The 489,581-nt window shown below is 39.3% G+C and overlaps 3 protein-coding genes across 7 annotated transcripts; 2 read left to right on the top strand and 1 right to left on the bottom strand.

Annotated features, from left to right (window-relative positions):
- Positions 1–55,485: 55,485 nt before the first annotated feature.
- On the bottom strand, positions 55,486–425,365 carry LOC110830296 (ankyrin repeat domain family member sosondowah). 4 transcript variants are annotated; one of them, XM_087346623.1, is made up of 9 exons: positions 424,321–425,365; positions 327,027–327,070; positions 237,698–237,750; positions 125,308–125,369; positions 124,669–125,181; positions 118,978–119,100; positions 100,171–100,206; positions 96,602–96,703; positions 55,486–56,030 (listed from the first exon to the last, which is right to left on the bottom strand). In XM_087346623.1, exons 4-9 carry the CDS (start codon positions 125,332–125,334, stop codon positions 55,899–55,901), a joined length of 933 nt encoding a protein of 310 aa, XP_087202749.1. In that variant the 5' UTR covers positions 125,335–125,369; positions 237,698–237,750; positions 327,027–327,070; positions 424,321–425,365; the 3' UTR covers positions 55,486–55,898. The 4 variants fall into 4 exon arrangements, with proteins under 4 accessions (XP_087202749.1, XP_021920714.1, XP_021920715.2 ...); XM_022065022.2 differs by lacking the exons at positions 237,698–237,750; positions 327,027–327,070; positions 424,321–425,365 and adding an exon at positions 126,117–126,251 and having other exon boundaries at positions 55,503–56,030; XM_022065023.2 differs by lacking the exons at positions 55,486–56,030; positions 237,698–237,750; positions 327,027–327,070; positions 424,321–425,365 and adding exons at positions 56,678–56,791; positions 126,117–126,251.
- On the top strand, positions 139,873–265,451 carry LOC110830290 (homeobox protein caupolican). 2 transcript variants are annotated; one of them, XM_022065012.2, is made up of 7 exons: positions 139,873–140,429; positions 190,856–191,218; positions 217,295–217,413; positions 237,001–237,344; positions 247,619–248,486; positions 248,925–249,023; positions 259,913–265,451. In XM_022065012.2, the coding sequence occupies exons 1-6, from the start codon at positions 140,316–140,318 to the stop codon at positions 248,962–248,964; spliced, it is 1,848 nt and encodes a 615-aa protein (XP_021920704.1). In that variant the 5' UTR covers positions 139,873–140,315; the 3' UTR covers positions 248,965–249,023; positions 259,913–265,451. The 2 variants fall into 2 exon arrangements, with proteins under 2 accessions (XP_021920704.1, XP_021920705.1); XM_022065013.2 differs by lacking the exon at positions 139,873–140,429 and adding an exon at positions 176,744–177,193.
- mirr (iroquois-class homeodomain protein mirror) lies at positions 348,170–426,254 on the top strand. The gene is made up of 5 exons (XM_087346614.1): positions 348,170–349,755; positions 380,172–380,591; positions 394,683–394,795; positions 422,766–423,076; positions 425,359–426,254. The coding sequence occupies exons 1-5, from the start codon at positions 349,717–349,719 to the stop codon at positions 426,252–426,254; spliced, it is 1,779 nt and encodes a 592-aa protein (XP_087202740.1). The 5' UTR covers positions 348,170–349,716.
- Positions 426,255–489,581: the final 63,327 nt, after the last annotated feature.

Here is a 489,581-nt window from a genome sequence, read left to right as displayed (position 1 = left end):
CTCTAGAGCACATAAGATTAACGGTGATACACTTCAGTTGCAGAGACCTCCCGGCAACTACTTTGCAATTTAATATATGCAAGTCTGTCTGTCCGTGGACATGTCTGTCTGCGCCCGATATATCCTTGGATGCTGAAGACAAAAAGAGTTGTTTTTCTCCGACGTGTCAGAGAAGCAAACACAGGAACTAACGATCTCTTAGATTGGGCCCACTAAATCACGACAGATAGATATCAAACGGGAAGGGTTTTTTATTTCGAGGTTTTGTAGAAGCAGCACAACAAATGTATAAAGCATTATCATATTTCTGTTGGTTTCGATGTTATCTTAAATAAAGTTTAAGAACGGAATAACTCACTTCGTCTTATTACCGTATTTGTCCACATAAGCATAAAAGCGCAATGTTTACCTCTACCCAAAATATTTTATTAACATTTAAACTACACGGCCACAAGCTAAAACCATAAATGACTTTGTTTATTCAAATTAAACTGTATAATATTTCAAAATTCAGCCCCTACATAAAAAACGTAGTCATTATAAAGATCAATGATTAATACTATTTAGCAAAATAATTGCTGTTTATTCTGATAAACATACTAAAACCCGTAAATAAACTCCTAGAGGGAATAATGGGTTACTGAATCTTAAATCAGGTTGTTCGTATATACCACTTAGCTTCAAATGATTAATACATATTGTATTCTGAAAGTATTCAATAATATTTAAAATATGTTTTCTTCCACGTTTCAAGAGTTGAGTGAACAGCAGAAATGCTATCTGGTTTTATTACGACAATTTATGTTTCCAACAGTCTTATTTTATCACACAATTCATTACGACAGACACTTCAGTGTGCAGACATACAACAAATACAATTTAAGACGGATTGTCAATAGGAGAAGTACTACAGAGTAAGGACTAAGGATCTATTTAACTTGATGCTGTGTGTTAATCAGCAAAACACAAACAGAAGCATGTAAAATTGCAAAATTATAAAATTGGATTAATGGCTCTCATAATTTATAGAATGAAAATATTACCTATTTTTGAGGGCGACATTAAGAACCCCAACATGTAACTCCACCAGCCTTATAAAAACACGTTCTCTTAAAATTATAAAACTGAAAATGTATTTTATAGGTTTCCTCTTTGTCATTATCATTAATAAGTGCACAACCCACAGCTTTCGGCATTTTAATATCAGATGCCAAAGGCGGACAGCGACAGTCAGCTTTTTGTGGCAGCGATGTTCAATTTGCATACGAGCTTTTGCTGCCATCTTGGGGCTGGGGGTGGATGAAGCTAACGAGATCTTCCAACTGAGAAGGCCATGACGTTGCTGGCGACATCTGCATGACATGCATCTCATTAAAATAGTGAGGAGAAGCAACGAGAAGGGTAGGATAGGGTTAAAACATGCAGGTCCGGGTACGAACCCCCTAACATACATCGTCTCATTTATCCAATAAGAAATATTTAGCCTTTATGTTCAAAAGATGTCGTTACGGCCTCTGGTATGGAAATCGGTGGATTTAGTGTTTCGGAACGCTAGTATAACAGTGAAAGAGGTAGGGGGCATGGTTCCACCTAAGGGGCGATCACATTTGAACATGGGGAGACAAGGAATACATACCGAATTTTGGTGGCGAAGGGTATTAAAATATTTCACTGAAAGACTGACTTATTTCACATAGTACATAAGCAGACAAGATGGGAGGTGGATGGAAGTAGATCAGATCAGAACAGTTTTGATGTTATAGCTTCGAGTTTGATTCACATCGCAGAAGATGGCTCCTGGGACATTATCGTCGTCTTCCTTAATTCACCTAAATGGATGCTATCATTCCATGCTATGAAATCAGTACAAAATTTAAAACGCCCTAGAATGAAACGTAAATTAACAGCGACATCATATAATCCAACAGTTCAGCAAGTATATGTGCCACCTACTTTGACAATAAGTAACTCTGCATCTAGTATTCAGGGGTTTCGTATGATTCACAGTGAAAAAATGGGTTATTTCCTTAAAAATAACTGATCAATCCGGTTTATAATGGAGAACTGCTTGTTCTCCTTGCGGTATGCATTGAATTCTTAATTATTTTTACACGAGCTTCAGCTTAAATATGTCACCTTCACCAAATTAAATGTAGTTTCCCTCACTACTCCCCCCTACTCTTCTGTCTCATTCATTCGGTTTGAAAGGGTTAGTACTTATTTCGAAAAAAATAATAAATACACGCAAAAGTCTAACGAGCAGCAAAAGCGTCCCGGCTACATTTGCCAAATAATCGTGATGAGAAGACGTCTCGGGAATAAAAAGACATTTCATGCCCAATGCATGTCCGTCATGTCGCCTTTATTATTTAATAAACACGCGCCATCAGTCAGCTGCAGCACTATGAGAATGGGGTGAAGCATTTGTCATTTTGTATCATTAAAGAACTGGACTTGGCATTTAAATTCGTTTTACGTTTTCAAGTCACGATTAAAGTTCGGGTACATTTAAATCTTTCCTGAGGAAGTCCTCTACTGAAACAGGACCTCCCCCCATCTAAAAACGGCTTAGCTGCTCCTACATACTAACGAACACATCTTTGTTGAAAAATTAACATAAAGTTACGACATCACGTAATAAGATATTTGGTTTACAGGCCTATTTAGACCACCTAGTATGAAGCGTCGGGCACGTACATCGAAATGACGAGAAAAATACGTACAAAATTGCATGAGGAAATCTGTCGGAAAATCGCCACGAACCATGGATAAAAGGGAAACAGATTACGATGATGGATGATAGGATGTCAATCTTTGAGGCACAGAATCGTATGATTCGCCTATTCAGTAAGTTTGAATTCATATTTCACGTGAAAATTGGTTAACTTACATGACGACAGATTGTATGTAGTCAATATAATGTGGTATCTTCAGCGAACTCCAATACGCAACACATTTAGTCAAATAATAAAGAATGCATTTATTTCCATAGTTTAAGTAGATATTATAGCGGCACATTGCAGCTTCATGTGTAGGAGCGTAATGTTATATAAGTCCACATATCGTAGTTTACCAAGGGCTGCACGAGACATACATTTGTATTAATTATTCTGTTTCCCTGTGCACTGGGCGTGTAAATATTCGTCACATTTCTCACTGGATTTTAATAATATCAATTAAGGGAACGAGAACATACGTTCCATATCAACGACAACACAGAACACCTTTCAAGCCACGTCAACTCAAACATATACCACTGTGTATTTCACTGCAGTTGAGCAAGTTCACGCACACTTAACATAGGTAAACACCATTTAAGTTTGCACAAGTAGTGTTACTTTCCAATTCACAGAGTTTTTAATATCCAATTAAGCCTAGATTCTACTAATGGGCTACGTCATCGATAACATAAAATCACAGAGATAGCAACACATGAAGCCGCGCCTTACAAATCTTTGCGGCGAGTGACTTTACGATGGTACTCCTTGAGAAAAGATTTTCTGAAAATGCACTTATTCTGTAAAAATTGATGATTTTACTGTATTCATTGAATTTTTTTAAATAAAAGTCCTAATATTTACAGCTGACAAGTACGGAATATAGGACAGCGAATAAATTGGCGACAATTCAATTACTGGTCTTTCCTCGCACAGTCGATTATCGATATTGCCGCAATATGCCGATATCCTCAAAACTCTCGGCCCAGAGACAGGCTGTCCTGTGGTTTTCGTAGTTTTGTCGGTCGCTTCAGGCAAATTCAAGGGGAATAACAACCGATTTCTTGCATTTTCCAAATAATCCTCTCATTCGATGCTAGAGTGTCTCAACTGACAGTATCATAAAACTAACAAGAAATAATAGCGTTCAATTGTATTCTATAATGTATTCTTTCCAGACACGCTGATGGTGGTGTGTCCTGCAGCACGCGCCGAGAAACGCGTGCACGTACGCCACGTAGCATTACCTAACACGGCACGTAGACTCTCCTTCTGGCTGAATACAGAAAGGCGCAACCACCAGTCTGACGCCGCTGGCGTATGAAGCACCAAGCAACGACAAGAAAGCTTACGCAAGTTATTACATAAAGATGAACACTCTTGTGTGAAGTGATATTTGTCCGTCCGCATGATTTATGTATTATACTAAGGTACTCAAAGTATTGCGTTCAAATTAGGTGGAATTACTGGGGTTTTGCAATGAAGGGTTACTGGGTAAATTTAATTTTGTTTCGTATTGGTAAGATATAACTCCTACGTTATGTGAAATCTGAAATAGTACATAAGTAGCTTCGTTCTATCCTCCGTCACATTCACATATAATCTATTCGTGTATATTACAACTGCACTGTTGCACAGTTACTATGACTCGCAGATTCATTTCGACCAATAACTTGGTCGTCTTCCGGTTCATTTTGTACAGTTTTGTTCACGCAAACTACTGCTCTGTTATACATGTTATACGGGATTAAAATAAGTAACACTTTGTACGTACGTTGTAACTTAGTACTTACAACTTCCTAAAAGTTAATCCTTGTAGAAAAACATTCTTCACAAAATACAATATACATCTCATTAAGATCTACATGTTTTATTTTAAACAGTCCATTTATCAATGTTGTGTATTTTTAATAAGTCCAAGCAAAAGCTTCATTATTATGCAGTATGATAGGTGTAATGTAATTAGCTTTAATACAATAGATTGGTATGTGCAATTAATAAACGTCAAGGCCAGTAAGACGCAAAGCACGCGTTTAGAAAATTTGTCCATGCACATATTCCAAACTAAAATACAACATTTCAACATTTCAAATCTAAAAGTTCGTGACGATGGTGAGTTATCTGAATAAAAATTTCGACATTTGTTAATTTATAATTTCTTCGCCTCTCTTTAGATCTACAAATGCAGACTTTATACGTAATTTTGCATCGTTAGTTCTTCAAAGAAATCTCGTTATTTATTGGAGCTTTGTTTCCAAAATTTCAAGAGACACAACGGTTATTCATTAAAAGATACACCTTCAAACAAAAGTGTCAAAACTATAGAAAAAACTTCCTTGGCTGTATTTAACAACCCCTTTGACTTCTATGAGAAGTAATCAGCATTATAAATCTGACAATCTGGTGCCTTAAGTGGAGCCGTAACGTCACTCGAGGCAATTTTAAGGTGCGAATTGTCATAACGACGAGAATTTCTCAACAGTGCCTACAAAACTAATTTGAAAAAGTCTTAAGGGACTGATTATCAAGACTAACAAATTCTCATACCCTTCCTGATCGCAAACATTTTCATTCCCGAATACCACCATGTGATGACACACGTCGGACATCTTTTGCAGGCAACGAAAGCCCTTTTGCAAGAATAAAGCTTACTATATTTTTTGTAAGAATATACATGGGCAAATATATTACGACAATGTTCGTGTCGATATATGGATCATTTATTAAAAATGTGAAAACTTTCAATGCTACTTTTATTTTGAAACATGTTCTTAAATTTTACACATGCCCACAGCAACATAATTTGTATCTCTGAAGAAGTCACGAACAGAATGCTGTAACTGCTGACAAACGGTGGGATAAGCGTCTTTCAAGAATCTAAAACACCAAATAAATCCGAAACAAATAGGCCAATTATTCCAGACGAGATATCCTGCATGTAACATGCAAAGGTTTAATACGGTTCTGGAGTCATATTAAATTGCAAGAATATGGCTGTCATTTCACCGACCTCCCGAACCGCCTTCGGAATATTCCTTGACATGAATTTACTTCAAACAGGAGTGACACTTGTTACCAGGGTCCGATCACATTGGACGTGTTGACACTGAACTTGTCATAGCATACGTAGTACTGAGCTAATCTATAGTTTCGCAGGTCACAGGCGAAACTACTTGCGTGCTCAAATAATTGGATAGTGTACTGTTAGTAGATTATACTGTATTTACCACCAAACCAGAGTTTCCTTAAGTTTATCTGGACAAAGTCATGAAGACAGAAGGTAACACTTTTCGATTCGGCTGAGAAAATTCATGAAGCAAAGATTATTTTCTTGAAGAGCGTAAACATGCTGATGTTTACTATGCTAAAGTGTTGTGTTTTCTTTGCGGTACGGCCTGAATTTTTAAATATTACTTACACGAGCTTCGGCTTCAAATGGGTAATGACACAATTTCCCCCCCCCCCCCCCCAAAACTTTAGATATGTTTTCGTGCCATGCCAGAAACTGCATAGCGGCCATTATCACGTTGTGACTACAATCAATTCTCTCACAATGAATTACGAATTTCGAAAAATAACTGCCCGGGCATGATCCACCATTTAATATTCTGATATGCAGACAGACAATGAAATGACCTATGACCCGACATCGAACTTGCGATCTCGTACTGTCAATGTTAGGGTCCAACCAAAAGTACAGACAGCCTGACGACAGCTTCGGTCTTGATTCTGAGGAACAAACATGACATCATGTGTGGGCAGTACCTTAATAATTGGCGACGTCTCACTACCTTCGAAGCATCCAAGTGTCATTGCAGCTTAGAAATGTTAAGCTATTAACCATAACTCTGGTACTGAAGGAATCAGAATGCACACACGCAAAACGTTCCCTACTACGTGTTCTACCCACTTGCATCCTTATCGAACTATAATACACAAACAACTACTCTTAATAAACCTAATTTGAATTTTTTGTCCTTTCAGCGTTCAGTTCATGAAATAGTCGTCTTTTATAAAAAGGTTTTGTATTTTACAACAGTTCTTGTGGTATTCCTCAGTCCTTACTGGTGCAAGCTTGGATAATATCGTAAATACTCCACGGTTTTTAATTCATTCCTTTTAAAAATACACAATCATCACACCATTGGACCATTGAGAAGCGTCGTTAAAACCTCAAAACCACTTTAGAGACATACTTCCTTTGTTATCTGTTATTATCCTGCCAAGCCACACTTACCGTTCCACCACAATAAAAGAATGCAGCTACAGAAGAACGCAAAGCAACCTGCAGGTGTCCTGGTAACGACAAAACGAGTTAACCTAAATACGGTTTCCATGTCGGAACAATTAAGTGCCTTGTTGCCTCTCTTCATCTTCCACGCGGACGACTAACAAGAATATACTGTAACAGTTCATTACAACCTTCTTATAAAGTTTTATCGTGTACCAGACTAACTGCTCCCTCAGAAGTGACAGTGTAACTCTGTAATCACAGTATTTGGATCGGCAAACACAATCCTAATTCTGCAATCGAAGTTACAACCGTTTGAATAATTCTGCAGCCACAGGATACGCTTACATGAAGCTATTAGGATCATACAATTTTGTGGTGGCGGTCAAGGCCTATTTCATGGCACTAAACCAGAACTCACCTGGAAGAACTGATAAAAACCACAACAAAACGTGAATCATAATAGCTCGTAACCAGATAGTAATTCGAACAAAATATCTCCGAATATAATTGCAGAACTCTATCCCTAAACCACTTGGTCTGTCTATCAATATCGATAATTAAACGCAAAAGATGACCTCTACATCTACATTAATTAAATTCCTCCATTGTACATTTCCTAACGGGGCGTTAAATGACACACAAGCCTAATTCTGTTACAGACGGACTACGAGATCTTACACCAGAAACTGGAATAACGAAAAATTAGAAACAAAGAATATCGGACAGTAGCAGAGATGTACGACACAAATAATGCGTATAGAATTTGGATGAGAAAACCACTTCAGAAGCAGAAATTTAGAAAAGCGAGAATATATATAACATTAAGATGGATCTTACATATGTTGTGAAAGTGGGAGGTGAAAGAAACTGCCTCAAGATCGCGTTCAGTGGCGGGCTTTGGCATTATATACGAGGTGCGATCGGAAAGTTTCAAGACTATGTCAATAGAGGGCGAACCGGGTGTAGTACGAGCTTCTGCCGCTAGGGGGTGCGGCCTACATTCATAGTGAATCAGTGTGCCAGCCGGCATCATCGAATTATAATTTGTTTCTTAGTTACGGGCGTTTTGGTAGTGCATTACACTGACTCTCCTGCGATTTCGGAATGGCGGATTTTCATGAACAAATTTTGCCAAAGACTCGCCAAAACGGCTACGGAAATTTGTGCCAAGGCTCCTGTCTGAGGACCAGAAGCAGAATCGACTTCTCGTTTGTCAGGAGCTCAAAGATCTTGCCGGATCGCCGGATTTAGCTCCGTGTGACTTCTTCCTCTTCCCAAAGATGAAAATTCAGCTAAAGGGAAGGAGATTTGAGACGATAGAAGAGATTCAGGCAGAATCGCAGATGGTGCTTGACAGGCTGACAAAGAAAGATTTCCAGGGATGCTTCCAGGCTTGGCAGCGGCGCTGGGATCGTTGTGTTCACTCCCAGGGGAACTACTTCGAGGGTGATGGATGAATTTAATACCTAAGATAAGTGTACGGGTTTTTATAGGCGCAGTCTTGAAACTTTCCGATCGCACCTCGTATATGAAAAGGACGCTTCAGAGAAATATGCGTAATTAAACTGGACTAGGCGTCTTCACCTGACCATCAAACAGTAGCAGAAACAAGAACAGATAATTATTTCACTCTAAATTATTAGTTCTTCGTTTACATTTAGACTTGCGGCAACAAGTCATAAAAGATATAGTAACATCCGTTCATCATGTCCATGAAAAGTGGAATTTATACGTTGCGTGTTTAAGGAAGTGAGTACCTTGCTTAAGCACCCCTTTCAAGTGCATGATTCAAACCTTTTCCGCTGCGCCCCGCTGAGGTGAACACGCATTACAAACTACAAGACTTTGCTGTTACACACCTTTCAACCAGTTCTCGACGTAACAACATATTCCCTTAAAAATGATACTCTCCCTGTAAACTGGGACACAGTCCATTAATGCACAGGATGTTTGTCACTGACAGACCCACTTGCAAGTAAAGGATTTTGCAACAGGTAATGGCTACTGTTGATGCACTCAATTATTTGAACAAAATCGACAGAAACTCAAGTCGACTAATTAATTTATAGCATCGAATATAAATCTTCGAGTTAGATCACTTCCTTGAACCACTGAGTTTCACTTCAATAAACAGAAACTCAAACTATTTTGTTTGATGTGGAAGAGAGTGGGAAAATCATGTGTGTGGGGGGGGGGGGGGATCTACGTGGCCAAAATTGCCGTCAGGCTGTAAACCCAGCTCTTTTAGACGATACGATCTCAGAAGGACAAGCAGATAGGACGACGTCGCATACTAATTTGACTCCACCGAACAGGGAGATCCTGTTAAAAAAGTCAGCGGTTCCAAGACATCTGTTCATAGTTTATGTATACAGTAAGCAGCATTTAAACATAAAATTATATTAATTTTTGTAGAAAATGTAAAAAAAAAGACTGGCTTCTGTAAATTGACCATTTATCTACGCCACAGATTCCAGTAACTGGTGGCCCTTTCAATAATTTGATGCATTATTATCCAAGCTCCAAGCTACTTCAATTACTGCAAGCCAACACAGGATGGGCCACAAAAACGAGACGCTAACTTTTTAGCCTGATATCAGGAAGGAAAAACAAGTTCTGGGAAGAACTTGTGAGGCCTGCTTTTAAATGCCTCAGTCTACATGGTCAGTCCCCAGAGAGCCCAAGAAAAAATAAAAAAGTGTTATTATAATGAATATTAAGAATGCAGGGCGTGAGAGTATGAGCTGAAGTGAACGAATTCAGACTTCGGACGGATGGAGGATATTTGTGTTAACAGCGTTGAACGTCCGGAATGTTAGTTTACTGTAATTCTATATGCATTCAATATGGAATATTTTGTTGCAACGGAACTATAACACTAGGTCACAAAATAACGTCAATAACGTTGAATATAATTAATTACTCATAGACAAACACGAATTTTAGATAACGTAAAGTATGATCTTCATTCCAGTTTAAATAAAACCCATTTTGTAAGATTTGAGGTTTTCACAGCGGTGAGTATGAAGATTCCTGTCTTCTTGGTTGTTGCGCTGTGTAGTCTGGTCGATGTTTACCAACGTTTCAGAGGTCATACTGCCTCCGTCTTCAGGGCGATGAGTATGAAGGTTTCTGTCTTCTGGGTTGTTGCGCTGTGTAGTCTGGTCGATGTTTACCAACGTTTCGGAGGTCATACTGCCTCCGTCATCAGGGCGATGAAGATTTCTGTCTTCTGGGTTGTTGCACTGTGTAGTCTGGTCGATGTTAACCAACGTTTCAGAGGCCATACTGCCTCCGTCATCAGCGATGAGTATGAAGATTTCTGTCTTCTGGGTTGTTGCGCCGTGTAGTTTGGTAATCTTCATACTCACCGCTTTATGTATAAGAAATTGTTACGACGGATGAGATATCGGCATGCAACAAGTACCCTGAACACACTCTGAAACGCAGAGCCTTCTCAGAAGCTGCAAGATATCGGAAAAATTGAAAATTCTGTTTTGCAATGTTCTATAACATCTCCTTCTTTCGCGTGAGAAGTTCAGTGGTGTAAAATTGGTCGGAAAACGAGTTCGAAATTCTCTTTATCACTACAGTCACTCCCCGTTAAAGATACCAGGTGCTCTTTCTACAGAAGCAACTACCAAAACATGGGTGTGATCATCAATGAAAGTCTACTTCTCAAGTTATGAATACTTTTGAAACTTATCTTCAATGGTATTGGACCTTCAATCTTTTCTTTTTATCTGTGTCGTGCTAATTGTTTACATACTCTAAATCACTGATTAAAAATGAGCAACACGAAAGATGGCGGCCGAGTTTCTACTACCATGTGCCCTCGTAAACCAGTCACCTTCAAATGTTAGTGTATAAAGTAGTCAGTTACTTCAAGCGTGAAGCAGACTCCATTTGTGTACTCTCTCTCTCTCTGTCTGCGTCATCCACCTTCGTTCGTGTCGTTCACTTTGTTTGAGGGATACTGAAAGTGGTTTTCTGAAGTATCAAGAGGTGGCAGGAGTGGTTTCTTTTGACTATAATACCATACAACAATGACAGAGGATTACAAACAAGGACAAGATTAAATCCGTTAAAAGCATGCAAAGTGTTAATCGCCAGAAATGGCACAGGAGATAAAGATTCTAAGCCGTCAGAACTTAACCACAAAATAAACTCAGCATATTCACGATGGGAGTGATTCGTACATAATTTAACGACACTGTACAAACAGCAGAAATTATAGCCTATCGAAAACGGGACATTTTGAAATGTGACTGTAGCCTGTGTACATACCGCTACTATCCCAGTATTCACCTGGAATGACTAAATATAAACACGAAAGAAATCACGATATCAAGTTATCCAGCCGTTACTAAAACCAGGAATCTCACGAATAAAAATACAGAGCGTTACCGTCATGCTAACCTACTAATTCTCTCTGCACATACTAAAGTTGGCCAATATATTACCGACGCATGGTAGCCACCTAATTGTTCATATAGTAAATGCATTAGTGCAGACACAAGCCGTGTCTCTAATACTTTACACAAAAAGTCTCTTTATAGGACTTTCAAAACAGACTTTTTAGCGAAAATTACTCCACAGATTCAAGACGCATACGTAATATTCCCATGTATGCATTATACACGTTTGGCTCCCAATTTAAGCAATCGGATAGATTGGCTTGGGATTATAACCACAACAAGCGTGGTAACATTATGTAAAACGGTCCTTAAAGTTACAAGGTGTGTGTGGAACGATACAGCAATTACTGACCGGCGTTTTTATATAACAAACTCTTTTGAATAGGTCTACATAGTTACTCCACGTAGAACCACTCAATTTCAGGAGCACTTTTGTCTACGCTCCTCCTAATTTTCGACATTTTACATTCACAATTTAAACTATGTCGTTGGTCAATAATAAAACAATGTGTACATTTAACTAACTATAGTGTGAGTGGGTTTCAGTGATGAAAGATACTTCATGACAGTCCATCTTTACCACAGGACAAGTCACCGTCTGAGACACAACAAAACTCTTCCGGCCTGGATGTATTTGGTACTTGACGGCTTGGGGGGGGGGGGGGGGGGGGGGGCGGCAAAGTGTTCAGCTATTTCTAAACACTTTGACTTTTAAACAAAAAGGATGCACGTTCCTCAGAGTCCCTCTGCACAAAGCACAACTCTGCGATTACATCACCTAACCTAACCTAACCTAAAATAACCCAACCTTCTACCATATGACGTTACAACCTGAAGACCAACATCGATAATTTTATCATCCTGGCAACCTTAATCTCATATTTATCCTACAAGGTCTGAATTGTTCTCAACAGGCATCTTATTTGACTTCTGGGCGTGACAATAATCTGACAGATCTTGCAAAAACCTAGTATTTCCAAAATAATTACAGAAACTTTTTAAAATTCGTCATGACAACCTGTATCCTACACCCCTCCCGAATAACAGAACATGTCACTGGTCACCATAATAATCAGGCGCAAAAATTCTTCTAATTGTAAGACGACAAACATCTAAAATACAAAAGACACGAGAAAGTTCAAGAATTTTTCTGACAAAACACACTGCGCAAAACAAGATCGAGACGAACCTCAACATTTTTGTGTAAAAACAAACAAACAAAAGTTTGACTGGACATTCGCTTTTCTTTAAGCAACTGCTAGTTCTGGCTTTCCAAATTATTGCAAAATTTTAAACACATTCATACCAAATTATGGTTATATCTGAGAAATAACGATCGGAATATGTAGCCTAAGTGCAGTGCATTATGGGTAACTTCCTCTAATTCCGTAAATTCCTACTTCTATTATATTTGATCCCTCTGGCAGAACTGGATATCAGATAACGTACAGTACGCGTATACCACAGCATTTAGACACAATTACTTCAAAACGGGGGGCTTTCATTTCACCACTTACACGAGATTACTATCAGCGACAAGAATCTCTATGGAACTATATGGAAATTCCTTGACGTAGCGTGACTTATGTACGCAAATAGACACGTTCTATCAGTAATTTGTGCTACAAGCAGCAATTGTGCGTTAAGAGTGGCACATGTGCATTTGCAATAAGCCAGAAAAATATCTGGCTCAAAGTTGTTTTGCATCTGTCCCAGCATGCCGTTAATACTCTGAATATCGGCCATTATTCATACAGCAGAAAAGCAGCTCAGTGGCGAACTGTAAATTGGGGGGGCCAAGTACTCTCTGAATGTAAGTATCTTTGATTAAAAGGTAGTGTTTATCATCTTTTAAACATGACATTATACAAAAATATAAAGATGAAATTACGTATTATTGTTGATTTGTCTGAGCCTATGTTCGTATGTCGGTTATGCATGGACGTATGCACAAATTATGTCTACATTAATATTCATACTCATTTCTCATTTCTAAACAATTTTCAACAGCTCCGAAATGTTTAAATTTTCGTATGTCCGCTGGAAATTGACAACAGGAATTTAAATAAAATATAGTGGTTGGTAATAGAGTCAAAAAGTTGGTTTCTGTACTAAGCGTTATGAACTCAAGAACGACCCATCTCTTGAATAAGTTATTTGTAACCACTGACTGATTGGTTTCCTATTACACAGAATGTTTCTACAGCAGCAGATGCTAATTCGGATGATCAAACCACTTTTTCGTAACTTAACACAAAGTTTCGTCTGTCAGTGTTCAAAAACTCCTCTGACAGTAGGGACCAGGCGAGGATCTGGTCCTAAATCCAAGATATCCTAATGCCTGTTGAATAAAGGGAACGACAAATTTAACAAAAATAACAGAACGAGTCAAAAAATGTCATTACTTTGATATCTGATAACGATAAAGTGAATAAATTAGCACAATTGAAGAGAATGAACAACACAAAAAATAGCCTTGAAAAATAATAATAATAAATATCAAAATGAAACTCAGAAATTTGGACAATGGCAAAAGAACTGACGCTAATGAAATAAATTCACTGTAATCAATACCAGGAGTTACGAATACGGAAATAAATAGTGGGAACATGTTAAAGAATAGAACAAAATCTTTTCCCATAGAGAATTAGAGTCCACGAGAAAAATGGAATGCTGGAAGATCTATAAAAGATGGATGCCCAAAGGCAGTTTTAATAGGGATGGAAAGGGATACTGGTCCTAATCCTAGAAGACACTGGCGATGGAAAACTCTACAGCAGAGAAAGACGAATTTCTCATTGCAGCAACACAGTGCGACATTAAACAACAGACACGGGGAGTTCCATCCACAAATTGGCGGAGCCAGACGCTGGCCTTTCAAACATTTGCAGACAGACATCGTCTGTCAATTTTGAGACAGCTATTTGTAGGCAACAATTTCGAGGGTTTTAAAGACATTCCTCATTTGTGTAAAAATACGGGGTACAGATATGGTTACATAGAGAAATAACAGGTTTTCAGGTGTTTAAATGAATTTTCTATTAGTATTGTACTGAATAACTGTGGGCAGAGCTTACTAGCAGTAAACAGCTGTCACAAAGAACACGTCATTATCACAATGGGGAAACATGGCATTTTGTTGTAAGCGGTCGGCTTCGGATACCAACGCGGGCTTACCTGTAGAAATGCTTGTTACAGAACACTGCTTGTCTGTCACTGGAGATTTAACGGTGAAAGACATTTTAATAGAAAGCGAAGTTGTGGTCTGCAGTAGGCCGTTCAAACAAAACTATTAAATGGAGCCGAGGGGAAAGGGATGGGCGGAAAAGTAGCATGCATCACGGCAGTGAGAACAGTACAAACCATTTTAATCGGGAACCAGTTATAAGACATTGTGAAAAACGGTTGTTTATTACCAAAATAAAGTTTAGATACACAAGGCGCGATGAAGTGAACTGGATAAAACTGATTCAGCGAACAGTCGCCCTAATGATACACGCACCTCTGAAACGTCGGTCGACTTCTACGAGACTACAAGGTGTTATTTTCCAGAAGGCTGTCATCTTTAGCTGATACACAGGTTGGAATTCGAAATGACATAATCTTAGCACCAGAGCTCCAGCAAATCAACAAACAGGCTATTTGTAGGCTGTCAAACCTTAGGAAATTATTGGGTTTGGGGGAGGGGGGGGGGGTAGTTAGCGAGTCAAACTTCCTACCGCAGGCAAGAACGAACACGCATCGAGCGAATAGACCAGGAGCCTCGCGCAGTTGGACCGCTACTTCCGGTCGACGTAAACCGGTTCCGAAAGGAAAATAATATACGAATTAGATGTTACGTAACACCTGGAAGACCGGTCAAAACGAATGATACTTATCGGTTTCGTACTCAAGCTTAAATTGTTTGCGTGAGCCATAATGTTGCAAACGTTTCTGTTGGTAGACGTGAAGGACGCCGAGTTCTATGCCATCGTCTTGCTTTGTTGTACTATTGCGATAGGACAATCGCCCTTCCAAGGGATCCTGCAAATGTATAAACAAATTCATAATTTTGTAACTCGGTTCTAACTGAAACAACCAGGGGGCCTAATCCGTAAAACTGAAGAAGTTAGAGCAAAACGGTGCACCACAGCCGGTGAACACCGCGCCAGTTGAATTTACGAGTAATAATCTTTATTCTTCATATACGCTGATGTGCCAGTGTTCTTTCAATAACACATGCTCACTGTCCTTTGTGTTCATTTAGGCTATTTAAGACAGAAAATTTATTGTTGCACAGCTAAATGCACTACAGATAAGCCTGTTATAAGAGTTCCATATCAAAACATGCTTCAAATAAAATTTGTGGACCTTAATGAGGTCAAAACATATGAGGTGCCGCTGCCAAGCCTGGAAGCATCCCTGGAAATCTTTCTTTGTCAGTCTGTCAAGCACCATCTGCGATTCTGCCTGAATCTCTTCTATCGTCTCAAATCTCCTTCCCTTTAGCTGAATTTTCATCTTTGGGAAAAGGAAGAAGTCACACGGAGCTTAGAAAGGAAGTTGGGGTCGGTTCTTGCAAGATCTTTGAGCTCCTGACAAACGAGAAGTCGATTCTGCTTCTGGTCCTCAGACAGGATGCGTCGCATGTGGAGTTCTTCCTTTAGAATCAGCTGACAGGTCCCATAGCCTATCCCAACAATGTCGCACAAGTCGTTGATGGTACGACGTCGATCTTCGTGAATGGCCTGCCGAATCTTCGTAACATTTTCGGGCGTTGTGCTCGAAGATGGTCGTCCAGAACGCTCGTCATCATCGACAGAGGTTCGGCCATTTTTAAAACGTGAATGCCACACAAAGGTTTGTGCACGACCCATTGCGGACTCCCCAAATTCTTGCTTTAGCATTTCATAGGTTTCCGTAGCCGTTTTGGCGAGTCTTTGGCAAAATTTGATGCACACGCCATTCCGAAATCGCAGGAGGGTCGGTGTAATGCACTACCAAAACGCCCGTAACTAAGAAACAAATGCTAATTCGATGATGGCGGCTGGCACACTGATTCACTATGAATGTAGGCCGCACCCCCTAGCGGCAGAAGCTCGTACTACATCCGGTTCGCCCTCTATTGACACAGTCTTGAAACTTTCCGATCGCACCTCGTAGTTATGTTATATAAGGAACAAACGTTCTGAACCTTACGGAAACTTTTACAGTTGGTAATTAAAATTTTATGTAAGTGTTAAATGAACAGAAATGGATAATGCTTAGTCTTACATTTGTGACATACTTTGTTGTTGAGTTTCCCAATACTCGAACAGAAATCCGTTCGGTAGTTTCCGAGATGAAACACGCGAAGAAAGACAGACGGGCGCTACTACCTCATTATGCGTTCATTTAAGCACTTCGTGCAAAGAACACAATTGCGAGCACATAATTTATTAATGTCGTGTGGCGTGGGTCTACTGCACTGAACCAACGCTCGGACACGGCCAATGAGAGATTAGCTAAAACAAAGGCCTGTTTAATGTTATCTGTACAGGCCTCCTTCGTAGTTGTGCATATCAAGTGGTTGGGGTAATCCCCCACGTGTCCACGTCAATGATCAATATGCAGGCCTGGATTAACAAGGCTTCCCCCATACCTAGCCCCTCGGAGGATAAGTTTACACTTATGTAAAGAATTTCATGCAAGAATTAGACAGAATTAGTCGATTTGTGTGTTGACTGAGAGAGGAAATTTGTCGACGATTCATAAAATATTTTCTTAACATATTTTTCAACTCTTAATCTATTCATATTTGTAATACATTACGGCTAATTATTTATCATAGATAATCAAACAACAGAAACAAAACATGGTTGTATTCTGGAATGACGCCACGGTGGTCTAGCGGTTAGAACGCTGGCCTTGTAATCCTGGGGTCTCGGGTTCGATTCCCGGCGGTGCCCGAATTTATAACTTGTGTTGGGCAAGGCCGTGGTCTAGGCAACACGGAGTTTTCCTCCGGGGGCTTCCCAGGTTTCTCCGTGGCATCCCAACAATTACTCCATTCACACACAGAAGAAGGCAATGGCAAACCACTTCTGGATCATCTGCCAAGAACGTATATGAACAGGTCCCAGTCCGAGAAAAGGATGGAAGGATTCTGTTCATATGGACCTGTCGTCAGACAGAACACTAAATAATAATAAATAAATTCTGGAATGTTGCAATGTGCAGTCTGGTAGAAGTTCACCGACGTTTTAGGAGCGCTTATTGCATCCATCATCGCCCTAAAGATAGAGTCTGTAAAGACGCTTTCTCTTTTTACGGAACACTCAGAAATACAGGGTTATTCACAATTCCCTGACAAATTACAAAATATCGCCAGGCTTGAATTGTGCAAAGAATAGTAACACGCGACATGCTGATACAAAGAGAAACTCTCCAAATTTGTTTGTACACGCCGTGGGCGCTTAGTTTCGTCGGTGGCCGCCAGGGTGCAGGTTTAATAGTATATCATCATATCGTATGAGGTTTAGTAGAGTATAAATGTTGACGCTAGCAACAGAGAGAGCATTTTGCGTGCATGACTATGCTCGAGCAGAGTCGATCGTGACGTTTGCGAACCAAGTTCGGAAAGGACCCGCCGGTGTGGAACAGCATAAAGCAGTGGTAAGAACAATTCCAGCGTGAGGGGTGCCTGTGTATCGCAAAGCGCCCACGTCTTATCTTGAGATGATGCAGAAGCTTCATGATCACAGCGATGACTTCATTTATCAGTAAGATGGGGCTCCGCGGCTACCTCAATCAGCATTTGCCACACCGTTGGATCGAACTCATGGCTGCCAATGATCATGCGCTGCTTAGTTGGCCACCCCGATCACCTGACCTGACGCCACGTGATTTCTTCTTATGGGGGTACAATAAGGACCAGGTCTTTGTACCGTCTGTGCCACGTGATCTGCCTGAGCTGTGAAGACAAATCATCGAAGCCATCTCACAAATCGATCGTGACATGCTGCAGCGGGTGTGGGCGGCAATGGATTATCGGCTTGACGTCTGCGGCGTCACAAAGGGCGGACACATAGAGCATTTATGAGGTATGTAAAATAAACTTGGAGAGATTCTCTTTCTATCGGCATGTCCTATGTTACCAACCATTGCACCATTCAAGTCCAGCGATTTTTTGTAATGTGTCAGGGAATTATGAATAACCCTGTACAAAATGTAAAAAGAATCCCAATTGATACTGTTGAAAACAAATACTTAAACTTGGCTACTTTTCGAAAGAATTTATTAACTGTTTTTATTTTACGATTCTGAATGGTATTATGTGAATTTTCAGCAATGCAAGGTTTCAAAATAACGAGAGTTTTGCATCGTGGAACGATTGCTGTTTCGTCTGTTTCAGAGACGTGGATTTGATTCGGGGTCTAGTATCCTGACACGAGAGCACAAACAAAAGAATAGGGCGTAACTTGAGTACGTTCCAACTTTGTAACAAAAGGCCTATCGGAAAGGCGTGCCATTAAGAGCAATGGCGCAACTAAAAGAATCAAGAGTAGGGGCATGGAGGCCTGAGCTTTAATCTTCCAATAGAATCTCCCACAGTGCCAGCAATAATGTTCCTAATGACACACCCACAACACTTCGCGGCCCGCCCACTTTTACTCGCCGCGGACCAATGCATGAGCTCCATCGTGTCATGTCATGTCATGTCATGAAGAGCATCATCATTGTTTTTGGAATCATTAACATCCCAACATCTATCTCTTCAACACCACACAGCAGTCTCGTTAATAAACTGATAGTCGCTCAACTGAAAAAAATATTTTTATGACAGTCTAAGATTCGTTGCGTTTGTTTCTTGTTCTGAACTCAGTCCAAGGCCTCACGTCTTATTTACTTAGATTAATTTTAATATTATCCTCCCGTATACGCTAAGGTCTCTCAAGTGGTCCCCTATCTTTGATATTTTCGGACAAAAATCTTATAAGACATATCACCCTCCCAATTAAATTCTACATGTGCCGCCCATCGCAATGTTTTTGATTTAATCATCGTATATTCTGACTTAAAAACTGTCAACATATAAGCAGCAATAGGGTGCCCGAATTTATAACTTGTGTTGGGCAAGGCCGTGGTCTAGGCAACACGGAGTTTTCCTCCGGGGGCTTCCCCGGTTTCTCCGTGGCCTCCCAACAATTACTCCATTCACACACAGAAGAAGGCAATGGCAAACCACTTCTGGATCATCTGCCAAGAACGTATATGAACAGGTCCCAGTCCGAGAAAAGGATGGAAGGATCCTGTTCATATGGACCTGTCGTCAGTCAGAACACTAAATAAAAAAAAAATAAGCACAGTTATTGGTGGTTGGTTAACATAATCAGCGTCCAGAGCTTCGCAACTCGGCTTGTCCATTACTAATAGAAGGTAAGTAATACTTCGATCTTTAACACTTGTCACGTTCCTAATTTATACAAAGACGACAGTTTTTCATTTTATCAAAAACCCAAAGTTTCAGCCGACTGGTTAGCACACCAATTCATAGCCGCCCCCCCCCGGGGGGGGGGGGTTACTCGGTTCAAATCTCAGCCCAGAGATCTACTTTACTGACAGAGGTTTTTAGTGGTTTTCCTCAGCCCCTCAATGGAAATGTTGGAAAAGAACCTTAAAATAGGCCATGACCGTTTTCTTCCAATTCAAAAGTTCATTAATAACCTCTCATCCGGCGATTTAAGCCGCTAAACATTACCAGTAAATAATTTCATCATCAGCTACTGATGATCAGACGGAATTCCGAACTGCAGCTACGAAGTTGGCCTGGACACAACGGTGACGAAGGAAAGAAATCCCTGTATCCGCCAGGAATCAAACCCGGCTCGGCCAGTCCCTTGGCTGCTTATAGCAACATCGGACGAAGAACAAAAGCCTGTCGCGACGCGCGCTTGCCATACAAATTCAATACGAAACAGAAACCGCTGTGTAGATCCTAATCCACGTAGCTAATAATTACATCAGAATAATGAATAATGGTTTTTAAGGTGTTGGATACAGCCCGCAGCAGGAAACAAGCCAGACAATTTGCAGCAAGGCCATGAGGCTTGCAGTACAATGAAACAGTGCCATTGAGTGGCACGTCACGCAAAGCATGCAAAATATTCAGTACATGGTGCCTCGTTCCCACCAGTTTCATATTAGCCCAACACCAGTTTAATTATCGCGTGCATTTTTATGTCATCTTGTTAACAATTTCAAAAACATTCTCAGCAGAAGGTCTTTCTCTTATTTTCGTTTTAATAATATTGTTGCAAATGATTAGTTTAATTTCCCCGTGTGGTTGCATATATATATTCTAAAGTAGATTAAAACGTAATGTTAAGTGGGATACATTCTTATCGCCGACGAAATTTATAAAAATTAAACTCGGTGTTGCGGGGTCTGTACCATGGTACACGTCTACCTGAGTAACTATCAATTTTACATTGAAAACCCTGAGGTGATATTGTTGCGTCATATTGTGATGATTATAATTGTTTATTTTAATCGTCTAATCACAATAAAATATTTTATTAAATATTAAAATATTATTACTATAATTAACATTTAATATTTAAAATATTTAAAATATATATTAAAATGATGATCTTATTATTACTATAATTAACATTTAATATTTAAAATATTTAAAATATATATTAAAATAATGCTCTTTATTATTACTATAATTAACATTTAATATTTAAAATATTTAAAATATATTAAAATATATATTAAAATGATGCTCTTTATTATTACTATAATTAACATTTAATATTTAAAATATATTAAAATATATATTAAAATGAGCATCATTTTAATATATATATATATTAAATGTTAATTATAGTAATAATATTTTAATATTTAATAAAATATTTTATTGTCATTAGACGGTTAAAATAAACAATTGAAAACCCTGCAAAGTGGATTTTAACACATCCGTATCCCTGGATATGCTCTAAATAGTTAAATGACAAACAAACAGACCACGTGGAGAGCGTGAAGGCGTTTTGTGTTACGCATTCACGTAAAGAACGCCAATTACCGTAGGAAAACTGTGAATGGCGAAGACACCCAGCGTGGGTCCAGCACAATCAACAATGACAGCGAACTGTGGCCACACAAGTGAGCCCCATCTCTGTGGATGAGGGCACCACGAGGCAGAAATGACTCAACGAAACGTGAAAACAAACATATCTATCATCAGAAGGACAAGCGGTAATGAAAATGCCAGCTAAGCAATAATACAAAGCGTGAGGCACAACTGCCATTTACTGTAGGGATCCAGAGTCCACAGTCAGGGGTGGCAACCGCAACTAACCGAATCAACTGCAAGCTGCAAGGTCACTGGTGCTTATTCAACTGGTCAAAGCAGATCCTGCTTTTACTGAAGCCGAAGATTCAGAAAAGCTCTCCCTCCGTACAGCCTCTTAGGCCTACCTGAAGCCGCGTTTCAGTCACTCAGATTATTATCTACAAAAATACAAATTTTATAACTGATGTTCTTAACACCCGTAAATACGTATAGTCACTTGATATTTAAGACATTAAGACATTCTGGCAGTCAAGACACGGGAAATGTCTGTCGACACGAGGAGTCAAATAACGAGACACATAAATGAATAATGAAACGACATTTAGAACAGACAAAAAAGAGTCAGAGACCGGGAAAAAAGAGACGAGGATTGTTGTACAGGCTAGTTTAAATTAGTGGTCAATTTGTCAGCCCTTCGCTCAGACGCGTTCAGAAGAAGACCTGTCATTGGACCAGGAGAAAAGATATCCATAAGAATAAGCCAAAACTAAGAGATTAAGAATACGACGGCGAGCAGAAGTCGTTCTGCATACTCTTTGTCAGAACAAAGGTTTGAATCCCGGACTGCTCAAACCTGTGTTAGCAATTTGTAGTGTTCTATAAGCTGGAGAAAGAGGGTAAGAAGAATGCTAAGAACGAGAATATTATTATTTCCTTCCCTGAAAGCAACTTCCACCCTCATCCTTCAGAATCAACATTCATATTCCCCATTAACGTTATATTAATACATACTATGTAACTAATAAAGTGTCGTTAAATAAATTGAAGCAGATATTAAATCCAGGAGGGTAATTTGTAAACCCTAGTCAGTGACGGTGATTCTAACGAAAATGATTTACGGTAACTATAATCAAATTAACAATCTAGTGTTTGAGTGAAACGTTTGATTTAACGATTTAGGTTAATTCTTGCATTAATTGTTGAACTACAATGGCCAGGAATATCAAAAACTGAATAAGGCTGATGTCAGTATTTCAGTATTATACAGAACAAACATTTGTACTCACCAAGAGTTGAAATGTAGTTTAATAACTAAGCCTACGTAATAAAACGCAGAGAATGTACTTACATACTGAAGAAGCGATGATAATGACGGCATGGCGAAGAACATGAAACAGAAAGAAGCGAGAATGTAATCATAATAGTTTTATTTATTTTATTTATTTAGTGTTCTGTCTGACGACAGGTCCATATGAACAGGATCCTTCCATCCTTTTCTCGGACTGGGACCTGTTCATATACGTTCTTGGCAGATGATCCAGAAGTGGTTTGCCATTGCCTTCTTCTGTGTGTGAATGGAGTAATTGTTGGGATGCCACGGAGGAAAACTCCGTGTTGCCTAGACCACGGCCTTGCCCAACACAAGTTATAAATTCGGGCACCGCCGGGAATCGAACCCGAGAACCCAGGATTACAAGGCCAGCGTTCTAACCGCTAGACCACCGTGGCTCGACAATCATAACAGTACACGATATTAAATCATCTGAAAATGGTGATGATAATAATATATAATGATTTTGCCCCGTAGTCAGGTAAATAAGAACTTCAATTTCCCTGTGATTATTTCTTGAACAGCTTTACTTGCAACCATTAGAACTTCAGAGTTCTTATAGGATTTGAGTCTTTCGCGGCGAGTACAATCAATAAAATCTTCTCAAAATTTTATTGATTCAGGGTTCTTCTTTATGATATTTAGTGTCACTGTACTTATTCAAATAAAAATCTTTGTTGTTTATTCCTTCTGATTTTTGTTTTATTTTTATAGGGACCTAATTTTCGTCACAGCTTAAGGCATCGCCTCTTAATACGACCCTGATGCATAAACATATTCCAGAGAGTATCATCAGAATCAGTGGCCGTGCTCAGCGGCACGCCAGGGAGTAACACGCAAACCCGTCTTAAAAAAATGATTGCTGGAAGACGACGTATTCACGATAAGATTTCAGCTGTCAGGGAGTATTGATACAGGGGTCCTTTGCCCAGAGGATCGCTGACGAGCGATTAAGTACCCTGAGGTAAAAGAAACACCCGATCAAAATCACGCCAAGAGATGTAATATAGTCTGACAGCATCAAGAACTTACTGCAGGTCTCATCGGATGTTAGTTTTAAAAGAGCCACCCGCAACAGTTAGTGTCTTCGCATTGAGCTGTAATTAATGTAATTAAAGTCAAACTTTGACAAAGGGGCCAGAATTCTAAGAAATTCTTAAAACGGTAGTATTTAAAGAACTGCAGACCTGCAGACCTGCAGACCCAGTTTACTCGTTCGGTTCAAATGTTTGCATTTCATTTTTGAATGGTCTCAATAAAACGTGAGTGAAGTATTACGTAAACCTATGTAATAGAATAAAATCATATATACAGATTTTCACCAACTCAGGACATCAATATTTTTGAAGGCACGTGGGCCTGCAATTTTGATAACATTTGTTAACAAATGTGCACATACAAATTCATTCAAGTACTCTGAGTTCCCTAGTTCAAATATCACAAATCACATCACCTCGCCTCAAGTAACCGTTACCCTTTCCTGGATGTCATCTTAGAGAATCTTAGATTACGTAACTTACCTAAATTAAATCTCAATTAACTCAATTACACCAGCTTACCTAAAGTCACCAGAGTTATCTCCAGTTAAATCAAGTTATTCCGAATTAGCTCAAACTTAAATTTGCTCCATTACATCAATCTACTTCATATTACCCCAAGGTACCTCGGCCTACCTAAGTTACTTGTTATTTCAATGTTCTTTAAGTAAACAAAACAAATGTGAACATATCAGATACATGAATGGTACGTCAGAACACGAATACAGGTATCAATAAGAGCAGAAGTATTAGGCCCAGACACTTGAATCATCACGCACACACGCACCTGCGGCCCACTGTAATATTACCAGAATTCCATGTTCCTCCATTTAGTCCGGTCTGACAACACCTGCCACGCATGTGATACACTTCGCACGCACAACCGACGTCCCTCCAAAACCAGTTATCTCCCCTTTCCAGAAACAATTACAATTACCATTACCATTATACAGTTGGCCTCAAACTTAGTTCTGAAACTAATAAGAAGATGGCTGTCTTCTGGGTTGCAGCGCCGTGTAGTCTGGTGGAAGATTACCAACGTTTCAGAGGTCCCTGCTGACTCCATCATCGAGGCGATCATTGTGTTGATGATGGAGGCAGCATGTGCCAGCAAACTTCTAAGACTGCACGGAGCAAAAATCCGTAACAGCCATCTTCGTGGGATTAGTTTAAATACACGGGACATAATTCTGGACACTTCTTGGGCTTAAAATATTTCAACTTGGACAGAACACAAGAAGGGCTCGGTACACGGGGTCTACGTGTGATTATAATTACTCCACTCGTCATTTCAGCTGTCCGTCTTTTGTGGCATGCCTTCAAGACATGACACGCGCGAACAAAAAGTCGTAACTCATCCCATGTTTTCTTTTTATTACGTTCAATCTGATAAGATAAAAATTACAATACGCCTGGGGGCATATCTTGTACAACTTTTTCGCACACAGTACGTCTGAATTAATGCAGCGTGCCGATCAGTTACATCATCAAAGTTTTCATTTATATGTTTCCTACAGAAACCTAATACTTTTTTAGAACTCTTAATACTGAGCCGAGTATGTAATGATTCTATTACGGACTTCTATATTACAAGGTGCGATCGGAAAGTTTCAAGACTGCGCCTATAAAAACCCGTACACTTATCTCAGGTATTAAATTCATCCATCACCCTCGAAGTAGTTCCCCTGGGAGTGAACACAACGATCCCAGCGCCGCTGCCAAGCCTGGAAGCATCCCTGGAAATCTTTCTTTGTCAGCCTGTCAAGCACCATCTGCGATTCTGCCTGAATCTCTTCTATCGTCTCATTTCATAGGTTTCCGTAGCCGTTTTGGCGAGTCTTTGGCAAAATTTGATGCACACGCCATTCCGAAATCACAGGAGGGTCGGTGTAATGCAGTACCAAAACGCCCGTAACTAAGAAACAAATGCTAATTCTATGATGCCGGCTGGCACACTGATTCACTATGAATGTAGGCCGCACCCCCTAAAGACAGAAGCTCGTACTACATCCGGTTCGCCCTCTATTGACACAGTCTGGAAACTTTCCGATCACACCTCGTATATACACATTAATTCGAACATATTCGTCAAAATTCGGTATGAATTACGTGTCACCGGAGTCCAGCTCCATTTTTGCAGTTTTTATGTCACTGTTATCAAAATATGGCGGCATTACGGATTGGTGAGGTGGGAATAACATACGCCTCCGAAACTATTTGAATTTCGGCTAATTTAGGTATTTGGGGTGCTACATTTAAAGTTGTCCGGATAATGTAATTTTAGTTCTCAATCGGTTAAACGCAATTATACAAAATATAAATCTCATCAGGATTTATAACTTCTAATACAACGTTTTTCTCGAAATACAAGTAACAGTCACTAATTCTTAATTATTTTACGTATATGTGGTGTGATTAGCTCTGGAGTAGTAAGTATATCTGTATCTGTAATAAACATCCAAAAAGCCTGTGAGGTATACAAATCCGTTCTTTTTTGGTTTTAGATAGCTGGTGTAACTCTGTTATAAATGAGATGGTACGTAGTAAATAAATACATAAATATGTGAATTTAATTTCTAATTATCGAATTTAGTTACCTGTTTCATTACACAGGATATCTTATAAGTCGCTTTACCAAGATTGTGCCCAGTACGTTAACAAAAGTCTTATTTAAACACTTAACACGAAGAATGAAAACAAGTAATACAAAACAAATATAATTTTCAACAGTAACCATGGCTTACGAGACGTGTTCGAGGTTCTTTAGAGCCGTGTTCACTGCATGTCTGCAGACTGTCTCGGTAAAGGAATTTATACGCCAGCGTATATTTATTTAAGAAAATATTGCTCCTTTGTATTTATTTGAAACTTCGCTATGCACGTAATAAAACTGTCAGTACGAATGATGAAGTGTGCAACATAAGTCAGGTAAGACAAGCCCAAATATCACTTACATCACTTTTACAGCAAGAAGCGACTGTAATGTTATTTTTATCAGTAATTAATAACTGATACGTCGTATGATACTAATAAACATTTATCCACCTTGCCTTCCCTCCCCAGGTTTCGTCACACGAAATACAACCACGAAGACAGTACAAAGAACAAAACACTGAAAACAGAATTTACTTCCGCAGAATATGACGCGTGCTTCGAGCAAGGCAGAAGGCTACCCAGGAGATTAATTAGTCATTAGAAGACGCCGAATTCACTGTCACGGCCATTTAATATCACTACCTAATGACTGATGAGAAGCCACGGTGGTCTAGCGGTTAGAACGCTGGCCTTGTAATCCTGGGGTCTCGGGTTCGATTCCCGGCGGTGCCCGAATTTATAACTTGTGTTGGGCAAGGCCGTGGTCTAGGCAACAACCGAGCTTTCCTCCGGGGGCTTCCCCGGTTTCTCCGTGGCATCCCAACAAGTACTCCATTCACACACAGACGAAGGCAATGGCAAACCACTTCTGGATCATCTGCCAAGAACGTATATGAACAGGTCCCAGTCCGAGAAAAGGATCGAAGGATCCTGTTCATATGGACCTGTCGTCAGACAGAACACTAAATAATAATAATGACTGATAAAGTTTTCCTTTGAAGGTTCTCAGTAAGCGGTATGCATATCTGCGCTAGAGGGTGAGTCTTTTGAGAAAGTGTCAATGGTTCATCTAATACAACTAATGAAACTAACCACCCATCTCTATCCAGGGCTGAGGTTAAAAATGAGTGCATCTACACCTCCACTCCCCCATACGATTGCATGTCGTGGTGTTTGGTTGAGAACTAGCGACAATTTTACCTTCTACCTGCCTCTTAAGTTCTGCTGAAAGTTACTCTGTTGTTAATTTAAGCAACAGCAAACGAAAACCCGAACATGAGTTGCGGCCAGTAATTAACTGGAATGTACAGCAGGAGCGAATACGTCACGTGTCAAAGGACATTCGTGTGGTTCTGCGCATGAGTCGGACAAAGTCAGGGGAGGGGGGAAGCTGTAACTGAATAATTAATGGATGGAAGGAAGAACTGATGGATGGCTGCGTCGTCGGCATGATGGATGCATGATTGGATGTGTTTATATACTGCAGTGCCTATTCACGCACGTATGACGTATGTATGTGCGGATGGATGGATGGATGGATGGATGCATGCATGGGTGGATGGATTGACAAATAGATAGGACAGATACATAAATGAATGGCTGTACAGTTTGATAGAAGGCTTGGTGCATGGCTGTATGTATCTGAGTTTGTTAAATAAAAGCGTGAGGAAGAAGATGATATTAATAATATAATTAACCCGAGAGACAGGGTCTGATTCTGGCTTTTAGATACGTCTCTCGTAAGGTGGCCTGGAATTTAGACAATTGCTGGTGGTGGTGGTGATGATAATGGCAGCAATAACAACAGGTGAGTAGTATGAAAACTATCAGAGAATATGATAAAAATACGTCGTATAAGAACTTCAGCACACAAACACAACGCTTGTGGGTCATAACGATCTACTACTATTAGCGCAAATCTGTGTGGTGTACTTACGCCCTGTTGTTCCAACAAAAGAGCAGAGCAGTTGCGTGTTCAGCCACGGCACCAAATATGACAGAGAGCAGGCGGCAACACGCAGCACATGAAAATAAACAAGAAAAAGACAAAACGTTAAACATTTAAATGCAAGCGTTTCTTAAAAGAATTGTAGTAGGAACCAACCCGTCATCGTAGGAGCACAGTGACAATAATTCGCACTTCCTTCACAATTTCTACAGAGTGTACATAAGCACGTGCAAAGTACAAGGCGTCAGAAATGTGAAGAGTAGTTGAGAAATTCCGAATGCCACTAATCACAATCAGTCACTTTGTTAATGACACTAAACAGCACAAAGTATATCACTGTGAGTGCGCTGTAGTATTTTAATATCCTACTTTCTGAATGCCGTTCTGATATCAGATACGACACGTATGAAGGGTGCTTTGGGAAACATTCCCGGCTGGCGGCCAACGAGAACTTCATGTCATGTACCATTTGCGTTCACTCCACAGATATCATTAATCAAGTATAGCAGCTTCAGTAATGTCTTACTGTAACAGAACTACACAAATCGACTTCATACCTGATTATAATAAACCAAACCCACAATTTGTCGACAATTAAACATTCATGGGGTTTGAACAACAGAAATCATACCCTGCCATGGAAATAGAGCCAGCCAACTGGATAACGACTGTTTTACGTACATATTTTTTGACATACGAAAAATAAGCCTTTTTCCAAAAAAACAAAACAAAAAAACAATTCTATTTACAAAATGAAAACAGTAGCAACATAACCTGTTGAAATTAATATAATTTAATAAAAGACTGTTACATTCTTCTACTTGATTTTAATTTCTTATGTTGACGGTAAAAGAAAAACATTCTTATTACCAAATTCTGTGAATTAAATATAAAGTGTACGTGTTCTATTGTTTTATTTAGAGTAGGTTCAACGCGTAATTTGTATATCAAGAGCCACTGCGATAAACGCGCCAACCGACTAAACTTATAGTTCTGTATGAGCCAGCCACAAGTCAACAAATTGCTTTGTCAGCAGACACTGCACGACTTGACAACTGAAATACAAAATTGATTATTAACAACGTCAGGAATTGAATCGTAAGCTACCAATCATGGAACCACGACAGCTCAATCGAACGGAAGTCACCTGTTTTAAACGACAATCATATCCAATGTAAGAATATGTTCATAGGTCAACAGCCTCTAACGGTTAGGAAAATGGGAAATGGTGGCTCAGCTGCTGTAAAAATTAAACGCGTGGAACCCGAAAGTCCATTACTGTGTCCACATCCTCACGCCCTGTACATATAAAACTGAAATTGTATTATCTACCTAATAAAGCCGACGTCTCAAAAGACAGGATTTGAGGTTTTCACAGCGGTGAGTCCGAAGATGGCTGTCTTCTCGGCTGTAGCGATGAGGACTCATCGCCCCTGATGACGGAGGCAGTATGACCTCTGAAACGTTGGTTAACATCGACCAGACTACACAGCGCAACAACCCAGAAGACAGAAATCTTCATCGCCCTGATGACGGAGGCAGTATGACCTCTGAAACGTTGGTAAACATCGACCAGACTACACAGCGCAACAACCCAGAAGACAGAAATCTTCATCTTAAAAGTTATTTGTTTCCTTCGGGTTTCCAGACTAATATTTTGTATTAATTTTGGGTAACCCTCATAATATTTGCAGAAGAGCTGAAGGAAGAGACAAGGAATACAGTCTAAGATAATTCCATCTACTCAACTTCACCATAGATGTTACCATATAGCAACAAGTAATTTAATGCAATAATGCAACACAGAACAAAGACTCACAAACGACAGAATTTTGCATACTCTATATCAGTGGTATTCAACCTTTTTTGTTCGCGTACCTCCAGATATAATTTCTCTTCAACTTTGTACCCCCAAAGATATTGGTGTATAATTCAAGTTATATATAATATATATAATCTACATCTAAAATAAATTAAATAAATTACATTACTGATTATTCAGTGTTTATCATTTTTTTTAAAAAATTTCACGTACCCCCGGGAGTACGCGTACCTCAGGTTGAATACCACTGCTCTATATGACGGCATCCACCGATTTCATCCTCCCTGGCTTTGCTTATGTTTATTGTTGAAACATTCACATAATACAAATACATTAAAAAGGTTAGATTTAACATTCCCCAGAATAAATCCTTCATCAATGCTTCTTTTGCTTACGCACAGATAACGAGAAAATAAAGGAGGCCTTACTAAGGATAGTTAAAATAATTAATGATCTACTTGTTAGACAAGGAAGGCCAAGTGAGAGCTGCAAGCTGAATTACAGGCAGCAACATCTGCACCGAAACCAGTGTTTTGACTTGAAGACAGGATACAGTCCGTCCTTAACTACTTCATAGGAGTGGCTTCTGTCTTGTAACTAATTGCAGATAAAATATCGGTAGTTGTGGATGCACAAATGAGCCGTCCGGCCCAAAACCTGTTACCAGTCCCTCACATATTATGGCGTTCAGCCTCCGCTACGGTTAATATTCATCGGACAACTGCATCATATATCACGGATTGGTCGCGTTAAAATTGCTAATTTTATCCAGGAAATTCAACAAAACCCGTGTTATACTATACTGTACATATTAGTAAGATACAACTTTCAATACATAAAAAATAACTCAAAATCGGCCATAAAGAAACCGACGCAGACGTCTGGAATGTCAGAACAAAAAGGAACAGGTGGAGAGTAAGGTTAAGAAAGAAAGAAGTTGAAGAAAACGGCCTGAAGAGGGCTTCATAACTGTATCCTTCTTCGCCTTCAACTACAGCAACATGGCGGCGGTGCCAATGGAAGCAACAATTCTATGACGAAAATTAGTCATTATGTTTAAACTTTGGAAGCACAAACATCCTGTCTCAAGGGAAAAACGATGAGTCTGTTACAAAAGGCATGTAATTAATGCTATTTAAAGAAATGGCTATTTATTCTGAGAAAGCTAGTAGTCGTTCATATGGCCAAACAATTACTCGTCCTTTACGGAACACGAGGCATCGTTATAATGTGCACAGAAGTGCGCCTTTGGCCCATATCCAGACCCTAAAATCCTGTTTCCTCACGACCCATTAAATACTCCGATCATCATCATCATCATCATATACGACTCAGTGTCCCAAATAATCTGGTTTAGAAGTGTATATGAAATTTCGTTTACACAGCCATCCACAAAATTTAGCTATTAAAAATTAACACACTTTTAAAATTGTCTTTGAAACTAGCACAAGACAACTTACTTCCTACATAAAACATTTCAGTGACTTACCGAAGTAGGATCCTTCAGTGGTAATCAAAAGTCGCCATGGCAGGTCGTAAGTCGATTAACGGTGATCAGTGCGATGTGTATCATCAACCAGGGACGACGATCATGGAAAACAAAACAAAACAATATGCAAATTAGGGAACAACTTCTCTTAAAGAAGGCTCAAGGACAACTGACAACAGACCCCCATTATACCCGAGGCCCCAGGCCCCTTATTCAAGCCCTAATTTCGGTGTTAACAGTACCTGCCCTCTTCCCCCTACCCAAATACTGTGTTCAAAATCACTCCGTATCTGTAATTTGTCCGATTTGTGAATAATAAATAGCATGCAATATGAAAACCACAAGATATATACAGGCGTAATCACGGCCAAACAAACACCCTAGAAAGCAGCCGGTGACGACACATATTGCAATTCACATACTTCAGTCTGTTAAGTGAGGTTAACAACAACTACAAATTAGCAAGACTGGAAAGATGTACTCTTTGGGGTACACTAACATTCCAAAGCTACTCACACCATTAATTACTACGGCTCAAAGAGCTGTGTACTCAGACAATTCTTACTCGAAAGGAACATCAGAACAACAAAGCAAGCCAACAACTACCTATAAGCCCATTCTTGTATCAGTGTTCAAACAGTTGCCTTGGTTCTCATTGTTGCAACAATGTATCCCAGCAGTGAAGATGGATTTCTTCTGGTTTGTTGTATTTTGCCGACGTTTCAGAGGTGCTTGCTATATTCATAATCAGCCTCGCTAATATATATTTTGTCTTCCCGTCTGATTTCTAAGAACCTGAAAACTAAAGTATACAAAACAATAATCTTGCCTGTTGTTTTGTATGGGTGCGAAACATGGCCTCCCACTCAGAGGGAGAAGCACAGGTGTTTGAGAATCGGGTGTTGAGGAGGATATTTGGGCCTAAGAGAGAAGACGATGGGGCATGGAGAAAACTGCATATTGACGAGCTTAAAAATCTGTACTCCTCCCCCAGTATTGTCAGGGTGATTAAGTCGAGAAGAATGAGATGGGCTGGGCATGTAGCGCGCATGGATGGGACAAGAGGTGTGCACCGGGTACTGGTTGGGAAACCTGAAGGGAAGAGACCGCTGGGGAGACCTAGATGTAGATGGGAGGATAATCTTAGGCGGTATCTGTCAGAGATAGGAGTTGAAGGCGACTGGATTTTGTGGCCCAGGACAGGGTCCGGTGGAGGGCTTTGGTTAGTTCGGTGATGAACCTTCGGGTTCGGTAAGCCATCTAGTTAGTTAGATAGTTAGCCTCGCTGATATCCCTAATGATGCAGGCAGCAAACACCTCTAAAACGTCAGTGAACATGTGGTAGATTACACGGCACAAGAACCCAGAGGACAACCATTTTCATCTAGCCGCCTAGAGAATTTGAAATCACGCGTCTCCAAAATTAAGGTACACCACTTTATATAAACGTAAACAAATCTTTATAAATGATCAATTATAAAACAGACACAGTATTATGTGTATATGTACATGGCAGCACAGAACTGCAATATCGGCAATTCTATATCCATTAGCCTTTATAAGAAAGTCCTTAAAACACGATGGTATCTCCTTAAAAATCCCAATAACACGGCACCGTCGGCCTGAACTAACAACATTCCGAACGCAAAAGCGGGCGCTTACAAAGCAAAACGGTGTATCAACTTCCGAGGGGCAATCTTGATCAATGACACGAATTTATACAAAATCAAGACATATTTGGTTTTCCTACGGCGTCCCATCTTTCTTTCACAAGTACTAAGAGTTATCTCTAGAAATACAAGGCGTATCTTATCTGCACGACGGACAACTATAAAGTTTCTTACGCCAGAAGGTACATATTTACATACCACATCCATATCGACGCAACGCAGATAAAGGATCCGGAACTGTTGACGACAGGGTATACAAAAATGTTCATTCCACTGTCTCCTCTCCCTGTCGAATATGTACAGGTACATTCAAAGACAAATTATGTAATGTGGCATTACAAGAGGAAGGAATGGACCGTTGATCTAACCTACTTTGTAAAGGACTGTCAAGATTGCGCTGAGAGTAAGGCGAGTTAAGGCACGCTTATTGCATCACACCTGCAAACCATGCGCCTTAATTAGACACAGCTGACAGACGAAACCAATGTTTTATCTACTTTTCTTATTTTATAATAAACATAGAATTATAACTAACTAACTAACTAACTAGATGGCTTACCGAACCCGAAGGTTCATCACCGAATTAACCAAAGCCCTCCACCGGACCCTGTCCTGGGCCAACAAAATCCAGTTTCCTTCAACTCCTATCTCCCATAGATCCCGCCTGAGATTATCCTCCCATCTACGTCTAGGTCTCCCCAGCGGTCTCTTCCCTTCAGGTTTCCCAACCAGTACCCGGTGCACACCTCTTGTCCCATCCATGCGCGCTACATGTCCCGCCCATCTCACTCTTCTCGACTTAATCACCCTCACAATACTGGGGGAGCAGTACAGATTTTTAAGCTCGTCATTGTGCAGTTTTCTCCACGCCCCATCGTCTTCCCTCTTAGGCCCAAATATCCTCCTCAACACCCGATTCTCAAACACCTGCAATCTGTGTTCCTCCCTCTGAGTGAGAGACCATGTTTCGCACCCATACAAAACAACAGGCAAGATTATTGTTTTGTATACTTTAATTTTCAGGTTCTTAGAAATCAGACGGGAAGACAAAATATTTTGGACTGAGAAGTAGCAAGCATTTCCGGAATTTAGTCTCCTCCTAACTTCCTCACAAGTATCATTTTGATTTGTTATTGTTGTTCCCAAATATTTGAACTTTGTAACCCTTTCAAAGGATTTATTAGCTACCCTAAGATAATTTTGCCCGCCTGTCTTCTGATGACGAGATACTAACATGTACTTAGTTTTTTCTGAATTTACTTCCAGCCCCACTTGTCTACCAGCCTCTAGTAAAACTTCTGCGTTCCTCTTTATTGTATTTATATCGTCCCCCAATAAATTAACATCATCAGCATATGCCAATAGCTAAACATAGAATTATAGTTATATTATGTCTGTATGTCTATCAGTCGTTAACAGTTTAAACCTGATGCAAACATCACGCCACCAGAGGCCAATCCACCTCTGCACGCATACGTTTGTAATTTAATATTATAAATAATAATAACGTGGAGCACATAAGAACTTGCGAACTAGGCGACACTAGCACCACCTAAAGTACGACAGTGAGCTGATGTGAAACTTCTAACGAAGTTCTCAGTACATTCAAAGACGATTTGGTGGACATTAGTCACTATATTTTGGTTCGGTTTGAGAGCGACATCTAGTGAAGAGTCAGAGCTAGGAATGTGAAATTTTTCTTGGACACAGATCATAAATACACATAGAATGTTTTCTAATACTTTATATATGTTAATGCTAATGTCGTCTGCAGGGACTTGGACATATTCGAGACGAAAATTGTCACACTTCTTCACATTCTATAATAGTATAATTTACTTAATTGATTTAAATTATTTTTACAAATATCCTAATATATTTAGTTGCAATTTTCTTGTGTATTAACGTCCTCCGCATTAATGTATTATATATTCTGATAGTTTTACCTTTTATGTTTTTATTGTGTTCGTGTGTTCATCTCTGTGCTGTATCTGTAATTGGCCATCTGGCTGTTGATACATCACACTAATAATAAAGAATTAAATTGAATTGAATTACAAATCTGGCAACGGTGGTAAAGCTTTCGGGTAGACTGTAAAAAACTACAAATTATACACTGTAATGGACCACTGAACTGTATAAACGTTATACAGTCCCTGCTAGCATCTGAAAGAACCGAACTTCCTGACACACATGCTGTTGGAACCATTCCGAGTCCCTGTCTAAGATGAAGCACAATATTTAATGGTCGCCTCAGAACAGCATACCATCCACAATTCTTTCAAATCATTTATTTATTCCAGGAATACCTCCTGCCTGTAGATGTTATCAGGAGAAAGACGAGGCCTTACCAACAGATTCACAGATGAACGAATAAAACGAAAACATTTTTCAGTTCTACGTAAACATGTCTGCATCTTGTAGGCCACAAATCTTCAACTACGGCGAGAAAATGCAGCCGCAAATGTAATTTGTGGGAAAGAATATTCGAGCATCCGTACAAATTAAACCTGGAAATTAATCGTTATTATACCTTTCAGGACCTAAACGCACAATTACTGGGGGCAGGGCATTGAAGAAGCGAAATGATAAAAACGACAAAATGCAGGTGAAAGAGGAAATATGATAAATACAGACGATAAAATATAAGACAAGAAAGACGATTGAGAGGTGGAAAGAAGGAAGAACAAAATAAAAATATACCAAAACGAAGAGGGGGAACATTCGAGTAATAAAGTAAATGTTTTAATTTTCAACAACACATTAAACAAGAATTTAATATGCAAAATAATTCCAGAAAGACATCTCCATGGTATTTTGAGCAGTTAGTAGCCCTAGGTTAGAAAATTTTAAATCCCTTGAAATGACTTGAATACAAGCAAAATGTTGGGTACAAATCAAATAATACCTTCTAATATAAAATATTATGTTTATCTGAGGGCAGATACTAATAACTGTATCATGTAGTCTCCAACCCAAGCACTGTTAAAAAGTCAAATCACAAAAAATTACGTCTTCTTAATAACGTGACTCTGAGGGTTAAGAAAACTATTAATCTGAGAAACGCCATTTATGTATAAGTAAAATAAAAAAACTGCTCAACACAATTATTATGCGCGTGTACAATATTTAGGTGCTTCTACTGCAGTACCGTATAATTATCTGAAACAAGTTTACAAGCTTGTTAAAGGCAGAATTATGTCAAATTTGATCACCGTTAGCATACATTGATATTTAATGCAGTTACAAGAGGCTGAATAGCTTAAATGTGGTGGCGATGTAAGGAATTCTCATGTTTTTTACACACTCCGGTTAGGGCCTGCTATGTTCAGAAAGGCAATATACTCAGTGCATGAAAGTCGAATTGCATTGACGTTGAACACAGAAAGCACGTCTGAAACATCGTAAAACTTCCAGATTACATGGCACAAACTCGCAGAAGACAGTCTCATATTCGCCGCCGTGAAAACCTCAAAATCTAAAATTATAAGATGGTCGGTCTGTTAAATCTACAGGCTGTGTGGTTGCTCCCTGGTTGAGATAACGACAGACCTGACCAAAATATATTCCTCCTATCTTCCCACCCCTCCTTTTCCTACCTGAAGTCGGAAGCAGAATCCAGTTTCCGAAACGTCGTACATTTATAATTTAGACGATGAACAAAGTCCAATTGAACAGTTTTCCATATTATTAAGCTCCGTCGCCAAAAACCTTCTGACTTCAATTAACAATCTATTAGTTTCAGCAAATCCGGATTCCCAGTCTGTATATAAAACAACTTTCTTCTGCATCCTATACAATAACAATTTTGAGAACGACCAAAACAATTAACTTTATTAATAAGTAAAAAAAAATCCTGGGATAAAATAGCAGGTGAAGAGGGAGGAGGGGGATAAGAAGGAGAGAACAGCAATCTCGTGGTTAATCTCCCACAGCCTCTCCATGACCTTCTGGTCAATGTTTTTTTGCTAGCATCAGTAGTCCCTACAGGAACAGTCGTTATTAAATCTCAACCGTGTATACGGTTACAGGACGAGAAATAAGAACCTTCTCCACGCACCTCTCAACAAGTGTGCGGGGTGGAGTTCGTATTTTTTTAGTAATAAATAAATACAGCAACGTCTTTGCTGAGTGCGGCGGACAAGTTACTGCATCAACTTCCATCTGGAAGGGCATTGATTCGTGATAATCTTTGTCGCGATATTTCCTTGCGATCTAAAATTCTCATACCCCATTCTATTACACAAATATTTACTGTGCATTTTAAAGACGTTTCATAAAAATATTTCCATTGATACTACTGTGTCAGATGATTCCAAGAACACTGAATAATCAGCAGCCCACTGTATTTTAAGAAACTGGCTTTGAATCTTGGGCTGGTGGTCGGTAATTATTAGTGACGTTTAAAATGTCTCAGTCCTTCCTGATTAGGATACTGCCTTAATAATGGGTTACAACCGGTTCCTTCCAAATCCTGTCAAACTCAAAATCCGCATTCATTAACCAATTTGGTAATAAGCCTATGCAGTCAGAAAGCGTACTAAATAAATTCAAGAAATACATGAGACAAACGCCGGAGGCCGAGTTGCTCATGTGAGTAACCTGCATAAGGAAGCGAAGATAAGAATTTGGCAGAATCAAACCACGTTCCCGACAGCCAGAACGCCTGCCCTCGCCCATCAAATCAACCATCTTACCGTCCGAGACATAGTGGTATGTAAAAAAGCACATCCATTTGTCACAAGAGAAGAAACAATAATAGTAACCAGAGAAAATCGTTCGTTGCCAGGAGCAGGATAAGACCGTTTCTCGAGAAATCTATCGTAACTAAAAATGAGTTTTCCAAGAACACACAGCTCTGGTCAAAGGAAGGTGATATCAGTTTGTCCACTGTCACTACTGTCAAGTTTTGTTGTGACTAGGGTCTCAATGTCCCATCCACGTGACAGCGACGAGTTAACCATCAACGGTGCTTACTGAATGGCCATACCGAATGATCATAATATACAAAGCTTCATGTTGGACACCAAACGCTGGTCCTCCTTCAAGAAGCCGAAAGCCTCTCACATGGTTCACAGAACTCCCCGCCTTGCATGCAATGTTTTCAGAAGCCTGACAATGGCTCCTTTCCTCAGCCAGTACACCCATTCCAAACAGTCACATAATTTAGTGTCCATTTTAATATTATCTTCACGTCTAAACATGATCTCTAAAGCAATGCCTTTTAATGTGTTTTACAAGTAAAATTGCTACGTGTCTTTAATCTCCCAACCGCGTGCTACATGTCCTGACCGCTTCACAATCCTTGATTTTATAACTCCATCAATATTTGGTGCAGAAAGACCTGTCCCAGTGCCACTCTGCACGCCACAAAACCCGCATGGACTGACCTCGGCGAACATCCACAAAACGATGGGCCTATACCATATTCCTAAATCAATTTAAATTATAACGGTAACAGATTGTTAGGCAGTAACAGTGGTCATAAAAGTTGAAATGCTCGTAATATATTAACATAATGAGACTATGAATCACATATCAGTAAACAAGGCAGGCGAATAAAATATAAAATACAGCCAACTTTTATATCTTTTCGCTGAGATAATGTAATGGAGACACTTTAAGACACGCTGTTACATGTTCGCACTTCCTCAAACTAATGAAACTTGACAATAAAAACTGCATATGTGCCACTAACTTCATTTGTGCATGAATGTAATAGGTTGTGCTGTGTATGTACTACAAATAAAAGCTTAAGTACAGCAATTATCACTTGAAATGCATCTACTGCAAGGGTGGCCAGAACGGAGGACGGTCAGTACGACACGCTCTGCGCAGCAATGCAATACAAAATTACTTTTCCGTCGTACGCATATTATAAGGAGTGAACGCCGCGGCGCGGAATGCCTGCCTTGTCATTCCGTTGCTCAAACCGAGCCCAGACAAAATAACTGGCATGGACTTTTGAACACCGCATAAACAGAGGCGGATGGTACACGGAATATAGAGGCAGTTATTCAAATGAAACCAGCTCACGGAGCTGATAACGAACATGGACGGTCATACGTGATCACATGGCCATGTTTACGACAAACCAACAGTCGGCCACGAGTTGTACGAGAGAATGGGGGCGTTAAAAAAGACCGGGACAGTATGAGACGGTTAAATTTCATTCGTACTACCACGGAGATTAAGCGTCCCGTCATGAGAACGCCCGTCCTCACGTTACCGGCATTGGCCAGGATACACTGCAATTTCTGAAACCCGAGGAATAACCCGCATGTCGATAGAAGGCCAGCATTCTATCCTGTCCTGCGTTTTAGACCAGTGTCGTAATTTTATACGGACAGATGGGCATATCGACTTCTGGCATAATCGAGACACGGGAGCAAATGGTGGGAAAACCCTGACCAACTCTTAGCTTCTCTGGAAGGACCTGACTCCATTAAGCAGCAACTGTTAAAATGAACACTTTCGTTTAGAACACTGTTGCTCTGAGCGGAACAGCACATTTATAAAACTTCACTGCCGGCATTATGCATATTATACGAGCGAATTTGTATGACAGCCCTAACACATGCAACCAACTCATCAGCGTTGTGCTAACATATATAAAAACACGAAGCGTGTCTTGAGATGTTGGACTACACCATGTGCAATGTTCCGATCGACCTCCGTGCGATGTTCTAACAGGCAAAGTGTCCCCGATCTTATCTCGGGCTGCACAATACACCACATGCACAAATATATCAACTTTTTAGTATTTACACGGATGGCTACAAGCAGCTCGAACTCAGAGGAGAAACTGTTAATCCGATGTAATGGCTTACATGGCGTCACGATAAAATAACCTAACCCAGAGGTTCCCAAACTTTTATACCTTGCGCCCCCCTTAAAACATTTAATAAATTTCACGCCCCCTTCCAGAACAAGTGCAAGCAAACAGATTTGACATAAAATTTAGCTATGAGTATAATTTTTTTTTATAATTTAGTATATATTATTCAATGAATTTTATTTAAAAAAATGTAATAAAATATACGCTTCATACCTGGATTAGTGGGATGGATGTGGTTGCTTCTGTGAACATAACTTATTATACCGAGGTTGGAGTTTTGAAATGACCGCTCTAAGGTCGTTTTCCAGGTTCATCGTAGAAAGATACTTTGTTTTGAAGGCTGCCACTGCTGAACTGCCTCAATCAAGTAAAGGATGTTAAAAATGTTTCTCCATATTTCGTTAAAAAAGTTTTTCATACAAACAACAGCCCCCCCCCCCAGAAAACCATTCGCGCCCCACACTTTGGGAACCTCTGACCTAACCCAAAACAGACACAGTATTGAACGGAATACGAACTTATCGGAAAACTTTAATTTCGATTCCTTGTTGCATGACGTGCTCACAGCTGAAACTGTCTAAAACGAAACCATGATTTTCGGAAACTTAATATTTTGTTCTGCCATAAAATTATTAGAAGATAAATTTTAATTTATAGATATAGGTTCAGCAATCCTCTTATTAAAGTATTAGGACCTAGTACGGATGAAGTAATCGGAAAGTTTAGGATACTGCATAATGTGAGAAGAGCCTACTTGGAAGACCGCGAAGAAGACGGCAGAATGTGGATATCAGGGAAATGTGTTATGAAGATGGGATATGGATGAAACTAGCACAAGGCAATGGCAGACTTTAGGTACCAGCGCCTTTCGATTCTACTCTCAGGCAGATTAGGAAGAACAGCATTAACTTAACGCCAGAAAACAGCGTTATTCCAAGCTTGTAACCTAATCAGGAGAAATGTAACCTATTCCATGAAAGAGTAATAGCTTCCGAAAAACTAAAGCTCGCTTAAGTTATCTAATTTTTAAATTACTCTTGAGAACCACTTTGCTGGGAGAAAAAAGCGCTTTAAAAACACAAGAAACTTTATTAGCCTCTTTCTCCCCAGCTGTTCGTCTGCAAGACGGTCTGTCGGTCCATCATGTCAAAGCCAAGAGGTCCTCAACAAGATCACGCACCGTCGCGCATAAGACATGTTGAGGTGAGGAGGAAGGGTACCAACTCTGTCGCCATGCTGTAGAAAAAGGCAGTTACTGCCAACACTACGAGGAATTCCATTACCCCTAATTCGAGATTTAATGGCGGATTTAATTGTTCTCAGGGCTCATGAATCACATCGCGACGGACGTTTAATTACTGTCGGTCTAGTAAGTTACGGATTTTGGTGGGCGGCCAAAAGTCGAAATACCACTATAGAAAAGAAGAAACACTTTGGAGTTTGAGGCGCAGACAGAAAGGAAGGAAGGAAGAATGAGAAACAGAGAAGGAGATGGAAATAAAAGCCCACTTATCTTCAAACGCTTCAATCGACATAATGGGGTAGGCAAGAACTCTATATTCATAATTTTGTAATTAACTGATGTGTATATTTACTCCTATTACACATTCGAAATATATCTAATTTGTCAGATATAATCTCAAAGTTTCGCACTGTCGCCGCGTTTGTGATTCTTGACTTACAAACAATATCCGAAACGAAAGTAAATGCCTAGCTCCAGTAGTTAATTAGTTATTTCCATGAAATCTAAATCAAAATAGATATCGTGCAGCCGCCATGTTCATGCTCCACGTAAATTAAAACTAAAGAAGGATGCATATTAACGTAGCCGTAGTGTTGCTTATAAAATATAGGCTTCAGTCATCTACGGCTATTTGCGATAAGCCTTAGGAACGACAGCCCACAAACGCGGACACAGGCAATTTCTATTCATGACGAAACCCACGGCAAATTTCGGTACACGAAACAAACCATGGCAAATTTCTGTACATGAAAGAATCCAAGGTAATTTTATTTCCATGAAAGAAACCACGACAAATGAAGGCTTATTTTCGTTCGTGAATGCCAACGACGCAAGCTTTTTAGCGAATGAGCCCACTGTAATTTCTCATAATTGCGAACACGTTTTCTATTAAAATAACTGGACTTTCCTTCTGATAGATGTGTTCATGGCAATCTCCTTTCCTTCACTAAAGCGGCCAGGGAAATAATTTATCTGAGAACCACTTAGTACTTTAAAACTAAAACAATATTTAGACGGATATCAGTCAAGACACACTTATAGCTTTGAAATATATCTAACAGTTGGGTACACCCAATATTGATGTCGACATGGAACAAGTGTTAGCTTAACAATACACGAACGCCCCCCTTTCACAAGAGAACATTTTGAAACACTGTATGAATTACAAGATAAGGAGGAGGTGAGCAGTACACACTGTGCAGTGTTTCGACCACCCACGGGTTTGTCAGTGTACCCTAAGTAAAACGTACACGCCATAAATGCGTTCACACGTGTACTTCCTCGTTTACAAACTGAACATTACCACAAGATAAAGCGAGGGTCAGGTATTACACAATAGTCATCAAACAACTGAGAGAACTGACGAAACACAAATCTCTATAAGCTATACCCCGTTATCTATTACCGTTCACTTTAACAAATCAAGGACAGTGAGGAAATGAAGAGGACATAAAGACACTGAACATCACTGTAAAATAAAACGGCTTTCCTGACTACCCAGCTACAGTCAACAACAAACCTTCTACACATACTTGACAAATGAGGTTTCTTTTTTAAAGTTAACAGAGGAACGCTTTTAACAAACGTCCGTCATTGAATTCTATATTGCACACTTTAAAATAGATCACATTCTACAGCTTTACGACCAATTTTAATATAATCCTCATATGCATTACTATGTCTAAGAAGTAATTTCGTCACTTGAGATTTTCTAGACGAGAGTATGAGTGTACTTCATAAATCCTCATAAAATCTGTATGTTCAACCTATCGCATTTCAACACCAATCAACTGACTGAATATTGTAAGACTTGAGGTTCTCACAGCGGTGAGTATGAAGATTTCCGTCTTCTGGGTTGTTGCGCTGTGTAGTCTGGTAGATGTTTACCAGCGTTTCAGAGGTCATACTGCCTCCATCATCAGGGCGATGAGTATGAAGATTTCCGTCTTCTGGGTTGTTGCGCTGTGTAGTCTGGTCGATGTTAACCAACGTTTCTGAGGTCATACTGCCTCCGTCTTCAGGGCGATGAGTATGAAGATTTCCGTCTTCTGGGTTGTTGCGCTGTGTAGTCTGGTCGATGTTAACAGACGTTTCAGAGGTCATACTGCCTCCGTCATCAGAGTATGAAGATTTCTGTCTTCTGGGTTGTTGCGCTGTGTAGTCTGGTAGATGTTTACCAGCGTTTCAGAGGTCATACTGCCTCCATCATCAGGGCGATGAGTATGAAGATTTCCGTCTTCTGGGTTGTTGCGCTGTGTAGTCTGGTCGATGTTAACCAACGTTTCTGAGGTCATACTGCCTCCGTCTTCAGGGCGATGAGTATGAAGATTTCCGTCTTCTGGGTTGTTGCGCTGTGTAGTCTGGTCGATGTTAACAGACGTTTCAGAGGTCATACTGCCTCCGTCATCAGGGCGATGAATATGGCTGAATATTTCTTGAACAGTTGATAGCTTCTTGGCTGGCCAGAATTTATTCCTTTTACGGATCCCTAGTAACATGGCGTTATGAAACATTTAAGATGTTTTCACTACATACTGATAAAGGCTTATGTCACTAAGCGACTCCATCAATGGGCACGCGGTCTTGAGGACGTCACTGAGTGACGGATCGGCAGAGATTTGGAAGGAATCTTTCATGATATTTTATATAATGTGTAGTAGTCCTGTGTTTATAACATGACCTATTAAAAAGTATATTATAGGCTTATTCTATTACATTCATAAATTGATCGGCAGAAAAAGTAGCGTCAGCAACATTCAGTGTCAAAGATCGAAACAATATGGCGATAACGCGAAGCATTCAACTGCATAGACGACAACTGGTGAAATATAACAGTCAGAGGAACTGATACAGCAGGAGACTTCAGTAAACTATAAACATACGTAGAAATTTTGCATGAATTCATAATTTGTTTTAAGAATATCTACAACACGTCGGTCTCAAGTGTGAAAGCAACACGAGCCAGTCTCTAAGGGGCGAATCTCGTATCTGCCTGTTTTTAATCAACGCTTACATTGCGCCTAATTGTAAAGCCTTCGGCAATGGATAACAGTGACAGTACTATATTGGGGCAGAACCAGTAGGCGACATTATAAACAGTGCAACCAACATTCCTGTTCCCGTGACACATACACACACACAATCTTCCAGGTTTGGGTATAAGTGCATTTTCGTGTTACTGAATACCTGTGTAGCACCACAAAAAAGAAGAATTCTCAGGCGTAGCTTTTAAATTTTTAAACTGTTTACCATCAATAAGAAAAGCAACACTATCGGAAAAGACGGTTCTAAGTACCCATATCAGATTCTGCAATTCCTTTAATAGCATACGTTGATCTTTGATTTGAAGGACTACCAACATGGAAAGAGGTCACTTTACGGAGTGAACTATCCACACACGTATTTATATTATTATTATTATTAAGTGTTCTGTCTTACGACAGGTCCATTGCTCTGCCCAAAAAGAGCTCTCCAGTTGTCCCTATTCTCGGCTTCTCGCTTTAATTCCTGGAACGTCATCTTCTTTCCTTGTTTAAGGTCGTCAGTTAGCTGTATCAATCTTCTTCCTAGTCCTCTCTTTCCTTCAACCTGGCCTTCGGTGATATCACTCATTAATCCATTCCTTCTCATAATATGTCCCAGCCAGTTAGCTTTCCTGCAGAATGTTTCTTTGCTCGTTGACTCTCCTCAATACTTCTTCGTTGGTCACTCGATCCGTCCACCTGATCTTGTCTATTCTTCTCCAACACCACATTTCGAAACTCTCCAGGTATTGTATTTATATAGGACCACAAAATTCCTAAGTTACTGAATTCCGAAGGTATAACTATACGTTTATAAAGCTGGCCACTAGATCTTATTCCAAGCCATATTTAATTTGATGTAGTTCTTCTAACAGCAGGCCTCATTCCATGAACGTTTCCGTTCAAAATTTTGCGGTAGATCTACTATTGCGTAATTTCCTAGAGCTATGAGAAATATCACAGAAAAAGTTTCAGGACAGCAGGCCTCCAGGATCGAGATGTAAACCTACAACCTCCACATTAGGAAGTTCTGATAACGTACACCATGACGTATGGTGTAAACAAATAAAATGATTAACAAAAATCTAAAATTAATTTCAAAAACCTTTGCACTATACTTGAAATGGACCTACAAAAATAAACATGTTTTATTGCGAAATTAAGTCCACTGTTGCTCTCATCGCGTTTAAGACAGGGCGCGATGAAGCAGGGAACCAGCTGGGTTGCCATACCAACAGATCAGGGACTATCAATGAAGTAAAATATGACTGCAAGAGCAGACAAACAATGCAGACGCATTCATCACATCCTTCCCGATGCTCGAACTAACCGGATCTTAACGAATCTTGTTGCCAGTAGTAGCCGTGCCCATTATCCCTAGCACCTTCATCATTCTCAAAAGAAAGTAATTACAGCCGGCCCCACAGCACAGTACATCATATTACTGTTAACCAAACACAAGAACTAACTTACTGTAAGTATACAAGCTTCTGGTTTTGGAACAATCCATCTTAGACAGCTATACTACAGACGGCAATTACAAATCAAACATACACTAAAACAAACATTCAAATAAATTAATTATCCTACAAGCGTAATATTAATGAGTTTCCTTCGCATATAGCTGAAAATGTTGCGGTGTCACAACGTGAAACTGGGGACCAAGAGTTCAAACACTTTAGAGACACGCTATTGCAAAAAGTGAACAATAACCGACCGATAAAATCGAAATCGTATGTACAGCCAAAAACTGCAAAAATTGCGCTGGATATTACACTGGATAACAGAATATAAAGTTGCGGCAAAACGTAATGAACATATACAGCCTATCCGTTATGCATTAAGAAAACGGTGCACTTCCTACTTAAGCCTGCCCTCTAAAATATATTAGAATATAGAGCATTAGAGCATCCAATATCGAACATGAAGACAGTCAACGATTAAAGATGGTTGCATGTGTGTGTACATTACAGTGTTGTTTACGTACGGAAAGAGAGATCGCTTGCTACAATTAATTTCCATTAACACGGAAATTAAAATGTTTCGAAAGCCTATTTGTGGTAAGGACTGTCTTCGTAATAGAAGAAATCTAATTCATCCACAAACTCTAATGCACGTCAATACCAGAATAGGAGAAACGTTAAGTTGGAGCCACGTAAGGATAAAACATGTCGAAATGTTGAACTGCATAGAATAAAAACATTAATATTCATAAGTTTGGTACTTGTGACAATAAGTTTCATATTTAGTCGACCAATTCATAACAGGAAGCTTACCTAAAAAATTAAGTAACAAGACTTATTCGATACTTCATGCGTGACATCTTGTACGCACTCAATAATAATAATAATAATAAAGCTAGAGATATTCACGGAATTCAGAATGGACGTCCTGCGATAGGTTAAGTAATGCATATTCGTACACATTTACCATCTGCTCTTGATGATAACGAGACGGTCGTGTGAAGCCGAGAGGAGGAAATCAAGCAAAGAAGTGTGTGGCGACACAGCAAAAGTACAATCAACAGAACAATATAAAGCAAACAGGGTAGTTACACAAGGCACAGCATCGTCATACTTGAATGTCTGACTGCAGGTATTACTTCCGCGAGGTTTCGAAAAGTACGAGGTGCGATCGGAAAGTTTAAGACTGTGTCAATAGCGGGCGAACCGGATGTAGTACGAGCTTCTGACTTTAGGGGGTGCGGCCTACATTCATAGTGAATCAGTGTGCCAGCCGGCATCATCGAATTAGCATTTGTTTCTTAGTTACGGGCGTTTTGGTAGTGCATTACACCGACCCTCCTGCGATTTCGGAATGGCGTGTGCATCAAATTTTGCCAAAGACTCGCCAAAACGGCTACGGAAACCTATGAAATGCTAAAGCAAGCATTTGGGGAGTCCGCAATGGGTCGTGCACAAACTTTTGTGTGGCATTCACGTTTTAAAAATGGCCGAACCTCTGTCGATGATGACGAGCGTTCTGGATGACCATCTTCGAGCACAACGCCCGAAAATGTTACGAAGATTCGGCAGGCCATTCACGAAGATCGACGTCGTACCATCAACGACTTGTGCGACATTGTTGGGATAGGCTATGGGACCTGTCAGCTGATTCTAAAGGAAGAACTCCACATGCGACGCATCGCAGCCACGTTTGTGCCAAGGCTCCTGTCTGAGGACCAGAAGCAGAATCGACTTCTCGTTTGTCAGGAGCTGAAAGATCTTGCAAGAACCGACCCCAACTTCCTTTCTAAGCTCCGTGTGACTTCTTCCTCTTCCCAAAGATGAAAATTCAGCTAAAGGGAAGGAGATTTGAGACGATAGAAGAGATTCAGGCAGAATCGCAGATGGTGCTTGACAGGCTGACAAAGAAAGATTTCCAGGGATGCTTCCAGGCTTGGCAGCGGCGCTGGGATCGTTGTGTTCACTCCCAGGGGAACTACTTCGAGGGTGATGGATGAATTTAATACCTGAGATAAGTGTACGGGTTTTTATAGGCGCAGTATAGAAACTTTCCGATCGCACCTCGTACACATAATTCTGTCGTTACATAAGGTGATAGTTTAAAATTAAATTAGCAGTAGCAGCAATATCTGATACCTTTTATGCACAAACAGATGTATGTATAAGAACAGTACTATCCTTTCTTCCAAGCACATAATTATATACACTAAACGTCAACTAGTAATGTTATATAGAAGTATTCAATCTCCGCGAAAAAATAAGTGTTATTTAAGTCCGCGGTCCACAGACTGTAAACCGCAGTCTAGAGTGAACATAGCTTATGTTATCTGTGTAATATAGACCTTTAGCATTTCTAACAACTGACTGAAAAAGTATGACTGCATTTCACACAGCCTGCACCAAGATAAATCATGGCTAATACTGATAGATTCTATCTATTTATAGGGAACCTAGGCATTCTTTACACATAGTCGGCGAACACTTAACAAAGACTACACCGAGAACTTGTTGCTACCTCAAAAGATTCTTATGCAAGACAGTTCTACACAGACAATGAAAATATTTGCAGGACAGCCCAAGGAGATAAGCCCTAGTAATAATTTACAACTGGCAAAAATATCGTATCTTGTTGTTGACTATGAATAATTATTATTCAATGTAGACTGAGTCTGTAAAACGGGTAACTTCACAGCTCTTACAGACGCAACTGAATTCCATGTAATACGACTTTGCATCTACACTGAAGCCTGATTACATCTAACGTCGTGCTTCGTATTCCGGTGCTCTCTGGTCCAAATCTCGGACAAGAGACCGGTTATCCTGGCTGCTTTCCTGATTTTCATCGGTATCTCCAGGCAAATGTTGGGACAGACTGTGTTAAGTTAGGCCACGACATTTTACTTTCTTATAATTTATAACTTGTGTTGGGCAAGGCCGTGGTCTAGGCAACACGGAGTTTTCCTCCGGGGGCTTCCCCGGTTTCTCCGTGGCATCCCAACAATTACTCCATTCACACACAGAAGAAGGCAATGGCAAAGCACTTCTGGATCATCTGCCAAGAACGTATATGAACAGGTCCCAGTCCGAGAAAAGGATGGAAGGATCCTGTTCATATGGACCTGTCGTCAGACAGAACACTGAATAATAATACCTTTTTAATTAATTGAAAAATCATAATTTCTAATTCATCAATCGTGAATCATTCTACCTTAAAGCAAGAACCGATAAATTTTCCATAAAAGCCTGTGGAGAGTAAACGACAATTTTTAAGTGCCTTTCGTAAAATTCTGTTGTTGACGCCAGATTGTGGAGACTACTTTTCAGATACATTATCACTGTTCAGATAAGTTGTTAATGGAATGGTTACTGAACACGTCTTCGCAGCCCCACATTGCAAAGTCACATTGTTACGGCATGTGGTGTAGAGTACTTTCCACAGTGAACCACGTTCTGCGCAACGTAACATCAAACTACAATGTCACCATTTGTGCTTGAAGTAGTCTATTAGCCTGTTTGGGAAGAAAACCCTTAACCACACAAGCGTGACTGAGACGGTAAAATTAATTCGTTCAAACAATAAGGACATCTAAGCGGTGCCCGAATTTATAACTTGTGTTGGGCAAGATCGTGGTCCAGGCAACACGGAGTTTTCCTCCGGGGGCTTCCCCGGTTTCTCCGTGGCATCCCAACAATTACTGCATTCACACACAGAAGAAGGCAATGGCAAACCACTTCTGGATCATCTGCCAAGAACGTATATGAACAGGTCCCAGTCCGAGAAAAGGATGGAAGGATCCTGTTCATATGGACCTGTCGTCAGACAGAACACTACAAATAAAAAATAAAGTGGATGCAAAGATAATGACTGGGGTTTCCTTATTCTTAAACAGTCGTTTTGTATTTTAAGCACTCGTCATTTATTTCAGAAGGCGACAACGTAACAAAAATCATCTGACAAAATATAATAAAAACACGGCAAAACAATTACGTAAACAATAAGCTCTCCACACCTCGATCGCGATCAGAACGCTTTAAAATTATTAATTTATACTTCTCTAGAGCAGCAACTGTTATCACTGGTTTCGTGATGATTTATCACGTCTACTGTGATCATGGTTTTCTTTAAGCCAATTAGTAAAAGATGTTGTATTACATATTATAAAGTAAACACCCATGCATCAGCCGGGTATGGGCAGGTATAGAAATTAGAAATACAACTGGTGATACATATCTTTGGCTGGTATATTCTTCAGCCAGACCCTGGACACAAGAGCGGGGCAAATTGCCCCCCCCCCCCCCCCCCCGATACTACAGTCCTTGGAAATCAAACGCTCAACACACGTAAGCATTGTTCACATAACTCTGCAAACAGCTTTGGCAAAGAACATTCCTGTCTCCGTCTGGAACAGAACGTGCTCTTGTAACCTGCAGCCAGTTCGCTTTGCATTAATATTGTTTCGATGGACTCACACTTTGGGCCTCTAACGGACTATTTCTGGCCCCCAGACGATATACTGTGGGTGAACATGTAGCAGCGGTGGTTTGATCCTAACATGGGGACGACAAAACTATGAGAAAACCTTGTTCCTCTGTCACCTTCCCACTACAAAACCCACACAGACTATCCTGGGCGAATCCGGCGATTAACCGCCTGAGCTACGATGTGACCAGTTCGTTATGTAAAAACCCGCAATGTATCTACCTAAATACCATATACAGCTTTGAACAAATCAATCAATCAATCAATGCAGAGGACATGCACAATCTATTTCCTGAAGATCCATTTTATATTTTCCTGCCATAGCTACAATGGCTGTTTCTCAAATGGCCTTATTCTTCCTTTCTCTTTTCCAGACTAAAAGGTCATTTGCATTTCTCATTTCCCTACAAGCCCGTTAATCACATTCTTCTTGATGTAATCACCCGACAAATGTTTGTGAGATGAAGCTGCTCATTATGGTCCATAACAGTTGCCTTGAAATAATTTTCAAATGCATTTTTAACCAAACACATCGATTTAAGTGGTCGAAATTACCCAATTAGGATGTCGAACAGAGATGAAGAAGGGATTTTCTCGAATCCAATTACGAGTTCTGTTTCCAACGAAACACAAACAGTACTGCAAGCTCTTGGTGTGTTACAGTTAAAATGACTAAGAAGGAGTCGACGAGATTTCACGGAAATCCGTGAGGGATATTAACAACTGTCGACGTTTCGGAGTAACTTCCTTCACATGGTTCTGTAACGACAGACCGAAATCTGGACGTTCAAACAACCTTCTGCCTTCCACTTTGTATTGGTACAGCACCTTAGGAATTATTTGTCAGGCATTCTTTACAGTACTGAAATCTTATATTCTCAGTTTCTCACTAACAGCTTCGTTACTTTCTACGCCCGACTACCGCTAAATGGGAGCATTTCTGTCGTGTCTATTCTTACCATTTCTTTTACTTACTTAAGGTGCAACATGCGGATTCATATAAAACCACAAGTATGAAAATTACTCTACAGAACTTATATAAGTTTTTTTTAACATTTAGACCTATCCGGGGAAATCAAATACCCGAGGCGGACCAAAAGTAGCAACTACTGTCTTGTAGTGAGATATTGAATTATCAAAGACTAAAGGAATAAAACCTTGAAAAAAATTACCCGGTCCTCCAGGTTGGGGGTGGATGCAATAGGCCAACTCCCCATTCATCGGGAAAAAAAAATGCTAAAAAATCCAAGAGATTATAACCTTGGGTACCGGAAAAATGTATAAACAATGTTAAACCAGAAATATATATAGTAGTGAGCTGAAAACTGCTGCAATATATTTAGTGTTTATATTACACCATTTACCATAACTTTCCGGCCTATTAGAAATTAAACAATGACGTTCGTATTTCAAGTACACTAAGTCCCAGTTCTTACAAAATATTTACGTTCCTGGAGACAGTTCGTAAAGTGAGTCGCTATTTCCCATAAACGCGATGTTATAATTGTGGGTTAAGTTCTCGAATGACCGAAAACGATAATTTCATTGCCTGAAATATATTAGATTACCACATATGGTACAGAAACAGAAGTACGTCCTGTAAACGATGGGAAAACAAACAGTTTTCTTGCCTTCATCTTCTTTTCTCGTGGGTTAAGTGATTCTAAGGCGTCGATTTTGTTCGGAAGATTTCGAATGAACAAAATCGAGTTCGGATGATGAGCCAAGCAGAGGGTAAAAGCTCGTATGAGCGAAATTTCTTAATGTGAATCTTCGCAAGGCGAGGACTGGCTGTACCACGAGCAGCTTATTACTTAACGTAGACTAAAAGATATACCTTGGTGAAGGCTCGTAACTATGCAAACGTACAAAGCGATTTCCGAACAAAGAATTGAACCTGGTACCTTCCTAATACCAAGAGTAATGAGCCACGACATTAGGTTATTATTCAGAATTGTCAGAAATTAACCGGTTTACTAACTCCAAGGAGCAGACTCAGAAGCTGAACATAAGTCTAGCAGCGGGTTACTATCCATTTGCCACTTACACACTATTACCGTCACATAAGGACCCGTGAAATCTTAGACCATGTTTTACGCCATGAATCAAATGTTTTTACCATGCACTCTTAAATGACAAACGTTCCATTTGATATACGTGTAATTACGAGCTGAATATACGATTTCCACACACGATATTTGGTGTAGAGCCACAATGTGCAGGTTTTATTTTATGGAAATCTGTTAAAACGTTTCGGAGATGAAGTATTCTGACAGAAACAATTATTGAATAGGGATGCAATTTATGCGCAATGAGCCTAAATAAAGTGAGCGTCACATTTAGCTCAGCCATGATCTCCACACACTCTACACGGGCTGAGAGCTTCAAAGAAATGCTGGACCGCATAAAAGCGTGTTGTGCTGTGCTGTAAGGTATACAAATCAGATAAAGCAACGACTATCTTATTAACAGTTTTAAATTGAGTTTGAAATTAGGTTCTGAAAGTTGTCTGTCGTAAGTGTACAGTCAGTTCCTAATAAAACTTGGATGGTAGAAGTTCAGTCCAATTACTTGAGCAAGATAACAAGACATATAAAATACTTATATATTTATAACACAACTAAAATATCAATTTTGCTTTAGCCCCAATACAACTAAGCTATTATTCTTCAAGAGAAAAACTAGGGTCGAGGGGGAACAGATGCTACAAGCATTCATCATAGCCTTGGCATTTAAGGCACGTCTGATCACAGACAACCCGGTTTCATATCCTGTGAAAGGCAACTTTAAGAGGAAGCAACAGAAATCAGATTCATTAACACGTACTATTTGAAAAATGTCATTGTGATGGATGCAGCATTCACGGGAGAAAGGAAAAACAAATGCAAAATTTTATTGGAATAACTTCAAGAGAATAGGTCATTTTAGAGACAGGAGTAGACGGGAAGATAGTATTAAGGCAAATATTAAGGAAATACTGTGCCCGGGTGTGGATTGTATTCAACTTGAAGTGAATTCAAGTAATTTACGACAGGGTACAGCCATTTTTAACCGCAAAAGATTTATCGCGAGGCTCAATGATCATATTTCACTTTGACTGATCGACTTTGGGAATATTTAACAACTATGTTATTTGTTCTTGTTTTATTTCTACAAAATTAACTATTTATCCTTTTCAACTATACATGTTATACAGCGTTTAAGGGTAGGAAGGTTTGTGAATGTTGAACTGAGAGAATGTATTGGGTTGAACGGAAAGTTTTCGCGTTTTTCAAATGAAAAGTCACAATAATTTTTTTTTTTGCAAAATATATTTACAATATTTAATCAATTATATAATTTCCACTGCTTGTTATTACCGTCTCCCAAAGTGTCACAAGCTTTTCAATTCCGGCGTTGTAAAAACTTATCGGTTTTGATTCAAACTATGCTACAAGATTTCACCGTTGACCTCTTCGAATCTTTCAAATGTCTTGTTATTTAAATGGTATTGCAGTAATCTGAATAAATGATAATCGGATGGTGCCAAGTCTGGTAAATAAGGCGGCAGGTCCAAAATTTCTCAATTCTGTTCTTTTACTTTTTTCTGCGTCACTGAACTGACATGGGGACAGGCGTAGTCCTGGTGGACATTTTTCTTAAAGGCATTCGTTTACTCAGCCCAATTGCTGACAGCAAACTTCTGAATTTATGGTTTCGTTGGGTTAGAAAACGCAAAAAACTTCCCGTTCAACACAAAAGAAGGAATTGAAGGTGGTCTATCTTTAGGGACTGTACTAGTATTTGCTTGAAAGTAGATGTGCTGAGGAAAATCACGAAAATACCTCAGTCAGGGTAACCGGTCTTCGGCCTCCCAAATATGCAGAAGTAAGAATCAAAGACGAGTGCCTTGTGTCGGGCCGTGTTGTTTGGTATGTTTACCTAAGTTCCATAATCGCCACCATAGAAACCAGATACCTCACTAGAAGAGTCGTCTGATAAGATCATTTCCAAACAGCTCCATGGAAGTCGAAGAACAAAAACAGCTGTCCATCAGTCACCAATAAGCAGCCAACAGAAAGTATCTCGGCGGGGAAACAAACCGAGTTCCTACAGAACTCACTTTAGCTGCTGCGCCCCTAATTCCGGACTAACCTTGACTTCATCCCCGGCTCTTACCCTGTGCCCTGTCGGCAAGCGACGTGTCACGGACAAACAATTTATGACTCTGTAACTGTGCTCATTAGCATTGCCAAGGCCACGGTATTTAATTACCTATCAATGGACTGCGCTACAACCGGCTCCTCACATTACCCAACATGCATTTTAATGACTGCGGCCGCGGGGGGGGGGGGGGGGGGGCTGAAACTGTTGCCCATATGGGAACACTTGAGCTCTTCATATCGGGTAGATGGGTTGGTTTATTTCACGTTAATTCTTACTCAACTAGCAGTATGTTCTCTCTAAACACATTATGTATATCATCATAGCCCGTTTATAAAATACAAGCAAACAAATCAATGATTACGCAGTGAATGTTTAGTATTATGGGGTCTGGAATAACAGATTTGTATCGGCAATGAATTAGCTTCAAGATTAATGAGAAATTCAAAACAGTGAAGTAACGTATTTGGAAAAGATACCGTTCTGTATTTTCCATTGCTTTTGTTTGAAACCGATGCCGTAAGCGAGCATCATTCATGTATATTCATTAGAAGAGTATTTTTTCGTTTGAATTACGTCACTAGGCATATCCTGGAATTAGCTGCGTGGAACTGCATCAGATAGGGACCACAGTGGGAGCTCGGGTCGAGTATGATGGAGAGAAGCAGACAGAGTTATGAATACAAACGGACAGAGATAAATGCCTCGAGTACAAGGAGCTGGTTCCAGCTTCCGAATTACGAGGCACGTCAGTGACTCCGTTTGTTAAAACATTCAAAATAAAAAAGAATAAAGTCAGCTAAAACGCCAGAACACTTCCAACAGGGCGCACCAAATTCTAGACAGAAAAAAATAACACTTAACGCCTGGCAACGTAAAGGGATTGGTGTGGAAGTATAACAGCTTCATTGTATTTTGTGTGAATCGTAATATCATTAATTTAATTTACATTTTGTTTATAGGATGCACCAAAAAGACTGGCGATCGCTGATATATCCCATCTACTTCCAAGTCTCCGAAGGTTCGTGTTACCGGGGTAAAATCTTGTACGCATTTCTCAGTTGTCCCAAACAAGCTACAAATCCCCAAACCCCACCATTCGATTAGTGTAACAATTTGCTGAAGAACAGAAATTTCCTCCCTGTTAAGACCAAATAATCTCCTTAGCACCCTGGTCTCAAAAACCCTCAGTCTATTATTGTCTTCCCTTACGGCGAGAGACCAAGCTTCACGTCCATTTACAAAACAAGAGGTAGATCTAACTTTACAGCACTGAATATTCTAATCTTTTAGATTTACAGATAAAGAGAAGATAGATTTTGAACTGTAGCAAGCATTCTCAAAATTAATCTGATGTTAGTTTTGTCATGAATATGATTCTGTTCCCGGGACACATCCTCTTCTCATCCTCTCTTCATCAAAAGCCCGGAACCTCTGCAGGAACATCTCCATATAAAGAGAGAACAAAGCGTGTCTTTGCTTGAATTCTCCGTCGGGTTTATCTGGAGGGAATCATCGAACATACTCCGAAACATCTAAACAAACATACAAAAAAAGATATTTCCTTTTTATCCATTGGATGAATCTCCCCATACCCATGACCCAAAGCAGCATCTACTTATGCAAACAAAGCAACAAGCTAATCTACCCAGCAAGGCGGAGGAGGATATATTCAACGGGACAGCCCGAGGTAACATGGTTGCGGCATTGTCCCGATGAAGCAGCAAAACAAACAAACAAAAAAAAAACAAAAAAAAACATGTTCATTATTTTAAGCTAATTGGTGGCGTCGTTGCGGGAGATCTGCCGGAGGAGAGTGAAGACAAGCTGGGAGACAAAGCACGCTGCATCGCGCGCTAAACCGCCTGCTTTCTTTATCTGGTTAATTACATCGTGTAGAAATGAATATAAAATTAAATTAGCAGCGATTTTTGGGAACAGCTTCAGCTTGCTTCGAAGTTAGAGCGGTTAAAGCTACCTACTATGATGGACAACGTTCGATTACAGGCCTTCTACTTATCCTTGCAACACAATGAAGGCTCAACACATTCTTGGCAAACAGTAGCTTGACGCTCCAGCTACTCTACCCTGGGGAAAAGAGCCCTCAGTAGCCGCTAGATAATAGATAGAGTTGGGAGGATCCCCCAACCGGTCTAGACATGTCCCTGATGGACTCGCCTGTAGTTGAAGTGGGTTGTCAATTACACGCTCCGGCCGCATTACCCCGGCACCTCTGGAGTGTGGCGCTATTGGGCCTCACAGTCGGTCTAGACTTGCGGCTGAGTCCAGGACGAATCTGCGAATTCCGAATTCCGATAGAAATAAAAGGCAACGGGATAAGTGGGTGGGAATGGTAACAGATGAAGAAACGTATACAGTCCACACGACAAACATTATTCCCAAGTGGAAGTATTTGGAGGTCGCTGTCTCAGTTCCCATGTCGGTGATATCTTTGGTTTGTAGTATATAAAGTAAGTTTTCCTTCAAAGCACCACTGAAACGTCGGTCAATTTCTACGAGACTATACGGCGCTACATCCCAGAAGACATCTTCATAATAGCCGCGGTGAGAACCTGGCATGTTATTCAATTAGTTACTCTGTCAATTAATCAGACAGCCTACTGGATACTTTATTGGTGAGTTACTTAGGAAATACGTTAAAACAAAGCGGTGGCAAATGAAGATTCCCGTGGTATCGAAACAAAGAGAAGACAATCCCACAAGGATTGCCTCCCAATATGTTATGTTATGTTAGTCAGTGCCGACGAGCATGTTAAATATCGCCGATTCGTTTGTAATGCGCTCTATTTAATTCCACAGAGCCGGATAGCGTTTTTGTGGGACTGACTGACGTGTGTATGGTTTATGCCATACCAGTCTGACAGTTGAACATAAATTTCCGTATCAATCAGTGTGAGAATGTCTCAATCTTACAACATAGCTACCTCTCCTTCCGTCTGCAAAAGTTTTTTCTAAGGACCACTGGAATCATGACGTACATATCAATTGACCTGTTACAGTAAAGTATGTCTGAATGAAGGATAAACGTTACGTGAATTAGGTCTGATATTCTGCTTAGAAATGAAAGGCGACTAATTAAAACTGCCCCATACCCCACAACCTACTTTGGACAGAGTGGTGTAGCTTAGGAGTTCTCGATGGGCTGGACATACAGTTCGTACACAAAGATAAAATATATGTCGGATTTATATATATATATATACTATCGACTTCTCCAAGATTCATTTATCCTTGCGGTTTATTCTGATATTCTTTGTTGGAATTTTCCCATCCTGAAAACAAAATGCAAATCTCGTTTTTCGTCTGTTCTACTTGTCCGGCCCATATCAATATTTTAACAATTACTTCAACAGATCAATCACGTTCACAGATTCGGAACTTCTACTTTCACATCACTCAAATATTATCTAACTAATGAGTGGTGCACGTATGATAGGCCTATTTATTCATTAAAAAGTTTCCCTTCATCTGGTCAATACATTCCCCTTGATGGTAACCGAAGGTTCGTTACCATCTTCACAAAATTGCACACAACTAGAAATTATCCTGACATGAAAATGTAGTATTAAAACAATCCCTAGAAATAGGACGAGAAGGCATGCACAGGAATGAAATGGCTCAGAATACAGTCAAACAGGGCTTTTCTGAACAAAGTAATGAACCTTTGCGTTCCATGAAAGCGGGTCATATTCTCACAGCCAAGGACATTGGACCCTTAAGCTGTATCTATACCTTCGACTGATGGGCGCACGTGTGTATGTTTTGCATAAGGTTTTGGAGCTTGACTTTCGTATAAACTCAACATTTCTTTAATGCACGCTCGGCTCAATCTCCATATATTTAATTACTTCATCAATACAAAATTTATCATTAAGCAATTAAAGTGGTTCTTGAGCTACAAAAACTGTCCACATACTTAATACAGTGCAGCAGCACAATCGAGACATTTCTTGAGAACAAAAACCAACCTCATGCGTCTATATTCACAGACACAAATCAAGAACTTTCCTTACAGGCCCAACTCAGAAGCTTCTATTTAAAATTCCAGGCGATTGCCACGTTCTTCGCAGTCACCGTGGTTACATTCGTAGACCGATTCTCTTCAAAGAAGAACAAGAGAATAAACGAACAGCGGGAGCTTTGACGAACAGCGGCCACAAGCCCCACATATATTTGTATTTAAAATAAGTATCACAAGAAATGTTAATTGAGACATTATAATGAAAATTAAAAACAAATTTCACTGGCGAAGTTCAGATCTGGTTCACTTTTTCATTCGAGGGTCAGACAAACGGACAGATGGGGAGGGGAGACATGATAAATTATCCATCTTGTCTTTCTTACGTAGCATAAATTTCAGACTCATGGTTCGCGGTTTAAAACTAATCATTCTGAGCTTATTCGACGTTTCCTTCGATTCCAGGAATGACATGTATCTTGATTTGAGTGACCAGCTTCAAGTTCTGACCTTAACTCTGAAGGAAAGAGCTCCCGGTGGTCACTGGACAGGAAGCTGTGTGGATCTGGGCACAGTGACAGAGAAATCTCTCTGCACCTGCCAGAAATTGAGATCCGGTCGCCCACTGAGCAGCCGGCCAATCAGAAATCCCATCTCGCTTATTTAAAAATTACAAAATGACTTGTATAAAAATTCCATCGAAATTCAACGCAAAAATGCATACTTTTCTTACTTTTATCTCCTTTAGAATCACTTCTAATAGCCATCTAACTGTGGCAGTACTTCTATAATAGAACATTCAGTCATCTAGAAGCATGATGGAGTACCAGGTCTTTTATCATACATATGCATATTCATAAATAGGATTCTATCGTACGCAGCATATACACACGTATTTTAATTGATTATTTCTTGCTTATCACCAATAAAAACATTAAATTACGAAATAATCAAACGAAGACATATTCTTTCCAGCTTGTCGATGGTAACTGCACATGCTGTTTTAAGGTACCACCCGGCCCCCACGTTGAGAGAACTGAGACACGATAAATGTCTATCGGACAGCCGGTAATCCGGCTAATTGCAACCCGGTACCTCTGGCATGCAATCCAAGTGCTAAGGCTAAAGATTTGAGGTTCTGACGGCGGGAAGTACGAAGATGGCGGTCTTCGGGGATTTATAGCTGTGTTGGTAAACTTTTAGCAGACTACAAGGCGCTGCAACTCATAACAAAGCCATCTTCAAGGTTACTGTTACCAATTCGCATCAGAAGTTGTCACTGCCAATTATTTGGAAATCTGAAATTTTTTGGAAGTAAATATTTAAATTCTACTATTAAGAAGACATGTTTATGTTACATTACGAATAGCTATTTTTAACCCTTTAAAGCCTAATGGTAACTATAAATACCATAAGCTTCAACAATTAATTTCTCTGCATGTTGTATTGATGAGTTTCGTATAATTCTCCGAACAAACAGCGACTATTCCCTTAGACAGCGTTAACCAGTCGATCTTCGTAAGAGTGAACTGTGGATCGCAACCTGTTCATTTACAACTGAACAACCTGCATCAGATGGGAATAAACCGACGCTGACGACACACAAAGAGAAACTGTGCGCGAAGGTTCCAGGAACACCGTAAAATTCGACAGCGTGGAAAGAGGTCATTTTTCAATGTTTTATGGCTCACTTTCTTGGAAAATAAATGAGTTGCTCGCAGAGTGAAGCTACTTAACTTTCCATCACTAAAAGAGGAACAATGACGTAACGTGCTTAGGCTATATAAAATAAAGTAAACAACGAATTTAAGACAAGTCATCAACGTGATGAAGGAGGCCGACAACACCTCTGACACCTGCAAGACTACGCGGCGCAACATCCCAGAAGACAGACATCTTAATTCATTAAGATTTCGAAGTAAAAATGTTTCGGGTCTCTGGTACATTGACCTATAACGACCTACCGAAGAAACTGGCTTTGAGAAAATCGATCGGGCCCAAGAAGCCTACAGATACTTCACGGAGTCAATACCAATATAAGAAATATCTTCACCTGGGAAAAATAACTTATATCTATCCAACAGTGTTTTAACCACAGTCTACAATTTTTCCTGATAGATTCTCCATGCAGCGACTTTTTTGAAACAGCAACGCTATTCCATGCATGATTTGTCAAGTGCAAAGGGATAAGGAATTCGTGAGATATTCCCTTCTTCCTTTATATGCTTAATGTGTGGTTGCGTTTTACCGATTGGCTCTTTTAGAAGTTCGATAAACAAAGACACTCGGCTTGAGTGAAGGGCAGATTGCACTCCGACGTCTATAAACAGCGCCGTAACTCTGTAAAATGTAAACTGGAGCAGTAAATGTATTGTAGGATATCCAGTTTTCTGGCTGAGGAATGATCATGTATCTTTTGCAGGCGGAAGGAAACCGTCAGGCGGGTCAATCTGTTTTGTCGTCACTTTGCGTCATGGCCAACAGGCGCACGGACATGACCGTCATATTATTCATTACTTTTACGTAAAGAACGCGTAACAGACTGGCGCGGCTACAAGCGTAGCCCTAAAAATATGATTTATGAACAATCAATAAATAATCTTAAACTTGAAATCAGTGGCTCATCAAGACAGTACAAAATTAAAGATAACTTATGGGAGGGGGGGGGGGGTTATTGTCGTAATAGTAAACCCAAATGAAGTATTGACTTCAAGGAAATTGAGACAAGTCGAGAATTTATAGCTTCGCCTCCTGAATATTTGGCATGCATTTTAAAAAAATTTACTTGGATATTATCCATCGTCTAATAAATATAAAACGTAAAAACGACGTTTCGGAGATGGGACTCTATCTCCGTCTTCAGGTTCCTACACAGTTGGGCCCACTAGATAGAGCTAATCCCTATCTCCGGACGCGTCTTCAGGTTCCTACACAGTTGGGCCCACTAGATAGAGCTAATCCCTATCTCCGGACCTAAGATCCCCATCTCCGAAACGTCGTTTTTACGTTTTATATTTACTAGACGATGGATAATATCCAAGTAAATTTTTATTCAATTGACTCTTCACCATCGTCAAGAAGTTTTAGATTTGATATGCATTTAAAAACTTAGAATTAAGTGTAAAATTCGAAAAATGAGTCCGGTCGCAAAAAAGACATCGAAGAGGGCCGCGAATTTGACATGCCTGGCGCAGAGGAGCAAAACTGTCGCATGATGTTCCAGTTCTTTTTAATTGAAGGATCGCCCCACAAATCTCGTGAGAGAGAAGAACAGAAAAGGGTTAAAAAGAAGACAAGAAGTGGGGGGTGTTAATGGGAACCAACAATCCCCCCCCCCCCTTCAAAACCTTTTGTGGGATAAACATAGCATCGTTTCTGTCCATCTATCTTGTTTCTCTCTCCGATTTCTCCATGAAAAATTTATTGAGAGGCAAACTGAAAGTAGAATCCTTGAGCAAGAATGTGACTTGACATTCATTATCTGTACAAGATCCTTTGGTTAAGGCAGGATTAAGCACGGTTAGCCACTATTGAACGTTACAATGCCGAACAAAAAACAAAGGTAATATTATACAAACAGGAGAAACGTAGCAGTCAACGGAATCACATCGTGTATTCTAACGGAAATGAGAAACAGACTTCCAGATTAAGTAAAGTAAAGGCATAGAATTTCTACGACAATTATCAGGGCATTCCCTTACCTAGAAAAGCATCTACCGCTAAGATACAATGAAAAGCAGGCATGTTTTTTTTTTTGTACAGAGTTTATAATTTAAAATACAACCCAAAAATAATCACGTACTGCTGTGCAAGAATTAAATCAGAAGTGCGATCCACCCTCTTGTTACAGACTCTGCAAACCTCCCACGTGACAGAATAATGAAGGTCACAATGTTGCTAGGCCGCTCCTCACATCAACTACGTAAATGCTGTGCTTTTGCAAACATGATGAATTAAGAGCACTGAATAAGTTCGTTCTCGAACATTTCTCTGCATCGATATACGAGGTGTTCGTGAAACACTAAGAAATGCGTATCCTGACAAGGAAGTAACGAATAAGAACTACTGGTAACAAAATTCCAGGACACAGAAGAGCTTGTGACAAGTATTCATCTAGCGACAAAACATCTGAAATTACGATCGTACCGATTTGAAGCAGTCCGTCAGCTGCAACAACGGAATAAGGCTGAAATAATCCAATACTGTCACTGATTTCGCTGTTTCACTGAAAATTGGTAGGTAGGCTCATGTTTCTGATTTAGTAACGTAGAAATTTAACTTCTGAGATGTTGAACGCATCTCTTCGAGACAACGAAGTCATAATTGTGCGGGACAGGACATGAATAATGGTAAGGAGGATAGTATGAAAAAGAAGACGAAGAAGGAAGAGAGTAAGGAGAAAAAAGGGAGAGAAAAAGAAGAACAGGAAGAAAACAACAGGATGTTGAATAAGAAGAAAAAGGAGACAAATAAGAGGAGAATGACATATGGACACAAAGAGCAAGAGATGACCTTGTTCACAAACACCCATCACTGAACCCTACAAGTGTACAATTTAATACCGTGTTTATTCATAATTTTTTTAATATTATCATCCCAACTATACATCCAGGTCTCCAACCAAATCTGTCTTTCACCATATAATTTTCGAAGAAAATTACATTTCTCATTTCTCGTCATGCGCGCTATATGCCCTTGTGGTGTACAAAATTGATAACGCGCGCCACTAAATGCCATCGAAATGCAAAAACCATCACTGAGCATGTCTCCAGTCTCAGGGGTGTGTCCGGAGACGACAGCCTTTGGATTTACGGCGGTCTGATGAGGGAGTCGCACATTACAGGATGACGGAAGAAACAGCTGTGTGCGAGAGGAGTGTCGCACTGGTAGCAAAGGAACAAAATGCTCACAATATTTGGACCTCCAGAGGTCGGAGGGAACTGTGTGTAACAAACAGCTTATTAATTTGTATTCTTCACTAAATATTAGGCGACTGATCAAATGAAGACAGGATAGGCAGGGAGTATAATAAGCAAGTGGAAGACGGCAAATGCCTTCATTCTAGTCGGAGACCTTGAAGGGAAGAGATGACTTGGGCGTTTCAAGCAAAGACAGGAGGATGATATTAAAATGAATCTTAAACAAAGAGAATGTTGTAAGATTTGAGGTTTTCACAGCGGTGAGTATGAAGATTTCTGTCTTCTGGGTTGTTGCACTGTGTAGTCTGGTAGATGTTAACCAACGTTTCAGAGGTCATACTGCCTCCGTCATCAGAGTATGAAGATTTCTGTCTTCTGGGTTGTTGCGCTGTGTAGTCTGGTCGATGTTTACCAACGTTTGGGAGGTCATACTGCCTCCGTCATCAGGGCGATGAGTATGAAGATTTCTGTCTTCTGGGTTGTTGCGCTGTGTAGTCTGGTCGATGTTTACCAACGTTTGGGAGGTCATACTGCCTCCATCTTCAGAGCGATGAAGATTTCTGTCTTCTGGGTTGTTGCGCTGTGTAGTCTGGTCGATGTTTACCAACGTTTCAGAGGTCATACTGCCTCCGTCATCAGAGTATGAAGATTTCTGTCTTCTGGGTTGTTGCGCTGTGTAGTCTGGTCGATGTTTACCAACGTTTGTGAGGTCATACTGCCTCCATCTTCAGAGCGATGAAGATTTCTGTCTTCTGGGTTGTTGCGCTGTGTAGTCTGGTCGATGTTTACCAACGTTTGGGAGGTCATACTGCCTCCGTCATCAGGGCGATGAGTATGAAGATTTTTGTCTTCTGGGTTGTTGCGCTGTGTAGTCTGGTCGATGTTTACCAACGTTTCTGAGGTCATACTGCCTCCGTCATCAGGGCGATGAGTATGAAGATTTCTGTCTTCTGGGTTGTTGCGCTGTGTAGTATGGTCGATGTTTACCAACGTTTCAGAGGTCATACTGCCTCCATCTTCAGAGCGATAAAGATTTCTGTCTTCTGGGTTGTTGCGCTGTGTAGTCTGGTCGATGTTCACCAACGTTTCAGAGGTCATACTGCCTCCGTCATCAGGGCGATGAAGATTTTTGTCTTCTGGGTTGTTGCGCTGTGAGGTCTGGTCGATGTTTATCAACGTTTCAGAGGTCATACTGCCTCCATCTTCAGAGCGATGAAGATTTCTGTCTTCTGGGTTGTTGCGCTGTGTAGTCTGGTCGATCTTTACCAACGTTTTAGAGGTCATACTGCCTCCATCTTCAGAGCGATGAAGATTTCTGTCTTCTGGGTTGTTGCGCTGTGTAGTCTGGTCGATGTTAACCAACGTTTCAGAGGTCATACTGCCTCCATCTTCAGAGCGATGAAGATTTCTGTCTTCTGGGTTGTTGCGCTGTGTAGTCTGGTCGATCTTTACCAACGTTTCAGAGGTCATACAAGACAGAAATCTTCAAAGAGAATTTTAACTGTTTACAACTGTCCGAAGATAGGCGCAGTGGTTGGTTCTTGCGAACACGGTAACAAACTTCCAAGATTCATAATACATAGTGATTCAAAAGTCCCTGTGCACTTGTAAGATAAAAAAAATATTTAACACGGTGAAATTACAGTTATAACACGGAACAACTGGTTCAGAGAACGAAGTGATGGAAGCGATACAGTCACGTGTGTCACTTAGAGTGTGTGTGTGTGTGTGTGGACAGTGGGACATTTAAACAACTTCCCACTTCCAACACCTGTTGTTCTTACATGTGTACAGGAACATCTGAATCATCCTGTAGGTAGTTTATTTAACAACACTGACAGCAGATAGACGATAGCATCGAATGATTTGAGTAAATAATAATAAATTAGGAAGGACATGGAAGAAAGCGAATGACACAACGTTTAGGGAAATCAGAAATGATACAAAATGTTCGTCCAAAAATTATCCGGCAAGACAGAGATTTAGGGACATGAACGTACATGACAGAATGATATTAAAACACATTATACAGAAACGGGTTGTTAGGATGCAAGCAGACTGAACTGAACTAGCTTAAGATATGGTCAAATGGTGAAATTTTTAGTTCCTTAACGACGTGAAACTGCTTTTTTGTTAGTTTCTGTTCTCGCAAGAGTTCGCCACTGGTGAAGATGCAGGACGAGTCGAGGAAAACATGGCGGAACGGATCGCGTCACCTCCTCGCCAGAAAAACCGCGTGAGATGTGATTAGGGGCGACAGCACGAATTTTTTGAAGAGAGAAGCAAGAACACTCTGCATTCCTAACGAGGCAGTCTCAAAAATCAATTATTCAAAAACTAAACAGGAAAAAAGTCTTTGTAATTTTTCCTCCATTCCACAGTGCCTCGTGTAATTAAGACGGACAACAGAAGGAACCACTTTGCATACGTTGCTCTTAAATTATGAATTATAAATAATCTTCCTACTTCACCTCTGAAGCTGAAACCAAACCAAATGTTCATTCTGTATAAGGCATTACTGCATAAAAGAAAGAATGAGAGATTTATTAGTTTTGACATTCTTATTACCAAACACAGCGGTCGAAAGTTTAGGAATCGTCTCGCAGTCCGGAGATCGAAGACTTCAATTCTGGCTCAGACATAGAATATAATTACTTAGAATCTTCGTGATTTTCCTTAGTCGTTCTGCGCAAATAGTGAGATGATCTCAAAAATTATAGATCGTGTTCTTCTGGATTGCTCCAAATCGTATAAGGTGATAAGGTTATTTTAGCTGTCCATTTAGGATTAGAATATGCGACTGCTTTCAACTTTAGACCTGAATATAGAGGAAATATGTTCCTCCGACAAGCTGACAGACTGTAGACCAAAAAGACTGTACAGCGGAACAACCCAGAAGACCACTTCTCTCTCTCACAGCCATGAAAACCTCAAATTTGATATGTTAATATTGTCCTTCCACTAATTCGTGGTCTTGAAGGTGGTCCCTTCCCAACCATGAGGGCAGTAAGTGTTGATGATGGAGGCAGTACGCACATCTGAAACGTCGGTAAACTTCTACGAGACTACGTGGCACAATAAACCAGAAGGCAGTCATCTTCATACTCGCCGCCGTGAGAACCTAAAATCCAACTTTATCAGAGGATTCCAGGATTCCAGTTTTTTCGTTACATTATGGCCTACTTGTAGCAAGATAAACTGGACGTTCGTTCTAACGAGGTGTTGGGGCACTTCACCTCGGCATTTAGGATTCTGAACACAAACTATAAACAGCATAAAGAGCGACTGATGAGCAGTGATTCACACCTACCAGAAGCGAGACAGACAGCGCTTGAAACCTGTCGTTTAAAACAAACCCTAACTCTTCCAAATCCTCTTCACCTGTCCCAATTCATCACACCAGTACACTCCACACCAAAACCAAATGGAGGAGAAACTTCTCTTCAAGATAAAATACTGTAGAGATCTCCTTGAAACTCACGAGCACACTACAGGCCATACTTAACAAGGCGTTCTTCCCCTTAAAATAACATTCTACATAAATGTATAAGTATCAAAGAACTCTTGTCTCGGCAGCGAAGATAAATGCATTCTACTATCGCATTTCCCTCGTCCTAAACCATCCACACAGGGTCGCCAGTCTATTTTCATTTGCTATTTTGGGCAAATTGTATCAAACAAACACACAATAAAGACACAACATTTATCTAATTATCCGTCGGCAGGTTTCATTTCGACACGGGTTCGTATTCTTTGATTAGTAAAGCAATGAAGGCCACCACTAAAAGTATGAGGCGAATGTAATTATAGTTCTAAACACTTAAGCACTGGAGGTGGAGACAGCATGTTCCCTCGAAATGTTAGTGTCTACCCATATGTCCACACGGCGTTAGAGACGAGAACAACTTCGACTTCTTCATCGCCGTGAGAACATAAAATTTCATACAATTCTTTAAGTCAAATACGAGGGTCGCTCATTAAGTAATGCCCCACATTTTTTTCCTCAGAACATATTTATTCAAGATGGCTCAAATTTAGTGACAATATAAATCAATGTTTCCTTTACACATACTATTTTTCCACATAATCCCCATCAACTTGTACGGTTTTACGCCAGCGTGGAACAAGTGCATGCATGCCTTGCCGGTACCAGCTCTTGTCCTGTGCACGTAGCCATGTCCTCACTGCTTGAATCACGCTCTCGTCATCTTCAAATCTTGTTCCGCGGATAGCATCTTTAAGTGGCCCAAAGAGATGGAAGTCGGAGGGTGCCAGATCTGGACTGTAGGGTGGATGGGGTAGCACCGTCCAACCCAATTTGGTGATTTCTTCCCGGGTTCTCAGACTTGTGTGAGGGCGTGCATTGTCGTGCAGGAGCAAAATTTCTGCTGGATGCTTGTGAGGCCGAACTCGTCGAAAACGCTTCTTGAGGGTTTTCAGGGTCCTGATGTACGCGTCTGAATTGATGGTCGCACCTCTTGGCATCACATCCACAAGAATGACCCCATCACTGTCCCAAAAGACAGTCATCATGACTTTTCCGGCGGAGGGAGTTGTCTTGAATTTCTTCTTTCTCGGTGATTGAGGATGATGCCACTCCATTGACTGCCTTTTTGTCTCTGGCTCAAAGTGGTGTATCCAGGTTTCGTCACCTGTAATGATCCGGGACAGAAAGACCTCTCCCTCAGCATCAAAACGCTCCAACAATTCAGAAGAAATCGTTTTCCTTTGAATCCTGTGGTCTGCTGTGAGACTTCGTGGAACCCATCTTGCGCACACCTTCGAATATGCGAGAGCCTGGATAATTGCAATCACACTTCCATTGCTGACTGAAAGCTGTTGGGCCAATTGTCGAGTTGTGATGCGCCGATCCTCAGGAATAATGGCATCCGCGCGGTTCAACATGTCTGGAGTGGTGGCTGTGGCAGGACGCCCAGAGCGCGGCAGATCACGGAGCTCGGTTTCTTCACTTCCTGAAGCTTTAACTCTCTTAGCCCAGCGACCAACGGTGCTCCTATCGACTGCACAGCTTCCATACACAGCACACAAACGTTTATGAATGTTCACCACCGTTTCTTTTTCAGCAACAAGGAATTCAATTACAGCTCGTTGCTTGTAACGAGAGTCGTTCACAGACGCCATTTTAACAGTTCACTACAGCTCCGCTATCGGTTGGAATCATTTGAAACTCCGTACACGAACGCGGGAAACATCAAATCTCAAGCATGTAAAAGTACACTTTTCTATCTTCATTATTGGCTGAGAAAAAAAATGTGGGGCATTACTTAATGAGCGACCCTCGTACAAACCTCATTCCAACGAAAGTAAATGGAATTGTATAATTTTGATCAAAAATAGCTTATGGTGTAAGTCAGTGTTCCACAACCATTTTCCTCCGCAGCACACCCTAATTTGTCAAAGACGTGACGGCACACCACAATATGTCGCCTCACAAAAAAGAGTACAAAACTATACATGACATAAATATGTATCTACATGTAAGTTCTTGCCCCATAAGAATGCAGGCACATGACAACAAAACATTGCACGTACTGAATAACACTATCGATGACGAACCAGTGCGTATTTATTACGCATTATAACCACAAAAGATAAGATATTACTTTCATCTGGCTATTACGTGAAAATATACAATTTCATATAATAATTCGCGGCACTCCTGAAACCCTGTGGTGGAAAACCGGTTGTAGAACACTCGTATAAGAATCACAGTATAAACAACTCACACAATTCTTTTCGGTACGGTGCATAATTAACGAGACTGGACATAATTGGTGAGTCTAAACAATGTTACTTGTACGTGGTATGATAGCCCACAGACCAAGCATCACCTGTTATACGCGTATAGGATACGTGATAGTAAATACGAGGCTCGTCCACAAAGTAAGTTTCCCAGGGGCCGTTTACAGAAACAAAACACAATTTCATGGAAATATTTATTGCAACAGATACAGCAAGTGTCCAGCTATTTTTCAAAATATTCGCCACCGGAATTGAGACATTTGTCATACCGTGGGACCAACTTTTGAATACCTGTGTCGTAGAAGTCTGCCGCTTGGGATTGGAACCACTGTGTGACAACCATCTCCGCCTCTCTGTCATTCTCAAAACGCTGACGCTGACCGGACAGGAATTTCTTGAGGTGTAGGAAAAGATGGAAATCACTGGGAGCGAGGTCCGGGCTGTAGGGTGAATGATTAAACACCTCCCAGCTGAACTCCTGCAGGAGACTTGCTGTCCGTCGAGCCGTGTGCGGCCTAGCGTTATCACTGACCGCACTTCACAGTCGGCGGGAGCTGGAATAAGAACCTCCATCTTCAACAGCTGCAACGATGCTACTGTGAGAACGCGGGAAGTACCGTTAGTGCATGCGCCATGCTACGTCATTGCTCTATCACGTACGCATAGTCGCTTCGCGCAATATAAGGTTTGCTAGCTGTGGGACGAGTGGGAAACTTACTTTGTGGACGCGCCTCGTATACACGCATCAGACGACAAGTGAGTTTGACACTCTAGGGCTTTACTCCCAGGGAAATTCCGTTGGTCCCAATGAACTGAAGGCTGGGTGGGTCACAGTCAGTTTGTGAGATGCGCAGAAAAGTCCGTGTTCCGCCGACAATCTAATCCTGTACTGGCCTGAAACTTAACTTCACTTTTGCAATAATGATCGTTAAAACGGTACGCTCAACAACAACAAAAATGTTTTCGGTAAACATTTCTACACGGCGAAGTACACGTCTCAATTCATGTTTACACTCACTCACAGTTTAGTACAGCAACGGGAATGTATCTCACAATGTAAGAAATACGCGCATGTCTAAACACCGATTCTACAGATAAAGTTGTTGGCCTTACATTAAAATTCTTAATTTGCCTACAACAGAAAATGTATGTTTCTCTGCCGGTCATACGGTGCCAAATACACGACCCAGACTTATTAATGGCAGATGTGGTAGAGATGTTTTAAAAGCAAAAGAAACAAAGTAGGTCCCACAAACATTGTACAAGCCAGAAACTGCGGCTAGTATAAAAACAAATCTGTCCTGATTTTAAAATAAGTGACCCGTATCACTAACAACTGAGTGCGCCAGCCGCTTACGAGCTGGGTCGCCAGGCTTCGATTACCTGCAGAAGTTTTTTTTTTTTTTTTTTTTTTTTTTTTTTTTTTTTTTTTTTTGTAATTATGCCCAGAACAGCTCTGGAGCTCACTCAACATCCTATCAAATAGGTTGGAGGTTTCCCGTCGGGAGAAAAGCGGCCGGAGCCTGATCGATTCTCCCACATGTAATGCCGTGTTAAAGAATACGCATATGCGTCTCCTATACGTCTTATTGTATAACTCTTAATAACCAGGTAATCTCTTGGCGTTTAAGGTAGCTGTACTGGTTTAATGACAACACTTTTGCAGATTTCTCTCCTGTATTTCACAACTCAACTCTGATGTACTGGGTGAGATATTGGTACTGACCTCGTTTAAGTGTATTGTCTTATATCGTACTTAGGCATACTTTTGCCTGTTATTTTAGAAGCAATAAAAACTGTATAATAAACCAAGACAACTAGTTTTAACGTTATATCACATTAAACGAATTGTTAAAATGTTAATACTTAGATATGCTTATTGTACGTTTATGGTTCAGTAATAAAACGAAATGTCTGCTAACTTGCTGAGCTTACGAGTAGCTGATCATGGGATCGATTCCCACTCGAACCAAAACTCTCTTTTGTTTTGCAACTGTAATTAGCACTCTATAAAGAATGGATCTAATTATGTAGTATATCCCTACCTCATTCATATAAATGTCTCTCCCTCTCTCACCCTCCTCCCCCTCTATTAAATAAGAAAATTAAAATAAAGTTCCAGGCAATAGACGTTCCTGCGTTAGGTGCCCGGCCACACTATTACTATAACTATTCGGTTAAAATCACGCTTAGGGCATAAATGTACGTCAGTGTTGTTCTATACTGTGCAAATAAAGGCCACGCGATGAGCCGATCCCCATCTAGAGACATACTAAAATCCTTTAATGCCAATGCTGTCTTTCGGAAACAAGTCTAAAATCAACAACATCTACATCAAAGTCAACACCTCCGTGTTGCGATCAACAGGCTGATAACCTCTGACACACGATAATAAAATCTCAAATCTATACAGCTGGTTCGTCATCAGCCCTTATTTCATTCTCACCCTCTGGCGGTTGCTTCTAACTTGTTCCGCTTCGTCCTTCGTCCCCCCCTTCCGCAACAGCGGTCATACCAGTGCCTCTTGGCTTCGTTTCCATAGAAACGGGAAGATGCTGTCATCACTCTGGTTACATTCTGAGACACAACAGGTGCAGGGATGCCATAAAAAGATACATCGATTTTTCACTCCAAGACTTCATGAGGGAAGTAATAGAAGGAAGAGGGCAGGAGAAAAGGGAAAAAAAGTCTTTCCTTCGTGGTTACGGCTGAACTGTATCCACGGCTCGAATGAGATTTCATCGTGCGTAATCTACTGTAAAGTTCTTAAAGTGAACTGCCTCCTCCCACACAATGTTTCTGTTGTGTTAAGATGGAATAACTAAGGCATCAGGATCATTAACTCTGTCACCATAGTAGGCTAATGCTGATATCTGTCATCGTAGCAACGCAGCTGGGGGAAAAGACGCTAGATGTCACTTGATAGAGACCACGGAAACGTTAACTCAGGCAGCCAAATGTACTGATGACAAAACATTAGTACATACAAACAGATTTGTTTGGATAAAAACAGTTAGAACGTGTATTAATCAGAGACGGGCTTGATAGTAATGGACACCATTTGCAGTCTGCTGCCAAAGTGGATGTGCTTCTGGACGTGCCAAGCGAAACAAACTGCAATTACGCATTTCGTCGTGATATTTCTTAGAAGCCTATTTAACGCCTGTTTCAAACGCTTTTGTGGCTGGTTCTAAGTATGTAGCACTTCATTTCAGAAGCATTTTCTGACTACACTGAAAATATCGAGACCTACATACTACATTCACAATGCACGTGCAACAGGGGAAAATGTTTTCTTTGTTAAGAAGGTTCGCAGTTAGAATCGGGTTTAACAGCTTTACACCGAGAAAATAGTTCTCAGTATAGACATAAACAAATAAACAAACTGGCGTGTGGCTGATGACAAAATTCAAGGAATTTGATGGAGTTAGAAATTTTGTATATAGACGTAAACATGTCCACGAATTTCGTTGCATCAGGGTGAAATTAATATAGGTTTGTATCTGTTGACCTACTGATGGAAATTGTGCTTAGACATTTATAATTAAATGTAATGATTATTAATATTATATGCCACTATCACCGTAATTATAAAATGAAAGAAAGGGATGGTATAAGGACTATAATCACATCATAATCCTGATGGAGAAAGATGACACTTGAAATATCGGCGATGTTTAACCAACTGACATGGCTGATAACCCAAGAAAATATTAGAAAAGTTTTAGGTCATACAGTCTACTTGATGTTAGGATAATGAACAATGCCATTAAGAAATAATAGAAGTGGAGAAGCCATTTTCATTTAAAGCCAAGCTAATAATTCCCTAGAAGAGTTTTCAACTACAGGCTTCGAGAAAAGCGAAATCTAGGAAGACCAAAAACAGCTCGTGTAAACTAGAAACAGATCTAATGGACCTAAACACTGTAAGAAAGAAGAAACATTAGAAAGGAAGTAGGTGTCACAAATTCTTCCCAGAACTTCTTGCTGTATTTTCTTCGAGATTTTGTGTAGTATTGCCGATGTGCCTGCCGCGGTGGTCTAGCGGTTAGAACGCTGGCCTTGTAATCCTGGGGTCTCGGGTTCGATTCCCGGCGGTGCCCGAATTTATAACTTGTGTTGGGCAAGGCCGTGGTCTAGGCAACACGGAGTTTTCCTCCGTGGCATCCCAACAATTACTCCATTCACACACAGAAGAAGGCAATGGCAAACCACTTCTGGATCATCTGCCAAGAAGGATCCTGTTCATATGGACCTGTCGTCAGACAGAACACTACAAATAAAATAAAAATTGCCGATGTCGAAAAACGAAGTTATTCTTTAAGCTTCAGACATGCAACAAGCAACGCATTGGGCTGAAACAAACGTGAGTTCTGTAGCAAATGAATGAGTCGAGAATCAAGGAGGTTGCATGAAGACACCAGAAGGTGTCATTCTCACTGGCGGCTTAAGCCGTTTGCATCGAACGGAACTGCTTCGTGGGCGTCGTTCATTGCCCGAGGTACCTTGGATCAAGCCCTAGCTACTTCACGGGTCGAGAAAGTGCAAATAAAAAGAAACCACGTGAGATTTCAGGTTCTCACGGCAGCGAGTACGAAGACGACTGTCTTCTGAGAAGTTGGACCGTGTAGTCTGGTAGATACTGACGCGCTTACCGCCTCCGTCACCAGGGCGCAACATCCAGAACACAATTCCGTGTGGACATGTCCCATATAATCTCCTTGGAATGAATATTGAATGGACACTGGCCATTGATGTCCAAGGCATGTCGACCGCCGAACTACACGCCTGCATCTCAAGGGGAGGAGGAACACAAAAGTTTATGGGGCCCAGTTCTTGGGGAGGGACACCAAAGAACCTCCCACTCATGACAAAAACAACAACTACTTGGGAAACACAGGAAGTGCCAATGACATCATAAATCACGTAAGGCAAGGTGTCCGACCATTCTAATTGGTCATCCGTGGAGCCACAATGTCCTTAAGTCCAGACACTCGGCGCCAGTCGTCCTGTTTCCCCCAAATTCGGTAACAAGACCTTGTTCCTTAGCTGGCAGATCCGTCAAACAGGACGACAAGATATAGTGTGTGGAATGCATACAACTCTTCGGCCTCTAGATCAACGTACTGAAAGTGTCGGGCGACACGAAACGACGGGGACTATAAACCAAACGAGTAGGCCCACTATGAAGTGATATTATTAGCATTAGTATTAACAAGTGATTAGAAGCTACTATTTAGCGACACATTTACGTGCATGAAGTAGTTTCTTAAACTCCGCGCACACACACACACACACACCATTATAAAAAACTCATATATAAACAATATTTCACACAGAATTTGAAGATGCATATGTTAACGATCTACTTCAAAACCAAGTCCCGTATGTCTACTTCCAAAGCTTCATTAGTTAGTACCGCCGAACATAAAATTAAACTTCATATCGTCCCCCCCCCGTCGCCCTCCATAATAAATTCACAAAAGTTGTCTCTTTTTTCAAATTTATACAGCTGTACAAAAGGCAGGATTCCAGCATGTAGCTGAGTAGAGCAGAGATTCGAACCAAGTACCTACTGTCTTGCCATTAATCTAACCTGTGACACTAATTAGTCTCAGAGCTCCAGCGCTCTGGGCTCCAAGCACTATCTTGTAAGGGTGGCTCTTGTTTTACCATGAATTATATACCGAGCGCTGGGTCGGAAACCCAACACCTCACTTCTGCAAACCTTACAATAACTTTCAAAGTGGAAAACAATAAATCCAGACCCACCAGACGTGTCGATCACCAAAAGACTACAAACTAAGACGCTGTATTTTTCACAGGATTCTTAAATAATGTAAAACTGCCACTACATTGCTAGTGCGCCCACATAACACTGTGTACTCCTGTATGCATAATCAAGTTGTTGTTAGCAGTTAACAAGGAGTAGTTGGCCTACAAGTGGCAGTCAGTATATATTAATAACTATGGACGGACAGATGGACGGACATAAAAATGGGTAGGAAGGCAAAGAGAGACAATGATAAACAGATATTGAAAAAAAAATACAAGGAAATGACTGTGTAGTATGACATACATCTGCGATGTGATTAACGTTGTCAAAATGAATTTGTATGTAGCCTACGCAATTAACATAAGACCGAACGCAGTGTTAAAAATCTCAAAGAATGCAGATGGAAAATAACTAAAGCTCGAATTGTAGTATACAATTTGTTAGAAATACTATTTTAAAAACTTATCATCTAAGATTTTATTTTTGCTTATGACAACCTTTCAGACCCATAATATCACGAAACCAACGCAGCTGTACATCCACTTATTAAATTACCCAACTTCAAAACCTTCAAAGTTCTACTGTACTGTCATGGCTGCTGGCATATTCAGTAGTAAAACTGTTTCATCTAAATAAGAAACGAGAAGATATTCGGTGGCAGTTGACATTCCAAGCCAACTGCTACACTAAGCCAGTTCCTGCTGTAAAAATATGCACAAACGTATGCTCAGCCCACCCCCACTCGAAGAAGAGAGTCGCTCATTAATCAGTCCGCGATTCCCTCCGCAGAAGCTGTCTGCTCTTCGTGTGCCTCGGTTCCCCAAGCTGCCTGCAGCGACTGCACAACAGACATGTCACGGGTAATCGACAGAGTTAATTGATTAAAACTTCAAGCCATCGGTGTACTACAGAAAGGCTGTCTTCGTCGGAGCATGAGCACCACAGACACCACACAGAACCCGTCATATTACACGATCCTGAACCACTTCCATCCACCTCTTTCAATAAGATCCACCTTAATGTTATCATCCATCTCCTTAGTCTTCTAAAAGGTTCCCCCACAAAAATTCTATACACACGTCGTATCTCCCACATCCTAGCCCATGTAGCGACTCGGATTTCTTCAGTATCCTTACATAGGGTACGAGTTGCAGGAATCACAAAGTTCCTAAGTCCATATACCCTTTTAAGAAAACCTCTGCACAATCGAGACGGACTCGCAGTTACATATTTAACGCACTCGTTAACAAGCATAATAATAATTATATGTACCGCCTTCTTTAATAATCTATAACTCTGTATTTAGCCCACATAGTTCGTTTACAGGTTCTGTATGATTCGCAGTGCAGACAGCAAAGCGAAGTGGCGTTTTCTTAGCGGTAGAAACTGCATCTTTAAATATTATTTAGAAGAGCACACTGAGCTGTACTAAATATCGTTAAGGCGTGAGTGGTTTACGTTACTGTACCGGGCTGAAATATAACTCCGTGTTAGGGTGAACTGTGAACTGTCGTTTACCCGCATAGCAGCATGGGGCACAGTCTTCTTTCTACACCAGCGTCTTCTAACGAAATTAACGATTCTGAAAGACTGAGCTAATTGTGTTGAATCCCAACCAGCAACATGTGAAACGTAATTCTTGCCAATGTCCTCTTACCAGGAGCGTCTTGGCGTTCTTTATGCACACTAGAGTGAATCTACGTCTCATCACCAATTTCTAAATCTCAAGCAACAGAAAACATTACTCAGACTAAAGGTACTAATTCTTAACTTCAGTTTTAATCTAAATTCAAAATATTTATTTTGGCAACGATTATTTAGACCAAGGTGGTCCTACTTTTTTCTTCCATCAGACTAAAAATGTTTCATACTGGACTCAAATGCCAAGAAATACCTCCTCAATGTTTCTCCACAAAAAAATCATATTGAAACCCATCATTTTGCACACAACCCCCCCCCCCCCCCCCCCCCATGTCCATCTATTTCAACAGGGCTAGAACCTAAGTCCGCCACTGACCATGATCTGGAGCCAGTTTCATCCACCTCTCATCCACAACGTATTTACCTAAGATCCATAAGAATGTTACGCTTCCGTCGTCTGTTTACAACACCGTACTCTTAATGGAACCGATAGAAAATGTCGTCTGATAATTGAGCTTGTGGAAGGCTTAAAGAATGCCTGTGCTGTAAAGCTCATATCCGACAATAAAATACTAACATATGCCTGTATAAATGTAAGTAGTTAAAAAATTCAGTTTTATTAAGCTCAAATACATTTTGTTTGTACACGTAGCAAACAATTTGAATAAACGAACAAAAATATATGTATTTTTCACTGATGTTAAATACTAGAGTTATTCAGAACAGAACTGATTGCTGTTCCTAAACGAGAAATCTCGTTCGTAGCATCGGAAAGTTGAACCACTAGACCTTCTGCAACAGAATAAGATTAGGCAGTTCAGTAGATCCATTTCGTAGGAATGTTCCGACAGATAGATGTGCTAACCCAACGAGGTTAGACGGCCCGGTAGCGTTATGTTAAGCAACGGGATGGATGTGATATTCCAATTGCCCCAGATAAACCACGTGGGTCTAGATGCCATGAGCAAAGGAAGACTTAAGGGCCCTCGTTTCTTACAGTGTGTAAACATGAGATTTTACGTGACAAGTCCTGGCTTAAAACAACATCCAACATTTCATGTTTACTATGCGACAAGGAAATTACAGTAGTAACACACTTCTGTACAACACATAATTTCAAAAGAAGCATCCGGGAGAAAAGTTTTCTATTTGGGGAGGGAGAATGAGGGGTTTACTTTGTGGGCTTCCTGTCACTTCAGCGCGTATCACTTCAGTCTCAAGCCTGGAACGAACTGCCGGCAACTCCAAGCATTTTATACAATCCTTCTTCATTGCATGTGTTAACACAGGTCCAAGCTTGAACTATTTTACACGTTCTGACGTCTGATTTCCTCCCAAGTGACGGATCCCGGAGAAAATTTATGCGAGAGAAAAGTGGGCAGAACGTGAAGCTGGCCACTCTAGAGTTAAATTTTTAAAGATGAATTATCGTCATTGACTTAATGCAGACTCTACAATAAAATACAAAAAAAAAAATACTAATTCAGTGGGGCACGACATCCTAAGTCAAAGCGTTAGAAAACAAATCTTTGTTGGCCTGTGTCACCTTTATCACAACCAGGTCTTCCCTCTTTCGTTCAAATATGCCATCATCACATTGTAACACGCGCGTACGGTCGAATGAAATGCTTCTCACTGTGAGAATGTCAATTTGCATGAGACTACAACTTGTGGGCAAGCCTGTGCCTAGTACAATCACGGCGTGTCGTGTTCGTGGGTCACCGCACAAGAGTGTGGTGGTGATAACGATTCACACACGTGGCTCTCTCGCCGCCACAGACCGGGCTTCAAATTTTATGCACAGTATGTCACCGACACGGACGTGGTAATTCAAAACTTCGTAAATTCTTCTGCCCGAGTAGACGCCGGGTAGTTAAAATGTTATTACCTAGAACCGGTGCAGAATTATGGGACACAACTTTTAAGGGCAATCTTTCACACAAAATCCTTTGGTACAGTGTCATCCATGTCCCTATCAGTTTTAATGTCAGGCGATCATAAGCGGTTTATATTGCAAAAGTAATCTATGTCTACACACTACAGCAGCGTCTCTATATAATTCGTGTAATCGTCATTATGTGGTCACTGGGGAAAAAACGATGAACTGAAACGTAGAGGTCTGTTCACAAGACTTTCAAAATAATTACTTTCATCGTGTCACTCGTTTACTTTAAGAGAAATGTAAACGAAGAATGGAAGCACAGGATGGAACTGGTTTTCAGAATTAAACACACGCTCAAACATGTGGATAAACCTTTTAAACAGTAAATACCTAAAAGTATTATGGCTTATCGGCCTTGTTTATTTATTGCAGTTATAAATATATTGTTGTAAAAGTAATCATATTTGTTTCTCTTGTTAGGCCTATATTACACAAAGCTCCATATGAGGTAAATCGGAGAAGGCATTGGGAAAATACGGACTAAATTAGACTCTCTAACACCTTTTTTCGTCAACGTTTGTTCGTGTGTACCGGTATCAAAAATAAAACATATGGATGGACGGACGTCCGATTTCTGCCCACCAAAAATAAAACTATCCAGTACGTATATTAAATTACGTGCGATTGTACTTGTAGTGTGTTCAAATTCTAAGTAGGATTTGAGGTTCTCACGGCGGTCAGTCCGAAGGTGGCCGGCCGTCTTCTGGATTGCAGCGCCGTGTAGTCTGCGCTACAACCCAGAAGATGGCCATTTTCTGTTCAAATTATCGTTTTTATACCATTGTTGCACGTCACAGGAAAATCTTCAGATTCCATCTGTTGCCTTCTCTTGGCAGCGACATGAAATTGTGACAATGGAGTTTACACGTTAAGACAGCGTCTTCTGATTCTCGAGTAATGACCATTATGACAACGTAATTGGCATGCAGTTTCCTGCTGGCTTTCTTCGCTAATCGGATTTCAGAAATGCGACGCAGTTGTCTGTTACAGAACACAAAGAACAAAATTACCCCAAACAGGGATGCCCAAAACAGCACCGATATCATTGTTAGAAGGTAATTTAAATGCAAGAATGTAATGGTTTATTTAATCCCAAAATTTTTAAAAGAATCTTAATCATTTTCTTAGTTTCTGTGCATTATTCTAGTTTTCGCAGATGAGGCCAACATAAGCTCTACTAGACTCAAAATTCACTCTGTAGGTTTACAACTCCATCAAACCTCCGGCCATACCATTTTATCTGCCGGGTCATTCCATTTCTTCCTCCATGTGGTAATAACTTCAACTGTATTACAGACATGAAGTTACTACCTAACGTATTTAAGCAATTATAACAGTCTGTATGTAACCAAAGGTCTTAAAATCCCCAGTTTAACAGCTTTTATTCATCTGTCTCTGTTAATCCATGTTCATTACCTCTTTTACAACTGGTTTAAAGAATATTTTGAGTAAGCAAAAGTGTACTTAGACATTACTTCAACTAAGCGTGTGCACATTATTCCACTTTCTCGCCGCCTGGGTTTAACAATTTTACTAAAACCAAATCTCTGGTAGAATTATCCGTATGTTGAACGGAGATCAAAAATCTCGTCTCAAGGAGTAAGAGACCACGAATATCTGGGTCTCTGAAGCAGCAGTGAAGCATGGGGGCCACAATGAGGCAGCTCCTCCACTGAAGGCCAATCCCCTCCATAACCGAAAATATTTGATTAAATGCAGTCAAATAGCAATAGCCGGACGGAAATTTCTTACGACGAACTGGCGAGGTAAAAATGGCGTGATCTTTATGCCATCTCTACATAAAGCGCTAGAAGAGGATAGACAATGCGAACTGAAAAAATTACCATTTGTGTCAATTTTTTTATTCTTACTACTTACTTTTTCTCAATTATTTTTGTTAATTTTTTATGTCCTATTGTTTTATTGAATATATCAGTTATTTTTTTAAATTATTTCGATAATACCAAGTCTTGCACTCAGTTACCAACGTTCTGAGGAACGCTGAAAACAGTATACAAATTACTGTCTTTTAGAATGTTGCGCCCTGATGATGGAGGCAGTATAAACCTCTGAAACGTCAGTAAAGTTCTACCAGACTACACGGCGCAACATCCCAGAACACAAGTCATATTAATACTAGTCGCCCTATGAACCTGAAATCTCACCAAGATTACGTGTGTCACAATCCCCAGCAGAGGTCTTCCTAAGACCTGTTCTGTGCATGAAGGACCACTGATACTGCCTAAAGTGGGACTATTAAGTAGCGACTATACGTAATGGTAAAGCTGCTCCTTCTACTTAATCCCATACACACCATATGGGTGTGTTAATTTATGACAATGTTGGAACCGGGGTGACGGGAGAGTTCCCACATGTGATGCCACAACAAGAGTTCCCCTAACCGAGCAATACAACAGGGTGGACTCGAACCTGCGCCTCAAAGCAAAGAATATTTTTGGCCCATGTTACAGTTTTTAAAAAAGTAACAAATATGTGCATTTAAAAATGAGAACGTTTTGCCATAGAAGTTGGCTGTATTCTAGGATGTTGCGTCGTATAATATGGTAGAAACTGACCGACGTTTCTGTCAGTTTCTACCAGACTACACGGTGGAACATACCAAAATACAATCAACTTCATACTCGCCGTCGTGAGAAAATTAAATCATATTACTCCCATCTCTCTGTCTTCTGGGACACAGAGGAGAATGGGAGGTATTCTACTTTGACTAGGCAGCGTGTCTTGTTCCACCCCTAAGTGCAGTGAATAGGGTATATGTGCCGAGCCAAAGATCGTAACAAATCTTCGTCGTATTGGTTCTGCACTGGTGAATACAAGAACACGGATCACGTTTCAGCTGTGGTATATGCTTGTCCGACACGATGAGGCGCCTGCAAGAATTTTAAACCGACGGCGGGACAAGAAGGTAATAATCCCATTCGGCTATCTATCCATCATCTGCTCATTCGTATTGTCAACCAGTGGACAGACCGAGCCACTTCCTACTGAAAGAACTCTCCAGTTCACAGGCCATTACTCGCCGCTGAGGGAGAAACAGGCACCAGGGGTGGAATGGTCATCGCGCGATGACACACGAGATGTTCCAAGGTAAAGAGAAAGTTGTCTCTGCGCACTTCCCAGCTCCCAAGGGCTTGAGCATAAGATACAAGGATTTGGTCAGCTTCGTACCAATATCTGAACCTAAAGACACCAGCACGAGTCCACACGGCGTCATAACCAAAAGTAATATGGACATCTCCATCTTCAGACCTACTCTACTATTATTGCTACATAGGTCTATCGGGTATTTGAGGTTCGCGCAGCAGTGACGTGTAAGAGATTACTTGAGAGAAGTACGCGGATGTGGATTATATTAAAATATAAATTATGTGCGATAAAGTTACTTAAAAATTTGGAATTAATTCAACTGGTTCATGACACCGTTCACTGGCGGGCTCTTGTGAACACGGAAATAAGTCATCAGGTTGCACAGAAGAAGGATGTTTCTTGACAGGCTGAAAAAATAAACCTATCGGCTTTTCAAAGTAGAACCCATACCATGGAACCAATCCGCCACTGCACAGTGCCCACATGTGGCAGGGGGGGCGCCCACCAGCCTCTTCATGGAACCCGATGCTTGGATTCACCCGGCAGCTATGTGTGTCAAGAGATGACTTCCTTCAAGGAACACTTCGACCCCAGACTTCCGGATTCTTCACTTGCCCAATTAACAACTAAAATTGTTGGAAATGCAGTCGTCTGTAAACGCTTACTCGATCTGAACAATAATAACTGAATGTGTGGATTATTATGTGATTGACAATGTCCTGTCAACAAAATACAGGATAAATGCTTTGAAACTGTAGCAAAATTCAGGTAGCTCAGTCAGTAGCCTACAGTGGCTACGACTGGTTAGGGTTATAATTAAAATGTGTGAAGAAGATATATGGTTTCAAAGACTTTGAAATTTATGAAAAGAAGCTTACAGATTCAGTCCACTAAAATAACCTATCTGAAAGAGGGTTTAAGATTCATTACCAAATGAACGCATCTGGGGTATGTTTGTATGATTTGAGGTTTCCACTGTGGTAAGTACGAAGATGACTGTCTTCTGGGTTGCAGCGCCGTGTAATCTGGTAGATCGTTTCAGAGGTCCTTACTGCCTCCATCATCGTGCTGATGGTGGAGGCAGCAAGGACCTCTGAAACGTCGGTAAACTTCAACCAGGCTACACGGCGCTGCAACCCGGAAGACAGCAATCTTCGTTCGGGGTATTTTTTTGTTTTTATTGGTCCAGAACATTAAAAAAATTAGGGGACCTTATGATTTGCCACAAATCACTGTGTAGTAAAACGAATTTCTTGAATAATTTCCCATAAAACCGGACGAAATAAAAATTAATGATCAACTGTGACTTTACTCAACTAACGCAGTGGAGCAGAGTCATTCAAGAAATTTCCCATCTTTTACGAAAACCGAAGGTTCATAACCGTCTTCACAAGAGTCCGCCATTGGTTCCTATCATTAGCCAGATGTGTAAAGTACATACCCTCACACCCTAGGTCCTTAAACTTCTTCAGCTTAATTTTATTATCCAATCTACGCCCAAGTCCTTCAGGGTTTGCAACAAAAATCTTGTATGCACTTACCATACCTCCCACACGTCTCTCATGCCCTGACCATCTCATCCTCCATGATTTGATCATATAATAATAAATCACTGGCAAAACCAACTCGATTGGCTGACACCATAATATAGATATAATTTTTACTGTCAACAACTGTTGACTTGAACCCATCCATAACACTTTACTGAACACTTCATCAGCGAGATCTGTAGTAATACATTCACAAGATCCAAAATTAAAATTAATTCGCATGTTCAGTTTGATCTAAGGTTGACCAACGGGATAATTTTAATAAAATATGTACCACAATGTTCTGGCTGTTACCAAACGGAACGCCGACAGCCGGAATGATCACAAACTTGAACTAATGGAGCACAAACAACATAAAGTGTTCAGAAAACGGAGACTAAGGACTTCATAACGTAGAACAGTAACAGCGTACCCAAAATACTTTCCGAGTTCCAAATCGACGTCCATTTCTCGCAGACCTATTTTAATCAGGAAAGACAAGGGAGGAAACATGCTTGAAATACACATACATCCTAAAAGCTTCCTTTGGTATGTTGTATTATCTCTCAGGCCCTGAATTACAAACACTGCAGATATGAATCTGCTGTAATTAATTTGTGTGATTTATTTTACGAGTTATCAGTAACTCAGACTATACAGCATCGGATGACAGTTGAAAATTCGTTTGAAGCTAATATTAATATCAACGTAAACCAAGTATGCAGAACAACAGGGTATTCGTTTGGCAAATAAGTGACTTCACCGGATTACGTCACTTCTGATGTTACGATCTTAACAACAGTTATACCGTGTTTAAAATTTTATTGCATAATTTGTTTTTCGAAGAACACACCCAGCATTATAACACGGGATTATGAACAGATTCCCCATTCGCTTAACATTTCTTTTTCGGGACACCTAACCCCTTTTCAACCTGTGAAGCCGAAGCTCATCTCGACAACATTAATAATTAAGTCAGAACCGCAAAGAAAACATAACGCGTCTCAATTCTAGAGATAAACTGGTTAATCTTGTTTAAGGAAGTAATGTCTCTTTACACCGAGAATAATACCCATAAATACAAAATGCAGTGTTAATTAGTATTAAAATAGTGGTGCTTATAGATACCACTGGGGTTTAAAGGGAAGCGAGCTACACGTGTATTTATGGACTGTAATTCACGTTCTTCCCGACAAGAGAGAGATTCGTATCTTGTATCGTTAAATAAAATTCCGATCACCAGGGTAGAATATCTCTTGTTGGGCGTACAGAAAGCATTTGACACCTCTGCAGCAAAGCACTTGGAACAGGACTCAGCAAATGTTGCCAGCCAGCCAGCAACCGGCAGACGACATCGCGTAGGAAAGTGAGTAGTTTTCTGGCAGGTTTCACATGCATTTCTGTTTAGTTACGACATAGGTCAAGTTTTCCTCTATAATGAGCTAGGGATTTACGAAGCTGTGGAATGTGACTCCAACTAACGACTGACATATGCTACACTCTGTCTTGTACACACAGCACATGATACAACAGAACTACTCAGCATAATATACTGACACCTACGGAAAGTTGATCGAAGCCAAATTTCGTGTGATTAACGATGACTTATAAAAATGAGATAACCCATTCGGAAATAAAGTGTTTCCACTTAACAGTCTCATTTGAATGAAACCCCGACTGTCGTTTTAAGAAGTTACAACATAAACTAATTTAATGGCGTTTGTGATTTTTGAGTACTGTGAATTATAAGTTACCACATAAATACGCAACAATATTTTTTTTTATTTCAAAAGTAAACATGAAAACATCTGACACATATTTTCAGAAACAACATAACATTCGAGCATGATCTCATTTTATAAGCATACACTCTACAGTATCTTGTTTCTGTGTCTCAATGTTATGTAGACCCTAGGCAAATTATTGAGCAAGAGATCACGTAAGGGACCTACGCGGAACCTCAAATCTCATGAATTTGTTGACCAGGTAAGTCAATATACATTTTATAGGATGCGTTGGACGACAGATTTGGCTTCCTCTTAGGTAATTCGATGTGTCAAGGCAATCCTTGCAGCAAGAAAGCTCGAATTCTGAATGAAGCAACCAGTTAGGGGTCCACATGGCGCCCCATCACGCCACCCCCACCCGCAAGCTATCTGTCAATCACAGCCATTGGAATGTACCCTGACGTACCTGATGGCGCCACCACGCCCCATTACCCCTATATTACCCCCATAGCCAATTATCTCTCCACTATTTCATCATTACGGATGCCTGAAGAAGATCATTACACACTGTCTAAAAAACAGCCTATATTCCTCTAACAGGGTTTTTAGCACACTAAAATGTGGACAAGTCTGGGGTTAGCTCAACCAGGAGGCCGAAGAGTTAGGCTGTCTCTTCCTTTACCCCCTTCTTTACCTCAGACTGAAGCAATATCTAACTTACAAAACGTGATTTTGTTATTTCATAAGAAAAAGAACAATTTTACATATTAGGAATTCTATTCCGGACAAGGGTGCCACTGAGGGGCCCCATCCAACCTCACATCCAGGTGTGTCCATGAACCGATTTAAAAGAGCGTGTACAAACAAAACACAAGACCCAGTATGGCGCCGAACTTTATTTTACGGTAGTGTTGGGCCGATGTTCCCCGATGCCTATCTCGTGGAGTAACCCTCTGTCGCCAGCAACATTGTGTTCCAGGATTCCTGTCTGTCGCCACACGGCTTATAAACCTATCGTCTGCATACAACGGATCCTATCTTTGTATTGTAAGCCTACTATTTTTGCACTTATCACCCGTCAAAAGCTGCAAAACAATGGCCTATTCGGGCATAACTACAAAGAAAACAATACATTACGATTTCTGTCTTCTGGGTTATTACGCTGTGTAGTCTGGTCGATGTTAACCAACGTTTCAGAGGTAACACTGCCTTTGTCATCAGGGCGATGAGTATGAAGATTTCTGTCTTCTGGGTTATTACGCTGTGTAGTCTGGTCGATGTTAACCAACGTTTCAGAGGTAACACTGCCTTTGTCATCAGGGCGATGAGTATGAAGATTTCTGTCTTCTGGGTTGTTGCGCTGTGTAGTCTGGTCGATGTTAACCAACGTTTCAGAGGTAACACTGCCTTTGTCATCAGGGCGATGAGTATGAAGATTTCTGTCTTCTGGGTTGTTGCGCTGTGTAGTCTGGTCGATGTTAACCAACGTTTCAGAGGTAATACTGCCTTTGTCATCAGGGCGATGAGTATGAAGATTTCTGTCTTCTGGGTTGTTGCGCTGTGTAGTCTGGTCGATGTTAACCAACGCTTCAGAGGTAATACTGCCTTTGTCATCAGGGCGATGAGTATGAAGATTTCTGTCTTCTGGGTTGTTGCGCTGTGTAGTCTGGTCGATGTTAACCAACGTTTCAGAGGTAATACTGCCTTTGTCATCAGGGCGATGAGTATGAAGATTTCTGTCTTCTGGGTTGTTGCGCTGTGTAGTCTGGTCGATGTTAACCAACGTTTCAGAGGTCATACTGCCTCCGTCATCAGGGCGATTCATCGACCAGACTACACAGCGCAACAACCCAGAAGACAGAAATCTTCATACTCACCGCTGTGAAAACCCCAAATCTTACAAAACAATACATACTTCTACGTCGAGTGGAACACAACAACAAAAGGTGATCTTGTGGACTTCGAACTGAATTCCGTATCAAAATTCTAAGAAACCCTCGGCATATGTTCTGACAAACAAATCATCGTATTACAATAGCATACAATATATGTATGTCATTAAATCTGTTTTACATACAAACTAACTTTAGGCCATGTCTGACTCATATTTTCCTACCGGTATAAAGCATCGTTTGTATAATTGCACAAACCTTTCCTCACTAACGTTCACTTGACTTCGGATCCCCCCTTCCTAGAATAAAGCTTATATACTAAACAAATCAGTTTTCGGCTGAGAGAAATGCGAAGCGAATACAAGAAGAATGAAATTTATGTTGGCCATACTATTATACCAGAAATACCGGATGTAGCAAACTGTCTTATTAGCACACAAAGTACAGAACATGAAACTCTGTCAGGGAGAACAGAAAGTGCTGGTTTCCTTCATAAGGGAAGAAATCTCCATGAACAACCAATGCATAATGACAGGAAAGATAGCTAACTGCGCTGATACGATACGTCCGTCTTCAAAACCGAATAATTAAACCTTCGAATTGATATTTTCAGCTTGCATCTTCTGTAAAAGGGCAAACTAGCTTATGACAACATATCCGTGTGTCTATATAACTAGTAACATCCGAAGCAAACAATGTATATTTATTAAACTTGAAATAAACATCACGTCACTAAAAGCCACCCAACCTTCCTAAATTTTATTTTCGTACCATCAATAATACAAACATGACGGCCATGTTAAATTGTGATGTGGGGGAAGACACCAGTGCCACTTAATGCAGATGTAAACGTTTAAAGAAATGTAAAATTTTGCAACGGTAATCTTTTATAGAATTAGGGGTTAGCATTTCGTCCCAGACCCACCTCAGTGGGTATTCACCTGAAGACGGCAACAGATCCAATTTCCAAAACGTTGTCTTTCAAGTGTACTAGACAACAAGAAACATGATGTTTTATTCTGGTCTGCACCGAAAATGCAGACAATACGTTTCTTCGAAACGTTGGTATCTACCTGCGAGTTTACACGGCGTCAAACCCCAGACGAACAACATCATCACCCTCACCGCTTTGAGAACCTCAATCCTCACAATTACAACATCAAGGGCGGCGCGAACTCTGAGGTTATATTAAACACACGAGGTGCGATCGGAAAGTTTCAAGACTGCGCCTATAAAAACCCGTACACTTATCTCAGGTATTAAATTCATCCATCACCCTCGAAGTAGTTCCCCTGGGAGTAAACACAACGATCCCAGCGCCGCTGCCAAGCCTGGAAGCATCCCTGGAAATCTTTCTTTGTCAGCCTGTCAAGCACCATCTGCGATTCTGCCTGAATCTCTTCTATCGTCTCAAATCTCCTTCCCTTTACCTGAATTTTCATCTTCGGGAAGAGGAAGAAGTCACACGGCGAATAAGGAGGGTGCGGGATGACGGCCATGGTGTTTGAGGCCAAAAACTGCCGAACTTTGAGGGCGGTGTGCGCTGGCGCGTTGTCATGATGCGTCGCATGTGGAGTTCTTCCTTTAGAATCAGCTGACAGGTCCCATAGCTTATCCCAACAATGTCGCACAAGTCGTTGATGGTACGACGTCGATCTTCGTAAATGGCCTGCCGAATCTTCGTAACATTTTTGGGCGTTGTGCTCGAAGATGGTCGTCCAGAACGCTCGTCATCATCGACAGAGGTTCGGCCATTTTTAAAACGTGAATGCCACACAAAAGTTTGTGCGGACTCCCCAAATGCTTGCTTTAGCATTTCATAGGTTTCCGTAGCCGTTTTGGCGAGTCTTTGGCAAAATTTGATGCACACTCTTTGTTCATGAAAATCCGCAATCGCAGGAGGGTCGGTGTAATGCACTACCAAAACGCCCGTAACTAAGAAACAAATGCTAATTCGATGATGCCGGCTGGCACACTGATTCACTATGAATGTAGGCCGCACCTCCTAAAGGCAGAAGCTCGTACTACATCCGGTTCGCCCTCTATTGACACAGTCTTGAAACTTTCCGATCGCACCTCGTACTTAACCTAGTTGTAGGCTGGAAGCCTTCTACTGGACATTATGTACAGAAATTAATGACGAAGTAGAATAATTATTAATTTTACGTTCATGCTAGGTTGGCTACCTCACAATGTAGGGTGAGGTTTTCACGGCGGCGAGTATGAAGATGGCTGTCTTCTGGGCTGTTGCGTCGTGTAGTCTCAATGGTTCGACGGTCGTAACAGAAAGCTGAATAATTCCTGAACGCCAGTTACAACTATCAATCAACCAATCCGTCTCCTAAACGCATTAAAGCACATGAGCTGTACCAATGTAGCCTACACGTAACGTGATATTTCAGCGACCTCGTGAATTGCACCTACGTGAATTTCCTCAACCTGCTTGGCGCGTGGTTACGTTCACTCTGTGTTTATTTGCAGTGTACCACTGAATTTAAATTCAAATGCGTTTTTATGCCTATAATAGTAGTTCACAACGCGTGATAATAGCAGTGAGAACTCGCTCGGTTTTGCATTGTCAACCCACAGACTCGTGGCTTGTTTACTTGTTACTTCCACGATATTTTTAATATATCCTTGCATCTGTTGCACACTACGGTATTTAAGACAAAAAATTTGTCATCTGTAAATGTTATACATCTGCGTCGTCATTTAGCAATCTTTCCCAACTTACGAAATCTCATTAAAGTGATAATATATGACGTGTAATGTACATAATAATTCATAAACTATAAAAAATGATATGTGAATAATATTAATAAGAAAATGTATGCATACATAGATTATAGACCGATAATCGTACCCTACATGACTTGGATTATTTAAATATATTTTAGGGTGCAGGCACGTGGAAAATGTTCAAAGACGGTGTTCTTTCGACATCCTGAAAGAATGGTCAGGGGATTCGCTAGCTACTTCACAAATGCATGAGAAGGACAAAGCACCACGTATTTACGTGTCGCTGTCCAGCTGTCTGCTTCGTGTCGTTAAACAACCGTGCAATCAGTTCATAAAGTATTTAAGCTTGCAGTCTGTTTAAGCTTGACTAAGAGTGCTCAAGCGTGACAAAGCGTGACTAGGCGTGAAGAATTGTGGCCATAAGTGTCAAAACGTCATAAAAATTTACAAAACGTTACCTAACCTAACAAAATCCACCACACAAACGTAACCTAACCTAAGGCAACCAATCCTAACCTAACCTTACCCAACCTACCGTAACCTAACCTGTCGTAATCTCATCTAACTTATTGAACCGTACGTAACATAACGTAAGGGTGCAGAAACGTGACTTAGTGACCACGCGTGACTAAGCGTGACCTGCGCTGACGTCGTGACAAAGGATCACCAAATGTGTCGAAACGGGACAAAGATTTACAAAGCGTGACCAAACTTGACAAAGCGTGACTAGGCGTGACCTGCTATAAAGGCGTGACAAGAGGTCGCCATAAGTGTTAAAATACGACGAAGATTTAAAAATTTGTCTAAACGTGACCAAGCGTGATTAGGAGCGGGCACTATCTACAAGGTCACCATAATCGGTGAATTCAGTTCTACCAGAAAATATCATGTCGTGCTGCTTACGCATTAACAAAGCCTTGTGCTGTATATCCTATGCCGAAAGGCAGTACTTAAATTCTACACGTCCGACTTCCAAAAATTTTAAATCACAACTGTAAACTACATTTTACTCGGCATTCTTCCGTTAAAATTAATTAATGCGTAGACAAAGTTATTGCGAATCGTTAGTGTGAATTTCGACGTAATCAATCAGCTAGTAATCACCTATATTCCGGACGAAAATGGGAGTACAAGAGGACAGGTCACGAGCTTTTCATACATCCCAAGAAGTCCTATGATCCAATTAGGGGGTAATTTATCTCATAGCATGGAAGGGGTTAAATATCGTCGTTAGCTAACAGTTTATATACTGGGTACCGCGGGATAACATTTCACACAGAATCTATTAACCTGTTTACTTTTATTGAGGAGCTCTTGTATGCGTACAAAATACTGACAACGGTTTTTTACACAAATATTTTACGTTAACAGATAACATTTGTCGTATTATAAATCGTTGGAGGAATGTAAGAGTAAGCTTAAAAACATAAATTAAAAGAAAAGAGATAGATAGGCATACTCAAAACGAATTAATACTAAATTCGTACTACAATGGGTTCGCGTTTAGGAGGGATGTAGCATAGTGGGGGTGGAGGTAGATCGTGACCCCCAACCCCCTTATTTACAAGTCACGATTTAAATAATTGTCTCAGTTACTACTGCTAGACACCAATACTCTACTCTTCCCACAATCTACCAGCATTCGAAACAGTGCGCTTCTACATATATTATGAGACAGGCAGCCACAAAAACAAGCAATTTGAAGGCTGCTACCCAGTAGTCAGGCAGTAACAACTTTAAACAATGTAAAACTTAATCTACGGGACTCCACTAAATTCACTGCGTGCCTATTTGCTTACCAGTTTTAACTTCAAGAGGCTAATCATATTTCATATAAGCCAGAAAGGAACCGTCCCATATCTTGTCCACCTGTCCCGCAGTCCCAGAGAGACCTCCCCATTATAATGAACACCAAAATCCACCTCGGAGTCAATTACAGGGGTGGCCAAAGTCGACATGGAATATTTATTAACTGTTGTACGTAAATTCTAATAAACGCTTCGTTCATTTTGGAATTCATCTAAGAAGAAACACTACTGGTACAAATGTTAAAGAATCAAGTCTGACTGTTCAAAAGACATTTAATGGAATGCTGGCAAGAAATGAAAAATATATAATCAAAGTTAAAACAAAATATAAAGAAAAATATAAATAATTCAGAGGACGAGAGAAATTCAGAAAGGAACGAGGAGAGAAAGAAATGAAATGATAGGAAAAAAGAACAGGATGAAAAGAACAGGGTGCGGGAGGAATGAGAGAAAGAAACAACAAAACAAGACAGAAGGAAGGAAAGTACAAAAAGTTATAGAAACAAAGAAAAGAGGAACGAAAGATAAACACTAGTAAAGAAAGTCGGAAAGGAATGGAAGGAGAAAAGAATGATACAGAACGAAGGATAGACAGCGAGAAGGGAATAAAAGTAGGAAAGGCCCTTATCATTCAGTTACACGCTAGTTGTACTCAATTGGAGTCCCCTGAACGAAGGGAAAAGAATTCCAATAGAACGGAAAAGTGAAGCTGACGTCAGACAACGCCGATGCACAAGAAGGAGGAAGAAAAATATTCGTTCCTTGCAGCACAAAACAAAAATCTTTGCCGTTATATTCAGAATAATATAAAATCGGGGTTATACAACCATTACAGAGCTCGAGCCAGTTTGTACTTTGATATCCAATGGTGGAAATTACTGTTAATCCTACTTCATTTTTATTTTTTAAATTTAATTACAGTTGAACTCGTTAGTAGCTACCCACGCACGCAAGAAAGCACAGAGCAAGCATTCGAAGACCTTCATCACGCTCCCGAGACGAACTCAACTGCTAATAACATTATCAGTATTGTGATAACTAAACATTGTTTATATCATGTGCAATTTATGACTCATGCATCGTAATTTTTCGAGCCGCGAAATCCTAATTTCCTTTAAAATAGGGGAATGCCGTATATCAGTTTAAATGGTCATCTGTTTTGCTAAATTATAATCGGTGCCTATGACTTTAGACCACAGCTCTGCAGAGTAAAAATATTAGGAATTTCCCTACAGCATTTGAACACTCTACGACAAGGAAAACAGCGCTCTATGACTGGAAGCAGACCTACGTATATGTGAAAAATTTGTTTCTAAAACAAGAGGCATTCCAAATAAAAAAATTAGCAAACCTAACTTACGCACAGCATCTGCAAAGTGAATTAACTCTTGCCTACTCTAATATAAGTAAATGTTTACGACCTCCTGAAAGACACACAATGTCAATGTGAGCCAGCATAAATCAGGTAGTACAGTGACTGGCTTCAGGCTGGAGAATCGCGGTTTGATTCCTGGCAGAAACAGCGGCTTTCTCATGCCATCACTTCGTCCAGACCGACTCTGTCGTCCACTCCGTTTCCTATCCAATGGGAATCGGGAACTATTTTTCCGGGAACAACGAATGTGAGTGTGAGGCTTACCATCCATCTTCTTCCAGAAAAGTAAAGAATGCCTGTAGCAGTTATCGCCACTCCCCATACACCTTAAATGCGTGGGGTATGAAAGCAGGAATACCTCAACTGTTTTCACTACTATCGCATAAAAGGAGAATAATTTAAAACTGTCCTGCTACTAACGAGCTCAACTGTAATTAAATTAATCCATTTACCAGAGTGTCTGCCAACAGCAAACGGAAATACTAATAAATACACACACTTAACACAAACAAACGAAAACACGCCTTAACTAAACACATCTAAACAATCTCAACACCGAAAATGTGATGTAAAAGAAAAGGAGTAAATATTTTAGAAGAGCATTTTATTATAAAATTAGGAATTTCATCTGGTCCGAAACATTTTCTAAACAAATGAATCATAAACATGTGAAATATTCACAAAATCAGAAAAAACGAAGAACTGTTCTGTTAACAGAAGAGGGAGAACAAAGGAAAATGGTCTGCAAAGGCTTCTACAATAACTTGGGGTTACATAACAGTTTTCTATACTTCAATTTTGATAGTAGACTTTCCTTTTACATTTAGATATATATTTCCAAAAGTACTTTTGCTGGGTTCTCAAATTACCATCGACAGTTTTAACCAATCCAGTTTAACTGCCTTTATACTCGCAATAATTCTGAAAAGTTTACGATAATATGAAAAATTCCGTAACAATAACAAAAATAATAATAGTAATAATCATATTTCGGTTTCATATATTTATAAAAAATTAGACATTTCTTTTTAATTCAGTATGTAAGACATTACGAACACCAATCAGGAATCACACAAATACACACGATGAAGGGGACGACGCAACACACAGTACAGGCGCTTCAACATCAACAGTTCTCACAAAAGACACGCTTTTTAATAGGTTTAATTTAGAGTTCTTACTAACCTCGCTATATGAGCCGGGATAGCTCAGTCAGTATAGTGAGTAGCTACGGGCTGGACGGCAGGGGTTCGATCCCCGACGGAGGTAGAGGATTTTTCCTCTAGCCTCAGCGTCCAGACCGGCTCTGGGGTCCACCCAGCCTCCTCTACAATGGATACCGGGGTCCTTTCCCGGGGGTAAAGCCGGCCGGGGCGTGATGCTGACCACTCACCCCCATCTAGTGCCGAGGTCAAGAAAGGGAGGAGCTATACCTCCACTCCCCCCAAGCGCCTTTACGGCACGTAGCGGGACAAACTTTACTTTACTAACCTCGTCATGCAGACTGAAGTACTTAGCTTAAACAACGAATGACGCTCTCTTAACCCCCCACCCCCGAAAACTTATCCTTTTCATTTCGAAAACAACATAAAAAGTCGCATAGAATTTAAAATGTATAAATATTCCATTAGCGTAGCGTCGCGCATGTATTGATACAGGGATAGACCGCCTCTCGCTGGCGGAGTGATATTAATTAAAGTGATCCGGGCATGACACGAAAACGAGCCCAGCTCCCGTGGGGGCGGTTTGTTCACAACGCAGAATATCCCCCTTCCCCACTCACCGGTTACTGAAGCTGATTAACCCGGGTGTTGATTTAATCACCAACTGGGTAATTGGTGTCTCTAACTAACAAACTCGGCAGGCGCTCAGTGATGCCACTGCATATTCATCAATTGAGCCACCACCACCACCTCACCTCACTCCACTCCACCACTACCCAGTACCAACAAAACATAACCTATACGTGATCCTCTGAGGTCTGTTATTGTAGACAGGGGTCGCCTTATACCCATGCATACAATGTTATATCAAAAGCGGTGCTTTAGTAAAGTAAACCCCGCCCAACCCTTGGGTCAAACTCACACGATTAAAATCACCTACCAAACTTCGAAAAGCCTCAAAATACAATCTTCATATCCGTGTACAGAACGGAAGGTAATGAAGGTAGTATCAGTGATCGACTCTACGCTGAAATTAACCTGGATATTAATTAGCATTATGCTTACAGCACCGCGTTCAAATGGTACAAATTACGGACTTCTGAAAGGATAAGAGATTTGAGGTTCTCACGACTGAGAATGTGAAGATGGCTGTCTTCTGAGTTGTTGCGCCGTGTTGGTCTGGTAGACGTTTACCGACGTTTCAAAGATGCTTGCTGCCTCTGTCATCAGAACTTTGTGGTGGAGAGAAAAATTCTGCCCTGTCGGGAACGAAACCTCAGTCGAACTTGTACGACTGAGTTATCATCATTTAAGTACTAAGTGAATATGGAGTTGTCCCAACGCCTAAGCACCACTCCATAAGGATGTGCATGGGAACTGGAGAAGAACAACCACACATTGAATGAAGGCGAGCAATTCTTTTCACGCTGCGATTGCTTCATAGGGTAACATTTTGGGGGATAAGCTGTCAGATGTAATATTGATCCTGCTTGTGTGTGATGTCACAGTGTGCTGCCGACGTTTCAGAGGACCACACAGCCTCAGTCAAGATTAAAGAGAGGAATGCTGGGAACATTCTTCACTTTATTCCTGGGCATGACTAACTTCTTACTCCGCAAATCTAGGTGTTCTTATTGTAGAGCCTGCACCTTCTTCCTGAAGTTCAGGTGCAAAACATAATTAAGTTTACGATCGGTCCTCAATCAATTCCTCTCACCTGTTAACTGCAAGGTTAATCGCCGCTATTGAATACATGTTCAACTAGTTACTGCTTCATGAACACAGAATTACCCCCCCCCCCCCCCCGAAAAAAACACGTACTGAAACTCTAGAGGCCTGTCTTCATATTAAACCACAATCTTCAAAATGTTTCTGTTTTTAAGTTAATTACAATGCAACAGTAATCACCGGACGTCCTGTAAACTTTAATTTAGAGTCAGCTCGGTTTAATAAAACAACAAGCATTTATGTCTTAAGTTTGTATAAAACAGTAATATTGGTTTAAAACAAAAATAGAGTTGCCCTCGACACAGCGGTACATGATCAGAGTAGAGAATTTTATATCAAGTGCATCTTTTATAACCGGAAATAGTATGGTTATTTAATGCCAAAAGTTCAAAGAGATGATATACAAAAAGTATTTTAATAAATCAAAGATTAACCAAAAAATCCTATATCAATTCAATATTTCTGATAACGGGGCCCAAATCGTGGAAATTTGAGCTATGTTTTGAGCAAGTTAACTTGTAGGCCTATTCACTACAACCAGTCATAAATAAAATGTGGATTCTTTTAGATTCAGAGCGATACGCGTCCTGATAATGGAAGCAGCAAGGACCTCCGAAAGTAAAATATAAAATTATGCATACAAACAAAACTGTTTACACTTTAACGTTGGTAAACTTCTGCCAGAGTACACGGCGCTACAACTCGGAAGACAACCGTATTCATCCTCGTCAACACGAGAAACTGAAATGTCGGTTAATATTTAAATGCTGAAGTGGGTGCAATTTCGATGTCAAATAAAATAATATGTAATTACAAAACTTCAAAATTTCAAGAGCTTTATCGACACAGACATCTTTGGCGCCTTCGAAACTAACTACAACACAAGCAACTATCAACGCACCTGGCAAACACGTGATTGCCGGACAATGCTGTTTCGAGGATAATTCTCAACGATAATTCGTTTGAACATCACATTTTGGAGCAGCTAGAATACGGAAGAGACAAGTTCTTTCCTACCTTGAACCTGGCGAGACGAGGATTGTCGGCAGCGAGCTTGGCCAGGGCCTGGTAGTTCGCCTGGGAGGAAAAGACCAGCCACTCCCGAGACTTCGCGTCGAGCTGCAGGAGCCAAAATTCTTTTTCAGGCGGGACATAAACCCACATCAAACAATAAATGCAAATTTGATAATAATATTTATCCTTCAGTCCAGAAAAATGTATTCAATATGGCATATCAAGACGACATCTCTCAAGTTTTTGCGGCCTAATTTGTGAGTTGGTATTATATTGTACTCATTCACAAATAACTCCGATAGGTTGATTTATTTGCGAATGCCTGAATTGTGAATGACTGTCACCTTCATGCACCATATTAAACGTCGTTGAGTGGGCTACACGGAAGAATAAATAATATTATAATAAAATCTTAAATACACAAGTTCATGCTAAAACACTAGAACACAAATGCATTCCACAATTCGACTCAGCAAATAAAACTTTCACTCCGTGTCAGCAATTTCGACTCAAAAAGGAAGGCGGATCATAAATAATACCTTCAAAAACTTTAGAGAGTTACTAAAAACTCAACTGCGTCTTCAGTTAGTCAGTGCAGAGCTTTTCTTGAAGACATTCCAAAGGTGTTCTTCACGCCAAATCAAGTAGGTCGCTGTCGCACTGTCGTCCGAGGTTGCTGTTGAACATCAATGTGATCCAGTAACACATTTAAGTCATCTGCGACTCATTGTTGCTCAACTATAACCTCGGTTCACACTGTTGCGTGACAATGGCCCCGGTCATGCGAATTGGCTACGTCCTAAAAATAATAACGCCCTGATGACGGAGGCATTATGACCTCCGAAACGTTGGTAATCATCGACCAGACACAACAGCGCAACAACCCAGAAGACAGAAATCTTCATACTCACCGCTGTGAAAACCAAAAATTTTAAGCGCGATGAACACCCGGAAATTATAAAAAGTCACTGAGAAGACAACGGAAAAAGATGCGGTTCCATAACTCAGTTTAAAATATAATTTATCGCAACAAATTTTCTCCTGACTACATCATTGCATCTACAGACGCCATTAGGATTTAAAAACAAAGATAAATAAACTAATAATAATAATAATAAGCTGGAGAGAGAAACTAAAAAAAAGTACCAGGAAGAGAGTGCAGAAAGAAACATTTGTGTTCTCTGCAATTTTTTCATGAATGTCTTATTTCGTTTTGAATTTATGATCGTCTAAATGGATATAAAAAATTATAGGAAGAAGTTATGACACCCATTTTTCTTCAAACGGTAAGGGTAAGGCAACAAGTTAATAATTGTTTTATTTAGTGATCCATTTCTGTACATAATTTCAACACTACACAGATCATTATTAACTCGAATTTGACGAACATTACCTCAAATATTTCTAATGCAAGAAAAAAAGGTAATATGATGATCTATCTCCTTACAAAATTTAACATCAACAAACGCCAATGGATCACCATTTCTAACTAACCTGAATCGCTTCTAATATGTTGTTTTACACTAAACAAAATTTTACAAACGTTGCGTATTGTTTGAAGACTTATTACTTTCAAAAACATTTCAGGGAACCTATATTAAGTAGCGTTTGTAAAGCTCCAGGCTCGGAAGTTCACACTTTCACCATAATACCCAATTTACGCCGGGAATTAAAACGTTATAAATATTCGTGTGGCCTCTTGAGATTCAAGTCGCACCACCTATCGTTCAAATACGTCAACAAATGGCTCGGTAGGAAGAAACAAGCCATGGATATCGTGATACATTTCTGTTTCTCTTTACAAAATCAGAAACGTAGGTTAAAGAAGTTCGATACGTACTAATTTTTATGCAAATCCAATCTGGATATAAAAAATAAGCAATACGAATATCAGGGCCGTGTTATCGTTAACAACGTAAGGAAAACAATTTCTAAATGAGGAATTCTAATCCTTCGAAGAAAATTAACTACCAAGACCAGACACTGTGGTCTGAACATGGATTGTATTTGAGAACAGAGTCCTGAGGAAAATGTCTGGACCTAAGATAAACAACGGAAGAACGAGAGAAGCTACCAGTACTAGAATCACTCCCATAAAACAGAGAGAAAAAACTCTTTTCTTTGTGTTCGGTATTTGACAAGTTTTTATACCTCGTTTTCTCCTCCCTGTCCTTTGTGAAAGGTAATACAATGCGGGGATTTGAACCCCAGTAACCCCAGATAAAATATGACGCTGTACAATAATCTAAAAAAAAAAGGATAAAAAGACCACCAATGAGTGAGGTCTGAGGACAGAGGTCATGACTTTCCTGCGACTCGTAAACAGAAGTGCGTGTTACACAAATGTACTTCATGATATGACACTTTACATTAGCAACATGGCGTCTAGTCGCCATAGCTTAATCCTTACACACTGCACTGAAAATAAATGGATTTGATATAACGGTACTAACATGCTACGTTTTCATACAGTCTTATTCGGTGTTGTGTAGTGTCGATTACAATTACAAAACATGTACTGGGAGACCTACATCAACAGCAGCACAGACAGCGCGAGGAGCCTAAAAGAGCCGATATACGAACTGAGGACATCAAGTGAGAAGGTTTACCGCCATGAAATCCTTGAATGTATAACACTACTTTGATTAAAACCCAATATATTAGTGGTCCTTATCTTGATCCATTCAAATCCAGTCCGCATTTTCACATTGTTTTATAAGACCAAGTTTAATATTATCTTTCCATCTACGCCCAGGTCTCCGAGCGGTGTGAGGGGCCAAATTTCGCATCCACATAACAAACAGTAATATTATAAATGAGACCCTACTCGTTCGCGTATTTGCGTATCGCGGTGTTGCTTATTAGCGAAAAAATGTTTGTTGTAGTATTTGTACATCGCGGCTTATATCCCTCCTTCTTCCGCGGTCGCTCTTGCGCAGGCTCAAGGAGTAGCACACAACAGCAACCTTCACCGTGACTCGAACACGGGACAGGTTTCTGACGTTCTGGCCTTAAGTTTCTGCCATTCTTCAATCGGGCTTAGTTTCCGGCATGGAGGAATTTAAGGGATTTGGGTAAATAATGAGGGGTATGAGACAGAAAAACCACTACAAAACAAATGCTTATGGAAGGAGATTCAAGATAACAAAGATTTGCCTTATGTCTCACAGCAAACAATTCTGTCTGCGCAATTATAGCTTACAGATATTGAGAATATATTATTAAAATATTAATTAATGTCCTCTAATATTAAAAGTGCATCGTTGCAAGAAAACTACGAGTGATAATAACATATTATTAACATTTTAAAGCATGTTGTTGGTCAATGAAATTTATATATGCAACCATAAAAGTAATACAAATAATTTGTTACACTTCAACCATTTTTTCGTTTAGTAACGTACATTTCAGTGACTCTTATGCCACATATAAAGAATGCAGTAGAAATTGTCATAATAGTAAACAATGGAGTGTCCTTCCTGTGGTTCATAAAATACCATAAACAAATGTACGCAGACAGAAAGGCAGCCAAGTGGGGGCTATTGTTTGATATTATACGAGAGGACACTTACCGTTGTAACAGAAGCGGAGTCATCGTCATCCAAACCCTGCAAAAACACAACAATAAATAAATAAATACAAGGGTCATCGTCTGTGACACACAAGCCATGAATATTACTTAATATTCTAACACAAATGTATTACACTCATAATTAAATGGAGCTACTTTGAAGAGAAATATGAAACTACTTCCATACATTTTGATTTAAATAATAACGTTTTGTATTCAGAACATATTAAGGTTAACCATTTGAAGCCGAAGTTAAAAATTTAGTCCATACCTTAAAGAAAACACAACACTTTATTACTAAGAACAACTGGTTAATGATGTTTATGGAAATAACAATCATTGTTTATTCTAAGAATCACAGCAAACTCGTAAATACACTATGTGGACACACTTTAAGTATAACAAAGTCTACATAATAGGCCCTACTGTAATTCAGCTAACTTTGCAGTTGCCATCTTCAAAGGATAATCACGTTCGCTAAATCACGGGCTCCAATTAACGAATTCTTTACAAGTGGTGTTTATTAAAATAAAACTTCTGTCAGCGTACTGTTTCCATGGTAATTCGAGACTTACAGTGTTTAAAAGCCACAAATAATATTTATTTTTAATTTTTGAGCTATGACAGGATATGCTTGTCTGGCAATACCGAAGGCCAACTAAATTACAAGAACATACTAGCTGCGACCTATGCTTTAAACGGGTCATCTCGTGCGTAGCAGGGAAAAGATTAAGAATCGACGTCGATGAAGCCCGAAAGCCACCGTTTTGCCCATCCTTTCTTTCCGCGTAGTTTTCGTGTCCTCTCTCATGTAACCTATAGCCCATCTTCAGTGGTTATCGGTTTGTGTCCATCTCCATTGTCCACCAGCAAATAACAACTGCTTATTGAAATGATTATAAAATCAATTCCCATGCCTATGCACTGCTGAGAAATGTCAAACCGTCAATCTGCACAGTGGGGATCCCCAGATGAAGGAACGCAGACAAGGTAAGTTTTAACACTGTGCGCTAGCCTACGCTCTACGCCAGACATATTTATATGGGTGCAGTCCGAGATGTGGGCCTATTCACATATTTATTTATTTTTATTTGCTTATCTCTCTCTCTGTCTCTCTCCCTCGGAATTTCAGAGGTTATTCTCACTTCTGGAAAACATACCTCATGATTCAACGTGTTCTATCAGTATGACGGAAAAGTCCGATGTAAAACTACGGACTATAAGACGTATATGAAGATGACTGCCGTATAGTCTGGTAGACATTTGCTGACATTTCGGAGGTACTTACTACCTCCATCATCAAGGTACCGGTAAAATTCTACCAGACTACATAGCAGACCACATTAGACTACAGACATCCCAGAAGACATATTTGTACCAATTAACTTTATTACGCGTGCTCACTATTCTCTTAATTTGATGCTGTAAAGAAGTCGACCCTGCGCCTAAGCACCACTGGTTGTGATAAGGCAGTCGGCTTTACTTCCACATTCGGGTGATTAGCTGATAGGTTTCTTTACAATATTATATTTAAAGATCAGTAGAGACGATTGGGGTCGAATGAAAGACCTTCTGAATACTAGCCTTGTATTCTAACCACTAGATCACCGAAACGGCCACTTGAAATAAAAATTCTTTCAGTTTCGTATAATGACAACCAATTACCTGAAACGGAACTGGAGTAAATTCCAGAAACGGCGTATACGAAAATTTCAAATATTACAGTTCAAAAGACGGACAACGCCAAACACTTTTTACATTTCATTTAATCATTTACTGAACTGAGCTCTATAAAGAAGGACTGAGAGTATAATTTCACGGATGCTTAACCGCGGCACCAGATGGAGGGAGGTACGTTGCCGGCTGCACACTCTGGTCGCTACACCTCCAGGGAGAATGCAGCTCGTTACGCGACTGACAGAAATATATTGAACGTGCCTGGAACAGAAACTCATCCATCTGGAATGTAACCTTGTGACTATACTGATCTACTTCAGACCTCTCTTAAGTCACAACAATCTTCCCGAGTAAGCGAATAATTTATCAGAAATCGATCCTGTATTATAATACTATGACGTATTCACATTTTCTTCGTGTTTAAATATCTCCGTCCTTCTTGTATACCCCTTTTTACAAAGTCTCAAATATTATTATGAAATGCCCATTTTTTAAGTTACTGCACGTTTCAGCATTATAAAACGACTTGCTTATATCTCGAAAATCTTTGAAAATATATATGCCCACAAACAATATATAATATATTGCTGGCGATGTTTGATTCCGTGCCAGTGGATTATTACAGTTCATCCGTTGTCTTCTTGTTGTCAAATGTGTCCGTATGTTTGTACGACATTAGAGTAACTTTTGTGTAAAATTAAGTTTTTATTTATATGGCATCTTACCTCCGCCATGTCGTGTTCATGGTTCTGTGTCATGTTTTGGAATGGAGCTGTGCTCATGGTGATGTTTCCTGTGTACGTACTTAAGTTCCTGAGTGAAATGGAGGGGACATGAAGAGAGAGCGGTAGTAATGTTCTGCTATTTATTTGCATAATTCCGATAAATTACTGCAAACATAGGATTATTATGGTCTATATTAAGGTCGTTCATATGTACCTGGTCTATATGTATCTGATTCGGAATACATATCTTTCTAAGCTATTTAAGAACTTCTCCTTTTCGGTTTTCCCCCCCACAATTTCCATGGTATGTGTTCCGTGTGACCTGACTATGCTCCCACGATCTAGTTTTAAACGTGCGACCTGTTTGTCCAATGCACTTCAATGGACAATCTAAACAATTTAATTTATAGAGACTTCTGAAACAATTTCTTGCCTTTCACGAATTTAACTGCGTACACACCCACTTTAGAGACTTAATCAACTACTGGTTGTCCCTCGATCACGAAAACCCAAAATTTAATCACAATTAGGTACGGACGCGATCGTGTAGAGGCGTCGACGTGGTACAGCAAGCTAACTGAGCGTTCCTTGCGGCCGTGTTAAACGCGGCTAATAACAACTGATTCGCGGTTTCCGAAATTCCTCCAGATAACCACAAAGAGCAGCTCACTAACGTGTAATAGAAGTAAGCACTCTGAAAACCTTAAGGACAGTGGTGTACTGACCTCTTTGACTTGTGCTCTTGGATACAGGAACTCCTAAACGCTCACACCTAACATGTTTCAGTAGAATTAACATCCGGTACCGTTAACAACCAGACAATATAGATGATCACTCACGGAATAAAAAAGATCGCTGTCTTCAAATGTCGCTTCTTACTGTACCAATATCAGCGTCACTTCATGCGTGAAAGGAAGAGCAGAGAGAAGAGAAGTAATAGAAGCATATATATTTTTATCAGAAACTTTTTTCTCCAAGCCCAATGAGTCTCAATAGGATTCGATCTTCAATGCGTCTCCCTTACGTCTAATACAAAAAATTCAATTTTAGAAATCACAGATTTTACTCCGGTCGATTCGGTCTGTGTCATATTACGCCACTGTGCACTAAGTGTCGGTTTCATAACTCATCTGTGGACTCCTGTGTTCTTCTTTATCACTTCCGCTTAATTTTCGTTCATCTTCTTTATGGCATCACGAACACTGACCACGTACTACCACAAAATATCAGTAAATGGACCAAAGACTTGGAAAAATTATCTTCGTGACTAAGTAACGCAAAATAATACGGACATACAATCACTTAAGACTGAGCTAACTAACTAACTAGATGGCTTACAGAACCCGAAGGTTCATCACCGAATTAACCAAAGCCCTCCACCGGACCCTGTCCTGGGCCAAAAAAATCCAGTCTCATTCAACTCAATCTCCCACAGATCCCGCCTGAGATTATCCTCCCATCTATGTCTAGGTCTCCCCAGCGGTCTCTTCCCCTCAGGCTTCCCAACCAGTACCCGGTGCACACCTCTTGTCCCATCCATGCGCGCTACATGCTCAGCCCATCTCATTCTTCTCGACTTAATCACCCTGACAATACTGGCGGAGGAGTACAGATTTCTAACTTAAGACTGAGTTGCATTAAAAAGGAAAATAAAGTATGCTACACGTCACGAACAAACCAATTTAAAGAAAAAGGTAAAAGCATGTAATTCCCACGTTCACACAGCCGTATTAATGGTGTTGGTGCAGCAACTGTCCTGAAAGTGACGAATAAATTTAGATCCACACAGACACAGAGTCTTTTGTGAAGGTCCTTTTTCAGCCTACGTAGGTCCTCTCGTATGTGTAAAGCTGGCGACGCACTAAATTGTGTATGTATTGATTATAAGACGTATTCATGTAGCTGAAGCTGGAACCAATCTGTCTTGATTGATAGAGTCTATCACTCGTAGACATGTACTTGACAGAGAACAGATGTTTGTATTATAGGCAGGCGGCCAGAAAATGTGCCAACTTCCCCACCTCAGACCCTTCTGGCTTCACTGGCACCTGAAAGAAAACTCATCAGTTTCTAGTTCCTATCGCGATCATATTACAGCACCAAGTGGATAATATACCTACGTACTATCTGACCTTCAACTATGTTCTTTTTGACTGCCTGTGTGCCTAGAATGCGACGACCATTTGTGTTCAAATTTCAGTTTTCCCTGAAAAGGATCCTCATGCAATGCTGAAGGAATGAAATCGATAGCGTACGTTCGAGTTCCAGGACGCAATACCCAGAATCGGCTAGCATGGTTTCGATTCATGATTTGTACTTTTCGCTTAATAAATTGACGCAAAATCTATCACGCAAGAATAAAGAAATTCACACAACATTTGGTTGAAGAACGAAATATATATATATATAATTTCGGGGACCATGACGCAGATGGAGGATGGTAATACGAGGAGTGTCCACAAAGTAAGTTTCCCACTCGTCCCACAGCTAGCAAACCTTATATTGCGCGAAGCGACTGTGCGTACGTGATAGAGCAATGACGTAGCATGGCGCATGCACTAACGGCACTTCCCACGTTCTCACATTAGCATCGTTGCAGCTGTTGAAGATGGAGGTTCTTATTCCAGCTCCCGCCGACTGTGAAGTGCGGTCAGTGATAACGCTAGGCCGCACACGGCTCGACGGACAGCAAGTCTCCTGCAGGAGTTCAGCTGGGAGGTGTTTAATCATTCACCCTACAGCCCGGACCTCGCTCCCAGTGATTTCCATCTTTTCCTACACCTCAAGAAATTCCTGTCCGGTCAGCGTCAGCGTTTTGAGAATGACAGAGAGGCGGAGATGGTTGTCACACAGTGGTTCCAATCCCAGGCGGCAGACTTCTACGACACAGGTATTCAAAAGTTTGTCCCACGGTATGACAAATGTCTCAATTCCGGTGGTGAATATGTTGAAAATAGCTGGACACTTGCTGTATCTGTTGCAATAAATATTTCCATGAAATTGTGTTTTGTTTCTGTAAACGGCCCCAGGGAAACTTACTTTGTGGACGAGCCTCGTATCACGGACCTTAAGTGCCGAAAGGCCTGCTATTCTGAATGCAATAATACAACTTTGGGACCTATAAAAGCTCGGGATTTCTTAACCATCAATAAAATATCAACTAATCAAGTATGACCCCGCACCATGGTGTGGGTTTTTGAGAATAAAAAAACGGACAGGCAGACAAATTTAGGGACGAGAACAACGGGGGCTGCTACTTCAAGTGCGGATAATTATCTGCATCGAACACCGTTATGAAACAACATAAAATTAAACGAAAAACCTTCATGAAAAGAGACTATAAATGTGCATGAATCGAGGAGATTAATCTGTCGTTTGCTGGCTCAAAATTATAGGAATATGTGCTATCAGTATTTTTTCATGGTCCTACAAACTCTAAGAGGGACAGAGGAGTTGATATTTGAATTTGGGGATAATAAGTTTTGATATCGGAGGGAGACCTATACCAATATCTCTCCTTTTCCACGGCACACAGCTTTCGGCTATGGAATTCGGTCCGATTCCATGAAAGTAAATTGCCTATAGAAAATTAAATAAAACATTTGCTAATGGGTTAAAACCTAAGATACGAGTGTAAATAAATCAATCAATACCAATCGAAGTAGTTGATTTTGTACAGCTCCTCGTTTTTTCACACAAACCCTGTGTTACCAGCGACGATAAAACACAGAGGGAAATGTACAGCTCGAAACCATTTCGTACCTACATACGCACAAGCGGCAATTGTTTGAGCAGGGCCGCGTAGGGGGGGTGGGGGTGTTCCAACAAGCACCTCATTAATCCCAATGGTCATATTTTCACTCAGTTGCAGTGACGTGGTGTTCACACACACATACACAAGAGTTATTTTTCATGTCTTATGGGCGAATTGATGAAATGTACATTGAAGCACACATTTTCCAATGAACGAGGCTTCTGACTATACCCATGGACAGTGGAAAGGGTACAGTTCACTGGTGACATTTAACGTAAATTATCCTACATTTCACCAAATACCAAAGAATTTCTAATCTCACCTGATCTATCTATACCCAGCGCATCGCTATTGATTCAGAAACATTAGAGATGAGAGTTACCGAGGCAGAAGTCGCTCTTAAGCGGGACTAAGATTCCAGTGAGTCATCTCTTTAGTTCATGTTCGTTATTTTGTTTCGGACATTAGAATGTACTGAAAGAAACAACGATAAATCGAATAAATCAGTTGGAACAAATTGTCAAAATCACCAATATGGCATGTTTAAGTGAAAACAAAGTGATTACCATACAATTTTTTTTTTTTGGGGGGGGGGGGGGGGGGGAGACGTTATTACGACCAGTTCTTCAAATTTTTCAAAACATTATTTGGCGAGGCCAATGATAACGGTAAGTTAACAATTCGTGATCATTTCATGTATACAACTCTGATTAATATTCTGCGATATCGCCTTGAGTAAAACTTCTCAAATTTTCGCACCGCAGCCAAGTTTATAGTTGCCAAGATCTAGAAACTATTTCATAAAGACGCTGGTAGGTACACTTACGAGGTGCGATCGGAAAGTTTCCAGACTGCGCGTATAAAAACCCGTACACTTATCTCAGGTATTAAATTCATCCATCACCCTCGAAGTAGTTCCCCTGAGAGTGAACACAACGATCCCAGCGCCGCTGCCAAGCCGGGAAGCATCCCTGGAATTCTTTCTTTGTCAGCCTGTCAAGCACCATCTGCGATTCTGCCTGAATCTCTTCTATCGTCTCAAATCTCCTTCCCTTTAGCTGAATTTTCATCTTTGGGAAGAGGAAGAAGTCACACGGAGCTTAGAAAGGAAAGTTGGGGTCGGTTCTTGCAAGATCTTTGAGCTCCTGACAAACGAGAAGTCGATTCTGCTTCTGGTCCTCAGACAGGATGCGTCGCATGTGGAGTTCTTCCTTTAGAATCAGCTGACAGGTCCCATAGCCTATCCCAACAATGTCGCACAAGTCGTTGATGGTACGACGTCGATCTTCGTGAATGGCCTGCCGAATCTTCGTAACATTTTCGGGCGTTGTGCTCGAAGATGGTCGTCCAGAACGCTCGTCATCATCGACAGAGGTTCGGCCATTTTTAAAACGTGAATGCCACACAAATGTTTGTGCACGACCCATTGCGGACTCCCCAAATGCTTGCTTTAGCATTTCATAGGTTTCCGTAGCCGTTTTGGCGAGTCTTTGGCAAAATTTGATTTGTTCATGAAAATCCGCCATTCCGAAATCGCAGGAGGGTCGGTGTAATGCACTACCAAAACGCCCGTAACTAAGAAACAAATGCTAATTCGATTATGCCGGCTGGCACACTGATTCACTATGAATGTAGGCCGCACCCCCTAGCGGCAGAAGCTCGTACTACATCCGGTTCGCCCTCAGTCTTGAAACTTTCCGATCGCACCTCGTATGATATACGAAACTTTTAACTCCCACGTTTCATCACGTACATTACCCTAGTAATGTATGTATATATGTACGTACATCCAATGACCCAACCGTGCAGCCAACCCGTCTCAAACATCAACACAAGAAATCAACTGTAGTTAATTTTATTTAAATGCATAATAAAATAGTCCTGATAACACCTGGGCGTTGGACGGATATATATATATGAGGCGATCTGAATTAACGATTATATGAAATCCTGATGATGGGGACGGAGTCTGTCCCTGAAACTTAGAATTTTAACGAAATGACACGGCTGATAGCCCGGGAAGATTTTATTAGTATGCACTCACTTCAAACATAATACGAAATCCCCTCAGTTTTGAACGTGAAGTGATGATAAACTTAGGGTACCAATCTGTTAATGGTTTTCTGTTGTTAGTGTCGGCTTACAACCCCTGCTGTGGTAATCCGAAACACACGCCGTTTAACGGATACCAGGCCCACCACATCGCATCTCATGTCCTACCAAGTGATCTGTATTCATTCTGTTTATACACGGAATATGGGAATGTTTTCTAAGTAATCAACGTCAAGGTGGAGGCTCTTCACTGAAAAGTTGATACTTACTCAGCTGGCGCGAAGGCCAGTGTCCTCAAGCGAGATAACTTGTGCTTAGCAAGGAAAGGGTTTAATTTTATATATGTATTTTTCGAATAACCATTACCAGTACCATACTGTACGGTGACATTGTCAATAGTGATCACTACACGACCTGATCGGAGCTAAAGTAGTATAAGTCAACAAATGTGCTAATTACATTTCCTAGAAAGTACACCAAATAACCCTCTACTTTTCGTACGGGATTAATGAAAAACCTATCTTTACTCAACATTAAACGCATTTTTCTTACATTAATCTAGCTCTGACGGGGTAATATACAAATTCTACGTGTGATCAAACCAAATTTGATGAAAATCCGTATATCTGTTCAAACGTTTTCTAATGAGGACAGGCATGAATAGGAGTGTTTCCTTAAAAAAAAAAACAGGCTAAATTCCGATACTGATAACATTTACTTGCCCACATTCTTACCTAGTCTAAACGCAATTTAAATATACACAATTATGTATCTAGAAAGAACGATGTTTAACCAACTCGCTCGTATGTTTTAACATTTTCAAACAAATCAGTTGTCAGACGCAACCATCCTTCATGTAGTCCACTCAAACAACAGAACATGTACCATCGAAACGTATTTTTACTATTCAATGATCAACAAAAAGTGTATGTCAGTTCTGTACCGAGTAGCCTTGGTCCTATACATAGACGCTGTAATTAAAGTCACACTTTATTTTCCGAACGAAGCGTCACAAACAAAAGTCCCATGGTCTCAATGTAGGCTGCAGCCTGTATTGAGCGTTCCGTGTAGGACCAGAGCATGCAAATATAAAATACACATGTCAAGTGTAAGCCTTATGGCCTCGGTACTGAAGCCATAAAACATGACAGGATAGGACGCTGAACACCAGGATAGTGCTCTTTACGTACATTATCAGAGTTCCATTAAAAAAAAACATTGCGAAACGTGTCCCATTTGTTAGAGCTGTTACGACTTGGCGTGGCCTCTCTACCACCCTTTGGTCCATGATGGCAACGTTTTGTTGTATTTGTACTGTATGTATGTTACCCCACCCTACCCTATGGTCCTATTCGCCTGTAAAACTAAATTCTAAACCCACTTCCGTGGAGCGACGTCAGGATGTAAAGCTCATGCCGGATGCCGGGGATGAGAGAGAGTGCATTCAGCATAGTACGGACATGTTTTACCTTTCATACCGACCACGTTAACAAGTTTGTGCAATTACCAGAGTCCCAGAATGGGGGAGAACACCCCCATCGGCTTCAAGGGGGTGAAAACAACAACAGAGGCATACAGTGAAGTTGAGTGGGGGATTTGGTCCAGACGGAAGAGGGTGAAGGCTAGATGGCGGGTGGGTTATACTGAAGGCAATGTGACGACAATAGCTAATGATACAGTAGTCCAATTGAATCTGTGTTTTTGTTAGAAAGGCCTACAGCGTGTTGAACATTCGATTCGCAGTAACATGCCAGGATGCCACCATATCACGTCCTCTTGAACTGAATCCACCATCCCATTGCCCAGCAGCTAATTCTCACAAAATAATGTATAGACAATACGAAAATATTAGAAGTGTTTCCAAAATGCAGTACAACAATTTTAAAACGGAGCCAGTAGAGAAAAATTTGTTTCCAACACAAGAAATAATGAGCTGTAAATCATCGACACTTTCAGCTAAAATAATAGTGCAATTAAAATGAAGTCATACAAAGTTCATATTCCACTTTTGCTTTCATCATGTTCCTCACATGGGTCATGCAAACTGTACAACAGAATTTATATTTATGGAAGTGAAAACATTACACTCTTTGTCGTCCAACTGACACAGGCAGACGGCCGCGTTGTCGCCGTGCAAGAAACACCATCCACACAACGCTAATTGTCACGATATGTCAGAAGATCATGACCACAGTGTACGCCTGTATTAATGACAGTCCAGGAAACTTCAGGTCACCCTCGAAATCGCGTGAAAGCACGAAGATATATTCTCATCTGGTAAAACAAAAGACAGTGCAGGTCGTAATTTCACTTTATATTTAGTTGTTTATACGCATCAAATCTCATGTCGTATTTTAATCCGTCCATACCACGTACGAGATATGTCGCTTAGAAGCAATGGCCCTTTCGATCTGAATTTATTTGATGTTGGAGAACATCATCACTTGAGCTGTTTGTGGCTTTTTCGTTATATAAAGTAGAACGCCTCGGTTATCAAGACGTACAAATAAAACCACTAACTGTGTTAAGATAGATATAAAGATGTCCTAATGCGTAACTAAAAAACACGATCTCCTAACCTTACTCCGCCAGACTTGGTATGCTTTGCAACTATATATTTGTATCCCCAATATATTACGACCAATAAGCTGTGAAAAATCGCGCACATCTTTCCATTCCTTTACAATTTTATTTCGGTCAGATACTGGTCTACTTTTATTTAACTTACTTATTCGCGGTTTAACCCTACACAAAGACGCTGTCAGTAGCCCAATAAAAGGATGACTGTGAATAACGAAGTGAAAAGAACAAGGAAGCCGTCGTTGCCTTGTTTAAGGAATTTAAAACAGTATTCAAGCATTCCTCTTGGAGATATAGAAAAACCACGAAAACCTGTTACGCCAAGATTTGAATCCGAGACGAATACGAAACAGTGCTAACCACTTAACCGCGACGTTACGTTACGCTAATCTAATTTTAACAAACTAGCTTCGAGTAAAAAATCTCTTATGAAATAATACTTCCATTATTTAAAATCTGTTAAAACCCAAACGTGACAAACACTAATTGAACTTACACGTTCTGTAAAATGTATGTTCGTATTTAGTAATTTCAGACATAAAACTGATGTCCATAATGTGCAGTTAATCCAAGATAATCACAGAACTGTACTGCAAGGAAAGACTAGCTGACAGCTATGCCAACATAAGCATAAAAAATACCCTGGAATACAGAAGTGTCAAACGAGATATATGAATCCTGAACTTCAACATTTTGATAGCTGGTAGGTCTGTGTTCTGAAGTGCACGAGCCTTGTCAAACAAACCTGGTGGATTAACATGTCACCTACACACATGTCATGTTCTCCTGCAAGGAACAACGGACTGCTAACAAGGCATATTTACATACCAATAATAACCGACGTCCCTCCAGATATGAATCTAGCTAATCAACTGGCTGTGCAACTAAGGGGCTTAATTATTAAGTCTTAATCAATCATTAAGAAATGTTTGCTTATGACTCCCAGTATCTCTCAAGCTTCACTGCTGGGTAGATTAATGTTTGTCAACATTCTCACTTCACGTCACACATAGTGCTACAATTCAATAAGTCGAAGCACACTAAATCATATGTCAATATCAAGTTGTGTATGTTGATTAAGCATGTCCTCAGCTACGTAACTCGGCAACGTGCTGCAATACCGGGGTTCGATTTCTGGTACGACAGGACTTTTCTCCACTGAATGTTCTTTAGGCATATAGGGTACTAAAATGTATTGTAAAATAGCAAATTTTACGAAACGCTGAGTGTTGTGATTTTGTTATACATTTGATATCTTCTCGTGCTCTGTCCCCGTCTAGCTGTAACAGATGCGGTGGGAAGACGGCCGGCGTCCTAACAACTTGAATCAGAGAAACACAACTTTGGGAATTGCAACACGCAGAATTGCGGGAAGGAATGCAGGGAGGGTTAGTAGTTACGAAACTTGACAACTCAGTGGAGAACTGGTTCATGCGCCTTGAGAACTGAGGTTCTCAAGGTGGGTAGTGACTCCGCGTAGTCTTGTAGGTAGTTGCTACGTTCCGGAGGAATACAACATATAAAAATGATTCATACAATATTTCCGAGTACCTTGGGAAATGTCAGGTGTTCTATATTATCAGAAAAAAAATGCCAAAAAACTGCACAGAAGACCTAATACCACACAAAACACAGCGGAGCTAAATCTGGAGGTTAACCTGCTGCTATATGTTTATACTCAGAATACGTACACAAAATTAAATAAAATATCAAAATAAAAACCACCTTACAACTGTCGCAAAACTTGTATAAATGTTTATGTATCACATGCTCAAAATATGTCAAAACGTAAATATCTACGACAGTAAATCCGACACAGCTTGTCCAGCACTGACCAAAACTTGAGAAGTCGCCTGCTGTCGGTACAGGCCACAACAATTTGCGCCGCGAATAAGCAATAGCGAATTCAAATTCTTGTCAGGAGGAGACAGACTTTCACACAGAAGATGTAAGAGCTTTGGGTATCCATGTCAAAACTGAGGAACAGACACGGATATGGAAATCAAACACCAGCTTCGGTGTGCACGATTCTAACTAAAGGAAATGCAGCTGAAATATGTTCCGAATACATAAGAATCTATAACTACACAAAAAGCAATGTTGGTTGCTTGGTTGGTGAACATTTGCTGTTTGTTGTTAAGGAATCTGGGGCCTTATGCTTATGAATGCGAGTGTTATTAACGCTGTTGTCATGGTACGGCAATCATGTGATCTTAAGGGATTTGAGGTTTTATGGGATAATATTACAACCGTTAAGACAGCCGTGGTAGCTCAGTCAATATAGTGACTGACAGAGGATTTTTTCTCTAGTCTCTGCGTCCAGGACGACTCTGGGGCCAACCCAGCCTCCCAATCAATGGGTACTGGGGTTTTTTCCCGGGGGTAAAGCACGGCCGGGGCGTGACACTGACCACTCACCCCCATCTAGTGCCGAGGTTAAGAATGAGTCGGAGCTATACCTCCACTCCCTCCAAGCGCCTACATGGCGTGTAGTGGGCCAGCTTTATTAACTTAATATTATAACTGTTACCATGGTAATGCTGTTAAGGAATACCTAGTATGTTCATGTCACTATAAGCCTGCTGACTTAAGTATTAACCGAGGAGATGGCTGTCTTTTGGGATGTTCCGCCGTTGGGATCTTGAGGTTTCAGAGCATTTTACTGACTCCATCGCCATCCTGAAAGTAGCTATGATACACATCCGCGAAGATAGAAAGATGATATTGAAGTTTATACAAATGAACTTGCGAATAAGCGGAATGAATTTCATTTGGCTCATTATGATATCCAGCAGAGGGATTATCGAAACACGGTAATGAAACTTAGGATTCATGTGCAAGAGAAATTGATTGACCTACTGAGTTAACTTCTGAAGAGGACTCTGTAAAGCAGCTAATGTCCCACAAGCCACTAGATGGGCAACCCTGTTCCGTATCGTAGGAAACACAAGGGTGAGGATCAAAGTTAACAGATCGTGTGCAGACGTGCAAGCTATGAATGCATATAATCTTTCGAGACTTGCAGGCAATATCAGATGGACTACGTATTAGCTGGTATGGACACCCACAGCTACGATGACTTGCATGTAAAGCCACACGTTGGTGGGCTATGAAGTTAGTAGCATGGAACCACATTTCTTAACGAACAATGAAACCAAATTATTCTCTACAGAAGATGATCGTCCTCCGAGATGTTGTGGCGTGCAGGCGGCCCTGATGATAGAGGTAGCAAGCACCTCTGAAACGTCGGTAAACTGTAACAAGACTATACGGCGCAACATCCCATAAGACAGTCACCTTCACATTCGCCGCTGTGAAAACCTAAAATCTCAACTGCAAATCGCATTCAAAGTACATTTGTTAAGTTCCTTTAAAAGAAAACGTGTCCACGGCAACTGAAGCCCGATTCCTCTCAAACGCACCGACATAAAACCGACCACTGGATTCGCCCATAATAGGCACTACCATAGTCTCGCTTGCATTTCTTGCTACCAGAGTTGCCACCGTCAACATTTCGATTGTTTTTCGCATCGCACGAACGTCGCATTCGTACATTCAAGGGTGCCTAGCACTGGCTGTTATATTATGAGCAGACTGATAGATGGATAATTGATTTTTGGTCAGTCAGATGATGTTGATAATAGTATGGACCAACATTAAATTCGCTCAAATATTTATGGTGAAGGCATTTTGGCCAAATAATAAATTTTATCGAAATACTTTCCAGAATGACAACATGGCCTCCTAAATAAGGTTATGATAAACATTAACCAGTTGTTGAAAAGTCGTGGTTTCGCTCAGTTGTTTTGTTATTGTTGTGATGAGCTTTATAGATCACAAGCCACTTCTTTACACTTTCCAGCAGATGTGACTACATTAAGTTAAAATGATTTTGTTTCAACTATGATCGCTAGATGCCAAATGTACAGTGAACGTGCAGGCCTCTCTATGTAAGGGCTATGAAGTTTTGTATACAGACAGACACAACTATATTCAGTTTTAAAAAGTTGTAAGCCATAACGAGGGGAAAACAATAAGTAGTAAGACGAAACAAGATAACGAAAGCAAAGAGAGCACAAGAGGAACAAGAAGAATGTAAACGATTGTAAAGTAATTTGTGTTCTCAGCGGGAGTAAAACAAATACTGGCGAGGCATAAGAGTGAGTAGGAAGAGAGAATACAAAAATAAAAAAGAAACAAATTACTGAATGACTGGTCATATTCTGCATTGGGTTCCCATTACTCATGAGGAATGGAGACGCTTATCACATTGATGGGTGCCTGAAGAAGCAAAGTGGGGTAGTTGTCTGTCTCACATACCAGTTTTAAATCTTATGAATATAAATAGCGAAGCTGCCCTCTCCGAGGGTATTATCAGCACTAACAATCCAATGCAGAATTAAATGAAATGAATATTAAATACAGACTAACTAAAGCCGATCAGTGTGGCACCACACAAATGGGCTGCGTGAGCCACGGTACAGTAATCAGAGTATTTGTCTCTGCGGGCAAACGGGCACAAAGTAACATTACTTCTAGTCTCCTGAATTTAGATCTTATTTGAAATAATACCGAGTGTTTACAGCAAAAGCGCAATAAGTCATATTCAGTCTACATTATTTCATACGCAATTTTTAAAAGGTTTTATCTTAAACTAAATCTAATGAGCAGAGTACTTCTTAGGAAGTCAATAGTCCTTGGAGTGGTCACGAAATTTACGTCTTTCCTGGAAACCTAACGTCCAATGTCATGTTCACATGAGGCAGCAATGAACCATAAGTAAAGGCATCCCACTTCTTGAATTTTTAAATAAATATCTATTTTAGTATTGGCATTGGGCTTATATCTTCAACGTCGTCCCTTCCCACTGATTAACCACATCTTATCTCATGTCCCAGTCATTTCATACGCATTAATGTACTCGTCAAAACAATATCAAGGGGAGGGCCTGCTTTCCACATTCGTTATCATAAGTTTAGTTACCCTTAAAGTAATTACAGGCGAGTTATGACGCTTTTGCTCTCAATTATCAACATACATAATGCAAGAAGTACAACTGTGCAATTCATTGCTGTATTTTTATGTGACGTCGAAAAACGTAACAACGATTCTGTAAAATTAATTCTGGCAAGCGTCGCAAAAGCGTTATAATGTACCTAATTAGTTTGCTGGAAAAACAAAAGGAGATTATGGAAATTAAGATAAATAGATGCAAACAGAGGCTCCAACGCAGATCCTGGCCACAGTAAACAGTTTACTCTCCCCTCTTCCTCCTCCCTTCACATTCTACTCGTCTTTATCTTCTAATCTTACATTATCTCTTCTTTCCGCCAAGATATTCTCCCCCATGCGTGCTATGCGCCCGGCCATTACCATCTTTAAAACTAAATTCCTCAACGCTTCTGAGGATCAAACCCTAGCCTCTGACCTACTAGAGGCAGCGACATTTGTAATGGAACTGACTACACACGTTGGATTAACTCAAGGGTAAGAAAGTCATTCACATCCGGTAGGTGGAAGTCTCTTGCCTATGAATCAACTCCACAATGACACCTGACTTACAACAACAATTGCCCCATTGGGCAACATCTCGCTTCCACCTACGCGTGTGGGGGCTGTAAAGACACTGGTACAGGATGCACAGAAACGCCTCCTAGAAACCTCGATGCGTACATGGTCTAGTATTCTTACTGCAATATTCAAGCAGCACTTGCGTTTTTGCATAAAGACTACATTGATTTTTTTATTATTTTGTGGACAAAATTCACTAAATTACAGTTTTACCACATGCAGTGTATCAAAGAGTCTGAACATCCCGACAGTAAAAAGTATTTAAAATTACATGGGTTTTTATCTGCTGCAAGAAACGAGTTGTGTATTTAAACAAGCTGATGCCAGCAGTTTTTAAAAACGACCATAAAGCATTTCATGTCACAAAATTCTAAATCCATCGCAGTTCGAAATGTCGATAAACGTCTACCAACATGACATCCTAGAAGGCCGGAGAAACATGCTGTCTTCATCTGCGTGGCTACACCCAACGGTCGTTAGCACATCACGACCCTTGTTACCAATAAAATTACTAGTCTCTTCGGAAATTCAACTCAACTGTCGACGGCTAAATGAATAAATACGACGACGTTCTAATAATTAAGAACGACAAAACTAGGTCCACTTAGCTCATTATTTGCCATCTCAATTTTTGTTTAAATTTTCTATATTAGGCAGCTAGAATCTGATTGGGATGGAATTTTTTTATTATTTATTATTATTTAGTGTTCTGTCTGACGACAGGTCCATATGAACAGGATCCTTCCATCCTTTTCTCGGACTGGGACCTGTTCATATACGTTCTTGGCAGATGATCCAGAAGTGGTTTGCCATTGCCTTCTTCTGTGTGTGAATGGAGTAATTGTTGGGATGCCACGGAGGAGAATTCCGTGTTGCCTAGACCACGGCCTAATATTTCATGAAGGCCTACATGTTGAACTAATGATACCAATTTATAAGGTACTTCTTGACTTTGTTTAATTTCGGTGTTACAAGGGTCTATTTGCTTAAAGACTACAGTATCATTGCACTGATGATGGAGGCAGCAAGCATCTCTGAAACGTCGGTAAAGTTCTACCAGATTACACGGCGCAAAAACCCAGAAGATAGCCATCTTCAGACTCACCGCGGTGAAAACTTAAATTTTTTTAAAGTTTTATTAAAATTGTGGCTTAGCCCGCATACTTCTTTATGATAGCGTCGCCCAGAGATCGATTCGGAGATCTTCGTGATGGAAATCTGACAGAAAGGACAGTGACGTGAGTCTGTCGTCGATATCATGATGCAGAAGGCGGCATGAACTTGCTCGCTGTTTTAGGATTCTCCCTGTGTGTGTCAGTTTCCGGCTACAATGGACGCATCAGAAATAGGTTCTCCTGCTCTACAGGGATGATGGCTCATGTTTGATTCTTCAGGAAATGTCATGTTGTGTACCGAAATTCTTCATCTTGAAATAGGTCTACGCCTAAATCAGGTTTATTTTACTGTAACTTGTACAGGTTTTTTGGACAGGGTGGGTAAAATTTATAATAATAGTGAGGCCATATACATGTATCCACATGTTTCGTCACCGAAATTACTTCACGGATTTATACTACGTTTGGTAGTAAATCCTAAACTTTGGCAAGCGGATATAATTATGGTTAATATCGGTTAAATGTAAACCCTACTTTAAATGAAACTCAAAGAGAATTTTATTAAAAATTACTAAACATTTGTCCTGCCGATAAACTCACTAAACCTGACTACACGTTGCAGGGCCGATTTTAAAGATGGATAGTCAATTAATTGAAGAAATAGATATATTCTCAAGTTCATTTTTGTGACCTTCCGGTGACTTCAGTACTTGATCGTCTGTCATAAGTTCGGTCTGTTACCATCTGCACAGACTTGTAAAAAATTGGGAACCAAAGTCAAGGGCAGAGCACACAGCCATAACAGCCTACAGCAACAAAACACAGGGCAAGGCCGTGGTCTAGGCAACACGGAGTTTTCCTCCGGGGGCTTCCCCGGTTTCTCCGTGGCATCCCAACAATTACTCCATTCACACACAGATGAAGGCAATGGCAAACCACTTCTGGATCACCTGCCAAGAACGTATATGAACAGGTCCCAGTCCGAGAAAAGGATGGAAGGATCCTGTTCATATGGACCTGTCGTCAGACAGAACACTAAATAATAATAATAATAATAATAATAATATTAAGATTACATGACGTCAGGCAAAAATTTACACCAAGCAATTAAAATTCACACATTTTTAACAACCAGCAATGGAGCTATTGCAACAGCTCTATTGCTGGTGGTCTCAGATCGACAAATGCGAACAAATATTATACTTACTGACAGAAGTTTGATTAAGAAAGAAAGAAAGAAATCATTAATCAGAAAGTTCATCTGTTGAAACATACAAACACAGACAAATCGGAATAGTTCGGACAGACAGATTAAACAAGAAAGTTTAACATACCCGGTCAATTTTCTTCTTGTTAGCTACAGGGTGTGTCTTCATATCGGTTTCGGCAAGGCGATTAAATTTCTGCATGCGTTCCTTTACACTGATCTTCTGCTCGGAATCCCCGTCACTCGCATCCTACCGTACAAAACAAATCAAGGAAAGGGTGCAAATGTAAAACATAATAAACCAAAAATACACAAAAATAAGTAAATAAATTAACCTGAAAGTGGAAAGAAAAGCTGAAGACCGCTTAATATGTTGAAAAAATGTAATATGTACATGGATACACAGTTCCCACATGCGTTATTTAAACATCGACAATATGAATGCTTCTATATGTGGGCTTATATTGTCGAATGTCTATGGAATGCACGTCAAGCTAGCTTTCAAATTAAGCCTGTAATTCAGTCTTACAGAGGTTGATCCAGTAACAACCTAAATTAACAGTTAATTATTACGTTATGTCTTTAGTGTAAGCCTGTGGCGAATATAAAATCCAACAGAATAAAATTCCAAACGTCAGTAAATATTTGGATGCAAATCACTACATTCTATACTAGAACATGAGTTGTCACTCGTGGCTCGCACACAAATTACCATATGATCGAATTCCACTGGGATTATTTATTATCGTTGGCAACTATAAATACTACGTTGCACGTAACTTTAAAGTCCTGCATCGACGATATGTTTGCAACTGTTGACTCACATTCAACACTTCATCAGTCATTGCTGTAAAACATAAGCCAAAGAGGATTTTCGCATGATCACCGTCTTGTATTACATAAAAATTTGTGTTAGCAACAAAAGTTTCACATTTCGAAATTACCTATCATCATACATGTCGCTAATAATAATTTACAAACCACTAACATTTTTATAAGGCAACGGTGTGAGAATATTATGGACAGCAAAACATTCAATCCGGTCCGTGACGATACTCAAATATTAATAATCAGGTCCTTCAACTCTTTCTTTCCTTGTCATACACAACAGGTGTATGAAGATATTATAATCGAACATAAATAAAAATGTAAATGTCGAGGGAAACAAACGTTTTCTGCTTCATTTAAAATATCTGCGAGTATCAGAAAAGTACCACAATACATATCTTAAAATTGTAAAGCTGAAACTAATCTTAATAATATTTAAAAATTCAGTCCGTACTTCAAAGAAAACACAACATTTCACCACTTCAAAGATCAAGTAATTAATTCCGTTTAAGAAATTAGTCCGTTTACAATGAGAATCTTCGAAACTCTTAAATACAAAATCCTGCGTTATTGATTGTTAAACCAGGTGGTAAATATAGTTACAGCTGGGTTTTAAAGATACAGAACACGCCATTATAGTCCTGGATAGGAATTGTGTCTAAAATAACAAATCAATTTTGTCTTTTGGCACCTTAAAAAAAGCCTAATTTGATATCCGAGCGAAACCAGTTACTTTCACCCAAATACACACATAAACAACTTTCGTTTTCGCCAATTTATATGAACTTTACTGTAGGCCTACCAGTTCTGCAACTATCGTATTAAAAAACCTAACTCCAAGCATTACAGTATAACTGAAAATCAAACTTCATTAAACACCAGAAGAATAACACAAACTTGTGAAATAAATATCGTTAAGCCGATGTGTTTTACCTCAAAGGAAACTGATCGAGACATGATGGCTTCAGAATGTAGACGAACTTACACGAAACGCAACTTCAGGCTACAACCGAACACTAAGACTACCGATTGCAGGACTTTAGAATACATTAACCACCTAAGCAAACAAACTGAAGGAAAATGAAAATAAAAAATGGCGTATTCAAGGAACAACAACAACGTAACACCGATACGAACACTTATCTCATGCCACATAACACAAATCGCTAACATTTTCAAGGCAAAAGCTATTCACATTGGAAGACTAGAATACAGGAATCATTTAGCATCCCGGAATTAGCATTACCGGAACTTATCCACGTGAGATTTGTAATTGACGAAACAATACGACGTCACTTCTTCCTTCTATTTTCTCTTGTCAAAGCTTGGATATACTTTAAAAATGAGCCAAAATACATAAAATAATTAGATTTGTAGACTATTATATTGTGCATTGTAAAATGTGAAAGAGATAAACAAAGTACAAACCTTTGGAAGCGATCGCAAATTCTAAAGTTTCGTGTCGATAATGGTATTTAATTTAAAACACAAAACTAAAGATTACGGTGTCGGCGTGGTCAATCTTGCAGTCCTACTAATACACCACCTTGCAAGAGACAAGAAACCAGCTCGAAAACTTTCACTATTCACAGATTTCAGACAAAACATCCGCAGGACGTATTCCGATTACCATAAAATTCGTAGGCGTCATCTTTCTTTACTTAAGAACACTTCTTCAACTGTATGGGCTATACAGAGTCGAAATGGAAGCGTGTGAACGATGAATACGGAAGAATGTGGAAGGAATCGATCATGACCTATTCGAGTTCTAGGTCTATAAAATTGACCTAGAAAGCAGGTATATCAACTGTGTAAGACTTGAGGTTCTCACAGCGGTGAGTATGAATATTTCCGTCTTCTGGGTTGTTGCGCTGTGTAGTCTGGTCGATGTTAACCAACGCTTCAGAGGTCATACTGCCTCCATCAGGGTTAACATCGACCAGACTACACAGCGCAACAACCCAGAAGACAGAAATCTTCATACTCATCGCCCTGATGACGGAGGCAGTATGACCTCTGAAACGTTGGTAAACATCGACCAGACTACACAGCGCAACAACCCAGAAGACAGAAATCTTCATACTCATCGCCCTGATGACGGAGGCAGTATGACCTCTGAAACGTTGGTTAACATCAACCAGACTACACAGCGCAACAACCCAGAAGACGGAAATCTTCATACTAAGAATCGCCCTGATGACGGAGGCAGTATGACCTCTGAAACGTTGGTAAACATCGACCAGACTACACAGCGCAATAACCCAGAAGACAGAAATCTTCATCGCCCTGATGACGGAGGCAGTATGACCTCTGAAACGTTGGTAAACATCGACCAGACTACACAGCGCAACAACCCAGAAGACAGAAATCTTCATACTCATCGCCCTGATGACGGAGGCAGTATGACCTCTGAAACGTTGGTAAAGATCGACCAGACTACACAGCGCAACAACCCAGAAGACAGAAATATTCATACTCATCGCCCTAATGACGGGGGCAGTATGACCTCTGAAACGTTGGTTAACATCAACCAGACTACACAGCGCAACAACCCAGAAGACAGAAATATTCAGGTATACCAACTACTTAATGGAGACTTTAGTCACACATGGGAAGAAAATATTAAAATTAAATTAAAATAAACATGGCGTATCCAGTGGCACGATGTTGGGAACACTAACGAAATATCACGCTCCGTAAATGGTAGAGAATTTTTTGGTTCGTTCAGGGACTATTAGATTCTTAAGAACAAATCTGCTCTGGAGTTTCTCGATTTTTAAACTGTGTCAGTTGCTTGTAACGTACTATTGCACTACTGCAAAATGCTTCTTCTTGCAAACCTTGCATCCTCATACACTGCAAGACCAGAAGGATTTAAATAATGAAATTAAATTCAATTTCTGGTGGTTTAAACACTTATTTCGAGATTTTCGAGATCATACAAACGTATAATACTGCAATAAAACTGAATTTAATTTCAGGTAAAAAAAGGAACTCCATGGCATATGACCTTAAATGGAAAACTGACGATTACTCAGCTGGTCTAGAAATTCCTTGGTGTATGAAATCGAAAAGACCATCACAATGTTCACAAATATCACCACTGTTCCTAAATCTAAGCTGGCAAACAATTTAGCCCATAAAGATGACAACCTTCTTGAACATCAGGGCAAATCACCCTGATCCTCCGAACCGTCAGTCAACTTCCACGGAACTACTAATACTTTTCTAATAAGAATGGCAAGCAGGAATATCACAGGTGCACCTTGACACTGAAAATCCTCAGGAATCATCAACGAGCGGTGGTCCTCAAACTTAGGAAGTAACAGCACAGCCAATATGCAATCAATGTAAAATGTTGCGTCACAAAACTTACTTCAAGGTCACGGAAATGAGTGGATTCTTTAGGTATTTTTAAGAAATGCACACAAATTAAAAATAATGGTGTTGAAATTTTAGATTTTACTACCATAGACTTGGATGCGTTAAATCAAGTCGGATGAGATGGGTAGGCCATGCAGCACAAACAGGAACAATGAGGAAGACGTACATTTTAGTTTAAAAATCTTGAGGAAAGAAGACATTTAGAACATCTAAGTATAAATACGAGAATAACATTGAAATGGATGTAAGATTTGAGGTTTTCACAGCGGTGAGTGTGAAGATTTTTGCCTTCTGGGTTGTTGCGCTGTGTATTCATATTCATCGCCCTGATGATGGAGGCAGTATGACCTCTAAAACGTTGGTTAACATCGACCAGACTACACAGCGCAACAACCCAGAAGACAGAAATCTTCATACTCATCGCCCTGATGATGGAGGCAGCATGACCTCTGAAACGTTGGTTAACATCGGCCAGACTACACAGCGCAACAACCCAGAAGACAGAAATCTTCATACTCTGATGACGGAGGCAGTATGACCTCTGAAACGTTGGTAAACATCGACCAGACTACACAGCGCAACAACCCAGAAGACAGAAATATTCATACTCATCGCCCTAATGACGGGGGCAGTATGACCTCTGAAACGTTGGTAAACATCGACCAGACTACACAGTGCAACAACCCAGAAGACAGAAATCTTCATAGTCATCGCCCTGATGACAGAGGCAGTATGACCTCTGAAACGTTGGTAAAGATCGACCAGACTACACAGCGCAACAACCCAGAAGACAGAAATATTCATACTCATCGCCCTAATGACGGGGGCAGTATGACCTCTGAAACGTTGGTAAAGATCGACCAGACTACACAGCGCAACAACCCAGAAGACAGAAATCTTCATACTCATCGCCCTGATGACAGAGGCAGTATGACCTCTGAAACGTTGGTAAACATCGACCAGACTACACAGCACAACAACCCAGAAGACAGAAATCTTCATTGCCCTGATGACGGAGGCAGTATGACTTCTGAAACGTTGGTAAACATCGACCAGACTACACAGCGCAACAACCCAGAAGACAGAAATCTTCATCGCCCTGATGACGGAGGCAGTATGACTTCTGAAACGTTGGTTAACATCGACCAGACTACACAGCGCAACAACCCAGAAGACAGAAATCTTCATCGCCCTGATGACGGAGGCAGTATGACTTCTGAAACGTTGGTTAACATCGACCAGACTACACAGCGCAACAACCCAGAAGACAGAAATCTTCATCGCCCTGATGACGGAGGCAGTATGACTTCTGAAACGTTGGTTAACATCGACCAGACTACAGAGCGCAACAACCCAGAAGACAGAAATCTTCATTGAAATGGATCTTTGTTACATGGGATATGATGATGTAGACCCGACTGGAGAGAGTAAAAAAAGCTTCTACAACCATAAAGAGAAAACTTTTGTTTTCATAAAAAAAGTCAGGAATTTCTTGACAAGCTGAATAAATATTAAGTTCTTAGAAAGGCCCTGTACCGTAGTGTTAACTCTCAGTTTTTATTTTAGCACTAACAGTATTTTTGAAGACTAAAAATTATTGACTCACCATTTTGTTGGACACCTCAGCTCCTATCATTTTTGGTCTCTTCAGTGTGGCATCAGAAACATTTTCCTTATTTTCCAGCTTCAGCCTGTCGCTGCTTTTACGGCGAGGTGGTACAGGTGGTGGAGTGTGAATCACAGTCTCCTCTGTGACTTCAGTACTCCTGCTAAGCATATCATCTCTGCTTGCAGACCTCATAATGACAGAAGGCTCCTTTTCTCTTTCCGACTCATGTTCTTTTCTCATAGTTGGTGATTGTATTCCAAATTCTAGAGATTCCATGGGTGAACCACCAGGTGGAGGAGGGGACCGATAGGGGGGTGGGTGGCGAGAAGGGGACATGGCATTCAAAGATTCTTCTGAAGCAAAGAGGTTACCAGAAGGGACCATGCCAGCAGGCGAGGACAAAGAATCTGACGATGGACTGAGTAACACCGGTGATGCGACACTTATTCCTGGACTTTGCGCTCCCATTGGATTACGATACTTTTTCTTTAGTATCAAATACTTCTCGCCCTGAAAATTGAAACAATTTTGTAACATCTTCCTTATTATTTAATATTAGCTTACGTGTTTTAAAATAAACATCTCAAGTATAAAATGTAAACTACATATTTCAATATGCTGCATGTATATATTTACCCCTTCATTTCGAATTGTAGCCACCATATTTACAAATTCCTTAAACTGATTGCGAGCCTCATCTGGAAAGATTATAAAAATTATTAAAGATGTAAGTAAATTTAAATAATGTTATAGTAACATAAACTCAAATATACCTGATCATTCAAGATAATAAGAAATTATTTTGCCACTATTCCTCATGTGCACATGTTAAGTACAGAACAAATAAAATAATACAAAAATTTCTGTAAGAAATTCTCTCAAGACAAGGTTATATACAAGTCCTGAGATAAACTTAGATATTCCATGGGCTAATTGTATTAAAAATAGTGGTTTCATAATCTGGCCTTGTTATTTGTACACAATTAGTGACTCATTAAGACCTCTGGTGGGTAAGCCATCATTTCACAATCAGTTCAACTAAAAATTAATTCAACATGACTATCTTGACTAATACACAGCTTTACAATAAAAATATCCTAAAACTATTCTATCGTACATGCTTCCACCATGGCTAAATCTGCAGTTTAAGGTTACCAACGCAAATAGCCACCTTACTGTAAAGACATTCGAAATTTCTAGTAAAAATTAACAGATCGAAAGCCTTACTATTTACCGTCAGTTGCTATGAGATTATGTTATGTTAATGTAGAGCACCGAAACTAAACCACAATTATTCTATCAACGAGCAAGTGGAAATATTATCACTGAAATAAAATAACGGAAAATGTTATTAAATTATACATTTATAGCTGGGAGTGCCAGACACTTGTTTCAATCACCCTTCAACTCATAATGTTCAAACCCATAATGAAAGGAATAAATACCTCTTGTTTCAGGATTAGTAAGAAAGCGTTTGAAATGTTTCACTAAATCATGGTTTGTCACTTTACCACCATTTTCCAACATAAAATCCCGAATTGCTTGCACTGATAACTCACTTGGCACCGCCATCTTGGAAACTACAGCTGGGACTTGAGAACAGTTGACACACAAAATTCGTACACGACCGATTTCGATGGCTGAATCGGTATTGTGGAATTTGAGGTTTCCACGGCGGTGAGTTGAAGATGGCTGTCTTCTGGATTGCCCTGCTGATGGAGGCAGCAAAGACCTCTGAAACTTTTTCCAGACTACATGGCGCAATAACCCAGAAGACAGCCATCTGGATCGGTACTGTTATGTTCAGGTTTGTATAAAAATATTCGCAAAAACCAATTTTTAGTGAGAATAATGCAGTTTCAGAAAAGTGGAAACCGCATAAATAAAATTTTTACAAAAAATAAATAAGTAATAAAAATAAAATAAATCACACATATAAACAAATTTAATTATTTTCTTATTCTCCCGATGTCACAAATATATACTATTAAAATTATTGGTTAAAACACACCCGAACTCGCTGAACTGTGCTGACATTTTAAGATATTTTTTTCAGATTTTTAACTCTTATATCTCTTCTGGGTTGTAACGCCGTCAGTAACGTTCATTAAATCAGAAAGAATGATAAAAACGGAACAAGTAGCACACAGAAATATCTAAAAATGCATAAAAAATATCTTCCAGGAAACTTAGAAGAAGATGAGAGGATAATGCTAAAATGGATCTTAGAGGACTATTGTGTGAAGATGTGGATAGATTCTACTGATTCAGGATACAGTTCAACGGTGGAATTTTGAGAACAATGTAACGAATCTTTGGGTTTCATATAGGAATTTCATGGCCTACTCCTGAAGATTCTGTATCGTCGAGTTAAGTGGTTGGTTAGCTGCATTCTCTTTAACAAGATAAATAGTAATTCAAACAATGAAATGTATTGTTTAGTTAATTAAAACTTGCAAACACGATGTACTGGAACAGAATTTGTATTCATCAGAAAACATAACAACTATGAATATCACAATTAATTATCAGCCGTACATAACGAAGAACAACAAAGGAAAGAGATATCTACGAGAAATGTTATCTTCATCATTTAGAGGCTGACATGGAAACGTTTATTCTGCTAAAATAGTGTAATTGTTTTAGTAAAACACAACTCATTGTAATGAAACAGCAGCTAAATTGTACCAGAACTGTGGTGCCTGCCCCGTGGTACGGGGTAGCTCGGTAGTGCTATTCATATGATAATAGGCTGCTATAGTCCCTGCAGAGGCAATCCTAAGCTGTCATATCGCCGGTATTATGAACTGAATGAGTATGAGTAAACACGCGGAGAAGCTCTGTACTGCAGTTCACCTACAGATACACCGAGTGAATGCGTAGACAAATGAATGGGTGGACGAGAGAACTGAGAGATCGGTCATGGATGAATGAATGTAAGGATTTATGGATTGGTATGTAGCTAGATGTAGAGCCGAGAGAAAAGAATTGTCTGCAAAATTAGTTATTAATTTTGCTTACACAAAAAATATGAATATTTGGATGACTGAATAAAACAACGGACAGACGAAAGTATAATAGGCGGGCGGATTGATGTGTGGTTAAATAGACGGTTCTAATTTAATTCTTATTTAAATTAAAATAAGAGACGAACAAATAGGAAATGCCTTATTTTTAAAGTGTAAAGTTTGCTGCCAGCATTAAAATGTTTTGCCCAAAAACGAAACCGCTAATCAGTAAGATCAGGAAGGATGAAAGAAACAGATTTTCTTGTGACACCAGTGACAGAAGAAATCCAGATTCATTTTATATTGGAGTGAATGTTTTGGAGTGAATGTTTTGGAGTGAATGTTTTTTGATGTTCTACATCGGCCTGTAATACAAATGATTTAAAGAAATATTAATGAATATGAAAGAATATGAAAGAATATAGTAACAAAATAATATATTGGAAAATAACATCAAAAAACATTTACTCCAAAACATTCACTCCAATATAAAATGAATCTGGAAGTGAACATCTCCAAAAAGTTGCATATCAAAAATTGTAATTAAGTTTTAAGTTTATAATTTTAACTTTTACACCTGAAGATGGCTTATATAGAAACCGAAACATGTTGTAAAAAGATGTTCCAATTGTAAATCGATTGTTCGATGAGGAACATAAAATGATATTTTAATTATCTTAATTGTAAATTTAAATATGAATTGTGAATAGACGGACAAAAACCGAATAATTAATTAAATTTCACAATATGACGCAACTATATCATCTTAAGAAGAAATCCGCTCTCTGAGACAGGACGAGGTTGCAGTTGAAGGCCAACGAAGTGGACTTCATCTTCGTTTAATTCGCCGACCCTGTCTGCCAAGTCTCCATAGTGAGCCAGCCTGCGGGGGGGCTAAAGTCGGCTGGCTGTAGACACAGTTTCCCTGCTCGTGGCCTGCTGCCTCCTCAGGCAACGGGAGACTTTCCACTTTCTTGTCCCATCATCCCACACTTATTTCTTTCTTCGTTCTTCCGTCCTACATTTAATCTTTCTTTATTCCCCTATTTCTACATGTATTTCACCTTTATTCTGCCCTTCCTGTATTTAATCCTCTTCTGGATCGATTATTTAAGTGAAATAGTTTTATATCGTATACCCTGACAAAAATGTTACGGTAAAGTCAACGTGACGCACAGATAGATAATTCTACCATATATGAGCTTGTTCATATGCCGTTTTGGCGATGCAAAACGTCAAGTCTCTTCAGGAAATTATATCACCACGGAAATTCCAATTCAAAAGATGGCGTTTGCCTTTGAATAAAATTCCCTGCTTCGTCAAGGATATCACTGGAGCATTGGAACGAAATAGACACGAATATCAATGCAGTCCATAAGGAGATATGGCATATGAGAGTGGGGAAAGGGACGCAAGTCAAGGGGTTGGATACCGAACATCATTACAATTATGTAGATCCACGGAAGGAGCAGGAAACTGAAACACTTAACATCGTCAAGACAATGCTCTGTTTCTGCCGGAAACTGGAGCCCCAGCCCATTCTTTCAAATCATGCGGCTTAAAACTTGTTGTTCTTTGTGTACTCCCACGACTGCCTCGATTTTCCGCTTACACATCTTACATCTCCCGTATTAGGATTTACTGTAGATCCTATCCAGTTCAAAACTACTGTAACCTTAGTAATGAACTGATGAACCACCTTAATTTAAACAAGTACCAATATAACTACTCCTTTTAATTAATTCCATGGTACAGAGTCTGCAGCAACTGATAGTTCCTCAGTTGGTCAATATATTCTCTCCTTTTGTGGAAGCTAATTAGTCGTTACAATGTGGATTATATCCAGAGTAAAGAGAAGCCAGCCAGTCCACAAATTTGCGTCATATTTTGTAAGACTGTTTCAATATTCTTCTCCCATATACTCCATTATTTATCGCGTTACTTCTTCCCCTTACATTTTTCAATCAAACCCTACATCAATATTTCTATGAGTACTATATTTTCCGCCCATTTCGTACTTATCCTGTGTCACTGAAACTATATCATTCCTGTATTTTTTTAAAGCTAAATGTTTATTACTTTACAGTGATGAAAATTAAGAGATACTATAGAAATATTAGAACAGAGGAAATTTTATTTTAACTTCAAGAGGTCAGTATAAAACATTTAGTACAAAACGACGTACAAACACAAGGATACGTGGAAAATATGTGAGTTGCCTAATACACTACAGAAAGGTACACCAAATTTGAAGCGACAGATGTTTTTGGACAAGACAATGCTACGTTATAAAATTATTAAGATGCTAGTTGCAGCACTGAAAAGATCGTATTCAGCGGAATTATAGCACTTAAATTTTTCAGAGTTTCCTGGTCAGTGCTTGTCTACGTGTTATGGGCAGGCAAAAACAATGAACGGTTCTTTTTACAACCCCCTTAACTCTAACTGACGCTATTTAAAAGAACATAAAACATTATTAGAACATTGAGATAGCAGTGGGACTCCATCTAGTGTGTAAATATAACTGTGCACTTTCCTGAACAACAGCTTGATTCTAGAACAAGTCTGGGACGAACAACATAGAAGGAAACAGCACAAGAGTTGAAAACGGGAGTAAGATAAAGAAGGGAATGAAAGAAAATCAGGACGGAAGAACGAAATAAAGAAGGGCAGATGAAGGAAAGTACAAACAGCTAACATTTAAGGAACCGGCGTTTCTCAGTGTAGGATGTAAACCAATGTTTCGATGGAAAATATTTCTCTGTCTTCAGGGCTAATGATTAAGGCAGTCTGTTTCTTCAACAAGTAATATAGCCTTCAGCCAAAATACTACAAAGCGACATCCCTGAAAACCAACACTATGTAAATGTTTACAAATTTTTTAGAGAAAAAGGGATCTTTCACTCCTCTGAATGTCAACTAACCTATATTTTAAGTAGGGGCCGTAAGTTCCAAATCACATCACGAATGTTAATTTAGAGCGTAGTTATTACAAAAGGCCAAACAGACTCGGCAAATTTTGTCTACGTACGTGCGGTTAAGAACTGAACCGGAAGGCTAATGTATGAGGGAGGGAGGAATATTTCACATGGATTGACGGTGCGGAGAACATGGCCTTATCGGCGTTCTGTTTTATCTGGTTAACATCATTCTACTTCTAATATAATGCCGATGAGGAAATGTTGATTGCAGCAGACTCCGTGTACAACAACATTAGTTTTTCCTACCTTTCTACTCCCACGATGTCACTGTTCGGATGCCTACACATCCTTCAACAGTGCGACTGACAAATATGCCGGCCACTCACACGAACTATACAAAAAACCGACGCTTAAATCGGAAAGTTGTGTATCTTTTTTTCTGCGAAATTACTCAACAAGACTAACTACGTTTATTCTGAGACCAGCCAAATGCCGGGTCATAGAGGAAACCCCCTGTCTTAGAACTGAGGGTATAGTGTGTGTTGCTTGTTCATGGGGTTGTGATGAATGAAGATGGAGCAACGATTGAATTATGATTATCAGGAGAAAACCAAATAAATGTGGGAAATCCTGCTCCATTCGCATTTCGTCCACCACGTACCTCGCTCGAAGACACTCGGGATTAAGCCCAGGGTTCCATAGTGCGTAGAAAACGTGGCACTCTGTACAATTTCGTATTGGGCCCACATTCAAAGTAGTCGGGTAATTTAATTTCGTCTAGCATCTGTCGAACTTAACCTCTATTTCACATATAGATAACATATTTATGGTATAAATAAACCAAAAATTGCCATAACCTATGTAATTAAACAACCCCTTATTGGTTGTCCACGACTTGAATACATTAGTAACTACACTTCATATCAAACTTTTCTGTATTTTTGAAATTCAATCCGAGGATGATCCTTATCCTAGTGACAAATTGAAATAATTATATACAAAACAGTCTAGTTCTATAATCTTGAATTCACAGTTTATACGTTATACACACATATACGATAGATACGTAGATACAAAACTCTGTCTTATATTATACTTATTTCTCGATAATTGAATAAACATTTACTTGGATATTATCCATCGTCTAGTAATAAAACGTAAAAAAACGTAAAACGACGTTTCGGAGATAGGGATTAGCTCTATCTAGTGGGCCCAACTGAGTAGGAACCTGAAGACGGAGATAGAGCCCCATCTCCGAAACGTCGTTTTACGTTGTTTACGTTTTATTACTAGACGATGGATAATATCCAAGTAAATTTTTATTCAATTGACTCTTCACCATCGTCAAGAAGTTTTAGATTTGTTATTTCTCGATAGTTGAAATAGTCTTCCATCACAAATAAAAAGGAAATAGCATACGCCTATTTGTCTATATTCGAATGATAGAGTGTTATCTATTATCACACGCTATTAGGTAATATGTTTTATATAGAAGGTAAAGGCAACAGGTTGTTTCAAAACGTCTATTTTTTTTTCAGAATACTACACTACAACCTGAAGATGCCATAATGAAACCGCCTGGAAAGCGAAAATTTTACGGTTCCTTGTTAGAGGTTATTTAGAACAGTTAGTCGTACCATATATGACCACATGGCCTTTGTGCCTCAGACCGATTCTCGCATATAAACGCATGTGTGCTATAGTATTGAATAAACGCAACACCAAAAGAAGCCATAAAATAATGATAATGGCGTATAGAATATCACGCTACTTTTGATTAAGCGACTAGTTGCATCTCAGAAAGCGTTTAAACTTGGTAATGTTCAGTAAATAAACCACCGGAAAACTACGTTTACTCAACCTATAATTTTACTTTAATTCATTATTCCATACAGTTAACCTCCAGTTAGTGAAGATACGGTCGAAGACTGATGATTAAAAAAATAGACACACGAACCACCGTAAAAAGATAATTAAGGATTAAAAATAAAGTCATAATAATAAAAATAGTGTGTGTGCTGGAGATCTCTCAGTACGACTATAAAGAATAATATTGCATTATAAGCCTAGAAGCTTCACACTCTTTCTTAATTGACTGGGGCAGGAAACAATTTACTGCGGTGCTTTTACATGATATTTTCTTTCTTGATTTTTCCCCAGCGTAAGTGCAACATATAATTACCGACATTTATGAATGGTTCACTGGTTTCGTACCAGGTCGGTTAAAAAGTTTCTCCGTGGTGCCCGACGCATTTCGCGCTGTGAGAAATGATGAGATTTATTATACACAAAGAGAACTCATATCGTCTAACATGGCTTTGCTTGGTTGTGCTTGCGTAACATAATGCCTGTAATTATATGAAGTTGCGTGTGCAGACGGGGCATTCAGCTTGTCAGCGACAGTAGCAGGATGCCCCAAATTTATTTTAAGGTTATGCAATGGATTACGATTTCCTCAAGGTTTTTTTTCCCCCCGGTGAATCACAGCTCAGATAAATCCATAATTTTTTATTAATTCTTTTAACATAAATCCTATCTGATCATTGTCGGAATGATAAAAGCTGCAGACGTTTCGGAGAAACTTCCTTCCTCTGTCTTCAGGAGCAACAGTTGCTTCGTAGAAAATTCTCTCTCCATTTTCAAAGAAAAGCCTGGCGTTTCGAACTAAATTTCCGTCTCCTCCATGAAAGTCGTCTTCCTTCTTCAGGATCGATCCTGACGATGTGAGAACTTTTTCGTCTCCTCTTTAGGGTCGATCCTGCCGTCTCGGAGAAAAGTTCTGTCTACTATATCAGGGCCAAGGGAGAATTGAAAGGATGAAGATAAAAGTAAGTTGAATAATAAATAAAAAGGGCAAAATTGAAAAATAATTGAACAAAACAACAGAATAAGGACAGAAAAAGAACACAGGGAAAATGACAAGGAAAGAAGGGAGTGAGGAAGGGAGGAAGGAAGGAAGGAAGGAAGAGAGGGAGGGAGGAAGGAAATACCAAGGGATTAACAAAAGCATGGGAAAAAAAATTAAGACAAAAAGAAGGAAGAGAGATAGATGGAGGAAGATAGAAAGGAACTAGAAAGACAAAATAAACTGGGGAAAGATGAAAAGACACAAAAACGCAAAGAAAATTGGGATACCGGCTGTTTTGACTCAGGTAGTTCATGTTTATCTCAGTCCCTGCAGGAAAATTCCAGGGCAGTACATGAAATTAATCTGTGATTCGTTCTACGTGCCTTCCTGATCATTATTCTTGAATCATGACGAAACTCGATGGGTGTGCTATAAACTACAGACAATTAAAAACGTTGGTAAATAAACCAGAGATAGCTACAAGGGCTTGCTCTAAAGATAGTGACCGCTACTGGCTGCAACTACATTAGCGACTAAATGTTACGAATACGATACACTTCAACGACGTACTGCTGTTTAACTTAGTACACGTACACATTTCGAAAGGATAAATATGGAAGCAAAGAACCGACTAACAACCAAATGTGTAAAAGATCCCAATGTAGGAGCACGTTACACATGGAGCATTACATCGGCCGCAATATTGCGTCGGGGTTATGACCGCACGATCTGCATTTAATTATCGGATGCTGTTTATTGCCGTGACTCTCGCAGTTAACCTAAACACTTCGTCATCCGGTCCGACCCTGCATGTTTCCGAACGCCAATATTTACAATCAACTCCCTCCGACAAATAGCAAGAACTAATTCACATTGTGAAAATGGTTCTGTTGCCCCGCATAAAACAAACGGTGTGAAGGTGGACCAAACTATAAAGCTCAAACCCCTTCTTTGTAATTCTGAACACTTCTTTGGGTTCGATGTTCGTTTACTGCAAGATGCTTGTGGTATGATGCTACTCAGTTGCTCCAGCTAATACTGGACGGTACGTAAATTAAAATGGCTAAAGGCCACCTCCCTATGAGCCGGGATAGCTCAGTCAGTATAGTGACTAGCTACGGGCTGGACGACCGGGGTTCGATCCCCGACGGGGGCAGAGGATTTTTCCTCTAGCCTCTGCGTCCAGACCGGCTCTGGGGCCCACCCAGCCTCCTCTACAATGGGTACCGGGGTCCTTTCCCGGGGGTAAAGCCGGCCGGGGCGTGATGCTGACCACTCACCTCCATCTAGTGCCGGGGTCAAGGAAGAGAGGAGCTATACCTCCTCTCACCCCAAACGCCTACATGGCGTATAGTGGGACAAACTTTACTTTACTTTACTTAAAGGCCACCTCCCTCTTCGTCATTTTCCAATAACAATTAACAAACCATTCTACCATTCTCAGTTACATAACACATGCAGTCGAAATAGTGTCGTTTAATAATAATGAACCTTTACAGTCGAAGGCCATTTAAATTCTTACCTCAAAAGAAACACAGACTACCACCACTACAAAAATCGACTGGAAAAATCACTGCTTACAATGAGAAGTATACCACATCCATAAGTACACACTTTTGGTAAAATAATAAATATTAATTCAAACAGGTAGTACATAGACTTACCATTGGGCTACAAAGGGCTAATGACCCCTATATTTATGTCATGTACACTGCGTAAATTATGTATGTGCCTCTTATGAAAGTTGCAAGTGTATAAAAACGACCCATAGATAATGATCGTGCAAAGATTTCATTATCGGTGCTTCTCTTCCAAACACAAAATCTGCCAGTTTTATTCTGTATTTGTAAATATTTATTTCACAATATATGAACGACAATAAACAGTATCTCCGAGCTTCCTTTCCTGGAGAAGTGTTATCAGTTTCCAGTTAGAAGTTTCCTGTCTGGACAACTTTCCAAGCTAAGTATACAAGTAAATCCACTACGAGTAATTAGCATTCTTGATAAACATCTTCAAGAAATACTCAAGTCCAACATTTAAGTGCGAATTAAATCCCTATAAAGAAAGAATACACCTTGCAGGCGTGTGATATGAAGGTGGAGTTCCACGTATTCTGCACGTCGACAATAGTTGAAGCTGTTGAGTGATCAATTTCACATTTGAGGATAAAAAGACCCCGGCGTCCCTGAGATGGCTTCATTATACTCGCGTGATTAGGAAAAAGTTATTTGCGCAGTTATTTAAACAATAAAGGAAACGACACTTGTCTACAAAAAAAGGTTTTGTGTTCTTACTCATAGGGTGATACATTACAATATATTAATACAACTAAGCTTAATTATTTGACTAGCTGAAGTACTTTCGAAGAAGGAATATGTTCCATTGAAATAGTTTAGTTACTAATAACACCAAATTATTGATTAAGCATTTTTTGTCAAGATGAGAACATAAATAATATACCTCAAACAAGAACCTAGTACTAAGATGGCTCTGCTCTGGGTTGTAGCGCCATGTATTTTGAAAGAACTTTACCAATGTTTCCGAGGTCCTTCCTGCCTCCATCATCAGGGCTTATCGCCCTGATGATGGAGGAAGAAAACATCGATTAACTTCTACCAGACTACACGGCGCTACAACCCAGAACAGAGCCATCTTCGAACGCACGGCCGAGAAAACTTCAAATCTTGCGTTCTACTAGTAGTAGATCCGGGTGGCCATATCAAGAAGGGCGAAATAAACGGGGCATGTACGCAATTTTTGTCAAAACCGTTTAAGGAGAGTTCTCTCTTTAGAGATGACAACGTTGATGTGAGTAGTGTTAAAATTACTAGTGTGACTGTGGATAAAATTCAATTGTTTCTTGACTCAAGGGATGAACTCTTGTGAACATGGTAATGAACCATCGTGTTTCATAACAGCAGAGTAACTAAAAACTTACGCCAGTTAATTGATGAAGTAGTTAGCTATTAAGGTAAATGATATTGCTGTTGTTCTAAGTATGCAAAATTTTGCACATGAATTTTAATTGTGTATTACACGACAGACAAAGTGAGAGTGTGCTATGTTGTAAATAATTTTGTTTCCTTCTACAGTGTGTTTAGTGATAAAGTTAAACGAAACTGTCACTTTCCGGATCCCAGCTGAAACTGCAGTTCCAACTCCAAACGCTAAATAATTTCCCGATATGAGCCACGTATCGCTCCATAGGATCAACAAAGTCAATTCTTATAGCAGTATTTGCTTTTTTTTTAAATTTTAGACATGTTATAAAATCTAAGGCAAAGTAGTTCATAAAATAATGAACCCATTATTCTGTTTCGGGCCATGAATTCTACAGAAGTTCTAAGAATTATAGCAGTAACAGAATTTCAAAAACTCTCGTCTTTCCCACACGCTTCTTAGTACAGATGTGTAAGTTAGACTGACAGCTTGTCTGACATTCAGTGTAGGTCATAAAATCCATTACGTTACACTCAAAGGGTTTTTTCATGTTTTCTTACCCAAGTCACTTCGCCATCATAATGGAGAGTGAAGTCTCCACACCGGAATTGCAAAAGACGTCAAGTGGCTAATACAACAGACAGTTCCTGTAATCTACGTAACAACCCCCCCACCCACCCCCCCCGCAAGCCCCACTTCTTTGCAATTGCTAGTTGGTGTACAGTCACCTCATTATGCTGTTAGATTACAATGTGGAGACGAAATGAGACGACGTTCGGTCACATATAAAAATACATTTTCTGAAGGTCTTTTAACACCTGTAACGCTGCAACTGAGTAATTAACACTCTATTTTTTAACAATTCATAAAATTGTACCCACCACGTATTATAAGGATAATAGCATCCAGGAAGATGAGATGTACAAGTCTCATAGCAAACATGAAGAAGATAAGAAACTACAGAAACGTCGACTAGGAAAACATCAAGGAAACAGATCACTTGGAAGACATAGGCATAGATGGAAAAATAATATCAAAATTATTTCTGAAGAAGTAGTGTGTGGACTGAATTCATCCGATCTAGAATAAGGACCACGGCGGGATATTGTAAATACGGTAATGAACTTTTCTGTTTCATAAATGGCAAGGAATTTTTGACTAGCTGAGGGACTAAGCTTCGGGAGAAGAACTATGCACCATAGTGTACGTTCTTTGGGAAAAATAAAGTAACGTTTTTTGAGGAAGAATAAGGTCGTGGGTAAAAGCAGACGGGGACGTGATGAAAGAGATCATGAACCCACATCTATGAGATTGTTGAACATTAATCAAGATGGAATACAGTGGAGTAAGTACAAAAATAAAAGACTTCAATGCAGTGAAGATTTACTATCGATATAATTCAGTATCGTACGAGATACAAATGAGCGACTAACTTCTCGCTCCGTACGTCTACACTATGACACATTTTCCATTGATATCGTCCGCAAACATTACCGTCCCGTTGCTATGTCATTCCATGCATTTTTATTCTCTGCCAGGTTTAAATGCAATATATGCAAGAAATTTAACAGGTGAAGGGAAATAATTATATCTCCCAGCTTTCAAACTCCAATTATCAAATGCACTTTACCCTTTCGGTGAAGAAAATACTTACACGGACTTGAAAGTTTTTCTACAGCGTCACGAAAACAACTCAATTGCGTTTCTTCTTTGTGGTTTACTCACTCACATGGCATAGTTATTTTAACTTGCATAACATGCGTATCAGAGCCGTGTCCCAGATGCATAAACTGTTGCAGTACGCTTAACAGTTTGGTATTTACCGTGATAGACGGACAGACTAAAAACTGAGAGTCGTATATATTTCAGGCGACATTATTTCTGCATTATACATTCAACCAGATGCAATATGTTTTGTGCCGAGGGAAAGAATACATGGAGCTTTATTTCCACGATACGGACTATCGTCGGTCCAACATATGCAACTGGCTCGACTCGTCACATAACTTATCCATCCAACTGTACCAAAGTTTGAAATCAATCGCTGCCGTAAAAGTATTTCCTCGACACCTGCGTGAACCGCAGTCCTTCGGCCACGTTACCGCCTTCTGTCTTGTCCACCACAACCCTTTAATTTGGCAAGGGAAGTGAAGGTTTAAAACATTCTATTTCGTTTTAAAGTGAAGAACATGGTTATTCGATTACTGGCAAGTCTCTTACAAGAGCAGGATGACACCAAACCCCACCCACCTTCATGATTCATTTCCCCGACCACTGCCATTAACATTTCCTCCGACGCCAGTGGTCACCAACCAGCAGTGGCTAGGTAGCAGTAAGGTTTAATTTCGTCTGGTTAAGTTAGCGTGATGCAGCAGACGGGGATAGAAGGCGACCTACGTACTGCCACGGCGCTGGAGTACTTCCTGCACCGACTCACTCAAACTTCTTCGTCTCCGCTCCACTGCCACTAGACAGTTAATTACAAATGCGACATTCCGTCCACGTACCTGCACACGGCACCCTGTAAACGGGAGACAGGAAGGGGGAGGTCTCAATGCTGTCTATTAAAAATTAATTTCGTCACATGTTTTAACAGCGATCTCGATGCAACTCGATACATAACGCACACACATCAATTAAATTATGATATTTGGGAGGAAAACTTTGCGGGTTTTTTCAGACAAACCCACTACGTGTAAGTTTTGTTACAAATCGACGTGTTATGCACATGAAGTTAAATATAGTCCACGCGCTTAGGACTATATATTCCAAAGAAAAGATCAAGTCAAGGCTTAAGGTGATGTTAACAAAAATTAAATAATTCTCTTATGTTCAGAAATAACTCACATGAGGCGAATAAATAGGTATGTAGATTTAATTAAAATTTTTAGAAGAAAAAATTTAATTCATATATATACCAATATTGTTCTTTTCCTTGTTTCTGTCGTATGGAGTGACGTTTCATGGATTTACATTCCTTCATTGGACCACACTGCTCGAGGATACCCCGTAGGTAGACGCAACGTTTTTCAAGTGTTCGACAGTCGGATTTAAGGGTCAGGACTGTGGTCTTCTGGGTTCTGGCTTCGCTTCGTATTGCACGTGCTTATCAGAATAATTCTTTACGTTATGGAGAGGATCCAGAAGACCCGTCACACACAACATTCTCACTGAGCAGCTTCTTCGGTGGTACATGAGCTATGGCCTTGGCTTGTTTTCCACTGAACTGAGTACCACATAACTGAAGACCACGGCCCATGGCCCACCGAAATAGCTGTCGCCTTCGCCTACATTCATGACGACTGCACTGCAAATGACTTCTAGACTGTCGCACTAAGTGCATTTAGAAATTGAAATCTGTTAGGGTGAGCTTCCCAGCGGCCAACCAATAGGAGAGCAGCACTCCATGGCTACCTGTTATGTCTATTTCATAGTTATTTCCAACGGCTTATAGTTCGACACCACATCGAGGCAGGGCGTCAGTTCAGCGAGTGAACCACCAAACACGGCTCGGTCGTGGCGGAAGTTGCGTCGTGCTGTTACAAGCGTTCTCTCTCTCTATCTCTCTCCCTCTCTCTCTCTCCCTCCATCACCACCGCCGCCGCCGCACACCGCTGTGAAAACCTTGTTCATCGTCCACCAACAGTCGATACGGCGTCAGCTGAACAGCTAACAATCACATCCCACCTCACCATTGTTCTAGTTATCGAGTGAATATCTTCGTGGTGCAACAAGTTCTGATTTTTGTCTCATTTTATCGCATCCACCCTTCACCCCCGCCAAATATTGTGGGGGTAAAAGTCTCATGTCTGGAATTTGGTAACGAGCCATTAAATTATAGTAAGTGAATTAAAACGGATTTGTTTTGAAACTGGAAAAGAACTAAACCGACGAGTGTTGACGTTACAAAAATAAAGTGTTACCATGGAGATGGGAGAGGACTCCTGGGAACACCACGTGACCCCGCTTCTGATGAACTGTGCACAAGAAGACAATGTCGGAGAAGGACATGGGGAATATCTTCACCAGGCTGAAGAGGTAAGTTACTGCCACAGTCTGAACGAGGAGGTTGGGCTACCAACGTTTGGGTAGAAAGTAGCTTATTATTTACAAAGAGGTAACTTTCAGGAGAACAATTGTGCTAAAGTTGTAGAATTAATAAATATACGACAGCGGATGTACACAGTGGAATTCTAGTTAAAGAATTAATATTATATAGTAAGAAAACAGCACTATTATAGATAGTTATAAAAAAGCCACGGACCGCGTAAATCTGGTATTAGGCGAACTCAAGACACGATTGAGTTTTTTATTGATTGACTAAGGTAATTGAAGGGTTTCTTTTTGACGGCAATTTGAGACGTGTGTGTGTGTGGGCTAGTCATACAAATTCTCGTTTGTATAAACTAATTGAAACTGTGGTGAGATTTCATGTTCTCACGGCGACAAACATGACTATAGCTACCTTCTGGAATATTGCATCCTGATGATGAAGGCGGTAAGCACCTCTTAAACGGCGGTCAGTTTCTACCATATTACAGAGCGCAACATTTCGGAAAATAGCCATCTTCTAAATGTAGACTGTAGTAAACTATAATGTGTGAAAAAAGTTATATATACACTTGTAATACGTAACTGATATTTGCAATACTTGACTGTAGGCTACATTAAAATAAACTTGCTATAAAAATCACATTTTGGTAGGTGCGTGATATTTACACGTGTTAAATTCCTCAGTCATAACCGCACTGTGAATATTAATTATTACTGTAATTTGTTGTTTTAAATTAAGAGTAGGGTTTCTGTTTTCAACATAATTTAAAGTCCTCATCATTTCTTATCATCGCATTACCGAAGTTCTTATTCATTTCGAGTTCAGAAAGAGTACGCATATTAAAAAACTGAGAACTGTAACTTTAAATTGTATGAATTGAATATAGAGACATTACCTTCATAACATTAATATTTACATTTATGTTAAACATTTACATTATTCAAACACGAAAATTTCACTGATGCTCTGTTTCTTGGTGTTTATATTCCTTAATCATTCGGTTCATATTTCTTCTTAAACTCTCTAATTACTTACTTTCACTGAATTATCAGCATTCTGGAGTGCAGCGAGTGTCATCACTCTACCGTCCCATGTTCGATCCTACTGTCGATACTGGAAACAACGTTACATAAAAGTTACTGAATTGTTCATTCCGAATGAATATTTATAAGAATAATCAAAGCCTGGCTGCAGTATTTGGAGGAGAGAAATAATCTACTAAAACGTGTCACTTACAGTCAGTTGTAATAATGGAAATTTAGAAAATAATTCTACTTAACATTAGCTACAATAATGATTACTTATGAGACAATCCTATATAATAGGTTCATGCCGGTTATTTACATGACAACTGCGATTATATTTTAGTGCAGCATTGAATATTAATAACACAATTGTATATAATATGACGTGTATTTCCATGGCAATAGTTCTTCACTAGCAATGGCTTCTCTTAATGATGCATATTTACTAAATAATATTTGTTTAGAATATTTATTTGTTTGTGATTTATTTATTGACAGAATAGTCAAATGAATCGCAAATAAGAAATATAGTAAACAAACGTCTTAAGAACTTGGTTAAAAAGTGTATTTATAACACTGTTCTACTTAATATCTTAAAGACATAATGGGTATTTATAATTATTACACTCTATGTGTCTGAGTAAAGTAATGATAAATGTTTCGTATAATAGGCCCGTCCTACTTGGTATATATATGTTAATGAAGCTGTTTGCGTTTACTGAACTTGGGATATCTCATGGCCAGCAATATCAGCTCGGACCAAACGTTTCTTAGTCCTTGACACACGCACACACGACAAGACAGAAGTTGGTACGCGTTACCAGTGATACCATTAATGTTATGTTATTTGATTTATTGAATATTTTTGGCGTTTCACGAGAACTACATATTTTTAATTAGCGATTTTTAAGCTGAAACCACAAATACTCTAAAGATGGTTGTATTTTGGAATGTTATGATTCGCCCCGATGATGGAGGCAGCAAGGACCTCTGATACTTCGGTAAATGTCTGCCATACCACACGAGGAGACTTTCCAGAAGACAGCCATCCTTTTCCTCACCGATGTGAGAAACTGAAATTCCAACTAAGTACATTCTATGTTCTTAAAGTTAAATTACCTCAGATTATATTCTTTCATATTTTAATCACTCAAAGTTCTTCCCTCCAACAAACACTTGTAGACATGTTCTTCTGCCATGGAATAATGTGGAGTAAATGGATATTCCGTTTGCAAATATTCTTGCTAATAGACTGAAAGGCCTAAACAAATTTTTTGTACTTAAAACGCGGACAAACTTTTGTTACTGCTGTACACACTGCTTAAATTGTACGATTAAGCACATTGTTATAACGTATTCCGAATCAGTATTTTTAACCTCAAGAGATGGAACACCTTCCCATATTACGCACTAGTTATTTCTCTTGCAAGAACGCGTGTCTGTCTGGACGCCTTTGATGATAGAAACATATCCAGCCATCTCTCAACGGATAAAGCTAACAATTTGCTCTCCAAGAACATAAAGTGTACGTCAGCATCAAAATCTAAGGTCTATTAACAGAAGAAGCTTTCATTAAATAGAAATCAGCATGAAAAGGCTTATTTTAAGTAGGGTTTGTGGTTCTCACGGCGGGGAGTACGAAGATGCCTATCTTTCGTAATTTATTTCCAACCAAACATTATTTAAAATGAGTGCGCCAAAAATGCGCGACTGTTATGGCTATAACCACTAACTTTTTCTTCATCACCATTAACATTAATTACTTTAAACTGTTCCGTTTCCAATTTGAAATTTTAAAAATACTGACCTGCTGATGCGTCAGACCATGTCGTTTTTGTTATATAAAAGAAGACATTTTTTATGAATCGTTCATATATTCTTTTAATACCACTGTTTCCCTTTACTTCTATCGTACTACAGGCGTGTTTTGTGAACTTGAATTACCCTTTATCTGTTTTTCTCGTCGAAATTTCGCATATTTGCCTTCGTTTGCATACACTCGGCATGTATTATAATAACTGGGCTCAGTGACATGTCTGCGAACAGCAGCTTTTTCTAAAATGCAATGCTCCTCCTGCGCGAACAATACCGACACAGCACAACGGATTTACTGTAACCTAGCGACACACGCGTACCATTGTTATATTCAGTGTCGCATTTAACATTCATGAATACACTGATTCCTTAGCTCGGAAGTAGCCGGGCCCGAAGACAGTGCCTTCAGGCGAACGGTCTTAGCTTCACTGAACACTGAATTGTCTCCAAAATTCCTTAGTCTGGGATATCAATCTTGACCCAGCCTCTCATGGCAAAGACTGTAACTAAGTGCACTTAAAAATATGAATGTTTACTTTCCTCCTTATAGAAGACCGTAACTAGGCCCTATTCTATATATCATGAATTAAATCCACACGCCCTCGACATATTTATTGAGTTTCTTTTTAATAATATCCTATATGTTTATCTGTGTGCCCAAAGTAATTTCTTTCCTTCAGGATTTCCGTTTATAATGTTGTGTGCTTACTCATTGCTTATCTTATGAACACGACGTCCCATATCTTTATTTGTTTAGGACTACATTAATAATTTTCGTCAGCTCAGTCAGTATAGTGACTAGCTACGGGCTGGACGACCGGGGTTCAATCCCCGACGGAGGCAGAGGATTTTTCCTCTAGCGTCTGCGTCCAGACCGGCTCTGGGGCCCACCCAGCCTCCTCTACAATGGGTACCGGGGTCCTTTCCCGGGGGTAAAGCCGGCCGGGGCGTGATGCTGACCACTCACCCCCATCTAGTGCCGAGGTCAAGGAAGAGAGGAGCTATACCTCCACTCACCCCAAACGCCTACATGGCGTATAGTGGGACAAACTTTACTTTTTTACTGTTCATAGGTTCTTTAATTTATGAATATTTTCTGCTGTAAGTCTAGTAAATTTACCTTCGCTTCCCTGATTCTCAGGAAATCTTTCGCCATTTCTCCGAGGAAGTAACGTGGTAACGGTAAATGATAAGCAGTACATGAATAAGGGATATGTTCTACGTGTTTTATTTGACCTGATTGTTTGGTTGTGGTCCATGAGGAAATGGAAATAGGGCAATACCAGTATAATATTCAGACTAATTTAATATCAATGACATATGACAACGAGTTTTGCCATGTAAAACATTACATTGTTTTTTTAGGTTTTCTACCTTAAAATAATTATTATATTTGTTTACCGTCAAATCACAATAAAATAGTAAGATAAGATAATTAAAATGATTAAAATATCATCTTATGTTCCATATCGAGCATTCGATTTACATCGGAACATTCACAACATGTTTCGGTTTATCAAACCGTCATCAGGTGTAAATTATAAACTTTTAAACTCAAATTACAATTATTTATAGTTTTTACAATTTTATCATCTTTCTCAGTATATTTTATGGAAGTTGTGTCTAGATATTATTAATATAACATTATTGTTGAGGTGGTGTTATTGATGTTTATACCAGTCTGTGAAGTAAAAGATTCGAAAATATTAATGAAATATGATTGAATATAGAAAACAAAATGAACTAAAATAATAAATAATAGCAAATAAACATACCATATATGAAATAGCAATCGGTTCAGATGTGTTCAGAGAAGAGATCCAGAAGTGTTACCATCTCGGAACGAGGTTCGTTATTGACTGCGGTGTAAGTGGGTGAAAGGTGGTTTGTCAGGGTTGGGGTCAAGGTACTGGAGTGCATTAAAAATGGGGTTATTAAGAAAAATGTTATTGTCGTTTAGGCAGATGTTTTGTTTATAAGTTTGTTGTATGTAGCAGCTATACTATCTCATTTCTACCTTAAGTTACGTTTACAGGGATTGCAACCCCTGTCCATGACCCTAGCGTGTGTGTTCCACAGCTGGTAGCCATTTAAACGTATTAAATTCCCTTAACAGGCCTGACATAAAATCTCCAGTGACTGCTTGTTAGACACCACAGCGTTGAACAGAAACAAGGAACATAGACACAATGACAGAAATCGCATGTATTACGTTAAATTAAATCATGAAAAGTTGAAAGTTGTCAGGGACATGTTTTAGACAAAATATTTTATATTATTTTAGTTTCCAACAGTTACAAATCATATTTAGCCTAGTCTTGAAAACCAAAATAATGTGCGAGATTTAATTTTGGGAAGATCAAAATATAGTGTAAGATAGAACATACGTGATTATAAGGAAACACGAGAAATATGGATGGAATGCAGAGAAATTACTGACCGCGTCAGCTGATTTGGTGTCTGCATTCCATTAGCACAGGTCATTACGGCTTGGTTCATGCAACGCGAACGCAAAGCAATGAATTTTATGGCAGTGCATACATTCGTGATTTATACACGTGAACTAACAGATAAATTCTGTATGTCGCTCAGACATGAGCCTTCTTTTGGAATACAGCCACTTGTGGTCCTAGGAGGAATTTTGTCCAGTGGTGGGCTTTGGTATTAACATTGTTGTAACAAAGAGCATCTTAATGAATGTTAAGGATAATATTTTAACTTAATAAACCTACATACTCCTAGAATTATTTTAACCTTCGAAGGATAGAATTCATAAATAATATTATCAACCGTTTTCTTAACTAAAGAAGTAGGACAGAACAAATATACCACATCACAATTATAAATGGAATTTACCTTTAGGAACTTTGTTTTTTTTTATTCTGAGAATCAAATCGGAAACGTATGTAGTATTGAAAATGTTAAATAACGTGGTATACATATTTACCACTATCCTGAAAAGGGACAAAAAGTAGTTTACATATCCAGGAAGAAAAGAACATAAGTATTTAAAAAGGATTCCGGTGCAGTCAGCTGAACGTACGAATACCCTAAGACCATGAAGCACAGTCCTTTACAAGCTGATAAAATTTACCTTCGTTACTGAGGTACAGATATACTGAATGAAATTCACGTTTAATAAGCGATAGCCTACGTTTAATAGCATACTTTGGATCTTTATTTACGCTTTCTTTAATAAAATTTGCATAAATGAATGTTTCTATGGGAGGTAAGAGTTAAGTTCTATGTTTCATTTCTGAAATTACTCGGAGGATTTCGATTACATTTTATTTGTTGCAGCTGTACAATAAACGTTGTAAGAAGATTTTAATTTTAATTACTATTGGTTCTGTGCAGACTTTAAAAGAAGCTGAAATCAAACTTTTATTGTTTTCTCGATATCGGTACTTCGTAAAGAAAATGCACACCAAATAAAACTTAGATCCTATTAATATCAACAAGTTTCATCTGAAATGTTCTTCAGCGAAATAGAGGACAAAATATGGTATCTCGGGGTACTCATATCTGTAATGTGATTACGTTTGCAACAATACGTACAATAAACACAGTAATGCAGGTGAGACCAGAAATGATAAATCTACAATAAATTAACTTCAAGGCCTTTGAGTATTGAAAATATCAATACAGTAAAATATGTGAGAATTACAAGCTAAAATTGTAAATAATTATTAATCTATTTCTAAGCTTATTCACTTGGATGATTTTCAGTTTTATTGAAATGTATTTCAGCTTTACAGGGCACATATCGTATGTTCCTGTATAGGTCAGCAGTTTCTTTTAAACGAATAGCAAAATATAGGTCTATATAAGTGTATATAACAACAGTGGATTTCAACGTGACAGGCGTTGTATTCGAATAATGTCATTTCTGTAATGGCTATCTTATGTTCTACATGACTCGTTAAGCCATGACAAACATTCACGACATAACAGATTAATAAACTAATTAATGGGGCATCATAAAAGCAATTCCACCCTTCGTCACATAAGAGGTCCTCATACCTGATTCGCAAATTTGTCTATTACTGAACTACGGTGATCAATCAAACGTGCTCAGACACTCTCCACGCAGTGCATCCACTATACGAATCAAGCACATCCTATAACAAGTACGGCATGTCCCACTAAATATAATGCCTCCACAGACATTTTTAGAGTACTTTCCTGAATTCAGTAGGTTCCAAGTATGCTGTGCAACCACCCGAATACAATGCACATGTTAAAACTGTCTCCGAATTTACCCGAATTTAATCCTGTAAAATCTGGTGCAAAGCATGTGGAAGGAGAAACTTTTATCTCAGAATTCCAGCTTTTTATTTCACTTTAGAATTTCGTACTGCAATGAGTTATAAAATAAGAAACAATATAGCGATCATGTCTGTCTTCTGGTTGATGTTTACCAACGTTTCTGAGGTCCTAGCTAACAAGATATTTATATATAATTTCACTAAAACCGGCCACGTAATGTTCTATGTTAGCCCAACTGAATATGGGGACGGATAGATTATATGCAGCTAGAGTGTAGATTTCCGAAGTATAGAAAATATTTTCTTTTGATATTCTTTAAAATGAGAAAATATGGAATTACGAGTTGGCGTCCCTCCTAGATCATGTTGAGTATTAAGATTTATGTACGTGATATGGTTGTGCTGTGATACATACAGCCAGTAAAGACACCCGGCTCCTGAGACACTAGTACGGGTCCCGTATGATTAAAGGTAGGCTAATGAACATTTGTGCGTCTATCTTGGTCATCGATCAGAACATTAGCAACCAGTGTCCCCCGTTAACATTTGCTTTCACGACACCATTTCGTTGTTGTACTGGGAAATGTTTCATTCACAATCTTCGTGTCAAGATTAGAATACACAAGACTAGAGGGGCATCGATACAAGAAAATACATTACCTTGTGTGCACAGCATTTACAACTGCGTTCTTACGCTGTATATGTGCTCGCAGCTAAAGGCTATGCCCAGACTTACAGTAGCGTACCTATGTCCTTTTACTGATTGTCATTCTCAGGAAAGGAAACCGAATCAGCGTTGATGTTGATATTCTGGGTTACAACGCTGAGTAGGCTTGTAGATAAATACCAAAGTTTCAGGACTAAAGACGAAGGAAGTATGTTTCTCCGAAGTGTCGGTATCTACACGGCGCAGCAACTTGGAGAAGTAAGATCAACATCTTCAACGCCGAGTATATCTCAAATGCCACGCGACGACAAACTGGAGTAAGAACAGAGTGTGACATGAAAATAAATCTGAGATTAATAAAATGTGAGGCTGTGGAAGCTCTAAACATTATAATATAACCTAAAGGAGAAAATAATAGTGGGTTGGAAAAAATACATAATGAGGAACTTAGTAATATTTACTCTTACCCGAATATTATTAACATTATTAAATTAAGGACGTAAGATGACAGCACATATGACACACATCGAGAAGTGTACAAAATTTTGTTCGGAAAGCCAAAGGAAAGAGAGTAACGCACACCGCCCTCAAAGTTCGGCAGTTTTTGGCCTCAAACACCATGGCCGTCATCCCGCACCCTCCTTAGCTCCGTGTGACTTCTTCCTCTTCCCAAAGATGAAAATTCAGCTAAAGGGAAGGAGATTTGAGACGATAGAAGAGATTCAGGCAGAATCGCAGATGGTGCTTGACAGGCTGACAAAGAAAGATTTCCAGGGATGCTTCCAGGCTTGGCAGCGGCGCTGGGATCCTTGTGTACACTACCAGGGGAACTACTTCGAGGGTGATGGATGAATTTAATACCTGAGATAAGTGTACGGCGTTTTTATACGCGCAGTCTTGAAACTTTCCGATCGCACCTCATAGCTAAATGCGGAGAAGTAATATCAAGAAGTATCAGAAATAAATATGGTGTCAGGGCGTGTACTTAACCGCCTGAGAACCCAGATGCGGGTTTTTCTTAGCACGGAATTACAGAAAAGCTGGAAATCAGCTGATCATTCAGTTAACACAGTTTTAGACACATTAGTTGCAGCGTGTACCTAAAATGTCATAAGACATGAGATTTGTTGTTTTTGTGAGTGTAGTTGTGGTTTTGTTGGAAGCCCATGTTTGTGGAACACAGATACAGTCTATAATTTAAGTCTGTTAAATTGCTGAACAAATTGAAAATCAAACCACAAATACAAATATAAAATTAAACTGAGAAACTATCAACATATTGATGTGTGTCTTCAGTAAGGCCAGATCGTCCCAGTTCTACTCACGTCTGTCATCAAAGCAAATAACACCGTTGGAATTAACCCACATTGTTTACTATTACAAAGATTGGAATCAAAGTACCTGTTCCTCGTACTGCACAGAAAATGAGGTCTTCCATTAGCAACAAAAAGCTACACTGGTGACATCTAGCCAATGTGCCTGGAGGGTGATTAGGACGAACACTACCAAGTGACCATCGATTAAGTGGACTGCTGATGGTCGACATCGTTAGCTATCCGAGGTGTATGCGTGTGTATAATTAATACCATGATAAATTACTGCCGCAAATGATGGTTCGCACACTCCCCCCCCCCCCCACACACACACACCGTCCCATCGCAGTTTAGGACTTGATCCAGATCATGATTCCCCCAAGTCGGAATTAACACGACTTGTGTCACGATGCGACAAATTCCAGTGCTGTGTGGGAGTGGGGGTATAGTTCCCACAAATATCGATCTGCGTGTGAGAGACGAGCGCAAACCGAACACCCCTACCCCTTGTATATTCCATTATGACAAGCCAAACTTTTCAGAAATACCCGTATTCGCTCCGCCTTCAACGTGATTACAAGCATTCCTGAGAGAAGGATAAAATGTTCCCTGGACACAAGACTACTGTATTAACCCACATCGCCGAGAAAACCTCAGATCCTACATTCCTGAGACATTCACTGATTAATATTGTTTAAGCTATCTTGACCGTAACAAAATTGTGCGGTTGGCTGGCTTCTTATTGACTCTTGTCTCGGGGTTCGGCGGATTTGTTGACCGACTCTTCGCTGCCAACGTGTTACGTAGAAAGCTCCAGTTCGGCCGTAAAAATGAAGCTCAGTGCCGATAAATCAAAACACCTTCCTGTTCAAGTATAAAAGAAAAAAAATACCAATTGGTATTCAGAAAGCAAACAGACCTAACGATAATACCGAAATCTCTGTAAAAAAAATATTAATTTCACCATTCAATTAAATTTAGCTTCATATTATGCAAGAAACCAGAATTGTAGATCGGACAAATATTTGAGTTTCTAGAACAAGAGGTCTGGTCGTACTTCAATTCATAAAATATTCTGAACGAGAACCTCGAGGGAAGTCAATTTGGGAGACAGAGACATAGACAGCAGGATAATATTTAAACGACAATCAAGAAATAGAATCAAGATTTCTGTCTCCTGGGTTGTTGAGCTATGTATTTTGGTAGATGTTTATCAACGTTTCTGAGGTCATACTGCCTCCGTCATCAGGGCGAATTATCGCAACAACCCAGAGGACAGAAATCTTGATACTCACCGATGTGAAAATCTCAAATCTTACAAGAAATAGAATGTGTATATGTGAGATGGATAGATCTAGCTCATGATAGGGTCCAATGGCGGACTTTGTAGACATAGTAATAAAGCCCAGATTTCCCTAGAAGCGACGAATTTCTTTTGATCATCTGAGCGACTATCAGCTTTTCAAATGAGGTCATAGGTCAAGGAGTGGTACTCTTAGTACTAAATAGAGGGTTCTGTGTCACGATACAATGGATTCACCAACTCAACTCGACATGGTCCACCATTTTTTTTCCCTGCATTATCATTTTATTTTCACAGTCCCAACTTAATCTCACTCTGCATGCTGACACTGCGTCCGAAGTGTCGTGACGGATTGTACAGCTGAATTTACGGCAGTACGGAGACTGTGTGCCGAAGCATTCGGTGGCGGCGTTTACAATCGGAAACCCAGCTGACTACATCGCCTCCTTGAAAATCATAACTTACTCTTTTCGGGTAAGCTGTTATTCTGCGTTATGTGAAAAAGTAAAGTTTGTCCCACTACGTGCCATACAAGCGCTTGGGGTGAGTGGAGGTATAGCTCCTCTCTTCCTTGACCTCGGCACTAGATGGGGGTGAGTGTTCAGCATCACGCCCCGGCCGGCTTTACCTCCGGGAAAGGACCCCGGTACCCATTGTAGAGGAGGCTGGGTGGGCCCCAGAGCCGGTCTGGACGCAGAGGCTAGAGGAAAAATCCTCTGCCCCCGTCGGAGATCGAAATCCGTAGCTACTCACTATACTGACTGAGCTATCCCGACTCATATTCTGCGTTATGTACACGAAGTTAATCAAACAAACTCATAATGCGGAGGCAGTGTGTAACGGTCTACTCGCTTGTATAGTCGGCGCAGTAGTTTTTGGCCGGTGAAGAAGCTGGCGGACGGGCCTAGTCCGTGTACCTGAGGTGGCACGGTCAGCGTATTTCTTTTGTTTGGGCGTTCAGTCCGATAAGCTCCTCGCTGCAGTCAGCATTATACTATAGCACAAGTGACTCGCTCCTAGCCTTCCCTTTAAAAATTCCACCGACCAAAAACTATTGCGCCGACTATACCCGCGTTTCATTTGCAAGAAAATGCAATGGACTCATATCTCTATACGATTAATGAAGAGTAAGTAGAACTGCAAGAATAGATTTGTAGCTGCAAAATATGAACCAGTCCAGTAGACTATGTGGTACCGCTAAGGACGAAACTGAAAAATATTAGATTTACTGATTGTATCCTTAACCACACAGAATATTGGTAGCTGACTTTTATAATTGAACAACGCAGTTCTGAGCACTTCGGTTAACAATAGCCAGATTTCTCGTTTACTTACATAAATATAAACGTACATCTGATACAAGATTTCACAAACTCAATACGGGGACAAATAATTTAGTAAACACCACGAAGCAACTTTATTCCATAAAAGAGAGCAGGCGTTCTAGTGCGTAAAGAAATTTCTCGCCTGTCATTGAACCCCAAGAAGTGTCGGTCAGTGGACTCCATACCTTATTTATAACTGGAATCTTCAAAGGTAACGGAGACGGTGTGGTTTTTATTTGCAAAAGTGAGACGATTTTCTCTAAATCAAACTTCCTCATAAGAAAGCGATTAGAAAACAAAGCTGTCTGAACTCTTACATTATACTACAACTGTAATGACGGTAGTGTGACGAGACTGCTCAGTTTCGTGTTGTGTTGTTAATCGAACCAGTTGTACCAGATCCTGATCAGGCGACGAGTATAAATCATCGATGAAATGATGAGGAGCCGACACTTTGTCCAACACAAATTGGATTCGAACCTTGGCCTCTGAGGTCAGATGGCCACTAGAGACCGCCTGTGATAGAGTGATCTTAGTGTTGAGTGTTGACATTAATATCATCATCCCTGTGTTTAATGAGAGCCGGGATAGCTTAGTCAGTATAGTGACTAGCTACGGGCTGGACGATCGGGGTTCGATCCCCGACGGGGGCAGAGGATTTTTCCTCTAGCCTCTGCGTCCAGACCGGCTCTGGGGCCCACCCAGCCTCCTGTCCAATGGGTACCGGGGTCCTTTCCCGGGGGTAAAGCCGGCCGGGGCGTGATGCTGACCACTCACCCCCATCTAGTGCCGAGGTCAAGGAAGAGAGGAGCTATACCTCCAATCACCCCAAACGCCTACAAGGCGTACAGTGGGACAAACTTTACTTACTGTGTTTGATGAAAACCACGCCACGGAGATGTACAGGAAGTTGAGGTAAAGTTCCATACATTCTCAACTTTGCGCAGTTGATGTATATTTATACAAACGCGTTTAGAAATCGTAAGCCCGTCTTAGGAACCCATTTCTTGCGGTAACTGAATACTCTCTGTTGTTGTAAATCCGCCACTGGACACGTTTCATCACCTCATAGTGCGTGTGTGTGCGCACGTGCGCGTGCATCACGATCATCACGACAGGTCCCAGCACACGTGATACATTGATTAATCATTGATGACACTGGGACAGAGGCCGGTCGCAAGGGAGTCGGATACAATTTAATCGATTAATATGACAGATCGTCACAAATCGACGCAAGTTTGCACAGCACTAAATTACGTTGTTCCGTACACACATACTGTCTCTTAAGAGCCCTTCCTGTTGGGCGTTCAGGGCTCGTGGGAGCTGAACAACACTAATGATACGTCTGGCTCTGTGTACACCATTTGCATAATATGACGGTAATTAAAAGGACATTTGTTAGTGTTTTTAATTTGATAAACAGCTGATGTAGGAATGGAATAACAGTAATGATAATATAATAATAAAATGACGTAACAATGAAAGTATAACAAATAAAATATATAGCATACAGCTTAGGCGGTTAGTGACTTCTCACTTCGAAGGCCTGGGATCGCACCCAGACAGGTCAATGTCGGTTTTGTGTTCGGCAATGTGGCACCATGACAGGTTTCTCCCGAGTCTTTTGGAATTCCCCTGCTAATATCATTCAATCTCTGCTCCACGGACAATGGGCCACTTAGGGGTCCAGTTCAAAGAGAGCAAGCCTTTTACCATCGCAACGAAAACAATAGTAAGAACAACAATTTGTAACAGAACAAAGAAAGTAAATGTAGCCTGCAAATAAATAATACTCATATTAATCCTGTATGTTCTGCTGGTATTACCCAAAGACACTCCATAGCAACATCGTGGACAAACATAAAATGAATATCTACAGGCGTGCTTATGTTCAAAATAAGTGAGAGACAAGATCCCCATACCCCGCAGATGTTGTAGTACCTAACTAGGCCCACAATAAAGACGCTAATTTAATACCTTTTATTCATAAGTGTTGTAGATATGCAAATTTATTGATATTTCCTATAAGGCTTTTTGCACATCTTGTGGCCATATATGGAACATAATAAGACTAAGTCAATTTCTTGTTATGTATGCACTGACCCAAAGCCGTGCGGTCAATCACAAAAAATAAAAAAAAGGATAACAAATGAACAACTTCATCATAATCATATTTTAAAAATTAAAAAGGAGAAAATCCATTAGTGGTGATTATGGTAATAATCCAGTTCAGTTCCCTGCCAACAAAAAGACCTTACGACAGGCAAGCACTAATAAATGTAATAATAATTATAATAACAATAAAAAACCTTGTGTGATACTCTGGAGTAGATACCTGAAGACGGAGATAGAGTCCCATCTCCGAAACGTCGTTTTATATTTTTATTTTACTAGACGATGGAAAATATCCAAAAAAATTTTAGTCATTTAATGTACTGGCATAAAGAGGAATAATACAAACAAGCTCACAGTGTGTGTTCTCTTAATTATAATTTAGGATTCTATTTCTATAACAGTACTTAACACCACCTATTCCTCATTTGCAAAGAAAACTCGGAATAGATATACAAATACGTAAACATAAGATTAAATTACGTGTAAAGTAACTGTATATTAGAGTACGAACCAGGTGTTAGCTTTCAGCAGACTGTGTTTACGATACACTCCCCGTCCCCCGCCACCGTTGCCCTGTGTGATGAATACATTTAAATGGAGATGAAATTAGCTGTGGTCACCACGCCCATAATATGTTCACATTTGACTCTCGTGACCATAAACTGAAATGGTAACATGCGACCTGGGACCTCCAAGATTGCATTGTAGCTACCTGTAGGTCTCCACATCTCATTCTGAATCTCGACTATTAAACTGTGGATTAATAAATTATTTGCGATGTACTAGTTATCTTACTGGACCTGCTGCCTCACGACCTAGTTGGTTCAGGTAGAATTTAAAAGGCCAGACTTCCGTGCAACGCTATCATAAGAAAGACCTATATAAATAAACAGCTGAAACAGTGTTATTGAATGATTCAATTTGACTGGCTTTAAGATTTTGTAATTACTGCAGGAATGTGGCACGGATGTCAATCAATTCAGCTGTTATAATCTCATTTAATTTCGAAAAGAAGAATGTCATCATCAGGGTGGTAATTTATCGCCCTGATGATGGAGGCAGTAGGCCCCTCTGAAACGTAGGTTAGTATCTACCAGACTACACGGTGATAAGTCCCTAGAGACAGACAGCTTTACACTCGTCGTCGTGAGAACTTGTATCTTCTTTTGTTGGAGAAACACAGTTAAGCGGCTGCCTTCAGCAGTTGACAGGGCGATTAAAAATCCCTGTGTATCCGCATTAATAAATGTTAGAAGTCACGTCACATGCGTCATCTAATACGTGTGAACAGGGACTTCTATACGACTTCCCAATTTCAAAAATTGTTACTTGTTCTTAACTCTCTATCGCGAGTGATGAGCGCCTTATTGGGCCCTTGTCTGTCGTGTTTTTCCTAGAAGGTAAGCAACCAGCAAGACCATGGGTCATTGTTGTAAAACACTGTTGCTCGATAATGATTACTGATGACCTCGTGATATGACATGAAGAACACATTGGAAATATCAGTGTCTTAGAAACTACACTTTTCTAATCTGGTTCAAAGGGGATTATTGAATCGCTTTGTACATAAATAACACGTAAATCCTGACCTGGTGGACCAGTGCTTGTTAGCGAGATATCTCGTACGCAACACAAACGTGGTTAATGGATCCATGTCGTGTCACTTGTAATGACATTGCTCTATCTTACATAGTGATAGGGCTCGTCGTGGGTCAGCTAGTAAGGCCGAAGTACTGTGACTTCAGCTACGGAATACCAACTGCGAATAATAAAAATGTTACGCGTGTTGTCATTCAAGCGTTAGGCACAGGTCGTGGAGCGTCACAATATCCTCATGCTAGCAGCTGCCACCGTAACCTAATCTTTATTTATACGGTACTGAATACAAATCGTTCCTAATTTCTGGGGGAAAAAAATGAGTCTGTTAATAATTTGTTCTGCTATACATGCAGACAGCATCAATTCGATAATATCTGCAGAGTCATTTATGTGGAGAATGCACAAACAACTTGACTTATAACACGGATATGATCTGACATTCACACGGCGGTGAGTGTGAAGAGAGCTATCTCCCGCGTTATAGTAACGTGTAGTCTCTTAGACGATTACCAGTGTTTCAAAGGTACTTGATGCTTCCATCATCAGGGCGATTGGTGGAGGCAGCAAGAACCTCTGTTGTCAAACTTCTAACAGACTAAATCTTCCTTTGCATACAACCCATTTAATTTTTACGTTTATTTACGTCATATACAGAAACAACTAAAAATTAATTTCTCAACACCACGCAAATTGTCCCTATAACTAATCAATAATCATGAAGGCATACAGAAAGTTAACGGGTAAAGTTCTATGCATTACAGACCGCGACACTAGATTTAAACGGGGGAAAAGTCCATGAGGAAGATACAAACGTAGATGGAAGGTGTAACATTAAGCCGCGTCTTAGAAAAATGTGTCGGGCATTAAGCATGTTTTGGATATGTCCAAATGGCGAGCACTTTTTGAACACAGCAACAGATATTTTAACTACTTGAACGCAGAAAATTTGACCAGCTGGACAACTATCAGCTTTTAAGGAAGGACTCCCCCTGCGACGTTAATTTGGTTATCAAAGACTGAGGCTGTTGAATCCAGTCAATATCCTCTGTCACTATTTCTTCAAGAAACCTTTTAATATTATCAGTGGTCTCTTTTCTATAGTGTCTCAACTCTGATTTTAGTTTGTTCAGCCCAAACATCTTTTTACAGTGACCGGGCTCCCTCTAGTAATAATAATTAAGGATTATTTTTGGCAAATTTGTGGAGAAAATAAGCGAGTTTATTGCTTCATGCCAGCCCACAGACGCAGACATGATAACTAAATAGGTAGATAGCTAATAAAAAATAATATTATACAGCAAAGAAAGAAAGAAGTTTGAACTTATTAGAGAACAATTACAACAGCTATCATAAACGGAGGAAGTAATATGGCTAAAGGCAAAGGAAGTAATTAAAAAGAAAATTCCGAAAAAACATTGCAGCAAAGACAGGCACAGTAAAAAGCGTAAGAAAGAGTGGAACGTCCGTAGGAAAATTAAATTGGAAATTTTTATGGTTGCAAATGTTTTTGTGTTCATTTATTTCGAGACTTTTATATACATATCCTGAGGAAACCACCATCATGCAAGAAGTGTGTCACGATTGTGTCAAGAAACGTATTCTTAGAACTTGAAGGCATTAATAGTCGTAAATGTGAAAAGCCCAGTCCATCGGAGACACTCCTTAATTCACTGTTTCATTGACCTTTGTGTTCATTTATTCCAAATACAAAGCATAGTAATGCAAAGCTAATCACACGAAAGGTATTACACTATACAAACTTAGAAAGTGGTTTTCATTTCACAACATCCAAACATGTTTAAAATAAAGATAAAATAAGCTGCATATTTTGATTTGTGTGATATTTTCCTGTAAGAAACATCACATCATGGAAAAGCTTTTTTAGAAGGTGGCTGTCTCCTGAGATGTTGCCCCGTGTAGTCCGACAGAACTTTACCAATGCCAGGGCGATTCGCTCTGATGATGGAGGCAGCAAGAATCCCTGAAACGTCGGTAAACTTCAACAATAGTACACGGCGTAACAACCAATACTTCAGTAATATTCATACTCCCCGCCATGAGAACCTTAAATCTTGACAAATCTTTGTAAAGTTCAATCTCAGCTTCCTGTAAAGTGCGGTTTACATTCAACAAATACAATTAAAAATATAATCGACCATCAAATTGTAGTGCATATTCCTAATATTAAATTTCATCAAAATCCATTAAGTAGCTTCAGAGAGGAAACAATGGACAGAGGGGAACACTTAAAAGCATGATGTGTTCAACTCATGCATCTTGTGCAATAAACACATAATAATATAGGCCTATTACAACGATCAAGTACGCTATTTTAACTTTCATTAATTTTAGTTCGGTATAATAGGTTCAAACAACCCGTGAGTTCCTGATAAACCTGCGTTATTACAATCAGCAGGAACTAGATTATTATTTTTTTATGGGACATGCCAGTTCTCAGGGAATGATGGAACGGGAGTCCCACGTAACCACAAGAACCCCCCCCCCCCCCCGGTTTCTGAAGCCACAGTTCCCGATCTACTGCACTCTTCAGAACTACGGCATGAGAAGAGTTTTCTTAAATTAAGGTCTTAACAGAAGCATGAGAAATGAATTGCACAGAAATTCACAACGTCTCCAGTTCACAAGATATTAATTATTAGTGCGATCAGATGAAAGAAAATGGAATGCAGGAAAAGCATCTTTATTCTCTATTGTACGAGCTTACTTTGTACTGTTCAAAATCACAAACCAGACGAAGTCAGTAGGCGCTGGTGTCCAGGCGCTGCCGTCCGATACTATTATTATTATTATTGAGTGTTCTGTCTTACGACAGGTCCATTGCTCTGCCCAAAAAGAGATCTCCAGTTTTCCCTATTCTCGGCTTCTCGTTTTAATTCCCGGAACGTCATCTTCTTTCCTTGTTTAAGATCGTCGGTTAGCTGTATCAATCTTCTTCCTAGTCCTCTCTTTCCTTCAACCTGGCCTTCGGTGGTATCACTCATTAATCCATTCCTTCTCATAATATGTCCCAGCCAGTTAGCTTTCCTTCGTGTAATCGCCTGCAGAATGCTTCTTTGCTCGTTGACTCTCCTCAATACTTCTTCGTTGGTCACTCGATCTGTCCACCTGATCTTCTCTATTCTTCTCCAACACCACATTTCAAAACTCCAGGTATTTTTGTTCCTTCTTCCTGAGTGTCCAAGTCTCTGCTCCATACAGCGCGACACTCCATACGTAACACTTCACTAGTGTCTTCTTCATCTCCAAGCCCAACTTTAACAACGAGGTGATTACTCCTTTCCATCTCAAATTTTTAATGAGTAGATTTGTACGGCTAAGCCTCTTATACACTTCCACGCTGTACGTATCACAAGCGTAAAGCAAAAATTTGTAATGTTCATGGCACATAGCTTACTTAAACGAGAAAACTAAACATTAAGTATTACTTTTTGGAATCAATGTATTATTTCCACGTGAGCAATGGGCTTCACCATAATGTTGTAAGCTATATTTTCTACTGTTCTCTGCTTCATTAATGTTGTAAATTATGTATACCAGCAGACACCATTGCTCTCATGTGTCGATAGGCGACTGTGAACTGTATCTTTCAACGTTAAATTACAAAATGTACCATACATTGTTAAGAAGACAAGAAACATGGCAGTTACGAGACACATAACGCCATTTTATGTAGAAATTTGTCAATCATTTGATTATTTCATGGATTGCAATAATTCATTCTCTATGCTCGATTTAGAACACAGTTACTAAAATCCAGTATAAACATTCCTTCATTGAATTCTGAACATGGAGTTGTCACAGGAAAACATTGTCGCTCACAAACATGCAAATAAGAAAAGAGATAAATTCATTAAATTATTAAACCAGTACGTGACAGGTAGTTATATTAAGGCTTATTTCATATTGTTATTCGTAAAACTTGTCAGCTGATACAACGTCACAAAATTCAATAATGGTTTTTTTATAGTGGTTAGTACCGTACGGACATGCCCTGTAATCAAATTCATATAGAAATCATCACGCTTATTCGTCTACATGTTTTTGCATAGGCTCTGTGTCACGGCTGAATCTATTCTGTGGTTTTGCGGAAAATAATGGTACACAAGATTCCACTTCCAGAGATCATTTAGAAATTGTTTGACACGTAAGTTTTATCGTAATAATGACGTCAATGGTAGGGCTGAAAATTGTCACGGGATATGAAAAGGTAGTTACTAATGTAAAATTCAAGGTTCGAGATGGCCAGAAATATTTGCGATTTGGAAATGCGTTGATCTGTTCACGATGCGTTAAAACCACAACGCCGTCATCACACTTGTCAGCCACAAATCCGTATTATTACATTCTCATGCCAAGAATTGCGTTTTCGTGTTCAGAAACAGCTGCCCTGCTCAGGATTGAAACTCTCATAAACTAACAGGCTCTTAGTAAAACTCCACACATTCATTAGGAAACCGCAAGGTAACCATGGCAAAGGAAATGACGTTTCCAGTAACACAGAGAAGTTATTAAACTCGGCACAGTTCAAGTACTTCGGAAATAACAAATAAGAATTATATTCAAGATAGAATTAAGAGGAAATTTAATTCGAGATGTGTGTGTTATATCTGAACAACTAAAGATTAAAACATGAAGGCATAGGATTGCCTCTTTTAAACTGGTATAAAACTTGGTTTCTCATCGTTTGCGAAGAACGGAGTCTACGGATGTCTGTGAATGAACACGTTTTAGGGAAGAGAGAGGAGGTAATCGAAAGTTGGAATTAACTTCATAATTTGCATTATTTCCAATTACTATTAGGGTTATAAGGTCAAGGAAAATTAGGAAAACTATGAAGGATAATAGATGGGCGGGATATGTAGCGCTAATGACGAAGATGAGTAATGGATACAAAATTGTAGTCGGGAAATCTGAAGGGAAGAAACCAGTTGTGAGACCAACGCATAGATTGAAGGATATGGATCTGAGAAAAATTGTATTTTAAAATGTAAAGTAAGCTGGACTCGTTCAGGAAGTAGTACAATAGCAAGACACAGGGTTCTATGAAGGCGGGAAATTTCTTAACGAGCTGAGAAACTACCAGCTTTTCAAGAAAACACTGAACCGAATAGTTGGTTAAATATTTAAGCAATTCGTTTGTTAGCTAACTAGTTACAGGAGACAATGTCACGGAACAAGTTTAAGAGGAATATTGACAATTTTCGGGCTCGAGGAAGCCATTTTTCGTAAGCTGATAGAATCACATGCGGCCCGGATGGGGCACGTGTTTCCGGGGGTTTGCGGTTTTCAGGTGCAATGATGCGGGTACTCATTACCCCTCTCCGATAATGGGACAGTCTGTACAGGTCGTGAACCATTTCACAGGATATCCTGAACATTATGATCAACGACCTTATAAATTCTCAACAAAGACGTGTAAGACTCCCATTTCTGTTGTTGAGAAGCTAATTACGTGGAGTGGTTCACGAAAGCAGCGCATTAACTGCGTCCGTCGAAGAAAGAGAAAAACGTCCAGATACTACATCGCGGTATAAATTAAAAATATTATCGAGTGAAACCTTTGTTCAATGAGAGACCTTGCATTATTGTGAGAACCAGTAACACACGTGTATACACAGGTCCCCAATAGAAGCACCTCCTGCAACTCTAGAAAAATATGAAGTGAGTTACAAATTTAAGGAAATGAACAGGTCGATATTTATGGTATCGAACAAGACAGGAAAGTTAGATAGCAGCTTCTTATGATTGGGTGTAAGCCTACTTATTTCACCAAATGATATTTGGACCACCAAATCAAGGAGGATAAAATAGGAGAGGAAAAGTTTTGATTAGGACCACAGACATACGTGATATAAAATGGCCGCAAGAGATCGCCCGAAGTACACCCAAAGATAATTAGTGCTATAAATAACTTACGTCATACGATTTGAGAAAGAATGATTAGCATGAAAGTCGCAATTTAGGGCGTTATAAATTTTAAATCACGTGAGATTTGAAATTCTCACGGCGATAAATGTATTTATTTATTTATTGTTTATTTAACGATGCTTTTTCAATAGCTCAGACTATACAGCGTCGAACGGCGTTGAATATATCGATGTTGTTATGGGTTGTGACGTCGTGTGGACTCAGGCAGATACTATCGTTTCGGATAAAGATACTGTCTCCATCTTCAGGGATGACGGCCAACACCGACAAAATTTAAACCGTTTATTGTGTAGGTCTAATTAAATAATCACAACGATAACGAACTAAATGACTGACTAAGAAACAAATCAAAATACGGTACAGGTTTTCGGTTTACAGGAAAGTTTTCGAATTCTGTTAATGTGGTCCATCTATGCTCAATAGTAAAAGTAGTGCGGCAGCTTTTAAAATATCAGGTGCTAAGAATCATGGAATATTGAATAATATTTTAATATAGTCTATGGTCTAGTGATTAAATTCTAACGTGTAAACTGTCGTCAGAATTTGTGAATGGTAGGAGTGGATAAGGAACTAAAAGTCGCGATACAAATCATGACGAAGGAGTTCGTGGCTACGGGAGCAGCACCAGATACTTAAAGGACACGCACTCTGCTACTGGAACTAACTCCGTAATCACACGTCCAGAAAGCCGTCTATTTGTCAGATCGTTTGGAAGCGACTGCTATTAACTCTGCCTCCAGTAAAGGTATCTGCTGGTAAATATTTGCAGACAGAATTAAATCAAACCGTCGCTTTTTCGTATTTTCCCGCACAGTGGTTCTGATCCTGCTGAAGAAGACGTAACAATCTATATTTCTGGAGTAGCTGTTTTTAAACGTTTATTATTTCTTTATCTAACAAATAAGTTTATACAAATTTTATAACTGGACAGGCTGATCTCGTTCATGTGATTTGTCTCCGAAACCATTCGATGAATTTTGATTAAATGTTGTGCTGTGGGTCTGCACTAAATTTTGTAAGGTTAGTTTAATGTTGGCCCCGTTCGGTCCAATATAACTCACAATTCACGTGAAGCTAAGACTTTTCGTTATAATATTTCAATAGCGGCTCATATTATATCAGATTTAACGGTACCTAAACTATATGCCTCATTAAGATTACAATTTTCTTTTGAAATACTTCTCTGTATGAAGAATATTTAACCAATTACATAGAATAATAATTTATATATCTGTGTACCATCTGTGCAACAATATATTTGTGTCTGCAATAAATAAACATAGTTTATGTTGCTCAAAAGTGATATTGATTGTAAGAAGACGGTCTTATTTTTGAATGTAGCTCCGTGTAGTCTGGTAGAATTTTATTCAGGCATTAGAGATGCCTGCTGTCTCCATCATCAGGGCGATGACGATGGAAGCACCGACAACCTCTGGAACGCCAGTAAACTTCTACCAGACTGCATGTCGGATCGTCCTATAAATTTTATAAGCCTATATAATCGATAAGTAGCTGAATAAATTTTAAAAGGCGAACCAAAAATGTTCTATCTGATGTTCATAATTATCCATCTTTATTATTATGCCATTTATTTTAAATATATCCATTATTTGATATAAATTAAAATATAATATTTCCTACTGTTTGGTCCAAAATTTATTAATTATGTGTAAACATTTAAACTTAAAGATACTTATTTATATATGTACGTGTAGATGCAGAAAAATACATAGAGGGGTAATAAAAGTAAAGGGGATGTGTTGTTTTTTAATTCCATTTAGTAGGTCTTGTCCGCTCTCTGTGTGCCCGATCATAATAAAGACAATTAAAACTGAGACAGAGCAGAAAACAAGATTAAGTTACTTTTCTCATTATGGTTATAATTATAATATGAGGTGAAGATTTTGTGGCACACCAGTTACGCATCACTGATTTATTTGAAGCGTACAACTAATAGCTCGTGGTCTTGAACTCACCGAATGAATATGGATGATAGCTACTTTGTACGAAAATAATTATATTTAGTCTTAACAAGACAGAGTTATTTTATTCATGCTTGTTAACAGGTAAATCATACTGTCTGTGTGTGGGTCTGCCATGTTTAGATGTTACATACTAAAATAGATTAATAAATCTTCAGGTAGTTCTTTACTCGAGGAGGCCTACCATGAATATATCTTCTCTCTTAAATACGGTTTTAAATCTTCCGATGTTTTGTTTCATCAATAAGTTTCGTTTAAAATATACTCATAAAATATAATAAACACATTTCTTATAACCCTACTCCAATTGTTTATTCATACAGAACAGAGAAGTCGAAGCTTTCTAAGTGATGTTTAATAACCGAGTTCGTACTTCGAAGAAAACACACCGCATTTTCATTAGGCCATAGAGCTCATGTTTAACGGTAGGAGAGGAAATCAAGGCCCACAAATAATGTTCTGACATGTTGCATTGAAGCTGTATTGCAGTGACTCTGCTTCTCGCGTTGCTTAAGGAGAGGCGGTGAAACGATACTGACAGGGAACAACCGAAGCACTCGACGACGACCTGTCCCAGTTCCACTTTTGCCATCACAAATTTCACAGTAAGTGATCAGGGCGCAAATTGAGGCCTCCGTTGTGAGAAGTCGGCTGGCTGCAAACAGCCTGAGCTACGACATGGCCTATGTTAATAACATGCAGAATCATTAGTACCTTTAGTGCCTAGTCATTTCTCGTGATTCAAAATTTTCTTGAAAGACTGTAGAAAGCTATAAAAATTCCTTTAGAGTGGATGACATCCACCGAGACTGGAGAAAGTGGGTTATTTCCTAGAACCTACCGACAAATCGGTGTAACTAACTGGCTGGTTATTTGCATTTTCAAGGCATTCACATTCTGAGATCCCCCCCCCCCCCACCCCCGTCAGAACGTGTTTCATACTTCTTTTTACCCCAGTCGGATGTTTATTCAACTGTAACATTCTTCACGTAGCTGCCCTAACAACGCTAGCAGAAAAGTATGAATTTCGATATATTCGGCCTAAAATAAATCGCGAGTGCTAGTATCAGTTACCAGACAGAAGCCGGGTATGATATCTGCGCGCACCCCACCCCCTCCCTCCAACCCACTCGTCACTCAGTCGCCTGTCGTGCGTCATTACCCCTACCATCCGTAGGGGCTAAGCTAAACGATTTTCGATAAAATTCAATTAGTAAACCCAATTGTCAACCATGATTTATGTGTAGTAAAAAGTTTCGAAATTGTCTCTTTTTGTTGAGAGAGATGATAGTTATGCAACATCAAAATTAATTCGACAACCTATGAAAAACGAAAATAAATTAGACTAACACAAACATGACATTTCATCACATAGAACTAGTACAGTAGGCTGTGGAAAATTAGAACAATATTCACGGAACAATCAGGATTGGAGCAAATGGCTACAGTGGACACGCAGTGTCTGTTTTACCCTGGTTCATGGACATTTACCATGTAATATTGCATGAAAAATAATGATAATACACACCACACGATATAAAAGGCACGTGTTTACTAATTGACGTTTCTGTTGGCCAACCCACAGAAATATAATGAAGGAAAAAGTAGAACAAAATAGAATATAAAGACCTAATAACTGAAACGTCAGTATAGTGACTGACTACGGACTCGACGACCGGGGTTAGATCCCCGACGGGGACAGAAGATTTGTCCTCTAGCCTCTGCGTCTACGTCCAGACATGCTCCGAGGCCCACTCAGCCTCCTATCCAATGGGTACCGGGGTTCTTTTCCGGGGGTAAAGTGCGACCGGGGAGTGACGCTAACCACTCACCCGTATCTAGAGTCAAGGTTAAGAATGAGTAGGCCCTATACCTCAACTCCCCCCAAGCGCCTAAGTGGCGTGTAGTGGGACAGCTTTGCTACTAGTGACTGAAACACAGGGCATGCGCAAATGCAAGCTTATCACGATAATTTAAAAACATCTTTATAACATCTCTAGTGAACATCCACAGTGGAAACATGAAAGACATTATTTGAGTAGCGCAAAGGTTCGTGAAATATGGAATGGACGTAAAGTTGTCTATAAAAGGCGGAATGCATTTGACTTGGAAAGCAAATGAATAACTAGACTTTAAATAAAAAATGCCTCCTTGATCTGTAAGCTTATTATTTTCTATTCATGTTTGCCTCTTTTGTGCAGTTTGCTCTCAAATTTATGTAAGATCGAGTACTCCTGGCACACATAAAGCCCAACCATAACTGAAATTAAGCAAAATAGTTTAATAAACAGCGAGATGATAAAAGAAAGGACGAAAGAAATATCGAATTAATAAAAGAGAATGGAAGAGGGACAACAAAATAAATTTCGTCTGAAACAGTTTAGTCACGACCTATTACATACGTCCACGTAGCATAAACATCTGTCTTGTGATTTCGATCTTAAGTTGGCCCACCTGTGCACACAGGCCTGTATGTGCTATCTGTTGCAGGGACGTAAGAAGATACCATACTTCGAAACGTAGTGATTTTTTTTAACGTTTTAAAACGTTCTAAGACTTTAAAAACAAAGTCCAAAAACACAGAAAGTAGTAATTTTGATATACCGAGCTTAGCCGAAGTTAAGGTACAAGCTATAGACTTCGTGAAATTATTGGCTTGGCTCTTAGTGAGACTATCGAAAGAATAAACGGTATTAAATGGACACCAACAATATCAGAAGACTCACTTCGAGCCTCTTTAATGTCATCAATATCATTGTCCAATGATGGCCGATCTTCCACATGGGGTAAATAAACCCTATGTGTAGCAGCGAAAAGGACAGTAAACAATTTATGTTGTCTTAATGAAAAATCATTAATCCACCCAATCAGGAAGTCCTCTGATTGTTATCAACTGATACTAATGACCACAGTTGTTATCCATTATCAACCAAATCCCCATTAATTCTTAATGTCGGTCGGTTGGAGCACAATGGATTTCCTTCCCTCTTTTATTGATTGTTACAACGGAATTGACACAGCAGCACTGTCGAAACAAATTACTGACATTCAAAGTAATGAAATTAACTAATAATAACGTAAATTCTGAATTTTTATATATTTTATGAAAACATGTAAAATACCAATTTCACTACTGCGAGAAATTCAGGGGGAAAACTTGACATAAAATAGACCATTACCAGAGTTTGTAAATAATGTTTTAGAATGGTATATGCTAAAAGTTTTGTCATAAAACTTTTCATACCCCATTGGAACTTAAATAGTATCCCCATAATTATAACTGAAAAGAATTAATTTGTGGGTAACATACATACAAAATAAGAGCAGAATTATGATGCATGAAATTACGAAAACAATTAAATTAGAATTAAAATTATGTAATAACACGTTAGTCACAACATCTGAATCAAGAGACGAATGAATATGAACGCATCTACTTGTTTGGAAAGATATTTAAATTATTATTGTAACTTTGGAAATTAAAATAAGCCTGGAATTAGCTCAGTTTGTTCGCGCAGAACGCGAGTCGTGTATTATCCATTAAATATGTCACGTAATCTCCGTCGCTTTGTTCAGAAGCTTGTTGTGTCAGTTCTGAGGGAAATGTGTTACACGTAAAAAAAATTAAATGAATTATTTAAAGTGAAACCTTTAACAATAACACTTATTGTTAACGCGACGAGGTCTCAATTTAAAAAAAAAGAACACACAAACAAACAAATAACAATGTCATTTACATCCGTGAAATATTATACACTACATTCATTATTCCGAATATGCGCGAAATGGATGTTGTAATGCAAAATACAGGAAAATAATTTCTTGATACATCAACTCTTAAAAAAGATTACATTCGTAACTACTCATTTCTAACACGCTACAGATAACATAAACATAGTGTGATGTAGTTTAATGCTCTCGTCAGGTGTTACGAAACATGACACGAACATCCTATGAGAATATTCCTCGTACTTGACATATACATACATACATACATACATATTTACATATATTCCACAGATTCAAGTTTTTATTCGGATTACTGTAGGATGTGTAATAAAGTCATGAAATACAAAACACACAATTACAATACAACAAATAAAATGAAAGTTAGACATCAAAGATATATATATATATATATATGTTATACTAAATCCATGCCAGCAACATACGTAATAATATATGTATGTATATATCTGTATATATTTTAAAGATACTGTAAATTTATTGTGGGCTATAATTACAGATTATAAATCAAATTAAACTAAATAGGCATGCATTTAAAGGACTGTGTTGAACATATATAATATTAAATATAAATACCAAAATAAATCCTTACTAAAATTGTTCAATGTAATAGACGTAGGCCTAATCTAATTTTTATCTTACACGGATTTGAATGTTAGCGGTTACTGGAAGGACGAATGAGAAGAAAGAACGGAGGAAGCAAACATGAATATCCTGGGAGCGGTCAGAGGACACAGAATGACGTAATAAAGATGTTAGAGATATCAGAACAAATGACTAGAATATCTTAGAAAAATGTACTAGTCATGCATAGATTTTTTCCTCAGTACTGTACTGTTAGTCTTGCAGCCAGAAATATGTAACTGCAGTAAATAAATATCAGCAGCAGTAATATATGAATTTGAAAAATATATAAGCCTATATTTTGTTGAAACATTACATTTTTCTGTGGTTTGTATTTTTAAGTTAGCTTCTGTTCTCAAACTGCAGGGGCTATGTTACAAAAACATCAGCCCAATACGCCCGAGGGGCCATCAGAATATTTTTTAGATTTGAGGGAAATAAAAATGATGGAAAAAACAGGTGCATTCTTAAGAACTGCTGCAATATTATTCTACAAGTTACTCTATTTCTATGCTGAGATCCGGCAGCTGTCCGTCCAGCGTAACAGATTGGAGCCAAACAGGTGGCTTTATGGAACTTGAAGTTTCATTACAGTCCCTACAAGAGGCAGCTACTGGACATTTTTGACAGACACAGTCACATCTTAAGAACACAAGTTAATTTAAACTCTCATATTATTTTCCTTTCTGTGTTAAAGTTTACGTGGTGACGACTTATCCACTATGTTTCGATACTAGAATATTATAGGCCTATAAATAACTCATCTTATCACTTCCTTCTACATACTCAGCCAAATAATTAGAACTATATTATTTAACCGCCATCACAATAACATTTACTGGGATTATAGCGTTGAATAAAATGGGAACATATTAATACACAATTACCATTAAAGAATTTGGAAGGAATCGGAATTCATCTGAAGAGACTAAGTAAAACTACGAAAATCACAGTCAGGATAGTCAATTACTTGTCCGAGAGTCTAACTGAAGTCAGCATAGAGCGTTCGTGCTACACTCACCAACATGCTAGGCGAAAGAGACTTTGATTACGTATAAATATGTATCTAAGATCTGAGTATTAGAAGGAACTTATTTATTCCATCCTAAAGGGGTGGATATAAATATTTATAATCATCATAAATTTACACACGTTCGTCTACTTGGGGAGATGGTAGGACTACTTTTTCTCGTGGTTAAGATTTCTAGTTTCCTTTATCATGTTTAACGATGGCACTTACTCTCACCATCTGCCGAAGCTCCGTACTGTTGATTTTAATTCTGTAAGAATTCAGCACTGCGATTAGACTGGATAGTAAAACAGTTTCTGATTACGGAAGACGTGGGTTCAAATCCTCCAGCGCACTAGCCACCGCCCTGCTATTATCACCGGCACATTTTGCCGAAACAGAAATTATCATCGTGTTTAATGTTCAATGAACGAAGTTGGCCGTCTTCTGCGTTGTTGTTCCGTGTGGTCTTGTAGAAATTTACCGACGTTTCAGAGGTGATTGTTGCCACAATCATCAGTGCGATGAGTGAACAAATGATTACGTTAATCAGTAACATACATCACTCTGATGATGGAGATAACATGCACATCTGAAATGTCGGTAATCTCCATCATAAACACATGGACCTGATCACGATCGTAACTTGCTAAATATTTACCGGGGCGAAAGATGGTTAGGACAAATACAGAGAAAAATGCAAAACACTTTCATCGTACTTTCTGTGATTTTAGAGATAATAAAATAAAAGGAATTTTTACGCTTTGTGCTTCATAAGTGACAGTTAGGCTGATTTATATAAAGCGTCAGATCTGCATTGGAGGTCTCTACTTGTCCACCCCGATGCGTCACTCTAATGATTTTAAACAAATTTACACATTTTCATTAAACTTGGTACTGATTACTGCATACTACCTTAGCTTTAGTCAAAAAGAACCAATATATCAACCGTGGAACTAATGAATCGGAGCTACGGAGATAAATTCCATCCCATATGAATAACCTGCGCTATATTATGTTTATAAAACTAGAAGGATGGCATTGGAGCGAAAGTTTGGGGGTTTTGTGGCAAATATAATCTGAATCGCTGCCGACGGAAACTGAGTATATAAACAGCATGCTTATCAATTTAAATCGTCTAGTTGTTGTTAGCCTCGCCGAATGTACTGAAATATTTGAAGAGACGTAAGGGTTAAGGAGTTCTTCCCAGGACTTGTTTCTATTATCGTATTTTGTTCTCAAAACGGAAGTTTTTCCCTGTTATTACTGCAAGCCCCACGTGTTCAACATAGTCCGCCCAAAACTGCCGGTAAGCGCATTACCTGGGCTGCAAGTTAAGTGCTTGTTCCGTCTTATCTCGCAACAGTCACCACAAGAATAAGCCATAAACTTCAGAACAGACTATGCCCTTTTTTGGGGATTTTATTAAGATCGCCTACAAGGTAAAGATAAGTATATGTACCTGGTGCCAATTAAACACGGCGCCGTGAAACTGTATGGGAGTGGCGGGTTAAACTCCACACATTTCTAATCTCGGCACTAGATGGTGGTGAATGGTCAGCTTCACGCCCTTGCCACCTTAACCTCAGGGAACTTCAGTTGTCCAGCTTTATTGTCTTGAGGAAGTGTCGGAGAAGCAGGCGATGTGACATGTAGCCTCTGTGACGGACTTCGTCTAGACATACTCGCAGTAAAGTGTAGACTGTCGTCAGAGAGCCTGCTCCTCCCTCCTTCCTAGAGAAGAAAGAAAATGCCGTTCGGAGGGCCTGCATCCTATCATAAAATAGCAAAGTGCGGTAGTCTGCGAAATTTCCAACGCATCACTAAAATATTTTAACACGACGTCACTTTCCAGTACCATCTTTGTCGTATTCGATTAATTATTCATACTTGTTAGCAACATCCCAACATTCAGATGCTTCTTAACTACATTCTACCACAAAATAAGGTATTATCCCGTACAATTATCGACGTTTACTTGAATTTTTTAACTTATAATCATCGTTCAGAAAGACAGATGAGACAGGCTACATACAAAATAAGGGCACTGGTAACCAAAAATGCAAAATAAGGATTGAGAAAATTAAAAAAAGTCTGAAATAAGAAAGAAATTTAAAAACGCAAACTAAATTGAAGGCTACACAGAAGACAGAGTGGATACAGGTCTATTTAACCAGGACGGAAACAGCCACAAGGCGAAATTAACCATTCATCTCTATTTTATTTATTTGGGATTACTTAGCGACGCTACCAGACTTCATAACGGTGAATACAGGATGATTCGAGAATTAAAATGGACATGGAAGGAATCGATCGCACAGCGCAGTTTAAGGTCCTGACTGGACTGAGAAAACCCACGAAAGACAACAGTAAAGTTATTAGGTCTCTGGGCCGAGATTTGAACCCGAGACTTCCCGAAAATAAATTACGAGTGTTCTAATTCGGCCGCGACGTTTCGTCTCTTTCCATGTGGTTCCGGGATTCCCAATGCGCTTCTTCCGTGTGTCTTTATGGCACAGGACTCTGGTTACAGGGACTTGAGTTTACGCGAGCTATGACGTCACTCTTTTATTTTATTTATGTGTATTTATTCCTCGCAGACTATTTTTACGTTCGGCATAAATGTGTGTTCTGTCAGAGTACACACCCAAATCAATGTAATGCTTGTCATTCAAATAAGTTGGTACTCTACAAATTTAAGTGTGGTTGGACGACGACACTTAGTTCTATATACGAGATTGCCAATCAACAGATACAAGCTTATTTTTGTCTCTCGGTGATTTTGTTTTAAATAATGTAATAAAGCTTGGTGGAAAAGCGAAATATCTCAATGTTACTATTTCTGTGTGTAGCGTAACACATTTTTCACTGTCATGTGAGCATTTTTTTTTCTCTCCGCCAATCCAGAAGGTCTCTGGATCACGGAGCTTCCTCTACAGTGCTTGTTGGTGTCCCCTTTCCCGGAAGTTAATGTAGACGAAGAGAAATGTTTGCCGACATGCGAGACAAACGACAACAGAATATCTTGCCACTGAAAAAGTAACTACTTGACAAAAATAATAATTGCACAATTTAGGATATCATTTGATACCGAATAAAAGAATTCAAGTTGAATTTCAAGGAGACTTCTGCACTAATATAGATTAGCTATAGGCCTTAAAGTAACAGCCATATAAAATTATTTCGGTAGTAATTTTTGAATCTACACCCTTTAACCATTTCACCGGCGAATTAGTGCCTTTGAAAGGCCTACGCCTGCCATGAGAAGTTAAAAAGACTAATTTGTCCTTATGCTGAAACTCTGAAGCTGAAGGTCATTTCAACAACGTACAAAGACTCAATTTCTACCTCACAAGAAAACATCACTTCTCCATTACAAAGATAAGCTGGTTAATGCTGTTTATGGAAATAATCACTGTTTATTCCGAGAACCATACAAAGCCCACAAGTACGTTGTTTGATTTTTGAAGTAAGTGGTGCATCTAGATACTGCTGGTTGTTACGGGGTCAAGGTCTCTACACAAGGAATGAATACTTCCGTCCTTAGTCCACTAACGCACGTAAGAACATCCATATGAGAGAAAAGACACCTTTTAGTTTTATCGGCCGAGTTATGTTGTCACTTCCCGTAAAGGCTTCTTAAAATAGGCAACAAGAGTCAATAAGCGTATTATCTAAAGTGGAACTTGTCCGTTTCTCTACGTACACGGGACGATACTATTTTCGTTGAGCTGCAGAGGACAGGTTCAGCTGTCCGGCCGGCCACAGAGCTGCACCACGGATCTGACAGCCGAGTGGGATTTCATGTTCCCTCCGTCAGTACATGCATCGCGGGAGACCGAGGTTCTGACCCTGGCTACAGCCACAGCCTGCTCCTCTGGTAGGAAGTCTGCCACATATTAACGACTTCATTTATTTATGTGTATGTTATATCTTTTTATTTATTCAGCAGTAGTTATTTATTATTTTTTGTGTTCATACAAACTGGGAAATAGAACATAATGGCGTGGAGTGGATTTATCTGGTTGGCAATAAGGATCAGTGGAGGAACTCTAGTAAAAGGGTAATAAATCTTCGGGTTCTATAAAAGAAAGGTAAATTTCTTAACTAGCTGAGCAACTATTAGCTTCTAAATAAGGACTCTACTACGTGTAATGAATAAATATCCGCTGTTCTTTCCATTTCTACAAATATATACGAATACATTCACTGTTTTAAATTATTTTATTCATTCACCACTGTCATTTTCACTATCCGATATTAGGCCTATCCTAAGCCTCGCTGTCTGAAGAAACGTTTTTTTAATTTTTTTTTTAAATACATTGAAAGCTTTGTCTTCTTTTTGGGTTGGGCTATTCATGCCTTATTTGCAAAACGTTCATAAAATAAACGCACAGCCTAACCTGAAAGTCTGAATGTCCGTCCGTGCATTTCATCGAAAGTACTACGCAGTTTTCGATATTACTTGACATCGGGATTCCTTATCTAACCTTAAGTTATAGGGTGAATATAGGACCTAGCTAATTTTGATCTCTAACGCCAAAATATATGACCATTCGGCCTAATTAACCCGAACTCCAAATAAACCTATAATTGTTTTCATTTGTAATAACCCATAGAGAATATAGTACGTGGTTAAAAATATAGCTAGATCATCTTAAGAACTACAAGTTGTATTCCTAACACCTTTCGATGTGGTGTTGTCTATATTTAAGGGGAAAAGATAAAAAATAGATTGTGAATTATTATGATTAAAATAAACATTAAGGCCAACGAGTTTCAGGTATGCTCAATTGCAATGGACGCGTTTCGACATGTTTACTCCCTATAAATACATCTTTCATTGTTATTTCCAATTACGTCTACAAAACATTAGAAACGTTCTTTGTAATGGTAACAGCCATATTTATTTATAACATAAACATTCACTCAAATGAAAGCTACATAGCACAATTTTCCTATCACAAAATACTGCGACCAGTAAAACAATAGTACAGAATAGGCCTAAATGCGCCTGCCGGCAACCACTGTTGTAGGCCCACTGTTAATTAGACACAGTACAGTAATTGCTCGTAGTAAGCCTATTGCAGTTTCTGTTTGCCTCCAGGCTATAGCTCTTTGCCTTCCTGTGCAGAATTAACAGTAATTACCGCAGGCTTCCCAAGGCTACCTCAGGCACATGAAAGCAGTTGGATGTATTTCAATTCTACTGCATTCGTAACCGCCTTAAGCGACTTTAGTTCACCTGTAAACTATCGATTAGCGACTAAACTGACCACGTGACCGACATCCTGTTTGGCATATCAAGTACATCTCTCTTGAGACAAAGTTTGTACACTTGTTAATGACTCATTAGTGTTAGCTACCTGTTGGCCAGTTGGAATAAACTCATTTAACGGACAGCCATTCGATTTTAACAAAAAACTCAAGTAAACTCCCATATTTTAAATTTTGCCTGTCTACATTCATATGTTTTCTCAGAACAGGTGTAACGATATTATTCGTATTCCTAAGAAGACATTTCACATCACATTCTACGTCTAAATTTCGGTAATTCATTACCGAGAACGTCAGTATTCTAGAAAAGAGGGAACTCTATAGGCCTATTTCCGCTGCTTGAATGTTCAAACCACAAACGCCAAATCACTTCTAAAAATGCCCAAATGCACTAAAATTATAGGCGTATAAAACATTCAACACGATCACAAAGCCTACAAGTTTCACATCTGTACCACAAGCAGGTCTAATTATAAAGTGGAATCCTTCAAGAAGATGAGTGCGCCTATGACGTAAATAATTATATAACTTTAGGCCTATCCTGTATCAAGGGGCAAACTATATGGGACGATAAATTAACATCAAAACGAAAAGCAACGAAAGATACAGCATTGAAATTTTGATGGCAGTTCTCACACTTTTCATTGAAAGTAGTCTAAAACGTGGGTTAGGTTAAAAAAATATTAGTTTGTTTCAAGCTACGGATAAGAATTTTTAAGAGCATTCATGGAATAATCCTAAACGTAGGCACAATGTGTTGTGGTCCGATAAACAGAGAGTCGTTCGCCTGCAGGCGTATACATAGGAGGCACACACACACACACACACACACACATATATATATATATATATATATATACACACACATAGGCCAACATGCCGTGTTTACACACTAGGCTACCTTCGCAAGCCTAGTTGTCGTTGTTAATTGGCTAAACGTGTTTATGAAAAATGCACTTAGCATAGACGAGACAATTTTGTGACTTTGTCAGAATAATGCATCTGTAGGAAATTTGGAAAGACCGTCTAAATTATTCGTTAGGCAATAATTAAATATAATTAGAATTAGAGAATGTAAAATGAAAAGTAGGCTACTAATCGTAGGCGCATTTTAAAAGCTATGATGGACGAATTGTCAAATGAATCCAGGCAGTGAATAAAAAAACTGCAATGCTTTAAATTAAATTTAAAATGTCTGAAATATCAATAATTTAATTTTACTAATATCCTTAATAAATAAATAAGATTGAAAGCAAAACAACTGAATATCGGAATTTTTCTCGAAATAAGCAGCCTAATACTAACAGACTAATTAATAGACTGAAAAGGTGTTCATGGTACAGCATTTTCCAAATCCCTGGACCTGAGTCATTTGCTGCCAATCAATACACCGCACTTGTAATATTATTATTATTAATTCACGAATCTCCTAAATGTGGTAATTTGGAAGTATGAATTAATTTCTCATCCTTGCTACATCCTCTTTGATTACTGAAAACAGGCAAATAGATTCTGGATAAAATTCTGTCGAAAGGGATCATGGGAAGAACTCGTAGAAACAAAATTTTGAAGTTTTGTAGTTCCTGAGTTCTTGCACTTAGGGAAATTTTTCTGTGATTTTTCACGTGTACCTTAAATGTGAAGACAGCACGAAGTGCGAAATTCTTTTTCGGATTTGTAAAGGAACTGCAACGACAAAGTTTCGGGTATTTAATTGGACTGTTATAATTTTTGTTCTGAAAAATCATCGAGAATTTCTCTCGCTGGAACTTACAAAGAGGCCAATATTGATATGACAACTGGAAAGGAACTAGGCTGACGTTCCGGATGGAAAAGCGATGCTGGGAGCGAGGGATCGGTTCACAGACACGTTATTTGTCATCTGCCCGCCACTGGCGACAAATTCACATCTCAGCTCTTCTCATTTCTTCAAGATGTGACATTGTATCCTGTCGAGGATTTCTTGATGGGTTTTTGCGGGCGAGTAGCCAGACCCCATAAACATTCAACGTGCTAGTATTTCCCTTCCTGCAGTCTCGTCATTAGTGCCACTGGACCCTGACTTTTGATATTGGTCGAGGGCGGGGCGATGGGGCGGTTCACGTCGCTTTCGCCCTCCCGTTGGCGTCCAGGCTTAGAAAAGGCGGTACCCTAGTCGCAGCGTCGTTCCGTCATTGGAGAACGCGAGAGTAACCACGCCTAAGCAAGGGGGGGTAATCCAAGGCATCCAACTGACGGTTCCGGTTTCTGTCGTTCTGAAATCCGTCGCCAGAGGTTACCCCAGGCTCCTATTCAGTTTGTGCCAAGAGCTGACAGCGATCGCTACGTTGGCTTGTGGCTGCAGCTACAGGGTTCAGCGAAACAACGGCGGACGGAAGTATTATAGTTGCACATCCAGGGGGCGGGGGTGAGATTATCCCCTTGTAGAGACACATAACAACCCCCAGGCAGCAGTTCAACTCTCCCCCTCCGCCCATACAGTGTTGTATTGATTGCCGCGATCTGTGTGACATTATCTGGACGCGGAGCTACCGCGACGTGCCGCGGACAGGCCGGCTGGTTTGCCCGCGATGTAGCGGCGAAACAGTGCTTCGTTATGGTGGGACTACTGCGGTAGTGCGGGCGAGACGCGACATGCGGACCCGAGTGATTGTTGTGTAAGTCTGATACTCGCAAGTGACAATGTCTGCGTATGCTCAGTTCGGCTATTCCTACACGTCGGCCTCACAGGTAAGTCGCATGCCTTGTTAGTGTTAAGACACGCACTCTCTCGACCGTCGTGGTTTTGACTCAAAGGCAATGACTTGCAAACACGTGTGGATATCCTAAGGATTGCAGGGCAGATCCAGGACAAACGTAACAGCCCTTTCCTGGCGTGTGAAGGTCCCCCCAATAATCGGTAGACCCACATAATCTACTGGCAATTGTCGATGTGCAGTGAGGTTAATTGGTGGCATTCCTGGCTAGCTGGGGCAAGTTCTTCTCAGGCCGTGAGGACTGCCTCCAAGTATTCTTACTGTACAAAAGGACAACGCACTATCGGTACCGTCGCCTACCCCGAACTCCGCATGTAAGATATCAGTTATTCAAATCGACCTAAAAATGAAATTACCGATAGGCCTTTTGATGGGAAACTGCGAATTACAGAGTCCCGTGAATTAACGGCTTAGGGTTGTCCGAATTACTAGTGTGATCTATAAAATACGCCCCGAATTTATGCGAAGATAAGTTGCATTCTGAATTACCGTAACGTTCATTGGTAGATCTATGCACAAACGGAAGTAAATCTTTCAGGATCCTACGCTGTTCCGAATTACCAGCGTTTTATTCAAACTGTAGACCTTAAGTACACCGAATCACCGGTCGGTGTTGAAGAAGGACTCGGAAAAATTATCAGTACCTTGCAGATACATATGTAAACTGAGTTCGCGTAAGGTTTGTAAAACACCATTTAAGTCAGTTTCCCAGCTTCTGAGAACGTTTTACTATGATGATATCCGTCTTCTGGGTTGTTGCGCTGTGTAGTCTGGTCGATGTTAACCAACGTTTCAGAGGTCATACTGCCTCCGTCATCAGAGTATGAAGATTTCTGTCTTCTGGGTTGTTGCGCTGTGTAGTCTGGTCGATGTTAACCAACATTCATCGCCCTGATGACGGAGGCAGTATGACCCCTGAAACGTTGGTAAACATCGACCAGACTACACAGCGCAACAACCCAGAAGACGGATATCTTCAATTGTAAATATGACGTTGCAACAATTCAGATTTAGGCCTATGGCTTGTATGATATAAATCTAGCTAAGTCTGCATTAACCTATTTAAAGAAAGACGTTAGGCCAATATTGTGACTTTTAGAGGCCGTTAACCCATCATTTAATTTATTCATTTACGACATTAATTTGTTTAACCAGTACGACAAAGGCGTGAGTTTTTGCTTATAAAGAACTCGAGTAGCCGCAAGTCAAACATGCCTGCTTTCAAATATAAATTTACCGTGTTCAGCTTTACTAAAAAGGGAGATATTAGTTCTCCTGTCCGAGACAGAAGCGACGGCTCCTTTAGTGTATGCAAATGACATGCATTGCTGCGTTAGGAGGCTGGTGTATAATGAACCACTGTCCCTAAGGTCTCCAAGGCCCAAATAAAATTGCATTCCAAAACACGATTAAACTCAGATAATATGTAAAGCCTTCGGAAACTTTTTATACGGCACGATAAATATTTAAGGCGTGCTTTGTAAAAGGAACACGACATAATTTTATAGTGTTGAGATGCAATTTTGAGTGTTTACCTTTATAAGCTTTGAAATGTTTTCTTGCCCTCGAGGTGTTCGAGTTTTTTTCGATAGTTTTATTTTTCAGTCATCCTTCAGTGTTGTACCTACTTTCAGTGTAAAGGAACATGCGATCAATTTAGAAATACTTTCGCAAACGGACTAACTATTTGATAGTAAAAGAAAGATAGAGCTAAAACAGTTCCTGGGATATAAAGTCAGGTGTCAGTGAAGAAGAGTTGAGTCTATAATTCAGAACAACTATTCCACCTCAGGACACGATGAAAACACGGCCGGCCAATCGAAAGGAATTCCGAACTTCGCATTGTCCGTAGCAGGCCGCTAATTCAGAGTGCTGTCAGCGGTAATGCCAAACAGTGATGCGGGTTCGAATCTCGCTTGGTGCGTGAATATCTGACCGCCTATGTTCTGTTTTCCTATACAGAGAAGGGCTGATTTCACGGTCAAAGTATTCCTCCAAGGGGCTGTTTCATTATAAGTTCTGAATCGAAACATGTCAGACGTTTAATCCCAAAAAGAAATTGTATACTTTAATAAAGGATTTGTAAATAAACTCTAAATTTTAACAATTAGAAGGTTATCATTAGAATTTTTCCAAAGATTTACGGAAAAAGTGAACGCATTTCTGTGCACAGAAATAAATACAGTTCTAATATAATAATTGTAACTACTAATAAACTGCAATTATGTTTTAATATTCCAGTGTTCGTTCTTAGTAGCCCACAGGAATATATGAGCACCAAATGAAAATCGACTTGCACGTCGGGGCATATTTAATTGTGACACCAGGTCTGTATGTCTGCTTCGATGCACATATCAAAGAAATAGGCTTTCGGCTTATGCGTCATTTTTGTGCTATCGTCTGAACAGGCAACATTTGCGTAAAACAAAAGTGTAAAATAGATTTCAGAACCGAGGATTCGGGGTTGCGAGCGACCATAAGTAAGATATCTTGTGATGTGCGCAAACCCTCTCGGCCGGGTGGGTCACTATTAGCATAATTAGTATAGATAATGCTATCCGTCACGTCCCGAGAGTGCACAGCGATCAAGGAAGCCAATTATTTGTCCGGCCAACAAGCGCAAGGCAAACATTTGCCCTGCTCTCATCCTCCGCGCTTATATAAAGGCAATTTAATATCCATTTAGAGCTTAAAGTGCTGTGGTGCGGGGCTGGTATCCAAACAGAGCCTTGCCCTTCAAGGGATGCCGCCTGATGCTTCGTTCTTCATACTGAAGAACCCTTCAGAGTGACGGACCCGGAGAAACAAAAGTGTGTGGCGAATTATAGGAAAAATTACGACAGATTAACTGTAAATATTTGAAGACGTTATGGGGGGGAATATGTTGAACGGAATGTGTGATGTCGGAAACGGTTAAAACGCGGACGGAACAAGGCAAATGACAGAACCACGGAACCACAATAGAACAATATAAATAATAATAATAATAAAGGCGAAAAATGCGTGTTTTGAAAAGTGATAACTGATATTACAGGACTGTGTCGGTTCAACGCATATTTATTTAGGGTCCTTGTAGGGCTATAAATCGTGGTTTATGAACGTAATAACAGTAATAGTCTCATAATAATTGTGACATTATTTTGCACGAATTGTGGCTTTTTATGAGTTCATAAAAAATAGTCCTACATTCACAGCAAAATTTTCCAACATAATTAAATCCTTGAAGGAAGTTTTACTTCTTTTAGTTTTGTTTCAAGTGAGTTACATAGACGCCGAAGAAATACAGAATTGTTAGCTCCTGAGTGGTATTGAAATGAAAACCGCTGGACGTAGATAAATACAATTTTCTGTAGGCCCATTCTCTGAATTACGAAACACGAGATTATTAAACGATGGAAATCGTGTTAGGCCTATGTAATTACAAATAAATTAACATTTTTATTAAAATAATACCAGCATGGACATTGTTAAGTGTGAATCTGAAGTAATATTTCTCTTTGAACTTAGAAACTTGCCCGCTTAAGCCCGGAATTGTTGAACAAGTTTCCAGTTACTGCGTATTTACACGTTAAAATGAACTGACGTAGGCCTAAACTTGTTTCCAGGCCAACACTAATCAATGTTTTTTGTGTGTTACGTGTGACCTATCTATGCTGACTTGTAGAAATTCAGTTTACACCGAGTTCAAAAGTTTTGAACGTCACCATGTGTTGGACTGTCACACGAATTTTCACGAAGTGGATTGATCTGGCTACGGACAAAACCCAATATTTTAGTTTTGCTGACGATCTAAATGTGGATATTCAGATACAAGAAACAAAAAAGGCTATTCTTCGAAGAATTGTAGACCGAGGTCAGAGTATTGTTTTTTATAATGTGTAGGACACACGTAGAATAAAGGACACATTTAGATACTTATTAGGCAAAATACAAACTGAGTAAACAATTACGTGTAATTAGAAATTGTAAACGATTAACTTTTGTATCCACCCTCAAAAATGTTCCTCTTGATGCAGCCTGCCCAAATTTCACAGAACACACCGCGTTGAGAAGACGAATGTCGCTTCCTGAAGTCATGAGTTCAGATCCTGAGCACAGTAGTAACAGTCGTGTGTTGTATTTCTCAAATTTCTTTCCCGCCGTTCTGTTCTGTTTTGCGAGGCAATGTCTTTGCTCCTTGGATAGGGAAGATCCTTCTACTTCTAGTAATATTTCTAAATTCGGTTCCTACCTATTTACAAACATCATTTGGTAAATATTTAGGAAAACAATCGCTAGGTGAGATTTGAGGTTCACATGGCGGCGTCCTCCTGGGTCGAGTGTGCATGGCGTCAAACCCAGAAGAATATAACACGGCCACACAATTGCTGGTTCTTGTAAGAACACATGCACACGAGAAAATTCCGATCTGTTGATTGTTAAAACAGATAGTTAACACTGCACCTTAAAATATTAATCTCAAAGAAATAGGCTAATTATGTAACACGGATTGAAAATATGTGAGGGGAAATCTGTAGGATTACTTGGATCTGAGAGATATGACGTAAGCTTTTGCCTAAGCGGAGAATGGAGTTAATTACGTTTCCAGCAATTTTGTTATTTATAGGCCTATTATTTTAATTAAACTGTAGGCCTTTTGTTAAGTGGTACAGTCCAAAATGAAGGCAGTTGGAAACGTTTGCCTGATATGAATGAAAGAAGGAACACTGTTATTATTCTCTTACGGGAAATGTTTTGAAAGCGAACATTGGGAAGACCATAACAGTGATGGGAAGATAATGCATTATTAAAATGGGAAATAGGCTTCCATATGGGTTGAAATTGTAAGTTATTGAATAACTGGGGCCAAATTATGTGTGTTTTCTAAACGATGTACAGCTTTCTGTTTGTAGTTCTAGAAAGTTGGCTAAGGTGTTTCTACGAATATCAGTACAGTTTTATCACTGTTCCACTGAACTTGCTAAAAAGAAAATATCGTGAACGCTAAATACAAATTGTACCTTTGTGAGGCGATAACTACAAATTTATTGTCAGAATACATGACTACTGATGTCAGAATTTCCAAGAACTAGGAGTCGTAAAATACCCCGACCAACCTAATGCTGAAGGTGATATCATGTGCTTACATGACTACTTCCATACGTAGGCCTTTGGGGTAGTAGTAGTAGCAGTATCAGTAGTAGTAGTAGTGGTAGTGTGAGTGTGCCGTGTGGTATGTGGGAAGAACAGTTTGATAACAAAATACAGATAAGGGATTTAGACCTAAGAAACAAAAAGTGACAATACGATGGAAAATTACACAATGTGAAACGTAATAATTTGTGTTTTCTACTTAATTTCTCTCATCATATCAGGATTTTTCAACCCTCGGGCCATTGGTGGGCTGCCGATGGCCATTGTGCGGTCCGCGTACATTTTTTTAAGTACTGCATTAGCTTGTACGATGACAAATAGTGACCCCCCATCAGAAAATTCGTCTTGGTTTTACACCCAGAAATGGCAGTAGGCATAATTATCGCTGCGAGCAGTTGTAGGCCTGAAGCTTAATGAAGAGATACGAAATGGTAACAACAGAAATAAAAACTGAAATTTAAAGGATTATCCGAGCAAACGGCAGTGGTAAATATCTCACTGAAGGAAATATTTTAGTGGTATCTGAGCCTGTTTGCTATAGCAGGCGTACTTTAATGGCTTTTCGATGAACTACCTTAGCATTTAAATAAATTGTCCCCGTGTCCGAGTCGGTAAGAAAGGGCGATTGTGGTTGAAGCCTGGAAAAGTTTGCGAATCGCGGTGTCACAGTAGTTGGGCCTACTCATATTTCCAATAAGGCGTTAAGATGTTTTTGTGGCGGACAGTACAAGCCCAGGTTCCTGTTTCCTTAACAGACCATCTCGTAAAATGTGAACCTTTCTGTAAGGGGTAGTATATTTTGTCTCGGCTTCTTTTAGGTTTATCTGAGAAAGTGTGAATTTATAAACTGCAGTAAATTGTAGTCTTCGCGTCATTTTATTGAAAAACTTTCACACTTATTGATAGTGTAGTTCCCCTATCAGTGACACTCACATACAAGGACTGACATTAATTTTCAAGTAGTTATACTTATCTGGACTGTCTCAGTGATGGGATCGGGCTGGGTCCTCAGAACCAGATAACGCCTTCCCGTCTTTGCGTTACAGATCATGAACCTTTTCTCCCTTACACAATCAGCGTAGGCTATAGATTACCCGGGACCAAACTGTAATGTGTATGAAATTTGGCTTTTCACCATAAGACAAGAAATGTAGGTTGAAGGTGGCTAAAAGAAAGAACAAAGCACTGATTAAGATATCTCGACCTAACAGACGGAAAAATTACATAACCAGGAGTTGTGTTACTGGTAGTCAACTGCTGGCCTAATATTACTGGCAGGTGAAAACGTGAGGACAATAGGTCTATTAAAGGCGTTATGGGTATAGGTCATGAAGGTGCTGGTTAGATTAATATGAGTCAGAATAGGCCTATGCCCAGTTGTGAAATTTTTAATGAAATTTCGGGATTCCCAAAAGAAACTTAAATTTATTGGCTTCTCAAATAAGGTACTGCACCATGTACTGTAAATCAAATCGATTATTATGTAATGGACCTAGCTTAACATTGGATCACACGTAGACTTGCTGGTCTTACGTAAATTAATACAATTGTAACTAAAATTGCAGGATTTCACCTTTAATTCTCGTGACTGGACTGTGAAGACCTGTCGTGTTTTATGCCAACTAATTGAACTTTAGAAGATAGTGTAGTTGCGTCATATTGTGATTTATTAAATTAAAATTAATTATTTGGTTTTTCCGTCAAATCACAATGTATTTAAAATAAGATAATTAAAGTATCATTCTGTGTTCTATATCGAATAATCGATTTACAATTGGAACACTTACAACATGTTTGGGTTTTATTAAACCATCATCAGGTGTAAAAATTATATTAATAAATTTAAAACTTAATTACAATTTTTAAAATTGTAAAAAATTGTAATTAAGTTTTAAATTTATTAATATAATTTTTACACCTGATGATGGTTTAATAAAACCGAAACATGTTGTAAGTGTTCCAATTGTAAATCGATTATTCGATATGGAACACAGAATGATATTTTAATTATCTTATTTTAAATACATTGTGATTTGACGGAAAAACCAAATAATTAATTTTAATTGAACTTTGTAATAATCGTCAATAAGAAAGTCGCTAAATGAAAAACGCTGTAATAGATTCGTTGCAATCTGTTAATACACGTGCGTCATACGAATATTATAAACGCCTTATAAGTGACACAGGCTGTGCCTTAGAAATAATTAACGCCTTATTCCTTAGGCCCATTTAACCTTCAGCAGCACTTTAATCTAACATTTAAAAATTCAGTTTCTGCCTCAGAGAAGGCAACGTGGCTTCCGACATGGTCGTCCTTTTAGCTTTTGCGTGTCAGCGGACATCGCCATTTCCGTTTACCTAAGACACGAAGATTCTTCAACAAGACAGTTGAAACTGCTCATTGAAATTACTTGCATGTACGGTAGTTCTGATCAAGTAAAGGCTTTTAACTTGTCCACAATGCTATATTTCTCTATTCACAGGGAACATGAGATGCACTTTACAAGTTTTATTCACGTTTTAAATGTTACGCCTTGGTATTTTGCTGCCTTGCTCAGTATTGGCTTGTCTACGCGTTTCCTGTCCTGGGGGAAATTTCCATTAACAACATTAACGAGTTGATCTTTGTTATGGATAAGCGTCATATTTTCTTTGAGGTAGGAAATTAGTTTTTAAATATTATTTCGATGAGCTTATCATTTTATCTGTTGATAAATGCAAATTGTATCAAGAATTTTGTAATGAAGTTAAAAGGTCAACGGCACACAAGTTAGCGAAACAGGTGGTTAGTATAATGTTTGTCTGCCGGACTGCTGGCTAGTAGTCGGTATGAATCCGGAAGGCACTGCGACCGGCCATTTCGACGCGGATGTTCAAGAAAATGCGGTAATGGCTCTCAAATTCCGAGTTGCTGCTGCCCGATTCTCACGCAGCCCTCCAAATCTAAGTTGATCAAAAATTCCCTTTGCTGTGGGGGCACTAAATTACTTAATTTTTCAAATTTTAATTTCAGCTTTCATTAATAACAAAATTAAAATTCCACTGACTTTCTCAAACGCCTGCTTCTTACAAACCGAAAGTCTTCGTTTTTATTCTGTTCTTATTTGAAGGACGAGCGAGCAAATTCTTGGAACCTGTTAACCAAATGATCCTCTATCTCCCCCCCCCAAAAAAAAAAAAAAAATTAAGTGTGTCCCTGTTCTTCGGTATTTTTTTGTATTTGCCCCTACTCTTTTAATATCTTTATTAACTGTTTGTCTCTGTTTTCTTCTTTGAAAGGTTATCTCCCTAACAGGCCCGTATAAACACGTGGTTAATTAGTGTGATCAGGACATGAAGGGTTATAGGACCCTTACGTCTAAATTTTGTATTTCCTTGTAAGTGCAAACATGCCTTCAACATGAACGCATTCTTGTTGAACAAGAGTGGAACGATTTACTCAAATTGGAAGAGCATATATCACTGGTCACGATGTATTCTATATAAGTACCCTAGGCCAAACTTCCTTTAAACTAATAGTGTTTAATGTAGGCTACTGAAAGTATTTTTCTAAGTATCAGTTGTTTCAAATAAAGTAGATTTTTACATAACAATGACTTTTCTTTTAATGAACAATAAAATTCATTATGAAATTCATATAAATTGTGGATAGTTTTGCGCCAAATTCACATTCTCCAGAAAGTATTTAGCGTATGTCTCTACCCCAGTGCCAAGCTCCGCATTATACAGCGTAATACAGTGTTGGGTCCACGATAACTATACTTAGGTTTAGACAGGTTAATTCTACGACACGGGTTAGCTCAATCTGTTCGATGTTTAGGCTACTCGGTGGATGGACGACCATGGTTCGGTTCCTTTTTAAAATATATTTTACTGAAATCAGGCTGCTTATTCTGTAATGCAGATGTATGAATACATTCTTGTCAACCATAAAGGAAACTTAACAGTATATGGTCATTCTTCGTCTTCACTCATCTTTTGCATTATTTATCACCTTGGTGCTGCATAGTCATCGCTGAATGAATTTAAAGGTTTCCAAGTTATGAAACAGTATAGATGTATATATGATAAAAACTTGAACTCGACCACAGAAAGAGCAACGGACAAACCGGAGATATTAAAATTATATTTTTATGAAAAAAATGATATTAATAATAATTATTATTGTTGTTGTGCTATAATCTTCATTATCAACTCTTCGCATGTCGAACCCTGGAAGACTTTTGTTACAAGTTGTCCGTTAAATTTGTGAGATAGAACTGTGAAGATGAACTGCCAACACCTTCAGCTAGGAACAAAGCAGCCATTCACTTGTGGCGGGACTCTGAGAATACAGAAATGGATTAGATAACAATTTATTAGGGACAGTCTGAATAGAAAATTGACAGATTGAATAAGTGAGATACTGTCACCTGCCATCGCTTCCTCCTGACGTGTTTTGAAAAGAAGTTTAAATATAATACGTTTTATCACGGCTTTAAGAGTGTATGGCTGGAGATGTTATAAATTTTACCGAGTTTAGTGACCTGAACTGAAACTAGAAAGACAGAATAAGAACAGAAGGACGAAAGTAAGTACCTAAATTTTCACCAGAAAGATGGTCAGCAAAGAGAAATCCCTGAGTCGACATCCACACTTACTCAACCAGAAGACGCCTCACTTGTCCGACGTTTTATTGTTTAAAATCGCACTGCACCATGTTGTCCATAAAATACATGGTCACTGCCGTGAGTACCATACCACACAAAGGCTTCAGCACGCGACGGCCATCACCTCATTAACGACGCATCTTATTAGCACAGGCTTATGCTTTTTTGAAATATCTTACGTTAAACGTTTATCAACCCACTGGGATAAGAAGTAGATTTTAATTAATTTTACCAAAACTCTAGATTATTCTAATGCGGTGTTTCAGCAGGTAGACCCTTCAACCTCAGCTTGTGGGGTGCTGTAAGAATGGTTGTATGTATTCAGAACCGAGATCGTGTGTTTTACACATTAATTTTTTTCGGAAGAGTAAACCTCGCTATGCAGATTTTTCTGTGTTGCATTTTCGGAGTTCCAGTACAATGCAGATGAAATTACGACTTCATTTGAGTACATCAGTTGATATCATACTTCTCATCGTTGTTAAACAATAGTGAGGAACATTTTTATACATCCGTTTAGATCCGTTTCTCTGCGGTAAAACCCCCTTTTTTTCTCTCTTTTTCGGTGTGCTTGTATTGTATAACCGCCAACCAGAGAGACGGAAATGTAAGCAATTATCCCTGTAGGCCTTATAAAAAACGTTAGTTTAGAACTCGTACATAATAATGACAATTATTTTTATTACAGTTGTCATTTATAATTTAGTAACAAAATATATTTGATATTTTCCTTGTTTTAATTAACCCCCACACTTGGCAGTGTTTTGTCTGTAGATGCAAATTAGAGTTGTAAATTAAACACTGTTAGAGGGAGGTCTGTAGCACAGTTTCAATATTCTTCAGAAAAAGGCTTGTAATGAGAGAGATTCTGTGTTACGCAGTAATGCGTGACATGTTCGTGTCTTCTCCTATGTGGATATTAAAAGGATCGTTTGAAAGAACGGACTATGTTGATACTTTGTATCGATTACACATGCTAGAATATTACAAAACGTAGTTTATTCTATACGGAAATAATGTACAACAATTCACATGAAGGCCGTGGTACATATTTTAACACGTTTAAATAAGTCGTTGGTGTTGTGGACGTATAGGTGTATACCTACGGTTCGCAATAACATACTGCCTTCATCTTCAGCTGTGATTATAGAGATACAGACGGTATATTTTTCCGAATCGCTGGCATCTACAAGTTCACACGGCATCACAATCTACAAGAATCTTCACGGCCGTGAGAACTTCAAATCTCAGACTTAAATAAATGTTCTGTAGATGCGAAAGGATCTGAAACAATTCCGAGATTTCAAATTCTCACAGCGGCTAACATGTCGATTGTGATCTTCTGGTTAGTAACCCCGTAGAAATAACGTTACAGATCAATGCAGTTGGTAGACCTGTGGAAACACAATTTATAATAGCGAACAAAGAGCGACGTGGAATGAAGTTGAATTGATAAAAACACGAAAAAGAAATGAAGCTTAAGTAAGACGTGATAAAAGAAATAAGAATTGAATAAAAATAATGTGGAAGGGAGAACGGCAAAGAGAAACCATAAATAAAGGGAAAAAATCAGGAAAGAAAAACACGACAGAATATACAGATATAAAGCTTTCGTAAGAAGATAGAAAAAAGCTGAGTTGTTCTGGAACAAGTAAAGAATAATGTTCAGACAACAACCGTCGATTGGAGTAAATAAACGAAGTGTTAACCGCACAAAAAAACAAAGAAAGAAGCCAAGTGATTTAGAACTGTGTAGAAGGTCAGAGTGGGAGCGTCCATTATTAGTAATTATTCATACGCCTATTGTCATTCCAAGTGCGGTAATACCAACCTAGATTATTCGCGTCGACCAGTTTTATTATTTGGGATTTATCGTGTGTTGCTGACGCGGCCATTTCAGTTGTAAATAAGGAGGTTAGTTTAATGTGATTGAATTAATTCCACCTCTGCTGAGTAACTTACAGGGCTACAAGCTCAGCAGCACAGGTCGTGAATGGGCCACAACCTCTTGCTGGCTGCATGTTAACCTTTACTGGAGCAGAACGAGTCGGGTTTGAAACATATGGAACCATGTTCGAATTACAGAAGTTGGAAAGAATTTCGTATTGAATCTCTCGAATTGGTGAAACGGTATGTAAGGAGCAAAGTCTGTTGCACGGCATTTTTTTGCAGTACAAAAGTACTTAAATTTCACTCTTAATTACAATTTATGTAACATAATTAAAACTCAGAAAACAGGAGTTTATAACAGTGCAGAAGTGATATAAAACACAACTGGTAAACGTGAAACCTACAATTACAAACTCAGTGTGTGTGCTGCGAAACATTAAGTGCCTTAATACACGATAATTCAGCAACATTCATGCTTTCAACATCATTATATATAATCTGTTTCAAAAGATTTTTAAATCTGATGTCCTATCTTGTGCAAAGAATTAAGCAGGCCCTGGGCCTAGCGTGTAACATCGCCGCCGGAAATGTGTACTGATGGTCTTCAGGTGTGTGCCTTTACGTTTTGCGATATCACTGGCCTTGATGTTCATTTGTTGCAGATACTAATCGATTGTTCCCAAGCTGACTGCAGAAAACAGAGTGCCCCAAAGAGATGTGTACACACATTAACTGAATGAAATAAAGACATTTTAATGAAGTGAATTATGGAAGTTAGTGTAAGTGTTTCAAATGACCACTGTTGGCTTCGAGGCACAGTTGACAGCGGAGGGCAACTGACTGACCAGCGCCCACAAAGGTTTCTGCTTTGTATACATCTTTTTTGGGACACGCTGTAGATACACACTACTTAGAGTTAGGAAGTATTTGTTTTTTGCAGGCTACTAAATTTTGCAGTTTGTGTAAGTAATAATAATAATACAGTCACCAAACGGCCGATTACAAACAGGCCTACACCACAAAATAAAAAAATTAAAGAATAAAATAATAATAATAATAATTATATTATTATTATTTAATTGAAGATTTCTGTCTTCTGGGTTGTTGCGCTGTGTAGTCTGGTCGATGTTAACCAACGTTTCGGAGGTCATGCCTCCGTCATCAGAGTATGAAGATTTCTGTCTTCTGGGTTGTTGCGCTGTGTAGTCTGGTAGATGTTAACCAACGTTTCGGAGGTCATGCCTCCGTCATCAGAGTATGAAGATTTCTGTCTTCTGGGTTGTTGCGCTGTGTAGTCTGGTCGATGTTAACCAACGTTTCGGAGGTCATAATGCCTCCGCCCTGATGAGTTAAGGCCCGACCTACGGAATGTTAACTATTCGATACCTTTCATTGTGTGTCGAAAATGGCGAGTGGTAGGCAACAGTTATCGAGAAGAAAAACAACTTTTTTAAAAGATAAGATGATAAGAGCAAAGCCAAAACTTCGAAATTTGCATAACATACAGTTCAGTAAAAAGTTAAAAAGAGAAACAGGAAATACCAAAACATAATTACAGTGTTATAAACCGGCAATTTTTAAAACAAAACAAATCCGACCAGAAAAATTTAGTTAGAAAGAATCACGTCTATTTGACTATTTAATCCTACCCTCTTGTTCAGAACTGAGTATACGATGACGCTTTTAAAAGAGATAGCAGTTGAAGTTGCACTTCAGAACAAACCCCGTCATAACCCGAGGTACAAAGTATAGGCAGGCTTACGTCATAATTAAGCCTAGTCGAGAATTTTGTTGCACCCCGTGAGGTGTCTTAGAAGTGGTGTCCCTCTTCTTAAGTGTTGGTATATTAACATTTTAGTTGTTTTATGAAGACTTAAGGTTCTGTTGAAAAAATGTTTTAATCCTATAGATGTACAGATTTCACGATGAAAGATTATTGAGATACGCTTTGTATGTGCCCTCAGTTACTGGTGGCTGGACAGCCTACGACGGCTACGTCTCCACCTCTTGGTGTGGGCGCGGGTTCCGGGGGCAGTGTGACGGCTGGCGCGGTGTCCCCGGGGAGTGGCGGCGGTGCGACAGGTAATAGTGCGCCGCCCCCAGCGGGCGCCACGTCGTGTTGTGAGAACGGTCGTCCCATCATGACGGACCCAGTGTCTGGACAGACCGTCTGCTCCTGCCAGTACGACTCGGCCAGACTTGCCCTGTCATCCTACCCCCGGTTGTCGACGTCGGGGGTTGGCGTCTATGGTACCCCCTACCCGTCCACCGACCAGAATCCTTACCCAAGCATTGGCGTCGATAGTTCGGCATTCTACTCGCCGTTGGTGAGTATATTATTATTATTAATATTAATATTAATGTACAGTCAGCTAGTTGAGGTTCGCTGCAGGCGTAAGACCGCTGACATTGCCTGCCTGGCTGGCAGGTGCTGGCTAACGATGCATTTTATCTAGTTGGTTCTGCCGTGTCCCAGTGTATGAAATGGCACTGAACGACGAAATAAAGACAGGACATTTTATGTTTTTCGAAGTGTTGGCCGGGCTGACACGTTAAAGATATACGCTCCGTACTTGTTCCGTAGTATTTTTATTAATTGGATTTAATATCTTACCTCAAAACATCTTATTTCGTTCTTAATGAAAACGTCAGTACAGCCCGGGGTTAATATCTTGGATTTGCATTTGAACGAGGTTGTGACAGAAGGCTTCTTTTGATAGGTCTAAGCCAAGAATGAATTTGCTTTGTTAGTCTATGATCTCCACACGGAACTTCCCTGGAGGAATTCTATTATTTACAAATTTGTCATGTCACCTGTCAAGCCTAAGTTTCCTCGGGCGACCGTAACTTTCCAAAGCTGGACACGACAAACGAGACGCGACTGTAATTTAAGACACATTTTTGTAACAAAACCGGCCAATTAGGGAACATTCAGCACCAGTTTTTCATTGCCGTGCGAATAAAGAATAATATAAAATTTATATTATACAATAATAAGAGTGATGCCTATTGTATCTCGTGTTATCAGTTTTGAATCTCTAAAATGAGTGTAGGCCTGTGTTATAGAGTTCACAAAATGATGTTTGATTGCTTTAACTATGTTCCAAAAGAATGGGGTAGAAAATACCATGTCAAAATTCAGAGGCTTAAAATATCTCAATGCATTAACATGTGTGGGCCATTTACCTCATTATGTGGCTATATACAAACCGCACTGCAATAAACACACAGCGCAGAGTTATAATGTACTTTTTCTTGTATTTCGTTAGATATAAGGCGACATCGAGAAATGTTCCAAGTAAAAGTCGACGGTCTTCTGTTACGTAGCCCACAAGTTCATTAGACTTAAACAATTAGTTTGATGCAAAGTAGACGGCCAATGGCAAATTCTTCTCATAGCTTTCGGCACAAACCACCTCGTCAGATTAAAATGGTTCGACAGGTGGTAGAGAGAACAGAAGGGCATTGCTCTCACTGTCATATTAAAATAACCCCTTGAAACCTAATCTCGTCCAAATAATATTTAAGAGTTCAGTCCTTTCGGCAAACATAACCACTCTTGTAAGACTTGAGGTTCTCACAGCGGTGAGTATGAAGATTTCTGTCTTCTGGGTTGTTGCGCTGTGTAGTCTGGTCGATGTTTACCGACGTTTCAGAGGTCATACTGCCTCCGTCATCAGGGCGATGAGTATGAAGATTTCTGTCTTCTGGGTTGTTGCGCTGTGTAGTATGGTCGATGTTAACCAACGTTTCAGAGGTCATACTGCCTCCGTCATTAGGGCGATGATGATATCATCGCCCTAATGACGGAGGCAGTATGACCTCTGAAACGTTGGTAAACATCGACCAGACTACACAGCGCAACAACCCAGAAGACAGAAATCTTCATAACCACTCTTTACCATTTCAGAGGCGTTTGAGGAAACGGATCCAGTTTACAGCGAGAATTATTTCAATACCCATAAATGCAAAATTTAAGAGTTCTTGTTGAAGAAGGTGAGACTTGTAGTTACCAATGGGCTTTATAGGTTAAAGAAAGTCATATGCTTATAAATGTGGAGCCAAATTGTTGTACTTTTAAAATATAAACATTTTGGAGCTTGGAGCAAATGTATTCAAAACCACAATAAACGACATTCTGTTTTCATCTTTCCCCCCCAGGCTAAATCGCATTATGTAGCACAAAAAAAGTCCACTTAACCAATTACGGATTTTGACATACGGGCACGCTTAACGTGTGCCTTCGCTTGAAATGAATTTCTTTGTTCACCCGTTGGTCGCAATGTGATGACGTTTGGAATACACAGTGGCTGGAGTAAGGACCGAAGTCGGACGAAAGCAGCCTAAAACTGAGACAAGGCTTGAAATGGCAATATTATTCCTCGAGATAATTGCAGGGGTTTCGTTTCCCAACACCTGTTGGTATCGAGTCCTGCCAAAATGCCATCTTCATTAACATAACCTCCTATGTTTCCGTTCTTTTTAAAACAGCCAAGCTTTTCTTTCATTCATTAATATAGGAGTTTATCAAATCTAAAACTTCTTGACGATGGTGAAGAGTCAATTGAATAAAAATTTTCTTGGATATTATCCATCGTCTAGTAAATATAAAACATAAAAACGACGTCCGGAGATAGGGATTAGCTCTATCTAGTGGGCCCAACTGTGTAGGAACCTGAAGACGGAGATAGAGACCCATCTCCGAAACGTCGATTTACGTTTTATATTTACTAGACAATGGATAATATCCAGGAAATTTTTTATTCAATATAGGAGTTGTTTAGCCCCTGTCTGTTTGCAATTAATTAAACAGTATTAGGATGAGGTCAAGGTGGGCTATGCGAACACGACAAGGGATTGTTGGATTCCATAAAGTGCGAAGAATTTTTTGAATAGCCGAGATCGACTACTTGCTCCAAGGAACTTGTTGACAAACATAACATGTTATATTACGGGATAAAATAACTTAAAATTAATATTACGCTTTGTTTAATTACGTATTATTTTCGTAGGTTTTATAAGCTGACAAATTAACTTCATCGATAGATGAATTCATTAATAGGAAATATGTCGATTAAATTATCTGTCCGGCAGAATGATGGCAACGTACGGATCCTAGGATGAAAAATGCCAGGAAGTATAAAACCGGAACTTGTGCAACACAGCAGAGAGACTAGGGTTAGCGATTTAGTTTCTCTCTCACTGTTTTTCTGAATTGCATAAAGAGAGAGAGAGAATTCAAACCACGTAGCTCTGAAGACAGGACATTCGTCAATTAGGGGCATGTGGAACAAGCCTGCGTGGACGAAGGCCTCTGATTGGCCCGTATCAACCGAGACGAGCAAATGAAAACAAAGCGTCTGTCGCTCTTGGGCGCCATAACGGCGTCTCTGGAAATTCATTTTCCTTTTGTGCCAAATGTATTGCGACGTTTAAACCTTTTTGGGCGGTAGTCTTTTTCTCGTTACCGAGACGCCGATTCTGAACATGAACGGACTTGGTGCGGTCTTAATGTAACAACAAACGTGTTCTGGTAGTAGCGTATTGATTGAGGTATCTGAGAACGAAGTAGCCTGCTGAGGAGCGTCTTTGGCCACGTGAATGTGGGGAAAATTCCTTTACGAGATTAATAATTTTTAATTCCACGTATTGCTGTTGGGGACGAGGATAATGAAGTTGATAAAACTGAGATGGACAGGATATGTAGTAGCGTGCTGTTATAACTGAGAAATTTGGACAACCTGACGGGATAGGCGGATAATATTACAGTGGATCGTAGAGCTGCGAGACGCAAAGTTATTGACTGGGTTCAGTTCCCTCAGCATATCGCCCAATGACGAAATTTTGTGAATCCAATAATGAACTAACAGGGAGTACACAATAGAATAGAAAATCTTTGACCAGATGATACGAATCATTTCCTAAATATGGCCTTGTACCAAGGATGGGAAATTATTACTGGAGGCCGGATGTGGCTGTTTGTAAGTGGCGAGAAAATTTCAGCAGTTTAAAAAATGTTAAAGAATTGTCAATTATCCTTATTGGTTCGCCATACTTTATAGGCTATAAAAATAAATAAAGAAGACGCATTATAAATAATTAGTACTGGCATATCCTGAACTTTGATTGGTGCTCTCTCAAATTGAACCTTATCTGTAATGGACCAATTCGACTATCTAGTATCCACTCTGCAGTAAATTACAATAACAGGTCCAAAAAATACATTATTGTGAAAACTTTCCAAGGCTTATCCAGAATATGTATAAATGCTTGTTGCCAGATTGGCCATATTTGTTACTTCGCTGTACCTACTGTAGCGTGCTGTTAGAAACATCAGCCGTGACCACGAAGATTCGCACAAGAGGGAGCGTCACAGCGTTTGTGTGAAGAAGACGCTGATAAGGAGAAGGGTGACACAATGTGGAAAACGGAACTGTCCTCATCGCACCTGCTCCATTTTATCAAGACCACTGCGCACTCTGTAGACACAGGCCATGCCTGAAAAATAAGACTGTATATGAATGTTATCGGACCTGGAAGGCGGAGCTGATATCTGTGTATCACAATGAAATCGGGACAGACGCGGCCTGATTTGTGATGGCGTCATTAAATTATGCCGAAAACGACAAATAATCTGACTAATCTCGTGGGGCTGTGGCATGAATACACGAATGTTTATCAAAGTGCGCTTTTCCAAGCCGGTATGCGCGACAGACACGTGTTCATCACGTTAAATATAGGCCACGCCTAATACATCCATTTTTTATGATCGTGGCTACAGTTGTGGATTTTATTGTAACTGAGCTACAAACCACGTAGGATTATGGGTAAAAATTCAGGCATTTTAATCTCGGCTTCACATTCCAGTTAACTTTGCAATGAAGAACGATACTCATGTTTTCATGAGATGGAATACATTTTGGGCCCTAAATGGACTATATTTTGGTCGCAAGGCATTATGCAGATCTAGACGTGGGGGGGGGGATTTAAAGAAACAGAGTATGAACTGGCTCAAAATGGGGTCCAATGGCGGGCATGAACACAGGTTTCCTTAAAGCAATGAATTGTTTGAACTCCTGGCGACTTTCTCAAAAACACGGACGTTCCACATTTTTGATTCCTGCTGGATGTGACACTTTCCTTGCCGACTCCCACAGTGAACAGACCTCTAAATAAATTTTTCTTGTTCGTAATTTGCGGTTTTGTGTTCCATCCTCCATTACCCGATATCTCACTGGTCTGACGTCAGCATCGCATCGTTCTAATTGTACCTTTCTAGCGTGAAGGTTCTTGTAACCTTCCCCGTTGATTTCGTTATTTTTTTACTGTGTTAGAAGTTTTTGTCATTAAGTTCAAGAGACGAGTAATCAGGATTCCAGGCAGAAGAGAGTCATGGGAATCTCAGCAGGCTGTTAGTTAAACAAAACTATGAAGTAAAGTTTAATATAAATGTCCATATCCTTATGATGGAGGCAGCAAGGTCCTCTGAAACGCCGCGGTGAGAACCTCAAATCCGACTGTCATTTTCTCCAAAGAGGCTGGTCCATGGACTTAAAAGCTCGAGCTACAATACACCACATAACATTTCGCAGCACAGGAAGCTGTCGAAGAATCTGAGGGCGAACTGTTTTAAAGTAGTGTCAGAAAACTCTTCTTGTATCATTCAGGAATAACAAAACCTTCCATTTTGTTAACGAACTCACCAATTCTACTTCTCGTGTGTTTTCAAGTGGCCGAAGCTTTTAACTATATTCAAATCATGGAGCTTGGGTTTTACTGAGCTATTTGGCTTTCATTCTCCTTTCGCCGCGACTGTCGTATTGGCTTCAAGGAATTCAGGTATTTGTGACGTGGTCCTGAAGTCACTCCGGAGTGGGAACAGAAATTTCGATTGTTTGCAGAACATAGGACAAGTAGTGTCATCTCGTGTTTGCTGCCGGCAACGCTTGTGAACACTACAAACAGAAGAAGAAGAAGAAGAAATAACTTGCGGAAGATGAGGAGGTAAACTGAAGTTACGGAGCTACACCGATTGCTGAGTAAAGATAACAGAAATGAACAAGCAGAAATACTGGGTGCTTCGACAGTCACTAGATGCAAATAGAATCTTCTTCAAGGTATGCAGAGTGTCTGCCATCTGTGGGAATGCCTTTTCAAACAAAAGAAGAGCCAAATGCACGGAGCCCTCGTATTTAAAGACGCTACGGCTGATATGTGGCTCGTAAAATGCACCTGAAAAATTCCAAGTCCATACAAATTACGCGTGAGTTAAGCCTATCTTACTGAGCGCCGAAATGTATGCAATATGCAAATAAGTACCCTCGTATTTTATCAAGCGTATATCAAAATTTTCCACTTAGCAACACACTAAAATAGGACTTCTGTTCAGTATCTCACTGCATTACAAATCATGTATTAGACTACTGCAAAGCTCTATGTTCACTTGGGGCTATGTACTCGTATGTGCATGAATGTGTGAGTACATAAACTACGTTCATATTATAGGATTTGAGGTTTTCACGGCAAAATGAATACGGATGGTATTTTCTGCGTTGTGCCGTGGGCATTTTGGTTTTGTGGCAATGTTTACCTGAAACACTGGCACACAGCCAAAATGCTACAGGGCGCAACAACCCAGAAGACCACCTTCTATCTAGACGTACATAGATAGCATTCATGTTTTGACGTGTTTTTTATGTATGGAGTATCGTAATAAGAACTTGCTGCTCACAGAATGTGTGTATCAGATTAAGAGTATTTTAGGAACGTGTAATGAATGAAATAAAGACAGACAGACAAATGAGTCTTTAATATTATAAATGTCTATCCTGAAATAGCGCTGTATGAAGACCTAACAAACATAAAGAAACTTTCACACATTCAGAGACAGAAACAATATGACAACGTGAGAGGCTGATGAAATTACAAAACCGGACGGAACAAGGTCCCACTTCTGTTGCCATACTTTGCGAGCGATGATAAATGTGTAGAAATGTGGCGAAGTCTCCTCGGGTTTACATTAACCCTGATGATAGAGGCAGAGGCAGTCTCAGAAACGCTGGATTACGTCATTCTTAAACGGATAATAGCCCGAGAAACCGATTGATAAATGCAGATGAAGGGATCAAATCCACTGATTGTTTAGTTTGCCGTATTAATTAATTAGGTTTCAGATGTAGTAATGACAGTAAGATTAATTATTCAGGAGTTAGTAGCTAATATTTACTTTAAGAATGTATTTTACGAACTAAATACATTATCCCTACCCTTGCCAATCCGTGTCCTGCACTTCTAGCTGGAAATTGGGTGTGCTAGACTTTTCCGGAGTCTTATTTGCTCCTTGATGCTGATTATCACGAAATGTCGACTAGAACATCGACATATACAATGTAGCGATCATCACATTGTTTCACGCCAGTGAACTGCTCCCGGTTTTATGTAGAAAAATTGTGTAAGCAACAGATACACCCAATAGTTGACGATAATAAGCATATGTAGTCGAGAAGCTTGTTAAGTAAATAAACATTTTTGTTTGTTGTGGTTAGAACAGCTTTTCACACAGACCAAATGCGGCCCAGGGACCACCGATCTTCAGACACTAATAAGTGTAATTATTCAGGTTCAGCAGGATTACGCTTTAGATGTGCCGATTTCCAGTCCAAGAAGTCCTGCCAAATGTCTAAAACGATTCGGAGCTTAAGAAGTTTATCTGATTTTAAAGAGACTGGAGTCTAATCCGCAAAGGTTGAAAACACGCTTCATTACCTACAGGCTTAGTAATTATATTCGTAAACAGTAATTGTGATATTATCCCTGAGGACGTGGTTGCATGTTTTCTGGTGTGAGTTCCTCGTTTTGTTGTAGAAAAAGATAGAATCTTTCCTTAGAATATATTGCATAACAGCAGGCAAAACAATACGAAAGAAGCGAATGCCAATAGATAGGCTATTTTAATAGGCCTGTTATGTAACTGTTATAAATAGGCCTTTATCCTTGTCCGAGCAAATGTTTGATTTAGAAAGTTATTATTAATGATTAATTTAGGTGTGTGTAAAAACTTGTAGCCGTTTTTTTGTGGTTAATACTGCTGGACGTTCACCTGTACACATTTACACGTGTACGTAAAGACACGCCAAGATCACAATATATGAGTTTAAAGATAATGTTTAGTAGGCCGCTCTGTAATTTGTTATTCGTCCAATAGCGTGTGTGAAAGCAGCAGGACATATGCAGAGAGCATGGGCTGCTGATGGATGGATGGTGGCCATAATGGCAGTATGTACTGTCCTGCCCCCTCACGGAGAGCGTGCACAACTTTATATTTACTTTAGAAACCAACTCGCTGGTAGCAGATATTGAAGACCGCGCTAATGCACGAGCCTGCCACAGGACATGGTCCTGAACCAGTTTCATTCACCTCCCATTTTCCCATTGTATTTCTCTAAGATCCATCTCAGTGTTCATCTCCTTCTTGGTCTTACAAGTTGCCGTTTTCATGGATATTTCCTTCAAAATATTGATATTTTAATTTCTGTGTCCAGTGGTTACTCAAGTTTATGTTATAAGTGAAATGTCAAATTTTAACAAGGCCAACAAGGATTATACTTTTCGCAAAGCGAACTATGATGTAAATAAAATACATATGTATTAAGGAATATGTGAGACGATAAACAGAACCACCTCACAACGACACGTAAGGAGAGAGAAAGAAGTTTGGAATAAGCTTAACTTCTGTTTAAAAAAATGATTAACAAAATTAGAGCGTGGAAATGGAATTTTTAAGAATTGTGTGGTTAGAATTAAAAACTAAATTATAGCCTTACGGAAGGAGGGAGTACAGAATTATGGATGGCTGCGAAGAAACAGAATAGATAATTATAGAATTTCAAAACAGTGCGGAGCAGATGAAGAATTGCAGATCAAGTACTGGAAACGGAATCAGTCTCGTAATGGAATTATATATTGATCATTGTGTCAAAAGTATAATTTCTTGTAACGCGAATAACAGACAGAAGTGGATGCTCCTCGGCAGCACCAGAACTGCTGGACACCTGGTGCTGCATGTCAACTGAAAAGTTTTCTTACATTAATTTCTTCCTAAACGAAGGCGTTATACATGAGAGTTTCGTCGCCATTAACATTCGTAGACCACTGCTTCAGACACATTAGCCTAAACACTATTAACAATGTTATTAATAATACAATTCAAAGCATAAAATGTTTACTTTCATACTAGAAGCACATTTATGCCATGTGGTATTAAGAGAGTTCCCCAGGAGATACCATGGTTGGTGGAAAATTGAAAATCAACCAGATTTGTTCCAATGGGAGACATGATAATTCCAATTTAATTCATTTATTAGAGTACTTGGAAACAGCCAATAACAGCCAAGTACTAACAATAAATATAACAATACAAAAACGAACAAACAGTGAACTAAATTTATAAATGTACAATATAATACTGGTAATTAATATATCAATTCATTAATTTTATACCAATTAATAATAATAATCGTTCAGCTATAAAGGTGATAGGTCTAAATATAGGATACTATTATACATTGTCGCTGAACATATATTATTTACGCTTTTCACACAATATCTTAACAGAAAAAATATATCAACGCTTCAAATTACGTTAATTTTTAAGCAGTGTAATCTGTTCGTGTACCTGTATGGGCTGTATTTTATCGGGATATTCTTATTAGTTACTCATACGAATACCGTCGGAAACGCACAACACAGCGGTCAAATTAGGCCAACATATTAATATCAATTATAAATTGTATCAACTTACACAACGTTCGTTAATGTAATTGAATACGCTGTGCATTTCTGCTCAGCAGCTCACAAAATGAAGTCGTCCCAGGCCAGTGGCGATTGTATTTTTAAGCCCGTAGGTCCGCTACTTTTATTTTTGTTATGGTTAAGAATGAAATTATCATCATTATCACCACCACCACCATCGTCGTGTTGTCCTAGGTGATTTTAATGCACCTAATTATGATCAGTGTAATAGCACTCCTGTTTCTAGCCGTTATAACTAAAAAAGTTTTGAAGGAAGTTGTTTCACGCCACTTCATGTCCTCTCAGTCTTAATTAGTACAATAATTCTGTTTCAATTAGAGCATTGCTCGATCTTGTTTTTACAATCATCAAAGATTTGGGCGTTTCTGTATCAGATTACCTGATGGTCGCTCTTGATAACTGTCTTCCGTTTCTAACCTTGATTTGAAATTAATGCTCGATTGTCTGTATATTTTACTTGATTGAAAATATGATAATTTTTCCTTCAATTACGGATTTCCGTTACACAAAAGTCAGCTTGTTCGTATTAAATCAAAATATACGGTAACCAATTTACTTGAAATGACGATCCGCCATCTGTTTTTGCTCAGAGATCATTCGAATCTGTGTATTCTATGCCTGGGTTGTACGTAATAATCTTTCATTGTTTGGCTCCAAGAAATGAAGAAGTGTACAAAGAAAATTTAACATTTTGTGTCATTTCTTTTTGAGTCTTGACATTTTATGTACGAGTGAATAGATTTTGAATTGTGAAAATTTTAGAACAGTTTATTTTCATCGAAATCTGTGATTATTTCTATGTTTTGAGGGCATAATTCACTGCCGCTCCACATATTCCAACACATTATCAACGTCATATCAATAGTCTCAGCCACTGACAGCGTCGTTAAATAACTACAAACAAGTACAACTGCGTATCATCTAACGTAAGGTTTTAATAGCGTTAATACTTAAAGATGATTTTATTCTTATGGGAAAATATGTTATATACTATTCCAAGTGCGTTGTAAAATATGCTACGGGGTCTGAAGGTTTAATTTTCTTGTTTAATAATTTATGTTTTGTTCTAGTGATACCATTTGTAGTTACCTTAATACATAGAGCACACTACATGCTGTGTCAAGCATATCCTTTCGGGTCTCATTATCATAGTATTAATTTTGCTGTTGTCCTGTGACTTGATGGTAATTTTCATATTACAATTCTCTTGTCATTGTTCCTTCTGTTGCGCCCATCTCGTGTCAATGTTGTTATCATATCGAGAGACAATAAACAATTGGTGGGGGGGCACGTTTCATGCGAGGCCGGTCACTTGATTAACTTAATTTATAAGCCTTATGTTATTCAAACTAGAATTGAAAGGTGTCACTTGCTATTTTGTATAGGCCTATCGCATTGGCATTAATGCCCACTCATTAAACACACAAACTGTATTATTAAGTTGTAATACCGCGTAAAGTTAGAAAACGTTTTCTCTTAAATGGTCGCCACATCAAAAGTTGTTTCTAATAAAATTTATTTTTCTCAATTAGACTCGCAGAGCTAGCGTATTTGACTTTTTTTTTAGGAAATTTACCGGCATGTTAGATTTCATATTTTAGTAAGAAATTTTTAAGAAAGATAGGAAGAATTAATCGGGCGTGAGGGTGTGAATTGTACTGAACTAGCTCGAAATGGGGGTCTAACAGTGGGATTCTGTAACATAAACATCAATTTCCTGTCAAGATTAAAATTAGCAGTTTATGAAAAATAAAGACACTACAGAACGGTTTGCGTTATGCACGATACAGAAAATAAGTTGGTACAAATATATTTTACTTTCGATTAAAAATGAATATTACACATTCTGCCGACATTTCGCTGCAGTTTGCTTAAGTACTGCAAATTATATATATTTTTCTACCGATCATGTCTTACCAAGGGGTGGGGGGTGGAATTTTGAACAACGTTGAGAAACGTACTAAACTGATAAAATTGTAGACACAGAATTCTGTTTACGTTTCTGTGCTTGCAAATGAACCTAAGGCAACATCAGCAAAAGCAATGTTAAATAGCAACCATTACAAATAATAATAGGCCTAATTTGTGTTTAGTTTTGAAGTTGTACTATGCAATGAACAGTTGCAATTATAATTCTATTATTGTAATTAATAAACCAAATATAATAATTAAAAGAGCTATCTGCTTGTGGTTACAGACTAATAATTTAATTGTGGAATAATGGTGGTGATAAGATAATTCTACATATAACATTAATAATGAATAACATGATCATGTGCGGACAGATTCTGTAAAAGATGGACGATTTCTTGGCCAACTGAGCGACTATTAGCTTCTCAAAAAAGGCTTCTGATCCTTGACCTTAATTCAGTAACAATCATGAAGATAATGAACACCGCCCTTGTGCCTGTTTTGTATCCAACCATAGATAATTTGAACTGTGTTTTTCAATCAACTCACTCTTCTGCTTTGAATAACAAAGTGAATTATTTCTTTACACCCACCGGCTGTAGCAGGATAATTGAAGCCGTACGTTATAACACAGCAGTCTCAAGATTATCATTACTGTTCCAGAGTTAAACACGCAGTCTTACGATTAACAGATTACTTCACTATGTTTGCACCCATGTTCTTAAAACATAACTCATCTTTATTTCCTTATGATAGGTGTGGCTATAACTTTTGCACTTATAAACTCCGGATTTGAGACTCACTGCGGAGAGAAGATGGGTGTCTTCTGAGCTGGAGCGTCGTGTAGTCTGGTAGAACATTTACCAACGTTTCATCGCCCAGATGATGGTGGCAGTGAAAGGTTAATGGTAAACGTCTACCATGCTACACGGTGCTACTACTCAGAAGACAGCCATCTTCACCTAAAACAGTTTCGTGGGACTTATTCTGCAGCGAAAATTTATTGCCGTATATCCACAAAATTCGATTAATATTTAACTGTTTTTATTACTGTATTTTATTACCTCCTGATAATTTTCCACTTTCCTCTGCCATCTTTTACAAGTGTTCATTTAATGTTAACTTTAACATTTAATATGTTAATGCTTTATATATCAATATAATTTTTATTTGTATCCGTTTTGTATGTTCTTATTCAGTGCAATGTCGGACTCTGGCACCGATGAAATAAATATATGTCTAAATAAAGTACGTGACAGTTTTTAAATATGGAAATCCTTTAAATTAAAGCAAATTTTCTGTAGGAAAAAAGACACGGAGATATTAGAGCAGAGGGAAGCAGTGGGTTCAAAGTGGTATATGACCGTCGTTTTAACTTTCCCTTTCCTTATCGAAATACGGGAATTCTTTAATAAATTATTGCCGAGTTATAACCCTTACTGGCCACAAATCAATCAATCAATCCAGAAACGGAATCAGAAACGAGTTCTGTTACGCAAAGGCTTACGCCCACCATCAGACCGTATCCTCACTTCGTTGTATGATTTCACATCCTACGCCCTGTTTCTTTAAGAACCGTTTCGGTATCAAGCTTAACTCCCATCAACTGAACAAACAGTAAATTTACAAAACAATAATCACTGTGCGAGAGGTATTATAGGGAGACTATGAACAATTTAGCAAGCGAAAGCCTGTAGGTGCGTCTTACGAGTAGTTGTAGCAGTCGAGTTTAATTGTAATTTTCCCCACGTAATCTACTGATAAGGTACCGGAGTTATATTAATATGGCAATGTTTTACGAACATCTGTTTAATAAAGAACTACCAGGACCAGCACGGCGCAAGCTCGTGAGCCCCTAATCTTTGGTCCCAGCTGTCGGGCTACCGGTTACCGGGAGACTTGTCGTTATCGCCTGTACTCCTGTATGCATATTACTGACACGCCACACACACTGCTTGCTGCACGGCATTTTACCGAATAACTATACTCTTTCCACGCGCATTCGCAACTAAAACTTACCGAAATTCCCTTATTATTTTCACTATGTCAGTATGTCCGTTCGCATGCAACAATTCAAGAACTGCTGAATGCATTTTCATGAAATCTGACGTTGCGGAGTTATACTACAACCTAATGACACATTCCAATTTTGGTTGAAATCGGACAACAATTACGAAGATTTCACGTGAAGAAATGCAAGCGGTTGTGCTGATGGAAGTGATTTAGCGAGGAATCCCCAACCTGACTGGCGCCTTTGCAACCACGTTGGGGAATCCTCGAGGTAACCACAGTGATGACGTAATCACGCAGCCAGACAGGCACCAGGCACGTCGCCTACGCGAGTGATTGTTCCAGAAAATTCTGACGCCACAGGCGCCGCTTTGAAAGGTCAAGGGTTATGTTATGACGGAACGAACGGGTTCCTGTACGTACTGAAGCTACGTAGAGGTAATTCGCGAACTGAAATACAAGAAACAGCTGCATTTTCCAGTTGCGCAGGAATTTGTTGTTGCAGGTTGCGTTCACAGCATGAAATTGTCTTGCACACAGAACACACGCGGTTTCTTCGAAGACTAGCTGCATAAAGGCCTGCCTACACCCATGCACATTGTGTTGTTTGTGGTTATTAAAGTTCCTACTCATAAGGATATTAAAAAAAAGATTGGCGCAGTCAGTTCCGGTTATGCGTATCTAAATTTCCGCCCGTTCTGTCGCCGTAGAAAATGTCAACTACAGAAGTGAATTCATTGTTAAACTGGGCGAATGTTTCTTGAAATAGGAAGAAACTACGAAAAAAACTAGTATTTTAAACCACAGAATAAGGCACGATAAAGAACAGATAATTAAGTCCAGTTTTGAAGCCAAATTACTGAAAATGAGGTATTATAGTAGGACCAGAATTCATGAGGAGTCTGTCTTCGTTATGTTAAGGAAGTGATAAATTGTAAGGCAGAGATCACGCGACCTGATATATAAACGGGTTTTATACCAGATGCAAAGTTCCACTCCCCCTTGTATGTCATATGTTATAGTTGGAACCTCGTGCCTGGGTGCACAGAAAAATCTACTCACAGTTTCGTGGCCGTGGAGATTCCAACTCTTAATATCCGTAGTAGACGACTATTACAGGTGAATCTCATTATACGCGCTTTCGCTATCCGCGTCTTCGCATGTACACGGTTTATTTCAGTATTATGGGACGCTTCAGTATCCCATCCGCGGCCACAATAGATGCTGCCGCGCAAACCCAGTTTGCACGCTTCATTTTTCCGACTTGCCCCATCATTTTCACTCCGGAAACTGCACACTGAGGCCTCTCAATGTGTATAGCTAAGAAAATCCACGGGCATGTTCTCATTTCGTTAAACGCGGCGATTAGCAGGAATGCGCATAGTAAATCACCTGTACAAGACGACGACAAAAACCAGCTTTCCCCGGTTGAGTAGCCACTAAGTCGAGTAATATGTCCTGAATGTGGTCCACGTGATGCAGAATTTTGCCTGTTTTTCCGAATGTAATTACGTAATGGGCATCCCATTTTTTTGTAGGCTACATGAGAATTTGTTTAAAAAGTCATGTGTAAAATGTAACAAGTAATTTATAAGTGGAATAATATGCGTAAGAATACCAGTAGTAAGTAATTTAGGATATTAATGAAAGAATTTTACAGTAGGCTAACTGCTCATTATGACATTTCTGTGTAGATTGTAGTAGGGTTACATACAACTGAATGTACGAAGACGTGTTGTGCACGGGCGGACTTTGCCGAGTTATTCTGGATAAGAAAACTGTGCACTATCATCATTGCGTAGGTTCATGGAGTCTGGACGTGGGGGTCGCGGGCCACTGGTGAGGGCCGGTCCGTCGCTGCCCTGCGAGCAGGTGTCCCCGAGGTCGCAGTAGCTTCTACGTCGACATCATTGCTAGTCATGAAATTCAACACGCACAGTATTTCCGTGAGCCACAAAAATATGTCACGTGATGTAACGCCCCGGGCAACGGCAACATTATACTTGTACAATATTCCAACTTTTATAACACTGAAATGATCTAGGTGTCTGGGACAGGCCACAAAAAGAACACCACCATTTTCGTAAGATATTACAAGTACAGGTGTGGGCGCGCCAACCCGAGGATGTGCGTCCGTGTCACGAACGTGGCACATCCGGTCATCAACGTCTGCTGTGAAACTCAACCCGTATTCCGCAGGCCATAGTATCTTGGCCTGAGAAAAATGTTTCACTGTTAACCGGATTCTGTGATCTGTAGTGCCAGAGAAAGCTCTGGTTAAACTGTCAAACGAGACATAAGAAAACTATGGGGTAGCCAACTACTGGACTCTCAAATAGCAGGAAAGGAAACTGTAATGACAGGTATCAGCTAAAGTCTCACGGTTCCAACGGTTCGCCAGTCTGTCGTAATTAATAACCAACAATTGACAACACTTTATAACGATATCTGAAAAATAATGCTGCAATTTCCGTGCGGTATAACAATGAATGAAAACAACACATCATTAATAGCTGATAAATATCGATCAAGTAGCTGATCCCCTTAAATATTACATTAACCCCATATTTTCAAATTCCATATCTAACATCAGTTCAGCGTTAACTAAATTGGCACATGATAATATATAAATGCTCACATCTCGCTAAAATCTAGAGACTCCCGTGTGACACGGAATCTGCCTGCTACCATGCGACAGTTACGTTCTTCAATGTGACCAGTAGCTCGCTTCCTGTTGCTGCCATGGCGGGTTTCACGTTAAATGGGACACACTGTACAAACTTTATTTAAAAATCTTACGATGATGTATAGTCAGTATAGTGACTAGCTACGGGCTGGACGACCGGGGTTCGATCCCCGACGGGGGTAGAGGATTTTTCCTCTAGCCTCTGCGTCCAGACCGGCTCTGGGGCCCACCCAGCCTCCTCTGCAATGGGTACCGGGGTCCTTTCGCGGGGGTAAAGCCGGCCGGGGCGTGATGCTGACCACTCACCCCCATCTAGTGCCGAGGTCAAGGAAGAGAGGAGCTATACCTCCACTCACCCCAAACGCCTACGATGATGTATGTACAGATATTTAAGTAAACAGAAGGAAAAGTAATTTTTAAATAGGCTTACATATCCTGAAATCGACTCATAAAAACAAGGTCTTGCTCTGTTAAGTCGATGCGGGAGAAAAAGAACTTCTCCAGACAATTTTCATAGTAGACACCGCTCCCAAGCAGTCAAAATTCCATATCTGTTCAGCAGTTTCGTAGCCTAAGCAATGCAGACAGACTCGACATGTTTATTTTATGGCTGCATGCAAGAAACGCATCGATAATTACTTTGTTAGTGCTCCGTGTCCACGGCGGCATGTCAGATCGGCAACCAGCTTCACATTTGTGTGGGTGAAGTTGCCTGTATTGTACGGCGAAAAGTGTTTCGACATTTTCCAGCGTTCAGACACGCAGCACAACCTGTAATCGACCATAAGCTTAGTTCAACATATTCCATTAATAGTCTGTGTTATCATTACGCTACCAGAGGAACTTTCTACCCATTTTTCTTTTTGGTGGCGGGCAGCAAGCAGCCTGCCTCATATTGTTAACATGAGGTCTATTAGTGCTGGAAAAATGGTGTGTGATCAAGACAGAGATAATATTTCCCAAATGACATATCATCTAATTGATCATTGTTTCCATATTCAGGTTTTTTTCTCGTAAGTGCTAAGGATCGTGGTGTTAGTGATTGCAAACGCCATCCCACTGAAAAGACGGTATTAATGCCCACTTTTTTAGAACTTGCAAGGATTTTATATAGTTCTGTGTGATCCATGAATTATTTGGAACGGGTTCGAATAAATTTCCCTAAAACCCTCGTTACACGGTACATGTACCATGATTTTGTCGTTTCTGAATAATATCTGTAGGTTTTATACATTTGATTAAATTGGGGGGGGGGGGTTGCTTTACTGTGAGCCATTTAACAAGGCAGTCACTCAATCAGGAGACGTAAAAACTGCGCCCCTCAACTTCGGTTTGCGTGTAACCGCCGCGTCTCTGTAGTAGCACCCCCTATTACGTTTGCCACCACAACAAATCATTCGGCGAGCGTGACGTAATGCTCATGCCCAGGGGTGGAACACACAAGGGATGCCACTTTAACGATGTTCATGCTGAAAACTTAACTCAGAAAAATAGCCCGTCTGTTGCTATCAATTCACAGACATTTTATTTTATATGTTTAAAATCTGTTGCCAGATAATTAGGTAGCAGAAACCGGAGGTTCAACATCAACACAAAACCCCGATCGGCCTGTTTATACGAGGTCAGACAAAACTGAAGGGGATTTACAGAGAGACGTGGCTAAATATTTAATCATTAATCTGCACAATGTATAGTTAAGAATACACACAATACGATAAACCATTTCAACGCAACGGACGACACGATTCCGAAAAAAAAAAAAACTAGAGACACAGGACGTCCATTCGAAAGACGGGTTTTATTTACAAATTTCCTGTCAGTATTACCATGGTGACATCCAGTGTATGATACTGGCAAGCTTCAGATTGAACGAGCGAGATATTGTTCATTAATTTTAAACTATATACGTTCATAGCAGAATGAATAGTTTTGTCCGAGGAAAACCGTGCGTAGTATGGGAACGGTCATAAAAATTAAAAAGTAAATGTCTCAGTGCCTATGAACTGTGTCATGAAAGTGTGTAGGGGAGTGGAGTTAAATACTACGTTAGTTTCGATGTATTACTTACGTTGGTACGAAACTAACTACTCGACGCTGCGAACCAGTCCGACACTGGAAATCGGTCAATATTACCAACTTCTACAGCAAGCATTCTCGGAGATACAGGCTAAAGGGAGCTCTTTGGCATTGCATTACTCCATTGATCTCGCAAAGCAGTTAAAGAGCCTTGGTCTAACAGAGCGCAATGGGCTTCATACATAATTGGCTATAAAATTAACCCATCCTCTCTCTCTCAGCATTGTTCTGCATTCCATCCATAACAGTCTTGTACTGACTGCTTTTCGATTTTACCACCAGACGAATTTGGCTGGTTACCAAGACGACACGGGGTTTGATTTAACGGGAGGCCAATGTACGATGAGAACTCTAGTGTTTTCAGTAAGACATTTTTGCTCTCCGTTGACTTATAATACGTGCGCTTGACAATTACACTGCTTAAATATTTAGGCCTATGAAAATGTACTACATCTGCCTTTCGAAATTGCATAACTTTCATCTTGTAATAAAAAAGTAAAGTAAAAGTTTGTCCCGCTATACGCCATGTAGGCGCTTGGGGTGAGTGGAGGTATAGCTCCTCTCTTCCTTGACCTCGGTACTAGATGGGGGTGAGTGGTCAGCATCACGCCCCGGCCGCCTTTACCCGCGGGAAAGGACCCCGGTACCCATTGTAGAGGAGGCTGGGTGGGCCCCAGAGTCGGTCTGGACGCAGAGGCTAGAGGAAAAATTCTCTGCCCCCGTCGGAGATCGAACCCCGGTCGTCCAGCCCGTAGCTAGTCACTATACTGACTGAGCTATCCCGGCTCATTCATCTTGTAATAACATGTTCGAAATAAGACAGTAAACAGACTTTTAGCCTACTTTCCTTATTTTAGAAGGAAAGACAGTTTCATCGCATTATAAGTATCACGTCCGTGAATCCCTCACTGCTAAAGAAGGAAGTCAGTGGATGGCATAAGATGAATTAATGAAACAATGGAAGTTAACAGGATAGAATATCTTCGTCTTGTACTTAAATTAATATCGGTGGTCTTAACGAAGAAAGCTCGAATGGACACGCCACTGTAAACCCGTCACTTTGGGAGGATAATATGCAAAATCTTTACCAATAATCATATGGTATTAAAATTAACTAGGTTGAAGTTTGTCGGATGTGAGATGAGAAATTCATACAAAATTTTAGTCGCAAAATCAGAAAAGAAACAAACGATTGGTTGGAAGACCCAGGAATAGATTGGAGGAAAACATTAACATGGTTCTTGAGGCAGTGGAGTGTGAGGATGTGAACTGGATTCAACTGATTCACGTAAGCATCCACTGGCGGGATTTTAAGAACGGTCATGAACCTTTGAACTTCATAAAGTTGACATTTCTTGATCAGTTTAGTTAACACCAACTTAACAAGGAATAGCTTGTACCCGGAACCAAACTGCGTTTTGCCTACGTCACTAGCTTGCGGGTGGAAGGAATCTGAGACATTAGTGACACAGGAACTGAGACGATGAGCTACAAAGTACTCGCGCTGGCAGATAGTGGTTTTGTGTGGACACGTGCTTCCTTGCTTTCTTCCCTTAATCCCTTTGTCATTCGCTTTAATCGGACGTGGAACGTACAGATTCGCCCCGACTGTTGTAACATGGAGTGCGTCATCTGTATTTTCATCAGTGTCTCATGCGGCCCGGAGTCTCGGTTTGCCCACCACTTTCCGGCTCCATGCAATCTCTGGGTGCGAGCTATTTCTCCCCCACAACTCCAGGACGGGGCGTGTAAATCTTTCTTTGAGGGTGAGAGATTGAAGAGGGTGTCCTTATAGCGGTAAGAAAAAAATGAGAGACTAGTGGGAAAAAAAATGAAAGGATAAGAGTGAGGGGGTGAGAAAAGATGAATTGCCTTGGCTGTATCCTCTAGTTCACACTCCGTCAACACAGACATCTGGGGTTACACCCCATTCTGGTTTAATTCACTGCCGGCAGAGGGCTACATCATTATACGATTCAGCTACAATGAATTACATAGAGATTTATCAAGCTGTTGCATAAGAACGAGACGAGTGTCTTAATTTCACATGTGAAGTTAACCGTAATATGTGTGTCAGTAGCGTGTCTCGCTACAGGATCGGAGTTCCATTTCAGGAATGGGTGTGGGAAATTATTCTTCGTCACCGCCATGTCCATGCTGGCTCTCTTTTGTCGTATGTACACAGGCGACTTCCGAGGTATCCAGTCACATCAGAACGCTGATGATGTGGACAGAGTTGGTTCCCGAAACGTCGGTTTACTACGGTAACCAGTTAACGCGGCTGATTGCCCGAGAAGATTTCATTGATTGTAATCGACCCGAAAGTCTCAAATCCAATTTTAATGGATGTTCATGGCAGTCTTTTCTCAACGAGACCATGCATCTCGGTGAAATCAAACAATTTAAAAAGAGCACGTCATCTTGAAATCTAGTTGTTTCCGAAAAGAGAACTGCAGATTAACTGGCAGTTACAGAATGATGCACGACGTGGCAGGTATTCGCCCGTTTTACAGACAGCTGGATATCGGTCGTCATGTGAATGAGCCGAGATAATTCTTCGGTTACACAAGGGGCAATTACAGTCAAATAAAGACTTGGCTAATGGCCTGTTTTCCAGAACATTAGGGATGTAACAACATTTACCACTGTGCTTTCAAGTGACCTCATACCAGTACGTAAGTGTTGTAGAGAAATATCAGTGTTTGCGCTTTTTAATTCATCTGTGTAATGGTGATCGATTGTCTGTACTTCGGAAAGATGATTCATGTGTTAATCTGTCGACATAGATGCATCTGTCAATATTTGCTGAACATCGGAGGCTGAAGGGGAAAGTACGACATAGTGTTAATATAAGGAGTCAGTAAATGGGGAAGAAGGATTTACTCAGAGTAATTTCGGCAACAGAGTCCGTCATGAACGAATGGTTTTGTGAGAACTTGAAGCTTACGTAAATATGGGAAAAATATGTCTCTTTAATAAGTGATTTCTGTAATTAACGGAGTTTTAAATATATTTGACCTCAAAAAGCAGGAAACAGATGACGCCAACTTTTTCATCTGTGCTAATGACACGCAATTTTTAAACATTCTACCTCTGCTTGAGATGATTTTGAAATTGTTTGCTTTCCCAGGAAACTCGGAGCGTTTCTAGGAAAGTAAGTAGATGTTCATAAAACATTACTGTTGGTCTACAAATTTAAGTAGACCACAGAGACACTTTCTGGAATCCATCGTAAAACCTCTCTAGATGCATTATGTATTTATTTTGCCAGAGAGATCGGTAGGGTTGAATTTGAATACCCACAGAAAAATAAAATGTCCCTAGTTTAAAGAATTGCGTGATTTTGTTTTCATGATAAAATTACCTCATATTGCATTCTCGGATTTACGTAACCTGTTGCCTGCACCGACCTCAAAATACAATTTTTCAGCGTGTCCTTCGTTTTTCTGTTACTTTTCTCATTGTTCAGTTATAATTCTCTTCTGTTTTGTTTTGTAAAACTGTTCATACCGTACAGTACCGTATACAAATATTACAAAAACTAGTTACTTTTACTCCGTATTTGTTGGCTTTTACATACATAATCAAACGCGTCATTTCATTACGATTTTTTTAATATTATCCTTGGATCATCTTCTCTCGTGTGGTTTCCGAATGCTCTACTTGTTGAGTTCATCCGAAATGTATATTAATGCCATCGACACTGGAATAAGTTTTTGTGGAAATTCAACAATTCAGTTAAAATCTTACATATACATTTTAAAGATAAAGGTTTTATTATTTTACACATTGAGCATGTTCCATTCTCTGCGGACTACAGCCTTAAAAAAACACGCGTAAACCGATATAACATTTAAAGTACAGAGATTTTTATTTATTTATATTTGCGTCTTTTTACTAATATTATCAGGTCATATTCATACAACATTGTCAAGTTAGGGATATATTTTGAAACCACCAGACTTCTCCCTTCACTTAAATCCGCCAATTATTGTTTGCCGTTAAATGTCAGGTGTAACCGAGAATGATAATATCTGAGGGGTAAACAGTGTTCCTTCTGGACCCCACAGAATAATTGCAACTTACTTTTCCGGGCGTTATAGGTACACAAATTTCTCACAAATCCTTTATAGTGTATGATTACCTAAATATCAATGAACTTCATCGCTTGGTTAAGAAAACAGCTGAACGCTGGCTTCGCAAAATGGCTGTAGATAAGCCCATAAATAATCGGTGTTTTCCAATTATTACTCTGTTACTTATCTCGCAGTGATTCACATTATCATATCCTTGAGTTTCGTGTTGGTAACTTTGTTGTTACACCGCAACATGCGTTTGGCGTGTTCTGATTTTACAGAGAACACGAAGATAAATGTTTTGCAGAAGTGTTAACAAAAGTACAGCGAAGACAAATCAGTAGTCACAGCCGTACGTCCAGCTGTTGTCTTAAGAGTTATTACAGCACAAAAAGTTACCTTTTCTGTGTATAACTGATACGACCTCATAACATGCAACGATAGCTAAGACTTTAATAAATATGGTGTTTGCTATAATCATCATGGTGACGATCGTACTGCAGCAAGCACCTCTGAAACGTCGGTAAACTTCTACCAGTCAGAAAAGACCTTATACTTGCCTCCGTGAGAACCTGATATCTCACCTACTGTTATCTCGATGAACTCCTTGACATGGGGACTTAATCGGCTAGGAAGAACAAATTCCCCGACCTTTTATGTAAAACCCGAATTGAAGAGACCATTTTGGACGGCCAGCTAAAATGGGAGAATGGTATTATTAAAATTGATCTTAGAAACGTATTTGAGTGTGGTGTGGACTGCTGTATAATGCGAAGGGAAATTTTTCTAGTAACAGCGTGGTTTTCTTGTCGGTCCGGCCAGCTTTTACTTCTCTGTTAACAAGCGCCATAAATACATTTACACAATTCAAAATTCCGTCGTTTCTGCCAATAAAGACATTTCTTTTGTTTTTTGGACGATGGCAAAGCAAGGCCTGTAACTTACATCTTACAGACAGAGACCGGCCAGTGTCGTCAAATGCCTGATTCTAGCTTTGCTTTACTGACATATTAAAGCGGTGAGTGGTGCGTGATGAATTAAGTAATTAAGAAGTTTACATATTGCTAGGAGGGAATAAATAGCGTCTAAACTCGTAAGAATAATTACTCCGATTGTACAAGTCCAGATTAAAGACAATTATTTCCTGAAGCTTTCTTCTTGCGTGTTTGTTAACTTCATAAGACGCATCCATCTGTATGATATTCTTGGACGTCAGTCACATACGCAGTGGACGGATTCTAACGCAACTATATTTATGAATGGCACTAAAATTGTAGGTCTAGCATTAGACTTTTCCTCAAAATGTACCAATTAGTAGGTTTAAATCACAGTTCGGCAACAAGGAAGGACAGGCGATTTTCACTGCCAAGGAAAATACTGTTTCTAAACGAGGAAATCTCGTTTGTTTTTATCTGTTTATTTTTATTTAATTCTTAATGTTATTTGCATAAAATTATCTTGAGTCAAAGGTTAGTTCTCTTACCCAATATTATAAAACTCTGTCCCTGAACAGCTAAATGTTAATGTTCATGTTCATACCAGAAACATAGGTTACTGAATGTTTTCGATGTGTGTAGTGTGGATATCTCAGACTCCTCTGAATAGGCAGAACTTTTCGAAAAAATATTTCTTCCTTTTTCTAGATACAAATCAATCGCACGCATCCTGTAGGAAAACCATTGATGCTGTCTAGAGTACAGGGGTGAGCAAATCAAATCAGCGCTCTGATTTAAAAGTATAAAATTAAAATATAAAACCAGTTTAATACTGATGCTTTATTTTTAAGACCAGAGCTGTACCCGAGAAGATTACCTAATACGGAGATTCGTATTATACAGCCCATTTTTCACAAATTATTAGTAGGGTAATCAAATCAAGAATGTTGAGATGGTTGGGGCATGTGGTACTATTCACGTGAATTTTAAGGAAAGAGGGTGGGAGTGTGTGGATTGATTGCAACTGGCTTATCACAGGGTACAGTGATAACAACTTGTGAACATATTAATAAATTTTTGGATAATGAAAGGCGGGAATGTCTTGACTGATTTCTGCTTTTGAACGTAATTTCATTCAGAACAGTTCTGGTTATTTTTAAATAAGACGCTATCGGAAGACAAGTTAGAGCTAGGAGGGCTTGTCTAATCTTGCACATTGCGTACTCACTGGAATTTAAATATTTTTAACACAATTAATGTAACATAATATATTTCGAAATGTGTTTTCTATCTTAGGATTTTGCATATATTACTGTTCTTTGGCGATATTATACTTATGTTGTTACAAAGCTAATTACACTTAACAACGCAAGACGCATGTACTCGTGTTACTTTGAAGTAAATTGGTTACTTAGACCCTGCATCACGTCCAGAAACGATTCACATGAAGTTTGTTGACTTCAGTAATTAAAGTATACTATCTTAATTATTATTAAACCTATTATGTTCCGTAGCTTCACGTTATTTGCATGACGATTAGCTTTCTGTAGGTTGATTAAATTGGGTTTTAGCTCTTAATTATGTTAGGAATTACAACTTTTTGTATACTTTCTCAATACCAGATTGCATTGAAATCCGCTGAATGGGTTTGAAAATTAAACATGCGAACACTACCTCACCCTTGTACGTTCATTTATACACTTTGTTGAAGGAACGACTAATTTAGCATTGATATCTGCATGCTACGGTAAATTATGTTTCAAATGTTGGTGGAACTGAGGGCGTTAAAGGAAGAGTAGGCTCTTCTGTTGAAACACTCAGGAAAAGCAAATTATTTGCTTCAGAAGATTCGTGAGTGACATATATTGTTATTTTTAAAACTTTGCATATCGTGTAGTGTATTAGAATATAAATAAGCACACAAACAACTATTAACACTATAAAGAAGACGCTATTGCCATACGCGTTTCAACCTTAAAATGTCATCATCAGTGGCATCAGGGAAATCAATTCATTTAATTAAATGTCTATTAAGTAAATCAAGTTTGACGCTTATTTATATTATATATTGTTATTGTCTATGCAGCCCGGTACGACTACATCTTTCGACGTCTGATAAGTATTGATATTATAATTAGAATTACACGTTGTATAATCCTTCTGAGAGAAAGAATAAAGAACAATATCATATTTTTAAGGTACCATCTGCTGTTTATTTTTGTCGTCGAAAATGTATTGTGAATGTTTTACACCCCTGGTGTAGTATGTATTGAAGAGAATGGAAGAATAAGAAGTTATAAAAGGAGGCACCGGAGTGGTTGTAACACGGGGGGTGGGGGGTGGAAACGGTGTCACAACTTATTTCAAAAACGAAGGGATGAAATTCACTCCCTACTGACTACATCACATCTATTCTAGTGCTTTTTTCCTTTGAAAACTAGCTTTCTCAAGTTTCACTGAAATTTCGATCTTTTTTTTTTTTTTAACGATGAGAAAATAGCTGACAAGAATACTAATGGAGTGCGTTTGTAGACGGCTGGATGTACCGTTCTCTTATAGTTATAGTTTTTCTTCATGCGGTTTTTCTTACAATCCTGCCTTCTGATTCCTGGTATCGGAGGTGTTTTCATTTAATGCACAAGATACGAGTATATTACTTCTATTCCTTGCGTGCTCTAAGAGGCGGTAAAGTTACAACTTTTTGTCTCTTTCCCGGGGGATTAAAAAGGAGCGTGAAACTGAACACTAATTTCCCTTTTTTATGTCATGATTAATAATTTTCATATCAGACAAGAATACAAAGTATCCCAATTTCCTGTTTGAATGCGCATGCCCAGAACGTTTGTTATACTACTAGTCACTTTTAGATGTGTACAGAGTGTTTTGATTTTCTTGCAGAGTAATCCGTATGCGTTGAAGGACGGCAGCTCCTCGGCAGACATGTCTGCGTGGACGAGTGCAGGGCTTCAGCCCACCACCGGCTACTACCCCTACGACCCCGCGTTGGCTGCTTACGGGTGAGTAAACACTGAATGCATCCCCTGAAATGGAGTCACAGTGTCTCGGCACAGAAAAAACACGACAGCTTTGCGGGCTTTGGATCACGTGCTAACATGTTTATTGTTTTCTAATTTATGTTCACGATGAAATTAATGGCTTGCTACCGTCCGCTTCAGAATAGACATGACTACCGTAATTATACGTGCTACTTTATTAGATCGACACTTGATTAATGGCTTTGTAGCAAAACAGCTGGAGGGGTGGTCTGAGAACAAAGTGCCGAGGAAGGTATTTAGATCTACGAGGTAGGAGGTAAGGCTCCATTTATTTTAGACCTCGATGTTGAAGAGGGCCAAGTTTCAAGCACTGGATTCTACACCCAAGAAATTAGATTTTGGAAAATACGGAATAAGGTAGTTCGGTGTAATGCATGCTTTAACACTTTGAGAGCACAGCGTATAGTGTAACGTATACATATTATTTCTAAATATAAATTTCATGTTTAGTTTTACAACTAAGCTTATCTATAAAATATATTTAATAACTGAAAATAATTGATAGCCCTTAAACAACTTCCAAAAATCTAATAAAATTTCCGTCATGAACCACTTTAGTCCCAAAATCTTAAAATTTTGTATACCGTGTAGTGTATTAGAACGTAAAATAAACAAACTATTAACACTATAAAATACACACTAGTGCAACTACTGTATTTTTTATAGTGTTAATTGTTTGTTTGCTTATTTTATGTACTTTGGTCCCATCTTGACTTTTGGTGCCCTCACCTCGAGCTCCCCGATTTCAGCACCATACACGATCACACACAGACTGAGAACTTCAACACGGGCACAAACATTTGTCCTGGCTTGTCTGTCGTAGGTCCACTGTTACCAATTGTGAAGTTGAGGGGAAAGAACGTAGTCCCCACCATACAAAAACACAAGAAAATATTTCATTTTGTTCCGTGTCCGTATTACATCTAAACACAATAGCGTGATATCCCCTACATGTTGTCACTTGGTTTACAACTGAAATCAATAAAACAGTAACGCAGAGACATCTATAAAATGAAACGAAAACAAGAAATAACCGATGCGGTCTGACTCTGATGTTATCTGTCGGTGCTGTTATGTGTTTTGTTCGAAAACTGCACGAAGAATGAGTAGCCCTACTTCAGTTGAACATCGATACAAAGCGCGGTTCACATGTTCCCAGCCAGCTTGTGTCGCATTTTTCATAATAACCCTTGAACCCATAATAACGATTGAAGTCAAGGTTGTTTTTAGTATATAAAAACAATCGACAAAGAACGAGGTTGTACTGGCTGTGGAAGTGATTTTGGACCTATTAATACTTGGTGTTTCGCTGTGGCGGGAATCATTTACTGAAAGCCTTCGAGGACAGAACACAGTGGAAAATATTTGAATACAAATAGAGAAAATAATAGGATGAGTGACACACTGAGGGGGCCTCATAAGAAACTTCGTTTGATATTATCAGGCTGATAAAATTATGGATAAGATAGGCGAGATACGTAACACTGAATGCAAGGAAAAGATGCATGACTTAATACGAAAGCATTTTCGAAGGAAAATACCATTTGCGGAGAAAAAGGCTAAGCTGACAGATGATGGGATAACAAAATAGATCTATCCAATAAGGGTATGAATGGCTGAGTAGACTGAACTGGTTTAAAATAGAGTCAAACGATAGGCTTTTATGAGCACGGCACTGAAACGCCGGATTCTATAAGAGTCGGAACTTTCTTGATCATGGAACACCCTCCAGCACTATGGAGTTACTAAAATTACTTTATTCACATAGTCAGGTTTGACTTAATTAACTTTCCAAGGAAAGATACTTTTGTAGAATTATATCCATGTAAGATATTTATCCCCGTAATAATGTTTGAAGCAACTTGTCATTTATTTTCATGAAGCTTTGTATGGATGTTACCTCGTTGCAGTAACTTAAAATTCTTAACATCCGTCAATAATAGCAACATGGTGACTATTCAAACTAATGGTGAGAGAGTCACTAACGCCATTTCATATAGGATTCTGAATGTGTATTATTAAATGGCCTTCAGATGTTGTATATGCAAGTTGTTCCAAGGTCAACTTTAAGAACATGAAGAGAAATTTTTATCTTTCAGTTTTGCTAAAGTAACTAATAACTTATTACAGCTAGGACCCTGATATATGGTGTGGATATTATGTATAAACGTACCTAGGAACTTTGTATGGAACTTTCTTTGTGTTAAAATTGATGGCCTGGGAGTAAGAGTGGGCTAACCCCCACTTTTATTAAAACTGATAACAACTGAGATAACGCTAAGCATTGTTGTTCAAATCCTGCATTGTTGCTGTTATTCCCTTTTGCCAGTTTCTGAAATATACGCAACTAAATATTGGCTTGACAAACCCCACGAGGTTTTTCTCGCCTCTGCATAAAAATGGAAAGTGGTGGTGAGATTACATTTGTGTTTATTCTGTATTTTCCAACTTCTTGGGTTAGTCCACTGTTGCTCCCAGGTCTTCTTTTGCGAATATTTCGATCTGACATCTATCTTGTATAGGATGCTCTGAGAAACGAGGTCCTGGGTAACAAAAATTAATAAAAATTGTAGATTCTAAAGCGTTCGAATTATCACAACGAAGGACTAAAAAAATTCCGAAAGTAGAACCACGTATTTTGCAACCATTCGAGTACTTACTGAACGTCTACAAATTTCTTAAACAACCTACTTCATGTTTAAAGGACCGATCGAAATTGAATATCGTGAAGCGTTCCAGTTCCGAACTGTTTGAACTGACGGCGCTACGGTCTTCTGGCTGTGGGACAATATTTACTCGCTCCATGTTTCATCTTGCCGACTGGCTGTTATCACCCCAGATATGAACATCTTTACGCTGCTCCGCCAATCGCCGAGATTAGAGCGAGCCAATGACAGGGCTTCCCTTGAGATCGGTTGCGCGGAAAATGGTGCGCGGCCTCCTTTGATGAGTCGGCCCTTGTCATGGACGATCGACATACATTCACAAGGAGCAGCCTATCTAACCAGGCGGAAAGCGATGAATGTCGTCTTATATCCCACCCGGCGTTCCTGAATGTCCTCTACATATGACGAATTCTCAGTCGTATATGATTTTGGGACCATTAAAACCGCGACTTGTTTTCCGAGGGCCAGTGCCTAGCTATCCCACTTCATGCGGTACTAATTACTAGCCTACACAGTTAAGTACTATTACTCTAAATGAGTTTAATTACAATGTAGAGATTCACATCTTTATGTGGTGTTAAAATCTAAGACATTAAAATCACCCACGCTGAACATTTATGCAGAGTACACTTGAATAAATCTAGTTCCGGCCCAGAAAGGGTATTTATTACAGAATTTGTAAGACGTATTACTCTAATTTTAGTTAGAAAGTGTGACTATTTCCTATTCGTACTTGTTTTCAGATTTTGCTTTGATAGTTTATCACCACATAATTTTCGTGTTTAAAATAAGGTTATACTTCTCCTTTGTTTTATATCCTCCTGTAAACAGACAACTCACTGCTGAACCAGTCGCGGATTATTCAGTCATTTCTGCCACTTCTTCGAAACGTCTCTGGAAATAATTTAAAGCTTTAACCCAACTTTTTGATATTTATTCTTTTTTTTGTGATTGATGTATTGTTTCCGAAATTGGGCATAGTTGAAGGATAATATTAAAATTAATATTAGGAATTAGTTCTGGTGGGAGTTGATTGGATTTATCTGGCTCAGGATTGGGACTGGTGGCGGTTTTGTTGTGAACACGGTAATGAAACTTCGAATTCCATAAGGAGGGGGAGGAATTTCTTGACTAGCCGAGAGTAGTGTTAACTTCATAAGACGGACACTCCTCCATGGCGTTAGTTATGTTAAGACTGCAACCATGCAAATTTTCATTTCAGTATTTTAAACCTGTTTGGAATCTTTAAGACAGTCCAAATATATGACAGAGTAGTCAAATATAATTAGGTCACTAAATCGCGTTATTTTTAATAGATTATTATATTTAGTTTCTGCTGCTCTTGGTATTAGACGGTTCAGTCGACAATGAGTATAACATTAAACTTATTACAAAGAAACGAAAGATTGAATTAATTTAACGGTATGAAATTCACATAAAAGGTTAAGTGCAAGTGTCTTATGAGGAATGCTGCTTACTAAAATTTTATGGGTATAAAATAGTTTTAGTAATATTAAACAAGTCTCACTACACAATGCTACCGAATGTCACTCATTGGCATCTGGAACGCGTATATAATCTGAAGTATTCGAAGGAAACTGGACGTCATAAGTTCCTGTCAGGAAGTCGTATTTGGAGAAATAAAATCTAAAGAAAACAGGTCGAGCGGACTTAGCATCTTCAGTGCCATGGTATTTTTAGACGTGGTTTTTGTGTGGTGCTATAAACATGCAAATTTTTTTTTTCTATTTAGGTCTTGGTGCAGCTAGTTTATTGCCCAGCACCGCTGTTAGTACGGTATAGAATTTCGGTCGTTTATAGAGCAATATAGAATTAATATCCCATAACAACAGTTTAAGGACTTCGCCATAACTCTTAACCATTATTGTCCTTGTAATAATTACCAGTGTGCACTGTAGTAATAGCACATAGCCGGTCTTTTGTTTTGCCATGACATTGCTAGTGGACAGTAATATGTAGTTCTATTAATTCCATGGTTCGACATTATGGCAGTACAAAACTTCTCACAGAAATGTGACAGCGACCACCTTCCAGAACGAAAAATAAGAGTTCTTTCCTCAGGTATATGGCAGGTTAAAGAACGTCAGATTGTTTCTGAATGAAACAACTTTGATTCTTGATTTAGCGAGTATTGAATGCATTATGGCCGAACAAGTTTACAATCACGAACAGATTAATACCTCTTCCATTTTGTGTAAGAGTGGCAAAATCTTAGGATTCCTGAGCGAACAGTCTGGGTTGTTGCGCCACGTAGTCGGATAGAAGTTTATCGACGTTTCAGAGGTGCTCATTGCGCTGATGATGGGACAGAAATCCCTTACGAAACGTCTGTCAGTCTGTTCTATGTCACAGAAGACAGCCTTTTTCAGACTCGTTGCCACGAGAGCTCGGACTTCTCCAAATATTTTGGAATTTCCGACCTTGTAACCTTGCTTGCAGGAGAAGTGGTTTGGCTGGGGCTTTTGTTTTTAGAAAAGACAAAATGGCTCTTGCCACAGCTAGTTGTAGCCGAGTTATTGATTGGCGGACGCGAGACGACGCGTGGCGCCTCGGGGAGCCTGTATACCTGGTGGGGTAGAGGAACCCAGGCGGAGGACAACTGATTGTAGGCTAGGATCGCTTCAAGTCTTTCTCACCGCTGACGACTGTCAACATCCGACGATACTAATAAGGATCCTTCTCTTTGTTTCTTACCGTTCTTTCTTGTATTTCTTCGTCTTTATTTGTTTTCTCTTTGTATCCTTTCTTTAGCGACTCTTGTCTCCTTCAGTCATTACATAATCTGGTACCAGTAACAACAAAACTCACTCTTGTTTATTACTGTTAATCCGTCTTTTGCTTCATTCTTTCTGTTTCTTTCTTGATTCTCAGTTTATTCTTCTCCCGCAATCGTAATTCGGTGTTTTTAATAAAGCTAACAATACTTGTCTTCATGTTTCTCACAGATCCTAGTTTTATTTTTACCTTCTTCAATTGTTTTATTTCTTTCTTGTCTCTATGTTTATTCCCTGTTTGCTATTTCCTTGGTCTGTCGCTTTCATGCCAGTAAAAAAATGCTGCATCTCTGCCATTACTTCGGAAACGTGGCTCCAACAGCTGCGTGCGTGCCGAAGTGAAAGATAACTCAGGTCCACTGTATAATACCGTATTCTCGGAGTGAATCTCAACTTACACGTAACCGTCAATGCTGGCCGACTCCAGAATATCGTATCGTTCCTTGTGGTGACCCCCCGTACAACGCTGAAGGTTTGTTTCCTTCTTCTGCGGGCTTTCTGTACGGTCAAGGCGTTGGGGCGGACCAGGGAAACAGTGTTTTGGACTGACTAACTGAGCGGTTTGGAATTCTGCAAACACTAGTCATCACTCCCACTTTTTTTGATTTATGAATATATGTATTTAATATTTATTTGTTTGTATATTAGGATCCCGAATTCTAGTTGGCATTTGTAAGCCGTGGCACGATTCGCATCTTTATTTTATTCGGATCGAAGTACCAGGCTTTTGGGTAAATGAGCGCAAGAGTGGCACCAGCCACATTGCTGTCAGTTTGCCGGGATAATGTGAGGGGTGGGGGAGACCGTGGCGGAGGTACAATATTGTTAAATAGTTTGTACGCTGCTGAATCCCAACAGCGTACGTTTGTTTTGTCGTCCAGTGCTATTGTTCTAAGGAACATTTTAATATTATCCTACTACCATGCTTAGGCATCTTTAAGGGTATACGATTAACAATTATTTATTTTAATCCGTCTGATCACAATATAATTTTTATTTAAAATTTCTTATAATTGAGATAATAAAATATCATTCATGTTTCATATCGATTGATCGATTTACATTTCGGAACATTTACACATGTTTCGGTTTTTTATAAAACCATCATCAGGTGTAAAATATATCTAAGAACTTAAAACTCAATTATGATTTCTGTAGTTTTTTGGTGATGTTTCATTACGTTTGTTTTTCCATTTTTGGGCGAAGGTGTTGTTTTTCTCAAATGTTATTAGATGTACATACCAGCCAAAGATGTAGGAGTGAGTGTCGCGATATGTCCAGAAGTACTAGTGTCTTCGAATAGGTGTGGGTCAATTATTATTTATTTTGTGTTTTCCACCACAAAATGTCGCGGCCGAGGAGTATTCCTGCTGTGTGTTCGAAAGTTCCCGGATTCAAATCCTGAGGATTTTGGTAGTTTTCTCCAGTCCCTCCAGGCAAATGTCGGAGTACTAGGCCCACTTTAAATTATGAGAGGATTGTTTCTTCTCATATCACTTTCAAACCATCGCCAAAATTGTGTTCGCGTTTCTCATTTCTTCGACGAGTGTTTCGGATTAAATTGTCATTCAGACCCATATTTTCAGGAGATGTAATTGGGCGCGACCAGAAATCATGTAATACATTTATAAACGTCGCGATTTGTAGTAATATAGCTCCGCTGGAACGATCGATAAGAAATTCAGATAAGCCTTATCACTGATTTACAAATTCCCCGTAAAAGCTGTTGCTTAAAATGAAAACGCCAGGGCTGCAACTAATGAAGCACAGTTCTTTATTCATGACACATGACATGACATGGTTAGTTTATGTTATACAGCGCCTCCTAACCAGCACGTAGATGTTGGTTTTCGTATTGTTGTTAATCTCTTATGCGGGAAGGCTACATTTGTGTCACTTGGAATGTTCTGTATTTACACCGTCAGTATGTAATTCCCTTATTGTTATCTATTACAGCAGGACATTAAAGATAGTCTACTATACACAAACTGCGTTTTGGGGAATGTGCTCTGAATAACGTGTTCCAGAATGAATAACTTATGACGACTATTTCTCCTGATAAAATCTGAGGTTCTCACGTCGGTGAACCTGTCGATGTTGGTCTTCTGTGTTGTAATTTCGCGTAGACTTGCTGTAGACAGCGTGTTCCCGCGAAACATTTTCTATGGACGATAAAACGTAGTGTTAAAGGACCAACTTCAACACACACACCCCGCACTCTGTAGTCTATATAGAACGATGTAAACGTAGCTGTGGGGTATAATAACCCAGTCACGCCTTCACTTATGTTCCTGTCATTGACGTGTTGTGGTCTCAGGTGTTCGCTTGAGGAGGGGGCTGAAACTTTCTTCGAAACGTCCGTAAATTTTTACATTTTCGAAACAGCGCTCTGAAATTCTGTTATTATTCCTCTTTAATGGCGTTTCTGGTCTTGGCTGTTGCGTCGCAGAGACCTTCTGCGCACCTCTCTCTCTCTCTTCTATTCCCCGATATGGCACTTGGCCGGCCATTTTGATTCGCACCGAACGTCTGTACTGCATCATTTTTCATTTCACTACCTGAAATTTATCAGACAATCTACAAAATCTACTGCATTAAGACGAATGTATTTTTTACAGAACGTACTGACTAATATGCTTTTAACGCATAACAAGTTCTCGAGGGTGTGATATGTATATTTTAAGATATAAGATCACACGAAGCTAACAATTTCGATTTGTCTAAGGTATATGAAAAAACCTATCGTTGTAGTGTTGGGTCTAAAGTAGTTCTGTAGAAGCTGATAGTTACACAGCTGAGAATGTTTTCTTGGCATGGAACCCAATCATCCGTCATAGTGTTCACGAAAGTTCTGCATTGATTCTGCTGGCATCATACAAGTAAACCCAGTCTGCATCTTCACAACCCATTACTGTAACATCAATTTTATATGTGGTTCATTAATACCAGTAAGTGTAGCGGACCTGCAGTGGGTCAGGTGTTACAAAGAACAAAATTTCGCGGGTTTTGGTGACATCCAGCCGGAGGAAGAAGATAGTCTATTTCTGTTTCTATTCGGCGCTGAATTAAGCATGACGGCCTGCAAGCATAATTGGAACCAGCGCCGTGGTATCCCCAAGATCACTTTGTGGGCACACGGGTAAATAATGAAACTTGCTTTTACTACAGTAGGAACTTGCAGGGGTTGGGGGGGGGGGGGACGCCCTCAGCTGAAATGCGTTCAACGAACACCGCAGACCTCGAGTTTACGTGTCACTGCCAGTGACTGGGGCTGTGATTCTCACGCACAAACCGTGACTGACAAGAATCGAAGCAAACCCATTTTTGAGGTCTCACATCTTCCGTGTACGTTATCTGCGATTTCTTGTCCGGCCTTCTTTCTTTCTTAGCATTAACTTTATTCTCGCAAGTAAATCTTTTATTGCAGAGCTAATTGTACTTCACTGTCATTATTTATCTGCAAGGCCGTGGTCTAGGCAACACGGAGTTTTCCTCCGGGGGCTTCCCCGGTTTCTCCGTAGCATCCCAACAATTACTCCATTCACACACAGAAGAAGGCAATGGCAAACCACTTCTGGATCATCTGCCAAGAACGTATATGAACAGGTCCCAGTCCGAGAAAAAGATGGAAGGATCCTGTTCATATGGACCTGTCGTCAGACAGAACACTAAATAAAATAATATTTTAATACTTTAAAGCCCAGTGGTAACTCCATCTACCGCCTTCCTTTCCAATCTGTAATTTGCCCAGAGATTGTATTAAGAGTCGTATATTATTATTCTGAATGCAAACAGCAACTACTTCCCTGAACAGCATTAACCATCTGCTCGTTATAATGGTAAAAGGTTGTATTTTCATTGCGGCAGGAACTGAATTTTGAAACATGAGTCTCGTCTTCAAAGGGCTAAATGTACACGACATCTCAAACTGTCTCGAATAAGATCTGTGAACTCGGAAAAGCGGTTGGTAGAACAAAAGCAGGCTGTAGTGCTTTTCCGCTCTTTCTCATCGCCCTGATGATGGAGACAGTACGTACACTAAAACATCAGTCGAATTATGTAGCATTACACGGCCCAATATTTCATACTAGCCCCCGTGAGAACCTGAAATTTCACTCCATTACGTAATATCACAAAGCCGTTACTTACTCCATCTCGTTTTTTCATATGGGCCTACTTTTAGAGATCTGAGTTTCTCACCGCGGTGTGGATGACAATGTTATTTTGGGCTTTGGTGCATTGTAGGCTCATAGGTAGCTATTCAGAGAAAAATAGTCTTGCCTCTTTGGGAATAAATACTGTCTCTATCTTCAGGGATGAAGATTGACTTCAGTCCTGAAGATGGATACGGTATTTTTCCCGAAACGCTGGTATCTGCGTATGAATCTACATTTACAAAAATGCACAGAATACTACATCCCCAGGGTGAATACGATCGGTTGGAGTAAATTTCGTCAGCAATCGTCGAATGACAGCACAAGTGTGTGGTTTTGTTCCATTCATCTCCATCTGCGAACAATGGGGAACAAACTGCAGGTCTCTTAGCAGCAAACAAACACCAATAGGTCGTTACTACTGCAACGAGATATATCGATAGCATCTCTCGTTCCACTTACGGCCAAAGGCGTGAACCGTAGAGGGGGGGGGGGGGGGGGGCGACAAGACGCTCTCTCCGACCTGCAGTTTCCTTCTTTTCCTACTCACACTCTCCCTTCCACGGCCCACGTCTTTTCTTCATTTTCGTGTTTTTTCACTCCTCTTTACCCTTCCATATGTCTTTCTCTGTCCCTTTTCTATTTTATTGGTCTCCAATGGCCGCCTTTCTCTTGTCTGTCTCCCAAAAAGAAAAGAAGTCTGCTTAACAGGGGATGAAACCACTCCACCCATCATTAAACCCGCTGCAATGCACCGGGGTTTAAATTAACGTTAGAATGCTATAAGGGACATGAGGCATTTCTCCTTCTTTCATTTCGCCATTAGTCTTTGTCTCTCACAAGAAGGGTTGTCAGAACTCCGTTCACTATTTCTCAACCGTATGAAAGCGGAAGTTTTAAAACATCGAACTCAATTGGGTTTTGCATTGTATTTGGACGGGGTATATAGCACGCAAGGAGGAGAGAAGAAACGCGTACAGGACTTTTGTCGGAAAACCGAAAGGAGATAAGTGAGAACTGGATTTATGTATCTGGCTCAGGATAGGACCCATGGGGTGTTCTTGTGGACGCGGTGACCTCCATAAAGACGGACAATTTCTTCACCAGATGACAGTTATCGACTGTGAAGATGGAGTTTGCATTATGAAGTCAGGCTGACTTCCTATTCTGCGTCTTTAGTTTTAGCTTGATATTTCGCACACAGAATTTAGTAAAATATAAAATGCAACATGCACGCAAGAAACTAATCCGGAACACAATTTTCAGCGTGGATCAGTCTCGATACCGTCTCTGAAATACAATCAACTCAATCAGGCCTATGCCCGCCTCTTGAGACATGAAAACTAATGAGAAGTCCTTCTCTGAAGAAAAACCTTATCACAGTCGCACTTGTACCACGCTCCGTATTCTCAGTGTAAGAATATGCCTAATGAAGAAAGTGGCTTTGTGAGGCTGAAATACAAAATAAACTTCCAATGGCTTGTCTTATGGTCCCCCTGTTTGAATGCTGAAAGGACGGCATGAAGCTATCATTTCTTTATTTTCTCGTAGTTGTTCTGGAGTGAAATGCGAGGGGAGGGGGGGGGGCGTCGATCGATCGGTTCGCCATTACTGAGAGAGGCTGCGAAGTCGCACACAAACCCTGGCGGAGATATATGTCAAACTGAGAGCAGGCAGGAACGTAATAAAAACAGGAACGCCAACTGTGTATAAATGTTTAAGACAATTACCACAACAAGGTTATCCATTTGCAAACTGAACCTACTTGTGACTTGCACATGTATGAGGAATTCAATATTAAACAGGAGTGGAAACTAAATCTATTTCAACAGTTCTATGAAACTACAAAACGCACGCTATTATGAACATGCCGAAGGCAAACCTTGTTATTTTTCTATAGAAATAATAGTCTTACCTCTCTCTGCCTTCGTACGGGCCGGAGCGTTTGACGTAAAAGGAAACGAGAAGAATGGATGGCAGAAATGCGTGTTATGATTACAGAGTAGGATAAAAATTGTTGAAAGTGACAAATTTTCACGTGAAAAGGCGTTCAAAACCCATGTTTCGTCGCAGATTTTGAGTGATCCTTCACTGATTACAGGTGTGGGGAAGATAAATTGGCCATGGCGATTATGAAAAAAATTCGCTTGTAGAGTGAATGAAGTAATGCTATTTATACAATTTTCTCCATTCGGACTATTAAACTTACTAATAACATCGAACCGGCTTAGAAAAACTTGTTGAAACAAGAAGTTCCAGCTATTCTTCATTTAGGTCTATATGAGTATTGCAGTTCTTCTGAGTTACTCTGTTGGGTGCAAAGTTTGCAGGTTCGAATATCTGACGAGTTAATGAGGCAGCAGTTAACATATCTACTAAAACTTTATAACAGTATTGTCAATGCCACAGAACTTATTATTGTATTCTTAGAGCTGATAAAAGGAAGTGGCACCAAACGGTGGTACAACGAAACAAACAAACAAACATATCGTAATTCCTAAGGCCTCGTTGCCACCCACTGCGTCGTCAATTAGTTTCTAGATAAAGTACAGCTGTTTTATAACTGTTCTGTTGGCAGTAAACTCACCAGCACACGAGATACGCGTATGGTTACTTTGTGCATTTCAAATAATAATATTTGCAGAGCAAAGATGTCGCGAAGTTAGGAGCTATTTAAGTTGGTTACAAAACATTCCGTCTGCAGTGAAACCAGAAGATGTTTACATGGGTCCGGCAGCGGACCCCATATGGACAATCCCCGCTCTTGCGAATAGTTACGTTTCTGGAGTCAGTTCGTTAAAGAGTCGCTACGTTTCATAAGCGCAATGTTGTGACCGTGGGGTTCCGTTTACAAACGCCCGAAAAATTATTCACTATTCGTAGAACGTTTTCTTCCTGTCAGTCATGATTAACAACGTATAAACCACAAATTGGCTGACAATAAAGAGCAAAACGTTTCAGAAGAGGCGTAAGGCGAACTGGCTCTTTTGCGTACCTTGGCTACTCTCACCGGGCGACGTTGCGTCCTTTGCGGTTTCGTCAGCACGTGTTTGATTTTATTCGGAAGATTTCGGATGAAGAGTGGAGGGTTTGTGCTTCACTATAAATGTTTTTATGAGCGGAATTTCATAAGGCAAATTTTCGTAAATCGAGAGAGAATTTCTTCGATAATTAGTAGTTCGTTTCATTGCCCTTACTGCAGAGGAAGGATAACAAACTGCCTCCATTCCTAGGGCAGTTTTCTCATGTTGCAAATAGGCTATAATCAAGCCTCTGATCCACATCTACAAACCTAATTTTCTAAAATTCGTATAGAAAACTCACCCATTCCCCCACTTTACAGATTCTATAAAATGAGCTATTTCCTTTAAGTTTTTTTCGATCAAAATTCTGTATGCATGTCTCATTTCCCCCAGAGACAAAACTAGAGTTGGGTAAAGGGGTCTGAAACTCTCGGGCGAATAAGCCTAATCAATTAAAAGAAAAATTTCACTGAATTTTATCAGGCGTAAGTTACAGTTCAAATACAGTGATTAAGAATATCCTCACCTCCGGAGAGAGAAGCGTGAAGCTGGTCATTCATTTCATCTACTTGTGGGGTCGAGAGTCCTTGTTGATATTCTGCGCTCCTTCATGACGTCTCGTAGTCACGGCAACAAATTTACCTTCACTAATGTTTCTTTACAGTTTTCTCGCTGTTTTTGCATCTTTCTCGTTTTAACAATTCGAGGGTGTTTGTAACCTCACTTCTTACATTTTATGTGTTCCTACTACTTTCGACAAGGGAGTGGCTATCCACAAAATTGTTCTGTTTTTGGTATTAAGATCCACAATCTCAGTACCACCCCTTCATCTCGCGAGCTGGTGGATATAAAATTGCAAAGCTGCTATAAAATCCAAGACGGCGTCGTCTTGAAGAAACCTCCCCTCGTGCGGTTATTCTGTCCTTAACGTAATCGATTTTAGGAGACTTTGAAATTCATCCGACCCCATCAGCTGCTCCCTCCTTCCAGTAGCGGCTTAAAACCCCGCAGCGTAAGATGAGGGAGAAAACGAAGTTATCATCGGATGGAACATTTAATTTGAATAATTCCCTGTTCTGCCGAACTTCCCACAAGCGGAGCGTCTGTCTTACAGAAACACGCCAATTGAACAGAGTCTGGACGACAGGGATTCGATTCTTGGTAGTAACCTTGCCGTCGCGAAAGCGAGCGCCAAGCCTCTTATCCGGTGGGTGCCGGGGGGACTTCCCCGAGTGTTCCGAATCATCTCGTAATACGCTCAAAGAAACAGGCATACGAGATCTTTGCTTAAGTGGATGCAGTAGTCCATGCACCACGACTCTAAAGGGTTGTTAATTTTCGTAGTCATAATAAATACCGCCGGTCGGCGACTGGAACAAAAGACGCGAAAAGCCAGATTGTCGGGAACAAAGAATGGAGATGTGAAGACAATGCGATCGGCTTCAGACAATGCTCGGTTTCAACACCCATACAAATTTATTACTTCAATTCATTCTTTTGTCACCAAAGAGGAACCATAGAGCTGGCCATAATTATATATTTATGATGGCTTATGAATTTAATATCCGATGAACATTTCAAAATACCGTGCGCTTTGGTTTCAAGTGAATAAGAGGGAAACGAAAGGTTGTTACTTTATACAGAATTATATACGCTTTAGATCAGGGGAGGAGTATCCATGTTAACCGTGTTAGCCCGGCTCACACTTTGAAAAACCAAAAATAAAGTTTTCTGTCTACGTTTTGTGGTTCAGTGTTACTCTGTGCACTGGAACGCGTAAAAACCGATGAGATAAAATTCATCGTTAGCCAGCTGCAGCCAACCAGACGTTCGCGGCGAGCGTAAGCCTCAACTAGCTGGCTGGAATCAAGGTAATTATGGTAACGAAGATGAACGTAGTAACCATGATAACCAAAATTAAATCAGCTATTTTAATTAAGGCCACCTGGTTGCTATAGTAAACAAATGCAACCATGGTAACCATAATACCTATGCTTAAAAGGTAGCGTCAGCTGTACTCATTGTAACCAAGGTGTCATGGTAACGAAGGGAAATGTAACTCAGCTGTTCTGGAGTTGCGTCATGCGGACAGACGGACGGACAGACACCACGAACTAATAGGCGCGTTTTAGCAACTCTTAGTTGGGAATCCGCCTAAGAATAACATTTTTACCTGTAAGAAAACACATCGTTACAGCTATAAACTGTTATCTTAATCTTCACGAACAAGTATGATCTTTGTTTTGAGACTAAGTGAAACCGTTAACCAAATATTCCTTTCTGAACGGCGTGCTACGCATATGGAACTATATAAAGCAATGGCGGTTTTAGTCCGGTTGTATGGGTGTGGGAAGTGAGTGGCTGATAACTTAAGTTAAAGTTTAAACTAATAGGCTACTAGAGTAAACACAAACCTTGGACCACAGTGAATGCACAGTGCCTTTGGATTCAATTTATATTTAATCTCTGACATGTCACGGATCATTGCTCACGCCTTGTGGTGGTGATGGTGCCCTGGGAAACAAGATCCTGTAGTATTTACGTCACAATTTCTCATACGCTACAGTCGCTGATACCGCAACATTCCATTGGACAAGATGCGAGATCAAAAACCACAGAAACGGCGAAGAATTAACTAATGCCCACGTACAGTTTAAAGAACTACGGTTGCTTCATTTTACTTCTAGCTTATTTGAAACATTTTCCGAGAACGTGAGGCTATTAGGCCTTTGCGCTCCTGTACGTACAGACTCGATCGTGCACAATGCATAGTTACGATACGTTGTTCCTTCGGACAACATAAAATAATACGATGCGCAAAAACTATAACACTTTTCAAGCACTCGCACTGATAAGCTCGGTGTACGCCCCAAAATGAACAGATAATGGCTATGACGCAAGTATTAACAATTTTGTGACCATATCTTTAAGGCAAGTGGAAATTAAAACTATTTCTATCGCAGCTAAATTTGGAACAATGCCCCAAATTCAGTTTCAGGTTAGTTATACAATAACTAGCGTTAGGTCTAAGTGGTCGTCGTATCATAAAGAAGTTCCTTAAAATCAGCACCTTATGACTGTTGTTAAGTGAACCTGAAGGTTAAGTCGGTGACTTAAGGAATGCTCGAGTTTATACTTAACAATACAATTGAACACACGAACTTGTGGTTAATAGTAATATTCACTTAAATCATCATTAAATTATCCTGTGAAGGTATGCAGAAGTGTGATAAGTCTATATAAGTCTGGTCGAAACATCGAAGATTTGACTAATATAAGGGACAGTTAGGCAACTTTAATTTATCTCCACTTTTACGTGGGTGGGACGGTTTCTTTCTACTTTTCTTGAATGTTCACTGGTTTGAGTCTCCAGGGTTCAAAGAAATTACCTCACCCACATGTAAAATCGCGTAGTTTTATGAAAGGGGCTTCCCCCCCCCCCCAAGTTTTTACGTCGTAACCGTAGTCAAGTCGAGACTAGGGTTTATACAAAAACCGACTTTTGAAAAGAAACCAGTTTTCGAATTCCAGTATTTCCAAAAAACCGGTTTCCGAATTAAAACAGTAAAAAATATTTATACTTATTTTAAAAAATTTCAGTTTATTTAATATTTATGGAACTACAAATATATAACAAAATAAAATATACTCCATACAAAACCAAATAAAAACTAAAATAACTAAAATCCGTACAAAATATAAATTATAAATTTTTATTTCATTTAGTATTTTTCTTCAGGAAATATGATTTCAAAAAACATAAAATGTCCGCTGAACGATTACCTAATCTTGTTCTTATTCGAGATACAAAATTGCCTGAAATAGAAAATACTCTCTCACTGGCTACTGAACTTGGTTTTATCGTTTTCAGGGCATCAAATAATAAATCTAAATTCTTTGTTCTTTTATTGGTTGCCTCAAATACTGAAAATTCGGCCTTTAGTGTCTTCGGATTTGATATTATTTCTTCAGATTCCTCAAGAAACCTATGAATTGATTTTTCCATGGCTTCTTTTAGAGCATTGCCCTGATTAATGGTTTCTCCGTCTCCGATATATTCATCATCGGAATCTGTTTCCATACAAGAATATGGATATATTCTAGACAATATTTTTCCAGATAACTTAATAATATCGTGGAAATACACTAGATTTCTATGTTGAAATGTTTTGTGGATTTTGCAAATATAGCAAAACAGTTACCAATCCAACTTGTCTTCTTTCTTGAATTCGCACTTCTAAAGCATTTAATAATTTGGAACTAATTTCAGTCTTTAAATATTTTAGTTCATATAACAGAAATTATTACATATTAACTCTAGTATCTAAGACAGGTTTTTTTAATTTTAAAAACCGGTTTTTGAATTTTACAAATTTATCCAAAAAACCTGTTTTTAAAAACCGACAAACCCTAGTCGAGACCAACTTCGCTTCAAACACAGGAAAGATAAGGATATCGTTTTGTTATTGACGACATCAAGACTGGTGGCAATTACGCCATGAAGTCCATTGAGAATGCGGGAAATTCCGTATTCCAGAGGCTACTAAGTGGGTGCTAATTCTGTTATTAAAACTGCGTATATCGTCGATGTACATGTGTCCATATGAACAGTACTGACGTTGTAACTTCTACATATAAAATAAATTTAAACGTAATATCTGTGAATAGATGCCACGGTGGTCTAGTGGTTAGAACGCTGGCCTTGTAATCCTGGGGTCTCGGTTTCGATTCCCGGTGGTGCCCGAATTTATAACTTGTGTTGGGCAAGGCCGTGGTCTAGGCAACACGGAGTTTTCCTCCGTGGCATCCCAACAATTACTCCATTCACACACAGAAGAAGGCAATGGCAAACCACTTCTGGATCATCTGCCAAGAACGTATATGAACAGGTCCCAGTCCGAGAAAAGGATGGAAGGATCCTGTTCATATGGACCTGTCGTCAGACAGAACACTAAAATAAAAAAAATAATAATAATCTGTGAATGTGAAACAAGTTAGACCTGCAAGAAAATAAGGAAAGTGGAACTTCAGATAAAATATTTAAATCTAATTTCTTAAATTGATGCTCGTTGCAAATTAAACACACCATTACTCCGTATTCAACCTCAGCCCTTCGACTTTTTCTTTTGGAGTGAAGAATTTATGTCTAAACCTCATGTCACGAACACTGTACCTTCCGTCGGTTTGTTTCATTTGTTCCTAATGGACATATAATATATTGATTATAGTCGTATATATTCCTCGTTTAATATTAACAACTTTCATGCTACACACGATTTATCTATCTCCCTTGGAAACAATGGAACTTCTAGCTTATGACAAAATTCTCGACAATTACTTGAAGTTTCAGATATCCAAAGATAAGAATTATACGTTACCAAATCATTTTAATAAATTAATTATTTCTGTACCAAAATCTCAGCAGGGAAGAAGATTAAATGAGATTTTTAACACACTGTTTCAAATCCGTACAATTGAAAGACTAATAAAATGTAAAGTTACCTATCTGCCTATGTACCATGACATGAAGACGAAAGGGTGAAATTTATGAAATTCGGATCCCACGACTACGTGGATGTGAATTGTGAGCATGTTGCTGTCGTTTTAACCTCAGAAATAAATTGCCCGGTGTACTGACTGATTAGGATGCTGCGTGAATCCTGGGGGTTGTCCCCACGTGGTGCTGAAGAGAAGAATTATGTCCCTGCCCTAATTGAACCTCGTCCGAAGGAAAGACTAATAATAGAACTATAAGAAAATAGTGATAAAGCATTATGTGACACAAGCCTGACAAGCAAATTGTTTTAATCGGGAATTGGAGTAATCTAAGACGAGATAAGAAAGCGAACACATCTAAGAGTCTACATTCGTTTCTCATGCAGGCTGCAGTTCTACAATTAATGTAGAGGGTTTAAGGATATGTAATTGGTTTCCCTCGAAATATTTAACAATTTACGATGTACCGTGGCAACAAACCGCCGACGCACGCAATAAATTAGCGGGCCCTGGAACGGAGGCCCTTCAGCCACTGTTCACGAGATTCAAAGGGAAAAGCGATGCTGCAGACATTTTAAAACCAATAGACCTATAAATATGGACACTGAATTTTCGTTGGTGACTGTAGCGTCCTTAACAATTTCTCTACAATTAAACCCCCACGTCAAACCGTTCAAAAGATGAAGAGTGAGGATTCGTAGGAACCAAGGCTAATTTTCCGTTGCTGCATAGTTTCACGACTATAATAGCACAGACGCAGGTTTCAAATGTTTGCAGACGTAGTTTGAAATTCTCCGCCTTGCTGCACTTTAAGGCGACAGCTGTGACTGATTCGTCACTGAGCGGTCATTATGGTCATTCCTAGACGTCTAGGTTTTTGAAATTGCGTGTGGTAACAGCTTCAAAATTCAACCCTTGCCAAAGTATTTTTTGACTTTCGGGTTGATGGCAATATTTGACGAAATAAGACATATAACATTTTGCTTGGAGACATATAATTAAAAACACGTACGAGATTCGTACAAAAGGTTTTATGTCGATATGCCAACAGTTAGAAAGGTGAAAACTTTGCGAATCTTCAGCTGGATTCTGGCAAACGTAACGTAGATTGAAGGTCTACTGGTAATTTTGCTTAGAGATAAAATGGTAAGAGTCAGATTTTTACAACGTATAAAGTTGTATTTCTCGTTAACACCGAGTGAAAAATGTGAGGTAATTTGGCGTACTTGCTACGAAATTGATTACAGGAAACAAATGAAAACTCTCTTATGCTTCTGTTGACTTAGCTCCTACCACTGTAGCTCCATTATTAGTCTTAGCATGTGTAATGAGACACAAAGAAATTAAGGGTCGTATTGCTCCACTCATGTTGTGGTTATCTGGGAATCTTCTGACCGCAGTTTCGCTGTTTCAGTTACGGCGCTGGGTACGATCTGGCGGCTCGGAGGAAGAACGCGACGCGCGAATCGACGGCGACGCTGAAAGCGTGGCTGAACGAACACAAGAAGAACCCTTACCCGACCAAGGGCGAGAAGATAATGCTGGCCATCATCACCAAGATGACGCTCACACAGGTGTCCACGTGGTTCGCCAACGCTCGGCGTCGGCTCAAGAAGGAGAACAAGATGACGTGGGAGCCGAAGAACAAAACGGACGACGACGATGACGCCATCGTGTCTGACAGCGATGAAAAGGACAAGGACGACCTCCTCATGGACGGCGACAAACTCAAGGATTCCAGAAACCGTGATGACAAAGGTCAGTGAGTCTCCTTTTACAAAGGGGTGGCCAAACTATGCGACTCATTGTCAGGGTCGTCAAGCGATACGGACGATAAAAACTACTGCCTGACTTTGCGTGCAACAAGTATGGAACTAAATTCAGAGTGAACCAACTGTGAAGGTTGCTTACAAGTTCGAACGCTGCTTATCACAACAGCCACCAGTCACTGTCGTAATGGCACTGAAATACTAATACCGCTCCACTGTGCTCATTATTTTACTGATTTCCTAACTGTTTGTTCTGCTGTAACAAAGAAACATCGCGGAAGCCTTACAATTCGGGTTTCACCCGGCTAACTACCGAACAATCAGTTTTTCATAATTACTTACCCAGAATCTGTTACGTTTCCTACACACGTCATCATCCTCACCACCGTGAAAATCTGAAATCAAAAAATCTCATGTAAGCCTGTTTAAAGTAGTATGAAGCTATGAAACAGCCATCGTGAAAGAAGTGTAGGCTTATATGCCTAAAGGATTGGAGAAGAGTTCAGAATTCAGAATGGAAGGAGCGTAATGCAGAGTACTGTCTGCGATTAAAATGTTCATATTTCTATATCAGAATATGGAACGAAATTACAGTACAAGGATGGCTAATAAACCGTGACAAAGTTCATGTACTGTGGAACAAAGGTATCAAACAAAATTATATTCGTAATTAAATTCGGTTGAGCAAATTACATTCAGGAAATCCTTGGTTACAATTTAATTAATAACAGACTATTTTATCTCCAGAAACATAACAAATAATATGTATAGGCCTACTGAAAAGTAATTTTAACCATAGGTTTCTATGGGCACGAAGGTTGGTCTCTTACCCTAAGAAAGCACACAGTTTGAAGGAATTTTAGAACAACGATTTGAAAAGAATGTAATGAGACCTGCATAATGTGTGGTTTTCAATAGATATTATTAGGGTTATTGAGCAAAGGAGATTGTGCTTATCGGGACACAAAGGTGACGAGAGTAGAAAATTCGAGTCACACAAAAACTTGAAAGAAAGAAGGATACAACTTTGTACGTCCATCTAGGAGTAGATGTGAAGATAAAATTAAAACGGGCTTTAAAGAAAGAGCCAACAATCTCACAATTACAGTGCACCTCAGCTTTTATAAACTTCTCAAGTATAATTCTGGCACATGGAGTTAGTTAATTAGTGAAGGGAATATGTTATTGAGTGGTAAACATAGGCCTCTCCCATATGAAATTTTGACACCCCTGTACACTTATATGATAACTTAATCGTGGAACATTTAAGGCCAGGGGAAGTCATGCGAAATTATTTTCATAAAAATGCTTCTGAGATATGACAAGACCTAGGTATTCGTTCTGTGAAAATAACACCATATCGTCCGCTGTTACAACGAGGACGCTCACAAGACAAGTAAACTAAAACATGTACTGTCAATATTATTTCGACACTATATGGTGCAGGATATTCTGTATGGAACCCGAAGGTTCAGCACCGTGTTCACAATCCCTCCCACCGAACTATATATATGTGTGTGTGTGTGTATATATATATGTGTGTATATATATATATATATATATATATATGGGTTGCTACCCGACTAACATTGTGATTATCAGGGACTGAGCGCTCATGTTAACAGCGTTAGCCCGTCTAACACTTTGGAAAATGAGAAATAATAAGACTTCTCTTTTACTTTCGTCTTTCACTGCAATACAGCAGAACCGAACATATAAAATACATCGTTAGCCAGTTCATTGGATGTCTTTATGCGACTCCTAAGAGTCAAGTTTGGTCATCCCCGAATCATGAAAGTAAACATTGATTTGGAAACCTAGCAGTAGTCTAGGTAGCGCAAAATGCGAATAGATGTTGGATAATACTTATGTACATTATAGTCAGTAGTTTTCCAAAAATGATTAAAATACAACCTCCCCAGAGGATGGCTCTTCAGAGCTGAAACTTGTTCGGTAACAGTTAAATTTCTTATTACACTTTCTGTTGCATTTTATTGTAAAGTATGGCATCTGATGGCTTTAAAGAATTTATTTATGGACATAGAAATAGCCTTTCTCGCAGGAAAACTGTGCACAGGATATTGAATTTTAATGCAAAAATTACAAATTGAAAAATTTGAATCTGAAATATTCCCTTTTATTTATAGGATTCTATCTGAGGCTGTAGTTCTGCACCGACGTTGTCAGAGAGACATTCCTATTGGAAGTTGTGGTCTCAAGAACCATCAACAGTATTATAATACGGTGTGCAAAAACACTCGAAATAGTGATGCGCATATTAAAATATTTGGCTGTCTCAGAGTTTATATTTTAACAGAAAACATAATTCTATCAACGTAATTTATATGTACCAGATTCAGGCTTCGGAAACATTTTAGTTAGATCTTTGTAAAGAATTTATAATAAACTCGTAATTGAGGTTAATATCTCTTAGTTTTTAAACATGTGATTCTAAGAGATTTGTTAAAAGAAACCATATAAATTACTGGATTTTCAGTACTAAAAGAAAGACAGTGTTGTGGAACGTGACTATTAAAAAGAGTAGACAATCAACATTTAGAGGAAGTTGTCTTTGTTTCTGAGCTCCAGAGGCGTTTACGTTTATTTACTAAAATATGTAACATATTTGTAGGGAATTTTATTTTTAAATCTTCACCGCCAACCGACGATTATTGATGAGGCACTTTCTGATTGGCGATGTCCAGAGGCTAATTTTCTGTGTACAATAATTTATACAGGTACACACGTTAAGACATGACACAAAAGTCCTTTTCCATATATTAGGCCTATATTTCTAACATAATTTACAGGGTAACTAGATTATAAACATGCACACTCCGCATTTAGCGTTCTCGTTGTTAGTGTGAACTCTTGACATTCGTTTATTCTAGAATAGTAAAGTACTTGTAGCCGATGGATGATTCAGGATAATAGCACATACTCTAGAGTTCCTTAATCGCTGGTCACTTTCTTGAAAAATTTATTAGTATCGCCCTGTTTCATGTTGAGACTAACAGCCAGACTACAATATTAATTACGTATTTCGTCGTAACTTGTTTTCGTTCGAATCTTATATTCTTAACATAAAAATTTGAAAATTTGGATTGAAAACTATATCCGTCGACGTTCTTTTCTAAGTTTCCTGAATCAAGTTTTCTCAATTGAATTAACTTACTCTGTGCCCAGTGTTTCTGTAAATTATTGAACAGATAGATCGGACTTAAATGCAAAATTACTCAAAGGTACCAAGACCACGAATGTCAGAAACATTCATTATCTCTTTCCAAACTTCTTTCGTTTAAAAATATATTATCTTTCGTTTGTATAAATTAACCGCGCCTACGAAGTACAACAAATAATCTGAATTAACAAAGAAAAATTAGCGAGAGTAACATATTAGTTTACACTAAAGTCTTCAAGCGCGCGCAGATTTTAGGTCAGAAGTAGTGGCTCACCTGAAAGAAGGCCCAAGTTTAGTTCGCAACACGGAACTGGTTACAATGGTTTACAATAGAGCAGTGCGGACCGTCGTTGTGGTCGTAACACCGTTGTGGCTTTTAGGTAGAAGCCAACGTTTCGGAGGAACAAAGTGTCTCCGAAGGTGGAGTCCTCCGAGTCACGGGTATCGACGGCGCTATAACCCAGAACAGTGGTCCCCAACGCGGTGCCCGCGGGCGCCAACCCTTTTTTTGGGTGCCCGCGTTGATACGGAAAGAGGTTATACTGAATAATGAAGGCCGTTCAACCATGAACATTATTAAATCAAAGCACAGATCTCGACTTACTGACGTCCATCTTGACGATTGTTTGCGAGCAGCAACATCATCCTACACTCCCAAATTTGAAAAACTGGCCGATGAAATGCAGTGCCAAACATCACACTAACTTCCCACTTGAGTAATAATAATTGTATTTATAAAAGTACGTACTTTTGATTGCGTGGTTTCTTGTATCATTAAACGTCGTGTTGTTTCGTGTATTATTTGGTGTCCATATCTTATTTGTCCAGAGAAAAGAAAATTTGGCTTTGTTGATTGGTTGGTGCCCGCCACGATCTCATAAACTCTCAAATGTGCCCTTGGGAACAAAAAGGTTGGGGACCACTGACCCAGAAGACTTTATTACTGCCTTGAGCAGGTCTTAAACTTTGTGTCATACTTCATTGAATCAGGACATTTCATGCTAGCCCCCTGTGATAAGAAAATAATTGTTGGGGTCGGTTTAATACTGTAAGTTTAATTTATTTTCATTTATAAAAGGATAAATTCGGCAAAATCTGTTTGAAAATGGAGACTAACAAGACGATTCGAGGCGGCGACTATTAGGCGTACCATCGATTTCATCTGATCGATATACCAATCGTTTGACGTAGCGGCGTGAGAAAGGATTCGTTCAGGAGCCTCGGAAACACTGACAGACGTTTTGCCTAGCCGAAGACAGACATCAGGTTCCCACATGCACGTACTCCATGGCATGTTTCGTTTTGTTACATTTTAATGCACAGTGTTAATACAAATGAAGCTAAAAGGTATTTTGAACAAACAACAAGGTAATCCTACAAGAGTTGTGTTAGTGTGTTTTGAAATCTGAATACAAAAATGTTTAATATCACAGGCTCCCAATGCATACTTAGTTGGTAAATCTGACGCAATGTCTTCAGACCATCAACTTAAGTTAGCATGGTTGGGACACAACTAAGATTTTAATAAAACTCCCAAGAAATGTGACGTGTGTAGGAGTGAGTTCCGGTGCTACAATGGGTCGTGGTTATGGCTCCTGTGTCCAAACCATCCGTTAGCACATTCCTAGCGCTGTGTCGTCTTTAAAAAACAAACAACTTGACAATTCATTTTATATACTCAGCTTCTACCAATATAGACTTTTGTAGGATTACTTTTTTCAAATACAAATTTAAAAAAAATAATTCATTTTGCAATAACTCTGTTTTGTTCTTTAGTTATATTGTTTATTTTGCATGAAATTTGACATTAGATTATTATTTGTTATGTTTTATCATGATACACTTATTATTTATAATTTCGTTTTCTCTGTCCATTTTGATTTTGTCCATACATGAGATGATGTATTTATGTAAGTACGAGTTTGGAAGAATGGTAAGAGGAAAGTAAGAATAAAAAAGCTGTTAAGATAAATGTGAGTTGTCCCAAGTTGAACTTGTCTGCAGCTAACCTCCCCCTTTATCCGACCCCCCTTGTATACACTATACACTGCACGCATCACAGTTTTCATTTTTTTTTGTCGTATTTCTTGGACAAGTGATTCTCTTTACGGACAGAGTAGAATGCTATGTTCGCAGCGTGAGTTCAAGTCAGCTCTCTCTTTTTCCCACTTACCTCACGACCAATCCATAGCAAGAGAAGGAAGACTAATGATGGGTATGGAAAGTGAGCTAGAAAAAAGGCCAAGTCACTGTTTTTAGCCCCCCTTTCGTCTCGAACCCTCCCGCTAACCAACTGTTTTATCCGTCTCTCTCCACTCCACTCAGCAACATTGGAAGCTAACATAAAACAACGCAATTTCTTTTCTTTTTCTTTTTTTTCGCGGACTGCATGGTGCATGCGCTCTGAGCCCTTTCTCCCCCCACCCCTCCGACATCCCGATTGGTGGTTTACTACTGTAAATCGATTAATGCATCCCTTTTTCCCTTTCATCTCCCACCTCCTCTCCTATCTCCACAATTTCGCTTTAGTTCCGTAAGAGAAAGTTTTTGGCGAACCGATGTTGGAACAAATTTTCCACACACCACAAACTGTGGCTTTTATAAATTAGGGAGTAAAACCTTCTAATAATAACAGCGTGGCTTTCACTTGTGGTTGGAGTCACGCCATTTTGATACGTCACACAAATGTTTAATCACTATGAAGATTGCCATTCCGAAAGAAGATCTAGTCCACTATTTCGACAGTTTTCCAGAATTAACTTATGTTTTAAAGGCACTTTCCCTCAGCATAGATCGTAGACCATGTTACTTTCATTCAAATACCGGTATAAAGTTGTAGGTGACTGTCACCTGGGTTGTTATTCCGCGTAGTCTGGTAGAATTTTACCGACGTGCTCCATCGATCATCAGGCCCTGATGATGGTAGCAGCAGACATACTCTCTTGGGTCTATTTCATCTAATGACGGAAGGACAGCCAGCTTCAAGATCTTTTGTTTAAAACAAATGAACGGGAATTTGGAAAAATGTCTAAAATTGTGTGTTCAATCATACACGTTTCAACAAAACTTGAGGCTAGTCATATACGTATTTTTCCTGTCAAGAAAATATTGAATGTAAAATCTAAAACCCGTGTGTTTATGATCCAAATCACAAGCCAGAAATTTATACTACGTACGTACGCTTCACCATTAGCTGCTTAAATTTTTGTATTTATTTCTCTCTCTCTCTGTTCCTCTCTCTCCAGCAACTTATGATGGCAGGAACGCATATTCCTATGCATGGAAAGTAGGAAGTGCATACAAAATTTTAACAGGAAAAACTGAAGGGAACAGAGAATAATATTAAGACGGCTAAGGTTATAAGGTACGCTGCCGAGAACTGGATTCATCTGGCTCAGGATATGGTGCAGTGGCGCGCTCTTGTGAGCATGACAACGAACTATCTGATTCTATAAAAATAGGGAATTTATTGACCAACAAGAAGGAGTCTTCTTTGAAATTCGTTACAGTTTTGAAATAAACAGAGCAAACAGGTTTCTTGAGCCACGTTGTGGAACGCATTTCCTCAGCACCTGCCACGGCTTACGGCGAGACCATCATGCGATGGACTTAAACCGTCAATTTTAAATGCAACAATTTAGATAATCTATAAGGATGGCATTAATATTCGCCTGCCCTAAATAAAGTAATAGATTTTATAGTCAAATTTCCGGTCAGTTAGGAAATAACTCCTTCAAGTGCTCGAATATAAATGTTTAATAATTACTTTGACCTTTATGCATCATTTAGTGTTATGAATTTCCTTTGTTAGTTTACTTAACGAAGTTGCATTGACCGAATAGGTTACACGCGCGGAATATTATAACGAACACGAACTCAGAAATTACTTAGGAACGCTATGAAATTCCTTCAACCAGGATAACCGGCTGTGAACTGAGAATCGAAGACCGGACATCCTGAATACAAAGCAGGTGACCTAGTATGAAGCTGAAGATTATGTAATAAATCGCATTAATTTAGGCATGGTTGTAGGAAAAATACGGGCAACAAATTTTATAAAGGATAGGCAATTCTTACGTACCGTAATGTTGTTGCAGAAAATGGAGATGAAACCAGAATTCAAGAAGCTAACACAGAAGGGCTAAAATAAGGAACGAATGCTTTGAAACGATTCTCCGGTACAAAGATCAAATGCCACTTCTTCTACGTAGGTTTTCGCGGCTGGAGGTCAATGTGAACTTTTGCTTTCGGGTGAGATCCACGTCGAATGCACAGTATTAACCAACGTTTCGTCAACATTCCACGCTGCTCACATCCGAAAGCCCAAATTAGACAATTAAATTTTAATTTGTTTAAATCTTGTCAGTCAAATCACAATAAAATTTCTATTAAATATTAAAATATTACTAAAATTAACATTTAAATATTTAAAATGATGTTCTCTATCGAAATGTTCGATTTACATTAGAACATCACTTTTTACACGACATGTTTCAGTTCTAAATGAACCATCTTCAGGTGTATAAAATTATATAAACTTAAATATAATTTCTTAATTGCAACTTTTAGTCAGATGTTTATCAGATTTCAAATGATGTTTTCTTCCAGATTTTATTGTATTTTTTTAATATCGTATTCGAAGTTGTTCTGTATGTACGTCGTGCTTAACATGATTTTGTGTGGGTGAACGTTTTGTTGTTGTTTTTTGTGTCATCCTGTAAAGTAAATAAGAAAATAAGAAATTATATTTAAGTTTATATAATTTTATACACCTGAAGATGGTTCTTCTAGAACTGAAACATGTCGTGTAAACGGTGATGTTCTAATGTAAATCGAACATTTCGATAGAGAACATCATTTTAAATATTTAAATGTTAATTTTAGTAATATTTTAATATTTAATAGAAATTTTATTGTGATTTGACTGACAAGATTTAAACAAATATATATTTATCACAATATGACGCAACTGTATCATCTCATAAATTTTAATGCCGAAAATGACTGTCTTCTGGGTTGTAGCACCGTATAGCCTGATAGATGTGCACCAACTTTTCAGAGGTCCTTGCTGCCTCCATCACCAGGGCGATGAGTCACTCATCGCCCTCATACTAATAATAATAAGTCTTCTGTTCCACTGAATTCAAGTATATCTTCTCAGTTTCATTGCAGACGGCTCACCATTGGGCTGCAATGCTTCTGTTGGTTGCAAAATATAGTTTTTATTGTGGCGTATAACCTGTACGCGAAGAAATTCAGTTTAAAGTACATACATATTATTGACGAAATTTATTTTTAAAGAAAGAGTAATTTTGTCAACAGCCTGCAATGCCACGTGATATTTGTCATCTATGATTTGTGTCTGTATCAGTGTAAATAAATATCACAACCAAGGAGAGATTTAAATTCTGCAAGAATGCATTTGCTGAGCCCTGCGCATATGGGAAATAATACAATATGCATTTCTATTCCGGTTGTTTAATCCACATTTCTTAGAGAATATGAATTTAGAACAGTGCCAAGTCTTATTTAATTTGGCCTACGAAGTCAGCGTGTATTTCAATTACTTTTCGTTGCACGCCTCAAGGCATAATCGTACCAAGGTATGGCAATCGAAATTGGGAGCTGTCAGATAAAACGCAGGATTGCTGACCAGTACGTGAAGAGAGTGTTGTAAAGGTACGTAAACCAGAGGAATAAGCTTAACCCGTTCAAAGCCAGTGGACGTCGTAACGACTACATTAGTCTGTTTTTCCACTTTCTAGTTAAAGACCACTCATCCGTCTCATGCTACTTTCAAGTCTTCGTAGTGGTGTGATCTGTAAGTAAGATTCATTCAAGTGCCACTTGTGGACCAACCCTTAACCACACAAATCCTCACCCTCTCGCTGCTTCACCCGCGGGATTGCTATCACCATTCCAAACCCATTCCAAGCTCTTAATGAAATTATCTCTGGGGCGCTCTCGCGGTGCATAACATCCCCTCTCGCCGCAGAAAATCTCCGCTGCTCTGTCCCCTCGATATTCATCAACCCCTGAGGAAGAAGGCAATTTACTTCACTTCCGAGTGAAAAAAAAGACTGGCGGAATAACCTAACGTAACAACTGTTTATTCTACAAGCAGTTGTGTGAACAACTTGTATCGTTCCTCAAAAAAACTAGAGGTGTAAACGTTGGGTGAAAAGTCTGGACACTGTCCGAATGTCTAACAGACCTGTAGTACTGTTTTATGACTTGGCGTAAAACACGTTAAATTTTAACCGAAGTTTAAACTTCGCCACTGTATGGAAGACGGCGGTTATCTTAACACGCGCTTGCCCGGATGCGGAGATGTGGAGAGAAATATCTCCTGTTTCCGGTCCTGAATACTTGTAATCCAGCCTGCAACGTTTACTGCCCCACTGAGATATTCCGGCTACAAATAAATTAGGCCGTTTATATAATGTAAATAAAAAAAAGGCTACTATAAACTATACAGATTTTTTGCAGCCAAATAATCCGCAAAAGTCCATTGACAGTAATATTCACGCATTTAAAGCTTATTGAAATATTGGAAAGTAGGGTCAAATATTATTTCTAAAAGTAATTAAAATGTGGCTGTGGGGAAGATATTTAATTCAAGGGTTACGCTAAACCTGATAAAATATTGGGCTGCTCACGATCATTATTCTGTCTAACACACAGAAAACGTAATTCTCCACTTCACAATGTCCGTTTTCAGAAATCGTAATGTCGCTTAAATTTGTTTTGGGTCACTCTGTATTTGAATATTGGGCCTACAATGACTTTTTTATCATCCAAAAAATACTTTACGTCACCTACTTTGTAATTAGTAACAAACAGCTTCTAGCAGATGGCATTAAACATGAGTTAGATTCATAGAATAAGTGCTATTTGCCTGTAGGTTTTAAATTGTAGTTTAAAGATTACGTTGATAAAACACAGATGCTGTGGCCGTGGTGCTTCAAGAGACGGCGGCAAATTTTAAATACTTTCTACAAAGAAGAAACCGGAAGTTGTAAGCGAGATATCACGTTCGTAGCACAGAAGGGGTTAATTGTGTCTGTGGGCTGTGTCCACAGATTCGTTGCACCACGTGAAGGCAGAACACCACCTTGACAAGGATTGCATGGACGATGATGATGAGATGGATGACGACGACGACCGTAAGCCGGGTGACCTCCTGATGGTGGGAAACCACCACCACCATCTGCATCACCATCCCCACCACCACTCCATTCTCGGTGGTGGCGGCCTCAAGGATGAGATGGGTAAAAATGGACCGCCGTCCGACTGCGGCGTACCAATCCCTGCTACGAAACCCAAGATCTGGTCCCTGGCTGACACCGCGGCCTGCAAGACGCCTCCGCCGCCACCGAGCTCCCAACAGCAGCCTTGGCTCATGCCAAGCACAGGATGTGGAAGCATGGGCATGAATATGAGCATGAACAGCTTCGCCCTGCCCTCCGCTGCTATGAGTCCTTCTGCAGCAGCGGCAGCGCCATATTCGCGGTACGGGGGGCTCCTCTCGGGGCCCTACGGAGGCGGCGGTGGAAACGGAGTGGGCGCGTGTTCGGCCTCGGTCGGGGCGTCGGGGTTTCCGGAGGTTCAGACCGACACCCCGCCCCAGACACCACCCAACATGAAACTACCTAGTGTCGCCGGCAATCTTCTAGGAGGGCCTACGTCGTGTTTCGGCAGCGGCGCTGGTGCGGGACCGGGTGCCCAATCGTCCACATCTGCCACTACTACTGCCTCCACGACGGGGTACGGAGCAGCACCAGGGCACCACAACTTCCTCGGCAACTTCGGCCGTCTTCAGCAGTCGCCACAGAAAGAGAGGCCGAGCGGAAAAGATGCAGCCTACCAGCACCACGGACACATGATGGCGGCTGGCAACTCAAACCAGGGCCCGAACGAGGGCACCGCCTTTAAACCCTTCTACAAGAGGTGAGTAGTTCTGATCGCCTCCCAGTGCTGAAGAGCTACAAATACAAACGGCTCTCCGTTCGTTGCCTCGTTGGAAATTATAAGTGCGATCAAATTTTATGTCACATTTATATTTCTTAGACTTAACGAAATATAATAATATATTTATTGGCCTCGGACACAAGAATAGGTAGTTCTACCCCTTTGTAGGTCTACATGTATTTATACTTCCTATGTACTTGCTGTACCGGCGTGAATGTTATCTCCATTGGCGTAAGTTCTTACAATGTTCGTCTGGAATCACTGTACTGTACGCCGTTTTCAAACAAACTGCAGAACATCCAAATATACGTTAGCGACCCGTAGTTAAGATGGAAACAATTTGATTTTTCAAAATGCCCTTTCAGATAGAGAAAACCACTGCACATTTATTCTATCAAAAATATTTTCATTTCACAGTTCTCAACCAATGGGTGGAGGGTTCGTGTCGCCAGTCTAAGGGGGCCTGCGCATGCGCCAATAATGTGAATTGCCAGACGTCGCTGCCGTCAGCTCAAGGTAATTATCACTTGTGTGTAATGAACAGAGCTGTTACCCGCGAAGAGCACTCGTTACGTTGATAGAATTGCGCGTGCAGTGTACGCCTGTAATTAGACTTTATGCACTGCGTGTGCTGGACAGTTTCTCAGTTCATCGCCTGTAACGGAAAAACACTGGTGAAACTTAATACGAAATGCATACGATCACTTCTTGTTAAAATGTCTGAGAGCCTGACAGGTTTCTGTATTACAGCCACATAAATTCCTGATTCGACGATAAATAACCTAAGCAGTTGAAACAGTGTTGTAGAAGAGCTATCATTTTGTACCTACATAGCGGTCAGAACGCTGGCCTTGTAATCCTGGGGTCTCGGGTTCGATTCCCGGCGGTGCCCGAATTTATAACTTGTGTTGGGCAAGGCCGTGGTCTAGGCAACACAGAGTTTTTTTCCGGGGGCTTCCCCGGTTTCTCCGTGGCATCCCAACAATTACTCCATTCACACACAGAATAAGGCAATGGCAAACCACTTCTGGATCATCTGCCAAGAACGTATATGAACAGGTCCCAGTCCGAGAAAAGGATGGAAGGATCCTGTTCATATGGACCTGTCGTCAGACAGAACACTAAATAATAATAATAATGACTGACTTAATAGCAGTCAGCCAGCCACTTAAGGAGCTGCAGTATCGTGTTCAAAAGCACGTAGTTTGACCCTCTCCCGAAACACCGCAATTCCTGTAAAACTTTCGATCAAAATTCTGCGTGCATTTCTCATCATTTTTGTGCGCACTAAGTATTACGCTTTCTTATCCTCTTTGTTCTGATAATTCTAATTATAAGAATACTAGCATTATGCCCTCAGTGCTACTTGCGGGGAAATTAGACAAATGGCTACATTTCTCGATCTGTTGAAAGCGTTGCATAGGCCTGATCTTATCGTTGAATAGGGCACAATTATTAATAATATTAGATTTATACATAAACCCAACATATTCACTGAGACTCGAACTCAGGACGGTTTTCAGATATGTGACCTTAGTTCCTATAATATCCTCACCGAAACAAACAAGTTTGTTTTTATTTTTGCTAATCTCTTCTATCGGTTTGGGGCCCAGGGCACTTTTTTCGGAGTTCAGCCCATTTTAAAATCTCTTCCTGGTTTCAAGGAATAAAACACGCCAAATTTGGTGCAAATTGGTAACCTCTGACACGCGCGCGCGCACACACAGAGAGAGAGAGAGAGTAACGTAAGGATGCAGCTGCTACAGTCATATCGCGCGCTGGTTTCGATCCCGCGATTCCAGTTTAACTGCAGTGCTTGATGGAAATATTGGCCCTGGCACCCAGCGGAGTGGTCTGATCGCATTGAACGGCAAGTCTGAACGCCTGCCACGGAAGGATGCAACGTGTAACGCAATGCAAAACAAGAAGATAATTAGTCACGCAAAAATCATGTCAACATCGCTTGGAATTATACCTGCAGTTGAAACATGCAATGCCGAGAAAGTATGCATAAGCGACAAAGCAGACTCTGTTTACCGTATCTTTAGAAAGTTCTGAAGAAATTTGGGCTTAACAAATTTCACAGAGCAGCGTCTTCCATGACAGGGAGACTGTTGCTCAGCTGTCCAAGAAATTTCCCCCGTTTTATAGATCTCGAAGGTTTATTTTATGATCACAAGAGCCCACCACCAGTCCTTGTTTTGAGCCACATAAATATAATCTGCATCCCCAAAGCCGACTGCTGTAAGAAGCATTTTAATATTATCCGCTCACTTACCCCAGTGTGTTCCATCTGGTCTCTTCCCTTCAGACATTCCAACCAAATTTTTTTACCAATTTCTCATCTCCCCGTGAGCGCTACATGTCTAACCCATCTCATCCTCCTTGATCTGATCACTCTAATGTTTGACCAAGTTTATACATTGTGAAGAGCTTCATTGTGCAACTCCAACCTGCCGACACTTCACCGCTCTTGGGTCCAAATACCTCCCACGGGCACCTTTCTGTAATTCTGTCCCATAGTCTGGCAATCTTTAAAATAAATAATATATACATGGAAGTCGTAAAATTTTGACAAGGTAGTTACGTAACTGTCACCACTTAATGCAGGTAGTTAAGAATCTATATGATAATAGAGGGGTTTTATTTTAAAAAAAGAAACATCCAATTAAATAAATTTTGCTCCTTTCGAGTATGACAAAGTGTCAAAATAGTTATTTTTTTCTGAATTAAATCGGAATGAAAACACGTCACATGTTCCAATTCGTGAAAATAGGAAATCTATCCTACAGAAACGTTGGAAAATAAGCGTTAGTATCGGCTTGAAAATTCGTGTTCAGGTACTCGAAGCTCCGATAATTTGTTCTGGTGTTCGATCCTGGGAGCAACTGAATGCGTGTCCGATCTATTGCTTGATAGGATAACTTGTTTCGTTAAAGCATGTCATATCATGTCATGTTGTAGCGTGTCATATTCCTGCGTCACGTGAATTATGTGAACATTCAAAGTAGCTTAAGCACTGAAGTACTTGTCATGATTCCTTCCAAACATGGCAATACTGGGGTTACAAACGAGAAATACTCAATATTATAGCAGTGTAAATAAATACTGACTCTACATGGCAGAGAATAAGCCTATTTTGACGTGAGTTTGGGTCATTGTCTCCTTCTTTAAATGTCAATTCATTTGTGAGACATGTTAACAGGATTTTAATAAAGTAGGATGAATCAGATTCCCAGGCTTTCAAACTTTTAAGTAGACTGAAAACTTGTACTTTTTAAATATCTAAGAAAGCTTAATTCCTTCACAGAACTACTGAATATGGAGGTAGCATGTTCCTCCAAAATTTTGGTGTACAATACGGCGCAAGAATTGAGAGGATGCAGATTACTTTTCTAATATGGTAGAAGTTAATCGACGTTTCAGAGGTGCTTACTGCATCCATCAACTCTTCGCCCCTATGTTGGAGGCAGCAAGCATGGCATATCAAACCATCATCGTAGCCGTGAGAACCTGAAATCTCGCTAAGCCAGAAGATAATCTAAACTCACACCGCCGAGACAATTGCAAATCCTGCTAAATGGGACCTTATCAAACAAGATAACAGGTGTTTATCGTTAGGTTAAGCCATTTAAGGATATTTAACAACTCTGTTCCTGTCTGCCAGACGACAGTTTCTTAGCTACAGAATCAGTCAGTTAATGTTAAGAGAAACAATTCTTGTTCGCTGCGAGAACGGTAAGACAAATGTTAATGTATTAAGCGGGCAAAATGTCTGGGCCCTGATTTTTAGATCAAGTGGTACATAAACCAAGAGCTACACATTACCACTACTTTGTTACTAGAATCATATTATCTAGTTCACTTATTATAAATTTCACTGAGGAAAGATTCAAAAGAACAATATACCTATTATATGTACACCTTGTACATATGTAGATAATTCAAAGAATGCGCCACACTTGTAATGTGTTTTGTTTTCATTATTTAGTGACGTCGTGCGGGGTACAAATTTTATATGCATCGAATGACAAAGTGACAGGATGTCGGACGAAGCAATCATTGCCTGTTTCCTAATTGTTTCACAACAATTCTCAGTTAGGAACATTACATTTTGACATTCCACCACACGCACTACATTAGCTCAAGCCATTTCTCCCGTTATGACTGTCAAACGCATAATTCTTCCCGCTGACACGTTGGCAGGTACTGGACATGTTCTATTCTTGAGCCCCATCGATGCAGAGAGTTGCTTCAAACATTCAGGATGTCTGAAGTGAGCAACTTATGACTTAAACATAGGCTTTCAATCCCCGTGTATCTCTCAGAGTGGCGTAACATGCAGGGAGGCTCAAATACTCTTGTTAACGTCAGGATACCAAAACATCGTGTTACCTGGCAACCCACTTAAAACACGACAAGCTGCCTCTTTTAATAAAGATGCAATCTGCGGTAATGGTGCCTATATTGTATGAATCAGATTATTAGAAGATACCATTAGAATTGGAATAATGTGAGCTGGGAACGTTCAATTTTACAAACTTGTATATGCCCGCTTCTCGATTAACCTCCATTTCACGTCAAACACAGTTATTTAAAATGTAACTGAGTAGTACTTCAAATAATTTAAATTTTAGATATTAAATTTGACATAACGGGAAGGAAAGGTGCATAATGCAGCAGCCCATAGCATTTAAAAGAGTCGCCGATAAAACCAAAGACTACAGGTCTAAAATCACTAAACATGTCTGCAATTCATCATTGATGATGGAGGCAGCAAGGACATTGGTAAACTTCTACCAGGCTACATGGCACAACAAGCCAGAAGACTCATCTTCAGACTCACTTCCGTGGAAACCTCAAATCCTACATAGATTTGGTTCATTTATTAGTTCGCTTATTTTAGTTCCAAATTGAGTTACCATTAAAAGCATGATGCAAATTAATTAGGCTATGCATAACTAATGCATTATGGTGACGTCAACAACCGAAGGTCCTTTACCGCGTTCACAAGGGCTCACTTGTGACCCATATGCTCTAGCAAAGATACAAGGCAATAGATTTATTTCTTTTCATTGTCCTCATTTCATTACATAAGTATCTTGTGTCTCGTATGTATATTATTGTATATTTATTTACGAATTTGTTATTCCGTCATTATGAACATGTTCTAGTTTTATTTTTCAATTGTGTGATTATCAGCTAAGACCGGGTATGTTAAAAGGCAATCCCAGATAAACAAATATTTAAAGCTAAACAGTGTACTTTCCATGGGAAAAAATAGCCCAAACAAAACTGTTTATCAAAACAAATATTACCACACGCCTGCCATACATAATAGCCTCGTTTTAATTCCTGTGACACCATTTGCAAGCTTAACTACTGCGTTTCAGAACTAAATCAAATATGAAGTGGTTGGTCGCGTCTCTTAACTTTATGTATTAAGTCGCCATCGGTGCGTGGGTGAAATAAAGATACATGTTAGAAATTTTTCTTAATTTTAAAGAGTTCATACGCAAATACCAAATGGTGAGGACTCCTGCTTTGTTTTAGTAACGTCCTGGGTTCAAATCTCGGTCTGGATACCTATTATGCTGCGATTTTTCTGATTTCACATAGTCCCTTTAGGCAAATTCCGGGACAGTAGCTACCTTAAATTATCTGTGAGTTTCCTACAGATACGAATTACAATGCCCAGGTCATCTTCAGTGAATGAAGCTAGAACTGGCGTCTTGTGTGACAGCGTGAGTTTATTACAAGTGTAGGGAAGGCGGACAATAGGAGAACCCTAATACAGAACCTCCTGACTAGGTGTCTGTCCAGGCAAATTCCCCTTAATTTCGCCACGAATTCATAATTCCACAACCTTTCCAATTCATTATTCATTAATCACAGAATTCGGTGTTACATAGTTATAAAATAAAAATAAAATAAATAAATGAGTACAGTTTAATAAACCTACATTTTAAAGAAACTGGGAAACCCCCTTAACTTCGTGACTGTGTCAGGTCACGTTAGTGGGCTATGTAGTGGTTTTACTGATGGACACAGATCCCAGGACAATCTGAATTGAAAAGTCACGATGTTGTACCGTAAGCAACAGACAAAGGATGGTTGGGCGGGTGGACAGGTAGACGAACTTACACACAAGCAGACAAACAAGCAAATAGGTAGTTTATAGACCGGGAGATGGGCAGCTAGATAGATGTATAGGCAGATAGATAGGAAGATAGATTTTCAACAGATGACATATTTGTTAACAGTTAAAATGTATGGACAGACCGATAGATACATCGAGAGATAGATCGATCGATACATAGATACAGAAACAGGGGCTTTGTGGACACAGCGATTAACGCGCGGTCATTCAACACTTGCAGTTGCTGGGTGCACAGGTGAGTTATTTCCTGTAATTGCTTATCTTGCTAGGATATTAGTTTCTCTTTAAAACTGCAGAAATCAGAAAATAACAGCTCTGGGGTTAGTTGTTATGTAAAGTGGTTTGCATACCCATATCTGATAAGCTTGTTCAAGAACGTGTAATTATAATTGCTGTTCCATGTCACTGGTGTGCCTCGTCGTCAGTGTTATCGCGCGAACAATGCCTCATGACAGCGAACAAGTGCGCAGAAACATGTAGTTCCTCTCAAGTACAAGATGTATTTTGTTATACAACCGATACAAAGAATTAGCACAAAATTAAAGGGTCCAGTGCCGTTCGACTTTCAAGAATTTTTGGAGGACAAAGAAATCGTGTCTTAAAATTAAAATTTTTGCTTAAGACTACAAAATTGAGTAGCTTTATTTTATTTTTTACAATTCAACCAACGACTTGAGTCGTGCCCTCTATTAATACCACGGCGGGATTTTTCTTGCGTATGAAACAACGTGAAATTAAATTTTGGCCCAAACTTTTTTTTTTTCCTTTTTGGGAATGGACCCCTTAATTACTCGTATTTGAGTTGATTATTCGTTTCCCTTGCACATGTCACTCGTAACCTTGAAATTATACGTGGTAATAATTTGTAAAAATAACGCTGAATTCTAAAAGCCAGTCTTGTCAAAAACGAGGTCTCTTAATTAATAAACCTAATCACGCAGTTTACACTACTAGATGTTCCGAATACGTTACATTTACGAAACAACTTCACCATTGCCGCGCCTCTGTTTGCTAAGATATCAAAACAATTATTAGTGATAATTGTAGGATCTACGTTTATGATCTATCCCCATTCCAAATTCCGTATACACATCTTCAGTGATTGATTTATCGCTATTAATCCCTGAGTTTAAACCGATTCCGAACGGTCATCATGTTGCACTTTCTCGTCGTGAATAAGAATAAGAAAACTTTAACCTCCCTGAAAATTAAGGCTGTTACTAATCGTTTCTACTTCACGTGAAGCGGTACTCAGACGTTTCTGCGACCGCCATGTTGGTAGTATCGACGGCACGAAAATGAAAAATTTGGGTATCCACTAATAACATGGCCTTCTTACACATTTTAATGAAAATCTGTCTACTGTTTCAAGAAACAGACGGGCGTGGTTATAGCCTAGAAAAACCGCATTTTTTATGAAAATATAAAATAAAGGGACTATAAAATACGTCATGGGTATTGTGTGGGTGCAATGGTTATACTGAGGCCACAGCACAACCTTGCCTGTACCAGCACCTTCACTGACGTTGATAAATGTGGAAGATTTCAATCAGTGGATGGACGAAGAACCACCGAGTCTGGCTTCCTTCCAGGTTTTTTTTTATCTCTTCGTTCATAGCTTATTCGGTTCCAGGACCCAAAAATGTAACTCAATCGGTAACTGTCAATCGCTCGTGTTTTGTCTCATAAAATATGTCACATCGTCACACCTCCAGTCTCCTTGTTTCAATTCATTGACCCTGCTGGTGTACAGTCCCACACAAATATTATTATACTTTCTTTTTCGTTTTATAGGCCGTTGCAAAAACTAGACCTCAAGAAATGGAGCTCCTTCCTCTGAAACTATTAGCTCTATCCATGTTATCTCTTTAGAACATTTTTTCTTCCTATGGTATAAATTTTCTCATCAGTAATGCGTTCTGAAACAGGCGGTCTCTGTTCATCCCTTAGAGTCACAGATAGAGTTTCCTGTCCATACAAACAAACTGATTTTAAGGGAACTTTATATCAAGTTATACCGTGAGGTTAGAGCATAAAATACATAATATTACTCAAGCACAACTTTCCTAAATTTAGAGTACATAAATTCGGAAAAGGCTTACTTGTATCTTAAACACAACACTCGCAAACAATATTCTATGAACTGTTTTCTGTAAGAATCGGACCTGAAAAGAAGGCGCTGAAAATTATATGAGTAGACGAAGTTGTATGCGGAAATTGAAGCATCCGGCAATAGTCGAGACAGGCACCGAAAGTGTTAATATCACTTGCGTATAAATATCAGAGGCCTAGGACAGCATTCGAAGCGTTAAATGGATGTGATAATTTACTCGAATTGATATGTCAGTTCGTTGGTACGGTTGTGATATCATTAAAGCAGAATGACTAGTAGCAATGGTCTCAGATCCATTTAATTGGAGGAGCCCCCGCGTTGGGCACCAGCCTAGCAATAGGGCTGTCGCCGTGTGAAAACACTGCCAGTTTTCGTCAGTCACATCAAGATTAAGGAACTGTAAGGGACCAGTTTATCGCCCAATTGCATCGTTTCTCGTCTCACAGAGGTGGGTCGCCTTGCTTCTACTTTAAATTTACAGGGTGGCAATAAAGTGTAACACCACCCACATTTAAATCGATAAAGTCAATCCGGTCTACAAAACACAATGCCTACTCATCCATGACTACGTCGTAACTCATGTTTACCAGCCATTAAAATGTCTGCTGTAACTGCACACACTAAGTTTATGTTATAACTGAAGTTTGATGTTTCAATATTTAATAAAAAGTGTGAAGTTCCTGTGTTGTGTTTTTCAGCAAGTACACCATGACATTCTCAATTAAAATGTGTTTCCGAACGTTCAACAATACTTAACGAAACGTAATAGCAGTAAGATCTTACTGAAAATTATGTTATTGAATTTGTGGCTGTTGCAGTATTTTCCATGTTTCTTTACGTTTGTTACATGCTGACAATTTTCAGAGCAGTATTGGTCTAGCGGTTAGAACGCTGGCCTTGTAATCCTGGGGTCTCAGGTTCGATTCCCGGCGGTGCCCGAATTTATAACTTGTGTTGGGCAAGGCCGTGGTCTAGGCAACACGGAGTTTTCCTCCGTGGCATCCCAACAATTACTCCATTCACACACAGAAGAAGGCAATGGCAAACCACTTCTGGATCATCTGCTAAGAACGTATATGAAGAGGTCCCAGTCCGAGAAAAGGATGGAAGGATCCTGTTCATATGGACCTGCCGTCAGACAGAACACTAAATAAATAAATAAATAAATATTGTTATCCATAATATTTCTGTCACTCATCTTGTTTATTCATTGTGACTGCAGTATTGCGAATACGTTAAATGTTTTATAGCAAACATAACGTAAAAGACACAGTGGAAATGAAAAATTATATGAACATTCATTCATACATGTATGCGTACATAAGACATGAATACATTTAAAAAACTTGACAATAATACACCATATGCTGTGGTAAGTTGTTGCGTGCATAGTTTTGAACAGCACTGTCTTCAGAGAAGATGTGACCAAGTCCTTCCACATCTGTATCACCTTACTGTTCATCATTCTATCGTTTATGATCGACCATGTATAATCGCAGCGGTTCACATAGGATGAACCAAAAGTAACATTCGTTGTCTGCAACATAGCTTATGTTGCTTGTACGTTTTAGATAAATATGATGTTCGTGTTTTCCGATCAGTTCTACCACAAAACAAAATAGCGACGTCAGTGGTGCAGAGCGAATACAATGTGTCTTTCGGTTTCAAGAAATAAAGTCTGCCACACGAGTTAAGAAAACATTATCGCCTGGCAGAGTCAGAGACTGTTGTAAAGGAAAGGAGGTGAATTAGAGGGATCGGGTGAGGATGCTCGTCTCTCGGAAAACAGTAGGACAATATGTCTCCAGGTTATTATGCAGATGTTGAAGAATTTCTAAACGAATATTTCCCTTGAATAAAAATTTTCTTGGATATTATCCATCGTCTAGTAAATAAAATATAAAACTTAAAACGACGTTTCGGAGATGGGGCTCTATCTCCGTCTTCAGGTTCCTGGTCGAGGTAAGCCAACTGCATGGCACCTCGGTCACCTGACCAAACGCCGATGGGATATCTTAGTGTCTTTAAGAACTAGAAATGATCCGCTTCGACAGAGTCCACGGCAACTTCCCATCCACGCGTGTTCGCTGCCTAAAGATTTTACAGGCCCAGTTTTTGTTCAGAACTCCGCAACTGAATGCGATTGGTTATAGAACAGAAACACATCCAGAAGATGCCGGTACAATCTCCGACTATCTTTCTGCCCAATGTTTTGTGTCGGTGCATAAATTGGTTTCCCGTTGTGCGGAGGGAAGAATATATGACGGCGTTTATTTTAAAATTGTTGAGAACACGTGGTCCCCAAGAAAGATATAATGTATGATGGACATGGAGAAAGTTACTAGAAGAAGGATCTCGTGGTAATAATAGGTACAGTAAGAGACAGTGCGACGGGAAGGAAGTAAAGCGGATATGAAGAAATACAAAAACAAAAGGTAAGGATAAAAGAAGAAAAGAGCGAATGTGCGTTGATAAACAGATGTCGCTGAGTTTGTCTCACACGGTGAACAAAGTGAGATTCGGATCCAGTAATCGAGTATTGTCTCCGTTTCAACACCTTCAGTCACGACACGTCGAGACTCCGTTTACAGAGTGGGAGGAACAACGGTGTAACGCACAGGGGGCTTTCACCAGGGAATAGTAAGAAGAAACATACGTACTGGTCAGAGATTCAACTCAATGGACCGGAACTTTCATCTTCCGTGCCCTACCACTAATCACTGAAGTTAGAAGGCCACGATCGACACAGCATGAGGGCTATTGAAAACAGTTTTGAGAAGAATACTTTTCAAAGTAGGACGACGGGGAGCGATGGGGTGCGACTGTGAAACTGGGCCTCTAATAATTTCGTTGTCCACGTCCCGGAGATAAACCTATCCCAGTGCCACTTTGTTCACCATAAATACCACATGGACTGACCTCATCTTATTTGCCAACATGAATCTGTGAAGTTTTGTCAGTGTCGTTAAATAACATACGAACCAACTAGACCAAAGATCGGAAGTTGGGAATGCTTCTGAGATTTTCTAGGCATCTGCAAAAATGACCACACAACGCAGCTCTACAATGTCGGTACTTGGGATGATGGTAGCATACTTTTGACTATTTCAGTTATTAATTCTTTTGTTTCAGGAGAACGCTGTTTTGCTGTACCGTAGATGCGTGAGATGTTCCTGACCGCGTGACGAAGATCTCACTCCTAGAGTTGGGTCTGCACTGTACAGTATACGAAGCCCTTTTATCTCATGCACCACGAAATACACAACTGTGCAGAGAGTGAAGTGTTTTAACAGTATTCTTGACTGAAAAGTCTCACTGGAGACAAAGCGACACGTGTTTCTGACTCTTAATTTAAAAGAGAAGAATATAAGAAGAATTAAAGGATTCAACTTTCTTTAGTGGAAAATTAATATGGGGAATATATATGAATGGGTAAGAGATTTGTTAAAAGTACCTGAGGATCGTATGCAAGAGAAGTATCGTTAGTTCTACCATCTTTTAACAAGACATTATAAAAAGAAACTAAACTCGAAATGAGACTTTGGAGTTCACAGGGGCAAAGTGCAAGAAAGTAAATTAGGATGTAGCTATTTCTATTGGATATGTTGAAAAAAGTGTCTTGGTTCTGGGAGAATAGAATAGACATAATCGTAGAAAAAGAAGAATTAGTGGTACAAAGTATCCAAAAGTGTGTAAATTAGAAAATTGTGTTAAGATTCCGAGAAAAAAATTACGCCTTTAATGAACCAAAAGTAAAAGAGAAAAATATAGGATATTACAGCAACAAAGAGAAAATGTTAAGGAATGAGGAACACGTGAATAATTTTTTTTTAAACAGTTTTAAGTCCTATTTCCAGAACAGTGTACAGTCTCTCGTAAAATACGGGCCCAAACTTTGGTCAGTATTAAAGATAACCTTTTTAAGCATATTTCTCTCTTTCGGGTTTGAAATATAATTTATAATACGAGACAAACTTTAAGACATAGTGACTTATTCAGCATATGTTTAATTAATTCACAAATGGATTACTGTTTTACGGCGTTAAATTCGTTAAATGTTTATTCAATTTTTTTATACAAAGTATATTTATGGAAAATACGAAAATATTCGTCACGTTCTCGTATACAGAGTGTTAAAAAATAAATGCTGTAGAATGACACTTTGAACAACCAATTTATCACCCGCCAAACAGGCAAGAGTCAGACATCGCACCGCAGTACCTTGGAATAGATCGTAGAAATTCTGCAAACAACACCTGTTGAGCCAGCATTGAATTGCTGTTATGATCACACAAGATGGCATCCATAAAAACAAATGTCGATTTAGGATTCACCACATCATGGATGCTGTTGAAGATAGACGGAGCATCGTGACGCTGCTTGTGGCGATATTCTGAGCGTCTCCCGAAACCAAAAGCGTGTTACATCGTTTTGCTTGCAAGTGATAGGCCTTGCACTGTCGTGTGAAAATAACTGATGCCTATTCACTGAAATTGCAAAGAGAGAGAGCATGGAAGTGATGTAATATGTCACGCTGAGTACTGAATTGACATTATCTGTGACAGGTGTGTTAATTCCTTAGCTGACGAATGTATAATTCAGAAAACCCTACCTTCTGCCACCCCACAGTTTTGAAACCTGCCCTTTGTGCCCCAGGATTTACTGCCTGTATGATGATGTGTACCACGGTGTTCAAAATTTCATGATTCAACATTTATTCATGTACACTCTGTGTTTATAAAGTTTGTGCCACTTTTCTTTTTTTAACATAACGTGATGTTTAATGTTGATGTTTTATTTATATTTTATGTGTATTTTTCCTCTCGTATGAGTGGGGGGGGGGTCAAGATTTTCTTAGTGTGATCGCACACATTTGCTTCAACTGTACATACAAGTTTTCGCTGTGCTTTTTCCCTGATTGCGGACTGAGCTCCACTTATTAGAACGTATGCATTTAATATGTTCGGATACATAGTTCTTTACCCGTTATTAATGTCTGTTAATGTATTTCAGCTGACACATGAATTCACGTTGCATACAAACTTTCAACACACATACACAAGAGTTGGTTGATAATATATTAGATATAGATAAGAAGAAACCTCACTCTCCATCGCAAATAATCTTAATGTGTAAAAATGATCTATTTTATTAGAATTGGTGCATATATTAAGTAGGTATTCTCCATTATTCACTTCATGAGTGTATAAATGAAAATTTAATGAGATGAATTTTAACATGGTTGAACTTGATCGGCCACAGAGCTGGCCGCACTTCGTATACCGTTGAACTGGTCCATTATTATGTTTTTTGCATACACAGATTTTATCCCAATGTCACGCTTGACAAATAGGCTACTAGGAACGTACCAACATTTTGTCAGCATATATAATAATCCTTCTAGTATCGGCCTTCGGAGGCAAAATTTATAGAATTTTTGTTAATATTTTTGGAATCTCCGTTTAAATTGAACACATTCAATTTGAATTCTTCAGGGATGAAATGACAGTACATTTTCTTGCAACCGTTTGTCGAAACGATCGTGGCACCTTAGCCTTAAAATACGACGCGTTCCGATATTATTTCGTTATAATCATAAATTAAAATCAAAATTCTCCAGCATCTGGTGGTGGTGACGAAATAACACAAAATTTCGTTGTATTTTTTATGCCAGGCGTCTGTGTTTTGTACTTCTTACGTCACGAAATTTTTGAGTTGTACTAGATTAGAGTTTCATCACATGGAACCTATGGCATATTATAAGTGCAGATATTCGGCAATTGCAAATTAATGAGAATCCTTCGTGAGAAGCTGATAGTTGCTTAGCTACTCAAATTCCCCACCTTTTATGAAAGCAGAACGTTTGTTGCCATATTCACAGGACAGCCAGTTGAATCCAGTCAACACAGCATTTAGCCTAAGGACCATCTTAATGTTACTCTCTTACCTTCCACTGAAATCACTTAAGCAGTGTCTTTTCTTTAGGTTTTAGCATAACTTCATGATTTATCTTCAAATATTATATTGTTTAGAACTCTACGGACTAGCCTTCAGCAAAAATAGTGAAAGGAGATACCAGTGTTAATTTTCTAACCTGTAACATCAGACATTATTATTATGTCACTCCGTGTCCCTGCATAAAAAGACTATTCATCTTCTAATTGTTAGTGTCCCGTCGATCAACTGATAATATTAAACCCCAGACAGCAACATAAATATGGAATAAGACTCAATTCAGTTAACGAATTTTAAAAAGAAGAAACAAGTGCTAAAGGTTTGTAATAAAAAGTACTGTTAGTTACGCTCAGATAATTAACGGTATTCATAAGTTTTTGAAATTCGCTGACAAATATAAAATTTTCAGCAAACATGTTTCATAATTATGCCTACAATTTAATATTACTCAGTTTTATCGAATGTAGGTTACAAACTCAAATTGCCTTTTCACTGTAAACTTTGCTTTTAGGGTCCTTACTGAAATAATCACGTTCAGTTTAATTTCACTTGGCACTGAACAGCAAATTCCTTTAACCACATCCTACAGCTAAAAGTTTATACCACGGGCGAAGGTAAAACCTTTAAGAACTAAGAACAAACATTATTTTCCTTTGGAAGTAAACCCAATTATTGCTTAACAGTGTCACTGAAAATAAACCAGCAAAAGTTTATAAAATCATTGTTTGCCGTTTCTCAATAACGGAAACGCCGAGTTACCGTGGAAATAAAACCTAATCTAACAACAGAAGATGCTAATGTTGTCTTGAAACCTCGGAATGGAAAAAGTCACTTTCTTCTTACGACATTTTATTTTGGAGCCGAATTTCAAACAGTTCGAATTTACCAGACGTCGAATTAAATCATTGACACGCCCATACGAAATAAAATTACTTGGAATGCGGTGAACAGCCACACAGAGCAATCATTCCAGACAATTATCCACTCAACTGCAGTGTATACAATCGAATTATATTTAAAATTCAGGTGTTTGAGTTGTAAATAAACTCAGTAAGAGTTTCTTAGATTTTATTACGCGGTGTGGGGAGAACGTACATATAAAGTGTACTTAAAATTCAATAAAACAGCTACACAAAGCTTTGTTGCACTGGACTTAATAGAGTTTGTTGAAACTGGCCTTTAACTGCGCTGCTCTGTTGGTAATGGCGCTGTATTTCCATAGAAGAACTAAAGTTAATATTACGTCTCGTGCAATTGCATAAATCCCAGTAGTAGGACGTAGTTATAGTTGGCTAAAACAAAGAAAGTAAGACTCATTTATCAATTTGTTCTATTCGTCAAATTTAGGGTGACCAAATCAATCATGATGTGATTGGACAGTAATGTAACACGCATAGGACAAATCAGTAACAGTTACGAAATTGTAGCTGTGAAACCCGAAGCGTGGATAAAAGGATATTAAAATGTGTTTAAAACTTATGATGTAATTACGTGGATTGGGTTTATCTGTCTTAGAATAGAGTGCAGTGACGGACTCTTATAAACTTGAGCATATTTTGAAACAATAGAAAACATTTTTGGCGATATATTTCTGGTAGCAATTATTGCTTAGTGTAGCTACAGTAAAGAAGTTGGAAATCTGAATTTCGACCTAGAATTTTCTCGACGTAACTTGTGAGAAGTGTGACGTCGAAATGCAAAATAACTGTGATGAAACTTAGTTTTATTTTGTGACGCAGAAATCGGGGATATAAGCTGTTTATTGTTAATCGGGCCATGAAATGGAATGGTGAAACAGTCCGAGGTGCGGTTAAAAAAGTTCTGAAAGCTGGCTGTAAAGTTCAACACAGGCTAAATCTGTGGAATGTCAGTACCAGTAGTACTGTACATTTGTTTTGAAAAGCTGAATTTATTTATCTGTGATAACATAAGTAAGAAAAAGAGAAACCTCGAACTCTAGATGTGTTTAATGGGGGACTAGTCGCCAGAAGGATTAGGCGATTCTGAGAATTTTGAGCCAGTTTAAAGATTGTAAGGAAATACTTGTAGTGTGAAATAATCTAATAGATACTGAGTAATTGTGTTGGAGTGAGGTTAAGTTGTTGACTGTGTGGATGATTCAAACAAGTTTTTATTTGTTGATACATATGCCCAATTTTTGTTGACTTTCTAAACAATACAAATAATTAATTTAAGAACTTTATAAAAACAAAATAAATTGGATAGAATGTTCTTTATTTAAAAAGTGAAAAAAATAAATACATGTAACAATCTGGAACACAGGTAGTACATCTGCTCAAGTAAATTCATGTATACTAATAACCGAAAAATATTTTCCTTTCATAGTCCAGCAGTATTTGATCACAGTATCTACATGTCTGCAGATATCTCTGCACATTCTCTTACACAAACATCATCGCTTCTACTTTCTGTGGACGAACTTCAGTATGCCTTGTTGTTTTGGTTGTATTACATTTATAATTATTAATGAATTATTATTATTATTATTATTACGTTGTTGTGTATAAAATCCTCCATAATGCACTTTTAAGATTAATAACAATTAACATAAGGTACAGTTTTTTAAAACAGATTTCTTGTAACAGTAAAGATAATATTGACTCCATGTACATTTTATTTGTACATAGCTTTGTGTGAATAGGACCATTGCTGTCTGATCAATTAAACCAAGTCTATAGACGTGTGTTTCTAAGAAGCCTTTTATTTTATTACCCAACATATTAACGGGTGGGGAGTACGGGGTTCATCCAGTTCAATCTACTATAATCACGAGCAATATCCACTTCTAATTTCGATGTAGGTTTATATGCAACTGATTTGTACGCAATTGTAAGTGTGAAGGAGAAACGACATTTATGTACAACTTAACATGAGGACACCTAGAAAGAGGTTTAAAAATATGGAGGGACAGTTACAGGTTTAATCACCTGCTTTCCCAAAGTGTTTTAGATGAATAAAAGTGTTACTTAGGCCTACTAAATGCAGTCGGAGAATATAAACGGTGGGGAAGACGCCGAAATATGATGAATTTTAAATCGTATGTTAGGCCTATAAGGAAATTCTAAAAGTAAACCTTAATAAATTTTTGTGGTGAATGGCGCCTTATGTGGTTTTATGTAGATCCGAAACCTGGGTTTTAATAAAAGAACAAATGCAAAGATGGAAACGGTAGAGATCCGTTAATTTTCTCATACCGAATAAAATCCTGCGCTAACCTAACCTGCAAACATCGAATTGCTTTAGCTCAAATGAGTTCGAATTTTGTGAAAGGTTAAAGAGTTGTTATAAATAATTTAATTGTGTTTATTTTTGTTTTTATCCCCTCTGGTGCTTTATTTTTGTTGATGTTTAAAATATATTTAAACAAAATACTAAAAATGTTGTACTGTGAGGATCCTCATATTATGTATTTACAAATACATTTTTCGGTATAATTTTAATATAAACCAATAATACAATGTTGAAGAAAACTAAAATATGTTTTTAACTGGATGAATCGCCTTAAATGCTGAATCCTTTAACAGACAATTTCTTCCCACAATAATGAGTTAAGTCGCAGTCCTCGATGGCAAAAAAATTCTGCTTAACGATTTTTTGTGAAAGTGTACATGAATGCGGTCTCCATTGAACCCGAGGTTATTTGTTTATTAATTCTTCAATCAGCAACCATTTTCTTTCGTAGGTTAACTGGCCATGAACCAAAAATTACATCATTCAGAGCAGCATTAACCGGTAACAGCTTTTGTCCGGAGGAACTGAAGAATAGCGCGGTAAACATCTGTCATTACAGCCGGTCTTCGGACATACATTGGGACACATGGGACATTCCGAATACGAAACAGTGTGTGCTGACCAATTAGCACGCAACCTACGTTGTCATTCGTAGCAATATGCATTACAGTTAATTGAAAGATTTAACAGGTTATTTTGAAAATAAATAATATAAGGAAATGAACAGAAAATAAAATATTAGGGCTTTAAGGTTGTTTTGAAAGTCTGAGTAGAACGTTGGATGAATACGAGGCTGCTGTTTTTTATACGTCCTTCAAAAGCTGAATTAACGTTTAATCACTCTCATCACATGCTCCGTTGTTGCTCGTAACGTTGAAACAAGTCCATTGAATCAGTTGCGCAGAAGAACCCTTTCAGTTTTGAAAATATATTTAAAACGAATCACACAAAGTGGAGAAAGGTTTTGCTTCTTGGGCAAATGAGATTATTGTGGCATTTATCCTGAACCTCTGGAAGACCACATAAAGCATCGGGTGAATAGCTCCATTCGTCTGCATCCACAGGACAAGAGAGGAGAAGACGTTCTGCAGTTTTGCAGACTGGAATGTATTCTCTATCGATTGAAAGTCGTTAGTCGGCGCCTGAGACACTATTGTACGTAAATTAGATCGACAAATATGGCGCGCTCCACGAATATATACGGCTCTATCTTAACAGGCGGAAGGGGCATCCCCGAGCCCTGAGCAACTTGCACGCTATTTATGGCTGGTATAGATAGGATACAAGATAAACATAAGAATTCACGTCTTCAATATGAATACAAGTTGACAAACCAGATGGTATCTCGAAAATAATTTGTCGCTATTTTTATTATCCTATTGCATATTCTATTGAACATCACAGATGAGAGGTTCGCAGTCTTGCATCGTATTTCTCGATCCCGAGATTGGAAATCCTTGACGGACAGTTTTTGTGGATCTCATCGGTTCCACCAAAAAAATGCCTAGATAGATATTAAAAAATACCACGACCGCATTTTTTTATCCTCCCCATTCTAGGGCACATAAAGTATCTGGTTGTGAAACCGTCATCAAGAACAACGAGAACCTACGTGTCCTTTGGGAGTAAGAAAGTACACGGGATCATCATATCCGGACGTGCACTTCTATTGCTCTTTAAATATTCTGTAAGAAACGGGCACATTGGTAAGATTTAGAGCTTTCGCCGCGAGTGAATGCAATGTAATCTCGGGCGATAAGCCACGATCGCCCGAGAAGACTATCGCAGATGGTTTTACACAAAATAAGGTGGAAGAAGGAACTCTCCTTTGGAGGTCAATACACACGTCCGTACAGCTCAGCCCAAAACTACAACACCACCACCTTCAAAACAATAGTGAATTATTTTATGGTAGGAGAGAGGTACTTAAAGGATGTAAGACTTGAGGTTCTCACAGCGATGAGTATGAAGATTTCTGTGTTCTGGGTTGTAGCGCTGTGTAGTCTGGTCGATGTTTACCAACGTTTCAGAGGTCATACTGCCTCCATCATCAGGGCGATGAGTATGACGATTTCTGTGTTCTGGGTTGTAGCGCTGTGTAGTCTGGTCGATGTTTACCAACGTTTCAGAGGTCATACTGCCACCGTCATCAGGGCGATGGTAAACATCGACCAGACTACAGAAGACAGAAGTCTTCATACATAAAACGTATTAAAATCCTGAACTAAATTGTTCCTGTTGGAGTAATCTTTCTTGTTTGTTTCAATGACAAAATTATTTTAGAATGTTCTGGTGCAAAGACACGAATGTGCACTTATAAAGGTATAAGTAAGAATGTTAATCTTCCATCTGTATTTGCATACAAATATAAGATTAAGTTTCAGGCAAAGCTTCTGACATCTTATTTCCTTCACATATTTCAATATATTCACAGGCTAACATGCAATGCAAGATACACAGCACAACAAATTTATAAGGTGTCCCTGTTACCACACCATGCAGACGTATGGGGGAGTGGAGGTTCATCTCCTTAGTACTAAATAAAGGTGAGTGGCTAATTTTAAGTCTCGGCCGATTTACCACCGAGGAAAGACCTCCGATATCCTCTGATATAAAATGCAATCCCCACAAAGATCTGCAACTTGTATTTGAAATATTTAACGACATGCAAACTTTGGTTCTTGGTTCTGTCCAGTCATTTTCTTGACAGAATGAAGAGGAGGACGAAACTTAGTCAGAAAAAGTATGAGGTGCTCACGACTGCTAGGGTCATGGTGGTGGTGTTCTGGGTCTTGACGCCTTGCAGACTCGTAGCCAGATATCAATTACAGTTCTCTGGCCCGAGATTTGAACCTAGGAGCTCTTGACTATAAAACAGGAGTGCTGCCAACTGGACGATATTCTTTTACTTTCCGGTATTGCTCATACCCAGTTTGACATCAACAGTAATACGTATTTTCAACGGTTAATATATAATCACACGGAAGCTGAAATTTGTAAATAGCATGTTGACACACTGAGAAGGTGTGGCTATAAGAATCACACTTAGCCTACACATTGTTTCGTGTGCGTGTCATAAGAAATTCTTTGTTCACTTTGTAAGAACAATGCCAACATAAGAGGAATCCTTTATTTGTCATATGCTGGTAATTACTTTATTATTATTTTTAATTTTATATCTCTGAAAGAGGTTACGTAAAATTCATACGCATTTAGGAACGGAAGTGGATAATCTTCTAACACGTGCTTTTATAGTCCTTGGTGGGAGCTTCCAGAACACATCAGTTTTTCTGTACCAAGAACTGACAGTAAATTTTACTTTTTAAATTCTAAATTATGCAATATTTTTCAGCGTTCAAGTCTCTTTAGAATCTACAGAGTACAAAAAACCGATATTGAATACAGAGACAAACGGTTATGACGTTTGAAAAAGTCTCCAATTAGAAATATAACAACAACAAATTAATTATAACAGGCAAAAATATGGCATTAACTGTTTTCGTGGTGCTTTGCTGAGTAGTTAATATTTATTCATCTTATCAATAAAATCTCAGCTTTCATGAAAATAAAAGCTCAACGCAGTCATCGCAAAAGCCAGCAATTGTACTCTCACACTCAGCCTTCATTTTAATATTATCCCCATCTACACATGTCACAATATTAGTTCTTCCATATAGTTTTACAACCAACAATACGCATCTATACACAGTTTATTGCGCGATAAATGTTCGATATTTCTTGCCTTCCTAAAGAACTTTCTGCTTAATAAAAGCATTTTGCAACATTTTTCAATACGTATCATTGTTATATAATAACATGTTTGTCGCCATATTTATCAAATCTATCGATTAGACCTTAGTCTGAACCAGTTTAACCCAATCAACACCCTGTTTCTCTAAAGCCAATTTTAGTAGAACTCTGCCATGTGCGTCTAGTTCTCTCAAATGGACCCTTTTCCTCGAGTACGAAATTTGTGTTACCTCGTCAACATATCTCAACGTCGCTGATTTTATCATAGCGATATAAACTCTTTGCACCCGAAGCTCATCTAAATAACATTCAAGAATTCAGTCCGTACCGCAAAGAAAACACAACATTTTACCATTACAAAGACCAGTTAGTTAACGCTGTTAAAGGGATTGATCGATGTTTATTCTGAGAATTATATGAGATTTATAAATCGAAAATGCAGCGCTACTGACTGTGAGTGCAGGTGGCAAAACTGATTTACCATTGGGTTGTAAATCGTTAAGTAGATCTAAAGAGTTGTCTGTGAAGAAGGCAATTCCGCATTATGCAGTTGCGTCTACAAACCGACTGTTCAGAACGATGACGTACAGTAAAGCTGACGCTGCATCACAATTCAAGAAAGTGGCTCTGTAACAGATAATCCGAAGTTTATTAACAACAGTGAATGACAGACTGACAAAAGATCAAAAGAAGAATCTTACGTGGGTCTAAGAAATTATTCAACAACTAGGTTCAATGATGAATGAACATGTCCTTAAATACAACTGGACACGTGGCAGGTAAGACTCTTGTCATTTGAAAAGTCTGGCACGTACTGGTAACATCAGAATTATCCATCCACTTCCTCGTCACCATTCTGTCTCCCATATTGGTGTACAGGAGAGACTCACGACACGAAGGTACACAAGCAGGCAAATGACCTGGTAGATTTAGACAAAAGAAAGGACACTGATAAGGGATAAACATCGACTCTGCTTAAGGCTAATTTTAAATTCTGATCCTGGTCCACACCTAAACCTTTGTCATTTCTTTTAGTATTTGTTTATTTAATAAGTGACGTCCTATTCCTGACTTAAAGCTACTGACTTGTGGAAACAATTGAGCCACGCGACCTGAACACAGCAAATGACCGGAATACTCATTTCAAAAGACCGTTCCCCCACACTGGCGGACTGCCAGTGCCAAATCCTTCTGTATCATCACAGCTATGAAAAAATGTTCATCACCATCACAACAAAAACTTTAACCAGGATCCAGAAACCTACTTTGAGTCACCCTACCCCAGTCCATATCTAATTTCCTTAACACTGATTTGAACATTATGTTCACGTCTACTTTTCTGTAGAAAAGTCTCTTTCCAACGAGATGTTCTTATGTGCTTGCTACATATGTGGCCCACCTTAAGCGACTTGATTTAATCATCGTAACATTAGTCATACTTGGTTCAGAGTATAAGCTATGAAATCCTTCGTTACTTGTTCACCCTCTTAGGTTCAAATATAATCTTCTGCAGAGTGCATTTCAGACGCCTTGAATATTTGCTCGCACCTCACAGCGAGGTACCAAGTTATGTACTGCATAAAGTTCTGGTGACTGTCCATTGTCGGAGGTAGTTGATATACTTAATATGAACAATGTTTCGGGAGATGGCTGTAGTCTCATTTTCAGGTGGGTGAGTGGTACCATTAAAATCATAGATGTTTATGATATAAATATTTACACCTATTTCAATTTTATGTGTTATTTGTAGAAGTAATATAATGAAAGCCAATCACCTCATGACGCAAGGGAAACCGACTCTTGAAACGCTGTGTGTGTGCAGATTACAGCCCATGTCAAACGCTGGGTGTGCCCGGTGTGACTGCGGTGTAATTAATCAACTATTGTCACAAAACTAATCTCACTCCTAGGGTGGAGACTGTTTTTATCCAACAGACTCAACTGATTTTATTGTATGGCTTCACCTAATGACGGAATAAGAGCCAGCTTACGAAACGTCGAGTTTCTTGATTGATAAGTTAACAAAAGCGTCAAATAATATGCATAATTTAAAAATTTTATAAACTTATTAGAGTGGTAATTATAAACAAAAATAATACGAGTGAGAATTTACTTTCCTGTGTTCAATTAATTATTCGGTTTTGTCCGTCTAATCACAATTATATTTAAAATTTACAAATAAGATAATTAAAATATCATTTTATGTTCCACATCGAATAATCGATTTACATTTGGAACATTTTTTTACAACATGTTTCGGTTTCATCGAACCATCTTCAGGTGTAAAATTATATCATCAAACTTAAAACTCAATTACAATTTTTGTTGTGTAGCTTTTTGGTGATGTTCATATCCATATTATTTTCACATATTGGAGCGAATGTATTGTTTGGAGTGAATGCTTTTGATGTTCTACATCGGTCTGCAAAGCAAATGATTCAAAGAAACACTAATGAATATGAGAGAATATAGAAAACAAAATGAAATAATAATTATATAATTGGAAAGTAAAATTAAACATACCAAAGATGGGAGAGTAGACACGTTGATGTGTCTGGAGTTGTCTAGAAGTACTAACGTATCACAATTCACAATATGACGCAATTATACTATCTTATTTCCTGTGTTCATTTTGCTCTAAACTTAAGCAGGATAATAATTATGAAGAAAAGCGAAAATACGGACCTAAATGTGACCGGTTACTTGAGTGGGTGTTTGATGCTTGGTTTTCGTTTCTAGGACAGGTCCATATAGAGAGATTTTTATAAACTGTGAAGCTATGAAGCTGTCTTCTTGGCTGTAGTGTCCACAAATCCAAACGGCTTTGCAGAATAGAAGACCAACATCGATTTTAATAAATTCTTTAAATATTAAGTGAAAGCAAACAATCGATACTTCGAAAGTCAACAGTTAAAATAATGCGATCACTAAAAGGTGGATTAAGTTCCTGGACATGTCAAACTGCACAGGAACGTTTTGTCATTGAACAAAAGAAAAAATGGATGCAAAGCTAACTACATTTTAACTGTATTAGAAATAGAAATGTTTAATACCTAGATAACTGAACTGCTCACATAAATAAATTATCTTTCAGCAGTTTAATTGAACATTATTTGTTGGTTTCATTCTGTGGTACATTAGACGTCGATTATTACCAGACCATAACTTCGATTTGTGACTGATTAGAGATCGGTGATCGTGAACCATATTGCGTGGAAACTTGACTGGTTTGTATAATTTACATTATTATTTATTGGTACTTCAATGTACTTAAACTAGAGACACTAACTCTATTGTGTAAAATTTTTCTTGATACACGGAAGTTGTTCAACTGCATAAACATTCTTTGCCTTTTGAACAAACTACGTTTTGACATGTCTTGTTTATGTAATTCCCTTTCATCAACCTACAAATACATGACGAAGAGTACAAAATACAGACATGTCAAAGTCGGACTTCCGACACGTGACTCCGTGTCTACTTGAGAAGCTAAAGACAGAGGCAGTATTATCCTCCGAATCCTTGCAATAGGCTATATCTAAAATTCCATGCGGCGTCACAAGTAAGTAACACTGTGAGAACTTCAAATCTCATACATATAAATTACATTTTTAATTACTTTATTAGTAATTATATTTTCAGTTTCTTCTGGATGTGGTAAATGAATCCAACTAGACCTGTCAGATTCAATAAAGCAAACATACAGGGTTGTTGTGAAAGCGTCTTAAAAACTAAACATCACCCCGTAGTTTCGGCATAACATAGCAGCTGCTCGAGTTCCTGACACGACAGACGGGTCCAGTACGATGCTGAGAATCGTAACAATAGCAGTCTGATGACAAGGTGTACGTCCGTCTGTCAACGTAATGTGCTTGCTGATGTATCAGCTGTCACCAGATAGAAATTCAGGAGACCTCACATCGCTATTGTTAAGTTCATTGCGTTGAATACTGATACAACCAGAGATCCTGGCGGTCCAAGCAGACAAGACAGCGAGGTTGGTGGCACAGGTAAGGCAGCACGTGGTCTAGGGGTGGCCTCGGTTCACGGAAATATCTTTTGTTTACTTTAAGGTCATGTTTTGGTATTTAATTTAACATTAACAGTTATTTATAAGAACTGCAAATTACTGCTCTGAATACTCAGGCAACCCAAAAGTCCAACACTTTTGTAGGAAACTTACAACTTGTGTTTCATGTCCTCATAACCCAGTCTGATTCCATTATGCATTCTGTAGTATCACTAAACATGTTTATGGATGGGTCAACAGCCCGACGGGTTAAGATGTAATGAATTCTTCATTTATTCAATCATACATTACAGAAGCGTGGGAGAGTACGTTGGCATTTCGACACTTGTTGTCCTTACTATGCCTCCAGTGGCGTTACACGTTATGCTAAAATCATGTAAACCATTACGCTAACATGTGAAACAGCGAATACAAGTTGATAAATAATAATAGGAAATTACCTTCACCAGACTGCGCAGAGGATCTTTAACTATTGTTTTGTGTGGGTGTGAAACTTGGTTTTTTAATCTGAAGGAAGTATTTAAGTTGAGGGTATTTAAGAATAAAGTGTTAACGGCAGCTTATGGACCAATGATTGATGAATTAACAATGGACTAGAGAAAAATACATAAGGAAGGGTGTCATAACCAAATGGAACGCATAGACAGTCTACAGTGCCCGAATTTATAACTTGTGTTGGGCAAGGCCGTGGTCTAGGCAACACGGAGTTTTCCTCCGTGGCATCCCAACAATTACTCCATTCACACACAGAAGAAGGCAATGGCAAACCACTTCTGGATCATCTGCCAAGAACGTATATGAACAGGTCCCAGTCCGAGAAAAGGATCGAAGGATCCTGTTCATCTGGACCTGTCGTCAGACAGAACACTAAATAAAAAAATAAATAAATGAATATTAAGTGTAATAATTTGTAGAACATAAAAAAAGGCATTTTTTGGAAACGTTTAGTATGGACCCCCCCTCCCACGGTCAGAAATTTCAGAAGTACTCAGAGTGCTTTCGGAGGTGAAACATTCAGGATACATACGCAACTTCCTAACAAATTCTTAATTTCACGTTACGCATCAATCTGCATTTTCTACATGCGAATCGCTGGCAGTGCGGGGATTGTATGCATCTTAATTCGTTATTAAAAGCTATATTGTTCTCACATACTCCTGATAGCAAATGACTACTCAGTTTAAACAAATAATCGAATATCTTAGATCAATTCGTGTCAGCACACCATTTCAGAATCTCTGGCGTGACCTGGATACAATAGTCTTAAATAAACACGAGGTTCTGAAACAACGTGTGCAGAAACACAGTTTAGAGGGGCACTTAAAAAATGTTGCTGTTAATAGACGCAACTGACTCAGGATGTTGTTTAATTGTGGACTTAGATGTTGGGAGTGGCAAAGTGTTGGATTTTATTATTAGAACTATTCATCTCTGTTACAAATTGTTTTTGTTACTGCACACTGGCTATCCCAAGTGCATTATAATAAACTATTTAAATATTTGTACGCATATTAATTATGCATAAAGGTGAACTGGTACTGTGTAAGTAATCGTTACGTTCACCGAACTGAGATTTGTCACTGACAAGTTTGCGGGCTATGGAGAGGGTGTCACTGATGTCTGGAGTTGGTAAACGATGAAGGTGGCTGACTTCTTAGATTCCACTTGAAACGACAAGACTTTGAGGTCATGACAATGTTAAAAGCGTCTAATGAAAGTAATTTGTAAAGTGGGTTGTACTGAATTGGGTGCAATCTCGAGACTTTGCTTTAGTCATGTTGAAAATGAGGTTTGTAAAACCGAAGAAATGACTACATAGGTTAAGTGTAAAGAGTGTAATCTGCACGATTCGCAAAGCCAAGAACTCTGCTATTAGTGTACAGTAGTTCAATAATCTTACGTGAGATTCAACAAGTGGTTTGAGTCCTTGCTCATTCCCACAGACTCCGTCTGCCATAACCTGTACTCCCAGTTCTGCATTCTTTGAGAAGGAATAACGTGCATTACAACTGATTGGATAATTAATGTTGACACACATATACACAAACTACTGAACTAATTACCACACTCCCATTTAAATAACACTCTAATGAATCACATTATTATTATAGTTCCTACAACACCTTTTATGTACACAGTTTAACAAAATAAACATTGGCAAATCGTTTTAAGCTACCATCAGTAGCATAACCCTTTAAAGGGTTATGTTACTGATGGTAAAGTAAAGTAAAGTTTGTCCCACTATACGCCATGTAGGCGTTTGGGGTGAGTGGAGGTGTAGCTCCTCTCTTCCTTGACCTCGGCAATAGATGGGGGTGAGTGGTCAGCATCACGCCCCGGCCGGCTTTACCCCCGGGAAAGGACCCCGGTACCCATTGTAGAGGAGGCTTGCTTCAACACCTAGTAACCGTGAATTTTGTGTTATGTTTCTTGTATGATTCTTTGTGCAAACGCGATTATTTCCCAGAACAGCGTTAACAAGTTGATCTTTGTAATGTTGAACGGACTAAATTCTAATATATTATTTATACGAGCGCGCGCCGGATCTAAAATGTATGTGTCTTGCTTCAACATCCATCTTATGTCTATTGGTCAGTATACGTAATTCAGGAATAACACCTGTTGGCGGCCATGACAATTTATAATCGTAGTGAAAGTCTCAAAGCAGTCAAACTCCTCCAACTTGGAAGTCTTGTTACTGACGTCATAAACCGTAATGAAGTCAAAAACACCCGCACACCCCTGACAAGATTCCTCGATCCTCTAAAGAGTCCTCCGTGACCAGCTAATTCCACGGAGCCGAGTCCTGTCTGAGAGGCTGCTATTGCCTAAATTCGTCAAGAAATTCCCTGCCTTCACTGAACCCTATCCTCATATTTCTGTAACTCATATTTCGTTTAAGATCCATTCTAACAAATTCCAATATTTCGAGAAAGTGATTGGAAAAATATTTGCATAACAGGGAAATTTTGATCTAGTCATCTAACTTCGTATTGTTGGGACAGTAGGCTTCAATGTTCTGGGGGAAATGGCCATTTTAAAATCAGAAAGGAAACGGGAACATAAAATTAAGATGAATCTCAGGATAACGGTTTTGACATTGGATGGAATTGGGTCAGTGGCAGGTTTCTTATTGGCGGTGTTTAACTATCACAGTTAATTAGTTAGGTACTTGGTTAAGACATAAGCCATTTTCATGTGTAAGTTTCTATATTTTACGTGGTGACTGTAAGAAAATTAAAGTAACTTTACACGATTTTATAAAGTATTGTTCTTGTTTATTTTTTTAGTTTTCGGAGGCTGAATATGTCTCAGTGTTTATGTCAAAAAGGAACCGATATCGACTATGAGGAACCCTCGAAAAATCCGGCTGATTCCTTGATTTATCACATTCAAAAATGTTTCTCATAAAACATTTTAATGTTACATAGTAAGTGCATAGAAGTAAATCATGAATCTTCACACCTCCGACTGTCAGATGTTATGAAATGCACTGTGCCAACAGCGAGTGAATTTCTAACACTTGTTCTTATTTGCCCTATGCCCGATTATAAAAATCTGACTCACGTAAAATAAATTTAACTTTACAATTATTAGATTCTTTCTTGCCTTGTTTTATTTTAATTCAATACTGATTTTATGTGTTTAAATAGCGTTAAATTACAACGTTAATGATAGCAGATTAGGGGCCAGATTTCTAATTTCGCTGTTTAAAGCAGTGAGCCCAAGTGATATTACCCGTGTTCCGGTCTATAGTACCGGAAATGTAACTGTGTCCACAAGCAGCGCGTGGGTCGAAACACAACTACAGTTGTTAGGCTCTGTCTGAGATTTCTAACCAGAAATGTGGGATGTTGGTCACATCTCAGTTTTAAGTGCAGTCTCGAAAATTTTGCAGAATACAATAAGAGAAATGAAATTCTTGCACCAATTTTATATACATTTATCCTTTTCCACGCCCTCCTTTAGTACTTACTTTCCTATCTTCTTTTCAAGGTTTCTTTATTCCTCTAATGCTATTAGTTTTATGACAATAGATTTTATCTTCACGAGTTACACATAATCACAAACAAACATGTAAGCCGTAACTGAATATTTACTTCAGTGGCACTAACAACATCTCAATGTTTCATTTTATGTTTTCAAAGTAGTACCCTAAAATATACAACAAAAATATATAATCAATATATATTCAAGGACTTCGTCGTTCACAGCTGTCACAAAGAAACGCGGGAGAGACTGTCAGACATTCCGAGCGATGCTTTCCACAAAGAATGCCTACAAATAAAGAGGTTATTGTTCAATAAAGCTGTTATGTTCTGCCAAACACGCAAAGTACGGCCTATGACAACAGACCATTTTGAATCCATATCAGGAGCATCAGATCGAGTTAGGACGAAAGACGGCCACAGAGTTTATTATAATGCTTGCTTGGCGAGTCCACCCAACCAGCTGCCACGCTTCTTACATCTGATTCAGTGTTCTTGATATCAAATTTATTGGATCATTTGCCATTACCGAGGAAAAGTATATTTCTGTGTGAGCGGAAGTTAGAAGCGTGGCGTCCCGCAGAGGCAGAATGAGGGGTACAACGGGGAGGCTTCGTGTTAAAAGGACGTAAAATTAAGACGAGGCTAGGGCGGGATGGCCAGTCATTCAGACTCGTTTACAATGCAACAACGAAATAAAGTGTTCAACAGTATTCGTTCTGATTCCGAGCGCAAAGAAAGTGACAGGACTTTCCTTTCTCTGATAAGCCTAAAGAGCTGGTAAGTGTGCGCTTTGCCTGCAGCTTTCAGTTACAGTTAGATTATTATTCTGCTTACAGTATTTTCCTGAAGCCCGTGAGTAAGCAAATGTCCGCAGATATGAAAATGGTTAAACTATTAAATTTGTGAGATTTCAGGTTTTCACGGCGGAGAGTGTGTGAGAAAACATCTTTTGTTACGAGGTCCCAAGGCAATGCCCTCTGTTCCTTCTGGTGATGACAGAATGATAGTGAAGACGTTTAGCTGGTGAGATCTTCATTTCTTGATTCACTCTCTCCTATTCCAGTCTGGATATTCTTAAAAAAAACTCAGCTCCTACTACAAGGGAAACAGAACGCCTCTCCATTACAAACTAAAAAAATCATGAATGTTGTTTAGGGGAGCTGTTTACGTTTACATCATAATAAATAAGCAAACCCATAAATACATTGTGTTCAGCGTGAAAGATACTGATTATTATACCAGGTTGTACGTATAATTACCATTGGTCTTTAAAGGATTAAACACTGTTGATACTAAAGCCCACCACGGGACACGACACTTGAAGATGTGAAGTCTACGTCCCAAACTTTTTCTGGTTGTACCGAGTGTGCGCGTGAGTCAGTTTTGCAGGTGACTTGACCGAGGGTGTCCCGTTCATATCGGACGGACGGGGCAGACTTTCCAAGATGGAACCTGCAGATGTTGCAGGGCGGACACTGCATAAAGTGTTACTCACTTGAAGATTTCTGTCTTCTGGGTTGTTGCTGAATCGCCCTGATGACGGAGGCAGTATGACCTCTGAAACGTTGGTAAACATCGACCAGACTACACAGCGCAACAGCACAGAAGACAGAAATCTTCATACTTACCGCCGTGAAAACCTCAAATCTTACTCACTTATTATATGACTGAGTGATTAAAACTCAGGCCACCTGAATGAACAATGGTCAGAGTCAGAGACACAACAGGGCTCAAAATTCTGGTTCCTATCTTACGTCAACGTCTGAGAGAAGACAAACTGTAAACACTATCGGAGGTCTGTGACAGTTGTAACGGGCACGTAGAAGGCTTGGCTAATACTAAAATCATTTAGTTTGCAAGAATGTTGGACCTCGTCTAAATCAGGGGTCATATTGTTTTTGTTATTATCACCATCAAAATACGGCTAATTCCGAAGAGTATAATCATTCTCGAAAAGCAGATAATTGCTAACATGTTCAAAATATTACCGGAACAACAAAATTTATTTCCGTATTACACAAGGGGACGCCACTGGTCTATATGTAGAGCAAGTTAAAGCTAATGTAATATTTCAGATCCTAACGGTTACGAGTATGAAGATGGCTGTCTTCTGAGATGTTACGCCGTGTAGTCTTACTAGAAATTAATCGATGGTTCAGAAGTTCCTACTGCCTCTGAAGCGTCCGTCAATATCTACCAGATTATACGGCGTAAGATCTAGAAGATAGTTATCTTAACATCATATGTCTTTAAATATTTAATATCATGTTTCTATCCACGTCTTAATCATCCAAGTGGTACTTTTCCCTTTAGGTTCCTGAATAGAATATTGTATTCGTTTCTCATTTTCTTATGCGCGCTGTATGCCCGCCCGTCCAGTCTCCCTAGGTTTACTCACCCTAATAATATTTCAAGAAAAATACAAATTATGAAGAACTTCAATATACATATCTTCGTTATTTTTTGCTTGTAAGATTCAAAATTTTATTGAACACTTAGTTTTCTATTACACTTAGTACTTGTGTTATTAATAGTTGTCTATACGACGTTGCTTTAGAAATGCATTCATCGGTTACCTAAATCAATTTCGTTTGATACCATAAATAATCCCCACAATTTTATTATTGATTTCATTTAAGCTACTTTAATTTAATTATAATTTGAAATTTTTTATACGCCACGCAACTTAATAATTTGACTGACTATTCTTAAACCGGCTGTGATGGAAGTGAAAGTACGTAAGATACGAAGTATGCTGCACAGAAACTGTCGTCGGATGACGAAAACAAAGTAAATGTACAAGAAACAACATATCAACAACTCAATGTCATAACAAAATGTCAAATATGTTGAAAACACCAAGGACGTTAAAGCAGTCTGAGAAAGATAAAGAATGGTTGTACGGAATAAAGAGTCAGAGGTAAAATATACCAGCAAAGTCAAACGATAAAAAACACAAAAATATCAAAATGTCAAAAGTGAAATAAAGTATGTCTGAATCATGTGGACAACGTCACAGGAAATAAGAGATAAAGTTAATTAGGATTTAAAAGTTAAAAACCTGATACAACATAAAAATTAAGACTTCTGAATATTTCGATAGAAATCTGACAGTTATAGAAATAACCCAGAATATTACAAGATTAAAAAAATTTGAAAAACATTCGGAAGTTTCTAATGATTTATAAAATAAAAAAGACTAGAAATTTGTAAATATTTATAACACGCTGAGAGAATCTGAACATCTCTAAATATTCTGATAATTTTAAATATCTCAAAACTAGCCTCTTTAAAAAGAGGAACATTTAGATATGCACTGCTGCAAAAAGGGAAACGATAATTAAGAAAAGATGCGGAAATAAGCTGAAGTGGATGAATTCCAAAACTTTCAATGTTCGAAAAATCGAAATGTCTCGAAGTAAGACTAAATAAATTTTGAATAAAGAGCAGCCATAAAACACAATAAAGATAGTTCTGCATACTCTAAACACATTCTCAATACAGGACATGCTTATAACACAATTGATGAAACAATGGACATATTAAAAATAGTAAAAAACAAAAGACACAGAGATACAATAGAAAAATATCACATATATCAAACTTATAAACAAAACATATGCCTTAATGATAATAACATTTTGCTTAACAACCCCATTTTTAATGCACTCCAGTACCTTGACCCCAACCCTGACAAACCGCCTTTCACCCACTAACACCGCAGTCAATAACCAACCTCGCTCCGATACGATGTACTTCATAATATAATGTAATATCGAAATTGTAAAATTTCGATATTACTTCTCTGGTAAGTTTATACGTTTACTTTCATTTATTTATTTTGTTTTCTATATTCAATTTCATTTATGGTTTTGAATCCTTTAATTCACAGACCAATATACGCAGCATTAACATCACTCCGACAATACGATTGTATCAATGATATATAACACAACAACAAACGTTGATACAATGTGAAAAATGAAGAAATGATACGAAAAATAAAAATTAGTAATTGACTTAAGAGTTTATAACATACACCTGATGACGGCTCTATGAAAGCCGAAACATGTCGAGAATGTTCCATATGTAAATCGAGTACTCGATACGGAACAAAGGATAATATTTTAACCATTTAATTATCTTATATTACTTTATTGTGATTGACGGACAATTTTAATATATTTTAATACTATTTTTTAATAAAATCACAATATGACGCACCTACAATATCTTATAAAAGAGGAGGGTGCAAAGCAACAAACATATTTTGAAGAAGCCCAAACAGTTCGCGCGGTTTTCTGAATGGTTTACATTCGATAAAGTTCAAACGACGCCAACAAGTCGAACAACAACGAAACAAAGGGAAAAGTCGGGAAATTATATAGAAAGCAGACAGGTCTGAAGACAGAAGACGAAAGTTCTGGCTGTACAACGTTGAATGATTCGATGATTAATGAACAATGAAGTGGAATGGATCTTGAAGCAAGCGGTCGTGGCCTAATTTAACTTACAATCCCAGAATTTGCCTGGAATGACTGAAATTATGTCCACAGGCGGTCTTTGGTGTTAATGGTGCTCAGTTTTCGGATTCTGCTACGAGACAGTTGGTCAGTCTGATATTTACTTAGCGAGTCGGTGATTTAGTCAAATAAATAATACACAGTTCAATCAGTTACTCGTATATTTAATCTGTCAAGTAGTCAATCAGCTTATCAGAAAGGCAGTAACTGAGTCTGGACCAGCCAATCGGTCACTCAGTCAGGTACCAGAAGTGTTAAACTTTCGGTTGATCGACAGAGCCGCCTGATTGTAACAGCTTTAAAAAAAATGCGAATTAGCTGGGCCTAGTGCCGTTCATTGTTCTACTTTTCCTTCTCACGGTGGCAATAGCACGGAACAAACGACGCTGATATTCTGAATGTCAGTCAACACGCAATGTGATCAGGTATTCAATATGGGAGCGAGTCATTGTTAAATTATCGTCCTCAGTGCACACACGATGAGACATAAAGACACATTAGAAACCATGAATACCTTTAATCTATTCATAAGCGAGCCAGCGATAAATACACAAAATATTGTGAGCATTGTAACACGTTATGTCTTTAAATAAACATGGAGGAAACGCGGAGAAATATATTGTTTCACTTCTTATTCTGCCTGGAAATGATTCAAATAAATTTATGGAACGAACTTGGTGCTAGTAGCTTAGAGGTCTGGTGCATCCGATAACCCGTCGAGAGGCGAGCATAACAATAATTTTTGAATGCCCATTTGTATATTCTATTCGCACTGTTGCCTCTTCGACTTGTTGTCTTATTCTCTTTTTATTATATACTTCTATATTTTATCTCCATGTTTTACCTTCGTTCCACCTCAACAGCTCTTACTGTGGTATTTCATCTGTAGAGTATTTTATGTGCCAGGAGAGAACTCTATCCTGTCCGCATCTGCCCTGTGGGGGGGGGGGGGATGCTGGCTGCTACAAACCACAATGATAGGTCAGTTACATTCATTTCGGTAGAACGGTGTAGTAGGGGAGGAGGGGAGCTTACAGGGCTGACATTTATAAAATACTTAAAAACTCACTTCCCTGTGTTCAGTTATTAGACCTATGCATGCATAAAGTGAAAGCAAACAAAGGAGTTGTGTCCCTCTGCAAGTTAATACTACGAGATCATAGAATGAATTAGAGGAAAAATTTTGTACTAGATATTAAAATTCGTAAAAGCAAGTATTGAGTTTTATCGGTTCTATATAACCCACACATTATATGAAGCTTTAAAGGAACAGTTTAGTGATTTAGTATAAAAAAAATGGCTTATCGCGTAAGAATCTGAATATTACGCATTTATTTGGATAATTGTATGTAATTATGTATGTCTCATATAACTCATGCATCTTCCTATTGAGCAGGAATTGTATTTTGAACAGCAGATCTGTGAACGCATTAGAGAAGTCTATATTAATATACAAAACACAAAGAAATTCACGAGTCACAGGAAGAAAGTTTATATCATCTTAACCTGTTATTCGCCCCTCATTAATTCATTAGGGGCTGAAACAAAACTTGAAGTTCTCTGTCTTCTAGGTTGCTGCGCCGTGTAGTCTGTTACAGTTTACTAAGTTTCAGAGATGCCTGCTGCCTCGTCATCAGGGCATCCAGGGCGATCCCAACCCAGAAGACAACCATCTTCAAACTCGCCTCCGTGAGAAACTCATATCTCGCAAAATAAAACTTGCTTCTAATATCACTGAAGTATTAGATAGGAAATCAGTGATCTGCTTCGAGCTCCGGCCGCCTGGAAAACAGTCCCATGTACCAACCGAAATAGGGTGAATGAGGAAGACAGAAATGCCAACCATATCTCGAATCGTGCTCCAGCAGTCCATCCACTATGTGCAGTTTTGTCTCGGCCGCTGGTACATTCTGCTTCAAGCCCACGAACTAATGCAAGGGAACAGGAATACTTACAAGCCAGAAAAGAATCCTCTGAGACTGAAGACATGCTTGTAAGTTATGTAATCGCGGGTGGATATTCAACGTACACTAGACTATCCCATATCCTTTTTTCAGTCCTGGAAGTCTCCAGCCGCTTGTGTCAAAGTTTAAACAAATAGACTAGACAATCTATGAGTCCTAGTATTACGATAAGAAGCCAACTGTCTCTCTCCTATATACCTAGGCATATAGCAAAAGATAGTCTTTCTTTTCCAGCATGTGGTGCCTCCCCAGGAGCCCTCCAGGGGGTCAAGTGAGGGTCAAAGTCGTGAGTCGACAGGGGACCGTAGCAGCCACTTCCTTCCTCCACGACGACGATGAAGGGAGAGCAGGGAGTGAGTTACCACACACTGAGCCCGGAATGCTGGCAAGAATGCGGGACGGACCTTGCAGCGTGGTCAGTTCACGATCGCATTCAGATTTCTACGGCTCTTCGGAAGACCACTTACGCTGTTATGAAGTGAAGGATGCATTGCATAATTTGTTTCGCGTTCCGCGAAGTGTGTAGTACGTCGCATCGTATCGTGTCGAACTGCCTCGTACTCAAAGTGTATCGGTTCGAATATCAGCACGGCGCCTGGTTATCGTCACTGAGTTTGTTCGTGGTTTTCCTCAGGGAAACACCATTTCACATTGTAGTATAGGAATTTTCTTAAAGAGTTAATAATTACTGGGTCGGTGAAACAGTCCCCTGCTTTAAGGGATCATGTTCTCAGAATCACACCATTTGACCCTACCCTGAATCACTTGAATTTAGTTCATATCCTCAAACACAAATTTTAAGATATGTGTTAATATTATTCTCCCTCTACCCACACGTTTCCTAACTGATCTATTTCATGTAGAACAAGACCTCGAACTAGAAGACGTTGACACGAACTAAGTACGTGATATGCTTATTTGAAAACTGAAATTCACAAATCAGTTTAATTGAAATTTCAAGGGACGAGAACGCTTGAGAAATGTAGATTCGACATTATTAAACTTGACGTCAGAAGAATCGGGTGTTGGGGTGTAGACTGAATACAGATGGCTTAGAATAAGCCCCACTTCCGATTTTGTAAAGGTCTTTCAGTCCAATAAAATTTGGTACTGTCATGATCAGCTGAGCAAGATTAAACAAATTGATGATGCGTATAATTTTGATTAGTTTAAACAGCTACGTCTACTAGACAAGTCAAACAAAGAGTCTGCTAATTAGGACGGGGGAGGGGGAGGTGTTCACGCACTATCGAAACTTAGTGTCAGGGATCGTGATACACTGAGATGTCTCAACTTGTACTTCGTGTTAAGAGTACAATATTCTTCCAGCTGTTTATATACATCGGTGAAGCTAGATTTTCTCCAGCATTCGAGAATGAACTGTAAGAACACGTTTGCTCCACGGAGTCCCGTTCTTTCATCTGCAGATGCATGTATGTCTTCCAGTGATGCATGTGGTAATAAATGGTTAGCAGTTAGATACATATTTGGAAAAGCCTACCGTGGCCTGTTTTAAGAAACTATCCAGACATTTTCCTGGTGACACTGAGGAAAGGCACGGAAGCCTCTGTCCCAATCGACATTATAAGCACGTGCCCCGTGAATACTGGTACACATTGTTACCACTGAACTAACCTGATCGGAATCCTGTGGGACCGGTTCTGTATCCTTGGATCTAATCTCAGGGTCTAATAAACATGACAGATCATTCTACCGTGGTGATCCATCATGGTAATTGAAAACTGCCTTATCAGTGACTAATGAACATATTTCTGTTACCTGTTAATGGTCTTGTCTTCGATTATAATCGGGTTCCTCAAATCACAATGGATAGTAAGAGAAAAACAAGGAATGAAATTAATTTTGTTGTAGTTTTAAAATCTATTAGACTTTTTCTCTTCTTAACCAACCGTTAAAGTTAGCTGAAAATGGGCTTAATTAAACAAGCTGTATGAAATGAATGTTCATGATATGTGTTCTAAATTAGTTCTAGACAAGCATTAGCGTGTTAATATGACAGGTGAAAATACATCATGTTGAACTCTTGTTATTAATTTTTCACCTTATGAAAAGGAACAAGTAGGCCTACTAGTGATCAGGCACAAATTACCACGGTACAGCAGAAACATTTTTTGAAACTGCTACAAGATATTTTAGAGGAACAGACAGGCTTACGTCATCAGGTCTGTTATGTCTGTTAATCACTATTATCTCTCTTTAATAAATTATAAAGCTGACGGTCGCTCAGATGGTCAATAAATTCGTGACTTTTATGGAACCTAATTGATCATTGCAGTGTTTACAATAGCCCGTCACCAGCCCACATCCCGAGCCACATAAATCCGTTACATATTCTTCCAACCTACTTCCTTTGGATCTATTCAGTGGTATTACTATCCCATCCACGCTTAGGACTTCCGAGTGGATTCTTTCTTTCCAAAATTTTGTTAGTATTTATTATCACCGCCATATTTGCTACACACCCAACTGTTTTCATCCTCCTTTATTTGATCAGCGTAACAAATACGGCGAAGAGTAAAATTTACGAACCTCCTCGTTGTGACACTTTTATTAGGTCCAAATATTTTCAGCACCCCATTTTCAAACTCCCCCAGCCTGTGTGAGATTTCAGGTTTTCACGGCACTAAGTACGAATATGACGTTTGCCAACAGCTCGGGGTCTCTTGCTTCTGCCATCATCAAGGCGATGAGTACTGTTTCTTCAATTAACCATCTAAACAAATACGACTTCGTCAGAAAATCTTCGAATAATATGCACCTAGTGCCTTCTAAATTTTCTGTACAGAGATTTCGTGGATTATAAGAATACACAGCAGGTAAAATAGTTTTCTGTCTATTGTCAAATAAAACTACTCCATATCCTGAGGTCCAGTTCTGAGGCTAGCTCAGCCAAAAGTCCAACAGACGGGCTCTCGTGTCCTCCCCCTTTACTTGAATACTATAGGCGAATCCAGTTTCCGAAAGTTCTTAGTTTTATCCGTCATAATTTAGACGAAGGGGAAGTTCAAAGGAACAATTTTACAATTCGAAAAATAAAAAGTATAATTTTTAATTATATTTAACACTAATCTCATTAAATATACACAAGCATTTTGACGAAAATAGACGCTATAAATCCTTAAGTTCTACCCAGAATTCATTGTTTCTTTAAAGCTGTTCCTATGTAACTAGATCACGTGTTGAAGCCAGCCGGCCGACTGTGGTGCATTGATGAAGAGATATTTACTATCTTCCTTGTAGATGAACGGCGCGCTTCAGAATGAGAACAGCAGCAGCAACAAGAAGTAGAAGAAGAAGAAGAAGAAGAAGAATTATGTGCGCCATTAACTGTCATGTTTATTTAGAGTGGGGAAGAAGCCCTTATATTTATTCCCACGTGTTTCCGAATTCTCGTCATAAATATCAGCACGCAGTGAGCACCCCCTGCGGGCTGAAGGCGCTAGGCAACTTCCACATCTCAAAAAAGGAACCTCGTAATTCTAGTCAGAAAATAACCCTGTCACCGTGCCCCTATGGTCGGTGCCCTCATAATCATTTTCCTTCCACGAACTTACGCAGAACAATATGCTTAGTAAATAATTTGTACGAGTTCAAAAGATGAAGTATCTATTTTCAGATAGAAACTCAAAGGTTCATAAGAAAAGTCTGTCGTTGGATAAGTTCTTGAATCATTTCACCATTTCACTACACTGCTGTCGTCTGAGTTGTAACGCGCTGTGTTCTTGTAGACGGTTGTTACCAACGTTAATCCGAACATCAGATCTCAGTTCAATGTATTTCGTACTTTAATATTCTATTCATCTAAAAATATATTTTTATATTTCCTCTGGGGAAAAGCGGCTGGGGTGTGGCATCGAATCGCGTAAGAGGCTGATTAGTTCCACAGTGTGTGCGGTGACCCGGAAGATTGAAACGCAAAGGTCACTGCCCGCCATAGCCGATTTTATTTGATTGAACCGAGACCTAAGTGACAAGCTATCATTAAGATGGGTCTTGAGGACACAAGACGTGAGGGTATAGACTGGATTCATCTGGCTCAGAACAGGTTATTACGCAAGAAGCCATGAACTTTCATGTTCCGCAAGAAAAGAAGACGAATGTCTTGGTTTGGTAAGTGACTGCCAGAGTCTCAAGAAGAACTCTGGTCCATGTATTAATTAATTCATCATCATCAAACACTAACCGAATTATTTAATTTATTACACTTATTGAACACATCATATTGAGATAAATATCTTGACTTTCTTCAATAATCTTCCTTTTTATAGCAATTTCCGTGATAACGTTGGTCTGCAGTACTTTCAGTAGTTTTAAAACAAAGAATAGTTCAATAAAATCTTCTCGGGCTATCAGCCACGTCAAGTGGCTAACAATGCAATGGGATACAACTTAAGAATTAAGGAATTAAGAATTAAACTGAAAAATCTAGTGCATGTTCCGGTGCCCTCTTTAGCAAAACGTGGAGTTCCGTAGGAGCCGAGGGGGTGGTAACAGGCAGACTCGAGAGAATGACACATTATTGATGAGCCAACGTCAATACCAAGTGGGTCTTCACTTACTTTCCTTGGAAAACCTGTAGGGGGTGACGCGGCTGTCGGGCGTGGAGGGGGGAGAAATGCTGATGGGCGCCAGGTGGAATGCGGGGGCACGCAGAGAATTGGAGAGAATTCACAAATGAGGCTTCCTCCCACTTATATTAGGACAAGTCACATCCCTCTAATTTGGAAGATCAAAGGAACATGTGATGCTTCCTACATTCTTACAAATTTTATAAAATATAGCAGATGGTGTATAAAAACGTAAGAATTAAAACACGGAAGCTTCGTCACTCCAATGTTACAGTTCGGATGAAATGAAATAAGAGGGAAGACAGATCTACAGTCAAATTAACAGAAAGGAAAGTAGACACATAAATAGAAAGATAAATAGGTTCATAGATAGGTAGATAAATGTATAAATAAACAAGGTGGTTAACATACAGATGAATAAACAGATGCATAGACACACAGATAAACAGGAAGGCAAATATAGAGACGTAAAAAAATGGATATTGAAAAATATAGATGGCTCAAAGATCAAAATCTTTAAGAAATGCTGTTTTCACTGTATAACTGAGCCAATATCACATTGAGGTGCACCACAGTCTTACTCCGCACTGTTAAACAGTCCGTGCCTGGGGATAAGCCTACTTAATCCTGAGATATATCGTACTTTATTCCCTGACCTCACCGCTTGGGGTCTCCACGATTTGCACAAATGAAACAATAGAATGTAATGAACAATGGAATGGAATAAATCAGCAGCAGGAAAATTCTTTTATTGCCCATGGGTGGAAGTTTCCGTTTGCCTGCGTTACGTTTAAATGTCGAATTATAACGGTTGGATTTCGAACTGACGACGGACGCGGCAATCACCTCTGAAATGGTGATTAGTTTCTATCAAACTACACAAATCAAACACCCAGAAGGCAGACATCGTCAGACGCTACTGAGTGTAGCATTTTACATTGCATTACAGACCACAAAGTTACGACAGTCTCATCGCAGAACGCGCGGACCTTGTTCTGAGTCGCTTCACAGCTTAATACAAAATTTCGTCAGGAATTTCCCTATTCACGCATATTTATATTTAATACTTTCTCCAAAACGGGCGACCTATGAATTACTTTCTCTGTCAGACTGGGTCTGGGGCACACCCAGCCTTGTACCCAACAGCTAATCGGGTTCTTTCCTAGTGTATGAAGCTGTCAGATCGTGAAGCTATCCACCAGCACCTATCTAGTGACGATGTTACAAATGCATTTGCCCGTCTTGGAGAAAATTGCTCTAGTATTGTCAGGATAACGAAATGTAAAACGCGGGCTACATGAGAAATGCGTATAGAATTTTAGACGGAAAACCTAAAGGTAAGAGACCGATTTGTTGAATGACCCAATCGAATAAAATTAGATAACTCCATGACGCACAGCCTTCTCTACAGCCTGATACAGAGTTAAATATTCACTAAACTACTCCTTTTATGGAAACATTCATTACCATGTTCACTTTTACAAAACACAATAAAACTATATTAATTTAAAATACGTTATAAAAATCAAACTTGATCAGATAACGGTTCAAAATGGAATTACTCGCAATTAGCACAAGCTGTACACGGACTATGTCAAACAATTTGACAACCGTCAGATCTGAGAGCGGGTGGAGGGGGGGGGGGAGTCCAGCTACAGGCTGGGGGCTGATGTGAATAATTATCAGTCAGATCAATTTATCATTCTTCTGAAAAGAGAGACCAAGTAGCACCAACATCACATGTGAGCGGGAGTCGAAAACAACGGCACTGCAATCGGAAGATCATCAAATATCGTGACGTCACAATCATACGTTGCACACACATGCATCAATCACCGGTGAAAGCATTCGTTAATCATAGAGTCGACATTCAAAATATCAGCAGCAGTTGGTAACTCCGGAGCACCGTGTTCCGTCTTCCAAATATTTTCAAAGTGGTGATGGTACAGAGGTTTCTAGGCCAATTAATTAATTAATTGCTTAGCCAATCAAGTCATTTCCAGTTATTTTCAGAATATAAATGTTTCTTACAGTCTTCACATATTCTCATTACTTTATCCTATACTGGTTTGGTAGAATCCTGTTCGAATTTTCTCAAAGTGTTTACTGGCGTGATCCATTTTAATATTACTCTCCCTTCTGTGTACCCAAAGTGTTAATTCTTAAATAAAGTTTTATGACAAAATATTCTACAGTATATATTTCTCGTTTCCTCAATACGCGCTACATTTACAAATCTTTTAATCCTTCTTGATTTAATCTGTATTGCAAGAACAACAAAAAATCATGGAGATACAAAGTTTCGAAATCAGACTACTATATTAATACTGTCCACTCTAAGAATGAGACAGGTCTTTTTGAAAGTGGTCCTTCATGCTTGCATGCTGCATCATACGCATGTGATGAAACCTCTCTGGCCAACCGCTAATAATTGAAGGGCCAACCTTGCAAGAATCCAACCACGGCAAGACTTAGAAAAATCAATTGTAAAATGATAAATAAGGAGAAATTGACAAATACAAACGTATGCAAACTTTCGAACTATTAACTATAAGGTGTGAAACAAGTAATTATGATTACGGAGGCCTTTCAGTGCCCGTCATGTGAGTGCTGAACACTTTTAAATAATGTGTTCTGAAATCAAGACATAAAGAAACACCGCTGATTACCAAAAATTACTATTTCTTTATACTTCATTAATGATTGATTCTTAAGCAATTTATCCGAACTGTAACAACTATAGAAGTTATTTAATATCGAATGGTATGGGAAGACGATCACTAATAGCGAGTATGTAATTATTTGTAAGGAAGATGTCCTGCCACTATTTAAATGCATCTCTCCCATCACCTGGCTAGAGTGACTGAAGAAAAACACATCCTTAGCCAGACAGCTCGTAAACCTGTTAATAGCGAGGAATAGTACTGCACGAAACGAGTATATGGAACCATGCTCTTTCAGATAATCGCCAAAAGATAATGTTTCTATGTGAATAAGAGCCTATCGGTTTGGACGGGAAGTGTCATTTACGAGGTAAAGAAACGGATACGGTGATTCCACAGAGATCCTCGATGTAGTACAGAACAGTATCCCTAATTATTCCCACCGCCTCACGTACCTCGTCTAAAATGCTCGACACGAACGATGACGCCTGAATTTTGGACGCTTTTGTGCATGTAGTGTCATGTGCCCAATCAGCTTCATTCATTTGCTGTGCGCTCGCTCGGATTGCAATGTTGTTCGTGGTAAGTGAGGTCATTGTGTTTATGGTATGTTGTGGTAATGTTTCGTGAAGAAAATAATAGGTATTCAACAAAAGATAAACAACCGATTATTAAAACATGAAAGTTGAAAGTCGGAGGCGCACGTAGAGTTAATTATTATTAATCATACATAATTACAATTAATGACAAACATTTCTCTTAACTACGTATATATATATATATATCGTATATATCCAGACACAACAACGACAGGTGTTCAGATTGTCAGTCAGTCTGTCGAAATCCGATTCTGAAATGACCTCAGAGACAATACTGAGGAGGTCACTTAGCAGAAACTAGCCGGCCGTCATATTAAATAGAACTCTATCTACGTTGAAGTTTGAAGATAACTGATGATGGAGCATTAAATAGTGTTAAATTTCTCTTTTTGACTTCGTAAAACTTCTTAATTGTATAATTATAAAATTATAGTGCTTTGCAAGTAGGATTTTGCTTTTGTCATCAAATAAGAAAACGGGAAATAAGGACAGAAAACCTATGTGTTTAGGCCCCCTGGTTGAGCTAACCCTAAGACCAAACATCTATGCATGTGAAGGGTAATGTTAACGTTTGAAAAAACAAATATGGACACCAAATTGGAATAGTCTTTTCAATTTCTGTTCCATTGGTGATAAAGCGAACAGCTTCAGACACTAAGCGTAGGCGTGTAAAAGCAAGCATTTGGTTTCTAAGCGAAATTTATTCTTCAAATTTGAAAGCAATAGTTTTGTTTATGAATGTTCTTGTCTCCTTTTCTAAAGCAAAAAGGAAAACCAAGATAAAGACATTTCGGACAGTGGCCGGCTGTTTGTTCAAAGCATGACAGTGAGTGATGACTCGAAGGGATGACGAGACATTTTGTTATCCTGCAGGGTTTATTGCGCTGTGTACTGGTACACAGACAGACAGTTCGTGGAGTCGGCCCCTCTTCCCCGCACTGCAGAAACTCCACCACAGAAAATCTGCTCTTTTACACAAATACGCATCTGAAGTCATGACAAATGTTGATCAGTCACTGTAACGGAGAAGCGTAGACCGAGTGCGATTGAAAACAGTGTTATGCGATGATGTGTATGAGGAAGATAATGGTGGATTAAATTACGACATGACAAGCATCGTAATATTTGTTCTTCACTAAATGTTATTAGCCTTAAAATAATCGGTGCAATACTGACAGGACAGGTAGAACGTATGGGAGAAACGATAAATTCACAGAATTTTTTTGTAGAAAAACTTTAAGAAAATAGATTACTTTGGGGACTTGAATGCAGATAGAAGTATAATATTAAAATAAAAATTAGAAAAATACAAGGCAAAGTTGTGTGATGAAATCAGCTGTCTCAAGAAAATATCCAATAACTGGCTTTCGTAAACACAGTTGGCCCGATAGTTTAAACTGGAATTAAAACATTGTAAACTGACTTTTGAAACAAAATCATAAACAGTTACACTTTTGTGGATATTGTTGTGGATTGGCGTTTTTGTTGGGAACAATCTCAAACTGCAGTGACAAGTCGAGATACTTTAACACGAACACAAAGTGGCAACTACATGACGTGGTTCGACATAACAAGTGAGTATACTGAAATCGATTTCGAACACATATTAGACCTTACTGTGTATAGTGGTTGTATACATTTGTTCCTTCTGGGGAATCCCTGAATCCCCGCGAAACATACAAAAGTGGAGTGCAACCACATCTTTTAGCATGGGATGTTATCTATGTTATATTTTGAAACATTGAGATATTCTTGGAAAAGTGAATGCAATTAGTTCACTGCTTCAATAAAAGCAATTTCAGAAATAAAAATAACATGGATAAGCCTATTGATTTTGCATTCTAGGGTTTCACTTGCACACAGTTTTCATAATATGGATTGAAACTGCACGGTATACATTTCAAATATATTTGTGTTCCTTAACTAGGGTAGAAATTTAGTGTCTTTTGTTTTATTATTTATTAACAGCTTTGAAGTCATGGACACTTTTGGAAGAAATAGCATCAAGAAAAGCATAGCACAAAACAGCATCTATTGTAAACGCGAAAAGTCAATTAATTCACTCTTATTACATCACAAATTACAGATTAGTATTAATTTAATGTTTCAAATTGATACAACTCTTGTGCTAAATGTCAGGTTAAAAAGTATTCTTAACTATGACGCTCCATCCTGGCTAGCGAACTAACGATCTAACTATTGAACCAGCAATAGGGGAATTCAAAACTGCACGCAAAGCAGTGGGGGGAACAGTTCAGTTGAAGTCCTAATGCTTAAATCGGAGAATGATATTCAAATTCACAGAAACCTTCTCTCTTTATGTAATTTATCGACGAACTGAGTAATTATTAACTTTTCGAGGAGGATTCATGGAATTAATTGTTGAATTTCAAAGAAGTTCTAAATGTTATTCTCCCTCTGACGTCTCCAAAGTAACAGTGTTTCCAAAATAACAGTTGCTAATTCCAATTCTCTATCTTTTTTATATAATGTAATTTTATTGGCCGCGAATTATTGTTAAAAAAGCACGATGACGCGCATCTTGTGAGATGCTTTTTCTGCGTGCAATGACATGAACACGGTTTGGGGAGTAAATCCAGTCAAGCGACCATCTCGCCCGATTCTGCAGTTGGAGTTGCACCGCGGAGGAAGAACAAAGTTTCGTATTATGTCGTGTTGTTGTCATTACGTGGGTGGGCTCGGGGACCACTGCACCTCAACCACACCCCGAGAACAGAACTGGATGTCTGAGGAAGATTTCACATCATACTTGTTACAGCTTTCTTAAAAATACGTTTATTGATAGACACAGGGCTTTAAAATAGTCATAGAAACTAAAGAATGTTTTGAAGATCAGAAGAAATTCTTCTTGTCTTCACTGGTTACTGAAACTAATGCCTGCGGAGGCCTGAAAATCCCCTTTCACACATCTATTTAGTTTTCATCTTATTCTTCGGCAACTTGTTACCTCCCATTCTATGGTATTTCTATCTCATAATATGGGTTCATGCAGTATTCTCGTCCTTCAGTGTCTTTCATAACTTTCTTTTATCCAGTCTCTGGCCTTGCAGTTCTCATATCCACAACTTTTACTGGTCTTTTGTCTCTTAGTTCATGCTTATGTCTCAATATCTTTATTTTACCACTGGTTTAAACAATTTTTTTTTAAATTTTGAATATGTGCTCCTGAACATAATATTATTCCCCTTGCACAGAATTTTTATTTTCCAGGTTTCTCGTTGTCTGGTTAAGAGCTTACAACATTTCAGTCGGGAAACCTGAACGAATGGAACTCCGTGACATGCATAGGCGTAGATGGGATAATAATATTAAAATGGTTCTTAAAGGAATAAATATATGTAGGTGAAGAGTTGACTCGCCTGTTTGTAGATTGGGTTCAATGTTGGGCTGAAAACGATAATTACCGTTCGAATATCAGTAAGGACAGGAATTTATTGACAACCTGAGCAATTATTAGCTTTTTAATGATTCACCTTCATAGTGTCTGATATCTCAAATTATCTACATAAAGACGTAACATACGAGCTACATGCGTGTACAAGACCTAATTTTTCCCTCAGTATAAAACACTGGGCATACCATTGGGGTCGTAAAATGTAGTTCTTAAAGCATATAACCGTATGAAAGGCATTTTTATGTTAACCTATTAGTAGTTGAGATAACAAATAGGCTGTCCGACTTTCTCTGAACTTTTGTGTGGCTTGGAAGAAACCTCCAAAACTGCTGTCTTAAAAAAAATAGGTATCTTCCTACTTGCTGTTTATTGCTGTTGGAATTCTTTTTTGGGGGGTCAGTTCTGTCGCCCCGGAGGTCTGTCGTGTTGCGTGGTCAAACAAGGTTTGCTGACCATCACAACGGGGGTGCTACATGCAGAACAATCGACTGTAAACAGATTTGTCACTCTCCCAGCCCTGCTGAGTCGAACTAACATTTCTCGCAAAAACCTCTGTCCTTCCCCCCAGGGTCAGAGATCTACGAAATGTACAGGGTGATGATGGAGGCAGTAAGCTACTCTGAAATGTCTGTTAACTTTTGTCAGACTACACGGCACAACAACCCAGAAAAAAAATTCATCTTCAGATCAGTCCACTTGTTGACATCCTTCCAAGATTGCATGGTGCAGCATTAGTAGTCATGGTTACTGAGAGTCATATTTTGTAATAACTGTACATTTACTTGTATGTAAGAAAACACAGATTGAGGACAAAAGGGATTTAAGGCTCTCAAGGCCGGGTATGTAAAGATCTTCTAAGTTGCATCGCCGTGTAGTGTCGTGGAAGCTTTCCGACGTTGCAGAGATACTTGTTTATCGCACTTATGATGGAGCCAGCAAGTACGTCTCTGATTTTGGTGGACTTACCGAACTACTCGGCGTTATAACGAAATCTCCATACAGAAGGAGAATGCCTGAATACAAGTTGTTGAGAATGACGTTTGTATCAAACACAGTGGAAAAGCGGACAACTGAGGAACGAAATAATTAGGAACTTCAACATTTGTACCCTCTGTTAGATATTAGCAGAGTCATCGAATCAACGTCGACGAGATGGGCGGCACATACAGAACGCGTATGAAATTTAAGAAATGCATGAAGATTTTTAATGCGAAAAGATGTGGGTTTTAAGCAGAACAAATGATTAGTTACAATTTGTAAGGTGTTAAAATGCGGTGAGACTGTATTTTTGTGAAAACTGCGTCCACTAGCGGGCCCATTAACCCCCCCCCCACATTATACATAAATAAATGTGAAACATCGGAAAAAAAGAAAGAAACCTGTATCAGTACCGCTTTTTCCATCACAAATCCCAGGGTGCGAACTTGGACCTCAGTGGCGAGAAACCTGCTACTCACCGCCTGAGCTACAGTGCGGCAATTCGTTGCCATAGAAATCTTTAAATAAAATCCAGACTCAGAAAGATAACTTACATTGTCACAACTAAAGGCTATCTGAGACACTTTGTTAGGAGTTTAAACTTGTAATTCATTGGTAACTCGGTGTGGAACGATGTAAATAAATTATACATGACGAAAGCATCCATTTCATTGGTTAAAAGTTATTTTCGTTTATCACACCGAAGTTTAGCCATAACATTAATAAGCTTAGGGCAAGCGACGCCAACCTGAAGAATTATTGCAACCTTCTAAGACAATTCCACGAACATTACTCCAAGGCACTATATGAAGTTAATTTTGTGTACAAGAAATCTTCACAACTTCATTCACAGTAAAACGGCGTGATGAAAAACGAGCCCATTTAGATTGCTGCAAATTTCCATTGTTAGAAAGACGGGCATTATCCATACTGGCATAAAGAGAGTTACAGAAATAATTCCTATACGACCATGTGCAACGCACACAATTGAACATATCCTTCTTGCGAAGCTCACAGTCGTTCAACCGGGAAAGAAACACCCTGCCCTTTGTAGAACCCGAAATTTTATTAGAGTGGGCTATAAGAAACCTAACGTACTATCATTTTAAGATCTTCTTTTAATATCACCCTCTCATATATTGATCATATATTCCCTTCCATTCATGTTTCAAAACTAACAATTTTAGACACATTTTCAAACTGTGCGTTACATATCCTGTTATTCTGATCCTCCTCGTTTCATCGCCCTAATAATAGGATCTCATAATCTTAATTGGTGAAGCGTAGAAATCATAAAATTCTTCAGTATGTCGTTTTCCCCAGCATTTCAATTTTTTCTCTCTCTCAGGTCCAGCAAGGTGTACAAAATGAACGCACAGTTTTGAGGATGCTAACATTCATCCACGTTTCCTCTCCGAACAAATTTCAATCGGAAGATGACTATGCAAACCTCAAATCCTACCTAAATTTTAACTCAACTGGAAGCGAGATAGGAGACGCGTCTCATAGTCAGTTCGACCTGCTTCGGTCCAATATAACCCCCAATTACGTACAACCGATACCAGATTTTTATCACAGTGATCTGAACGTCTCGTAGTTAGACTTGGCCTACATAAAAGGCTTATCAAATATGACTTCATTAACTCACACAGCAACATTAAATTGAAAATTGTTTCAATGCGGACGGAAAATAAGAAAATCTCCCACGAGTTTCTGAGTATGGAAACGTGTAACAACCACTTAAGCTTGAAGTAGGCCTTGACTTAAAAGAGTGGACCTAAACCTTGAACCCGCTGGAGGCACTACTACTCTGACATCTAGCGGACTGACGGAGTTCTATTACACCAGTTACAAGTACATACATGTCCGGGTATAAAGAAAATCCAATATGGCCACTCCTCCTTCCTCCACCCCCCCCCCCCCCCCCAAGACATTATTTGTCAGGTAGAGAAAGACTGTGGCCTTTTTACATTCTCTCCTTTTGTTTTTAAAGCGGTGATAAAACTCCAGGTTGCCAAACTGTTTTTCTCTCTCGTAGATAATATAATCCGAGGAATGTCTTGTTGAGAAGACTATAAAACGACAACGTATCTAACAGTCGTCGCATCTCCGATTCTAACTGCTTAAATACGTTCATAACATAGTTACAACCTTTTAGTAATGAAAACTCCCAAGCAGAGATAATATATTCGAACCACAGTAAAGTGTTATAGTCTTTTACATCTGTGTACCGAAATAAAGGATGGGATTCTTCTCATCATCATCATCTCCGCCGTCCTATCAGACTGAAATCTGGGAAAGAACTCGTAAAGGCGCCAACCGCTTTATTGCTCAATATCATTATGAGACACCCGCCAAAGAACAAAGGTAGAAGTATATTCCAAATGGATAATTACTGCTTAACTATTCTAAGCGTTAACGAAAGGACAAAACAGAAGACCAGTGACCGCAGAAATGCATCAACTTGGAGTGGCTGCAAGATACTGGATACAGAACGACGGACGAATGCAATAAGCGCATTACAGAAGAATTGCGAAAAACGTATATTAACAGAGTAAAGGGAAATAAATTGCTAGATTATGCGGGAAGAATTCCTGAAAACCTGACATCGAATGTTCGTATATAATACTTGTAACCGATTAGTATTCCGACCGGGGTTCGATCCCCGACGGGGGCAGAGGATTTTTCATCTAGCCTCTGCGTCCAGACCGGCTCTGGGGCCCACCCAGCCTCCTCTACAATGGGTCCCGGGGGTCATTTCCCGGGGGTAAAGCCGGCCGGGGCGTGATGCTGACCACTCACCCCCATCTAGTGCCGAGGTCAAGGAAGAGAGGAGCTATACCTCCACTCCCCCCAAGCGCCTACATGGCGTATAGTGGGACAAACTTTACTTTAAAACAACCACAAAAATATTTAAATTACCGAGGGTTTCTCTTACTGCATTCAGTTTAAATCAATTTAACAAGCATCATTAACAAACAAAAGGAAAATCCCATTAAGAACAGCCGATATCAGAGCCGAGAATCAAACCTGGGAGTCCAAGGAAAATACGAAAAGTGTGGACTGTTTTTAACTGGTTAAAGATAGGATCCAATGACGAAATCTGTGAACACGATAACGACAAAGTAGTTGATTTCTTTAGAGGGTGAGAAAGCTATCAGCATTTAAAGCACGGCCCTGCACCACAGAGTTAGTATTCAGTCAATGAAGTAACGTTTATGAACGAAACTCGATGGCGCTTGTCAATGAAGCGGACTGAGAATGATACCTGGAATCAGGCTCACGAGACGATAAGTACAAAGAAACTATATTTGTGTTGCGATGGTCTCCGACCCCTGCGGCCGGTCATCCGTTAAGTCTGTCGGACCGCCCGGGGCGACACGCACAGTACCTTGTTCGCTGTCAACTGGCTCCGAACCCAGGCCTCTTACCCCACCCCACCCCCTCAGCCTAAACCTTGGTGTCATCATTTATCTGCTGAGAGAGATTGGACCGCGCGATAGCAGGGGACATTTTAATGGCCAAACCATGTTGGAATTAAGCAAAACAAAGACGACACATCAATTAGGGCCCAGTTTTTGTATTTTCCCTCTCTCTTTATTTTTCTTATTTTACTCTTCTGTAGGCCTACCTGATGATCTCATGGGTTCGATTATGCTCCTTCAATCGCATCTGATTCCGAATTTAGCAAGGTGACATTTTTTTTTACAAAAATGTGAAACTGATGCCTCACCTCACACTAGCGCCGAGAATAATAATACATGAAGCATTACCTCCACGCCTCCTACGGTCTTTATCGCATCGTATTTGGGCGCAGGAACGTCTTTATCTTCATTTAGTATTGTTTCATTCGATAGAGTGACTTGTGACAAGAAAAATGAAACAATTAACACTGCAGATAACAGAATTCTGTTAAACTCTCGTTTGACGTGTACTTTAGAAATATGTACAAAATTTTAGTCGGAAGAAAATATACACCTTAATGTAGATGGGCGGATAACATCGAAATTAATTCTAAAAACTGGACTGTAAAATTATAATTTGATTCATACGAATATAGCACCGGGTGGACAACTGTCGGATAGATTTGCCCCGGATGTGACTCTCGCAGATGAATCTGCTAGACCCTATGTATCCAATCCGGAACAAGTGAAGAGAGTATTCCGATGACGCAGCCTGGCGTACGTACGTAGAACTGCACACCTGAACACCAACGCATCACACACAACTCCATTAGGCCTAAACTGTTCTTTAACAAATGTAATTATTTATCTCAGTAAGTATTAGTGCTGTTGGAATTTTTGTATTAATTAATTCCAGCTCCTTTTTCCGAACGTTGAATTATAGTTTTCTTTGGTTGCCAGCAAAATGAGAATATGGAAGGATAAAATTCTTATGGATCTTGGCGAAACAGGGTCTGACGTGTAAGGGCCTGGATCAGAATCGTTGATAATGGCGGATTTTGGTATTAACGAAAAAATTTGGTTCTCGAATCCCGAAGTCAGTTATCGTCAAAATTAGAAGCTACTTTAATGTGACATTAGAATTTTTCCATCAATATACGTATACGCAAGAGATGTGTATAGACTACTTAAAACAAAGAAACTCCAGTGAGTCTATACCACCATCTACTGTTATTCACACAATAAAGGGACCAACAATAATGTGTCAGACTAGCCCCATTTCTATTTGATTTATTGCAATGCTGCGTATCACAATTAATTAACGTTGGCCTGATGCTGTGTTAAGCGTCGCAAAGAGACACTGTTGTTATGGCGATTTCAAGGCCTCTGAAAGACCATGTAACTACATAGATCCGAAGATGAGGGCGGCGATGGTCATCCCCCCTCCAACATTTCTTTCGACGTCGTCGCAAGGCGCGAGGTCCGACCTAGTGGTATTCGGACCCTATTTTTTGTGGCGTAGAGATGTCGTGTGTTTCAGGCAAGCCTATTGCTGTCGCCACAGGGTGTCTGGTTTGACAAAAATAATTAACTCCCAGGACGGACATAACAGGATGTCGCCAGCTTGTTTCCCAAGGTCTGAAGTTCCACTCTTTGGCTCTCCTACTGAGAACCGTGGTGTTTCTGTTGTTACATTACCCTACTAGCATTTCAAAGAGAATATCTGCGTTGCACTTTTACATCCACAAGTTTGGTATCGCTAGAATCATCACGTCAGATAAAATGAGGTACCATACAATAGGCACAGAATGTAGAATGCAGAGAGTGGATGAGAAATGCATATGCTAATTCTAGAACAGTTTCCCTACAAGCAAAATGCTATACAGAAAAGGTGTTTAACATGTTTAAACATAATTTATTTATCCTTAACACATTTTATGAAGATTCTGTTCCCATAAAAGTCATTTACTGACTAAATGAGCGACTAGTAGCTTATCCGAAAGAACTAGGTCTATGTTTGCAGTCCTTTGACAAACTGTAATGAAAGTAGGCGAGCCTACAATCTTATGGCTCTTCAAATGTAAGAGAATTATTATTTATGTTGTTCACTGAATGTAATTCATTTCACAGTTCATATTACTTACGTATTAGACGTAAATCTCTAAATTTTACCCGAGACAAAAATGTGTTGAATGAAAGATATGCCCATAGGTAGAGCATCCATAAAATTCACGTCATATAACACAATATTACACTAATACTGGAAGAACTAATTAATATAATAAGAATTCAATGTGAACACGACTGTCTTCTGGGCTGTTGCGTCTCGAAGCCCTGATGACAGAAGCGTAAAACACTTCTGAAACGACGGAACACCCAAGTGTGCGTCCGTCAGTTCTTGCTTGTCTCAGAAACCGAGGCTGTAAAATAAGTTTGAAACTTCTCGAAACATGAGAGGCGATTTTGAAGAAAACATACCACCCTAAGCCCCAGCACAATTTTTGAGGGACAGGAAGAGAGCGCTGCTGTCCGAGCGCTGACGGTACCGATCAGGACCCCAGATCTACGACACTTGGCGCCCGATAGACGATGCCACCTCGCGATACTGGATGCAGAAGGGGAGGGGGAGATTGACTGCTGAGTGTGGTCTGGCGTCGATGTTTGTCTTCTATTTTGAAACGCCATATGGACTGTATGACATACAAACCGTCCGGAGGAACATAATGCCTCCATCTTCAGAGCTGAAAATTAAGGCAGTATGCTCAGAGACGTTGGTATTTACCTAGAAGTCTACACGGCATCACAACCAAGAACACCAACATCGACATATTTTACATGGAAGGATAAAAGCTGATAACCGGAGGGCAAACGAAAAGCACAGAAAAGGGACTGAGTGGATGGACACTTCATAGATGTAGAAAAGTATCCGCAGTTGATCACCTTAGATTTTCAGAAAAAGGAGATTATGTACAACGAATTGTTTACTTACTTAAATTAAAAACGGGTCATATAATCACATTCGTTAATTAACATCACTAATAGAAGAATGCAAATTATTAATTTACTTCCAATTTCTTCAGGTTCAGTCGGGCTCATCACGGTTTTGCCGAAAACCTGTCAATTGACATTAACCGGATCATTCTGTACTGAACATTGCAACCAATAAGCACAGTTCGACTGTGCACATGCATATATTTGATGAACGTTATTCATCAAAAGAGAAGGTGCTAACCATAGAAACCCTGTTGCAAAACACGATATTTGTCACTCGCAGTGTGAATTTTTTAAACGTAAAATAAGCTGCAAACCTTGGCAATTGCTGTTCCGAGGATCGTAAATTAAATCAGTCTGAACAGTATTCTAATACTTACGTAGTGTACATATTTCATATCAAAACAACTTCTTATACAATTTTGAAGAGTACTTAAGTATTCTCGAACTGTATTTCAAACGATTTATGGATAACTGTCTTACATTATATGCATACTATATATATCACTGCGAGTTCATGCATGTTCGAATTAAATGTCCCGAGGGTATAAGAACTCTCATGAAACAGCTACAATGTAAATCATGTAAAATGCAGCGTACAGATTCACACAAATCCACAGAACGCATATAAGAGGTTGTTTTTATTATGGAGGATGCTTTTAGTTAAAAAACACGATGACCATAGGCAGCCCGAACATGCAGAATGTTCAACAACATGGCTGTAACAAAGTAGAGAACGAATTTCCCCGATAAATACCACTCTATATATGCAAGGGCTTCAGGGTACAGAAACTCAACATAATGGGGTAGGTGGGGTGGATTAAAAATAAGTATTATCAACGGTTGCTGGTACTTGAAAACACAAAACACGCGTGTTAGACCCAAAAGCCTGAGGCAGAGGTAACGTAGTGGCATCTTCTGTCTCTCTCTTCAAATAATGAGAACTGCTGCCATAGTAACGATCAGTGACGGCCCTTTCATTTGTTCACAATAAGAGCACAGTGCCCAGGGTCACAACGGACTATATCCACTTCGACGGCGCAAAGTGGAAAGCGCGTATGTATTTCCCAAATTAGTTCTTTGCGATTCTCAACACATCTCGGACATGACGTACATTTGCTGCACTCAAGCTAATCACATTATAGATAGGTTTATCACAGTGGACGAAGTTATAAACCGTGTTCCCCTTTACTTAGTTAAATATTCACCATTCAGAAAAAATGTTTCACATAACATTCACAGATATTAATGAGGTGTATTGTTATACTGCAGAAGTACAGTCTGAAATTAAATTATCCCCGGGTGGGCATTCAAATCAGCCAGTCACTACACTGACTGAGCATTAAAACCATAAATACACAATCGCAGCCTGCACACTTAGTGGTCAATACTAATTTATTACCCAACAGCATTTTTTAAAGTGGAGTAAATTCTAGTTAATTTATGGCTTATTTAACGACGCTGTAGGATGCTCAGTTGCACAGCGCCGAATGATAGGAATATGATATATAATGAATTGGAAAGATAAATACAAGCGGTAGTGATCCTTATTTAAGGTTCCATCTCGATATTTGACTGCAGCTACTGAAGAATATTATAGTGTCGTCACTTTGTCTACAGGGCTTCGTTCGGAACACGGGACATGCCGTGTGAAGATGAGGTTGTTATTAAGATTGGATAAGCTATGTTGTAAATGCCATCCTTTATCTTTAAAAATGAAGGTAGCATAGGTCTGTATTATTTTATGTAAACTTACTAGACATTCTAAAGCTAAAATATACTCTAGCTCATACTGGTAATGAGCATTGTCATGTTTGTGACTTGATAACATAAAAAAACAGCTCATGTTAATTTATAGATGTGTTTATAATCAGTAATCATTCTTAATGTCAAACAAGCAAATATAAATTAAAACAGCAAATGGGTTCTCAGATCAGAAATTCTGATTTTGACTTCATGATAAAATTCTCTCAGTACATTATGTGTCTAATGTGTATGTAGTTATCAATTAATTCAATTAATGCCCTCGGACCTCTAACGTTCGCGACCTGTTCTTTAATCTGAGTAGGAAACCGTGTTTTAAAACCACATAAAACGACACATAAAAGTCATATTTATGGTGTTAGGTCTTTGCTACCCTAAAAGTTTTCTTCATAAACCTATGCACAAAATAACAAGTCTGCTCGACAGACACTTGTGCCTGTTTTGTTCTCAGTGGTTCAGAACATCGTGTTACGAATATAAAAATAACAAGACGGAATTGGCAGCGCAGTGCGCCTGTAGCTGGCCACCAAACAAAAGCTTACCTAACTGCATTGTTCCGTGTCCTATTATAATGTGGGCAACCCTCACTCTTTGTTACAAAATACGGTCATACACACTGCTACCCTCCCCCCCACCTTTACACTGACATGTGCCACAGTTTTAAAACGCTTTTTCGACATTATTTTAAAGTGAAATGCATGTCTATATAGACGCCGCGGCCAGAGGTTGCCTAGTAGTAATAAAGATGAATCACAAAGTGCATCGCCCTAGTACAGTGCTGCCCTCTGCCTCTGGCATATATGCACGTGGAACGAAGTTTTTGCTACGCCTGCACAAAGTAATCTTTTTATGTTTACCATCGTAATAATGATGATGATGATGATGATAATGGATCTGGGTAAAGGGTACGACATAAGAAGCTAATGTTCAACTTTGTAACATGAATGCTGATAGAATGAACACAGTTCGTGCGTTCAATATTAGTTAAATTTATGTACGTTTACAGTTCACAAAATAGTAACAGATTATCAACATTTCAGAACCGACAAACACACAGAAATATTTACTATCACGAATAAAATGCTTATTCTCATAAAAGACCCCCTGTGTAACAAACTTAGGTCTAAGTGAATATTAATAAATGCAGTTACAAACTGTTCAAATCGAAACAAATACATTTTTTAAAGAAGCTGTATTTATTGATAGAAACTTTCTGCATTCCCCATTAACCCTTTAAAGCCAGAGCTCATCTAAATAATACTTTAGGATCCAGACCGTACCGTGAAGAAAACAAGTTATCAGTTACAAGCATCAACTGGTTAATGCTGTTTCAGGAAGTAATCACTGTTTATTCAATCATAGGAAACCTACAAAAACATTCCGGGGACAAAATAAACTGTTAAGGCAGTTGGTACATGTAGTCACTACCACTAGTCGATAAGAGTTAATCTGAGAAGAAACCATATAAAACAGCAGCACAAGCCGGTAAGACGACAAGATATGGGAAAACAAGACCACACTGTTACGACTACACTTTGAATTTTAAACGCATATAAAAGCATATGAGTCAAAAGTTTCGCGGCAAACAGGTTGAGAAACATGGCTTTAAATAACAACTATGTCGTTCGATAGGCGAGAACCTAAACTATAATGTTCCGTGACCAGTTACGCATCATGGTGCGAGATTTTATTATGATTTTCGTATTCAATAAGAACAAGTGAATCGTGAACCAGTTTATGACACAGCCTGCAACGCCACACAATCTGGGCACCAGCCTAATTTACAAGCTATGATTCGTCCTGAAACCCACTCTAAGTACCAGCATGTAGCTTCTCAACTACAAACTGATTCTGGTTTAAATGAAGGCCCAAATTACAAAACTCACTGTAAGGATGTTCTGTAACATAAATGCACCCTTAAAACGCTTACATTAAACATGGGCACAATTCTATACAGAAAACACGCTTTGTATTTCTCCGAGTAAGATAATATGTACTTCCCATATCAGAACTGAAGCTTTTAACCAGAATAAAACATGACTTTGTATTTAGCAGCCATGCCAGTTTACAAGCGTACAGTTCCCATTGCATAAATGTCACAAAAGAACGTAAAACATTGGGAAGTTACACCTTTATTGCATGTAATGCATAAACTATGCTTCTAGTTCAAATCGCCCAGTCAATCCATGTTCAAGATTCTCTTGTTGGAAAAGATGTTACAGGAATTATATCAGGTGATGGAGATAACAATGTAATATTAAATAACAATAGTCACTCGAGTATTAATGATATACAAATACAGTGAAACTTGTACAAACAACACCTGAACTAAATGGGGATTCGTTTTTATCACGACATAACTCCAGTTGGGGACTACAAAAGGAAAAAAAAAACAACAGCAGTATTATCCCTAATAAACTGAAAGTTTTTAAAATGAAAAAGGAATTAAAAACCGTAATCTAATATAATACGAAGAGGTCGTTGATGTAATATTGTTCTGAATCTGTAGCCCCGACTGAAGTTTTAAGCAGTGATACAAAGGACATTTTACAACAAATTAGAGCATGTGTTCTATTCATCCCTAAACACAAATACAAATTGGGTGAAAAGATTTCAATGAGAAAACGGAGAGAATATAAGATGGCAGAACTTGTAGCATGACAGCTATGATAAAGCATACATTATTTTAGCCCGAAAGTCTGATGAGAGGTAACCACTTGGGAGACCTAGGCGAAGATGGAAGGATAACATTAAAATGAATCTTACAGTGGATATGGATAAGATTCGACTGGTCCAATAAGTGGTTCTTTTTCTTTTTACACGATAACAAAAATTCGTGATCCATAAATTGCGGGGAATTTTTCACCAGCTTAACGACTATCAGCTTTTAAAGGAAGACTCTGCACTATTGATTCAGTTGGCTATTGAGGCAGCTAGTTCGCTAAAGAAGGCAGTAACTCCAATGTTATAGACCCAACCGGTTAGCTGCTGATTCTCCTTGTAGTTTGTATCTTATAAGACGAGAGTCCGACTTAATTATACAATGTGATATACATAGTACAAGTTCTTTGTGTCCAGAAAGGGAAAATGAGCATTAAATAAACCAATCAGCAGCCAACACAAATGATCACGTGGTTTGTAAGTAGGCGGGTGCAAGAATCTGTCTTTTGTTTTGTTCTTCCTCAGTTACCTTTTGTTTCAATTGAGGTGTGCGTTCATGAGATGTGGCTTAAAGTTTATTTTGTGGGTGGAGCAGAGACGAGATTTATTAGAGGTCCAGAGGCAGTAATGGCCGCGCATTTATAGTCACGTGGTTCTCTACTTATCGGTAAAAGAACGAGAAACACTACTAGAAAATGTAGGACTTTACTTCTTCTCCATGAGCCGGGATAGCTCAGTCAGTATAGTGACTAGCTACGGGCTGGACGGCCGGGGTTCGATCCCCGACGGGGGCAGAGGATTTTTCCTCTAGCCTCTGCGTCCAGACCGGCTCTGGGGCCCACCCAGCCTCCTCTACAATGGGTACCGGGGTCCTTTCCCGGGGGTAAAGCCGGCCGGGGCGTGATGCTGACCACTCACCCCCATCTAGTGCCGAGGTCAAGGAAGAGAGGAGCTATACCTCCACTCACCCCAAGCGCCTACATGACGCATAGTGGGACAAACTTTACTTTTTACTTCTTCTCCTTTCATGTGATATTTCAGATCAGTGCACGTAAGTGTACTAACGAAATTGCACAAAGCAAATTAGTAGACATTTTGTGTCGAAAGGTTGATGTTTTAAAAGTTAGGAAATATAAAAAAACCTGGCATTTAGCATCAACTAGTATTACCACAGCAAACTGGAGGAGTTTTCGTTTGTTTAACGACGCTTTTGCAACTTCATCGATCATACAGTACCTAATGAAAGAATGGTTCTCGACGATATAGAAGAGACGTACAATGTAGCAGTTACGTTCTAGTTTAAGTTACTATGCGTAACAAAGCAACTCAGTCAATACGTCGGCGTATGCGACGAGAATCAAACACAAGAGTTCCCAAACAGAAGCAATAATGCTAACAATTCATCCACGACGCGAGGTTGCGTGAATTTGAAAGGATATGGAGAAAAGCTGTCGTGCCTTTTTTTCAAGAAATTGTCCCTGCATTTGAAGCACGGATAAAAATAATGAAAATATCAGTCATTCAAGGTTCGAAGCGCTTTCCTTGCGAGTAGACCAACATGTCAGAAGAGCTATCACTCAGCACACCCGCTTGCATTAAAGATAACTATCCATATACTGGAATACGTGTTGTGAACTGAATGCAATCAAATAATTTTATTAACTGTAAATTTCCTGTGTTTAAATTCGAACAGAACAGCTATGAACAATTCTAGAGCCTCAACAAATTGATACAGCATATATAAAAAAGCAATTAATAACCGAGACAAATTAAAGTTTTGTAAGGAGCGACCTTATTACAAGAAGTATTCATGCAATGTGTATATGACACACAATAACTTGGCAAGAAATATAATTTATATCAAGATATAAAAGGAATGAAAAACGAGAAATAAAAAACGCAGTGTGAATGTTTGTGGCGTTGGGCGGCTGACATGTTGGGATATTTGTATTCGGGATATCGTTTCATCGCCAGCACATAATGGCGGCACAACAAGAGCGATTTTCGTATTATTACCACGTAGTTTTGGCAGTGGGAGCTTATCAAGATGGGGTATGAGCAGAGGACCTCAGTTTGCTGGTCAACATTCCTTGGGTGGCCTTAGGCAGCCCAGTCACCTCCGAAACAGCGTAAATATTTGACGTGTTTGTCACTGCCACATACAGAATGTTCAGTGCGGGACTTTTACGACTTCATGTCATTTCATTATCATTTATCGTCTTCCTCGGTCTCTTATCTTTGTGCAACAACCAACCTTCTTCCTGTATCAGCCTCAAAATATTATTTCAGCTTCTCCATTATCCTAATCTCACTTCGCTCTGCAAATTAATAAATCAATTTCTGTATATCAACATCGTATTGTGTTTGTTTTATAATTTCATTTTATTTAGTCACGTCTTACACTTGTCACAAATGCAATTCAAAATGCCATCGAAAACGCAGATTGAAAAACCGACGCCAAAGACGCCATACGTTTGCACAGATAAGCCTCGAGATGTCAGCGGACACATCGGTAGAATTCGATCGTCATGAAATCTAAAGCGACGACGCCGACTTCGAAATGTAAATTAAGCTAATGGAAGAGAGAAAATTCAGGCAAACCGATGCAAAGTGTCACGACGCACACGGCAGAGGTTAAATCGTGAACAATACTAAGATAGCAAAGCAACGACGAACGTATCGACGAAATCTCTCACGACGGTGAGGGCTAATCCAGCCAAACCGAACCCAACCAAACCCCAAGTTAACGAACACCGACCTGACCTCAGACACGTCCCCCTAATCTACCAAGTCGCCAAGACATCAGAAGTCTTCTGCCAAGGCCTCTCTAAAACCACTGTCGCCTTGGTCGTTACGGGTACCAAAGTCGTTAGTTCGCCAAGATTCCCAGGTTTCCAAGGTCATCGCTGTCGTCCAGGTCGCCAAGATGGCTCCCCGCAGTAGCATTGCGGCGGGAAATCTGCTATTATTTAATAAGTCAGTCCGTACCGCAAAGAAAACACGACACATTACCATTACGAAGTTCGGTTAGTTAACGCTGTTACAGGAAATCATCGTTGTTTTAAACCGAGAATTATACGAAACATGAAAAGATTGTAGAGTTACAGATTGTCAAAAAGGTGGGAGACAGATGTATCACATGGCTTTTAAAGGTTAAAAATGTGTGCACAAGAATTTTACCCTCTACACAACAAGTCAGAGAGAAAGCGGACCAGTACATTCAACAGAACTAACTCCAAAGTGCAGAATATGGCTCAGCTACCCAAGAAATATTCCACCTTTCACTAACCAAAAATTTCGCCAATGGTCCCTGTGTTCACCAGAACCTCCCTACCTGCATTTAATATAAAACTCAGTAGTATCCTCCCATATGTGCCTACAACTACCTACTGGTCTAATTTATACCTGTATTCCTACAAAAATCTTGTATGGATTTCTCATTTCCCTTTCCATGCCGTGCCCATGCACTGTTTTCAAATTCGTCTTGTAAAGGGTCGCACAGAAATTATGAAGTTCCTCGTAATGCAGTTTTCCCCATCAAATTCTTATGCTCTGCGCTTTCTTTATTTAAACGTAAACCACCATGGGAACGATTAATGGCGTGGTGAAAAGTGGCGTTAAATTGAAGATTGCTGTCTTCTTGGTTATTGCGCCGTGTAGTCTGGTAGACTTTCCACCAACGTTTAAGAGATCACACTGCCTACGTCATCAGGGCGATGAATGTGGCGTTAAATTTGTTGAAATGTACTTATTTTTAATTACTATAACGAACAACGTGTTGATATTTGTGTCAGCTATAAATTGAAACGATGTAATTAACAGCCCCATGAATCTTTGTATACAGGCCTGCAGATAGTATAGAGTACTGTAAGAACACAATGTGATTGTATCGATGTAGTATTCCAATTAGGTTTGCAGAGTAGGAACAATGACCTCAACTGCTAGGGACAATGAGTTGTTTACATTATAATAATTCTGCTTGAGACTTTAACGAACTTGGACAAGACTGAAAACAACACGAATGGTAGAAATGCTTCGAAATGGACAGTCTATTAACTAGCAAATACACAAACTGACTGAATAACTTCATACAAAACTGTCTAAATAGCCAGTAAGCTGACCGACTAGATAACAAAATAATTGGTTTGAATTAATTTACTAAGTTAATAACTACCAAACCGAAATAAATTACTAAATAAAATGTCAGATCGACTGTGAAGCTTCCCAACAACTAACTGGAAAGTATACTAACTACCATGTAGCTGCAGAAACTAAGAAACCAGCGTTTCAATAAACATAGGCCTGCACTGTGAGTAAATTGTTACAATACAAATAAATGTTCCCAATCTTATTAAAGTTTGTAGTCTACGTCATACCGCGATTGTGTTTTATGTGGGACTAATAATAAGTATATCTAAAAAAATGTGTAAATTTACATTTTATTGCATCGAAATTAATCTATTTGAACTAATTTTAACACAGAGTTACGAATAATAAATTTAATCGACAATGATCGAATCAAGGAGGATAGAATAGAGCATGTAGCATGTATGGGCTTAACAACAAATGCATGCAAAACGTGTGTCGGAAAAGCGGATAGGAAGTGACTACTGTCGATACATAAGACTATAAGTGTGTATTTGATGAAAGTGGCTTACAGCATAGTCAAACTTCAAAGTATTATGAACAGAGTAATGTAAATTTGTGTTCCGAACAAATGAAAATTTCTATTCAAGAAAATACCACACAGTTAAGAAGCCTTCTCAGTCGGTCAGTCAGCTGGCCCTTGGTTTTGAAGAGAGCCCAGCTTTTCATCCACACAAAGCCATGAGGCACTTGTAAGGATACAGTAGCCTTCTGTGGCTTCTTAGTTGTGGAACGAGGAAAGATTGACAGCAGAACGTTTTATGTACGAATAACATAAAGCATGGACAAATTTAACATATTCCGAATCGGCTAGGTTAGAGTAGCGGTAGCGCTCGTGATATATACTCAAAATGTAGCAAATTCGAAAACCTTCCGTGTTTCCGTTTATCCAGAGGTTTTTAATTCTTGCCATTGTCTCCAAGAAAAACGCCAAAGAATCTTAATGTTATAATTTTGTGTCCTTCTCCAGATCCCAAATGGCTGATTTCCACTAAAATTGTTATTCTTTGTTGTCCCAACCGCGATAAGAGTCCAAATCATTAGCGCCTCCGACAATTTAATTAATAAATAACAAAATAAATTGATGACCGAATGCCGGACGTTGAGTTCACCTTTTCTGGACACTTCGGTGTTGTGATGTCTACTTTCTGCCTGTATTCAGTAGCAGCGTATTTTCTTGATTATTGGACGGTACGAGCAAATTACGGAAAGAAATCCTTTGTTTAAAAATAATCAAGCAAGTGTCAAATGGGGGAAAACATACGTTGAGTTCTCACTGGGCATCTGAGTTCGATTCCAACGAGGGAACTTGCCGAAATGAAGAGCACCACGTGGATGGCAGTGATTCCGCAGTAAGTGGGATTGCTACACTTCTCAGTCCCAAATAGCACGCATGCAGGAAGCGAATACCATAATTAATGAGTACTCCCGAACTACGCGTTGCTTACTTACTATTAGCCACGAGGTTTTCCGAGATTCAGAATATCACCGCTTCCATTAGCATTCTTTCTTTCCTTGTGAATTTAATTTAACTTTACTTGCAATTTGATTGAGCCGGGATAGCTCAGTCAGTATAGTGACTAGCTACGGGCTGGACGACCGGGGTTCGATCCCAGACGGGGGCAGAGGATTTTTCCTCTAGCCTCTGCGTCCAGACCGGCTCTGGGGCCCACCCAGCCTCCTCTACAATGGGTACCGGGGTCCTTTCCCGGGGGTAAAGCCGGCCGGGGCGTGATGCTGACCACTCACCCCCATCTAGTGCCGAGGTCAAGGAAGAGATGAGCTATACCTCCACTCACCCCAAGCGCCTACATGACGCATAGTGGGACAAACTTTACTTTTCTTGCAATTTGATTAACCCTTATCATGCAAAAATGTCGTCAATGTATATGACTGCCGTTTATTAATTAAGATGTACTGTTCACAGCCAGATATGTTTTAGATGCGTTCAATTACCGTCTTTCCAATTCTACTTCCAGAATTCAACAAGATCAAAGTTCAACTAACGTGTTAAGAAAGGTCGGTCTCAGCTCTTAATTATATTCATACTAAAGACCTGGCAAAGGCCTGACTAATCTCTGAAATGAATTACTGTAGATGATACTGTAAAGAAATATCACACGCACTTCACATGTAGTGCCTGGTGGTACTTTGTGTGGACTTTACGAGCGGAAACGGGCAGGAAAAACGCGACACCAAACTGACTAAAATTTATATTTCCTGACGTTGTACGGACAGGACAGAAGGCAGGTTTTACATGTCCGATTTCGTCTGTTTTAATGTCCCTTCGTCCACATATAAGTAGCTGAAATAACTGTTATGCATTTAATGACATGTGAATTAACTGTGCCTTATTTGTAATGTCAAACACCAGGTGACAGTGTTTATCGACTGACGTGGGTTTAACGGTTCTTTATGCCAGTAGAACACTAATGAGGTTGCTTGCAGGAGGATAAAATATGTTAAACGTTTATCAACATTTTTCTTATCAAAATGTACTTTAATGCAGACAAAACCGCGACAATTTATACAATGAGAGAGTTGGATTATTATTTATTTGTGTACAGAGCTGATCTGAACTATGAGGAATTAACGAGAACTTTTTTAAGAAACCCAATTATTTACTACAATGTTAACAATAACCAAACTTTGAACCTATCGTGGTCCAGTTGAATCCATTTCTTCTATATTTCTCTCTGATACTTTTTAATATTATCTTCATATCCATCCACCATTCTCCTTGAATTGATAACCGTACATATAAGACCCCGGTTAATGAAATAAAGCAAAGCTCTCCCGACACACGGCGCCGAAATGGTTGGGGTCAACGTGACCTCGCGGGGAAGGGACACCGGTACCCATTTGACAGGAGGCTTGGTGAGCCCCAGAGCAGGTCTGCCCCTGCCCCTGCTGGAGAGCGGACCCCAGTCAACCAGTTCGTCGTCATAAACTACACTGACTGAGCTACGCCGACTCATCACAGGTGAAATCTTAGTAAAAATGTTGTGTTTCGCTAATTGCATTGCTCCTTATCGTGTTGAATGCAAACCACAAAGAGATAAATATGCAGTGAGTGTGTTAACAGGTTCACTGGTGCAGTAGCTACTTGTTACGCAACAAACGAGGGCTGATGGTGGTATCATTTGAATAACAATGTGTCTGTGAAGCGTCTGGCTAATTCAGTAGAACTGACTTCCGCTGAGGAAGGTAAGAAGTGCGACTGACCGCATATCCTCCACCTGTACGACAAGACGGACCGCAGTATCGTCTGATTCCATTGTATGTCACTGATCACATTTCTCAGCTAAATATTGACATTTCAACAGTATACGAAACTCCAGCATCTAAAGACAGTGAACCGTATGAAATGATCGCTAGAAAAATAAGCTACATTCTTGCATTTCATTTTAAAAGAGCGCTGTAGCAGCTGAAGAGACAGACAAACACATATAGTCAAATTAGTTACTGTGGAATAACTAACTCTTAGTTCGTGAAACCGGAAAGTTCAACGCTGCTAATACCAAAGCCTGTCACTTAACATGACAATAGCAACGATCATCCGTCTCCCGTACTCATAATAAATCTCTATAAGAATGGTTTTCCTCCCATCTCCTAGGTCTTAACAGAGGTCGCCTTCTAAAATCTTGCATGCATTTCTTATCGGTCTCATTCTAGCTACATGTCCAGCCACTCCTATACTCGTAGCTTTCTACTGTCTTGACAGTACCAGGCGACGTATGAATCACAAAGTTTCTAAAAATTTCTGAATGATATGTCTTCCGTCTATCGTTAGAAGTAACAAACACTTCTCTCATGACGTCTTCTGATTGGCGTTCTTTTCTCCTTATTGTTAGCAGAGTTCTAGGTACTAATAAACTTCTGCACCTTTTGAATTATATATTGGGACGAAACCACGTGTCGTCAGAATCCAGATTGCCACCGTCGTCATTTTCTCCACTGACCAAAGATGAAATTGGCCCAGTGCTTAGGCGGTGATGGTTGCACGCAGCCTTACCGGACGAAACACAGGCGCTATCCACTACGCCATCAGACTCATGCATGTCCTTACATGTAAGTATGTTATTTACACTGTCCACTCATTGGCAGGCTTGAGGCGTCGCACCGGCGTTGCGTCGAGCCAGGGGTGTCAAGTTCTAAGTTCGCCCACAACTTACAGAGGAAATGGTGGTATCGACAAACAAAACAAAAGAAACGATTATATAAGAGCTCTGATAACTGAATAAGATAGAGATGTAAACGAAGTATAAAGAGTGATCTGAGATTATTTTTGAAAGAAACAAGATATTCTGGGCAACCCTGACGAGTAACGCTTTCTTTTAAAAGTTTATAATTATTTAGTGACCAACGGGAATTTAATGTAAGTGTTAAAAAAATAGAAAATTGGAAATAAGAGAAAACGAAATTATAAAGAAAATTTTCTTACTCTTGGCTCTAAATTTTGCTTCAGTTGCTACGTAGTACAATATTTATTGCCATTCAACGGGCTGAACTTAAGAGAATCTGCTTATTTGTTGAACTATTACATACATGATTTAAGGAGCAATATTAATTGGCGACAGTGTTTATTTCCACTTTGCAATTTCATATTTAGCAAAAGCTTTGGTGTTAATTGCATGCCAACGTGTTCTCGCGCACACACGCACTATCTACGTACAAATTTCACCGAACGAGTCTCTGTGCGTGCGTGTGCGCCTTCCTTTCTCTTCTTTCCCCTTTCGATGTGTTGCTTCTTTCATCAGTTTCTCGTTTCCTTCCATTGTTTCTTTTCGTAATTCTCCTTCTGCCTGTCTCGTTCCATTCCTCTTGTGGATGGCCACCCCTGAACAGGACATTTGTTGGCTTTGTAGTATCAGCAGTTGGTACAGGAAGTGACCGCACGTGGCCTGCGGCTCACTGACTCACTGACGCCGGATCTGAATTCGAAATCAGGTCCGTTCGTTCCCGTGTCTCTGCTCTTGTGCTGCGGGTGTCGGGATGTCCATGCACCAACTCCATTCTCACCCAAGCAGTCTGTGTTGATCGAGTCTTCGTGACACAACAGTTCCGTGCCATGTGTACCTGCAGAAAATTCTACCCACTAATTCTAAGTACGTATAAACATAATTGTTATAGTTTTAATTCGATTATATCGTATTGACTCGACGTTTAAAATTCTAACGTTTATTTCTTAAATTTGATAACTAGGTAACTAATTCCACGGAGCAGAGTACTATTAGAAGCTGATAGTCGTTCAACTAGTTAAGATATTATATTGCATTCTATAAACGATGTGCTCACCACTGAGTCGTATGGGCTATGACGCAAGCAAGGAAGTGTTTATATAAACACATGTGGACACAAGAATGATACGACGGGAAATTTAGAGCAGGTCTATTCGCAAATAACGAAGAACTAACTGATTTATAGAGGGAAAATAGAATATTATTAACACAGAACACTTTAGGGGGCTGAAATTAAGACTGAAATAAGCACGGAAGTTTCGGTGGAAGCGTGTTGGAAAGCGGTAACATGACCAACGAGAAGTAGATGCAGATTATGAGTAGGAAAAAAGGTATTTCGAGGATGGGAGGTTGATTAAATTGCCTCAGGATCGTGTCTAAGAAAGTGGGATACTGGGAACGACCCGTTCTTCAAGTGCCTGAGCACTGCGGGTCCCAACTTTTCGTTGGCTGGATCTATATACATTCAGTAGGACTCCTTGGACGAGGGATCGGCCCGTCGCAAGGCCTCTACCTGTACACAGGACAGCACAACACAGAAAAACGCGGACAAACATCCATGGCTTGAGTAGGATTCGAACCCACGGTCCCAGCGACCAAGCGGTACAAGGTCCGAGCCTCGTGTCTAAAAAAAAGGGTCGTAAACACTGCCTTTTCAGGAACAATGGAATGCGGAATACAAGTAGCCTACGACAGACGGAGAACTGGATCGCGCGTAGGGTTCTTCCACCCTCACAGTCTTTATATGGAACCCAAAATTTGTACTTACAGCTGTATGGACCGATTATCACGTGTTCGCTGTCTTTATAAAGCTCTGAACTTGACCGTTCCAAAATTGGTCGCATTTGGTCTCAGCAAGAGCATGAATGTGCATGTGTAGGATACAGAGCCACGCTTTCTGAATGCTGAATGAGTTGATGAATCACTGAGACAATGACGCTGTTTCCTACGCATGTTCCGCGTACCTGCGACGTGTAATACTTTACATTAAGTAGAAGTACAACGCATTCCTTCTACGAGTCTTGCCAATATCAACTAGAAGCAACGGACTAATTCTTAGGTTGTAATGAACTTTTCCCGGACAATAACATTCTCACAAACCTAATGTTCAGCAGAGTAACAAATTATGCCTAATGGCATGTCTTCAAGCGTACCGTACTGAACAAAGTAGCCTATCTGCTCAGTATGTGACTCACTCTCTAACCATTTAAATGCTATAAACATACAAAACAATTAAAATAAATCAGTAAAACCAGACTCCTGTGCTGAATATTTTGTACTTAGCAGTTTTAGTCAAATAAACTTAAGCTAAACATTTGTGAAGTTTAGCCAGTGGACATGGTTGTTATTGAAACATACTGACATAAACAAACACGTATTCATAATATCATCATGGAAAAGAATATTCCATTGGGGACGAACTCCAGGACAAGCATTGCCTTACGTACACATTTTAACTTCTGTAGTATAGTTGAAATATAAGGCTACGTGCAGGACAACGTTTGGTCGTTGGTTTTCTTAAGAATTTCATCTCCAACTTACACGTCATACCGTCACGGGTCACCTACTTATACAATCAACAAGAGGACTTTAGTAATCGTTTTCTGAAGCGATGTGAAAGGAAAATAAGCACACCCCTGACACGTACTAATCCGTAATCTTAATCTGTAGTCTTAGCAAATCTACTGCGCCTAACGTCCATACTTAAAAATGTAACTGTTCATGAATCTTATGTTATCAGACTGGCCTATATTTCGTGTATGACACCTGGATAACGTATAATGATAGAAATTATAGAAGTGGTAGGGGTCTGTCTGAAGAAAGTAGATAAAGACGTGAATAAATGTGACTTAACTCGCTAACAGCTCTTTCAATTTGTAGTCTCTGTCGGTGGACAAGGACAGATCCATTGCGCATTCATTTACACCCGGTCACATCTAATTAATTTGACTGTAACGCATAAAAATACCTGCTTTATTTACGTTTAAAACCGACATCAGAATAAACAACTTGCATAGTTACACGTCGCATGGGCAATGTCTCATTGAAATAAGTTATGAAAAAGAGGTTTTTCCAAACGAACAGAAGGACAGATATTAGCAAGGATTTCAGTAACACGATTTTACCGATGTAACGCCCTAACGTTCACATTCTACAACGTGCCGGACGCGTTTTGTTCGTGTGTGATGCCGACAGATAGTACATTTCCTGAACACGTTCGATTACAAATCAGTGGATGTGTCGTGTTGGAAACGGTGCCAGATGCTTGACTGACTCAGTGCCACTTAGTCTGACTACATGCATGTTCATTTCGTGTTAATCCTTTCCATAACTAACTGCTAGTCGAAAAACCTTGTATATGTCCATAACAGCGTATATTTTCTACAGTTGGAGGGCCATAAACATTTGAATTTTACTGCCGAGGAATGGCTGAGTCCTTTCTTTCACTGATCTTTCAAATACACAATAGCAGAGCACAATACTTCTAAGCGAGATATATCGTGCGTAGCATGGAAAGAGTTAAAACAGCGAGTTCCAACACACCCATACTACAGCTTAAATAAATTAAATCTGATAACACAGGATGCAGATCGAGCATTTATATGAAACGAAAGTAGGTCCTACATACGAGTAAAAACTGATTACGTCATTTCTATTTTGAAAGTTGCATGAAATTACATGGAAGCCTCACGTAGTAACCAGGAAATAATAAAATATTAATACTAAAGAAAATTTCACACATGAGTAACTTATTAATTTGTACGACCTACTCTTCGTCTATAGTTATGACAATTAAATTAATAAAAAGATAACGAAAGAGGCAAGAGAACACTGAATTTGGATTTGAAACTTTTAAATTAAGATACAAATTGGATGGCTTAGGCGTAAATGGGAAAATAATATTAAAACGCAGAAACGTAGTACGAATAAGAATGAACTATGTCAGGATAACGTCCAATGGCAGATTTTCGTGAACACGGACGAAAATATTAAGGTCTCACAAAAACAGATAATTTCTTGTTGAAATAAATAAATATCATTTCACAGGAAATACTCTTATGTAGGATATCTTCGCAGTGGCACCAACTTAAGATCATACTGAGCAGGTTCTAGGGATGTTTCTTGTCCCACCCCACGTTGGCATGCAGCATATAAAATTTCGCGTCATGATCTTACTTAGTTGCAAGTCGGAAGTTCTGAAAAGGGACACGCCCACGCACGACAGATCAAGAGATGCCCTCGGCTGTTAGGAACACTAACACTTAACCATAATTACAGAACAAAAAGGAATTTTATGTAAAGTGTATAGCCGTCGAAATATAGACAGCTGCATAGGTCTATGATGGTGAAACACATTGAAAAAATACCGAAGGCTTAGGAAATTAATAGAATGTAATTGAACATTTCCTCAGAAACAAATTCTTAACCAATGTGTACTGACAGATTCTCAAAAAGGGCTCTGATCCATATAATGACTTATTTACTGACTGAATTTAAACAGCTTTGCGCTATAATAGTATGTGGTCGAACGACATGCAACTTGATTTTACGGCAAATTGAAAGGGGAAGTCTTATCCTATTTGAATGCAGTCTGGTATTCAGGTTCGGATACGTGAGATATTGAAGTCATGTTACCACTGCAGCAGCCTGCCAGGCAGTCCGTTTCAAAATTAGATAATTGTAATCTTCCCACACTTTATTGAAAATAGCCTACATATAACATTTCAAACTAAATTTATAAAAATTTGATACAATTTATACTTTTATATGAAATTTAAATCGATAATTAGGCAGACCTAACATTTTATAAACTTCAGTTAAAAGTAACTATTAAATTTAATTAGGAAAATATCAAGATTTTCTCTTTTCTAATATAATTTTAAAACTGAACACGACGTTCAAATAAAATCTCAAGTTGCTGCATAATAGAAGGCACACCGAGAACAAGTACAAAGAATGTCTAAAACTAGAAGAAAGCGATAATACCACGTTACTGAAGTGCGTCGCATTTGGAACAGACGGCATAAGGCGCTGGAAAACGAACGGACACAAACAGGCCCTTGGAACTTCCAAAATGTAGACCGAACAAACCTCAAAATAAGTGCTTTAAGCTTCAGTTGTCACAGAACTCAAAAGATCCCACAGAAATATATAATAAATACTAGCAGTAATAAAAGTTTTGTAGCGCAAATGATAGAGTGGAATGGCCAACCACAGCGTTTCATTCTGGAATGTAGTATCGATATGAATTGTGCAATTTAAATATTCAACAGTCTCACCTGCTGGCTTTACATCGGCTCAGATCACATCCTGATTTATGGGCACTGTTCTCATTCATAAGCGTCCTGTTTGCCGTTACCGCCCCTCAACATGGAATCTGCCCTTCCCTTTTCGCTGAAGAACTTCTTACTTCTCCAGTCAGCAGCCTCTGATTTTAAGAACAACAATTACCATGAAGATTTCCGTCTTCTGGGTTGTTGCGCTGTGTAGTCTGGTTGATGTTAACCAACGTTTCAGAGGTCATACTGCCTCCGTCATCACCCTGATGACGGAGGCAGTATGACCTCTGAAACGTTGGTTAACATCAACCAGACTACACAGCGCAACAACCCAGAAGACGGAAATCTTCATACTCACCGCTGTGAGAACCTCAAGTCTTACAACAATTACCATGATCTTTCTGCGCAGTATTGTACATAGATAGTGATCCCATATCAAAAGTCACACACATGTTTGTTAGAATCATTCGTATTTATGAATAAGCCAATGTATTTTGGCAGGAATTCGATTAAACGTGGGGGTATAAAACGGGAAAGAAAAATTTACGTTGTTCATAAAAGAATTTCCAAGTTACGGACACAGTGGTGACGAGGAAGAGAAATGAATACTTGAGTAGAAATTTTTGACATCCCTAAGCCAGAAAAAGATTGTTACAGTTTATATCAGCTTGGGGCGTCAGTGGAGAGGAGCAGTGGAAACCGGAGGGGTTGCGTGTTCAGACCTCTCCCGTCGCCTAACATCTTTCACGTTTCCGACACGAGGCCACTTCTTCATGTGCGCCTAATGAGTGTTCAACTGCGCCAACGGCAGGCCACGTAAGCTTCCCGTGTACCAGTGTGAAGAAACGCGCTACGAACGTTTACGCTACAGAGTTTCGTTCTGGAAATGGTATAAAAACAGTAGAACGGCGAACTTTAACTTCGAGTGTACACGCAAACGCCTTATTTGTAATTTTGCGTTTACATGGTCCTTACATGCTGACTCGTATGAAAAGTGAAAATAAAATCAATTTTAGACAAAACATTCCAGTAAGAGGAAAAGATGATTCATTGAATGATATTATAACGAACAGTAGAAGATGGGAGAAGCAGCCCTCTTGAGCAATCAGAGAAATACTTTGTGGAGGAACCTATATGTTAGCGACCACGTCAAGAGACCTGAGCACATGTGGTAGAATCAGACTAGAACATCTTCGAGGAGTGGGGTAGAATGTTGCACTTCATTCTTTTGGATTCAGACAGGGGTGAATGACGTACGATAATAAACCATCACGTTATAAGATTTAACGTTCTTCCAGCGATGAGTATGAAGATGGATTGCTGCGCCAAGCGTAAGCTAGTAGAAATTTACCGACGTGCCAGAGATGCTGACGGCCTCCGTCTTCAGGACTTCAATGCAACAACACAAAAGAGTTTAAATCTTCGTAATCCTCACGTTATATTTAATCAAACGGCCAGTTGCATAATTATAAGCTTTCAAGAATTACACTGCACCATAGAGTTAGTCATTTATACATTAAGAATTCGAAGATTTGTCTCCCAGGATTGAACAAACTCTGAAAAATTCAAAATGATACGAATTTATGAATTCCACTATGAATGGCATCGAAATAAATTATTAATAAACAAGCCCGATGGCGTGAACATAGTGTGAGACAAATAAGTCTCCTAGAAGCTAGCCTTTTGTTACAGCTTCTGATTAGTGCGGTCTGCGAGCAGTGCAATAAATAAGGCGAAGTGAAACTCCTGTAGCTGGTGTTTCACGAAGACTACCAATTACTAATTTGGAGCTCTTTGTAAAGTTCGTAAAAGTGTCTTACAGGTTTCATGTATGTTTTAGGGGCTTATGTTATAGCCTAGGACACACGCACGTACAGCTGAACTTTTCATCTTGAGCCAGAACAGACTGAGTCTACTTCTGCTTTGAAATAAACGGGGAATTTCTGCTGTAGTACGAGTAAAAGTTAGCAAACAGCAGCAGTGTTGGGGGAACTTGTTGCCAAGTTGGTCCTCAGTCGCAACAACTACTTCTGAGCTTCATCCTTATTCTCTGCTCCGTCTCCATCTTGCATCTCTATGACGCAGTGGCGGACTGGAAAACTTTAATTTATTAACAATAATTTGCATGTAATATATAAAATGGCAACTCTAACACTAGAACGTTACTTCTTTAATTAATTAGTTGAACTAACCCTTTAAATAACAGCGATTAGTACATGTACTGTGTGCTGCAGTCTGATCACAGAGTGTATTTAAAGAGTTCGTATGATTTTCAAAATAAAGAGGAATTACTTCCGAGATGCCTGTCTTCGGACTCATCGCCGTGAAAACTTTAAATCCTATCTACGGATTACTTCATTAAACAGGAAGACGCTATGCGGTTTTTGACGCAGGAAATTCATTTTAAATATTATTGTACACGAGCTTCGATTTCAGAGGGTTAATTTTGAGGGCATAAAAACCCAAAATTTTATTATAGGCCTAGCTATGATGATCGATAAATAAATATTTTATGCAACGTTATATAGGACTTTACACAGCACAGGCCAATACAATAAATAATAATACGTCCAGTAGCTATTTCTACGGTTTAAGTTAATCGGATTGATAAACTGGGAATCCCCAGAAACTTCACTGATTTCGGTATTACCAGGAGGATTGCACAGTGTGGTATTGAACTTCTAGACCTAAAACTTTACCGAAGGTAAATCTAACTGGAATAAATGCACATCACTGTATTCCATAATCTGATAACACAAATATAAATGCGCATATAAATACATGTTTGGTTTTAGTGAAAATCTAACATTACTATACACGGTAAATTTCACGGGAAACGACCTGCAACATCGTTCTCTGCGCGGCAAACCGTCACTGATTTCTTCGACTCAAAACGTAACATGCGCTGACGAATATTTGCGCAGCGTTAATTACATTACAGAGAGTCCGACACTGGACCCAAAACTCGGTAAAGTCGTTATTTTGGTAAGCTGTAACAGAGCGCAACTTTGCGGTTTGGAACACGCCTGAGGCACAAGCCCTTATTAAATTCTCACGGCTGAATCGGAGCTAAGAAAACAACAAAATAATCCGGGACTTCTAGCAGGATATTACACTCTAATAAAATCAGAGCTCAGAGAAGCTACATGACTTTTATTGTGGTGCAATAGTCGTTATAATGCAACGGGATGGGAGACGCAAGCACCCCGTGGGAAGCCGCGTTCTATGAACAAAGCTCTCAATTTACCTTCTCATGCAAATTTTTTGAAGAAAGAAGATGTACTTTTAGTAGTACGGATTTAATGAGAATTGGTGTATGTAGTGGAATTGTTTACTTATGGAAATTGGGGTCAGGTCAATCATATGTTAATGTTGTATAAAATATGACCTTTCAAAAAAGAAAGAGTTCAGAAATAAATGCGCCTTTTTCGTATGGTACGTGTGTATTCAACAAAAGCCTCCAAAAATGGATGTGTAATTTCTGAAAATGTATTGTTCATCTCTTCCGAACAACGTTTAAAAACTAAATCCAATCTTTTAGTATCATAAGTAAGTATGAAGATGATTGTCTTCTAAGTTGTTGCACAGCGTAGTGCGATAAAAATTTTCCGACTTTCAGTCGTTCATGCTCTTGTAAGTGAGTAAATAACTAAGTAATCAACATATTTAGGCCTATATATAATTAGACAACTGACTACTTTTGTCATAGAATCTCCATGACAAGTTTAGAGTTATTCAGTACTTAAATGCATGTTATGTTTTTATAGAACCCGAAATTTCCTCTCCATGTTTATAAAAATTTGCCAATGTAGGTTCACTGTATCTTGAAACAGTCAAAATCGCTCTATACCTTCACACGAAGACAAAAAAAAATTTAATGTTACTGTTATCTACGTCTATGTCTTCCATATGATTTCATCACCAAAGCTTTTGCGATCAAAATTTTATAAATGTATCTCATTTCTTCATAAGTGATAAATTTGTGCCATCTCATCCTACCAATTTTTAGTGACGAGCAAATATTATGAATCTCATCAGGCACTTTTTTAATTAATACGTTCTTAACAGAAATGCAATAATATTATGCTTCTTTCCTGTAGATTTAGTGACGAGGCTTCGCTAGGTAGTCAGTCCTAAAAGTAAAATAATGGAGCGTTAAAGAAAGAGATATATTCTGGGTTACCGGAAGAATCTAGCCTGAAGGACCAGGTTCAGAGTAAAACGCAGACTGTATTGTACACGTAACACCTGGCTCTTCCTAGCAGATGTTATTGTTAATTTTGTAAAAAGCATTTTTAAGAAAAATTCCCAAGACGTAAAACATGATGCGGTTTCATAAAGAAAATTAACTTAATGGTTATTGCACCAGCATGCTACACACACAATTCCACCGGCAAAATGAAATCCGCTTCGCATATAAAATCTCCTTACATTATGCCGCAGGCTTGGTTGCGTGATGGTGTATTTGACCCAGGACGTATCCTGCCTTCCGTGGCATCAATCGAGATACATCGACACGAAATTTTATTCAGATATCATAAACATAGTACCATAAAAAGTACATTAATTAAACATAACAACAAGTATTGCTATAACGAAAAGCAGCTACCGTTATAAATGCATAAGAGAAACATGTACAAGTTCCCGGAAAATATGGCGATTCCTGTCGTGAAAAAGAGCTTGTGTAAACGTCGTGTCCCGAGTGAATTCGGGTCACATGCTACTATCAGTAGTACCAACGCCCATTACATGTATAACAATTTTATTGCAGAAAACAGGTGAAACATAGCATTGCTTAGTTAAGTAGTAATCAAATATACACGATTGTCGGGGTACAAAAGGCATGAGCATTTAATAACTGTATTTCGCATTGTTTGCGATGGAACAAACGAAAGTAAAATAAGTTAACTACGAATATTAACTTAAACGTAACTAAACTTGTAACAGAACACAAAGTTTTAACATCGATCGTATTAAAGCCCGTTATTAGACACGAACGTGAGCCAGTTCTATCCTAATGACGCAATCGCAACTCATTTCTCTGTGATCCGTGTATTATCTTCTCCGATACTACCTAGCTTTCCAAATAATTGCTATCCAAAAGAGTTCTTACACTAAAAATACATCTCAGCCTATCCGAAGTTCCTTTTTATGTGTGATCTCCTGGGTTGAAATATTTCCGTGTCATATATATTATATGTTTATAGGAAATATTCATAAGATAGTATAATTGCGTCATATTGTGAATCAAATATTAAATTAATTATTCGGTTTTAAATTTACAAATAAGATAATTAATTTAATTATCTTATTTGTAAATTTTAAATTTTAAATATAATTGTGATTAGACGGACAAAACCGAATAATTAATTTAATAGGAAATATTTTCAAAATAACAAACGACACAAAACACTGTCCGTCATTGTTCAGCATCAAGACAGCATGTTTAAAATGTGGAAATTTTAACGTGATGTGCTGATTTAGTACTGGAATGTATATAAAAACTTGATATGGTTCTTACTACTATCTACAAATGTAGCTTCAAACATTCTTCACTGTGATATTTAAAAAGAACACAACGATAAATAATTTACGACTTAACTTTACATGTCTGCAGGTACCATACTTTTTCATGAGAATATATGCCCACTATCATAAGATTTATCCAAACAAAACTATTTACACACAAGTCGAAATATTACGTCGGTGAGTGGGAGTATGTGTAGCATAGTGTGACGATGATACTGGCCTATAAATTACTGTCCTACTCACAGGCGGAGCCTGTCGAATTAACGATTCAGACTCAACTGAATGCAATCACCCCACCCTGCAGAAGCCATTGGTATTCTAACAGCAGTTTGAGAGAGAACAGGGCCATCCATTTGTTACTAACAATTATTTGTGTTAGACGTCCCAACAGAAACTGAATTTAAATCTGGAAGCAAGTCTATATCACTGTTGAAAATTGTACCCCGAGTAATAATAAAGTAGGTAAGCTGGAACAGAGGAATTACATATATCTGAAACAATATTTGTAGAAAGCCACTCACCAGTAGGAAGTCGCAAGGTGTCCGAAGAAATCAGTGTTCAATACCTGCGGGATGAAATAAATTTTGATTAGAATTTCAGGCATCTCGCCTGTGACTAAACAGACACAAAGCAATTTCTCTTATTAGAAATACAAAATCAACAGTTTCAAAATAAAAATTCTGTGCCAGTTCAATCCAAATACTCATTCCCACGACCGTTTCTGCTAGATCCATTTTAATCTAATTTTACTTTCCTAGTTCCGTCTTTTGAGCAGTCTCTTATCAGACGACTTACTCTCCAAAATTCTATAATTTATATATTAAATGTAGCAGATAACCGGTTCTGTGTGCGTAACCAATAAACAAATGATTATAACTTAATATGTGCCAATTATACATTGTAAGACATTTTCACCTAAAGGCTAACCTTAATCAACATGATGGACATTCAGTCAACTAAAATTTATTCAGAAGGAATATTGAAGTCAACACAGGCCTCTTATATGCGCAACTTCTTTCACAAAGAATAAGCGAGGTATTTTACTTTTAAGGGCAAACAAATTTCAAGTGCTGGAAAGAAAATGCCACAGAAAATTCTCGTAATACTAAATATGATAAGGAAAGTGGGCACTTGCGAATACTACATAAAGAAAAACTTAGTGACTTACGCAAGTCACGTAGTTCTGACAGGATATCCGCTGTGAGAATATGAAATCTCAATTAGGTTAAAATAAATCAGGAAATCAACGTTCGGATTATTCCTATAAAATCAGAATTGTGTAAGATTTTAGGTTTTCACAGCGGTGAGTGTGAAGATTTCTGTCTTCTGGGTTGTTGCGCTGTGTAGTTTGGTAGATGTTTACCAACGTTTCAGAGGTCATACTGCCTCCGTCATCAGGGCGATTTTTCACAGCGGTGAGTATGAAGATTTCTGTCTTCTGGGTTGTTGCGCTGTGTAGTCTGGTCGATGTTTACCAACGTTTCAGAGGTCATGCTGCCTCCGTCATCAGGGCGATGAAGATTTCTGTCTTCTGGGTTGTTGCGCCGTGTAGTCTGGTCGATGTTAACCAACGTTTCAGAGGTCATGCTGCCTCCGTCATCAGGGCGATGACCTCTGAAACGTTGGTTAACATCGACCAGACTACACAGCGCAACAACCCAGAAGACAGAAATCTTTATCGCCCTGATGACGGAGGCAGTATGACCTCTGAAACGTTGGTTAACATCGACCAAACTACACATCGCAACAACCCAGAAGACAGAAATCTTCATCAGAATTATGGTTTGACCAACTGAGTGACTATCAGCTTCTGAAGAAGAACGTTTCTCCCTCGAGTCATATACAAGACTGTGGTATGTACTTTGTTCATCCCCGGGTCAGTCATACGCCTGACTGTCCCTGGAACCAGCCACTTCGACTGCTCGTTCAAGAAATAGTCACTGACAGGTCGTCCTTGAGTTTCAACCCCTGTACTGCAATCCGTCAATCGGCCGAGATTGATGGCGAGAGATGAAGGGAGCGACGTGGCGGGGGGAAGTGGGGTAAGGGTAAACAGAGACAGATGAAAAATTAAAATACTTGCAGGGGGGTTCCAGAAGAGGAACCCCGTCCCCCTTGTGAATCAACACATATGAGGGAGGAGATTAAACTCTCAAAGTTAAGTTACTTGAGATCTGATTGGCTTGTGATGTTGAAGACTTCAAGGTGATCATGTAGAGTGGCGAAGGGTTCTGGAGGGGAGGGGGATGTACCATTGACATGGTACAAGAAAACGAAAGAGAAAGAAATTAACATCAAAAACAGTCACAAGGAATGAAAGAACACAGGGAGTAAGAAAAGAATTAAGCAAAAAGACTTGGTATTGGAACCATAAAAGAGGATGGAGCAGTCTGAAAGAGCGGGCAATAAGGTAAAGGGGAAAATGTATGGATCCTGTCGACCGGTAAAAGGGGTGGGTGGAGAAGACACTACAACGTTGTTCCATTACAAAAAGACGACTCCCAATAAAATGTGTAATTAAATCTGTTGCGATTGTCTGAGGGTAGATGGCTCGACTGGATGGCGCCTGTTCCTTGTGCCGACAGACGGACAGACGGACAGACAAGACTGCTTGTCTGCCGTATTTATAAGAAGCGGCGTCTTGCACACACAAATTATTCCACGCGAGATGTTGATGAACATGGGGTGATATTTAGGGGGTTGATTGGTCGGTAACTGTGGCAGGGTTCCATACAAAAGTCTCAAAGTAGTAACAAAGGAAGACAACCGAATAGCTCTCGGATCCCACAATTTAGAATTTTAATCATAAAGTAGGCTAACATCGACTGAACCTTCTTTGTCCGACAGAACATGTATCTGGATTGCAACGTTCAGAACATTCGATAAGCCCAACTAGCAAACAGATTTGGAAAATAAATTATAAATGTTATTCGTAAAAACATAGTAATTTACAAACACTTTAGTAAAACAATGCCGAGTACATACAGGGTGTCCCAAAAAGATGTATACACACAACGTTAATATTCCGCATTATAATGTGTATACATCTTGGGACACTCTGTGTTTGAAATCACAGAAGACATTAGGTATCCTAGTGATGAGACGGTTAAGGAGGCTTGTGGGTTGGGTGACAGACACAAATTATGAAAAAGGAGGCAGAATGAGAATTTAAGACCCTTAGCTAGACAAGATGGACAGAAATAAAACATTCAAAGATGTGGTGACATAGGCCGACTATTATAGTTAAAGAAATTACTAGACAACCTATGGAAGGACGTGGAATGACCGTGCAGAAAGAGTGAGTGAAGACAGTATAGAGCATAAAACTACGTGAAAAAATGTAAAGTAAATGAATACCAAGCTGGAAACAGTATTTTGAGATCGGTGCAGGCGTTGATATGCTTATTTCGATGTTGGTATTCTGAGAAGTTGGAAAGTTATGCTTCTCCCAAATGTTGGTATCTACCTACAAGTCACAACCCAGAACATCATCATTATCATTTTCATCGCCGAGAGAACATCTAATATGCATGGCAAAATCGACATACAGATTCTAATTAAAGCCGAATGGTAAGTGTAAAACTCGGCCAACTATTTATCCCACATCTGCATTGTAATTTCTAGCAATGGTCTCATATTGCATGTCATTGTTGCGGGAAAGGAGAAAACACAGTTACAGCAGCGACTTTTGATTTCACAAATTCTCAGACGCAGAAACAATGATGAACTATGTCGTAAACATTCAGTGGTGTAGCGAGACTATGACATGTGTTGTCGAGTCCTATCCTTTGATAGAAATTATACTATATGCTGTAAAATGTAGCATTCAACATTCCCGTCTCGCAACAAATTTATTGTTTTTCTTTTCTAAATAATCTTAGGATGTTCGGAGTTCCGGATCTCACAGGCTTATAACAATACGGAAAGGCAGAAAATGCGATGTGAGACCATGCTGAAGTTGTTTACTCCGTTCTTTCACAGCTGTAAAAGAATATAAACAGATGTTAATTATTCATTGATACAATCTGATTCAATAGTGGTAAATTTTGATGCCATTAAAAAGATATTTTGTGCCAGTGACGCTGTTATTTTATTAGTGTTGCGTTCAAAAGTTCCCTTGCAAGTAATTTCATAATAAATTTTCAATTTATGTCAAATGTTTAGATCAGTAGTAATCACATTGTCTTAAAGACTCTGAGACTACAACACCACAATATTTAAAACGAATCAGAAAATTGTAATAAAATAAAGTATTTCTTTTAAATGTTATTAATTTTAAAAACAATGAAAACTAATTTACATATACAATTAATTCTTGTTCTTATTATAATAATTTTATTTTCACATGAAAGTTACAATTATGATAATTTTTTTATTGTGGTGTGAACATTTTACAAGGATGAAGATAATTTACTGCAAGTCTTTGCAGCTGATAGAAGCAGGTAATAACTACAAGTGTATTATTTGCTACTTATCACAAAATTAGCCGTTTCCTTCACTGTCGAATATCTGACTATATAACCCTGAACAGTAGAATTATTAATGTCCAGTGACTTGAAAAGGACACAGAAGGAAGCCATTGTGGATTAATTTAAAGTATTATGTCAGCATTTGCCTAGAGGGACTGATAAAAGTTACGAAAACTCTTAGCTAAGATAGCCGGTATCCGCCGAGATTTGAATCCGGGACCCGTGAACTGCCATTTTAATTATATATTGCATTAATTTTTAATGCGATAACAAATAATCACGAAAACACAGCTCAAAATAACAGGTGTAAAACAAAATATATAAGTAGTTAAACATTATAATCACCCTAAATTAATGATTATATGGCTACTTTAAAATACTGAAATTGTTACGTATTGTCGAAGAAAAAATTATTTTAATTACGATTCGAGAAAATCGTGAAAGGAGGAGGTCATGACCTCTTTAAATTGTTGTCCTGGCAATTTGACTGAAGGCACTGAAGAAACAACTAAAATATCACTTCATCGCTGAAGATGGAAGCAGCCTTTTCGAAAAGAAAACGCAATTGAGAATTAGAAACGTGGGTATAACCACTACAAAGCTATGTTAAGTATGGCTTAATTAGGTGGTGGCTTTGTGATAAAGGTGTTACTAATTACGTTACCACAACATGTCTTAATCAAGTCATTCCTTATTCATTGTCATATAATGTTCGGTAAAAGCAAAGCAACAGCCCTATAATGAGACAGTTTTATAGTTTAATAGTTTTTATACTTATGATAATAAAGAAAGTAAATAAGAAATGCACTCACATACAAAAACGAAAAGAGAAAGAACAGTGGGAAAGTAAAAAACGTACGTATAAAATGCAGAGGAAGGAAATAAAAGCACATACACAGTTTATATGGCACACAAACATTTTCAGGAGGAAATCCTTTTTAATCTCCATTCTTTTCAGTCCTTTTCAACTTTGCATAGCCAAGTGTTGAGTTGTAAAATACAACGAACGTCCTTTCCACTGACCAAGCAGCATAATATATACTTTATATACTCCCTAGCATTACCTCATATCATCACATCATCTTGAGTGATTGTGTTGTCGTGCAGTGCTTGATATAACACACATCTCAACTGGAATTATGAACATCATTTTATCAGCACAATTATTGTGAGTAATTAAACTAGGCCACAAACTAGTTACTTAGCGAGGTGTCGCCACATAATGTCTTACTTGTAACGCTAACAGATTATTCAGGCACGGTACACTTGTTCCATAAAATAAAATAAAATAAAAATAACTGTGGCATGTGATGCACAATGCAGTTTAAGTTCAGTATCTGACAACTTTTGCATGCGACGGTAAACAAATTGTAATTGAAAATCTCACGTGGCCCCAACACAAGACAGCGCACAACAGTAAACAATTTGAAGATTTCTGTCTTCTGGGTTGTTGCGCTGTGTAGTCTGGTCGATGTTAACCAACGTTTCAGAGGTCATACTGCCTCCGTCATCAGGGTGATTCTTAGTATGAAGATTTCTGTCTTCTGGGTTGTTGCGCTGTGTAGTCTGGTCGATGTTTACCAATGTTTCAGAGGTCATACTGCCTCCGTCATCAGGGTATTGAGTATGAAGATTTCTGTCTTCTGGGTTGTTGCGCTGTGTAGTCTGGTCGATGTTTACCAACGTTTCAGAGGTCATACTGCCTCCGTCATCAGGGCGATGAGTATGAAGATTTCTGTCTTCTGGGTTGTTGCGCTGTGTTAGTATGGTCGATGTTTACCAACGTCTCTGAGGTCATACTGCCTCCGTCATCAGGGCGATGAGTATGAAGATTTCTGTCTTCTGGGTTGTTGCGCTGTGTAATCTGGTCGATGTTTACCAACGTTTCTGAGGTCATACTGCCTCCGTCATCAGGGCGATGAGTATGAAGATTTCTGTCTTCTGGGTTGTTGCGCTGTGTAGTCTGGTCGATGCTAACCAACGTTTCAGATACTGCCTCCGTCTTCAGGGCGATGTTGGTAAACATCTACCATACTACACAGCGCAACAACCCAGAAGACAGAAATCTTCATACTCACCGCTGTGAAAACATTTATTTTAACACGGACTTTTTAGTCGTCCTGTAATAGGCCTTACACAGCCTTATAGCTTATAACTTAAGCTGTTACGCATTTAAATATTCACTCCGAAAGTAGCCGTTAGAATTTTGTGATAACGCTTCGGATTATACATGAAAAACATAAATTACGAACCCCGGAAATGTTCATCGTTTGGACACATTTTCCACCTGTAAAAGCTCAGACAGATGCGTGTGTAACATATGTATTCTCTCCCCACACGCAGGAAGTGTAAGACTTTATTAATCTTGACTATTTATTAGCTTCTCAGAGTATGCGATAGGTTAACTTCCTGTCTATACAGCAGACCCCTTACTAAATTCAGGAGGCATCTCCTGATCACCTCAACGGTCAAGGCTTGGTGACACGTGAATGCTGTGTAGATATCCAGTAACTTTACTTACAAATTTCTTTGAAGACTAGTGGAAAATTGTTATCAGTTGTATCAATGAAATGCTGTTGTTCTGTTCCGTTGTAAGTTTTAACTGTTTATATGATTATTATGTAAGTTTACATATTTTTTATCACACGACCGCATCCGCTGTGCCTCGTTAGTAGGGAATGTCCATGCATAACAGTTGCTTTTAATGCAAATAAGAAGTATGAGACACTACGGACGTGGCCTTCAGCCTCACTCACTCAATTGCTGAGTGCGAAATATGAGCGAGGTAGAAGGGACGAGAGTATACTCGCCTTCACGTATTGCCAGGTATTGACAGATTGTTATGCGGTCTGCATCGACAGCACACCTCAAAACTGCTCGTTCCTTAACTTGTAACATATACAGTAACTACACTGCAACAGAGAAGAGGCAACGTAATTGCAGAGTCGTAATCATAATGCTAATATGTGTTTTTATACACAAAGTACCTTTATGTAAACGCTTTTGGTACAGTTATCAGGATTGCCAAGAATTGACCTTCATTGTACGGAATCTAACAGCGATCTGGTCTATCGGCAACTCCACCCTCACATCACAAAGCATTTTCGACTTCTGATCACTCAAGGTCATACGCTTTCTTGCAGAGACACACCTTCAACGTTTTTCATGATCTTCCGATCATACTCAGCTTTCGTGTGAAACCGTGGAACTCGCTTTGAGAGAACATGATTTGTGAGAAAGTGCTTTAAGCAAAGTTCTATAAATAATAGGAAAGGAATGAGTTGAAAATTTAAAATAGGGCCTATTACATAACGAGCAACATCGTAATTTACGGTCTATAAGTCTCCTAGTACCTTTAGGGTAATACAAATCAAATACACCGCGGTGGGTTGGTCATATAGCTCGAATGAGGAAATAGTAGACGGCGGAGATTTACTGGTAAAGCTCTTGGAATACAACCACGTGGAATACTGAAAAGGATATGGGAGGATAATATTAAAATATGTGCTACAGAAATAAGCCGTAAGAATGACAACTGAAACGAACGGGTTCAGGATCATGTCCAGTTGTTTAGCCTTCGAATTCTACAACCATAACGTCGATTAGTCGTCATTTATCTGAGAATTTTCATATCCAGGTCAACGTGGCCATTGCTACGTTCATTTTGCAAGGGTTTCCTATTTTTGCCAGATTCAACTTAACCTTACTTCCGTTCCCTTTGAGGAACGTAAAATAAAGTCCTTGCTGCCAAGGTGTGCGCGGCCTGAAGACAGTCCATCAAGAAGAGGTGCGCGAAACGGTTTCAAAGAAGCAACAGGAAGTGTTTGTTGACGATGTAAACCTGCGCCCCCCTGCGGACTAATTTACGGCACGGCTGTTGCACTTTGCACTCCTGTCACTGTCCTGGCAACTCATCACGATTCTTTGACGGAACCATACTACAGTAGAGAGCCCAAGACACGACAAAAATTGTTGGCGTATTGAACCGCTTGATCGCCTCATCAGAAAAGGCTACTGAACCATGTCCTTGAGTTTTTGTAACTGGCATGTAACGCGTAACTTCGTCTGTCTTCGATAAGGTGCGACGAATGTTTCAAATTTTTCGACGTTTCAGCAAACACTGTAGTTGCCATCTTCAGGCAACTTTTCCGCACGTGAATTTTGTTTGTCCTTATTACTATTTAAAAATGTCAACTTTTCTGTTAATTTAACTAGGTCTCTATTTTCCAGGAATTCATTCTCTTCTTCTTTTTCTTCTATGGCTCTCCGGCCTGTATTCGGTCCATAATTATTAAAAAATAATAATACAATATCCGCCGATAAATATTAATCGGTTAATCAGTGCGATTAACCCATTCCTTGTGTCCACATTCCTGCCTTCTGGCGTCATACTGGGACGATGCGAGTTGTTCTTCTCATTTTCGACGTACTTTCAACAGAAATCAATGACAAATGAATGCCGCCGACCCCCAGGAAGACCAGCAGGCACTTTGAAGTGGCTGTACATCCCATGTGGCAAGCGGATGGCAAGCAAACAGCAAGAGCTCAGCAAACATCAATACTAACCAACAGTCTTTCGGCTTAATGAAATAGAGTGACTGCTTAAGAAATGAACAAGCGATAAAATATCACGGCGCTCTGCTCTGAATAAGGAATGAACTGCGCAGATATCCAGGCAAAAGCAAAGCCAGAGGACGGCCATCAAATGGTCAGGCCATAAAGACGCTGTGGACAGATCAGGTTAGCATGGAGGTAAGTTTTTGAATTGCGAGATCTCAGGATCTGACGACGGCTAATACGAAGAAAGAATGTCTTTTGTGACGCGCCGTGTCCGTGTAGCCTAGTAAACATTTAATGACGTTTCAGAGATATTTGCTGCCTCCATTATCACTGGATCGTTCGGAATCTTCGTTCAGAAGCTGACAAATTCTCAGTCATAAAGAAGATTTATGAAATGTTGAGGTTCATCACCACGTTTAAAAAAGCCCGTCATTGAACCCTATCCTGAGAAAGTTCAGTCCAACTCACAGTTTCACAACCTATTTATCTAAAATTCTTCTTAATATTATCCTCCAGTTCTCAACTGTTTTCCCCTATGCCTACTACATGTTTCACAAAGCTTATCTTATCCTATTTGGTTTAGTGATCCCAATTATAATTCTACGGGAATAGTAAACAATATAAGGAAAGCTGAGATTTCAGGTCTTCATGACGGCGATTAAGAAGATAACTGCATCCTGGGATACTGCGTCGTGTAGTCTGGTAGAAGTATACCGACGTTTCAGAGGTTTTTACTGCCTCCATCATCAGGGTGATCGCCCAGACTACACGGCGCAACATCTCAGACGTTAGTCACCTTTAGTCTAGAAAATATTCTATAATTTGTGACAGTCGTTTATTAGTTTACGTTCCTTTAAAAGAAGGGAGCTGAGGAAGAGATTTCGAGGAGGACAAAATAGAGACGACCGCTGAGCGCCTTAGGGTACTTACGAAAGATGTGCCGCTTGTCCACCAAATAAATGTTAGTGAAGCTAAGCCTCTCAGGTCAGTATATCAGCTGTAAGCAGCTACACTGGAACATCTGCTTGGATTCAATATCGGTCTTATTTTCTTGTGTAGTTCAGACACTGAAAGGGTCGAAAGTATAAATTCACCCTCGGAACAAGACAGCTAGCTTCAGACAGCAGACTTTTCCACTGATTCCACGATGAACGTTTCTTATTTATCATTCCGATAAACCAAGCTGTGACTAGACTTTTCACAGTCATAATACTCGAATAGAAATATTCCTCGACGTCATATGTACCAGTGGCAGAGAAAGTGTCGTTAAAAAAAGCAAGAAATATGTTCCATAATAAACCTTACATAACGGTCACAGGATTCAGGGCGGGTCATAGGTCGATCGTAATGAAGATTCTAGATAAGAAGTCGGAATCACAGACATCAATACGACAGCAAAACCAACTGTGAAAGGAAATCGATAACATATTTAGAAAAGATAAATGGAAATCGACTCCGGCCCATCGATAGGTAAAGAAGAAGATTAAACAATTTTCAATCCTTCTAATGGAACCAGTCTAGTCAGTGACTTCCGTGAAATAACGAGTAGACTATCTTACAGTAACAGAGTAGGCCAGATTGGATTTAGGTGCCGCAATATAGGGATTAGCGGCGAGATTTTGTACAGACGGAGATAAAAATTCAGACAGCACAAAATAGTGTAATTCCTGCGCAAGTATCAGCTGCTCAGGAAGGTGAGGAGTTAGTATTGTTTCAAAGTACACTCCACCATTAATTAACTTTGTTTTCTGTGGTTACATCATGTTAGCGATACAAATTATTCTGCACTCATATCAGAAAGTAACACTTAATCATCTTCACTAAAATTACAACACACACAATATATATATAATTATAAACAAAGTTATTTTATTTACAATTTGCACAGGGGATTTGATGGATTATAAACCAGACTTTGTATATGTTGTGCTATTTACGTTTTAATGTCACGCGGCTCAACGTAACATAAAATATATTTCTTAAACAAGCGATATGCTATATATTATGTTAGCTATCTGTTTTATAACAGGAACGTGATGCGGCGATAAGCCGGCACCTGACATCTCTTCACCAAGGCTTACAAATTTTTAATCACCGACTTAAAACACAGCAGCACTATTGCCCGTAAAAGTAATTCGAATCATTAACGTTTGTTGTGGGAATGTGATGAGAATTGTGATGCGCAGGGACGCTGGTGGGTAGGATTCCTTCGCGACTCAGTGACGGAATGGCTTCGAGCGTACTATTTTCCATCAGTGGTATTTAGGTGCCTGATTGGAATTTGTATAGCGGTATCGATAAATCCACTCTCGTAATTGCGACGTGCCGATTTCTCCTAATAAAATGACCTGCTCATTAGCCAGATGGAAGATGTCTGGCATTTTCTGCATGTCTCAATAAGTTAAAGACAGATCGACGGTCCATTGGAACCTTGACACAAAGATCATGTTTTTACAGGACATAAAATAAATAAAAGGAAACAGAGACAAAAGTTTCATTTTCACAGAAAGCTGCAATATTAATACTGAAATCTTTTTAGACTGCGTTGTTCCCATTAGGATTCTTCTTCTTCTTCTTCTTCTTCTTCTTTACCCATATTTTCCTCACATTTATATTTTCCGCGTCATTCTACTTCTTCTCCTCATTGTTTCCCTTCGTGTTTTTCATCTCTTCCTAATACTCTTTCTTCTATTGCCTTCTTCTCCCTCTTTCTACTCCTTTTTCAGCCTTAATTTCGTCTCTTCTTTTATTTCCTCTCCTGGTTCTCAACCTGGTAATTCTGTTTCTTCTCTTCATTATTGCAACTTTTCTTTTCCTTCTTCATATGTGTTTCCTATTTTTCTTTCTCCCTCTTCCGTTTTCTCCAACTTTATCAGCTTTTTCTCCGGCTGGTCCTGTGTAATTATGGCAGAACGGGGCAGTAGGTTCTTATGTGATGTAGGTCTAACGGCCCGCACAAATGCATGAAGTACTGGTCGCAGCCTATTGCAACCATTCCACCAGTCATATAGGAAGGAATGCCGTTCATTTTCACACTGTGTCATAAACATCTGTTTTTAAGTTTATAATAATTAGTTTATAGTGCAACGCCTGAAAGTCTCTAAGTGGGGTCGCGTTCCTTTTACTTAATACTGACACGGCTCAAATTGTAGTTCCTTCTCCGTTAAAACTCTGCACTGACTCTGTCCGAGGTCTGTCGTCGGACTTCTCAAATAGAATCACCAAAACTGAATCCGAATACCGAATTTCTAGATGCCATTTTAGCATTAAAGAAGCAGTCGCTTAATGTAATTTAAAACAATATATCCAGCAAAGAAATTTCACTGTAATAATTTTCAACGTGTCTGACGTGTTCTATCCATCGTATATGGTGTCAGATGGACGCGGAAGCAGTTTCATGTTTACTAATAACTTACTTATATCAACCCTCTTGTTTGTATAATTTATTTCACGTAAACTGAACATCTATCATAAGGCCGTTGTTCAAGGAATTTTCCACTTCAATCTTCCACATTTCTGTCTCATTATTATTACCGTTTTTGTTGTTGTTCTTGTTAGAACATTAGTTGAAAAACTCGGTGACAAACGACTTTAAAAAAATAATAATAATGTCATCATTTAGATGCAGTCCTTATCACATCTTGCGTCTCCATACGCTAATTGTTTTCCAAAGCGTGTGACGCAAAACGTCAAATTGCGGTGAGTCCCTAATATCGAAGAAGACCTCAGTAAGTACGGCAAAGGCACTGTGATCATGCTAGGGTCATTTCTGTTCTGACACAAAGATTAGCGTGCGGTCCCTTTGCCGCCTAACACGACAGCCATTTGCTCAAGGCAACATATTACACAGTTACACAAAACAAACACGCATTTAACAACCCCTTTTATGTAGGCCTACTGTGCAGCAAGCCATCATACACGATGAAATTCGTGTATGTCGATACTTTCTATAATATCACGAATATAAACACACGTAAAATACACCAACATTTTACTGCAGGCCTTGAGAAATTACAGTAAATTAAACAATTTTATATATACATTCTGTTCAGGGAAATAAGGCGTAAAGTGTAACCATAGTAATCGATTTCGGATTCCATAAAAGACGGGGAAATTTATCGACTTGCAGACTTCTAAACAATGATTCTATTCTATGGAACTTGATATGCCTGCTAGGCAGAAATTAACTCCAGCGAACAGAGTGCTTATTGAGAAACAAACAGTCTCTCAGCCAGTCAAGAATGTCCCCGTCTTTTACGAGAACCATAGGTCCATCAAACCAGTGGCCCTTTGTGACAATCCGCAGCACGCTCATTTTTAATCACGAACCTGCAGGACAGCCCTTTGTCAGCTGTTTGCGGCTGATAATGCGAAATAGACCTATTCTTAGTTATCCACCATATACGCAGGCGTTCTTCTCCATCCGCAGTATGAGGACCAGGTGTACTATGATGACAAGGGACCCACTTAACATGACGAGATGAGAATTTGGCTCAGGACAGGGTAGCGACGACTTTTCATATGATGGCAACGAAACTTCAGATTCCAGAGAAGAGAGAAATGAATAACCATCAAATTCCAATGAACATTCCGTACTAAAGACTTAAAGCACAGAGCACTTTAAAATGCAGTTTACACACAGGCTTACTATGAATTTCTGTTTCATACACGTAACGGGAATTTAAAATGCTGGACAATGAATTTTATTTCAGTTATCATGTCTTGATAAAACACGGAGAAAGGATTTCCCGTCTTTCGTTTTGGTAAGCTCGTTCTTGTGACATATTTTGCGGAACTGAGGCTTGAACGCGTGCGGGATTCGACTTCGACCGGTACAAATAAAACTATTAAACTGGGTCCATTGTGTGCGTGTGGGCTACAGGCGCCGGCTGACTGAGGCTTTACGATGTGTCAGACTCTCTAAAAGGCCACCAGAATCTCTGGCTTACAGTTACAACACCTTCAAGGCCCTTTAGCCCAAATTATAGCTGCACTACACGATTTAGTGTCCGTCTTAAATTCTTTCGAACACAAGGGAATGTCCAGCATATCACAGGCGACTTGTCACGGAAAATCTTATAACAGCAGCAGCAGAAAGAACAACAACAGGCTCATATAGGCCACATAGGACCAAAACATATTCGCGTATACCTAGCAGAATAAACTCACATAGACCTGCTGTCAGTGCATTCATTCCAAAGAACATCTTACACTCACGCAGCTTAAACATAACAAAAATATATATCTATTTCGTGGCCTCACTTCTGATTTTCATAATTCCACTACTTAATGACTAGCCTATCTGTAATTTATACAAAATCAATTTAGCATATTTCACAGGCCTACATAATTAGTTTATAGGCCTTGTAGAATTAAGTACTTTGTAAATATTAATTGTTAAATACTTGGTACATTTCGTAGCCAGCAGAAAAAATCACATATGCAATGGAGAATGAATAACAGAAAAAACAGGAATATTAAAAAAAATTCAAACAAGTTTAATTAACGCGCTTCGGAAGTACGATTAAAAAATAATACGCTATTAGTAACACTTACGTAGTGGTGGCCTACACTTACTTGGCATTCCTACCGTATTTCGTAAAAATCGATTATACTGTTCAGGATGCCTTTGGGGGAAGTGGTGACACGTGAGTGAATATGGGGCGGCGGTGAAATGATAATGACAGGGGAAAACCTGTCCCAGTGTCACTTCGTATTCCGCAAATCCCACCCGGACTGACTCGGGCGCAAACCCGTCTGTAAGAAGTCAGCGACAATTAGTTAGTATGTTGAGTGGCTGGAAGTTGGTTCGGTAGTGAGTCATTAAATAGGCTTGTCTGTTAGACAGTCAATAAATCAATACACTGGCTAATGGTTACCAGGCTAGTCGCCGTATTTTATTAAAATTCCAGTGTTTTAGACAATTCTAGCTGGAAAATTCGGCACTGCTTAGTCAAAGTCAGTACTAAAATATGGGTTCGATTCTGTAGATTCGAGCATAGTAACCGCGAGGCGACGGGACTGCGAAATATCTAAGGCAAATTACAATTTACCCGATGTACAGATTCTCCTGAAAGTAGCCTACTTCAAAGGGTTGAGACATGAAGATTATTTGTCAAGTATTCCTTTGAAAGTTCTTTGATGTTTCTTGTTGTCTGTTCGATACACAAGCAAAGAGAGGGGGGGGGGGTTAATGAAAGCGAGCGAGCTCTTGAGAAACTTTGGGGCATGTCATCTGACACCTAATCAATCTTCATGACATTAATCACGAAACTTGGAGGTGAGACTTCCACTCAGGACGATGAGTGCATGATTGGCTCCAGTCGCGTTCAACACAACTTGCCTCCGACTTCCTCTACTTACCACTTAACTAACTAATTAACTATCACGGATCAGGGAGATTTTTTTTTAAAACACGATAATCGATCACTATTCGGAGTAATTTCAATCCAGTGCAGACAATCAAACTCTAATTTTGCCTGAAATATAGGCGTCTGAGCCTATTTGGCAAAGAGTTAAATACTCCTGCTTCTTACCTAGTTTTCTTCAGCCTCTCTCTTAGGTCTAAACAGTCAATTCAGCAAAAACCTGTTTACGAACAGCCTCAAACTACGTCCTTCCCTATGGATAAGTGACCAAGTTTCACACTCGGCTTATATAAATCAACGCACAGGAGCTAACAGTACAGTTACTATTTCAATCTTTATGTTTTTAGATAGGAGACAGAGAGACGGAGGAAGATAACTTCATGGTAACAACATTTTTCGATTTAAACTCTTCATTTCATCGGGATTATCATGTTAATTTTCTTGAACACAGCAGAAATCTTGAAAATCTGTTCGCATCAGTGACCATGTTAAAGCAGAGGCTGTATTTAATCGTAGGAAACACTAAGTCCATGTAAATAACATTTAAGAAAAACAGTTTCTACCATGTCTCTATTAGAGAGATCTATTAGTTCATGCTATTTCAGAAAATAATCGCTATTTATTTTGAACTTTACACTGTTCGAAGAACGCTGAGTTAATAAAAGTTAAATCGGATAGTAGAACAAGTTACTATTGAGCTTTAAAGAGTTAATTAGTTTCTAAATGACAACGGAGGCCTCTTACTCTTACAATTTCCCTCGATAAGCGAAGTCCGACAACCGGGTTATGAGTTACTACTAATTGAAACCCAAGTATGATTGGTATCGAGAATCAGTAATCAAAGTCTATAAACTACAGACACAAATTTAAAAAACAGTGTTCCGGGCGCCTGATACCAGTACGATGAGGCTATTCCGGGCTCCCATCTGACGCAGACGGCCTCCGGGCTGTTTACAGCAACCTAGCCGGTATTCTTCAAAAGAAGACCGGCCTAAATCTCGATGCTGAGATATGGAGTTCTCACGGCAATGAATATAACGATGTTGTTTTTCTGGGTTATAACGCCATATAGATTCACAGAAAGATACGAACGTTTCGGAGTAACAAACTGGCTCCATCTTCAAGGCTGACGTTTTTATCCTCCTGACAGTCTGCACGGCGTCACAACCGAGAACAAAAAACCGTTGTCCTTAGATCCCACGTATTTGTTACACTACTCTGTATCGAAGGATCGCTTTAAGAGCTCCATGTCACTTGAATGATAGCGAAAAAAGGCAGGTAAGCCTATTTCCAACCTTCGGAGAAGTTACAAAAAATGTTAATCCATTCTTTGACACGATCAGCATTCTGTTTCTCTACTACATGTTTCGCTTGTTAGTGGGTCATTTTCAGGATAGAAATAACAGATTGCTTTGGCGCGTGAAAAATATGATTTAGCGCGGTCTGAAGGCATGTGCGATCTTGTACTGTCCGAAAACCGAATCACAAGCACCACTCGTAGGAGCAGTATCAGCAAATTATTAAACCAGCTACCATCATCGCCTCTGCAAGGTACAACAGCGAATTCTGCAACAAACATTAAAACGGCTTTCGCGCGGTTGTGCCCCCACTCTTTAATTTCTCATCACACATTTTTCTTTCATTACTGAGCAGTGGGGACCTCCATCGGCGACGTCACGTACTACAAGCTGTCAACCCCTCCCTCCCCCCTGCGGACTGTTTCATCAACACAGCATCAAGGCAGAGCGAAGAGCCAGAGAGACGAAGGGGGGAAGCGAGCAGTTAAAGTCCTGCAGCATCCCCAGACGCTTCACCCCGCCGTGAAATCATTTCCCAAACACTTCCCATTCACCACGGAGTGGGGCTCCACACTCCCTTTCTCCTCTCCTCCCCCACCCCACCCTAAATTTCACTCCATCTCTTTTCGAATTTTCTGCCTCTTTTTGAGTCCGGAGCTTATCAAAATGGAGTCTGATGCTGCCATCTAGGGACCAGTTAAAAATTTAGATAACTCCGGGCGGCTGGAGGAAGCCGTTAACAGAATCGGCAAACGCTGTCTGATCTTTCTTCCTTTTTTCCTGGCATTCTGCGCGTGCCTCGTCGCAGGCCAATCGGCTTTCGAAGCGAAGTCCAGAGTCAAAGCTGGCATCTCGTCTCTTATCAGTTAATACAAGTTTTTTTACGTCATATGGCTATCTTCTGGGTTCCTGATTGTTTACTGACGTTCCATAGGTACGTGATGCCTCCATCATCATTACCATCATGAATGCAGCAACAACCTCCGAAACGTCGTTAAACAGTTACCAGAGTAGTCTGCCCAACAACGCGGAATAATACTTTCACCCTCGCCACCGTGGCGACTGTAAATGCCACAAAGTGATTCAGAAGAAACGGCTATAGACAGTCTATTTTACCCCCACTCTCATAAAACGCGTATGTGGTGCTTGGACACAGAGGTAACTCCAGACAGATCTAACGAATTTTACCAGCGACGTGTAATTGGATAGGTAAGGTTTGCCGAGCAGATCGGTTTAGCTCCAAATGCTTGCATTTCTTAAGTAACCTGATACAATTCTGGCCATGATAACGGCTATTGTGAACTCTTAAGTGGATTTCTTCAGTCCCTACGGATGGACGCTAGTCTTGTGCCTCTCTAATCTACACGCCTCAGGACTAACCGTTTCAAAATCATTTTATAAGCACTCCAGATTCATGATCACCTTTCCATCTCATCTACTCTTTATATTTATAAATTCTGCAGCTGAATCAGCAACATTAAATAACCTACGTGGGGGTTTACCAATGACGCGATTGTAGTCCACATCACTCTTTGTTGGGAAAGCGAGTCTTCGAATGGACTGTTCGGTAACTGAACCCGTGTCTCCTTCCTTACTTTGACCAGAGTTATTCTGTCCTCATTTCGATTGCCGAGTTTTTTTTTTTTAATTTTAAACTTAGAAAATAAAAATTTCAGCTGTCTTATCTCTCGATGAGCTCTTGAACGTTTCTCGTGTTCCGAAATTTTGCAACCAGTGTATTGTTATATTATTCAATAATTCCTTATAAAGACAAAAGATCAGCGAACCAACCTTAGGCGAATTAACAGCGACAACGGGAAAACGTTAATACAACCTCAGACGCCTTGGCCTTTTGTATAAAATAGGCCTAATTGGCCTATATATATTCTGCACACCGAAACATCTAACAATAAGCCTATAGGCTAACCTATTTGGGCATAACCTTAGCTAAAACGTCGTCGTTAAATAATCAAGGACTCAGCCAATCAAGAAAGAAGCATGGAAGATTTCCGTCTTCAGGGTTGTTGCGCTGTGTAGTCTGGTCGATGTTAACCAACGTTTCAGAGGTCATACTGCCTCCGTCATCAGGGCGATTCATCGACCAGACTACACAGCGCAACAACCCAGAAGACAGAAATCTTCATCGCCCTGATGACGGAGGCAGTATGACCTCCGAAACGCTGGTAATCATAGACCAGACTACACAGCGCAACAACCCAGAAGACGGAAATCTTCATACTCACCGCTGTGAGAACCTCAAGTCTTACAAAGCATGGAAGGTTTATAAGTTAACTCAGGCTACATAAAACACTGTGGAGTCTAAGACACAGAATATTGATTTAGGCCTAATATTAAAAGATAGGCCTGTCCTTGGTTGAAGAGGCTCACAGAATTTTGTAGCCTCTAGGTCAACATTTCTCAACCTATGGCACGCGAGCCAATGTTGAGTGGTACGCGAACTAAGTAAGAAAATTCAGACTGTGGCCTTCTGGGTTATGTCACCGTGTAGAAACGCAAGCCGTTATCAGTGTTTCGGAGAAATCTGCTGCCTACATCTTTAGTGTATACAAAAGTAAAGGCAGCATGTTCCTCCAAAAACCTTGCTGTCCTGTACCAGAAGACCAATCTAAATTGTGATCGCAGTGAAAAATCCAACCTAATATTAACACAGTAAGGGCTGAATAGGTTACAGCCTAACTAAAAAGTCTTTATCGAATTTTAACGCAGTTCAAACCTCTTGAAATAAATAGGGCTGAAAAACCAATACCATAGTTTCAGTAGCCTGGTGATTGGCAAGATATTTACTGCATGTTTTATTGTATTGTATTGTATGAGTCTATAACTGACTCAAAAGATTTAGCCTACTTTTTCTGAAACACTAAATCATATCTATTTTATTAATAATTAACTTCCTAGTTCCACAAGTTTTGATAACTTTTCATGAGATGGTAAAGTTGCGTCATATTGTGATATAATAAATATATATTATTTAAATCTTGTCCGTCTAATCACAATAAATTCTTATTAAATATTAAAATATTACAATAATTAACATTTAAAATATTTAAAATATTAAATGATGTTCTTTATCGAAATATTCGATTTACATTAGACCATCTAATGTAAATCGAATATTTCGATAAAGAACATCATTTAATATTTTAAATGTTAATTATTGTAATATTTTAATATTTAATAAGAATTTATTGTGATTAGACGGACAAGATTTAAATAATATATATTTGATAACTTTGTTATGCCTAATATTTTATAGGCAAGATTAATTTAATTTAAACAATAAATGGTCCCTACAAATCTGCATTTTGTTCAATAACAGCCTGCGGTCTCTGCATAGAATATACGTTATATTAACTACTTTAACCCTAAACAATCAATCGAGTAGGCCTACTCATAAGAAAGCTACAGATTTGAACATTGTCTTCTGACTACGAAGCATACAGGCAGGAGAGTGTGACGGTTTCAGACTATTTTCTGGAAAGTAAACCTATTTGGCACTAAAATAAAATTGCAGGTGGTTTCCGTATGTTGTGCCGCGTAGTCTGGTAGAAACTGACCGACGTTTCAGAGGTACTTAGTGCCTCCATCAGCAGGCTACCAGAATACCGGAAGACAGCCATCTTCATCCTCGACGTCATAAGAAATGAAATCTCAGATCACACAGGATTCTTGACGCTTGTTCGGTCTGTGACTCAGTTACTTAATTTCTGTCTGTCCATACGAACCAAAGAGAGTTGGGTTCCCTCACCTCCGCGCCACGCAGACGCTTCCTAGGAATCGTGGTAAAGTTCTACGCATTCGGACGATCCAGCCGGGGGCCGCTTTACCGCCGAGGATGGAGTCCACACAGTACGCCTGGTAACGAACAAAGAGGTCGAGTGGGAACCAGAGTTGGTCCAACCTAAACTAAAGGTAAAAATCTGTGCCCCTGTCGAGGAGAGAACAGCGGGCATCGATCCCGCAGCCAATCGCTTTACTGACTGCGCTGTGCCAGCGGAACGCTGGGCACGGCGTTTCCCGTTCCCGACGACTGCATGTTGTGACAGTTTCCCTTCAAGCAGGCGCCAAATCGTGTCATATCGATCGACCAGTCCACTGCTTTGTCCCCAAGCCCTGGGATCTTGCTCCCGACTTAACTCATTGTTCCCTTGTAAAGTCCTGACGGCCAGCAAGAACCGTGAAAGAACGGTACAGGGAGGGGGGGAATTGTAAACGAACTGTCGGCAAGGGAGAGATGTCGCGAAAGTTAGTGTGACGACGAAGGCCGCCATTTGAGCGCGCAAGGGGTGGAAGGGAGGATTTATATTGTGGGTATTATTGAAGGTGCGGGAGGGGTATGTCGGACAAGGAGGGGGGGATAGTAGCAGCTGTACTATAACCGATCTATCATGGTGTGTATCAAGTAACACGATTGGACGAGATGTGGGTCTCCCGGCGCGAGGAGGCGGGGCGAGATGCTATCATGTAACCTATCACGAGACTGCCTTTCGGCTTTGACGCCGAGGTCGGGAAAAGAGGGGAAAAAAGAGGGGGAATACTGAAAAGAAGTAGGGGCAAGGAGGGGGTGAAAGCTGGAATTGTTGAGGATTTGCTGGAGGGGAAATATGGTCCTGACTAAACGTAGTAGCATAAACGTGAGACAGAGAAAGAGAGTTTCTTGAGATGCTCCCAGGAGGGTGGCAGGAAAGAAAGAAAGAAAGAAAGAAAAGTGATCTCAGCGGCGAAGGAAACGAACAAGCGCGCCGGTGTTTCTCCCCTCCACTCCGCTCTGTGCCCCGGGCCTAGCACTCCCCTCCCAACGGTTTACTTTTACAAACGCGAAGCGACACCACTGAACGAAGGGTCTCACAAAAATCTTTCTTTATTTTTTTTGTTTCCGAGTCCTGTAAGATTCCACCCTTTTCGAAACCCCCCCCCCCTTCTCCCTGCTACTGCGCTCGTGGAGTCTCGGCTGGACGTAAAAAGAGTTCAATTGCTTTAGCAGAATCAAAAAGTAGTTGCGAAAAACTTCTCGTGTTGTGCCGACGACACGGTCCGGGGAATCGGAATTTTTCTCGCCCACGGATCAGGCCTGTTTACGGGAGAACGTCCGCGCGACTCAACGGCAAGTGAAGAGGAGGTGAGGCCTGAACCTCTGAACCTCTAACGGCTCTCTAATACTGTCCGCTGCCGCCGTCTAGCCTAGTATATGTGGATAAGCTAAGAGACGGGCGTTAGCGCGGTGGAGGGGAAATAAGGGGAGGCTTGTGAAGTTTCGTGTGTGCGTGCGTGTGTGTGTGTATTGAGGCCGAGGAGGGGGGCGTGAAGAGGTGTGGAAACAAACTATATAACATACAACTGACTAGAACAGTCGAACCGAAAGGGGGAAAAAAATCTGTTCCTCCCCCATTTTTTAATCATCTCTCCTCCAGCTATCGTACTCAAAAGCAAAACTTTGGGATTCTAACAAAAATCGAGTTTTTTTACCCCCCTCCCGTGTGGGTCCCCTCGGGCTAACCGCCGGTGTTATTATATCACAACTGGTAGCTTGGGGGGAACAACGCCACGGCGACGAGCGACGTCGTTGCATGAGGCCACAAAGAGTGACGACTTGTGTTTGGAGTCCCCCCCACCACAGTGCTACCGTACCCACCCACCCACGGAAAAATCACCACCACCAACAAGCCAGCCTTCAGCAGCACAACGAAAGAAAAGTGCCGCAGCTCCGTCGAGGCTGCGTGCCCGCTTCTTCGCGTCAATTATAAAAAATAATTGGCACGCCTAGTGTTTCAAGACAGTGCAGTGTGTCGGTGCAGTTGTGAATGCAATCCGGTCTGTTTCCCGGTTGGTTCCGGGAGCAGCAGGGGGTGTGGAGGGGGTGGCTGAACTCCCGTAGTACTGCTAGGCCTAACCCTAGCCACATGTGAATCATACGTGAGCCACGTGTTTTGCCGAAGAATAATAATTACAGCCCACAAAGCACTAAAAAGTCGTGTTGCGTGTAGTGCCCACATCTCATTAAGCTGACACGCTGTGGAGTTCGACCAAATAAATTTCTGAAGCGGCCAAACATGTTTCAGAGTTGCAGCCTCAGTCCAGGTGTAAAATGGAATCTGTCGAGTGTCAACGAGTTTATTAACCCGCAGATATTTTGTGGTAACACTGACTTAAAATATTTTATTCTGGATACTTAAAACTAAGCCGATAATAGGATAATATTGCAGTGTGGACAAGATATTTTTTAAGAATATATGTTCCGATAATCTTGGTGAGTAAACTAAGGAACCGCTAAGTTATACTAGAATGACTGTCATGGGGAAAATGGTGGGGTCGGAGGGACAGACAGGATAAACATCGGTTTTAGTGAGTGTGCAGTGACCAACATGAAGAAGCCAGGCGAAGACTGACAGACCGGTCTGTGTGTGCGTGCGTGTGTATGTATGTGTGCATCAACTTGTTTTTGAGATCCCACGCCAATTCACGCATCGGGCGGTCGCGGAGGGAGAGCCCCCCCGCAACATGGCCCAGTTTGGCTTTCGAGGATCTCCTACGGTTCAGGTAAGTCACTGTACTCCCACAGTGTCAGCAGCTTTTGTGACCCTACCTGAGAGATCATTAATATGCTAGGACATTAATCAGCTTACATCTGAATTATTACCCTGGCAATTGTCTTGAGTAATTGACAATGCTAATATTGCAGTGGAAGTTTTGGCACGAGAAAGAATTTTTAGTGGAATCCAAATTTATTCAATAACCCTAAATCCTAACGATTTAAAGGGCCTTCTTCCTTATAACTAATTTCAATACAGTCGTAAGTTTGGTGAAAACATAGCATACGTTCAAGCGAGACGGTTTTAAATAGACTGTGGAAAGAATCATACTGGCTCGATTACCAATCCAGTATCCTAGCCATAGAAAATATTACTTAAGTGGTACACGGGAATATTTTGTGTGGAATCCGATTAATTTAATATAGAAGACAGGATTCAATTCAGTGCCTGGTTAATCCAGAATTATTGTCCAGTTACAGGCCCACAGAAAAATTGACTTTTATGAAATGTGGCAAGTAGGGGATATTTTTAGTAAATTAAATAACACGTAAGTCGATATTAAATACTGACTAAGCATCTCGTTCGTCTTCTAGGAGTAAAAGCACAGATTTTCTGCGCTTCGGTTACTGTGTCGTTGTGACAGACGCGGGGGTTATGTTCGACGACATAAGAACACCAGTTATTTATGTAACGTGCATCAAGTTCTTGAAATGCAAATAATCCGTTGATTATATAGCTGTAAATTTGTCGGCTATTTTGAAAATCGTTCTATAACTATCACAAAAACGTTCCAAATTTTCCACATATTTATATTTTACAATTAATGCTGCATACAAATAATTTGTGATGAATGAGTGAAGATGTGGACTGTAGGCTAATTAGCGATCTATGAGCATTTTAAAATATGCTGAATAAATTTCTAAACACCGCTCAAGGTCTGTAGTTCACTGGCACTCTGAAAATATGAAAATTGCACTTCTTAAAAATTTAATATCGAAGAAAATAGTGTCTTAATAGCATAATATTCTGACATGAACGAATAGAAAATACGGACTAAAAGGACCACGTAGAAATTAATAGGCCTGTTTAAAACGGCAGTGAAATCCGTAGTAGGCTTCATGTGTTTATGTAGGGAAATGTTCACTGGCATGGAAATAATACCGAAAACATAGGCCTACATCAAATTATTTAGATTGTATCAGTCGAATTTCGTAACAGAAGTGAGTAAGAAATCATTCTTTTCGCCTGATTTAATAATAATCCAGTTTATTTACGCATCAAACGTTGTGTCACACTTGCATTCAACACTCGGTACATTCGCGTTTTGTTTTTGTGTGTATGATCGTTTGACCTTCATCGTAAACAGGGGTTGCTTCTCTGAACAGCGCTGACCAACTGATCTTTCTACTGGTTAAGTGTTCTGTTTTCTTTGAGGTACGGACTGAATTATTACATATTATTTAGATGTCTGCTTCTGGGAGTAAATATGGGCCTGTAATATTGAAATTGAAAGTAATTACTCTTAATTCAGAAAGTGTGTTGTCGGGAAGGTTTTCTGATCTTCGATGTGATGTAAAATGAAGTGTCTAAAAGACCGTTTTAGTCTCTTCCATTGTGACAAACTTATTTCATATGGTTATTGTTATGAGAGGCGTATCTTAAAACAAACATTTCATTAAGAGGAATTCAGGGTGAGAAACATCGTGTTTGGTTTATTCATCACTTTCAGTCGTTTCGGACTATAATCATAAGTCATCTGTGAAGTTTTAATTAGCTTTCTTCAAAATGTTTCAATAAACAGCGTACAGGAAACTACGAAAATCGCGTAATACGAATAAGAGTGCAACATTAAATCCTACGTGGCGTAGGAGGAAATATGTCACACATGAATGAAGTTCCTTCTGTGAAATGTAAGACATCCGTACCGTCTCATACTTCGAGTGTTACCAGTAACTCTCTAGGGGGCTACACCCTGCTGGTACCTAACTGAAGTACGTGCCACTAGATTCCATAAGAGATTAAGTAATGAAAGTTCATGTTCCATATTACTTAAAAAATTGTTATTTAGCTTTCAATGTGAGACTATACTAAATGAAGGCAACTAGGCCAACGTTTTGAAAACGAGTAAGTCAACAGCGTTTATTTACGGATTTCATATGATCATCAAAGCATATATAGTGACTATTTACTTCAACTGCATAAACCAACTGAACTTTTATATGGAGAAGTGTTGTTTTTTGGAAGTAGAAACTACATCTTTGAATAAAACTTTGATGAATTTTGACTTGAAAGCTCTGCACGATCACTAAAACAAACAATTGAATTCAATTTTTAAGAGAAAAGAATTTGGTTATAATACACCAAAATTAAATTTGCAGGACGAGGGTATTATCCTCAAAAATTTAATTTTCTGAAGGAAAAAGTTACCGTATTTAGAAGTCAGTGTTCACCGGCTTAGACCCTATCTCTCTTGACATGTCTGGCACAGCATGAATCGACATTTTCTGTCAAATTTATTTATAAACTTTTTATGGCTTGTGTCTGAAGAACAATTGTTTTGTAACTCTACCTAAAATTAAATAGTGAACTAGATTTGATACAGCGTTCTTCAAACATTCAAGAAGATCAACCGAATATCTGAACTGCATCCTTTTTGAGCCTACTGCGTTCTTCACAACGTACGCAGCGCCTGTGTTCCGTGTGGCAGTATTTTAATATGCTGATGACGTTATCTGTTACCGGTGAATGTGAACACCATACACAGTAGCAAAATTATTTTTTAGCCCAACAAAGAAAATGGACCGGATGTGGACTAGGCAAAGAAAAGAAGTGTGTCACAAAGTAAAAATCTAAAAACAAAGTTGTTGAAAATAGTCTGACGATGTTTTGAAACTTTTGCTTACATTTATTTAAACGTAGATCTCGGGGAAAGGCGAAGAAATACAGTACGTTTTTAAAGGAAGAATTAATAAAAGTTCATTCCATATTTTTTTTCGTACCTACACAAATAATTATCATATTTGTAATTCCTTACAAGTATAAAAGGCAGTTAGCACTCGCGTTTTCATGTTTAACTTCCTAAGTTTCTACGTTACAACTTCAAGCGAGTACACGAATTAGAAAGTTAACAAATTATCGGCATGCTGTCATTAGTGGACTCGTAAATTTTCTGCCAAGGATACCGACAGAGTTAAGATACACTTTTTAAAATATTACCAGATTTTCTAAATATAAAATATTAGCACCAGAAAGATAATGGACTATTAGCAAAAATTCAAGTTTGCTCACGGCTCTATTTCGCAACAAAGAATAAACCAAAAAAACCCTTGCGGCCTCTGTAGTAGCTGTACGAAGTTAAACATGTCTAACTTCTTTCGCAATGAGGGTCCTGGAAAACAGGTAGCGAATCCACAAGACCTTAGAATGAAGCCGTGCATTCTTTGACTGATCGTATAGACCTGTAGCAACAGTTATTACTGTAAATTATTTTTAATATTATTATTGTAATCACACTCATCATTAAAACAACTGTGCCATGAAGGTGTGTGGAGTGTATGAAGCTCCATGTACCAAAAGTTACAGCCGAGTGATTAGCATTCCTGCTTCGCATTCAGAACGTCCCGGTTTCGAATATAGGCCCGGATACCGGCTATCCTGTCTGTGGTTCTTCGTGGCGTTCCTCAGTAATCCCTGGCAAATTACAGAATAGTTTGTCCAAGTTCCTGGACCCCTGGGGTCAAAGAGAACGGTTTCTGAGCATGACTGCAATGTAATCGCCATTCTCTTTAGAGACTAACTTATCCCTGATAACAAAACTGTTTACATCATTACCATTTTTATCACTAAAATCATAAAATTCAAATTAGTATTTGAGGATAATTCGGCGAACGATGACAATGACGTTAGACTTCAGTTTCTCACGGGGAGAGTGTGAAGACGATTGTCTTCTGGCTTGTTCCGCAATGCAGTCTGTGATTTAAGGTAAGAACAATTAATGTAATAACATGTATTAGTGACGAGAAATATTCGTAGTCCGCTGTTACTAGCGGCACTGAAACTGATTCGCCGGTCACCCACCGGAAGAACGCGCACAACTCCCGCCCACATCAACAGAGCGCCGGCCGACCACGCAATGCAAGCACGACCGCAGCCTCATAAATTGTAGACCCGGTATAAATAATCTGTAGGAACAGTTACTTCCTAAAACGCTTTTAAACAAGGCAGGCGTATGTCGATTTCTCTTGCACGGAATTTCCGGTTAATTATACAATTAATGTGGTAAATTTCCATATTCAGTAGAGATCGTTACTGAAACCTGTGTTTACAAAGATTGACATTTGCATTACTGTTGTCCTTTACGATTATAAACTTGTGTTCGAGAGAATTTTCTCTAGTAACTCCTAAATTGTGGACAAAAAGTAGAAGTTGTTCGTAGTATGAGCCAATAGAAGAAAGTCCTCCAGCGAACGCGCTTTCTTCTGTAGTAGAGCTGAGGATACTCCTGGTGTTTCATTAAATAAATTAAGTAAAAGAATTTGTTGACTTTATGAACCCGTAAGACCCATTACATTAGCCTACGTGCCTTAACATATTTGTATAGACTTGTCGGAATACTGAGTGTACTTCTCACTGCTAAGAATACCCTACGTGTTTTACTTACGTGATAAATCGGAACATTTAGTAGCCTATTACTTCTTTCTGTAAGAATATGCGGTTCCTCCATTATACGAATGCTCGTATTCTCTTGTCTCGTTTTGCTTTCTATATATCTTGAGTCCCTTCTTTATTTCTACCTTTCTCTCTTCTTTCGTCTTTATTTATACCTTTGTCTATGTTTCTTTCATTCATTCGTCTCCTTCTCTGTCTGTCGTCCTTTGTCCCTTTATTTTCTTCTTTATATTTTCCTTCTAGCCTGTCCTGCATTTCTCTTTCTTCTCTTCTAATTCCTGTCTCTCTCCTCTCTCTCTCCCTGTCTCCTCTTCTAATTCCTGTCTCTCTCCCCCTGTCTAATCTTCTAATTCCTGTCTTTCTTCTCTTCTAATTCCTGTCTCCCTGTCTCTTCTAATTCCTGTCTTTCTTCTCTTCTAATTCCTGTCTCTCTTCTCCTCTAATTCCTGTCTTTCTTCTCTTCTAATTCCTGTCTTTCTTCTCTTCTAATTCCTGTCTTTCTTCTCTTCTAATTCCTGTCTCTCTTCTCCTCTAATTCCTGTCTTTCTTCTCCTCTAATTCCTGTCTTTCTTCTCTTCTAATTCCTGTCTCTCGTCTCTTCTAATTCCTGTCTCTCTCTCTCCCTGTCTCCTCTTCTAATTCCTGTCTTTCTTCTCTTCTAATTCCTGTCTCTTCTCTTCTAATTCCTGTCTCTCTTCTAATTCCTGTCTTTCTTCTCTTCTAATTCCTGTCTCTTCTCTTCTAATTCCTGTCTCTCTTCTAATTCCTGTCTCTTCTCTTCTAATTCCTGTCTCTCTTCTAATTCCTGTCTTTCTTCTCTTCTAATTCCTGTCTCTTCTCTTCTAATTCCTGTCTCTCTTCTAATTCCTGTCTCTTCTCTTCTAATTCCTGTCTCTCTTCTAATTCCTGTCTTTCTTCTCTTCTAATTCCTGTCTCTTCTCTTCTAATTCCTGTCTCTCTTCTCTTCTAATTCCTGTCTCTCTCTCTCTCCCTGTCTCTATTTCCTCAATGGGTGTAAACAGTTTTCGTGCTTACGTCAATTCGCCGTTTCGTTATTCCCAGTCATTCATGAGCACGCTGAATGCTATTCAGTTGTAATGTGGTTAGGTTACGCATCACGAGAATCGATCCAGTGTCCTTTCGAATACAAAGCACAAACTACGATCATTGACTAGCATGCCTCATGAACAATGAAATGTCATAGTTCATTGTCTGTACCAAATACGAAAACCTTGCGTTTTATAATACACGGTAAATGTTTGGATGCATTAAACCATTTGATTCGAGCTGTAACTCTGGTAGCAGAATGCTAGTAAATGCATAACACGCAACGTTATTTCTCGTACTTGTTAGCGCCAGACGGCCAGAACCGAAATAAATAGAGGATCTCCTTCTAAGATTGAAACACTACACAAAATGCTGCCATTAAATTCAGAATATTTTACCTTCCAGTGTCCGAAGGATAAAATACAAAAACTATAGTATTGCCTGGTGTTGTGTATGGGTGTAAAATTTAGCGCGATGGGACATACATTGAGAGAATCTGAAAATATATCTGAGGGGCGTATTTGAACGTAAGAAAAAGGAGAAATGAGAAAGTAGCATATTGATGAACTTAATAATTTGTAGACTGCTCTTCACCTAATCAATTGTTAGGCATACTAAGATATTCATATAGACCAGGATGAGATTGGTAGGACAAACAGTACGCATGCGAGAAAGAAATGCATTCAAAGCTTCAGTCGAAGTTACCTCAAACAACTTGCCAGCCCTAGCTGTCAACACAAAAGATAATATTCAATTTTATGTTGGAGTAATGGGTTATGAAGTTGTTCATGAAATCCAAGTGGCTCAGTGGCAAGATTTTGTGAACACTGTAATGAACCTTCGTGTCCCGTGAAATGAAAGCATTTATTGATCAGCTTTAAACTTACCGAGGAATAAACTGTACCATGAAATCCGCTAATTCGCAGGCTTAGGATGTCTGTGCAAATTATGAAAAACTACAGCCAACATAAATGTCGGTCACCTTTCAGAAATCGTCTAGGAGTTCCATGTCATAACAAACAGAGATGTCTACAACCAAAAGACGCCGCCACTCACAGTCGAAGTGGCCGTGATAATGCCAGTATTGACAGGAGATAAACAAGCAAAGCGGATACGTAAAATGGTTCCAGTTTTGTTGATAAGGAAACAATGAGTCGAGCGCTAACTCATCGCCGACACGGCAAATAAGAGTATATACGCCCCTAAAGACGAGAATTCTCTTGAACATCCACAATCAATGAACCCTATGAGTTCTATTGGGCAGTTATAATCATTCAGGTAGTCAACAAATTTACTACATTTATGTAACCGCGTTCTCAAAGTTCAGCATTAGACCTAATCCAGAAACAGCTCAATCCAGTAATCAAATCCCGCCAAGATCAATTTTAATATTATCCTCCCATTTACTTCATGGCCTTCCAAGTGGTCTGTTCCTCGGGAATATCCCAAACAAAATTCAGCATGCATTTTTCATTCTCTCGATTGATACGGTATCATTCAAATATCTGGCAAAGAGTACAGTTCACAAAGCTCAGAATTATGAAGTTTCCTTCGTGTTTCTTATGTAGAGTATAAAGTTTTAGATCAAAGCAACAAATAGTAAGAATATCGCGACATTCTCAGTTATTGCACCTTGTAGACTTCTGCTTGTATTCAGACATTTAGGAAGAACATAGTGTCTCCAAGACCCAGGACTCTCCTCCTTGAAATTAATTAAAATGTTTAACTTTTAAAAATGAAAAGCGTGACAGCGCGAAGAATAATATGAACGTCTATGTACAGGGTGGGTGGGAAGTAAGTAGGCATTAAATAATCGCTATAGGTTTTATAATATGCCTACTTACTTCTCACCCACCCTGTACATAATAAGCTATAATAAGCAATGTCTGTGAATAGCTTAGGTAGTTGGTGATCTTTTGCTGTTGGGGAGTTTTGTCCTGATAATAATTATGAACGTGTGTGTTGTTACGACGTTGCCGTCGTAATACTTTCAGGGATTTTGGGAATTATTAGAAGATATTATTGATTTTCGTCACACAAGTTTACAACATGATTCTACGTTATTTGGCGTGTCCGGTGATAAAGAATTCTGTTTTTGTATGCTGTCACTTCGAAAATGTCGAGAAACGCTCAAATGTTCCGTGGGTTAAAAGTCGTCCAGCAAAACGTCGCAAATCCTGCCTTGTGCTTTATTTCTGGTCGTTACTGCAGAAGGCTCCCTGAAAAGAACTACGTCGATGGTGCAACTGCTCTTAAGTGGCTCTGAAGACTCCGCGCGTCCCTAACTTCCAGCTTTCACTTTCACATTTATTGACCAAGTGGCGATTCCTGTTTATGTCTGTAAGTTTACTTCAGAGTAATAAACTTAAAGCTTTCGCGGCGACCAAATATGATAAAATCTTCTCGGACGACCAGTCACGTCAATTCATATTCCCTGATGATGGAGACGGAGCGTCTTTGAAACGTTGGACTTCTGCTCCGAATTAACAAGGCTGGTCTCCTGAGAAGATATTATCGCATTACGTTTTACGCACCGAATGTGGCGGTGTTACGGCTAGAGGTGTTTCTCCTGCCTTCCATGTATTATGCTCAAGCGAGTTCTCCACAACAACATTTTTAATTATCTTATTCTTGAAGTGTCTCCCTCTATGTCACTTTGATCTCACTTCGATCTGCAATGAAGTGAAAATTCTGGGAGTCTTACTGTTTATTCTACTTAAATCGGTCAACCATTTCGTTCTGTAGGGCCTAATAGACCAAATTAATTCTTTAATTATTATATTTGTTTTACCGTCAAATCACAATAAAATAGTAAGATAAGATAATTAAAATGATTAAAATATCATCTTATGTTCCATATCGAGCATTCGATTTACATCGGAACATTCACAACATGTTTCGTTTCGTTTATCAAACCGTCATCAGGTGTAAATTATAAACGTTTAAACTCAAATTACAGTTATTTATAGTTTTTACAATTTTATAATTTTATCATCTTTCTCAGTATATTTTATGGAAGTTGTGTCTAGATATTATTAATATAACATTATTGTTGAGGTGGTGTTATTGATGTTTATACCAGTCTGTGAAGTAAAAGATTCGAAAACATTAATGAAGTACGATTGAATATAGAAAACAAAATGAACTAAAATAATAAATAATAGCAAATAAACATACCATATATGAAATAGCAATCGGTTCAGATGTGTTCAGAGGAGAGACCCAGAAGTGTTACCATCTCGGAACGAGGTTCGTTATTGACTGCGGTGTAAGTGGGTGAAAGGTGGTTTGTCAGGGTTGGGGTCAAGGTACTGGAGTGCATTAAAAATGGGGTTATTAAGAAAAATGTTATTGTCGTTTAGGCAGATGTTTTGTTTATAAGTTTGTTGTAAAACAAATATAATTATTATTTTAATTAATATCACAATATGACGCAGCTATACTATTTCACCAAATTAATACTTTAATTTTTTATTTGTAATTTTCTTTAATTTGGTACAGCGACTGGAACTTGTTACAAATTTAATTTCAACCGATTAAATGTTAATAACATTTTTTAACTCTAGCCTCACTTCAATATAATATCAATAACGTAACCGTGAACCTTCATTCCTTTTTCAATCGCCTATTCGTGCTTTATGCGAATCTTTTGTGAAATCCAAAGACTCGTTACTTTATAGTAGGTCTGCTATTTGTCAGATGTTTATTATCAAACGAAAGTGAAACAACCTAAAAGTAAATTTTGAGGTTTCTCATTCTAGCAGAAGTAAGTCTAAAACGACGATTAAACCACAAGTGAGAAAAAATCTGAATTAGTTGCACCGCGATACAAACTACGAAGACATTTTTGACAGACTCTTGGACTGATCGCATGCTTTCGAAGAAGTAGATTTGCCACACTGTTAGAATACCAAAATATATACTCCAATCACAAATGAGGTACAGACCGACTCGAATAAGAAACCAAGACACACGGAAAATCAACACGTACTTGCCCTAACCTAATTTCTGGTCGGTCATTCCTACCATCTACAACAGAGTTTCTGCGTGCAACTTCCTTTGCACAGTTTTCTTTCTGCTCGTGCATCCAGATCGACTTTGGGGCCCACCCAGCCCCCTATCCATTGGGTACCAGGGACCACCGGCCGGAAACTCGCCTACTGAGTCCAAGAAAGCGTAAGAACTCTGCTACCGCATAGGAACAACATTGCCTTTTATATTCCCAGGCCCCAGGAGTTATTTATAACTTGAATATTCCTCCACGAATTACGTTACTAACGCCCGCCTAACCATACGTATAATTTTGTTGTACAAAACTGCCTTCAGTCACCGTGGGAAGCACCGAGTCTTCATTTAATGTGGTTTCCTGAGATTTCGCGTGGCGATGCACTTGCCAGCACAGCTGATCGTCTCGCTGTTTGGAACGCAGTTCAGATGAAGAACTGCAACACGTCACCCACTGCTTGTGGTTGGATGCAAGGGCACATTGTTTCGTCCGTTACTCGTACGAGACGTCACGTGAGGGGAGGGGGAGTACAGCAACACGTTGCGGTGACTCACTTCCGTCCATTTCCATTTCAAGCAACTTTTGATTATATCACAATCTTTTGTAGTAATTCATTCTATTCAACGACGTTGTGCCAGTCCCTTGCGTTATTCGAGATGTGCCAGGGTGATGGTAAACAGAGATTCAGGAATGATGTCTCGAGTTGAAAACACTGCGATTTGCTTGCAGAGGACGAAAAAATCTGAATCTGACTAAGTGGCCTCATGTTTTTTTTTTATTCTGCCAGCAATGGAGAATTGGCCCGTGTTGCATACGTCCCTTCGCTGCTTGATATAGCAGTTTTGTGTCTGTTGTCGGGAGTGAAATTGTTTTGTGGGTGTAATGAATGCTTTATCCGCGTGGTATCACGTGTGCCAAAAGCAAACAGAGAATAAACTTGCTCTGAACTTTCGGTAGAATGTTGGAAAATGCAGATTTTCTTTGTAATAAAATTTATGGTGGAAACAAAACGTTATTTATTTATTTATTCAGTGTTCTGTCTGACGACAGGTCCATATGAACAGGATCCTTCCATCCTTTTCTCGGACTGGGACCTGTTCATATACGTTCTTGGCAGATGATCCAGAAGTGGTTTGCCATTGCCTTCTTCTGTGTGTGAATGGAGTAATTGTTGGGATGCCACGGAGGAAAACTCCGTGTTGCCTAGACCACGGCCTTGCCCAATACAAGTTATAAATTCGGGCACCGCCGGGAATCGAACCCGAGACCCCAGGATTACCGAAAAAGCGGATGCCAGAATATAAGGACCAAACCGCGCAGATCTAGCCCGGAGGCCGCCGTTATCCGCTCCCAAGGTGTCCAAGTATACAAATTATGAAGCTCCTTATTAGGCATTTCGCGTCATCTTGTTGCTACACTTCCTGTCTCTTATTTCAAAATAATCTTACGAACACACTGTCCTCAGAGACTCCCAAACTATGTCAAACCATGTTCTTTCGTAAGTTCAGAAACCAGTGACAAATGAGGCTACAGGAATCTGGTTCTAGTAATAAACTCGTTTAAAACGAAAGGAAATTGAAACATTTGTGGAGCTATATTTAAAATTTATTTTTGTTTAAAATATTGCAGAACAAAGCTTAGGATTAGGTCTAAAGGCCTGTTATTGATATTAAACAAAATACTGGTTAAATCAATGGTAAAATACGATAGCTCTACATGGAGATGAGCTAACAGTGACAAATGATAAACAGACGCGACAGTGGATGAATATTCACTAATATTAAGAAGGAGACAATAAGGAAATACTTCGGCTTGAGAACAGGCTGTATTTGAAGGCGCTACAGACATACAGGACGAGATGGATATTTGGTGCAGGGAACAGGCGAAAACAGACGGCTGAATTATCGGCTCTAAATCTCATAGCTAAGAGTTAGAGAAGGAAGATGGCACAAAAAGGATAAATATTATTCCGGTAAAAATATATAGATTTTAATGACATATTATCGATATGAGCATATATCGACAGGGATATTTTTAAGATAGTGTAATTGCGTCATATTGTGAATATATATCAATTATTTATTTTAATCCGTCTGATCACAATATAATTTTATTTAAAATTTCTTATAATTAAGATAATAAAATATCATTCATGTTCCTTATCGATTGACCCACACCTATTCGAAGACACTAGTACTTCTGGACATATCGGGACACTCACTCCTACATCTTTGACTGATATGTACATCTAATAACATTTAAGAAAAACAACACCTTCGCCCAAATATGGAAAAACAAATGTAATGAAACCACCAAAAAACTACAGAAATCATAATTGAGTTTTAAGCTCTTAGATATATTTTACACCTGATGATGGGTTTATAAAAACTGAAACATGTTGTGTAAATGTTCCGAAATGTAAATCGATCAAATCGATAAGGAACATGAATGATATTTTATTATCTTAATTATAAGAAATTTTAAATAAAATTATATTGTGATCAGACGGATTAAAATAAATAATTGATAAGGGATATTTTTGTTTCCAGTCAAGTAGGCTTTTTCAGTGTGTGTGTTTATGAGACCATTCTTTCATCAAAAAACAAATACAGATTTCCCTCTCAATGCGTCTGCTTTGAACTCAACACGGCGACAATCGCAGAATAAGATTATGTAAATGAAGAAACAATGATAAAAGTAATGATCATAAGCTAACTCAAAGCAAGAAATGACCGTGAAGTACTAAGGAGACAATTCTCTGCATCCACTTCCATACAGAGGCACTGCCTTCTTTCAGCTGGTGAATTTTTTTCTGAGTTTTATTACCTGCTTATAAATGTGTGGGGCAACAGCAGTTGCGCGGTCGCCATTTTTAAGCTCTGAAGGATCCCTATCTCGATCTGACATGCATGTTTCTTTCGTTTCACGTTTTGTATTCTCTAGCAATTAAAATCATGTTTTATCGGAGAGTCTACCCTAATTAGCATGCTTACCTAGTCATTGGAAATTTAATTTTTTTAATACTTTCTTGGCTTTTTTCCTTTACTGTATTTCCTTCTGTCACATTCCGTGTTTTAATTGGAATTTTGCGACAGCTGCGGGAACAAACAGCGTTTACTTCTGCAGATGCGTGTCGAATGTTCAACAAACAAGTGAAGGCTGTCGCCTGAGGACCGGCTTCCCTCCAGTCGCACGTAGCAACCGAAACTGATGCCGTGGTAGTTCGGTTTACAAAGACCCTCATTAACCTTTTCCCGGCCACGCACGAGGTAACTCGCTCAGTACTGGATCTTCGGTTATGGATTTATTTGGAGCTTTAGAAGGTCAATGTCGAAAGAAATTCCCACTACCTCTCAACAGGCTTATCTATAAACTATAGAATTTACGTCTACGCCTACAAACCTGCTAACAGAGAATTTTTCGACAGACTAACACGTAAGGCTTCAAAGTGAAAATAAAGTTTATTCTATGGTAAAAGATGACGTCATGAGGGAATGTGGGGACTAATTTTTAGCCTCGTACTTAATGGTTATCACAGGTATTGTGACGGAATTTAACTTCTTGATCATTAATATTCTTACGTATTAAAATTAGGCCTATTAGAATTTTTTTGTGTTCGAGTTTATGTAAGTAAGAATTTTGAGTGTTTATATTAGACAGATAAAACATAAAGGAATTAGGTTGGTGTTGTAAATGTTGTAAAAAGTAGTTTTAGAAAGCAGAAGCTTGTTATAAGAACAAACATTTTAAAGAGCACAATGTTTATAAACGTAAACTGTCAGACAGCTATTACGAAAATGTGTACAGTTTCAGAAATTTTACAGATATGTGATACGGAATTTTAAAAAAAATTATACGTACATTAGTCTGCCCTGTAAAGGCACAATATATGACTGCGTCATATACATATTTATTGGCAGTGCTCTGCGACTAGGGTCTGTTTAAAATCGTTTTGTGCATTCTCGTTTTCTCTGTTACAGCATAGTTGCTAGGAGATCATGTTTAGTGTCTACAGTGCAAAAGATAACTCTGTCCGCCGATGTTTCATTATTCGTCTTATGCATGACATGATAATATTCCATAAAGATTAATTTTAATTTAATTCATCTACGTCTAGATCTCCCAAATGGTCTCTTTTTTGTTTTCTAACCAAAATTTTAAAGCATTTCTCAGATATTCCGTATGTACAGCTAGCCGCTGCCGCCGCCTTAGCACTTTTATTTGTCCTTGCTAACAGAACTTTTTGAACAGTACAAACCACCACTATAAGCATTTTATACAAACGAACGGAAATTAACAACAGAAAGAGAATACCGTGGTCTTAAAATCATAGGCTTAGCGTGTTACCAGCTGGCCTACACTAACCTGTTCAGTACTAACCAGCATTTTGATCGTTTACGAAAACATTTGCAGGCCCCCTTACTCACATATTTTAAACGTTTTCCTTCGTACAGGGCAACTGCATGTTTAATTATGAAATGGACTCCCATTACATTTTTTCGTCAGGTTGGCCGTGAGAAAAGCAATGTTAAGTTGCGTTTCATACGGGCCTCTGAATGTGTTATTATACGGTCTACCGATAAGAGACCTGTTCTCGTACACGCAAAACACCGAGTGGAAATTATTACCAAAGGACTCGGGTTTATAGTATTCTAACAAGAAGAAAATATTATCACAGAATTATCGAAGGCCTTTTTCACGAACGCAAAGACAGGGAATGGGCAAGATATGACGCGAAAAATTAAATAGAACCAGAGGCGATGTGTGATACTTCTAGACGAACAGAACCATAGAAAGGATAAAGTTGTTCCCGTGCTTAATTAAGCACCACGCCATGTTAGAGGGAAACACGCATTCTTATCGTTGGTAGTACACGGACGCCAGTGATCAGCTTCCGGCTCAGGCCGCTTTATCTCAGGTACTCACTGGGTAGAAAAATGGTTCAACTAGCTTGAACTTGCTGAGGAAAAATATGTCCCTGCCCCTGTCGGGAATCGAACTTCGTTCATCCAGCTCGTAGTGGTTCACATGTGTTTGCATACAGGCTGTTCCAGGTAAAGATGCGATTTCAAATTTATTTAATCAGAATTAAACTATAAGCAGCGTAGCATTTCTTCGGTCGTAGTAACTGGTTCAGGTAGAAAATGAATGTGTTGTCATTCTTGAGAATTAGAAGAATTATATAATCAGAGAGAACTATTTTGGCTGAATCGGATTAAATCAAGTTACGCATTGTAAGACTTGAGGTTCTCACAGCGGTGAATATGAAGATTTCTGTCTTCTGGGTTATTGCGCTGTGTAGTCTGGTCGATGTTAACCAACGTTTCAGAGGTCATACTGCCTCCATCATCAGGGCGATGAATATGAAGATTTCTGTCTTCTGGGTTGTTGCGCTGTGTAGTCTGGTCGATGTTAACCAACGTTTCAGAGGTCATACTGCCTCCGTCATCAGGCCCTGATGACGGAGGCAGTATGACCTCTGAAACGTTGGTTAACATCGACCAGACTACACAGCGCAATAACCCAGAAGACAGAAATCTTCAAGTTACGCATTGCTAAATTATAAAGGTTGAAAACTGTAATACGTAGTTGTACTTCAACTGTCATGTATAATTTTGGTCTAATTTACCTCTTTTACAGTTAATCTTGTATCTGAAGATTTTGTCCCATGAGTGTTTCCCTCTAGTAGGCACAACATATGAATTAGTTAATCTTCATTACACATGAAATGGGTGCTCAGAGAAAACACCCGACCCCAAAATAATGTTACCAGTCGGCGTATTGTCTTTTACGTTATTTTCTTGCCAGGACACGCATTGCTACGTAAATGCTTCACAAACGAGCACGAATTCTGCTCGTAACACATGTTCGCACCTGCGCAACTTTCGCGAGCAGCGGCCTAGCAACAAAAGTGACCTTGACTTGAGTGACTGGGAGAGAACATTGCACGGGGGTGAACCTGCGTAAGTTTTAATTTATGTACCGGAGTGTGTGATTGCTGCTGGGTTGCGTTTTAAATGCTAAACTGCATGTCCAGTACTACACGTAGGCCCTGTACGACGAGAGGTTTGTGTTTGGGAGATCAGACACGAAAACTTGTTCCCCTCACAGCACAACAGGAAATGTTTTGACGCGATTAGAATCTTCCCTAGCCACTGACCAGCCAGTTATATTATTAATTACGGTTTGTCGTTGTGTCTTTTATTACATTAATTTGAGGAGACCTTTATTTATAACTTTACTTGTGGAAAATACTGCCATGTTGCGGTTCTTCGAAATCTAATGATGTGCCTCGTTATTTTAAACGTTTTAGTGAACTTAAATTCAAAGAGTAATTAAAAATTACTTGTGCCGAATGAGATTATTAACAGGTACTGTCACGGGTAATGATAATTATTTGCCGGGTCAGGCTGAAACGTAGATCCAGAGCCTTCAGGAATTGAAAACTGTGGAATATGATACAAAATGTCATAGCTTATGACTTACATAAAAATTTAAATTATACCTACAAATAAATGTTCAGTATAAAGTTCACTGAGCTCAGTAGCGAATACTGTCGGTCTCTCGCGTTCTACTTTCACCCTAGTGACTTTGTAAACTCGTAGACAGTTGTATCATCGATTTCATATCAGTTTTGTTTGTTCTGAAGTCATCTCGATGGGAAAGAAGACCCCACACAGATTCCACCATGCGAAATGCATTCAATCTGATATGCTTTTACTAATTAATTTTATATTTAAATAAAATTATCGTTCTTGTTCTTAATTAAATTACAATTCCGTGCCATATTGAGAAATGTTTAAAACAAAAGTGGTGTTTCTTAATCCATTTATTTGTATTTGTTCTATTAAGGGCCAAGATAGACCTGGCTAACGATGCATTTTATGTGATCAGTGCTCCTGTGTTTTTCGTTTTTAAGAGTTACCCGTTCTTACACGGTTTACATGAACGCTCCACTCTTGAGGCCTGTGTCCCGGTCATGATGTACGGTAAATACTTGTTGAGGTAAATGCAGCATTTCGGCTTTATATGAAGTTCCAGTAATATCTGACTGATATGTACTAAAATTAACTCAACCTAACAGTTTTAATGAAGACCTCTTTGACGAAATGTATGTGGACAAATGTAGACCTATGACTACTTGTACATCATTAAATGATTTATGAATTCTGTTCAAACCATGTAGACCTGTAGATGAATAACCTTTAAAACCTTTGAAGCCGAGACTCATCTGAATAATATTTAAGAATTCTATCCGTACCTCAAATAAAACACAACACTTCACCATTAGAAGGATCAGATTGTTAACGCCGTTCAAGGAGTTGATAGCTGTTTTTACGGCTAGAATCTTTCGAGACCCCTGAGTACAAAATAGAGAGTTATTGATCGCTTAAGCTGGCGAGACACGTAGTTATTATTTGGCTTTATGAAGTTAATTCGTTGTGGTTAGAATCTTATGATTTTCTAAAGATTTGTGTTAACGGTTGGCCCTGAAAAAGGACTTCGATGGACAACCTCCGTAGTTTTGTGGTTGCAGTAATAGCTTGTTATTCAGAAGGTCCCGTGATTGATCCTAACGGCTGTCATTATGAGTAATTAAAAAAACATAGTTAGTGTAACAGTCACCTGAAGAAGGCTTTGGAGTTAATTTTCGAAATGCAATGTGTATTAATTATGCCTCGGACAGTGGAATATGTCCGACATAATATTCAGTTGGTTTTAGAATCTGTCCTGTATTCAGTTCTCCACTGAGCACGCGCCATGCTGTCGTTGGCATGCATGTGCGTGCCTTCTCGACTGTACAGGCTATAGTTAGACTGAGGCAGCGGTGGCCAATTTTCATGTAAAACTACGTAATTGAGACTAAGAAGCTCTTCCTTATAACAGCCTGACAAACACGGAAAGTCCCGCCGCTGTAATTGTAGTAGCATGCAGCAACCAACTCTGTTATTTACTAACTTTTTTGTGGGTTGTTTCATTGCTTGATTGTGTGATTATAGGTTAGTCTTGGTGTTGTACATTCCCGACAACACTCTCGAATAAATTGAGAAATACGTTTTAAAGTATCTGAAATGTACGCGATGAATAAACATTGCAAACTGTTTAAAAAATTTACTGTTAACAATTGTGCAGCATATAGGAACTACACATTCTGTAGTTTCAAACATATCCGGAATGTTTGTACGAAAACCTGTTTGTGTGTTAAAAATATAATACGTCGCTTCATGAAAAAGTTTCAACCGAATTGTCAGCGGGTTTATGATCGTAACGGGAAAAATGACTGAAAGTATAAATCCCGTGGATAATATTAGGACTTCTGAGAAAGGAGATAACAGGAAGACGCAGTCAAGTGTAGGAGGTTGAATACCGCAATGGGAAACTTCGTAACTTACACTTCCCATCAGTTCAAAAATCAAGGAAAAGATCAGGACGGAACATGCAGCACGCAAGGGAGAAATATATGTTTAAAAAAATTCGTCGAGAATCTGAAAGGAAGATGTTACGCACTTGAGGAAATGGGGTGTACTCATTTCAAGCTTTCGTATCAAACATACTCGAAGAATATGACGTTCTCAGTGCTGTGAGTACGAAGATGGCGTCTTGTGGTCTGTAGCGCCTTGTAGTCTAGCACAAGTATCGTCCTGATGTTGGAGGCAGCAAGGACCTCTGAAACACTGGTAACCTCTACCACACTGCACCACGCTCCTACCTTCAATCACACTCGTGTCTGTATAAGTAACTAACGGGTGTATGTGACGAAATGTAAATAGAAGATACATAAATCTGCTTCTCCGGAACAGACAAGTCGCCGGAAGTTAGGAAGTTTTTGTGATTATTTACAACATAAGGTTGTAAAACAAAAGCGATGCAAGGTTTCAGTATTCTTATGTCAATGAGGCTTACTACTTACAAAAATTCTCTTTTTAAAAATGTGTATATTCCTGACGTATTGGGTCTGAAATGTTTAATGTAACACAAGACAGGTATATAAAAGTGGCTAACGTATCTGTATATCAATAGCAGTCTTTGTCAGACAGGCTCACGAACAGGCCTACCGTCTTTTAGATATTTTATTTTTAGTTTTAATTTTTATCACTTATGCAGCACAAATCGGAAAATTCTAAAACAATTAAGTTTAATATGTTTGTCATCGCCAAGTTATTTAGCTTCCATCTACCGTGCTTGGATCTGATGGATTAACGATATTCAGTACAGAACAGTATGATCCTGTCACCAATACATTTGTAACCGCAGTTACGGAAACCTGAAATGTTTGCTTGTGCGTATGTCTCCCCCTGCCTCTCCCCCAAACACACAGGTTACGCACATTGGCCCATTCGTGAGATATTAACTGCCTGATTGATATACAATGCCAGCAATTTGCTCTAGCGTATATTCACGAGTGTCTTTATGACTAAGAACAAACACTGATTATTTCCTTAAACAGCTAAATTTTTGGGTATACAAGAGAAAGTCATTTGAGAGTTTCTGTCCGGGGGGGGGGGGGGGGTGGTGCTGAGTGATATAGACCTATGAAAATCGTGAGATAGGAATTTCCGTGGACGACATTCGAACAAGTACCTGCTGAAGGCGAAACAATCAGCGCATTAGCTGGATATGAATTAAAGTAATTTCGTTTTTCAAACTCTCCGCCTCATACCACTTGTTTGGCCATGCCTGAAAGTGGCTTTCTTGTACCTGGGCGTGGCGTGGCCTGTGCGGATTACAGGTCCATCACACCGCAAAATTTGCACCAGGTATACACGTTATCTCTGTTTGTCACACTAGCAGGTGTCCAATCCGCGAATGAAAGTGGAATATAATGTAGCTCCAATCAGCCCGAATATATGTTGCTTAACTTGTGACCTGACATGAGACAGTCTTTCAGAAAATCTTAATCCGTCACGTTTACGAACATCTCTGCTTTCATACATAGTTCAACTAAAAGAACTTTCTGCAAACACTCAAACGATAATGGTTTAAGAAAAGTTAGGAAACGTACGCGTAGCGTAACAATTCTGTGCGTTGAACAGAAATTGACCCTTGATGTTTGCGAATGGCGCTAATGACGTGTGATGTGTGTGGGTGACTCGAGGTTCTCAGGTAACCATGGTGACCGCGCTAACAAGGTAACCAAAGTAACCGTGATTAACAAGGCAGCTAGGTAATTCCCCATCCTGGCTATTTCACCTCCAGAAACGCAAATAGGTGTCCGTTATTGTTCGATTTCAATCAAAATTGGAATAAACAAACAAATTTTAGTAAGACTCGCCGATATTAAGCAATCATGAAAATCCTTTTATCAGTTCCCGATTTTTTACGTGCTGACAAGGCAGACTGGACAAAGTTAGTAGGCATATTTCTGGAACTTTTGTTTGAGAACGCACAAACAAACGTGTTGGTTACAGAAGCGGAAAGCATTACAAACGTATGACGTTCAAATATTTTGTCTCAAATCAAGAAACTAAGTAGTCACCCGACTAAATGACTAACAGACTTATTGATTGGTTGAGTGAATAAATCACGAATGAAACTAGGATAGAATAAATGAGTGGTCTATTTAACTGCGCAAATTATAACAAAAGCGGTCGTTTTAGTCAAAAGAAACAATGTTGTTATTGGAGCCGGTGTCAGCTGTGAAAGAGGGACAGGGACCGGGAAACAGCAACAGATCTCTAAATTTAAGCTTTGTCATTCGTGAAGTGTCGCACCGTGTCATTTAAAGCGAAAAAAAGTTGCGAGGACAAAATCGACTACTCATAAGTAATTTACGGACTCGCTAAAGACGTTAATTGACTGGATTAATAAGTACTTAGGTAGTGACTGATGCACTCATTGAGATTTACTCAAAAACCACGTACCTGACTGACTGATTAATTCTCTCGCTCGCTCGCTCGCTCGCTGCCAGACACGGTGTGACGAACCAGACATTCCGCGAGAAATCAGAATTTATTCAGTTGTGCATTATATTCACTTACTAAGGAATTCTGGGATTCAACGCCCTTATTACAAAGCTCCCAAGCTGCACTGTGGCTTCCTTGTTTACCTGTTGAACCTATCAGGCAATTAACAATAAGAACATCAGGCCTGTTTCGATTCATAATTAATTCTGAACTGTGTATGCATCCCGTAACTTTTTTCTTTGTGTGAAAGCGATGGTACATTTACAAAAAATTAATGATGGACTTTTGTGGTGAGATCTGAGGCTAACACAAAAGTAAAAATGTCGATGTTGTTCTTATGGGTTGTAACGTCGTGTGGACTGAAGATGGAGACAGTATGTTCATCCAGAGTATCGGAGACCACACAGAAGAAGAAAAAGAACACAAACGATAAGTTAAAAACGTAACATAATATTACTGTAGTCTGCAATCAATATCTTTTCCTTGAGTTGTCCCAATCAGAAATTAATTTCTAACTCAGGCTTTCGGAATAAGCCGGATCAAGTGTTTAAGGGGTCCGTCGGTCATTTGGTAGGACTCTATATGAGGATCGGCTTGTTACTAGGCCTCTTCCTACAAGTACAACATAGCACAAATCGATTATTAAGAAGAGAGGATTGAAAGCGTAATGAGAAATGTATGCTACCTAACTTAACAGTGTAGTTGGGGCGGTCTTTCTAAGAACTACTAAAATTCAAATGAAACAGAAGGTTTATTAAGGAACTATAAAAACAATTTAACAGGCACCATAAAATAATTCGGCTTCGGGCATAGCATTCGTCGTGAACCTCATGTATTAGAACAGTTCATTGCAACAAGGACACGAAGGAAGAAATATTTTCGTGTTGCAGGGTTGATGATATTGGCCATGCTCTCATTTGCAATTTTTAAACGATTTGTACATTTTCACATACTGTGACATGGATGTACTTACAACATGACCCATACATACGTACAGTCCACGACTGTAATCTTGAGACTTGCGGGGTAGGAAGTGGGGTGAAGGGTGAAGGAGGAAGGGGGAAAGATAGCGTCTGCCTTTAACGCTACGGACTTCCTGCATTCCTTGCAAGTCTCAAGATTACAGTCGTGGAACGTACATATACTTACTGAAATTTTAATGCTGGTTGAATGGGCATTTGGTCTTTGTGAAAATCTTCATAAACACATTTAATAAAACGATTAAAAAGGAAGTCAAAGCAAATGATCTAAAATGCGAAGATGAAGACTAATATAAGAATAATAAAATAACGTAATCACTGAACAGCAACAAAAATGGAATAGGCCTATTCACTATTTACATGTCGACAGAACAATGAGAGAACAACAGAAGAAAGTGGCAACAATGTTTTCAATCCAAATTTTGTCTTTCATTTATTAGAATAAAGTGAGGGGTTTCACCTCAAAAATCTGGTCCATTCTAACAAATAAATTTTTAGTATTATTTATCTGGTGTTAATTAAAACAAACATACTTTCGGCCGATCGCCTGTGTTCCTGTCAGGGATATAATTCTGGAAATAAAAGTGCCAAGACTCTCTGACACTCTGACCCTGGTTGAAAGAACTGGACGTGCATCAAGATACGAGCCCAGTCTCGTTAATGATGGCCACTCTTAAATGCAGAAATGAACGATAAACAGCTCACGAAATGCACATACATAAGAAGCTGATTGGCACTTCCGCTCAAACAGAGGAATAGTAAATTAACTAAGGTGTATGTTCTGTCCGACGTTTACTCAAAAGTACATAATTTTACTAAGTTTCTAGAGGGGTGTAATTTATTTTAGAAGGGGGGTCCAAATTCCACTTGTCCTTGATCAACGCTGCCCGTGTTTAAAGGAAAGGCTGAACACCGCCGTTGACCTCCCTGACTGCACAGTTGGCCTTGTTTCTGTCGTTTATTTCAATTTCCAAAATAATGTGTGTACAAATTAAGAAGTTTTTGAGAAGAGATTTTTTATATAGGCCTGTTTTGAGTGAATTGCCTCTGCCTATATTGCCTAGGAATCCAGACATGGAGCATGCCTATGAAGAAATTTTGCCATTTTGAAAAACCCGGAAAGCCGATATTTGGGACACACGCCCCATTCCTTTGCAATGCATTTAACAACACTGTGTCAACTTGTAAATTACATTGCATCAAATAGGATGGAAGGTTAATTATTGTTCAGACACCTGGGGTCTGGGGTATTCAAAAGAGTCGGGAGGGTTGCGTGTTAAAGTCCAGACAATTTTTTATTTAAAAATAAACGGGAACAAAATTAATAATACATAACCCTCAGCGCAGCTGAAAGAGTAATTAATTTTTTATATGATTTTATGAATAGCAATACCGTATGAATTATGATACCGTAGAAGTCGGTCGAAACTGAGTTAACCTTCTCTTGAAGACTGGCGTAGTAAAGTAATACGTACAAAATGTGGCAGAAGTACATGGGAGTGAAAATGAGATTTTATATCATGCCTCAGCATTTCTTGTGGGCGTTGCTGAATGACCAGAAAATATCAATTAACAAGTGAACAACACCCCAAGGCCACTGCAAAAATAACTTGAAGCAACCTTTCTTAGTGCAGTAGGCACGTTTTCGTTACTGCAGGGTGAAACTTTAATGCGGCGGATTCAAAGTTTAGGGCAAAAGCGGCTTTTTGTACTACTCATGCTCTAAGGCTCATCGAAACACGCAGGACTACAATTTTACCTGTCAATTGTGTGGGTGTAAAACCAACCTAGCCACTTATCCCAAGGGAAGAACATACTCTTAAGGACATTTGAAGACGGGGTACTGAGAAGAATATTTTGTCCTGAACGGGACGGGGAAACACTGGGAAAAAGAAAACTTTAGCATGAAGATTTTCGTAATTTGTATTATGCACAAAATATTATTAGGGTGACCAAGCAGGGAGGAAGAGGTAAGTGGAACATGTAGCACTCATGGGTGAAAGAAGAAACGCATGTAGAATTTTAGTTACAATTCCTTAAGGGAACCGTAGAACGACGTTCTAGGACATGAGCTGGACACATCTGGCCTAGGATGTGGCCCAGCGGCTAGTTCTTGTAAACTCGATGATGAAGTTCGGGTGCAATAAATGGCAGGGAAGTTTTCGACCGGCTGAAAAAAATATACCTAGTAGTATAAGGGAGGATAATGGTGATATTTTCCTTAGAAAAATAAAGCGTGACTTGCAGTAGAGTTCAATGATGGATTTTTGCCAACATTGTAACATATCTGCAAGATCTATAAACGCAGGATATTTCTCGTTTACCATGGAGTTACAATAGTCACGATAGCTAATAACTACAACGAATTATTACTGGAATAAACAAAAATTATGGACATGTCTCAGAGAAAGTATCATGTTAAGAACCGTTTTGTAGTTCACGCAACCTCTCACAGTGGGAACAGCACCTCCATACCATGGGGTAAAGGCGACCAGAGCATAAAGATCAAGATTACCTCCATATAATGTCAAATTCTAAAATGTTCGTCAGCCGTGCGGTTTTAGCGGATGTGTTTTTTAAATGTTAAGATTTTAAATTAAAATACGAAGGAAAATGCCCATAATACGCATCAGTTTAACGATCCACATTCGTCATAATTCTTTTGAAAATGTTAAGATGCGTTTAAATTGTATTAAGAAGGAAGAAAAAGAGAAGAGAGAATGAGAGAAAGAAAGGAATAATGAAAGAAATAAAAATAAATTTACCTATGCTATATAAACCCATACCAAAGTTCTTATAAAACAAGACACACTGCAGTAGAAACCGAAGTCTGCTTGCTGGTCTTATATTTCATAACAGCTGGTTCAGACCCTTTCATATTGTCTCTAAATGCAAGAAAGCTGCAGCAGCAATATCGTTCTAAATTTGTAATTCGGATTAGGCCTAATTCCTTCATCCGGCCCCGTTCTGCCGGTGGCAGGAGGAAGTGGCTGTTACCTTCAGCTCTGGATACTTTATTGGCAGCCAAGTAATCCTCAGACACGACTCTACCTAATTCACAAAGCGAGTCACGAAAATACTTACAACTAACATGCTGCTGCCGTATATTACAAATTCATAACACATTGTAATGTAGTGTCGTGCGCGAAAGGGATGTCAGCCCTCCTACAGAACGTCTCTCACGAATGCCAAACAGGAAGGAAAAGAGAAACAAATGTTCAGTTTGGTTGCGCATTAAGTGAAAAACAATTGTCCTTGCTTTACACTCACTGGCTCAGAATGATAATAACTGAAAATCCAGACCCAATCAACATTTCTAAAGATTTCTGCCTTCTGGGTTGTTGCGCTGTGTAGTCTGGTCGATGTTTACGAACGTTTCGGAGGCAGTATGACCTCTGAAACGTTGGTTAACATCCACCAGACTACACAGCGCAACAACCCAGAAGACAGAAATCTTCATCGCCCTGATGACGGAGGCAGTATGACCTCCGAAACGTTGGTAAACATCGACCAGACTACACAGCGCAACAACCCAGAAGACAGAAATCTTCATACTCATCGCCCTGATGATGGAGGCAGTATGACCTCTGAAACGTTGGTTAACATCGACCAGACTACACAGCGCAACAACCCAGAAGACAGAAATCTTCAGACTCATCGCCCTGATGACGGAGGCAGTATGACCTCTGAAACGTTGGTAAACATCGACCAGACTACACAGCGCAACAACCCAGAAGACAGAAATCTTCATACTCTGATGACGGAGGCAGTATGACCTCTGAAACGTTGGTTAACATCAACCAGACTACACAGCGTAACAACCCAGAAGACAGAAATCTTCCTCGCCCTGATGACGGAGGCAGTATGACCTCTGAAACGTTGGTAAACATCGACCAGACTACACAGCGCAACAACCCAGAAGAAAGAAATCTTCATACTCGCCGCTGTGAAAACCACAAATCTTACAACATTTCTAAAGCTTCTAGATAAAAAATCCGCCGTAATTCAACATTGATGATGATAATTAAATTATTTATTGTTAGTGGGCTGCATGAATGAATTAAATAATTACTAGCCCATGAAGCACAGTCCTTCAGAAACTGTTAAAGAAAATTTTCCCCACTTTATGGAATTCCAGGGTTCACTGTTGCTTTCAAAAGAACCAGCCACTGAACACTATTTTAAGCTAAGTTTGATTTCAGGTTTACAAAGGTTTCAGAGGTGCTTGCTGTCTCATTAATCAAGGTGGCGATGAGTACTTGTTGACGTAGGAACAGGCTGGATAATAATCATCCAAAGAATCTTCACAGCAACAAGGATCTTAATGTTTGCGGATATTCACTTAACTCGATGCTTTTATACCTGCGCACAGTTTGTTATAAATTTGAAACTGAAGACACACTTTTGGCTTAGAGGGTATGGAGCATCCCCTAAATGACTCAGTGGACCCTTTGTTCCTCCCATGGGAATGCTTTGGAAATGTGAGTTTGTTTTTGAGTAATTTCATTACAAAAGTCTTTATATTTGAAGTGGAACAATTAGGCAGAATTCATGCATCATGACTTTTTAAAGTTCAAGTAAAATATTTATTACTAAACTTGTTATTTCATACATAAAAGTAGGTATACAAAATATATGGTTCGTAATAACCATGTGGTCGAAACGGCTCAAAGATGATTACGGGTTTGTTTTAAATAACGATAGATTAAAATTGTCATTAAGATTAGTTTGAAACATGACATCTAGTCTACGCTCAATCAATGAAATAAAACTGAACATATGTAGGCTGGGTTCTCAATCAGCGGCCAGCCAATGTGTTTCATGAAGCCCGAGTACATTTTAGTAATATTGCATCATCATATACAATGGAAAATACGTAGTTATTGTCCAAATTAAAACTTGTTTCAACTGAATAAATATTACAAATAGGACACAAATAAATATTTTAAGGGACATTGCTGAGTAGGGTAACACGTGAATCTGTTTGCGACAAAGGCAGTAGCATTTCTAATAACTGCCGTGAAGTTTCACTGAAACGTCGCCATTTCTAACTACGAGTGGCTAAGAAGAGGTATATGTGGCCACGGTTCATTAGAAGTTTGGCAAACCTTCATTCAGCCCATGCCATGACATGACATGACGTGTCCCAGAAAAATATCTTTTCTTGAAGCATAGAGACATTCATATAAATTTTCGTCGGAGAACCTAAACGAAAGAGACCACTCGGTAAACTTGGAGATACAAGGGAAATTCAAAAATTGTAATTAATAAAAAGGATATAAGCATATGAACTACAGTCAACACGTTCAAGAAATGATCATTCTGGTTCCATAAAAGACGCGAACTGACTTTAAGCGTCCGAAGAAGGCAGTGTACTATAGTTAGTCATTTAATATATAATATGAATTTACCCAAAACAAGACCATATTCCTTTTCTAGTTAAATTTACAGCAGCGACAACACACAAATTCCAACTTTTCACACCACAGTTAGAGCTGTGGCACTAAAATACTTCGCAAGTCCGCCATGTTGTTCATTTACATTTTTCTGAATTACTTGGAGTATTTCACTCCTGCACACGATATTCTGCAGTAGTCCACAATGCTACAAGTTTCCTAGGCACTGCCAGAGGTTCAGTATGCAGTTACGAACCAGAAGTCTGACACTCATCTGATTTACAACCAAATTATTCTTGAAAGGGCAGCGTTATGAATGGATGTAAACTGCAAGACCCTAGGAAAAAGAAGTTTAAATGCGGTGATGCATTGCCAGGCTATTTCATACGAAGCAAGGGTAGAGGGAAGTGAACGTACGGTCCAGTCACGTAAATCACGTAATTTAAACTTTTGCATTAACAGTTTTGAGGGACGCATCCTGTTGTGTGTTGAACGCTAGGTTGGTAGTTCGTCTCGACAAGTATTTTTTTTATTATAGTTTCAATGTTTATTAATTTGTGACTTATAATTTACTGACTGTCAAAAGCAGGTGGGTTAAATCTTTACCACTGGGTTTTAGAGGGTTGATATAAGGTCCTGACATTTTTACAGTAACTTAATAGGCCTTCGTAAAATATGCAACATGTTTTTTTTCTTTCTGAAAGTAATGCAATATACTTCGAATACGAAGTATGTAAACTTGTTAAGTTTTCTGTTTTATATCAATAATTAAACACTGGAAGTATGTATGAATGTAAAAGATGTTTCATGATTGTATCTACTAATTTTGTGAAGCATTTTCCTGATTGATGAACATGAATATGGAGATTATGTGCGGTAAGTTTAATGTCGAGGAAGTCCATACTACTTGGTCTCACGGAAGAACATCACTAAATGCAACTAAACCTTGTCAAAAGCAGATACGAAAATTTATATCCAAAGACATTCTAATCACACAGCAAGTTGCCTGTGTTTCTAAACAACAGGCCTCAGCAGTAGCATGGGATTGGTTTACTAAATGCCGCATTTGAAAATATTCGGTTCCCTTGGCCAGCACACGTTGAAATATCTAAACGAATTTACATTTTTCAATCTCATCTCTTACTGTGTAAACACACATTTACAACTGAATATACTATTGTCTCTAACAAGTCCATCTGTAAATTTCACAATCTTATTTCCCTTCATAGCGAGCATTCTTGTATGCATGTATGAAAGATATGTGTGTGCATGGAATTTGGTTAGCAGCACAATTTTTTAAAAAGTTCATAACAGTGCGAATATGAAGATCGGCACGCATATTACAGGAAGGTCATTAGTGAGGCCAGGTTTAAAAAAAAGTAGATAAAAAACAGTGCAGATGGCGTGTCTGCGAAACAAGGAATATAGAGACGTTACACCGGTCACATTTGCATTGAAGAAATTATTATAATGGAAATACATGTAGAGGGTAGCACTTGTGACTCGTTCAGGGAAATCATGGGCGTGGCCATCAGTGTAACATTAGTCGTTCATCAATTATAAATTAAATTCTGATCAAGGGGGCCATGACAGCTTTGTTAAGATTTAGTACCTATAGCAGCATCAGAAAAGCTGTGTTAGAGGTGTGGTGAGATTATCGGTTCTGAAGGGGCGAAGGGGTAAGAGAAGAATAAAGGGAAACCTTCTGACAGTGATACTCGGCTGTAAAGGTAAATGTGTATGGAGGGACGCAGTCTTAACCTCAGCTCTAAGTGGAGGTTAGGAGCCGTTTTACAGAGAGTACTCATTGGGTAGTAAGCTGAGCGAGTATCGACACAGTTTTGCTCCTGACAGGAATCGAAACCCTGGCTCCCATACCTAGGCTACCCGGTCTCCTGAGATGTTCCTGGACCCGGAAAGGTCAGTCGGAATGTACGAGAAACGCGGACACCTCAGATCCACTCGTCACTCCTAGTATATGACGACGGTCGGGACAGAATTGTCTACACTTCTACATGAAATAGCTTTTAGTTTTTGTATGTTATTAGGCGCGACTCACTCACTCATGAATGGCAAGGGAATCCAAGCAGAAAAATTGTGAAAAAATAAAAATTACATACGTTCGGCAGAAAGATTTAAACAGGCTACAAGATGGGGGATATGCGTAAATGTGAAGATAATATTAAGACGACAACTACAGAAATAGACGGTGAACGTGTGAAGAGCCTGAGAATACGAGTCCAACTGCAGGTTTTTGTGAAGATGGTGATGAAACTTGCATGAGAATAAAGCGAAAGCACTACCAGAGAAGGAAGGTTTACGGTTCGGCCTTAGAAAGACCTAGGAACAAATAAGAACCAAAGCAAATCCACTGAAACGCTTGTGCAACAAGCTGACTGTTGCTGAACACGAAAACGCAAGCATTCAGATTTTTTAACTTGCGGTCTACTTGTCCCTTTGACGTCTCTTAACATCAGAAATCAATTTCGCACGGAGTAAACTACAGTACAAAAAGCCTTTCCCTATTGCAGCGGCTGTAGTAGCCCGTGTTCCCCTCACAAGTGAAGTCAGTCTACTGTGCAATAATCATTGAAAGCATCAGTCCATATTATTTACCAGTTTGGTAACCATTATATACAGAGACGCACTTATTGCTAACAACGGACAGCAAGATTCATTTAACAGTTATCAAACAGTGATCCATTCTAATTAAATTCGGCAATGGAGCGCGGAGCGGTAAATCGCGTACAATCACTGCCCTGTTGTTAGTGCACTAAATGCTCCTATTACTCATCTCACCGCTTACGTAAGTGCACTGTTCATTGAAGTTTCAAGCGTCGCAGAAAATTGACGTGAAATCGCACAATGCTGATCTTTAGTTTATCAACTACTTGCATGCTACGAACGACATTTCTCGTCCATAGACAGCAGCGTATTTTTCTCTATGTAACTATGGTGTTTAACAAAGTCAGCGGAAGAAATTGTTCTCATTTCTAAATATTTTTGGTTCTTTACCAATGAGAGCTGTGTCTGACTTGCCATGGTTAGACTGGTAACTAGTACATACAAACAAGATAAAACATTCTTACTAAATATAACTCGTCATGAATAGGGTTAGGAATTTTTTGGCTACCTTATGCGCGCCAATATTCTCTAAATTTTGTTATAATCGGTGGCAATGTAAAAAGTAATTTGTCGCCGCGTTATGTAAAAATATTTCTAAAATAAAAGGATTCATATTGTTTTAGAAGGGGTGTTTTATACGTACAGGTTTTGTGAATGGAATTTCTTTTATTACTTGGGTGTTAGCACGTTTATTTGCCGTAGGCTTGTGTAGAAACCACAGGGAAGAGCAGAGATATTTGAACTAAGTTTCGTATCTGCAATATTGGCCCAACGATTTATGGAACGTTTGATTTCAGTTGTCGGTGTCGACGGCAGAGAGCTCACCCTCACCCTCCTCGACGGCCGTCATCCCCCCTGGGGGCACAGCGTGCAGCAGCAGTAGTACCACGGCGGTCTCCAGCAGCTGCCCGCAACCCGCGGTGGTGCGAAGTCCCCTCAGTTCGGGGGGCAGTCCCCCTAATAATGGCGTAGTCCCCGGTCCCACCCGATGCTGTGATACAGGACGACCCCTCTTCACGGACCCGCTGACGGGGCAGACTGTCTGCTCGTGCCAATACGACTTGCTGAGTTACCAACGTCTTGCTAGTGCTGGGGTCGCGGCGGCTGGAGCTGCTGGCATCCCGGCACTCTCGATGTACAGCGCGCCCTACACGGACGGCATGTCCGCGTACTTCCCGGCGCTAGGGGCCGATCAGGCGCCATTCTATACCTCAACGGTGAGTGCAAATATTAGTGACATCTTCGGCATGGTTTGGAGGCCGTCAAACGTCACTGAAGTATTTTACATATTGGACAACACCCCGAGTTAACCTATTTGGAAACGTTAACTTGGAGTAGCGAAAAGGAGGTTTGTGGAACTAATTCTGAGACTCGACCATGAGTCCGTTGTCTACCTACCTCTGGCTTACTATTAATTTAATGAATCCATGGAGGAAAGTCATTACAGACGCTGGTAGTCGTTCAGTTGGTCGAGAAATTTCATGATTTTTATGAAACCCGAATTGTGATTCGCGTGTTAGCAAGAGTTCAACACCTGTCCCTGTACTGAGCCATTCGAATCCTATCAACACCCAAACATTCGGAATCATGAAACGGGCAAAATACAAAAAAAGAAACATTTTATTTTTAGCAATAGAGAGTTGAGGAATTAAATTCCCCAACACAAAAAAATTATATTTACTCTTATATTATTCTGAATTAGAACAATTTTCGTGGCAGTGGCCACAGAATCATACTGACTGGCTCTATGGCGCAACAGCCCGAAGCCGAACCTTGGCCTCCTCCCATGCGGGAGCTTTCTTCTCAGAATCACACAGTAACACAAATGTACGCCTACGCTAACGGTCATGTCAGACAGGAAATTAATGCAGGTACATCCCAGGAACCGGGCTGAAGTGACAGGTAAAGTTGGCGTAACCAGCATAAGGGTTATGTGCAAACAGTTTCGCCAACTTGCTAATGTGAAAATCCATATAATTCTCAAAATACCGAGACGTATGTTTCAGTGTTTTCCCTCCAAATATTCTGGGTTTCTCTCGAACTCGCATCAGTAGAACCTACGGCTTAATATTACTGTGTCGTGGCGACATTTAATTATTCACATAGAGAAGGAATATTGATTTCTGAAGCAGATCAACGAGAAAATTCATTGACTTCACTTTCGATGACTTGAATCTTCATTTGTCGTGACCGGTACATTGAAGTAAAAAAAAGGGAGGGATGATGTGAATATTGTGGTAAAAGTTCACATACTTGAACCACTAAAAACCATTCCATTATGCCGACATCACTAAATACAGAGACCAGTAAGAAGTCAGGGCAATCCAACTACTGCAAGATATTCTTCCTTCTTTATTTACACACTGTACTTTGAAGAAGGAAACGTTCCGTGTGTGTTGTGCGTTTTGTTTGGAGTTGGACAGGCTCTCACAGAATACATTCTGAAGGAGTCTGAAACGCATTATTGTTGTGGAATTAACAGTACATACTTAGTTACTTTGAAATGTTATAAGAAACTTTCAGAACAACCACTTTGTGATCTTTCAGAATGTTCATTTAAATGCATTACTTTGGCGCGTAATCTATTAAAGCCCATTGGTAACTGTATGTACAATCCGTTTTAATGATAAATGACTTATATTAATTTTCTCACAGCGTGAATTTTTTATTTTCTTGTGATTCTCAAAGCAAACAGCGATTGTATCCTTGATCAGCATTAACCAGTTGATCTTCGTTATGGTGAAGCGATATGTTATCTTTGCGATACTGACTGAATATTTAAATATTGTTTAGATAAGCTCCGGCTTCAAAGGTTTTTTTAGTAATGGCTAAATTTATTAAAATTCTCATCAAATATTACCACTCCTCTCCAATTATTTTTCTACAGTCACTGTTCATCACTTTCAGTGCCTGTTTATCCTTCACAATTTGCCTGTATAATTACCAGGGTGTAATTTATACTTCTTGCTAAGACTCATTTTAGCCCTAAGCAGTAGAAACGTTTAAAGTAGTCTACGTAAGTTCTTCCTAAAACTTCATGTGCATTTGATAAGCTTCTTTTATTGAATTCATTCCGTAGAACTTATATTCATAGAGCCTAATGTAAAAAGATAATTGCGGGCCAGTCTCTTTAATTATTAATAACCCTGCTACTCCCATCCATTTAGCCCATCTTCCACAGATCATCATTCTCGTAAGAGCTTTTACGTTTTAAACTTAGAACTAATACAGAAGTATGTACTTCATTTACAGGAAATTGCCGTTACACTAATTAACCATTGATAGTATCCTTCATGGTAATTTGGTTAAAATTATTCATGGTTATGTTTTTTTATTTGGATGTTACTGTTCTCATATTTCGTTCCCTTCTTTGCCGATTCTGTCATATATGTCTTTACATTTATCAATATTATTTTTCATATTTCTAAGTTTATACATTGCCAGCTGATATTGTTCCAGTAGCGTCTTACCGTATTTACCAAAAAGAAAATTAATAAAAATGAAAATAAAAATGTTTACGCAGACCCTTGTAAGAATATAATCCTGACTTTTAGAGGAACAGGCCTGCTCCTACGCAAACACAGTCACAGCCACAAATCTTTCAACTCAATAATTTTAATTTAAATATGTTTGTGATTTATCTTTGTTTATTATCATTTCTTGTACTGCTACGTGTCATGAAAGTGTAGTTAGTCATGGTATTAAGAGGTGCTTCTATTCTCTCGGTACAAAGAGCAAACGATGTGTTTGGAAGCAGACAAGCAAGCTCTTCACCACAATGAAAGCATTTCTTTTGGTAACAGCAACATAGGAACCAAAATGCTGATGTACTGTGTACATAATTAAATCTTAACTGTCACAGGAGATACCATTCAAGTCACTTAGTATGAATAACATTACCCTCTGTCCCACATTATTAATAGTTTGTTGCAGCTGTGGAGAAAATCCGCCCGCGTGCTTAAAAGGTCTGAGTGTGTAAACAAAATAAGTGACATTCACCAGAACTTGGATTGCTGAAGCAATGAAAAGAAAAATATTGGGAACTAACACAGGCGTGCTGTATTCCAATGCACTGATGTAACTGCACAGCAAGGAGATTGTGTCAGGCCTTGTTTCTGGATGTTAGGTAAACATAAGTTCAAACCTGCGTACAGTCGCAGCGTTGAAACATCTCAGAGCAAAAATTTGTTTAACTCAAGACTTGTAAGACACGCTTATACTTTTATACTGTAACAAATTACGTGTTTATTTACCTTCATAAAACTGAAAATATTTCGGGATGTACCTCAGATATTTTCAGCTTTAGACATAATAGCCTACTTATCATGTTTATACTAAAATAACTTCATAAGTTCAGAATCTTCCTTAAAAACTTTATAATTACTTGGCCGATCAAGAAATTTCCTGAGTTTATGGAACCCAAATGTTAATTAAAAGGCCTATAGAATCCCGCCATTGGACCTCACGCCGTGCTAGTTCTAGCCATTCCCTTAATTTACGTCCGACTCATTTTCCTTCCCGTAGAGGTCTCTTATCTTCATCCCTCGAGTGCTTCCAGTTGAAATTCTGTGGCCTCTAAACGACAGTTAACTTATAAGCAGGCAGCTAAACCGAATGTTTACCGGCGAAATTTACCGAAATATGTACAACCCCATTTTTAAATGGTCCTATTGGGAAAAGTGTTCGACTTAACGCGCTCTCACATTAAACGTCATTTTCCTGGCACTAAATTCAGCCGGCGTTACTCTTCCATCTAATCTTGGTTTTCTTTCCATTACATTTTTCTGCTTTAGCGGCATACAGAATCCTTACAGTTGTCGAAACAAATTAATAAAATTAAAATCCTTGTTCACATTTGGTATGCTGACTTGTATTTTAAGATTTCTTTCTGTGTTAAAATAAATTCCTGGGCCTATATTTCCAGGATGACGTAAATAGGCTTATAATTTCCGTAATTGAAAAGCTACTAATATTCAACTATAATTATTCAGATATGCGGGGAAGGGGGCACACATCTTGTCGAGCATAAAATAAACCAAGAGCAGAACGTCCAATTATTTTAAGCGACATATTGTGCAGAGCAGAATAAAAAACAGCTAAAATGATAGTGGACTGGGAAAACTTTGCAAGGCGTGATCATGACGTCTTGATATAATGAATTGCCTAATTACATTATTAACAGTATCTTCATTCACACTAATCTGGCGCCAAGTGTTATTTCTATTAAGACACACCGTAATCGTAAATATTTCTGATGCTGCTTTTGAAGATAATATATTACCTCTCAATTATACAGAATGACGCACGTTAAATCTACACAATATTACTTGAATGCTGCAACAAATGTGTTGATTGCATAGAAACCAGTGAGTTCTTTATTGTCAGTTAAACTGTGTGTGTCATCAGATGAAATTGCTACTCCGAAGAGTAGCCAGTTTGAAGGGGAAGAGATCTTCTCGACAGCTACATGGCCTCTGGTTTATGTGTCTCATTAAAACCCTATTGAACGCGCGACTAGACACTTGAACGGATCTCAAGGATTTATATTTTGCTGCTATTGTACTTCTGGCTGGATGTGCAGTCTTTCTGTTAACACAACTACCTGCTTACGGTTTCCTAGGAGCTGCATGGTTGTTCATGGGTCTAATTAACTCTATGGTACAGGATATTCCTTGTAAGGCTGATAGTTACTTATTTGGTCAAATATTTTGTAGGACCCGAACGCTAATTGCACTGAAGATGCCTGTCTTCTGGGCTGGAGCGCCGTGTAGTCCGGTAGATTACCAACATCAGAGCGATGAGTCGCCTTGATGATGGAGGCAGCAAGGACCTCTGAAACGCTGGTAAACTTTACAGCCCTGACACTTTCCACTAGACAACCATCTTCGGACTTCCCGCCGTGAAAACATGCCTGCTAAATGCACTCGTTACACAAGTCCGACACTGGACCGTATTCGTAGACAGTTCAATCCAGTCCGTCCCCACAAAATCGTTCTTTCCTCACGCGGGATATAGTTTCTGTTTTTTTGTACACGTGAGGCGTCTAATTCTGTGAAACACGCATCTTCGTTCCGCAATTTTCGTGAAGTTGTGTTGAATTTTTCTACTGACGGAAATATAAGAATGCACAGTTCGTTATAAACGAAAGTGTGCTGGACTGACAGTCATAAAAGCACAATGTCATTCAGCGAACACACCAGAATGCCACACTGTAGACTCCTCAGCGTTCAGCCCTTTGTCAGTGTTCCCTCCAAGAAGTCTATTACGTCATTTTACCGCGGGCTAAAGGGGCTTGATCGCGAAGCTGACAAATCTTCTCCTTCAGAGATCGAGTTTGAGAGTAAATAGAGCTTAACCGCCACTTCTCCTTACGTGTTCATGACGTAATGCTTCAGCACACGAACAAACGTACCAATGGCCTTTATCTTAATTCTCAGAATAAACACCAAAATCATTACGAAACATCATTAAAGTACCAATGTCTGTAATTCAAATTGGGTGTGTTTTCTTGGAGGTTTTGATTGAATCGTAAATAGCCAAATCAACATAGTTGTTAGGCTATGGGCTGGAGGATCGGACTTGATTCCTGAGGGAATTGGAAATTTCTCTGCTCCACAATTTCCAGACCGACCCTGGGGCTCACTCAGCCTCCTACCCATTGTGTACTGGTGTTATTTCCTCGGGGGTAAAGTGGGTGGGGCGTGAAGCTAACCACTCATCACCATCTACAGCCGGGATCTGCAGGCGTGGTACTTCGTAAACGTCCAGGGACAACTTTCTTTACCTTTATTTGGACGATCTTCGAGGTTCGGAGGCCCTCCAAATGAGAAGCCGTCACGTAAGAAATAAATCACGGTGTTCCGTGAATGAATGAATGACGAATGAATGAATGCTCAGACGGTTTGGTCATGCAGCCTCTGTTTCGCCAGTCACGACTGTTTACCGAGTCGTCTTCCAACTGACAGCGGCAGCACGTTTCCAGTGTAGCTGCGGAGTACAAATAAAAGTACTCCGTCCCATCGAACCCAACAATTTACTTGTCTGGTTGGTAATGAAATGGAGGCATAACACTCGAGGGTTGGCCATTGTACTGAACTAAGCAAGTCAACACGGTTTCAGTACAGGAGTACAGCTCGATTTCAGAAACATGTCTCATTTGTAAAAGTATAGTTTTTTGGCCGGTAAAAGATTCTCTGCTTTGTGGGACATGTTCACTGAAATACAACGCTGGACCCTGACTAGAAATGCTTCAATCCAGATCACATGTGAATACCCCATTCGTCTTATGATGTATTTTAATGTGTTCTTACATTTTCTATGTGGGCTTGTTCTTGAGGATCTCCATCAAAAGTTGTATTTTCATTTGTCGTTTCCCAGTATGATCTTTGATAATTTCTCTCTCCTGGGTTCTAATACTACCATCAGTACTTAGTTCTCGAAAACCGTCAACCTCTCTTCATTTAGAAAAAGACAGTTCTGTTGTGGTGAAAACATTTCAAAGAATGTGAACGTTTGTAAAACGTCTTCGAAATAATGGCCGGTTCTTTGATCGAATTTCGAAGTACTGTCCTCAGTAACTCAATTTGAAACCTAATAAAGTGTTTAATTTTATAGTTTATTTAATGACGCTTTACTATATAGCGTCGAATTAGAAGATGATATTGAATAACGAACTGGGAAGCTATGGTGGCCTAATTTAAAAATACTATCCCGACATTTGCGTGGAGGGATTGTGGAAAACCACGAAAACCTCAGTCAGAATAGCCAGTCTCCAGGACGAGATTTGAAACCGGGACCTTCCGAATACGAAGCAGCAGTGTTTCAAGACATTTAATAGCCCACCGCAGGATTTTCTACAAATATACAAATGGAGCTTATTTTTCTTTAAGATGTTAGCTTTAAAGTTGGAATGTCTACTGTTTTGGGCCGGAGTTCCGAAAAGTGATTTCTATCGAGTTTCGCTAGAATTAGAAGTTCTCATGAAACTTGGGTTTCACTGCGTGATCATTTAGTATAATATAAATATTTCAGATTTTAAACGTTTATAGTGCAGTAAAAACAGTGCATTAAGTATAATTTTCACCAAATATTATTAAAATCCCAATGCAGAGCGAAAATTTTTGACTTTTTTTTTCCATTAAGTATAATTTTCACCAAATATTATTAAAATCCCAATGCAGAGCGAAAATTTTTGACTTTTTTTTTTCAAAGCATACACATTACTAAGTTCTTTCGTGTGTGCATGTAATAAGAACCACGATACTAATCGACCATTAGACCGTGTGGACTTTTGGCGGGCAGAATACTTCCTGCCATTATCGAACTCCGGCCTCCGGTCAGTCACTAACTACCCCGGTTAACAACTGGTTGCCTAGCTAAATAACGACACGTAAAATACCTGGGATTGGTATAGAAATTCTGAGATCTGAACACTTCATGCGTCTATGCTAAGGATTATGAAGTCCGCTTCCCCTCCCCCCAACTACCCATTCCACCAGCTACACACAGTTTTGACCTCGACACGAAAGTCTGGGAGATATCATCTCCATAAACGCCAGTCGTGTTGTATTCTATTGATTTGCTGGAACGGACATTTTAAGATCAATATTTATCGTACGATCCAGCAGTGCATTCTGTGAAACACCCAGAAACGCAAATTACTCAAAAGAATCTTCCCCCTTTCGAGTCCACGCGGCTTCAAAATCCAGAACAACATTGACATCTTTACAGCTGTCAGAACTCCAAACCATACACAGTCATTGCTTGTTGTTGGACTGTGGAAAGTTTATAAATTCCCTTTGGTATTGAAGTATTTCTTTAATAAAGTATTTAACGATGATCTATCAATATGTACGTGGTTCATTGAGTGTTATTACACGCAGCTCGGTTTTCAGGGGTATAGTGGATGTGTGTTTGTTTAATGAGAAGCTTCTTCAGCCTCTGTAAGTCTTGTATCCCGACATTAGACGCCAGAAAACTTGAAACGTCATTTGAACAGGAACATGTAATCATAAATGACGAGTGATTCAGGGGTTCGAAGGAAGCTGTTATATATGATTTGAGGTTTTCACAGCGGTATGAAGATTTCAGTCTTCTGGGTTATTGTGCCGTGTAGTCTGGTAAACATCTACCAGACTAACACAGCGTTAACAACCCAGAAGACAGAAATCTTCATACTCATCCCCTGATGATGGAGGCAGTATGACCTCTGAAACGTTGGTAAATATCTACCAGACTACACAGCGCAACAACCCAGAAGACAGCAATCTTCATACTCAATCGCCCTGATGACGGAGGCAGTATGACCTCTGAAACGTTGGTAAACATCGACCAGACTACACAGCGCAACAACCCAGAAGACAGAAATCTTCATCGCCCTGATGACGGAGGCAGTATGACCTCTGAAACGTTGGTAAACATCGACCAGACTACACAGCGCAACAACCCAGAAGACAGAAATCTTCATACTCATCGCCCTGATGATGGAGGCAGTATGACCTCTGAAACGTTGGTAAACATCGACCAGACTACACAGCGCAACAACCCAGAAGACAGAAATCTTCATACTCATCGCCCTGATGATGGAGGCAGTATGACCTGTGAAACGTTGGTAAACATCGACCAGACTACACAGCGCAACAACCCAGAAGACAGAAATCTTCATACTCATCGCCCTGATGATGGAGGCAGTATGACCTCTGAAACGTTGGTTAACATCTACCAGACTACACAGCGCAACAACCCAGAAGACAGAAATCTTCATACTCATCGCCCTGATGATGGAGGCAGTATGACCTCTGAAACGTTGGTTAACATCTACCAGACTACACAGCGCAACAACCCAGAAGACAGAAATCTTCGAAGCTGTTATAGTAGAAATGGTTCAAAATTAAATTATAAATTTTTAGCAATACCGTCTCAATTGCAGAGACTAAACTGCTTAAGATAAGAAGACGATCATTTCTGATGAGAAGGTAATATTTTGGAAGGAAACGGTTACGTCCTACACCAACACACTTCGATAATTACTTTGGAAATTGAGGAAAGCAACGAAGAATATTGTTTAACACTGCTAAACTCTATCTTGGAACTACTGTTTGAAATATGCAGTTATAATAATAACAACAACAAACAGAGCCCCATTAAACATTAAAAGTAAACACAGGATGTTTTAAAAGTCCCTGTGCACACACTCACCTAACTTGCGTTGTGTCAGATGACTAACCACTACGTTCGTGTAACCAGTCGTGCCATGTGGTAACCGTAATTTAGTTGCAACTTTTACACGTTCACAGGGACTTTTAGATCATTCTGTATCAAGATTTCATGATTGACATTCAAAAGGAACAACACATTTCTGCTGCCAATACGTTACTTATCAGAAAATTTACAGGCCAAATATATATAAAATCCTTTGACGCAATTGCCCCCCGTTTCTAGCCCGGTTGCTACGTGACTGTGACAGGCTTTATCGAGCAAGTCGACCTATGTTCGCTGCTGTTTCGTTCTTTGGGAACTTTTAATATGCATAAAGCCATCACTACGTGGTTTCACGTCGGTAAAATAAGAACACCATTTGTTAAAGGGAATATATATTCACAAGGCTGTCATAATAAAGAAATACATTATCTCAGTACAGTTTATAAACCCCAGCGCAGGATTAGGACTTGGTTTATTACAGGATTCCTGCAGTCACGTTTGAACCAAACTGCCGGGTTGCATAACCGTGAGACAGATTTATTTTTTCCACAGATAAATTATGTAATACTAGCTCAACTGTGTGAGTCCAGTATAAGGATAAACCTACATTAAGGACACCCCTGATAGGATATTAGTGGTTGTTGATTTAAAAGAGCGATGCCATCAGACCACTGAACGTGTCAGTGGCGGATACTAAATCAGAATTAGGCTGGCAGGATAGGAATATTCACTCACATGCATATCAATTTGACTTTTTAAAGCATCATATTGGAACAAACTTTTAATGTATTTCGAAGAGTTAGCCATAATAGAAATTTTAAGCTTTATTTAGAGCATTTAACAATCTTTACTTTAGAGCAGGCGGTATGCGGTCTGCCAACGAAACGCGTGACATTGCGAATAAGAAGCAACAGGGCTCGGTTACGGCAGATGTTGAATGCTTCGATAATTAAGACATTAATTTATACTACATGCTGTTTAAAATATGTTAATTATTGTGGCAGTTTTCTGTTTTCTAAAATATGTTAATATTTCCGGCAGATTTTCTGCTGATAAATAGGATGTGTGGAATTGACAGTGGAACTTGGTTTCCAGATTCCCACAAACAACACGTGGCCCTCGATTTGAACTACGGTGCGGTGGAGAAAGGATCAGAAAGAATCCCGTTCTATTGGTATTTCCCTTTGTGTACTAGAACGTTCTTGTGCTGGCTTTTATATACACCGAAGAGAACTTTTCCTGGATATAAATTTCTATAATATTTGAAAAGCAACGAATAAGTTACAACTGTTGAAAGTTTGCTGGACACATATCAATCACTGCTTATCTAGAAAGCTAATAAATACAGTTTAAATCTTGTCCGTCTAATCACAATAAATTCTTATTAAATATTAAAATATTACAATAATTAACATTTAAAATATTTAAAATATTAAATGATGTTCTTTATCGAAATATTCGATTTACATTAGACCATCGAATATTTTGATAAAGAACATCATTTAATATTTTAAATATTTTAAATGTTAATTATTGTAATATTTTAATATTTAATAAGAATTTATTGTGATAAGACGGACAAGATTTAAATAATATATTTATTATATCACAATATGACGCAACTTTACCATCTAATAAATACAGATTAAAAGGCTACACGTAGCGCGGAAAGAAGTGTCATATATTTCTCATTGTGATTGCGCATTGACTTCTGTTTATTTAGCATTTGCCGACTTCGAATCTGTGTGCAGACACTGAACGCTGAATCGTACCGCCACTGTTCGAAAATTGTAAGCATGTCATCATTGGGTTTCATATTCGGTCACGTTCTAAGCAGCCTGACACCACACAATGATGACGTAATCTGTTCAACCGGGTGTTTGAAAGCACGGATTGTCATCACTAAGGGGAAATTAAACCATGATGACTTTCATTAGGCGTCTTTCATGAAAAACGAGTGAACAAACTTGGGCCCGCAGGCCACTTCATCCGTAATCCCTTCTTTGCGATTCAGAATACCTTATTGGTCTCTCTGTAACGAAAAACATTTGAGATAAAAATTGTAATATTAAATCCGATCTATATTTTATTTCATGTACGTTAGGATAGCATTAGACGTATTAACATCATTAATATAATAATAATAATAATAATAATAATAATGAGACTGCTATTATTAATCTATGTATCTTGACATTTGTGATTTTATCTGTGAATTAGGGAAATTGCCATGTTCCCTGGGCACAGAGGGCACGAACGGCTTAGTGTAACGCACACTTCAAGTGAAATAAAGTTTTGTAATACGCATTGCAACCGTAAACGTGTAGTTCCTGTACATTATGACATCCAGATGTCTTGCAATGGATTTCCGATTTCCCGGACTCCTATCACGAGACCCTTGTCATGCAATAACTTTTCGCTTCCATATTTTAGTGTAGCCTATTTTAATTTATTGATACCAAAACACAGTGAACTGTTTATCGTGATTCGTAAGTGTTCAGTGTTCTCCCATACCTCCTATTGTTATTGCTGTTAATCTTATCAACGTCAATCATTCTGTCGTTTCTGCAATGTGGGCAGAAACTTCTAACAAAAAGAAAAAATGGAGCGCTGTTTCTTCTAAATTATCTTCGGACATTTAAAGTAACTGAAATGATAAGTAAATTCTTAGCATTCTTTGTTCACGAAATACAATGGAGGCCACACCACAAAACAAATGAATATTAACTCACTTCGACAATGATACTCGTAACTTGATTACTATAGGAATGAGTTTCAGGTATGATGTAGAATTTAACAGCTTCTGTGTGAGAGGCACGACGAGAGAAAATTAATTAATAAATTATTTAATTGTTATATGCAAGTATTTATTAGTGTTTTTGTTATAGGCTCCTTTCTGTTGATAAGCACTTTAATGAAGTGATTGATTTAAATTATTATTACCTTTATTTTTCTTAGTTTTTGTCATCGCTGTTGTAACCACGTCATGCAGAGATTTATCTAAAAAAAACTTTTTTAAGCACTGTCCGAGTAATTCCCCTTTCAATGTTATGTATCTTTAATCTTCAAAGTCCTTCAAGATGCCGAGTTGGGCGTAACCTCCCACACGTTACTGACCTAACATTACAAGGTGAACCTGCACACATCACTAGTTTACTCATTACATAATCTCCTTAAGGGATCACGTACTTTATTCATTCAATGTGGGTTTTTTCCTGGCGAGAACACTTCTTGCTTTCTATGTTGTCAATTGATGAAATGGGACAAGAAATTAGAAATAACGGAATGCCGATAAGAATATTATTTTAACAAGAGAACAGAAGTGGGTGGTAGTATTCCTGAGCGAAAAATTCTGTTGGTAGCCCGGGAAGGGTTGCAATGAAAAGAAAATGTGAAACACGACACATCATCACGCAGGGCTCGACCCGCTGTAACGTTGCCACTAAATTACTTGTTATCACTTGTCCTCATCAGTCAATATTTGTTGTCCATCACAAACATGGCGAAACCATATAACGGACATGGGTTTTGGACATTTTCTGTCGTGGGTCGAGGGGTGGGGAGGACAGTAGCTAGTAGCGCACTACAAATCCTCTTGCCCTGAGGGCCATGATCTCCCCAACTTGAAATTGATGATCGATTTTAGTTTAGCTGGCGGCACTGTGCAGGTTTCTAACCCCGTCTGCAATTCCGAGTCCACTGGAACACCTGCAAAACGGACGAAATGGAGAATTTTGTGAAGTTCAAGGAGTGAACTGAAGAAGTTCCAACTTCACGCAGACCAGTGCACTCTACTCATTAGCGCTTCCAGTTCAAGTGGATTCAAGGATGCAGTTGGGGTACCCCTCCATTTCCTTATTTATTTTGCGAAATTTAAGTCAGAAAATCTGAAGGGAAGAAACCACTCGGCAGACGAACGCGTTCATGGGATGATGATATTAAAATAGATTTTAAAGAAAGTGCGTGAGGTTACGGACTCTCTCTAACCAACTGTACACAACACAGTCCTTGAGAAACCTGTAGTTAATCAGCTGGTGAAGACATACGCCGATCTTATGAAACCCAAAGGTTTGTTTTCGTGTTGACAACAGACCACGATTGGCAACTTTCTTGAACCAGTTGAATCCAGTCCACACTTTTACTCGTATATCTAAAACGTTGTTCTTCCCATTACCATGTAAGATTTGATGATGTCATGGCTTTGAAGATGTTCATCGTTGTCTTTTGGTTTGTGAAGCCGTGTACACTACTGGTAAGTGGTTGCTAACCACACGACGTCAAAACCTAGAAGACTGCAACCGACTTACTTCTTTTAGCTGGGCAGTTCTTGAACAATCTGTAAGCACTACACTCATTAGTAGAGGATTACAGTGAAGTCGTAACGGTCTTGGCTGTACATTTAAGGTCCCTCGGAGTTCAGTTTGGCAGCGTTCAAGTTTCTCCTCTTCAATAGTACAAATAAGTAAGGTTCAGCCGTCGTATGAATTTTTACGAGGTGAAGCACACAGACATACCATATCTACAGTAGGAAGGTGAACAAACCATTCAGTAACCCACTATCAGCTCATCACAAACTCCTTTGAATTTCACAAGTAGAAATCACGAATAATCTATCCGATTTATCGTTCAGCCGTAGGGTATTATTAACTCATACTTCCGAATCACAGAATGCAAAATGCTTCCTAAAATATTATGTAGGCCAGACTTGGCGCTGATTAAAGAAATAGTACACGTTTCCAGTGATAATCACACGAAACCAATAAGTACAAAATGCAGTGTTCTTTACTGTTAAAAAGCAAGTGGTACGTATATTTACCATCGCGTTTTAAAGGGTTATTGAAACTACTTAATATTTTATGACGATGAGAAGTAAATCATGCAGAACCTCACTGTGTGTGTGTTGATCTTGTACAACGTGAACCGAAAACAACAAACCAAAATGTGCACGATAATATTTTAGATCCCAAGGCCGACATATTAATGTAAGCAGGGAATTTCAACACGGCCCTATATTCTACAGAATGGATCATGGGCCCCGTCATCGATTTTACAGCCCACATGAACTTATTTTGCGATTTATTTATCGACTTTCTTGTGATTTATTTCAGGCGGCAGGACTCGAGCTCAAGGAAAACTTAGGGACAGGCGCCGCGACGTGGCCTTACCCGTCGGTCTACCACCCTTACGACGCCGCTGCCTTTGCCGGATATCCATTCAATGGGTAAGTTACAGACACATTCATTGATTGCCACGTCAGAAATAAGTTTGTACCGCTTTGTGTTTACCATCCATTCAGGAAGATGACTGCCTCGAGGGATGTTGAGCTGTAAAGCCTGGTAGACCTTCATCGACGTTTCAAAAGTCCTTACTGCATACATCATCAAGGCGATCGAGAGACGGAATGTCCCAGATAGTAATCTTCATTCTTGCCGTAATGCCACCTTGAAATCTTACCCAGGCTTCCTACTAACCGTTCTGCCAACTACAGACCGTGGGTCTTTAAGAACGATAATTGGAGGTCGTTGTATGGATTAAGATTCGATTAAAAATGCAACACTGTCGAATGTCAACGGATGTAAGGACAGGGAATCGCGGAGGTAAATAAAAGCATCAGGACGATCTGCATATCCTCGCCGGAGGACGGACCCTCAGCTACTGTGGATCGGACGCAGTACGAGGTCCCCGCGGTCTGGAACCACACATTATCGGAGAATCTCTGGCCGCTAAATAATATACGAGATCTAACGGATTCTAGGGTGCAGGAAAGCAGTTTAGTGTTACCACAGACTTGCCACATAGCGCCATGGGGTTCAGAGACAAAGTCTGATAGATGAAGGGGAATGTCATACACCAGCGTTTTCAGCATTCTTTTGTTTAATGCTAATACCATTTGTTACATTTCCTGCCAAATGTCTTATATTCACAGGTTATAAGGAGACGTTTAAGCTGAATGAGAATTATTTGCTTTTCTCTAACATTTATTTTATGTTTTATAACAAAATGTCTCATTAACAGTCAAATTTCTCGTCAGTTGTCTGATTTCACATGCTCTTAAAGGGACTGGGAAACTGAATCTTAAGTTTCTACCTTACCGCAACGTTTAAAATAAATCTGCTTAGGAGATTACAATGTTTTCTAGCAAATCTTGTTACCACACAGTTGTTTAGAATTTACGTCAAATGTAGTGACTTCATAAACTGGACTCGGACTTACTCTAGAGCGCTTTCAGAACGTTGTATGTGAGCGTAGTCTTTATATAGTAACATACTTTCTTAACAGAATCAGAATAATTACACACAAAAGTCATTTGACTGATAAGTAGCTTATGGAACGTGGTGTTTTCAAGTGGGTATATTATATATCGTATTACGACATGCGGGAACAATCAGTTACTTAAATGATGACTGAACTCTGCATAGGTAGGTGTTGGTGACTTTGTATTGTGTACGACGCTTCAGAGCCATATATGAGCAACTTCCTCTGTGAATTGCAGGTGTTGAGACAGTGTCATCGGCCTTCATACTCTCGTCAACGGATGAAACTTCTGTTAATATTTTCTCTGATGTAATAACTTGACGCGTAGCGGAAACGAATTATTTGCAATCACCTTTTAAGCTTACATGGACTTCATGGCTGAAGATAATCACCGATAACCAAGGCTTTGCATGTTGTATAGACACAGTCAATGCAAAACGATTATTAGTCGTTTGCTGAAGTCGAATATAAACCACGTGTTCATAATGATAATGAGCTTTTCCGCTTTTCTAATAATCCAGTAGATGTGAATTTCTTTGCACTAAAAGTTTAAAATGGGTATTTCATGTAAACTTCCTGGCTGAACGTTTATCTCAACTTAAAAATACTTTATGAATTTTAATTTATGCTTATCGAACCCTATTCTGAAGTTGACAGGAGAAACTAATTTTGATAAATAATATAAATGACTTCAACACGAACGTTATTTTGGGTATTTTATTATGGGTTTAAAAATTTTCCAGTCCCGTTGTTGTGAAGAATGCGGTAGACAGACAAGCTGGCAGGCAGGCATGGGCCCGTGTGGTGTACGTTAATGCTATATAGCACGAAGAACACAAAAAAACCCTAAAAAGTGCATGAACTTTATTTGTGTAATTTGAAAATATTAATGTGACAAAGGTAGAGAAGAAGGAACCATAATGAATATATTGAGAAATTTTAATAGAAAGTTGCCAACTGAAACATACATTCAGGTACACAGAATGTGTGGTGTAGGAAATATTCATAACAAAATAAAATGATAAATATTAACGATATTTTAGAAAGTAGGACTACAAGTAATAAGTAATATGTTAATATTTAAATCATGAAACGCAATATATTGAGATGGTCTAGGTCTGTATTTAGAAACACAGCTAATAAACTGACAGGTATTAGGTAGTGAAAACGTAAAAAGTTAAACTGAAAATAGATTACTAAAAATTTAAAAGAGAAAAGGAAAAAAATCAATAGCGTTTTAATTGACTACAGAAAAAATACGAGAGTTAAGCAGGGAAGAAAGGAAAACTGAATATTTGGACAAACGAAAAGATAATCATTGTTTGATGTCGTATAAGGCATAATGCTGAAGTTAATTAGGGAAAAATTGTAAACAACGCTGATTAAGATTAGTTGCTGAGCAGTCATGAAAGAAGCAAGGTGACTCTTGACTGTGTGAAATGGTAAACGAATTTTCTATCCTATCCATTAATTAATTGTAAAATTTTAAGAGAATATATGATTCTTCCTATGGAATCCTATTAAAGGGCTGCGTGTTTGTCCGACTTCCCCTCTAATTAAATTACGTACACTAATCGACTGATTTACGTGAAAGTTGGTATTATCGTGTCATTGGAAACCGCATCAGCCTACCTAGATACTTTATAACTCCAAGTAATCAATAATACATAGTATGGCAGAGTGAATTTATGAGGTCGGAACAACACTAGCGCCATTCAATGTATCACGGTGATAGAAATGTGAAAAAGATGGAATTATAACAGCTGTTAACTTTTTTTAGGAAAATGGAATATACGATAACTAGATAGCAGTAGCGCGAAATATATCGGTGCGTGGACAACGCCCAATTAATCATCATAACTTGACGTTTTAGATTTGTATTCTGACATGTTATAATCATGGTTCTCTGAATGTCTGTGACTGGTTGATTCATTATAAGAATACACATACAATCTAAAAGTTCAAGTTGGCGATGTAAAAAGTTTCGGATCTCACGTGATTCGATTATGTTGGAAAACGGAAAATATTACAGCTGAGGATAGCCGTCATCGTAAGTGTTGCGCCATTTATAGTCTGATAGAATTTACCGACGTTTCAGAGGCGCTTACTACCTCCATTATCAGTTTGATGAGAGCCTCTGAAACGTCGGTAAACTGCTACCAGACTACACGGAGCAACATCCCAGTAAATGCCGTAGCGAGAAGCTGAAATCTCACCGGAAACGTTTTAAGTGAACAGAGTATCCGATGACTGTTAATTGTCTATTCCGAAACTTAGATATATTGCTGGGAAATAAAAGAAGACGATTACGCGCACAATAACAATATGGTTTGACAAATCAGAACTTCCAATTAATTTTTAACGGGTTCTAATTCTAAAGAATATACATTCAGGACATGGCTTTTCACGATATTCTGCCCCATTTAAATGTAAGAAAGCAACGCTAGCTCGTTCAAGGTACCCACCTACTTTTATATATCGTCGGTATCAACTGAATGCGCAGTTGTGAATTTGGTACAGTCAATAAACATGGGTACAGAGTAGCTGGAGACTCATGTGGAAGCTAGGAGCGAAGTTATTTAGATGTAACAGAAAATTCTCGTTGAAATAGATGCCTCCCGCGCACTACCGTGAGGTCAAGACTAAAACACTGGACTGTACTGTCTTTTGTGTTTCTCCTGTCTTGCGATGTGTGACGGGGATCTCTGGTGTGTAAACCTGACACTCCTAGATAACAGGATGCCATTAATCTACTATACAACTAATTATGGGAACGGGGTGTCAATATGTGTGTTGGTGAACTGATGATGAAATTATTGCTCACCCATTTCTTCCCTTCCGGGCACAAAGAAATGTAGAGAGAGGCACAAATATCACCCATCTCGTCACTTTAAAATGTAATTAAAAGGCGATACGTCATAGTGAAGTATCCTTCAGTGGAAATGTTTCTCTCTCAAGCCTTTCTGTCATACTGCGAGACAAATCTACCCTTGTCACTCAGTATGGTATCACATGTGCATTCACTGCCACCCCATCAAGACAGTTTCCACCCCCCGAAATGTCTTTCATGATTGTGAAGCCACGTAGTTGAAAATTAGGCGCGGTACATTTTTTTTTGTCCGTTAAAGCAGTTGGCAGTTGGTGGGCCTCACTAACGCATTCCTGTTCACTGTCTACAAGAGCAGGGACTACGAATCTTGCAGGAGTCCGTCGCATGTTTAGATTTTGCATCGAAATATTTGTTATGAGTAGCACCTCATTTGCCATCTAGCAGATGTTGATGCATCTGTTTTCAATAATACGTGACCTATAATTTGCATTATAATTTCATCCGCCTTTTTCATGGAAGGACGTCCTAAACTTTCAACGTCTTCAAAATAAGTCACTCAAACTTTTTAACTCGGAAACCACCCTTAACATTTCACTTAAGCTCACTGCTTTATCTCCAAAAACCATTGTCATAGTTTTCGTAATAGTGTATCCTAGTTTCAACCATACTTGATGGAAACACGCCCTTATTTAAAATCTATTATCTCTTTTAGAACAAGAACGAAGCACTACATACTGCTTCACTCCATGATGCATTAATTCTAAATTATACATCTCATGTTATATTAAATTAATGGAAAGGGTTCAGCATTACCACACTAAATCTCCACCCACCCACCCCCCCCACCCCCCGATTCCAATGCTGTCAGTCTGGAAAACGTTTGATCGTAGCTCGTATGTTTCTGGTAGGAGAACTTTCCTTCGAAATTTCCGTAAGACATTCCGAAGGCTGGCTGTGGCGGCTACGATGCGATTCATTGCTACGGCAACCTTTTACAATTTATTTGTAGCACGATTTGATTTGTAATACCATTTGATTAGTGATAAATTATAAGTTTTCGTTTTAAAACTTTGTGGAAATCGAAATGTAGTATAACCCGAAACGTAAGGAACACATTTACAAATTAAATGTTTTAAATTTAAACAAATGCTAACAAGAACCGAAGGACAGTAAGATCAGTTTTAATCATTTTACTGCACTGACGTACTCAGCATCAAAATGGGGAAAGAAATCTACTTGAAAACATAAAAGGAAATAAGTTAATTAGTCGCTTATACACGATTACTGACCTATATTAAAGTTTCTAACGATTTTTCCCTTTCTGTTTTTGAGATGTCATTCACCCAGTTAATCTCTACTGAAATCCCATTCTCAGACTTGTTTATGTAACAATCTACCTGAAAGCGAATTCACTGAAAACAAAATGAGCCAAAGATGCACTCAGAAAATTTTGATTGTAAACATTGTGATAATGAGGTCGACAGCGGCAAGTCCTACAGTTTTCGGTCTTGAAATTTCTGGGGTCACACATGCATAATACAAATGCTTCAATATTTAAAGTGTGCCAAAGTATAGCTTCAAAATGATATGAAACTTTTTAAAGTAAGATTAAAGATTATTAATAAAGTACTACACATTATTTACTCAAATGACTTCCATTAATAATTTCTCGAGACAGATATTAAGATATGCAACATGTATCTCATTGGAGTTGCATGAATAGGATGCCAAGGTATGATTAACGTGATGGAGAAAAATGTATGTGAACCTAGTGTTGTGGTATATCTGAGGACTGAGTGCGCTGACGTTGGAACTATTCTGACGCCTCTTCACTTGAATCTTAGTTATAAGAGCCACTGACGTTAATTGGACAGACCTGCGCAAGCCCCGATTTCATATTTGAATGTGCTACAAATTTAATGAAATATGACGTTATATGTGCAAACTAAATTAATCCAAATTGGGCAACGTCTGCAAAAGCCTCCCATAATTCCAGCTATAGTTTGTGTTTGACAATGAAACGTTCATTGAAACAACACACAGGTTCAAAACGCGAGCTACTTTCATCCATTTCCCTCTGTCTTAGACGCAATTCCACAATATCTATCTTAATGTTATAACGTTATTTAATGTCCACTATGTTCGAAACATTTTTTCTCAAACTTTCTGCAGACCTGTGCACTTATTAATCTGCCCATTTAATCATAATCCCCTGGATGCCAGTATGTTAAATCTATGCAACGTGTGTAGACTTATCAAGACGTTTCTCGCAATGTAATATTATAAATTGTACAATTTCTTCCTTCCTAAGCGTGCTGTTTTGATTTCATTATGGACATCATTTTGAGGTTAGTACTTAGACCCACCAGATCAGAACTACATCACGTCACATTTTATGTCTTGAATATTATCGCGATTAAACTAAGTGGAAAATCTGCATCATGCATCGGATATTGGATCTCATTCACACAATTTTAACAGTGCCGTGAAAGATTTTAATGAATTCTGTATGAAGTTTTGGCTAATATAGTCGTCATTCTGCATGCAGAAAATTCAAATCACAATTTTCCAGTTTGATAAGATGATAGTACCACGCCTGTACAACTCCCCTCTGCACCGTGGCAAGAGTTCAAGCCCGGGATTTGTCGACATATAATCGATATAATGTCCAACACGACTCTCGCATTTCGACCTGTTCCCTCGGCAGGGAACACCCACCCCATCTCTATATTATTCACTGTCGCCACCCCCACCGTCCGGTGCAACTTTTATCCCTGCCATCACTTCTGACATTCTGTTTTATTGTCAATTTTTATTTCTTGAAAAGGAGACTATCATTTGTCTATCTCTCGGAGATTATTATCCAATCTGACAGAGTCAGCGTACAGCCTACTCGTATTATTTAAATACGTCTCGTAAAATGCCAGTCATATGTAGAATTCTGTGATATCATTCGGAGTAATTTCACGCTGAATAGTAGGAAAGTAAATTTGCTCTAAAAAGCAAATTGAATGGTAGTTACTTTCAATAGGAGCTATTCTAAAATTTGTTCGTATGTTATTTAACGACATTTTATCGACTGAATGGATTACGTAAAGTCGAAACTAAACGGTGGTCATATATGGCGAAAAGTAAACATGAGGGTACATTTCATTATAGCGTTTGCTAAACATGCTGGGAACTGAACTGGTTACATCCAGTAAACAAATTACATATGCCTTCAAATCATGTTTGAAATCTGTGTCAATTCAACGTCTGTGTTTAAAGACTTAATTGAAATCATAAGGGGCACATTACTGCAAAAAATTATCACTTACAGTAGTTCACGTTTTCTGGTTAAGTAATTATACATAAAAGGTATGTCCAAAATTCCAGTATTTTGATGAGTTATAAGTTACTATTTTGGTATTTTTCAAAACTCTTCCGTTCAGTTGATATCGTTTGTATTGAAGATGTATAGTAATTAAGGTACAACATAAGGAATATGATGAGTAGTTTTAGCCGAAGTTTAAAGAGTGTGATAAAACCTGCAGGAATAGTGAAAGTATGAACCTAACTGTATCAGGGTCCAATAGCCGGTTTCTGTGAAGGTGCTGATGAACCACATTGAGTTTCATAGATCCTAATGGAAATAAATGTTTCTACAAGATGAATAATTACAAAATGCTCACAGGTAAGCAAGTATGAACTGAAGGAAGGTCGTGCAGGACGGACGGACTTATTAGTTCATGCAATGACAATTAAATTTGGCAACCAAAGACAATATTTTAACTTTCTTTACAGCCAATGGGAGTATCTACAAATACCTATATTTTATCTCTGATAATATCCTCATTTGTAACGTACTGTGAACAAGATGACGCTCTGTCGCAAATTATGCCGACATAAAGGAGAGATAAGTTTCAGAAGTGATTTCGGTAATCATAAAAGAAAACCTAAAGTTTATCTGTTTTGTCTGCTGCTCTCTACTCAGGAATTGCCGACTATAAGTGTGTAAGTGAAGTTACGATATAAAATCCAGAGCTTTCTTAACTGAACTAGTTCAGTCTAGATAAATATATGGCAGTACATAGTTTAAAGATGATGATCCCAAGATGAAAATATAAAAAAGTACTACAGTCTAGTCCAGAGGTGGGGAACCTACGGCCTTAAGGCCACATGTGGCCTTCTAGGTCCTTAAGTGTGGCCTTTTGACTGAATCCAAATTTTACAGAACAGATACTTTTATTTTTATTAATACATTTTTCAAGACGCCCTTAAGGTCACAAATGACGGATACTCATCTAGAGGATCAACTTAAACTGCGGACCTCCATGCTGCAACCAAACATTCAAATGCTTTCCAACAAAAAGCAGACACAACAAAGTCATTAAAAGATTATTTAACTTCAAAATTAACAAATAGTTTTCATTTTTTGAAATTATTAAGTACACAGTAGTTAGATTTTACAAAATAATCTAGTATTTTAATTTTATAATTTTAAGTATATCTAATTGAAGTTTCTTGAATGCGGCCTTATTTCATTACAGCTAAATTAATGCAGCCTTCCAACATGAAAAGGTTCCCCACCCCTGGTCTAGTCAATATACAGTCTAAAATATATAAAAGACATTTTTGGTACAATTACTAGTTAAAATTATTTGGACAAACGTCTAGTCTAGCATTTAAGCGAGAAAAACAAATTCATTGACCAATTATCTGAATTCTTCTGTTTGAATGTAGTGCACATTTGATGAAATTTAACGCTGTATATGCAGACTATAACAATACAAATTGGTCAACGTGTGCAAAAGGTCTCGGATAATTGCAGTATCCCAGCACGTAATCGATTACAATTCTGGTGTAGGTTCAAGCTTGTAGCCTCATATATTAGTTTACTGACAGCATCTACCAATATTGTTAGCTTCATTGGTTGGTTGCAGATTTTGAGCCTAATGGTATATTAATGAATGCGTGTGTCATTATAAACATTGATGTGGTAATGATGTTAAGAGAATTTGTGCCGAATGTAATTATATTTGTGATATTTTTGTTTACTGATTAAGATTTTCGCGTCATTTTGATGGGCAATTTACTAGTAAGATAAAGAAATTATTTTACAAAGTAACAAAAAATCTGTGAAAACATGAAATGAAACGTACTACAAACTACATCCAAACCAGGCCCTGTATATTATACACAGATTGAAACGTTTTAAAATGTGATGGAGAATAGCGATAATGAACAGGCACGACAATCTTCATGGGAACGAAAATTGTAGTTTCAAACTTCTCGCAGTCCCTTTAAAGTTTTGAAAATACAGACTTTCTCTGAAGCAGAATTTAGTAAATTAATATTAACTGTACTTAGCTGCAAGGCGAGAAATAGTCTTGGCGAGTTTCACGAATACACCCTTCAATTGGGAGAATGAATTCATCATGTAATTAATTATCCATTTCTTAAACCATCATCTCGTCTACCCCCCGAATCAATGAACATATAATTATATAAACCTTCATTATTTTCATGTATTTTCTTGGGCACTCTCGTTCGTAACATTTCACCCCTGAGAAACAGAGAAAGTTAGCTACTAGGAACATGAATTGTTATATGGATGTTCGGAATGCTTATATCCAAACTTCTAGTGAAGTCCTTTACTTCTTCTGATTAGAGAAGTCCCTATGACGCCATTTTGCGTATGTTACTTCAATTGTTCCGAGAACCGATAATGGCTGATAACAGAATCTGACATCAGCAATAATTGAAAGAATACTTCAATAAGCATGATTATTACCAAAAAAAAGAGAACGTGCTGAAAATTAACTGTTGTTTAACAATTGTTCCAGGACTGATAAAAACTTAATAGAATTCTGAAACAAGGTGTGTATTAATAATGACTTCGAAGTTACTTTACAACTCCCCCATCAAAAAGCATTAGTTTGTTAGTTATTTATAACTCGTGAGTAACCCTATTTTTAAAATTTCCCATTCATCGATGACCTGCCCCTACGTTGCCATAACAACAGAATGAGAGAATGCAGCCAGAATAATGATCACCCGTAAGCAATTGAAAACATTTTTACAGTGGCATATAGCCAAAGCCGCGCCGCCCTATGGGTGCAACGGGTGCATCGCACCCGGGCGGCAACTTGCTAAGGGCGCGCAGAATTTTGAAGCATTGCATTTGAGTGCCGAAAATCAGGGGCGGCGCCAGAGGGTAGCAAAGTATGCAATTGCCTACTGGAGCCGTGGTTGAAGGGGCGCTTAAAGGAAGTGGAATCTATCCGTAATAGAACTTGGTAATCTGAAAAAAAAATTTAGTACTTATATATAGGGGCGGCAGACTGTGATCGCACCTGGGCAGCAGACCTGCAATAGCTTTCTCATTATTCAGTTAAGACTGACAAATAAATTGTTAAACTTGGTAATTACTTTCGAGTACATCCCATCACCTTGCAAAGCCATTTACATTTACCCTGTTCTATACGGGCGAAGTTATTTGGGAAGAAAATAATGAAATGAAAACATTAATAAATTTTGTTATTGGTCTAGTATTTTCAAGGCAGATAAGACGGACGAAGCCTAAAACATGCGCATGCCTCAACCGTCTCATATTCTTAGATCGGCATACCGTGCTTTGCATTACGAATATCCCACTAAGACAAGAACGAAAGAACCGCTTTCTGGTGGGCTTACCGATCTCACATCTCCCCCTTCCCCTGATATCACAGGTATAATCACTGAGGCAGTACAGGCCTTGGGAACTTCATATGACAATACATTTATTAAGATTTGGTCTATTTTACTCCGATAACATTGGTTAGTGTTTGGAACACACCCATCTACGTGGCAACCATACGAAATATTTTCGTTTTCATGATGACGCTTCTGGACCTTAAATTTTTTAAGTGTAGAGACGGTTTGTCGAAGGAGAATGCAAGACCGAGGAAGTTGTTAGCAAAGGCGTTTCCCCATCTGCAGTGAGATGTAGCTTTGATTTCTAATGGGGTGAAGGCGTGGGGGAGACCATTGTTAAATGAATGGCGCATGAGAGAAAATGGCGCCGGTGGTCCTAGAAAGATCGCGACGAGTCTGAATACATTAAGAAGAGGGGAGGACAGGTGACTCGTTTTCTGTACCTTCTTTAACGTTGACCTTTCCTCCGGTTTTCATCCGTCGTGATCTTATGTAGGTCCTGTATGAGGCAGAAAATAGGAAAAAGACAAAAGACGCGGGCAAAGAGAATAAAAAGCCTACCCGACTAGTCCGGTTTGAAGTCAACATGGGCGTGATCGCGCGCTCTGTTGCAGACAAAGCAACCCTTCCGCATCCTCTCCTATCGTGTTTCTGCTCATTCGATCGTGAGTTACAATATGGCGGACATACAAGAGAACATCCCGAATGGGAAAGGTAAAGAGAAAAAGATTAAAGTAGAAATAATAAAAAAAAGAGGTGGATGGACACGCTGATAGCAGCGACTCGCGGTTGAAGAGTTCCGACAGCGCCAACAGAGTCCCCCAGCCCACTCACTCCACCACTCACCACCGAAGTGTCACCACAGCCGCAGAAAAGACGCTGCAGTGATTTCTAGAGAAGGATGGAAGAAGACAGCGGGCGACTCAGATAGAACAATCGACCTCTTCCTGCCGTGAAGCCCTCGCCCTAAGCAAGAACTTTGTCTGCACCTTGGAGCTGCCCTTGTGACAGTTCAAAGCCATCGAAATTGTCTCCCTCAGCCACTATAATGCAAAATTCTTCTTCTGTACTGTTAGAACCATTGGTCAGGTAGATGTCAATGATTATCGAAATTCTGGGATGAATGGCCAAAGTTCGATTCCCAGTAGTGAAAAATATTGCCTTCACGAAACTTCACGCATCAGTTTTCAGGATCCTTTCTCCGGAGCGATGTCTAGAAAGTATGGGGAGTCCAATGAAGTGCTCATAAACTGAACTGTCACAGTCACGGGTAAAGCGCATATCTTAGGCTCGTTGTTTGTTTTTCGCGGTCTCATAAAGAACGCCTATTAATTTTAAACGATACAGAGCACGCTTTGTAACTGCTGCCACCGATAAACTTGCGTGATGTCTTGAGTGTAACCATAAAACACGCCTTGCGGCATGATGCCAGAGCGAAGAGCATTGAAGCGAACATCACATGTTGAGGTAATAAAACTGGCTGCAATATCCACAGCAGCTAATCCGTCCTGTTTTGGGCTTAAAGTGGTCTGCAGCTTCATAAATACAGTGAATTCCAGAAACAGTCTACGTAAACCAAATACGTCCGTGGCGTTAAGAAACTGCGAACACAAGTGATATTAACTAAGAATTAAAAACCAGTTTTATTCAAGAGACTGGTAACTAATAATCGATGCCCACTCTAACAAACCCACGATGTGCAACCATTCATGTGATCATCTCGTTCCATTAATGATCCTTATGCAGGTTACATATACAGTGTTTTATGATATTTATCCAACATTCTGTGAATTATCTAAGTTAATTGGTAGAAATATAGTATTATAGGCATGCTGTCTTCCCTTTCATTTAATTAATACAAAATGTTCTGATGTGAATAACATATTTATTTGAATTTCCCCTGTAATTTAATTAAATTCTTAGGGGTTTGGCTTTCTTTCTGTCGACATTTGATGCAACACTCTCAGCAAATACAGAATTCTCCTTCTACACATGGACACCTTCACCCACAACACGAAGAAACCAATGACAGTATTGAATTCTTGCAGCCTTATCCCGTTTTTGCAGCTGACGGACTTGTTCGATCGTAATTTCAGATGATTTGTCGCTAGATGAGTACTTGTCACAGACAAACATTTCCTTTGTCCCCAAAATGTTGTTTGCAGTCATCATATGCTTCACGAACAGCAGCGAACAATTTCGATGCGAAGTAATGTTCGAGAATGAACACATGTTCTGCACGTGACTTCACCATTTTCGTATCTGGACAGATTTTGCGCAAATGACGTGATCAGGAGCCTAGTGACCTTGACTGGATTGTCACGGGGAAGTTGGAAGAGTCTACTACACGGTGGAGAACTTCTGATTTAATTTTGTGCCCTAGCAAGTAGTTGTTAATATTTTAATATTTTCCGTCAAATCACAATTTTAATAAGATAATAAAATATAAAATATTTAAAATATCATTTCACGTTCCGCATCGAATGATCGATTTACAAATTGGAATAATATTTTAAATATTTTATATTTTATTATCTTATTAAAATTGTGATTTGACGGAAAATATTAAAATATTAACCTAATTCACAATATGACGCAAATATACTACCTTACAAGTAGTTGTTGTTGGCTTGCGTTTTTAAATGGTAGACTTTTCCTTTGTTCCCTCTGATTCCTCAATAAGTTAGCAGACTGGATCGCTGGCAGCGATAATGTTCATTGCTACCTGCATCTCTGTAAGAGTTTTCAGGCCTAAATTCCTGACGAGGGAGTGATGAGAAATGTTCATACAACACTTTGGTGCAAAAGTCTGAAGCGAAAGGAAAGAGACTTCTTTCTCAATCTTCACGCAGATGGGAAGATAATATTAAAGTTGATGATCAAATAATGTGCGTAGGCGTGGGCTGGATTAAAGTGGCACAGGATACGTTTCATTGGTGTAATTTTGAGTACAGCATAAATTTTCGGTGTTTACATTAATGGCAGAGAATTCCTTTAAAATGTTCATCAACTATCACATTTTCAAGAAAGACAAGTCAGTTTGTGTGACGTCTCTGAATACACCTTCTAAACTCCTTCTTGGGGACAAATCTTAAGTGAACACAGTTTTCTGACTTCTGATGTTTGTTGCACAGAAATGAGTTTCGTGTTTTACGGTGCTCTAAACAGTCATTGTGCCAGGTATTTTATTCGGACGATTTACCTTTCAACAGCATCAGTGATAAGCAATACCAAACAAAGGTTAGTAGTCTTGCCCCGTATTCGGGAGACCGCGGTTTGAATTTTCGACCCGAACATGAGGTTTCTCGTGGATTTCCTCACGTTCAAGGTAAACGGGGTAAAGAGACATATAACAAACGACGGCCACTGCCTTAATAAAGCGTCTTTAAATAAGCATAGGAACGGCTTACAACATTTGACGTCACCGAATCACCTCGACGATTTGAATTTAACAGAAGAAAGTCGTCCTGGCATGGGAACACCCTGTTGGGTACGCTCAAGATCTTCGGGTTGTTTTGTTACACCTGCGGCGTGTACTTCAGTGGATTGAAGCGTCATCCCTGCCTCATTTCGAAAACTAATTATTTTCAGGAACCAAGCAACTCCTTACCAACCCTCGTCTTACTCTTCAGCCTGTATACTAGGCAAATCCGTGTACATGGCTGACAAAGCTGTGGCACTGCCTAATCCACTGCCTTCACATCAAAGTAACACGCACTGAAGCAATACGTAACTCCCCTTCGGCAAAATAAATCGTATCGTAACAAAATATTTCCATATTATTCCATCTGTGTTATGGTCTACCAGGTTCCAAATTTCTATCGCGAATTCCACCAAAATGCAACAATTTCTTTTATACTTATGCATGCTAAACGTCTATAAAAACAAATGTTCTTGTCACCACTGTCGTAATGATAATTGAAAGATCAGACTACTTCTTAAAATGCTGACATTCGCCATGCCTCCCTTTGCTGGAACCGGAGGCACTTCACCGTGTTCATGAGATCCCTACCTCCGACCTCACAATGAACCATTTTAATTTATTTGAGATTACATTTTTCATCTCATCTACACCTCGGCCCTCCACTTCTGTGCAGACTTCAGTAAAAACTTTGAAAGCATTTTGCATGCTAAACGTGTTTCCCATCCCACTTCCTTACATTTTATTAACATAATATCTGGTGAAGTTACAATAGAAAATGATAATGTTCTTTTGAGCTGGAATTTCAAATTTAGCATATTCTTTGCAGAACGACAGAAAATTGAATCGACACTGTTATAAAGCTGTCATGCAGCTACGCCGTTTGTTATTGCCTAAGTTGCAAAATACTCTCTTCATCTCTTGTTCTAGTCGGTGTGTGTTTTACCATTACCAGAGGGAGGAAGGAATCTCGACATTCTGTCTACGTGGCAGACCCATTTCTCTGTAGACCTGAACTTCGGTTTTAATCCTGATTCGGTCTTTATTTTGACAGGTCTTTCTCATTTCTTCGTGTATCTTCTTGCTATCCGTAAAACAGCTGTTATACTGTATTTCACCTCGACATTACTATCCTAGCGTACGTAATGTAATGTAATGCCCAGACTGCACAAGTTAGACATACCATTCCCAGGGCGTGGTACAACGTTAGACTACCTCGGGAATAAAATATAACCCATTTAAGGTCATAACTTTGCAAATAGAATGGGTTCTACATAGCCTTCTGGGAACTCCCTGATTAAACGTTGTGAGAAACAGGCAATGGAATTAATATGTCTGATCCAAATACTCAAAACTCTAACTTAACAGGTGGTTTAAGAAGCAGCTTTCAAATCGACTATAAGTGATAAAACCTTCTCCGGCGATTAAAATACTTAATATTACTCTGGTAGACACGTTGTCTTCCTACCTTAACTAAACACGTAAGAGTTCAAATACCGGTATGCATTTATAATAGTATCTGTTGTTTTGTATGGGTGTGAAACTTTGTCTCCAACCCAGAGCGTTAACGAGAACATCGTGCTAATGAGAATATTTGGACCTAGGAAGGACGTAATAAGAATAAAATGGAGAAAATTATAAAATAAGGAGCTTCATAGTTGTCGGAAAAGCTGAACGGACTAGGCCAGTTGAAATACATACGTGTTAGATATTAAAATGGATGGGTCTTAAACTACGGTGTAAAGGTGTTCTCTAGATTCAACTGGCTCAGAATAGGACCTAGTGGCGAAGTTTTGTAAACACGGTAGTGAAACTTCGTGTTACATAAAAGACTCAACTGAGTGAGCGGAAATCAGCTTCTCAGGAAAGATTTTGTTCAATAAAGTTAGGTTCTTGTAGTTTTGGTATTATGATTGCTGCTTCACGGTTTTTGTACTTGCCAGTATGTGTACATTTTCTTAGAAGAGACCTCGGTTAAAGACTGAATTTGACACTTGAGTCTACACGAACATTTCTTTGCTCAGCTTTGATTGAGTTCCTCTGGTCCAATAGACGAAAACTTTTCTTTTTTTAAGACGCTCAAATTAATTTTGTCGATTTGCTGTGTCTAGCTCTTGCCTGGCTGTCTGATCACGTCATCACGAGTGATTCCCCGGAGATCAACCACGTGGCTCGGGATTCCTCGTGCCAGGATTTCTTACGCGGAAAATTCCCACGCAGCCTGCCAATCGCTTCTGCCCCTTCCTGTCTCTCAATTTGAACTATTATTGGAATGTTTATAAAATTTCATGTGAATCCGTCCAGCCGTTCTCGCGTTGTTACATAACGGATGAAGAGGCAGATAGACACATTTTTTGTAATTTCGTTGCGAACGTGCTTAATACAGACCAGCGCGAAAGGATTAAACATGGGAGCTCTGTAAATATTTTCAAGGCCCGAATTTTTCCCGCAAGCCACGTTTCAGACTGAATGGAGGCTACAAATTTTGGAAACAAATAGATGAAGCGTAGAATTAGGCAGTTGGTGGTGGCACTCGGTGGGTTAATAAGACGCCACTTGATGAACCTCCGGTCTGTCTCTGTCTTTTGTATGGGGAAACTTGGATGATGGATGGTTGAAGGAGCTGCTTCTGCTAAGATTGTTCTAAGTTTATAGAAGAACGGGGTCCACGCAATAATGAAACCAGTTTTAGGGCTGAGAAATTACGGCAGGAACTTCACTCGGACAATGAAATATGGAAGACCTAACAAGTTTAGAGTGCCATAGGTATAATTACTGAATCTCGCAGCACGACAAACACAGCCCTAACAACATCAACAAAACGACGACGACAGTGACAACAACAACAACAGAAATTCCGAAACGGTGGCTTCGCCGCTTAAGATACGTGGTTTTCCGCAGCTCGAAAACTGACCGAGTTCGAATCCCATGTTGTGGTTTTCAGCGGTCTGTCTTGAATTACATGAAGACGTATGTGCGGTTTTGCGTGCGGAAATGTTCGGGTGGGGAATACCCACAATCTGCGCAACCGCGTGGGGGATTCCCCATGGTGATCATCCGTTATGCCATCATAACCCAACCAGACATGCTCTAGGAAGGGCAAGGGCAATTGACTCCAGAGAACTCAAAAGTCACTAGCGCCATTCGCCACGGCCGAAGATCATATTCTGGCAAACGCGCCAGAATTATTACGCCATGGGCATATTTTCTACTCCATGTTATTCTGAATCTGGTTGGACAGGCCTTGAAAATAAAAAGAAGAAGAAGAGGAGTCTAAAACTCTCTTAACAACCGCGATGGTACATTCCCCCAGTTTTCCTTTCAATGTTGATTATTACTTGCAGAAGTCTTCGTCTGTTTTTTTAGATGATAACACACGAATTCTATCGTTGAAAGGTCACGATTATTTGGCACGAACTGTTGGGACATAAATTTTTATTTCAGCGAATGCCAAATAAAAAAAAATAGATCATACCATGTTGGTCACTGCTTGTACTCGAAAGATATGCATAGCATGGGAAGGGTTAACACCGGACGGCAGCGTGTGGTCGTTATTATTACTAGTCCTACTCTGGCCCAAACTGACCCCTATTTTAAGGCCTGCCACCCCACAACAAGAACAGTGGTGAGTGCCACGGATGTTGGTTATGGTATGGCGAGGTGGCTTCTTATGGGGACCGCTATTTAAAAATCGTTAGTGGCGGGCTTCAGGCCGCAACAGTACCGCGGGAAAGCCACTCATTATCTGAGTTACAGTCCTTTGTCCCCTCACGAAGACACCCAACAGGGCTAACAACAATTTATTAGCGTCATTAAACATTTCGAAATGCGTCTCGAAACTTTTGAACATCATCATCAGATCTGCACAGTTAACTGTCACTCATTACAACAAAGGCATCATAATGGAGCTTGAAACATTTATGTAACTAAGAAAACCTTTCTAGTAAACAGAAGCGTGACATATCTGAACGTCTAAGGTTCATAGAATTCGTACTGAAAACAAAACAATTATATCTAATAAATAAAATCGTTTTAAAGAGTAATAATGTCCTGGAATATTTATTGTTAAAAGGAACCCCTGAGGATAGTGGATCGTGGGGAGTGTTTAGAAATGTACACTAAGTTTTAATAGACAGATTCAGTTATCACATCGCTTCCTGAACATGTATTTTATACGCGCAGAAGTAAAGGCAAAGAAGTTTTCCCAAGTAAATAACACATTCTGCATCTCTGCATTAGATGTGAATGTAAGATTAATTCGACATCCTATTGGAGACGAAATCAATTTACAGTGACAGAAGTCGATTTAATAACAGAGAAGAAATTAAAATATATATTAAAAGTTTACAGTCACTCACAATTATAATAATAATAAAATAGTATTAAAAGATTTAAAACATCATTTAAATACACTACTAGTTTCGGCTACATTCAGCCATCGACGGGTGTATGCTGTATAAACCTATCACCATTTTACTGATTTATAACGTCAGTTACCAGCCCCAATCCTGTACAGTTCAGTGTTCTCCGTTTCTCTTACTACGAATGTGATATTGCTTCTTAGTAATACACAAAAATGATGCCAACACAAAATACAAAATATAAACCTAGTAAGGACTAATGATAGTGCAACAAAACAAGAAACGGTAAAGAACAAGAACACCATCAAGAATGAAGACAGTGAAATATGAATAACGTTATAAATCAGTAAAATGGTGATAGGTTTATACAGCATACACCCGTCGATGGCTGAATGTAGCCGAAACTAGTAGTGTATTTAAATGATGTTTTAAATCTTTTAATACTATTTTATTATTATTATAATTGTGAGTGACTGTAAACTTTTAATATATATTTTAATATACGAACCACAATATGACGCAATTGCAGTATCTTACAGAGAAGAAAGTTGTTAATATAAAATCTAAGTTTACCGTCTACAATTAAAAATAGATATTGTTAGACTATGTAAATATTGGTCTGAAACCAGAACTTGCTCTGTAATAAACATCAAGACATATTAAATATCTCATTTCCACAGGCCTATTTGGACTGTCTGGAAACTATTAGGATGTGAGCCTGATTTATTAACACTAGGTCCTACATCCACAGTCTTATAATCCTCGTCCACTGTTTTATGAGTGTGAAACATGGTCTCTTACTTTAAGGGAAGAACCTAAATTACAAGTGTTTGAAAATAAAGCATTTAGGGATCTCAGAGGGACAAAGTTAGCAGTAGACTATAAGATATTAGGTTCATAAACAAAGGGAATTTATGACTTATACCTGCATGGTCCGTTATTGTACGAGTAGTAAAATCTACGGATCTACAATAGACTGGATATATAGTCGGCATGCTAAATCTCTGGGAATGCGGGCATTTGGTAGACGGTAAGGAGGTTGAAGAATAATACCAGTATTAAAACATTATCTGAGGATTGAAGGTAGATTAAGCTGGCTCAGGATCTTGTCCAATGGTGGGTTTTGTTAGGAACTATCTTGGAAGATTTAGATTTACTGTCACGGTTACGTATATTGACGTGTGTGGAGCACAGGTAAGTTGCCCTTGTTCTGGAAACAGAGCAGAAGGCGTAGCAAAGTGAATTAAAATTTTAAACACGCCAGCTATCGAGCTCCATCCCACATACCGACTGCTTATAAAACTAGCAGGTGTTTCAGTGCAATAAAGTGAAGGAGGCTTTAAAATTCATACCCTGCAGGAAGTGAAGTATTCTCTTCGTATCTGAATTCCGTTGTTTGTCATGAAACCCGTAACACGTTAAGAGCAACGCGTGTTCTAACACTAGAAGGAATAAGTCACATTGCAGCAGTCCTCCGTAAGCTGATCGAAACTTGACAAAATCAACTTACCTGTAAATGATTAATTAACTTGTTTACATACAGTAGTAATGAATCAAAGGCCCGTATGTTGTAACAGAAGCCGGGGGAAGGCACTACACAGTTCCTGTAATAGTTATAATGTAGTGTGTTTATCGGACGTATCTGTGTGTATCCCATTTGTAACAAGCACGCCTATTATGAGTTATGTGCCAGAACTGAACTCATAAAAGTGAGGTCGGAATTTCGTCAGGTTTTAACTGTCAATTTACTGAACGGTTTTAAACTACTTAACAGGCTATTTTTTTTGTCTTGTCTAAACATTGCTGAGCTAATTTAACCTTTATTCATACCTACATTATATAACGTATATTTTATGTAAAGATAAAATTAACTGAACGAATTATTTCATAAGCGACTCATCGTACACTCACTTAACATAAAATAAGGGCCTAAATTAAATTCTACAACCTTTTTTAAAAAGAATGATTTTTTTATACGGTGAAAATTTAATTAAATTCAATTTGCAGTATATGAACATGAAGACATACGATTTAAAAATTCATACGAGTATGGAAATATGTGTACTCCATGGCTACTCCTTCCGAATATTGTTAATAAATTTGCTTCACTATAAATATATATATTTACTGTCCGGGTATTTGTTAGGCGAGACTGAGTTAAACAACGAAAACCATAAACATAATAGCTGATATCTCGACAGTGATTCTGATACGGAACCATCTTGATTTAAGGATAGGTCTCCATCGCTAAACCAACCAGCTCCGTGTTGCACGCAAGAGATAGTGGATAATGAAATTGCAATAATCACATGAATAATTAAATTATAAGACAGCGAAATTGAACTGTTCCGTAAGAATGAACGTGAGAGCGAGTGTTAAAATTTCTGTGCTGAAACGTCGTTATGGCTCGCATGTTTACAGCGGGATAGGGGACTAGCGGGTGTTAGTGGGTGCCTGATGAATACCACCTCCACACACAACCGCATTACCCATGACGTGGAAACAACACACAAGTTGGCATGGCTCAGGCCGGGCGAAGGTACGCTCCGATTAGCAATCTCCATGGTAACGTACTGATAATACGATCACAGAAACAGTCGACACACATGTTACAACCAGTTTTCGGTAAAACTGGACCTTCAGCTTTGGAAAATCAGGTGGCGGTGTCAAAGTCCCAGTCCCAGTCCCAGACTTGTGTACTTGTTTTCTGGGACTTGTCCATCGTCGAACTAGCAACATGTTGCTAGTAGGTACTGCTTCCTGTTAAGTAGACTGCCATTCTTGCGTATTTACTGTATGCTTGATAAATTATGTTATAATAGGTGCTACATATAATGTATTATAGCGGGCATACAGGCCTATGGACCAAGGTATTTTAGCTAACCTAATACCTTTCGTGGTTGGTTGGTAATGTTCATGTTTCCAGAAGGCAGGTTTTTTATATTCCCCCCTTACCATCCGTCACATAATTTCAGGAATGAGAAGTTAAATAATCAACTCCGAATTATGTATTCATTAAATAAACTTCGCACAAACAATTAATCAGAACCTAAACGTAGCTGCAGAATATGTTTTCTAACTACGAATACCGGCTTCTTCTTGCAATTAGATACATCTTTATCTGTCCACACTGCAAACGTCACCAGTCTGTTGGTGTCTAATACCGTTTTACTGCTATCTTGGCTTATATTAATGCCCCATATTAATAAAATACGATGGCTGGACCAAAAGTGGGCCGACAAAGGATTAAATTTCATCTTTGGCAGAAGCGCCGATGATAATATTCTCGCCACAAAATCTACACTGTCCGAAAATTCAGCATATACTGTACAGGCCTGTTGTGGGCAATATAGCCTTCCTCCTAGTACAAAGGAAATTCTATTTGGCCGTTAGTGCAGGTCTATATTATGAAGTTCATACTCAGGCGGTCAACAACTTTCTCGCCCCTTTGTGGAATCTAAATGTTCAAAACTGTGTTCATAGAATCCAGTCACTGAACCATATTCTGAGCCTATTCTATCCAGTGCACCACACTCTTTATACCCAGTTTCTCGAAAGACACATTTTGATATATTTCCTTCAAGGCCTGCCCCTAACAACATCAGTTGATAAGCAAAATATGAAGGTCTTTATTGCAATTTCTTTCATCTCCCTCTTTTACAGCCTCTAGAGAATATTTGAGCATTAGGTATAAACCAGCGGTAATTAAATATTTATGAACATTTCAAAAATTTCCGTTTTAAATGAAAATGTACCTCTTAGATCAATACAGTAATCTGCATACGGAGACAACGTAAAATACGTAAAGTGATGAAAGTATTCCAGTAAATAATAACAATAAAAGCCACGAGATTGAATACAAAAGCGTCTTACACTGCTGTAACTGAAGGTTTTATATGACGATGAAAGAGAAAAGATTGTCGCCAATGACAAGTAGGTCAGCATTTGGAAGCAGGTGGTCGGTCATTTAAGGGCCTATTACTGACACTTGCCTGGACAAATTTATAGAAATCACGGAATGCCTTTGTCAGGCTTGACACGTGACACGGCTACCTCTCGAACAGGCTACATGTTGGTAGCACTACACACTTTCTTGGAGGCAGGAAACAAATGTTTAAATATCATTTACATTCATCTTCATGTTCATTGGATAAAAATACGTGCCTAAGAATAGTAAATAGTTTTTAATATTTATTAGGCTTTAATCAAGCGGCATACATTGACGGCTCTGGGACGTCAGCCGGTCCGGATGAATTAAATGACCTGAGCGGTGTGAAATGTGACAGAATCTGAATTGTAGAGAGTTTCGGCGCAGAACAGATATAGTACAACTATATGGAAGTATGATACACTCTTCTGAAATATTGGGTTTTATTTGCATAGTTGGGAAAGTCGAATCAAATAGTCGGTAGGCCCAAACGAGTGAGTTACACGAGCAACAGTTTTAGTCAGGGATTCCCTAGGTCAGAGGTTCCCAAACTTTTATACCTTGCGCCCCCCCTTTCAACATTCCATAAATTTCACGCCCCCCTTCCAGAACAAGTGCAAGCAAACAGATTTGACATAAAATTTAGCTATGAGTATACATTTTTTATAATTTAGTATATATTATTCAATGCATTTAATTTAAAAGACTCTAATATAATTCTACAGCACTGTAAGACAACTAAACTGCCTCAACCAAGCAAAGGATGTTAATGTTTCTCCATATTTCGTTAAATAAAGTTTTTCATACAAACAACACCCCCCCCCCCCCCCCCCCCCAGAAAACCATTCGCTCCCCACACTTTGGGAACCTCTGCCCTAGGTGAATCCAGGTCTGTAAACCCCTTGAAACAGTCCTTCTTGAGAAGATAATAGTTACTTAGTCAAGAAAGTCCCAGTCTTTTACGGAATCCGAAGGTACATTACTATCATCACAAGAACCTGTCTCTTTAACCAGTGCGAGCTCGATGAATGCACCCAATAGCCTCGGATTCCATTTTATTAATATACATCTTAATATTAAACTCCCATCCTTGCTTAGTTCTCCTTAGTGGTCTCTCTTCGCTTCAGCTTTTCCAACCCAATGCTCTATGCAAATTTTAATATTTCCCAAGCGTGCTATATGTCCCGCCCATCTCATCCTCCTTGATCTGATGTGCCATAATGTAAATTTGTATCTTAATCAAGAAACTGTGAGTGGCGTGTAAGAAAACCATAACTCTGTTTAAGAGGGATGAAATAATAAACAGGAAACCAAAACCTCTGGCGTCTACTGCAGCTCCATAAAAGAGAAATCTGTCCAATTTACGTGTCCCGGAATGTACAAACACACAGAAGGGCTGCGAGGCAGTGAGAGGGTTAGAGAGGGACGGGCGTGCACGGTGTTATCATTGGAAACATGCCTCCACTCTGATTTTTTAATCCCCTTTCGTGGATTTTAAAATGACTGCAGAACGCCATTAATGCCTTTGGCAAACAGTGATGTTCCTGCCCCTACTGAAGAGAGGTGTGTGTGTGGGGGGGAGGGGGGATGAGTTTTCAACTGAAAATCCATCGCTCTGTGAGCTTAAATAAACGAAGCATGTATTCAAATGGAAATGTTTGTATGGTGTATATGCCAGACGTATAGCGCGACAGTTTTTATTAACTCTCCGATTCTGCACTTACATCAGCACAATTTTTTAATACAAAACAGAAAGGTAGATAACAGCGTATACAGGCGTATAAAATTTAAATTCCGTCTCTGACGTTATCTGTAGCGCCGGCGTCACGGATCAACTGCTGTTCTGTATTCGTGCCAGCGCTCTTATGCGCCACACAACAGATTCCAGAGATCTTTCCTGGCCTACAGACCAAATATGACGGCTGATTAGGCCTATGTTAGATCGCTGCTGATGTTAACTACAATTCAAGGATTATGGGTTTAAATCCTGCTCAGGCGCCGGTGTCTCACCGCCGAGGTCCGAGTTCGCGACCGGTAATTCCACGTGTGGCACCAGAACACGTTTTTTTTCCCGAGACCTTCCGTTTTCCAGTGTCAGTATTAGACCAATGTATCTGGGGAATGGACACAGTGCCCGTTGGCGGACCTGTTCCACAGAGGAAAAATAGCACCGAATAGCAACAATAATAAATAAACCATATTCAAGGACGTTCAAGTTTTAGTTTTCAATGTAATTCAAACCATCTTCCAGCATCGAACAGAAACAAATTCATAAATACAAATAAAATAAACAAAAGCAAAGAGGAACGTGAGAGAATATTTTTGTGGAGTATCATTTTCACTACAGATACCACAGTGCACACAATTCATTATTTTATTAGCATTTCGTTAAACATTAGTCGCACTAATGTGTCAAATAACAGTACACTTTAGTATGGTTTAGCACAGTGGTGTTCAAACTTTTCTTGTTCCCGTACCCCCAGATATAGTTTCTCTTCAACTTTGTACCCCCAAAGTTGTTGGTGTTTAATTCAAGTTATACATAGTATATAATCTACATCTAAAATAAATTAAATAAATTACATTACTGATTATTCAGTGTTTCATGTACCCCCTAAGTATTCGCGTAGCCTAGGTTGAATACCACTGGTCTAGCAGGCACCTCAGAAGGGATATTTTTGAAAAAAAGAAAGATTGGCAATGGTAGATGTTACACAGGACCGTTATGAACGAGAAATAGAACGCATCTGACGAATTTTAGTGTGGACTCAATACGAAGGTTTATCCGCACCCATTCAGTAGTACTGGAAGACTGGCGGATGGGGAGGACCTCCCCCTATTTGCATTCAGTTTGAGCACTATGAGTAATGTAGATATAATAGGTTAATACTTATCGATATGATGGGTTGTGGATCTTCGAATAACATGGTTTTAAGTGTCGTGATGTTCCTCTTATCAGCTTACGCTATTTACCTACTGGTCTGCTCGTTCTGCTAGGTGTGAACCAGGGACACAATTTTACAGGGAGAAGAGTTGTTATCTGAAAGGGGCGGGAAGAGGCGGGGCGTATACTTCTGAAATCAATCCGTCTCCTCTGTCCTCGCGGTCGACCTCAATTCAAGAGGATTCCAATATTTTTAACCTGTCCGATACGTTTTTATATTACCGTCACCCCAAACAAACTTGAAGCACCGTGGAAACCCGACATCTTTGAGCGTGTCACAATGAAATACAATGTATGTAATGTTGCCATCCCTGAGTTCAGAAAGTGAGAAACCCAAGCAAAGTAATTCAGTTACAACAGGAACAAAAGTTGTAAAACCTTTTCGCTAAAGGCAACATTGGAAGTTCACTTGGAATAAATGATGCTAACTCTGTACACAATTTGCGGTATGAAGTTCAAGTTGTGTCTGATGCAGACGCATGTGGGAGCGAGAGTGTAGCTCCACGTACTTGCTTCCGCGCTGGATGGAGGTGAACGTTCAACCTCTTATCCGATTTACGCAACAATCGGATAGGAAAGCCTCCTAGCCGCTGAACCGGTCTTGACATTGCGAGTAAAATCCTAACCTGCCCGAAAGCAAACCCCAATCGTCTTACCCGTAACATCCATTGAAATTAAGAACACTTAAAGATGGCTGTCTTCTGTGTTGTACCGCCATGTAATTTGCTTGTGTTTAACAACGTTTCAGAGGTCCTTGCTGCCTCCATTATCATCACCCTAAAAAACAGACATTTTCATACTTGCCGCCGTGAAAACATTAAATCCTACTTGAATACACCTGCTCCAAATTTGAGTTTACCAATTCATTTTGTTTTTAAACACCCTGTATCTGACTCCTGATTAATTTTTGAAACTGCTTCATTCCTTCTTAAGTTGCCAGATCGTATTTACTTCGATCTAGATATTTTCTTTCCTTCCCCCCTCCCCTTACTCTCGGTGCAAAGGTTTTCATCCTCTTAAAACTTCCTTTTTGCCCTTTCTCGTCTCTCTTCGTTTTCCTGCAGCGAAACTGCTCCCTCCACCATGTTCGCTTGCAGCTGCGATGTTCTTTCCCAGGCCCTCTGATCGCTCCAGCGACTTACAAGTGCCCCTGCCACCCCGAACTCACAGCCTCTTCCTCCTTTTAGTTGTCTCCTGATTCAGCAAGCGTGTCTTTATACCTTCGTCGTCATAGCTTGTATTCTCATCTTCCTTCAACCCGCCCTCCCAAGCCTATCTCGTCCACCCACTTAACAGACGCAAGGGCAAGACAGTAAAAAAAAACTTCTAAGTAGTACTAGTAGAAGCGAAATGGGAGGAAAATTTAATTTCGAACTCGTTGATTCAGCAGTGCAGTTCCAAAAGTTTAATCTTTGATCAGGGCTTAAGTCCTTCCCTATAATGGTGAGGACGGTAAAAAAAGAGAGATAGTTGGCAGTTTTATGCATGGGGTAAGTTTCAAGGGAAAAATACGAAGCAGAGGGATCAGAAAGAAATAATCTGATTGGCTGATGTTGAGGAACCAGAATGGCAAAGGATTGGTTTCTCCGTGTTAACACAGGACGTGTCATGTCGGCATAACAAACCCGTTTCAAGGCATTTGCATATTGTCGTATGTCAACTGCTGCTGGAATCTGTACGCAAACATCAATACATGCATACACACGAATTCCGCTATGAAGTATTCGTAACACTTCAAATTTCCATTGACGCGCCTGCCAGTTTAACGAGAGCCAAATTCTGATTACCCCCACTGCAGGCTTGCTCACATTCGACCATTTGCACCTACACGAAATAAAGTAGTGTCAATACAACAGTAAAATCACTCAAAGTTGCTCTTAGAACATCTGCTTTGTATTAGGAAATCCACAAATCAATTCTCCGTCCGAAGATCAGAAATTCCTGATCGAGGATTTTCGTGTGTTTACTCCCGGCCTTCGACCTGAGCATTGGATGGCCTGCCCAAGGATACAGAGCACAGACATTAGAAAATTCCTGGGCTCAGATATTGAGTCAAGATGATAATCCACATACTAAAGCATACATGCTTATAAAGCTTTGTATCATGTGACAGTAGCCTACTCACGTAAGCAACATTTACACTCGCAATTTTGTATATCAATAATTTGGTAAATCATTGACTGACGTTCCTGTACACACGCACACTGGGCATGCGCACGAATTCATTCAGACCGACTTTAATTACAGACCACTCTCGTTACACGTGTACTATCCGTCACAGTTTATTACAGTAACCCTTTGTGTTTGGTGTTTATTTAAAAGTATTTCTTCCGTTGTAACGTACAATTTATAGTTGAAAGGCTGGAACTAGTTTACACTCATCTACTCAAATTCCTTGTAGATGAAGCCAAAAAGGGCCAGTGCACCCAAATGTGTTACGACGTACACTATACGAAATTTTGCAAATTTGAAAGATCATTCTATGTTAAAGGAAGAAAGACAGCAGATGTTATGCTTCCCGGAATTTCTGGTACACAGTCTGATTTCACTCATACCATGCAACCAGTAGTTGCGTCTCTATAATGGCGAAGTCCCATTAAGAACTTGCCCGACCGAAATGACAATATGACGGACCACACAGCCACTTGTCAGCAGCTTCTGATCTGAAATTACTCGCCAAAAGGTCCTGTCATAAACTCCGGTCCTGGTGGAATCTGTGCTCCCATCTTCAGGTGAACAGTTGTGTCTGAACGCGTATTTTCCTTTCTTGGTTTCAGGTACGGCATGGATCTGAACGGAGCGAGAAGGAAGAATGCAACGCGAGAGACTACGAGTACACTGAAGGCGTGGCTGAACGAACACAAGAAGAACCCTTACCCGACCAAGGGCGAGAAGATAATGCTGGCCATCATCACCAAGATGACGCTCACACAGGTGTCCACGTGGTTCGCCAACGCTCGGCGTCGGCTCAAGAAGGAGAACAAGATGACGTGGGAGCCCAGGAATCGCGTCGAGGACGAGGATAACAACAACGAAGACGATGGCAGCGCCAGCGGGCGAAAGAGTGCCGACAATGTCAAGGACCCTGGTGAGTGCCCCAAGAACTTCTGCAGGGAACTGGGAAACGGTGGAGAATACTTGAAGGGATCTAACGACATAATGTTATTGCTTTATGCTTCGGACCGTTAACGTTTTGTCTAATGCTGACTAAATGTTTCATTCCCCCCCCCCCCTCCCCGAAAACACACGTCTGTTATGACACATAAATGTTTTAAATCCTTCCTCTTTTCGAAATGCACGTGCAAACTTCTGCAATAATAATCTGAATGTATCTCCCAAAACATTTCATTACATAAACTTACAATAATCTCGTCACTTATTTAATATATTAGGACTAAGATAAATAACATACTCAGCAGATACTCAAAAGTTAACTTACAAACTTGAACAGTTAGTTATCTTCCTGTGTTTAATTTTGCTTCAAGTCATGAAGACGTATGGGGAAGTGGAGGTTTAGGTCTACGCATACTCGACGTTAACAGACCGCGCATGCTCTAATCCGAAACACGTAGCCATGTGCACTGCCACGTGTGTCTACGAGAGGAATAAATCCTTGAATCCAATGGGGAACTTCTAATGGGGCAATTGCTACACCTGAACAAATTAGTTTAAATGCTACAATGCTAGGCTTATTTTTGGAGTCTCAAGTATTCACGACGGATGAAAACTGGCCCTCGAATATCAGTGATGATCCACACCACAGCATTTTGTAAATGTATGAGCCTGCTACTGTCCACCGGCCACGAGAAAATCCCTGCGGGGTGAAGTCGGATCTGATGCGGTGGAGGGCGGTTGTTTACTATCAGGTGGACTAGAGGGCTTCTGTTCGTGGGAAGTATGACACGCCACAGAGTTACACTACTACACACACACTGAAAACATTAAGCAGTTGTGATGATATTCTAGGTTCAATCACTGTGCCACTGTGAGGTAATATTAAAGTTATACCCATTAGAACACATGAAAGCCTATTGTTTGTTCAGTGGTTGTGGAACGAATTCTTTTAGGACGGGTCGTCACTCACTGCGAAATCTTGCGCATGCGCGTATATCGAATTACTACAAGGAATTTTCCACTGGTCTGTGGACTGTAGTTACCCTAACATAATTTGAAAACAGTGGAATCTTCTTTAATTACTTACGTTATTATCGATATAACAGGTGTTACGTAATGTTACTTTACAACCACATGCTTGTCATTTTCTTTAGATTACCATCAACAGTGAAACTAGATTTTCAGCAAGAACACGTATCCAATACAAAATGTACTCACTGTCCATCCCTTGATGCGCTCTGATGCTGAATTCACAAAACACTTGTCTGTAAATACACTTGGATATGTCACACAGAATCCAACAAGGTCAAACCAACGCAACTAAACATAACCTAAACGCAACCACATCTGTCTCCACACGCTTGCCTGTAACTCACCCAATTCGCTTATTCGTAACTAACATCAGTAAGCGACAGTGCTGCTTTGACGTGTCTTCATAATTCTCATCTTTGCAGTGTTGCCAGATGGGAATGCAGAATGTAAAAATGTCTCTAGATTCACATTATTTATTGAAAGACCAAGAATTTTAATGTCAGCCTTAATTATGAAATTTTGCATACATTATTCGGAGAATTCTGGGCAATTTTCGTGAATTTTGGCTATGCATTTCGGTCTTCAAATGTTTTATTTATACTTCATCTTGAGGCTATGTTTGCACAAGTATATTAAGAAAGGGAACTTTAGACAAGGATTGTTATTTACGTATAATTTACGTCCGATAAGTAATGGACGATATGTTTTGCTTTGCTTTTGGACGTTTGATTGTTTAAAAATCATGTTCATCAGGCCCATAACTTCCAGAAAATCTAAAAGTTTGTTCCCAGGACATGAAAATATAAATTGCATAGCATGCTGTGCAACCCATGTTTAAGGCTTAGTGTAGTCAAGCCACACTAAAAACTTGTCAAGGAAATTAGATTTTTTAAGATCCGTGGAGGTAAAATTCCTGTGTAACCTCTTAACTTCCGCTGACTCTCTTGCCAGTGTTGTCATAAGACACTCATGAATGTAGACATTCATTTACAGGAAATTGCCCCATTTCTTACATGCTTTGTCTAAATGAAATGATTATACATGGATGAAGTCATAGTAACATTATAATTATTGTCATTAAATCATGAACAATAAAATGTGGAGAGATACACATGAAAGCTGTGATAGGAGAAGGCAATGCATGTCCAACGTCACAACTGATTGAATTTCCTCTGACGATCACATTTAACTTCATGCAGTCGTGTGGGGGGCGTTTTTTTGCAGACTCGAAGGACTCCGGCACGGGCTCCAGCGAGGACGGAGACAGACCGGCAAACCACCGGCTTGAGCTCCTGGATCGGGGTCACTGTGGGGGCGGCGGCCCTGGGGCGGGCGGTGGAGGCCTAGATACGGGCAGCGAATGGTCTGAGTCTCGGCCTGATTCGCCCGAGTGTCTGTTTGAGCGACCATCACACCTCCTGCACCCCGCATACCACCCCCGGCTTCTGGGCACCAACCCCTCGTCGGCCACCTCACCGCCACCCCCAGGCGGTGCCAGCGGTTCAAACCCCAGTAAGCCCAGGATATGGTCACTCGCAGACATGGCGAGCAAGGACAGCGACGTGCACCACCTGACGACGCCCGTGTCTACCTCAGCGTTCTACTCGGCGGCCGTTGCGGCAGGGAAACTGATCTCACCTCTCGCGAACAGGGGACCATTGCACACGCACCATCTGCACCATTCCGTGCACCACCCCGCGGGCACGTACGCGAGGCCCACCCACCACGACTTCTACCGGAGCTTCTATGGACCAGCCACACACCTGACGGGGGCGGGGGGTGGCAATGCAGGGGACGTGTCACTGCTAGAGACATATTCGAGAACATTTGGTGCAGGGTTGGGCACCGGGGGGAGCCCCGCAGGGGCTCCGGGGGCGGGAATGACGCCGCTGTCATCCGTTTTGTCTAAGGCGGCGGTAGCGGCGGCGGCGGCAGCAGCAGCGGCGGCGGGAAGCGGCGCTGGGACGCCTTTCGCCCTCAATGGGGGTGTCGGAACGTTAGGGCTTGCGCCGACATCGTCCGGAGGGTCGTCGTCTTCTTCAATTGGATCGGGGACGGCGTCGGAGCAACACGCACCGGACGTCGGCAAGCTACAGCAGGCGCCGCTCAACAAAGCCTGACTCCAGGTACGACCCAGTAAGGGGCCCCCACGGTGAGGATCGGCAACAGAAGAACAGACACAGTCATTGCTCGCCCGACGTTCTCCCTACAACAGGCGGCAAAGTGGTGTCGGGAAGGGATCTGCAGTTTAATAATTGCATCCGAAAACTAATAACGGCTCCTTTCAGCTAAACAGTTCGATTCCCGATTACTACTGGGGAAAAAGTCACATGAAGCTCTTGCTTTAATCTTATATTCTGACAGTTGAAGGTGGCATTTGTATCTTCAATCCGTGATTTCACTGATAGAAGTTACTGCTTTCTACCAACAGGCCCTATGGACATATAGGCCTATAGATCTCATCTTAAACACATTACAGTAATTACTATAAGGATGTAAATTAGAGTTAAAGATATGAGACAATGTCCACAATGAAACAAAAAAAACAAAATATATCGCTTCTACACCGGCCAGAGTAGCTGGAACCATCTTTAATTAATACCCGCGTTTCACCTTCAGATGCCACAAAGCTTTATAGGGACTGCACTCTGACGCCTGTTTCAAGTGAATCGAATTGAAATATTATCTTTCAATACTTGGCTGAATGGGTGCTGAGCTGGGAACACTGACTGTGAACTGTATTGCATTACTTCTGTTAAAGACTGAAAAACAAAATGTCTCTTAAGGATGTTATCAAATTACCTATGCGCTTTTATATTTCACCATGCCAAGCCTCCTAAACTGCAGGAAATGTAAGCAAATAAAATTGTATCATTACATTTATAAATGTGGCCACAGCACAGGAAATTGTTAAAAGACTATAGAGAGGCAAGTGGAAGTGAGGTCAGTGGTAATCTACGCTGCCAACACAACGGAAGATGAAGGTAAACGACACCTACTTGCTATTTGTGAAAAATCAGTGACAGAGAACAAAGAAATAGGCTCCTTCTATAATTGTTATAGGCCTAGCTGTCGGTTTTATTATTAAGATTCTGTGGCAGACAATAACAGACATTTTGTAGGCTACAGGACGTTGTTCGAGGTCTCCTGATTAAAATGGGACTCTGTTGTCATCATCGAAAGATTATAATTATTATTATTATTATTATTATAAAATGGGGTTTTTAAATATTTCACAAAAATATCCACTGCTCCAGAAAATAATTTTATTGCAGTATTACTTATTTCAGAACTGTCTTTTATGTCATGTATATTTTAAAGACTTGCAATACTTTTTTTCAACGCATTTCAAGGGATTTTGTTAATCTTCTTAAACTTGACAGGCATAGGGTTCTAACTTCGATTGATCGATATCATAGCATTCATATGTTTAAATGCTAGTGGTTTTACATGTGGGGTACACTGATGTATTATTATAAACAACTGTTAAAGAATTCCCAAAAACCACGTGTTTCTATGTTCGTTGTAATAATAATTTCCTTTGTAGTTCTGTGTGTGTGAATTTAACTTTGGATGTAGAACGGTGTTTGTTTGGCTACCAGAAAGAGGCACTGATTTTGATTATTTAAATATAAATTATGTTTGCTGTAGATATTAAATTATACTGCAGTCTAATTGCTGTATTTTAGTTCTTCAATAACTAAGACTGAAGAAACTACTTCAGAGCTGTTGATTTCTGTTTGGTTTCAGTACTCTATTCAATTTGGAATCATAAATGTAATAGTTACCTTCCTCTAAAACGTTGCTCTCCACGTACCAGAATACATGGCATGTCAAAAATACTTTCCCTGCTTTACGAAAGCACAGCTACAACTATTGATTATTTTTGTTTAAAACGAAATATTCTCAATTATCTTCAGTTATTTCCTGCTCTGTTGTTCAGAAAAGTATCTTAAACACAATTGTAAAATGCGCAATTAAACTTGATCTTCTGTATCTGTGGTGAATATTTCTACTTTTTAGAACAACCCTTCTGCTGTACATGTTCGTTCTGTATGAAGAATTTAAACAGAATTTTAAGTGACTGTCAGCCATTAATAAGAAATCTCTGTGTACCTTATCCACATGTTCGAAGCACCGAGACAAAATGTCCAAATACTCCCAGTAAGAACATGCAAAGAAATTAGAATGAATCTTCTCAATAATGTGTCGGTTTAACCGTTACGTAACAACCTCGACCGACTAACTGCCATCCAAAGCACTGTTCCATTAAGCGCTTTTTTGCGTGTGTTCAATAAACGCATATTTTACAACCTCGATTATTCATCCCACATGTTTATATTTAAACGTTTCACCTTCCTGTCTCTTAGAATGTACCTATATTTTGGTGTGATTGCTCCTGAAGAACTTTATCTTTGTATCAGAATTCCAGAATTTCAAACTATATTGTCATTGTTCAGTTCAATAGGTATTAAAGAACGAAGCCTAATAATTTCTTTCCCCCCCCCCCCCCCCCCCCCCCCAATAAGAAATGACACCAACATCACCCACTTTAATGTTGGTCCTAAACTTTTGCTTCTAAATAATACAAAGGCATACTTTAATTTATCCGAATCTTTGTAGTTTTATATCAATTAAACAATAAATTACGATACTGCAATAATAAGGAGCTGTGGATGTTTTTATTGACTGTACAGTATATAAATGTGATAAAACTGAACTCTTTTTCCTCCTCTATTCAGTATTTGTTTCAATTCATTTTTTTTTTCCCCAGTCCCCTTTTCCCATCCCGATGGCAGTACGAAGCCGCCTATGTCTGTTCAGTGAAGGCAAGTTGGTTAACTGACGACTAGCATTGTAATGAAACGTCATGTCCGGCCTGCCAGCCTGAGAAACCTTTCCCTGAACAAAACATTTTGTACTTCGGAATGTGAAGACGGTCTGTAATAATCAAGAAGGCTTAATATAGGTTATTATAAGAACTACAGAAAGATGGAAAAATTAATAAACATTCCTCATAAAAATTCGAGGCCACCATGTAGCCCAATAACCATAAAGGTTAAGATAGTATGTTCCCTGTTGTCAGAATGTGTTATGTTATTTTCAATAGAAATTTAGCTTTAAAAAATTAGCATAACATTTTAATATCTTACGTTACCCTAAAAGGCCCGGAGAATCAGGCAATGGATCGTGTTCTGTTGAAGCGACGTTTAAATTTGATAATAAGAAAATACGCGTAATGGCATTTTCATAGTTTCCCTTAATTTCATTATTCCTGATGGACTTTCAGCATTCAGATTTCCTGCTGTGTCAGATGTTTTCATATGCGCTGAATATCCTGCTTAGAAGATTTACAGACTGAATAAAAATTAATTTTAAAACGTTTACCTTCACGCCCTGGAAATCGTTTCGGAGAAATGTATCGCCTCTATCTTCAATGTAGAAGTGAATGAGGATAGCTATATGATCGACTCCGCCGAACTACTCAACGTCACAGCACCACGTGCTTTTACCGTGAGAACCTCGTATTCCTGATAACAGCGTTCTCGTATATAGCAAATGAAAACTTTCAGCTAGGCAAAAAATGCCAAAAGAAATGCTTTTGTTTGTAAAATATATTTTTCACTACATATGATCAACAGTGCATGATTTACAAAGCAATTATCAATTTAAAATGGCTGCCTTTTAGCTTGCAGCGCTGTGTAGTCTGGCAGAAGTTCACCGACGTTTCAGATGTGCTTGCAGTCTCCGTCATCGCCCTGATGATGGAAACAACAAGCACTTGTGGCGGACTACACGACGCAATAACCCAGAGGACAGCCATTTTCGCACTCGCCGCCGTGAAAACTTGTAATTCTAATAATCATTTGTATTCCATACGAATATTTTTTTGGATTATGGCCAAAGCCATGGTCAGGTTGGCAGGCCTGCATTGTGAGATGGCGCAGGTCCGTACAGGCGGACGACAGGCTGCAGTCGATCTGTTTCCATCATAGGCCTACTCATTGTATGTAATGTATATCAGCGTATTGTAGATTAGAAGAAACTGATGACAAATCTTTGTTATATAAAACAAATATATTACAAAAAAAATAGGAAATTACATTGTGTTGCTATTGAGCTATACTATAGTGAGTTTCTTTCTTGAAGGTATTTATTAAAAGAAAGGAAAGGCCAATGACTATATTTACCTCAAAACATTGAAACAATTCCTTAGCGCAATATTCGGTGTTCGTACATAAGCATACAAGAGTTCTGGATGAGTTCCACTGGTATTTTTTCAGATGAAAAGGGGCACTAATGTGGGTATTATTTGCCAATATGGGCTTGCACGATGTGGTTCCCAACTTTAAAACAAAATTAACAATTGTACTGTATTTACCTGAATGAATATGTACCCCAATTCTAAAAAAAAAACTTATAACTGCAGGACTTTTAAAACATTATGTTTATACAATTTTCATTGAATAGTTTCTAATACAATAAGCAAATCCTTCTTAACTGAAGCTATATTTAGCATTTCAGTAAATATTGCACTATTCGATATTTTGCATATACATATCTTAAAATACTAAACGATTTAACTTTTAACTTTTTGTGGAAGATGCCGGTAAATATATAACAGAATAACGGGGGGTGGGGGGGGGGCATAATACGCAGTTGATTCCTTCGGGACATATTTTGGTTGGAAAAAGTTTGCATTATATGTGGGCAAATACGTGTCTCACGGGGTCATACGCCGATCCTACTCGTCGCGTCGCTCAGATTTCTAGAATGTGTCTTGTAAATAAAAGCAAAGCATTTTAATATAAACATCGTAATGTTAACTGCGTTATCTGTTAAACAGATTTCACACAGAATAAAAAACAATGTGTCTTTGCATTGGTCAGGGAATTGGAAACATTCGCCATCCCTGCGCGTGGGAATTTCGAAGTGTAGATGACGTCACAGGGATGTATTCGGTAGCCTACAAAAAGACGCTCGGTGGGGTTTAACAAATAGTTCTTCAATAATTAAATCGGTGTTTCCTAAGGACACGCCGATCTGAGCGGATTATCGAAGTTGTTTGTTGATAACGTATCTAATTGTTGACATACATGAACAAATATTTGCCAGATTCAATCATACAACTGATTACAGAAATGAGAACTGCGCAAAATTTCTACATACTCGTTCGATTTACTCACACGGGCATTTCTTGCGAGATGCTCCATTCAGTGTAACATTCAAAAAGGTTAGCAAAGAATCGGAAAGTCACGTTTAAGTATCAAATTATTTAAATCCACAATGAATTTGCCCCATTAATAATAATCTCTTCCACATCTGAAACATCACTAATTAAAACTTTTTAAATTTGTTTAAAATGTAGGCATTTGGGGCATGTTTGCCCATATTATCTGTTACGTAGATATGCAAATGAAATGCTGAAGATTGTCACCAGTAGAGTGAAGTATGCTTTTAACAATTTCTTAAACAGGAAAGACTGGAGCCAAGTGTATTCTTATCTTAAAGCTACATGTATAATAATTGTGTTAGGAATAAGAGTGACATGTTATAAATACTGGACTATAGTGCCGAAAATTATAAAAAAGACGTTGATTGAAATTTACTGGAGACAGAAACAGAATGTACGTATACAGAATGGTATACACTAAGTATAATACAAACTCAACTCATGCACTAAAGAACTTAGTCTGAGAGGTCTCGAACAAAGAACGAGCAAGCGATTATAGTACAAGATTTTGGTCTGTAATCTGACTGGGTTCATTTCCTGGTTCTCGATGCGAGGTCTATATAACTGGCATCACTGTATCGCTACAGTTGACGCAATTAATAATTCCATCGAAATAAATCAGATTTTACACGGCCGCCATATTATTATTTTACGTTCTACAAGAAATGGCCTAACGGAACGTGTAGACCTGAAATTAATTTGCGGTAATAACGCTCCGCTTTATTCGTTTGCACAACTGCAATGTTGGTATTACTGATGACGGGGAATTGAAATTTGCAAAAGTTTTGTGGCCTTTAATGACACTATCATCACCATAATTTTCATGAAACTGCATCAAAGTATTCGCAATTTATAATCGTGGGCAATTTAATAAACCATAAGCAAATATATAAAATATTGCGGACGGGCCGACATACTCGCTGGGACATATCTTAAAACTGCTATGTTCGTCGACGTCAGTACACAAAATACGGCAAAGAATTTGTAGTGTGCGAATATCACAGAAAAAAAACATACAATTTATCTCCAGTTTATTTACTTTCTAATTACAGATCTACGAGTAGAACTGCAGTTCTTAACAGAACTGTAGGAACGAACACAAGCTGTTACCTAGAAACATCATTAGAAAATCGAAATACGTAAAGGAAGTGTTCAAAACCATACGCGTACTGTTTCGACTATCCTCTCAGAAAGTGATTCTGGTCCACGGGAGTGTTCATATCCACTAATTTAAAACATTTAATTCCATTATTTAAAAGATTTAACCTGAGAATAGACTCATAACATTTTGTCTGACCTTATATATCGCTCGTATTCCACTCAGATATAATGATACAGTGCCTACGTACACCAATATTTACCTCAAACTCTTCAGTTTTAATTTAATTATGAAAACAATGTGCATCTTTCTACGGCGCTTGTGTAACAGGTTGGGAACCGCTGAAGTGCCATATAAATGACGCAAGAATGATTTACCTATGTAGCTTTCTAATATTTACTTGTGTTTCAATTTCTTTGGGTAAATACATCACGAATGAAGAGACATATCGGACCCTGTCCACCTCCAAGCCGCTCCACCACAACATCATGTCATGACCTCTCATTTCCCAATATCAGACCAGTGACAATGTGATCCCTTATGTTTAAAATCTTAATGGAATCACAAATAGCCTAACGGGAGAAAAATTAAACCAGTTTTCCAAACTTTATCCCACCGCATCACGAAGTTGCAATAAATACTCACCAATAAACGTAAAATAGTGTTTTTATTTATTGCTCACACTTGCACAGCACAGTTCCTCCTTTCCCCGCCCTTCTGTCTGCCTCGACGTATTTCATACAGAATGTGTCATTAACCCTTTGAAGCCTTAGGTCGTCTGAATTATATTTAAGAATTCAGTCCGTACCGCGAAGAAAACACTACACCTCACCATTACGAAAATCAGCTGGTTAACCAGACGACCTACGGCTTCAAAGGGTTAACCAGCTGATTTTCGTAATGGTGAGGTGTAGTGTTTTCTTCGCGGTACGGACTGAATTCTTAAATATAATTCAGACGACCTACGGCTTCAAAGGGTTAACCAGCTGATTTTCGTAATGGTGAGGTGTAGTGTTTTCTTCGCGGTACGGACTGAATTCTTAAATATAATTCAGACGACCTACGGCTTCAAAGGGTTAACCAGCTGATTTTCGTAATGGTGAGGTGTAGTGTTTTCTTCGCGGTACGGACTGAATTCTTAAATATAATTCAGACGACCTACGGCTTCAAAGGGTTAACCAGCTGATTTTCGTAATGGTGAGGTGTAGTGTTTTCTTCGCGGTACGGACTGAATTCATAAATAATATTCAGACGATCTTCGGCTTCAAAGGGTTAAAACGCAACCCAATCGTAAAAAATTAAAATCAGAGGCAGGTCCACCTCTCGTGTAACATCCTCGCACACGTGACTCGAATCAACGTCGTCTTAGTTGCTAGGCCGCTGCTCATGCCATTTACGTAAAAGCTGTGCGGATTCAAATATGGTGTATTCACAAACGGAAACAGTTTTCATTCTCGAACATTACTTGGCATCGAAAACGTTTCCAGGTCTTCGTGAAGTAATTAGCAATGCGTACCAAATGAGACTACGCGTAAGCGCTTATTAACAATTCTGGGTACAGGAAGTGTTTGTCTGTGAGAGACAAACGCTACACCTGAGGCCGAACTGACTTCAGGTATTGGCTTTATCATTTAGTTTATGCGTGAAGTAGTTTATGTGAAAAATGGTTGCATTTTGAATGGAGTACTATGTATTCCTATCCTTTGGTCAGTGAAAGACTATAGGTATACAGTCCATATGATAATATATTAAAACCTCGAAGAAAGAAGTCAGTTGGAAGATGGAGACGTGGATGGGAGGATAATACCAAAATCATCTTAATGAAGTATAATGTAGACTGGATTCATGTTCTGAGCAAGGTCCAATGGCGAACTGTTGTTAACACTTATGAAACATTAAGATTTGGTAAAAGACAAGTAATATTCTGACCTATTATTTTCGGACGAACGACTTCGCTCCATGAAGTTTTAAATTATTCAAATATCTACTCTGATAAAAATATTTCAGGTCAAATGTTACTGAAATTATTTGCTTAGAACCTTTTGGGAAGTTCAGAATGGAGAATAAATTTTATGGAGTGCATTGGAAATGAAATGTAAGGCACACAGTTCTGATGCTGTGTGGACATGCAAGGATAAACCAAAGTTTAGGAGAAATAAGACTGATTTTAATGCTCTTATTACATTACGTAGTTTTGGTTTCCAAAGTGGACTTGTCCAATAACGATTTCAACTAGAAGTTTGACACTGCGGACCAGTCATCTTTGAGATTCTGATAGTAGCTCAGATGGTCTCCGCATTTAGGGAACCCGCCATTGGATCGTATTCTAAGCTAGTCGAATCCAATCCACACTTCCACACCACGATTTCTTTAAACCCATTTAATATTCTCCTATTTATGGGAACATTTAAAATCCACTATGCACACTGCATTGTGCATCTCCCTGATTCGTCGATTTTGTTTTCTACCATGAAATGACGTACTGGCAAAACGAAGCCAAATCAATATTCGCGTCAGTGCTACCTAGTTTCGGTAATATACAAACATTACGGAAACTTGTTATTTATTGCTTCAGCTTGGCGTCTTGATAAGGACATAGGTTCTCATGAGTAACGGCTTCTGTTTGAAGGGCTGGCGGTTTCCTTTGTGTCGCTGGCATGGCGCCTGCCTTATCATTACCTCACACCTCTTCTCTTGTACAATCACATAAATAGAATTTGCGGTCTTCCTGGATGTAAGTAGCTGCCTGCCTTGTGTCCATAATCTCTGTTCAGTCAAGGCGCTAGTCTATTCGACAGCCCCGATACATTCAAAATTAAACGACAGACCTGCACACTGGTCCTAAACTGAGCAACTCTGGTGGACAACTTCATGAAGTGCCGTGTTCACAAAACGCCGTCACTGAATCTGGTCCATCTGCATCCAGTCCACATCCTCATATCTTTAAGACCAATTTCAATATTATCCACCCATTTAAGCTTACCCCGAGGTTTACCAATTGGTCTATTTCCTTTAGGCCTTCCAATCATAATTTTGTTTAAGCATTTCTCATCTCTCCCGTGCGGGATCGTTAAACAATTCAGGCTTCTCTTATTTGAATTGAAACGACATAGCTAATCCCTATCTAGATAGGGATTAGCTCTATCTATTGGGCCCAACAGAGTAGGTACCTGGAGACGGAGATAGAGCCCCATCCCCGAAACGTCGTTTTCTATTTTATTATTTTACTAGACGATGGAAAATATCCAAGGAAATTTTTATTCAAATAACTCACCATCGTCATGAGCCGGGATTGCTCAGTCAGTACAGTGGCTGGACGACCGGGTTTCGATCCCCGACGGGGGCAGAGGATTTTTCCTCTAGCCTCTGCGTCCAGACCGGCTCTGGGGCCCACCCAGCCTCCTCTACAATGGGTGCCGGGGTCCTTTCCCGGGGGTAAAGCCGGCCGGGGCGTGATGCTGACCACTCACCCCCATCTAGTGCCGAGGTCAAGAATGAGTAGGAGCTATACTTCTACTCCCCCCCAAGCGCCTACATGGCGTATAGTGGGACAGCTTTACTTTTTAACTCACTATCGTCACGAACTTTTAGATGTGATAACAATTATTGAATTAACAGAATGAACATTTTCTCACTTTCCTACGAAGCGCCTCTTTGGTATGCACACGAACTAGTTCCTACAATCTCCGAACTCTTATGACCAATAACAAATGAAAACCGGTGGAGTATCTGTCTGATGAACTTGCGAGACCTGAAGGCCATAACATTGCAGTCCACGGTAATGTGTCTGAAGCAGATGGAAGATTTAATGTGAGACACAAGGAATATGCGGGCCACCTAAACCCACTTTGTTAATCACTTTGCATTTTATCTCACGATCCCATATAAAGGCCATTAGTAAGACTTTTATTTTGTCGTAGTTATGGAGTTATAGGCAATTTCGCAGTCCATTATGGAGGACAGACTATCGTCTCAGTCATATAATATCACATTTAATGTTCCCTCTTGGGGTCGATTTCTATCTATAGAACACAGGTAGAAATGTCTGTACATTATGAAAAACTTAAGGAAAAGAGAAGAACTATATGTAACACTTTCATAAATGATGAACATAACAGCATAGTTATTTAAGAATTAATGCTTCCGAAACTATAGCAAAACTTTTAATTGTATCGTAAATGGTGCAACCCGTTTAAAGATGTTTACGTAGATTAATTTTTAACAGCGTCACTAATGCTAGTTTGCTTGTTCGAGGTAGAAACTTCTTGAAAGATCTCTATCCTTCTGCCATAAAGAAGAATTATTGTGAAAGGAATCATTTGGTTTTCTTTTCGCTGTGCATAAACTGTAACGAGCTGGCTTTGAGAAGCATTGCAGCTAAAATCTTGTACAATCTATTGTTTATTGTGTTCGTTTAACGGTCAGGTTTTGTGGCGCTGTAAGACGATACTGTAACGAAGTAATGTGATCAAAACTCCAGTAAAGAGTTACTGCCTATTGATGTAACGTCGTACCATGTCTGGGACTCTGGAAATACTTTATTACTGGGTAAAATAAATAGCCAGTCACTACCTACTGAACATCGTGAAACGTCAAAGGAATTAAAGTCTATACCGAAATTATTTACATAATTATAGGGAGGTGCTTTAATCTCAGAATTAAATGTGGAATTTATCTAAGTAATATTTAAAAGTTCGATTTCTACCTCAGAGAAAACACACCACAGTTGCATCACATTAAGTAGACAGATTTTTAAGGAGTCACTAGCCGTCTATTCTGTAATTAAAATGAAAAAAAAAATTCAGAGTAAAAAACCAAGTTTCATGACTACAAAGCAATGAATAAAATTACTGATTTTATCCTAATGTTTACAGTTCTGGAAACTACATGAAGAAATAACAAATTTCCAGTTAAATACAAACAAACGCTACTTAATTTACCAGAACATAATTTTCACTTTCCTTCAAACAGTTCTACGAGGTGCGATCGGAAAGTTTCCAGACTGTGTCAATACGTATAACTTAAGAAGCAATCAACATATCGAATCAGTTGGCACCTAATTAGACAGTAGTTCTTAGCCTGCTCTTTTATCCGTGGCGCTGGGATAAACCTCTAGCAAACGTCTAATTGTCACAGTGTACAAGCGGGTGAGAATTTAACTCAATCGCCAACAAAACGGACGGTGGGAAAAGTGAAGTGAAATGCAGAGAGTTCTGAACTAATATGTAGAAAGTACGCTACATGTAATTCGCCTATTCCCCCCGCCCCTTTTTGCAATATTCAGGCATAAAGGGGTACGCTGATTGTAATGAAGCCCAATTTCCTCTTTCTATGGAACCAACAGAACTCCGACGAATACTTGGGAGTTACAAATTGCGAATTCTGTTTAAGCTCACCGCTTATTATCTAACTAACTAACTAGATGGCTTACCGAACCCGAAGGTTCATCACCGAATTAACCAAAGCCCTCCACCGGACCCTGTCCTGGGCCAACAAAATCCAGTTTCCTTCAACTCCTATCTCCCATAGATCCCGCCTGAGATTATCCTCCCATCTACGTCTAGGTCTCCCCAGCGGTCTCTTCCCTTCAGGTTTCCCAACCAGTACCCGGTGCACACCTCTTGTCCCATCCATGCGCGCTACATGTCCCGCCCATCTCACTCTTCTCGACTTAATCACCCTCACAATACTGGGGGAGCAGTACAGATTTTTAAGCTCGTCATTGTGCAGTTTTCTCCACGCCCCATCGTCTTCCCTCTTAGGCCCAAATATCCTCCTCAACACCCGATTCTCAAACACCTGCAATCTGTGTTCCTCCCTCTGAGTGAGAGACCATGTTTCGCACCCATACAAAACAACAGGCAAGATTATTGTTTTGTATACTTTAATTTTCAGGTTCTTAGAAATCAGACGGGAAGACAAAATATTTTGGACTGAGAAGTAGCAAGCATTTCCGGAATTTAGTCTCCTCCTAACTTCCTCACAAGTATCATTTTGATTTGTTATTGTTGTTCCCAAATATTTGAACTTTGTAACCCTTTCAAAGGATTTATTAGCTACCCTAAGATAATTTTGCCCGCCTGTCTTCTGATGACGAGATACTAACATGTACTTAGTTTTTTCTGAATTTACTTCCAGCCCCACTTGTCTACCAGCCTCTAGTAAAACTTCTGCGTTCCTCTTTATTGTATTTATATCGTCCCCCAATAAATTAACATCATCAGCATATGCCAATAGCTGATGTGTCCCGTTCAATTGCAAACCCTCCTGCCTACCTTGGACCTTCCTGATGGCGTATTCTAGCGCAAAGTTAAAGAGCAAGGGAGACAAAGCATCTCCTTGTTTTAGACCGTTCTTGATGAGGAATGTCTCAGATACATATTTACCTACTCGAATTTTGCTGCAGGTTTCATTTAAGCACATTTTTATTAGACCCACTAGCTTCTTTGGTATACCAAATTCAATAAGAATATTATATAGCACTTCTCTCTTCACAGAGTCATAGGCTTTTTTGAAATCTATAAATAACTGATGTACAGTCCCACCGAACTCCCATTTTTTCTCTAGTATCTGACGAATGCAAAAGATCTGATCAATCGTTGATCTGTTTCGTCTGAACCCACACTGATGATCCCCAATAGTTTCATTCGCATATGGGGTTAATCTTGCCAAAAGAATGTTGGATAGAATTTTGTATGAGGTTGATAGCAGCGATATTCCTCGGTAATTACCACACTCAGTCTTGTCCCCCTTCTTATAAATAGGAATAATTATGGATTCCTTCCATTGATGTGGCATCTCTTCCTTATCCCAAATTAACTGAATAAGCTTATGGATCCTCATATGCAACCCTTTGCCACCTGCTTTAATTAATTCGGCCGGAATCTGATCAATTCCTGGAGATTTATAACTTTTCAACTTCCCAATGGCTAGTTCCACTTCATCTAAGCTAGGTTCTGGCACCAACAGTTCAGCTGTATGCATTTTAATCTGTCTAATATCACCAGTATTATGAACATTTAAGAGCTCGCTAAAGAAATTTTTCCACCTATTCACAATTTTTATTGGATCTGCAAGCAAATTGCCACTATCATCCTTTACCAAATTAGTCTGGGGTTGATATCCTTTCTTAAAGTTATTAATGCCTCTGTACAGGTCTCTGATGTTTTTTTCCTTATTATTTGTCTCAAGTTCAGCAATTTTGCCCTTCAGGTATTCCCTTTTCTTAGTCCTAAAGGTTCTACTAGCCTCACGTCTCACGTTACATAGATTATCCGCATTTGTTTTGTTTGGGTTCTGCAACCATTGAAATTTTGTTTGCTTCCTTCGATCTATTAATTTTGAACATTCTTCATCAAACCACGGTTTATTTTGCTTTCTCCTGTAGTATCCTAGTTTCTCTTTTGCTGAAATTTTGATGCAGTTTCTGACATTTTCCCACTCCCTGTTGATGTCCACACTTTCATTATCCTCATTTGTCTCTAAAATTTGAAACCTATTCGAAATTTCAACTTGATATTGTTCCTTTGCCTCTCCCTCACTTAATTTTTTCAAATCAAATCTTTCTGTGTCAAAATTTTGTTTAGTTCGTCTACTTACTGAAAGCCGCTCCCTCACTTTTGCTACCACCAGATAATGATCAGTGTCGCAATCTGCTCCTCTGAATGATCTCACATCAATTACATTTGTCTGCCTTCTCTTATCTACTAAAACATGATCTATTTGATTGTGTGTTCTGCCATCTGGGGAAGTCCAAGTGTATTTATGAACATCACGGTGTGGAAATTTTGTACTTTTTACAATTAAATCTTTTGACGTAGCGAAGGTCACTGCTCTGACGCCATTATCATTACTAAGTGCATGGAGACTCTCGCTGCCTATTGTGGGTTTGAAGACATCCTCCCTCCCAATTTTTGCATTGAAATCTCCTAGCAGAATTTTCATGTGATACTTGCCAAATGTATCAAATACTGATTCCAATTCTTCATAAAAGCTATCCTTGATATCATCGCTTTTGTCTTCAGTTGGGGCATGAACATTAAGGACAATGATGTCGCACCAACGTCCTTCCAAAATTACGTAAGACAACCTGTCACTAACAAATTCTACTCTCTTAACTGCTGCCCTAATTCTGCTATGAACAAAAAAACCCGTCCCTAGCTGATGATTGTCATTCCCCTTTCCATAGAAAAATGTAAAATTGTCCACTGGGATCGTGCCCTCCCCCTCCCATCGCACTTCCTGCACTGCCACTAAGTCTAACTTATAATTACCTAATTCCCTACACACTGATTTCAGTGCCCCAGCCCTATAGAGGCTCCTAATGTTCCAGGTACCAAATCTCATGTCCTTTTTCAATTGCCGTGGTCGTGCCAAAGAGTCCGTCCTGATCCGAGGCTTGGTTGATTTTTTCGTAATTATCACTGAGGTTTTATTCAGTCTCTCAGGACGAAAGTCGTGATGGCACCTTCAAATATTACATTATGGCCTCCATCCAAGTAATTACCTTCCTCTAATTCATTCGACGCTAAACATTGCAGCTGAAGCAGGATTTATAAACCTAAAACTATAAAAGTAAGTACGCTATAGCTCCTACTCATTCTTAACCTCACTGTTGAAAAATAACAGGAATAATTTCGTTCGTGAGCTCTGGCACTAAGAAATTTTAGACTCCAAAGGGCAATGCTGTTAAAAGGGTATCTCATGCATGGTTCTGAAGGGAATATTATTTGGATATAGCTATTATAACTCAGTAAAATCTGAAGGTTATAACTAAAGATCCGCATCACAAGTCAACCGTTGCCATGCGACAGAAGTTATATGCAGATATTTTTCATAAATCTTTTTGTAGCAGTGTTTCAGACCGATTCAATGAGTCACAGCCAAATAAACGTCGCTAGTGACTTAACTGTTTTGATATTCCAGTCGACGCTTTCATATAGCACACGAAGCTGACAGCGTCGCGAGTGTCAAGTGCCCAAATATGGGACAGATGACAGACTCGATGTGGCATCTGCTTGATGACAGAGGATGGCAAGACCACGTCGCTGTCTTACGGGTAACAGCAAGGATTTCAACTGATTTCATATGAAGTGTAGTGTTATATGCGTTTTGAAAAAGAAGAAATCGAGGCACAAGTCCTGGTTTCATCATTAGATATATTTCCTTGCGACAAAAGAATAAAGATGATTGTCTTGTCGGATGTAGCACCCTTATTGTGGAGGCAGTAAGCTCCTCTGAAACATCGGTCAATAACTACAAAATTACACGTTGCTAACTACCATGTTTGTAGTTTAATTATGGTCGTCAGATGTATCTGCGACAAAACAACGGGAGCGAATCCGATCAAAGTCAATGTGGCAGAATGGGGCTAAATTTTGTCGCGGCGCCTTCATATTGTTTTTGTTAAATTTGAAATCTTTCTGTACTTTAAAGTCTACTTTTACTCATAAATGTTGGAGTCTCTTTCGTGTATCATCATTAAACCTAATACGACCTGCATATGAGAATTCAATGAGTATATCCATATGTAAATTCCATTCGCCATATATATTCTCCTGACACGTAAACATCTTGAAATTAGGTTATAAGAATGCACAGTCAGTAATGCACATGGAATATACAGCATAAAAATAACTTCTTTTGAGGAACTCAGTAGTAGAACAGCACCTATTCAGTAAGCGCTTTCTGTACTCTTGTTTTAGCTATGTCATGTGACTTATACCCATTAAGAAAAGAGTGACGGGAATAAACTAAGAAGGGGAGAAACAAATAACGAAAGGAAGAAGCAAAATGAGAAATATAAAAGCAAGGTCAAAGGGCAAGAACTACGCTGCGACCAACGTGCTTGTGCCTGTTAAAGTTTTCAACTGACAGACGATCTTCAGCTACTGACTCTGCGAGACACGTGATGCAAACCCCCCCCCCCCCCTACTGATGAAGCCATCCATCAAAGCAAGTAATTAATTAAGTTGTCCACTCACCTTGCAGAGAGCTGCTAAATTGTGGTACCACAAATCGGAAAGATCCACAAGTCGCTCTACAGCTGGCATCAAGAGCGATTCTGCGATCTGAAAACCATATTTGATTATCTTAATAAACAATTTCCGTACGGGGAACAAACTTGGGCCGTCAAACGTTGCTTAGACACACACATTCTGAAAAGAAGGACCAATCTATAGTTCTGCCATTAGTAAAAAAAAATTCTCAGTAAAACATAAGACCTTACTCGTACTTTGCTAAGCGTAATCCTTTCAAAACTATAAAATGTAGCATGTGCTTTCATTATTTATTTCGAATAAAATAAAATTTTGTATGATACAAACTTTCGATACTTATAAAACACGTTAATAATCTCCTACAGTCTTATGGCCTGTGGTCATTTCGATGCGATGGATTGTACCGGAGAGAAGAAGATTAATCGATAGGCAAACCGAGTTCGAGTCGGAGCATCAATCACGGAGCGCTAGACACCAGCAGGGGATAACTGACAGAGCGGACAGGTCCAGCAAAGAGTAACGACAGTTTTGCATAAACTAGCGTCTCCGCCCCTTGTACCATAGTCGAGAAGCACTTGGACGGAATCAGAACTGGTCTACTCGACTGTAGTACTGCATCCTTCTTCAGTCTTCTGGACATGGCTTTCTTCAAACTCCGGTTATTTAACATATATAGTCCCCCCTTCCGCGTTACGAACGAGGTATATCACTCAGGAACAACGAATACCAGCTCTAAATAACATCCGGTATTTAATAATGCAGTTAAAATATGCTTCTCTTCGCATGTCTGACAATTTAACCTTTTTTTATAACTGGAAATTATGTAACCTACAAGTTGCTAAATATACATATAAACTAAATAGGTGTTTTGGTATATTCAGTAATGTTAATATTAATGTATGTCTGGAAATTAAAAGTAGTCATACTTTCACAGAAATGAGATCTTATAAAATTAGGAAATAATAAGGCATTAAATCCATTTTGTGGTCCAACTACACGGTATAGACTTTTATATCACACAGTTGATCTAAGTTTACAGAAGGGTGTACTCTGTACCTCATTTTTTTTTTTTTTTTGGGGGGGGGGGAGACGGGATCTCACGGCTCCCTCAACATTGTGCTTTGCCGCCAAATTTTACATCTTTTAATCTAAAAGTGCTTCGGTTACGAAACATTCGGGGAAAGAGACATACTGTCAGCCTCAAATGTATGAGTTCAAATCTTGCACTATGTGCGAGGAACAACTGATATGCAGCTTGCTTGACAACTTACCTACGTGCTCAGAAAGAGACATTGTCAATTGAATAAAAATTTCCTTGGATATTATCCATCGTCTAGTAAATATAAAACGTAAAACGACGTTTCGGAGATGGGACTCTATCTCCGTCTTCAGGTTCCTACACAGTTGGGCCCACTAGATAGAGCTAATCCCTATCTCCGTCGAATAAAAATTTCCTTGGATATTATCCATCGTCTAGTAAATATAAAACGTAAAAAACGACGTTTCGGAGATGGGACTCTATCTCCGTCTTCAGGTTCCTACACAGTTGGGCCCACTAGATAGAGCTAATCCCTATCTCCGGGCGTCGTTTTTACGTTTTATATTTACTAGACGATGGATAATATCCAAGGAAATTTTTATTCAATTGACTCTTCACCATCGTCAAGAAGTTTTAGATTTGAAGAGACATTGTCGTTAGACGCTCTGATGGTCGAACAGAAAATTTAGAAACATTATAATTAAAAAGTAAAAATGTTCAGGAGATTCCTTCAAGAAATGCTAGTAATTAAGCCTGCGGTTCAGAACAGGGAGAAGAGACGAGCTTTTGTGAACATGGTGAAAAGCTTTCAAGATTAATAAAAGTAGGAAACTTCTAACCAACCGAAAAACTGGCAATAGCCAATCATATCTAACTAGTTAAATTAAGATACATCCTATATATCTGTATCATATGAAGGTTTTAATTTTCATAGGCTATTATAAATAAATGATGGTACTATACGGCTACACTCAGACAATCCTCGATAAATTCTATGCTACTTTAACGGTCTGCGAACCAAAAAATGCGGAGAATTACTGACTGTCGAAATAGAAGGAACATGGAAGGAATTGGTCATGTCACGTTAAAGGGCAGTCTCATAACTTACTTGGAGGGACTGACGGAAGTCGTAAATAATCCAATTCGGGGTTCCCCTACAGACCGTGAAGCAAACCTAGGATGTTACGAATGCAACTCAAAGTGCTGACCAATCAAAGATAGATAACGTGTGAGCAAACGTAATGAGTGTTTGTACTGAACTTCTAAGTTCTGTCTTGGATATCTGTAAATCATATGTTCTGTAACGTGCCTAAAATATACGACTAAAAACAAACATCACAAAAGAAGCTAATTTAAATTGGAGGAGCTGGAGTGGGACGGGTGCTACTTTTCGACAGACAGGAATGCAGTGATCTCTTTTTTTGTGAGAGGTTGGCTGAGAGAGTTAAAAAACGTTCCTGTAATTCTTTCGATGAACACATTATGGACAAGTAAGTCAGACATATGGTTTCCCGTCACAACTCTGGAGATGGTAAATTTAGCTCCACACTTTCCACAGTTACAGAATTTTCCTCATTTTCGGAGTGATAGAAATAACTAGACAGGTGAAGCGTGACCTCTGACAGTCGCCAGAGGAAATAAGTGATGGCGCAGAAGGTCTACGCTGCATCTTCATGTACGCCTTTTGAAAAGTCGGTTCATAAATCCATTTCACAAGGTGGCACACATCTCAGTTAAATTTCGTTGTATACATATATACGTTTACAGAATGAAGAGATAAAGTAAAAACTTTTGTATGGGCCAAGTGATTACTACTACGTGTGGTACGTAGCTCTGGACGTTACACTGGATTCACCACTACAAAATGTAATGGAAGGGCCTGATTATTAAGCGTACATGTAGGTGTGTGTCATTACCAGCTTGTGGTACGTTAAGCTATGAATGTATCCTATAACTTTGTAACATAGACCTCCGTATAAAACATATGGTTATCAACTTGTAGCACGCGGGATTTTAAAAGTCTGACACAAACTGTTATACTAAGTAAGCAACTTCATGGAGAAAACTCCTCTCGGAGGAGCTAATAGTATTTTAGCTTGTCAAAAAATTCATTACCTCTCTTCTATGCAATCCAAAGATTCATTATTTTATTGATAACAGCTCGCCATTCAAGCAGTCCTGAGCCGCTTTGATCCACTCCACAAATTCCCGTCATATTTCTTTAAGATTTTTTTAAAATTATTCTGTTATCTACCCTTAGGTTCCCGAAGTGGTCTCTTCACGTCAGTTTTTTCCTACTGATATACTGAATGCATAGGTAACCACACCTAACAAGTTTTATGCACAGGTCTTGTTCAAAATGCTCCCCTAACCTCGGCCACGTCGAAATAACATATTCCCTGGAATAATAAAGGGAAGTAACTAAGAACTTCAAACAGAATACAGTCGGAGAACGGAAACTAACCCACCAGAATGCCAAGAGAGACAATTGCGTGGAACATCAGAGAAAAAGATGTCAAAATCCACTCATCGACTCATATTCTTCAAAAACACATGATTAAGATGGACCTGGCCGGACACCAAATCACACTTTCTGAATGAATCATCTCGTGTACAAACAAGGGTGACGTCAGATCATCATCAAAGCGACGGCAATAAAGAAAAAAAAATGTTGCTTTCTGCGCAAACACACTTCTGACACAAACAGATTTTATTTCCTTTTCATTTTAGTGTCTTATGGCTGCACGTATCTGCTTCAAAGAGAATCAGCCGACGCTGGATGATGGAGACGGATGAGACTTGCCTCAGTATTTATAACTATCTCCAGACGGGAAACCCAACACTCATGTCGTTCTGTGTTTGACTTGCAAAGTGAAACAAAAAGGCCCTCGAAAGAACAGTTCCCATATGAATATACGGCCGACTAGCAGTGTAATTAATTGCATGGACTGAATTGGCACAGCGGTAAAGCACTTGAAATTATTCGGAATGTACCCCGTTTGAATCTCTTGGTTTATATCAAGAAGTACAGTTGATTTAAATTACCTCAAAGTAGACAACCCTTTTTAGACAATCCTGTATCTCGTTAATTACAATAATTATTTTTTGTATCTCACTCCATACTACGTGGAATTTATAATTCAGACACATAGAATTACTGGGTAAGCCACGGTGGTCTAGCGGTTAGAACGCTGGCCTTGTAATCCTGGGCTCTCGGGTTCGATTCCCGGCGGTGCTCGAATTTATAACTTGTGTTAGGCAAGGCCGTGGTCTAGGCAACACGGTGTTTTCCTCCGGGGGCTTCCCCGGTTTCTCCGTGGCATCCCAACAATTACTCCATTCACACACAGAAGAAGGCAATGGCAAACCACTTCTGGATCATCTGCCAAGAACGTATATGAACAGGTCCCAGTCCAAGAAAAGGATGAAAGGATCCTGTTCATATGGACCTGTCGTCAGACAGAACACTAAATAAAATAGAATTACTGACCAACCAAGAGAGCATTTAAACAAGCAAATAACCGTCGAATTAGTCAACTGTAACCTAACTAATAATAAAATAACCCAGTCAAGCAAACAACAAATGATCTTTTGCTATGAATTTCGCTCAGCGGAAGGAGCATGACGCTAGTTTGAATGTTTCAGCTTCGACAAAAAGAAAGGAGCAGGCGTAAAAGCGGCATGTGTTAAAAGAAACCAGAGCAGCACAGAAATAAAACAGTTGCCGAGAGGTGTGACGGACAAATAGAGGAGCAGACAGCTGGGAACAAAGAAGGCGCGGAGAGCGTCGCATGGTTTGTTATCAGCCTACCAGGCAGAGCGCTCAATTAGCAGCTGGGGAAGCCTGATAAACTCCAAGGCGTCTATTCAAAATTTAACATGGAAATGCTGAGGAAAACAACGAACAACTTTAGTCAACAGTGGGTTCAAACTGGATTCAAGTGAAGTGCATCAAACTGTGGGTGTATTTGTGTCGAAATGGAGTCAGAAGACCCAACTACCCGGAAGATTATTCTTCTTGTCTTTGTTTTGAACTTTGTTGTTTCTTTTTCTCTGCGATTCATTCATCTCATCTTTCATTCATTTTTATTTTCGTCCTCTTTCTCTCACTTTACCTGCTTTTTCTCAGTCTTTACTTCGAGAGTAAAGATTTGCGTTTTCCAGACCAGATAATTCTTTCTAATTTTCTTTCGACACTTATAACCTCAATTAATTTTGCCTTTTTAATCTGCCTTCATGTCTATGAATCGAACTTGTTGCAGGGTACAGAAATATAATACTTGTTCCCCAGCACCAGTATTTCTTCCTGAAGACAGGTTTTTGTTTCTTTCACATTTCTCTCGTCAGGTGAGTGAAGGTACAGACTGGTAATGTGGCGCCACCACGGAGAAGTTCCCATGCCTTTCACCTGGCAGAATCAATGCACTTTACTACTCAAAGGAATATGCAACCAGCTAAACCGTCCATCTCCATAGTCCATAGTACAGCCAGAACAGTAGCTGTCAACCTGAATACCATCCATGCCATCTCATATGGTGCTACATACTTCCTGCGATCGAAACGGTGTCGTGAAAAACAAATGAATCAAACTACGCGAGTCCATCTACAATCTCTTCCAAACGTAGTTGATACTTCTCTGTTCATGCGAAGCGAAGGGCTCACCATCAAGAGAGCTCGCCTCTGGATTCCACCCCAAGTAATTTTAATCTGGTTCCCATCTTCACAGCCAAATTTCAACAGATTTATTTTAATATTATTTTCCCTTTTACGTTTCGTTCTCTTCTATTGATATTTTTTAAGTAAAATATACCTATTGTATAAATGCGTCATATATATTCCTCAGAGTTACTTAATGTTAATTCAGGTGGTATACATAGCTACCATTGGTTTTTAAAGTGTTTACCTGGCTACGTAACTCACCAACCAATGAACTCCATGATAGAGTGTATTCATTTAAAGTTCATAGTAATTCATCTAGCTACGAAAAGTCTCGCTTTTTATGGTATACTAAGGGCCATTACAGTGGTAACAAAATCCCATCATTGTGCCCTATTCTGGCCTAGTTTAATCCAGTCTATGCCTTCACATACTATATTGATCTATCTATCCCCACACTTGTATGTATCTCCCCCAAGTTTTGTTGAGGTTTTTGAACCTAAATTTTCTACGATATTCCCATTTCTCACACATGCTCTATGTTCTTAATCTCGTTATTCATTCTAGTGTTAATTTTTCTACTCCTTGTTTGAAAGTCAAGTCGACAGAGTAGTGATAATTTCGTTCTGTCAGGCAACAGAACACTTGGGACAGGTAAAGAAAGCTTGTACAGTTGATTGATTACTGAGGGACACTGAGAATAGAAAATGTACTTTCTTGGTTCTGCAAGTGACGCCATATTTGGTCATTCGACAGAAGAAGCCGGCACAGGTACGAGTATTCAAAACGATAAATTAAATGTATTTAAAACACACAACTATTACCAAACAAAATAAAAAAAATGATCATTTCCAATACTTTTTTTTAGGTTTAGTGTGTTGGTTTTTTAAAAAAAGTTTTAGTTTGCGACAGTTCAGACCATACAGAATAGATCTGTCTCTCCGCACATTGTCTTCGCCACTGAAACGATTTCCACGAATCTTGCACTGCAAATCGTCGCTGCAAGTTGTAGGGACATATTGGTAAATTACAATAAATGCGTTTCCTGTTAGAAAGTGCCAATAATCCCTTCCAGGGAAGTTAATCTAAAGCTAAATAAAATTAAAATTAACTAAACATTTTAAGTTTTAGTTCCTGCCTCAAAGAAAACAATACTTCTTTATTCGAAGAGCTAGTGGTTAATGACTTTAACACACTCTGTGGACAAAATGAAGAGTTAGTGAATGTTAAAGCAGGTAGTACATATAATTACAACTGTGCCTTCGGTTCATATTGAGAAAGTAACTTCGTACATACCTCAGCCATTTTCACCATCTGTCGTCGTGGAATAAGAATACAACTGTAAAAAAAAACAGACTCGAACCCAGTACATTTAATGCAGAAGGCGTTTTTTTTCCAACCAGAACTTTAATTCTTGCCACTGATGTTAGTGATGTTATTTAAAAGCTATGTCGTAAAATCGAAGTATCAGATTACCAAAGAGGCTGTAAGCTCCTGAAGTTGTCTCCCCCCCCCCCCCCCCCAAGGGGTCCGCGAACACTGCGCAACGTTTCTTGCCCTGCACATGCAAATTGGGTTAGACTTAGGTAAGGCTAATAGTCTTAATCTTGCAGGTTTTAACACTCCTTGTGTAGTCCCTACAAGCTGGATAATTAGCTACAGACGGCAGGGCTTGTACAACAAAGCTTCCTACAGCCTTGCCAGTAATTTTGCACACGCGGACAGCTTATAGTGTTTCGACGCCGGGGGTGGTCTGCCGGTGATGAGAGGCCCTTCCGCTCCGAGATGGTGGCAGTATCGTCAGGGGCATGACCAACTAATGAAAGTATTCCCGCTGAGCAAAACTGCGTAAGACGCTGGCACGTGTGAACAGATACTAAGGTACAAGGTGGTTTAAGCTTCGCTCACACAGCTGCAGCGTCAGACTTATGTGCACTACGCATTCTACTACATCTTACCTTTAGCCAGAGATTCGCTGTTCGGCTGCTTCAATCTCGGGGAGGCTACCTCCATACTCTTTGGATAAATGTGGGTCCCGAATGTTCGCGCTGGTGCTACGTCTCATGTCCCTTGGTAAATGTGGACGGTTTCACGAGCCCGAGTCCAAGCAGCGTGATCAACGGAAGCCATAGAATAGAGGAGTTCGCCACAGTCTCGATAGGCCTGTGTGTAGACGCCGGCAGCGAACACGCCGATTCTGCAGAGCAAGCAGGCACACTGGACTATATTTACAGGTCTAGTGGATCCAAAAGACTGTTTAAACACAGTAGTAACAAAAATAAACACTCGCTGTCGTCCGACTCCACTTTTATTAGTAACAAACTGTCCGGGAGTCACTTTTAAGGAAATGTAACTCACCTGTGTTCAGACAACTCCACGTGGGCAAATAACAGCGTGAGGCCCATAATAAAAACTCACAGACAGACAGAATTTTTAAGACAAATTTTACATATTGTAGGCCTACACTTATATTTTATATTTGAGCCCTATTTCTGTTTACAAAGAGTTAAAAGTTAAGCTCAAAACAATAAATACGAGACAATAACGAACTGGGTAAATACGAGCTATCATAGTAATACAAGGAATGACTGCAAAATGGATACACGGAAATCCGACAGACGATGGCATGACGGTATCGCATAAATAGGGTTGTTAAGATGGGAAATGGTTGGAAGTGGCACAGGATGGTTTTCAATGGCAGGCTTTGCATTACGAGATTTGCTATCAATAACAGATACACAGTAAAATAATAATCCTGACATGTCTGTAATATTCTCTTTTCATTATGGAGTCAAGAACCAGCCCCACAAGTAAATAAATAAACTATTAAATTGGAGACGTGATAATCCTGAGTGCAGAACAGTGGATGAACGTGTAGATAATCAAATAACCCCGAGAGATCTCATAGCTAATGGAAGCTAAATTACGGTCAATCTAACTCCGTAACATTTCAAGGTGTGAAATGTATTTGCATTGTGTAATATTTTGTGTGCTGTCTTTTAAAAATATCTTCTTCAAACAAAATGTTAATGCATTCCTTTAAATGTAATATCAAACAATAGAAATGTCTCTCTATATAATAGCTGTTTATTGGTAGAGTGATCACTTGCTGATCACTTGTGTTTGAGGGGTTCTGGGCCTTAATAAATAAGCTTTATGACTGTGTGTGTTGTCTTCTTTCTATTTTCCCGTCATTCTTGACGGGTAATCTGAAATCTTTTCATACTTCCAATATAATCTTTAACCTAAATTGCAATTGGAACAAAGGAATCTAAACTCTATAGGCCTATAATTTGTAATGTGGCGTGAAAACCTGGTGTTAGGCGGCCACAGATCTCTGTATATAGTCTAAACCAAATATATTATATTATATTATATTATATATCTGACGTTTTTCGAAGTGTAGTGCTGCCGACAGCCTATGCACGTAATGGAACGTCGCAGTTGAAAGGTTAAAGTGCCTGTACTCGGGAGGTACTGGGTTCACATCTCGGTCCAGAGTTCTGCTATTCTAATTGACTGACTAAATTTTCTGGGTTGTGATATCGAGTGAACTTATAAGTAGATGCCAACGTATCGAAGGATCATTATTATCTCAGTTTTGGGGGTTGAAGAGGATGAGAGCAGTATGTTCTACCGATACTTTGGTATCTACCTACGGGGTCACAACCCAGAAGACCAACATCTTCACCGCGTTGAGCACCTCACATCTCACTCAAACTCTGCTGGTTTTATACGTCATCTTCAACGTCCAAGAATCGTAGTAGTGTTCCAGGGGGTTGAGGGACGGAGCACTTCTGATCTGTATACCCACTGTTTGCCCCTGTGCTCTGAACTAGAGACTCTAATTACAGACCCACAAGCAAGGGAAAATTAAACTTTCATCAGCTATTAGCATATGAGACTCTTCTAATTAAGGTTTAGTATGAGGAGGTGGCAGCAAGATATTGTTTGTACAGGTTTAAGCAAGACCTGCTCCTTGGTGTAAAATGCTACTATTATACCACCTCCTTCGTCCGAAATTTACGGAAGCAATTACAAGAAGAAAGGGGAGATCGGTTATTTTAAGGTTTGCTCTCGGACCCTGAGCTCTATGGCTCATCGTTGGCCAGTGCACCATTTCTAAGACGCAGTGGCGTATTATGCCTATCGTTAAAGATTCGATTCTAACTGCCGTAAAAAAGAAAGTATCATATATGTAACTGGAGTTACACTCAATAAAACATGAATAAATGTAGGACATTAGAAGATTAGTAACAACCGGATAGATGTTTACTAGGAACGCCAATAAATTTGCATAATATCTAAACACAGGAAAAGGACACTTCCTCTTAGTCTCGAGACATGTAAAGACGATTAAATTATAAAAAAACCGGACCAACGAGTTTTATAAAGAAAGTTAACGACACAGAATTTCAGATTATAGCAGTCTAATTAATAGTGAGAATATGTTGAAATAATGAAGGTAAATCATACCCGAGAGATTTTACAATTACGGACCACAAGGAATAAGGATCATTGCATGACAAATAAAAGGCTCAACTGATGAACTGAAATGTTATATGACGAAACAAGTCACTGGTTCTTCAACTTTCAATGATGATAATTTTCTTGTACTACGAGACAACCCAAACTTCATCATACACTTCTCAGTCAACTGACCTGACAATGACCCAAAAGGACACCAGCCGGGTGAGTTCCTGTGGGTCACGGGATGTCGAGTGGTTAGTACATCAGTAAAATACGCAACGATAAGCTTTACAGGTGTTTTGGTGTCACCAGGCAGCGATTAGTCGGTAATAATGTTAATGGTGTTGTTCAGAATTTCGCAACTTCAGTGTTATATCAACCGGCTTATTGTGAAACAGGCGTCTCATGCCGTGCTCTTGTTTACATTCTGTCTGTATGGACGTCATGAACGCGACAGACAGTTCACGCCACTGGGAAGCCAAGCACAGCACGCTGGAAATTCTCCCGATGTTCTTCCAGTAAATGGAGAGATGCGGTTTACGGTAAAGACGTCGTTTCTGTCAAAGTCGATTCCATGTTGCTAAGGAGCTGCAGGGGTAGCATACTGTGCAGGGGATCCCGGGTGGCAGCTTGCTTTGATACCACTGATTTTACTCGCCACGATTACACCCACTATAATTTTACTATTCTTGTTGTTGAAACTTGTAGGATGGGAGATGGGGTTCAACGTTTCAGATCTTGGAACTGCTGGCGAAACAGCTGGTTTCGACATGTAGTCCGTGTGGAGAAGAAAGATAAGAAAAATAATGGCTACGAGCTTGATGGCTGGGCTTCGATTCCAATATTTTTGTCTTTCACGGCATAATGCATAAACTACTCTGGATCGACTCAGCCCGCTGTCCTGTCTGTAATGCCCCTCCCCTTTCCCCCAAATGACAACTCTACAACTAGACAACTCTTAATTAGCCTACTTCCTTACGTAGTTATGTAATTATTTGCTTGCTTTTTTAATTAATTAAATCAGTCATCACGTAATTAATCATTTAGTATGTTCGTTACAGAATTAGAAAATGTTTTAATTTGTTAATTAGTTGAAGCCGAAATAATCAATGAGAGTGAGAAGAAAAAGTTGGAGTAATTAAAGATAATAAACTTAACGGGGGGGGGGAAACACGTACGTCTGTGAAGGCTCCAAGGCAGTGCCCGTTCGTCCTAGTAGGTTAAGGATAAAATAAGGTGTATGTACGCGGAGAAGGCAAAGAGGTGAAAAGTAGGGGAAGGAGAGGGTCTTCTGCACTCGACCAACATTTTGAATCTCCAAAGCCTAATGACTGTTGTGTAAGACTTGAGGTTCTCACAGCGGTGAGTATGAAGATATCCGTCTTCTGGGTTATTGCGCTGTGTAGTCTGGTCGATGTTAACCAACGTTTCAGAGGTCATACTGCCTCCGTCATCAGGGCGATGAATGTCGGAGGCAGTATGACCTCTGAAACGTTGGTTAACATCGACCAGACTACACAGCGCAATAACCCAGAAGACGGATATCGTAATGACTGTTAGTTATGGTCCGGAATTTGAAGCCAAAGCTCGTTTAAATATTATTTTAAAATACTGTCCTTACCTCAAAGATATCACACGCCGTTAAGGAAATAATCGCTGTTTATTCTGAGAATAATGTAAAACTATTACTCCACTCTGTAGAAGAAATGCAGAGTTATTGATTGTTAAAGCAGGTGGTACATATAGATACCACTGTGTTTCAGAGGGTTAATTACTGCAGTGAATTACATACGTATTTCTTCAATCAGTCATTCGGCTGTCTGGTTGGTTAAAAAGTTTGATATTTTATTGGTTAACGTAAAGTGCGCTCCTGACTTGTTACATCCTAAACTTCCCACATACTTGTTACATCTTGGGTCCAAATATTTTGCTGGAAACTCCGCTTGCACATGCAAATTATGGTCTACCCTCGAAGCAAAAGGCTCAATTTTACACCCATACAAAACAACGGACAAATACCCTTATAGATATGTTAATGTACATTCAAAAAATTATTAATATTTAATGACAAGTGATCACTGACGTTCAGAACATATAGCGTTTCGGAATGTCATGTACGTACATTAAACAAACAGCTGACAATAAGAAGTGTTCAATATAAATGTGTGGTTCAGAGGAACTCATGTTGCTGACGTATAAACAAATATCGAAGCAAAGCGTTGGGAGAGGTTTCCCCGCGGCCAACTACCTCAAAATTTATGTTGCCGTGCAAAACGGCGGGATATTCCTGTACCTATCATAATCTTACAGCATTCCTGCATGTCTCCACTAGAGAGACCCATGCAGCGTGTCATACAAGAGGGTACAGAATGCATCACGTAAATATAAACACTGCCCCCTACCAGGTGTCGTGATCGACTGCAGCAGATAAGTTCCCTGAGCAATTTATCAGTATCAATACATGGAAGGTGAAACATCCCGAAAGGCAGTTATCTTCATACTTTCCTCTTTGAGAACCTGAAATCTAACTGTAATTAAAATCCTCATTCTGAGTGCATTTTTTCTTCCAAGTTTGTGCGCACGTTTGCCAGAGAGGACATGAAAAATAATGAGTAGGGCGTAATTCACTGAGACGAGACTAACTATGGCCCGGACGACTGAATTTTTATACTTGAAGGGGACAGCACATTACCCTTCGGCTATCGAGACGTACATCCAGACGCAACAGAGGTCACCTTATTAGTGGTAAAGCGACTGAAACTTCAAGCTGACTGCTGTCTGGGTTAGAAATGCACGGAGTTGTGTCTCAGCTCCATTTTCTTCAGTTGCATTTTGCGTGGTGAAACCTATACCTTGGAGTTATGACGATTCCTTGCTTCAACATATCTGCGCGGGGGCCACCTACAGCCAAGACCAGGACCAAACTATGGCCCCATGTCCCGATCCCCCCCCCCCCTCCCCACACACAATCCAACGTTTCATTCTGAAATTGTGTCCTTTGCAGCTGGTACATTGTTTCGTTTTAAGGTGCTTCTTCGAGGCAAAAATGGCACAAATCCATTTGCAGTTAGAAAACAGACAATGTTAATTGCTGGCTGATGTGTTACATTTGACTTTACTGCATTTGTTATACGACATCACTCGGTCCCCAGAGCATCGTTTTCGATGTCGTGTTTAGGAAAAAAAAATCCATGGTTGGCATTCAGATAAAATAAGAAGAACGCGGAAGAGTTTTCTTAGATTGTTGCTAAAAGAACAAGAGGTAGTAGGGTTTGAGCTTCACACGGTGGTAAGTCAGAAGATGGCTGTCTTCTGGGTTGTAGCGCATTGTAGTCTGGTAGAAATTTACCAACGTTTCAGATATACCTAATGATGGAGTCAGCAAAGACTTCTGAAACGTTGGTAAACGCCTACCAGACTACAAGCGCTACAACCCAGAAGACAGCCATATTTGAATAAGAGCTGGCACAACTCTATCAATGACAGAGAGAAACACGGATCGTTAACTCCACTCAAGCAGGTAACTCCGGCAGATACAAGTTCTGGTTAAGAAATAAACGTACAGAAATACAGGAAAACAAACAAAGAAAGAAGAAAAAGGCAGAAAATGAATAAGTAAATTAAGGAATATTAAATAAAACAGATATTCTAAGAAATATATGAAGATAAAAGGGAAAAACGTAGATAAACAGAGAAGAAATAAAGAAGAAATAAAGATACAGATAAAGAAAATTAAAATATTAAAGAACAAATAAAGACAAAAGAGGACTGTACTGATACCATCTTCTTCTCTTAGAAAACCATGCAGCGTAGAGTGTAAGTGAAACCATAAAAATTACATTATAATTTAAATATACACGTTCTCAAGTCTCTGGAGAAAAATAGTATAGTCATTATAAGCCACTTTTACACTAACACAACGTAACTATTTCATCATGAGACAAGACAACCCCATAGTGTTTCTTGTAGGCATTCTTTTATAAATGTATTTCCCCTCGCTTGCACCAGCATTGAAATCACTTGGTAGATGCGCAGTATTCCTGTGCTGGGGCCTTCTAATCTCGTTACGCTACCAAAAGAGTGGCATACAGGTGCAAAATATCGTAAATTTCTAAATACGATATATGAAAATGTTTCGATAGTTAGGCTACAGTGTTTGGAGTCTGAGAAGACAATAATATATGGACGGTTCTCATTTGCAGGTGTGTTTTAACAATTGGAGTGTACAGCGTGTTCTAAAATGTAAAGACTCGCTTATTTTTAATGCCAAAGAAACTTAGTGCATTATTATTATTGATTGTATCCTGGGTTGCAACGACGTGTAGCTTCGTATATATGTTGTGTTCGCAAATTTGTTGCTGTTAAATCTAGTTTTACTTAAAAAGAAACGTTCATTATGATCGCCAAGTGATAAATACTGGAAATTGTATGCGTTTGATTCATGATGAATCACGATAGACGGCAGCAAAAATTAGTATACATAAAAAATCTGCGTCAGCCGGACACTGTCAGTAGTTTCCACGAAAGTGGAGACAACTGCTCAAAATGAGAAACACGGCTCGTGTTTTTTCCCCTATGGGTGATGAATCCCGCAACCTCAAGTCGCGGGTCCCTGACACTATCAGCTTTCTCAATCGCCGACTGTGGCGCCCTGCTGCCCGGCTCAGTGACAGCGTAAAGAACAAAAAGTTTATTAATACCGTGTAAGGGCACAAACTACCTGCGGAGAGCACAAAAGGGAACCAAGTGTTCTATTATACAAAAATATACACTATTATTTTTCTGGTAATAGAACTCAGACAATGCTAATAACAAAGCATTCTACTGGTCAGTTTTATAAGTCATGGGGGCCAACAAGTAAATGGCAGGATTATATTAAAATTGGTTTGAGAGATGAGAAGTGAACAGGTTTGACTTCGCTCAAGATAAGCTGTAAGTGTAGATATTTGTGAACACGGTAAAAGATCTTTGGGGGTCCCATAATTCATGGAATTGATCAAGGAACATCCTGAACCACGGCAACTTGCTTCTAATGGAATAATTCTGAGCTACTTTATGGGTGCTATAAGACAGCAATATCTATTTGACATTACAAGAATAGCATCATAGTACATGTTCTTCTTGGTTAAATGATCAAAAAATCCTTGTTAGAATAACTGTAGGTGTTCACAAGAAGACAGTGGAACTTGTCCTGACCCAGTTAAATAGGCATTTGCTCTTTGTGAGTACGGTTTGCTAATCGGCTCTGGAGTCCTCGAGGCTTCCTTGCAGTGGGCACCAGAAAATATTTTCTCAGGGATAAAACGGTTGAAGCGTCGTGTTTTATCCCCCTCATGCAAGTTTAATGTGCGGTGCTCAAACACAGGGCCAACCTTACTGGGACCATAGTAATCCACATACGCAGTTACTACCCTCAACATGACACATGAGAATTGTATCTTAGCTAACAGTCCGACTAGGGACATAGTTCGAGTTGTATATTAACCTCATCTTCAAGGAGATATTCTAATTCATTTATTCATCCATCATATAGCTCTGTTAACAATAAATTTGTCCATCAATCAATCAACAGTTTTTAAACCATACGAACTACAGCAGTAACGGTGTTACTTCACAACCTCCAGCACCGGGGACAGAACGTTTGATCGTCTCACAGAAGACATTAAAGATCTGGGGACATTCTGTGCCAGCAATGCCCTGGCTTTAGTGCGAACAGCAGGCTGAAAGATGCAGTAGTGAAGCCACAATATTGAACACTGTTCCGTTCATAAGGTTCTTTCCTCCAATCTCAGCAGAGGACTCATAAAACTGATTGCTACTCTAAGCAGTTATCACCTATTGTCGTCCATCTCTATCTCTGTAAGTTATATTGGTCGTTAGATTGAGGCAAATTAGAACATTAACTGAGAAGAACAGAAAGTGCTATGATATATTAACCATTTAAAGTCGCAGTTCGCCTACACAATTCTACAATGACATGCTTATTTCCCCAGACCATATGAAGGTTAAGACTATGCAAAGAGTGTCCTCAGTTCGATTCCCGTTAAGGCAGTTGCTCGGAAACTAAGCACGATAGAAGAATCGCGCCTGACAAATTATCATGGGTTCCATCTGTGTGCTATTCTATGGCGTCTCGGTTACCTCTTGGCTTAATTTGGAATTAAAGTTGGCGTTTCGACGGTAGGCATCGAGACGCTGAGTGTCGATTCGATAATGTCGTGTCGTACGGTATCCCAAGGCCCATCTGCTATACATAATGAATTTCAGTCGTTGAAACCCACAAACAAAATAAAACTGTTTAAATAGTCATGAAAATATCATTCATTTTCGTTTCAGAAATTTCAAACTTCACCGTGAAGAAAACCGATATTCTATTCACTTATTGAAACTTAATTTTAAGCGTTCGGTTTGTGCAGAAGTAAAACATATCGAAGTGTGTCGCAGGCATCCGTTTTGTGCCTTTATACCAACCAGCGCTTTGTAGTTTATGGTTAATTAAAAACAGCATACATGTGTTTTGGTGGCGGAAGGTGGAATAACAATATAACCACTGTGTGAAGAAACACGGAGGTCCTTGGATGACGTTAATCATAATCAAAAGCGAGACGGATAGAAACAATAGTCATATCCCGTTATTCGGTTTGAACAATAAAACTTGAATCAAAAGTTTCTCATATCTTCATAATTAATTCGGAAGTGAAATGATCTCTTTAGAGAAATTATATGATGAACTGATAGCAATCCGGCATTTCATTCTATGTTACAGTTACCTGATGGAAAATCAGAGTACAGTAATATATTTTAGTCGAAGGGAGCATAACAAAACATCAGTGACAAAGCGCCGTTAGCACGTTCCATGTTGACATTTTTATCAAGACATCTCTTTTTTTGTACTGTTTCAGGATATCTAGGGCTGTAGTCCACACAGGGGGGTTCGAGGCGACTGCCTTCTGCATTTCTGAGAACTGGGTCACTGCCCAGCCGCTTCTTTCAAGTAAAATATAAGCTGCGTAGCATAAGGGCATGAAAGAGTGGTTGTGAGCCCCCTTAAACTAAGCCCCTCTAGAAATTCGTAAAATGTTATATCAAGTCTTCAAGAGATTTCGGAATATTTTGCTCTAGTATTAACATTCCATAAATTATATAATTTGTTCCTTTGTTTATTTGTGGTTTGTATTCGTTTAATAATGCAACTGAAAGCGCAAAGCTATCATTATATAACAACAAGAGCGGCCTTATTTTATTATTCTTGCTACCTTATTTCAAACTGGAAATGCGCGCAAGGTCGCCGCTGATGGTTTCTTATTCACTGTGTTTGCAGGAAGTTGCAGATTATTAACTAAATCGTCAGTACATGGCCGGAATTTTTTTTAAGCTGATACTGCCAGACACAGAAAATACACAGAGAAAGAGGCTCTGTGCAAGACCGATCTACGTGGTTCGAACATGGAAATGTGTCAACAAAAACTAGGCCTAAATATAAAAGCAAAGATTAGGTGAAGTCCTTCAGCCAAAGTATCATGACGTAGGGAAAAAGGTGGGCTGCGGGTAGAGGCAAATGGGCACAGGCGGGCTGACAGACAGAAAATTCTGAAGATTCTCAAAGCGCCTAAAGCGGAAAGGAAACAGGGTGCCCGACATAAAGCAGCCCAAACCACAAATTCAAGTAACCCATCAGGTATTGAATCACTGTTTGTATGCTGACAAATGGTTTATGACAACGAGCAATATCTCTTAAAAGCAATTAGTTTTTCCATGAATATATAGTAATAATGGACAATGTAAACTGCTTACTTTAAAAAGAAGGAGAAAATTAAGAACACAACGATACGACCCACAAGAGAAATGTAATGGCCGGCTGTAGGTACAAACCAATTCTATGTAAATAAAGGCATACTTACAAAGAGGGGAGGAAATAGATGGAAAGTACAAACAATTAAAACATAATCACCATAATTACCGTGTCAGAACGCTTGTTCTTCCTGTTGTATGCAAGCGCGGAACAAGGTGAATCTGGTTGAAAAAGTACACAAGTTCCATCCATAAATCGTCATTTTGCAGCAGGTAGAAAATTATAATATTCATTTCAGGTACAGGAGTATAATAAGAGACTGAGAAGACCATGTGGTGGAAAAGTGAAAAATATAAAATTAAACGAAGAACGAAAGAAAGGAATAATAAAAAAGCAGGTAATGAAGATAAAACAGATATTTTAAAGAGTTATTATGCGTGGATTTTTCAGTCAGTTATTAATAGCAAGTAATAGAATATTTTATTTATTCACACCTAAGCTTATTTAGCGACGCTGACAGTAGTTCACACTACACAGCGTCGGATGTTTGAATGTTCAGTGAATAACGACTTGCAAAGGATGTAGAAGGAAGCGGTCCTGGCCTATTTTAAGATACCATCTAGGCAGTTTCTTGGAGGGTCTGAGAAGAACCACGGACCTGTCATGACAGTCGGTCTACAGGCCGAGATCTTAATCCAAGACCTCCGGTGAACACAGTTCCTCGTTCGTAAACCTATTTGCGAGCAGCATGTGTTCGTCCCGTGAGACACATTCAGTCGCTGGAGATATCTCGTGAGATACTAAGTCGACTTACAATTACTAAATCTATTAAATTTAAATTAATACACAGTCTCAAAGAAATTGGATAATTGGTATATGACTCTAATTGGCACGCCACATAGCAGTCACGTGTTTTCGGTGAAACAAGTGAATCTGTCGTGCATCTCATCAGCTCCTTTGGCCCAGACAACGACCTTTTGTTTTGTGAGGTCATACACCCCAGTAAATTGCCATCCATGTCCCTGTTTTAGGCATTCTCCCCAAACAAGAGGGTGTAAACGCTCCTTCTGGCGTAGAATGAAATGGGGGGGGGGGGTACTTTTACGCATGACGTCAATCTACTCTTTGGGTATATTTGACAATGCTTTTGATTATGAACGTTTATTACATATTTATTTCTCGAAATCATTTCTTTTCCAAAATCAGCTAGGTATAAGGTATCCTAACATATCTAATTATAGATGCCTACAACATTCATTCAAATTTTATTTCTTTAATTGTTAGTGAAATAAGCTCAGAAATTTACTTAGCGCCTTAAATAATGTGGACCTTAAGCGAATTAAATTAAACGATACACTCCCAAATTAAGACTCGCATGACAGAAGCGTCACTCGATATCCAGCCGAAAGTGGTCAGCACCGTGTCTTCATATCTGAGTGTTATTAGGATCAAACCTCTAGCTAGAGACCACCACTGACCGTTTTTTACAGCCTTCCGAGGAAAATGCCGAGATATTATCTTAAATTAGGCCACGGCTGCCTCCTTCCACATAACTTTCATTTCATTACTCTTTAATCATCCTATCAATAGACGCTACATAACCTGATCCATTGTAAATTCTTGGAAAGATTTCTACCCTCCTTCATAACCAGAAATTGGGGTTGATTTTAGGATGCGGTGCCATGTCATGAATAGGTTTTACGTACGACAGTGAAGGCAAGGCTCCACCCACATTTTAACACAGTCCTGGACAAAAGTTTGCACGTGATAGAAGTGGATAACACATTACTAAATACATTTATGTTCAACTTTTAAATGACAGAGACAAATATTAGACAATTTAGTTCGTTTAGTCTGTATAATGTTTTATATAAAGATTGAATCTTTTCTCGTGTCTTTAAAACACACAACCGTATTTTTATCTGATATTATCACGGTTGGAGGGTTCATATTTTCCGAACATGCTAAGTTGTCTTCTTTAATTAATAAGCTGAAGCAATTAACATACAGGCCTATGCTTACATGTTGAATAAACATAATTCTTCCTGGCTGTGGCTAACAAAGAATACGAATCGTGGGAACACGCGACTGTGTGGTTCGGAACTGAAATATTTTCAGAAAAGAATTTTGATATGAGAGATACATTCTACGTCACTGACAAATTATACGGGATGTCCCATAGGTACCAGACCATAGGAGAACTCGGCTTAGCGGCAAAATACTTGAGTCTCCTCCATTACCACTTCCGTCTTCTCCGAAAATGCATTACCCTTTCGCCGTCATGTCAACGTGGAACGAGCCACAAATTTTATTATACATAATATAAAGAGTGTGGCGCCACAGAGGCTCGTCCTATGTAAACATTTTCCAATGTTTCATTTTGGATACAATTTGCAACAATTTCCCTCCATTACATTTTTAAATAAAAGCTGTTGCTGGACAATAATTTTTTTTAATTTCCGTAAAAAATTAATGTTCGAATTTAGGAGACCAAATGATTTCCCCGTCTTTATCATTTAAATTTACCAACAAACTACCTGTCTAATTACATAAGGTTTAATTATGATACGGGTATTTCTTGGAAGTTGATAATCGCTCAAGCAGTCAAAGCCATTCCTCGCTTTTCCGGAAGACCAATTTTCATTGCAGTCTTTACAAAATCCCACCACAGAATCAGATCCTGAGTCAGCCCACTGCCTGACACATCTGTTTTAATATTATTCTTAAATCTATGGCTACGTGTACCAAGATTTCTCTCACCTCGAAATCCTCCGAGCAAATTTATTGTTATAAATATTTCAGTTCTAGCAGCTACGTATTTTCTGGTTTATCTAATAACCCAGTTCCTTTCTTTATTTTCCACGTCTCACGGATCAGAGGTTGATAACCACTGTGAAGGTGTGGGGGGACGGGGGATTGTAACATGAAGAATCCACAGGAGTGTTCCGTGTAAGAGGCCATTAAATTAGGTAGTAAGGTGTGGTCACCCTAATGGAACGGAGACAGTAATCAGCTGGATTGAACTTACGTCAGAGGAGGCTGGAAGTCAGTGGTAACTACACATACCACCTGCTTTAAAGTTCAGTGACTCGTCATTTTGCCTACAGAGTGAATTTACGTGTCTCAGTCAGTTCTCAGAATGAGCACCAATTTTCTCCCTGAACATTAACCCAATGACTTTTGTTACTGTAGTGCAGTTCGTTTCCTGGACTGTTAAGACCGAACTTTTAAAGACTGTTTTAATATATTTTACAATTTTTAGTGTATTTTCCTTTAAGTACTACATCAAAGAGATTACCCCTTGACTTTTCATGTACTAAGTCAACAGTTTGAGATGCAAACGCCAAATAACATATCAATTCTTCAAGCGAAATGCAGGTGCTGTGTGAACTGTGTCCAAGGAGATACGGAGACGAGCCTAAATTTTGAAGAGATAGGAATCATATAGGAAACCATAGTGTAGAGGTCTACACGGGCCTGGGCCTGAGCCTGGTTCAAATTACATCAAACAAACTTGTATACGTATAACATTTTGGGCAGGGTAAAATTCTAAAAATTTCGGCCCGTTCAGACCTCTCCCATAGTGACCTCGTATAACCAGTCATTTGTTTCGAGGCTGTGAGGAAAATTATGTAACTCAAAATAGTAAAAAACAGGCTTAAGAATGAAGGACAAGAATAAGATAAATAAAGAAAGAATTAAGGGAACTGTAGAAAAGATGAAATGAAAGAATAAGTTTAAGAAGGAAAGAATACAAAAGACGGGCGAAAAAAACAAATTGGAAAGAGAAAATGAAGAAAAATGGGTGTATCCACAGAGACCACAGTTGACTGATAGGGAAAGCATGTTACAGCGTGCTGATGTAGCCTGCCTCACAGGTGAATTTTTTTTTCGTGTCCAGTACACACCATTCAGCATGGTGTGCATTAGTGGTTAGCAGGATTCACGACGCATCAGTACATGGGTTCGACCGGGACCGCGACATTTAACGCTCCTGCTGTGACCCCCTACAGGTGAAATGCGACCAAGAAATACAATTCCAACTGCATCTTAAATTTTTTTCAGATATATTTCAGGGACGGTGTAACCCGACACAGTCTCTCCACCGAAATACAGCCGTCAGTATGATTAAACCCGCGCCTTGAGTTGTACTTTCTTCTTCAGGAAACCTTTTCCTTTTAATATTTGACACCTTGTTCGCAAGTGTTGAGAGATGAAGTGTGGAATATTTCAGTGGCATTGCAGACTCCAGGGTAGGAGCAATGGCAGATATAAGGTTGACAATTCGGAGTTGGTTTAATGATTCAAATGGAAGAGGCAGGAGCTGCCGGTCCTAGCTTCATCAGTATTAATGAGAACGAAGCAGATTCTTGCACCTGGCAGTCCGCACGGGTGTCGCTCTTAATTGATAATGGCGATGGTATCGCACGCAAGACACACGGCCCAGTTCTTAATTATACAGCGACACCTCGGCAGCACTACGGCCCACGCAGAGCACAGCACGGCACAGGGCGCCCAAAAATTCTGTACTCTTCGCGGTAACAAATTACTACCACTGCGTGTTTTATCATCATCACCACCACTTCTTTTCGTTTAATGTATATATTTACTGTCATTGGCCTTGTTCTGATGATATTCACTCTAATAAAGGAATTTAAATTATTATATGAGCGGAGATAGCTGTCAGTAAAGTGAGTGGCCACGTACTGAAAGGTCGTTCTTTGACTCCCGGAAAAGGGAAAGATGTCTCCTTGCCACAGTATCCATATCGGTCCTGGGCTCAACCAGTCTGCTAAACAGTTGATACCGTAGGCATTTTCCATCGATAAAATTGGCTGTAGCGTGAAGCTGGCCTTTCTGTGTAGATAGGTCCGGAGTCAGGAATGAGTGGAGCTATATTTCCGATCACCCATAGGTCTGTAGGTGGTGTTGCTTAAAACGCATCAGAGACGACTTCATCTTTATTTTACGATTATTATTAATATTATTATTGGTCCCACTAATTTGAATACAAGTTTTAGCGCCAAGCATAAAGCTGGCATGACACCCCCCCCCCCCCCCCCCCCACAGGCAACCGGTCCACTGTTACAACTTAATGTAGAGCCGTAATTATAGCAGGAAGCAGAGTATGTAAATCTCTAATGACCCATTCTTGACCACATGCAGACTTCACACAGAGTTACGCAAGAAAACAACTACAAGATGCAATCCAGCTTAAGACACCCCTCATTCGCGGCGAAATTAATTTAATGTAAATATAAACTGCGGCATATTCTACCTATGCAGGTACGTGCAGAGACGGTATTTTCAAATAGGCCACGACAAACTGCTTCCCGTTCTTGTGTTGTCACCGGTGATCATCATTTTCCTATTTTATTCGAAAGTATCTCGTACTTTGCGTGAATGATACTTGGGTCTACATGGAAGGACTGTTGATTGACTACTAACAATAAAAAAAGCTTGTTATGTAGTGTAATAAACCATATTAATAACTAATTCTATCATACTTGAACTCCTAATGTTACTTTACTCAAGCATACAAACATCAAAACAAAGAATCCTACAGAAAAAATAAACAGTAATTTCGTCATCTGCCGGACGAGGCGTGAGATCCGAGGGCCGTGCTCAGATAGAAAACCATGAGCTGCTTGGCTCAGATTCACTTGGTGAATTAACTTCACAATCTACCTTTTAGATCTCGAACTGTGAGTGTTAAGTCAGTGGCTATTGGAACTTGTTCGTTCCGTTACTTGGCTGTCAGTGACGCCTCCTTGTGGGTAGACTAACAGACAACAAGCTACTCGATTATGTCAATGTTGGTCTTCTGGGTTTTAACGTGTGGACTTATTTCATCGAAACGTCTACAAGTCCACGAGATGGCGTTACAACGCGGAAGACCAACATCGGTAATTTCACAGCCTTGAGAATTTCAAATCCATTCTTGGCTTTATTTCTTAGTAACAAGAAATCCTGTTAAGAATTTAAGAACCTATTTTTACTTACTCTAAATTGCTCGTTTCACAAATTAGTAACCTATTTCTGTCCATATTTCTCACTAATATACATTCCACGCAATTTCATATTTTTCAAGTAGAGCCTAAACTCAAAAGATTCACACCGCAGTCATGTTTTTAATGTACAAGGTACAAAATATGACGCTCACAAAACTTGTAGGAAAAAATTGAAACCCACAGACGTCAAATCGGGGTATTCCAATATGTATGTATGCCTTTGTCATATCCTTGTTCAAAATTCCTGTGCTACTGGGGTACAAATCATTACAAAAATACTTAATTTTACATTCTACGATTAAACAGTCTGCATGATTCTATAACTTCTGTGAAGTTCATAAACTATAAAATCAGCAAATACACTTGGAAGACAGCAATGAAAGTCCCTTAGTAATATTAAATCGCATAAGACAGCAATCAGAATCCAGTGACAGTCTTACAAGAAATGGCAGCGACTCTAGTGAGAAAAGGTGTAACAAAAGTATGAGACAATTGAAATACAAAGTACGTATAAAAACAGACAGAAAACATTAGATAATAATCACATGCATACTTTCAGTGCAGTGTTGTGTTTTGTTTTATGTATGTGTATTATTACAAAGTTATCAGTGGAACCATCTTGACTATTGTTCACCGTCACCTGACCTGCTGTAAGAGACTTTGAACTTACCATGTCACGTACAAAAACTGACAATCACAGGGATCGAATTCAGAAACCAGACCAGAAGTGAGAAACTTAAACTTTGTATCATGCTATCAAGGCGTAAGGGGATTAATGAGGATTAAATTCCTGTAATTATTAACCTTGAAATTTCATGGATGTCAAATTTACACTCTGGTCACTTCTAAAACTTCTTGGGTTCCAGCTTTGCGTACCGATTACATACAAAAGTAAAGTTTAACGTCGGAAATGACAACATATATGTTATTCAACATAACTTCACAAATGAAAATAAATACTAACATTATAGTAGTGAATCCTGAGGGTTCAATACAGCAGATATCAGCCTCTGCACACAATCGATTCTAAATAATCAAACTCCCTTTCACAGTACATTTCCATAAGATCCATATCAAGGTTTTTTTTCTACTTATTTATTAGTCTTCCACGTAGCAAAACTTCCAAAGGATTCCTCACAAAAAATTATATTTGCATCTCTTCGGTCTCCAAAGAGATCAACTTTTTATATGTAGCTTCTTATAAAAAATAGTAATTTTTAAATAATCTACGAATCAGTGACTATGAGAACTGAATAATGACGAAAGCCTTCTTCATATTGATGAATTTTGATACCCGTGCACGAGTCTGGCAGCCCGGAAATACGAGAAATGAGTTAATGTTCCTCACAAGATCTCCTATTGTATTCATTGAATGCCTTCCTGTGGGTCATTGACAGGGTAAGGAACACGCAACATTGTGTCATGGGGTGTAAAGAACTTTTTGCACATAGGACAAAACTGATATGTGAACTGCAAGCAATATCCCTTCGCTGTTTCCTCATTCCTTTCTTCATTCCTTGCTTTCTTATTCTGTTCTTTTAATTTCTTTCTCTGTTTCCCTTCGTCTTAATTTATTTCCAGCCTGCCTTCATATTTGTTCCTTTATCACCTGTACTTCCTCTTTATATTACTTCCCTTCATAAAAAACGTAACATTCTATGATACAGTGGAAATATGTCAGTAGAAATAATAATCAATAATTAAAAATGAAGAAAATACAAGTAGAAAGCTCTTAATTTTAGTAATGTTATTTAAGTTATTTCTTGTATTGTACGATAGTTGCTCAGAAACAGGTGACAGACACAGGATTTTACAAATGACCGTGCATAAGTAAATTATTTTTGAAAGGACTGCTCTGATGTATCAGACCCACGAAAAACAGATTAATGTGACTCATGGAGCACATTCACAAATAATGAAAGACGCTTACTATAATCGGTTTCTCCGTTCGTCTGCATGTTCGTGTATGTGAGTGAAATAATTACTGGATTTTATGACACTTAATACTGAAGGTTCTTGCTGAAATTCAGAGTTCTAACTCAATTTTTGTTCATAATACACAATGTGGGAGAACAAGATTCTAAGGGAGATATCTGTACTTAAAGCAGATGACGTAAGGGGCTAAATAATCTGAGAGGATCCCTCATTTTTACTATTCAACCAATATTACAAGGATATTTAACCCAAGAAATATGTGATGGGAGATGCATGTAGCAAGCGTACAAGAAATGAGAAATTAATATAAATTGTCGTTTGCTTATCTCTGTAGCAGAGATAACATGGGAGGTGAAGAAAGAAATATATTATTGAAATTGGTCTTAGAGAAGTAGCATAAGAAATGAAGATTTTAACTGGATTCATCCGGCACTGAACACAATATAATAGACTTCTGTGAAGCCGACATTAACTTCCGGGTTTTAGGTGAGATTTCAAATGCTCACGGCGGTTAGCACGAAGATGGCTGTCTTCTGAGATGTCGCGCCGTGTAGTCTGGCAGACGTTTAAAGACGTTTCAGAGGCCTTTGCTGCCTCCATAATTTTGTGAATCGCCCTGATGATGGAGGCAACAAGTGCTACTGACTCCGGTAAGTCAGAAGACAGAAGGCAGAAGACAGTCATATTGAATTTCTGGTACTGTTCCATAAAAGCAGGAAATATCGTGTTTACCATAATAAATAATAAAAGTCCTAGAACGCTGTGTACCGTAGAGATAGCTGGTTACTAATTTAGAAGTCATTCAGCAAGTTGAGCCAGTCGGCTAATTAATTAGTAAATTAGTGCATTAGTCAGAAATTCAATATTTTGCTTAAATGCACATAGTAACATTATTCTTTTCGATTAACCGAAGCTCGGAAGAGAACTGAATTGGACGAAATTATAATCGAAATATAATCAAGATCTCAGCAACAGCACCATGACTAATGTTTGTCTACAGCCTGTTGTTATGGAGGAAATACCTCCTAATGAGATATTCTGGATCCATTACCAACTCTGCACGCCTGATATTGTGCTTATGTTTCCAACTGTAAAACTGGCCCATGCTCGAATAATCCTTGGTAAATACTAAGAACAAAAAGGTTGTTGTTTTGATGCTGTATTTCCCAGCCATAGCAAGCAATTTATTCAGACTCTGTTTAAAAGTATACGTTGCATAATTTGTCTTCATGGTGAATATGCATGATACAAAGCATATCTGAGTGAAACTCATTACATTAACAAAGACCTTTAACGACGTCGTATTAAGCTATTCACCCATTTGTAAAGACCTACACTGTGAATGACAAACATTCAAAATTATACCACAAGCAAACCTTGGAAAAGAAATTCCCCTCACCCCTACCATCACAAATCTTATGCTTAATGAGGGATCATTTGTTAACGTCAGCCATGACACCTCATGCTGCGTCTAACAAAACACACTTTTCTGATGCATCTTTCTAATTGTTTGCATGTATACATTTGTATGACACGTTTTATTCTCAAAAAGCATTTTATGTCAAAATAGCTCATTATAAATGCTAGTTACAATTTCGTTAAGAAGGCAAAGAACTGGTAATATAAAGGGAAGTTAAAATAGAAAAAAATAATATAAACCAGTGACATGTACGGGAAACAGCGATACTGAAATTTAAAACAAATGACGCTCGAAACAGCGAGCATTAATGATAATCAGAAATGCGGTACATCACGTAGTAATGTATCTGCTACCTTGTATCAATAGGAATAGGGCGAGAGTGGCATAAATGCTAAAGTGCTCTCTTCATTCTGACGACAAAGCCCCTTTTAAAGATGTTCCTCATAACACAAGTTCTAGAAAGAACTTGTGCAGCCTGTTTTTCTACAAATACTTCTATCAAAATTACGAAACGAACGAGAAACGAAGTGAGAATTATATCTATACAATTTAGAGATCCATTTATGTGAAAAATTTCCACTATTACAATTTCCGCCAATGGATCAATGTCCATATCTAGACTAACAATAATTTTTTGAAATTTTGCCAAACTTTTAATTGTAAATTGTCATATAAAAATCATGCCATCCAGAATTCGTATTTAGCGCATGTTTAGAATATATCTACATACAGCAACTTCTATGCCGAACTCAAATAATCGATTAATCGGGTGAAACCTCAAGAATCTGACAATCGTGATGCGTTATGTGAGAAGAATTGAGAAACATAATAAGCGAAATAGATACGCATTAATCGGGGTATACGTTCGCTTCTTGTGGCGAGAAGAAAGAAAGAAAACCTTCTATCAGTTACTGACTAGAGGAAAACAAATGAGATCCAAACATACCAAAATTAAAGAGATTTGTTTTAACCAAATTTCAAGCACGGGTAACGAATATAGTCCTAACAACACGGGAATTTCTGTTTACTGTAACCAACGTCAATAACGAGAATTTCGTTTATGTGATGCGTCCTTGCTTGGCCATCTTTACAAATGCACTCAAATCGTTGTAATCAGCTTTACATGATCTGGCGATCCTTCATTACAGCATACCTAGGAAACTTACAACAGAACCCACTTTGTCTTAGCGATCAATACTGCCAACTATGCATAATAAAATGTCCCTAGGTGCAACAAGGAGACAAAAGGGCGTGGTAGTACTAGTCACATAAGAAATACACAGGGATTTAAGTAGGCCTATATTAATTCCGGAGAGAATTATATCGTGTTGGAAGCAGACAATAGCGTGTGTACAATTTCATACCGTGTAATGCAACATGTAGCAATCAAACAAGGAGAGAAATTGCTTCAACTCTAACCAGAAGAGGACGCCACACTTGGGCGACGGCTGATTTGATATGCAGACTACACAGTGACACGCTGTAACCGCACCACGCTAATGTGACAGCATCTCAACGCACGTCCTTGATGCGTGGAGTTAAATCCCAAACTAGACTCTAAATCATGAAGTCAGTAGTTAAATTTTCCCTCCCATCCTGGCATGCATCTATAAAGTTCTATTCTTTTTAGGTTTTGCTACCAAAATCTTGTTCGCATTTTGCATTTCTCCCACGCGTGTTACTGTCCCGACCTTCTCATCCTCCATAACTTGATAAGCCTAATAATGTCATATAAATAATTTAAATTATGAAGGTCCGAGTTCGATTCCTAATACGGCAGGAATTTTATAATAGTCACAACGTCCAGATCTTCACTACAGCCCACCCGGACTCCAACCCAACGGGTATCCGAATTCTTCCCTCGAGGAATCTTAACCACTCACATCCATCTAGTTCCGATGTTGAGATTGGCCGGAGCTAAACTTCCACTTTCCGCTATGTCAGCATGATGTGTTGCCTAAGCTTCAGGGACAACCTTACCAAAACATCATTAAAGGTTTTCCACTTACTTTACTACGTTCCAGCAAGCCCCGTTCTCCGCAGAATTTCTTAAAACATCCTTAGTATATTTTTTTATTGCTGTGACGGGGGTGTGACTGTCTCCGTGGAAGTCTGACCACTAAAGGGGATGATATTCTCGATTCCATAACCACAAGATACACGAGTGAATGTGGAGCACCGGCGGAATTATACTATCAGAGTGGAAAGCCGAAGAACTGAAATAAGAACTAACCTTTCCAGTGCCACTTTGTCCACCATAAATTCCACATGGATTGACCTGGGAGCGAAATTGGGCCTCCGAGGTAAGAAGCCGGCTACTAACCGCCTGAGCTACGTCCAACCTTTAGACATGCTCCTCCCTCTTACATGGCTCTCAGAGATTATATCACATGTATACAATGCAAACGTTGCATAACCCACATCTGGAATTTTACACATCTAAGTAATTTACTGCTCAAGGACAAGTGCATACCTACAGGTCCAAGCTCAACAACAGAGTTCTACTACTACAGGATGCTCAATTTATAATTCGAAAATAATTATCACATATGAACCACCTTCACGCATAAAAACGACGAAGCCAATGGCAATTTTGAATTCTTGTAGTCATGTACCGCTGTACGGTCTGAGCTACAGCTGCTTCGTTGCTCGACGACCACTAATCTCTGTGTCCTGGAATTTTGTTACCAGTCGGTGCATTGTACGTTGTCTTATTCAGTACTTCCTTGTCAGGAAATGCATTGCTAAATGGTTCACGAGCAGTAGCAGGCGATTTCGATGCGAGAATGAACATATAATTACTCGTTAACAAACCACATTCGGAACTGCATAGCTTTTGCGCAACTGGTACAGGCAGCGGCCTGGTAACAAGAGTAATATTGACTCGAGTTTAAAGGGAGGTTGGTGGACCTGCTTATGACTTCATTTTCGTACTGTAGTGCGTTGTTATTGTTGGGGTGTATTTTAAACGGCACACTCTGTATATTTTATAAAGCTTTTGGGGTAGGAGACTGAGAGGCTGTGGGATGGAATTAACGCATTCTTCCATATCAGTCTTCAAGAACAGCACAAAATTACGGTCAGCGTCTGTCAGGGCCAGAACTACTTCTAGTTGTACCCTGCGGGACTACATATCCAGCAGGCTGGGGTCCTCGCTGCATGACCGTGAAAAGGAGGGATAAGTACAAGTCTGGGTCACATGTCTCCGGAAGAACAAGAGCTCCAGAGAGGCCAATTAAATTCCGTCACTTGTTTTAAAATCCTACTCGAAGAAGAATTTTCCATCCTTAATTTTATTTTCAGAAAAGTGGGTGTGTTAATACGAAACAAACGACTTTCGTCTGGTGCTGAAAAGTCGATAAGAATGACAATAAAAGGGAGGAGACATCCCGCGTCATCTGGCGGAATCCAAAATAGTGCCGAAGTATCTTCATTTTTTTTTGTGAGAAACCAAAGTGAAAAGGGGGAGGAAAAGAAATAAATAATGGGGTCATAATGAATTAAAATTTAAATTTTTAACAGGTCTATAACGAACGAGGAAGATGTACGAGATACCAGAACTCAACTGCAAGGGTTGCAGTAACGACTGAGTCGTTTACGTAACCACTAAACAAACTGCAGTGTAATAATACGAAACTAATTACGACCAATTATAAAGAAATAAAATGCGTGCCTTCTATTAGGACCTTCGAGTTACATGCACTTCTGTGCCAAGGAATATGACAGTCTTCTGGGATACTGCGCCATCTATTTTTGCAGAAGTATGCTGACGTTTCAGAAGCGTATACTGCCTCCATCATCAGGACAATGAGTAACTTATTACGCACTACGGACATTGTTCATATAGACCTAATGTAGGAGTGCTTAATACGACAAACTAATAACACTATAATATTAAAAATAAATAATAACAAAAATAATAAAATATCAACTTACACTTTAACCTAATATAAGGCTGGAACAATGTAACCATAGGCTTATACTTTAATCCTTAATGACTCATCTTCCCTTTTATTCCGGTTGATAAATAATAGTTAACGTCTGCTTCAACACGTGTACTGTGCGTAATAAGGCGTAAGTAAACGGTTTGCCTGTGACAATGCTAACAATATCAGGTTTCTGCTGCTACAATGGGCCAACACCAAGGCAAGAGTATCGTGCAGATGAAAAGCATCCTGGGAACATCCTGCTGGTCGTCTACCCGTCCCCTGTCTGGAGTGTTTACATTCGTGTGATTTATCGACGGGCTAGGATTTGGGGGCCACAGACAGATGGCACCCCCTACCCATCACTATAATGGTTGCTATGTCAACACCGTTAGTCCGCACGTAACCGACGAATTCCTTGTTTATTCTTGGGATTAACGCCAGGCGATCCATAATCTTTTAAATTCTGCTAAAGAGGCGAATCGCCGGCTGTAAGAAGCCAAGTGCTGGAGATAAACACAGGGAGTTTAATAAAGCAACGGTGAAGTTTCATTACAAGCTACTACAATATACTCCAAAACAAATACAACATTTCTTTAGTGTCTGATAAAATGTTAATATATTAACAGATTGGCGTTAATAATATGTTAATTTATAAAATATACTTTGACATCAATAATTGTACATAACTTGTAAATTACAAATATTTAAAAAGTAATTGTTTTGGAAAATACTGAGTATAATACTGTAGGTGAAATTATCAAGATCCTTTTTCTTTCTATTATAACCTCTTTCTGAGGTTCAAATATTCTCCTCAGAACCTTCCCCTCGGATACAATGAATGCATGAGTGAAAGTCCACTTAATACCCAAACAAAGCAACGGGTAATATTATAGGCTCAGTCTATATGATAATCCATGAAAGAAAATGAGAGAAAAGTAAGAGAGAAGAAGACATGTGAAAAACTGTGGATATAAGCAATTGTAAGACGATAGTAAAGAAAGGAACACGAGTTAAAGAACACAGCAACATAGAATATACCGAAATACGAAGAGAATGGTTAGGAGGGCGAGAAAAAGAATTTGTGGGAAAATGTTAGAGGAACATTTGTGAGACCTCCGCCCCCGAAACACACACACACACAAAATTCCACAATCTTAACTGTAATGGTTCATTACATATCGTCTTCAATACGAAATCTAAATACTACTTCGCTCTGCGCCATGTTGCTTTTCATTCTAAAAGAAGAAACCTTAGAAATTTTGCATATCTTCTAAGATTATAAACGCAAAGTATTTCCAAAAGTGTTGCTATTCTTATTCTAACTTCAGAATGTCGCTCGGCCACCATGTTGGTATTATGGATAATAGGAAATAAGAAATAAAAATTGGGGCAGACTCTAATGGGTTGATATTTATACACAATTTTATAAAAATGCGTCAAATTTCCCAAGACAAAGAAGATTACAACGGAGACAGACTGATACCCCACGGATATGATAATTTAAGCCTGTATTTTTTATAAAATGAGGAAAGAGACTAAATATAAAGTAAAGGAGAATCGGATAAATGAGAATGAGGAAACAATAAAGGGCTAAAGAAAAGGAAGGAAAAATAAGGGAGAGGTGAATGACAACACAACGAAGATGACTAGAAGGACGAGTTGCAGACAAAGACCCAGTTGATGGTGTTGGCAGTGTTACGTCTGACGCTGTGTTTAAAGTATAAAGTACGGTATTGCTACAGTAACAATGAAGCTACCCTACCGGAGCCCTCGATCGTCGATTGTTCAACCTCAAAACGAACACAGTGCGCAACAAAACCGACGAGGCAGATTTTCAAAAAGAGAACACTACTATATAATCCTCGAATAAAGATCCAATAGCTAACCGTAACATTTAACTGAGAACTGTGTTTGCTTTTCTGACTACAACACGGTAATGTGTATGCACACAAGCATTACATGCCCACATTCATTGTGCCCTACAGGGATATCTGTCTTCTTTCACAGCTGATGCTACAGCCAAGTTCAAAACTTCTCTCTTACATTACACTTCCTATTTGAAAAGTTCAGAATTATTTACTGATATCCAGACTAGAAGATAGTCAACACTATACACAGACCTAATAATTCAAATGTTTTGTCTACATCGGCAACATGTTTCGATTTAATATTATTAGGTTGTGTTAGACGATCTTGATTAACCAATAGAAGGGTAAACGTTGTCCCTGGTTGTTACGTATCACGCCATGAAGAACTACTAGCGATCGGAAATAAAACATCAGTCATTCTTCATTTCAGCCTTTCCTCCGGGTGAAAAGACTGTCGCCAATAGGATAGGAGGCCTGGACTCTCTAACAAGAAAACAATTCTTGCCTCTCCTGGGAATCGAAACTCAGACATCCAGCCCACAGTCCAGTCACTAAACTGACTGATATGAATCTAGAAAGTAGGCTTTGAAACTGAGAACGCAAACAGCACATTCCAGTACTTGTATGCTGTGATGATTACCTTCGAATGTATGCAGGCTACTAGCCCTTTGCAGCCCGATGGTAACTATAAGTTCCACCTAATTCAACAGTCAATAAATCATTATGTTTTATGCATAGGTTTTGTATGGTCTTCAGAATAAACAGCCATTATTTCGTCAAATGGCAATAACCACTCGTAGTTTGTGTTGCTAGTGTTTTCTTTGCGGTACGGACTGAATTATTAAATATTATTAAGCACGCTTTGGCTTCAAAAGGAAATTAAATAAAACCACAACAAGATTCAGAATTATCCCCCCATTCGGAGATACAGTTCAGGAAACATAGTTAAATAAACCAAGACACTTGGACGGAGAGCGCCTCTGCAAATGCCTGTTTTTCTTTGCGCGTCCGTTGGAGCGACAAGAATTGCTCGATGTTGGAACACGACACTTTACCAACTTATGGTCGCGCTTCTTGCAGCACACGTTTATATTCTCTCCCCCCCACCCACCCGCCACCTCGAGCCATTACAAACACCATACACATTCAACGGAGCTGTTCAGAATACCTCGACGGGTGCACGCCCAATGTTCACATACGCTGTTATGCAAAAGGTTCAAGTTTGTAGAGACAGAAGCGTGCACTCCTATGGAAAGGAGAGACAAGAGGTTCTTTACTGGGGGTAAGGCGACCGGGGCATGAAGCTAAATAATTTCCTCGACAGGAGATGTTCAGCTGTGACCTTCAATCCCCAGATTCCTTAATCCATTGTCTAAGACATGGGTGAAGACAGGGCGGGTGTGGACAAGAGTGACGATAGGAAAAGTTCTGAAGATGGCTGTCTTCTGGTAAGTTTCGTAGTGCAGTTTGATTAAAGTTTACCGACGTTCAAGAGGTTTCACTGCCTCCATCATCAGGGCGATGAGAAAGCGAGTATTCGAGTAATTTCTCCCAGAAGACAGTCATGTTCATACAAGAACCTTATCACCAAAAGAAAAATCCTGTTTACGCGGAAAATAACCAGTTCACATCTCCCAGTGGCCAGTTTACTGAGACATCCCAACTGGAAGAAAGTCGAGTTTAAAAATTAGCGTTTCAAAACTGATTATAATATTGCCTGATGGCGATGTTTAGACTCCAGATGTTACACAGCTTCGAGATTAGTGTATGAAGCAAAGGCTCGAGGAACCGAAGAGAGATACCGGTGTAGCACAGGTTAGCAGCGTACGAAAGATATTCAGAGTGACAGCGACGATGCGCTGTTGCAGTTTAGGAATGGGGTAGTGAGCTCCATATAATACGTGAATAATTCATGTAGCTGGTTGTCACAACCAGGAGGTTTTGCTCGATTTGTTGTGCCTGGTAGGTCGTTCATTCCTCCTGGTTCGTTCAACAGACACACGACTCGCTATAAAATCAGGGACATGTGTTCCACTGATGATGGACTGCAATGAAGCCCCAAGTATCTGCCGGCCGCAAGGTCTCATCACAAAACTATGGTTTGGGGGGTGAGGGGGGGGGGCTAAGCCCTGTACAATGTCTGTCTGAAGCAGTCGTGACAACTGTAGTCCTCTCTCGGTTTATCGCTTGCATAATGTTGTCATCACACGGCTCTGCCCGCTTTTGATGGTCGTTATGTCCTGCAAGAAACAAGGCAAACTTGTGACGTCCCCAGAGCGTGCACTCCCATTCCAAGACCCTTGTTCTGAGAGGGACAGGAAGTACAAGCATGTTCCTGTGGGAAAACCAAGAAATCCCACAGGAAGTTTTCTTTCCATGTAAATGTCGAATAACGAGATGACACGCAGAGAACAAATGTAGAAAGACTGAGGTTGTTTCTTATCAAATGCCAGTGAAGTAGACGAGTACAACTGCGAGGGGCGAAACAATAAAAAATACTGTATTTACTGACGATAAAAGAGCACAACGAAGTATCTTTATAAATATGAAGTAATGAAAAGTGGAAGAGGATGGGAAGAAGACAAACAGAATAACAGACAAAGGATGTAAGATAGAAAGGTCAAAGAAGAGAAAAGGAATTGGAAGGAAGAAAAATAAAGTAAAATAAGGCATAAAGAAACGAAGAATTAACAAACAAACGAGAAATACAACGATAAACATACACACCAAAATAACAGGGAAGTAGAGACAGACGAGATGGTTGAAAATATTTCTTCCAACATAAAACAACTAATTGGATGGCCAGAGTTCGATTCTCAGCTGAGACATTTTATTCTTCGCCCTCACATTCATAGCGGCCCTGGAGCCACACAACGGATAACCACGGATCTTTATCCGGGGATAATGTGGCCGGAACCAGCACGATTGTCGGTGAGTCATGCAGTTCCAGCCGGGAAGTGAATATTGAGTTCAACTTTATCAGTGAACGTTCTGCAGTTTAAGCCAAATATTAAACATCGCTAAAGCCAACGCTGCCATTGAACCAGATCCTGAGGTAGCTAACCCGTATTAATATTATTTCCAAGCGGTCACTTACGAAGAGGTAGCCCACTTAAAATTCGTGTTTCCACCATTAAATAGACACGTTCAGCTTTTCTTGGTCTCTGTGATTTCACTACCTTAACATTGCTGTTAATTGATCTGCAAAATTAACAAAGCTCCTCGTTAGATTATATAATTCTGCTCGCTTCTTGTTTCAGTCCTATCAAGAGCACAAGTCTACCTGTGGCTGACACACTAGAACCGAAGGGTATGTTGCTATTAACTGCGATCCGTACTTTGTACATATACGAGGTGCGATCGGAAAGTTTCAAGACTGCGCCTATAAAAACCCGTACACTTATCTCAGGTATTAAATTCATCCATCACCCTCGAAGTAGTTCCCCTGGGAGTGAACACAACGATCCCAGCGCCGCTGCCAAGCCTGGAAGCATCCCTGGAAATCATTCTTTGTCAGCCTGTCAAGCACCATCTGTGATTCTGCCTGAATCTCTTCTATCGTCTCAAATCTCCTTCCCTTTAGCTGAATTTTCATCTTTGGGAAGAGGAAGAAGTCACACGGCGAATAAGGAGGGTGCGGGATAACGGCCATGGTGTTTGAAGCCAAAAACTGCCGAACTTTGAGGGCGGTCTGGAAACTTTCCGATCGCACCTCGTACTATGAAGTTAAGAGGCAGCAGGCACTCATGCTCCTAGCTAGTCGCCCTAACAAAGTATGCGAATTACAACCCATGTCACCATGTATTATATCAAGATGCTGAGAGACAAAATCTACACATGCAAAACTAGTTTTCTGTTACAACTGAACCAGTAGAGCTTTAGCTTCGTGGTACTCATTCAGTACTGCTTAAAAATACAACTGCTGTTTATTCTGAGCATCACATATATTTCATAAATACTATGTGAACAGAATGAAGAGTTATTGAAAGAGGTGGTAAATATAGTTACCACTGTGATTTCAAAGGGTCAAGCCCGTTTAAATATCCTTAGCGGCCCAGTATAATACCAGTGATATATATCCTGATCGGCATTCGAACTCATGTTTTCGTAACCACAGAAGCCAATCTCTACTACACACGTTTCAGTCTCCAAGCCTGCTCCAAGCTTCAGAGTACAACTCAAGCCGTGTATCCCCAACGGACCGTCTAGTTCTTTTGCCCGTCTCAAGTCGATGTCCTACAACTGTCGCTTTTGCTGTCAAGAGGTTTTACTACTGACCGTTTCTCTCATGCCTCCATATGAAATCATAATAAGAGAGCTTGGCAAATACTGCGATCTAATTGGAATCTCCGACTGAGTCTGTCCGTCTGTCTGTCTCTATATTGGCTTCAGTGTACAAACACTCGTGACCTGAGCACACGCCAATCAATCCTCCCCTTCGCCCCCTTCATCAAACCCTCGACTCCTGCAAAGGCTAAAATCATCGGCGTATAAACACACACACATCATCAAACGGATTGCTTCCCTCGGTTTGATAGCTATATTCACAAAGGTTGTGATGATTATTGTTAACAATCTAATACAGACAAGTTCATCATAGGGTAACGCTAGTTTACAGAGCCAACGTAAAGTTCTAATCCACCGCTTCGTATCTTATAAACGATATTACCCGGACAAAGTGAATTGCTTTATTGTGTCGTTTGTTTCTATAGAATTACGTCAACCACTTAGCGAGCACCGCTATGATGTACGTCAGAACTATTTTGATTTATGAGTTTTAATTTCTTAGTTTGTTAACCAACGTTTCAGAGGACATACTGCCTCCGTCATCAGGGCGATGAGTATGAAGATTTCTGTCTTCTGGGTTGTTGCGCTGTGTAGTCTGGTCGATGTTAACCAACGTTTCAGAGGTCATACTGCCTCCGTCATCAGGGCGATGAGTATGAAGATTTCTGTCTTCTGGGTTGTTGCGCTGTGTAGTCTGGTCGATGTTAACCAACGTTTCAGAGGTCATACTGCCTCCGTCATCAGGTCGATGAGTATGAAGATTTCTGTCTTCTGGGTTGTTGCGCTGTGTAGTCTGGTCGATGTTAACCAACGTTTCAGAGGTCATACTGCCTCCGTCATCAGGGCGATGAGTGTGAAGATTTCTGTCTTCTGGGTTGTTGCGCTGTGTAGTCTGGTCGATGTTAAGCAACGTTTCAGAGGACATACTGCCTCCGTCATCAGGGCGATGAATTTGCCAATTTCAACAAATTCCCTACCTTTTAAGGAACCTATCTCGAGCCTAAAGAATTGAGTCCATCCTATCGCAACATCCATTTTAATATCATCCTCCCATAGACACCTACAACTCCCCCCCCCCTCCCCCAGGTGGTAGATTTATAATTGAGAACAGAGGTTTTGTGGTCTAACTGTTACACGTTTGAACTCAGGTAAAGTAATATATTAAAAATTTGAAGAAGAAAAAATTGCCAAGATACGAATAGTACAATTAAAACATAAACGAGTAATTGTAAATGTAAGTGATAATTACGCAGCAAAACAGTTGCTCTGAAGATGCGTCTCTAATACATTCAGTGCAAGAGATATATACCGTAAGAGGACAGAAGGGGTGCAGTGGGGAGGGGGTGTCTGGATCGGATTTACTGCTCGTAGCTCTCTCTGGACCTGCCTGCGTCTGACGTCACACTACTCATTCTGATTTATTGTGTCATTCGGCTTTTAGAAAATGGAAACACGATCGTATAAAGTGGCAGTTTAAAAAGAATCTCACTGTGGCTTGTGTCCGGTTGGTTGTGACACCAGCGACAGACATTTACACGCCCAATAGCGACCCCTACAGACAATTTCAGGGAATAACTCACATACAGTAAAAATAATTACTGTCCCTGTGTTTAATAAAACACCACGCCATGTTGATGTAAGGGGAAGTGGAAGAAACTCTCCTCTCAGCCTTAATCTCGACATTAATTAAGTTAAATGGCCAGCGTCATGCTTCGGCCGCCTTAACCCTGATAATACTCAGTGGCGTCCCAGCCCGTAGCTAGTCGCTTTGGTGTAGTCATAACGTAACCCCAGACGAATTATGTAACAGTAAACGTGACTCTTCTTATACACGGGGGTTGCGTACCTGCGAATCACTATCGAAAACGTGCAAGATAGGAAACGTAAAACATGTCCCCCAAAATCAAAATGGTGGGGCAAGTCACTGAAACTGCGCGCGCAAACCAGTGGCCCGGGCGGCCGCGGATAGGGAAAGCGTGTGTTATGAGAGTCACCTGTACCTTGAAATAGAACTCACGACCAATTCCTTCCACACCCTTTCCAGTTCATTCAAACAACCTTCATGTCATTCAATTATACAACCTACTTGGCTGAGAAAGTATATTTAGTAATCCAAAGATCAATCCAAGAATACACACCACATCATTCGTTACAAGGAAGAGAGATCTTCTGAAATACTGTCCGTTTACTTTGAGAACCAAACGTAACACTGAAATGCCTAGTTAACGAGCGTTAATGGATGTAGGTCACATAGTCTGCTGTATTTACCACCACTGTCTTTCAAGAACTTGTAAGAGGAATCTATACCTTTCTACGCTGAATATATTTTTAAAAATAAATGTGATATTTTATGTATACGTTTCCATGGCAACTAATCCTATGGCCCAATGTTGTCTGAAAATTGAAAATCAGTGACTTGAACTGCTGACAGCCAGGAGAGAGGTTCTTGTCCTAACATTATCACGCATAAAAGAAGTCAGGGCAGAATATGACTTATCTCGTTTATATCACGGAAAGTGTAAATATTAAAGTGGGACTTTCCAACAGGTTGTGCTGTACGCATGTCGTGTGCAGGAGCCATGTATAGGTAAGTTCGGGAGGGCGGGTCATAGTATAAATGGGTGTGTGTGTTTAGACACGTGTACCACAACGTCAGTACAGCACAACTTCCCCCTGCAAACCTATAAATCATCGAAGTACAAAAATTGAAATATACGTCCACATTAATTTACATCGCTTGAAGAACAAAAAACTTCGAGGATGAAACGCCCGCTGGAGTCAGCGGGGTTTCTTGAAAATACTGGCATTTCTCGCACCACAGACAGGCCCTGCGTTAGAAATTATCCATTATTCAGACGTAGTTTGTAATCCTGGGGTCTCGGGTTCGATTCCCGGCGGTGCCCGAATTTATAACTTGTGTTGGGCAAGGCCGTGGTCTAGGCAACATGGAGTTTTCCTCCGGGGGCTTCCCCGGTTTCTCCGTGGCATACCAACAACTACTCCATTCACACACAGAAGAAGGCAATGGCAAACAACTTCTGGATCATCTGCCAAGAACGTATATGAACAGGTCCCAGTCCGAGAAAAGGATGGAAGGATCCTGTTCATAAGGACCTGTCGTCAGACAGAACACTTAATAAATAAATAATAGTTTAATAGACGACGTTTTGGGAGTTCTTCTTAATTTTATCTTATATATTATCGGCGCAAGTTATGATGAAACCGGGAACCCTTACGGTGATTAAATTTATCATCATGCGATGGGTGGAGCATGTAGCACGCATGGTGATATTAGATACTCATACCAAACTATGTTCGGAAGTGTCTCAAGAGAAGATCATTTGGGCGACAAAATTGTAGAAAGGATGAAAATGTTAAATGAATCTTTGATAAATATGGCGTGTGCTTGTGGGTTGAATTCAAATTGCTCTGGAGGGGCCCAGTAGCGGTCTTTTGTGAATATGGCGATAAACCTTGGGGATGGAATTTCTTAATCAGCTGAATAGCTATCAACTACTGAAGAGTACTCCGCACCACTGAGCCAGTTATTTAACTTCTACTCACCCCAATTTCATCCCTTAGCCACCAGAACACAGGGTGACCAGCGAGACAGCATTTCTCTATACGTCATCTCTTCCTCACTCTACCAAAGGAATGAACAATGAATACGTAAGGAACGCGAAGAATCTCCCTCCCCCATAGGGGTGGAGCCGATGTGTCTCGCTTTTGGTTGAAGAAAAATTCAATATCGTGGAAATGCATTCCATCAAATCAATACATTGCTGGCGGGATAGAACACTGGAGCTCAGATATGAGTCTGGATGTGATATGATGGCGACAGGCCAGAACTGGTATGAGTTTCTGACGAGAACGGGGCATATTGCATGTTCAAGGGGAGTTCTCGAATTATAGCACATACCGCATAGTGTAGCGACATCCATGAAACGTTGGTAGTCGCTCAACTGATCTAAAAATACACTCAATTAAACCAGAAGCTTCATTATCGTTTTAACAGAGGCCTGCATTGATACAAATTCTAAACCAGTTGAGTTCACTTCATACCTTCGCACATTATTCGTACTATTATTTATTTTTTTATTTATTCAAGAGTAATATTGTTTTTAAAGAACACGAATAAATCTTTGTTTACTATCACGTATCTGTACTGTTTGAAAGGAAGTCACGAGGAAGATGTAGGAGACAAGTACACATAATGTAAAAATTACACAGTGGTAAACTTCATAGTTCGTACACCTGCCATTTAAATTTCTGTACGGTCATTAAGTCAACATGGATAAGGTAAACATATCTTGTAACACGCATGAGGGAAATAATAATGACGCGTACAGTTTTGGTGGAGAAACCTCAAGGAAAGATACAGTTTCGGAGATTTAGACACACAAATTTGTGGGTATGACATATTCTTCTTATTATTATTCATTAATTAACCTTGAAGTTCGATTCGACTTTCAGGATTAGACGTGCAGTATATAAAAGAAGTTACCAAAACGAAATTTTGCTTGAAAGCTCTCAGTGTAGGCCACAGAGAAGCAAATTTCGTACAAATCGGTCTAATAATTTCGGAGATCAAATTTGCGGACATAAACTCTGACAAAGACAACCTTTTCACCATCAGTTAATTTTATCATCTTTGTTCAAAGAAGCCATGAAAAAGAATAAGTATTTTCTATGATGAAAATAACATTAGTCCATGTTAACACCAATCAAAGTCATAACGAAATAGCCACCAAACGTCTTTATCAACTTGTTCAAATAATTTTCCGGTCGTCATTTCTTCCACCGCCCTTCTACTTTCCTATATCTTTCCTTTATTCTACCATAAAACCTTCTTCTTGATTTACTCCATTCCCTTTGTACGACTATTCATTTCACACACCCTCCATATATCCCTTGCATCGCTTTGCTCAGCGCTTTTCAGCTTTTTTATTTCTATCTCCTCCCTCCTCTATTCCCTTTCTTTTATATCAACTTCCAAATTTAAACTTTACGCAGTAGTTTACTTCTCTTACCCCTGTTTTCTATTCCTTCCTCTTTTGCATGACCAAATTACACGTCGACACCTATATTAATAACATTCACTATCACTCTGCTGTACGTCCCCAAGGAGAAGCGTGGTGAAACTACGATGGGGAGGAGCCCCTCTGAATGAATCCTAGTAAGGTTTTTTTTTATCACTTTCTCTACTACGTATTCCTCGATTATTGTATTAACCTTAGAAAGTAAAGTTTCAGCACTGGGAACTGTGGTGGTAGTATTCATCACAAGTGCGCGTGGCGCAGACCCCCGGAGACTCGGAATTAATAGCAAGGAGTGGCTTGCTGGATAGTTGGGGCTTCCCTAATGCAAAACGGAGCAAGACAGAAACGGGATGAGAAAGGGAAGGGACAGGAGAGCCCATTACTTTGATTCCATCTCTGTCTGACGTCCTATGTTCTGCGCCGGGCAAATGAAAATCATTTTTTTAGCCTGTATCCAGCGTGTTTAACTACCTACAGCGGTAGTTCCTACACTGGGCTTATGGGGAATGTAACAGACAGAGACAAGTGATGCGTTTCTGTGTGAGAAAATGGATTTCCTGGGGCTGGTTACGTGGTTCTGTAGTCCTGCCCTTCAAGCAGTGGCGTGAGGCATTCTGGGTAATTACTGGTTGTTTCAACTGAATGAATTTATTTACCCATTGCAATTTCTATCATAAGCCGAAATATGTAATCCAATTTTGAGTACTATTACAAATCTATTAATTTGCGATTACGCATAAATAATTGACATTCATGTTGACTTACTGCACAAAAACATATTTTCAAAGCACATCACATTATGGATATCACACTGCATGGAATAAAACAGTGTTCAACGAATTTTGATTAAATTTGGCATCTGATTTATCCAAATCTCGGTAGATAATTTAATTTCTGTTTGAATGCATCCAGTGTAAACAATATTTTACACTAATCTTGTACATTTTTAGCTTTAACTTTAAATTTTTCTTCTAAAACGGATCCTATTGCAAACGATCAGATAGATGTCACTAAAATACAGATCCTATATATTTTGTTTCAAGCACGTTTTATGTGATGAGTAATTCATTATGTACAAGGTAAAATAATTTATGAATCTACTAGTAAACTGCAGGTCTAAAAGGACGGAGAAATCTGAAGTGGTAAATATACTCATAAATATCATCTCATAAGGCAAAACATTTCTTTGCAGCAAATAATCACTAACCCACCAATTAACCAACAATGCTACCAACCATCGTTTGCCTCTTTCGTATATATACCCGAAACTAACGAACATCCACGCCAATGAGGAACATGAAACCGTAGAGAATGCATTTGTAAGTGACGTAGAATGTCAAACAAAACACAATAAGCTTTCATCAGATGATTCCAGCGGTTTCGCATATGACTTCTGTTCAGAGGTACTCAACAGAGATTTCCCCTGGGTCGCAAACGGTATCTGATGATAAATATCGTAAAAATTCCCTGAAACAGGCCACTACCATTTATTTTCCATGTCATGACCATCCTCACATTTAATTCTACAGTAAATCTGTCTACATAATAAGAAAGTGCTCGATGCTTGTTTCGTCGGCGGGTTTGCAGTCACGGTTTTTTTTTACTTCGTGGGGTAATATTTATGACTGAATAATTACTGTCTTAGATTCTCCCGTAATTCTTTACGGACAATTTACTAATAACTTTATAATCGAAAAAGCGTCATGAAATAGTCTCACAGGGATCACTGCCTGCAGCCTACGAAACAAAAACATGTTTTTCTGCAAGGACTGCACGCCCCTGTTTATAAGGGGGTAAATAAGAGGAAATAAATGGAGATCTGCATGCGCTGAATTAGCCCGCGCGGTCTAGACAGAGGTGTAAGGGGTGAGCTGCATGGCTTTCTGGTTCGTTAACATACATTCTATTGCGCCCTATCAGGTCTAACTTACGATTTTGTCTAGAACATTATAATTCTACCATCCATGAAATAATCGATACTGAAGCTTCAATCACAAAACAGAATACTACAGAATAAATCATGACTTAAGTCGTAAGATGCTCTTACAAGATGGCATAATCAGATGAAAGGTTTTAAGTGTCTTTATAAAATATGCCTACGTTAAAATGATATCAGTTCCCTAAAAGCCTCGACTGTATCAGCGCAAATCTGTAGCCCTCGATTAATTTTCTAGCCAACGTACGTCCTGTCTCCATCGAAGCACGATTTCGCCTGAACGAGAACAGATTCTTCCTACTGTCGCACTGTTTGTTTTGCAAAACGCTGGTCAAGAAATGTCACTGCCGTAGGTCTTCCTCAAACCCACCTTTCCTCTCACTTTGTGTTTCTCTCTTTTACTCCGTTCGTTCTTTAACTGTGGTCCGCATTTATTATTCAATGTTTTATATATGTAATTTTTACTAAACTTCCTTTTCTTTCACTTCTAAATTCCTCTTTCTTACTTATTTAATAATTCATCCCTCTTCCCTCATTTTGTACTTTCAGGTTAGTTTCTCCTGCCGATCGCCAAACAAATACGTATCTCAACACAGATATAATTCAAAACTGAAACCTAAGAAGTATATAATATTTCATTATTCACTGTCATTGTATTAAGACCAAACCTGTTATTTACGTATCTTCCTTAGTACAACATCTGTCTTAGAAGTTAATATCTCTCCAATGAAATCACTTTCATGCCCTAATTTACAAACCCACATAAAATAGATCGATCCATCTTATTAATTTCTATAGATATTAAAAGACTGATTACAATGTACCTTGACATTAGTATCTGAAGGTTTCCATAATGGACAAATTAGGGGTGTCTAAATTTGCCATGGAATATATTCCATGCCTGCAACATATTGTACTATAATTATAGGAGTCTTTTAACTTCTACGCACCTACAGTATTAAATAAACAGCTGATTAGAACGAGTGGAACAGGAAATTGGCTTAAATTTTGTGTGATAAAAGTCGAAAGAATTTTTAAATAAAAAGATAACTTAATACAAAATTCTGTATGGATAAAAATAAACTTGTTTTCTGACAATAAATTTCTCAACATTCATAAAGCGCATAATTAATACATAGGCTTATCTCTTTCCAAATACAAAATTTCGGGGACAGAATGTAATATACGCTCGTACAAAATGAATCCGCTGAAAATTACAAAACTCTTCTTACTATAGAATAGGTTAATGTAGCGGTAAATCTCTGGATTAGAAAGGCCTCTTTATATATTTCAAATAATAGTTGTAGATCTTACTTAATTGTGGAATAAAATTTAAATACACATTTTGCGCAAAGAACTTGTAAAACTGTCAGCTATCGTTCTATGGACGCATCACATGATAATCCAATGTTTTGTTGCCAGACAACCGAGACATCCGTGTTTGTAGGTGTGTGACTAAATTGAAACCGTGTTTACGTTACTCTTTTATTCAATTTTATTACAATCCATCCTACTGCAAACACGTATAATCCATGACATACACCTGTCAAAATACGTGAGAAAGTTTATTAATTCTCATATTGACTTGAAAACAGTTTCAGATTTTGTATCGTGTGCAAATAATATGACCAACTGTCACCACAATATTATTAATTAACGCTGATCTGCGAAATTGTGTGCCCCACACCGCTTGCATATGTTATTTATACTACAACAGTGTGCGACAATACCATAGTTTTAATCTGCTAATAAAATTCTCGATGTCCCAATAAACAGTCGATTGTGGGATCGGTCAACACTGGCACAAGAACAGCTCAAGTTGCACAGCACATTGTCTCATTCAGTAGATTTCTTTTGCTCCCGTTGAAAGAAATCAGTCAACATAAATGCTATTATATTGCTCATTATCCTTTATAGAGACACTGTTATCACCGTATTCATAAAAGCCAGCCACTGAACCTTACCCTGAGCCCCCAAAACTTGGTAGACACTTTCTACACGATCTAGTTTCATAATATCGTCTAATAATCTACGCCTTGGTACCTGACATAAATTATTTCCTTAAAGATACCCCATCTGAAAGTTTTCACAAACACTATATTAAAAACAAAAAAAATTAACGAAGAATGAAATTAAAATCTTATCTTATTTCACCATGATTCTGAAGAATATCAATATACTTTGTGAAGTGGTACATTAAAAACAATTACAGAAAATGTCTAACGATAAAATTAAACGTAACAAAGTGAGTTTGTCTTTTGTTCCCTTGCTGCGCGCAGTGGTGGGATACTGACGAATTATCAGTGGACTCAATATCTGTGAAATACGCGTGCACACGTATCGATAAGGCCTGACCCACTGAGCTATGTTAAACACGCGGTGGAGTGTTATCTCGAGCGGACAGGTACGTGACCGGATGCATTACCTGCAGAAATATTTGAATTACTATGTGACACGGATTATCATCAGCAAATATAAATCGAAATTAAAATTATTTGTTAAAACTGAATATTGCATGCCGAGTCAATCATTTCAGTAAAGGTCCTCACTACTTCGTTAACAAACGAAGTGATTACCTGTTAGCTGAGAAACTACATAAAAAACAACTACTTGTTAATTTAACTGCCTACACCACTAATTCACACAATAAACTCGAACAAATAATGGACATTATAAAAATAGTTGATAATAGACGACACAGAGACACAATAGAAAAATATCACATACAACGAAC

The sequence above is a fragment of the Zootermopsis nevadensis genome, unplaced genomic scaffold, assembly GCF_977971745.1.
Source record: "Zootermopsis nevadensis isolate Lab colony 2312 unplaced genomic scaffold, Znev_1.0 Znev_ptg000010l, whole genome shotgun sequence".
In the NCBI taxonomy this organism is placed as follows: domain Eukaryota; kingdom Metazoa; phylum Arthropoda; class Insecta; order Blattodea; family Termopsidae; genus Zootermopsis; species Zootermopsis nevadensis.
This window is presented reverse-complemented; position numbering and strand designations above follow the sequence as displayed.

Bases quoted from the DNA above. Each gene is read 5' to 3' on its own strand.
- LOC110830296 (XM_022065022.2), bottom strand. From the start codon at position 126,243: ATGGCGGTGCCAAGTGAGTTATCAGTGCAAGCAATTCGGGATTTTATG. The intron at 96,704-100,170 runs GTAAGTGTCCTC...TGGCTCCTGCAG, and splicing joins ACTCCGCTTCTGTTACAACG to CTCGACGCGAAGTCTCGGGA. The intron at 56,031-96,601 runs GTAGGAAAGAAC...ATGTTTGTTTAG, and splicing joins CTCGTCTCGCCAGGTTCAAG to ATGTTTCGGAGTATGTTCGA.
- LOC110830290 (XM_022065012.2), top strand. From the start codon at position 140,316: ATGGAGATGGGAGAGGACTCCTGGGAACACCACGTGACCCCGCTTCTG. The intron at 140,430-190,855 runs GTAAGTTACTGC...ATGTGCCCTCAG, and splicing joins ATCTTCACCAGGCTGAAGAG to TTACTGGTGGCTGGACAGCC. The intron at 217,414-237,000 runs GTGAGTAAACAC...TCGCTGTTTCAG, and splicing joins CCCGCGTTGGCTGCTTACGG to TTACGGCGCTGGGTACGATC.
- mirr (XM_087346614.1), top strand. From the start codon at position 349,717: ATGGCCCAGTTTGGCTTTCGAGGATCTCCTACGGTTCAG. The intron at 349,756-380,171 runs GTAAGTCACTGT...GTTTGATTTCAG, and splicing joins GAGGATCTCCTACGGTTCAG to TTGTCGGTGTCGACGGCAGA. The intron at 394,796-422,765 runs GTAAGTTACAGA...TCTTGGTTTCAG, and splicing joins GCCGGATATCCATTCAATGG to GTACGGCATGGATCTGAACG.